At 38.1% G+C, this 576,716-nt stretch overlaps 1 protein-coding gene across 18 annotated transcripts; it reads right to left on the minus strand.

Annotated features, from left to right (window-relative positions):
* Positions 1-1,759: 1,759 nt before the first annotated feature.
* Positions 1,760-396,196, minus strand: ADGRL2 (adhesion G protein-coupled receptor L2). 18 transcript variants are annotated; one of them, XM_069862799.1, is made up of 27 exons: positions 396,043-396,195; positions 322,864-323,041; positions 182,481-182,522; positions 130,740-130,912; positions 72,545-72,758; positions 52,558-52,667; positions 46,076-46,876; positions 38,280-38,576; positions 37,633-37,736; positions 36,613-36,798; positions 35,519-35,557; positions 32,453-32,636; positions 30,332-30,454; positions 29,855-30,060; positions 28,612-28,785; positions 27,430-27,639; positions 26,246-26,466; positions 24,916-24,982; positions 16,335-16,426; positions 15,447-15,491; positions 15,132-15,158; positions 14,266-14,434; positions 10,560-10,688; positions 10,042-10,138; positions 7,160-7,288; positions 4,508-4,560; positions 3,708-3,847 (listed from the first exon to the last, which is right to left on the minus strand). In XM_069862799.1, exons 4-26 carry the CDS (start codon positions 130,810-130,812, stop codon positions 4,523-4,525), a joined length of 3,735 nt encoding a protein of 1,244 aa, XP_069718900.1. In that variant the 5' UTR covers positions 130,813-130,912; positions 182,481-182,522; positions 322,864-323,041; positions 396,043-396,195; the 3' UTR covers positions 3,708-3,847; positions 4,508-4,522. The 18 variants fall into 18 exon arrangements, with proteins under 18 accessions (XP_069718890.1, XP_069718888.1, XP_069718891.1 ...); XM_069862789.1 differs by lacking the exon at positions 4,508-4,560 and having other exon boundaries at positions 1,760-3,847; positions 10,075-10,138; positions 396,043-396,189; XM_069862787.1 differs by lacking the exon at positions 4,508-4,560 and having other exon boundaries at positions 1,760-3,847; positions 396,043-396,189.
* Positions 396,197-576,716: the final 180,520 nt, after the last annotated feature.

The raw sequence follows: 576,716 nt of genomic DNA on the forward strand, positions 1-576,716 counted from the left end.
TGAGAGAGAGAACATAAAGAAATTACAAGAAGCTGTTGGCTATATAATTATATTGTAACCTACTACACTGAGAAGTTACACCAACCGAAATTTGGCAAGGTATCGGCTGCTCGCTGTTCGCTAAACACACGACACTCACTAGCATTACCAGTAAAAAAAACCCCAGGCTCACTAAAAAACAACATCTACATTACAAAGAAGCTAACAAAAGATTTCCCTTATGGTACTTAGGTTCAGTTGGTTCATCTTAGGTTCATCAGCTACAGTTTCTCGTGTTATGATTACTTGTTACATTTGCAATTGAATATGTATTTAAGATCACAGCGCTACAAACCTTTCTCCAGCATATCGTTTTGCCTCCTTTGGTTAGACACAAAGGAGGACTTGCCTGAACTAGGGTTGAAGATTCTGCTGAAAGTTGGTGATGTTATTAGGACGCGTGTACTGCAATTACTTGAGCACCTCTATTCTTAAATCCCTAAGACGTGATTTCCTAGGTAGAAGGCAGCAAGTACGCTTTTAAATTGCCAGACAGACCAAGGAAATCATTTTTGCACCAAAGAGTCTGCTGTGTACCCTGAATGAGAACAAATTCTTAGTTCATAGAGACTTCAGGTTTTGAAAGCATCTCTACTAAACAGAAGTTTCTGAATAAACGTTAATGTTCCAGTGACTCTGCTGTAAACATAGTAATTTCTAAGTGTTAAGGAACATCCTGGCAAGACTTGCCAGTAGGGTTGATGATGAAGATGCCTTCCTCTTCAAAAGGAATTGTTATGGATTTGCAGTCCTGGTTACAGATATTTTGAGGTTACCTGAACCCCATAGGTCTCTCTCATTCTGGATTGTCCGTTTGTTTGTTGTTTGCTTTTTTTAAGTTTGAATAGTCTGAACAGCAGGAAGTCTTGCCCAAATTATTCTTCAGAAATCCAAACTTTTTCAAATTGCATCTATTTGTTCTCCAAATGGACTTTATCTGTTCCAATGCATTCAAAGGTAACAGAATGGACACGGCTTTCAAATGAACTTTTTTGCTGTTATCATACACCCAGTCAAAGTGGCCACACGTGAAACTGCGGCCTTTGTGATGCCAGGACACTGATTTTAGAATTATTTGGAAAAATACAAATTTGGAAGTGGCCATAAATGAAGCGTTACCTTGTTGAGAAGAACAGAAGACACTTGGGAATGAAGACAAGAAAGACTTCCAATTTTGCCACTGCTTTGTAGGTAACACCTTGGGCATCAGCTGCCTTTTGCGGTTCTCTAGTCTGATAAAAATGGGGACAGTCATGCTTATTTATCTAACTCCAAACAGCGCTGTGATGGATTAATTATTTAGATAGCACTTGGAGTGCTATCCAAATGCTGCTTATTCATGTTTTCCCCACTGCAACAATGCATCTTCATCACTAATAATTAACTGCTAATTACTGTTGCCGAGAATACGATAGTGGTGTTTACCACCTTGTTTTTAATTTCAGTACAGATGCCTACTTAAAAGTTATGTAAATACATGAAATTACAGTACATTTTCCTAATGACCCTGCTATGTCTGAGTTTGATCCTATTCAGTTGTGACTAGAGTAATGAACAGTAAAGACGACCTCTCTTTTGCAGAGCTAGACAGACAATTTCTATTGTATTCTCGACACTTAAATCATGAAATGTAAAAAAGCCATTCTAAGCAGGATACAGCTGGGTTGAAGGACTGCTGATGCCAATTATGCTTCGTACATAATAATCCACATTTTACCTATTTGGAAAAAAAATTCACATTTATTTACTGCCAGCAGGTGTTAAACTTTACACTGGATATTAGTGATGGGCTCATTATTAACAGGTTTACACAAAGGGATGAAAAAAGCAGAATTTTGTTGAAACAATTTACATTTCATTAGCTTTTTATCATAAAATAAATTAATTACTAAATATAGGCAGAAGGAATATGGAAGAGTAATAGTTACGTTTTATTTATTTTTTTTTTAAAGGACAGGCACCTTTATTCACGAGAAAGCTTGTGAGAAGTGTCCAGTGTCCCCTTTACCCCTTACCACCCAACCCTGATTAAAGAATGAACAGGGAATTGAGTTACAATCTTTGTTAGCTCTACCAAATTTGTGCAAGGCTTGGCATAATTGGCTTCTAAAACAATTTTCTCCCCAAATTATGGGGGTTTTTTGGCAATAAAAAAATCCAGAACTTAAGAATAAACTAACTTGTCAAAGCAGAACACTGTTTACAGTGAAAAATAAGTGAAAACGGGTAGAACTTGCATTTTAAACATACTACTGTACTATGAACAGAGTGTAAGAAAAACAGCTTATAACATATGTGCAACCAAGAGCTTTTCACAATATTTTCTTCAAACTCTTTAAAATTATTTTTTAACGACAATTATATTTCAGTTGGACACAAATGTATTTATTTTTACCCTAGCAATAGAACAAAATATAATTTCTTTAGCCATTTTCTTTTTCATGAGAACGGTTCATTGTACAGCTGAGGAAATATATGAAATAAGGCCTGTGGCTTGATTGCTAGTGGTTAGACATGTATTCAATCTTTGCCCTAATGGAAAAGATTTGCAGTGAACTGCAAACTGATGCAGAATATCTCTCCTGCTTTTGCAAGTCTTGTCAGGAATAGTAAGGTACAGTAAATTTGTCCCACAGGATTTTAGAGCCTACGCCTTGTATATAATACAATGTAGGCCTAGAAAAAAAAAACATGGTGCAGCCATATTTACAAATTTAGTTCACAAACTGCTGCAGTAAAATGGCTGGAAAGTGTTTATTTCTCTTTTTTTTTTTTCACAATTTTGTTAAATTCAGCAGCAGAAGATATCTTAAAATACCTTGTTGGTATTTCTTTTCTTTGTAACAAATAATTCATTTTAGTATACTCTGTGTATATACAAAGTTTTTGCTTTATAAAAATTCACAGAACTGCGAGGTCCAGTCATCCCCGTTACTGGAGAACCACAGGGTCAACAGAATTGTCTCTTCAAGCAGATATGAGGGAGCCTGCATGGGGCCAATTAAGTCTTTTTAATACTTGTACGTGGCCTTTAATATTTCTTTGCTACACTATTAAAGGCTTGTCACTAGTTGCATTTGTCCTTCTCTAACATCTCCTTCTGGAATACATCCTTCCTTGTTAATGGGAATTATATAGCCGTCGCTATTACCCCTGCTGATTTGATAGTACATCTGAAGCTGATGGCCAGCTCCGAGGTTTGGCATGCTCTTGTAGTAAATGTCCTCATTTTCGCTCCTCCTGGAGGGAGAGAGATCATCTTCAACGTCAGGGCTGCTCTCTGGGTACGGAGAGTCTCTGAGATTGGGCATGCTCGTGTAAAGAGAGTCTCTGTTGGGGGACTGGAGGTGGTCGTCAGCCTCAGCTGTCAGCTGTGAGACGTAGCTGTCGGTTCCCTCGGTCTTCACTTTCTTCTGGGGCTGGTACAGAAGGGAGTGAGTCCGCTGAGGAATTAGCGGGGCCTCGAGCTCTTTGTGGTGGAGCTCCAGCCCGGGGGTGTCGCTGTGCATCAAAGATGAGGCGTCGGCCACGATGGCATCATCTTCGCTACTGCTCCCGCCGATCACAGCTTTGGCCGGTAGCGTGCGCTCCAGGTTGTGGTTCTTGCTGCTGCCCCGCAGGTTGTTGTGCACTAACTCCGAAATGATCATTTTCTCAAAAGCGGTATCATTCAGGCTTAGTCCACAGTCTACAACTTGCACACTGTCGTTATAGTCTCCGTTGCGCAACGAGTAACTGTTGTTGAAATTACCATTTAGCGGTAGAGTATCCATGGCACTTGTATCCCTGGCATTGTTCAGTGAATGTCCTGAAATGGAAAAGGACAGCTCTGGTTATCGCCTGCCGTGCTTTTTATCACCTCGTTACTCTTTTTTAACAAAATTCTTTAATGCAGTTCAGGACAAAGTTGTACTCGGAAGTAAAGACTCGAGAAAAGGTAGGTTATTGAACATTCCCAAATGTAAACAGTTGCACACCTTATAGGAAAGATGTCTTTTCAAAATAGTAACGTGTATTTCCTGTGGGGAATAGTGGCATTTAAATTTCTTAATTTAGTGTCAATTCTGTGACTCTTCCACAAGGAACTGTTCACTCCATGCCCTTGCATATGTAATGCAAAGCAATTCATTTGGAAAAAGCTACGTTTTGAAGTACACCACCATGATTTCGAAAAAGAAAATTAACAGAATTTGTCCTAAACGACACTAAATTAAAAAGGAATTAGATCAAGACGTAACTGAAGGTAAATGTACAACATAAACCCACGTAACTGGCAAGCAACTACTTTAACAACATTTCTAACATTTTTTCCTTTTTATTTTTGAGATGAAGGAAAGAAAAGAATGAAAAAAAATGGATAAATACGAAGAATTTATGTTAAACAAGGACAGCCATCTTTCACACTACAGGGACCAGGGCCCACAAGCACCATCCAACAACACGATAGACAGCAGGTGGAATGACTCACTTTGGACAACTCACATCATGTCTGTCTGCTCAGGCTATCTGGCCTAAGAGTAGCTGATATATAAAAGAAAGTAAAATGATTTATTGTAACATGATGAAGAATTACTGAGCTTCTCAGCAACTTAGTCAGAGCAAGGGTTCAGCAAATAAGATTACTAAGCAATAACAGCTTTTCTTTTCCCACTTAATGTAATTTTTTTGCACTAATATTCTGTCTGCCAACAACATCCCCAGACTTCTAAAGGTCAAAGTTTGCCTGCAGTCTGCATCAGTCACAGTGACAGCACTGAATGAACCAGAATAGTTAATTAAGAGTTAGGCCCATGGTTACCATGGGCATGGAAGTCAAATGCAGAAATGTTAGGAATTTCTGTAAGTATGGGTCACAGAAATTAAACCAAAGAATAAATATTAGTTGTGGAATGGGAAGAGGAAATCAGCCATGGCTGATATCTTATAGCTGCTGGAGGAATGACAGATTGGGTAAGTCCTGGAAACATGAAAAGAAGTTTAAGGGGGTGGGGGGGAGAAATGAAGTCTTGTGATGATTAAGGTCTTTATGTTTTTGGTTCGGGGTTTGGGTTTTGTTTTTTTTTTTTGGTAACGCGTTAAAGAAAAGATTTTCCTACAGACACAAAGACATGTAAACTATGACAGCACAGCGCTTCCCAAGCAAAGGAGAAAGAAAAAGGAAAAAATAAACTTTGAAAGAAATTAAACAGTTGGAACCATGGAAAGTCAGATGGTGAGAGCATTCCTAGAAAATCACTTTATCTACAGATATGTCTGGAAATAAAGAAAGAATGGAGTGACTTTACTGAAATGAGACTGACCACTGTGAGGCTGCTGCATTATATGCAAGGCTTGGAGGAGCATAAGAAAAAAGTCATTTTGGAGAAGATTATATGTTTTCCCATTTTGGGGTTTTTTTTCATAATTAAAGCTGCAGCTTATCCTAGAAAATTCAATCTTCTCTGGAAAATATTGTTTTCAATTAAAAAGTAATTGCGTTTTCTCATGAAAAGAGTTTTGTCTTCAACTTTAAAAAATAGACTAATAATTTCCAAATAAATCCTGGGTAATTTGCAAATAATTTTGTATTTGCGTTATTGTTAACTCCTCTCCATGTGTACTGATTTAAGCAGCGATGAGGGTTGTTTGAAAGGTCTCTTTAAGCTTTGATTAAACAACTTTGTAGTTTTGCAATTTCATATATGTTCCAAGATTTTTCTTGCAAAGGATTTAGCTACGCAGAACATATGGCATTTATAAAAGCAGACAACACATGGACCACATGCTGGCATTCATTTCCCTCATGAAAGTGATTTAATTCTATAATTTTAATTCTCATTTCTTCTGCTAAACAGATACCAAAGTATATCTGATAATCCAAAATGAGTTTTCTATGATATACTGCAGAGTTAAGCGTGCTAGAATATATTCAAATTGGTTTGATGAGGCAAATTTTGTTGCCCATGATCAGGTAATTCATTTGAAATCTTTCCATAGCCTGTAGCAAGATTACTGTGGGAATGTAAAAATATAAGTAAATTGTTAAACATTTTTGCTTGACGCCGCTTTGGGTTTAAATGGCAAATTATTTCAGCATTGCATAACTTGGGTTACCAATAGCGTTTGCTACAGACCTCATGTTGTTTCCCAAAAAGCAGTACGCGAGTACTTTTTGAATGTGGAAACATTTCATTTGCAAATTGTGAACCACTTGCCCGCTGAGTCTACTTCATGACCGCTAGTTATGTTTTAATTGTGCCCATTAAAAATCATGCTGAAAAAATTTACATTTGATAGGCAAAGTTAAGTTTTACTCCCATACTTGTCTCTCTGTAGGTTGCTAGAGGAAAGCATAAGGAAAGTAAGAAAACAAGAGAATGAAAATAGAAACTACAGTTCAGTTTAAAAGGAAACTTGAAATAAAAACTGGAAACAATGTTTTATGAGATCTTTATCAAAGGTTTATCGTTCCAGTTATACTAGATCAAACAGTTACTGCTAGATATTTACTGATGAATTGCACTGTGGTTTAGTTAAACAAAGCAACTAGGTAATGTAACAACAGAAAGTTTGGTTAAGCGATGACACCCTTTATTCCTGCAGAACTAAACTATTCTAACTGTTTATCTCGAGATTTTCCTACAGGAAAATTATCTACCATAAAGCTGCACTATACTATAGTTTAGGTCTGTTTGACGCTGGATACAGTTTTCTGCACGGGGGTATCCAAAGGTGTCAAGATGCCTTGCGCTGCTTTAGTATCTAATCCGTTTCATAACCAGTTTTTTTTTCAGCAAGCTTCAGATTCAACCTTATATTGCATAGACATGATACCTCTAAGTGATATATATCTTGAAGATGGGCTCTCGGACCATGTGGTGTCAGTCCTGTAATAGTATATTAAGATTTATGCCACCTGTGTTAAAAACATGGATAATTATTGGTAAATACTGTTATGGCAAAGGCATTACTATAATATAGTGCAGTTTTACAAGCTGACATTGGCAATACTGTATTTCTCAAACTGACAGAAATTCAGAATGTACGGCTAGGGCATCGCAACTTGAGTTTCTATCTAGGGAAAAGAAGGGATTTGGAGCAAGCCAAGAAAAGCGGTTTTATTCAGGAAGTATAAGCACACCTGGTGAGTTAAACACAGGAGCTGAAGGGGCATTACATACAACTGTTTCAGCGAGCAATGTGTTATAGGGGTTGTTAGTGCCATGTGGTCGAAGAAGAGGGTTTGTTAGTAGGTAATTGCCAGTCATTCCTAAAGCAAAAGAAACAAGAAAAAAATTGTCAGTTCTTTAATTTTAGGCTGACAGTTTCAATAAAGAATATTTTTTATTCATCATGAATCATGTAGGCCTTGTCAAATGTAATTCAGCTGAAAATTTCTGAATGTGTTTGAGCTATGTGTTTGAAATGGGAGTAGGAAAATACAGTCAAGATTCCAGTAATTTACAGGTGCTGTCCAAATCCCCAAAGTAAACACCTAGTGAGAGTGACATTTACTAATGTATACAAAATCACTGTTACACAAGAATAGCAATTAAATGTGTAGAGATCAAGGTACTACACAAAGCTTCTATAACTTTAAAAATTATTGTCTTGAACACTTCTGTCCAGAACCGAGAGAACTGAATTTTTCAAATTGAAAGGTATAGAAAAATCTCTTATGACAGGATCAGAGCTGTTATTCACTTTATTAAAAACACACGGAGAGGGGAAGGGAATTTCTGTTTTCAAACAGACAGTGCATGACAAACTGCAAGAAGCATATCTTAGTATATGCAAAAGTATGCATGCTGAGGGGAAAGAAAAATATTTGCTCTAAGAAATCAGAGCGTTCACATTTTCTCCTGGGACATTCATGCTGCAAACTTATCTGCCAGGTTTTGAAAAAGAATTCCTCGAATAACAAATTTTCTTTAACCAATCAGTTTACAAACAATGAAAGACAAAGCAAAATACTGCACAAACAGATTTCTTTTAAACCCATTTTATAACTTAATGCAACACCATTTAAAGAACTCTTGCAATAATTAGGAAAAAACCAGTATTTTTGAGAAATTATTAGAAATTGAATTAATCTCTGATTTTTAGCTACTAGAAGAAAAATGGGTTGGAATAGTGACACCCCCCTCAGCTGCTGTGATTTAAAACTTACTCTAAACACTTCACTAGGGTAAAATCCCACTTACTTTTCTACTGTATTGCACAGCAGTATATCAGGATCACCGTATTACAGACCCAAGGACAACTGAAGAGCCAGCTAAATTTCTATAGGATGGGTATTTTCCTTTGGCAAAGAAAAAATAGTATGTATTCCAAATACTAATGCTTCTGTTCTATCATAGATGCTGGGTAGCAGAAAACTCTCTGATTCAGAGAATTATTGGCTAATAATATGCTAATCTCATCTGAAAGTTTCTATCAGTGTACAACTGAAAGGGTTTTATCATAGCTTTTTCAGTTGTAATGTACTTATTACTAGAAATACTAACTAAAGTATTTTACTGTTTGTATTTTTTATGTTGTGTACTATCTTCAGTCTCAGTTAAATTTATAGTTAATTTATATTTCTTCAAATCAATTTTTTTTGCCATCGTTAAAAGTTTTACTTTTACTTAAAAGGAAAAATGACATTTGCCATTCATTATTAAACTACTCTTGTATGTATATATCACTGAGATAGTGACAATATTGCAACTGAATAAAGATGATGGCTATTTTTTCTTATCATGGCAGAACATCTCCAGTGACTTGAGACTGGAGCTCTGAAACAGAAGCTTCCAAGACCTCTGTTCAACTATAAAATAACCGAGGGTGCAGCAGGTTAGAGCAAACCTCAGCATCAAATTAGGGTGAAACCCCAGACTTTTATCTACAGTGTATTTATGGGATTTTAATAAAGCACTTGAAGGGAATGTGCTTTATTCTTGGCTATGAAACATATGTATTTTATACTTAGGAGAAGTATAAAATAATTAATTAATTTTGATTGTTCTAGAGGAACACACAAGATTCAGATGGGGGAGCAGTGAGACACACAGATCTTCTCCACTTTTATAAGCAAACAGTAAATACAGAATCGTGCTTTCTGAAATATTTTCTTTCCAAAATAAATGTGAGTTAAGTACATGTCCCTACTACCAGAAAGCAAGAGGGGTGAATTAGCTAGTTGTGGTTGATGAGGGCTTTACAGCAGCCCTGACAGTGGTGAATTTTCTGTTTGAAACTGAGTTGAGTAGGAACTGGTCGCAATGAGATCAGGGCTACACGTTGTTCTCCAAGGGACGTGGGTGGAAGAACAGGCTTTGAACTTGGCTTGCTTTGAACTTGGCTTGTACAGAGCAGTCTTCCCTCCACTGATAGCTAAAACTGCCTTTAAAAACACAGAGGGAAGGGGAGAAAGGAAGGGACATTCTGTCTGGGTTAATAACCCTGTCTTCTAACTGGACATGAGAATGAGCTTACAGATTTCAAAGTCTGTCTGAGCTGAGAAATTTGGAGTTTTGGCTTCTCTGTGCGTGAAAATCTGGATTCTATCCCATGTGACAGATATGATGCTCTTTGAAATAGAAAAGATAAATGCTTTACAGACATCTTTTGCATAGAAATTATATCAATTAGATTTCACTGGGAAAATTTCTGCTCCTAAAAATCAGTCAAATATGCATTAAAATGTTACTGCACTCATATATTTCTGTCCAGATTTAACCTATAAAGGTTAGGAAAGATTTAAAATTACGATCTTGCTTTTAAGTTAGATTATTGATGAAAATTATTTAAATACATTCCCGTGAATGGAGGAATTCAACTATAGCAGGGGGCCAGCTGAGGGAACACGTTTTGAAAAAGGTGCTGGTGGTTGACTTTAAAACTGTTTTTAGAGAACATTTGTTCCAGAATTTTTTTTCAAAACATTCTTTTCAATTCTTCTGTGTTAAATGATATAAAATCTATATTAAATTTATATATATATAGGCTTCTAAAACGGAAATGTTCCCAGTGACTGACCTTGATTAAGAGTTGAAGTGCTGTTGATGTCACCTGAGATAAAAGACGATTCAGATTGTTTTCTCACAGTGTCATTCCACATTCTCCTTATACGACTCTGTTAACATCAAGCAGTGACATAAAAGCACAGAAAGTTATAAAAATATTTTTTTCCACTTATGTGCTATTATGTAGAATATTTGTGTTTATTTTGGCCTAAACTAAGCCATTCTTCTAGCAGGGAGTGAAACGCCTTCTTTTGTTATTAAAACCCTAATTTATTAAATTTCATTTAGATGAAAAATAGCGGTATAAACCTTCCTACAAACTAGCCCCTAATTACAAGAAAAATAAGGCGTTTGCGTTAGACCAAAGTAAACGGAAACGTTTAAAAAGAATCAATTCTAGTATGCAGAAGTATGTATTCGCCATCTAAACGATAATACTGAGAAGACAATTAGTGCTTCTGATCAGAACACATCTCAGTAGGCTTTTTATAAATAAGGTTAATTAAAAGATGCTGTCAAAATCTTTGCTACCTGAGTGCCAGAGGAATAGCGAGCGCTAGTTCTCGTCGTTGATGCCTTCACTGAACTGTGGGGACTCTCAGTTGGCAATCCACCACAGCAGTAAGAATGTCGGAAGCATTTCCCATATTCCTTACGTACCTAGGGGGCAGAAAAAAAAAATTACTTAGCACAAAAAAGCGCGTCAAATATCTCTGCTGGCAAAAATACATGAACCTTGTATCGAAACTCTTCACATATTTTTCAAGCAAATAGATAATTCTTGTCTGTTGAATCGTTACCCATTAACAAAATGAAGTCTTTTTCCCTACTTTGCGGCAGCATTACCTGCTATCCAGGATTTTTGAACATTTTCAAGGTATATACACACAGCATTTAGATGTGCCTCAATAATCGCTACTGAGTTATTTATGGGCTTATTTTTACTTCATCTTCACACGGTAGATTAATATAGTGAAGTTCACCTGAACTGAACGCTGGCTGAAAACAGTCCTTTTTATCTAAGCTTTTGGTGCAGAAACCACGGAAAGCCTATCTTCCCATCATAAGCATCCAAGAAAGGCTGAGATAACTAACCTCTGCGCTGCTTGATAGTGCCCATTAAGTTATCCCTTCCAAGAAAGGGTGTAAAACCTGTGATGACTATAAAGGTTGACATGATCACACTTGTTTCAGGATTGTATAAAGCTCATGAACGCCGCTGCCTCCCTCCACGCAGGCAGCCAGCAGTGGTACTGTCAGTGTTTCAGAATTTGGAACCATAAAGGCTGGCTAACGAAGCATCTTTCCCTTTCAGGAACAAACTCTAAAATCTTCATTATTGTCTTTGTTGAACCTAAAAAACTGAATTCACCTATGTATACGAGATTTCTGACAGAGCAACAAAACTCATCAGGGGTTCCAGCATTTGGCCTGCATTTATTCACCTTCTCTTTCCAGTGACCTACTGGAAACTTTGCTTTTGTGATTTATGTGTGTTAACATTTGTCATGGAAGTAATCGGGATTAATTTACAGAGCAGTTAATTCTCTCTTATTTGATGACTGATACATTGACTACTACTTTCAGAAGAGTCTCAGCGTAAGTGAAAAGATATAGCGGATAAAATTTTTAAAGATGTATAAGTCTAAATTTGTAAATCTTCCCCCAGATGCTTGGTGTCACTTCTACATCGATAAGAGTCCTATATTTCTAGGAAAAGTGAGATTCAGCTAATGTGGAAATTCAGATTGATCTATGAATATATAAAGTTTTATATAAAAATATATAAAGGACAGAAATAGAGTTATGGGTGCGTAAAAAAAGAAGAGGAGGGGAAAAGGGAAAAAGTTAATAATGTGGATTTACACAAGCCATGTGTTGTTCAATATTACGATACTTTCACTGATGGAATACATACTGGGATGTTTCTATAAACCACAAGGTCGGCAAAAATATGAGTGAGTAGTTTGTGCCTTAGCTTCACGCTAGGGACAAGAACTCATCTTTTTATAAAAGTATATGGTACATATTTTGAGTGGATCCCTATTTATATGAGCACAAAAGAGACACAAAAAATGACAACAGAAATGCATGGACATAGAATTATCATCTTTAACTCTGTGGTCTGGAAAAACATAAGTCTACATATATCATCTTTAGATGGTGTAACACCTAAGAAAATGCATTCCTGAACAGTAATGGATATTAAATGCTCCAAACCACTACACAGTAGAGACAATAGCAATCAAAACTGTATTTTTACCCAAATACCACCCTCCAGGGCTGGTTTTGCCTAATGCCTATATTGCAGTGAATGTACATTATCTGTCAGTACTGCACATTCCACTGTCATTATTTCTAAATTATAGCTTGTTGGAAACTGATGGAAGCAACAGCACTATCATCCTGTCAGAACTGGAAACATAATAGTTTTCACTTTCACAATTCTATTTCTCTGTTCAATTTAGTGACCAACTAGTAATAACAGAATAAAAAGACATTAGCTATGCAGACAGAGGATAAGATGATATCCAGTCAAAGGCATCGAAACTTAAAAAACTTAAATGGCAGCTTTAACATTCTTTCAGGTGTAACTCTTATTGCTCTAGGTTATGCTTTTTCACACTTGACTGGTATTTTAATATTGCTTTTTGCTGACTCCACTTAATATAAAAACAATGCACAGCTGTAAAAAGAAATAAAAAAGGAATCTGGTTTTGATTTTCAAGTCCAATACAACTGGTAGAAAGGGCAACATTATATGAAACCCTAATCTAGAAACTATTTGCATTTTGAGAATGTTTGCATTTTCATCCCTGTCGTCTTTCCTTAGGCTCAATCTCCCCTCTAAGTGTGCTTTTGTTCTCTCAAAATAAGAGGAGTGCCGTGTTTATCTAGAGAAAATTCTTTCTGTCTACCAGATTTTTTCCTAAAACATGGCTGACTGCCATTGTCTACACCAAATTTAGAGACGCTGATACTGTTAGAGCTGGTAGAGTTGAGAACACGCAAGAACGTGATTTTTGTATTTACACAGCAATGCTTTATCCAATAGTCGCAAACCATTTTATAAATATCAGTTAATTATGTCTCTGGTGAGCTAATTATAATGGGACTTAATAATTGCTAGGTTTCCAGCCTAAAACCAGTAAAATACATAGAATCTAAATACTGCAAATTGGGTGTTTCCAAGTGCAGGATGTAGTGCACTTTAAATTTTTTTGGGGTGAGGTTTTTTGACATTTACCCTTCCTCTCAGCTCGTTTCTTTCATTTGCTACACCTTCAATGAATTGTTTTCTTTTTTCCCCTCATTAAAGCACCTCTAAGGCATCCTTGGAAGCAGTCATCACCCTCAGTCTAGGGAATTCAAATAGAAGCCCACCCAGCTGTGCCCTTCACCTCCTTCTCCCCTCTTTGCTCCTCTCTCCCATGCTAGATTTGTCTTTCCCCAGCAGATCTGCTCCTTCTAGACTCCTTTGTTCCTACCAGGCAAAGGGGAGCAGAACTAATTTAACACAGCCTGCTCATGAGGGAAGGTTCTTGCCAGAGGATTCCAGTTGTTCTGGTTAAGAGCACAAAGCTGTTGGATTGCTGGGGAGAAAAGCAGTCAGGCTGATATCTTTGGAAAACTCTCCTCATTAGCGGTTGTCTCGCATTTAATCACTACTTTTTTTCTAAGGTGTGTTGAAGTTCACAACAAAATTAATTATTGTATCTCACTAAATTTCTTAATGAATGAGCACTGATAGCACTATCCCTGCCTATCACTTGTAGCTTCACGTGGCAGCTTAACAGGATCTCAGGAGAGGTCCTCTGCCTTAACCTGAGGAAAAGAGATAGTTTCCAGGCTGAGGTGGGCTGATACTGGAAATGATCCTTTGTTTGCAGCGCAAGCACGATTTGCTTCACGTGCACACGGAGGACTTTTTGGCTTTAAGTCCAAACTAATACGTATCACATTACCAATATTAAACACTTCATTTTTTTACACTAATTTTCTCCCCTAAAGCTTCAAAACTTTTCAAGCCCAGGTTGGACTTGCTGGATCCACTTTAAACCTACCCAGGTCACAGACCAGCACGCAGAGCAAGATTTGCTTTTGAATCCTGGTCCCATCCTCAAACTACTTCAAAAGACTCCAGTCCTTGACACTGCTATTTTTGATATCTTTCTTTAAGAAATACATGTGGTATTAAAGAGTTAGGGAAGACAAATCTGTGTTTTTAGAAACTTACTTTCTTTTGAAGGGCACAATGGAAGATGAAAATAAACATTCCTTGGAAAGCATTAAATACTGTGAAGAGATACGTCATCACAACAGTCCCCTCATTGATAAAGAGCAGGCCAAATGACCATGTTAGGCCAAGAAGACACAGGAGAGCAAATGCACCCAGGACCCAGGATCTGTAAAAGAAAATTGATTTTAGTAACATTAATTTTAGTAACATTATTTTTAGTAACACACTTATGAGAATGCGTATCGCCAAATCCAATATTAACATTTCAGTTCCTGCAGTTGACTTTTTTACTAGGTTCATATTCAAATGTAAAAATTCCTTGGGTTTAACCTTTTATCTATTAAAGAAAGAACAATTCCATTTGGTAATCTTAGTCTCCAGTGAAAACAGCAAGAGTAGATGTGACCTTTTTCTTTCTCAAGAACTGATAGGATGTCAAAACTATTTTGAAATGTAGAAGTATAGTGCAAGCCCCAGCTACTCCATTGCTTTATCTGCTTTTACAGAAGAGATTGATAAATCTGGCTTAGCCACTAATCACACCATAGATTTTAAACAGTGGTGCTGCCATATGACACCAAATAATGTAACACAAATGCACAAAGGTTAAACAGCAGATTAAAAGCCTAGAGCCCAAATCTTTAATGCTCCGATAAACTCGGCTAAACTGAAGCTAGATGATCTAACTTCCGCATGAAGAAACCCTGCTGAAATGTGACAAAAATATGGATATTGCTCTACAGAATAGTCTAAAAAAGATTCCATCATGAGTAGGTTAAGGAAAAGGAATTGTAGAGAACGGCACGGAATGAAAGGGAAAGGGAATTTAGTCAGTGAATTCCACATCTAACTAATGATCTTACTTGATAAATGGCTTATTATCTTCATAGCTAGAAAGCATTATAAGCAGAAAAGAGAAACAAAATTATTAGACAGAATTGAAACAGAAATTAATAAGAGCATTTTTAATTGTCTATAAAAATTAATCAAAATTAGGAAATTCAAAATGCAGAGGCAAGCAATTTAAAAGTATAAAGGCATATAATAGTTAAAAATTCTTTAGCAAATTAGGTATCTCAAGAGTAGTTAATTAAAATTAAGGGATATCCACAATATTGACCGAGTTTGTAAAGTTAAAAATCATGCCAGAAATTTGTTAATGTAGGGTTCTATCTTACCCAGGTAAGTCCGTATTATAGTAGCCATCACAAACACGGTAATTACTGGTGTGGATGAGAAGACAGAAAGAGGAAAAGGAAGAAAAGAGAGAGATGCTAAAGATTAGCTCTCTCTCTCATCATGCATCATGCAATGAAGCTGATACTGACCTATCTAGAACATCTAGTTCACAATTTTAGCCTTACTGGAAATCTCCCCTTGCCATTTTCAACATTCAAAGCAAATCTCTAAGACCCTTTCGCATCCAACCCTCAGTGTTAGAATGTTGCACCATCCCTTCAGTGTGGATAACAAACACCTTCAGTACAATGTAAAGCTATAGAGAGTACAGTAAAAGACTAGAGCTGCCAAAGCCTCGTTAATAATATAACACTTCTATTACTCTGCAAAAGGGATACTGCAGTACAGCACCACGATAAAGTAAACACTTGTTAAATTAGCATGAAAACAGCAGATAATCTTCAAGTTAACAATAATAATAGAGTCAATTCTCTTGGGAGAACAGGATTACGAGTAGAAACTGCTCAGAATCCCTAAATCAAAAAGTCATTTAACAAAACAAACTTAATATAATCATATCAGCCATGCAAACAGGACCATCATTTTTGAACTGCATTTTAAATGCAAATGAAATTCCTACAGTGTTGTGGCATTTCGGTGAAACAGTTTCCTGGCACTAGTTCCAGGCTGAAATTATCTAATTTTGACCGGCGTTTGTGACATTACAGCAACAATGTGACGAAAGCAGGATTGGCTCTGCTTGCCATTAATTGACATCTGCAGTTGCTGGGAGACAATGGCATGTGCTCCTAATGGAGAGTAGCTTTCAATCAGTTCAGCAATCAGAAAATAATCATAGTTCTCATACTTGAACACAAAGCACTTACTTAATGTTTTCCAACCTGCTAGAGTCTGGTTTCAAAGTGTTTGAGTGCTTCACCATTTTGCACAATGTGATCACCAGGAAGATAAGATTCAGCTGTCAAAACAGATAAGAATGAAATTAAACTACTTCAAGTAATAGGTTGAATAACGATGATGTTATAGACTAAACAGTCCCCATGGTTTATTTTCAAATATGTAGTGAAACTGGGTACCTGCATCAGACAGTCTGTAAAAGGTGATTGTAAATACGGACGAGGGGGAAAAAAAACGTTAGAAGCCCTTGTTTCACTTAATTTTCCAAATTCACCTCATCATCACAAAGCACTGTATTTAGCTCATGTTCAACACTTGTCATTGTCAGTCTAGCTCTGTTTTCTAGCGAGTTGTGCTCGGCCCCTGTTCACCTTTGCCTGTCACCTCTGGCCCGTTCTCCATCCCACCGAGCTCCTCTGAGGACTGTGGTTACCCCTTTATTGTATTATACCAGTTGTCTTTTTTTATCACCCCACCCTGCTTCTGGAATGTTTTTTTGCCTTTGCTGGTTTCTCCCTTTCTGGTTTTTTTTTTCGATTCCCTTTTGTTCTGAGAAATACCACTGGGGTCTTGAAACAGCTTAAGTGCAACTGAAGAGAAAGAAAAAGGAAGGGAAAAAAAAAAAAGAAACACCAAGATGCAGCAAACGCATCAAACCTAATGGTGGGGTAGACATGTGCTGGCTGTGCACCCTCCCACTGCCCTCTTTCCCTTTGTAGTCTGGATTCAGTCGAAGCGACACCGCACGCCACTTGAGGGAAAGGACTCTGCTGTCTTCTTCTTGTTGTGCCATTCATATAGCTAACACCAGGGAAGATACTGAAGGTAATTTTTTATAGTTTGCCTTTTGTGAAAGAGAATCACAGATATCAAAGGTACTAGGTGCCTTTCTCCTATTGATTTCAAAGTATGTGAAGAGCACGGGTAAGCCAGACACAAAGATGCCTGTAGAACATGGGCTGAAAAGTGGTATACAGATAATTTGAGTAATTAGTATGCACTGTCCTATATCATGCAGACAATTCAAATAAATGAAAGTAATAAGAGCTATGCCCTTTCAGGGAAAAGGCAGACATCCTTATCCACACGACACGGCTGAACCAATAGCTAAGAGGAGATGGGAGAGCATCCTTGCCATCCTTATTACACATGTATTAGATAGATTATAATCCTGTTCTTACAACGTTCTGTATGTATCTGCAACTGGTTACTGATGGTCAATCCCAGACTCTAATTTTGGGGAGCCTTTGGTCTGAGACAGCATGAAAATCCTCACAGTTTTTATAACATACCAGTTCAGGCCAGGTGTGTTCCTACAGCTGTATCCCAGTGGTCAGAAAAGTCACTCAAATCCTAAAAGGCATATCTTAACAATCTAGAGCAGAATTTTGAAGGCTCTGATCGGAGTCTGTTAATAAAGATATGTATAGAAATATTTCCTACTGCTACGGGCAATCAAGTTATCATTGCTGCTGCTGTCTCGAAATCAGGGTGGACAATATGAACTATAATGCAGTTCTCGACAGCAGAACAGTATGTGGCAGCTTCTGACCTCATCGGTGCTGATTCAAAGTTAAACACTTTTACAATTCTGTCTTGAGAAGAATACGAAAAGTGTACATGATACAAATAACAAAAATAAGCTTTTGTAATTTATTTCTGTCTGTGTTTCAAGAACTGACAAAAAATCCTTCACCTTTAAGTGGAGAAAAATACAGAGTGTAGGTTAAGCACGATTTCAATAGCTGCAAAATGTAATGGAAGTGTCAATAGCTCATCACTCTGCTGATTACCTTCTATGATTCTTACAGCTAATGATGAACCAGTTGAGAAACACTTTATTATATCATTGTGATCTTTCTCTTATTTAAGTTTCCACTGTACTGCGTAAGTTCCTTGGGTAAGAAAACAAGTTGCTTCTCTCGCTGCCCTGTGCACCTGACAGAGGTCGGGGGCTCTGCGCGTGACCTGTCCCTCAGTTCCATGCCTTTGCAGGCAGACTTTCTTCTTCTGTACTTGAAAAAAAATTCTTGCACATTTTGGTAGCTGAGAGAATGTAAACTTCTCCAGCCTGATTAAAAAAAAAAATGTAACTTCAATTTACTTCTTGTGCAAACAAACAGATCTAGCGCTGAGACATGCCTCATGCCAATCCTAAAATGTAAATCAACTTTGGCTGCAACCTATGCAACCAGGAGTGCTCAATCCAGCTCAGGACAGTATTTACAGCACAGCTGGAAGCTAATCCTTGCCTAAGTAGCAAGTACTCTATTGTAGTAGCAACATCATTCTTGGATCAAAAACTCATAGACATGGCTTACTCATAACTGACTGCCTTGTGAAATGAGAGGTTTTTATCCTCTCATTCTTTGTGCACAACTGAAGTGCTAGTTTGACATAGGAAAACCAAAACCTTGCATTCACATACTAACATTCCTTTAATAACATGCAAGCAGACACGGCCCTGCTCCAGAGCCTGAGCCAACCTCCAGTGTATTAAGCAGGTTTTATGTAGTATGCAGCTCTGTCTGCTTACACGTGCTTGCTGGACTAAGGAATAAATGTACACAGCAGTTTCTTAACAGACATTCTAATTATAACTTAGGTACAGAACTAGCTCACAGAAATAATAATAATGCTGTATCCCAGTAGATGATGAAGTCCTTGCAAGAAAAAAAAAAAGCAAAATATTGTCTTTGAAGACAAAGTAACTATGACAACAGAGCATATGATACTTGTTTCTCCATCACTGTGAAATATTGCATAGATTTCAGTTTCAGCAGTCAAAAGACCATGGTTTGCCACTTGTTCAAACATGCTGGCATCTCTGTTACACATTCTATCATTATCAAAAGCCTATTTTGATGGCTTACAAATACTATAACCAAACCTTTCGTTAGATTTGCTTTTGGCTCCCTTACTACTCTTCATCTAGAAATGGATTGCCTTGGAGGAAAGTCATAAGTTAAAGACTTCTGGGCATCCTGCCATTTTATTACATGAGACACTAAGCAGTGAGGGAAGGGAACCTGTTGGCGAATAATTGCTTTTATAAAGGAGTGGCTGAATTACTTTTCTTGATGAGAAATACGTGGGGGGAGAAGGAAACATGGTGCTTTTGCACTGATTTGTTCCAACTTTGTATAAGGAAAGCTTTTTCAGCCCTAAGGAACCCAGTCTGAGCTCAGAGCCGAGCCTGTTTTGAGCAGCGGTTTGGACCACAGCTCTCCAGAAGTCCCTTCCAACCTGAAATTTTTGACTCTGTGAGGACTGAACCATTACTGATCTAAGTAAATGAATCTGTAGATGTTTTCCAGGCTTGAAAGGCAGTTAGAGTAGACCATATTTCTTTAAGAAGAACGCTCACCACAAACACAAAGTACTCTGGGGTCACCTAAACGTCCACATAAATGCAACTGAAACCAAACTTGTAAGGGAAAAAAATGGCCTCTGACAATAACGACTTTCTCATCGCTTCATGTAACATAAAGGAATAGTGACTGGAGGGGCCTCAACCTACCAACTGGGCTGCATCCATCCCCGTGAACCACAATCTGACCCTGAACAGGACTGCTCTCCTTCAAGGATAATAAAAAATATAAATACATCATATAAACACACACAGAGCCATGGTGCATCCATCTCAAACAGTCAAGAAATCATATCCTTGATAAAGTCAGTAAAATCTCTTTCATGCTGGACTACTGGAAATCAGACCAACATTCCTTTGAAAGCTTAAAATAAGAATTTAAAAGTCTGGTCAAGGATTATGTTCATATTTGAAGACTCTGTTGTGATATCAAAACTGGTAAAACACACAGTTTCAGTAGGTGGAGCTATGATATGAGATGTCTTAAAACATCAGCTGATGAGAATAAGCAAAAATTTGGACTGTATTATATTAATGTTTATACTAGATTTAGCTGTAGTTTCTAAAATACACTATGCACTATAAGAGACAGGATACTGGATTACATAGAGAACTGGCTTAATATATGCTTTGATTTTGGAAATGTATGTGATAGTGAAAAAAAATACAATAAGAGTACATTTTAAATACCAATTGCTACTTATCTGTTAATATGAAAAATACAATTGGGTAGAATGGATTGAAAGAAAGACCATTAGATATATGTTAAAAAAATAAATAGTAACTACTTTAAAATACAAATTTTTAACAATTTTTATGGTAGTAATCAAACACAGCACCATGGATGATCATGCTCCTTTCACAAGCAACACACACGAGTGCCATTTCTGTTTTGGAAATCAGAAGGTACTGGACATGAAAAATAGTATAAGTAGGAATTCTGTCTTTCCAACACCTGAAACTTTTGAAAGAGGGAGTGTTTTCAAGTCAAATTAACATTTAAAAAAAAGTGGACCTAACAACCTGCACAGAAGACTAAGGGACTGGAATTAGTTGCAGGTACAATGAATTAGTAGCCAAATAAAGCTAGAGTTTGCAATAATTATAATAAATTTCCTCCTGTTAGCAATAGCTAAATACCATTTATCAAGCCTCTATTATAGTATTATTTTATTATAGTATTATTATTACAAATATTGCCTGCTATATGCATCACTTAGATACATAAGCTTACAAATACAGCCCATTTTCATAGGAAGAGCTCCATTATGTGTGCAACCGTATGTTCACATCCACTGATTCTGGTGAACTAGTGCCTCAAACTGAGTGAAAAACAAAACTATCTTTCTTATGTTAATCAAACATCCTAGGAAATTTCCTTAAATAACTTCCAGCAGCCTAATACATTGGCTCCATCACCCATTCCTTGTGACAACATCACCCATTCCTTGGATATGAATGAATATGGATCTACATACAAGTCAAAATACTCGGCTTTTCTGACCACACATTACAGGAGTGCACTGTTTGTTTTATAGCCATCAACCTGCTCAATTGAATCGTGTCCGCCTGAGCTTAGCAGCTTAAAATTCATTCCACACAGCCTGCAGTGCTGACATGGATATGATAAGACAGAAGAACAGAAACACCACTCTGAAGTAACCTAGCTGAACTGCACATGTTCTGACCCTTTTTGAACTCCCCGGAGCTTTTGTTACCTGGCAAATGCAGCTCTAAAACTGCTCTTGTATCTCCAGATCTTTGCTCTTAGCCATGCAGAAGCCTGTTTCTCTCTGGGACTGGCAGAGAGAGAGGTGCTCTCTGAAGAAGGCTTCTAAATGAGTGTGCACACTGAACTCTTACTGAACTGAATTAATTATTAAAGATGCAGATGGAGCTGTCCAAATGATAAGAACAGCTCCTGACGTATCATGATCCAAGCTTTCATTAAACCATTTCAGGCATACTAATGGTTTCCCACCGCTCATTACTTACATGCTCTTTTCTCATAGATATAATAACCCTGGTGCCCAAAGGCACGACAGGCTATGGAAATGGTGAAGTTGAAAGCTCCTCAGAAGACATACTAAGGAACTTCATACTTCCCCCCTATACCTCCCATCCTCATTTTGTGCAAACCTGTGTACAGATGCAAGTGTGAACGCTTATAAACACAGAGGAAAAAAAAGTAAATTAAATCAGTAAGCAATTCTATTAGAAAGAGTTTCACAGAATCATAGAGCATCAGGTTAGAAGGGATCGTCTCTCAAGGATCACTTGGTCCAATCCTTCACAAAAGTGTGATCTAGACAAGACAGCCCAGCGCCCTGTCCAGCTGAATCTGGAAAGAGTGCAGTGTTGAGGAGTCCACCACTTCCCTGGGGAGATTATTCCAATGGTTTTCATTCTCATTGTGACAGATTTTCCTCTTGTGTCCAATCAGAATCTCCTCAGGACTAACTTGTATCCATTATCCCTCATCTTTTCCATGTGACTACTTTTAAAAAGGGACCAAAACTAAACACAACATTCCAAGTGTGGCCTGACAAGCTCTGTGTAGAGTGGGACAACAACTTTATCTCTGCTGGGGATGACCTTGTTGATACAACCCAGTACCTTTTTGGCTTTCATTCCCATAGTAGCACACTGGTCGCTCAAATTGAGCTAGTTGTCCACCAGGACCCCCAGGTCCCTTTCCACAGAGCTGTTCCCCAGCCGCATAGATCCCACCCTGTGCTGCACACCTGGATTATGTTTTCCCAGGTGCGAGACTTTACACTTGTCCTTTATATCCGTTGTGCATTTATGTGCATTGAGAATCATAAAAGTGATTTGATTACATGTTAAATAGCTTATCAAAGGGAAATTCGCAGATGCTACTGATAGCAAGTGAGCTACACTACAAATACGGCTCCTTCTTTGGTAACGTGGCACACGACGTTATTTTTCAGCCATTATACTTCTCACACTTGTTCCTCCAGCCTCTCTTGCTTTCTCAGTTGGGACGATTAGAGGGCAAAGCAATTGCTAGAGAAGAATTACTCCCAGGAACTGTGCTGTGATTGCTACCTGCTGTTTCATATTTTTGAAGTTGGGAATACTACTCCCAAAGGCCTTTTGCGTCTCAGCCTAAATGATTTGCTGGAGGATAATAATGTCATGGCCAGTAAATAATAGTGAACTATGTCTGTACATGGTCAATATGATTAAATGTCCTTCACCTCTATTCTCACTCTGACCTGGTTATGAGGAAGTGAAAAAGCCATCAGCAATGCCCAAAGCTTCCCATCTGAAATGTTATTTTAAAGCAAGGGAGAAAAATAGAGGTGACTTAGCAAAATACTCCCAGTAACAATAAAATAAAAAGCTAGGCACAAAAAGAAAAATTATCACCACATAATCAGACTCCAGGTAACTGAACTAGAGTGGCATGAAACTTGGAACAATTTTCTAGTAATGATTATAGCATCTACATGGAACAACTTTGTGTTGAAAAGCGTTGTCTATCATATTGAAAATACTAAATATATTTTTCAACTGTAATTGAAGATTAAATGAGAAAAGAATATCATCCTGAGATTTGATTTAATTTAAATGTATTCAGAATAAACTGTGCAATTATTATAGTTAATACTTAAACCTTACAAACACTATAATTTTTCAAATGCAACTCATACACATGTGAGTTTTGGCATCTACATCTATTTCTTTGAAAATAGGCCACTGAACTCAAACAACTTCTACACTGCACAACTATCTTTTCTTAAGTGGCTGCTCAACAACTGAAATAGATTTTGGTATAAACAGAAAGTAAAACCAACCTAAATATAAATAAGCTTATTTCAATATTGAAGAGACCAGCAAGGATTAAAGTGCCTACAAAAGAGTAGCCAAGCACATTCTTTATAAAAGCTCCGCAATCAAAGTATTAGTTTACTTTTACATAGAGAAGTAATGTAAGCTACAAAAAAATGTTGAAGTAGTACATCTGGCGCACAGATCTAGAAAAGTCAGAAATTTCAAAATAATACCTGATGCATGGGATTCAGGCTGAAAAAATAATAATGACAAACTACAAACCCTAATTTTGGAAATTCAAGGGAACTGAACTGTTAATATTTCATACTTCTGTTGCTGTAGAGAACACAGGCAGGAAAACAGGTAGCTATTTAAACTTCCAAAATCATGAAAACAACCTAATTCATCCTTCCAAACTATCAGAAGCTATGAGAAAAGCTCTCTATGTACGCAGGCCCTATGTCCCCAGCCTTCTAGAATAGTCGAGCTTTAAAAACATTGAAGTAGCAAAGAAAAACAAGCTAAAGCAAAACGCACTTCTTCCATTCACTTTCCTCCCAACGCCCTGTGTTGGGCAGTGTTTGTATTATTAGTCTGAAATAACAGGGAGATTGTTTTGCCCAGGGCTGACAGATGACTACAGGCTTTTTACCTGAAAGCACCCAGAGAATGGATAATTGATGTATGAATTCAATCTTAAAAGGAGAATGGGGCACACACCTGGGTTGTACAGATGGGTGTGCCTGCACTTGGTGATTTTACTCAACCAATTGCAAGAACGTCCACCCGCTTTCTTCTGGTTAGACGATATTCTATTATTCATACTAAATCAGATGAATTCGTATGTCTGACACACATTACATGTAGCACAAATACACACAGTAGTCATGGAAAAACATATTTATGCAAATACACATACAAATACCACCTAAGCGTAATGAAATGTAAGATTTACTTAATTATCCAAGTCATTAGAACACTCTTTTGAGATAATTACGTTGGATAATTAGCAGTTAAATTCTGGAATGTGTACAATAGTGACTCAATTGAAAGCAATAATAATGGTTCCTTTAAAAAAAAATCGTGCGTTTAGTACTTCATTGATTTTTCATATGACTGCACATGTCAATACGACCTTCAGAGTTCAAGCCATTAGGAGAAAATGGCTATGCTCTAGTGCCACCACAGCTTTGACAATTAATCATTTGGTCAGCACTCTTCAGAGATTTCTAAACATTTATATAACCACTGGTCACATTAGAAATTGTTTATAAGAATTTTCATGAAACATCTTGTGAATAACAACGGTATTGACTGATATTCAAACTTTTAAACTTTGTTATCGGCCAACCTAAAAGGAAAGGAAAAACCTAAGTTCTTACCAGAATAATAAAGGTAACGGGTCCAATGAAACTCCAGATAAAATAGTTATCTACATGGAGCCAGCATCTAGCATGGAAAAAAGAGAATGAAAAATGAATTTTAGTGCCTCAGTTGAATAAATACAAACTACAAAAATCCTTCTTAAGCTAACATTTTATCAGTAAATAATGATAACCATTGCACGGTACCACTTACTCCATGGACAGTTTTTCTTAACCTGAAACTCTTCTGATGAATTCTGTTTAATAACACCATTAAACTTGAAAATACATCATCAGGAGCAGCTAACATATAGAAAGAACCAAAACCAGTCAAAAGGTTTGGTCACAGGTGCTATCATGGACAAATGAATCTCACATCAGTAAATATTTTTCATGGGCTTTTAATGTAACTTTCAAAATATGCCTTTAACTTTATATCATAGGCGAAGCGCTTACTCCAGAGGAATACAACACTGAAAATGTTCAGATGCCGTGGGTTGCTGAAAAACAATATGGTATAAATAAAATGCCCCAACTGGGAGTTGAATAGTAGAGAAGAAATACATTTGATACCAGACTAAATGACGTGTAAACCTATTAGGGCTGGCTTCACTTAGCGATTCGTTTTTCATACAGCCCAGTTCCCTGCAGAATTGCTCTTATTTGTCTTTCATCAGTAGCAAAATCAAGCAGCTTTCTTGTAGTTAACAGTATCTTCCCATTCTGTAACTAATTTCATCAAAGGGCAAAGTAAACACTATTGGAAGGCAAATTCATGCCTCCAGCAACTCCAGTCCTCAGATATATTTTCTGTCTACCTTCTGTCGCTTTCGATATATATCTGGATTTTTGTAAATAAAAGGCAGGGGCTAATTTTAATCCTGCTCTACCCGCCTGATAAAATATTATCAAAGTGAAACATATGGGTTAGAATATTGTACTGTCATAATTCAGGACTAGAGCTAGCTAGAGGGGCAGTTGGAACAAAGAGATCTAATGAAGCATCAGCTTAAAACTGGGCGGTTAAGCCTGTCAGATACTTGAAGTTGAGAATTTTTACTTAATATACATTTGAGGCCAAAAAGTTATTTACTTTTTCAATTTGTTTCAGGTCAATCTTTTGTGTTAAAAGAAAGACCATAATTTAGAATCGGTCTCTCTAGAGTACAAATCCTCTGAACCTAGAGAATTACAAAAGACTTGATTGTAATTTGTGCGCAGCATTGCCATTCTCTTACCAATAAAGCTTTCAGATGGTATTTTAGTCTGTCAGGGACCCTCTGACAGCTAATAGGCTTTAAAAAAATTATTCACTTGAAAAACACTCAGGTCACTTGCAATTACTTACGCTTTCTCTGTTCCGTAGCTCTTATAGTCAATAGCTGCTGAGACACCAACCACTGTAGCAGGGAAGAGGTAGCCAGCAACGTAATAGTACTTCTTCCTAGAATATTCACTTTCAAATACTTCTACTAACATTAGATAAAGCTGCACTCCTTCTAGACACATCCAGGCAAAGGCTGCCAGGAAGAAAAAGTGTAAGAGACCTGCGAATATTGGACATGCAATCTGCAAAGGAAAAGAAAGATGGAAATATAAACCACAAAATCTTCACATTACATCTCCAATAAAGTAGTGTGTGACACAAAACACATACTTCTAGCTGAGATCTTCCACAAAAGCGGGAGCATTTTCCCCTCCTGAAAACATATGCTGAACATTTTCAAATACTAATGTGTTCCCAGTAGCTGCAGAAAATAAGTTCAGCTGAATAGCATGAATGAAGATAAGGAAATTGTGCCCTCACCCTCAATCTTCAATTACAGAGTGGACTTCTCAATTTTATAAGCAATCCTTGAATTTTGAAATTGATATGGTCTTAGGGCTTACAGTTTAGCTAATCTGAGACATGAACAGTTGGTTCTAGATGCATAATGCAATACCGCTTATTTAAAATCATGCAGCAGCCATCAAGCCATTTTTATCTCCTGTAATTTGGAAGTTTCCACTATCGTAACAGAAATCAATTTGAATTATTAAGATTTAAACTCGATGAATTGCTTCTGAATGACAGAATTAATTTCACCAGTACTGCCAAAAAACTGCATGAATGTGCAGAGTAAAAAATGAGTAAATATACAAATAAAGCTCTGTACTAATATATGTATGAAAAAGTAATCAATAGCTGTTGAGACATAAGAGTACAGAGACAGAACATACATATATTCCCAGTGTGTCAACACTTAATTTCATCACCCCTTTCAAAGTTTAGAGCCACCTGCTTCATTAATAGCTCATGTTTCTCAACTGAATATGAAAACTATTGCTGTAAGTGGGAAATTAAGGCCGTGGTGATATTTTTGGTGGATGTAAATACTATTTATGGACATGCTTATCTTATTTTCACATTGAGCTTTTATTTCAGCCTTGCTGCGTCAGAATGCTGAACAATTGGCAAGGTTGTCATGTTTTAATTCAAATCCATTTCAGTCGTTTTATAGAACAAGATCGGTGCACACAGAGAAAACTTACCTTGTACTCTGTCTTATCAATGCCTATTAGGAAAATGAACTCGGCAATGAATAGGTTGATACAAAGGTTCTTGTGAATAGTGTTACGATCACTTTGTAGGCCACGGAAAAAACAGAATGTGAAGATGCAGATGGCCAGGCAAACAAGGGAGATGACAATTCCCACCCAGGTGATGACAGTGAGGAGCAATTCGTGTACGCCATCTTTGTACTAGAAATAACCAAGAATGGATAAAATTAATATGACTCTTTATCAGTGTAAACAAAAAACCTGTTTTCACAGGTAGCATCAAGAAAAGTCACTTGTTCATTACATAAGATGGGCAACACATACTCAGTAATTTCTCACTCTCAGGTCAGCTTCCCAGAGGACTAAAATTAGGGTAAGCTAAGATGGGCAGGTCTGAGAGAAAAATGTGACTATTTTAGCCAGATCAGATAGCATTTTTATTTTTCTTATGACTCACTGTAAACTTGTCAGACAAGAACAAGCAGAGGAAACATAACATTTGTGAAGTTCCACTAGGCCTTGAAGCAAACACAGAGGAGAGGTTTCCCTGGGACCTCCTATAAGGGTACATGCCCTTTCCTACAGACCTGGAGCTCCACAGCAGAGAAGAAAGCAACGATATACACACCAATTAGAACAAAATGAAGAATACGTGACGTAATTCCATCTCTAATTTCATGTTTAGCTAAAGAAGGCTCCTTTCTTCAGTTGCGACAGAATCACTTCTGTCATGCTGATTATCTTTTCTGCACACTTTCCAGATAGAACAGGTCTATGGAAAGTCTCGCCTGCTCTGGGCCCTTTGACTCAATTCCTTGGTCTTCCTGCTCTAAGGAGAACTGGTACTTCTGCTCCCAGGGAGCAGCTAGCACAGCTGCCCCTACAGATACTCCCCAGCTGTACTGAGGGGAAGTCTGTAAAACGATTATAAGACTGGTCAGTAACTTTAAAATATGAATTCAAGAAAATTCTTGTCCTTTCTTGTTTTTCTTTCCTGCTTGGAACTTTATGGGTGAGGAATAAAAGTGCTACAGAAAGCAAATTGCTTTGGAAAGTGTGGGTAGAGGCTATACATATGTAAGAAACTTCACCGATTTTACATCTTGCTAAAAATTTAAAACTCAATCTTCAGAAGTTTGTTCCCTGCCGGTGGCTAGAAACATCATTACCTACCACAATTTCCCGATGAGCCATAAGAATTGCAAAGTTGGTTAGGTGACTGCAAGCACATGTTGTATGAGTTTTATTTGTGTCAACCAGTTTGCAGCCTTGAGTTGACCAGTATCCCATCATAGTCCTCTCTGAGTAGTTCCAGAAGGAACAATTTGCATTGAAATAATTGTCAGGCTGGGAGACAAAAGGATAACATAAAATGAGGATTTTACACACTAAGATGGCAATAACAATTGTTTAATATGTGTAAAGGGTAATTTAGATTAAACTTTGCATGTTTCGGACAATAAAGTTTTTCATCAGCAAAACTGTGGACTATGTTAGACAAGGAAGACGTCTAGTTTAAAAGGGACTTTATAGTCCGAAACACTCTAAAGTGTAGTCTCAATTACTGTAGACCCAATCTTAAACAATTACAATTTCCATCTTACGATTTTATGCACTGATGGCACATTATAGCCATTTTTGCTTTCTGCAAAATTAGGACTGCAAATTTATTCTAGTGATATTTTCCCTGTAATTGAGAATTTGAAATTATGATCTTTTTCCTTTGCAGCTTGAGTCATGCCAAAGTCATGTGAACGGACATCAGGAAAAAGTTCAGTCCACAATGCCTATCTATTTTGATGAAAACCGATCAAAATAGACTTTAACAAAGAGGCAAAACCAGAGGAAAAACCAAACGTATTTTCTTCATTATGGTATTATTTACTTTCCCTATGTGAGACATAAAAACACAAAGGACCAAACTAACAAGCAAAGAAACACATCAAATAAATTATCATGAAGAAAATACAAATTTAATGCGTAAGAAACCGAGATATGATACTTTATTCTTCACTGAACAAAAACATTTCAACAATTCATATAGGCTTTCAGAAATTGATCCAAATTTAACGCAGAAAGTTAAAATGTCATTAAAACTTCCTACATAGACCATCAAGAATCTTAACGGTTATTTTCTACCCTGCTACTAAGGTAAGAGTTAATTTTCAGTTGGAAGCAAATTAGTCATTTACATTTTCATGTTGATTACTGAATTAGCTTTCATTAAGAATACACTTAAGTTCTAATAATCACTGAACCAGGCTCATTTAATTTTATGTTCACAGACTTAACTAAGCTCGTGTCTCTGACCTAGTCAAACATTTAAAATTCAAATGGAAAAAGGGTTATTTTTCTGCGTTGCTTTTCTCTCTTGCTGATTTTATGACCTTCCCATTAATTCATTAGCATAACTCACATCAATGTGCTCCAGCGTAAAATGCACAGGATCAGTCAGGTACACCCGGCTGGACTCCTTGTTGATCGAGGCTGCGATGACGTGGGAGTTGACTGCGATCGTGCTGTTCCGCCCAGCAAAGTCGCTGCCCAGCTTTATGGTTGCATTTTCAGTACTGAGAAAACGCCCTAAACTTTTGTAAATGATGAAAACCAGTTTTGCTAATCCTACAAAAGAAAAAAAAAAAAACAATCCCATCATCGTGCACAGAGGTCTACAAAAAGACAGCAAACTGTACTCTAATGAACTTGAAGCATCTGTAAACAGAAAAGCATTTTCAGGCTATATATTTGAAGAATAACACCCAGGTACCCATGATCTCTGAGAAAAAGCCACAGAGCAGTTTTGCTGTGTTCTGTTTTGATATTTTAACTAGGGGAGGTAATGTAGGGTTTATAAAAGTTAATGGGGTTTCAGTGCTCTGTGCCCAAGACTCACCATTCCTGCTGTTCTGTTTCACAGTGCTTGCAGAAAGCTGAATCGAGTTGCCTCCTTTACTGCCCTGAGGAAATTTCAAGTCTTGCACCTGGCCCTCAGTAATGAGCACAGCAACATCCAAAACTAAGCAGACCAGAGGAAAAAAAAAAAAAAAAGTGATAAAAAAGGAGAATGCAGAGAAAGTCTCTTGGCCAGACTGCGATATGCCTGATGACAATATTTCCCCCATTTTTTATTTAGCTTTCTCACATCGCTGTCCTCATTTGCCACCCTAAGACAGATCTCTGTGGTATGTTTCAAGTACAGTTAGTTTCTTCAAGTAAACCTACAGCACAATACTAAAATGACAGCTCTTCAGTAGTGATAACATGACATCCAACCTTGTTTTTAATTTCTGCCCCGCAAACATCCACTTAAAAATGTAACATGCACACGTAGAGAAATGTTAATTTTGAAGCTACTAATGTCTATGCAGTATCCTCTGCTAACAAATTTAGAGCTTTAAGTATTGATTTACATATAAGGAGTATTTAAAACAGTCAGCTTGAATACTTAAGTATACTTCTGCCGTTTATATAGCTACATCAGTATTCCTAACTCAAAATTTATAACTTTTTCTTTGAATCTAATTGTGTATAAAGCTTTATAGGAAACTATTTTATTGGTTCTGCTAAAAATACCTAAATGGAAATCTTAGATGACATTCAGCCTTGCTTAAGTTTTAATTTTACAGCACATTTTATATTTGAAGACTGGGTTGCCTTGGCTATGGAAAACCACACAGGTCAGAGTGGCCAATTTGTTGACAATACAATATAAATATTGTTGACAATACAAAACATTGTATTAATCTGGTCTGACTGTATGGCTAAACTATGGAACAACAAAAGGCATTAAATTAGGGAACAACTTCTCTTTCTCTAAGCCGCATATATGTACACACGCTGGGAATTCAGTCTGGTATGGCATCAGTAATGCGCTACTAACTATGACTTGCAGACAGCTTATTACAAGAAGTGATGTTCAGACAGTCTTCTGACCTCTGTGGATCTGTTTTGTACACCCAGAGAGAGACTTTCTGTGGCTCTACCCACATTCCTTCAGAAGCAACTGGTACAAGTTACTTCGACAACAGACTGTAACACCTTTCCCCACCCTCTCCCAGTACCTTCCTCCTCAAATCAAAAACTACGCAGAATCATCTTCTATGATTACAAACATGCAAACACTGAAAAGTCTTGTTTCTGCAGTCTATCTCAGATCTCCACCTTGGTACCCCTCAAATTAGCAAACTTGCAGCTTCTTTGTACCTCACTGAGACTAAATTCATCCCTGCAATACGATGAAGGAATTTTAATTTTATCCATAGCAATGATTTTTGTTTTGACACATCCTGTGTACCAATACTTGCATACATCTAATACCAAACCCCCTCATTTCTCTGTCACAACTTAAATTCCAAATTATGATCCAACTGTCTGCAGCTATTTTGCAGTCTCTGGAGCGTAACTATTCTGCATTATGGGAGATGTAGTTCACTGAGCACATTTTTACCTGAAGGCAGTCATGTTTAATATAAACATTTGGCCTATGTTCTGAGTGCCTAAAATATTTAACTGGCAGAGCACCTTGGAAAAAAAAAGTAATTTAAATTCATTAGGAACAGATCATATACAACAGGAAAGCATTTTGCAGCTCTACAGAAAGCAGTTACCTCAAAAAATCCATACTCTGCCATTTGAGCACTCTCCATATCCATACATTCTGCTAATGATTTTTCAGCGGTAAATCAACTTCGCAACATTAACTACTTTCCATTTTACACTGTATTAATGACATTAAAGAAGAATGCTAATTTTGAAGAACTAAACAAGAAAAGCATGCCTCCCCTGCTTACGAGATTTTACTTCGCAGCCTGATCTGGTGGGAGGTGTCCCTGCCCACGGCAGGGGGGTTGGAGCTGGATGGGCTTTAAGGTCCCTTCCAACCCAAACCATTCTATGAACCTATGAAATGCTATGCAGCTCAGCTGTGTGTGGCTATCTGGAAGCTAATTTTTCCCGATTGTGCATAAAGCAACACACAGCACTTCAAATTTTGCCTGAAAAGCAATGCACTTACCGATATTTTCTGTGGGCATTGAGACTCTAGTTGGTTCTAAGAGATTATCAGCCAAGACAAAAGCCCCTTCTTCTAACGTATCGAGTAGCATTGTGGCTGCATGGGCTTGTTCTGAAGAATTCATGTCCTTCCAGGACTCCAGAGCTTCAGGCCTGAGCAGGTTGTCCACTGTATCCACAATTGCCTGCATTCATTAGAAAACTATCATTAGGTCTGATTGCCTCAGGCATCTGGGGAAAATTTCCAACGTTATCTGGTGACAATTATAATACTTAACTGTCAGAATGATTTACTGTGACTTAATGGCACTAGAAAACTATTTTCAACATAAAACTGTTCTCCATTCTCTCGCTGGATTAGCATTAATAGTGCAGTTAGCCACTAGCATTGCGTGGTCGCTAAGTGGTAAACATGCAGGTTGGACTGGTCTCGTGTCAGATGTAAAGACAGCCTTATTAATGCGCCGCAAAATGTAAAAATAAATGCCAGAAATCTTGCCCGCAGCTTTCACCTTAAAGTTAATGTCAAAATGTGTAACTTCTATTTAAAAACACTAACACCAAAATTGGCATTCTGCAGTTTAGGCAAAAATGACAATAATCCTCTTCTGGAAACTTAGCCGAACTCACGCAGCCACAGCACTGGAAACTACTTGTCGATGACAAACTGCCTTCTTTATTACAGGAGGCATGAAACGAAGCTGACTCAGTGGATATAAATTAGCCTGGGCCACTCTCACTCCCCCTCCTATTCCTGTACCTGCTCATAGATACTTAAAAAGATTACTAACTCCCATTCCTGCACAAAGGTCAGCTAAAAAAGGAAATCAATGCACCAAACAAGATGTCCACTGACTGTCCCTGTTATCAGTGAAGGCAAAACTGCAAAACTGAATAAAGCTGCCATTTTAACAAGTCTTTCTTGGAACAACTCTATCACCATGCTTTAAGGTTCATTAAGCTGCACGTAAAATAACAATAAATAACGAAGACGAAGAATTCAGCGACATGATTACATAATTTTTACAAAATAATCCAATCAATCAGAGTAATCAGTTAATCAATTGAAGGCAAGCTCTTACATTAATGCATAATGTAGCTGCGCATTGAGTATGCTGTGCATTGAGTACACCATGCATTGCTGAAACACCCTGTTTACTCTGTCCCATTTCCCTAGTCCTAATGTGTCATTAAGCATATATACAATTTGTTTGATCGATTTAAAAGCACTGGGAATGGAAATAAGAGTACATAGTACAAACAGAAAGATGCTGGTCCGGAATACTGTATTGTGCCAATAAACGAATAGGAGAAGTTGGTCAAGACTATTGTCAGAGCAAGATTAATTAGCCTAATCCATTTTAATATCCTCTTTCTGTCTGCATCGTGAGCCACCACGACCTTCCTGGCAGGTGGAAGATACTTCGAGGTGGCATTAAAGCCTTTTTTTCTTTCTCTAATGGGAGACAGAATAGTCAAAATGCTCGCGCTGATACTGCTGCAGCCATTAACTAGAGTGGAACAGAAATTGGTCTGCAGAGGCCAGATTCATTAGTCACCAAGAAATACAGATTGGAGCCTCTAATCTGAGGTACAAATGAATCCTCTGTCACAAAGTGGGAACTTGCTTCATTTGCATAGCATAAGTCAGCTTTTGATTTGTAATTTCAAGAGGTTTATTAGTCTTATCTAAGCAAAGAAGCCCATTTGAGACATACAGAAAACGACACCGGTCGGAAATCAAGGTTGTGAAACAGTTTCTTGTGTATCTCCATGCAGTGCTGACGGTGTGCATCCATTAATATGAAACACTTTTTATTTACTGCAGGATGATCTAACTCTGCATTTTTCCTGTGGAAAACTACCACCTGCACACTAATATTTTTGAGGCATTCTCTCCTCTCAGACAGAGATGAGAGGGTGGTGGGAAGACCATGGGGTCCCTGTGAAGCCACCATTAGAGCAACCCCATTATCGCTCTTCTCAAATTCATGTTTACAATTAAAGTCTGAAAACTCAGTCCACTCAAACCATTTCCTTGAATAATAAACTGCTATAATTATTATTACTTGAGAAATGAATTTCTCTCCGGATCTTTGTCTCTTAGGGTCACATTTTGGCATATCTGGACATCTCCCATCCACTTTCTGGGCTGCAGGATAAAAGACAGAAGCACCCAGAACAGAGAGAAGTCTCTTTGGTAAGAGCCTGAATCACTATATTATGTGGCAAAGTAATTTGAAGTTCTTTTCAAAAATTGTTCCTACATTTTATCTCAGAGATTACAAATGAAAAATCAGTATTTTAAAAGAAACTTTGAAAAAGTATGTAATAAAATGCTTCAGAGCCACATATGATCTGTCCCAGGGCTTTTTTCTCTTCTTCACAGGCATGAGGTGGCATTACTGGCATTGTATTGCAGAGCAGGAGTTGGCCCCTATGGACAACCGTTCTATAGCAGATGAAAGAACCTGAAAATTGGGTAGTAATGTGTTACATGCCTTCCATATAGCCTGGTTAATGGGACACGTAGCACGCATTTTACTAGTGAAGCTAGAGAAATGTCTGTCTGTACATTTTCTCCTGAAGTCACTGAATCTGGCCTTTGTCACAACTCTTTAAAACTGTAAGAAAGAGTGATTTTACTAGGTACAAGAATACACAAACAAAGCAAGCTATATAACATACATTTTTCATGCAAGCAAATTAACTCTAAACAGTCTTTGATATGAAATACTACCAAGCTAAAGTAATTTCTGTGAAGTTGCCAGCTTTTTCCTCTATCCAAAGTCATATTATCAGAGACATGCTACTTCCAATTCAGGTAGTAACCGTTTCTGCTCTTTTAGTTTTGAACAAGTTGAGGTAAACGAGGTATAAACTTTGAACCTTTAATTTTTTTTTTTCTGAGTGTTGTACCTGTGCAAAGCCAACATTTGTACAGTTGATATGGGGCACAATAGACATTTATCAAAGACTGAAATACATAGGATCATGCAGCAAGATGATAAAGCGTGGCAGGTTGCTGAAGCAGGGAGAAAGCAGGGTGACAGCACAGGAGAGATACCTTAAGGTAAGCCCTGCATGTCTTCTCTCGTTTTTGGAGCTTTTTAGTAAGAAAAAAGAAAATCATAAGTTAGATACATTCTGGAAAACTTCAGAAATACCAAAAAATTAGCCTGGTGTTTCAAATCCCGAGTTTCAGCTGTAGACTGGACATTAATCTAGTTTTTGTCCAGTGATGACTACAAAAAACCATCACACAGGAAATGTTTTTCCCCAGCATTTATACAGGTGTCCAGGTATCTTTGCCCAAACAGTGGGAAATGGTGGAATTTGTGTGAAAAGGCCAAAGGAGAAAATCCCTGTGTGGGCACTTGATCTGTCTCTGGGAAAAGTTTTTTAAGGGCAGCTAGGGATTGCAAATAAAACTATTGCCAAAATAACAGAGGAGTGCATGGAGCTCTGTCTGTAAAGGAGGCTGAAAAATGTTTCATTTGTAGGCTGTTGACTAAGCTGACACAAGGAAGAGGCCAAGAAATACAGCAAAATACAGAAGAAGAGGGATGGTAATAACACTTGTGATTTGAATTGAAACTACAAAGATACACGTTCTCTCTGAAACGTTTCTCTGAACATCATTCCAGAGAAAACAATTATTCGTTTTTTAGATGTGCATATTAAAGCATTTTTATAAAGTTCAATTACAAGTGACGTTGGCGCTTTTAAAAGGCTGAAAAAGTGCTATTATTCTGCACGAAGTCAGATTAAAAGAAAACCCTGCACCTATGCAGAATCCCACTGATTTTATTACATGTTCAGGGTTAAAACGATCACTAGGTAAATATGCTGATTTGTTACTGGATTTCTGAGAGCTAAAGCCCGTTCCCCTCACCCTAGTTATAATGTATTCCAGATTTGAATAAGGGACATAGCTATGCATTCTAGGACCAGCCAGCTACCATGAATTATATCTTACTCCCTAAAGAAGGTAATTGCAACTTTCCGCTGTGTATTTACTGCTGTTTTCCCTTACATGTTTATTCCAGAACTATAAGCACGCAGGAACAAAGTATAGATTAATATTTGTGAAACAAAAAAAATAAAAAAACCCAAGGGCAATGGTTATCCCAGCAGGAGGAGGTGACGGCAGCTGTGTACCTTGTTATAACTCCTTCCAGCAGAGTCTTTTTCACTGGGCCGAAGTTCCTGCAGCTGAGCATCCAAAATGTCCACGAGCTGCTCCATCAGCCTCACTGATGAACTAACATCGCCAGCGAAGACGGGTCCTTTGGTGTGTTTAGCCAGTTCATTGGCCAGACTAGCAGCATTTTCTCCACTTCTGATCTGAAATGACAATTTATATTATCTCAGCAGGGTCCCTTGTTCTGCTTGCGGCTCCTAATTCCAATTCCCCGAGTACCTTTGTTGTGGTGAAATAACCATTTGCACATACATTGAAATCTGCAACTAATTGAGACCAATAACGTTCTCTTTATCTCAGAAGATTAAAGGTTCTTAGATCCATGACACACAAAAGCAGTTCTTAACAGCCATCAAAACCAGAAATCAGACTGGGACTTTTGGGTTAGATCTTCTATTCATCCTCACTTTTATTTTACTGCCATTATCAGACAGTAAGAAATCTATTTGTTCATACTAGTGCTTGAGGCATTTGAAAGTCAAGTAGCCTGGTACTGACAACAAATTATCCAGTTTTCATAAACTTAGTGAATCTCAGTAGGGAGGGAAAACACAGAAAGTGGCTCTGTGCTCTAATCATACTGTTGTTAATGCACTCAGACAAAAATCTATTTATTGCAGTATAATTTTTCCTGAACTAAAAAACCTTGCTGTATGCCACAGGTTTTGCTGCAATATTTATAATACTTGATTTACTACGCAAACATAACTTTTGGGGTTGTTTGAGGCCCAGCAAAGCTATTTTGCTTTAAGTAGTAATGAAAACAATCACAGATTCAATACAAGAACTTAAGAGTGCAGCAAAACACAGATAAAACCTACCAGCTGGGCAATGCTCTGCACACAAAGTACACATAACTACTTCTACTTTAAATGAACACAAAGTAATAAAGACGGCTTCAACAAACTTAATTATTAATGCTCAGCGTTAAAGTCCTTAATCACCAGTGCAAGCCAGATTAAAAGGTTTCAACTAACCTTCTGAGCCAGCTGATTTACCCAGTGTGAGGTGCAGTTGCTAAGATCAGGGCCTTTGGGGTTCCACGTTCCCGTTAAGACCATGCAGAGATACGAGGCAGTTCCTACAACAGATGGAGAAAACTTACAGTGAAATGCAAACCATTTTTCTGCAGGCATTCAGGAAATCGGCTCCACTGTGCTCCTAAGCAATGTTGAATTCTGAATGCTGCTAATGGCAGCATTTGACAATAATTGACAACAGCATAAGGAAATAATGCAGATTACAAAGAGCAATAGAAAAAGTCAGTGAAAAGTACCAGACATTTTCTGCAAACAAACAAAAAGCCCTTGATTTTTCCTGGAGCCAATCCAGAGGGGAGCTCGTAATCAGAAAGGCAGCTGTAAGTGTATTTCACAATAGTCCTCAAGCAAAGCCCTAAAATCTGACCTGGATTGCCAAAAGCGCATGTGCAAGATAATTCTGCGGCTACGCTCAAATGCCGTTTGCAGAATAAAACTTGACCATTGCTTGCAGATACTACATTCTTCCAGTAACAAAAAAACCGTGTAACAGCTTGACATTAAAAAAAAAACCATCATGAGAGAGTGGCACATCGCTTTTGAAATGTCTGCAGGAAATCAAGATATATCTTTAAAGGCAATACCTCGTGTTCCTTTGGGGCAAGGGCGTTCAACCATCATTCCTCTTTGTGTCTGAGGCCAACTAATTCCCCTGGCCTCAGTCGGTTCACAGAATCTCTCTGGCAAAGGGAAAAAACTTGTCACAGGAGGAATTTTGGTTGTGGAAATGGGTGGCGGTGGCTTGGGTCCTCTGCTTCCTTCCTTTGTTCCTCCAGCTACTGTCGTGCTTACGGGACCTTTCTGTGATGTTGTGCTAGTGGTTGACACTGTGGTTTTGTACAGCTCTGCAGAAGAAGTTATTGTCACTGCTGTGGTAGGCACTGCACAGAGAAAATCAGAGTAATGATAAAGTAAATAACTTCAGAATTATATAGAAAAAAAGGTTCTTTAAATGTTATTTATAGTTTAAAAGGATTCTCTGGTGTCTCCTTTCCTTTATCATAATAGTACTCTTCTCTTAGTGCTATTCTGGGTTCTTAAGATGTAACTTTGAATGATATTTTCTTTACTCCCAACTCATGCCAGTATGATGTGTCAGCACAATCTCCAAATAATCTCTTCCATAATAAAAATTGATACTTACATTTCTAATGGCTGAAAGGCAGTAGCAATGAGTTATCAGTACATAGCAAACACGCTCAAAGCAATTAAAGATTACTTAATCACTTCTGTAGAAGGAATAACTCAATAGACAGCATCACTTGAATCAGCGTGCCGTAAACAATGCAGTCCAGCTTCAACAACACAGGCAGCGAGCTGTAACTAACAAGACCGCTTTAAAAAAGCAGACCCCAAAACTTCAAGTCACCCGGTACACACCTTCCAGGAAAATAATTACAATAACATCTTCCTACCCGGCAGTCATTCTGCTCGACAGCGCTGCAGCATGCCCGATTAGCTCCAAACAGAAGCATGGACACGGTGTTCTTGGGTTTGAACATTGCGAGCCTTTACATCCTTTTTTGATAAAGCAGGTATGAAGACACAACGCACAAAAATTACCCAGCTGAATCTTTAATGAAGCACTAAGATGGGCTTAGGCCAAATCCCTTCTGCGTGGCACTGGCCACCGCGCGCTCCGCTGCCCCACGTAGGGAACGCAGCTGGAGTCGCTGCGGTAAAGCCTGAGCTGGGCTCTCAGGCTTTGGAAGGATAATACTGGTTAATGCTAGTGGAGAGAACAGTCCGGAATTCCATCACTTCTAAATGTCGATTGAGCAACAGCTGAAACAATGCAAGTGAGCGAAGTCACCCAAACTGTTAGCATTAATTATTTCCAAATCTTCATGAGTGTTCACAGCGCTTTGTAGGCACATAAAAGCCCAGATCCTTGTGCCGAGAATAAATAAGCTCATAGTAAGTATTTTTAAAATCCTAACTGACACAGAAATAAACAAAGCTAATTTTAGGATTAACTTCAGCAGATAAAGTGGCTTTTTTCTGCTTCGGCTGAGCACTAAAACTCAGACTAACCGGACAATGCATCCTCTCTAAATCAAATCATAAACAAAACAAAAATCCAAAAGAAGAGCTGCCTCGCTTTCTTTCAGCAGATGTTTAAGTGTTAAGATCAGCTTTCAGCAGTTACTGCTGGAATACAGCCTGTAATTGTACCGAACTCATGGCATAGCCAGCTACTCTGAAACCTTTTGAAATCCTTGGATCTGTTCTGCAAGGGCTTGCCTGACATCTTGTGAAACTGCTGTAATTTTCTTTTGATTACAATGCATCCAGCCTTCTAGTGCTTTCCCAATTAACATTTGCCAAAAGAATCTGCAATCACTTGCAGAAGCATCAGGCAACGCCTGCTGAATCAGGTCCTGGGGAAGGGGGAACCTGTGGGGATGGAGAATGACGCAGGGGACAAGCAATCATTACTACCCATCCCCTAACACACTGTGCTAAATAGAAAATATTTAATCACTCAGATGTGTATTAGCATTATTGCAACTGCTACTCGAAACCTATAATGTTTAGGATAGCTTTGTCTCAGGAGCAAAATACCACTGTAAGAATTCATAACAACTCACTGAAGTTCTGTACTGAGGTTACAATTTTCAGAACATGTTTTGTGCTGCACCCTGAGCTAAAAAATCCTGCTGTCATTATGCAGCTCTGGGAAGAACAATTTTAATGCTATCCATTAAAATCAATTTCAAAGCACATCACCAATGAGTCCAAAATGACCTGCACAGCTCAGTAATAGTACGTACTTTAGAAATAAATTTATAATCTCACATTTTAGCAAAAAGACTTCAAGCCACATCTCTCACAAAACTGGAAAAAATTAAGGTAATTTTTAAGAGATTTCCCCTGGAATTAAATTTTAAAGAAGGAAAAGTCAGTATATTTAAGGATGTTCCAGGAAACTTCAGACAGTGCTGGGAGTCTGGGAAAGAAAGCGGCTGAAGAAAATAAGAAATGACCAAACACATCACTTTAAGGAATACATCTGGCTTTCAGAAGGCAGATCATTTTGTTTTTAACGACCTGATGGGGAATTTAATCTGCAAGGCCATTCCCCTGAGCTGGTTGAAGACACATGATAGCTGCCACCACCTGATGTGTCTCATTCTGAAAGCTGAGGGTGATGGCATCTGCAGGCTCCCAGGCACTGTCTTGCAGCGCGCTTTACCAATATAAGATAATGGCAGCGATGATTAATACACCACAACTAAGAAGAACAACAAACTCCATGTCGAGGTTATTAACTTATTGTTCCAAGCAGCAGGAGAGCCCCTCTACGAGGCTGAAAGACCGTAATTTTTGTCCGATGCCAAAAGAGCCATTTTTACCATGTGAGATTCTACTTTGGACTTTTTGAATAGGCTTGACATGCCAAAAGAGAAACCCAAAACCTCTTCTGCTTTTCCCCCTTTTTTTAATAACATGTGTGTCTCACTGTCAGCTGAAGCCAGTCTTCATAAAATGAATAAAAAAATAAGAAAAGAGCGATACAAACTAAATCCAAAGATTAAAGTTGAAGGTAATTAATTTCCATTTGTTTCACGCAGTTCCTAACAGCTGATTTAAACGGTTATGCATACTCTCTGTTTCTAAAAATGAAGACACCATTGGAGTAAAACTCAACACCTGTTTAACAGTGTGATGTCTATAAAAAACATAAGACAATTGCCTGGGACAGCAGGGGAATAGTAACTTGGTTTCCCCAACTGACAGTGAAGAGTAAATTTAGAGAAGGCACACAAGCTATCTGGCATTCTTTGACAACAGCTTTCTATTCTAAGCAGGCATAAAATATGCTTCTTTTAAGAAAAAAAAAAATTAAACCCCCCAGAAAAAACAACTCAAAACAAAAAAGTCCCCATGCAAAATACAACTCTCTGACCTTAGATTTAAAATTTTGTTGAAGTGCCCAGATGATGCGCCACTTCTGAAAATACTAATGGTTCCATTTTCATCTGGCCTCCGGGTAATTCCGAAATCAGCTGCGCGGATTTTGCAAGTTAAATGTCTGCTCTTATAGGTCGGGTATTCCAATGTGTTCGGACACGTGAAAATCTAGGTGCCCGACTCCATTTTTAAAAGGTGTCATACACTGAGCTGCTCTATAAAGCAACGGAGATCAGAAACCTGTTCGAATCCAGGTTTCCCTGCCTTCTGCTTATTACTGCTGTGTGCCTGTTTTCATGCCTCAATGAACAGCAGGGAAGTCATTAAGACTCACCTAATTACCTATAGGTTCCAGCTATTATGCTAGCCGGTCCTCTATTGACCCTGCCAAATCCTGTTTAGTCGAAAGCGAAATGTTTACACAGCCATTTATAAATTTATACCCTGAAAATGATAACAAATACGCCACTAAATTAGCAAAATACCTACGATCAAGGAATGTGCTATCTGGTCCCCATTATGTTGTCATTACTTGTAGAACCTCTCTTTAATCAATCTGTAGTGTGTCAGGTTCGATATAACAGTAAAGAGCTAATTTACTTAATTTGCTGCATGACTTCGTCGTAGATTCTTGGTGTTATAAAGACTTGGTTGCCCTGGTTTACTATTATTTTTAGCCCTTGGTGATAGTACTCTGAGTTTCTGTTCTGTCCACACTCACAACGTCCGTATTTTCCTGTGGTGATTCAATAAAACTTAATGATGGGTATCATGCTACAGAAGGGGAGACAACTTCAGTTTGAACAGTTTGCACAGTTAGCGCAAATTGCGTTGAGTGTGGATGAAATCTCTCCCTAACGCACTAACACAGAACAAAAGGATTTATCTTCTTTTTGTTACCAAGGAAACCTTACAATGTAATGCTCATATTCACTGTTTAGGGGAAAAATCCCCTTCATTCTTCCTGATCTGTTAAATTAAAATTCCTTTAAAAATTCCTATTTCAGTGAGGGTTCATTTGGCCCCTTGGACACTTCTTTTAGAAAGAATGTAACAGGACATTTCCACTGCATTTACCAAGCATAGAAAAAGTCTGGTTTGCTTGGAATTTTTCATAGTTTTTTTTTTTGTGAGGCCTGATACATTTTATTTTATTTCTAAATTGAGGTTTTCTTTTTTGGAATATAATTTTTACACTTAACCTTAGAAAATGCGCTCTCCTGCAATATCTGAGTGGTACTTGTCAGCTGTCACACTGAAAACCATTTCTACACCTATGTACTATAATTCCTATGGGAAGGAAGAGGAAAAATCAACACACGAAGAATGAGGTTAAGAGGGGAGTTCTAAAGGCAGCAGAACCCATTGTCAGGGTAAAACAGAGGCCTGGCTGCTGCAGCTACAGTTCTAGAAATCAGAAAAGTTCTCCTGAAGATTAAGAAAATAAGGATACAGGGACCACGTAACATGGACAACTGCAAGAGGAGAAAATGGCAAAGGTTTGCAGCAGGGGCAAGTCAACATTAAATTAATTATATTATATTTCAGAGGTCTCAATAGGCAGATCTAAAAATGAAATCAACAACTGAGAGAAAAAAGGCAGGTTCGCAGTCATGGATGAGTCCAAGATTTTGGCCCTGGGAGCAAAGGTAAACCCTTGAGCTCCAAAGTGTGACTTAAACGTGACCAATTCATCTTTCATGTAGGAAGAAAGACTGTTGTGTTTGAAGCACTCAGGAGCTGGAAGTTGTGGTGTAGACAAGAAGTGATAGCCAAGACAGATAGATGGGGAAAAAAACAGAATCCGTGTGTCTATACATCATTATTGCTCTCACAGCAACAGAAGGAACACAGATTGCCAAGTTTCCCACAATGGCCCCGAGTTAACCATTCAAAGAGGAAAGGCCGTGACTTCCAATTTTGAGGCACTGACCTCGTGACACCATTATATACTGATATTAAAGGACCATTGCAAAAGACAGTAAAAGAAGGTTCTTGGGTTAGGTTACTTAAAGAATGTTATCCTAGCGCCTATATCTTTGACTAGATGATTAAGAAATGTCAGTGAACCATAAAATACTCAAACTGACCCAGAATAAAAAAATGCAAAAATGCCCTTCATCAAAGGCGCTGAAAAATCTAATTCCAAACAAGATTAAAAAAACCCAAATGTGTATTAGACATATAGATCCTTTAACTGTGTAACAGTACAAGGACTGACCTTCTATTTATATAGAATTCATGCCGAAACAAAGAGGAACTAGAGAATATGATACAAATAAAATATAGCGTTACAAACTGTACAGAATCTCTCCTTGGACTGATAGCAGTACATCTCAAGGACAATCATATTAGATAATTTTTCCTTTAATTTAGTAGTCTTTAACTACAGGCAATTGGCTTAGGCAAAAGAGGAAATGAACTGAAACATATTCTTACATCTGCTATGTACAGATCCATGCAAAATTAAAATATTGGGCACTGGCTTTATATATCGAAAAGTACCATTAGTGAATACACGCATCACATATTCAAACAACATTAGTGACTTCATACGGTTTACATCTTTTAAAAAGGCCAAAATCAAAATATATTTACTGATGTCATAATGCATTTAAAACCCAAACTCAGAAACCACTCCAAAAATAATCCTTGTCTGTCTTCACGAGTGAATGGGCAAAGAGCTCAGACGAGAGGCAAGCACCCTGCAGTGTGCCCTGGACCCCTACTCGTCAAGGTCTGGTTGGAATAAAGCGTTTCTCCTCCTGCCTTGCATGCCAGTATGGAACCCAGGAACATGAGTGGGTTCTGGTGGATGCCCAAAGGTCTTTCTGGTATTGTGACTTAGGATCTTGAGGACTCTCACAAGAAAAAACATTATGAAATGTCTTACTGGAGACTTTTGGTGGTTTACTAAAGCAATGGAAGGATTCCACAAAGCCTGTTTTTTTTCTCCCTGCTCTTTCTTAACACTTTTCCTTCAGTGCAATGATTTAAAGATTAGCTTTTGCCACATTCGTGGCAGCTGCCTGAACTGCGAAAGCTACTTAGAGACCGCACCTCCATTTTCTCCCTCTTACTATTAAAGCTTCAGAGAATTTAAAATGCATCTTCATCTCAGTTAAACTGAATGAAAGGTGACATGCATGAGAATGTATGAAAATGAAAGCTTTAAGGTTTTTCTAATTACAAAGGTGGGTATGTCTCTGCTAAGAGCAGCCCCAAAGCCTCCCTGAGGAATGGACTAGCTCAACGTACAGAGAGCAAATCTTGCTAGGATGGCTGCCCTCACAGCCAGAGCTCAGTCCCCAAATCCCTGGAATCTTCCTGAGCCTGGCCATATATTGCCAGGGAGGTCTGCGGGAGACGAGACTGGACAGAGCATCACTTGGCTCTGGAGATGACTCATGTATCGGTTCCAAACCACTTTGTTCTGCTGCATCTTACGTATTTTTGTACCTGGAAGAGCTGTATGTCTGTTGATATAACTGTGTGCACTCTATGTAGCTCGTTCTGCGCTGCATGAATCAGCTCGGCTGAAGCAGGAGAGCTACTTTTCATATGGAGAAGCCATTATTACTATTTTTTTGAAGTAAAAAAAAAAACCCAGTTGCAGACGTAAAGTATTATCTTCACTGCTACAGCTTAACAAAATTCTTGCCGCATGCATCTTCTTCCATGGAGCATTGCTTTTGGTATTTGCTCTCCTCTGCAGATGTTAGTACGTGGCTGTGTCTGTTCATGTCATTTCAAGGGATTTCTGAGACCTAAAGACTACTGTTTTTCTTTCCTCTTTTCACAGTCACTTGTCTTTCCTTTTAGGCAGTCGTTCTAACTTCAAGTGAGCTTAATTGCAATTGTAATGGACTTACTGAGAAACCTGCTAAGACGACGTGCGGTAATCTTGTCTAACCTGGCATTAAAAAATGTGAAAACAGGGTTGCAGAAAAATACTTATGCCTGGTATTGTACATTAACCCCATACATCTCCTCTGAGATCTCCCAGTATGCGTCGCTCTCAAGTGCTGGCACCAAGAAGGTAAAAGGTCTGCATGTATGTTGCAATTTAGAAGCCAGGTAACACCAAATGGATGGGAACAAAGTTCTGGCTCAGAGTGAGTGAACTCAAACTTAGTTTGGCTATGGAAAGTCAAATTGACTGATGGTACAACGTAAATTAAAATCGCTCAATTCATTCTCAGACACAGAAAAGCTAAACACTTGCATAAAAAAGTAAGAAAGCACAAGGCTGTAAGTCAAATAAAGTAATTCTCCCTCTCTCTCTTTACAGGTTCTGCAAATTTGCCTCACACCAGCGTAACACTGTACAGCTCCACATGGCATAGACAAATAACCCCTCCTTGCCCTTCTGCCAAGAGCTAAGTCTAAGATCGAAGATATCACAACAGAGTGAAATGAATGGAAGCACAAAGAGATTAAACCGATAGAAAAACCAAATTCTTACCTTGGGCAGGATCAGGTGGGCCAAACTCCAAAGAATATCGCAGAATGAAGTTGTTATTCCACACATAGAGCTGGTTGTCTCTGGGGTTGTAATCCACTGCAGCGATGTACTGGTACTGGTTGGGGAAAGGAATGTCCACGTGCTCTCCTCTGCTTAACCTGGTGTTGTAGATGTAATCGATGGTGTTCTTGCCGGTCTCGCTCTCATTGTCCTGATACACCGACCGCACTACGTACAGGACACCACATATCATGAAAGCATTGGATGCCGCCCGCTTGTCGTATGTCGTCTCCCAGGTGGCTTCGAAACGGAGGGTGTAGGGGTTCAGCTGGCTAATTACTATCATCCCATTGTTTTGCTCCGTAGCATAAATTACCCATAAGCCATTTTCATCAACTGCCAAGTCAATATCAGTCTTTCCTCCCCAACGGTACGGAGAGGTGTCATGGTAATTAGCATAATTGATTATGGCCTCTCCGCTCTTAATTCTAGTCCTCAAGTCGAATTTTACTATGTTCCTAGTTCTTTCCTTGTTAAAAAAGACAGCACCATCATACACTACAAATCCAGTACCATCCACTCGATTTGGGAGTTTATATGTCGTCTGCTGGCGTCCGTTTTGGAAGTCCTCTAAAGAAGCGTATTCTATCAAAGTATCGGTGCGATACGGAGTCCATGGCATGAAGTATATTTTATCTGCAGCCTGGAGAGGATCTTTGCACCAAGCACCTGCTTTTTGTTCAGCTTCATATAAATACGGTGAGTCCACAATTGCTTTCAACGTCCCCGGGCAAACAAAAACTAACAGTCACAGAGAGAAGTAAGACAAGAATTAAGTCAAATTAAGACTGTCTTGTAATAAAAAGCCAAAAAAAAAAAAAAAAGAAACAAAAAGGTAGGTAAATCATAATGACTGTGTCAGGAAGAAAAAAAATCAATTTAATTGGCACTAGATTATACCTTATGTTATAAATTAATGCAATTATCACCCTTTATCATCCACTTTTCTTAAAGTTACCATGTTCTTGCTGTACCAGTATGGAAAGTGGATGGGAAGTGTTTTCACTAGTACAGACCAAGGCTCAATGGCAAACACAGACAGCTGAGAATGTAGAGCTACTCTTGCATTTTTGTCTTAGACTTTTACTGAGTACGCATTAACGCTCCAGAGCTTTTAACTGGTGTGCAGCAGTGCGCTAGGTCATTTCAGTCCAAAAAAAATCACAGCGACTTGTTTAGAACTTTAAGAAGTGGTGAGGCTGAAAAAGGAGGTGCCTCGATTAAAAATAAAGGAACAAAACCAATCATCAGGTGTATAGAGAAAGCAATTAGGAGCAGAGAAAACAAAACACAACCAAAGCAATGAATGAAACAGACCAGGAAACCCTGTAACCATGGCATGCTATGGAGAGGGTTCTGGAAGCCAGGCAAGATGACACTTGATTAACAAGAAATTACCCAAGGGTGAGAGAAAGAGAGGGAAAAAAAGACAAAGAGAAAGGGAGAGAAAAAAAGCAAGGGAGTCTTCCCTCCAGCCCAAGTATTTCAGACACTATATACCCCGCCACCTACTTTAAGCAGCCAAGTCACTTTATTGCAAACAGTCGACTTCTTTATGAGGTGTACTTATGAGATCCTGCTGATTATCATAATATAAGAGTGTTGTGGGGAGGGGAAGGGAAGAGGTTAACATCCATAAGGCACATAACAAGGAGCTGGGGTTTGGACTGTATACGTTATTTACCTTTTTGCTCCACTTCTATTTTAAGCATCGGAAGAAAAATAAAAAAGTGCAAGGAAAAAAGAAAGAAGATTAACATAAATTGACTATTAATCTAAAGATTAAATTAGTAACAGACGCTAAATATAGGGAGAACAAGAACTGCACTATATTGGATAAAGAGAAACAGACAACAGGAAAACCTAGCAGGAGAGAGATTCTACGGTTACACAAGCGAACATGGATCAATCATTTTAGTAGATTAAGGAGGCAATACAGATATGTTGACATGTAGTTTCACTTAGTGAACCTGAATAAATAATGAATGACTTTACTAATGCATGCTATACACACTCTTCCTCTCAAAGTATAATGCTATCAAGTTGGTTTTTAAGTGACACATTATTTTATCATATATGTGCGAGTGCACATATACATACTATACTAATCAAAGAGAAATGCAAAATGCAGTATATAGTGAGTTATATAGGTTTGTATGTGTGATTATTAAACCTTCCACCAGATTTTCCCCAGAGATCCCTCTGCTTTTCTTTCTTGTAAAGAAAGCAGCTTGCATCCTTTAGCTCTCCTTAGGCTTTACTTTATTTGTTTTCCTGAATGTTAATCTTGAGAACTTTGGCCACTTCTTAGTCTATAACTGCAAAACCAGACTAGAAGGAATAAGCAAAAACATCTAGAAAAAAGAAGCAAAAGCACAGTAAGCAAGAGGAAAGGAGAAGAAAAAAATTAACATTTAGCTCATTCAGATATTCTCCAGCATCATCGATTAAGCCCGAAACAGCAAGCCAGTATGCAAGGACAGTCATACTAAGTGTTTGAAACAGATACCCACCCCACTACCACACATGGAAAATATAAACTGAACTCGATTAACCAAGTTATATTACTACAGCGATTTTTCCCCAAGGAAGTTTTAAGGAACACATTACAGGAAGACATAGAGCTGAAGTCCAGCTAGTAAATAGCTTTCCAATAATTATTTGCAATAAAATCTATTTCATATACTCAGTAGCCTTTGAAGTATGCTCCCTTAAATGCATAAAATGACCTGGAAAATGACAGATGTACAAATCTGTGCAACAGAAGCTGCTGATACCGAGGCAGTGTATCAAAACTATTTGCACAGCTATTACATTTTCAGTATTACAGTATTATCCTGAAGAATGTATTTGTATGCTTCCTATAAAGTTTTGGATTTTCAGTTTCATTTAACAAAATTACATATGATTATTTGGAGCGAATGGTATTGGCTGAGCCGATCTAGTGTTTCTTCAGGGAACAATTCCAAAACTTTATGGGGGAGTGGGAGGGGATTGATATTCTCAAAACGAGCAGTAGTTTTTCTAGCCTTTGTTCACTTATACATCTTTAGGTAAAATGCTTGTTTTTCTGCTATTTGTAATTCTTGAGTTATCCGAGTAAACAGAAGAGATGTATTCCGAGGTGAATTCCTGGGTTTCACCATCAGTGTTAATGACTTTCAGATGACTTTGTTTGCAAAGTTTTATGCATGAGTATATTCCCCACTAAAGAGCAATATTGATATTGTACCTGCTCAGAATTAATAAAAGGAGAGGGGGAAAAAGATAGGGATAACTGAAATCATTACTGGCATGTCTGCTCTGCATGCATTGGTGTACAGCTGTACATTTTTCAGGGACAGATGGGCTTATTGAAATAAACAAATGCTGCAAAGTCCAATCAATACAGACAGAGAGAGAATAAACCACTTAAAAATGTTTTCTATTGAATTCTTGAGTCCAAAAAAGGCTTAAAATAAAAATGCACAGATGTACAAAATGGTGCTTTTGATGTTCTTCTTTACAAAAGGGCCAACTTCTGTTATCCAGTTCAAGTGTCAACATACATCGTGCAGCATAATTGAGAGAAATGTCAAGTATGGGCCTCTCAATTTCTTTGTAATTTTATCAATAACACTCTTATTTCAGGACAAAGGAATACTATCAAATTTGTCTAAAATTTTAGTTTTGTTGGAGATCCAACTGATTATCTCAATAGATTTTTTTTTAACTAAAGAGGATTAGAAAAGCATCAGCAACAGGTCTACACTTTGAGATGCAAAAAAAGGAAGCTTTTCATTAAGTACTTTCTTATGAGGGCAAAGAATACAGATCCCAGAAAAAGCTCAATCAATATGTACGACCAGCAAAGCAGCTATGTATTTCTGGAGGCCAGAAAGACATAGAGGAGCTCATAAACTGCATTGTGTACATGGGTGACACCAACTCCAGTGTGGAAGAACTCCAAACTTTTATCATGGAACCTGGTATCATTGCTCTTAGTAATCTCTCATGGACTGAAAGGTGCCATGATGAGGCAGTAAATTTGGCAGTCTTGCCGTAGCTGAAGTTCAGAAAAAGTAGGAACCACAACTGAATTTCGGTTAGAAGCGCTGTGATCACTAAGTGCCTCCCTCTTCCTAGACCCACAAAAGCCTTTCCCACCTTCCTAACAAGTCTCTTACGGTGGCACAGCTGCTATTTGCAAACCTAGTGATTTAAGTCATTCTGTACATTTAGATATGGAGCACTAGAACAAGTAAGAGAGAAAAAAATAATACTTGATACCTGGAGTTTATCAGGGATTAAAAAAAATATAGAGACTTGGAAGAATACCAGGATAGGCTTTGTGGAACACGGAAGAAAGATGGTCAACAATCAAAATGGCTATTGAAGTACAACGTGGCTTGAAATCAAACTTCAAAACTGATTTTAGTAGCTGGCAACCTTTTGGATGACTGCAGGTAATGACAGGTGATGCCTCCTACAGCTCTGGAACTGGGCCCAGTGTCATCACTGTACATGCTGCAGTTGACAAACTCCAAAACTTTTAGGCTTTGAAAAACAAGAAGTATCCAGAATCCTGAGTTACGATAGACACAGAATTACATAATTCAAAGGGCAGGCCAATGCAATCGACAGCAGACAAAAATAAACATTTTAGAAGTAGAATAACTACATGTTAGAGTACAGGGTAGACCGCGCTGTGGCACTATACTTCTGAAAACTGGAAAAGAAAAGATTCCTGTAGATAGCAATACCCAATTGGTAGAACATATCCACACTTCTCTTCCTAAAACAGCATAAAAAATTACATTTGAACATTATTCGCGTTACACTTATTCTCTATGAGCTAGCCTACTGGAACTGGAAATGCCACCTCTTGTCATTTGACTGACCTCATGATTTGGAATCAGATGCACTGCCCTCTTTCTGAGAATTTGGGAATGAAAACAGCGCGAAAGTAGAAGTGATCTTTGTGGAACAAAACTTTGGTTAGATTGGGGTAAGACATCACTCCTCAAAAGTGGCACAAGGAGAACGGTTACAACAAGCCACCGATACTACACACAGGAGGAATGGAACTAGGGATCACTGTATGCAGTGGGCTTCCAATCCTACAAATGGTACAGGAAAAAAATCAGCAAGCAACCATTTCACAATGACACAGCAGAAATGAAGAAAAAACAGATGATCTGTGTTTGGCCTTTAACAACAGTGAAGGTTCAACGTGGGGAAGCAGTACGGAGTAGTATTTCAGTTCAAGAAGTCTAAATTTTAGGAAACAGTACGGACAGTTTTGACATAGCTTTGCTTATGCCAGAACTCATTTCCTTCCTTTTGGGATATATACTGTCACCACAGTGGTTTTGCATGTCAGACTTGGCCTGTTTCCTGTACCAACAGAAAATATGACTTTGGTTAAGGATTACTGCAGATCAAGAAATTCACGCTTAATAATAACTTAAGGGAACGATCAGTGAACTGCTCAAATTCCATTGCAAACACAGCTATTTCTCTGCTGAGTTACTGGACGAGGGAGAAGTCACTGCAAAGAATGACCTTACAAGAAAGCAAAACCAGTTAAAAGTGTCGAATCTGCAGAACTTTCATAAACATGCACACATGTCAATGAAAAAAAGCATTAATTATTGCAAGGAAAGAAGAAGTATGTCTAAAGCTACTGACTTATAGTATTAGAAAGAAGACCATAAAAAAAGGCTGAAGCAGCTATAACTTCACGTGTTTCTACCTCAATATGATTTCAGTATTTACTTTGTTTTCAGTACAAAGTTCTGTTTTAGCAGCTGAGTCAAGACGCAATTCGTATTTTCACTTTACAGTAAAAGCGGACACTTCTTTCTCATACTCTTACCCATTGCTTTTAAGAACCAAGTTTGAGTAACTTATTAATTATTCACTCTGGATCTGCGTTCGTGTTTAATGTGCCCCTGAAGCACCGAGTCCTCTTACAACGTCCCCCAACTGGGGCATTTGCCTGCGAGTGTCGGTGCTGGGTTTTGCTGCGCAACCAATGTCACCACAACAGCAGGTAGCCTTTCAAGTAGATCGTGATTAAAATTGAAGTCAATTCCTGCTTTAGAAGTCTGTGAGCCAAGCCAATTTGTCAGCAACTGGTAGCGGGCAAAAGTACAAATTTCTATCTGGCCTACTGAATAGCTAATTTGAGTTTGTTTTCTGGAAAAACAGTAGCCTTAAAAGCCAAACACTTAAGAACACAGACAGACACTTGGCCAGCATCACACCATGGCTTCCTTCCACACTTCGTGAAGCTAATTGGAGGCCCTAGTCTGCAAGTGCTCTGCATGCATAATGGGTCTGTGGGCCATAAACATATGCTTCTTTTCCATGTAACAGCATTCCAGCTTTAATTGTGAGGGCCAGAGGAAGTGAGCAAGAATAAAAAAGATTATACTTACTGTAAGGAACACATTCATACTGAACTTCTAGATATTTGTATGTTCCGGGACAAGGATCAGGAAACACATCTGACCCAGTAACTACTATACATTGTGTTCGGTTGTTGCACCTGAAATGAGAAAAGAAAGCAAGTTACTTAATTTAAAACTACATTTAATCTGCAAGTTCATACTGAAGTACTATATACAGTGCTAACTCACTTCACACTCGGGCAGTCCAATCCATAAGACAACAAATTTAATTAACATTATATCAGCCAAAGTCCATAAGGAAAATATTTCAGTTCAGGCTTTATACTTTTAAATTTGGAGATGGATGTTATCTCGGGCATCACTCGTTCCCACTGGTGGGATAGCTGTCCCACATATGTACTTATTTGATACTATGTTCAATAAAGTCAAAGAAAAATGCAAAGATGATATAAAATGAAAAAATGTAGTTTTTAGTAGTGTGCAATAACACAAATCGGTGATTCCTTCCATCTTTAGAGCTATACCTACTGCTGAATGGGTTTACGTCTCAGGGATTTTTGTTGTGACTCAAAGAAATTATTTTGGCTGGAAGAGTTACTGTAGAGAAAGAGCATTAGCATTTCCATTTTAATTATTTTAGGAGCAACTGGTAGACTCTTAAGCTTCCTCTATAAGGTTACAGGAAGTGGTAAAGAATGACCGTCTGAGGAAATAAGAAAAACAGTTAAAAAGTAGAATTGCAAAAACCATTAATCAATATTTATTTTAGAGGAGATTAAATACTGAAACATATATATGATTTGCTTAATGATGGAAGCCAATGAGTTTTGATACAAAGAAGAACTTTATTACAATGCTCCTAACCATGAGGGTCTACTAAATTTAAGGGTTTTTTTAAGTTTTAATAATAATAATAATGAGATTTTAGACGACAACTCATATTCTTCCAGGAACAAAAGAATATTACCTTGGAAGTTAAAAGTTGAAAAACAACCACCTAACCCTGAAGAGATGATCAAACTGTAATACAGAAATAGCAGTCAGGAGGAAGTGGAAGGCTAAAAAACTGAGAAGGTCAGGGAGTTTCATGACTTAAAGAAAAAGAGCTTGGCTGATCTTCTCAGGGGTTAGTTTTGTTTGTCAGCAAACTGAATAACAGAAGTCTGAACTTAAGTAATAGTCTAGCCTTTGACTCCAGCTGTACATCAACCTCTCTATTGCTCTGCTACTTCCCACACTCCCTGAATAACACATCCCAAGCTAAAATAGTCTATCCTGTATCAACGGCTTTCCACACTTGTACATTGCCAACAGGTATAAGAATAAGTCACGCTACCTCATAAAAGGTAAAGCAAGCACATTTGAGGAATTCTGATACAGAGCACTTTCCTCTTTATATACTAATCACACTAGCAAAGAGCTGGTCAGGACGTACTGTGCTTCTTGCTGAGCAAACTCCAAGACAAGTCACCTTCTGACTTTATCAGTTAATTCTTCTTTTATTTGTCCTTTTTAGTTTCTTTTAAACTACTTATTCCTAGCCTTACAAGGCTCATAATTACAGAACTGAAGCATCTCTGCTATGAGTACAGGCTGAGAGAGTTGGGGTTGTTCAGCCTGGAGAAGGGAATATTCTGGGGAGACTTCATGGCAGCCTTCCAGCATCTGAAGGGGGCTACAAGAAAGCTGGGGAGAGACTTTCTACAATGGCATGTGGTGACAGGAGGAGGGGGAATGGCACACCACCACCTCCCCAAGAAGTGCAATTACTTAGATAACTGAATATTAGGAAGAAATTATTTCCTGTGAGAATGGTAAGGTACTGGCACAGGTTGCCCAGAAAGTCATGGATGCTACATGCCTGGAGGTGCTCAAGATCTGGTTGGATGAGGCTTTGAGCAACATGATCCAGTGGGAGGTGTCCCTGTCCAGGTCAAAGGGGATGGAACTGGATGATCTTTAAGGTCCCTTCCAACCCAAGCCATTCTGTGATTCTATTCTGTGATTTGTGCTTTAAGTTGTAGTCTTTACATTCAAATCACTTATTTTGCTGCATTTTATAAAATCTGAGTAACTTTTATATAAGGTTCTGATTTTGATTCACTTCGAAGATTTCAAATTAAATACACTTGATTAAGATATTCACATTTTAAAAAGTCAACATTCAAGTAACTTTGCTATAGTTAGTGCTTGTATTTAAATTCCAGTGAAACCTTCAAAAAACCCCACAGCAACTCCAGCAGCTGTCAGTCCCAATTCATGGGTTACAAAGAAGAGATGAGGAGTAAGTGGACTTTGTAAAGAGAGTTCAGAAACAAGTAATTCAGGGAATTTACACTACCATGATTTGTTCTCTGGATAAATGAAAGTCCTCTGTCTGCTACACTGTTTTTTCGCCTGTAAAGCCAGGGATATCAACTCCTCTATTAGTTATTGGCCTACAGTTCTGCTGCTGCCTGCAAAGACCATTTTACAGATGGATAAAGGTTTCAGTTGAGATTCTTTAAGACAAGAAGCACTGAATTCTGTGGTACACTGAACAGAAGATATTCCACTTTCCATAAAATAGCTCTAAACAGTAGGTTATCCTTTGTGGCTACAGATTATCAAAGCTACTGCATTACTGCCATACCAGAGCTTCAGAATTTTGAGAAACCCCTACACTTAGAAACACTAATGCCCGAAGAAAAGGACATTGCACTGTTACAGCCTTCAACTCAATCCTTGATCCATTTTCATTCCTTTTTATAATGGACGAGCCTCGGCTGACTGTGGTCAAATTCATGGGATTCTCCAAAACAAGACTAAAGTGGTAATAAAGTTCCTGACAATTAGCAAATTGGCCTAGACACCATCAGGTGGGGCTGGGGGGAAATCCAAACCTCAAAAACCTTAACTGGCAAGTAACTTGAAAGCTCTCATTCATTTTAAGCACTGTTAATATTTCTAGACAATATACTGACAGTTCAGTGCACCCATTCAAACTCCTAGAATTGTTGCAACGAAGGCATGATACAGACCAGCTCTAATTTCTGCAAATTTAAGTCGAATCAAAACACTTCAGCATTTTGGTGTCTGTTACCTAGTTTTCGGTAGTATTAAAGCACTATTTAAGTGTTCCGTAATCTACCTAACAGGATATTTTCCTAGTGAATGTTGAAATATGCAAATTTTCAGTTTTCTATGTACAATCTTAAAATTCATATCTCAAACTGAGAAATGCCTTTACACTTCCAGACATTCGCAATATTCACAAAGATTTATAATACAATGACTCTGTGATATACAAGGAAACAAAACAGATCTGCAAAGAACTCTATACAAACTCAATAACAGTTGATTTAGGAAAAGAAAGAAATACATGACATTTGGAACCCTACTTAGGAAAAGACTAACTGTAGCACTAAAGTAAAGATAATTCTGGTTCCTGTGCTAGAAGCAGCAAGAATTTTACAAGGGGAACTGTAGGAAGTATCACTATTCTCTTGAATACAAGGAGTAATTGTATACTCTAACGCTCATTTCTTCAGTATTGTAGCATGAATGAAGAAAGTTTACAGTTTCATAAAGCAGATGCATCACTTAGAGTAATCTAAAAATCAAATGGAGTGTTTAATTAACAGTTACAGTACAATGTCTGAACTCCTTTCACCTCAGGAAGACGACTGTGCAAATGAGGAATGGCCCTTTCACATTTCAGATGAATACAGAAAAAGAGGAAAGAAAAGCAGCTCCAGCAGGGCTGTTAGCAGGTACCTTCTGCTCCTGAGGTAGCTGCATCCAGCCTCTCCTGTGCTCAGCTTTAAGGGCAGCTCTACTTTCCATGATAATTTGTTTGCGTTTCAACTCTAATCTTGACTTGTACAATTCCCAACAAATTGCTTTTGCTCTTTTTTTTTATTACCTTATGCTCATTATTGCACTTTTCCACGTACAATGTATGGAGATGAGATTCCACGTGCAATCTATTGTGTGAGGTGTTTTAATCAATAATCTTGTTCTGCTGATTAAGCAGGGGCTTCTGTTTTGGCAAGATAACATTAGTTTCTCCTGTCATGCTCCAAAAGCTATTGGGAATCTTCAGCAGATCATTAGATATGCTACAATAAAGCTTTGGTACATTCTCTTTTCTTTCTTAAATTACTTCTTCACTGTCCTATCATTCCCCGTCACCGCTGGCACTGCATTATTATTATAGCTCCCCTGAAACTTGCACTAGAGCTGTGTCTCCAGGCCATAGGATGCCATTTTCAATTGAAGCTTCTGCTTGAAAGTATAAATTAAGAAAATTTCATTATCTCCTGCCAAGGGCCATTATTCACCACTGTTCTAAGGAAGATTAAAAATGCAAAATCTATGGACTTGAACAAATACTCCAGCGTTAAAATGAAAAACACAATGTATCACGACTGGACCAGAAAGTACAGTACTGGAATCGGAGAATCGGATTTTGGGAAGACGTTAGCATCACATGGATCAAACCGACAGACTGAGAGAAAACATTATCATTACGGGTGACTCACACCAGTCACATAAAGATAAACACAATCCCTTTCCTAGTGTTTCTTGCAGTTTACAAAATTAAGGTATCTAGGATAAATCACAATTTATCCTTCAAATGTTTTTGTTTTGCATACATAACACTGGCAAAGATAGCAACATAAAAGAAATATTGTGTTATTTTGGAAAGGATATGGGTTAGTGTCTAGCCAAAAATGGGCTAGCAAAATAATTCTGGATATTCCTAATGCTGCATTCCTGTGAATGCAGTGTTTCATTAAGTAAGGTAAAACTGGCAAACACAGAAAACAGTTGTGCACTTCACTATAAAAAAAAAAGAAAAAAGATCCAGCATGAAGACACATTTAATAAATAAAATTAATTTTTAATAAAATTGTCAATACATTTTAAAAATCTATCTTGGTAGGGTTTGAAACTTTTAAGTCAGATCTGACAATACTTCGCTTTCAGCATATTGATTAAATACTTAAAAGCGAGCATGATGACATGTTCCTGCACATCGCCTGCAGCAACCTGCTTAAACACCACTTGAAGCACGTAAACTCGGTTGTAGCACCACATCCTCCATATGGTCTTCTTGTTCCTTATTCACCCTGGGTGAGCTGCAGTTGGAGTAAAAAGAGATGGGAATGTGGGATGCCTACACTTCGTGTACTGACTTCTAAAACCAGCATATTCTGAAGTGAAAAATTCCCGAATCGCTTTACCCAGAGCAAATTACTGCCTTGACGTATGTATTCCTAATGGTCTACAGCTGCCACATGAGATGTGCTTCTGCTTCTGGATGCATCGTCACTAGACCTCCATTCCTGTTATTAAACCCAATGTTACATATGTATGAAGATGTTAGGTATTACTTAAATGCTATGATTTATTAATTCAATTTTCAAAAGTACACGTAAAACTTACACATAAAGCAATCCTAGAGTCATAGAACAGTTTGGGTTGGAAGGGAACTTAAAGATCATCCAGTTCCAACCCCCTGCCATGGGCAGGGACACCTCCCACTGGATCAGGTTGCTCAAAGCTTCATCCAACCTGGTCCTGAACACCTCCAGGGATGGGGCATCCATGACTTCTCTGGGCAACCTGGGCCAGTGCTGCACTCTCACAGTAAATACAGTCAGAGAACAGAGATTTACTTCAGGGGCATTCGGGCACACACGTATCCACACAGACAGGGCACAGTAGGTAAAGTTAAAGGAATGTACTTAAATTCTGACTTTCAGATTCACCTCACAAGAAACTCATCACTACATACTGACACTGAATGAGATAGCAAACTGAGCCTAACCAAAGTCTGAAAAAAGTCTGCTAAATCCCCCAAGCCCTGCTATAAAGCCCTGTTTCGAAGCAGCACTGCTCAGCCATCACTCTAATATCCATAGCTCTCCCCCATCTGCAATAGCAGCAGCACAGCTCTATCCCTGCAAGAAGTGAGCGCACGTACCCCTACAGAGCCACGTGTCCTTCAAGATCGGACATACAGACCTGCAACTGGCTTTTTAAACTCCAGGAAGCCACGCTGGTCAATTTTCTTACTCAAAAATTATTTTCAAGTTAGAATCCCTAAAACTGTTACAGGAGAACAAGCAAATAGAAAGAAAATAGCATTTATTTTACCCAGCTCAAAGGGAAAACAGATTTAGTGTGCTGGGGTGGTAGTTTTCATAATCTAAGAAAGAAATGGGAGATACATGAGCACGTATGAAAGCAGAATTCAGCCGTAAGAATCGTGTCACGATTTTGGAGATCCTCTGGCGACTGCTAAAGCACCAGGGCATGCCAGAAACTAGTTGGAAAATTCACATCCCACCCATGGGATTTTTCTATGGACTTGGCAATGTGACCACTACAGCAATAAAGCTGGTGGGTTTGGATGGGAAATATTTGGGGGTGACTGAGAAAATCGTTTCTATTTTCTTTTAATGTATAATATTGAAGATTGTTCAATGTTCCTAATTAGTAAAAAGGACATAAGGAAGCTAGAGTGTATAATTAATACTGTAGAAAAAGGTGCACCATAGCTTTGTTTCCATTTGCCCAATAAATATGCAATAATGTTTAACTGTGTTTTGTTTAGACAATGTAATCTTGTGGGAGTCTAAGGGTACGCATTAAGGATGAAAACTCCAAAGAGACAATAAAACACAACAGAAAATATGCAGCTCCCACAGGCCCTTTCTTAGGATTACCCAGTCTGATTCCCTATCAACGAATGCATATATTGGGCTTGTGTGGCAAAGTAATTTAACTGATATTTCGTGCTTTCAACCTCTTCTTACAATTTTAATACATTTAGTTATGACCCATTTGCCTTTTAGTATTCATGTTCTCTAAGTTCAAAGCAGTCACTGTTAAAAAGACAAATCTTCTCACTTACTCACATCTAAGCTAGCAGAGATATTTTGCCCTTGTTCCAGCACTTTGTTTATGGGTATGAAGGCCATTATTATGGGGTTATTACTAACCCGAAGATGAAGGATCAGATAAAATAGGGAAAGAGGGGAGAAAGAAGAAAAAGGAAATGTAGATTACGGTGGAATACATAACTCCTGCCTTCTCTTGGTGATTTTTTAAGTGCTTTTATAATCCTATCTTTCTATCCCCACTTCTTTCCAGAGGAAAGTCCTACCGGCATTACCAGAACCTGTGAGGAAATGACTGTAAAGAAAGGGCAGGAAGACCAGGTATCAAAAGATGTGATGAGGCATGCAAAGCAAATGCAATAATCCCCTGGTGAGGTTTGCGTAGGTGCAAACCCAAACCTTGTAGCATTATGAAGTGGAAGAGACCTGTTTTTTAGAGAAAATGTTTCTAAAGCAACCTTGCATGAGGAAGACGAAACAGAAATCAAGTAATATTCATAATCTTGTTGTATTATGTATGTCCATCCATATTTGCAAGTAAATGGAGCATGGGATTAAAGACAGTGTATGTCTTCGTACACCAACCAAGCCAACCAGATCTGCACTGCTGAAATGTAACCAGTTCAAAAGATCCAATTAAATGTTTCACCATTTAGAGAAAATAAGTAGCCTGCGGCTATGCTTATTTACTAATGAAAACTTCAGTAGTGCAGCAGCATAGTGTCTGAGCAATTTACACAGATTATTCACACTGAGCGAGCGTGAGCCCAGCATCGTGCCTGGTGGGTTGAGCAGGTTTCAGGGGAGAAAAAGAGGGTTTGGTAATAATATCAGAGTTTCACAAAGGGGCATTTATTTCTGAGGCACGGTGCTAGAGAAGAGTATATAGAAAAGCCAAGGGAAAATCCTAAAGCACAACGTCCAATCCCTGGGCATAACACTGCAACAGACTTTCAGAAGATACTGAGGTAGAGAGCACAGCATAATGGTAAAAACCTTGTAAAAATCTTTTTCACAGTACTGTCGATCTCTTTTATTCATGGCTCAGCGTTCAGCATATTCATAATGTAGTTAGAAGTTATGTAATTTAAGACACCTTGAGTCATTATTAAATGAGTAACTTGAAGAATTACAATATTGAAAACGTGTAGCTTTATCCTTCACATTAATTTGCACAAATCTTAAATAAATTTAAAAAATCACCCACTTTAATACTAAAACAAGGTGGTTCAAATGACAGGTGTGATTTGTTACTGTAGTTTCTGAAATGCAGAAGCCTTGGTACGCTCTTCCTATTCACACTTTGACTGGAACCCCAGGTCAATGCAAACTCAGCTTGACTCACTACGTGTCTCTGGAGTTTAACACAGCTCTTCTGTTTGCAGAAATGCATGTTCACCATAAACATATCTCAGCTCCAAGAGGAAAGTTAGACTTCCTAATTTACAGAATTGGCCACCGAGGCAAAATAATTTCATTGGGTCCTTTGGTTTCCCTCTACAACAGACAGGGTGTGGACAATTGCAAATGGGGAGTGTGGTGGGGGCAAACCTCACTGCACTTTAACACATACATTCCCCTTGAATAATTAAAAAATATTATAGCCTGTATCAATTACGAGCAATTATTTATAAAAATGTTCACCTATTGCAGTTTGTATGTAGAAACACAATCACATTTTTAACCAGGGAAATGGGAAATCGCTATGGGATGCCCTACTTAGATTAAATTAGCAAGAAACTTGTTATCAGACCATATAAAAGATACACCATAATAAGACGTGACCTTGCAGAACCTTGGAGCCAATCTGTGATTTTTCCCCCTGTAACCCTCCCTAATTATCTGCAAAGTTACAGACCCTTTTGTGGCAGGTTATTTTTCTGTGAATAGCGAGGGGTTTTGGGCTTTTAAATATTTAATTAGTCTTCTGATATGAGAATTGTTGCACATGCCAACTGCTTCGATTTTCAAACTGTGTTCATCCTAATTATGTTCAGATTTAGATTGGTCATCCCAAACCTCTCACTCTTGTAATTATTTACTCCTTAAAGATCATTCAGCAGAGAAATATTTTTCACCCTTATGGCTCTTCCTTTCCACAAATGGCTTTTCTGGTCCGTTAATTACCCACTCAGAGGATTAAAGTTCATAATAATGCAAGAGATCCTGCATGTACGATGAGTTTTACAGGGTGAAAAAGAATAAATTGTTTTTTGTAAACTTGCCTCAGGGAATATCCCCTTTTTGGGTTATAATTCTCATCAACAGAGGCCGTGTGCCCAATGCTGCATATCTACCAATTCCGCAGGGCTGCAGAGTGACTCATTTCTACAGCTCAAGAGAACTTGGAGCAAAATGCTGAGCAAGAGGCCAAAAGACGACGTGGTTATTTTACGAGAAGTACAAGAGTGCAATCTGCTAACAAGATGGTACAGTCCTTTTTCTCATCATTTCTAATGCGGATTTCAAAGCTTTAAAGTTATATATATTTAAGTGATAACTAATAATAAAATTACAACTTTTCTTATTTCATCTGCTAATTTTTTCCAGAAGTGCTGTCCCTTGGTAAGTCCTTCAACAACTCCGGAACAGTGGTGTCATTTCCTATTAAAATGTGTCTGCGTGTCCTCACTACAAGTACTTTCTTCCCTCTGAGAGGAATGCCTGCCATAAAAGCACTGTTATTCATTACCCACAGTGATGTCTGGATCTAATTATCATCTGGAAAGCTTGTGGAGCTTCTAGGTACAGGGCTTCCTCTCCAAAAGTATCCTTCTGCTCTAGCTTGGAAAGCACAATCCCACTTCCTTCTTTATGATTTGAAGTTAAGGGATTTAAGTTACTGAGTCGAGCTGTGCGCTCTCTGATTTCAGGAACTTCTATTTCTCACTCCAACAAAGTTTAGGGGGCTGGTTTTGATGGCTTGTTTTTACATCCTCAAAAATCCTGCGTATTCTGTGGTTGGTTTTACACAAGTCAAGCAGATTCACCTCTGTAAAAAACCCATCAGAAAATTCACTGGCTTGACTCTGTCAATGCGCAGCTAATCTTTAATTGTCAAAAATATTCATGATCTAATCCTTTTATCAAACTGTCTACCACTGAAGGAGTCTCATGTGCCTGCACAATTAAAAACCCCATGGTAGCCATACATAATACTGTATTACATTTGATGCAAATCCTTTCCTATTGAAATAAGCACTGGGCTGACAGCAGGAAGTGGCTGATAAGAAAGCAACAAGGCATTGCTGATGGCATTCATGATATCTGAGTATTAACTCATATGTGTTCTGTCTACAGCACATTACCCAAAGTGCTCCTGTTTCAAACACGACTCCAGGAGGTGTTTTTTTTGCTGTATCTCTGTCACAAAGGCAGCAAAATTATCTAAGAAAGCTAAATATACAAAGCAAATTTTGGTTTTCGTACCCACCAGTGATGCTGGCACTAGAATAACATACTGAAGGCAATACCAGTACTACTGCATCCCAGATGAGAAAACACCTACAGCTTCAGGACTGTAATAGTACAGTTGAGTTCAATGATGCTAAGAAATTCAGTAAACAGGTAAAGGTTATGGATTTAGAACTGTCACGTTACTGTTACGCTTACAACTCAGCCTAAATTAACGTATTAGATAGTGGAAAAGCAACAGAAACTGAGTTATGGTGAAACAACAATTTTACAGTGCTGAAAAAATGCGTTTTACATACATTTTAGAATTGCTCCTTGGTCATATAGATAGAGCACAAGAAGCAATGAACAGTAAGGGCAAAGATCACAGATTACTAAGAAATTAATATAGGTTGGGTTTGAGTATACAATAGCAAGAAATTTTTTGCCAGAAGAAATACAGCTCAGTGTCACTAAGAAATAAGACTTCTTCTTCTAATGTGTTGGAATTGGATGACTTAAGTCATTAATTAATGAAAAGATTCTGCTACCTAATTTCTTTTAGAAATGTTACAGGACGTGTTTTGCACGCATGCATTTTATAAGAAACGGAAATTCAATGGTTTCAACAGCTGTGATATTATAGCGAAAACCTGAAAAAAAAAAATAGGGCTTTCAATAGTAAATCTGTAGTAAAGATCCTGCACTACTAGTGTCTTAGAAAGCAGGTCTGACATGGAAAAACTCTACGTGATAAGAACCCTTCCTCCCTACTGACGTGTCTAGAGCAGGCTAAAAATATACTGAATACTGAGTATTTGGTCTATGTAACACTCTTAAGACTGCATTAACTTCATTGCAGTAGCTTGTTTTATAGGCTCAGTTCATCATGACCTATAAAACGTTAGGCTGAAGTGCTTTAAATATCTGCTAACACCATGTGCAAGCCTGGGAGTACAAGGCACTGTGCTGTGAAGCGGCAAAACAAGTACTCTTCTGAGAAAGTAGCACGCACTCTTATGTCACTGATATAAACAGGGTAAGCATGCTAAATAATGTATGAAACAGGCAGCCAATCTTTATACGAAACAGGAATTCTAGTTGAATTCTTTGTTTGATGTGATTTTATCAGTATGACACTAGTTGTTAAGATTGCTTCTTAAAAACATAGAAGTTGACCATCACACTAAATAAAAGAACACACACATGGACTCTGTTCTTCCACAGTTATTGTACGAAAGAAAAAAAATTAAGTCTTTCATTTGTGGCCATAGCGTTTTGGCTAATTATTGTTCTGCAATATGTACAAAATAAAATTCAAAGAGAGGGAAATGCAAGGAGAGGAATAATCTATGTCTTTCAGTAATCATGGCCCATTTACTGAGCAATTAGATTGCAATTTTATTATTAGAAAGAAAAAAAGAAATGCTGTAAAATACTGTTATCGCCTGTACCTTTGATCCTTAAACTTGTCCATTTCAGCAACCTCATTAATGTCAAAATGCCATGAATATGGTCACCCCATTTTAGACTGTACAGTCTAAGCACAGGCAGCATCTATAAGGTTCAATAAAGAAGTTTTTCCTTGTTGAATTCTACTAAAAAGCTTAATTGAGCCACAAAGGTCAGAAGGTCTTTTTATTATAAGTAGGAGATTATCTTACAGCAGAAGGAAATTTCCAGAATATGAGATCTGCTCATTTCTTTACTACTCTGTAACTACTTCTTAATTTTTAAACTCATGTTACTTTTCTATTCCTTCCCTCTGAATTAAACAGCTTCACTTTAATAACCTTTAAATTCTATTTCCTTTGTGTTACTAATGAAAACTTTTCACTTTCATCCTACTGATGGCTTTATAACACTAAGAAGTACTCATAATTTACTTACATATATTTAATTCATATTAATCTGTCCTAATTTACGATCTATACCCTGCTCTGCCGATCTTCATGTACCTTTTCCATGTCAGTTCTGTTTACTAAGTGATATTCAGTGGATTTCCTATAGTGCAATGAACCTTAACAGGCAGCTTTTAATTGCCTCACATAGGAAACCACATCACTATTAATTCCACAGCAACAGTATAAAATAAAACTATTGCTTCTCGGGCTCTAGAGCAATTAGACCTCTCGGCTATTTGGCTAACTCTGCTTCATGATACCCAGTGCAGTTAATTATATTTTTTGATGTTAATAGTCTCTGTCAGTTTCAAGCATAACTCCTCTTTGATGAATATTTAAATTATATTTGAATAAAAAATAATCTTGGTTACATTTCATATTCAGCAGTCATCACAGCTTAATAAAGGTCTCCTCAGCAAGGGTTGAGATAAATGGCTATATGAACACATGTATAGAGTCCTAAATCAACTTATCAGATAATGTAGCTGTTTTGGCTAAGTATTCTAGAGGATATAGTAGGGTGGGAGGAATTAATAGTCTTCAATTATTACAGTATTATTCTGTATGAACTAAATTTGGCACAGTAACATACAAGTAAATCGAAATTTTTGAATAATGAAGTTCTGAACCAGGAACTTGTCTTGGCTAGACTAGAAATTCCAAAACTAGATAAAATTCATTCAAATTTGTCCAGGAGAACACAAAATTCAACTGAAATGTGTTGAAGGTTAAGCAACACTGTTTCAGTCAAGTTCTCAAAAACATTAGTGAATTACCAAAACGGGTAATTACATCCCCAAAATATCTAGTACATGATTAACGGTAGGCTAAACAAGCATGTCTAGCAGAGCCCATTTCAGACACCAGAAAAAAAACCCCAAGCAAATCACAGGCTGAAGAATGTATTTTATATGGTGCATAAAGCAGCATGAAATACTTTAGAAGTTATGTATACGTATGTATAGTTATTTGTATTTATTTTTACCAATGAACAGCAAGGAAAATCTCATGAATATGTATATTTTATCCTACCAGGTAAGACAGACACTGACTGAAGAACAACTTGATGGTGTCTTTGTCAATAATGAAGGAAAGAAAACAACTTAAATATAAGATATAAAAACACTAAATAAAATATCAAGCTACACCCTGGTAAAATAATGAATTCAATCTGTTTTGAAGTAAACTGAATCTAAATTGTAAATGTCATTAGTTGGTATCAGTGATCCTTTTCTTGTTTCCTTTGTAGCTTGTCCAGCAACGCACACATGTGCCATGTGCTTGCACACGTGTAATATAATTTCTTCTGTCAAAAATAATAAAACACACCGCGAAAATATGATCAAGTGCCTCTGACAGCTCTTTCACCTTACTTGACTTGAGTTAAATACCTGATTTGTATTTAATTTACTAAGCAATGTCACAATGGAACAAACCCATTAGTACCCCCTCACTATTTTTAATGAGGAAACTAGTTCTACTATTTTCATATTAAGAACTAGTGATAATGAAAATGCAAAATGCCAAATAAGGTTCTTCTCAGTCATGGGTGTTACTCTTTTTCCTGTAATGAAGCCAAGGACTAGGGCATGTCTCATCAATCTTCTAAGCTGTGTGGTGCCTACTTCATGAAAACAGGCTATGTGTATTTCTGCTTTTTTCTTTATATTTGAGTCATAACTAAATCTTGTGACTAACACATCAAAAACAAAACAAAATAATCCCAAAATCAGTTGGGCCATGGCCTGGTTTTTGTAAAAAAGCTCAGTTTAAAAATAAAGAGCATTTTAAGGTTATGCTACGTCAAAATATTTACAGGGGTGGCTGCTGAACTAAGATCTACGGCTGTTTCAGTCGAGCAGAAGCCTTAATTTTTAAAGGATGCTTAAAAAAAGCTATCTAACGTTGATAATCTTGTACGGTAAATGTTTTGGGAAGCAGTTGTCAGCAAGCTGAAACAGAAACTGATGGCATGTGAAAGCAAAAGAAGAACCTCGTACATGAGCTCAGCATCGGTACCACAGCAACTCGATGTGCATCAATTCCGAGAATGTACTTTATCCACATCAGCCTGTGCCATCCTGTCATCAACACTGGTATTTCTCTGACACGAGAAGGACAGATATGCAAGCTCCTAATAACTAGAATACAGGAAAAAAAAAAACCCAAGGTCTCTCTCTTATCCTTAGACACTTCTCACTACAGAACATCTTTAGCAGAGGGAGGCAATCTTCAGCGGCAGAAGGAAAAGCAAGGGAAAAAGCAAGGATAGCAGCAGGGGTCAGCAGAGCCCTTGTCTAAGGCTGGCAGACCCCCACAAAGCCATTACCACAATCACATCTTCTGTGAATGGCAGAGGATCAAATCCCGCCCGTGAAAACTGTTTTAAGTCACATAAAAAAATGCAAATCTGAAGCGCGCTACAGCTAACACACCGAACCGGCTGCGGGCCCTGGCTGCAGAAACTATTTTTGAGGCAATAAAATGCTGCTTTGTGGAAGTCTTGCAAAGGCTGGAATTCAGCTCTGCAGTGACCCCACAGCAGGTTTTGTCTTCTACCAGCAAGGACACCCTGTACAAGGTTTGCTTTTGGCTGGACCTTTTCACTCCGATGAGTGAGATTCATCATTTCGAGGAGATTTGCCCACTTGTCCATCCAAGCCTGGGGCCCAGTGGAAGATTCTCTTTATTCACTCACGTTATGGAACAGACCAAACTCCTTTTCACTCGAAAGGACACTAATATGGGTTGACAATGTCTCCTCTGCAGACGTGACAGGCAGGAACAAGACAGAGGGCTTGAGATACGTCTTCTGCAGAGGAGAACTCATTTTGTTTGCTCTCAAAACTGCCTCCCACTCATTTCTATGTAGGATTTTTCTAAATTACATATTTGTTAGACATGTGGCTAAGTGGAAAAGAATGAGTATCTCCATTCTCTCGTTCTCCTGCTGGGAAGGATTAAAGTTTCAGGAGAAAGAACGGATACGCTCCTTCCTTCAGCTTTTTCCCCCGATCACTCTGTGGGGCAGGAGGCACTTTGCTTACATTTTGGAAACCCTCTAGTGGAGCGCAGCTGTCTGGCAGAGAGATGATGGACGTAACAGGTTAAGAGCATTGCCGTGTGAGAAAAGTTCATGGAAACAGAACCCTGAGCGTGAACTCTTCGCTGGTGTCATGATGGACACGGTAATTGAAGGTACATGTGTCGCATGTGCTATAGATAGGACAGGATACATCCAAGAGAAAAAACACTGCTGAAAAGGATTTATTCCTCTTTTAATCTTTTTGCAGCACTGTTTTAAAAGGAAAGGGCATTTAAAAAAAATACGCTTTCCTAAGTTCATCTGTTATACCTAACATATATTTACATTTATCCTTCTGTATTATCATAAGGTTTGCTTTATTTGTGCATATTTAAGAAGTAAAATGACACTGATTAAATATGTTTTGTAAAGATGTAAAGATCACATAAAGCTACAATTACAGCACAAACTGTAGATGAAAATAGAATTTCAAGGCTATTTCAGTGTAGGATTGATGAAATCTCCTTTCTGTTGCAATCAAAAATAAACTGAATGTACCAACCATGAGATTATATTTTGTATTGCGAATGTTTGTAAAATCCGTTGTTTTAAACATTTTAAATCCTTCCTCTTTGTAATGATTGCAACTATACTCTCAGTATCAAAACACAGATCAGAAGTTCCTTTTTTAAAAATCATAATATTTTAGCCTTTATTAGGAGGGAACAATGTTTTTTTCCTGAAGTTAACATTAATTTGTCTGTCAACATAAAATGCTTGAATTTTGCATCTAAGTAAATGACTCCATAGATTCAGAGTTAATAGGCTGTATTTTCTTTAAATACAAAACATTGATTTCCTACAAGCCCCACCAACAGCTGTAACAAAAAATAAGATATACAGATTTGAATGGACCTGACACATTTTTAATATTGACTTTCTTAAGATCTAGAATTCTGTTATTCAAAATTATTATCTGCCACTACCTAAGAATTTAGGCAAAAAATATCACCTAACTGCACTGGATTCACAGAGAGTTATAATGTCTAATCTTCAGAACCAGGAAAAATTATTCCTAGTAGAAAAGCTTATTTGTGATGCAGAAGAGAAGTGGCCCAACATGCAAAACTACACTTAGCAGCTTGTTGTTCCACACATACACAATATGCCTTTGCCTTCAAAGTACATTTTACATATGTATTTAGAAGTACTTTTAAATATCTGTTAATATTTTAAGCTAATAAATGAGAAACCCAAACGCTACGTGCTATCTACGGAACCCTTAGTGCCTGTCCTAACAAAAACCTAGGGACCATCCACCTGAGGCTGCGGGCAGCAGCGTGAGGCTTTGAAGTTGACACCAGAGGCAGAAATTGCCCATAAATGCACAGGCAGTTGGAATATAACTCACCCAATCCACCTGCAATCTGCTTATAACGGAAGTGCACTTAAGACTAGGTCAAAAGTAAATTTTATCATGTTAATTTTCAAATCTCTGCTGTGCCCATAAAGAGCAATACTAGTTAACCTTATCAACTTCAAAGTCTCCCGGCTACAGCCACACAAACACACTTTATGAGCGAGCAACCAGAGCAATTTCCTCGGGCTGCTTTGCATCTTCTGCTTCCCTGTTCCTTTAATTTCTTTTTAAATGAAGAGGAAAGAGAGATTTGTCCCTGCTGAAGGACAGCGGAGCACCAAGGAGTTTGACTATTTTAAGATCTAACTGCCTGAATTGTGGGTCCTCTGCCACTCACTTACACTACTCCCTCCCCAAATATTCCTGAAATAAGCTCATTTCTATACTCAACTTCAGCCCGTAGTAGGATCTCTCAAACTTGACTGTGTGCAAACACTGGGGTTAATTATTACAGAAGTGCGAAAGGGAAGAAGGATTTTCTGAAGGTCTAAGTCTCTTTCTTCAAAGCTTTAATTTTAACTGTGCCAGTCTGAAGTTTACACGGAATCTAAATACATCTGAAAGACTTTATTCTAGAATAATTGGAATATAATTTCAATCGTGGACTAAAAATTTAATAACTACTTTACAAAGGTAAAAGGAAAGCAATGAAGCCATTAGTGTTCTGGTCAGGCTTCCCAGGAAAGCATTAAGTTTAAAATCTTTTCAGAACTGCAGAAAAGAAATAAAAGAAAGGGAGAAAAGATTAAGTAGCAGCTTCTCCTGAGAAAGAGGAGCTGATGCATCAGTGGACTCTGGTAAAGTTTGTGGGTGAGTCTCCAGTTCTCTGGAAGGGGAGCAGGGCACGTGATTATATGGTTTTGTGTTAAACTGGAAACCTCAGCTTATTTTTCAGTCGTCGGATTTCACAGTATTGATCACAATAAGCTGTGTTTTCACATAACTGCAGCAAATGTAGTGCCTGGGCAAAAGCTGCAGAGTAATGTTGCAAACGAATGATGAGTATATAATAATTGTCATGGAACAACATTTAATGGCAGATCTGAACTGAATCAAGTGGTCAAACCCAGTGGTAAAAACACTGTGTCTTGGAGTGACAAAAATATGTCATTAAGTCCTTAAAAGTAAGCACTGTAAGATTTTAAGTAGCAATGTATAAACTATTGCTGCTTGTTTCTAAAGGTATGCAAGGAAAGTTTACCCTGGCATCACATGTTCAAACAGACTGGGTTTTTTTCCTAGTCAGCTTCGAAAAAATAGAATCTGACAGTCTTTCTTTCAGGTGTGATTTTTCTAAGCAATTGCTGCCATCCAAATAGAGCTGATGTGATACTTACAGATGTCAGGTCAAGGACGTGCACCAAGTATCAAACAATTTGCCTTAGACAACAAAAAATTATGATCACCAATGCAGTTATAAATAAACGAGATATGAGAACTTTTAATATTTCATAAGAAATTTGCAACATTCTTCTATGCCTTCAATATAGTGCAAATGGAACAATCTTGAGAAAAGATTAAAGCAGGCAAAAGAAAAAGCTTTTCTACTTAATGACAGGATCTGAGAAAGAAAACTATGAAAGCAAACTTCCAAATCACTATAAATGCCAGATAAAAATAGAAAGCAAAGTGTCAAATGATCTTTGCCATTTGTTCAGACAAAAGGAAAAAAGAACAAAAATGAAAAACACTCTCTGAGCGCAGATATTCTGAAGCAATGTCATACATGTGATCACAACTCCTTTTTAATCTGCTGAAAAAAGGGTAAGAGTGGAAGACTGGGGAAGTTCAAAAATACTCTCTGCTATCATAAACTTACAGTTGATTAATTGAAAGGGGAGGATTAAAATTTCAGCTTTCCAGTAACAGTTTGATGTCACTTTAAGCAAGATTGTGCCTCTATATCTGTCTCTGACTACCTTAATCTGTATATTTGCAGTGAACATAAGGAGGACTTTGATCAAAACACAACATGCATTTTACACAACAAGGAAGTCTACAGAGAGGCAGTACATTTACAAAAGCAATTGAAGGTGGTTTCAAAGGGAGTTGACAGATTAGAGGATGATGACACTGCTGCTGCAGTCTCAATGGAAATCTGGCTTGATCTAATTAACAACAACGAACTAGAACCAAAAAAAGATAATTCAAACATGATTTAAAGACGTTATATTTCCTTTGCACTAGCATAGTGATGCAGCCTTTCCCTTACTGATCACAAACAAGTCAAAGGTTGAACACAGAACAAGAATAAAAGCCTTGATATCCTTAATTTACCTCCATCATTTAGAATTGAAGGCTGAGGTCTTGCCCAAAGATTTGACTATGAAAGTAGAGAGCATCCACGTGTTCACCGTAAAATATACAAAATGTTATGAGTCACACTCATGACAGCTTGAATGGATGGGGAAATCAAAATGGAAGAGTATTTCGAAAACACCAGTCTATTTTACTGAGCGCCACCACGTCTAAAGGAACACAGGAATGGAGCACAGCGTGCAGGACCGTTTACGCGTTTCATTTGACACATCTACATGCATGCACCAGAAAGCTCCCAGACTCTTCCCATCCCCGTTTTGTTCCGATTCCTCAGCCTAGGGAAAATGCACTAGGAGGAAAAATGCTCGAGGAAAACTTTCCACCAATCCTTATTCAGGTCTGGAGTTTAAGCCAGTAACAACGCCAGTGACTGACTTGTGCTGACAATTCCACAACTGTCAGCACGAGGTGACTGCTGCCCATACATGGCCTATAGCACAGGACTTCCAGTGAATCTTAGTTCTGATGCACCTTGTGTACTAAAAACACTTCTATTGGCTCTTCTGGCCGATTGTCTTCTCTGAATGACAACTGCTCTCACTAACACATCATGAAACTCGGGCTTACAAGCACATATGTTTATGTACACGCACGTATAATTGACATCGCATCATCCTGGCGTTTAATCATTCTGGCATCTTCCATTGGATGCATTTTCCAGGTGGGAACTACAGCAATGATTTACTGCATTCATAGGAATATATAATTTTTCCAGAAAGCATAGAAGTTACTGAAAAATGCAGCAGCCATTTGGCCATATTTTGAGTGCTGTTTGACCGCCTACCTAAAAGACAAGGCCACAGGAAAACTCCAAGTAAATAAATTGTCCCATTCTCCTTGCAGGTACTGTGCTGCTTTACAACTCTTGCCTACAGAATTAAAAAAAAGCACCTCTATAATTGCAATTGGTAGTTTTTATTTCCTCCTAATCTATCTAGATAGAAGCGATACTACCTCAACAGCAAACTGGCAACTACAACTCAGCATTTCCTACAGTATTTACCTCTTACTTCATTAATTCAGTCATTTCTCCTCTTTAGTCCTCAAAATGATATATTTTTACCTTTGTGTCATAATTTTGTAGGCATCTGGAAGGAAGCATTCTGTGTTCTCCATCTGGAAAGGGTCAGCATCACAAATCTTGTCATCTGTCCGTCCATAGTTAGCACTTTCTATCATAATAACATCGCTTCCTGGGCACCGGAGGTCAATGGAGTAGCCTTCGCAGGAAAGCTCCCTCCTTACCAAACCAAACGGTAGCGCTGCTCGGCTGAAACCTAGGAAAAAGAAATAAAAATGGGATTAAGCCTAAAGGATATACAATGCATTGGACTATGCTTTTTTTCTGTCACATAGGCACTAACTCTCATCACTGCGCTAAAGGTGTGCACTTTTGAACGCTCCGACCTCGTACCATGTTAAGTGAAGCATCTTTCATGAAGCTGTCACATCCCTACGCCACTGCTGCTGTGTCCTTGATCTGATATAGGAGCAAACTCCTCTTCACTTCTTCTAACCCTTGTCAGGGCAGAGCGCAGTACCTGTCTGCACGGCTACATTGCATATTCCCTTTCTCACCTCCGTCCTCTCCGCTGCCTTCTCCCCTCTTTGGGCACAGTCAGACAGGCTGTGTTGGAAAGTGGGTGGTGGCAGAGCAGGATTTGCAAATGCAGAAATGACATTTAAAAAATAAAACAAACCAAACCAAACCCCAAACTCATAGTTCCAACTTCATTAGTCTCTCTTAATTTGTATCTGCCTTTCTCCAGGAAGAATCAGTTTCCTTTGCTTAGCTATTTTGTGCCCAGCATGGGCATGTTAGTGTCACCAGATTTAAAGTACGTGCTGATACTTTACCTAGTCGAACTGCAGTGCTCCTTACTGTGCCTTTTACTTAATTAAACCACAGACACAGAAGATTTGAACATATATATAAATGATCAGCATCACAAACTACAGACATATACTGCATAAAATCCCCCCATCCTCACCAAAAATATGTGTTTCACAGAATTCTCATTTTTAACATGTTTTTCTGCAAGAGAGAATTCCTAAAAATAGGAAACTTCTCTACTGAAGTAGCATGAAATACTTAGGAACACAATAACGGTTCAGATATTCATCAAAATGTTTAGCCTTTTACAAACATTTCTTTATGCAAAAAAAACATTGCACCAAAAAACCACATCTGTTTCCTACACTAGCTTGCGCATGGCTACAGCTGGATTATTAAAAAAAATTCTATTTCTTAGAAAATGTGTGCATTACTACCTTTTCGAAAACAAGCTAGGTAACACAGTAGTGTTAAATACCCATTTCTTCAAAAAAACCTAAATCCTTTCTATTTTTTCAGCAGAACTACAGATATTTCCTATTTTTAAAAGTCATCCTAATAGAGCAGCACCGCGTTGTTACTATTTCAGAGCAGGCTGCTGGAGACACGTTGTGACGGCAAAGAGAAACAGCTAGTGAGTATGGGAAGCTGGAGCTCTACGATGTTTTAAGGCAAAGAAAATAAACTTTTTCTTAAAAAGGAAGCCGTGTTAGAAGAGGCAAGGAAACAAGGATCTAAAAAGATCAAGAACAACTTGAGATAGCCCCTCGATAGTAAATTTTCACAGGAATCAGAGGCTGTCACTTTTTCTGCTGAATTAATGCTCTGCGGATTAAAACTCCTACTGTGTGAAGATTACGACCTGTTAGGACTGCAAAAAAAAGAGCTGTCGATAATGATCCTGCCAGCGTAGGATGTGGCTCCCTGGCAGCCTGCACCCATCTCGCCACCTGCCCTTCCTCTACCTGCATCTCCCTGCCCTCTCCTTTGCACCAGCACCAGCTTTTGTCCAACTGGTGTAGTAAACAAGGGGTTGGTCTGGCTTTAACCTCCCTCTGCTAAGGAACGGACGTGGTCTCGCAGGAGCAGCTCCTTGGCTGGGTGGAATTCACCCTCGCACGAGGGGAAGAGGAAGGGCAGAGGGCAGCAACCAGGTCTGCCTTTACATTATATGGAACCGTTTCCTCCATGAAACCAGCGCCGTTACTCTGACAACCATAGAATCATAGAATAACCAGGTTGGAAGAGACCCACCGGATCATCGAGTCCAACCATTCATTTCAAACACTAAACCATGTCCCTCAGCACCTCGTCCACCTGTCCCTTAAACCCCTCCAGGGAAGGGGACTCAACCCCGTCTCTGGGCAGCCTCTGCCAGTGCCCAGAGACCCTTTCTGTGAAATTTTTTTTCCTAATGTTCAGCCTAAACCTCAATGCGGGTCAGTATTCGTTAATAAGTGAAAGAGCCACATTGCTGCAGAAAGCACCGCAGTTCCATCTCCAGTTCACTCCTGGCTGTTGGTTTGTGCCTACCACGCGCAATAACAAACACTATTATTAGAGGCTTGCTGAAGTATCATGAGCTAAAAGCTGGAAAAGAACTAAACCACGAATCCACCACATTAACACCCTACGTGTCCCTCCCATGCAGCAAATTAATACAACGAAGACAGGAGCTGCTCACGGCTCAGTGAGGGCGTGAAATGGGCACGGAGAGGGGTTATGGCACAAAGCCCCCACCACACGCACGCATACGGCTCCTCTGATTAATTACTGTCACGACAGCAGCCGTGGGACTGAATACAGTGCTGCTAGTGAGTACCAGCCCCATCGTACTACGCCTCTTGTCAAACTAACACCATCCACATAAAGCTCTTCTCTCCTGCGCCCTCCCTGCCTGCCCCCATCCCACAGGAGCCCCACACGGATGCACAGCCACACTTTCGGGGTTCCATCAGCAAGGAGAGGAAAAGCTTTGGCTGTGCAAAGGGGACTTGGGAAGAAGGGCAGAGTGGGAAGAGGCAGGGGGGCTCAGGGCATGGCCCTTGGGGGGTTAGGGGTACATGTGCAACTTCTGCAAAGCAGCAAGTCAGACGGATTGGATCGCTAAGGAGCCTAGACCGACAAACCCACAACGAGTTACCTGTTTCAAGCACTGAACCCACACAGCTCACCCTCCATTTCTGCTAGGAAATACTTTGAACCCAAATACAGGATCTCTACAGTCTGTTACAGAGATCAGCTGCCTGCAAATCTTATTTCATCATCTATGGTAACTGCTGTAAGTACTATGAATGTGTTTTATCCTCCAATATTTCCCCCTGCAGACATCCATGAGAACTTCTGTATTAGGACGAACATTAAAAATATTAGAGCAGTGTTAGATAACTTCACAGGCAGCAGAGGTCACACCTGAGATTGTAATGCAGGTGTAACACTGCAAAAGCAGCAAGCAATAGAGCAGAACAATGCAGCTTGTGTTAGGTTGGAAGCCTGTTCTAAGGAATTTCCTCGGTGCAGAAAGAATTTTAACTAAATGAAAAAGAAATAAATTTAAATTCCACTAACAAAGCTGCTGTAATCTTTATTCTGAAGCTTTATTTGTAATCTTTTCCGATCAACAAAGAAAAAAATAAGCATATCAACAAGCGAAGTGTAATTCAATCCATCTTGCAACCCTGACAATCGAAGAAAGAACTAGTGGGAGGCCTTGTGAGCGAAAAATCAATATTGCAGCTTTGTGCCGTGCAAATGTGAATACTGCCAAATAGCAGTGCTTAGGGTAAAATGAACTGTTTTGCTCCATTTTCTCCTCTCTGAACAAATGATTTTGAAACGACAGCTTTTTTTTTTTTTTTTTTGAGCTATAAAATGTCAAGCAATAACTCCCTGTGCTTTAGGCAAGCGATTGGAATAAATACCTCTTGGCAACAGGTGCTATGACTTAGGACTGAAATTCATTTACATTCAGGAGATAATTCCCGATAAACAGATGCACTGCCACAGGATGGAAGTTTGAACAACCGGCATCTGAATGCTACTGCCTGGATCTGCATCATTCCAGAGCTTTTTAGACATGAGTATGTGGCTCTGTCAATAATTACTGTTGTCACTGGTAACTTTGTAGCTCCAATGTGATCCCTCCTGAATATTTTCAACCCTGTATTTTCTAACCAACCTGCCTTACTGTACCTTGCACAAACCTATTTTGTTTGGCTGTCCTCCTGCAGTCAAAATCAACATTCCTCAGTCTTCCTGCTAATTGCTTCAAGGCAAACTGTGCCATGGATGACATCGCTCCGGCTGTCTGCCGCCCAAGAATGCCAAGTGCTTCCCAACTGCAAAGACCTTTCTGGTGCCTGGGCTGGGATTCCCAGCACAACCTAAACATTAACTCAAGTAAGCATCTATTACCAAATGCAGCATCTGCTGTCTCTGAATCATTCACGTTTGTGTATAGTAATCAGTGGTATATGGGTTGGGTTTTTTTTAAAACAGAAGATTAATATCTAATGAGAAAAAGAGCCTGATTTCTGTCCTGCTGACCATTTTGATTATAGAAAAGCTTCCTGGCAAACATATGCTTCCTGCACATTTTTTCTGCTCACAAATTAGTTCTGAATGCAGGCTTTTAATTGAAAGAACGAAATAAACTGCTTTTGTGAAATCACATTTCTAAGATAAAAAGGTAGAGGATATTTTCATGGGTAATCCACTTTCTTCAATGCTCTGTTGATCAATCCGCATAGCAAAACACACTGAGAAAAAATCTAAATGAAACATCACGAACAAAACATCTTTCCTCTTACACTTCAGTCTATGAAATAAAAGAATCAAGTCCTATCACAGAAATGTAACTCCAAACTGTGTTTCAGAAATATGGTAAATTCATATTTGGATAAAAATTGTTTTATGTAAGTTTGCAATTCCTTATTTACGGTCTTGGTTCCTTTGTAAGAAATTATTTGTCTTCATAAATATAACCTAAATTTGTCAAAGTGCAACGAGAAGTTAATAATTCACAGCATTGTGCCCACTACACTAGCAAACCACCTTTCTGAGCTGTCAGTAACAAGAGAGCGTGCTAAGTTTGGGAGATAAAAGCAAAAAGGCTCAATTGCATTCGAATGTTCACCCCATACAGAGGGAAAACGGTGGAATGTAAACAGGCTAACATCAGTACTCCTCAACATCAGACGCAAGGAACCTTTGATTAAAACTTAAAGCACACAGAAAGTCAACATGTAAATATAAAATTATTTCAAAGAATGCAGATACTGGAAGAACTGAGAATCCAAAACAAATCTTTGCAGAAATAAATATATAAGTCTCTGCGAGCAAGGAAATATTGCTTCTTGTGTTATTTGGCTCTAGCAGAAAGGTCTTTTGAAAAGAGCACATCTTTTCAAGCAGAATGTTTATAGTTGTCTCTTTCACAATCTCTTTTATTTTACCAAATCATGCAACATGACGATTCAAGTTCTACACAAGACGAAGTGATGCATCTTGGGCAGCATTTCAATAATGTATGTTCAACAAATGCAAAGCCCAACTAGAACTGCGCTGAGAATCTTCTCCCTCTCCCAGGGAAGTGCGTACGTGCACGCACAGAGAGTGCACAGAGACAGCTGAACATACTTCGCCATCTGAAAATCATGCAAATGCTCAACATGGGCTCCGCAAAGCTTTTATAATTCCACAGAAAAGCCTCAGTATCCTGCAGTTTCTGAAGAATCCCATGAACTCTGTCAAGGAAGACTTTCCTCCCCATCTCCCAGCACCATATATATTTCACAGAGACAAGCATGTTATTTTGTTAAACAGCTTTTAAATTATCCAATCCCGGTCAACAGATCACCACCAACTACTACACAGACAGAGGCAATTTAAATGACAACTGTGCTTTCCACTGCTATCTTTGAAGCAAAAAAGTCATTCTGGCAAGCATGTCTATTAAAAGATTACATTGGCACAGTAAGAGCTCCTGATACTGCACAGAGGTCTGGAGGTCATGGCACTCAGCTCTTCTTCCAGGGGAAACCCAGCAGCCAGCGCACGGCCAGCCCTCCCCGCAGCCCAGCAGACAAAAAACCCACTGTTCATGCAGGGTAAAATTAGGCAAGAAGCAATTACTTAAAAAATATTCTCCTACAGCTGTGTATTCTTTGTCATATATACTCATTAATATCATTTCAGAAGCTGGAAGGAGGGGGCATCTAGAGACAATGTATTATTTAGTGAAGGAAATAGTGTTTTCTTGTAAGAGACATCTTTGTCTTTTTTTTGTAACTCATTCACAGAATGGGATTAATTGAAAACAAGCTGTGTGAAAGTATGTTCATTATATGAACTTTAGCAAAGAGGTCTGAAGTTCTTAAGAACAGGCTTGACCATTTAAACGCGCACATAAATTACACCAAAGCAACTTTTTCTTTGAATAAATTAGCTGTCAGGGGTCATTTTTAACACTGCTTTTTAAACTTCAGTTTCTCAGACATGACGTTTCATATTTTAATTACTTGGCTAAAATCTGGAAGCCAGTCTCTTACAAAAAGGAAACATGAATTGCTATACAAAAGCTTTCAGAAACATTTAGAAACTAATGATGGCTTTCTATCAGTAATTTTTACATTTATTAGAACGCAATTTAGTCTTAAGAATTCTAGAATTTAAAAAACCTTTGTCAAGTTTTAGTGTTCTTCAAGTGTCAGTGTGAGCAGCAGCTTTACAACAGTAAGTCATTTTCTATAATTATATACTTAATATTCGGTGTACGTAAACCCAAAGCACAGTACGGCTGCTTAATGAAATTCAGGACAGAAGCCAGAGTTACGCCCTCTGACTCACACCAGGACAGGTCCTGCCTTCCAGGTTCACTGAAACTTATTACAATTTTCTTTTTATGTTTTCCAGTCTCCACGCAATTCGCAAAAATATCCCTGTGAGCCTCTCTTCGGCAAAAAGAGAAGAAAAAGAGAGCCAGGGTTTACCTGCTTTTTGCACCTTGTTGAATGACTCAGCTAAACCTAAGGAGAGCAGCAGCATCTCAGCGTTTTCAAGTCGCAGTGTCGATCCCTCCTGCGTACGGCTGGCAAAAATCTCATTTCAGTTCTCTTAACTAGCTCTCAGCCCTCACGCAAAAGGGCAAGAATATGTCTCTCCAAGGTGACAGAATTAAGAGATTTTTTGGGGTTGTATTTTTGTTGGGATTTGTGTTTTAGTATTTTAAATAGCAGAGGAGAAAAGAGCGCTACATTAACAGACCCACAGACCAAAGTCCTTCAATCATCCGGAACAAGAACAGCCCAGACAGCAGCCGTGCCTGCATCCCCCCATTAGTCCATCATGTCTCAACCCTATTTTGAAGGAATCACCGCTATGGGAAAAGAGATAGTTTGGTCTTCATGCCCATTTAATCCTTCACCTCCCTGCTGAGGCTGCCACAAGAGTGCTAATTAATGCTAAACTGTGAAAATGGGCTTCTGCACTTTGAATCCAGCCACACTGAAACTGGATAGAAACCACTAATTCCTTTAATGAAAGTCACCAAACCAGAGCCTGGTTCCTGGCAACGTCTTAGTAATGCCTGCATATAGCAGATGGAAACCATGTGATCTAAACATGAAAGTCTAAATATCTAGCGTAAAAATATGCGTGTTGTTCAGTTCTCACTTAGAACCGAATTTTATTCTCAGATGCATGCACCTTTCCCATCTCTTTCAGTGGAGAGCTGCATGCACGAGAGCAAAACTTTGCCCTCTTGATCTAAAATTATCCCAGTTTGAAACAGTATTCATCTGTCAATGATATTCCTTTTCTCTTGCCAGCCAGATGTCTGTTCTCAGGCTGCAAGAATCTCCTTCCTTTTTTTCCTTCACATCATACACACTTGATCCTCTGCCAGCTCACAGAAAGCACTCTTTTCTTTTTTGCCACTAAACACATTGAATCTTCAAAATTTCTCAAGGCTAATAAGTCCCATGGTCTCCGTAAATCCCCCTCCTGGAGGTTATCTCCAGTTTACCAACTGTGAACTCTCCGAGCACACCACCTGTCAGGAAGGAGAAGCTTCTGAATCAGAACCAGCCTCCGAAACAGGGAGGTAAGACACACAAAGGCTGATGTGTCAGAAATGTTGTGTCAACAGGATTTCCCGTTGAATTATTTCCTCTGCACAGGATGCTGGTAGCAGAATAAAAATAAATATTCTTTTATTTTCTATAAAAATGTATTTTGACAACAATTTCTATTTGCGTTTTGGATTGGAAACCATGCGTTGAGGTGGGGCCAAGGTCTGATTTCCATCAGCAGCGTTCATAGTGAAGGGCTGACAGAAGAAATATGCTTTGGTTCTCAGCTTTAAGAAACCCAAAGCCTTTTCGCCTCAGAGGTTGTAGAAACCATGCAGAGATGTACCATCTCCTTGGTTATACATGCATTGCTGAAAGTTAAATCACTCCAGCAGGTAACTAGTTGGTTGCTAATCGTTACCCTTGGTGGGCTGTGTATATATATACCCTAACCTGTTTAAGAAAGCAAAACATTTAATCTCACTAAAATGTAGAAACTGAACCCTGATAATTCTGGCTCATTTTAAAGAAAATGTTATTCTACAAGTGCCAGAGTTTAAAATAGCAAATATGGGCCTAGAACTAAAAAAAATTATCACAGATTTAATTAAAAATACTGTATGGTTGCTACCACACAGTAATATTTGAGATCACAGTTGTAAAATTACAAAGGGGACATTTTCTTGTTTACAAACAGAACTGTCTACGCATTAAAAATGGAACCAAGCAACAACGTAAGAGTTTGTATGCTCCCTTGTTTCAATAAAATGATGGGGTGGAGTCAATTGACACAGTATAATTTATGGTGGAAAAATTACGTGGTTAATTTTAATGACGGCAAGCCACTTAAGGAGTCCTTATAAGTATGCAAATAGCACAGCAATCCCCTTCTGCATTCAGTATAGCTTGGAAATATTTCTGAGGACTCAGGAGCAGAAAGAAGCACCATACAGGCTCAAGATCCCACAAATGAAACAGCTGAATAAAAACACACAGTCATGCTTTTTGGAAACAAGGAGAGCAACGTGACAAATGTACTTTAAGGTAAATATGCCGTCACTTCAAATATTCCCACAAACAGATATGAGACAGGAGTACTAAGCAAGCTTGGAAAATGCCTGTCAGAATGAAAGGCTTCTTGCTGACCTTACCTTCTATCAAATATTTGTGGGTTTCTAAAAGACTGTTAAAGAGACGAGAACGATATTCCATACATAGTTTTTACAACAAACTTAATGTTCCAGCATATTCCAGGAATCATGGAATAATCCTACAGAGATACTTAAGAGCATCCTCTGAATACTCAAGTGCATGAAGAAAGGAAAACCACTGAATTGTTTATAAATAAATAGGTAATTTTAAAAGTTGTAAGAAATATATGCAGTTCTCCCATGGTCCCTGGGCAGCCCAGAGTAAGAATGGTAGCAGAGGTACCACTGCCAGAGTTAATAAAGGAAATAAGCCCTTCTGCTACCCTGTCAAGCTGCTGTTAAGCACCTGTAAAGGAACTGCATATGTCTTACTGCAAACAAGAAAGCCAAAGGAGATTAAGTGACTGGATGGCTTAATTCCACCTGGACTCAGGGCTTCTGAATTCAGATTTTGGGTTTTAATCCCAGAATTTGTGCCCCCACCCCTAAATGTCACAGTGCAGATGTAAGAATGCTCTCAGATTTTAGAGAACCCACTAATGAGTGCTCAAATGAAATAATTGAGAAATCAGGATCCCTGAAATCTGCGAGTACTAAGTATCAGAAAGTAAACAATTTCCCATAATTATGTGACAGAAGTTCCATAATTAATGCTATTTACATTATAGAGTAACAAAAGGGATGAATACGCTCTTTAGCACAACACAAAAAGGAAAACTTTGCATTTGCTAATTACTTTCTGCTGAAAGACTGGGCTTCCAAAGTTGTCCATTGATCTTAATACAACCAATAATAAAGGAAAGGACTAGGAAAGCTTTGCACCAGACCATCAAAAAAAATCATTAGGTGGCTAAGTAGAAACTCAACAACCAGCAAGACAGAAATACCACACTAGTACTACAGATGTGGAAGGTAATCTACTCACTAATTAATGCATTTTACGTAGTGCTTCACCACACCAAACCACAGGGATTTTTTTAAAAAAACCTCTTCCACTACGTATCTAAAGCAAATATTTCAGGAGGATGTAGCTATGAAGTATAAAAAGATCTGGTTGCTCCACTTTTTTCCACACCACCTAAAACAACGCTTTCCTACCGAAAGGGCCGTGTTCTCTTGATTAATTATTTAGGTGTACAAACAGGCATATGGCTTCTGCAAGTCAGAGGGGACGGCTCCTGATCTAACCACCAGCTCAGGAGGGAGCACCAAGACTGCCAGGGAGCTGCGGTCCCGCAGGGCTACCACCTCCTCACCATCCTGGTGCAGCAACGCCAGCCACAGCACCCACAGGTCCCCCTCTAACTCCTCGACCCGTTGACATTGTCTTTTCTTCTACAGTGGTGAGTTTTATTAATCAAGATAATCTCCAGAGCAACCTCAGAGCGTGATCAAAGCAGCTGTTATGGCAGCATAATTGAGGAGGGAGTAGTTAATCTTCTGGGGATGCCAAGGAGGGAAGGAGAGGGTTAGGGGCATCCAAAAGAGGCAGGAACAAGCAGGTGTTAGGGTAACTATTTGAAGTGGGCATCCTGACATAGTAATTTATAACGGAGGCTTTAGACTCCCTGGAAGGCACTGAAGCTGGATATCCTGTCTATTCTCAGTAAGCAAGCTGCATTTCTTTTGGCACAAACAGCGATTTCACTAGGTCTGCACTATTGCAAAGCAAGCTGGATTTAATGAACCTGTTCCGTGAAACTTATACAATTCCACAGTAGAACCGCAGTGCCTTTTCCATCTCTGCCACTGCTGATTTTGAAGCTCAGGTCCTTCCTGGGTTTTCATAGATAACACGGGTATAGGCCATGTTCTCTTCAAATACACAATAAAGCCAATGTTTGAACTCCAAATCCAAAAAGAACCCTATTTCTAACGATGCTGGTTTTCATATACACAAACCTTTAGAAGGTTACAAGAGTACTTTATGAATCAAATGCAAAATACAGAAATAGCACACTCTCCCACTGAAACACTGTCATCACTGAAGGATGTGTTGAGATCCAACATTATACAACTCTTCATAGTAGTAATTTTGTAATGTTATCTACTTGAAAATAATAGACTTTCAGGTAAGCAGAATCTTAATTACCCCAATTAAGTTCTCATCCTGTATCACTAATGTCATTGGGTGCTTTGTCATTAACCTCAATGAGCACAGGATGGATTCCTTAGGATTTAACCTGGACACTCAATATTCTTGTTCTAATGAAAAATGCATTAATGAGCTTCATTATCCTACTCCATTTTAAAGAAGCATCTTCAGGAGTCAGTTTCCCTCCCCGGCCTAATAGAGCACTGGTGCATTAGTGAGCCTGGACTCAACACAAAGAGTGTTTAGGTCACTAAGTCTTTTTATTGACTAAACAAGCTGCACGTTCAACCAAGCAAGGGAAGAGCAACACCTATTGACTCACTTCAGGAACTCCCTGCGGGAAAGATGACAAAACCTGCATACACTTTTGAAATTAAAACTGGGGTAGTACAGCGGAAAGACTCTACGCAGTGAAATAAACACAATGAAAACTAGAATTCCAGCCCACAATTGAAAAATGGCATTAATTTTATATATATTCTACATGGAGTATCTTCGACCCATTTCAACCACTACCCTTTTTTCCAGTCACCTACTGGGACACATTATGGGAACTAGTGCTCTTGCCTGACCTTCATTTTGTTTTATTAAATGCATCAGACATCTCATGCTGAATATGAAATAAAAAATACTCAACAGAGTAAAGTACTTGAAGAAAAAATGCCCTTTGGAGGACCCAATTTCAATCTTGAAATATAATGACACAGATCTGCCAATGACATTTGAATAAAAATCTCTATTACTGTGTTCAAAATTCTATTCAGAATGACTAAATTTGGAACAAGCCCCATAGATCACAATTCAGTCAATGATTTATAAATGTGGGAAATGAGCCAGCAATGTGTGCTCGCAGCCCAGAAGGCCAACCATATCCTGGGCTGCATCAAAAGAAGCACGGCCAGCAGGACAAGGGAGGGATTCTCCCCCTCTACTCCACTCTCGAGACCCCACCTGGAGTCCTGTCTCCAGTTCTGGAATCCCCAAGAGACGAAGGATACGGAGTGGTTGTGATGGGTCCGGAGGAGGTCACAAAGATGATCGTAGAACCACAAAACAAAATCATAGAATAGTTAGGGTTGGAAGGGACCTTAAAGATCATCTAGTTCCAACCCCCCTGCCATGGGCAAGGACATCCCACTAGATCAGGTTACCCAAGGCCCCATCTAACCTGGCCTTGAGCACCTCCAGGGGTGGGGTATCCACAACTTCCTCTGGCAACCCGTTCCAAGGAGCAGAGGACTGGAGCACCTCTGCTATGAGGACAGCCTGAGAAAGTTGGGGTTGTTTCGTCTTGAAAAGGGAAGGCTCCTAGAAACGCTTATAGTGGCCATCCAGTACCCAAAAGGAGCCTACAAGGAAGCTGAGGAGGGAGATTTTAGAGGGCCTGGAGTGATGGAACAAGGGGGAATGGCTTTAAATTGGAAGGGAGAATATTTAGATTAGACATTGGGAAGAAATTCTTCATGATGAGGGTGGTGAGGCCCTGGCCCAGGCAAGTTGTGGCTGCCCCATCCCTGGAGGTGTTCAAGGCCAGGTTGGATGGGGCTTTGAGCAGCCTGGTCCAGTGGGAGGTGTCCCTGCCCATGGAAGGGGGTTGGAACTGGATGATCTTTATGGTCCCCTCCAACCCAAACCATTCTATAATTGTATGATAAATGCATGTGAAGTTAGGGCAGACTAACTGTCCTTCTCATCTTCAGCCACATTTTAAAAGAGGATTTCTGTTTCCAATACCTATCAAGCTGGTGGTAGTAAAAAACCTCCCAAGTATCAAAATCCACTCTTTGTTTACGCAACAGTGGCTGATGTATTGCTAATAAAGCCTTCAAGGAAAAAATAATGTGAATTGCCCAAGCAAGGGAAACGGGCACTTTCAGATCCTATTTTATCTTTCCCATTGCTCTAAGGACAATTGAGAAATATCACTTGTTGCAATCCTTTGCCTTTGAAAAACTGTGGGGGGAGGTTGGGGAGGGTGCAAGGGGATGTGGGGAGTGCAGATGTCTATTATCCCTGCTAGGAAGCGCAGATTAACAAGTCATCACCCAACATAATATCTATTGAATTTCAGTTAACTGCTGTCTGAGCGACCTGTCTAAAATTCCAAAGGCTAAATGGGAGCCTAATTTGTAGCTGATTTGGAGCCACTCAATTCGGGATAGGTGTAGCTTGTACTCAAATTTGGAAGGGTGGGGACTTATGGAAATCCCTCTCCCTAATTAAATCAGAGAATGAAAGTTTGAAGTGGTAAATAATAAATCACAAAGAATCCTCAATCTGGTTGTCAAGGAAACCAGTATGCCTCTGCCATAATTGCTGTGAGCCCAATCTTGCCCTTTTTGACATCAAGCCTTATCATGAATTCTGGTCAGAGACTGAGGAAGTAGCTTTTCTATTCCTCTCAGGCAGCCCTGTGACTTGCAGGGAGCCCATCTGAGCAGGGCAGCACCATGGCACTCAGCACCATCCGCCTCCGTCTGCAGCCAGTCACTGACTGGTGAGCTCCAGAACACAGCCATCAGCTCCTGGACTAGAAAGGGGCTTGATAGTGGCATTGGGGGGTCTCAGCAGCTGTGTTTAATAGGAAGGCATTCCTAATTTACTGCTGCTAACATCTTGAGCCTAAATGCCCCATCCCTGGAGGTGTTCAAGGCCAGGTTGGATGGGGCTTTGAGCAACCTGACCTAGTGAAAAGTGTCCCTGCCCATGGCAGGAGGGTTGGAACTGGATGATCTTTAAGGTCTCTTCCAACTTAAACCATCTTTATGGAGAGTCACAAGTCCCAGGAATCTCTAGTTCCCCTGTGCTCCTGCTCCCCTGCACGCATCCTCCCAGAAGCAGGAATTAGCCGTTGGTTTTACTTGTGGACATGCAAGATGATTACGAAAAGAGATGAAGTGGGAAAGGGAAGTACAAGACAAAATAAATGCTTCCAACAGCATAACAAAATAGATTAAAAACTGACTCCATGCCAAGTCATTCAGATAGCTTACTGCATCACTGTTGTTATCCTTTGCGATGATCATTACCTTTTATAAACATATTCAGACTTGTTTTTTCCTTCTGTTTCTGGTGTAATCACACATCACCACTGGATACACAGCAAACTCTCAGCATAAGCAAATCACAGTACTTCAACACCAGGAAGGCCAGCAAGGGGAAAAAGCTACATTAGTGTCTCTATCTCATCCTTCAAGAAATCCTGAAGAGGTTTTAGAGGAAATATCTTCAAAGTAAGGAAACAGGAGGAACAACGGGCAAGTACATTATGTTCCCAGCTGACTTGAAGCAAAAGAAAACCCAGAAATACAGGAAAGGATTGTGGGAAGGAAAAAAAATCAGAATCTCCCCTTAGCAATGATGGAGAGGAAAAGTAAGCCTATCAGAAAGTTTTCTAATCTTGTTTGAAACACTGCAACCAGTTGATTTTCTCCTTGTCATTTTACCAAAGGATAAACCTTATTTTAATTCCTAATCCTATTCCAAGCAACAACCACCAAAATTAACCTCTTTAATATATGTTCGCAAAATATCTTAAAACTAAGAAGACTGGTAAATCTTGGTGATTTAAATCCTTTGCTCTATGCCATTCCAATGATCTTGGCTTTTTTCAACACTTCAAGAATGCAAAGGATTCAGCTCAGGATCCAGGTTTCAATGGGACACTCTGGATACCAACTATATAATTCCTGGACTTTATCATGACACCACACCAGGGTAAATGTCCTTTACAATTTCATTTTTAGCCACTACTCAAAGGGCTATGACATGTTAGCAGCACTTTCTTCTGCCTGTTCAGCAGAGTAGTAATGTTCTTGTGTTCTTTGAGTAGTAATTCAAAAAAAAGCTATTTATTTTGGTGTATTGACTCTAGCAGCTATCATCTTTTTTTCCTTGATTGGTAGATAAACCAAGCATCTCAACAAAACATATGGCGCAACACAGTTTTTCCACTGCAATATTCACCTATTCCAAAATAAACAAGGGACGTTGGTAAAAATCTTTGCCCAACATATACGTAGACAGTCGATGCATAAAAAGCAATCAATGCTTGCTCCAGAGCAGGCTCAATCAAAACTAAATAAACCCTCCTCCAACTCCAACCCAAATCCTATCAATATTCCTCTTCCCAGAAAGCATAATGTAGGTGTTTGGTAGCTAAGAGAGTTCAGACAAATTCATCTTTGACTTTTGTTCCAAATCAGTTCACAGGATCATAAGATTGATTCAGGCTGAAATGGACTCCTATCTTTTCCTATTCATTCAAAATATTCTTTAATCCATGTACCTTTCCAGCTATAAAACTTAAATCACATATAGAAAGAATTATTCCTAAATAATTTAAAAATTGCAGCCCCTGCAGTTGTCATCCCAGTTAAAAAGGTCCAAATATGTATTAATTACAGCCAATTACAATACTGCACATTAATATCTGTTTCACTGTATATGCCTCTAAAACTCAATCATTTTAAGAAAAAAAATAAAATGAGAAATAAAGGTTTCCATTAGAAAAGACAACGTAAAAGTAAATCAATGGGCCATTTGGGTACAAACACATTCAACTGCAAAATACACACGTAGCATCCATCAGAAGGAAAAAGGCCTTTAGCAGATTTACAGATAATTTACTATGGCACACTCGGAGTACTATTTTATTCTTATCTGAAAAATTAGTCTGGATTCCCCAGCACAATGACAGCCACCAGTTTATTTTCATGCCTTTTGTTAAATTTCAGTGATGGTGAACCTCTAGGGCTAAACATCTCCATGATAATCTATTTCTTTCATCCAAGAGTTTCACAGCCTTCAAGATTCAAAGAACGGTGTTCCTGCTTTTCCTAGTGACACACCATGCTGGAGAAGAAGTTAATATTACCCAGACCCTGCTCCATCATAATCCACTGGGAAAAAAACACCTCAGTCTCTTCTGTTGGTAGGAAGCCATCACAACCTGGTATTTCTCATCTGAACAAATTTCCAGGTAGTCAATTTGATTTGTCAATTCTTTAGAATTTGTGTGTCCTCTGTATGAGCAGTTTCTATCCATCATCTTTTGTCTTTACCTTTTTGCTTAGACTCCTGCAATTTTCAACAAAAGCCTTCAAGCTTCTTAGTCTTTAAAACACTAATCCCTGCCCTTCAGTAAATTTTGCTGTTGTGCAAAAGCTTTATTGGTTCTTTATGCAAAACTAACTTGCTACTCATGTCATAGAATCATAGAATGGTTTGGGTTGGAAGGGTCTAGTTCCACGCCCTGCCATGGACAGGGACACCTCCCACTGGACCAGGCTGCTCAAGCCCCATCCAACCTGGCCTTGAACACCTCCAGGGATGGGGCAGCCACAACTTCCCTGGGCAACCTGGGCCAGGGCCTCACCACCCTCATCATGAAGAATTTCTTCCCAATGTCTAATCTAAATATTCCCCCTTCCAATTTAAAGCCATTCCCCTTGTTCTATCACTCCGTGCCCTTGTAATAAGTCCCTCCTCAGCTTTCTTGAAGCTCCTCCAGGTACTGGAAGGTACTGCTATAAGGTCTCCCAGGAACCTTCTCTTCTTCAGGCTGAACAACCCCAACTCTCTCAGGCTGTCCTCGTAGCAGTGGTCCTTCAGCCCTCAGATCATCTTCATGGCCTCCTCTGGACCTGTTCCAACAGTTCCATATCCTTCTTCTGTTGGGGATTGCAGAACAGGACTCCAAGCAGGGTCTCAAGAGAGCAGTATGAAACAAAACAGAGGCTGTCTGTCCCATAGTTGTTGAAGCGAAGTGTATCTCATCCTTTATGTCTGTCACATCTGCCTCCCTTACTAATACAACCTTCACCTCATTGTGCTTCAAACTGGCCAAAAGCTGTGCTGTAGGATAGAACTTTGCTGACCACTGACTATTGCCAGATCTTGGATCATTAGATTGGGCATGGTTCCACTGAGCACTAGAGAAGCAGTTTCTTAACAGTTCGGAGCTCAAAAGAAATTTTACAACATTCCTGTAAAGCATCATGCAGAAATATCCACGACTCTCTCCTGCAGTTGTTAGAAGAAATGGTTATTAATTTTAATTGGCCTAAGATAGCTTTCAGGGAAATTATATGTTCAGGCTTCATCACCTAACTGAATAGCCTCCTTTTGCAGTTACCTTTGCTGTTCATCCACGAAAAAATACAGGCAATGTGTTCTGTATTTCCTCATAGATTACCAACTATATTAAGCAAAGACGACTGGAAGCAAAACAAAAATAAAATTGAAAGGCACTTTGAAGCCAACTGGCTGTGATGCTCATTTATAGGCAACTTATCCATAGGTCTCTTTCTAGGAGAGCAGGATGAGACTCAAAACAAACTTCAGAACAGCAAGCAACAGCACTCACTGTTGTGAAAATGACACAAACTTTACGTTGCAGAATGAGCTGTGGGTGCAGTAGAACATTCCAGTGGCTCTTTTTTTCCCCCACTCTCCTTCTAGGTTCCTGACAGAACGAGACATAATTCACAATCCCGCATTCAAAACAAAACCTTGGTATCAGATTCAACATAAAAACATTGTGGCTACACGGGACTAGTAATTTTAAAGGTTACCACTGCTAATGGTTCTGAAAGATAAAACATGTCCCATTGCCATGACAATTCCACAGACTCATGAATCAGAAACCCTTGGAATTTTCCAGGTCAATTTTAAGCATCTCTTAGTCTTCAGACACTAAACCTTATAACAGCCCCAAGTGATGGTGTAGCAGAAGAAGAAATGAGGGTTATCTCACCCAGGTAGCTTGTGAGAAGCTTTACAGAGACTTTTTTGTAACCTTTCTTTACTTGCATAGCAATGAACCAGTCAGTGGGACAGACACAGCAGCTTAATGTATTGGAGTCTTGCTCAGCAGGGTGGCTGGAAATAGGACGTTGCAGAATATGATAGTGGAGGCAGTTACACCACGAAAAAAAAATGGCACTAATATGAAATACCTGACAGTTTAGAGTCTAACACTCAATCAGTTCTGAAGGTCTGTTTCTTTATGAAAAGTAGCCACTAAGACACCAGCAGACTCAAGCTCAAGAAAGACAAAGAGCTACTGGAGAGGGTCCAGCAGAGGGCCATGAAGAAGACCAGGGGAGTGGAGCATCTCTCTTATGAGGACAAGTTGAGTGAGCTCAATCTGTTTAGCCTGGGGAAGACTGAGAGGGGATCTAATAAATGTCTATAAACTTCTAAAGGGTGTGTGTCAAGAGGATGGGGTAAGACTCCTTTCAATGACAGGAAAAGGGGCAACAGGCACAAGCTGGAGCACAGAAAGTTCCACCTGAACACGAGGAAAAACTTCTTTACTGTGAAGGTGACAGAGCACTCAAACAGGCTGCCCAGAGAGGCTGTGGAATCTCTTTCTCTGGAAACATTCAAAACATGCCTGGACACACTCCTTTGCAACCTGCTGTAGATGAACCTGCTTTGGGAGGAGGGATTTCCAGAAGTCCCTTCCAACCTCAACCACTCTGGGATTCTGTGGCTTCAATTTTTTTTCCTGAAGAAAACACATTTTCTCTTAGGCTTGCAAACAGTTTGAGCAAGTGGCCTTTGCAAGGAGTAATTTAGTAAACAAAAAAATGTTACCTTGTGAATTAGAACTACTTTAAATAGAATCTATTGTGACCACAATTCATGTTAACGTGGCAAGCTCTTAGAGAATGCCTTTTCAAGGGAAGAAATACATTCCTTGTGTGTTCAAGTATAGAGCCATAAACCATATGAGACCCTATTTATTTCAAATTTCCCATGATGCCATTTACTCCAGCTTTTAACCTTTTATGTGACATTGAGCTATTTTACAATCATAAAATAGTAGAAAAAACGACCTGTTAATTTGAAAGGGACACATTACAACATCTCTCCCCGGCACTATAATATTTTAATTTCTTTTTTCAAGGCAAACCAGTTGGAAAGTGACCATCTGCTAGTCTTTTAGTACTATTCAAGCAAAGTAATGCACAAAATGTCCTCCTTTCCCAAGGAAGAGCAGGACCATTAACTGAAATGAATTTAGGATATTGTCATGTGAGTCTAACAGATTGATTACCAACAAAATAAAATGTCCACTCCTTTAATTACTGTTAAATATACTGACTACAAGGTGGTGATACAAAACTGCTGCACATCGTGTGATGTCTAGATCAGTACAAGAGATATGAACCTTTCAAAGAAAGAAACTGGTATTATCAAATTTCCTATGCAAATTGTGTTCTTCTATTTTGAGTGTTAAGCTAAATGCAAGCACACTTTTACAAGTACAGTTCTATTTCTCACTTCAAAAAAACACAATGTGCTTTGGACACTGGCTAAGTTTGCAATATCACTTAAGGTTTTGAATATTTCAAAACAGTTGATAACGGCAGCAAAAAAGGAAACTTGACAAGCTCTCCATGCTGATAAATATAGAACTTTTTGGATGAGTAGAGCTCAATGGAGCCGTAATCTTGGCTGGCACCTGTACATGATACTATAACACATACAGCTAGAACTGCAAGTTTGCGAGAATAAATTAAATTAAATTCACATTCATGTTAGCACTTCAAAAGATGTTGTCAGTACAGCTTTGTATGCATGCAAGCCACTGCACTTTACCCTAAAAGGTTTAGAATTCGAACACGCTTCCTCGAAAGGTTAGGAGATACATTGGCCATATTTTAATCAGCCTTTATTCACATTATTCACATCTGTAACTTCTCAAAACACGTAACTAAACTACAAATTAGGTCAAAAATGAAGTAACCACACTTCAAACTGCTAAATTCTAAAAGGGTTTATCATGTTTGAATTGAGAAATATAGCAGATGTCAAATGCCATTACCAAAATGTATTCCACAGTTGCCTTAAATCTGCAGTATATTTTATTTTAAAAGCATTCTTCTATTCTTCCTCTTCCTAGTCTCCCTCTCCCTATCAAAAAATAATCGAGCAATTCAGCAATTTACACAGGTAGTAAAATACTTGCTAAATATAAAAGAATGTTTCTCAGTTGTTTTTTGGAACAAACAGATCTATTGGAGCAGCTATTAATGATGTAGTAGGCATATCCACTTGGCCAATAAATGTGTCAGTCTTACTGCTTTCCTTATTTTTATTTATAAATTTCATAATGGCAGTAAGGCACTTTAAACTGTGTATTTCTCAGGGAATACTGCACTTCAGGGACTGTTAAAGTCAGCCTGCCTTCAGCCTTTATCACCCTACGTGAGGTACAATAAACACTGAGAAATGTGCTGCTTATTGTGTGCCTTGTTATAAAGTTCATGTCCAGCAATTCTCTTGTCCTTTCTGTTTGAATTTCCTTTCTTCCCAAGCCTTTCTCAGACTTTTCTCAGCAAGCCTAAGTGATTCATAATGATTTTGGATGACAGACTCAAAAAACACCTACCGCGCACGCCATTAAGTAATGATGAAGGGGTTCTGCTCACTCGTATGCTGGAATCCGGCCCTTCTAGCCTAAAAACTTCCACTATTCATAAAATATTAGAATGGTTGGGGCCAGAAGGGACCTTAAAGACCATCCAGTTCCTACCCTCCCTACCATGGGCAGGGACACCTCCCACTGGATCAGGTTCTCAAAGCCTCAGACAACCTGGCTTGGAACACCACCAGAGATGGGGCATTCACAGTTTCCCTAGGCAGCCAGTGCCAGTGCCTCACCACTCTCACAGGAAAACATTTCTTCCTAAGATCTCACCTAAGTGTCCCCTTTTTCAGCTTAAAACCATTCCCCCTCATCCTATCCCTGCACTCCCCGATCAAGAGCCCCTTTCCAGCTTTCCTGGAGCCCTTTTCAATACTGGAATGTTTCCCCAGAGCTTTCTCTTCTCCTGGCTGAACAATGCCAACTCTCTCAGCCTGTCCATGTACAGGAGGTGCTCCAGCCCTCGGATCGCCTTCATGACCTCTCCTGGACTCTGTCCTTCTTGGGCTGAGGACTCCAGAAGTGAACGCAGAACTCCAAGTGAGGTCTTACAAATGCAGAGAAGCAGGGCAGAATCACCTCCCTTGACCTGCTGGTCACACTTCTTTGGGTGTTCTTTACTGGTATTGAGTTTTCCCCAATAAATACACATTACTGGGCTTAAACTAAGTCATGTTAACCTCAGTTAAGATTTTTCTTAGGATTCTTGAAGTTCAAGGAAGGTTGTACGTCATTGATGCAGCTTCTTTACCAAAGGGTCAGAGAATACTGCTATTTTGTAAGGCACAGAGAAAAGTTCTAGTCAAGCAGAAAACTACAAAAGCTACGCAGAAGACAAACAATCCTCCAAACATGCTTCGATGCCATGTAGGAATTCAAAAGCTCCATTACCTACAACTCCTTTAGTTCTCAGACTGGCAGAATCAGACAAGAGGGGAAAGCCAGATGACCCTACAAACTTTTCTTGCTGTGAAGACATAATTGTTAATTCTCTATGGGGTTCTAATTCTCATACAAAAAGCCAGGCGCACACATAAATATGTATTTATTTGCCGTTATGCTAATTTTGTTAAAAAAAAACCATCAATAGTTGATCAGCTGAAAAATGTGTGCAATTTTGAAAGGCTTTTGAAAACATACATGTCTGACATGACCTTTTGACCATCTTCTCCTTCAGGCAAACCACTATTATAACCAGAACAACACGAGAGGATGAACATTGTTGAGGAGGTGCTCACTGTGCCTGTCATACCCCGTTAATGCAACTTTGATTTGCCTTTGTTCTGACAGTAGCAAACAGCTGCTTGTAAATGAGCCACAGTCCCTGGGCTGACTCCCATTATTCCACACTTTTGTTTGACAAGGTCACTTGCTGTGGGGATTTTGGGGAGAAAGTGTATGCAGCCTATAGAATTAGAGTTAAACCACAGGCAACCCAGCTTGAATGCTCTTATTATATTTTTTTCATAACGCCAGCAAAGCAAGAATAACAAAGAGAAAATCTTTTGCTCTGTGAGCAAGTCAAACTTCGCTTTTTCCCAGTGTTTATTTCATAATCCTAAAACTATCTTATAAAAAGCACGTCATGTTTCCATAAATCCCCTTTCATTCAAATCTTAACAGAATTTATAGAAAAGATGTATTTAATTACAAAACAGGATTAACAAAACCAGATTAATATTGTTTTGTTCATCTGCTGCTACAATTCATCAGCAGACAATACCCAGCTAACAGTAAGGCTGACAAATGCTGCAAAACCATGAAGAAACAATCGGAAAGATTTATGCCGGTTTCCACAGGAAATGGATTTATTTCTGATAGGAACTGAGACAGAGCAGTCTTCCAGAAAGAAAAGCGTCTTATAAGCAAATTACTGCTGCCCACTTAAGGACAAGCAGACCTTTCTTTCACTTGGAAGTTTTATAGTGTGGCATTAAACTGTAAAATTGGTATATGAAGACAATTACCATAGTATCTGCTGCAATGAAATCAACCTCAAACCTTCATTTTCCATTCCGACCTATGATCTTCAAGACAGTGAAAGCTGTCATTTCGGAATGCCTAGTTCTTTAAGACAACTGTTGCTTTTGAAGCCAGGAATAAACAAGGAATAGGTGGCAAATATGCAAAGGGATGGATGATGCTTTGGGAGGAGACAGCCAGGGGCAGTCTGCAACCACCGATGAATCACAGCAGAGCGCTTTCAAAATTTACAAGTGAAGAAAGAAGAGGTGCTAACTTTAAAAATGTCTTTCAGGCTCTTCAAGGAGGGTCACTGAAAACAATGAATGGAAATCAGTCCAAAAACCTCCTCCAGCAGCCAGCTGCGCTGCTCCAAAGGGACTATTCCAAAGGGACAGTCCAATTGTTCAGATTTTTATCTCCTCAGCCCAAAAAGTGACTGAGCTCTTCCTGCTCTTAATCGTTTGCTTCCTAGCTTTTGTTAGGCCGCTGGAAGGAATAATATCTTCATCACAATGCATCCGCATTAAAAGAAAAACTTAGACATTTCTGTAATCTCTGATTTATTTCCGAGTCTCTGTATGTTCTCAGCAGAAAAGCATGGACAGCTGTTTGAGAAGTTTACACGTCTTCCTTGGACAATGAAAATGCTGACTGAGCTTGGAAGGTTACATTTACAACCACAGGACAGGGATAGGCAGCCATTCTACTCTTGTCCCTCTCTTTCAACTAATTCTGCTTAAATCTCACTCTCCAACTCAAGACCCTTCATCATCAATGTACGCGCACAGCCATTCTACTCTTGTCCCTCTCTTTCAACTAATTCAGCTTAAATCTCACTCTCCAACTCAGACCCTTCATCATCAACGTACATGCAGGTAAGAGAAGCCTTCCCAAGATTTGGCTGGAAGTAGTTTCCCAGTCAAATGGCAGTTACAAAATACATGGTTGCTGACATACGTGAAATATTCTACCTGAATTACAGCTGAATTATCAACTGCTAACAAGTAGTCATCAACAACTACAAAGTCTAATGATAATCCATGATGACAAGGCTCACTTTCCAATAAAGCACGCTGAAAGCACTCTGGTAGCTGCCTGCCAGAGTGCAGGATGGGAGGTTGTTAGCCTCATTGGTATTCAAAGGCAGGCAAATCACTAAAACTCATTTACATCCTTCCATCCCTCTTAGTGCATGTCAACAGCAGGTGGTCTATCGATACTACCTTTGAAATAAGTAGGTGGTTTAAATTGCCTTCAAATTTCAGTAAAACCCCTGAATTATAGAATAGACCTTGAGTCTTAACTTTCTTGTTTTCTTTATGTGGGCTGTAATAGAACATGAATAAGTACGGCACTTACTTTGTTCATATTTTAATCTATATTGAAAAATAAGTTTTACACATAAACGCCGGCACCTTAATCGTGAACGTTAGCAAAGGCAGTCGCAGATGCAGTCATCTCAGCAAAGGGAGTTAGAGAAGTTTATTTGCAAAGGTTTGAGTAAAATCCATGCTAGATTATGAAAGTCTTCTATACATGATTTTTTTTTTTTAAAGCACACATTTTTAGGATAAGCAGATGAAGACTGACTCTTGAATCCTTCAATGCATGTGTTTAAGTTTCCCTGCTGCTAGCCCACTGGAAACTACTACTCTGAATAGATTACGTTCACAACACACTTCTAGGGACATATGTCTCCTATTTTTCTTTGTGGAACTGTGAGTATTCCCAACAGCCAGTTTAAAAACACAAATGTCTGTTGTCAATCAGGACCAATTTCTGATGAAGTGAGAAGAAACACTGCCTGAAACAGGAATCAAGGACATCTTCATGCCCAAAAGAGTACACAGCCAGCAGTAAGCAACATCACAAATGTGTTTATACAAAACCAGAATAGATTAAAGTAACTAAAACCAGCATTTGGTTGCTTTTCTTCTGTGATGTTTACTTTCACATTTTGACAACTCCCTCAGAATTTCTGTGAAATTCAGTGTCCGTCAAAATTAATACTTTGATGTCTACTTTCAAACTTCTATAAAGAACTGTGCCTTTTGAAAGCAAATGCAGAGGTCAGCAGTAACTCCCCAGGCTCTGCAGATTATGCTAAATTAGCTCCTACATTTTGGAGAGCAGGTGGAGAAAACGTAGTAGACTGTCCCAGTATCCCTGAAGGATGAAGCTAGGGTCAGTTCCCAAAAATCCATTACAATCTGAGAGGGTTTGTTTACGACACTGTCCGGTCTCAGCTGAGCACAATAAAAATGGACATGCATGATTCATATTTAACGATTTGTGTAAGATTTGGTGCTGATAAATACATAATAAATACATATATTTGTTTGTAAGAATGCGATTTTCCTATGTGAAAAGAGGTCAGGATGCTGAAGGTGCCCCTGTGCTGAGAAGCATAAGGGAGCATGTACATCACAATGAGTTAAAGATTGTTTAAAGACCAGGACAGTCATTAAGCTGTATTTACTGTCTAGACAGGAATAGCTCCACCTAACCATTCCCAAAGGTTGTTAGCATTTCTAAAAATTAAGCAGCGGCAGGAAAAGGTTAAGATCAACTTACTAATTAAGTTACACTCACAGAAATCTAGAGAGGGGAAGGGAATATAAATTTGAATGGCATCCCTCAGCCTGCAAAGGAAGGGAAGCCTCGGGACTGAGGTTTGTGTGCAAGGTTGATCACAGGGCTGCAACCCCCCCATCAGCTTGGGATGGAGACAATAAACCCCTCGGAGTTTCTCTAAATCACCAGTAGACACCGCAGACAGGAGCAGCGTTCTCCTATTATTTCTGTCCTGTAAATCCGAGGTCTGCTGGTAAAGCCATTCTCTGGTCCTTTTTTTAGCTCTGGGTGTTAAAAGGTGAATTCAAGATAACAGCCAAACAATGAGGCTGTTCCCCGCCTAAGTTATGATGTTAATTGCACGATAAAAGCAGAGATTTAGGTCACTTCCACGGTGCTTAAGCAAATTCCCAAGGGCACTTGACAGGAAAACTGAACTTCTCCACCGAGCTCCCTGGCAGCAACTGAGATAAAAGAGATCCTGGCTGGTGACAAGCACTGCTCAGAAATTCCTGAGCAAGCAGCGAGATAGGATGCTCTGACAGATCCCTCAGACACCCAGGGTGGACAGAAGCTCTTCTGCTCTACAGGCTCAGAGAGGTGGAACTTGAGGAAAGCTCAGAGGGGTCTTTGGTTTCCATTTCCACACAGTGCTCTGATATATGAAATGAAATAACGTTTGTGCTTGCTTACGTGCTGGAGATGCGGAATTTGTTGATGTAATAACAATTAAACACTATAGCGAGGAATAACTACATGAGGAGAGGCCAGGTGGGATGCAGAGCCACTGCCATCCACGCCTCTGGAAGCAGAATGGATGAACAGAAATAAACCTCTTTAGAATCACTTACAATTGCTGTTTAAATCAAAGTTCAATTATTTAAATTGTCAGAAAGAAACCTGTATTTAGAGAATCAATTTGTTCTTATTATATTTTTATATTGAAGTAGAACTCGGGGACTAGCAATCAAATTTATTGATAAACATTAATCTTAAGCTGAGTTTGCACGTCCCTTTGCCAACTTGTAGATATATCTACCTCAGTGATAGTTCAATTGAGATTTTTACACATTTTTCCTCTTTTGTTATATCAGGAATGGTAAAAAAAGGCTTTTTATTAATTAAATGAGTATTGAATCTTACTCTCATTGGATATTTTTTTTTTTTGAGGAAAAAACAGACTACAATTCCACTAAGCATGCAAATCCTGTGGATTATTTCCCTTTCAATTAAATTATCTAACTCGTTTACATGACAAATGGACGCATTAAAAAAGCACAGCATTTTCTATAATGAAAAACCGAACTGCCAGTTTGGCCACTGGGTCATCCAAAACCTTAAAAACAGTTCAACTTCATCCTTTTACAAACAAACATTTAGAGATCGGAAAGAAAACAAAAAAAGGTTTTCCCGCTTTCACTGTTCTTAGATAACTTGAACTTTTAGCAAATTTGTCGCAGAAGTGGAATAAATAGAAATAAATCCCAAACAATTTCTGTCTGCAGAGGACAGCACTCACATTTAAAGCTTCAGTTTAGCACCTGAAGCTAAAGTTTAGCACCTCCCAGTCTTCTGTTCCAGATCAAATTGAGGATTTCACCATTCCTCTTCCTTAGAGGGGGAAGCAGCAAGCTAGTACTGCTTGAATACAGTTATTAAACACAACCTGGAGGCAGCAGCCCACCCTCTTCCTCACCCCCCAGCCTCCCTCCTTGCCCAGGTGCTGAGGAATTAATAAACCCAGCTCTGACTCCTAACATCACTACTGCTAAGCAGACACTAATGACTTTTTGGTTTGTTTTTTGGGGGGTTTTGTTTTTGTTTTTTTTCCTCCTGCATCCCTGGGGCCAGAAGTTGATAATAAACTCTGTGTATGGCACTGACACTCTTACTGGGGAGAAATAATAACTCCGCAATTCCACCCCTTGTCTGCCCACCTCTCTGGGAGGGTAGATTAATGGTGATGCCAACGTTTTCTCTCCACCTCCCTCACACAAAAGATTAATAAAACACTCAGCATTTGCTTTTCCTGGGAATTATTTGTGTGGATTAATTAGCATTTCCTAGGTAACACATTAATACCATTGTGAATTCTCAATACCAGTTTGTTCCAGAGACCTATTATAAAATTGTAACCCAAAGGCAGTGGAGGATTCATTTATTTTAAGACCGAAGAAGTAATTCTGGCTACAGTTGTTAACTTGGCCTAGAGCTGAGCACAGACACAACTACTGCATCAGATCAGGAACGTGACCAGGAGATGAGTAATCTAGTTAGAAGCTTTAATCTCTTTTGAGAACACTAGCAGGCCATCATGCTTTAAGACAATTCATTATAGAATAGCTTGGGTTGGAAGGCAACTTAAAGATCAACCAGTTCCAACCCCCTTGCCATGGGCAGGGACACCTCCTACTGGATCTATCAGGTTGCTCCAAGCCCCATCCAAGCTGGCCTTGAAAACCTCCAGCAACAGGGCATCCAAGCCTTCTCTGGGAAACATGTGCCAGTGCCTCACCACCCTCACAGGAAAACATTTCTTCCAAGTATCTAATTCTGAATCTCCCTTCTTTCAGACTAGAACTAGAACCAGCAACAAGAACAGAACCACTCCTGGAAGGTTCACGTCTGACAGATACTAAACGCAGGAACAAGTGTTGACTTCCACATCTCAGGTGGAAGGAGATGCCTGCAAGTAGTCCCGAGTGCTAACTCAGAACTAAGCAAGTCCCAGGAAAATGGATTTCCTACTGGCTAGAAGCAAGCACCTCCAGGTCAGACTACCAGGGATTTCAGATCCCACTTGTGGGTACCAGTAAATGCAGGAGAACAGTGGCCTTAAAAGCATGGGACCCCATAGCTCCGTTAAGCAAGACCAGAACTGAATGTCTAAACTCCAAAGATCCCCTGCAAATATTGCAAATGTCTAAAGATTACTGCTTCCAGAATTAGCAATTATAATACTTATTGATACAAACCGATACTGAAAAGAAAAAATGCAAAGATCAGCTATATACATATATATGGCAAAGAAAAGAGGCCAAAACTAAAGACACTGAATGCAGTGTATCAAATGATCTGTACAGTCATTTTTAAATGACTCGATTATATTTCCAGGAAGGCATCACACTCTGTCAGAGCAAGGCATCTGCCAAACTAATGAGAGCCCAAGAGTCAAAACAGAAGGACAAGCAAATCCTAAAAAATAAAAAAAAAATCCCTGAACTGTAAGACTCTACTGTCTAAAACCGCAAGTGCTTAGGAAGAAATTATTTCTTAACCATAACATAAACATTTACAAAAGACAACTTTTTTCTTCATCTGGTGTTCCTCAGAAACTTTTACTCAAGTCTCAAAGCAGCAGCCCACAATTTTGCATCTTCCAGCACAAGAAAACAAAAGGGGATATCACTGGGGATGGGAAAAAGAAAACCTTGAAGAGCTGGCTCCGAGTAACTAAATACTTCAAATCTAAATTTTAGTCACTTCAACATGTTTGGAAGCGATGCAGGTTGGCCGAGAGCCATCCTCAACCCAACAAGTGTACCTCACCAGCTGGCATGACACAGACAAGAGCCCCCGACACCTCAGGAGGGAACAGTCGGGAACAGATCGGATGAATTAATGCAGCACTCCAGGTTGCGTGCCTGGGCAAAACCGTTTGTTCTTCAGCTACGGTTTCAAAATCAGTATTAAACCCACTCATTCTTCAGCTCAGATTTCAAAAATCAGCGTTTGTCTTTTTATTGTTTTACAGTTCGGCAAGATCAAGCTCAATTAGCTTATAAAATGCTATACTGCCTTTCTTGAAGGTTGAGGGAGGGTGAGGAAGCACAACATAACGTTGAGTAGCTACACCCTTGGGCAGCTTAGAGCACACTCCACTTTTATGCCATAGGATACTCCAGCAGCTGTTGAAGTTACTATGTAAACCAAGACAAATAAACCTGTGCAGTCAACATCAAAGCAAACCTTGTCTGCATTTGCAAAACCAAGCCAGACCCACTGAAAAGCCTCATTTCTGGAGCGCTGGGAAAAGTGGGACTAGGGGGACACAGGCAGGGAGCAGGGGTTGGGGCAATCCACGCTGAAGGTCCTGATCAGAGAAGGCTGAAGAAACCAAGCTACGAGTTGGTATCTTGAACGAGGGAGACCAGAGTTTCAGAACCTGGTGGATGCCATGAGCGCCCAAGGAGGAGCTTGAGGTGAAGGGGCTCAACACACAAAGCCTGCAGCTCCTCTGAGGCAAAATGTCTCTACGACATAGAAACGGCTCAGATCTCTGGATTTCCCTTACATGGGCTACAAATCAGTTGGGTAGAGGGTTAAGAGGTGATCTGATGTGCCTTCAGGGAGCAAAGGCTCACTGGTAACTGTCCTCAACACAGCAAAGGGAAGGCAGAGGCAAGCAGAACACAACACAAAGGCACAAGGAGCTGTGCTAGAAATAAGTGCCATGTTTTTAAGCAGCAAGGAACAGACTGTTTTTTGAAGACAGAAAGCTGTTTCTTTTCTTTTGACCAGTTCTGAAATTCGAAGTCCATCCAGGCTACGGGCTGCAACATTTGTGTGCTAATATGAATTCCTGAACTTCTCTCAAGGACAAAGAATCCCAATTGTCAGCTTTACCCAGGATTTGAGGTGGATACTCTTTAGAGAGGAGCTTTAGACAGTCTCAGAGCTATTTTGTTTAAGCTGTCAGAGTAAGGATCTTTCAGCGGAATGGCAGAGCCCACCCTTCCTAATGACAAAGTTAAGAAAAAAGGACAAAAGAATATAATGAAGAACACCAGATTTTCCCCTCCTCAGTCATTTAACATAAATATTTTGGCATAGTTTGTAGCTACAGCTAAATAATTCAAACAATATTAGTATTTTAAGAGGTACCAATCAGTGGTTCATATGTATTTTTTGATACACCCGTGTTATTTGTTTGAAAAAATGTATGCATGGGCATTCCAGTTATTGCTAAAATAGGGGAAAATATGAATGAGAAAGCTAGTGTTGTCCTACGTTATTTTCCACAAGAAATGTGAATTTAGACACAAATCTATCAATCTTAAGAGAGACCACTACTTTTAGAAAGCTTGGTCATGAGGGTTTTTTTAAACTTTATTCTATTTTCTCAGTAGGAACAGATCAACTCCTGGCTCCACACCTACACCAAAAACCCACAAGTGCGTGCGTGCAGTTGTTCTGTGAGATCTCAGTTTATTTGCTAGCAAATCCCACTCACTACTTACAAGGAAGCGTTACCAGGTTACCCATTCCGATCGCTTATGAAAGCACAAACAGGGTATCTCAAGTCTGTCACAGATATAATCCTGGGGGTGCTTTTCTGGTCTCTGGATAACAGCACGCACATCCCAAAGCATCAGTGCTACATTACCCTTCCAGTTGCAGGAGGTACCTTCTAGCTAATAGCCCAATTAATTTTGAGGATGGACTTGAAAAGGAAGCAGAAATCTTGTTTGGATAATGAAGCAGAGATTATAGGATGCCCGAGAAAAAATTGTGCCATACAAGCACAAATTGAACGTGTTCATTATAGTGGTACAATGCACTTATTAGAACTTTAAAAAAATTAATTGACAAAATCTTAATTATCATTTTACAAATTAACAACTCCAGGTAAAAATGGATATGGACAGATGAAGGGGTCTGAAAAATCTAATAGGGTCAAGTTGTACGCTGTTGAGAATCTAGACAAATTAGTTTTTTATTTGTAGTTATTAGCTCCACAAAAATGCTCAAAGAATGGCATCTTCTTTTACACACAGATTGGGTTGAAGAGGTTGAAAATTAAGTGGAAAACATCTTTCCAACTGAAGATAGAACACATTTTAATATTATTGACTTACAATTGTTGAGCCTAAAAATCCATTTTATAGTCTCTCTGCAGAGTTTCACTGTACATTAAAGAAAATATTTGATTCCAGCCACGTGAGGCACTGGACTCTGGTGAAGCTGGAGAGGGGGTGATGTCTACAAGCTCCCCCTGATGTTTTTCTCCCATGAAGGATGTTACCTCTGCACACCATCTTCCAGAAAGGTAGGGGCTTGACAAATACAGAGTAAAAAATAATCTTACAAGATTCTGCAATCTGTGTTTACATTCAAGCCAAGTGATAACTTGTTGCTTGTTCTTACTGCTAGTTTTTAAGTGATTTTTTTTAAACCGTGCATTGGATTCAAAAGAATCAAGCCTCATCTACTTTCTCAGAATTTACTTTCAAATGTGAAAGCATCCGTATTCCAGTCACTTCTGTTACTGGAGTTATAACTGTCTGCATTCCAGTTATTCTATGGAACTGGTAATATAATCATTAAAATGGGGGAAAATGGAATATCCAATTTTTTTTCCCTGCTCTGCAGCTGTTCACTTTGCAACCCTTGATAGGCAGTGAGCAGTGCTAATTGTATAGAAGTCATGTATTATTATAACTTCGAAACAACACGCACTCATCATTACCACCCCACAAATAACTGGGTTTACGCACCTGAGTAAAACTTTCAAAACTGCTATGAGATTGATGAACATTAAATACCTTTTCCCTATGACCAGATGCAAACTCTGGCCGAAGACACTCTGCTACTCAGTAATCAAAAGACAATAGCTCGACCTTTTCTGTGCTGTTATCCAATTCACAAATAAAGAGCATTAGAAGAGATTACAGGAAAGCCTTAAAGTACCCAGCATTATACCTATTTATGTTTCTATTTGCTCTGAACAGACAAACAGGGGTAGGAATTACTGGAGGCACTAAACGCTTGTCAATTCTAAGGTTTATATGTATATTTTCAAGACTCTCAGGAAAACAAAAGAAATTTACATAAAGGCATAAACCCAAATCTTAATAAGAGAAAGCTGTCACTGAATTCATGGCTAGTGAGGTCACCGCAATTAAACTTGTTCTCATTTAATGAGGATCTGCTCTGAAATCTCTCACCTGCAGGAATAAAACAACTACCATGATGTTTTAATTTTACTGTTTTACCTTAATTTAATTTCAGGGGCGGGGTTAAGGAAACAAAATCTGTTAAACTAGCTAACAAAAAGGGCACTGGACTACTTAAATGGGCACTAAATTCTGCGCTCATATATGCTCTCTCAGAGGCTGGTAGCTCTACTTTCATGGATAAACACATCCTAAAGAGATTACAGCATCTTAGGCAAAAGGCTATTGAGTTACAGGGTGGATTAAATTACAGAATTTGGTAAGTGTGTAGTATCATATATCAGCACATCCACCAGTTTAGGTCAAGAGATAAATTACTAAAACTATGCAAGAAACTGAATAGCCTCTTATGACAGTTCGATGCATTATTGATTTTTTTTTTCCCCATTTTTATTTCCAAAACAGATTTCATTTAATTTTCAGTATTTAATTCCCATCAATTCAGGCAATTCACAGCCTTTTTTGGCTGTTGAACGTCTTTGTTCACAACACATTTAAGTAACTGAGTGGAAAATTCTGTCATAGCCACGCTTTTTCCTTCTAAATACTGGTAATTATTCTCCCGACCCACTGACAGGGTTACAACTAACTTAATTTTTATATATGAAGACTGAAGAAAAGATTTTTACAGGAACACAGTCAGCTATCAGTATTCCAGCACTCCAGGTTAGTACTCGTCCAAAGCAATAATTATCCCTTGATTCAACTTACCAGGAAGTCACCTACTTAATTTTTGCCCTTCTGTTTTAACAAAGGTTTCATAATACAATTTTGCCTTTTCATTTCAGTTGCTTACACAGGATATATTAATGGTGAAATAAAATGACCTATATTAGATCAGTCAAAAAGCTCATTATTCATTCTTTAGGCAGGCAAAGGTGGTAACTATTTTCAGCACTCAGTCCTGTTAAATCTTAATAACAAAAATAATATTTCTCAGATATTTGTACACTACAGGGTAAAATGAAGCAAGAGAAACTATAATAATGAAGAATAACCAATTTAAGTATTTACAAAGATATGTCTCTTTATGGGAACTGTTCAAACATAACCTAAGAAAGAAACAAGCATATTCAGCCTCTGGGAACTTTTGCCAGACACATTGTTTTACATTTATATTAGATCATAAAACATAATTGATATTTTCAGAAAAACTGTTTAAATTAGATGAGGAAAAGCTGCTTCAGCACTAACTTCACATTGGTCAACCAGAATGCAATATTGTCACTTACATATATGTCCTGTATTTGGGAAAAAACAGACTATTTAATGGAACTGAACTGCTAAAACAGGGGAAACTACTGCAACTAGCATAGTCAAAGTTATTCCTTACTTCAAAGAGTCACAGAATATCCTGAGTAGGAAGGGACCCACAAGGATCACTGAGTCCAGCTCCTGTCCACGCATAGGACACCCCAACATTCACACCATGGGTCTGAGGGCATTGTCCAAATGCTTCTGGAATATTGTCAGGCTTGGGCCACGACTGCTTCCGTGGGGAGCTGTTCCAGGGCTCCACCACCCTCTGGGAGAAGAACTTTGTCCTAACATCCAACCTAACCCTCCCCTGGCACATCCTCCTGCCATTCCCTCCACTCCTATCATCGGAGAGAAGAGACCAGTGCCTGCTCCTCCTCCTATACTTGTAAGCATATAAAGCTATGAGTGTATTTTAAGACAACTGGCAAAACAGTGATAATATTTTTTGCCTGCTTAAGAGAACACATTGCAGAATACATTTTCCTTGTCTCTGCAGCCTGAGGGGCTCCAGGTCGTACAACTGATCAGGCCTAATTGCATAACAGCACAGACGAATTTGGGATCCCAAGATTTTCTTTTACTATAATAAACTATTGTTCAGTTCATTCAATAATGGAATATTCTACTTGGGTCAATGACGGCAGCTCAGGCAAACAAAAGCAGCCTTTATGCTCCATCTAGACGTTGCAAGGTGCTTATTCAATTTCCTCTGCATCAGGGGCACTGTTCCTTACCTAATATGTATACATTTGCTGAGTGTTATTCAGCCTTTGTTGCTTCTGACCCTCACTTGGCATTCAATTCCCAGTCCACCAGGGTATTCATGCTTGATGGCACTGATACACACACTGAATGCTTTATTTATTTAATGGTACAGGGAATGAAGCTATAAACTGTATTAGACAATATCCTGTTTAAAGATGCCAGTGGTCGGTGTCACAGCATTACTGACCCGTGTCTACAGCGGTGAATATGTCATTGGAATTTAGAGAACAGTATATAAGACTGTGGATCAACACTGCAATAAGGAAAGAATAAGGTTTCGATTCAAAATCCTGTTTACGATTTCTCAGGAATATCGTTATAGATTAAAAATGCTATGCATGCTTTTATGTTCTCTGGTTTTCAGAGATGCACATTAATCTTCACCGCTAGTGGCCAAGAAATTTTCCTCCCAATACTGCAGTCCCTAGTAAAAACTGCTGCTCCTACAATGAAATTTAAGATCTATCCCTGCGTAGCTATGCAGAATTGTTTTAAAGAATGGTGCTCTGTGCCTAAAGCAGCAGAAAGCTGATTGTAAACAATTCACGTGAAGAAAAATACTGACCTTTAGTCAGCTGAACAACTTTGCCATTTATAATGCTATAAGTAGCTTCACTTACTTTGGTCTGGTCTGGTCTTTCTCCTAGCTATAAGTTTTTCAAAACAGCACACCTCATATTATTCAAATAGTCTCACAAAAGGTCTATTATCTAAACCCAAACAAACAGTATTTGATCAAAATGTTATGGAAGTGACCAGAGTTGTCACAACCCCCTGAAATCTCCCCGTTCGATTATACCCACCAAAGGGAAGCATTGCACAAACACTAACAGCCAACACCAGCAAGAGGTATTTTAGAGGAACTTAAATTATTCTGGAAGCCTGGGACCCAAGATCCATAACAGCCTATATCATCCGTTGTTTTTAATTATGTCTTTTAAAAGAGCTCCCCTGCTGTGTTTCTGAAATACTAAATGGCCTCTGCAGCTACTTGGCATAACTCATTCTAATTCATGATTACAAGATGGTATTTTCAGACTATTCCCTCTTTCCCAGCAACTACTTAAATACGGGGGGAACAGAAATAATTTTGTCTTAATTCCTATTTAAGCCATCTATTGGAGACATAAAATCTGAAACGCAATAAATGCCAAGTCACAGTACATAACATTTAAGTTATCTTTCTGCACAATTCCTATGTAAAAGAAATTGTAAAAAGTGAAGCCTGCTGGTTTTTAATATTTGCTTAAAGGAAAAAAACCCTGAATTTGTTAAGTTTCACTTTTAAGCATGATAGGGTGAAAGGAGAAAGATTTAGTTTGAATTTTATTCTTCTGTTCAGGCTACAAAATCTTAAGATTTAAACCACATCTGTTAAAAGTAGAATGTTCTGCTCAATGTAGTAGACATCACATTTCCTAACTGCACTTCTGCCTTCACACGCTAAAAGTCGATATGTCTATTTATCCTATAAGCTGTGCCTTTTCCTACTACTTCTAAGAAGGTTATGCCCTTAAGGTTCAAACAAAACACACTGGAAGACACACTAAAAGGAAAAGACTCAACCGCTGGGTATGCCCTGTTCTCTGCAGGATTTCTCCCATGATCATAGAGAGCCTTTGTCTTTCTTTACTCTCTTCCTATTTCTGAAATGCTACTGGTTCTTTAAAGAGTGTTGCCATTAAGAACTGTATCATTTGCATAGGAGAATTACCATTGTTATCTCCCAGAGAAAAGAAGAGCAAGGTAATGGAAAGGGATGGGAATAACTGAACGCTTGGGGTCATAAGGACTAAGCCTTGAACAAAGACAGAATACAGAGTATTCAGGAATTTGCAACTAGTCCAAACGTGCCAAGGGCTGCGTTCCCTCTCCGTAAGCTCTTTTGTGCCACACGTAAGCAAAAGTCAAGCTAAAGCCAAAAGCAGCAGTATCTGATTTTCTGGACAGTTTCTCTGATAGGCTTAGCTTGGGCTCTGTTTATCAGGAACAACACTTGACAGCTGCATCCCCCAAGCCCTCGGTCCGATCCGACGGCCCAAGATGGGTGAAGCATGAAGAACAAAATGAAACTTAAAGCTAGACAGCCCAGTCAGACTAAATCCCTGTTTCATCAAGTCCTTTCTTGACTGAAAGATGCGGGGACTGTCTCTTGGTAACTCACAGAGAAACCACCAGGTCTAGTGGGGGAATATAGTGTCATTTTTTGCCTTTTTCTTCCCTTTTTTTATTTTTTTTTAGACATTGATTTGAACAGCACATTAGAAAGAAGGATGACAGAATCAATAGAATTTAAGATGCTCTTGTAATCTGGGTTTAACATCATAGTAACACCTCTAATCAAAGACAGGGAACCCTTTGTGGCATTCTGACATCTAAATCCATCATGTGGATATGGCTTTTATTGAGCTGAATTAACAACTTGAGTCAAATAATTAAAATCTAGCTGCCCAAAATGTCAGAGTAAAAGTAGTTTAACACTTTATCATTCTTGTAAAAGTGTGATTTTAATCTCTGCATTATGGCAGCTGTTCTGTCGGTTTACAATAAAAGTAATCAAGCAGCAGAACAGAAAAAAAGATAACTGTATAACAACAAAAGAAATAACATTACAGGAGCCTGCCACATGTTGAAATTAGCACCGATTTTACTCCATGGAAATTAAATCCACCTATAAAAACTGATAATACCTCAAAACTATAAGCAAGGGAATACTCATAACATCAAATCCAACCTGGGTTCTATTTTTCTCCTTAAATAAAAAGGGTCATAAAAATCTCTCATTTCCTCCCAAAAGTGGGAGTAAAAAATACCATGGGTTCTATCCTTCAATTCATCTTCTCATATCCTGTTGCACTGGGAAAATCCGATTTTTTCCAACTACAAACTGAGTTTAAAAAGACTAAAGCTGGCTTTTCAAATGGCATAAATGGGCACCACCACACACAAAAAAAAAAAAAAAGAAGGGTGAGGGGAGGACAGTTTGGCTTTTATCTTTGCTGCTCCTCCCTTGTTTTGTGGAGGTGTTTGTGGTGTGGTTTGCTGGGTTTTTTTACAGTGCAAGTGGATCCCCCATGCTGCATAACTGATCAGGGTTCAGACCATATTTCTCCAGGGAGGGGCAAACTAAAGTTGGAAACAGGTCCTGGGGTGGAGGAGAAGGGTTGGATGCTTTCTTAAGCGGTCACTTTGACTTATTTTAATTGCAAATGAGTATAAGCTTAGTTTTCTATTACTCTCAGCAGTTGAAGGATTTGTTAACTTAATTAATAATTTTTTAAATATAGACAAGGCAACAAGCATTGATAATTCCCTGTAACAGAGATTCTTTTCCCCTTCCCTTCTATTATTATTGGTGCTGGTGTAGAAGACCATTTACACTAACAGATATGACCTTTTCATAAAGAAGGAGTAAGTGTGAGACAGAGGAGAGAAAGGAGATGAAAGATGATGCCGGTGCCGCAGTCGTTTTATGTTAAAGGCTCTGCTTATATGCGTAATTCATACCGCTGAAGTCAGAATAATTTGAGAGCTGAGTTTTCAACAGCCTGTACAAATGGTGTGTTTTGTTTCAGGAGATGTCGTCCTCACTGAAATGCTGGTACCGTGTATAAAAATCACTATTTTAGAAAGATTTTGATGCCTTAATTTTAAAAATAAAATATATCTCAGGAACTACTTTTTTTTTTTACTACCTTAATGTCAATTATTCTGACTTTTACTGACATGTATCTTTGTTTCGACCAGGTTCTTCCGTTGCTAACTGCATTAACAATGTTAACGAGAGAACAGCACTTTCCACAATGATGGGAAAAGCTTCATAGTCATGTCTTCAACTCTTTTTTTCTTTCCTCACTTCTCTTATAGTTTAAAATGTAGACTAGGTATTTCAAACTATGAAATTTGCACCACTGCAGTAGAGATCCTACAGCAAAATGCTTCCAAAGGGCCAAGAACTGTCCCCAGATGCACAACTGCTGATTCTTAAGCCGGTAAAGAAGAAACCTGGGGAAGATATTAAGTTTAAGTAATAAAAAGAAAAAAAAATCTAATCTTAAATACCGACACACTTCTCATCCTCACCTCTGCAAAGTGCACAAGACAACTTAATTCTTTCATATTTCAACAATGCTAGCTATGCCTAGAGACTGCAGTTAAAACTTCTGGCAAGAAATTTTCATTCCAGCAACTCAGCTCCAAGTCCCAACAAGCACCTAGGCTGATAGATCTAAGATAACTCACAGATCGAGTTTCTCGGTTAAATTAATACACCCCTCTACTACTCACTTTAGGCAGAATACAGTGAACTGAATTTCATTAAGAAAATCTGGAAGGTGCTGTTCGAATTGGCAAGGAAATAGGGAAGGATGGTGGGAGGCAGAAACTGCCACCTGAACACATCTGCAGCTTCAACTTTCTAGAAATCCTACAGGACGAAGGGGGGAAACAAGATACAAGAAGATGAGCTGAAGAATGCTCTCTTATCATCCAGACTAGCCACTAAACCAACAGTAACCTGAATGCCTTGATGCTTCTGGGAGATTAAGAATTGCCCTGAAGGGAAACACCGCAAAAGAAAGGGATTAACAAGAAGAGAGTTCTAAAAACTCTTTTTTTTTTTTTTTTTCCAACTGTAGACAAGGCAGAAATGGAGAACAACAGCTGAAGGGGAAATTAGAAAGAAAATTAAAACTCCTGCAGCAGATAAAGTATTGAGAGGGTTCAGATATCTCAGGAGATTATTAGGGCAAACAAGCCAGTTCAGAGAGATGCAATATACCTGTTGCCATTTCTAACCCCTTATACAATTGACAATCTGACTAGCCACAATGTAGAAAATAAACATTACAGGCAAATATTTTAATCGCAGTACTAATTCAATTCTTGTTTAAAAATACATTGTGCTCATATATGTTTGGGGTTTTTTCCCACTCAAGCACATCACTGTGGGGAAACCTGGAGTGAGTAAGTACAGGCTTTTCTCCCTCAGGCACCTTCCAAATATTCTCAGCCTCACAAAAAATGAACTAGAAAATCCGTACGACACTTGTTTTTCTTTATTTTAGAGTTCCACGTGTAAAACTGAGCACTACTTATTATAAATGTCGCTCAGGACAATTATTTGGACTGAGAGGTTGCAGGTTTTCCTGCGTAAGAAATATTTCCTTCCTCCCACCCCGCAGGAACATCTTGCCTTGCTGGTCTCTGCCTCTTGCCAAACAAGACACCTTCCTGCCTGTGGGGTAGCAGCCAGGAGAGCATCTTCCTCCTGCCTCGTACTGACACCACCACTCGCCCTGGATAATCCCTGCACACGCGAGGTAGATGAACATTTTTAACAACTGAGAAATGCAAAAGGGTCGCGTTCTCGATTACAAAATTGGGAAGGGTTAAGAAATGTAAAATAGTAAAGCAAAATCGTAGAGCTCGCTTCCCAAGAAAAGCCTTCCTAGCTCTTACACGGTCTTGGTTCACTTGGCAGCTCTCTGAGCTCCTCCTCTACCATAGCTAGCTGGCTTCAGAGAGTTACTGGCAGCTACATCTCCTCGGTTCTTTTGTTGAAGATGGAGTCCCCCCAGGGCTCCTCACAGCACTTCCTCAGGGCTACCTTCCTCTCCCTTCGATCAAAGTGGAGTATCTTAGTTCCCTATCAGGCATCTCTGCCTTCCACAATTTCCAGCACCAGTCACATCTAATATGGCTGTGGAAATTTGTATTTTTCCCTCCTGCTTTCTGGAGTAAAAACTTACTTTTGAAGGCTGCAACTAAGTCCCTCTCCTTGCTCTAGGGCATCAAGTTTCATTCAAATGAGAGTCAAGATTTACTATAACGTAAAACTCCAGAATATAAATCTTTAGAAGGATTCAGCATATACATAGCTTACTTATTACCCAATGCCTCTTTTTAAAGTGTTTTATGGAGGTCACATGCAACATACGAATAATATAGCTTGCATCTGGAATGCTTTTTCCAGATTAGTGTCCATTACTGGTTTGTGTTATCAGTTTGGGAGTTTTATCACTACAAAATGCAGTTCCCTCCTGCTGAATCCTAAGCAAAACCACCAAACATAACAAATCTGTATTTTCTGGTATTGTAACATCCAATTTCTTTGTTCAGATTCATATCCATTAAGCTCCAGTAACAGAAAATATGCTGTTTTAAGAGGTAAAAAAATACATGTTTCTTAAAATAACAGCAAGATTTTATTTTTCAATTGTTTTAAATATTTCCTACACATCCCAAAGAAATTGACTGCGTTCTGCGTGAATCTAGCCCCTTCTGCATGGTAGAGGGCAACGTGTGCATAAAGAATGTCACGCCTTGGCACCAAGAGCTTGCCATATGAATAATCAAATCATGGGAAGATACTCAAGAATAGTGGCATCTGTACTTAGAATTAGAAAGAGAATTGGACTGCTCAATAATGTTTAAATACTTTTTGGTTATTAACATGACAAAGAAGATGATATGTTGACCGCAGGGAACAGGAGTATGATGAAAACAATGGAGGAGTTTGTTTCTATAGATCAACCTCTATCTCCCTATACATATAAATATATAAAAATATTCTAGAAAAATAGTGCATGAATGTAATCTTTATGTTCTAACGTTGATCCAAAAGAAACATGCATTCTAGCAAAACAGCTGGCTAATAAATATCCTTCAAATAATCATTATACTGCACTTACACAACAGAACACAGCATAACACTAAAGACCAACCGTAAATCTAAATTACAGAATATAGAAACTGAATTCGCTTAACATGATATATAGGAGTTTTATTTGAAAAACTTTATCATCTTTTTAAGGTTAGTACTTAACATGTGATGTCATAAATGTTACTCTTAAAATCACTCAATTTTTTTCCCCAAGAGAAAATATTTCACTGTACTTCTCATTTGTTTCATTTAGAGGTATGTTTTTCTATTACGAGCTTTGGAAGGAAGAAATAAAAATCATGTTTTTGTGAAAGCGTCCAGTTTTCTCTGAATCCAATATGTATCTACATGATCAATCCCAGTTGAGCTCATAAATTTCAAAGTGAAACTTATGAAACAGCTACAACAAATATCAGAAAGCCAAGAACTGGCTGATCTGACTTTCCGCTCAGGCTATTGCGGGAGGAACAGAGCAGTTTCCCAGCTGTCTATTCATGCCTGGGCTGGGGAAGCCATTATAATGAAAATCAGAGTTAAAAGGTCCAGGGCCTTACCTGGCCTGGAGGTATTCTCTGAAAAATCCTGTTTTTCCTGCTGTAGGAGTCACCTAAAGATGTGACCCCTTGAACAAGGGGAGCGAGTTATTCAGAGGCCTGAAATAAATTTCTAGGTCCAAGATGCTATTTGGTCTTTGCTATTTACCCATATCCCTCCCAATAATGCACTACAGCAGAAACAAGAGCTGGAAAACCACCACTGTTACAGTCCCCATGACTAAATTTTAGGCATTTAAAATACAGATACAATGCCTAATGCCATCCATAAACATACTTCTTGTAACACCGAAGAACCTACAGCGTGTACCTACAACAAAGCAGTTGCCTTCATCTCTGAGCACCATCAACACTTTAAAAAATACCTGGCTCTTGGGACAGAAACCCAAGGTTTTGTATTAATGGGAGATTAAGGAAATAGTTTCAGAGTTAATCTGATCGGGGAACCAGCTGGGGCTCGGGCAGAGGAGGAGCCCCCCTCACTCCAGGGCAGAACAGACCACTGCCTGAATGGAACTCATCCAGAAACTGGGATACTCATTTTTTGGTCTCCAAAAGCTTCCCTGACAAAGCAAACTGACCAATGGTGCTGTTGCACTTCAAATAAGCTCTAGCCTTCAAGAATTAGCCAGTTGGTTCTACCTCCAGAATCAGATTAAGATTTAAATTAGAGTTAATTGATTGAAAAAAATTCTTTGAGAAGTTAATCGTTCTCTGAGCTTGCTGAATCGCTGCCTACAAACTCAGAGACAGAAAACAATACAGATTAAGCACATGGAGAAAGTTTAAATGAATTATAGGGAGCTGGATCCAATTATCATGAATATTTATTTTACTTTTGATTGGCACTAACAGAAACATGCACTGCCAATAGCTTAAATATGCAAAGAGAAGAGAAAGATCTAATCCATTACATCAAAACCCACACACTGATTTTTAAGGCACTCTGATTTGCATAGAGTAACTGCATGCTCAGGTGTTCTTCCAGACTCATTCCTTTTAGGACTACAAATTCAGGATAGTTTCCCACTTGTAAGATGCACAAAGACGTATACATATATTTATAACTATCCTTTTGGTACCTGCTGAGTTTTTAGTCAAGACTGTTCATCTATGAATGTATATTTTATGCAACAGATGCCAGAGGAAATGACTTGGCTGTAAGTGAATTAATTTATTTTTAAAATAACGTTTCCTTTAGCATCCTTAGTTTGAGAGGAAGGGACCTCTGAATGCTCATCAGGGTTCCGGTGTTTACTCCCTCTGTATTTTAGGGCAAGTAACTTGACCTTTCGTTCCATGATTTATTCATTTAAAAAAATGAAGGAATGTTAACACAGCAGCCCTAGGAAGTTAACCATTCATAAAATGTTTGGAAGACACTGTGCAGTGAAGAGCTCTGCTAACGTGACTACGTATCTTCCCAAGCTTTAGCAGGAGGGAGATTAAAACTGAATAGATGCACATAGGTAATCTCTTCTACTATCAAAATTACCTTTTTTCCTGTCCAGAAACTTGGACAGAACCTGTGCAACAGATGGAGAAGCGGGGAAGTGGAATGCCACAGCTAATGGGTTGGTAGTAGTTCAAGGTGAGAACGCACAGGAAGGTTTCTAAGCTCCAAGTTTCCACGCTGCTCAGCTAACCCTCTCAGTTTGCTTGGCCAGGTCAGGTCCCCAGTCCAGCTGACCTAATCCCACAGCAAGCTGCCTCTGCTGGCCCCCGACCACCCCACCAAGATTAACAGCAAGACCAGCAGGGGATGAACGCAGCCGAGGCAAAAGCGAAAGGAAATGATAAATTCCACCTAATCTGGCCACGACATGAATGTGACCTAAGTCTGATTAGTCTTCCTGTTCTAAACAAAGCCAGAGAAAAATTCATACATTTATGAGGGAGCATTTCTCAATTAAGTGAGAATTCTTATCAAATGCTATATTTCTTATATTCTCCCTGATTGGAAGGGAAGTCAAGGCATTAACACATTCAGAAATACATCCGTAATTGTCAGCCTTGCCTCATGTATTCACTATTTATTACCTTCATCAGTTTTACTGCTGCTCAAAGTGATAATGCAATGGCATTTTTTTCTAGCACAACCTCTTTTTTTCTTGCAGTAACATTGCAAAATAAATAGATTACAAAAGAAGTGAAAAGAGGAAGACTGAGATATGCATGGATTTGCTTTCATGGCACCATACGAGAATAAATCTTGGAAACAACCTGAGATCCTTTGAAATAGGCTTTGGGATTGATACTGATTTTTTTTTAATACTTCAAAACATACTGAACACTTCAGACCACTATTTTTAAACACATATTATCATATAGCAGCATGAGCTCTTCGTGAATACATCAGGAGATGGCAGAAGTCATTGTCAACCTAGTTAAAAAAATCCTATTGATTTGCTAGCTTCTGTAAATATTGATTAACTATGCTTTAAAATATTTATTAACTCTTCATAACTAGTTAAAGAATACATCATTAATAACTAAATTTTCTTCATCAGGATTTCAAACTCGTCTGAAATGTTTTAATTAAAAAAAGGTTATTGTCATCCATCAGGCTTTTTCTTCTTGCTATGGGTTGTTTTTTTATGCTTTTTTTCCTTGGTTTTGCTTTTTATTTTAGGAGGGGGTTGTGTTGTTTTTAATTCATGAGTTGCTATATAACAACTCCTGAGCGCTAGTAAATATTAACTTTAAAATTGGAGGCAAGAAATAAAACAAGTGTGAAGATGCAAATACTAATAAAATTGTCTTGGGCATACATATATAACTGAGATGCTGAAGTGAACATCATGAATCTTGGACTATACGAAATGCCTGGGAATGAAAACTGTAACTCTTAGAAGAAGTGTGGAAAAACGCAAGGAGAAATTGTAAAGAAACAGATGTTGCACTTGCTCATAGCAAGGAATGTGTCTACTCTATAAACAGCATTAAAGGAACCTAAAAGGGCAACTGAATGACGTCAACACTTCTGAAGTTTCTTTGGCTTCATTTTAATAAAAATCAGGTAAAGGGTGGTGTAATTTAGCTGTCTGAATTACTGGATTATGAATTAAAAGGCTCCTTTTACCATTCCGTACTCAAACCACAGTCATATTAAGCATAAGACTATAAAATGAATTCTTAAAGAATGAGAAAATATTATCAGTTCTGCAAGTGATTAAGTCTAGCCCAAAAAGAACATGTAAGGCAAATGCTTTGGAAAGCCTCCCTTTTTGTATAAATGACAGATCAAAGAGGTATTAGTAAAATTATATAATCCTGTTAAACTGGATCCTGGAAAAAGGAGCACTGAAAGGCAATTTAGACACTACCACTTCCTTAAACCACCACATTCTGTTTATTTTAACTTGCAGGTCCTTGCAAAACTCTTACTGGCATGTACCTACTCTCCTTTCTGCTGAAATCACAAGACAGGACAATCAGGTTTGTTATCAAAACAACCTCAACATCACAAATGCATGCACACAGTTTTCTTGGGCTGAGGAACAGCAGCTTTCTGCTTTTCACACCAACAAATTTTATAAAGACAAAAAAATTCTCTCCAATTTGTCTTCTGTTCTTCACTGAAGACTTAAGGAAAAAAAACCAAAACAGAAGATCACCAACCGTACCCAAATGAATGGAGACTTGTTACACGTTCTGCACACTGGACTGTCACCACAGGACCACCTACAATCCTGCACTGTCCAGACAGGTGTTCTCAAAAACCACCTAGGTAAGCTGTTTGCCCAAGGACTATGTATTGGAGATAAGAGGTAATTAGCAAATGAAACTATTCCTAGCACTCCTCCTTCAACATTAAGTGCAGAGCTGCAGCAGCAAGCTGGCACCTGGTAGAGGGAAATGCTAGATGTGATCATTTCAATTTACACATTCAGCACTACATCCCATATGCTTGTCAATGTGAAAGTGTCAGTGATAACAGATACTCTAAGAAAATGCTCTGTTGAAATGCTGACATGAAGTTTTTATGTATGAAGCAGACCCTCTCCTCTGGACCATCTGTAACTTCTTCCTTTTCTCATGGGACATGTGTTGGCCATAAAATCTTTTCATTAAAAAAAAAAATTAAAAATAAAGTTTGACTTTAAAGAGAAAATTATAAGCCCTCAAACATCCATAAACCACATTTATATAACCAAGTATCATTCATATAAACATACCACTTGCTCAGTGAGAAGAAAAATCTGCTGAGCAGGAAAAATTTCTTGCAATTAGATATAGCAAATTTATAACCGTGCTGCAAAATTGAGGGATCTGGCACCATGACTCGTGTCACTATAAAAAGTTAGCAAAACCAGCAAAGCATGACTGGTTTTGTCTCCTGACTCTGTGGTCTGGTTTTCCATGCTTGTGTTCTGTGCACATCTCAGACTCACAGGTGTTCTTCTGAAACGCTTTGCAATTATTTCATAACCAGAAATTCTTTAAGTACAACCAAAGTAGGAAGCCTACTTTTGTGTGAGAAGTGACGAGTTTGCTGCATTAGGAGATCAAGGCAAAGGAAGACAATGCAGAGAAGCTGAATGATTGCCCCTGCACAGCTGAGGCTTGCAAGGCAGCAGAAGATCATTAGAAAAGAATGATGTAGAGGATGGGGTGGGGGGGAGAAACAGGATGAGCAAGGCAATGGTGTTATTCAGTATATTCCTAAAATGATCTGAAAATGGGGTAAGAAAAGAGGAGAGGGAATCTCCTCCATGATAATGTCCTTAAAAAAAGGTAAAGTATACAAAAACCAACAAGATTTACGACCACAGTAATGCACTACAAACCCTAAAGATACGACTTTGGATATTAAAAAAAGTATATAATTTAGCAATGAGTTGGGATAAATCTACTGAGACTCAGTGACAATGGATAATTTTAAAATGACCACTGTAAGGAGGCTGCTTTGAGCATTTTAGTATTTTGGCACCTTCCTCTGAAGCTTCAAATACTGATTACCAACTAAAGAAAAAAAATCTCAACTAGAAGGACCAAGATACGAGGCAATTTATAGTTCCTGTAAAAGCATACGCAATCTTAAAATTGCTAAAGCATCTTGGAAAGCACGAGCTTATCTGGGAAATGAGTCCTTTTGAAAAAATCTTGTTTCCCTTTTCAGTGCAAAAATCAGATGCAACTCTGACATCTGCCTAAGCACGTCCTTATACAGCCGCAGAGACAGTCTTCATATTTGCACTTTTAAACACTTTCAGACAATTTGGGATACCCTTTGCCATCTTCATAACTGAATCAAGGAGATTCAGGCTCCAGATACTCTGACTTCAGATGACAGTATAATAAAATAGTATGAATCGCATTAACTCGAGTCAAACTAGAGAGAGTTGGTGTTGTTCAGCCTGGAGAAAAAAGGCTCCAGGGAGACCTTTGAGGCCTTCCAGTAATAAGCTGGAGCCCAATGGAAAGCTGGCGAGTGGTTCTTTTATCAGCGAGTGCAGTGGTAAGACAAGAGGTAACAGTTCTAGCCTGAAAGAGGGGAGATTTAGATTAGATACTAGGAAAAAATGCTTTCCTGGAAAGGTGTTGAGGCCTTGGCCCAGGTTGCCCAGAGAAGCTGTGGCTGCCCCATCCCTGGAGGTGTTCAAGGCCAGGTTGGATGGGGCTTGGAGCTCCTGATCCAGTAGGACATGTCCCTGCCCACGGCAGGGAGGTTGGAAGAGACCCACCGGATCATCGAGTCCAACCATTCCCATCAATCACTAACTCATGCCCCTCAGCACATTGTCCACCCGTGCCTTAAACCCCTCCAGGGAAGGGGACTCAACCCCCTCCCTGGGCAGCCTCTGCCACTGCCCAGTGACCCTTTCTGTCTTCTAACAGCCCACCACAGGGCCACCACTTGGGTGCCAGAGTCTTGTGCTCTAACAGGGTGATGGGGTGAGAGAGCAGCATTTGCCACTCCCCATCACCATCAGATGAAAATATTGTAGCTCAGCATTACCTGGCTCACCCCACTGATGTGCACACCCCCCCAGGAGTGCAGGCACTGGCTCCTAGGGCTGGCACAGATGTCCTCCTGCCCAGGTGTGTGGAGGGCACCTGCAGCCTTGCCCTTGACGCTCTTCCAAAGGCACCACTGCCTATTGCAAACACCTTCGGATAATTAAATCTTAATACTTTCACTTTGAAAAGCAAACACCTGACACCAAGAAGCTGTGCACATCTCCACGTGCTCCAGAGACTTTCCTAAATAACTTGTCAGCAGTACTAATTGAAAGTGTGTAGTGTTAATATGTTAACAACAGTAGACAGCTGATCAAAAATACATATTTTCCACAGAAATTTGGAATTTGTCGGGGGGGGGGGGGGGGGAGATGCACGTGGATCTAGTATTGTATAAGGATTTTTTACTATTTATTTGGGATCTAATTAATTACTGTTACACATTCCAACCATATGCTTTGTAGGAGGGTTTTTTTTCCTCCCTTTAAACAGCATCAAAGCCTTACACTGACCTCATTAGAGATACTTCCAGTTCTGAATTCCAAAACACAACTCACACAGAATACAACTGCGTTCTCTTGAAGTCTCTGACTATAAGGTCTAGGTGTATTTTCAAATGACAGCAACAAATCGGAGAGCTCTGAAAACAGACTTATCAGTTATCCCACGCTCTTGTGTTGTCTGTTCTCCTGAGTCAGCAGAATAAGCATTCGTGTAACCTTCAATGCGGTGCTTGAGGAAATCAAAAAAGGTGAGTGTGGGAAAAAAAAAAGAGAAGAAAAACCCTTAAAAATAAGCATTCTAAGTCCAGAGATGCTAGTTTGCCACAATCAAAAGGAGACTCCCACCTACGTTGCAGATCTAATGTAGGAGACACGACTTCATCAACGCTCAGAGAATAAAAATCAAATTATAGCTGAGCATATATGTACAAAATGGTTAAAAATGTATACTTAACTATAATATATTAAAATATATCTATTAACATTATATATTTATATTTTAAAACGCTCAGGTTTGAGCTCAAACTATGAAGGTAATTTCTACAAAAAATAATTCCCAGTGAAGGGTACGTATTTGCGTGGGTAACACAAATGGAAATAGATTGCAAAAGCCTTTATTCCAATAACTCCTTCACCTCTCATTCCCCCAGGTTATCTTAAGGGTATAGCATAATTGAGAATTATTTTCATGGAACAGCAATTTTAGATAAATAGGATATTGGAGATGAGAACTGTATGTCTAAAAATGCTTCCATATCTAAAATATGAACTATTATGTGGTAAACATAGCGTGGCTTGCCTATTAAAATGGTTAACCGAAAGAAATAAGTACATATATTTCTAAGAACTAAATTTTTAGTTAACAAGCTTCTGGGAGAAGTCACCTCACTAGGGTCCCACCAGAATGTGACCTGCCATTTCGCTGATGGGTCTATTGCTAATTCTCCTGAGAACCACTTGCCTGTAAGCGGTGAATTACCACCACGTATCTTGATAGAAAAGCATGGCATAAAAACTCTCGAAATCTTCAATAATGAGCTTTCCTCATGTTATTTCTTCATAGTGTCACTGGAAACAATTCACTGGGCCTTATCAGACAAGGGTTCCCACTTTCTATCATTCCATTTTAACCTGCCTAATCAGTTGAACAAAAGTACTTTATGTAAAATGATTCCTTTAGTTGCCTTAGCTACAAATCCCTGCAGTATTGTATAATTGAAATCTACTCACGTAAGTTAGGAATAATTAGGACCCCAAATTAAGCCAAACACAAAGTTAATTCAAATAGTCAGCTGCTGTCATTTAAATAGTTACAGAGTTTTATTGTTGCTTAACATCTTTGAATGCTTTTAAAGGCATTATTATTTTTTTCCCTGTTAGGATTTGATCCTTTACTCCAAATGGAATTAGGATCAAGAGAATAAATTTTGGTCAGGTCACAATCCTTCCACACCTTAACCAAATTTTTTTTTCCATTATTGTCAATACTTCTTTTTTTTTTTAATTATTTTTTTTAAAGCAGCCAAATAAAAAGAAGTAATTAAAAGGAATGAAAGCAGATGAGGCGGTGAAGGAAGTAAAGTTAAAATGATCGAGTCTGTTACAAAAGGCATTAAGATGACAACACACTCAATCTCTCTTCATATTTCAAAATCCTTTGGTAAAAAGAAGGCAACATAGAAATGCTATTTAAATGGATCCATAATAAATCTAAGTGCTAGAAAATATGTGTCAAAGAGGAAAGGTTATGTATTATAACTGGAGCTGTTGCCAGAACAGAGTTCAGACTTTGCTGATTTAACAGAGTGAAATTCAAAATAATTTATACAGCAAATTAATTGTTATACTCTTATACTGAATACATATAACAAAATAATTGTTGAATTACTGGATTGCAGTGTAACCAGTAAAGAAAACACTGGTGGTTAGATATATTTCTCCACCGTTTTTCTGTCAGCACTCGGTTTATACTGCAGAACAAAACACTGTGTGGTATAAATTCTTCAAGACAGTTTACATATGGATCACTTCCAGACTTTTGTATTCTGAATTTTTAAAAATGTATCTGCACAGATGCTTTTTATAAACATGAAGATACACATACATATCTTCTTCTGCACTAGTATAAAGATACAGTAGAATTCAAGTTGTTTGTTACTGAGCAGGTTTTGAATTGAAGGCCTAAACCAAACAGTTTATGCACGATATGCCACGCTGATATATTTAATTTTTTTTCCAGCTGGTACATTAATACATGAAGTGATGTTTTGTGGACTCTATCCATCTTTACGGGTAATAATCCACATCACAAACCACCCATTTGCCCTCTAGTACTTTCCATGCTTCACTCTTCACGCATGCCAGCATCATCTGCTGCAAATTAAATGATGCAAAATTGTAAGCAGCAAACTGTTCAGTTTAGTTTACTAAAAGCATATTTATCTTAAGCCACTAAAAAGCATGATCAGTTCTAAGCCACAAAACCCACATTTTTCCAATAGACTTTCAATGGGAAATGTTAACAATGGCGCAGAATAAATCCCAGCTTTATAATTAAAGTAACATTTTATAATTACAAAAAAAAAAAAAAAAGAGAAAATATTAAAGGCAATCCACGAGGCTAAGTTAGAGAAGAGAACTGGGGCAGCTCAATGGGGAGAGATAGGGGAAATTAATGTGAAATACTGCAGAAGGCAGATCGAGTCACATGCAGAGTCAAACAAGATCAGTGGCAAATCTAATGGTTAAAACAGAAGGGATGTGAAATTCTCGTTGCTTTTCCAACTACAAATGCGGCAGACGGGAGAATCTGGTTTCAGTATCAACTTCCTCCCAAGTTTCCTAAATGAATTATTGAATTCAAATTTTACAGGAAAACTGCTCAAACAGCACCTTGCATTAATTGTCCTTTCTGCTGGAACAGAACAGAACTACCTAACTCCTCAGAGAGACATCAAAACCCCTGACAAGGGAGAACACAAAAGCCAGCTCTCCTCCCATCATCGAGATCCCTCATAAACTCACAGAGTGCTGTATCCAACAACTGAAAGTTATGTGGTCCCCTGGGTTTCTCACATGTATGTGTTGCTCTGGCAACGGATGAAAAAAAAAAAAATCATTTTGCTTCCTAACTAGTCTCCCACACACACATTCTATGCACCGAGACAACATCAGTGATTATTATACTAGTATAAATCAAGACAACAAAAAAGAATGAAATATGTCCAACCGCCGAGTCTGGTCCAAGCACAGAAGGAACAATCGGGCAAAGAGCTTCAGCAAAATTGGGTTCAAGACTCGTTCTGGAAGGGCAAGAATTTGGGACACCTTTAAGCAAAAGGGTTTTTTTCAGCTCCTTCTATCAGAAGGAGCTGCCTATTCAATTTAATACATGATATCTTTGGATTTGAGGTATGGCTCATTTACAGAATCACCCATACAAAATTTATCCTGTGTTAAAAATCTTAAAGAAAAAAACAGTATTGCTGGAAAATTGATTGATTTGACTTGAAAAATATGTGGTACTCATGCATCTCATTCAAAATGCCATTTCAAACAAACGAGCAATAGAGAAACTAGTATTGTCTATAGAAACGAGTAAAACTGAGGCAGATCCAGCTTTGACAGAATTAAATTTGATCAAATTTGAAGTGATTAGAAATAGAAAGCCCGCAGTGTGATCCCACCAGCACAGGCACATAGTAAGTACCATTTAAAACTGAAAGTACAACAAAACAACCTTTACACTATCTGTCTGTTTCATTTTCTTATCTTCCTTCTCATTTCATTCTTGGACGGCGCATGATACAATGAAGCGCTGCTTTAAAGCCATATTATCCAAGTACAAAGTCATATAATAAATAAACCAAATAATCAGAGGGAGCAACTATAAATACTCTTCTAACCAACAAATGTTGATGAGTAAATATGACACTAATTAAACACTGTAAAAGGCCAGAGAATTTTAAGTGTCTCTTCCATGAAGGTTACTGTATAAATATATACAACTGCAGAACAACATGTTGGGAGCTCCTATGCTAAGTGCATTTAGGAAGAGAGTATGGATGGACTACAAGCCAAGAACTTCTCCCTCTGAATGGTTTTATCACCTCTTCCTCGCATAACACAACCTGAAATGCTATCACAGCCACAGAAGCTTTTTCTATAGTGCTTTCCTCCTACAGGCTGCTATGAAGACATCCATATAAAACAAAATTAGCACAAAATATACTACTTTCCTGTAGTATTTCCTCACAGAGATAGACTACGAACATCAATGGATCTGCTTGCAAATATTAAACTCTGTGTGCTTATACAACTTTGCAATTAATATCAAATCTAAAATCATTATACTTTATGATCACTTCTATGATCTAATCGTAAGGGCACTAAGTGTAATAAGAAAGCCAGCGCTGAGGCATTCACTGATACCAAATGCTTCAGGCAGTTATACTTCCATTTTACACTATGACCTAAAAGTACAATAGAAAGACAACATTATTACGACTATATAAAAGAATTTGTTACTAAGACAAACCATATTCTTCCACTTGACAGAAAAGAGAAATGCAAATAATTAGGCACTTTTCAAATATCACTGATAATACAACTAAATGATGTACTTTCCTTTTTCCATATAGATACACTAACAGAATACTAATGAAGCCTACTTGTATTTCAAAAGACATATGTCCAAAATCAGCTGCTATGTTCTTGGAAAGGTACCCTACTTTAATAAACTAATCAGAGCTGTATTTAATAAAACAGAAGCCCCTTAGGCAACAATATCAGTGCAGGTTAACTTAAGTCAACCCCCTCTCACTGCCATGGTCAGCTGCCTGGCTCACCTCACCCAGCCAGACCCATGGAGGTCACAGCAACGAAAGACAGTAAACTGAACTAATAGCTTAGAGGGCTCTGAAAATAATATCTGCCCTTAGCACAACACGCTATTTCTAAAGTTTTATACGTTAAGAGTTCTTTTCTTCTAAATACAGAGCTCAAGATAGTGCAAAATCCCCCCTCATAAAGGAGAATGTTTTTAAGTAACTGAGGAAGAAGAGAGCGTATCAAAATAGTAATCCTATTATTCACCTCATAGTAATTATGCATTTAAACTTTATACTGTCCTTAAATTATAAGACCCTTACATTACCATTTCCTAGCAAATCCTCAGAAAAACGTTAGCATAGGTTCTTTACACATTCTTCTACATGGTTCCTCTACATTTTAAAATAGTGCTAGTTTTGCTTGGGTTTCAAAAATGTAATGTTACAGCCTAGGATCCTACAGACCTCACTGCTCAGGGAATATATGAAAGGATATTCACTGCCAGCATGCTAAAGAATCTCTGGGTTTTCCAGACAGTCTGTCAGTCTCCATTATCGGGAAACGCACTTGAAAAGTTTAACAGACATTCTTCTTGAAGAAGAAGTTTGGTCTCACTGTTTGGATCAATTTCCTTTTTAGAAGATATATTTGGCTTCCATCTCCCTCACAAAAGGAAAAAGAGTTCTCCTGGATAAAAATGCACTAGAATATGCTCTGAAAAATGACACACTCTTCCAGGAAAGAAAACAGGACTCAGTGCAGCAGTCGCCTTCTGCAGAAACCCAATTGCTCTCTTCACACAATTATTTTCTTCTACATAATCCACATCAACCAATTAAGAAAAAAACATTTGCTAAAGAATCATAAAACACATTAGGTATGCATGATAAAAATAGAGATAGTGTTGGCAGGCTTGTTAGAGTGACCCTCCAAAGGGCAGGCAATGACGGGCTGGTCTCGGGACGCTGGGTGTGCTTAGAGATGCTTTGCAACCTCCGTTAAACCAAGTAGTTGCCTACTCACTGTGCGCTTCACAGAGCTCTCCCTGCGATAAATTCTCTGGCTAGGAATTAAATTAGTGCTCTGATTTGTTCTTGCGTGACTCCGTAATGGGTTACTTCTACAAGGTAGAACTTAAATCCCCTCATTAACAGAAGCTAATTTCTTCTTAAGCCCAGGGTCCAAGATTTTTTGAATTTTTATCCTGGACAAAACCCTACTGATGCTTCCGCGTAGACGTGTAGGAAAACCAATGTGCTTCTACAGCTTGTCAAGTACTTGTGCCATCTGCCTTAGACACTCAAAGTCTGGGTGCTTGACAGGAGGCTGAAGATCTGAAGCAACACACTAAAATAGCAAATAACTTTGTAGTAGCCCAATGTGTATTATCTGTACTGAGAATGTCTTTTCTTTAGTAAATGCACTAACACTGGATGCACACTTAAAACTGCTTCCAATGTAACATTCAAGTCCTTGGCAGGCAGAAGTGGAACTTCCAGAAATTTATATTTCTCAGTGTAATGTTAATTAAAATGTATATTCAGAAGCAAAGACAGGGTGTATTTCTTAAAAAAAAAAAAAAAAAAGTCATTTAGGAAAACAGAATTAAACAGATAATGAAAGCATCATGCTTCCTCCTTTGGACAAAGTGTAGATAATAATTCATAATAAGATGAATTAAAATTGTATTAAAGCTCAGTTAAAGTAAAATGTAAGCAAAGAAAATTATTTCAGTGCTTCCCAGGCACTTGTGCTTCTGAAGGAGCAGAAGACAAAAAATGAAAAGCATCTAAAGCTCATCAAAAAAGGGTAGACTTTGTAAGCAAAAATAAAGGTTGAAATATCAAAACTTGCACAGTCCAAAACCTAATCTTAATCAGAATGTTTGGCTCTGACATCTTATTTCATGTGCATATTAGTGTATCTGTCTTAACTTGCTTGAAGAGAAACCAATAATATGTATAATAGGCTTTTTACTCTGCTTTGCTATGGAAACAAGGCATGTGTGATCTTACACTCTGACTTTCTGTATTTTCTCAGCTAATTTTTAACTTGTTGGATGATTTCACCTAATTAGGAAAGGAAAAAAATAAAATAAAAAAAGAGGTGGTGTCAAAAGGAATTCATTTCCTACAGTTCCTAGGAATCAGGTAAGCAAAGGTGTGAGCCTCAGGTGCAGGGGACTGAAATATTTCAAGTTTCAAACATTCAAGGCACACAAAGCCCCTCGTTCCACGGGAGCAGAGAGCCAGGAGGGTGTGGGACAGGACCAGGCTTGGACACAGCCGCAGTGGCAGCTCCTGGCTCCCCAGGCACATCAGCCAAGGTACAAGACCAGGCTTCATACCACTACTACCTGTGTAACTCCCATTCAAATAAGTTCTTGCAGTCTGTCTTCTGCAATAGAATTGTAGTTTTAAAGACATACCTAGAGTAGAATATGCTAGAAAAGGGGACAGAAAAACACCTTTGGAAATGGCATTAATATTCAAGCTCATGACTTGCGTTTTGCGTTTCTTTCTCCTGCCTCTCATCTCGTACTTTTTTAGGGCTGCAATGCTTGCTGTTGATGCTAATAACAATGTTTTTCAAGCCTCTACACAACAATATTGACTTGTTGTTGATCAATGTAGCAGCAGCATATAATAACTCGGCACAGTTTTCGCTGCCAGCACTCCTTCGTTCCAGGTTCATTTCACCTGAAGCAACAGACTCCTTCAAAACCAACCCCACCTGGACTGCACTAGCCACAAAAAAAATAAAAAAAAAGAAAAAAAAAAAAGAAAAGCAAACCCAAGACCTTAACTGCAAATACGACTCATATTTCAATAGGTGACACCAAAATAAAATTGCACCTTTCATACAACTGTGCTTGCTTGCTAATTCCCTGCTGAGTTAAAGTTAAGAGTAATGAAGTCTTTATCTCGATTGTTTCATTATATGAACAAATGAATTGCTTGTCCACACCCAGAATCTATTTCCCCCCCCTCTCTGTTTAACTGTATAGAAACATGAAAGTTTAACAGCAAGGAATTCAGTCAGGTTTCATCTCCCCCACCAACTGCATATACACATCAGATGTCTATAAAAACCCTCAAGTTCCAAACAAGAGAATTAAAGATTTTTTTTTTATTATTATTTCTAGCAAAAGTTAGATGCTCTTATTCTAACCTTTGTTCATGTTCGCACTTCCAGGCATAAAGTGCTACTAAAGCACGTTACACTTGGCATCTCTTATTACTGAAGCAGAAGGCAATGTAATCTTGTGAGAAAGTGTAATAATGCAGTATTCATTTTGCTGCTGTGGCTGGAAGCCAACTCGATATTAATATTCATTTCCAGTATACAGAGCCACAATATTTCATTTATTTTAAGAATTTACAATTAATTTGGTATGATTCTGTTATCTGCTCCCAATTTCCTTCCCTGTTTCTTTTAGCGAGAAAAGCAGCTCTTGTATAGACCTTAAAAAAGTAAATTCACAACTGAAGCATCAAAAGATTGCTACTGGCTACTAAAAGCAAGAAAAACAGAGACAGAACAAAATGAACTTGAAATATTATAGATGACAATGAAAATTAGCTTTCTGCAAATGGTAAAAATTCAATCTGCTGAAGTTCGCAGTTGACTTCTTCCTTTCCACACTCAGCAGATAGGATACTTTTCGCAGCATGATCTGTGCTACTGTAACCAAACCAGACAAAGTTGTTTGTCCACTTTTCCTTTTGGTTTTTATATGTTTTTAACCACCAAGTACCTGAGTCTCTGTAAAATGTATAGATACAGGGATTTGAAACAATTACAATAACAAAATAAAATCCTTAGTGTTTTAAAACTTCAGAAAAAAACCCACAGATGCCTCTAGTTCCTACAACACCTTTGATTTCAACTCATGCTACCACTTTTGCAATGTAAGTGCATTTATAATTAGCACAAGTTGTTACCTTGCCACCCAGTTGTAAGAGTTGCAGTTCCATTCTCCTAATATGCATTTATCTTCCTTACCTGTGAAAGAGGCTGGAAAGCATTTTACCTTCCAGCTGTTGGCACTTACTTTCCTATAAGAGTGAGATTATACCCAACTCCACAGACTCAACAGACACCAAGAGAGCAGTCAGTACAGCAGCTACCAAATCAGAAATCCCATCCATGATGAAACCATCCAAGATCTGCAGTTGCCGCGGGAAATGCCAGATTTCTAATATAACCTGGCAATATTTAAGAAGAAAGAGGGAAGGGTGGGAAAACTGACTGTGAAAGCTATTTAAGTGAAATGAGACTTGCCCGTATTCAGAAACCTCCATGAAGACTCCTAGGACACGTTCCCAGCTATATGTGTGTATTCACACCTACATATGAACCGCCTACTTGAGCAAAGCTTGTCTGTCACTACAACAAAAGCTCCGAGCCGTGTTAGTCTAGAATCCATGAGTAGGAAATGACGCAGAGAACAAGGAAGACAGTATTTTTACTCTTATGTAAGACAATACATTTAAATTTTTAATCTTGGGGGTCTGCCACTTTCAGGGAGAAGCTCATCTTTGTTTGTATAAATTTGGTAAAGTAAAGAGGGGGAGGCAGGGCAGCTTTCCTGAAGTATCTCTGAAAATTTAGCTTTAAAATCCAAAGAATTTTGACAGGGTCAGGCTATGTATCTGCTTTTAAAGATGGTGAGATCACGTCACAGATGCACCAAAAAAGCCTATATATTATATACTGGTTACTGAGAAACGTAAGAAAGCACAGAGGTGCTATTTTATTCCTAAGCCACCTTTTCACCTGCAATCTAGGCAATCAAAATTATTACAGCCAGAAACAGCCTCAAGTTCCATACGAGTATTCCTAATTAAGAATTCATAAACTGTGTTTTCCTGTTCATTCATTTGTGTTTCTCTGTCTATTCAAAGGGCCACAAGAACAGCTGGGGACACAGACTAACTGGATAAAGTAGAGCTTATGAAGAAAAACACATAAAGAATAAATGACAATTTTTTTAAAAAGTTTTTCCTTCCTCATTTCTTTCATTTAAGAAAGCTATTTTAAACAGCACTTTTGATAGCAAAGTATTTTTCCTTGTTCTTTAAAAAAAAAAATCAAAAATATTTCCAAGCAGATGCTATTTCTGTATGCATTTTGAGATTCAGTTCCTGAAATTCAACTTACATCGTTCTAATCTTAATGAAGTGTTTGCCATTTTATTTTCAGCCTGCCAAATTAGAAAAGTAAAACAGGTATTTTAATTTGGAGGGTTGAGTTATTTTGTGTTGCATTCAACATATCTACACATTGGATCTAAACGGCTGTGCAATGAGAACAGAAAAAAAGACTAAACAGGATTAAAAAAATAAGGCACCTACCAATCAAGGATACTAATAACCACCACTTCAGATGCCTCAACATCAGGTTTCAGTTTCAACATACAACACTGAATCAAACCCAAAAAATATTTTTTCTTTGTCTCATTAATAAAAAGAGAGTTTGAGCCACATCAATTAAGCCTAGAACATGCTACATTTTGCTACTACATTGTTTTCGTTTGACATCCTAAAACTTCAAGTCACCTAACAAATAAATAAATTGTACAGATCATTCATCTCATCTGCAAACTCAAGTAAAAAATAAACTAAAGCTTACCTTCAGTACACTGCAGAAAGCTGATAATGAGCAGAAACCAAAAACTTTGCATTCTGCAGCCAGAAGACACCATTATTGATCCCTGTAAGAATTTTCTTTGTATTCCTTAATGAATCCAGTTACAAAAGCCCAGCATCATCGAAACCAGCAGTCTGCATTATTCATCTTCATACCTGGAGAAGCAGAGGAATTGGAAGAAAAGAAGAAAAAAAAAAATCCATCAGTAACTGAACACCAATAATTTGGAAAACTGAATTCCAATTGACATGAAGACAGAAATTTTTAATAAAAACTGACAGTACACCTGTCCTGTAGCTGCTAATTTGGCAGGTTTGTGGGATGTAATCTCTCAAGGTCAGTGATCATTAAACAGAATGCCAAATAATGATACATGTTAAAACTGAAAGTACAAATGTTATTGATGTATTTGCACTAAGATAACATTTTCTCTGAATATAAGAAATCAAATTTGCAGATGATGAGGCTAAGCCTCTCCCACTCCCCAGATTTGACACAACCTGCACTTCTCTGTCTCAAAGAACAACAATAAAAGTAAACCCTGGACACTGTCAAATTTCTTAGGGATTCAAAACACTGATTGGCTGAGGACAATGGAGCAACACCGCTCAACAATAAGGTTCTGCAGGTCTCCTCCACCCAGCCACTGGTCCCACGTTCCCTTTGTGCTACGCATAGGTCGCTCTCCTCGAATAAGAAGCAGTTACAGCAACTTTGTTAACAAAATGCTCTCTTTGGTGAAGAAGCCTCTTCACACGACCCTAGAGTTTGCCGTATTTCTACTCAATAAACATCTTCAGAGAGAAGGGAGTAAACAGAATGGATGAGACTCTCCTGTCCTTTGCCTCTGACAAGACTTGTCTCTGACTGAGAAATATTAACCAAACTGCTCCTGTAAACAAAGTACTAAAGGAAGAATTCTTAAAGCTATCATTTGCCTTTGAAAAATATAATTACAGTGATAGAATGCAGTAGCTGTGATAGAAGATCTGACAGCAATGTTCCCTTTTGCTAACGACTGCATTCTCTCACTAGCCAACTGACTAACTGTGGGCATCCTCTTCCATAGCTCACTGCATGAAGCTAGATCATGCTTCAGCCCCCACTATGAGAGCCTAGGAAGATAGAAAAAATTAACATACACTCAAAATCAAATTATTTTTTAACTACGAAGCTGGCTCTAAATATTACAGATAGGTGAAACAGCTCTGGAAGAATGACTGAACATTGCACCACTTATAGATCCAAAGAGCAGAGTCTGGTGCCAACAATGGCTTAGTTTCTCCGAGACCCATGGACAGGACTGCGTGGATCTATTTCTGAGATATCTGAAATTAATTTTACTTTAAAAACATGTAACAACAACTATGTAAAAATTTAAGGGCCACTCATGAGTCTTCTGAAACATATTGAGGGCTTTAAAAATATATTTTTACCCTTTCAGCATGGAGAACTGGAAATGACAAAGAACACAAAATGCCAGTCAAAGAAATCCTATGAACTGTGTATAATTTTCAGAAGTAGAAAGTGTATCTCCTTTTATATTAGTCAATGTTAGTATTAATCAATGATAAGTTTGTTCCCTGAGCACACAGACAGCAACAAGACTGACACTTTTTTCCCCAAGGAAAAGACGACGGGAATTAACAGAAAACATTGCAGAAGAGTTTCTCTGGCTCTCAACGGAGGCAATGAAACTGTGGCAAAATAGGAAATTATTAAACAGCCAAGTAGGCTTTTTCACTTGGCTTCTCTTTAATACAAGTGATGATACTTTAGTGCAGGCATCCCTCTCGCACAACACAAGCGTGCTTGTGATTTCTCACACAAGGAAATGGAAGACAACTGACATCTGAGGCCAACCGATTCTGTACTTATTTATACATAAAACCAAACCATTTTTTTTCCAATTTCCAACTCCAGACTGCTCTTCAATCACGTGCACTTTTATCCACACATCTTTCAACCAAGAGCATGCAATAGTGAACCGAGTGCTCAGTACAGACAACCAGAGTGTGGCTCTCCCTGGCACAGACCCATATGCCTAGAGGTGAAAACTATGCCCTCAATTTCCATGGTGATACACCAGCTGCTACAGGACAACCCAGAAGCAATTAGGAAGAGACAGTCATACTGTATCTCTAGATCTTTCACACTGGGCTGAGAGTGCTTGGCAACCCCAAAAATAAATTAAATAAATATATCTAAAAGTCCACAATGGATGGAGCGCATTCAGCAGAAATTACAACTGCAAAGGAGTTCCTGCTGACTGAAGAAAGAAAAATTGCCACCATGGTCAATCAAAAAAAACCCCAACCCTAGAGATAGTTCAGCTAAAAGCTTGGAAAGAGCTTGGATTAATTTTTCACCTGTAGTACCAAAAGGAAAAATCATACAACTTTTTCACAGACACTACAGACTAATCAGCATAATTTCAGTAAGCAATCAGAATAATCCAAGAGAATAGATGAGAAACGATAATGGCCAAAAGTGAAATTAAGTCAGCCTTATGATTGCTCCCAGCCTGTACAGAAGAGTTTGACTACCCAAGACTCCAGTTTTATGGTTGTTTCCATAACCTATCACTGCACACCGAGATTTTGAGATATGTCCCTTCACCTTCAACTGGATGGTAACAGACCTGTGCTTTATCATCCTAAACTCACTGCATCCTTGTGGGCTCATTTTAAATTGGAAGGGGGAAGAGGGTTGTGTTAAAAACAAAAGCAATAATCAAAGGACCCCTTGCAGTACCCAACATCTCTCTAGAAAACAGCTGCAAAATTCATAGCAGAGACTTCTTTTTTTTTAAATCAACTAAGAGTTCTTGACCTTGTACACAGATTTACTGTAATTATTTTAATAAGAAAACACAGTTTCTGAAATGACATGATTGTTTTTTTGTGATACCCAAACCAGCTGAAACTATTCAACTAAGAATAAATGCAAAATATTTTATGGATAAATTTAAGTCCTTTCTGCAATATATTGTTCTCTCTAAAACGCTGTAGCCTACAGACATAGAATTTAACTCAGTGTGCTGCTGCAAAAAGAATTCTAAATAAACCAAGCAGCCCCTACCCAATTATCAGTAACACATGTTTTTCTAAAAGAGCAAGAAAAAATTAAGCAGTGTTTGAAAACTGATGCAGCGGGGTTTGGTTTGGCTTATTTCTTTTCTTCCGAATAAAAAATAACAGCTTCACAGCAAACAGATTTTAACGCAAACTATATATTTGAGAAACTCCGTGTGGCTCCAAGTAAAAGAGCGGTGCAGTTCTGAACCAACTATTTATCAGCATAACAAAAGCTAATCCTGGAAAAGGCACCCAGACATGAGCTGGAGCCAGCGAGCACTCCGGCGATAGACGCTGCTGTCAGCCGCGTCCTTCCAACCATCCATCTATCAGCGATGTGGAGACCAGCCGTGGCATCTCACAAAACAACAAATCCCAAACCAAACAAGTAGAACCAGGAAAAGACGTATTAAGTTACTTCTTTGTCAACAGAGAAAAAGGAGACCATGGCGAGCGGCTGTCCTACGCAAATAACTGATTTCCCCATAGACCTTAATGAACCTTTTCTCTGCATTGCTGGCTGCTTGGGCTCGTGGGTGGGGCAGAGAGAAACTCCCTAGAGCAAAAGGTTGCTTGAATTTCAGAGTGCAATAAAAGCTGCCCAGAAAATCTCAGTTGTAACTTAAATCCCTACCTCTGGGCCATACTGCAGTCTCCTATACCAAAAAAAAAAACCAAATCTGCTGGAAACAGAGCGGCTCACCTTGTTAAGTTTCTTCGCATATGTGCTGTTAAAGAAGCCTAGATCAGGAATGGAAACGTTAACGTTCAAACCTGTACACTGCAAAGGTATTGGGCATTTCTTCATACCTTATTCATAAGCTGTGCTCCAAGTCCCGAGTATCTTAGTGCCCCTGCCTCGCTTTCTTGTTCTTCTGTACTTCTGAAACTCCTTACAGACGGAACACGACCGCTGCAGCATACGTGCTGCTGTTGGCCATCCCTCTCCCTGCAGCATTGCTCAAGAGCACCCCAGAGATAAGAGAGAGCTGCTCCAAGCATGCTCCTCGAAATACTTTCATGTTTGAAGAGAAAGACCTCTGAAGGACTGCTGTGTCCCGACTCTACTCTGTTTAACCTTCCCAAGGTTTAATTTTCAAAAGGCAGAGAAAGGGTCTTTTAAGAGCTTCTGGACAACTCGCACAGCATGCTCAAGAGCTGCCTTTTCCCTCCTACTGCATCCAGCTTTTCAGGCAATTAAGACAGAGGGGAACACAGAGACCTTTCCAGCTAAGCAAGGATGTTTTGCTTTAGCTAATGCTGATGTATTTTACAACATTGTGCTTAATTTTCCAAATCATCTAAGAAACACCGTGAAGCACTTGCAGCTTCAGTCAAGCTTTAACATCCCTACTACAGAAACAAAAATTAGCTGGCTTTACAGACGACAAGGCACAAAGAGGTAAGGAACACCAGCCACAGCCGCACGGCTTGTATGCCAAGAGGAACTAGCAGGACCCAGGCACCGTTTCTTATAAATCCTGTATGACCTACCTTGCCACACATGCAGCACCCCCACCGCCTTTCATAACCCAGTTTATGAAACTAGTAATTCTGTAATATATCTGAGAGACTCTGCAGAGGAAAGGAGGGGGGAACGGAGGCAAGGGTGAATAGATCTATATTCATACAATATAATAGACTAGTTAGTCTCCCGAGAAATCATGTGTCCACGTGCTTTCCCATCATGAGGCTTTCCCAATTTAAAAAAAAAAAAGTTAACTTCCTATAATCTGTAACCTAAGAATTTAATTAGCGCAGTATGATTAGTAAAACTGTCTTAAACCACATTAGTACAGTACTAGAATGAGACTAATGCCGCTGATGATCTAAGAGCTACAGTTTTATACCCATTTCCAATGAGCCTCAGCTTTCATTTTCAACACTGAGCATACCTTCAGATACATTCAGTAGGAGTTATTTCTACATCTTCAACACTGTTATTCAAAAACTGACTTACATTAGTAACTTTTCATTAGTGCTACAGTGCCAGATTGTAGAAAAACTTCAAAGTTACGAGATCTTACAAAAAAACTGAAGACAAGCAGGACCCCATACTGATTTAGTTAGTATCCTTCCCCTGCCTGTGGTAAACAATCAATGCCTCATCTGTTCCAATTAAACAAGGTGCGCATTAAAGGAAGAAAGGGAGGGCTAACTCTGCTCTGTCTAGAATTGGTTAACAAAAGACTTATTTTCCATTAAAAGCAACTCAGTGCTTAAAATGTACCAGAGAATCTTATCTGCAATTTTGTATTCAACAGTCCCTATTAACTGTCACCTTGAACACTGGATTTCTAACCCAAAACACCTCTCCCCAAGCTGCATGGAAGGAATACAGTTATCAGGGAAGGGAACAACACAGTAAGAACAAGACTTGACCGAGGTCATTCAATCTTGCAACAAAAATTACTTCAATGCATTCAGCTGCGTCGTGCTCTGAAGTGACATCCCATGCCTGAAATAGCACGTGCTAAACCCATACCTGACACTGAGAGTGCCCACCCCACTCCAGCCTGGGCTCCCAGCTCATCGGTGCAGCAGATCATTCCTAACACCAGATCTACCTAATGCAAGACACGACACTAAACACGATTTTAACAGCGCAACATCACAATTTTAGTCCATCAGCACACAGCAGCTCAGTGGTCCACTGCAATCATTCACAGAGAAAATAAACAGGATTTAAGAGGAAAAGATGAAGATTTCCTTTCTCATCAGCGCTCCAGTCCAGCTCGGCATCACTCTTGTGCTTTACAAACACGTTACACCGTGTTCCATTCCCGACAAGCCAGCTCTGCCCCTTCTTGTTAACACAGGATAAAGCCTGGACACTCTAGGGAGTTTTCATTCAATAAGCCAGCAAAGTAAACCTTTGCTAGTGCTAATAAGAATGGCTTTTTTTGGCTCCAGGCACTCTCCTTTTGCCAAGTCTGCATTTCTCTTTTCGCCTTTGCTAAATGCTCAGAACCAGGGGGGTGGAGGGGTTGGGTGTCACTCAATCCTCACTGCAAATCCCTCGTATTTCACCTGAATCGACATCGTACCGCCACATCGGACCACCTCTACCCAGACTGTGCAGGGAAAACCTTCTCAAGGCTCCTGCTTTCTGTGTCTCTGCATCTTCCCGGGGTCTCAAAGATAAATCCCCAGTATCCAAAGAAGAGGGGAGGGAAAGGGATGCCGTAAGTCAATTACAACCATTATCAGCTGTAATATCTTAGCGTCACGCTGAGCATGTTAAATATGCTGATCACTTTGGACACCAGAGGCACAGTCTGAGCCTGTTTGCCATTCTCTTCATTAAACTGCAAAACAAATAGCTCTCATTTTCAAACCTACATAGGGCAGATTTTATGAACATCAAAAATAAACAAGAAAATAATGAATAACTATAAAAAACACTGAGAACCATATGACAAACCAAAAAAAGCAATCATAACAGCTGAAGAAAATTCAAAGGCTTTTCAAGCTTCTCGCAGAAATCCTCAAAATAATCTGTTTATATTAGAAGATATCATTCTTTTCCCTTGGAAAAAAAAAAATCACTAGACTAACATCAACCAAAGACACCGCAGCCTTGTAAGACAGTAAACTGTTTGCTGACAGCCTTGACAAGGCTTTGCAAAGGCCCATATTTCTCAAAGCTGTTATGCCACTTTAGCTGATCTCTTTTTTTTTTTTTTCTCTTCTCTCCCATCCAGTGTTTTTCACAGCCGAGAACTTGTTTGAAGTGGAAGTAGATTGAAAAAAAAAACCAAACAAACAGAGAAGTCACAAGTCTGTGGTCAGACATGCCCATACCTGTGCAAGCGCTGTGGTGTTTCTCTCGCTGACTGCAAGGGCTTCAACACACCTGATCTGCTTTATGACCACTCATCACTGGGCTTAAGCAGGGAAATGAATTCAGCTGTGCCTTTCACAGCGGCCAGAGTAAGACAACCTTGTTAGACCAGCACAGAGCCACCAGCTGAACACCCACGAGCTACTGACTTACAAATAAAATCAGGTTACAGGCAAGAGCAGGCAAAAACACATTTTTACCCATGTTGTAACTGCATTAATGGGGGCTGTAGAGCCCCAGTACACTGGAAGTGCAACCACACCGGGGTTGGGAACAGCTCTGCTACACCCTAAGCATCTGGTATCCATGCACAAACCCCCATTCGGTAGCACCAAGCCCTGGGAACTACTGCACTGAAGACTTCTTTGCAAGGTACGCACGAAGGAATAGTATCCAAAAGATTCGTGAAGATACTGTGATAGCATCTATTTTAAAGCACCCCATTTTCTATCAGAGAAGCGTATGTGGTCTGTATTCAATATAAATGACACTGCCCAAGTTTCAAGAACAAGCTTGTATGGGCAGCAAAGTCACTTCTGATCATTTAAAAAAGGTAATCTATCAAAAACCTTTATTATTCCTAGAAAAAGATCAACTTCCTAAAAAATAACTGAAAAATATTCAGCATTTTTAAATAACCAGAAGCAGGAGGCACATACACACACGCACACAATGCACCGGCTGCAATTTGTGGCATATTTTTTGCTTAAAGAGGAATATGGTTCTAATATTAACATTGGTGAGACCATGGCCTAATCATTGTGCACTGAAATACGAAACAAAATCAATGATGGCACATAAGATGTAATCTCTCCTGTGTTTGGCTCACTGCAATGAATCCTTGACTCATAAATCATTGTTACTAGCCATTCAGTGAATCAATATTCAGATTCCCTCTTGGTCTATACATATGACCGCTAAATGAAATAATAATGACCAAAATCTGTTATATATTAGGTTATCAATAATACCAAAAGGGATTTCTTGGGAGCAATGAGGTAATGTAGGATAAAATATACCAGACGGGCATGCAAAGAAATGTGAAAAACCTGTGACTGACTGCAGAGGCAGCAGGAGAAAGGTATTTTCAAATATTTCTTCTTCCATCATATCCTCAATCATTAAAATTTACCATCACATCAAATAACGCATTTTATGAAAGACCATTTCTGTAATGCCTGCTTTTAATTATGTTTTAAAACATGCCGTACTTGTGCATGCTTCTTTTTCTTCTTTCAAATAACCCATTCTCAAGTTATTACTAGCTGTGTTTCTTTCCTCTGAAGCACAATTAGTATCACAGTGATCAGAGCAGTATTTTCTTACCAGCAACCTGATAGGAGCTTCAGAAAACTACGTTTTTGTTGCACTAAAGAACAACAAACAAACTTCTAAGAGTCATTCTATAAAGCTGTATTTTCCAAACTTTTCACAAACCATTTCATTAGTAAAAGGTGATGAATCACCTCTTGCAGAAAAACCCGAGAATTGCTGTGTGCCACCATCCCATAAACGGCCATGAGACATGTCAAAAACTGTAATTTTGACTACAGAAGAAAGGAAGAAATGATGGAGACCTCAAATATGTCACCTTTGAAAGACTAATCAACTAAGAATGGTCTTTAACTACTCTAAGCACACAAGAGATTCTCCAGGCAAGTAAGACTTACAGGTAGAAACTGAATTTATATAACCCTTTGGAAGACTCTGCATGTATATTAAGTACCAAAAAAAGGAGCATACGTTGACAGAAGACGTATCTTTCGGGTTTGCCCATTTTACATACCAGTAGTGCTTAGAAGGCTGAAAACTCAAAAATTATGAAATAAAAATCAACAATCTGTTTTTATCCCCTCATAATTGGCTTTTCTTACACACACATCCCTGGTGAAAAGGAGAAGCAAGGGTTAGAAGCCATGTGTGTCAGAGATGACCGACCCTCCTTGCACCTACACACAAATATACGACTGAAAGCCCAACCAAGAATTCACTGCAGTTACTGGATGATGGGCTTTGTAAAGATGTATGAGTTGCCCAGACATCTAATGGTGCAACTACAGTTTAAAGTATTTTCTTGTACAATTTAATAAGCAATGAACATTCAGGTGACTGTTCTTAGCTCTGCAAGGCAGCTGACGACTACCAGTCTTACAGTGGAGCTGAGCCACTCCTTTAGTTGGGTAAACCGTGGGCTTCCTTATTTATTTAAACTACAATAGAAAAATAGAAAACTACTTCAGTTCGTTTTTTATTTCTTTTGTAGACAGGCTAAGTCAGAAAATCGTAAAGACTACGTTTGGAGAAATTACGAGCAAGAAGAGCTCCGAATTATAATTCAACAGAAAGGCTCCTTGTGCTTACGTACAGCTGTTTAACACTCTTCTCCTTAGCATCTTACATATCTTTTTTTTTTTTTTCCTCCCCCCAAAAGAAGAGAAAAAAGCTGTATTTTGGAAACAGTGAAGGCCTTTCCCAAGCACCATGAAAAGGCAAGGGTGAAGCAATACTTTCTATTAAACAAAACAGAATACGGGTTCTCTCCAGCACTGCCATGCCAGCCACAGAGAGCACATGAGGACAAAGTACCCTTAAATTGCTTTCACTTGGAGAATTTTAAAAAAGCATGACTACTTTTTAAAGTATTCAAAACCATGAGCTCTTTTCACTGGAGCGACTGAAAACTTTGTATTTCCCATACACTTTTTTTTTTTAAAAGTCATCTGTACAGCAGAGGTGCAGCATAAGGTACATTTTTAAGACATTTTTTAATGACCTTTTAATGACCTGTCGTTTCATCAAGCAGACCAAGAATTCTGTTGCATTTTTACACTTTCTTTTAAACAATATATGTCTTGGTAGCTCAGTGTGACAACAACACTGCTACTTTGCAAAAAAAATCATCTTTTTTAAAATGAAGTTATGATATGAATTGAAATGATAATTTGTTTATCCTTTCACAACTACAAATATTTAATGGCCTTTATTTTGTGTTCTTTTAATAGAAATTAAAGAGAATTTTTACAAAAGAAAACTGTTCTTCGTACGTTCTGCTGCAGTTCACGAACTGTATGTGGAACTAAAAAGAAAAAAGTGAGTCTACATTTGTCTATCAACAATATTTATAAGTGAATAGAGTGGAAAGATTACAAAATTTTAATATGAGCATTATATTATAGTAGCAATAATCTAGGTGTTTTACTGGGAAGTGAAGTGGATTACTGTAAATGAAATTTTAAATGTCCTTTCCATTTTATAGATAACACAAAATGACTCTTTTCATGTCTCCAGCGATAAGGATACATGTGCCACACATTTAATAGTGCCTTCACCCTATCCAACCCTGCTCATGAATTAATAATTCAGTGACATTAATACAAGAAGATAAATGATAAAGAGGTTACAGCACAAGGGCCAACGGTACACATATACTTCTTTTAGAACTGCTAATACCTCTCTGCCAATTACAGTTAGAACTTTTTAACAGTTTTCAATGGCATTTTTACAATCTAAATAGCAGCTTATGCACACACAATTTCACACAACTCAAGCTTAATAAATCTCCTGCTGCTACCAAACAATCATTCTGGGGGATTAAAGTGCAACATCTGCTATCATTAATAAGCATTTTACATAGCAATATGTATAAAAGCAGTTGCTATCAGTCTTCTGAAAGAGCTTCTAGACTGGTTTGGCATAAATTATACCTTTATCGCTCAACTGGTAACTTTAGCTTACGGCAACAATAAGGTAGCTCTTTGCTCTATACTTGGAAAAACAACAAAATTATATACTGACTGCAATTATCATTTGTAGTGGAACAATTTTCAAAATACTTGAAAAAAACAAACAAAAAATACATGTATGCAAAGAATTTCAGAGAAGAACCTGGTAAAGGCCCATAATTTCAATACTTACAAGGAATCAAAGCTACCAATTTGTTTGCAAGAGACAATTTCTCTCCTAATACAAGTTACGGCTTTCTAATCCCTCTTGGGGTTTTTTGGGTTGTTTTGGGGGTTTTTTTCAGCTGTGTTTCTACCAAAGCAGAGTCTACCGTGAAAGAATCCATGTCCTTCCATGGCATAAAATAAATATTAAGGCTTTTATTTAATTAGGAATTCCAGCATACATTTTTAGGTAGTATTTGGCAAATGAACACGCTTTGGAGTTGAGAGACATGTAACTTCAGCTTGAGCCAAGAACACAGTTGGCAAACACGGCACAAACTTTTAAGCGCAGCTCTGCCAACGCAACTCAAGGCCTGCAGTTCAGCTCTGGCCAGTTGAGCTTGCCAATCCCCCCTTCTCAGGAGTGAATAAACCAAACAAAGTCATATTCCAGCCCGTGTTACCCTATTATTGTAAAGCAGTTTTCAATATATGGAGAAGTGAAGTATTTTGGGCTCTTCCTTCATAAGCCCTACAATCGTGTGTTTGTTAGAAAGTGAAAAAAATCAGTAGTCGACTTTGTAATAATTGATATTAATAACAGCTATAATACCTTTGTATAGTGCTCCAAGAAAATTTTGCTGTGTGGACATATGCGACCCAGTATCTGTAAGCTCATTTTGTTCTTCTGTGCAGTAAGAAATTTATATTGCAAATATCCAGACAGATGACAGAACAGCAAACTGGATCAAATACACACGAAGACAATACTTAATCTATGCTTCGTTTTAACTAGCAATTAATTTTCCATTATGAATTTCTTAAACGTGATTGTTTTAACATTATTTTTAAAGTCAAAACATTGTTTTAAAAATTACTATTATCATATTCTCCTGACATCGCCTACATTCTTATTTGACGTGTTGTAAGAGAGAAGAAAATCAAAGCAATAAGGTAATGAAAGATTCCAGCAATGCCAGTGCCTGACAACTAACACTCAGGACCTTTTGATGCTATCAGGCTTAAAGTACCTGGAACTGGGGCTGAAGTCAGGTTTAAAAGAGAAAAAAAACTTGTCATTTAAGGAGAGAAGGGAAAAGCTTAAAACAAAAGGTAAGTGCATTTAGTATCTACTTTTTCCTCAGACTGACGGTCTCTTTAGGCTGAAGTCTGCACCTGCAATTCCCATACATATTTCAAAGATCAGAATCGCTGTCGCCGAAGGAAGCACATGGGGATTAAGAACCCAGATGCCCCAGTGACACAAACAGTCTTTCTTATATACAGCTCCATTTTTGGATTAGCATTTTAAAATGAAATAGTTTGAAGTTACTGTGCGTTGCCTGTAAAAACACAGCTTTAATATAAAGTGACAAATTCTGACTTTTTTTTTTTTTTTTGGTTAGAAGAGGAAAAAAACCCCACGATATTGGCACACGACTTTGTTTTCAGGCTATTCTTCCACCCGCACTCTAATGCTCACATCAGACACGTCCCCTGCCATGTGCAAGCCTTACATGTTCTTGAAGATTTACTGCCGCTGTAGTAGTCTCATGGCTATTTCAAATCCAGGTCACAACTTTCCACAGTTGCTCAGATTAACATTTGCAATTTAATCTATTTTAACACAAGAATCCAACAGCGCTGAGACGAAAATGAGGTGACTTTTTTTTGCTGCAAGATGGCTGAATATTAAATATGAAATTTAGCAGGTTTTAATCATAACAGTTTGTAAACAGTGTAATATATACGTCTGCCCTAATTTAGGAAGATGGAATTCTCACATAGCACTCATCAAACTGAGCCCAAAAAAATCGTTCTGGCATTTCACTAAATTAAAATGTTCAGTCCCCACAGCAAGAATGCACAAATTTAGATTTTATTAATACCTTAAATCAAACTCAGTTTTATGAAAGGCAATTTACAAGTCATCTTCTCTTGTGATAGCGAAGAATAGAACAAGGTCTTAAGCATATTTTTACAGACACTTTGATGCGAGTCTAACCTTTTGGTCTGACTGCTATATTTAACAAAAATAGCATTTTCTTTGAAATCCAGCAAAACCTTGTTTTCATGAATATCGTTTCAAGCCTTCAGGGACAGAGTGGCTGACAGCTCAACAGACAGAAGGGAAATCTGAGAGAAGTTATCCCTGTTTAGAAAATGCATGCCGTTTTCCCAGCCTCTCATTCAGCTATCTGAAAACCTCCAAATTTAATCTAGATCGCCGTATTTCACAGCTTGCCCAAAGATGTGTTATTGTGTAAAACCTTCATGCTCACAAACCCATGCAAGTTATGCACACTCTCAAAAAGCCACCTTGATTTAACTGGTGCTCTATGTGCTTTAGTATTTTAAATTTCTAACACTAAATAACACTATCAAGCCTTCTGCATTGCAGGCACTTCTGCAATAGATTACAAATCAGACAGAATGAAATCATCATCATCAGGTAGCCTCCCCCATGCTGACAGTTACTCCTGGAGCAGAGGAGGCTGAGGGGAGACCTCATTGCTCTCTCCAACTACCTGAAAGGAGGTTGTGGAGAGGAGGGTGCTGGGCTCTTCTCCCAGGTGACAAGGGACAGGACGAGAGGGAATGGCCTCAAGCTCCACCAGAGCAGGTTCAGGCTGGACATTAGGAAAAAAATTTTCACAGAAAGGGTCATTGGTCCCTGGCAGAGGCTGCCCAGGGAGGGGGTTGAGTCGCCTTCCCTGGAGGGGTGAAAGGCACGGGTGGATGAGGTGCTAAGGGACATGGTTTAGTGTTTGATAGGAATGGTTGGACTCGATGATCCAGTGGGTCTCTTCCAACCTGGTTATTCTACGATTCTATGATTCACCAGAAATCAGTGAGAATCACACTGTGGGGCCAGAAAAAAATGGAGAAAAAATGAAACAGAAAGGGAAAAAATCCAAAACAAAAAAATAAAAACAACCAACCAAAAAAAGCAGAAGAAGGGGTGGGAAAGCAAAGGGAGGAGACAGCTGGAAGACAGCATCCCTCCAGCTAGTTTTAACTTCAGTGAAAGTGGGAAAGTCCTTGGATAAGGTGTAGAAGGAGGGGAAGCCGATGGAAAAGGGAAGGCCCAAGGAAAGCTGCAGCCTCGCCAGCCAGGCTGTGTTTGAAAAACGAGTCCAAGCAGCAATAAATGTGGAGACAGAGAAAGGTAACATTGGCACTCAGTGTTGTGAGAGGGGCCGGCACACACAGGCCATGAGACCCACGCCTGCCCATGTACCTGCACACAATTATGAAGAAACATTTGCTGTTCTGCAAGTAATCATATTCTGTAAGTGACTGCTGATTTTACTGGGCCAGAGTAATAATAATAATTTAAAAAAGCTGACCACGATTTCAACACAACTATTGCACATTCTAGACGCTTTTTTTTGTTTAAAAATCAAGCCCAGAAAAGGTTGCGACAATAATATATGTACTGTTAATTTTTGGGTCGCTACTGGGCTGAGCTGAGATTTTACCTCTGGAAGGAGAGGCAAAGAAAGATAAGAGGATGAATAACACCAACAAAAAAATGAAAAGGAAAAAATAATAACCCAAGCTAAAGGCCCATCTTCTTGGATATGCAAGAAGTGACAGATGGAGGCATGCCAGAACACTTGACATTGCCTGGTTATAAACATACATCTCCAGAAGTTACTCCATTTTATTTTAATATCTCTTCAGTCAAAAGGGGATTCGATGCTTTTGACCTAAAAATAGCAGTTTTATAGATCTTTCAAAAGTAAAAATATCCAACCCAAGATTAATATTGTGTATGATAAAAGACGACCTGCAAGCAGAGCAAAACATTTCAGTGGCCAGATATTTCTCCTCAATGATTTCAACAAGTTCACGGCTATAGTAGTACTTTAGGACAGTGAAGATATCACTTTTTAGCTTTTCCACTGCATTTTTATGAACTAACTAAAATACGCGCACATACAGTCCAACTGGCTGAGGGCGGAATGAAAACAACCAGGGTCTTTATGGCTGGTAGTGACCTTCATCTGTGACTCTGGACAAGCACCGCTGCTCCTTATCTGCCTTACTATGAAACCACATGATAAACTGGACACTTTGTAGTTTTCAATGGAAAAGTACCAGGTTAATAAATGCTCAGATGTACACATACTCAAGCATATGCACATTCATGAACAAATATTGATTTATTATCGTTCAACATTTGTTGCTATTTCACTTACTTTCAAAAATATTTATAAACACCACAGTCTCTAACAATAATTTAAGAGAGGTAAGAGTGAAAACACGTTCAGCTAAATACATTCAAATATTTAAATACACCACTAAAGGCTGCATTGCTCTCTAGGAAGTTATTTATATTGTGATGTCCACTAACAGCTCTAACTTCCAATCAGCAGGTTATCAGTTGCTTCAACATTCACAAAGCATCAATTTCTTAAAGTCTGGACTCACACTGAAGTCCACTTCCCACTCTTCATTTTGAGCCCCATTCCATAAGCCATCATTTCAATTCTTTTCAGTGTTGTTATTCTATTATCAGTACTGGAATATAACTCATTAAACTCGGGCTGAACAGGCTGTGGTATGAGAGGAAAACTACCACAGCCCTTCTACGAAGGATCAAAACATCAATAATTCAAGGTGATTGAGAAACACTATTCAACAAGACGATTAATTTTTAAGAATGTGGTGGGGATAGTAACAAACATCACAGAACAATTTTAAATTTTACAAGAACCATCAGCAAAGCTTACAAATATAAAGCTTTCGAAAGAAATAATTCTACATCTCTCCTTGTTCCAGGTTCAAAACCCTGGACTCTAGAAGCCAGAACTCTGGAACGCAACCAGCAAAGCTACGAGCAAAGCCGGTGACCCAGGCTGCTGTGTGGGGTACTCTGCTATGCACAAGAGGACTTCGTGCCATGTACTGTGCCACACCACTTAACAGCGTTTGTCAACACAGCTCTGAGGGTTTCTGATCTTAAAGCTACTCTGTCTTAGGTTCCCCTCCAGCAGGAAGCATTCAGTGAAAATGAACGTCGGTGAGCATGCTGATTATTTTTTTAAACAAAAAGAAAGGAACAACTTACCAAGCCAAAATTAAAAATGCAAAATACAATTATCCTCCAAGGTGGCTCCATTTCCTACACAATGGTAAATCTCCACGGACTCTGGACATGCCATTACCTGAGACGCTCCCGCAAGCTTCCCAGGGTCCCCGCACCGTTCACCTGCAGCCCTGGATGGGGAGTGTGGCCAAAGCCTTCCCCAGCCCCAGCACCCGCATGTGCCCTTTCCGGGAAGGGAGAGAAGCAAATCGGTGTTTCCCATGGAGCACAGGATGAACCTTTCTGCTCATAACTGCTCTTACGGTTTCCATAGTGAATGTCATTTACATGAAGGCATTATAAAGGTTCCCACATGAAAATGCATCTCTAGCATAATTACATTCTTTCAAGTTACTTTTCCTCCCACTTGCTATAGTTCTTAGGTGAAAGGAAAACATTGTCAAAAACAGGACATGAGGGGGACATAAGATAACCACAGACTGAAAAACATGAAACCACCAAGCCATTTACAATTCTTATTTTAAAAAAAAAAATAAAAATCCCTTAACTCTTCATTGCTACTGGGCAGCCCGAGATCAACTACACAGGGTAAGATACTCTTTAATTTATAGCCTAAGGGTTCTTCCGTGTTTAAAAGGAACGAGCATGTAGAGAAATACAATATCTTTCTCAACCCGTCTGTTCTTTGAAATGTCTTCATTAAAATGGAGATTTTGACTTTTTGACTGTGAATAACAGAAAAAGGACAAACCTGGTTTCCGAGATCTTCATCTGCAGACAGTGCACACAACACTTCCCTCTTTCATCTCACAATGATTGCACTTCTCCAACACAGGCAATTTTTGAGGGGGAAGGGCAGATAGGACCGCCCTCAGTTCATGAAGATTAGCTAAATTAGTCCTAATCACACCTTTGGTTTATTATGAAGGAACTGAAAGAATCTAGCCATGAATTTGGATTTAGAGCACTGAAGGACTCCTACTTTCCCAGCCCCAAGTGGCAGCCATGGCAAAGACAGAACAACAGCTACAAATCAGGCGGTGCCACCAGAACGCTCCAAATCACAAGTCTACGGTAAAAGAAGTGCTCCCAATTTGGGGGGTTGGTTTTGGGTTTTTTTTTCTTTGATGGAAATCTCTTGTACATCTTGTCATTCACAGTTTTTCCACTAACACCGCAATAAAACCAGAACTTGTTCCATGGTCAGATGGACCTGAGTGAATTTTAAAGCCCAATACCAGGAGCAACCTCTTTATATCATTTGTGAGCCATAATAAAACTCCACCAAACATATTTGCTCTGTTGGTTCAGCAGCAGCTAATATTTCCTATATATACAGGACCTGAACAGTTGTTCTTTTAGGGGACTTAAACAATGGCTGTAATTAAGTGATTGAGGAGATATTAAGTGATATAGGAGATATGAGAAGACATGAGCACAGTTGTGCAAGCAGCTTAACCAAAGCTCTGAAACAACAAATTTCCCCACTGCCCTGCATATTTTCCGTAAATCTTTATCGACTAGTTTTAAAAATCAGTTAACACTGCAGCTTTATTTGGTGCATCGGTTATTATGCATCTATTTAAAATGTAAAGAAAAATAATTTACTGGCTATTTTCCAGCAGACCCACTATCAAATTTTCATTTATTTGACTTTCTCTCAAGCTAACATTTGGGACTTTGGAAACTTCTTTTTTCATACGTAAAACTTGTGTTCAAAAACATTTGTTTTAAATAATTGTTTCATACATGAAGTGATTTAATGTAAAAGACAAGAACTGTGTTGTTACAGAATCTTAGCAACCTATCACACACACAGTTCAGTCAAAGCTGGATAGAAAATTAAGATAATTAAAATAAACCTAACTTTTAAATTGGCCATTAATTAGATGTGTAATAGAAAGATGATTATTTCACTGTAAGTCACTATGTTATCTCTGGAAAAAAAAATAGAAGGGGCTGCATGTTCAGAAGCTGAAAACAGCATTTTTCAACCACATCACTCTCCAGGCACTGCGGTAGGTATCGCTATAACCAGAAATAATATCATTAGAAGTGAAGATATAGTAAAGAAATATGAATTCCATAGAGGTGACAGAAGTAGAAGGAAGAATTCCATTCACAGGTATACTTCAAAGGTTACACTGGTTTTATGTGCTCTGTTCGGCAGATTTTTCAGTCGTGAGCCAAGAACTGATGATTACTTGCGTCCCATTTGCCAAATACAAAAGCTTTATTAGTCATAACAACCCCGCTGTTCCAAACAGACAGAGAGATATAAATAATAATAAAAAGACTGAAGGAAAAAAACAAGACAGACATCCCTTCTTCAGGGTTAGTTGTCTGTGGCTACTTAAGTATGACAGTGTGGCTTCATTTTTAATGCACACTGCAAGTAAAATGACTTCAGTGTGGAACTGTACTTAGATTTATTACCTTGCAAACATAAGATTACTGATTTTAAGAAGCCATTCATTAGGAGATTAGTACAAAAAGAAAAATTGTTCTTCTTTACCTTATAGTTGTATATACATATTCCAAGAACATTTCAGGAGAGCACAGAAGGATAACAATTTGCTAAGAATATTTCTGCAGATATTTTCCTCTTTCAAATACAGAAATGGCCTTCTAAAACTTTTTTAATGATAAACGTGTAGAAACAAGTCCACTGCAATTTATTTTTTAATACTTTTTAAATTACTTATAAGTAAGTGCAATATTTAAAGCATTGATAAACATGCTTTACCTCTTACTGAATTTTTATGCATTATTCACCCTTTTGTTCTAAGTACTGGCTTCTCCTTAGGTAGGGCAAGCAAGCCAAGCGCTGCCCTCAACAATACAGTCACAGTTCACGCTCTTAAATCGGCTGGAGCTCCGCGTTCATCAGGGGGTAACATTCGTCCTTTTGTGTTTTCTTTTTCCTTACAGACAGAAGATACAATCCTTTCCCACAGCTCAAAATGAATGAAATGTGAAGCCAATCTAAGAACCTACAGGACTTTGTCTAAAATAGAAATTGTTATTCTTTGGGGTCATAATTCTTGTGCTGAACACCAAACCAAAGACAAAGCTCCAGAATTTTGCTCTAGTTGAGTAAATACAAAGACGTACAAATTGCTGATGCCAGATCAAGTCATATATTGCTATCATGATTACAAAAATAAAGTAGTTTTGAATAGTCATTGTTCAATGAGGTTTTGAAACCTCAGTCATTTTCCAGTAATCCACCAGGAACCATCTAAACCTCCGCGCAATGTCACCTCCTATCAGCACGTTATCAGAAGTGGGATATTTCATGTCAAAAGAAAGAGGTGCATCTTGCTTCTGGTAATCAATAACAATTTAAAACACACGGGTACAAGATCTTTCTACAGAAATTCTTACACGTAGAATTAATCCAAAACATCCAGGAGATGTCATGTCTTACAAATTTAACTAATACTATCCATGCACGCGCACAATGCACAAAAGATAGATTGACAAGTTCTTCTACAATAAGAACAGCCATTTACACATTTCCTTATTTTAGAAGAATCTAATTAGAATTTTGTTACAGTCAATCAGGAAAGAAAGGCATTTTGTTTGTTTTAACACTCATTATTCCACTATTTATTCAATTATACCTCAAGGTATCATCTTAAAACGTGTGGCTATTTCATCACACTTTGCCATTCACGCTCTGCTCAATGCAGTTATTCATAACTGACTATATAACCTAATGTATTTGGTTCAATCAGTGCCTGCGAGTGTTTTTTATTGATAAAATATAATTAGTTTTATTAAACGTGACTGGTACATTGCTTTTGCCAAGTAAGTGAATATTAACGTCTCGCTTTTTTGTTTTTTAAAAACAGATGGAAAATTTTAAGAATTAAGGAACAGCTTGAATGTCAGTTACATGAAAACTGTACGAGTATGACACTATTGTCACTTTCGTTGCTTGTAGTAAGTTTAAAAAGTATCTAAGTTACTTATCATCTACTGAAAGAGAATGTTATGCTATGGCTAAAACAAAGTAACATGATTTTATTCAAGTAGGCTCTTCCAACACAGCAAGTACATTACCATTGTGCTACCTTCAAAATACAAGGGTGTTGAAAAATGTATCTTAATCCCAGCTGTGCTATCCACACAACAGACTTCAAGTTACATATACGTCTTGATTTTCCTATTGTATGGCAGCCTCCACTGAATGGAATTTCTGAAACATCCTTACCTCACCAGGAAAGAAAAAGACACGCTGTGTAAAGAAAGATTATGTTCATTGCCTCCCCATAATTCCTCCACAGGATTATATTAAGAAACTTCTCTTTCTTCATCATGACTAATACATTAGTATTTTCCCATGCAAAAAAGGATGATGCAACTTTTCAACCTATCAAAATCTCTATGAAAGACATCATTTATATATTTTCTGTAAATCTTACCATTATAATCCTATTGGAGTGTAATTGCTGTGGCTAATATTCTTACCCTGTTATGAAAATGCTCAACATAAATGTGGCACTGAGTTGTTAAGATAATACATGATCATGCTGTGAGAGGGTAATACCTATACAATAGCCCTTGCCAATACCATAAATCTCTTTATTAGACAACAACCTATTACAGGAGATCTGCTTAACTGTTTCCCTACTTAGAGGGCCATTTGGTGTTACAATAACAAGCTGACTTTTCACATTAGCAAGGATTAGCCAGTATAAATAATAAATCGACACCGAGTTGCTGCTCTTTTAGATATGGTAAATCTTTCCTGGTGTTTAAAAGGAGAATCCAAACTAAAACCCTGAGACCACATTAGGCTGAACATATGTTAAGTTTAAAGTTCTGGTAGTTTAAACTAGCAACAAAAAAAAAAATCAACTCTGAAACCAATTTATGTGGCAGATTTATTACAGGAGAGCATGTTATGGAGAGCTGTTTCTGGTTTATGGAATGTGCATGCATACTGCTTTATTTCCTAACAGCATCATAGCAAATCATCTCTAAATTTGCTGAAATATTTTGAAGTAAAATGATTGCCACCATTTTTCCAGAGATAAATAGTGCAGAATTCATCTAAGTACCATCTATTATGCTTCTTGCTCAGCAAGCAAAGCTGTATTGTAAATGAATTATTTTCTTCTCTGAAGTCTTAACTTTTTGAAGGATCACACGCTTTCACCATTCAGATAACTATAATACAAATTACAAAACCAGATCATTTCTTTCGTTGTGCCAGACTAAGGCAAATCACTGTTTAAAAGAAGTATTTCTGATTCTTCAAGCTGGTTTTTAAGTTACAATTCACAACTTAGGTTACGATACTCCTTGTTCTTTGTTGCCAATATTTTTCTAAAGCTTAAGACAGAAATCCTTACCACTGTTTGCTGCTTTAGTCCAACAGTTTGAATTAATCCATTATATTTGGATGAAACTCATTCACCTTTTTATATTTTATAACAGAGTAAGAGCAAAATTAAGAGTTCACTTTCCATTTGCAATCTCCCTGATTACAAGTCACAACACTGCTCGTGTAAATAGAAAAGACTTACCTATTGCTTTCTGGCTAGCACACTACATTGCACGAGATGTACCGAAGACCTGTAAGCACTGTGTTGTCTGTCTCATGCTGACATGACATTTTTAAAATCAGAGAAGACAGTTTATGCAAGAAAAATCTGCCTCCCGTCATACAGAGTACCAAAACTGTCTTCTCACACCTCGACATGCAAGAATTGTTTTCCTCAGCTCCTTCTTAGCACTTTCCATAAAAGGGCACTTCTGTGAAATATGAAGTATTTCTAAAGTCAGCTTTTGCTCGCTGACGTTTTAAGATTTTTGCGCGCTGTTATTTGCTGTTAGTGATGCCTTTTTAAAAGCTATCTTTGCAGAGTCCTTCTGCTCCGCATAACAGAGAAGGCACTGTGAAATGAAATTGTACTTACTGGAAACAATTCAGCCCTGAATGCCTTGATTACCCTGATTAGCTCATATACAAGCTCCCTCTGCAGGTAATAAGAAGAATGAGCAAAAAAATGTCAAAAATGTGGGTAACAGCTGGCAGAGGAACCCCAAATAATCAGTCATCATTTTAAAGGAACTCCCCCAGAAATCCTTCTCCAATGTTATCTGACAGAGGGAGTCAACACAGAAAACATTCTTTTCTCCAGCTCTGTATCTCTTCTTCTCTCAGAAAAGTTAAACATTCAGCTTTAGCCTTTCCTATATCAAAACACACAGATTTCCTTTCCAAAGTCACCTAAATGCTTTCAGGGCAGGAAGGAAAATAAAAGAAAAAAAAAAAGAGCAGATTAAGAACTAAAAAAAAAAAAAAGAAAGAAAAAAATGCTCTGCTTACCAAGAACCAAACAGAAATGAAAGACCACCCCAAACAAGAAAACAAATTCATCCTATCTGATGCATCTCCCTAATCCAAAACCAAACAAACAGCAACATCCCTCAGCCTGTTTACTGCTCGGAGATTAAATCCAATGCCACTTTCAGATACAATTATACATGCACTCCGCCCAAGTTTAAAAGTAACTGAACTGAATGGTAAGTTATCTTGAAAATTAAGAAAAAGTCTCTATCAATTTATATCATATTATGAAGTAACAATGTAGTTTCCATCCCACTGGAGATAAACTGCTTTTCTTCCAAAAGACATGAGCCTTACCTTAAAACGTCTCAAGTTTGTTCACTGTAACAGCATGAGCTTTCTAGATAAAAATCCCTTCAACGCAAATGGGAGAAAGTTTCAATGAATGAAGCTACAAATATTAAGCAGATCAAAATTAAGCCTTCATCCTATCTAACCTTTAGCACCCGCTCAAAAAACTGGGAAGCCAGCAGGCAACATTTATTTCTCTTCTAACATGGGAAGAAGGAAAGTAAGCCTGTGGTTTTGCTTCTCTTATGGAGCCAAATCCCACTTGCTTTACATCTGCAAGTAGTGCCATCAGACTCATGAAGTACACTCGTAAAATAAAAGCACATGCATAGGGCATAAAGTCACATACACCCTGCGTGACTTAAATTTTCACTGGAGAAATAAACTCCAAAATATAACCTTTCAAGGTTTCAATGTCAGCTTTAAAGAAAAATAAATAGCAGAATCAGACCTATGATATTCTAGTAAGGCTACAGCCGTTGCAAGGGACAAATGTAGGACAAATTTGGGGTGTTTACTTCAAGACGATGAGGCTGCTGCATACCGAGCTCTTCTCTGCTGCTGGAATATCTTTCAACAGTCAGATCCACAACCGATTATTATCAGACATTACTATACACCTCCTTAAGTGAGAGAAAGAACGAGGAAGTAAAGAAAGCAAGGGGGAAAAAAAAAAAAAAAATCTAACATTTTGGAGCATGATGCTGTATTCAAGCACTGGGTGAGATTATTGCCTGAAGGGCGAAAGGATTTCTTCTCACTTTCAAGTTATGTCAGCCTGCAACTCCCCTCCCTCTCTACCACAACTCCCAGCCTCTGCCCATTTTCCTGGCACAGTAGCTGAGCCAGGAATAACCCTCAGCTGAGGAGGCACCTTCTCTCCTTTAAGCACTTTACACTGATTTACACAAGAATCAGCCTCACCCATTGACAGTCTGCATTTAAGAAATATTTATCAGACCGAATGAAATCACAGCCCTAGGAGACGCTGCCCTTCGGCATTCAAATGACAAATACACCAAAGAAATAGTTATGAATAGGTCTTCTGGAGAACATTCGCTTTGTTCAAACCATCATCAAGTCATTCTGGGAAAGGAGAGTTTTCCAAATGGGTCACTTTGCCTAGAACAAGTCTAAAATAAGCTTAGAAGAGTTAACAAAAGGATGCCCGGATCAATTGCAAAGAATTGCCCCCTACCATTAGGCATCAGGAATTTGCTAGAGAAATGCAGCATCAACAGTAGAACTTGTTCTCGGGAAGCTTTGCTAAAGCCGTGACTTTATTTAGAAGCGATGCTGCCTATCACAAGGGCTCCGTTTCTGAACACTGTTCACACTGGTGTAGACTGCTGTGCTGCAAAAAATGACAAATATGATACTGTAAGAGAATCTATAGAAAGGTGATCTGAAGTCTCCCTCTGGCATGTGATCCCTCTCCATCACTGCAGCGCTAATTTCAGGGCAAGGCTCTCTATTTACACCAGATCCCATCAACAGCAAGGCAAGTATGATAACCAGTAACGAGGTCGGCCATCCCCTCCTCAGCTGCCAGAAACAATTTTTAACCAGCGTCAGATTATTCTGTCATCTAGATTCAGAGCAATAATTGTTTTGAGGTGTCAACTGATAGGAAAATACCATCAAAGGGCACAAACAAAAGCAACTACCTACCCTAAATGAGGGATCTGGGACTTTATCGCGTCCAGAGGCAACTAAATAAACACAAGTAGCCTAATTTTTAAAGCACAATTCTCCAGCTATAAATTGTTGTGCTGCTCCTTTGCTGATATGATCTGTTTTTCCAGCAGCTGCAGGTACAAATCTAACTGCATCTCACCGAGAGAGCTCTCTTAAGCAGCAGGGCACACGGAGTGCTCAGCTGTTCCCCACCCTGTCCCCACCACGGAAAGCAGCCAAGAAGTATGAAAATTCCCTTCTTCACAGATCTTCTTTACCATAAAAGGTATGAACACTCCCAGCACCTAAACCGTGCATCAAGGCATCCCTAAGTTAAGAATTAACATATTAAACACACTATTACTTGTATGGTATCCGAATTCATGATCTTAAGTAGCAGGCTCCATTCCTGTTATTTCATTCCAGCTTGCGTAGGTCATTATGGCCAAGTAACACATCATTAAAATAAAAACACGGTATAAAATAAACTCATACACATTGATCAGTGCAAGCCAATCTGCATTATGTTTTAAAAACTGCTCCACTTTTTCCCTGTGATGCTGTTTGGGCAAAAGGATGCGTCTTCTTTGGGTGGTAAATACGCTGTAAAACACTGTTTGAGTGCAAAGACAGTCATTCCAGAGGCATTTCATACACCAAGGGACACAACAGCCAGATGCAGACTCTGCCATATTTGTATGAGGAAATGGCATAAGATACGTCTCCTATGACCAAAAACTGCATTACGTTAAAAGGAAAATATTCTTAACATTGCATCTACATAAGAAACCCAAGTAGGTTCTTATTAGCTCTAACGAGATTTTCTCTGGCTGGCTACTTTCACTACTGAAACACAGACGCTGGTACTTAAATCTTTTTGTGTAAATGTTAGTGTTTATAATGTGCTCCTAAGAGATTAAGATTAGAAAAAAAAAAATAACCACACAACCAAGACAGGCCCTATTTTTCTCAGCCCATGATCACTTGTCAAGCCATGATTAATGCTGTGCTCTGTAGAGGGAGACATTACATCTAGGCTACAACAGACCTAAATTTTACCCTAAGGCAGAAGTCTGATTTAAACATCTCTATTCAAAGTGACATTTGTCCTCTCTTTTCAACCAGTTTCCTCTGAAATTCCAGTAAACTGGCTTTGTGACCTACAAATGGTCCATTGATTCTAACTTGTCGCGTTGCCTGTCCTTGTAGCAAAGTTAGTTTTGGTGACTGAACGAAGCAAGATGTTATGCATTCAAGAAAAATACAGGAGCGGAGTCCATTAGGTGCTCCATTAAATGCTCGGTTGGATAACAGCGACCAGAATTTACGGCTAGAAGGATTCCAACTTACACAGAAGAGCTAAAGACAAACACTAAGGTCAACATTAAAAATTAGAAAATATTTTTATATTCAGAAGTAACAATGGCCTTATATTCTGAGGTGATGAGCAAAGATGGTTTTTTTATTACAGACAAGAACACGGGCATCGTCAGGGCCACCCTGAAAAGTAATTACATTTTATCTCTTGCCTTTCACTCTGAAATGTCTGCTGAGGTATTTACATTTGTCTGTTACAAGAACAACAAGCCAGTCGGGAGAAAAAAAAAAAAAACTAGTTGTGATCACTTATCTCAAGTAAATACTATTTCTCCAGTGAATGGTATTATTCCATCTACTTTATAAAGTTATTGTTAGATCCTCTGATTTATCTGTAACTGCTATTGTAGGGGTAAAAATAAAACATGTTTATACCTTATAAAGAAATGGCCAAATAGCAGACCTGGACACATAGAACAGTCAATATCCTTCTTACTGAACATGAAAAATGGCAACGTTTGATAATATTAAGCAATTTAGACAGTGCTGGCAAGTTCCTACGAGCCAAGGTAATCTTATTTCTGGTGCTTTTCAGGGTAAATTGATTTTTTTTTTCCTCTTAGCTGCTCTGATAATTGAGCAAATTTATACAAGTGTGATGGGATTTTACTTAGCAGACAACATACAAAACATTCCCCAAATATGAAGTACCATACTCATAAAAATGATTTTTTTTTGTCATAATTAAGCAAACTGTATTTAAGCTTGCTTTGTGCTGGGATAACAATCAATAGCATTTTGTTGGAGACTGCACTCTACCTGCAGGTGTTAAGCACTGTGCTTGCCTCAGTCAGGCTGCAATGTTTTTGATTATTATGCCTTTCTAAGTAATTTGGGTAAACAGCAGGCTAGAGTAAGTTGAATCATTACAGCACCTTATGAAAACCAAAAAGAAAGAAATTGTGACATATGCAGACCGTACATGCTTCAAAACCCCATAAAATACTCTGTTTAATGTAACAATCCACAGCCTGGAGATGCTACAGTTTCAAATCTGAAGGCTTTTATATTTTCCTTGGTTAACTATTTGTATCTAGAGAATGCTGTAAGACCTTACCATCATTAGGCAAATGTATTTCTATAACAAAATCACTTATAGCGAGCGACACCATCTTCACAGCCTATGCTGCAGAAACAAACCTCGCATATTACAAGCTGAAAAAACATGAAATTAAAAAAAAAAATTGATTGAAAGGGGCTTTAAGCCTGTCATCTTTCACTTTTTTTAATGAAGAATGTTAAAAAGAATCATATTTGTTAAACAAAGACTGGCGGTATTTTCTAAACCAGGTACATATTCATGTTAAATCACAAGTTACCAATATTACAGAGCCACCTACTACTTTTATTTTAATAACCACTGGAAACAAAATGCAGCTATCTCTGAAACTATTTAAATATTAAACATGATTGTTAAGAGTATTGAGAATGGCCTTAAAATAGCTTTTTGTTTTTCCAGTTTCCTTGACATCCAATTACAACCGTGATGGCTTAAATCTTTTACTTGCTTCAAACCGAGGGTTTTAAAAAAATAACAGACAGCTTTTAAGTTTAAAAGCTGCACATAAATACTTAAAAAGGTGAATTTCTTGCTTCAAATCGCATTTGTACATCACAAACATCAATCCTAAAAAATGCTTCGAAAGAGTCTGTTTAACATGACAACTCCAAGTAACACGCCTGACAATAAATTTCTCTAACCTGTGCTCTAAAGTAGATTGCTTTATAAATGACTGCTTGTCTACTTCTGCATGAATATGATTTCAATTATACTCCAGACGTAGTTTAACTTCTTCTTTTGCAGTTCACCAGGTAAAATCATTAATCATTACTTCCAGTTCTTGTATTATCACTCATCCACAGATATTCCTCAGTGGAAATGCAGAGGAGACAGAGAGCATCTCTTGATATAAAATATCTTCGAGTTGTTATTGATAGGTTTTTCTTCATTATTGTTGGGCATGGTGCTATCGTCTGCAAGAGCTGTACTAGAAGTTAACTGTATTTTCTTACATTTTTTTTTCTTCAACACCTCAGGTGGACACAGGATGAACAAGGGCTTAGAAATTAACAAACTTTTTAGACCAAACTTCAGTAAAAACTCATTGTTATGTTTCTGCTCTCTCTAAACACTAAACAGCTATTCACATTGTATAAATATTATTATTCGTATGAATTTACGATACACTGTATAGAAATGTATTGTAAATATAACTTTGATAAATATTTTGCCTAACTAGAGGCTTCTCCCTCCAACATCCTTAATTGAAAATTATGGACCTTTCTAAAATGCTGTCATTCGAGATATTTTTTCCTTCATCATAACTATTTCCATTTAAAAATACATATATTAATCAAAATGTCATGCCTACATATTGCATTTTGAGAAAAGAAATAATCATATTATTGCATATTATTAACCATAAAGACTACAGGCTCCTAGGACTACACTACCCTGCTTATTTAAATTTCGATAAGGTGCTTCCTTAGTACAGACTAGAATTCCTGAGTAGCCCCCTTCCTTGACTTTATGCATTAAAAGCAGGAAGAGATAAATAAAACATTGAGAAAGCTTCTGAAGTGATCAAATAAGAACAAACTAAGCAAACTTTGGGGTTTTTTTAAAGCTCTCCTCTTGCTCATTTTAAGAAGGGAAACACCCAGAAGCCTGGTGTTAATGTCTCTGCTGATTGTGAAAATTGCAGCAATAAAAACTCCAACTGCTTGTCTTAAATTAAGACTTGCAAGACTACATGTGAGATCTGTATCTTTACATTAGTTTTTACAACATTTGGAAGTTTGGTTGCCTGCTTTGATGTTGGTCTATTAATGAGCAGGGGAGCCAAAAGCCAGGGGGGGAAAAAAAAAAAAAATGTTTACTGGAAATTCTCAAGTCAAAACCTGAAGTAATTGGTTTCTTCTACCCCACATGATTCAGGATCCCACTACCAGCTCCCTGAGCTATCTGAACATCTACACTTTTCTGCTGTTGCCAACACACAGTAACCCAGTGACTGAAAATGGCAGCTGAAGTGCTGCTGCAGCACATTGTTTTTTTCTCTAAGTGGACTAATTTTGTCATCTGAATGTGGAAAATCTTCTTTCCGCTACTTTATTTTTTTTTCACCTTTAGAGATTTGCCGAATTTGGGGTTGGCCGTCATAAAAACCCTAAATGCAGCATTTTCAAGACAATCTCCAGACTATCACTAATAGCAGAGAGGATAATGCGCTTTCTTTATAGCGCTCTGCATTCAAAGCAGACTAGTTAACAGCAACTTAAGTGTGATCATGGCAATTGCATCAATATGTTCCTTTTACACCACCAAAAGGTCCTACTTCAGACAGCTGAAGGCATTAGGTAAATAAACTGCTGAAAATCACCTGAAAGTAATGACACCCAATTTTAGGACCACTAAACCTATTTACAAAAAGCCCAAATGGTCGCATCCATTTAAGAACAACCAAAAACTAGACAAATTATTTGATTAACTGCAGGGGGTTTCACCAAGATATACCATATATATAATTTTTTCATTAAATGGAAGGAAATTGAAGCATGAGTGAAGACATCCTACATCATTTTCATGGATTAAAGAGAGGGACACCCCGCCTAGTCCACCAAATGGAGAAACAGAAGGAAAAAAAAAAAAAAACTAAACCCAAAACCCAACCAGCAGACCAAATGCTACATACCAAGCACTTAAACCAACTTCTCAAAAGCACAAACCACACGCTTTCATGCCTGTATCCTTCAAGTAAAAGGCTGAGAAGGAAGGAAAGGGCAAGGAAGGCTTAGAAAGTGGGGGGTTTTGCCAGAAATACATCAGAACACAGCCCCAAGAAACATCTGGTGCCTGGAAAAGGTCCCAACTTATTGGCAGATAACTGGATGTGGCTCGGTTTTTGGGTTGCTGGATGATGACCAGAGGTTTGCAGAGGTGAGCTAGGGGTAGGCCGGGCCACATCCCCTTCCAGGCTCAAGGAAAACAGTAACAAAAGAACCAAAACCTGCAAACATGTAGTCGTGGAGAACAACTCCCAGCGTGAGAAATGCTCCACGCCGCCACCGAAGCAGCCCTCCTGCCATACCCGGCTGCAAATTATTTATTGTAGGGCAATAGTCACCGCAAATTAAGTTATCTGAGCAAACACGGGATCACCGATTAAAGGAGATTACGAGAATTACTCGTTTTCACTTTTTTTCTGGAGTAAAAGGGAAATGGAAGCATATGGCCGGGGAGGATCAAAACTTCTTTTAAAACTCTCCATAAAAAATATCCATTATTCCAGCCTCCCCACCCATTGCGGGGGGGGGCGGCATCTTTGTTTCAAAGGTCTGGACTCGAGAGGTCTTTTATTACAAGATCCCATTTGTTTTCCTCAAGTAATTGGAAGGTGCTCCCCATTCAGTCCCTGCACGCAGGGACTTGTAGGCCAATTCCTGGAGCAGAAAGGGCTTCCCAAACCCCCTGGCAGAGAGGAGACCTCAGCCACCACGCAGCAGCTCCTGGGAGAAAAGGTCACTACTTTTTTTTTTTTAAATCTTTTTTTTTTTTTTTTTTTTTTGCCTCGGAACAAACCATTAATCAATGGAGTGTAATTGTCCGAGCGCTCGGCAGCGAAGGGACCTTGTTTTTCACCTCGAATAATTGCCAAACAGCAAAAGTTCAGCCCCAGAACCCAAACCCACCTCCCCATTTCCCCCCCTTTTACAATCCCCCCTGCCCTTTGGGCCTCCGCTTGGAAGCAAATGGAACACAAGCTGAAGTTTTTCTCAATTGAGCCGGAGCCGAGGACCCTTTGATATGCTAATCCCCCCTCCTTCAAACGGTAAGAATTCACACTCGCATTAATTCAAACAATTTGTGCGAGAATGATGTGAAATGGCACCTTTTTTTTTTTTTTTTTTTTTTTTTTGCGTGGCCGAGCAACAAAAGGAGGGAGCGAGGAAACCCAACAGCAGCACATTTGTTGTGCAGGACCCCCCCCTCCCTCCACCTCGCACAGGAGCATTTCTGAGCGAGGAAAAACACACCTGAGCACCTGCAGAGCTCCTTTACTTTCCGACACACACACCAGCCACCTCCAAACCCCAGCAGGGCCAGCGCAGACTAACAACAAGATGTTATTTTTAGAGCCAGACACAGCAACGGTGCCTCATGACACACTCTGTTTTCTGTCTCCAGATGGCCCCAGATTTCTACATGTGAGAAGAGATGGAAATATATATATATATATAAAAAAAAAAAAAAAAAAAAGTTGTTCTGACTCCACGCTGAAAAAAAAGGAGCTTTATCCCCTTTCCCAGAGCACCCCCGGCCCCGCACACGCGGGTCGGGGGGTGGAACGCTCGGAGGTGCCAAAATAACCCCGCAACAGGTAATTATTGCGGGAACGGGGGCAACTTTTCCCCGCGATGCGCGCAAAGCTGCGCGGGGGGGGGGGGGGGGACCGCGCGGTGGAGCGGCTGCCGGCACTGAAAAAAAAACCCGAAAAAAACGCGCAACCCCCCCCCCCCCGCGGGCCGAGCGGGTTGGGGGGGGACCCGAGGGATGAAGGATGGAGCGCGGAGGGAGGCTCCGCGCTGGCGGAGCCCCGCGGGCTGCGGCCTCGAAGGGGGCTGCGGCGGCGGCTGCGGAGCGCTCGGAGGGAGCCGGGGGATGCTCTTACCTGCGTCCGGGAGAGGAGAGAGGGGGGGCCGGGCTCGGGGGTCTCCGGCCCCGCTGCGGGGGCTGCGGGGGGAGAGCGGCTCTGCGGGGCCGGGGGGCAGCGCGGAGCAGGCGGCGGCTTCTCCTCCACCTCCTCCTCCGCCGAGCTGGGAGGCTTCGCCGGGGCTAAGTCAACATTTTCCTGCGGTTCCCGACGCTCCGCTCCGCACCGAAGGGTCGAGGCAGCCAGGCTCGCGCAAGCACCCCCAAAAAATTATTATTTTTTTTTTTTTTTTTAAAAAAAAAAAGGCGAAATGGAGGGGAAACGGCGTGTGCGTGCCCAGCCTTTGGAGTCTTTTCTGCGGAACGGTCAGCAGGCGAGGCGATGCCAGCAGCAGGAGTAGCGGGGAGCAACTCGAAAATGTTACAATGGACCCCCCCGTCCTCCTCCTCCTTCTCCTTCTCCTCCTTCTCCTCTCAGTCTCTGCCGCTCGCCCCGGCCGGATTTACATCTCCCGGGCTGCCATTCCGGCCTCAGTCGGGATGCGGCTCCGGCTCCTGCGGGGATTTTCTCCTTTTTCTCCTTTTTTTCTCTCCTCTTCCCCGCGATGCTGCTGCCCCGGGAGCGACTGGAGCGCGAGGAAGGCGCGCAGCAGCGGGAAAAACCGCGGTACAAACACACCAGGATAAGGGGGGAGGAAAGGAACAAAAAAAAAAAAAAAAAAAGAAAAAAAAAAAAAGAATCCCAATGAATCGTCTGGCAGCCTCCCTGCGCTCCTGCACCTCTCGGTGTGTGACTGGGGATCGCCAAGTCCTGACACAGACTCTCTGAACTGGAGTCACCCCCCCAGCCTCCTCCCCCCTCCAATCTCCACCCCCTCTCCCTCCGCTCCCCTCCCCTGCGCTCCGCTAATCATATAAACATATTATCGCGTAGAGCGGCACCGGCGAAGGACAAAAAAATCTCTCCCTTCCTGCTCTTTTCCTCTCCCCTCTCCCCTCCAGGAGGAGGAAGGCTGGGAACGAGCCTGAGGACGAGCCCAGCCCCGCTGCGCGCCCCCCCCCCACCCCCCAGCCCCTTCTCCGCGGCCGCCGGGGGATGCGCAGCCGCGGCCCCCGGAGCTGCGCGGCTTTTGGGGGCTCGGCCCAGCCGCTAACACCACCCCCTCTTCTTCCCCCCCTCCTTCCTCGGCTTTATTCCTCTTCCCAGCGGCTGCCGGAGCGCTGCAGGCCGGCAGGCGTCTCCGCCGCGCTTTCTCCTCGCCTCTCTCCCCTCCGAGCGCGGCCGCGCAGCGCAACTTGCGCGCCCCGAGCCGCCGAGCCGCGCCCCCGCCACCCGAAAAACATTCCCTAGGGGGTGCGGCTGGCGAAGAGGGGGGAGGATTTCGGCGTCTCCGATGCTTTCGAGGCGCTCCTGACCCCGCTCCGTTCGTTTGCGCGGAGCCCCCCCCCCCCCGCCCGCGGCAGAAGCGCTGGTGCGGTACGGAGAAACGTGTCAGGGCAGGGGAAGCGGCACTTGGAAAGGATTTAAAGCAGACCGGGTTGACTCATTCCTGTGCCCAGATACAAAAAGAAAAGGAAAAAAAAAAAAAAAGGAGGGGAAAAAAAAAGGAGAAAAAAAAAGAAAAGAAAAAAAAAGAAGAGAAAAAAAGAGAGGGAAAAAAAAAAGAAGAGGAAAAAAAAGAGAGAAAAAAAGAGAGAAAAAAAAAGAGAAAAAAACACACGGTCTCGTAGCGCTGTCGCTTTCCTTCCAAAAAATCCGCTCTTAGAAACCAGGCTCTCGGGTTTTTGGATTTTTTTCCCCTCTGTATTGACGCAAAATACTAAGGATCCGCTCTGACCTTTCGGGACGTGCGACGCGAACGGTTTCCAGCTCTCAAGGTCAGGGAGAAGCCGCCGGGCATCAGCCGGGGCCGCTTTGCGTGAGGCCAAACCGCGCCGAGAGCCGCTCCGCGCCCGCGCAAGGCTGCGGGGACGGCCGAGAGGGGGGAGAACGGCCCCCGAGCAAGGCAGCGCCCCTCCGGCTTGATATCTGCCCCCTGCCCTGTTTGGAGGGGGTCAGGCATCCCCTTCCTTTTCTAAGTGCATCCCCGCAGCATCCCCGCAGCATCCTCACAGCATCCCCACAGCATCCACTTAGCATCCCTGCAGCATCACATCCCCAAAGCAGGGCTCGATCCACTCCTTTAGGGCCAAAGCCCATTGACAATTCATCTTGAAACACCCACACCCCACGAGGAAACCGGGATCATTACCTCTGTTAATGGTAATGATTTATGAGCTGAATTATTTTGCCTTCCCTGCATACCTGTGCAATTAGCGTTGCCGTGAAGAAAATTGTAACGTGTATGGGGAGAAACATGATGTGTTTAAAATGAAACTGGATCTTTCAGACCAGCGTGAGGGAGTAAGAATGATAGAGTTGGTCCGGAGCTCTTCAAAACCACATTAAACTTTCAACGGTGCCAGCAATAATCCCAGGGATTAATATCTGAAATAATGGGCCAAGCCTGACCTTCCTCAACTCGTGGTACCTGTCAAAGGGGCTGGGAAGTGGGAGAACAGTCCCAGGCTTTTAGGACCAAAGGAGGAGTTCTGCTGGCGAGCAGAGCATCTTCCTGAGGCGCCTTTCAGCTGGGTTAAGTCTTCAAACTGCTTCAAAACCAAGCTCAGCATGGGAAGACTGGAGATCCTGCATCTCTGTGATAGTTTTGGACCTACTAAACGTGGTTAAAAGTGTGGGTTACTGTGAAAGCAAAATTTAGCACGATAACAGGTTCTCCATTTCCACCCCGCCCCCATTTTTTTAAGCCCTTTGTGTATCCCTTGAATAGCCGACTGCCCTTTCTTGCTGAAAATATCCTTATAAAAATGTGTAAACCCCGAATATCCCTGTATGCATTTCTAATGGAATTAAATCATGCAGGCATTTTAATGTATTTTGTTAGAAACTGACTTTCATTGGAAAGGTTGGGTGCATCTTTTGTGGAAGCAGGCTGAAAAGGACAGTTCTAGAAATATAAAGATAGACATATTGATTGGTTATTGTTTTAGTAGAGTTTTGAAACTTGTCGATAACAAATGCTATTTATTTTGTTAAATAAATGTAGTTGCAGATAAGCAGTGATAGCCTGGTGCTAACAGGCTTTCGCTTAGTTGAGGAGAGGAGCATTTAGCTAGAAAAGAGTCAAAAATACAAGAATTAGGTGGGGTTGGTGGTTTTCCTTCCGGAGACACGAAAGAGAGGAATTCTTCTATTTGGAGCAAAAAATCCGTTGGTTTTCTGTAAAACTTTTTTACCCACAAAGCAGGTGAAAAGAACTACAAAACTGGGCCTTGTGTTAATATTTGCTGAAGTCAAAGTAAATTCACCTACAGGCATTCAGCCGCAGGACTGAAGCTTATTTTCCCCCTTTTCATCAAAAACTTTTGCAATCACAGTTCTTTCTACGTGCAGAAATGGAGTTGTAAAACAATTGGTAACAATGCAGACAGAGACCCTTTCAGCATTTGTTTCGCAAACATGTGTTTCCATTAATTCTCATTAAATCCAGATTAAGATATAAGAATACCTGGCACAATTGTGTATTTTTTTGGCTAGCAGAATATTATTATTCAAGCGATTAATGTTACTTCACATGATTCAGCATCTGTTCCTTTAAAACAGGAAAATTGTACGCACACCCCCTTGGTATACTCGAATTGCATCCTTTTAGATTGTACTCAGCCACGATTACTGCCAGATTTGAATATGAATATATAATAAGGAATGATAACAAATCAAGTTTCTTTTCACCATTACAACTGCCTACTACTCACTTTTTGTCATATCCCTATAAAATATGTATCTCATCCCATACGGACTCCACAAATAAGTACAGACAAGTAGATTTTCCTTAAAATCTTGCTTTGTTGCAACAGTGCAGCAAAACTTCACTTGACAACACCACAAGAAACGCCATAAAATTAGCAAAATAACTTGATTTTTTTTTTTTTTGCCCCTTTTACTAACGTTAGATTTTGTACCGTTTCATGTTACGCCGTGTATTTTGTGTGTATGGCTCTCAGATTGCTTTGGTGGACCTGCAGGCTCATGTCCTTGGAAAAGTAAAGGTGAATTTCTAGTAATTTTTTAAATAATCAGAAAACCCGTGTATACATTAGCATTTCTAGGGGCTACATGTAAGACAGTAACAACTGGAAAAGATTGAACTGTCAGCTGTGCACTTGGAGGAGATGCATTTGAGAAAGGTGATTTAACTTGCAGCAAAAATTAGCCAAATTATGATGCTTGTAATGTGATCTTGTAGACTCCACTAGAGGGTTTTTTTGCCATAGAGTTGCAGCTTATGTCTGCCTATTCTTAAAAAGGTTAATTTAAAATGTTTTAATATCTTGATAAATAGTATTTTGTATTGCCCTAAGTGTCAGTTCCCCCATGAGAAATGGTTTACACAGATTTTATGCAACGTCTTTTTTACGACTGGAGTTTTATGACTGAACTTTAAATACTAGCGACTGACATTTCCTCCTATCTGTACGTATGTATGTGAATAATGCATCAATGAACTTATAATTAGATGTACTGTTAGCAAAGACAGACAGAAGAAGTTGTGTATACGTAGAGTGTAGCATCAATTAAAGTGGTGCAATATAAAGATGTGGTTTAACTGGTATAATACAAAGACACGGGGTTTTTTTTTTCCACGGTACGTGGAAAAGTAACAAACCATTACATGATTTTGCCATTTCAACACAAAACTGAGAAGGCAAAATTTTGCTCATTTTATTTCAGAAAATCCCCAATTAATTTTACAGACAAATTTATATAAAGTGTGAAAGACACAGCCCATAAGAGGAAATATCCAAGGTATTGTCTTAAAAGTTTGGAAATGTATCTTGACAATTACCGGTCTTTTAAACTAAGTAATTGATTTTAGTATCATTTGGGGGAAAAAAATGAAGCCCATCAATAAAATAAGAGAATTCTGCAGCTGTTCCTAACAAATAAATGTAATATGAATTTGCATTTTACATAGTTTACTTCAGTAATCCATTTTAATGACTCATAATCTATATCATTATTTCAGAAATGACAAAATCATTGACTTACTCATAACACTTGCTAATTATTTTTAAAAATAAATTCTGAACGAGACTAAGGAAACACCCATTTCCATTTGCTTTATGTTAAATCAACATCTAACCACTCATGGTGATTTCATTCAAAGAAAACAGAAGGAACACATTAGCTATGTGGTTAAAGAGATTGATGGGCTTCAAACATTTTAAACATGGGTCTTTTTTTTTTTCTAACTGTAGAAACTCATGTTTTTAATTTAAATGGCTTCAAGAAAATGAAGATCATTTTATTCAACAAAGCTGTTGTTTCTTGTTTCTTAGACATAAATTAATTTAATTTGGTTTAATTAAGTAATATTAGAAACAACCTCTTTAGAGAAAATGCAGCCATGAAACAAAAGCATGTACATGCCATCTTAACTAGGTATTCTGAAACGGAATTTTTGTATCACATTAATAAATTATAAGAGCTCAATATGACTCTTACAAGTGAATTTAGATGCAGATTTCTCTGTTTGTGCTAAGATATTGCAGTTGCCTCTCCACTCTCTGAAAAGTAAATCTCGGGGAGTGATGGAGCTCAGTGTTATTGAAGAAGTACATTCCTTACTTCAGGCTTTGAGTATTTACGGATGTTTGTTGGTGGAGAGAAGTTCACAGTTTAGTGCTGCAGGCATATATAAAGGCCAAAGAGTATTCAAGATTGAGCTGTTAGGAGTCACGTAGCAGAACACGTTTAAAAAGAGACGAGTACAATTCCCTGTTTTCATATGAAAAGCTCAGCACAGAAACTGAAACGATCATACCAGCAAAGGAACTGCAGTGCTGAGCTTTTGGGCAAAGAGATATGTCATAAGATCCCAATTCTCCAAATAGGTCTGTGCATTTCTAGGTTCCCTTTTCTCCAACTGCTGCATCTGCATAGGCATTACTTCTGTGTTTGGGCAGCAAATAATGCTGTTTAATTAAAGAAGCAAGGCCCGAGATAATAGTAAGAAATTAAATAGATTTTTCTATTTAAAATAAATATAATTTTGCCTGGCAGGTAGGACATCGTTCTCCTCCTCTGCCACTTTACACAACCATATTCTACTATATTCCACTTTGCTAAATCTCTGTGTCGCTTTCGATAATTTGCAGCCAGCAAAGTACCCCATTTCTCACAATGGCATGCGTGGAGGTCATGGCATATTCTGATCATCTCTTCTCACCTCTCGTTACCCTAATCCTCTGTGCAACAGAACAGGAAGATTTGAAATTCAATGGGAGAAAGACTGGGTGTCTATGCTAAACCCCTGTACCTTTTGTGATTTGCTTTATCAAACTCCAGTTGCAGGTCTAGAACTTCGGTTCATTACAGGCTGCCTTTAACTACAGCATTAGCTGGGTCGTTGGCCACTCCTCTGTTGCTTGTGTCTCATAAAATGAAAGGAGATGCAAAACAAGATGAACAAAGAATGAAGAATTCAAATGCAAACCATTGTATTTTGCAAGTATGAATCCAGGAAGGCTTTTCTCATCTTACCTGAGCACCTAAAATAATCCTCCTAGGCACTATTAAAATCCATGTGCTTGATGGCATAGGCCAGGATTTGAAGAGATACTAGTTTTTATCTGCACAGCTCTACAAACCCATAAACGTTTAGATGACTACATTGAGGGTAAGGCTAAGCTTACTTTCTTGAGAAGTTATGGGATGAAATATATCAAATTTTTGGACCGCAGACCAGAACTCATGCCTGCCTATTCCAATTGACTGCTCAAGTCATTAAACTACAGAGTCACGTTCCCTCTGGTGCTCTCACTTCCTAGCCCAGTGAATCCTGAATCATTTTCTGCCTGGTGCAGGTCCTTAACAGGAGAAGTGGAGAATATCTCCATCTCTAATCAAGTTGTGGGTTAGAGAGCTGTTTAGCTAGGAGAGATATGCATTCCTTCAGGCAGAGGAGACAACCCATCCTGTTTCACACTCTTTAGACAAGTCTCTAACTGCTGGTTGTAGAATAAAGCTACACCTTTAAAAGAAAGTAGTGATTACCACTGGGTTTAGTGACAAGATAACTGTGCTGGTGGGCATCAGGTGCTCTTTTTGTTTTGTTTTACAGGCAGCCTTAGCAATGGGTACAGAGCTCCTTAGTCTGGTTTATCTTGACTGAAGCGATATTCAGCATGATGAGTATTAGAGATGCACGAAAATGAAATATAAAACCATGGAAGTGCCTACTGAACACAAACTTCTTCCTCAGGTAGGCAGCATTGAAACAGAGAGGTTTTAAACTTGAGGGTTTAACTTGCTTCCAGGTTTCTCTTTAAGAGTCTAGTTGTTGGAATTCTATATGATGCCTACATGAAAATCTGGTCCATAGTCACAATAATCAAGTTCAGAGGTATGGTAATAGGTTATGAACAGGGAAGAACAGGGTGCTCAGGATCAATCATGAAAAGAAAAGAACCTCCAACTGGGACTTCATCACCTCATGATTGCAACTTTCAAACTCCCTTATCAAAAGGCAGGGCATAAAAGCCATATTTGCTTCCAAACTTGCATATTTCAGTTCACATTTACTGTTTCCCAGTGTGCCACCGGGTGTTATTCTGTAAGAACAAGTGGGTTTTTTTGTTGTTTTCTCTTTTAATTTAGAATTTTGAATTGGTGGCTTTAATCAAGATGATGTATAACTCATGCTTTACATACAGTTCATCTGGTTCTGCTTCTCACTTTCCTGTGCCGGTCTGGAAGTGCTCATAACCTCAGCTGATTGGTTATACTTGCTTTGATTTTGTTTTGCAGTTTAAACCGGGGACTTGGTCCCTTATATTTTTTTTCAAAGAATATATTTTTTTCCTCTTGGTACTGATTGCCATTGAAATGCTGACAGTTATGTGATTGGCTCCCTCTGGAGCAGATACCAGAGATGCATCATGGATCACTGGTCAAAGAGCCTAGAAACAGCAGCAAATTCAGTCTCTCCCTGCTCCCCATCAACTTTGTACATCGGCACTGCTTTGCAATCCATCTCAGCTGGCTTGGGCAGAGCATGGAGAGGGAGACCCAGATTTGTTTCCGGGCTTACATCTTACAGTTCACATTTTGTCCTGCATGTGTTACATTGCCAGGTGTAACTCTGGCAGCTGTAAGAACAGTCGTTTTCCTTCACCGAAACTGCCTCTAAAATCCTCTGTTTCAGTAATGATTTGTTATACATTGCAAACACCTGCAGCGCTTGGGAATTAATATCACTAAAGTATAGGATCAAAGATATTCCACCTTTTTTTCTTTAATTAAATGATCATTTACTTCTGACAGACCTCGATGTTTTTGACAAATAGTATTTGAATCTGATTGAAGGTATGGTTACGCCTTTCTAAAAACACTGCAGTCTAAGAACGATGTTACTACCATGCTCTGGTTGTGAGGAACATCGATTGACTGCTTAGTACTACTGCTAATTATAGGTATTAAAATATATTCAATAATTAATTAAGATGCTACTCCCCCACCTTACTGGCTGCTGTTTGTTGAGTAATCAGTGCCAAAATATGATCTTTTCATGTGATATCTGATAAATCATAGTGCTGCATTTAATACATCACTAAGACAACACACTTAAGCTTTTATTGCATGCTTAGAAAGGAAAGCAAGAACTCCAGATGCATTTATAAAGGAACGGGAGAATTCCCTGTATATGGAACCACTGAACCTTACTGCAAAGTAAACCACAAATTTGCATTGTAGCATTTAGGTGCCCAGTACTGCCTTTCTGTTTTCTCTCCCTGTTGCCTCTCTATACGGCTACATTGGTTTAATTTGCTTTCTTTAGTATTTTTGTTGATAGTAAAATTACTGTGCAAATTCCCTATCAGTTGTATATATTAATATAATTCCCTCTCAAATGCTGCTTATTGAAATTAGCAGTGGTAAAAGGTGAGATACATATTCATACAGTTATTTACATAAATCCCATTCAGCTTTATGCACCCTAAGCTTTAATGCAAAGTATTACCACAGGTAATTTTAGCACAAGCGAAACAGCAAATAAGTGACATCTGACTTCCCAGAGACTGGGTGTCTTTTAATAAATAGATTATTTGAAGAGGAAAAATTCTATAAGAAATTACAGTTTTGACATTTTTATTTTTATGAATAAAGATTTAATTTAATGTTCTGCATATTTTAACTTTGCCACTTAGCGCAACCCAGTTTTGAGTTTCCAAAGAATTTATTGGTCAAAATTTATCACCTTCCAATCCGTTATGATAGTAAACTTTACAAATTAGATCTTTTATTAGAGTGCTAAAGTTGGCAGGCCAACTCTATTCTGTCTTGCAACTGAATTCAACTAGGAACCTTTTACAGGGGCATGTAGTGATAGGACAAGGGGGAATGGCTTTAATTTGAAAGGGGGAAGATTTTGATTAGACATTGGGAAGAAATTCGTCACGATGAGGGTGGGGAGTCCCTGGCCCAGGTTGCCCAGAGAAGCTGTGAATGCCCCATCCCTGGAGGTGTTCAAGGCCAGGTTGGATGGGACCCTGGGGAGCGTGATGCAGTAGGACATGTCCCTGCCCATGGCACAGGGGTTGGAACTGGATGGGCTTTAAGGTGCTTTCCAACCCAAATATCCTATGATTCTATGACATATGGTAATACACACATTTCTTTTGGGGAAACAAGTGTCTTTACAACAAAAAATTAAAAATAGTCATGTATTTCTCCAATGAATCCCACCCAATTGGTTCTTTGCAAATTATATAAATTGTGCATGATGCCTGATTTATGATACAGTATAAGATATTAATCTGTAAATAAACTAAATTTTTCAATGAGCACTACAGTAGGAAGCAACTTATAAGACAGTGTACATACTAGACCACAAAGTAAGTTTTATAAAATGAGTATATACTGGGAACTGATCTATGCAGCACAACATTTGTACCCATTTTAGTGACAGAAAATTCTGTAAAATCAGTTGCAATATGCATATTGATCTGCCGATTATTTACTCAAATTATAGAATGCTAACTATAAGAAAAGTCATTAGGTCATTATCTATATAGTTTTGGGAATGAAGGCGTCATCTGTTCCTACTTGTGAAAGACATTTGCTACTAAAAATATAAATTGAAATCTACTCTGTGCAGGTGCAGATTCTACTCAGCAATGCAGCTCTGTTTGTATAAGCGATGTCTTCCCCAGTAAACAGAGGAGCTGCAAGGTCATGGAACAGACAATGGCTCGTGTATCTCAGAAAATTATGCTTTGCTGTATAGACTTGCATTTCCCTTAGCAAAATACAGCAACGCATTGAGACTTGTAGCAGTCTCTATTTTTCACAATTTTCCAGTTAATGAAAGTAATGTTTAAATACTCTGAAGTCAGATTATTAACTTCTACAAAATAGAAACAGATGTGTGTCTTAGTATGCCATTAAATTTATGATTTACATAGTATTCTTGAATACAGCTGAGCAGAGGCCAATGATTCTAATTTGCTCTAGATTTACAATAACCTGATCTGGTTTTTGTAAGTACTGAAACACTTTAAACAAAATTAGAAAGCCGTTGTGCTTTGTGTGATTAAAGATGCAATTCCCTTTAGGGTAATGAGAAGAGTTAGAACATGTTTCTTTCTTTATGGATGTTTCTATTATAAACAGGAGTACCATAAATTATGTATTTTTGTTACTATTTCCTTGGTTTTAATTATAAAATAAACTGATTGAGTTGTACTGGAGTTATAATGAAACAAAGCCAAAATCTAGCTAAGAATGCATACGGAGGTTCATAAAAATCCTTAAAATTCTTGCAAAGGTCTCAAGGTCTTGTTAGAAAAATACAAGTTCCTTATATTCTGCAGAGACCAAAATATCTCTCTGATTTAAGACTACACCATTTAAAGACTTATTTAAAAAGCTAACACATTTCTCAGCTTATTAAACTATGTTAATGCACAAAATTTTACAGGACAGAGGTTTAGTGGATTTGTGGAAATTTACATCTGGAGATTGAGATTTTCTGGATCTAATGGCAGAAATGACCACTGGAATGAGTGCTGGAGTTTAAAAAATGGTGTTTCTATGGGTAGAAATCAAGTTGTGCTTCATTAAGTACTGAATTTTTTAAGAAGGAGGCAAACTGAGATTACAAAGTGCAGGTACAAGAAGGCGGCGCGCGAGAGGAATACCTTGTGTAGGAATATTTAAGGTCTGATTCAAGGATTCTGAAAATGAGAAGTTAGGCCTATAAGGATGTGTGGATTCAGGGTTAGCTAGGAATGAGGCATTTCCAAATTCTAATCGATGACTAAACCCGATTCCTCTCCTGGCCAGAATGTACGTCATCTAGCACTGTAATTCACTTTTCACATGGAAAGGTGGTCCAGCAATAAAGTGTAAGCATCTCTTTCATAGGGATTTTTTATAATATTTTTTAAGGCTACCTCAACTATTCTTTGCATGTTGCCCCCCCCCCGCAAAATCAAATAGATTTTATGAATGTAGAAGTACTGAACCAGGCCTTTAATTCATATAGTACCCAGAATATAACATGTTGAAGATAATATATGCTCAATATTATATATTCATATTTAATCATACTACAATGTATGTATTTATATTTATCTTTACCTCTGATGAAATGTTTAATATTATTAATGCTTTCATTTTAATTATATATAATTAACTATCATTAAAACAGGAGCATTACCTTTTAATAAAAATTTAATCATACATTTACTCAAGCATGGCATCAAAATGCTACACACGGATGAGATGTCTTAAAAGTGATTGAATGCACTCAATTTATTTGGTCACTCACTCTTGCAGTGCACTTAGAGATTGCCATTTGTGCTTCACTCAAGAGATCTCCAAGGGTAAACTCCTGCACTCCTGCCACATTCTTTGACTCGGGATTATAGTGTTAGACAGCCGTAAAGACTAAGCCACAAATACAGCTCTCAGCCTGTATGTTACCCCTAATTCAGCTTTCAGTTTTACTAGAGCATCCCCTGATCAGTGTACGAGACCGGTGTGTGCATATTTCATTTTAAGAGAGGATGGGGATCACTGTGGATTTTTGCTGGGGCATCTGACAATGGCAACCGGACTGAAGAAATGGTAGAAGCAACATTTTCTATCATACATTAAGGCTGAAGTGCATATAACTGGAACAATTACCACAGAATTATAGACTAGTTTGGGTTGGAAGGGACCTTAAAGATCATGCAGTTCCAACCCCTCTGCCATGGGCAGGGACACCTCCCACTGGATCAGGCTGCCCAAAGCCCCATCCAACCTGGCCCCATCCAGGGATGGGGCAGCCACAGCTTCCCTGGGCAACCTGGGCCAGGGCCTCCCCACCCTCATCATGAAGAAACTCCTCTTTATGTCTAGTCTAAATCTGCCCCTCTCCAGTTTATAGCCATAGTTCCGTGGTTTCATCTGGATTTTCTGGGAAATATTTCTATTAAGCATGCAATAGGCTGATAACAAGAGACTTGCAAACATAGTAACTAATTCAAGCTAAAGTTATGTCTAAGGATGAATTAATATTAGAGAATTGTTTGTTTCCTTCTTGACAAAATGAATATGGATATGGAATAAATTATTGGAAGCAAGGAATGGTGGAATGGCATCAGGACATCAGAACCTCATACTTGCTTTTCAGCTATAATTTAACACAAGCTGAGGTCTGACTTCTGCAAACACGCAGGCTTAGGTGAGCAAACATATGCTGAACCAAGACCAGATTGCCATTCCTACAAATACTTATGCCTGTTAAACCTCATCAACAATATTCACTTGGAAGTCACAGATATAGGGAAATGATGCCTTCTACTAAAATTGATGGTGAGTTTTGGAGGAGTATGCCATTGTTCTGGTAAGTTCTAACTCGCTGAGTCCCAGAGTATGGAATTGTGTTTGCAGCAAACCGTCATTCAGGGAGCCCTGTGTGATTAACTTGGAGGCTGGAGTAAAATCTGCAGATGAGAATTCCATATGTCTGAGGCAAAGCACCTGAAAGGAAAGCTCACGTTTTAATGACAGAGCATGGGATGGCCATTATAAGAATCTATTGTATTGATAAAAAGGGAAAACACCTGGTCAACAAAGGTTTTGTAATGTTTCTTCATATTAGTTATTTTAAAGTCGTATTAAGCTGTCGGAAGACTTTGTTTGATTATGAACACTCAATTTCTTAAAGATGCTTGGTGAGTCTGGATGCACTTAGCATAATTTATTTTCCAATCTACTCTGAGTTGCCCAGACCTACTTCTATTGAAGTCAATGGGATTTTTTTTTTCCAAAGAGAACTAAATTAAATTTAATTTTTCTTCAAAAAGAGACTTAGTTAGATTTCTTAATTGTCAATTTTCTTCAAACAATTACTGCATGACAACATGTTTTAATAAATGAAAATCCAATACATTTTGTGATTCCTTATATTAAAGCCCACTCTAAAAACATTTGTCTGGTGCAATTACTCAGCAACTCAGAATAAGTGGGAAGCTCAAAACTGTATTTATATTGGTTTTGAACCTTCCTAATGTGATTTAAAATTACCTTATCCCAAAATACATTTAAATCTCAAAGGGAACTGTATTTTAAATGTTTCTGTGGCTGGAAGGCTTCATGCATTAGAAAAATATTAACTAAAAATACAATGGACTCTTGTCTACTCTTTTCTTTCCATTTCCTGGAGCTATTTCATATTAATATTGACATGGGTAAAACAATTCAACAGACTTCAGAGTGATAACGAGGCCATTTTGCAATGGCTCCTTTGTTGAGCAATGAAGCTGTGCGGAGAAGGGCAGGTTTTGACTATTGGGCTCCTGCCATTCCAATCACTCTCTATTGCATAAGACTGGGGTCAGAAAGTTTAAGTGTCTAAAATCCATAAACTGCCTGTTTTCAGAAAAATCCCAAAATAGGGATTCTAGTAAAAACCTGCAGGAGAACTTTCCATCTTCTGACAAGACATTTTTTACTTATGCAGAACCGCTCTTTGTTGAAGAGCTTCTGCCTTCATTATTTAATTTCTTTGTGGAGCTTACAGCCATCACGATCCCGTCGAGTTCTTTATTTAATGTGTTTCAGAGCACAGGACACCTGCCGACTTCTTTAATAACGAGTTGTCCTCAGTTGGCTTATATGTGAAAACTGTGCAGCAGAGGCAAGTAAAGAATAACCTTAGACATTAAGACTGATTCCATTAAAAAAATAAAATAAAACTATGTCCAGGCTCCACACCCAAAGTCCCTAAAATAAATTTGCAAGGCCTTTGCACAGCATGGAATCCAGGCGGATTTTTTTTTAATTGAATTCTGTTCTGTGTAAGTGCAGCTCAGTGGAATTCAATTTCCATGTAGGCTCCCAGGAAAGAAATACATGCTAAGTATTTTTATTGCTAATGTTTTGGATTTAGTTTCTTAAGTATTATTTAGATTTGGCTGTGGAGAGAGTTGCTAGTGTTTACTGTAACACAGGGCTCTGTGCCTTTCTTGGGAGAAGGGACTCTTTAAAAAAGGATTGGCTAAAGCACAGAAATTTAACCATGAATAAATTCTAGGGCTTTGTGCTGTATTAAGAAGGCTCAAAGTCTACTTCTTAGTACAAACCCTATGAATTTCATGGAAAATCTCCATACTCCTCATTCAACCTTTATTTTTTTGTCCCACTTTAATATAGTTTCTCTATCTTTTTGGAAGCCTCTTTCACACCTGTTAGGAGAAGTAGAGGGAAATATTATTACAGATGTTTCAGGGAAGCCCTGCAGTCTCAGCCCTGCAGTTTGCAAGTAAGGGAAGAAAGCCTACTAAGGTCAATGAGTCCTTCTGCTCTGAGAGGATGGTCTCTGAAACAGAGAAATCGGGCTGTGACTGATTAGTTTATCTTAACTGGCTTTATTCTGCACTCATTCACATAATGTCTCCTGTAATTCTTTCACTTTCACTGAAACATGTTATTTTACTTCAGCTCACAGAACTCAAGCGATGAATAAACAGTATCATAAATGAAAAATACACTCAGGTTGTTTTTCTTAGTCAATAGAATCTTAAAAAATGTTTTTTGCCCTACAAATACTAAGAAAACCATTGACTGATAAGGCAGACTTAAAACAGGTAACTGTTTTATTTTGGGGATTTTTTATGTTAATCCTTGGTTTCAGACAAAGAAATAACCTGAACCAGAGGTTCAGCAGCCTTGTTAATTATTTCATGTTACAATCAATACATTAAGCAGCCTTAATCCACCCTTGTTGTTATGTGGAGGATGCTCACCTGGTGAAGGAACATGTCCTCCCACCTCTATTCTGTCACAGTCTGGACCTAATCCAAAGCGTGCCCAAATATGTATTAGAAAACAGACTGTGCACTGTTTCTGTTTAAATCTACTCCCCTCTTCTCTAAGAAGAAATGTCTTAATTTGCTGTACTGCCTACTATCATGGAATAAAATGACAGAGTGGTTTGGATCGGAAGGGACCTTAAAGCCCATCCAGTTCCAACCTCCCTGCCACAGGCAGGGACACCTCCCACTGGATCAGGGGCTCCAAGCCCCATCCAACCTGGCCTTGAACCCCTCCAGGGATGGGGCAGCCACCACTGCTCTGGCCAACCTGGGCCAGTGTCTCCTCACCATCATCATGAAAAATTTCTTCCTAATGTCTAATTTAAATCCCTTCCAATTTAAAGCCATTCCCCCTCATCCTATCACTCCATGCCCTTGTAATAAGTCCCTCCTCAGCTTTCTTGTAGGCTTCCTTTCAGTACTGGGAGCTGCTCTAAGGTCTCCCCGGAGCCTTCTCTTCCCCAGGCTGAACAACCCCAACTCTCTCAGCCTGTCCTCACAGCAGAGGTGCTCCAGCCCTCTGATCATCTCCATGGCCTCCTCTGGATCTGTTCCAACAGTTTCATATCCTTATGTTGGGGATTCCATAACTGGGCACAGGACTCCAGGTGGAGTCTCACGAAAGGAGTAGAGGGAGAAAATCTAGAATATATTTTTAATGTACCTGTATCTCTGTATTATATATTACTTATATTCTATTGTCTGTTTCTATTATATTGCCAAAGAATCTATAAGTCCTAGGTTAATAGCATTATCATTTTTAATTTTTTATCTTTTATACATAAGGTAGATGAGTAAGATTTATTAATGCTTTTGTTAAGTTTGTCAGAAAATCAGGATTTGGTAAAGGTAAATGTATTTTCAAAATCTGTTTTGCAACATCTTGCGCACACAAGCTCTTTTCAGATTCTGCTTATGAGTAATCATTTTTTATTTGTTTAACTCATGTTTCAATTTTCTGTAGACAAAGTTCTTACCATGTAACATATACCGTTGCTAGTTTTGTAAACATGTTTTCAATGTTACTTGGAAGACCTGAAACAAATTAACAGCTAATCTGCAGGATGAGAGCCACCAGGACACACATATGATTTATCAAAGGATTCAAATTAGGACTGAGAGCTGGACAACACACAGCGCAAATGGCAAACACAACCCAAAGACCTTCTGTAGTGCTACTTTTGAAGTTGCACAAGGTTTCATTTTCTGTCTCAGTGTTGCTCAAATGTCACGGGAATAGGGTTGGAGGGGAGGAACCGATGCCAAACTCAACAGGAATGTCCCAAGCTGAAGCCTAGCAAATCACCACAGTTAAAGTGCGTGGTGCAAGAATGGGTCTACGGGGTCATCGTCAACCTGCCTGCAACTACAGTCCACCAAAGAGATGCTGGATGAATTTAGGTGTGGGAAATAACCGAGGCATACATAGTTGTGAGTACATACTGGCTGTGGAGTCTGATTTCACACTAAATAGGAGCAGAAGTTGTGCAGGCTGTAGGCAGGGGAGGCTTTTGGGGTGTGTCTTTCTCTGACGCTCCCTGCAGCCAGCATTGCCAGGGAGGCCTTCAGGAGGAAGGCTGCATCATCCAAAGATTTTTCAGTCATAGTTCATCTTCCTTTTATTTAACTGTAATTTTGTATGGTGCAGCTGAATTGTCCACAAACAGCTAAAATTATATATAATATATATATATTCTGTCCTTCCTATGCTCCGTACCACTATTTTGCAGCACATGAGGAAAAATGTTTATGTTCTGTCTAATTCCCTCTAAATAAAATGTTAAAAGGTGATGGTGTCTTTAAACATTACTGATCATTACTTACAAAGCTGCATTTGAAAATTGTGAAAACAAATGCTTTGACCTTGTGAGCCATTGAAATATTTAAAAAAACAAATCTGCTAGGCTTTTTTGGCTAGTAGTTGTGATTTGCATAGTTGAACCTTGAATGCAGGCATAAATAGCTACAGAATCCAGCTTGGCATGATGCCCAGCAATGTTAGGGTGCCAGACAAAAAATCGGGTCAACCGCTTACCAAGTAAGTCATTCTGTCTCAACAAGGTGATGTCTAACAAAGAAGCTACAAGGCTGAAGACAGAAAGCATATTCAGCTGCTGTTCAGAAAGACAAGAACTTTTCATTTATCAGGATAATCTACTACTCGTAATCAGCACAGCGAGTGAACTCCCTCTTGTAAAAAAGAGAAAAGCCCAGGAATTGTTTTTGCTAATTAAGGTGAATATTATTCCTGTGAAATGAACCCAAAAGTTCTGTGTAACCAGAATCCCGAAAGAGATCTATAATCTAAAAGAATCATTGCACAGAGTTTTAATTGAGAGGAGAGTGAGAACTCTTTTACCTATTCTTCAGTTCTTAGTCGCAATGGTCTTCCACGTACGTTCGTGGGGCTTTTATGTTCTCAGTTTATCTAAAATGTTATTTTCCATATATTAAAAGCACTTTTGAAATTAAAAATTCATGACAAGATGGTTATATATTTAATGAAATGCTATCACTAAATATTCCATATTCAGGAATAATTTGAGGTAGCAGATTGCTTACTAACATATATAGAAAAAAAATTTTAGATTAAAAACTAGAGGTTGCAACTCTTCATAGCAATGTGCATTTGAATTTTGTTCATTAAGCACAGCTAAAGCTGGAAATGAGAAGGTGAGTGTATTTTCTTAAAGTGATAACAATTATATTCAACAGTTTAATTTTTTCTGTGATACTTGTCTCGGTTTTAAGATTAAAAAAGCCTTGCAGTGTTGAAAGGGAGTAATATGAGGAAGCTCAGTTTCCCTTTCTTTGAACAAAAAGCACCCAACTTGAAAATATATTTATATTTGAATTAATATTTACATAAAGGAAATCCATAATAATCAGAGTAACTGTGTATTCCTGAGGAAATCAGAGAAAATTCATTGAGAGGTACATGATTATACATACAAAAATTAATTCTCCCCGAAATAATCTATTAATGTCTTTGTTGCAGTAACCCTTCAGGTCCAATCCTTTGTCCTGTCTTCTTCACTATAAGTGTAAATCACACAGTTGGCCTCAAAATAAAAATAATTATGATTTCACTTAACATGCATTTTGGAGGTATAAATTACCTTAAATTCAGGCTGAATACATTTGTTTTCATGAAAAACGAAATGTTGTGTGCCTCTTCTGCCCTTCCCCCAAGCCTTCTTCACAAGATCAGCCTCAGGCTAAAATGGTTTTAAGTAGAATAAAGCTGCTGGTAAACACTTACCTTTGGCAATATTATTGCCTAATGAACATTGCAGAGAAGGGTGTATGCGAGTGTCTGGCTGTGGCTGCAACCTATGGTCCTTGTGCCAAGTACCTACTGCTAACAGGCGAATGTACACAAAAGAGACAGGCCCTTTGATTGTTTAATCCCAAACATACTTAACTGTCACATACTTAATCTTTTCTGATTAAAAATGACTCTCGAGTTCTTCTTGAACATTTTTATATTTGTGGATGAAGGAGGTTCAATGTGGTTTTCATGCCTGTTTGGACTGTGCTTTTTTTTTTTTTTATCCCCCCTCTCCTTAGTTCAAGATGACTTTTCCCTCTCTTTAATCATAGATACACCCCCTAAAGGATCCTCAGCCTTCGGGATGCTTCAGATGCTTTCAGACGCTTCTGAAATGCTCCCTGTTAGCAGGCAAGTAAAAATACCTTGCCAAAGTGGACCTCATTGTTATGATCAGATAACTAGATCTAGAGGATATAGAAACACAGAAAGCTTTAAGTCGGAAGGGACCTTAAGGCTCATCCAGTTCCAAACCCACTGCCATGGGCAGGGACACCTCCCACTGGATCAGGTTGATCCAAAGCCATTTCAAAACGGCTTCACCTGGAGGTTTAACTTTCCTAGAAAAAAGTTTCAAGGAAAACTAACCTTCCGCATTCATCAGAAATCAAGCCATCATTCTTTAAGCTCATCAAAAAACTTGTGGTTCGCTATTGGTTTTCTCAAATACTGGCAAGTTTGATAGTATTTCTGTCAAAGGCAACAAAAAATCCGTACCACACAGTTTAAATCTATCATTGTTTTAAGCCCTTATGCATTAAAGTTTGTGAATAATCTCCTTTCTTAAAGGGTCTTGAATTCGTTTTGGGATTAGATGGAAGATCTTTCAAGTGGAACACTAAGAAGCAGTCACATTTCAAGTCAGAATTTGTGCTCCAATGGGATATTTTTCGAGTAATATTTCTTTCCACTTTAACAGTAGTTTGAGTTCATGATGGTTTTATGTTGATTTCCGACTACATTTTTATGTAGTGGGAAAGATTTTTTTTTGCAAAGTGAATGCCCAAGACCTGTTAGAAAACACTGCTCCTTAGCAATGTACTCATAGGATTCAGTATAGTTTGCTCAGAAGTGTTATTTTAGGATGACCTTTACACATACAATATCATGAATTTTTCTTTTTATTTGATTGTAAAGATGTTACGATCAAGGGGCAAAAATAAATATTGCCTTTTTCAGCCATAAAAAAGAAAGGAACGACAAATGAAACCATCTTTTTTTTAAACAACGTGATAGCATGCAGAAGTGATGTCTGTGTTTGGAAACCACATATTTTTAAATTCACAGATACAGCAAAGCCCTAGTGAAACACAAATAAAGATCAATGTTATGCAATACAAGTAGTAACACATGTTACAGAACTCACCCTTTCTCAGCCTAAAGAAGAGAGAAATTTATGTTGTTCATTGATAGAACAATGTATTTATGTTCATGGGAATTCATACATTATAATAAATTATTAGGAAAAAAAAAAGGTTGAGCATTCCAGAGTCAGCAGCATTTCTAGCAAGGATGCTAAGTCCTAAGTTATTTTCTTTTGAATAAGTAACATAATGTTCTGCAAATCTTTTCTAGGTAGCTTACAGGATTTGAATATTCAGATATTTTCAGTTGTATAAGCCATACAATTATGAAATTGTACAATACAGTTATTTCTCAAGCAATTTGGCAATATTTTCTTACAAGAATTTACCTTATGTTCTTTGTTATCAAAAACAGAAATAGCTTTCTGCTTACCATTCTGGAAAAGATGGAATTCATCATTCTGCCACAAAGACCCTAGAAAGCAAAGAAAATGTTATTAGTTATTATATTCTTATCTGCAGGGATTCTAGCTGCCAAACAATGCATCAGCATCAAAACAAAAAATGAAAATATGTGTTCAAATCATAGATCAATAGTTTAATGCAGTTCTGAATATATAGTACATGTACTTAGCAGGTACCGGATTAGAAAAAAGCACAGGCTATTGTGCATATCTGTATTTAGAACCGCATGCCAGCTGGAATTTATCTGCATAGTGCTCATAAAATACAGACATAGGATCCTGGCATCTAATTTGTGACTGTGCTTTTGAAAATAAAGCCAGGGGCTTGCTGTCACTTTGTGATGGAGTGGGAGAAAACAGGGTAAAAAATGCACATAAAGGGTTAAGACGAGAAGAGACAGTGATCAATGAAATGTTCAAGGTTTTCATTTTTAACTCATTAAGAAATTTGCATCATGATTTTTTTAAAACAAACCTTTTCTCGCTTATTAAAATAATTAATCAGCCTTGAAGTTTTGCTTTAGAAAAATCTTCCTCCTGGGTTACAAGTTTGCAGTGGTTTAAACTGGGGTGCTGAGAAAGTGCTAAGTACACCACAGACCTCCTCAGCACGCCTTAAGGTGGTGTGGAAATGAAAGAATGGGTACTAGTTAACTTCCTTCCTTCTCTTCTATTATCCCTTTCAGTCTGTTTTATACCTGACATCGTAGCTATTCTGTTTGCTTCAGAAAGAAATGAATCACGGCTACTACTTCCTTTAACTCAAGGCTGAGCAGAGAGTGATCGCTTTCACTCAATATCGACGCAGAGAGGATTTTAACTGTTCTGTAACATCTCGTGTTATATGTCCCAATTGTGCTGTTTGAGAATAAAAAGTTTTCAGGACAATAGGCTCAATTCCGTGATCATTTCTCACACTGAATACAATTTTATTCCTGCTGAAGTGGCCAGATATAGGTACAGAATCTGCCTGTCTGCCTCATACGGAGTTTTCAGAGGCAAAATAGTTTTATGCCAAAGAAGGGAGACCACTTAAAACCCACATATATAGTCACAAACCACCTAGAAACAAATGTTAATGTCTAGGTAGGGCTGTTACCTATAAAAAGGAAAACTAAAAATAAAATAAATGATAGATTCCAGGTTCTCACCATGACCGCATAAACCACTGGATGAAATATAGGTATTTACAGGTAAGGGAGTGTCCAGATAGAGAAGAATTCCTCAGTACAGTACAGAAGTTATTTCCTTTCACAGAGTTTACCTTGGGCGAAAAGGGAGTTTCCAGCGTGTTCAGTGCTGCAGAAGTTCGGACTTAATCTAGGTTGCAGCACAGCACAAGATATAGGGAGCCTGGATAAAGCTAATGTAAATTAGAACAGTCCCTGAGGGCTGCTCTAATTTACGTGGAGATTCATTGGCCTGTATCCAGCCTTGAATCTGAGCATCTACAGAGATGGCTTAAAGCCACTTTTGCTCCATTCTTTGTGGGCTACAACTTCTGTATGGTGCTTCACGTGAGATGTAACCCAGAATGTTTCTTTTGCTTCATTTATGAAATGCAGGAAAATAGAGTCCCCCCCAGCCAAAGAAACAATATTTCACGTAAGCTTAAAATGAACCCTTTGAACATCCATCTAAGTTGAGCCAAGTTCCCACAAAGCCCTGCCTTCTGCGTCCTTCCCAGAGATTTTTGCTCCTCAGCCCTCACACTCTGCAAACCATGTTCTTTGGGTGAGGTCATCGTTAATCTACTGCCTGTTCGGGACTGGTGCATAAAAAATCCATTCATTTCAGCAAAGTAGCACTTGTCTTTCCTCTACCTTGCTCTCAAGACCCTTGCCATAAATCCATAATATATTTTTTTTCCAAAGCTAATTGTAAACTGATAAAATGTCACCATTTCATAAATGAGCAAAAGTTCTTATTGACTTCAAAAGGAATTATAGTCACAGAAGAGTAGATTTTGCGTTAAGATTCCACAACATAAGTTACGATGTTGTAAGATATGAACTTGTGGGTCTGACCCCTGCCTAGCAGCCATGTATGCAAACCTCCAGACTGACACACAAGTTGGTCAATACCTTCATGAGTATCCCTCTGAAGTCATTGCAGCAATGTTTGTGCTAGAAGTGGAGTGTATGTGTTAATGTTCTGCTACATCATGGCTTAAATCCTTCCACGGATTCCGACTAGCACAGCGGCTGAATGTAAAATAACTTTAGTGTGAGACCTAATGAATGAGTTCATTTTGGACACCAATAATTTTTAATAACAGGTTATTTGCTCATATATAGAAAACAGAATTATTATTTTGGAAGAAGTGAGTCAAGGCTTCTCCTAGCTCTTGCTTTCACTGGCTGAAATAAATAATCAGAGTGGACGTGAGTATGACCACCCAGTTATCTAATTTTGGTTAAGAAATGCTCACAAGTTTTTGATTGCCTTTTTTAAAATCAGATTTGTCTTTTAATGCTGCAGCTACTTCCAGTGTCTCTGGCACTGGGGTTACAAATGTCACACTACCGCCCCTCCTATTCAGTTCTGTGGTTCCTGTTTGCTCAGGAATCAGTTTCTGAATCAATAAACAAAATCACCTATTTTTAATCACTGGCTCCTGAAGAGGGCAGCACGTTCTAGATATTATTGAACTGTAAGCTTTGAGATGACAGCCTGGGCTTTACTGTACTGCACACGGAGGAAGGGGGAATAAAAACATTCTGGATATTTTGTGTGGACAGTTCCCATGATACAATAAGTCAGCAGAAGTTCTAGGCTGTTACCGACCAAGGTCAAAACTGTATTTGATTATTAAAGAGAACATTCAAATTAGCTACCTGAAGCAATGCATTTAGAAAGAGAGCAACAAAATACCAGCAAGGAGTACTTCCACGAGGAATATGTTTTATCTTTAACACCGTAGATAACTTTTCCTATTGGCAGTGCATTGACTATCAAAACTACTAAAGGGGTTAGATTTAATTATCTCACTTCTTTGCACATTTCATCTCAATTGCTATGGCAACATTCAGTCGCCTCAGCAGCAATGTATACTTTAATCAGATATTTCCTCACTCATTTCTCTGTGCACCACAGCAATGTAGTCAAATTTACAGCCAAACCCTGATGTATCGGATAACACCTCTTACGAATTAATGGCTAGGGTTCCCCTGCCCCTCACCCGTAGCCACAAAATATTTCTACAGAGTTTTGCACCCTGATAACAAAGGATTTGGGAGATTGGAAGGGTGTATACTTTAAAACTTTCCTACTTCACTGATTTTATGTTGTTTTCTGCCACCACTCCCTTTTTACTTGGCTTCTACTTACTAAGGAACCATTCCCGTCAAGCTATGGGCAGGTCTTCTGCTCCCTACAAGAACTCTTTCAGGGCTGAGAACAGGAAACACAATAATCAGGCGACAATGTGGTTCCTCCCATATTCCACCCTGCCCTGAAAAGCTTTTTGTTTGATTACTCAGCCCTGATTAAATGCTTCGTCAGAGTACATCATAGTTCTTTTAACTCCTTGGCCCAGAAATCAGGAACATAGGCTAAAATAAATGTAATTAGGAGTGATGAGCAGATACTGGGGACTCCACATTGAAATGCAGACAGTGAGAAGAGTCAAGAAGCTAAAAGTACACAGGGGTTACTAAATTGAGGTTATAGGAAGTCTTGATATTTCTGACATAGAATATTGTCTGGTTTGAAAACATGTCACCACCGAGGCAAAGTGGGAACAGAGATAAGTTCCTGATGGTGCCTAGCTTCTGTGGTGAAAAGCACATTAGGAATGCATTAGATACATTGGATTAGAGTCAGATATATAGGAAAGAATCATAGACATCAGGCATTAAAACATAATTCTGCATGTTCTGCAGATTGTCTTCAGCCAATTAGTTGATTTTGCTTTCTTACACTGGAGAAAATATTCACTGCTTTTTGCTTCCACATGCGTTCTTCATAGCTGTTCATCTGCTCACATGCAATAAACTATCAGCTCATTTGCAAATGAGGTCTTGGATTACCGCTGTCTTAAAGATTTTTGGAAACCCTCAGTAAGTACAGAGTTGACTTAGAATCATAGAATCATTTGATTGGAAAGGACCGTTGAGATCATTGAGTCCAACCATACTTAGGTCACTGTTGTCCCAGACAGGTATGATGGAGTCATAGTCAAAGCCAGTTTACATCTTGTCAATGATAACAAAGTCTGCTCAGTCCCTCTGACTGTGCAATATAAACTCACTCTCTACAATTTATGTCCATGTGAGCCATAGCAGCTTTTCTAGAGGCTCAAGGTACTAAAAAAATGTAAAAGCATCAACTTATTAAGAAAATACAGGAAAAAAATGTGCTCAGTATGTTTTTCATAAATGACAAGGGATTTTTTCATATATAGCATGAAAGTCCATGTTCTATGTGATGTCTGTGAGGATCCAGGAAGACTTTTCCAGCTGATGTGCTGAAGCCTGATGTTTGTGGGCTTATATCTTATGACAGCACTGTCTCCTAATCCACTGGTGAAGTTGCTATATTTTTAGGATTCTGAAGAAGAAGAATCTACAGCGCTTTTTCAATTCAGTGCCTCTGAAGGTAGACACATAGTCTTTGAAATCTCAGAATCATAGAATTGTTTGGATTGGAAGGGACCTTAAAGCCCATCCAGTTCCAACCTCCCTGCCACGGGCAGGGACACCTCCCACTGGATCAGGGGCTCCAAGCCCCATCCAACCTGGCCTTGAACCCCTCCAGGGATGGGGCAGCCACCACTGCTCTGGCCAACCTGGGCCAGGGCCTCCCCACCCTCATCGTGAAGAATTTCTTCCTAATGTCTAATCCAAATCTTCCCCTTCCAATTTAAAACCATTCCCACTCGTCCTGTCACTCCAGACCCTTGTAAAAAGCCCCTCCCCAGCTTTCCTGCAGTGCCTTTCAGCACCAGAAGCTGCTCTAAGGTCTCCCCACAGCCTTCTCTTCTCCAGGCTGAACAACTCCAACTCTCTCAGCCTGTCCTCATAGCAGAGGTGCCCCAGCCCTCTGATCATCTTCATGAATCAATGAGTCTAATCTTACAAATGAAAACTATTTATGTTTGCAGGGCTGGTCCCAGTAGTTTAAAATAGGTATTTCCCTGCAGCTTTGTTTACAATATAAGCTTTATATAAAACTGTGCACTGTAAGTTTTAATAATGTGTCCAAGCATTTGTGCCATAGAGGATGCAAGGATCATTTAAAGTTCAGAGTCTGCAATTCTGTACTAAAATTAAGATTTAAAAAACCCTCGTACTTTATACCGAAAAAATCCAATATCCATGCATAGCTAAAGATTACAAAATGTTTCTAGTATAACTTGTTCCACTTAGAGAATTCATTTAAAAGTTGATTCATGTAACATGGGAAGAGCTACGCTGATTTCCACCAGCTGAGAATTTGGTGCATAGTCTTTATAATAATAATTTTATAGTTCTCGAATTATCTGTGCCATATACAACTGGAAATCTATGCCAAACAATATATTCCTTGTTTGAATAGTTTATAAACTGGAAACTTTCATAAAAGATATTGCAAAAACCACCTTGTCATTAGAGGATGCTTTTTGGACCTTGTGGGGTTTTCCTGCAGTGCAGAAGAGAGGAAATTTGACTTTACTCTTTATGGGCCACATGAAGAAAGATGCATGTAACAGAAATTATCAGGAAATCTGGAAATGGACAGAGTTATGCACATTTCTGTCCGTTAATTTTATGAATTGATGATAAAGGCTGATATAGCTGGGATTATTCTCCCTCTCTTCTCTGCTCTCTTGAGACCCCACCTGGAGTCTTGTGCCCAGTTCTGAAATCCCCAACATAAGAAGGATATGGAACTGTTGGAATAGGTCCAGAGGAGGCCACGATGATGATCTGAGGGATGGAGCAGCCTGATCCAGTGGGAGGTGTTCCTGCCCATGACTGGGGGGTTAGAACTGGGTGATTTTTAAGGTCCCTCCCAACCCAAACCATTCTATGATTTTATGATTCTGTGATTTCATGATTATTCACGTACATTTCCAGTACAAGTATTCCAGTTCTGGAACAGATCTTCCTATCCTTTTGTTTCTTGTTTAGGACTGTGTGAAAGACCTACCCAACAAGCATTAGGAATAAATTACCTATACTAAAAAAGGCAGACTTGTTAGAGATAAAGTGTTTTAAACTTTGTAAAGCACTTTATCTGTTTCTGTTTATTTGTGGTAAACCAGAAGTAAACATTTTCAAAACTGTTTTTTTGGTGAGGGTGTGCTTTCCGCAGGGCACAATAGGGTATAATACAATGTAATCTCTAACCTATGGCAAGCCACACAGTTCTACAAGGGACACACAGTTCTCACTAATTTTCTTATCAGCAGTTTACAAAACTTTGCCATGGGTTGCCTTTATTTTCAGTAATAGTTTGTCTCCTCCCCAACTTTTATTCCTTCTCCAAGCAGATTTTTCCGCAGTTTCTGTTTTAGGACCCCATCCCTCACTTTGAGTATAATAAACTACACTTTTTCTAACCTCCAAAAACTCACTTCAGCAATCCAGCAGGGTCTCCTTTCCCTCCGCACCAACAGAGCTCCTGGCATCCTCCTGCTGCCCAGCACCATCCTGCTCTCTGCAGGCACCTTCTCCAAGAGCTGCTGCACTCCAGGGATCCAATGCAGAGCCTCTCCCTGATCCAACAAAACAGTCATTTTCTTGGGATAACTGCCCATTTCCTCTGACCCCGGCTCTTTGCAGCCTGAATGCCTTGTCTCAAGAAGAGGACATGGAGTCTGGCACCAGTAGCTGCTGCAGATCCACTTTTTATGTGGTTGCCAGAGAAGGGAGAAAATTCTCTGACAGAGACAGGGTAGCATGTCAGGAAACTTCAAAAGCTGAGGGAAATTCTCCAGAGTTTCATTTTTTTGATTCCCACTTCCAGGTGCTCAACACATTTGGTTTCTCCCTCTCCTGAGAGTGAAGACTTACTGCTTGGAGCAATTTCTGCTCAGTTCTCTAGCCGCTTAGTTCCAACTCTATCCAAGTCTAAAGAACCTTTCTATAAAGCTGAATAAATACAGAGTCCATTTTCCTTGTTTATGGAATTGACCATGTTATTACTATTTTTTTACAGCTTAACCAAGTTGGAGAGTGGAACTACTACAGAGGCTTTGCTCAGTTTTTATGTTGTACATACACATATACGTACATATATGTGTATACAGAATTTATTTATGCTCTTGCTGTAGCGCTAATACTCCCTAAAGGTATTATTATGTTGTTAAACAAATTAAAATTAAACAAGAGGTAAAAGTGCACTTGAACTGAAAACTGTTAAAAAATGCCTACGGGCAAGACAAAAGTGAACAGCAGGAATGTATCCAGCTGTGTGTGTCTAGGAGTTCCTCTGGGCCATCTGACTGTGCTCCCATTTCTGCTGCAGGAAACGCAATTTCAACAAAAATTCATCTAGGTGTTGTGACTTTCAAGCAAAATGACACACATATATTTTTGGCTGCCTTTAAGATAAAAATGGAGGGGATTTCTGTCAAACTCATTAAGCTACAGGACCGAGTGGAGAGGGATGGTGGGAACATGTAACAGAATAGATGAGAAACAGTAAGACAGACATCTACCCAGGTCAGAAATGCAATGGTAAGTAGTTTTGCTGACAAGCACATCTAATAACATCTGGAATCGATGGGGTATGTGAGATCAACTTTGAAAACTTTTCCAAAAACATCTGCCTTGATACAGTATTCTTAAAACTTAGTGCAAAAGAGGCCTTCTTTGTACTGGGGGATTGAGTGAAATCCCATCAAGAATACCTGAGATGTACAGAACTGTCATGGCCAAAACTCTGCATATTGAGATTAAAGATGCACTCATAAAGAAGAGCAGTAGTAGTATGTGTTCTTCACTAACTCTGGAGTTGCGAATCATGTTTTATGCAGATGCAAGTGGATGCATGCCTTAGAGGTGAAGGTGAACAATCTGAATAGATCACTTATCTTTGTGGGTAAGATTGTTAGGTTTGCTACTTCCCTTCATTCAAACCTCAAAACACTGTATGTCACAGGGAAAGAATTTGCTGTGTAAATTATTACGTGTTTTGCACTAAGAAAGAAAAATGAGATGGCTCGATATCCTAGTCACATAATGAAATAAGGAACTGTACTCTAACCAGTTAATTCAGTTATTTTCATGGCAGTGTTATCCAACAGTTATCACCATGACAGTGCATTTTTGTTCACTTAGAAGTGCTCAAAAATCAAAGAACATTTGCACCTGGAGATGAGGATATGAAGATATGGTAGGAAGGAAGATTAAAAATGTAATTCTGTCTCATTTTTGTGATACCGTAATCCCGACGGTACCACTGGAAGTATTGTCGGTTTGCATCAGGACAAAAGGGAGCATCTCTTTCTCCAATTCTATGTATTTGGAAGCTATATCTTACTAACAGCTGTATTTATAGTCCAAGTGCTATATAAAGAAAGGAAATATGTGAAAATGAATACAGAAGAAATATTAATGCATGCATCAGAATAATACAACAAATAGGGATGTGGCTTTCTCCTGGTGAAAACGGAAATTAATCTTCTCTTCTGCTTTGAGCACTTCGGCTCTAAGCTCACGTCTCATTATCTAATTGGTTCATCATGAATACTAAATGCAAGTAGCTGAGATTCATATAATTTTTTTGTTACGTGAAACTAAACAATTTGTGCATGTGAGACTATTCTTCCTTCAGAATAGAGCTCTTTAAAACAAATTGAACCTTAAATTAAACAAAAGCCTGAAAGACATTTGCCTTTATAGTTCACTTCCACGCTCAAAAGTGCCAAAGTACAATATACTGTTTTCGTTCAACAGATCTGCTCTGTGGACTAAATCCAGATTCCAAGTTGATGGGAGAGACTTCTACTTCTGGATCAGGCCCCTTGTGTATATTCACATTCATGTGTGGTTACTTTAGGAGAAAAAGTGTTTTTATTCCCTTTTCTGATGGACTGAACTGAATTTTCTTTTGGCACTACTTACTGTATCAACAATGAGATTTATGCAGTCTCAGTGCATTTAAATTCTGTGCTATACTAAAACTGAACTATTCCAATGAAGGGTAGCAGACAAACTGCTAAGGTCTAACTGGGAGCATCTTTAGTAATAACAGGATACATGAGATAGAAGGAACCCAGCTTGCCCTTTTGCAGCCCATTTGAATTTTGCATGTTTTGTAGTTAAAAGCTGTAAAAGATATTTTTATTAGTGAACTGAGAAAATCAGGTAAATCCTCTGAGACTTAAAGCATGTAGAAACCTGTTCTGCCACTCTAACAAAGTCATTTTTCTTGATGCAACTGCACTAAAATTCTTCCTTTCATGAAACAATTCAATTGTTAAATTATTTTTACATATGAGTAAAAGACGTTTAATAAAACTCACTTGTACCCTTTTTACATGCTCACATAATAAAGACTGTGGTTGCACTATATCCTTGTTGCTTTCTTTGGCAAAGTTTAGCATATACTGTGGATTGATATTTTGTTTATTACATGCAATATTTTAAAGAACATTTGTGTAATGGATATAAAAAATATGGTTCATGTGCATATTAGAGCTGAGACTACCAAGAAGCATGGAGAACCTAGTCCCCTAACACTGACTGAAATTCCATGGAGGGCAGGCTCCATGCAATCCCGGACTATGTATAGAACAGAATTTCTCAGCATTTATTCAGGCATGCACCTTAAAGCAAAACTTCAGTGTGATCAAGTACCGCACACATAGTAATGAGCTTTGCAATTTCCTGAATAGCTTTTATGAGGGGGCTCGTGCCTGTCTTTCTCCTCCCTCTGGTGTTTATGTCCCGCTTTACGTTTCCCACTCCCTCCTCCTTGAAGCCACTGCAGTAACCTGATGGTCTTAGCAGGAACTCGGGTCATGGTGGTGATCAATGACTCGGGCTGTTGAGCATCCAGCCATTGATCACCCTGAATAGATTCATATATCTCGGGCACGCCATGGCAAGCAGCTGCTTCTACTTAGCTTGCCAGCTTTCTGTCACCTCGAGGATTCAATGAAGTTCAGAGGCAGTCTGAGACGTTCTATAATTCTGTCAAGAGATCATGTCTTTGATTTTTTTTCATCTCTTAGACCTCCATGTCTACCCTTTGGGGGTCTATCGCAGGCTGAGAACTTCCAATATATTACATACCATAACACTGCAGTATAAAGAGTGCTATATAAAACATATAAACGTCCTTCCTTTGAACAGAATAGCAGGAGCCTTCAGTCCTTTCTTTTATGAAAGAACATTACCTAATGCTGAAGAGAATCCACAGCTGTATTCATGTGTGCACGCACATGCTTTGCTTGTAATTTGAAACACGTTCCCATAAACTGTCAGATATTATCATATCTAGTGTTCCTTCTCTCTCTTACATTTAAATATTCTGTGCCCAATTTGTAAGAGTAAAAACTAACTTTAATCGCTTGGATAAAATATCCAAAGTTTAACAACTTTACTGGGAAAATAAAATATATTTCTCAGGGTCATTAAAAGGACACTGGGAACTTGAATGCCACTTTCTCATCTAAAAATTTGTCAGGCAGTGGAGCTGAGAAAGATTAAAGACCTTTTTTTTGCTCTATTTTTTTTCCTGTTTACTTAGCATAGGTAGTTTGTACTCTGGCTCACATGCATTGAAATACAAAGCTGCCTCAAGTTTGGATGTTACCACTTCCCAGCTTTATGCCCTGCCCCTCCACTGGAAGACCGTAATCCCATTGACAGTCCAGAAGATTAGAGCAAAGGCTCTTTCACTGGCAGTTTAAATTAACAGGCAATGTGAATGTAGGTGGCTCGAGTACAAGGCACATGCTTCTCTCTCTTTTATTCCTGTAGGTTGACAGTAATTTCCAGCAGAATTGCAAGATGGACAGCTGTGAGCATGAATATCTGAAATCACAGCAGCTACATCTGGCAGAGCTTGTCTGTCAAAGACCCATGACTGAAAGGTTGGTTGGCAGCGTGGTCTCCGCACGCAGGGGGCTGCTGGAGAGAGGTGCTGGGAAGCTCAGGCCTAAAACACCTCTCCAAACAACAGGACAAAGCAATGTTGTAGTGCAATCCTGTTTCAAAGTTCTTTAATAATGCTAAAATGATTCCCAGGGCTCAGGCTGGCTTTAAGCACTGGGCTGGGTTCCTGTTAGAGGAAAAGATGTGAGGGGGGGGAATATGAAAGTGTTCATGTTTAACAGTGATGGCTATAATAGCAATATTCTCTGGTCTTCTAAATGATGCTTCTAATCATTCACAGAGAAAAAGAAATTATAGACATTTTTACGAATTACAAAAAAAGTCCAACATTCAAAAGTTTGGTTTTTTTTTTAAATTGGTCATCTTGAAAAAATTCAAATTGACAGTGTCCCTTTTAATGATACACTTCAAAGCTTTATGAAATCTCCCTGTCAAATGAGACTACTACTTTAACACGTATTCAAAGAAGTGTATGCAGCTTGAAAATGGATTAAACAGCCAGGAAAAGAGGTCATATTCTGCTATACACATGCAGTTCTGTGGCTTTAATGAATCTGGAGAATCGAACAACAAACATGGTACATAAATTAAGTTGATTTACTATGCACTCTGCTACTTAAGAACCAATTAAATAAAGACTTGAGGCTTCCTATTCCACCACCTTGCTATTTTTATACTTTATCATAACAAAAATTGAAAATAAAGTGGTCTCAGTCAGTTTTGCAGGATTCCACATTAGCTTTTCACACAAACCAGGTGCAAGCTATTAAGAATATGCTTCCTCTATTTTTAAAAACCTCTTTGTCTGTGTTGTTTCTTGCCATAAAGTTGAAAAGGAAAGCAATGTCCAAAGCTAATCCTTACAGTTTGAGATTTTTGGCGTCTGTCTTGGCTATCTGGATGCACCAGCTCTGTTCCTGAGTACCTGATCTCGTGAGGTCCATTTGAGTTCACATAAGAAGGTATAAAATTTTAACAGGAGGTTATGGGAGTGGTGTTTTAACCAGAGTAATTTTGATGGAAATTAAAACAAATACAAACACATCTTTCCATATCAGGTTTAGTATAACCCATTTCAAAACAAAATCCATCACTTGGACTAAAACTAAGGTGACATTGTCACTTTAAATCACAACTCTGTATTTCAGCAATTGGCATCTCTTGAAGTGGTTGTGCCACTTGCAAAATGTCCAAGGACAATATTAAACAACATCTACAACCTTCCTAATGTTATTTAAAAGAAAAATCAGTTTTTTCATCTCTCTAATTTCTTTGCCTCTTCAAATACTGTTATTAACAGTCTTTTTCACACACCCTTATTCCTACTTTTCTTTCAATTTTAATTATTTTTTTTCTTTCTAAATTAATCCTTTGTTTGAACTGTTCCTTTTGAGAGAGAAGAAAAGTTGTACAATGAACAGTTGAATCTTTGCCAGTTTGCTTTGGGTCCTTTCAAGCTCTTCTCTTAGGCCAGATCCTGCGAGGTGCTGAGCATTAGAAATTAAAAGTTGAGGGTGCTGAGAATATCTAGGAAGAACGTAGCATATTGCAGGATCATGCCTTGCATAGCAAGTTCTCCAAGTGATGCCTATTTATGTTTCACTGAATAGACTTAGCATAAATTTTAACATCTTTAATATGATTTGGGTTATTTTTAATGGGTAAAGAGGAGGTATTTTTCACGACCGTATCACTCAGCACTTTGAGAATGAAGTGTATAGCAATGCCACCCAAAAAGTCTGGCAAAGAACCAAATGTCGCGCACAAAAATTGGAATATATTAGAGGCAATTACAAGGTATGTAAGCTCTTCAGTGCTGAGAAAGCATCCAGATCATCATAAGGCCTGTGTCAATCAAATAATCATTCAAAACAACCTTAGACACAATCACCAAGAAATCACAGAATGGAAGCATGAATGACCCTCAAAATATTATACACTTTGTTCTGTTCACCTGCATTGTTTTTCCTAGGACAAGGGGAAAGTTTTTCAGCTGAAAGAGTGGAGATGAAGATGAGATCTTAGGAAGAAATGTTTTGCTGTGAGGGTGGGGAGCCCCTGGCCCAGGCTGCCCAGAGCAGGGGTGGCTGCCCCATCCCTGGAGGGGTTCAAGGACAGGTTGGATGGGGCTTGGAGCCCCTGATCCAGTGGGAGGTGTCCCTGCCCATGGCAGGGGTGGGACTGGATGGCTTTAAGGTCCCTTCCAAACCATTCTATGACTCTGTGATTCTTGTGTTGCATCTAAGGGATATTGTAAATATACATAATAAGTAAAGTAGAGATGCCGATCTTTTTAAAGAATCTTTTGAATTAAAACCAGTAATGTTAACCTACATTTCTGACTTATAATTTTTCAATCTGTTATATAGGTAGTATACATATTGCTACTTCACTGCTCTCAGATAAGCAGCTATGATTTCTTTCACAGATGCAATGAATGGCCACAGAGCCTGAATTTGGACCTGAGCAGCACCCGTATCATTAAAATCTGTGTTATGCTGGACATTGTCATGGGAATGCCCACTGCTGCACGTCCTGCTGGCTGCATTGCCCAGGCGAGGCTGCAGCAGCTCGGTGGAGTCTGCGCCTCAATTTAACAGCGCTGTGAAACGATAAGTCCCTGCAGGATAGAAATTCATATGGCTCGCAGTTATCTTGAGTTAACTTTAGCAAAGGCATATTGAAATCTTTGTGGTTAGAAGCTGTATAAAATTTCTCAGGCTTTTCCTTGATATTAGAAAATTATGTGTAGGGCTATGTGTTGGCAGTCACATCTTTCCCAATGACAACATAACCCACAGATACAAGGTTACTTTTTCACTTCCAATGTGGACAGTCACATTATACCTAATATACCTATGCAGCTCAATATAAAACAGGGTTTTATCATAGAATCATAGAATGGTTTGGGTTGGAAGGGACCTTAAAGCCCATCCAGTTCCACCCCTCTGCCATGGGCAGGGACACCTCCCACTGGATCAGGGGCTCCAAGCCCCATCCAACCTGGCCTTGAACATCTCCAGGGATGGGGCAGCCACAGCTTCCCTGGGCAACCTGGGCCAGGGCCTCCCCACCCTCACAGGAAAACATTTCTTCCTGAGATCTCATCTAAATCTCCCCTCTTTCAGCTTAAAAACTTTCCCCCTCCTCCTTTTCCTGCACTCCCCAATAAAGAGCCCCCTCCCCAGATTTCCTGTAAGGCCCCTTTAAGTACTGGAAGGCTTTTAGAAGGTCTCACCAGAGCCTTCTCATATATATATATATTTTTATATTTATACATGTATAAGTTATACAATAACTTCTAACAGTGCGAACCTTTCATTATGAAGCATTTAAAAATGAAACCCTCACCCTCTTTTTGAAACCAGAATCCAGCAGCACCTCCTGATCACCACAAAATCAATATGGGCAAAGGCGTATTGCAGAAACAGTGTATGTGGGCACGATGAAAAGTTGAAAAATTTGTATATGAGATGTGGTTTGAGATGTGGTTTGTCTGATATATAAAAGGCTCTGCTAATGTTTTGCTAACTCCATGGGAAAGTCTGAAGCAAGCAAAGAACCTTTACAAACCTAACTTAAGCAGTGTCCATTTGCTGTCTCCACCAGCTACGCAGAAAGGCTCACAGACCAGAAACAGCACTGTGAACCTCACCCAGAACACCAGTAATTAACTGGGATGTTTCCAGGGAGCTCTTGGTAAACACTGTGCTGATGATAGACTCCCAGCAGTTTGCCATGCAATAATTTGTTTAGAAAATGCTAGCAGTACATTTCCATTCAATGATAAGTATAACCCTCATCTAATTACACAATGATTTTCCATCAGTTATATCTTTTCATGATTCTACACCAAATAACATTCATTAACCCTATGTATGGCAAAAATCTCCTGTTAAAATGTCGCTCCATTGTCTTTCAAGGCAGGTAAATAGCCAGGCATTAGTTCTGAATCTACACAAGTGAAAGAGAGAAGAAATACTAGACCAGAAAGAAAAGAAAAAAAACCCACAACAGCAACAAACCAGGAAATAAAGATTGTGAAAAGTTCTTTCTCCTTTTAAACTATTTTACAAAGCTGACACCAAAAAATGTGAACGAATATACTTAACCCTTCAAAATGTATTCTATTTTAGCAATTAAGAACAGCTTTTCCTAACCATATTCTTTTTGGTTGTGTTTTGTTGTTTTCGATCTGACTTTCCAAACATAAACGTACATACACAGAATTTCTTTGAGTTTCATACCTTCTTTTATCACATCTCTTATTTCCCTCTCTCTTTTTGGACATCATTTCTACTGCTGGTGCTTTGCATACTTTGAGCTTTCAACAGCTTAGACCTGAGGGTTATGTTTCCCCTTTATCATTTACACACACATATGCAAAGAAAAAAGAAGAAAATTATATTTCTAAATATAAAAGTTTTTCCTGTCTTACTGTGTCCACAGACTTCTTTTTCCATATGTATATTGCTCTGCCATAATCAGTCTCTCAAAGTTTCTGGCTATTAATGTCTTTGCTGCTCTTTACTCTTCCTTGTTTCTTTTTCCTTCATGTTCATCAAAAACCCCCACCACGAACGGCTTTGATTAAAAACATAAAGCTCAGGTTAAAGAATGTTCTATTTTGGTTTAGCATCTTAACTTGTTCTTAATCAGTTTCAGCAAAATTGAAAACAGTTACTTGGAGATCAATGCAAGAACATCAAAAAAGGGATTTGAAAACATTTTTATACAACAATATAAACCCACATTTTTAATGAAAATATTTAATATTAATATTTAATATCTGAGTAGATATATCCTTAATAATATCTCTCTTTCCTAGTGTATTCCACATGCAGATCACAAAGCACAAATAACTGAAGACATCAGTCAACTGATATTTCATAGCAATGGTACCACAAAAAGGTAAAATGATGCTCAGCCATCAAGTCAGGTACAAAATCCACCACCCTGCTGCTTTATCCACCTGCCAGCACTGTCTCTTTCCTGGTTTTGTTTTCTTCAGGTAAATTGCTGAGGACACTGAGTGAGATAGGAGATAAGAGGAGATCCAGACCGTATGCTAAAATTAACATCAAACTGGCATATTGAAGGTCTTCCCCAGTACCTAAGTGAACTAATTGAATTTGGGAGCTCAATATGAAGGTCAACTGGATGAATATGGGAGCTGAACAGGACAAACCCCTTAATTATATCTGATTTCTAAAATTTCATGCTTATCTAAACATCATTTGGACTATTCCATAGAACCAGACAATCCAGAAACTTTGCAGATAAAGCAAAATCAAGGTGCTTGGCTGGGGTCTTAGAACAGAAGTTTCCTCAGAATGCTGTTACAAAGCATTTCTGCTTAAAGTCATGAAATCACTGGTAAGACTGAGATCACACTGTGCGAACATCAGATTAGGGCAAATTCACTGATAACTTCAATGCTTTAATGATTTTCTAAGGTCTGGTGGAATCTTTTCTAAGTTTGCTGTATTCTTCTGGGTTGTTCCTTATTATATTGTGTTTCAGTTGTTATCTATAACATGCACGCTGTGGTTTTATGGTCTGCCTTGCTCCTCTACATCCCCTTTAGTTCCCCAAAGCTGACATAACACATATTCTATCAGTAAGAAAAGCTTCTGGTGATTTTTTTTGACCCTTTCTATCTTTTAATAGTCATTCAACATCAGCTTGTATCTACACATCAGCAAAAATTTTCTTTTATCTTGTGAATTTCAGACATTTGATGGCCACGGCTCCTGGAAAGACACCAGATCAGTTCATTCTATAGATGGTTCACAGCGGAGTTCTCTTTTTGATTAACTTCTTAATAAGTAAATGAATGTACTGGTTTCTGCTGACTGAAAGTGCCTCCATCAGGGTACAAAGGTAGACTAAGAAGCCTTTTCATATTTCATCTGATCTCAGGTCATTCAATTGATTCTTTATATAATACTGAATAGACTTCAAGATTCTGTAATTAACATTCAGGGTACTGCTACCACATGATCTTAGCCCTCTCTATATTATAAAAGCGATTACTTCTTTTTTCTTGTGGCACTGCTTTTGTTAGCTGTTCCAAAGGGTTACCAAAACTTGGGTGCTTCTGCCTCCCCTGCTTTAAAATCGCTGTATCAATGGGATTATTTTTCTTTAGACATCAGACTTTATGAAAACATTTACTTTTAAATAGCAAACTAAAATGTTGTTTTCTAAATTGGCTCACAATTAGCCTAGATGTTATTTTAATTTATTGTCTTATTGCTTTCCTTAGGAACTCCAGGATCCTTAAGAAGCTGCCAGGTTTGCATGGGGATGTCTTTTTTTTTTAATAATTGTAGTTATCATTAGGTGTCATTAAAATGAATATATCTGAAGTGCTTCAAAATAACATTCATAAGAATTTGAGAGTAAATGACACTAATGATGAGTACCTCAAAGGGTATAATTTAACAATACACAAAATAAGGAAAGCACAACACTAAATTCCCATATCAACTGAAGTTCTAAAAACCTGTACTGGAGCCAAGATACCTGGTGTCTTATCTAAACCTCCAGGAAATCAATTTCGAAACACTTCAAAATGTTAAAGATGGAGGATCTAGCTACTGAAATCCTTCTTTAAGGGCTCAAAGCAGAGGTTTAGGGCACTGAGTTAGCATTTTTGATAGGGATCTCACATTAAATTGACCTTTCCTGGTAAAAAGATGCATTACCCGTAACCAGCTGCTAACCCTGCCTTGACCTGCCCTGAGTCCCAAGGCTATAGAGGTGTGATATAGTGTTTTCTTTCTCATCTGCAGCCCTTTTCCCATCCAATGTAATTTAAATGCGTAATGTCCGCAGTGAAGGAGTCCACGTGATGAAGTGGGGAGAAGGAAGGAGTAAGAGCACCCTGACTTTAATCCCGACTGAGCCACTGGAGGAATGTCTGACTTTGAGGAAACACTTGTCTTCCTTAAAGCATCATCCATTTCAGCGGGTTAGATAAGAAGCCCTGCTCTGAAAACCATTGCCATACCCATCCAAATTACGCATTACGTGTAAATACATGAAGAGGAAACAAATCTCTTTTTAAATAAAATGTTTCTAAAAAACATCATTAATGAGGCAGCCAGGGCTCAGGAAAGGCAGCTAATTGTACTCTGGAGATATAAGAGCAGTGACAGAGCCCTTCTTTCCTGAGCACAGGTCTATCATGCAGCTAATGCTCTCAGACTCCTGCAGGAGAAGGGAAAACGTGATGATTGTTTACTATAGCCAAACAGGAAAGGTTGCCTATCCACCAGTGATTGAACCCCAGCAGCACTGGCCTTTCGAACAGAAAGAGGTTGAGAAGATATTTATAAACCAAGCGGCATTCTGTTCCTTGAGGGAAGCGCACCCCTAAGCTGAAATAGGATGCTGCTAAACAGCCTCATCAAAGCTTCTTTTCAGGGGTAAAGCGGTGCAGAGCAAACTAAAATGTATATAAATGTAACAGGTTTCTATAAAATGCATTTAAACATGCTTTGATACCAATAAAAGTACAATCAAAGATTCAGATAAACTTACTGCATCAATTCTCTAGTGCTTATGTACAGAAGAATACATTTAAATAATGGCTTGTTTCAGAAACTACTTCGAAGACAGCAGAGAACTATATGGTTCTGCTCATTTTTGAGCTTCACAAAGTGCAGTTATTTTTGGAAAGACAATTGTCAAAAATATTAATGTTACTGGATGGAGCCGCGCAGTTCACAGTAATTGCTACTGGAGTCTGCCTGGTGAGTGGCTGTCAATATTTTCACATGAGACTCCCCACAAAAAAACGTGCTCTTTTGCCTGTACTAAACCAAAAGAAGTACAGCAAATTTGGGCAAGGAACTGGAAAATAACATTGTTTCATTTACAGTGAAAACCGCTGCAGCTAGCACAGAGCTAGCACACTGGCTGGATGTCCCTATATTCTCTGAAAATAGAGTTCGCTTTGGACTGAAGTCCTCCAGCAATAAAAAAATGCTCTCTTACCAGTCTCGTACGGCTGTACAAAGAGGGGAAGTGACATCACTGTGAAAATAAATATAGAAATGGTTTTTCTGGAAATATTTATACTTTGTTCATGGATAAAGTGCTGAATGTACAGCCAAGGAGAGCTCACTGCTCAGCTTGTGCCACTTGAAAAGGGGAAAGTTTTTCAACTTGCAAAGATTCTCACTCCAGGGACTTTCTTTTTCTTTAAAAATAACTGACTCCTGACACAACCCTGTCTATTTTAAAGGCCAAATATTTCCCTTACTCCCAAGTGCTTTGTGAGCCTTAGGGATATATTGTCCCTGGCAAAATCGAGATAGCAATGTCCTGGGAACGGGTGATTTCCATCAGGGACAAGGAAATCGCTCCAAACCACATTTCATTCTGGTTACAGCATTTCAATGAGATTTGCAAGCCCTTCTGAGATAGTCACAAAGAACATTCAGCACCAAACCTTCAACCAGAGTCCTGAATGTTACTGTAATGTCTCGGCAGAGGATGGATCCTAGGACTCCAGCTCTGCTGTGATATTTCTTCCTTATAATTAACATTGATTAATTAAGGGGAGACTAAATATTGACCTCCCAATTAATTCTGAAAGAAGCCAGATGACTGGAAATACCTACCAACATTGGAGAAGGAGCTTCTCCTTAATTGTTTCCTGGAAAACAGCTTTCAAAAAATCTTTTTCAATACCTTCCAACCCCCTTCATAACAGGGATTTCAACTTAATCAAGAGAGCTACTTTTCTTCTAATGAACACATAACATCCTATGAGAATACAAGCAAGTATTTATATGAGAAATAATAAAATTGCAGCTAGCAATATCACTGCTAATGTGCAATAAGAGTGTGTATATGTCAATGCAAATGAAGGCCCCATCATCTATCTCTCTGTGATCTTGCCTCAGTCATTAATAACTTGTTTGCAGTCAGTGTTGCATGGATCCAGATATTCATAGAATCATAGAATCGCCAGGTTGGAAAAGATCTCTTGGATCACTGAGTCCAACAATTCCTATCTGCCACTAAACCATGTACCTGAGCACCTTGTCTACCCATCTTTTAAATACCTCCAGGGATGGGAGTCCACCACCTCCCTGGGCAGCCTGTTCCAGCGCCAGATGACCCTTTCTGAGAAAATTTTTTTCCTGATATCCAGTCTGAACCTCTCCTGGCACAGCTTCAGGCGATTCCCCCTTGTCCTATCACCTGTCACTTGGGAGAAGAGACCAGCACCCTCATCTCTACAACTTCCTTTCACCTCAACTTAGCGTGAAGAAACAGCTCATTGAGAACAGATTCTGTGACACCACCAGGATAAAATAGTATAGGTCTAAAATGTCTATTAAAAGAAAAAAATGTTAAGAAGCACATTTTTGGGGAAATGGTGATTTTAATTTCTCCAGAAATGAACTGTGTTTCAGATTGTGCTATTTTTTTCCAGTTTACACATTTTGAATTAATGTAGCATGAATTATGTTGCATGAAACAACGACAACATATGAATTCTAACTCATGGAAATTACTCATCCATCAGCCGGTGTCAGGTATATTCAGAAGCACATGCATTAAGTTCTGCAATATGAGTTCAAATAATTTGTAGGTGAATAATGCTAGTTGTGAAAATGAGAAAAAAGAAGAGATAAGGAAACTTTGGGATCTTTCTGCGCTGACTTTTCTTTGACCCAGGAAAGAACAATGAATGTTTGCTTTCCCTTAGAAGGGGTGCCGACAAGGCTATGCAAACAAAGAAGCAGAAACTCAGCTGGTGCAAATTAGGACAGTTGCATTGATTTAATGGAGCTGCATCCTTTACACGAGCTAAAGATGTGGACAAAAATATTAAAGGTTCCCCTATTATATTTTTTTCAATACAAGGTCCAACCATGAATGCTTCCACAGAGCTTCTCCCAAGTGATGATTTTGCAGATCCCAGTCTGACTTTCTGTAGAGCTTTTCTGAATGCCCCACAATATTTGATTTACCTCATAGTGCTTTTCTGCATTTGGCTTCCACATTATTTTGTTGATTCTGTGGTCCTGCAACAAAAAAAAAAATGGCAGTCCTTTCCGTTCCTTCTCAGCTCGCTAGCACTGTGATGTTCAAGGGGGCCTGGCCATGCATGGCTCTATGCTTCATTTATTCCTTCTCCCAAAAACTACCTACTGTGTCAGAAAATGAGCAAAGGCCAAGACTGTATTTACCTCAATAAAAAAAAGTATTCCTTTCATAAAAATTCAATTCACTTAAAAGCATATTAAAAAATCAACGCACATCATAAGAAGAACAACATTCCCCAGTTTTGCTGTCTATATCTGCTATATAGATCTGAAGCAAAGTGATATTTGCCTGGAAACTGAACTTTTTTAAAAACAGTAAAGAAAGCTTGAATAGCCCATCATTCTCATCAGTGCTATTACTGTCAAGTAAACTCTGCCCTTGTAAATCCATTGATGTCAGAGGTTTCTGTGGATCTCTTCCTAAATGGATGTAGAGCTTGGCATTGTGGCTAAGTGGGCAAACTCAATGGATTCTGGTTTACAGTTCTCGGACACTGCTATTGTCTTCTCTATTAGAAACTCCAGGAGTTTTCTAATGCTATTATTTGGCAAATGCATTTGGAAGAGAGCCAAAGGGCTGCTCTCCAACAGGCTCTTGGGAGGAGGACTTGTACTCCAGTAGAAATCAATAGAACCCAGTAAAACCAAAGGAAACTGAAAGAAGATTTGTTAGGGACTGTATGACTGCTAGGTTCAGCCTAGATAAAAGGAGGCCAAAGGGAGACCTCATCCCTGTCTAAAACTGCCTGAAAGGAGGTTGTAGTGAGGTGAGTGTTGGTCTCTTCTCCCAAGTAACAAGTGGTAGGATGAGAGGGAATAGCCTCAAGTTACACCAGTGGAGGTTGACGTTAGATATCAGGAAAAATTTCTTCACTGAAAGGATTATCAGGCACCATCCCAGGCTGCCCAGGGGGGTGGTTGAGTCACTACCCCTAGAGGTATTTAAAAGACAGATAGACGGTGCTCAGAGATATGGTTTAGTAGTAGACAGGTATGGTTGGGCTTGATGATCTCAAAGGTCTTTTCCAACCAAATGATTCTAAGCCAATGTGTGCTGATATAGGAGCTTGTTTTTACTGTGCAATGACACTTAAATTGAACATCACTGTTAGATGGATTATAGGAAAGAAAATCTTATGAAAAGATATGTAAAAGACAACAGAAAAAAAATAATATGAAGACTGCAGCAAGAAGAAGGAAACCAAGGAGAAGAACTGGGAGAGTAAACTGACCAGGAGAGTGAGGAGAGACTCATAACCAGACACTGGCCCTAGAAGTGAATCCTTTAGGATAAAAAAGGAGACTGAAATGTTATAAACCTATATTTTCTGTAGATTGAAAGAGCATAGGTCCCTTAATGCTAATTTGAAAAAAGCACTTTTCCTGAGGCAGGGGCAGCTGGAAGCTTTTTGTCAATAAAGCAAGAGCTGATCCAGGTAGAATTCCCCAGCCTATGTGTACCTTTATCTGTATCTCTTTTGCAAGGGTCACCTGAAATTGCTATTAAATTATTTCGTGCTGTTCTGATTTGGATGTTTTGCTGAAGTTCAGAAAATGGCTGCCAGCCTACACTGTGAACTGCTTTAAATCACCTCTATCCAGGTGATGATGTATGCTCTCTCGATTTTATCTGCAAAGTGGAAAAAATAAACAGGAATACATTACTCAACCTCTAAGATTTTTTAGAAGCTGAGTTTCATCTAAAGGAACACTTGAGTCCTGTCTACCACCCACTGAAGTGATTAGGAATTTCAGCTAAATAAAGAATGAAGGTGAGACTGAAATGCCCATGTAATCAACCTTCACAAAACCCCTAATACAAAGTTAAAACTCTTTTGAGATAAGTGCAAACATGAGAGCCCTGAAATAACACTGAAAGAAATGAAGGGGACTTTTTAAAATTCCCAACTTGTGCTTTCCTCAAAGTGCAATTCAAAACTGATTAGAAGTATTAAATCCTTTTTATGCAAAGGGTTAATAACAAAATTCAAATAGTGGAATGGTGTCCCATGGATACTCAATAATGAAAATTCAAATGCTCGTTTCTTTAAGCCTTTTGTGTCCCTTTTCTAGATAATTGGTTTTTTGCCTAATTTTTGAGGCTATTTAATAACACCTCCTGCTAGACATCTCATGTAAACTCAGCAAGAGGAGGCATCCTGAGTAATAGAAAAGACTTCTGCTCATTTTAAAGCTCAAATTCATACTTTTCTTAACAAAGGAGATCCCCACTGTTAGAGTTTGGCAACCGCCGGGCCAACTGCATTGGGGAAGATTGGATTAGGAGGGGCAGCTGACTGTGCACTAAAGTCTCCACTCTCCAGCAGGATTTTTATGTAAATTCCATTACAATTCATGCCTTTTTGGAGATAATGAAATGGATACAAAACACTTCAAGGTTTCCAAGTCAGCAAAATAATGAACAGGGGTATTCAGAAAGCTGATTTAATACATTTTTAACATTTGGACCCTTGTATAACTAGGATTGGCATTTGTGCAATGTATCACATGGAATTTGCTTTTAATACCACTGTCTAAACCCCGTAGCTTTTCAGGTTATTAGTGATGTGTGAACATCAGCTATCAAGAGTTTTTCCTCAGTTTAAGCTTTAATAAGCTGTATCATTCGCCATGTGTTTGCCTGAAGGCAACTTTTGCCAAAGAATCAGCCAAATATTTTGGGGAAAAAAGAGTAATTTCAACTCAACAGCTCTAAAGAGCTCTCTGAATATCTCACAGCACTTGTTATCAACGAGCTTCAAATAAGAAGAGTCTGGGGTCAAGAGGGGCCGTAACAGTGATCTTCTACTCTCTCCTTCTGCATAACATATAGAATTTCATTTGTCAGTATTTGCTCTGATCACAGTTTGTTGGAACTGGAACCTGGATGAGTGCTTCAATGTTTCTTCAAATGTGTGTGTTTACCGATTACAGAATTAAAATATGTATGTATTTGTGAAAGCGCACATGGATAAAGACCTAACATGCACACGCTAAGCATTTGCAGACCAGAAATACTCTCACAATGTCAAGTTCTGCATTTCTTCCAATTCAGTTGATATGAAAACATCTGGACGCAAAAGATGTGTTGAGAAAACTGCCACTAAATTGAAGTACCTATGCTGTCAGGTTCATCCATCACCTTAAATAATAGAAAGACAAAAGACATCATGGGAAGGCCAACACAGAATTTAACACACACGTACTGCTTAAGAACTATGCAAAGCCTTTGGGTACGTCTCTTTTGGGGTTTGTGTGTTAATTTTAGTATTAACCTTTTATTAGTGATAGTCATGCTCACAGTGCTCAATGGGAATACCTATCCAGCAGCAACACTCAAAGTAAAACTATATTGCTAATATTGATAGTACTCTATGTCTGTATATACAACTTCCCTGCTGATACAAATTCATCTAGGGTAAATGAGAAAATATCCACTTGTAGTAGCTGGAAGTAGGAAATTAATAACAATTATCTAAACTACACCTGTAGAAAGGTTAGTGAAATTCAGAAATTATAAAATCCTGAGGCCATTTGTGTCTAAAAAAGTAAGATTCCCATGATATTTTGGTTTTAATAAGTTTTCTTTCAAACAAGCATCTTATTTACTTAAAGAAAAAAAAATCTCAAGGCATAATGAGAATAAAGTTTCTCTTCAACATATGTAATCAAAACAGAAATCACCCAGTGTTCCAAAAATAAAAGGAATCGACCAAGGTCTGAAGCACAACAGAGTCTGTATGATGTGAACATCTAGCTATTAAGGTTCATTATGATGATAGATGAGGTTAAAAGGTAAATTTATGAATTAAAGTTTACAGGCCCTGTTGTTTAATGAAAAACATTCAGAAGTTGCAGGAAGTAAAATCTGAGAAACAGCTACTCTTATTGTTTAGAGCACAAGACCACACTGGCCATATTGTACCATTTAAGAGCAAATGTATTAGGCTTCTCTGAAACAAACAAAAGCAGTAAGAAGTTATAAACAAATGTGATTTTTGTGTGTGTGTAGGGGGGTGGTTCCAAGTTCCTCATTTGGTTACAATCCCATACATTGCTTTTTCCAGGGAACCATTTTGACAAATACACTAACTTCAGGAATAAGAAACAATGTGAGAAGCAACACAGAGGAAAAACACATTCGAATTCAGCTCTGTCTCCATTATACTAAGCAGTAACTACTCTGGAAAGTGTTATTAAGCTTAACTACTCAGTGGACCAGATTAGGCTACTGATATTCATGCAGACTAACATGCTAGCCATCAGTCAGTCCTCCTGGGCCGTGCTCTGAACATCATTACACGGTGAGCAGTTACTAATATGAGTAGTCCCACTGATTTCAATACAATTATTGAGAAGAAAGAAATGACCCCAGATGGGTAAAGTCAGGATCAAAATCAATCTCAACAGGAACAAGGATGGCAGAATCAAGTCTTCAGGGAGCAGCCAGTTCACTTAATGCTCTAGTAAAACACAGTGAAGAGCATTCACGTCTGATAGACTAAAAACTGGGACGGAAAAACCCTTCTAATTAAGAATGATAGAAGAAGAGTTGAAAATCTTGTTTCTTCTTCCTAGAATAAGTAAGAATATACCCAAGATACAGCAGAATCAAAAGAATGATTAAAAAAGCCTCTCTTTTTTTCTGCTTTTAGGAAATGATTGGAGTTGAGTTGCTTTTTGTCACAGAGATATAATACTGTCTTCAGGTGATCATTGTTACCATGTCACCTCTGCACCATGTAAACCCCTCATCATCGTGATCCTCAAATATTCTGTTGTTTCCTTTCAATGAGTGATTTATAACATTTCACAGCAAGGAATGTGCTACATCCATTAAACAATAATACTGAGTTATAGTTTTCTAAATCATAGCTATGCACTTTGCAGTCTTGTGCCTGACTCATGCTTCAGAAAAAGAAAAATATATTTTCCTGGACTATCAATTATTTATTCGTCAGTGGGTGCCACTGAAATGTCCTGAAAACAATGGGAAAATGTTGTTTTGTTTGTTTATTAAAATACCCGAATTTGCTTGAGATACACAGTGAAGGAGAACATAAATATGATAAACCATTTGATGAGACTTGAACTGAGACCACAGCACAATTTATCCTCATGGCTAGGACAGCTCGCGAGTGCTGCTCCTTAGTTCCCTCCTAAGGAGAAACTCCTGCAGGCTCAGGAAATGACCTTACGTGGAGGACACAAGAAATCTTGAGAAACTGGGATTTTTCTTTAAACTGGAGAAAAATGAACCTAGTGGTTGTGACACAGAAGAGAGATGTTTCCACTGGACACTTTCTCTGGACTGGCCCATCACATTGATTGCTACTGCTGCCTCTGATGCCTTCTGCGAACACAATTTAGCAAATCACTTCAGCACATATTTAAAATCATGTACAAGAATAATCCCAGTAAAGTGAATGGAACTATTTACGTGTTTAAAATTAGACACATGCTTAAATGTAAGGCAGGATGAAGCACATAATCCTCTCAACGTGATATTTTCAAGTTGTACTTGAAGCTTGGTGAGTGAAAACACATACAGTCACAGAGCAATTCACAACACGTTAGCAATCTTGTCTCGGTGACACTCATCTCAAGCTATTAGACCCTGGGTCTGTGAGGAAGAGGACTTTGCAGCGTGCTGGACGTGTAGACCTCCTTGAGTACTTTTTGCTGGCTTTGTAGCAGGATCTGCTGGATTCAGAAGAATGTATGTATCAGGGGGAGGATTTGGAACTAATGCTTTCTAGAGCATTCTTAAACTCATGAAATCAAGTAATCACAAATTTGTTTTAGAGCACCAGTGTTTTTCCTCACTGTAATCTTAAGTAAAACCTTCCAGCTACCATCACTGGACTCCCCTCTTAACTACTGAGCACCCTAAGCATGATAGAAAGCCCTGGAGCCTAACAAAGCACTCTGGAATTCATTTGGGGACCCTGGGAAGCCCCAAACCCTAACGGCGTGTAGCATATACTGTTTATAGTCAATTTTGTAATCTATGGTAGTTATTACATTTCAAATAGAAAGAAGAAGTCTGCAGTAAATAATGTAAAAAGAGAAGACAAAGCAACCCCATCTCAACATACGCAGTAGACAATAAAAGCATTCCTGTACATGAACATGAGGAAATTAACAGCATTCCCCACATATTCATTCAAAGCAGTGAACATGCTGTGCTGGATGCACATATGCATTAGAGAAACAAAATTGCTTTAAATAATCAAAATACACAAAGGAACATTTTTCTGTGTGGCTGGAAATAACCCTGACAAATGTTAATGTTTTGCAAATGAAAAACATTCTTTAAGAAACAACAGAAAAACCCAGCAAATTTTCAGCCGCATACAAAGTAAGTTCCCATATTAACCTCTCTCCTACTACCTAGAGGTACACAAAAATAATCGTGTGATGAGCAAGTACAGTTGAACTATTTTTTTTCTGAATCATGCATATATTTTGACAAGACCCAGAGGAGGTCAACAGCATGATTAAAGATACAAAGAAGCTTCCATATGGTGAGATACTAAAGAAGGGTGGACTATCCAAGTCTAGAAAGGAGAAAGGTAGCAGCAGATGTTGCTGATGTATAAATTAATGAATGACAAGAAAAGACCTCTGGATTTTTCCCTGTGTACATCAACAGACAAAAGAGTTTCATTCAAATTAAGGAACAGTGTTTTTAATGTGCCTGCTATTTCATTATTCAGCATATAACTAATCAGTGAAACTCATTGCTGCAGTAAAATACTGAGATAAATTGATTGCAAACAGGATTAGTCACACATGGCTAAGACCAACATACTGATTAAGAACTGGACAGGACTATATACAGCTTCCATTTCTTGGGCTACCAGTTTTGATGCCTCACAACATATGGCTGGCAACTGTAAAGTCTAGAAAAAAAAGCTTTGCACTGGTAATTTTTGGGTAGGATAGAAAAAGATACATATGGTCTTTTGTCATTGTCTCCAAAAGGTACAAAGCACCACACGAGAGGGCTAATTTTGCGATGACAATTTCTACATTACATTTGCCTGCAAGCTGTTTCTTTCTAATTGAGAATAGTGACAATATGAAAGTAAATAAAAAATGAAATTGGAAAGCAAGATTGAGCCGTAGCTAGTACGTACAATAAATGAAGCTCAAATCCTGCTGTTACGTTTCTGACAACTTTAATAATAATAGATCATCTTGTTTTAGTTGTGCACTGAGAGTGGGCTACAAGGTATGTCATCCACAAGAATGACTAATGTGTTATGCTTATCACTTCAGAAGCAGAACTATCTGAATTCTGCTTGCTAACTGTAAGGCTGTGCAAATTACCCTGACAGCACTGTGTGTTCTTCTTATACCTTGCTTACAGGCCAGGATTGCTTAGTCCCAACGTATTAATAAGTAAGTGCAAGTATTTCAACAATCAGCATTTTAGAATTTGCATGCAAACTCTCACGCTGTGTAATTATACACAGTGCTGGCACTCAAATTAATTAAAGCTGATTTCTCTGTGACTGCAAACTGGTCATATCCCCAGACTTGCTCTAGTATGAAGTCATCACCCTATATTCAACATGACACTTTATGTCCCCAGCATTCTTAGCAATGCTAATATGCAACAACTGTAAATTAGGCAATATTTTAGAGAGCAGCTGACAACCGCTGGTTAGTTGTTGAGTTCTCCCCCCTCGACACTTTCCACATAAAAGTAAGAAACCAGTTATTTCCATTGTGCTTGCTTTGTAATTATCTCAGCTAACAGTGTAAACAAATTACATACATTGTTTCAACAGATACTCACCCATGTTTGATTAGGGGTTACAGAAAAACTTATAAAACACAAAACCCAACAACAACATCTCCAGTGTTTTTTTGATGCTAACGTACAATTAGTCTCTGACAATGTCAATGATAATTTAAAAACCTTCTCTTTCTCTCTTACCTTGAAATGGCTTTTTATATCTAAAAGGCAAGTGCTTGCCGATCAAGAATAGGGAACTGGGGAAGCAGAGCAGAAGAGCTGACAGTTAGATCTGATTAAGATTTCTGGAATACTCATCAAACAGAGTGAAACCATAGCACAGACAGTTCTTCGCAGCACAGATCCATAAACACTGACTTCTGGGACAGTGCAGAGTTCCAGCCTCTTTCTAAATAAAGTCGTCTGCTCTGGGTTTATAATTTGCCTGAGATAAGTCCTTTCCTTGGAATTTTTCTTTTTTCAGCAGAGATCTCCTCTGAGAAATTTAAGTATTATTGTCATCTTTTATCTCAAGAATATGTATGCAAAAGGACCATTCTCCTATAACCATCAGAAAGAGAAGATAATATAATCAAGCCCATTTGTATTTTGCATTTACAAAATTTCATAGAGAATTCTTCAACTACACAACTTAAAGTGCATCTAGAGGGGTTCTGACTTTATTTCTTTGGAGCCATAGGCTGCCCTTGGTGCAGTGCTGCTCCCTGTGAGCTTCTCCTATTTGTACTGGTAAGATTGATTATTGCAAGGGTAACCAACAGTTCAAAAAAATTACCTAACTCTCCTACTAAAGTAGACAGCACACTCCCAAGCAGGACCAGATCAGTTCTGTCTACATAACCTGGCTCAAGGGAAAGGCAGAGTCGATTCCTTCAAAACAGGAAAAAAAAGGAATGTGCAAGTGGGTAGCCTGATAAAGTGGCTTATGTTGCCCCAAAAAGGTTAATGAAAAAGGATATTCCCCCTATTAGTGCTACAGTGATCAAGAAGTTCTTTACAGCATGGCATTTCCTGATTACTTTTGTCTTTATCAACAGTTTAAAGGAAGGAGATGGTCTTATATAATTGCTTTCAATGTGAGGGACTGAGAAAAGGCCCATGATGCAACATCATTATTTTTGTAAAGCACAAGGTCTAACTTCCACAGAAAGTTCTTCATTGCCAGGTACAGTTAACTGTGGCTGTAATGAAAAAAGGCTTGGTTCAATATTATGCCAGTGCATCACTTGAAAAGAGTCACCCTGATTTACACTGGTTCAGAAGGAGGACTTCTGTCTGCTCACAATACAAACCAGCACACTTGTCTTCTGTCAGCTGACACAAGAAGTGCTGAAATGCCATGAGAAGAGCAAACCCCACTTTATTTAGCTTGAATTGATACACCATTGTGGCTGTTCTCATCTGTTCAGTGTTGAGCATTTTCAGCTTCTGCTGGACTTAAGGTCCATTTCCATCACTTATAAAAAAATATAAATCAGAACAAGATGTGTCAGCTCAAATTGCTTTGACGTAGTAAAAGGATGGAAATGCTAGAAAGACTTATTTTGGTTTAACAGAAACTGAAAACATCAGAAATATAGGGAGATAACTATAGACTTGGCAAATATTTGCAGAATCAATTGAGCTTAAGCAAGAAGAATATTTAGAATGCCTTTGATAATGGCTTAAAACTTAGCTATAGCCATAAATTCTGTGAATCCCCATTAAATTCAAGAAACCGTGAAAATAGGCAAAGGCAGAAACTATTCCCAGGTCATATCTTTCTAAACGTTAGCTTCTTTTTAAATGTTGCACTATATTCACATACTTCTGTTTTCTATTAGGACGTGCTAGGCCCAAGGACTTGTGTCTATTGCCAATCTGAACATCATCCTTGCCAGCATTGCCGTGGTTCAGATAGTAGTAGAAACAAACACTGTTTTGTGGAGTTTCTTGTTTATTATAGAATGGCAATAACATTCTTTGAGCCATGTCTACAGTGCCAATCTATACAGACTTAAGTACCAACATTGTTAGTACTCCAATTGAGAGAGTAAACCTATTTACGCATGTAGCTGGAGTTTGCTCCCAGGGAAGGCATAAATCAATGCCAAAAAAATGATAGACTAAAGGGAATTATTGTGCAGCCTTCTCTCCTCGGCACTGGGGATAACATTCTTGGTTTTGAAAGCTCAGTTTTATGGTACTGGCTATAAATGCTATAATCTCCATTCAATATTTCAGAACAGGACATTCAGCGTCAGTGATATATTTGCCCTACAATTGGAGCAGCACAATTTCAGGGCAGAACAGGAACAGGATTTTTGACCACCAAATCCTTCCTAGGAGTATTATTGCTTTCTCAAAAATGCCAGTGAACTCATTTCCTTAGCCTTTCCAAATCCTCCTTCGCAAACCTCCACCAACAGGATCGTCAGATGAGCACGCACCTCATGCTTAGCCACGTGCAATTGCATGAGTTGGAGTAAAAAGGAATGAGAGTAGAGGTCAGTCACTGATGCCCAGATCTCTTTGCTGACCCATTGGACAGGCCCTGTTGTTTAGAAGAAAGGGAAGACAGATAGAACTCAACAAAACATGCCTTCAGTATAAGGAGCTCTTCTGGTCTGATGTCTAGACCTCTTGCAAGTGCTAAGGTAAGGTGAGATGTAACATAAGATGAGCCCTGTTCACCATCTCTGAGCTTCACAAGCATGTCACTACCGATCAATTTTATAGTACAATTACTGCGAGGGAAGTCAGCAGTCTGTGCATTCCTGAGGTGGCTGAGCCATCTGAAGAAAATGGTAAGTGGTATGGGACCATTGGATAAAAAGTATTATGTTGTCATCACTGTTATAGAGAAATAAATAGATGATCACTGAGCTGATTAAGTAAACTATTGCCCTTCTCAAGTATTATTTAGATATGCCATGTCTGTCTGGAGCAAAAGAAAAGAATTCTGAATATAAACTTTTAATAAGCCCATTTAATTGTTAACGTAGGAGCAACTTACGCTTTCTGAGAGATTACCAAAAACTTTGGAGACAAATTTTCATCTTTTCCTGTTCATTAAAAGTGATGTTTGGAAGGCAAGGTCTGTGCAGTCAAGGATAATAAATGTACAATTGCCCCAAAGGAGGATTGGAAATAAGAACACATGAAACAGAAGTTCTTTGTTGGATCTATCTCCTGTCCACTCAGTTAATGTTAAAAGAACTATGAGAAATCAAGTCAGAGGGCTGATATTCATAGAATCATAGACTCATAGAATGGTCTGGGATGGAAGAGACCTTAAAGATTATCCAGTTCCAGCCCCCCCTACCATGGGCAGGTACATCTTTCACCAGATCAGGTTGCTCAAAGTCCCATCCAGCCTGGTTTTTAACACCTCCAGGGATGGGGCATCTGCAACTTCTCCAGGCAACCTGTGGCAGTGCTTCAACACCCTTGGGGGAAAAAAAACTCCCCCTAATATTAAATTTTCTAATCCAGTAGCAATGATTTCCTTACAGGTGATACATGAACTAGAGCACAACTCTTTTTTCTGATGTAGACCTCAAAACATCTTATACTGGACTAACTTTATGGTGACTAAGTTTAACTCATTTAGATGCATAAATTTAACCCGAGGCACAAATATTATCAGCATGTGTGTGACCAACAACTCCACAATCTTCCACATAAAAAAATACAGAGCATAGGCCTGGAGAGGACCTTTGGGTTTTCAAGCAAAAGATTGAAAACCTCAATATGTCTTGTACATTAATCCAAATGTAGTAGCTGATAAAAGGAGCAAAACAGCCCTGGTAGCCAAATAATATACTGTTTACCCCATGGACACTATGAGATTACTCTACCATTCCATGTACAATCTAAGAAGTTTCATAACAACTGATGGAAAAGTCACCAGGTATTGATCATTCAGTTAATAAGGATTTTTTTTGCGAGCTTAAAGCATAAACTGATCAAAAAGAAATGAATGGCATTTATTATACTGAGTTTATTTTACCAGTTTGACTAAGAGCAGTGATTTGCCACTTAGCTTTTATCTCCTGGTTCATTTCCATGTTTTACAGCTCAAGAATCTCAAAGCTCTACAAAAAGTTAACTTCAGAGTCAGAATAAGAGACTGCTGAAGCGGACAGGGAAATTGTTGAGACTGATTCTACAGCTCACTCTGCAAGTGAGCAGATGTATTTCTATATTTTCCTTCCCATCATTTACCAGCTCCTTCTCCACTATATTTAGGATTGAATGCTCATTTTTGGAGCATTTTCCATTCTGTTGGGCTTGCCTCACATTTGAGAATCAGTAGGTCAAATGTGCTCCAGACTATTTCGCTAGACTTGTTAAAATCCAATCGAAACTGTGTGATTAACGATATGAATCATCTGTGTTGTTTCTTTTAAACAGGAAAGTAAACAAGTACTTGTCTAAAGCTCCACCTGCTTTGCTGCTGTTCTGGTGCTGTGCATATCAGAGGAAACAATTCCCTGTTCTCAAGGCTGAACTAAAATTAGGCTCCACCTGCAAGATGTTAGTGAAATCTTACACAGCTGCATTCCAGAGACAAGTTCCACAGATTGCTTTTTCTGGCAAAATCAAAATCAAACTTGTTAGCTTTTTTTTGCCTAACTTTTCAAAAATGTATTATTAATGATAAATGTAATTATTATCACACTAATCATGCTGATAAGTAATCTCAAAAATAGATCCATTTAAAATGTAATTTTACACCCACATCCCACTGTATTTAACCACTTCTTTGCAAATGCAGGCAGTAATCATAATAATACTTAGCACTTAGACAGCACTTTATTCATTTATAGACACTTCTGTGGCACTCATCACCAGAGTAACTTTATTTTCCTTATTATGTCTTCAAAGTGCTGCACTGACATTAACAAATTAATCCTCACGGCACTTCAGTGAGAAAGGAGTAAGTCTGATCACGCGCTATTTACTAAGCAAAACTCTACTCTTCTCCACTCTCAATAGCCTTTTACTCACTAACAGAATGACTAGAAATGCTAGAACACATATCGCAAGGGCTAGAGGGCTGTTAAGAAATATTCCAATTCCACCTTTGAAGTGACAGACAATATAGCCTTTGACTTGAATAGCAGAAGAGCCTAAATATATATCCCCACCCTTTATCACCATATTTCTTTCTGACAAGTGAATGCTAAATATTCCAGCGTATGGAATTGTTAGAAATGGGTACACAACGGTAAACACAACAAGCCTAAAACAAATCAGTATTTCATTTAGCAAATGGGAGGGAGCTGCATTTATTTTTCCAGAAGAGATGGGTTTTAAGACCTTCATTTGAAAACAGAGATTGTATATATTGAAGACTGAAGTGAAATTTGTGTCAATTTTCATTTGCTGTGTTTACAGAAAGACAATTGCTTCTATGAGACTTTTAGTAACAATTTAAATGTCAAGTGGATTAACTAGATATAAGTCAGTTAATATAGTAAACAAAGGGTGAAAACAAATACAGTCTTGTTATGTGTTCCACAGCTCCTCTGCAGATAAAATGTAATAAATGAGAAAGTATGTTCTCAAAATAGGGCTCTGAGATGTACAGTGTCATTAACCTGTTGCAATGCAACATAATTGATACCTGTAACTCAGGACAGACTCACAATGGATAATTAATGTCACAATTTATTTTGCATGCCAAGACATTATAACCTAAAAATAATCAAATCGAAATAGGCCGCTAACCACAGCGCATGAGAAAACATCTTGTTTACTGTGCTTCTGGATTGTTACTGTCAAAAAAGAAATACAAAAGGAGGTTTAACTTTCAGCTCCAGATAGTGAACTTCTCTCTCTTTCCACACTACAGGCCATTAAAGACCTGACGGCCCCCTGAGACCAAGTAATTCTAGTGCACAATATAACAAAAGACTTGGTACACTGGCGTGTGGGAGTGGACTGGGGCACTTAGATAAGTTTCATTCATTGCAGTAGCCCAAGGGAACAGTGCATCAAGCCAGCTGCACTGGCTCAGTTCATCCTGTAACTTTACACTATTTTCCCTCTAAGTCACTACTAATCCCTCGGGTTTACACGTTTTTTTGGGCGGCATCAGAGAAAAGCAGTGTGAAATTGCCTGAAAGCCTCTTTATAAATAAGACTTATGATATAGACCAGTTCTGTTGTTGAAAGACTGAAAGAAATGCCCTTGAGGATTGCAAAAAACATTTTACAAGTCTCCCGCTGTGATTTTTTTGTCTCTATCTAATGACTGATAACTTAAAAAAAAACCCCAACCCAACAAACAAACAATCATTTCCACCTTCCTCTCTTAACGAAGTAAGTCCCTCTGGTTTGCTTTTGTTGAGCTAACAACAATATATCCAATTAAATATATCCTTTCCTTACATATCTTGACTATCTTGTTAGTAAGAAATTGTCTCTTTTTAAAGATTTGTCTTACACCATGGAAAATTTTAATGCCTTAGGATAAATTCCCACCTGGATGAGTGGATGTGGCTGCAGGAAGGCAAGAGAAGGTGAATTCGCTAATACCAGGTCTGGATTTAGCCCACGCACATCACATGCATGGATGTGTAAGGCATGTGCTGCCAGGCTTGTGTCACTGCCTAATACTCTGTGCATCAAACCGAGACTCAGTGAGAGTCACTAATCCAAGGAGAGGTTTCAGACTGACCCTGCATATCAGTTAAACCCAATCTCAGTTCTTCCTGTGAATTTGAAAAGCCATTTCATAGCAGGGAATCTACAGGCTGGCAAAATGTGGTAGTTCAGGGAGAAATGCTGGCACAGGTTATCCAGGAAGGTCTTGGCTGCCCCATCCCTGCCTGGAGGTGTTCAAGGCCAGGTTGCACTGGGCTTTGAGCAACCTGATCCAGTGGAAGGTGTCCCTTCCATTGAATCTTCTAGCAGCTATGGTGCCTGGTTGCTCATAATAACAGTCCTCAAATGACTGCTCCATGGGATACACTCATAATGCCCACCAAACACGCCAAGTCCCAGTCGTCTTACCTTTGTGGGATTGTGCTCAGAAGTTTTGCTTTCTCAAGCTTCATTTTTTTTTTTTGAAAGCTTGCATAGTGCATCAGCTGATTATACCACCGCCTTCAGTATTCTAATAGTAACATGTGGAATGAGTCATTAGATGATGTAATGTTCTCTGCTTACAAAATAATTAATAATACAGTCCCTATTTCTGAACTTGCAGTTCTATTTCTTTGGTATTTATTTTATTTTGGGAAGGTGAAATGATGTTGAAGAGATAATTATTGCTCATGTAAATCTAGTTCATGTACAAAGTTTTTTTTCTTCTTTGGGAAAGCACTGCACATTTCTGGCAAAATCAAAATAAAAATCAAACTTCTTAGCTAATTTTGCCTAACTTTTCAGAAATATATTATTAATGATAAATGCAAATATTAGTTAATAACAACATTGGTTATGGTCTTTGAACCACACTGAAACAATTGTAAATTGGCTCACTGTCTATCCACAAAGTAAAGTTTAAATCATTCATCTCTGAATAAAAGCTCTTTTTTTCTCAGTTCTAGTTAAAGATCTTGACAAATATATTTGCCTTTTCTCTATAGCAAATGAATTATTGGTTTCATGACACCTTCATTTGTTTAGTGGAAAACAATATGTATCCATAACTATACCTGTATCTATAACTATCTATTTGGTACTAGAGATCTTGAGTGGAAATTAAGTGATGCTTAGGACAGATTTATCCTTTAGACAGAAATATGGATGACACAGTCACAGAACTATGTCTGCGTTGATGGCTCATTGATCAATCTGCTATTGATTCTTTCATTAACAGCAGCAACTCACTTACATTGAAACCTACAAAGGTCCTTAGCAGACAAGTTGAAAAACTATTGCTTTTTGATGATAACTTTCTCCTTAAAGCCAGTGACAAAGACCCTATCTAATGGGGCCAGTTCAAGGCCCTGAAAAGCAGAAAGGGAAGCAGAGCTGGTAAGTGAAAAACTAAGAATTTTGCCACAAATAAATTATCTAAGAGCACTTGCTTTGGAATTGCCGTCTATTCTCTCACAAAAGTCAGTATATATGACACAATATGAAATGGAAAAGAAATAATTAGTGTGATTGGACATAACTGGAAGGCAGAATGATAAAAATCTTAGAAACATAGAACTGTAGAATGGTTTGGGTTGGAAGGAACTTTCAAGATCATCCAGTTCCAACCCCCCTGTCGTGGGTAGGGACACCTCCCACTGGATCAGGCTGCTCAAAGTCCTATCCAACCTGGCCTGGAACAGGCAACATGTGCCAGGGCCTCCCCATCCTCACAGGAAAACATTTCTTCCTAAGATCTCATCTAAATCTCCCCTCTTTCAGCTTAAAATCATTCCCCCTTGTCCTTTCCCTGCAATCCCTGATAAAGAACCCCTTCCCAGCTTTCCTGGAGCCCCTTTCAGTCCTGGAAGCTGCTTTAAGTTCTCCCTGGAGCTTTCTCTTCTCCAGGCTGAACAAACCCAACTCTCTTAGCCTTTATGTTTCTAAATTTCCTGCGGAATGTATCCTCTCATAACAACTGGGATGCATATCCCAGTTTAATGGATGAGCATATCTCCAACAGCTACATTGTTTTCTATATGACAGGAGGTTCTCAAAAAGCACTCATCATGTGCAGTAAATGTTTGGACAATTCCAGCAACAGAACATTTTTCTATGGTTGTCTTTCTACCAGCATCTTTCATCCTTGTTTCACAAAAAAATACCTCATTTATGCAAGCTGTTCTTTGGGGGAAATGTTCTGCTTGGGCTCAAATACTTTGGAGATTGCCTGGAGAATTCTGTGAAACTGTAATTTGAAAAATCATATCTGGTTTTATGAGACAGTTCAAAAATGAGATGTTACATTAATGAGTTTTACTTCACTTATGGTAGATTCAATCATTACAAAGAAACCATTACTGTTTACTTTCATTATGTCTCTTGTTCATGGAATTTTCTAAACCACATGCTATTTCATGCCATATACCTGTCCTGAGAACAGTGGAGGGAGAGGACAATGGCGTGGCCTCGAGTGCTTTGTTTATCACAGCATTTTTCCGAGCAGCACTATGTTTCTGTATGGCAGAAGTTGCTTTTGTCATGCAGATCAAGCAGGATGGTCAATACAGAGTCTTCCCTTTCAGGGCATTCCAGTCATTCCACAGTGGGACGCGTCTCCTTTCAGTGTCTCTAGCTCTTGGTTTCCTTTTGTAACTCAGTGTGTTACCATTGCCCCTTTGGCACAAATTCCTTAGCAGAGACGGGTCTGAATTTGATCTTTCAAGCAGTTTCTTCCTTTCCCTTCTGAAAGATTCTGTAGCTAAGTCTTTGCTCTGACTCTCTCTTCCTGACAAGTTGTTGTTCTCAGATGCTCTTACTAATCTGCAATTTGGTGCAAGCTTTTTTTTGAGCCGAGAGTGAATGAGGAGAATAGTAAATCTGAATTGTACTGCCTCGACAATATGCCGTGGCCTTTTCTCAGGGGAGAAGAATAGGGAGGGAAACGTTGGGTCTATTCATTAGTCTGACTGATATTTTTTTCTTAGTTGACAGCTAGCACTGAGAGTACTTCAAAGGTATTAGATAAAGAAGAAGGAACAGAGGGCCAGCACATCCATTAAATCCATTTATTTAATAAACCATAAAAAGCTTCAGAGCATGAGTGAGATGTCTACAAGTGCACAGAGCCAGCTTTCTCTCCAACCTTTTACCACCACTGTTAGGAATCAGCAAGAACTGGAAAACATAAGCTGTTTGAGAATGGCCACACTTTGACCTGAATAAACAACGGTGCTTATTTATAGCAATCTGCACAGCAAGACAAGAAGGCCTGGGTTTAATACAAAACAGCTAGATTTTCTTGAGCCAGCAATGAGCAGACTTCCAGGGAGTCGAGCACAAGTTTGACATCAGTATCTAACATGTATGTAACATCCTCCATAGCAACAGTCATAAGCAGGCTTGGCACAGCGCTCTCACAATGTAGCTGTGCTAGATCAGAACTAGATTAAATTGGCCTTGGTCTCTTGTTTCTTGAGACAGTCACCTCTGGATCTTATATCAGCGTTAACATTCCCTTCAGTCCCTTGGTAATTACAAATTCCTTGAGGCTAAATGGATATTGGAAACATACGTAAGCCCACTCAAATATCTAGGTCAATAAATCTTTGATGAATTGATGGGAACCAAATTGGTGCCAAATCCAAACTTTCTACCTTTCTAGAGAAGCTTCAGGTATGGAATTTGTGGCCTGAAAATATTTACTTTAGATAAGTGATCACAATCTATATATGAGTTTTCTTAGTATCTTGTCTAGTATGCTGCCGTTGCAGATGAGATTACAGGTCACTTTGGGGTCAAGAAGAATAGCTCTAGTTTGCTTTTGAAGCCCACCTTGAACATTTACTACTGAGTATGTAGTAAATCCAGGACTTAGTCATACAAGCTTCATGTAATCAAAAAGCCTGACTGTCATTTAGCATCAGTTACCAACTGTTCTGCTACAGGAATGGTTTAATAGGGTCCACAGAAGTATAGCCACAACTTCAATGCTGAACTGATGTTGATCAATAACTAGCAAGAACGGATCATTTGCTGCTGCCGTCCTAGTTATCATCAGTTTCATGATCTTTTATGTATTTTCTCTTGGGACTAACTGGGTGCTTTCATCCTGGCTGAGGTGTGTCAGTTGGTTGTGTTTCATACTGCAACTTTTTCAAGTTTAATTTGACTGCTTTTTAATTCTTTGCTTGTGTGGGCAATATTCTCCAGGTGTGAGCTAACACTTTCCAGAGAGGTCTTTTCTTGTAATATATCAGCTGGCTTCGAACTTGTCACTCTTAGAGAAAAAGGTAAAGAGCATACCTGAAATTACGATGCACAATCTACACCTCACACATGACTCACGAGTTCTGTTTGGCTTTTTAGAGGAGAACAAATCTGTGACTTTAATTTTGCAAGGTTCTGTGCACTCTCCAGAGTGCTGGTAGCAGCTGTTAACTGCCAAATGCTATTTCTAGAGTTGTACCACCATTAATCATTGTGCAGGTGCACGAACAAAAAATGGTTTTCTGGCATGATAAGGTGTTCACTTCAAGAAGCTGAAGTTAAACAAAACAGCTATATTGATGTTAAGTCTATTCAAGATGAATGGGCAAAAGGATCAGTGCTTTCCTCATGAAAAGAACAAGATCATTTGTGACAGAATTATTTGAAGTTTTAGGATTTTCATAAACAGTTCTGTTTTTATAAAAGAGATCACAGAAAGAAAACTACTGTACTTTCAAAATAAAACACTGTCAGGCATTCATAGTACTCGCTATCACTGTATTCTCAGATTTATATTTTGCAGGTGTTATTTTTCCAGCCAGGTCTAAAAACTGGATATTATTTTTCTCAGAGTAACTATGAGAAACTGAATAGTTGTTGTCAACAGTGGAAAAAACAGCCAGAAATCCAATTGTATGGTTCATACAACGTGGATGGTATATGTAATGTAACAAGAAATCTCCTGTAAAGGTTTGTTTAGTCAACTCATCCAGGTTACCCTGAAGCAAACAGCCTGTTAATTGTCCACTCAGTCCTCTGTCTGTAAAAAAGTACATAAGATACACAAGTTTGGGTCTTTAGCCAATGCATGTGTGTAGGTAGGACCTAAATAATCTTGATCAGATTCTCTTTGACATACTAGCGAGTCTTGCCTTTCACGCATGGATCATGTAAGTTCACCATAGGTTAACAGCTATCATTAAGCTTCCAGTAAAGTCTCTTTTGGTATTTAATATTTGATATGATAGAGTGAAATAAATGTTAATGTACTGTAAATTGAGTGTGTGACACTGACAATTGTACTGGATGGGACATACAAAATCAGAAAAAAACTGGGAAGAGCTGGGACATGACTTTAGACAAAACCTTCTCATGCGTGCACAAAGACCTCTTGTGCCTGCTCCCTGTTTTTGCATAAGGCAGTAGAACTGATCCTGACTGCTCATGTAATGACCTGTAAAGACGCTTCCCTGATGAAAATTTGCTTTGGAGGATCTGTGCTTTCCTTTGCTTTGACTGTCCTGTCACTGCTGGGCACTTTGAATCTGACACTATACAGCGTATCTGAAGGACTCTAGTCCTAAATAAATATTCTATAGTTTATGTCTAATGTTTTCACCTGAAATTGTTTTCTTAGATTTCAATTGAATTCTCATCAGTTCTCAAAACCTAATTTTCTTGCTATATATATAAAAAAAGACGTTCATTAATTAGTTCCATTAAGTGTCAGTTCCCTGCAGCAGTTCATGCTTAACATTAGTAGTTAGATGTGTGGCACCAGCATCGTTCAGCCTGTGTAAAGCACTTTCAGAGCTGAAAGAGATTTGGGGAGGGAAATTTCAAAGGTGACAGCTGTTCTTATCCCATCAAAACCTGCACTGCTCCTGTGTTCCATGAAATTTTTTCTCCTACCTTGACTCTAATTTACACCCAGGAAATCTGCTGTGTCTCAAAATATCAATGAACACCTCATGAGAGTCCTCACAGAATATTCTGCTACATCACGGATGCTATATTAATATGTAGAAGAGGAAGACAAGACATGGAAGACAGTTGTCAGATACTATAAACTCTAAGTGAGCTGAATGATTTCTTCTAAGGTGAATTACGATAAGCACGAATTCTACTCCATTTTTCCCCTTCAATTAAATTTTTTTAAACATTAATTATTAAGTGAATCTAACTTTTCAGTCATACTACCATGATGTTAAGAAACTTCATGAACAGGGAAACAATCTGAAGCCCACTAATGGTCCACGAACGTGGAAATTCCTTTCAAAACTACCTGCAAGTGCCACATGTGATTGCTGTGAAGTGGAAAGTCTCCTTAATCCAGCCTACAACATTATTCACATCGGGTCATACTAATGGAATCAGTTTCTCTATTTTCAAATTATTTTTTTTGCCTTATTGCTGCTGACAGTGTACAAAATGTTTCTGTTTTCTGCAGGGTCACATTCCAGCTCTGCTGATTTATAAAAGTGGCTTTCACTGACGCTGGATCTAGGGTCTCCAACCTTTGCGCTCGAGTCCTATCTACAAATGGAAAATGGAAGTAAGGTATTTCCATCTAGCTGTACATGTCACTTACACTGATGTTAGAAAATTATGTTTTAAAAAATAAGATTGAGAGGGTCCTTTACAACTCTCTTGGTCAGCCCCCCTGCCCAAGGTAGGAACCACTGTTTTCTGTAATTGCCAGCAGATGTTTGTCCGATCTGTTTCTAAGGAGTTCCTGTAACAGAGATTCTACAGGCAACATAATGCAGCACTTTCAGAGCTTTTGCTTAGACAATTTTCCCCAATACTTACTGTGACCCTTCCTTTGTGAAATGCATTACACACACTTAAAAGAAACAAAGACTTTCTTTTTCATATTCAATGCTCTTTGCCATGTCTTCCCCTCAGTTTTCCGTATCAGAGCACAGCTACCTTATAATAAATATTTAGAAGTAATTTTCAAAGGCTGAAGAGCTACTTCTCAAACAAAACAGAACAAAACTAAGAGAGTTTTGAATGCAGTTATTACACCATTTCTTCTCCCGGGTAAAGTACTTTGCAGATATAGTACTTTGCTCTAATAATGTGTAATTTTTGACAGCTGCAACTGACATCTTGGGACAAAGTTTGAGCAACAAATTGACAAGCTCATAATAAAGAGACTAGATTGGGAGTACAGTTATGATAACCCTTAACAATTCTAGTCTGCTTTTATATGGCAAAGTTCTACGTGGGAATATCCTGATGGAAACAAAGAAAGATTAAGAACAACTTTTTTTTTTTCAAGCCAAACTATGAGCAGACAAACATAGCACTGAGGGAGTTATTAACCTTCTCTTGATGCATGAGTCAATGTGAGGATTTTGGCTGAAATTGAGAAGCAGAGGGACTTCAGTTACAAAGGTGACAAACTGATTTTCCAGAGTTGAAGGAGACAAGACAGACTTCCATTAAAAAAAAAAAACAACCTAAAGAACTCCCTGATCACTGGAAACTGGCAAACAAGATTCAGAAACTTATTTTCCGCTCTCTTCAATGCTCCAAAGCACATCTTAAGGCAGTCTACATTTTCTGAACAAATAAATACACCTGACAGAAGAAAACAAAGAGAGAGTAAGAGCTATGGAAAACCTAGACAGATAAAACCCAGTAGCTCTCAAACATTTAACGAGTGTTGATTCTCTGTTGATTTAAATCCTTATAGTTCCTCTGATGTCAATATATATTACCTGTGGTTTGCCCTGAGGATCAAATCCTGATACTGTTGAAATCAATGGCAGACTCAGATCTGAGGGGAAATATTCTTTACTTATTCATAACTGAAGTGTATTTCCCATTGATTTAAAAATTCCTAATGAAGATAACCAGCCAGATGTTTAGGTAAAGTATTAACAATGACCACAAAAATGGACACTGCAAGACACTAGAAAATACGTAATAAATATGGAATAAACATTCTAACCACCCACGGTCCAAATGAAGATGGAATAAAAAAGACCCATAAAGGTGAATCAACCACTTGCATGTCATTTTCATTTATATTTTTATTAAAAATAATTACCTCTGCAAGCTTTGGAGTTAGAGCTTCTCTATATTGATGTGTGTTCCTAAAATCTAGATTAAAAGTTTTTATATCTAAAATACTAATTGGAGAGTTTCAACATCAGAAATAACTCATATAATAGACTCATCAGGAAGGTGATCAAACCCAAATTTAGTTAGGCATTATTTTTACTTATTTTAAACTAGACATTTCCTTGACGTTCCCTTACTGTTTTGCACTGACTATTCAAATAACTTTTCACTTACCCAGCTTGATGGCCTGAATTTACTAAGAAACTCCCCAACATCCTCATCTATTTAACCCATTTGTTCTTGGATTTTATGCAGATGTTTCTACCGTGAAGTAGTAAGTGGCATCCAGTAACAACTAACAAGAAATAGGGAAGGTACAAGGCAAAAAGTGCTCTGCACAGTGTACTGGTTGCTGCTGAAAAGAGAACTGTTGATGGACAAGAGACAGCCCCTGGAAAGTTGTTTGGCCAATAGCAGCTGTTAGGCAGAAGTATAAAACAGCCTTTATACAAAATGTGCATTTTATGGTTCCTAGTACAGAAGATCAAAAATTAAATATATGCAGGAACGTAATTAAAGGATTAATGGCCAAAGTTTCTACATAAAGGGAAAGGTTTCCAGGGAAAAAACTGTGTTATAAGCGTTTTTAATGACTAGGCTTAAAAAACAAACTTGAAAATAGAAAAACAACAGCTCTCCTGTGCTGAAAACGTCACATTAAACAATTCCACACTAGCTTTATCCGCCTTAAGAACTAGGAACAGGTTTTGCCTCTTTAACTTGCCAAGCTGTGATTCCCAGCCTTGTGGGTAGAACTATGAATCAGAGTTCCGTGGTTTCAACAGGTAATCAAAGGAAAAGGTTCACTTAGTTACAGTAGTTCACAAATACAATGCATCTGAGCAACACATTTTGTGAGTTCAACTGCTTGCAGTCTATATGTGGCTAATTTAACACTGTAGTATAAGGAATTTTCCCTTAAGAAAATTCACTCCTCCTTCCTTCCTTCCTTCCTTCCTTCCTTCCTTCCTTCCTTCCTTCCTTCCTTCCTCCCTTTCTTTCCTCCCTCCTTTTTTCTTTCTTTCTTTCTCTCTTTCTTTCTCTCTTTCTTTCTTTCTCTCTTTCTTTCTCTCTTTCTTTCTTTCTCTCTTTCTCTCTTTCTCTCTTTCTCTCTTTCTTTCTCTCTTTCTCTTTCTTTCTCTCTTTCTCTCTCTTTCTCTTTCTTTCTCTCTTTCTTTCTTTCTCTTTCTCTTTCTTTCTTTCTCTCTCTCTTTCTCTCTTTCTCTCTCTTTCCCTCTCTCTCTCTCTTTCTCTCTTTCTTCCTCCCCAGAAAACACTAACTCAGCTTGAAGAAAATCCTTTATCTCTCATCATGGACAGATGTGCAACTGAAATCTCCAGTCTCTCACTTCAGTTCCTTTTAAATAAGCCATTAGAAAAACGGATGTTGTCAGGGAAAAAATATTTAACTACACCTTTTGTGGATAGTCTGAGTGGGTTAGCCGGAGTATAAAGTAAATGACCTTTGGGATTCAGAATGGCCGAGCCATCAGGGAGCTTCCAAACATTCTCTTTGGTAACAGATAGTAAGCTCTTCAGCTCAAACTGTGTTGTCATATGTTTTATTCATAGGCCATCATAAGGGCCGCCAAACAGATTATCATGTTTACATCAGGCCTCCTCAGAGAGATAAATTCTTTAATAGTTGAACTGGCAGGGTCAGGCAGTACAGAGATGCCTGCCGGGCAACCAAATAATAAATAAGAAAAAGGGAAAGAAAGAAAGAAGAAATGAAATCAAACATTGAACTGCTTAATGATGTCCTTCAGCAGTCCCCAATCAATATATTTTATCTCTTGCTGAAAAGGTTACATTAAGGTTTCATCATTTTAGCAGCATCATCCTTTTTCTGTGAAGTGAGTAATTGCAGAGGTGCGTGGAAAAAGCAGAGCGCAGCAAAGTATAACTTCATTGGAGCTGACAAACCTTTACAAATACTTATTTGTGATGTTGCATCTCTTTAGTAATTTGAGTTCCTTGTGTAATCGAAGTGCCACATGGAGTTTTCCTATTGTTTGTTGCTGGAAGTAAATGTGTCTTAGCAGGCACAATGGCACGGAGCATTGCTATTTCTGCTGGAGAGTCTAATTTTAAAGCTGGATATAAGATAAAACAGGTCCAGAGGCCACTACTTATCTACAGCTACATACATTTACAGTCACTCCATTGCTTGTATTTTTGTGTTAAGGAGGCAATATACGTGAAACCAGCAAAAGTGGAATAATTCTCACCAGTATTAACATATGTGGCACATAAAGGGTGTAAAGATTCACTTGATATTTGCCAACAATGCTCTTACTTTCCATTTTTATAGGAAATGTTGGGTTTAGCATCACTGAGATTTGAAATTGTGCTCATCTCTTCCCTTTTTCCAAATCCTACGTCCTTATTAAAATTTGTTTTTTAAAACTGAGTATATCCAACTTACTAACTCACTCTTGCTCATTCCAGCTGAAACATGTCTACACTCTTCTCTCATTCTGTTTATGGAAACCTGCTTGTCTTTGTCCACTCTTCCCCATCCTAGCCTGTTTTAATATCTCTCCTTACAGATTTAAGGGTAGCTCTTGAAACAAATCTGTTCCATCAACCCGCCTTGACCATGTAATCTCATTTTTTTTTCCACTTGCTTCCCCTATCTTATTTCATCACATTCAACTTTCTACAACATTTTAAATGCATTGGGATTTTTTACTCCTCTCATGTTATTTTATCTACTTTTCCAGTGGCTGTGGTTGGACTCGATGATCCGGTGGGTCTCTTCCAACCTGGTTATTCTGTGATTCTGTGATTCTGTGATTCCTTTTGCGGACTTCACATATTTTAATTGGTTTTTATTTTTCCTCCTTCTTAGTCTGCTATTGTCAACCTCCCTCAACCAGACAACTGCTCTGTATTTATCCTTCTGATGCTGCAAACACTTTAAGATAATTAACTAGTCAGACAGGGGTGTAGTAGAAACTTAGAGTCAAGATAGGATGAAAGAGCATTTCAGAAGTTAAGGTGTATAACAACTACTCAGAAGTATTAGGTTCATTTCTATCCTGTGATACACAGTTTATATGTAATCTTTATTCATAGACTTATCTTCCCTGTACCTTTGTCTCCTCCCCTAAAATGTGTAGTGTAGTACTTTCATCATACACTGTGTTAAGAAAAATCCTCACAAAGTGAAGTGGACAATAATGACAATAATCTAAGTACCTCAAGACTTGTACCAAGCCTTGGGGTGTTAAGTTACAAAAATGAAGTGTAGCTGATTTGTTGACTGCATGCAACTAATTGCTTTGTAAGAGGAATGACCTCTTAATTTTAGTAAATTAATATCAGAAACAGGAAAAAAAAATCATAGAATCATAGAATGTCTTGAGTTGGAAGGGACCCACAAGGATCACTGAGTCCAACTCCTGCCCCTGCATAGGACAACCCCAACAGTCACACCATTGTCCAAATGCTTCTTGAATATTGTCAGGCTTGATTCTGACAGCCCTCTGGGGAGCTGTTCCAGTGCTCCACCACCCTCTGGGTGAAGAACCTTTTCCTAATATCCAACCTAACCCTCCCCTTGCACATCTTCCTGCCAATCCTCAGGTTCTATCACTGGTCACCATAGAGAAGAGAACAGATCCTGCTCCTCCTCCTCTCCTTACAACTTCTCCTCCTGTGAATTCCCCTCTAAATACTTCACAAACTTCGTGGCCCTTCTCTAGACACTCTCCAGTAGCTTCAGAACCTTTTTATACTGTCATGTCCAAACTGTACACAGTACTCCAGGTGGGTCCTCACCAGCACAGAGTAGAATATGACAATCACCTCTCTCAATGAACAACTGAAGGCAAATCAAAGCTATGGAGCACCAGCATCACTGCCCTTCAGACATGCTTTTGGTCATGGGTAAGTAAGGAGGGACACATTGTCTTAAAGATCTATGAATATCAGGAATATGAAGCAATGGCATGCCAATAGCTCCAGCAAATTTTTGTAAATTGAAATACTGTTTTACTTTTGAGAGATCTGCTTATTAATTCACAAACAGCAGACCTACTTCATTGGGCATACAGCTTCTATTTTTCCCGTTATGCATCGATTCACGGCTCAGTACCTAACATGCTGGCAGATGAAAACATTTGGAGAAAGATATTTTTTATACATTCTGTTGTGTTAACTTCAGTTCTGTGGCATCCAATTAGGCTGCTGGAAGCTGGAGTGATGAATTGCAAGGAAACATGATGAAATGTAACAAGCTGCAACAAAGTTGGCCAGAGTGAAAGAAATGTTCATGAGGCAGGGAGTTAAAAAGATGCAAAGGTATGAATCCAACTAATCAACAACACCTAAGAGGCACTCGTTATAGAGTGAGGGGCAACGCATGAAAAAAATGCTGTTTCTTTGGTCTTGAGTAGTTCCATGTTGGGCACAGAACTTTGAAGAAGCACCAGCTCAGGAAGGCAACGAGCTATTGAACCAGCAGCTGGCAATGGGTAAGAAGTACAGAAGCTTTGATTCCTTTGCTTCACGTTGCGAGGAAGGATGCTTTATGGGGACTATAAGGCTACCACTGTGACACCAAATTGAACAGGGCTTGTTGCCCTGAATCTTTCTTGTAGTTATATTGAAAAGGTTGGTGAAATTGTGCTGCCGTGCATATCACAGAATATATATCAACCCCAAAACGTCAGCAAAATTTGGATTGCGTCTTTCCTCTCAGTTTGTGTTTCAGGCACTACAGTATATTTGGAATATGAACATTACCTTGGACTTTTTTAGAGTGCAGTATGTTTAGCCTGACAGAGTGTATGGAGAAAACACCTGCCCATTTGTAGAGAAAGTGGATTTACAAATGATGGAGTGGGCTCTCGTGGTGTGTTTTGTTCAGCTTATTTATTTCTATTTACCAATGAGGCAAAAGGCTTACAAACTTCAGCCTCTTCTGGTCTCCAAAGAGAGTAATGGAATATTATATAGGCAAGAGAAAGCATAACTGCTATATTTTCCTGTAATTTGAAGAAACTTAATCTTCAGCTTTTTCTATATCATTTCAGACACTGAAAAATTTCATAAAGGTTTTGGACCTGTATCTCAAACCAGTAAGTAAATTCCTGTTACTACTCAGGGAAGCATTGTAAAAGGAAGTGGAAGAACAGTGGAACCTTATTATATTGTATCATCAAAACTATTTGAAGAAATACAGATGGAGTACTGTAAAAACATGAAGGAAAATGTGGGAATGGGAAACAAGCCTCGTACTGTTTGCATTCTTCTTTTTGCTACAGACATTTTCAACTCTATTTTATAAATGCAGGACATCTGCTTTATGGCACTAGAGGGAAAAAAAAAGGTAAGATGTAATGATAGGATTTGGGATCTGATCTTACACTCTACATAGCTAAGTTTTTTCTGTAGTTTTAATGAAAGTGTGGAACGGTACCCTCTCTAATTTAAGTTTTCACTCGCAGTATTTTTCCTTCTTTGCTACGGAATTATACATTAAAAATCCAAGCCAAAGTGGAAGGGAGGTAGAAGAAGTAAGAAATGAGAACAGATTACAGCAAGAAGAGAGAATAAGTTCGAAGCAAGGATTTTCTCCAACCCTGTACACTCACAGAGACAGAATTAAAATATAACTTGTTTTACAGTGTTCTTTCACTGAAAGGCCTTGGACTCCTGTTAGAAGAGTATTGTCTGTGCAAGTCCACAATGTGGTAGATTATGGGCAAGACCAACACGAGGGATGATTATTGGCAGAAGGGAAAGGAAAAGGCCTGCTCTCTTTGGATTCTTTGTACACCTTTCTTCCATATCTTGGTTAATCCATATCTGCCCAGTAGCAGATGCTTAGAAAAGAGTGTAACAACAGGACAGGCAGCTAGTGATGTTTCTCTGTTATAATATTCCACCTCTCAGTCATCTAGAGTCAGATACATTCTGAGTCAGTTCTTGGTGGATTCCATAAGTTTTTCTGATTGCTTTTCAAATCCATGCAAATTCTATTATCTACAGCCCCCTCAGAAATATTTAGGTACCGTTATGGATTATTACACATTGATTTTAACTTGCTATCTGACAATATAATCTGATGCCCATTCTTCTTGTGTTATGACAGACAGTGAATAATTGTTGCCTAATCACCTTCTCCATGCTACTCTCATTTTTTTGAGTTTTATCATATCCCTCATCACTATCATATCCACTTAGTTCCAGACTGAAAAGCATCTAGTTATTCCTTATACAGAAATTGTTCCACAACTCTGGTCATCCCACCTGCCTTTCTTTGTAACTTTTCATGTTCTGATATTACTTTTTTTTTTTAAAAAAAAAGAGGAGAGATGAAAGTCTACTGGGTTTTTGGTTTGGGACAGAACCATGAACTCATACATGATGTAATGATTGTTCCTCTTCTTCTCTTAATGTTTTTTGCTCACTACTGAGCACTGACATGTGGTTTTGGTTATGGTTTGGGTTGCTTTTCAGGGAGTTAACTTTTGTAACTCCAAGATTGCTTTCCTCAGCAGCAATTGCTCAGCTGTTCTGCAAGTTAAGTTGGGATTGTTTCTCCTACGTCCCCTTGAGTTGGGACACAGGAACAAGAACTTCAGTATCCAAGATTGGTATGGATCCTTCATGATTTGTGGGATTTGTGGGATTTGTGGTTTGCCATTTGCTGCTTAGAAAGAAGAGAGGAAAGCAAAACAAATAGAAAAAGAAGTCTCTGAAACTTAAAGAGCTTTTGTGGGTTTCCTATGACTTTAATACTATACTTAATATCAAAGAAATTAAGTAGCTGTCGGTGCCAAGATGGGAAAATCAATTCTTTTCTGACATTTAATTTGTGCTTTTGAGATGCAACACAACAGTAGTACAGTATAAAAGTTCTGACTTTCCTATTGGTTAATTTCAAAGCTTTGATTAAACCTTTCATTTGAATAGTTTCAATTTTTTATTTGACATTTTTACCAAGTTTGCTAAATCTCTGATTGTTTTAAACGAGAGAAAAGGGTAACATGTCATTTCCTATCTGTAGATCCCAGTTTTTTGAACAACTTTTCCTTGGAATCTATGTCTACATTTCACTAGAAATTCATGATGTAATGAATTTGAAGAGACAGCAAAGTCATAATACAAGTATTAGACTGGCTATATTGAACATCTCATCCAGTATCAAAATCAGACTGCTTGCAAGACAATGGTTTTTTTGGTCATTCCTCTGAAAAAGTCTGAATAGTCTTAACGGTCAAAACCAAAGAAAGATGAGAGGATGTAATGTAACTCAAAGCACAATTAAGCCCTTTGTAGTGGAAGTGAATTAGGTAGCTGAGTGTTTCAGGCTTCACAACTTTATCAAATTGTGTGCTCCACATTCTTTTTTTCTTGCCTATTACTATTTTTTCTGCATTTGTCTATAGAAATACCGCTACCTGCTGTAAATATCCCTACAGCCACATGTAGTGGCTGCAATTCAGCAATGAAATCATGTTCTCTGGGCTGGAGCTGAAACAACATCTAATCTTATTCCCACTGATACCCGTAGAAATACTCACAATAGAAAACATACTGTTAAAAATTAGAGTGCCTTGAAATATCAGCCTCATTTTTTTAAATAACTGAACTTATTTAGTCATGAATAAAGCCAGATACTGCAAATATTTATAACTAAATGGTGTGCTGCCAGCAGTCTGTCAATGAGTAGGACCACTGCCATGAATAAGTACTGCATGAGGAAATGAGTGTTGGACCAAGCAAGGCTTCATTGCTGTCACAGGGATCTAGACAACAGGGAATGGATCTGAAAGGAAGGCTGCACTTTCTGTACTTGCCTCTGACATGCTCTGGGATGCTGAGCCACTCATTTTGCTTCTCTTGACTCCTGACACACTAACACTGTGGTACAGGGCACGGACAGCATGCTGCTGCCCCAATCTTATTTAGAGCCTGGGAGTGTGAAAGGAATGCAAATGCTGATTTGAGAGGCAAGGTACATATTTATTTTCTTAGGTAATAATAAAAATAATACAGCTGTGATTAACATTTTAAATGTATAATAGAGTTAGGGTTATGAATAGATCATTTAATGGCGTTTGGCAAATTCTCTCAGACAACTATACTTCTGTTCTCTCTATACAGCACTGAGCACAACAGGCCCCTACTCATTCTTTAACTTCTCCACTGTAATACAAGTAATAAATAACAATATATACTCATGTGAGGATTTAGTAGTTAGGACATCTTGTTTATTACCTTACAGTATACATAATTCAAGCTTTATTTTTGTTACTTTCTTTTTTTTTTTAGTAGAGTACTTTTCCATCTTCTTCGATCAGAAGTCAATAAACTACACTTTTGTCCTATGTCTAACTTGTCAAGGTCTCTAAGAGAAAATATGTTTTAAAGGAGTAGGAGTTAATGGTCACTCCTGCACCATAAATTGCATTGGCAGACACACTAGTAGCTTGTAGAAGTAAGGATGGCTTTCTCCTTGAAAGCTCTAATGAGACTGGGGAATAATATACAATCTGTGATTCAGGTACACTGCACTGCAAATTCGGGAGCTTTTAAACAAGTTGCAACACTTAATAATACTGGAAATACATTCCATCTGCTTCTTTTCTGAACTCAGCGAGATAAATACTTGTTATATTTGTGGAACTTAACTGCCTTTGATTTCTACTGCTTTCAAAATACTTAATAATTATTTTATACATGTGAAAGTAAATGCCCTCAAGGATTGTCTTGAACTTAACCACAGTGGATAAAAAGGAAAGACACCAAATTCTTCTGGAAACTTCTTGACAGTTTTTGAATAACAGACATTTAACTCAGTTACTACAAATCTTTTGTAATTCACGTCATTATTATTAAGCATCATAAGTCTCCCAAGACAATTACTGCCAATAGGGGTATATTAGTTTAATTTTATGTGATGTGTTTTCAGACTATGTAGGAAACTGCTGCTGGAAGAAAGAAATTTGCAAGGGAGGAAAGAATGAAATATTAATACTTGATTGAACCACTCTGGGAATGTCTTTTTGAAGGAGTAAGACAAATTAAGACTGGACTTCTTCTTAACAATGAAATGAATCTAACTTCTAAAGATGAAAACTTTGTAGATTTGTAGCTCTATTCCTGCTAACATATCCTTAAAGCCTGCTCAAAACTAACAGCCTGGCAAAAATCATAGCCCTGGAAAGAACTCGATATCTATATTAATCCCAGAAGAAAAAATGGTTGATTCAGTCTGTAACCTGTTTTCATCTATAACCTCTGCTTTGCTCACAGTGCAGCCAGTTCTTTACTCTATAAGCAAAACTTTGCATACAATGATTTTGTTTTGAAAATGTGTCAATATGCAAATAACCAGAGAAAAGAGTCTTCCTAGTCCATAGAGAGGCTCAGACACCACTGGACTTTAGATCAATATCAGTGGTTAATGACTGGAAGTAGTTAATGACTGTATATGTCCTTAGTGTCAGTCTCATAACCTTATGCTTTTTCCAAGATGCAACTGTACATTCAGCTACTCAGAGTTTGTTATATATGAAGTTCTTGCATCTCTGGACTTTAAAGTCTTCTCCAGTAATTGACTTTTAAGAATTTGAAACAAAATAAAATTCACATTTGCAGAAAAATCATAAAAATTGAAATTGTAAAAGTTGAAGCCTAGCACATAAATACATATCATAAATACAGAGTAGATCAACATTTTTAAAGGAAATGATAATTTGGAAGTCTCAAAACATAAACTTCTGCCATTTTCATCTGGAAGTCAAGTTTAATTCTGGAACAACATATTTCCTTTGGAATATGAAATTAAAACACTGCTGTGCATGAATGCATGAAAATTATTTGGCGTTGTTGGGCTGGAGAAGAGAAGGCACTGTGGAGACCTTATAGCAGCCTTCCAGTACCTGAAGGGGCTACAAGAAAGCTGGGAAGGGGTTATTTATAAGCACATGGAGTGATAGGACAAGAGGTAATGACTTTAAACTGAAAAAGGGTAGGTTTAGAATAGATATAAGGAAGAAATTCTTCACTGTGAGGGTAGAACAGGTTGCCCAGAAAAGCTGCAGATGGTCTGTCCCTGGCCAAGTTAAAGGCCAGGTTGGATGGGGCTTTGAGCAACATGTTTAATGGAAGGGGGTGATATTTGAGGTCCCCTCCAGCTCCAACTATTTTGTGATTCTGTATTTCCAAGCTCAATTTTGAACGAAACCTTTTTCTTCAAATCAATGCTTCCTCTTATCTTGAAATGCAAGTTCAGAGCTTCCAAAATGCTAGTCTCTCTTGTTCAGTGAGCTCTAGTTGTATGGTTGTGTGGTTTGTCCCTTAAAATCACACATAACTTCATGAAGACAAGAGTCAATTAATGGTTGACTATTATGATAGACATACATCTAATTTTATACTACATAACCACATTGTTTAGTCCAAACTGATAGAAAACTAAAGAATTATTGCAATATTAAGATCTCTGTTTTAAATTTTTTTTTGTTTTGATTGAGGTATAGAATTACTGCAGAACTGGAATCTTTCTGGTATTTATGTTTTTCACCTTGCAAGAAGAGGTGCTGACACTTTGGCCTAGTCAGAAACATCATGAGCTATCGCTAACGTCTTTATTGGAAGCTGTTTTACCAACTTATTGGAATAATTAATAGTCCATCTTGCTTCATCATCCCCACTTTGAAATCCTGCTGTTTAGTATCCTCTCATTCTGCATACAATTATATAAAAGCTGCTGTGTTACTTGTCACTATTAGAAGATTTTACAGCTAGATTTCAGGCTCTTCAGTTGAAGAAGCAGCTTATTATAGTGATGTTCGACAGACAGACACATTTTGTGTGGAATAAATCCTGATCCCTCAGTGGATTTTAAGACAGAGATACCACTGATGAAATTAAAGAGCTGAATGCAAACTTTACTTGTTATTCTCTGACCATGTTCAGAACCAGGCTTATTAGCTGTCTCAAAACCATGGACCATAGAAGAACATTTAGTCCAGTTATCTCAACAGTGTCAGCTTTTGCAGAGCATTTACGTCTGGAAAAGAGGAGGCTGATCACATTCAATTGAGGGAAAATTGTTACTGATTATCATTCAGAAAAGAAGCAAAACCTGACACTGTATCCTCCATCAAGAACATTTGTTCTTTAGAGTCCAACATAGAGAAAACACAATTAAAAACTCTCTGGATTCCTATGTATTTGCTTCAGGACACTGAGTGCAAACATGCCTTTTATCAGCTCTACCAAGGTAGGAAATGCATTAGCATTTACTGAATCCAAACTGTCCTCCTATCACCTCTTGGTTTAAGGGCTCCATGGCACCTATGGAAGAGGAAGCAGAGCAAAAGCATCTGTATTCACCCTCCCACCCTCTCACACTACAGCTCTGACTCAGTTTGTAAAGTTAATTCCAGTCATTGAATTCCTTAATAGGTCTTCACCAGCCATCACATCACCAGTGATCTTGTGCAGCATTTTTTGTGAAGATGGAGGTGGGCACAAATAGACTTTTCTGTAGTTTTCATGAGAGACACGACTTAATCTGTTAACAGTACTTTCTCAGGGTACTTGTAAAAGATAATTTGCAGAGCTCTTAAATTTACACAACTTTTCTAGAAAGTCTCCAGCTGACATAATAAATTCACTCTCTCCTCTCTAGTGGGATAACCTATCAGCAGAGCTCATTAGCATCTTCTAAAACAAAGCCTCTCCTAAAATCCTGTTGACATCCCTGAAATTTATTGCAAGTCATATCATACTGTTTTGAAAACAGTACTGGAAAGGACCTCTGGAGGTTAATCTGATCCAGTATAATTCAACAGCCTGTAGACCACTGGTGAGCTGCAGCAGGAATGCTGTTTGTGCCAGCTAGCAGGTGTCGTCAGGAGCTGCCTCCCAGTTGTTATCAAATGCCTCCCGGCAGCCAGAGGCAAAACCTGGCCCCTGACTGCTGTCGATACCCGCAGGTGGGCATCATCGGGAGCTGGCTTCCCACTGCAGTCAGTACCTGCAGGCAGACACAGTCGGGAATCTATATTTGTAATTAGCGCTATGAAATTAAGACATATTTATTTAAAATCATAGAGTACAGTTTAATCTAAACGTTAAAAATTTCATTTATTACCCCTCCTCCACAGCTGCTGAATAAGAATTGCAGACAGAGCAGTCCATGGATATTTTTGAACTGGGTTGGATGATCCTTTGCCAACAAAAGACTGAGATGAACATAACAAGTTCATCTCCCTGCCCAAGCAGGATAAATGAAGACTACATCATTGTTGTGTCTAAATTTGAAGGTGATTTATTTTTTATATTATTATAAAAAAAATCACAGCCATAATTTTGTCTCCAATAAAACAGCTAACCACACTTATTACATTTTTGCTATGGTTCATGGCATTTTAATAAACATTTTTAAAGGTAACTCTGAAAATAAAGCCTTCAAAAAGCAGAACTGGATGAATTTCTAAATAGAGATGACTTCAAACTTTATGTGAAAACTTAGCTATTAAGGAACATAAAGAGCTACTTTATTGGCAGGGAAGAAAAGATATGTTTTAAACACAACTTATTCTAGATTTTGAACCACAATCTTTCTCCAGGATTTGAGATGATGATCTATAGTTTAAAGAGAACAGGCCTTCTATGCAAAACTGATGAAATACCATATTTTTACAAAATCTGACTGAGAGCTTTCAAAACTGTACTTGTGCCTGTTTTGTTTTATCCCATAAGATGCAAATGTAAATAGCCTTTCACAACCAGTGTGGGAAACAGCAACCACCACTGCTCCTATGCAGTGCTACGAATCATCCCTGAGCGTACTCTGCCTCTTCTTTCATGTTGCCCTTCCTTCTTGAGCACAGAAAGCAGCCTGATCTAGTGGGACGTCTCCCTACCCATCGAAGGGGAGCTGGAACTAGATGATCTCTAAGGTCCCTTCCAACCCAAATTATTCTATGATTCTAAGACGCTCTGTAGTACAATGGAGTTAAGTGGTGCCTTTTCTTAACTTGGCGTTGAGCTTTGTTTGAAAAGGAGACTAGGGGAATAGTCTGAAAGAAAATGTTTTTATGTAGCTGTGTGGGAAAGGAAATACAGGTGTTGCTGCACGCTTGGGTGTTTACATTGTGTCATCCTCTTCCATTCCTTTGGATGTATTTTGTCTTATTGTATGCATTCCTAATGTGTCCTAAGCCTACATCAGTGGCCGTAGTATCAGAAAAGCAGCTTTAATGCTGTCTTGGAACACTTTTAAAAACTATTATTCTTCTTATTTATTATTATTATTAATATTACAAAACATTAAGCACACTAGGGAAGGTTTATATTCCACACTTTCTGTTTCCCTGTAGGTGCTTGGCTTTGGTTAGAGAGCAATGTTTTAAAATCTGTGTGTTAATAAATGTCTACACAGAAGTGTCACTTTTAAAGAAAGAGACAATAAATTGAAATGCATTATTGCACATCTGGAATTCTGCCTTTAACCTTGAAATTTCAGTTAATGTTGAAATAACAACTGAAATATTGTCTCACACTACAAATGCTGTTCCTGCCTATTGTCACAACAAGAACTGTGAAATTAAAATTAATCTTTAGTTATTCTGAAGCAAGATGGAATGATTGTGAATTAGCTCAGAAGCTACCTTTGCAAAGTTAGTAAAGAAAAAATTGTTTTCATCGTGAACTATAACTGCAATAAAATATCACAGAATGTTTTATTCATGCCCTATTTATGTCTGGATATGATCAAATTATTTACTAGGTGGATAGAGAAGGTCAACCATATCCTGGGCTTCATCAAAAGCCAGCAGGGTAAGGGAGGTGATTCTCCCTCTCTACTCAGCTCTTGTGAGACCCCAACTGGAGTACTGCGTCCAGTTCTGGCATCCCCAACATAAGAAGGATACGGAACTGTTGGAACGGGTCCAGAGAAGGCCATGACAATGATCCCAGTGCTGGAGCACGCCTGCTATGAGGACAGGCTGAGACAGCTGGGGTTGTTCAACCTTGAGAAGAGAAGTCTCCAAGGAGACCTTACAGTGGCCTTCCAGTATGGGAAGGGGCTACAAGAAAGCTGTGGAGGGACTTATTAGAAAGGCCTGTAGGGATAGGATGAGGGGAAATGGCTTTAAGTTGGAAGTGGGAAGATTTAGATTAGACATTAGGAAGAAATTGTTCACAATGAGGGTGGAGAAGCACTGGCACAGGTTGGATGGGGCCTTGAGCAGCCTGATCGAGTGGGAGGTGTCCCTGCCTATGGCAGCGGGTGAACTGGATGACCTTTAAGGTCCTTCCTAATCCAAACCATTCTATAATTCTATGATTTAGAGGGGATTAAAGGCACAAAATGAGCATTTTCACTTTGTTTTCCAACTTTAGATCGGAGTGAAAAAAAATCACAGTGACACACAAAATAAACTTCTGCCACAAAAATATAATTATTTTCCTGCTATTAACGCTGCAGCAGACTGAGCCTCAAAGTCAGAAAAAACAGGAGAGTGAAGGTGGAGATGTTGAAGACACATGATTTTACATGGGGGAAAAAGGCTTTGATAATCCTGTTACAGTAATTCTTGCTTAGCCAAAGCTTTGTCCAAGTCTGAACCAAACTGGGGTGGATTGAGAGCAGTAATAAAGAATGTCTAAGGGTTTGGACAGAACTACTGACTGCTAATAAGGTGACCGCTTCCAGTTGCTCAAAATGTACTGGTGACATTTTTATTTTTCAGTTTTGCCATTTCAGTCCTAAAATACCAATATAAATCTGCAAATAATTAAACACACCCACTCGACCGATATTTCCCATAATCCAGAGAAATAAATCTAGATATACGATACAGCACGCGTTGCAGCTGGGTTCCCCAACTTACATAACATTTTAAAAGAAAAGCACAGTAAAAGTGACATGACAGCTCTTTGAGGTCATGCCCGAGTACGTTGATCCTACCATATTTAAAGGGTAAGGTTGGGTCACAAACTAAATAAGAGCAGTGCCAGAGATTCTTTTTTTGTTGTTCATTTTGGTCTTGATGACCCCAGCAGAGGTCTCACTTATTAAAGTGTGTTTGTGTATGGAGGCAGCTCCAGAGGGAATGTCTTAGATTATGCTCTTAGAATTGTGGCTGAAATTGGAAAAAACACTGCTTAAAGAAACATCACGATGGCAATGAAGCTTCGTGCTAGCCTGGTGCACGGTTAATGCAGTTGCTAACCCAAATACCCAGCTGTGCCCTGAAAAGAGGTAAAATCCTTTTTGGTTTGTGTTATGGGAATGATATTGCTTTACACAGCATCCCTAAATGCGTTCCTGTACATAAAAAGAAAGACTGTGGAAGTTGAAAAGAGAGAAAATATTCCGTATTATTGTGGTATATTACGTCCAATGGAAAACAGATGTTTATTTCAGTATACTAAGATATGTCAGAGGGTATATGAAAGTATCACAGTAACTTTCAACATTCATAAGCACACAGGGGATTAGAGGTACCAGTGAAATGCTGTGGGCACTGGTGTTAATTGCATTTGTAACCCTTTTCCCCTTTTCCCATTGTAACCTTTTCCCATTTCCCCCTTTCTTATAAGTACATTTAAAAAGGGGGAGGAGGAGAATGCAACTTAAATGCACGTTATTTATCTATGAAGCTTTACTTAAATGATGGTAAAGAAATGCTACAGGGAGACCTAGACACCTTATTAGACCTGGGGAGAAAATCTGAAAAACAAGACAAAACAACATTCAGTAATGAAAACTAAAAAGTCAAATACTTAAGGAAAATAATCTGAAACACAAATATACTATGGAAGGAAGATAGTGTTTGGAAAGCACTGAAAAGAAAAAAAAAAGGGCCAGTAGTGAACAGCAAATTAAATAAGGGTTTGCAATGTGATACAGCACTGGGAAAACAAACAAATGTGATTCTGGCCAGCATATACAAAGGGATCACATTCAAAGTGAAGCATTAGAATTGCATTAAAAGAGACGAAGCATTTGAGAATATTGTGTAGAAAATAAGGGATTAATGTAGGGATATACAAGGTGATTTACTGGGTTAAAATGCAAAGCTATGCAAACAGGTGCAGCTTCATAAAATTTAATAAAAATTTACCTCCTTTTTCTAGAGCTGAATTTTATTCATTTTGTTCAGTAACTCTGCGACTTCTTAATTCCCATAAATTTAGTAGACTCCTTGGAATTCATCCTGAATTTTTGAAGAAGACCAATTGGAGAGCAGCAGGTCAACGAATCATTTTCCTGTTCTTCTACTCTCGGTTCCTTTCCCAATTTATGAGCTAGGTTCTTTTAAGCACCCACGGGAAATGGAGAATATTTCAGGCCAAACTGCTAGCTAGCTCAAAGACTGCAGGCAACTCCCAGCCTTACAGAGCCTTCTAGTAAAGGTGGAGAGTTCGTCAGTCTCAGCCTGGTGCTGGCCCATGGAGCACGACTGATCCTGCCTGCTCCTCTGGCTGCTGAGAAGAGGTAGAAACGTACAACTGGAATTTTAGCTAAAACAATTTGCTTGATCTTTAGCTCTTTTGTTCTGAAAAGTTACAGTCATATGACATTATTTACATGGAATTTCTGAAAGCCTCTTATACCATTTTCACATGACAAGCCCCTGCTTAGGCTTGTAGCTGCAAGGGTTCAGGAAAGGAGCACTGGAATGGTTTCAGCATTCTTGCAGGGCAGAAAACAGAGCTGGTCACGTCAGGTGACACAACTGCTACAGCAAGACTGAGACGTGGGCTGTCGACTTCTCTGTCTTTGACCTGTCAGACAGCATGAATAACATCTGTTACTGGTCCTGATCCTTTGCTAACCTGTGCCTTTTCTGATAAGGTGCAGCTGTGCATAGACTGTGCAAAATACCAGCACTAGTGTAGCTGGAAATTCTGCACGTGTGTCACTAGATTTGTGCTTTGCAATTGCTCCACATCAGTGAAATGACTTCACAAGATATTGGGCAGCAGAGACACAGGCTGAACGTTTGCATTCTGGGAGTATTAAGTTTACACCCTGCTGCAGATGTAATGTTTGCTTCAGGACCTCCGCGTCCAGCTAGACTTCCATGGCGTTGGCCAAGAGACCAGTGCTCTCTCCAGTTTGGAGGGAAACAAGCAGTTGACTGCTAACAGTACCAGGATGACAAGAAAATAAGTCTGCTATCTACTGTAATTGAAAGTAAAACCCAATGACCTATCTGCTTTGTTAGAAGAGACAGGGTAAGCATGTGCAAGGCCAATGCTCGGTGCTCTTAAGTAAACAAACAAACAAATCCACACAAACACAGAACAGATGTTTGATTCATAGGAGCTTTAAACCGGTGGGGTCACTTCTTGGACGTCTGCCACTTTCCATGTGGCAGTGTATAAATCACACACAGAGTCTGTAATCTATATAAAAATCTATATAGCCTAGACAGAGGAATGGGCTACAAATTTGTAGCCCAGGGAAATTTGCTGATGGCATGGAGCATAGTAGTGTGCTGAAGAAAGAACTAATTTGAAGTTCAAATAAAAGTTTTTAATTTGCAATACAACTTGGCTGCTGTCTGTACCATATGCGTCTTTCAAAGTAATAAACAAACATAGTGTATACACAGGTGACTGCAATGGAATTACAGTGGGATTATTTTGAGAGAAATTGTAAAATAGGGGGATCTTTTCATCAAATATCAGTTAAATGTGGAGAAGCTATTAAACAGAAGAAGTAAAACCACCAGGAGAATTCACTATACAGGTAAAAGAGTCGAACGAGTGGTTTTCAGTGCTCTGAGCCAAGGTAGAAATGTCTTTGCTTTTAAAACTTATAACCCCCTTTCTCAACAACCTGTTTTAGCACTTGGGAAGGCACAAAGAAGGAACAGAAAGATAGAGAGGATGATGACAAGCTATAAATCTCAATGCTTAAATTAAGTGGTAGGGCTAGAAATACAGTACAGTGCGTCACTTGTTACAGTGTGACAAATGGTGCTCCATTTGCTAAAGTCATTTACAACTGGCCATTAATAAAGGGGCTGGGACAAGGGGATGCCACTCGCTAAAGTTCTAAAAGTAAAGTGATTAAAAGTAGCTGGAAGTCGGAGTATACACTTCAGAGTACTGGCCAGGAAAGGATTTAATTCTTGTTCTTAAACATAAACATTTTACTGATAATGTGCACTTCTCCCCTAGGATTATAAAATCCAGCCATAACAGACAATAGTCCAGATGTGTTGTAAGGAGAAATTACTGGGAAAACCTTAACACAAAGTATTTACTAAGAAGCTTTACCCTTGTATTATGAGACAGAGGTTTGAGGAACATTCTCCTAAGTACTTATCAAGACTGTCCTTGCAAACCCATCCATAAACCCTCTCCAGATAACATCTCAGTGGTAATCTGACTACACTTCTCTGTGCAAGAGCTTAGATGTGCAGGCTGTTTACCTGAGTTATCTCTTGATACTCTTTCCCTCCATCGTGAAGAAGTAGGTATTGAAGGAGACTGTTCTCATCCTGGTGCTCAAGTAGGTCATCAATTTATATCTTCTTTCCCCTCCTCTATTCCTTCCAATACTGTTTATCCAGGATTTTTTTTTTTTTTGGTGTATGCTGGTAGTGCCTGCTATTCCAAATTATTTTTTTAATGTTTTTTTGATAAAAATATCTGCAATTGTGTAGGCTCCCCAAGATCTGGTGTCTAATTCCCTTACAGAGCTGCGCTACCCTCTGAAAAGGACATAGGCAGAGGAAAAAGTATGAGCTTGTTACCTCACGTGCTGGAGGCTCATGGCATCATTTGATTCACAGCGGTGGAGACCTTGTGCTCTGTGACCCTACATATTTTCACTTGTTGCTTCTCTGTAAGACTAATTTTGAATTAAAATTCAATAGTCTGATAATAGTGAGTACTTGAATGGCTGTAAATGTTATGGATGCCCATCGCTACCATCACCTCTCTAAAGATGGATTTGAGTGTAAGCTTCAATTTTTTGGAGCCCAAACAGACATGAAAGCTACAAAATATAGATAAAACCCTCACCAGCTTCACTGGAGGCCTTTGTTTAGGAAACGTAAGGAATGTCACTTCTATATAAATGAGAAGCAATGCTTACTAATATAGACAATATAAATTAATGATGAGCTACGTTATCAGTAAAGAATCTTTAATTCCTACATTCTACCTAGAAACTGATCTTCTTTCCAGATAACTTAGAGAGGAGGTCCATTAGTATTCCCACTGCTCTGACATGAATCACTTTTGCAGTTGTCTCTGCCTTCCACATTGTTTCTGGTAACTTTTCAATTATTACAATAATTTTAAGCAAACAAATATTAAAATTAACACAGCCAGACTGTGCCCTATTTTGTTGCTTTTACTTCTATGGACAATTGAATACTGTTTGGTCAGGATTGCATTTGATTTGCATTTATCAGTCTCGGAGGTAAAAGAGCAGAAGATAATGTTTTATCCAAATGCAGACAAAATAGGCATGTAATTACAAGTTGTCTCAATGCACTTATTGTCAACAGGTAATTTGATACTCCTACTTTTCAAGAATTAAGATGTCACAGATAAATAATCACAGTTCTTCACATTTACTTCTGAATAGACTTAAAATCTTCCTATGTTTTTTAACTAGATATCATCTATATAGATAAAATTATAAACCTGAACTTTAAAAATGTTATATAGATAAACTTCTGTAATGGAAATAAAGTTGGAGATAATAAAGCAGTTAAAGGAAATGGATGTTAAGAATAATTTTTATCAAAGTTTACATAAATGGAAAGGAAATTTGTGGGTATTCTGGTTTGGCAAATTTGTATTATTTGCTAAATTACCAGAGAACATTCGGCGTGCAGAGTTTGTAAACCCCGTTTAGTTTTTAATGTAGTGAGACCTATAAATGTGTGAGGTAACTGCCACCACTCAGCAAAAGAACGTTACCTCATAACTCTAATTTGAGATCTGTGTGTGCCATGGATGGATAACTGAAGGAAGTTTAAAGCATGAAAAGGTCTCTACAGTCCGAGTTTAGAAATAAGGCATGCTAAAGATTAAAAAGCGGAGAAAAGAAAAAGGAGGAACATTTTGGTTCAGTCAATGAAAAGCAGAAAAGAAAGACTCACTCTACGTTAAAAAAGTAACTTGCAAATGTCAGAATAAAAGCCGGATCTTGCAATAATCAAGAAAGCTGCCCTGTTAAAGGGACTTCATTATGAGTTTTGCTCAGAAATATTAATGCTAGAAGCTGTTCTTTTAAATATCAGGAATGACCTGTAAACTGGAATTATTGCATAATACAGACAGTTATTATTAATGATATTATAGCATCTGTAAAACTGCAACTATACTTAAACTATAAGAAGTCATACATACTGGAAGTAGGAAGATTTGAAGGAATTTCAAACACAGGTACCAAGTTGGTTTTTTTTTTCTGGAATAAAGCAATTTTCTACAGGATAATATTTTTAACAGCTCTGCTCTCAAAATGACAACATTCTTCGGGCTACTTTGCTTTATTAATACTCAAAGAGAAATTATAACAATATTACTGAGAGATGAACACTTTTCTCAAATGAGCAAACAGATGCCAATTCAACCAATACTTTAGCTCTGAGATGAACTAATATTAGCATTTTTCATGCTGTACACAGGAAAATAATGATGTTCTTTGTAAATATTACATCTGCAAGTTTTGATAAGCCCAGCTGATGTTAGACTGAAGTGTGATTAAAGGCAAGCTGAACTGTACAAAGTTTCTCTATTAGATCTGATCAGCTTAATTTGTTGGGAGTTGATAATGAAATTAAAAGTTTTTTTTTAATTGAAAGACTATGAGAGTACAATCAGAACTCCTTTCCCAATGCATTCTTTGTCTAAGAGTGCCTGACGGTTTCCTATCTACCTTCATTTCAGGGACTATTGTTAATGAAGAGGCTCACTAATGTAGGCTGGTAAAAGATCATGATACTTTTGAGGCATGCAACTAAGAACCTAGAAAGACGATGAATGAAAAAATATGTTCGGCTACACACAGGTACATTCATCACTTAAACTATGTAGCTAGAAAGGTGTTATGAAACAATACTGTCTTGGATCAGCAATATTTATGCATGCTTTCTTTCCTTATCCCTTCTTTTATAAAGGAAAGAAAAGTATAAAGTTTTAGATGCATTAAAAACAATGGTCTATGACCCTTCCCTTGTCTTTCAATTAGAACCACAGAGGGAATATTAATTATTTGAAAAGATCATACTACTTTATCTATTGGCATCTTCCCATCTACAGACACATATCTCAGCCTACCTCTCCTTTTTTAATCTTTCCAGATTAAGAGAGTTTGTTGCACACACATATACGTGACATAGAATATCCAAAAACATTTTGTAGAGAAGACAGCAGAAAGCATTATTCCTTAAAACTTTAAGTCAGACCTAGAACAAGTAAGAATTGGTGCAGCTCCATTGGCTTTAGCGGTGTTATCTGATTTTTGGTAGCTAAGAAGCTGCCACAATATTTCCTTTTCATGTTTATTTTTATTGAGCGTTGCAGGAGAAGATTGCTTTGGCTGTAAACACAAACAGCAATGCTGGTGAAATAGCATTCATATACTCCGGTAGCGTACAGATTAGATGGGCTTAGTAGATTCAAGTCATGACTGTATTTTTAAGGAGGAAGAAAGAAAGAACATGAAATACTGAACAGCAGGACTTCAGTGATTCATAACCTGCTCTCTGCACTGCAGTGACTTGTCTCTTGTTCACAACTTCAGCACAGCTTTTGGGGTTTCACAAGAGTTTATGCATTAGCACGGCGTTATTTCTGATCCTGCTGAAAAATGCACGGAAACATACATGATTCAAGTTTTTGGTTCTTCCCACAGGGTAAAAAAAATGCATCCACAACCAACTGAACTGCATACAAGCTCTTTTAATCAAAGGAGTATAAGTGCAAACCCTACTTCAAGCTGGGATAGCCAGTCTGTGGGGGTCAGCGGGGAGTGCAGACCCGTGGTAGCAGCAGCTTAGCATCCCAATTATCAGAGAGAAAATACGTGGAGTTGTCTTGCAAATACACAGGTACTCCGCATGCTTGGACGTGCTATGTGGTAGCAGATATGGACAAAATCCTGCAATTCTTAAGGGCAAGTTACAAGAACCGTTCTTGTGGGAAGATGACACAGAATGATGCTTTTCACGCCTGAGCATTAAGGCTGTTTCACTGGAACAGTGTACAGAAGCTAACAGCTGCTAAGGTGAAGAAGAAATATGTGTGCGTGGGCTGGGAATGAAAGAGCAGGTCAAATATTACAAGAACTTGAAAAAAGAAAAATCAACTCGTCCTATCAGTTCTGACAACTGGTGGCTAACATCCCAGATTGCCTTGTTAGCTGGCAGCATAGGGCGCACCCACTTTTGAGGTCCTGTTGATAAAGGAGAGTTTAAAGACTTGCATTTACTGAGGAAAGGATGCATTAAAAGAAGGAAGGAAAGAAAAAGGCTTTCCTCTTATCATCCTTCCGTCATCACCCACAGAAAGGAATTTGACCTTTTGATTGAGTTGTTTTCTTGCTTTGTTTAGTAGTGAATTGTCATTTGCAATGGGCCTCTGCCATCCATGAAGTCCTAAGCTCTATCCTATAGAGATTTATGCTATGGAAGGAATGCACATCAGTAATAAAGATCAACAGGATTATAGTTCCTTAATTGGACTCTGGCTAATAAAATTAATCAATAGATTTAAGAGAGTTGTTTTGTTTTCTTTTGTTTAGTATTACCAACAATATTTTCCCTCTGACTAGATGCCAGGAAAAAGAATTCCTGCTTTCCTAAGCTTTTAGTGAAGTTTGTTTCTTTTTAGATAGTGACTCTCTAAATTTAGGAAGCGTAAACTCTGAATGACTGTTTAAATATAAATTTAGCTGACAAAGGGGTAGCTATGTTTTACAATACCAAGTAATTTAGGATAGCTGTATGTGATCACAGCTTGATTACAGTAACAATAACAAATCTCACAGAATGTTTCTTGTTTGTTTTTAAACTTTTGCCCCTTCAGGTTTTCCATAAGGCATTCCGTATAAGACAGCGAGCCGTAATTCCTTGTCTTCTGTAACATTTACTTTTGCTCAACCCATTTCACATTTGTATATCACATTGATGCACTTGCAATTATTTGAACAGAAATTATACGATGTATTCTGACTTCTGAGCAATAACTGGAAGTAACAACAGAATCTTAAGCAGTAACCCAGCTGTCTCCTAAGTATTATTAAGCCTAAAGAGTTATTGGGAATGCACAAAACTACAAAGGAATTGTAAAGAAATTATTTCATCTGTATATGATTTTAATCAAGCTTGGCTTGCTGTTAAAAGGCTTGTTTAATGAAGACTGCATTTCCCTTATGAGAGTCCCAACCATGTAAGTTCAGTATCAGCCAACCAAGGCTTTATTGCCGTAACAATAGCTAGAGGGGTTACCACAAAAAAAAAAGCCCGCACCAAAAAAAAATCCCCAAAACAACAAAAAATCCCCTTTCATTTCAGTCTGTTTCTGATCACTTATTTAGAAAATGACAGACAAATAACAGACAAAAAAAATCAAAATAACTGATAATTAGCGAAAAATCTGCTTCGACAAATATAAACTTCTAGAAGTTAAATAATATTTTATTCATATAATTTTTCATTCCAGTTATTTAATTAAAAGAATCAGTTCATCTGGGATTTTCTTCTTATGCTATATCATTATTTCTGCTACTGGAATTTTACTGATTTTAAAAAGTGAACTCAAACTCTTTGCAATGAAACTCTTACAAATGTAATCTGTGGATGTTGGATTTAATATTTATAATGCAAATACAGAGAACTGCTTTGCAGAACTAGGAAAACATAAAAAGGTGATTTTGTCTAATGTTAACTCGAAACTCTTTATCTTCTCATTTTAGGACATGCTCCTGCAAGCGTTAATATTATTCGTAGAAAAACACACAAAGGAATACTTTGCTAACGATCCCAACTCCTGATTTTAATGGCATTAATAAAATGAAGTAAACTCCTACATCTGTCTCGGTGTTTGCAGTCAGGATTGGTACTTTAGTGCCAGATTTTGAAAACTCCAACTCACACAGATTGTTCCTTTGAAGTTAATGAGATATTTGTATGAGTAGGGGCTACTCACTCCAGTCAGTGTTTTCTGGTTGGAGCCTTAGTCCTTTCTGTTGCCAAGTGTACTTAAGTTTATAGGACCATCCATTTCAACACATTTTGTTTAGTTAAAGTGAAGTACTTCATTTTTAAGGAAAAAGTTATATTGCCAAAAAGTATAAACAGGACTAACTTTGACTAATATAAATATTTGAAAACCAGAACTTTTTGTTACATCTTATAGAAACAACCTTAATGCAGATGACAGAGGGAAAAGGGCTTTTATGGAATAGACAGTTCAGCTAAAGTTTAGCAGAGAGGAAATTTTAAAAATAAATATGAGGAAATTTGTCTTAAAACAGCCTGCATATTTGGATCAGGTTCAGAATATTTTTGCCTAACAATAAAATGGAAATTCTTTACATTTCCAGTTCTGAAACACATTCAAACCTTAAGCCTCTCTAATTAAGAGGAATCATTAAATTTATTCCAATTGCCTGCTTTAAAGTTTATTTACTAATAAGCAACTGGACAAGGGATGTGTGAAATGAATAGCTGAAAAAAAAACTCTGACAGCAAAAGAGAGGTCTGGAGGGTAAAGTTGGTTTATTAGGCACCGTTTGTCATGAATGGGTCTACTGCACGTACAAAAGCAAATCCCACTACCTTAGAAGATTAATTCTGAAGGAGGCACTCTTGGGTCAAAGTATACACAAGCGTGTGCCTAATCTCAGAGAAATCAGGCTATTTTCTCACAGCAATTAAGCAGAGGTCTAGAGTTTCACCCACAGTGTATTTAAACACAGGATACAATTAAACCCCAAAGTATTAATATCTGTGCTGTGCAAAATTGCCCAGGAAATAGATTTTGCCCTCTTTCAAATGGAAAGCAAGGCAAATTAAGGAGGATGACTTTATTTGAGTAAAAATTATCCTGAAACAAATGCAAGTCATTCATTTTTAACTGTTAATTCCTTATGTACACTTTTATTTTTTTTTCTTTTTCCTGCTCACATAATTTACTCTGGAATGTACGATGCTCAGTCGATACAAGTGAGCAATACCACTTCATTAAAAATGTTTTCATGGCTAGTATAATTTCAACAGGATAACGGTTCGACAAAAGCATTTTAAACAAATAATGAAAAAAAATGCTGCTCTGTACTGGCAATCTTGAAGATTAAGGAAAAGAGCGACCGCAACATCTTATTCAGCCAAAAGCCGTAACAAAAGATCTCTTTTCTCCTTGATGTCTACAGATTATTGAGCAGTGTGACTGGAGAGAACACTGTAACTTAAAGAAATGCAATGCCAATTTGAAACGTTTCTAAAGAAAAGGGAAAAACTTCTCTAAATGTAATTTTAATTGCGTATGAACTTGCCTGCATAAATGCACTAAGGCTTAAACTATTGTTTTAAATAAAATCTTTTCCAGCTCCCAAAAAATCCTCTCTGATTTTGTGTTCTTTCACATTATCATTTAAAATGTAATTCACTTTTGTCTATCCATCATACCTACAGAATCTATTTCACTCCCAAAACACTTTATAAAAAGGAAAAATCAATCTTCCCCTCTTAACTTTAGATGATTGGCATTTCCTATCAGAACAACTGTTTATATACAAAGTAACGCACCTCGCACTGTGATAAATCTTGTCTTCTGTATTTTTACACTTAGAATTGTGAAAGCTTTACTACCATAGCAATGTACATAATAATATAAACAAGCTAATTGGAGATTTCAAAGCTTCTATGTATCAAGTTTTAGTAATTCTGTGGAAAATCTTAGTATTCTGAGCTTTCAAATCGATGATGTTTCACACAGGATGTTAATAAATAGTCTAAATTGTGAAGTAGCATGCAGAAATGTTCTAAAAGAGACAAAAAAATTACTTCTCACTGATCACATTGGTCAGCAACGTGGTATTTTAACCTTTAAAAATGCAGCATATCCCAAAACAAGTTACTTCTTAAATAAATGCTCTTCTTGAGCACAAGTGACCTTTTAAATGATTATATCTCAGCACTTGCAACAAAAAGAATTTCCCCTATCACCTTTACACTGTTGATGCGCTGCACTGGGTGAATCTGTAACCTTTTCACAATATGTAACATGCTGCAGAACACAAAATTACTTGCTAACTTTAATTAAATCCCTTCAGAAAAGTCCTGCTGACCTCTTTGGAAAGAAATCTTACTAAATGAAAAAATAAACCCAAACAAATTCCAAATCCTTTACAATTCATAGTGCTAAATGAGCCTCCGACCATTTCAGAAAATTATCTTTTACAGCACTGAATACACTTGCTGCTCTAAATTTTTCACAATACATTTTAACAAAAGATTCAGTAAGCATTAAAAATGTTTTCTTATTTAAAATATATAATCTATTATTTTCCCAGTAGTCTCAAAAGGCCTGAAGAAAGCTTGTTAGAACAGGTCTCAAAATAGCAATCTAAAGTTCTCCAGATTGTAAAGTTCCCAGAAAAGAATTTGTGACAAAACATAGAGATAAAATACTTTATTCACCTTCTAAAGCACCAGACTTGTTTTTATCTTCCTGAGAAAACACAGTCTAGACCAAAACAACAGATATAAAAGGAGCCTGATCACTGAAACAAACAGCAAAACTGCCCCTGAGCCAAATTTGCTACTGTTGTATAAATGATTGTAGCTGGCACAGAGTTGTGACAAAACAACACAGACTTTAAACTTTAAATAATGTTAGGAGCAAAAGCAAACATTATATGCACTACCTTCAAGTCTGTGATTAATTTAAAGAGACATGAGAGTTTGGAAATTATATTTCACTCAGTTCAAGCTAAGGATCAGACCTCTAAAAACAATTAATATTTCCTGATTATAAAAAATTTAGTAAGCCTCTGTCTACAGACATGTATGCGGTGATAATGGTTAAGCATGTGCATACACTTATCAACATGGGCACATGCTTGAAACCAGCAAGAGATTGATTTTTCACATATGTTGTTTCAGCTCACGTGCAGACTGAATCTATAAAGACTACAAAACTTAGTCGTCTTCTGTAAGACGCAGGTGTTGCAGCTCGCTTTTGATGCTGAGGTGATCATAACTATTTACTGTGTTCTCTACAACATGAATTAAAGAGGAAACATAAATCTTGATGTGTTTTTATACTTAGGTAAGGAAAATAAAATCTTTATGAAGGCAGTGGGTTGTAAATGACCAGTGTGACGAATTTTAAATAACAACATTTGTTGCTGTCTTTACTGTATTTTTTTTTTAATTCTGTTTCAGACACAGCTACAAAGAAGCTCATTTATTTGCAATGAAATCTATTGTTTTCAGGGAAACATGTCTCGTAAGTAAAAAAAGCCCTCAATAATGAAAAGAAATTCACCAGGATCTTTCTTTCTTTTAAACATTCTGAGTTAATAAGCCAGTGATCTCGCAAAAGATACAACCTCCTGATGTGAAATCGAGATTAGTGCCCAATAATACGCTAAGGTACTGGAACGAGCAAAGAAATAGAGAGGCATAAGAAATATAGAACTTGCCGTGGCTTTCTCAAGACAAAGGAGATGAGTTGCCTGATTGGTGTGTAATGACAAAGTTAAACAAACAGCAATAAGGCTAAACTAATTCACTGTCAAGTCTACATGTCATCCTAGCTGGTTCATTATGTGCATTTGTGACAAACAATATGGAAGAGACAACTGTACTGAATCAAATGACTTGCAACAGTTTACACTCCTATAAAACTATTTACATTTTGTCAAATGAATATTTATAACAAGTGGCTTTCCCTTCACAAACACGATAGCTCAAGCAGCTCCCATTCATTATCGTATTTAGGAAGTACAAACACTAATTCTGTGAGTCAGCGACACAGGCTGTTGTAACTTGCCAGAAAACAAGGCCTGCAATACTAATATAAATTCTAGGAGAAACGTGCTGTTGCTTCCAGTTTCTCAAACGCCCTAGCGTTTTTATGTCTCCAAGTCACAGGAATTCAGTTTCACTATTATATCTGCCCTTCAGCGTAGCATGCCCCAATGAAACAGCCGGTGAAGTTTATTTTGCACTTTATCAATACAGTGTAAACCAGCATGCGCTCACCTCCATGGGGTTACTGAACCCAACTTGTCTGTGTGCACAGACAGCACTTTGGCCACAGATGTGACTGGTTAACTGTACAAGCAAGGAGGATAAATCCACACAACAATACTTCATTCACCAAGGAAATCTGCTGTGGATTACAGCTTCTCTATGGTTACGTCTGTTCTTAATTTACTGCTTTTATTCAGTTTTCAACCATAAATGAGCCCCTTATGAGGCATTCACTATGCAGAATTGACAACTCTTTTTATCTACTCGAAAAATATTTTTGGATAATAATTTATGGTTACAAAATATTTTAAGCAGTTTGAATAGTTACATTATATTCTTTTGGTACTTAATGATGCAGTATCCCCTGTAAAAATGAAGACCTGGGCAATCTATGGATTTCGCATATTTATAACAAAACACAGCAGCCTCGGCCATACAGAAACACAAATTTTAAAACTGCATATATCATGGGAATGGCATTGTGTTTTTTATAAAAGCTCTTAAACAGCATCTCATGAGGAAATCCTGAGCTAGAACTGTGACTAAGGGCCCTGTGGATGGGGACATAAAGAAAGTATTTTGGCAGGCATGATATTTTGTTTATGGCCTTTTTTTTTTTCTTCCTTTTTAAAAGTTTGTGATGGATTTAGATTTTAAACAGTATTCAACAGTGAAAATGTGAAGCTGTCTGTAGCGCTGGGGAGGGTTACTGCATTATTTATGTTTTATGTATGAAACTGAAATGTGAGCATGGGTATTTTAATCTTGTTCCAGCATCAAAGATAGTCCCTCAATTTGTATGCCGAATTAATGCCCTATCTGCTTCGTAAAAGCCATCTAAAGGGACTGATTAGCATTGGGCACCAAGTGATGCTTAGGAAGGAAGGTTGTGAGTAAGCAGAGCTGCCTAGGAAACTAGCAACGTGCTGTAAAGCTACTGGTGTGAAGGTATATTTTGTCGCATGCCGACATCCTCCTTTCTATCAGTTCCGACATAGGCCCTGAGAGGGACATCATCCATCGAAACTATAATTGGCAATAGAGGAAGGCAGCCATGTGAATGATATGGAATATTCTTATTAATTGAGACAATAGCGACGAGGCTGTAAAAAGCCTTCCAAGATGACAAAGTCCCCTTTGCATTATTTTAGATTAATTTAAAGTGTTGGCACACAAAGCTTTACAACTTGATTCTTGGCAGAATATGAGTACTTTCAGACTCATTGATACTCAGGGATTCTTCGCTATTATAGAGTAAACTCCCTGTAGATAAACAAAAGAAAACATTTGAATGAGGTACTTGCAGTGTTTTCCTCATTAGCAGCTACAGTGTCTTGAGCAGGGAATGAGTGTTTTGGGAAAAGCATTCTTGGCATTAACAAGAAAGGACATTGCTTTTACAGGCAAGAACACTTTATGGCTTTCTGAAACATCCTATCACAATACCATATGTAATCCAAATAAAAAACTACAACTGAAAGCAAAATTAAGTGCTAGGGTACTTTAAAAATAAGTGCACTTGTATATAAATACAGCAGAGAAATACTGAACTGATTTTAGTTTGGTTGCTTTAAATATTGCCCCTGATGTTTTATGGATTCCAGTTCTTCCTTTGTTTGCTATTTAATTGCAACTGGTTTTGATTTCTCTACGAAAATAAAAAATGCTTTGTTGAAGACTGAACATCCTCACTTTCATTTAGGGGAGGCAGTCAGAATGATAGGTGTGGGCAGACATTTTTCGCATGCATCTAAGATTCCCCTGGAGTGGCAGGATAAAACACCATGGCAGATATTCAGCTCTAGAGCCACAGGGACCCTGCCAGTGAGTCTTTAGAGCCTTCTGAATATAAAACTTTCCTGAGTTAGAGGCTACCTTTTAATTGTGTGCGCATGCGTGCATGCACATTCATTTGAGTGCTGGGACTCTGGCTGCGTGGTAACGGTCTGTACGTTCTCTTAATCTGTATTTATGAATGAAAGTTTTAAATTTAGCTAAAGTCAGTGGGTAGCCGCAGGGCTACTATCAGTTACATTTGGTACCATGATCCAAACTTAGCACTTACATCTCACTTATTACGTAGAGATTTAATGGATGGCAAAATCTCTAAAAGCTTCATGAGTCTGAGAACTCGGCAACTTCTTTTGCATGACAGAAGCAAAAAAAAAAAAAAAAGGAATGCCAAAGCAGTAAAAGTTACTGCTGTTCTGAGGTGCCAAATTGGCTTAAGAAGAGCCACCTGGATTTAGATTCTTGAAGAGTGGTTTACTTTGTGCTGCCCTTTGGATCTGCATTGTTTCTAGTACATACATAGGGCAGGATTTCCCCTAAAAATCGAATCCTCAGATACTCGCATGTGTGCAGTTATCCCATGAAGTTCAGTCACAATATGGAAAAGCTGGAGCTGAAACTACTGGTAGGGCATAAAATGTTTCTGTAGCATTTGGACATTTCATAGGTTTGTGTCCACATAATTGAAATTGCAGAGAGGAGAAACACAGACACCCCAAAGCCACTGACTGCTCCTAACTCACCATTTAATTTGAGAATTTGCATGAGGCAACAACTTCATCAGTGGTTTTCCCTCCCCCATTTTACTCCTTTTGTCTCAAAGTGTGGGTAACAAAGGGCTACTTGAACATCACATTGCTTCAAGCCACAGGGCTGGAGATTTTACTAAGAGCTGAATTTCACGAACAGCAACGTAAATCACCTATCTGTATTTTCCAACATAAGTACCAAATCACAATGCTAAAAGGCTATAAGTCTGAATTAAACTGACAACGACAAGGACTCTGCAACATAAGATCCCCACTCCACTATGAGCTGAAGCTATAGTTGCTTGTGTTGCAAGTAAGAACAGATCTGTACCAGGATACCTGACCCAGGTGGCTAATCCAGTGTAATCTATCTGACCCCCCCCGGCACCCGATCCAGCCTCCACTCTTACATTATTTATATTGCAGGGCAATGTACTAGTTTGAATCCTACCCCTCATCACAGAGCATGTGTGAGCAAGGGCTAGTCAGAAGATCATTTAACACGGAATCCTCCCAACACATCAGAATGACAGAACCACCTGTGCTGAAGAGCTTCTCCTTCCTGAGCTACTGCAAAAATCTTCAGCACCTCAGAAGTCAACAAAGTATATCAATTCTTTGATGTAAAGAAATGCAATGTTACGATATGGTGGATGAAGGATGAAGCAGGACGAGGCAGGTATGCTGCTAGTCCTTATTACTGCCAGGACACACTGATGACTCTGGTGTAGACTATTGTCCAGAAAAATAAACAGGTCCCTTCAGCAGAGTTGCTGTCTAGCAGTCCCCAGCCTGTACTATTGCAGGAGTGTAATTTCTTCCCAGGTTCAGGGCTTTACATGTGTTCTTGCTGATATTAATTAGGTCCCATTGTCCTAGTTCCTTGTCTCTTCAGGTTCCTAGGCCTGCAAAATTGATGAGCGTCTCCTCCTCTGTCTCACTGGTAAAGATATGAGACAGTGGCAGTATAGATCACAGAGGAGCTACACTTTCGAGGCAGAGTAGTAACTATGGGCCATTACCTTTTGAGCTGGATGTTCCAACCAGTTTTTCACCCTAGTAGTTCACTCATTTGAACTGTGATGTCCCAACCTAGATACAAGGGAAGTTGTTTTGAAACCCTTGCTAAGATCCTTGTAGATGACAATCACTATGTCCTCTGCCACCTACAGACCTACACATTTCATCACAGAGGGTAATCACGTTGGTACAGCATGATTTACCTTATGGTTATTCCCAATCACCTTCTCCTCTTTAAAGTGCCCAAAAATTGCTTACAAGACCACTCAATTATTTTCCCAGGAACCTAAGTAAGGAAGATCACTCTATAGTTCCTTGGCTTGTTTTCTTGGTGTGCTTGAAGATGGATATGCCTTTTGTCTCCCTCCAGGCACTGAGGACCTTCCTTGATCTCTATGACCTCTCAAAGATGACGGAGAAAGGCCAGTTCACTGGCCACAATGAGGCCAGTTCATCAACAAGTTCTCTCAGTACCTCTGGATGCCACCCATCTGGTCCTGTGGACTGGTACGGGTTACGATTTCTCAAGACAGCTCTGACTTAATTCTCTGCCGTTGCTGGTAGTTTCTGTCTTCTTTCAATCTTGTGTGTCTAGTCAGAGACATGGGAGACATTGTCACTGAAATGTGGGGCAATGAGTTACAGCCTTATTTGCATCTGCTCTTACTGCTTAGCAGCACCCATTTAGCAGCAAGTTCACATTATCCCCATTTAGTGTTTACTACTAATACAGATGTAGAAGCTGCTCTTGTTGACTTTGATATCCCTTGCCAGGTCCAACTCTAGCTTAGCTTGCCAAGTTCAATTCTAGTCGAGGTTTGGTTTTCCTAACATCTTCCCTGCTTGCCTAGGCAAGTCTTCCATGTTCCTCCTTCGTATCCACTCCTTCCTTTTATGTATGTGCATCTCCTGTATATGGCCTTTTTGCACTGGAGTTCAGCCATATATTTTAGCCATACTCGTTTAATGTTCTCTTGATATCATTTTCCTCAGTATTGGGATGAGTGTGCTTATGCTTTGAGGAGGCTGTCCTTAAAGATCCTCCAGCTTTCCTGAGCATCTTTGTATTTCAAACTGGAATCCCATGGGACTCCACCTACCAGTTCTCCAAAAAAGTTTTTCAACCAGCCTAAAGCTGTTCCTTAAAAAAAACTCATGGAAGAGTGATTTGAACGGCTCCTTCATGTAAACAGCACTGCCCCCCACTGCCTTCTTCCATGTCTGCCTTTCCTAAAAAGCCTGTACTATCCACCCTAGCTGCACTCTAGTCCTACAAGCCATTCCACTGCATCAGTAATACAAAAACCATCATGGTTCTGCAACCCTGTGTTGAGCTCCAGCTCCTCCTTTCATTTCCCAGGCTGTGTACTTTTGAGGCACTTGAGGTTGGCCCTCAGGGTGGGATTTAGCCTTTCTGGTGGTTCCCTCCCTCCTATCAACCTACCCTATATACTAACCACCCCAACCTCTGCTCCCTCACTTAACTACAAGGTCATTTCCTCATATCCTAGTCCACATAGTTTAAAGCCTTCCTCATCAGACTGGTAACTGCTTGTAATTGCTTTGCTTGTAATGGTTATATACAACAAGATGCAGTTGCCTTCTACTTATTTCTTGTAGCATAACAAAGATCAGTTATGAATGGTAGACGTTCTGATAAAAAAGGAAGACTTTTTTTTCTACATTGATGCAAAGCTCTTCTAAAAACACCTTTGACAACAAAACCCCTTTAATTCCCTATGAAACCTTACAACTAGCCAAGATGACACGGCTAGAAGGAAGGATGATTTTATGCCTATGCAGGCTTCAGGCTGATGCAATGATTCCTTGGTGCCACAAAGCAGCCTAAGAACAGGTCTGACATGCTTCATAATTAGAATACTTCAGGATCAAAAAGTATAAACATGACTTAAAATCCCCAAGCTGTGCCAACTCCTTCCACAACTGAAGATCTGGTCCTGTAAGCTGAGTATCCAGACGTCAGTGCCAAGAGTTCACAAATACAGACTTAATATGTAAGCAGCTAAAACGTCACTGCAAGGAAACATTCCCATACTGAAATTAAGTATGTTTATTAGCAGTAGATTCAGCGCAAATGAGATGGCAATAGGGGCAAGTTAAAAGAATGCCAGTTTGCCCCTATCAGAAAAATGAACTGTTGGAGCTGTTGAGCAGCCGAATCTTCACTTCCAGAAAATGGGTCTGGTTATAGAGCAGAAGTCCTGCTGTTTTGGCTGGCTCCTTTATATTATAGAAACAACAGCTCAATTGTAATTGGCACACATCTCTTTTCTCCACTGATAAATAAAAGGAGTACTGGAATAATGTATGCAATTCATTTTAGCTTGTGCCTGGAATACATTACTGGCATGCAGTGTGGGGGGCTGTGCCAGATGGCAGGGTTGGCATCTGCAAGGTTGCTCCGTGGGCATCTCACTGCTACTTTTCAGGAAGCAATGTCCCATTTCTTTCTAAGATTGAACACTGGGAGAGAAATAGAAGCTAAAGCCTGTTCAGATGTGGTTTTACCTGTACAATATGTAGCATGCCACTCCTTGGCAACATCCTGCTATAATTTCATCACATAAGTATATTAAGAAGAGCTAATCCCTTAGGAGTGCCTAGGATATTTTTGAAAAGGGAAATTCAGACAACTAAGGGCATTTACCAATAGGCTACAGCAAACGTAATTGCAGAAAATTGCCAGATACCTTCACCCTCTATCTGCTTTGCCCCTCTGCTGAGTATGAGGAATGGAATGCATACGTGCTTCTCAGCTGCTTAAACGCAAAATCTCAGAGCTTAGATTAAAGGCACCTAGGTCAGCAGTTTAAACTGAAGCCCTCAGACTTCTCACTGACGTGACTGAGAAGTGGGTGTGTGTCCCAACCTGCCTGCTCTCCAGTAGCGAGGAGACAGAGGAAGATGATAACATCTCACAGAGTTGTACTGCAAAAGAAATATGTGCCAAAGATTTCAGTGCCAAAGGCTTAGGTGCTTAAAGATACATTTAATATGAGAATTTACAGAGCTATGCACTTGAACTAAGGCATTTGCCTTTCACTGAGATCAACATATATTTATGAAAAATCTCAATGATCACTTATCTAAATCTTTAGTTACTTAACTGCCCTTCAAAAATGAGTCAAACATCAAGAAGGAGGATGACTAAGGCTCAGACAAACTGATTTAGATAATTTGAAAATGTTTTCCCTGTTGGCAACATGGGTAAATATTCCTGTTTACAAATGGAACTCTATTAGAGGATGAGGAGTAGAAAACAAGGGAAAAGAATATTTTCAAAGAGTTATTTCTGACCTTTCAATGAAAAAGAAGTTTGGGTCTTAGTCATAGATGATATTGAGTGTATGGGTTAAGGACAAGAAGCAGAAAATTTTGTGCAAATCTCTTTCAAATTAAATTGCTAGTTGATTCTTCCCTTAAAAGTCCAAAAGTATTGTGAGGTGCAGTGATTATAATTAACAGAAAGTAATTTGTAGATATCTAATCACACTTCTTTTTTTTAAAAAAAACATGCTAAACTAATCTCACAAAACTAAATGCAAAATAACAATTGAAAAATGTGTCCTTTAGCCTTTAGATGAATTTAAATAAAAATGTGTATTGAATCTGCACATTAATAAAGCCTGTTAAGCTCAGTAGAATACTTTATATTCATCTGTGCTTCATCAAGCAGGTTCACGACCTCCACAGAACTGCAGCAGCTCCCTCTGTTCTGAAAACCACATGGGGGAAGATGGTAAATATTATTTTGTGATTAGAAAATGTTACTGGAATTGTCATAGAGAAATATTTAATGTAGAGAGTGTGGTTCAGGAATTAAAACATACACAGCAGGAGAAAAAGCAGCATGGGGGAAATTCTACTCCTGGTGACAGGCAAGTAAAACTTAAGGAACATCAATGACATTGGAATTAGTGCCATGGTTATCACTGAGCTCATGAAGATATTCAAGCACCTGCTTAACTTTAACCATGTGAGGATTCTCATTGTCCTAGATAAGGCAATCTGGATATTTTAAATGAAGCAGACAATTAAATATCTTGTTGCATTGGTAATGGAGAAAAAAGTAACTGAATGATTTTTTTCGCTGCCAAATAATCGTACATTTAAATAACCAAACGTGTTAGATATACACGTTAGTGACATTTGATGAGACTCACAGAAATGATTATGTGCACAATGTTATTCTAAGGTAATTCATAAAATATGTGATGCGATACTTATTAAAAGCTCAAAGTATTGACTATGTTTGCAATTCCTCTTCCTGATTTCCCTGTAGTGTGCAGGGATACGTGTACATATCCATGTGCACATTAATAGTAATCAATCTGCCTTGCTCTTTTCACAGATTACATACCAACCAATCTTTTTAGATGTAAGAGCCAAATGGGTTGGATAAAATATAAAAAACAAGAAGTGTGGTATTTTGTGTCTCATGAAATAAACCCAAATATGACAAAGAAGGATAAGAACATCAAAACAGCTCCTTAACAAAATCAACTACCATAGGCCTGACCTTATTGCAGTCTAGAATTCCCTTAAAGGAGGTCATAGTGAGGTGGGTGTTGATCTCTACTACCAAGCAACAAACAATAGAACAGAAGGACATGGCCTCAAGATGCTCCAGGGGAGATTTAGCCTGGATATCAGGAAAAAAATCTTCACTGAAAGGGTTATCAGGCACTGGAACAGGCTGCCCAAGGAGGTGGTGTAGTCACCATCCCTGGAGGTATTTAAAAGACAGGTAGATGATATGCTCAGATATATGGTTTAGTAGTGGACAGATATGGTTGGACTCGATGATCTCAAAGGTCTTTTCCAGCCGAACAAGTCTATGATTCTATGATCCTAAATTTCTTCTTCCCCCATTCCAATTATACTCCAGAATAATTTAGAAGAATCCAGTACTCCTAGCTGTAGTCATTGCAAATGCTGCTTCCAGTTTTCTCTCACTAATTTCACCAGAGCAGAGTCTTAACCATTCCTTCTCAGATTTTTCAGTCTGAGTGTTTCAGGTCAGCTTGGTTATCTCAGTAGTCTGTTGACATAATCATTCATTCCTCCGTATAATTTTTTCCCATTGGTGAAGTAGTCTTGATTAGTGTATTGTTGCCATATAATTGCATTATATGTTTCATCGCTATCAAATGGAGACATAGGTAGTGATGTTGCTTGTGTCAGCACACACCCACAATTGCTTATGCTCAAATCCTTCTTATCTAGAAAATTTAAATCGCTGAGAAGGTTGCCTGTAGCTAAATATTGCTTTCACATAATTGCCAGGAAAGGGCTGCCTAAATTATAGGACATAATAAATTATAGGAGAATCATATTCCTTACAGTCCAAGGGCGGAATTAACACAGTCTGTAAAGACTCCTAAAATTAACCAATCAGAATTGAAATTCCATATTTAAATTCAGCTAAGCTAACTTCAATGAACAAGTTCTTTGCTCTTGAGAATGTCTGACCTGGACAGGATTAATATGAGCTTTCTAGACTTTTAATAGGTTTTAAAGCAAATATTCTATTTACTAATAACTAAAAAATGCAATGACCGTTATGGTTTTGTGTCAGAGCAAAACAAACAGGAAAAGAATATGAATCTCAACAGACTTTTTGAGTTATCTTTCCCTTCTTTAATCTGAGAGATTACTCAACAAAACCAATGTTCATTCAACAACATTCATGAAATCTGTTGTGGATTACCAATATCATCAGTTAAATCTGTTTCAAATTTATTGCTTTCATTCAGGTTAAATAATAAAAGAGTTCATTTGTACCACCACATGTATATACATGAATTCAGCTTTCATCATTCCCTACAAGTTTAATCCAGTGATTTATGTTTTTTAACACAGTTTTGGGCAAATTTGTTGAAGAAATTTAGCCAGACTGATAGAAGAGTTAGACTGGATTACTGTGATGTGTGCCATGTTTAAAACCCGCCTGTTCTGTTTGGAGAAAGGGAAAAGTCAAGCATTTTAACACTGTAACCCTGCTTGAAGTTCTAATCATTTTAATGGCTTTAGCAAAGAAGAGCAGAGGAAGGTTGGGAGAGTTCAAAGACAGTGATCTTTATTATTAGAAATGTGTTAGAACAGCGAAGAAGCAAAGCTGCTTTTTTCTACTTTTTCTTTAGTCACAGCAGGAAAGAACACTGCTTAGATTAGAGTTTTCTGATGTTTAAAGAGAAATGGCAGTGGCCACATGTTAATTTTTTTCAAATCATCTCTGTTTTGAAACTTTCTCCACCTACTAATGTTTAAAAAAAACACACGCAGAAAATTAAATGTAAAATGCTTCTCTTATGTTTCATATCACAGCTAAATTTTTTACATTAAATTGAACTGAACTTAACCGAATGGGTGCACAGCGTAGCTGAGGGTTTTGCTAACAAGATACAAAGCTTTTTGCCTTTAGGTCACTGGTTCAAATCCAGGGAAGGCTAGAAACAGCTGAAAGCTTTTAACCACCTGATGGCTATGTGATATTATAACATCAAATCGGTTTGTCAATCAAAATCCAACTTCAGGAAATAAGTGTTCCCACTACAAAATCCACCATCAAACAATTAGAATTATTTGGAGTCTTCTGAAAGGTCAAAAATTCTGCACCTTTAGCAGTAACTTTTTTAGATGAAATGTCCAGTGTTGAATTGTGTAAGCAGTGAAAATGGAGAAGTTTAGAGTGCTGATACCTTTGCGAACACAGCTTTCAACGGGAAGAGAGTCTTAAATTACTTTTCTTCCTGAAATCTCCTCCCCTCTCATTAGCATCAACTGGTGTAGCATGTGCTCCTACAGTAATTTGCACAGACACGAAGGTACAACCCACCTCAGTCATATGGGGAGGAAGGAGAAAGAAGTTGTGTACCTGCCAGATGATGACAGAAATTATTTTACTTTTCATGTTAATCAACTCTTTATAAAAAAGAAAGCTTCTGAAAGTTTTGAAGGAACCTCAGTAACCTGCAACATCCTCCTACAATTCACATATTAGGGTTTTTTACATAAATAAACAATTCCTTACTTCCAGGAATAATTGATAATGCTTGAACAAAAATGGTTTTAGTGAGTGACAGATACGGATCTTCGACTCCTCCTACAATCAAAGACAGAACCGCAAATTAAACAAAATAAAACTGATAATTAAAAAATTTTGCTTAACGGGAATTTTTATTATTTCATGCAGCTCCTTGTATGTCAATATTACGAAGATGCAAGAAGCTCAAACAACAAGAAAATGCTGTAGGAGCCAGTTCCAAGCTCAAGTCTCAAACTTAAAAACGTACTCCACATCCTGGCACTGAAACAAAACCAGATCACTTTTTATGGTGCTAATTTTAAATTAAAAAAGACTAAAAAAGTTTGGTACTTAGGCAGTCAAAGAAGTCAGTTTTTTTCAGGTGCTTAAGTATGTGTCTGGGTGTTTACCTTAAAAACATAATTTAAATATTCTGAATAAAATTTAGACAATGTCCCTGGCTGTCAATGTGAGTCAGACTTGGGTAGTTTTGGGCACTGAAGGAGGTTTCCAAAATCAATCATTTAACCTTCCTTTCTCCTCCCTTTTCTTCACTCTGTGTGAACTCGGACAAGACACCCTCTTTCAGCGGCACCATTTACCTCATAAAAAGCAATCCTTTCACAAATCTTAACAATAAATTATTTATGTTTAAAAGTTCAGAGACACACTTAGTGATGCCATTGCTGGGAAAAAGAGAGAGGCAATACCTAACTTTAGTTCTTATCAGACTGGAGCAAATTAGAGTAATTAACATTTTGAATAATCCGATTATCTTTAGAACTGCACTGTGCTTATAAAGAATCAAATAACTATTTCCACATCAATATTTTCTACTTCTCATACACTAAACAAAATTAATTTCATGGGGAGAGTCACAGTTCATACTAATGCACATGTAAGAAATGGTGACTGCGGCCCTTAAAAAGGTGCAGAACCCTTTGCAAGGGTTTAAAACAATCCTGAACCATACGATGTGATGGTTTAGTCCAGAAATATCAAATCGCGCAAAACTATGTAAGGAGACTCACAGTGAATTTCCAGAAGATGCATGAGTACAAAACATCCTTCCACTCCAATGAATGCACAATTGGATCCCGAAACTTCAAAAATCTCTGTGCTTTAGTTTTCCAGCAAGGATGTTCAAAAAGTCAGTGAAGACATGAATTTGATTTTCATTTTGTGTTTAGATTAATTGCTTTTATGTCTTATATGACACATTGCTATCAGTCTGACTTTGTTGTTGTTGTTGTTGTTATTTACTAAGCATGTGGTCGTAACAGAATCTTACATTTTTTTTACTGGAAGTCAGTGGAAATTGAAGCCAGCAGAAAAAGGCTGGGATGTGCCTTAGCACTCGTACTTTAATTCCCAGGATGTTTATACTGCACTGCTCGCTCAAATGATTGGCATCTACATCTGAACTCACAGCTTAGCTCAGCCTAAGTTTAAGGTTTCCCACAGCAAGGTCTTTCTGTGTTAGACATCCTTGCTATTTCTGCATATCTCAAGGGCATACCAAACTGGTGGGTATGATGAAATGTTCTAAAATCCTTTCCCACTAAGGAAGTTCATTTACACTGTGGGTGCCTTGTCCAGAAGATTTGCTGAACAGAGGCAGACAATCAACGCTCAAAAGATTATGACTTTTTAAATACCATCCTCAGTAAAATTCAGCTTGGTCTTTAACTTAGAGCCTTCAGTTTTACAATCAGTGATGCAAATTATCATGAATAGGGGCCTAACTACTTTGCCCAATAGGAAAGGAGACAAACATAGTCGTGCTGGGGCTAAAACTATGAAGCTGACTGTAGAGATGACATAATTAGGGAGAAATTGTGTAACGTCTAAACAATAAGGTTGGGTTCTTAAAATCACTCAGTTGTACCAATAAACTGGCTGAACAAATCAGTTCAAATAAGCTGCAGAGGCAAAGCACAGCTGGAACGACCAATTGATTCATTGGGTCATGATGCACTCATTAGATCAACCTCATCCCAGCTTTCCTCAGCTCTGCTTACTGAAGCTTAGAGACCTCCCTAGAACCATGCTCCAATTCACTAAGGCCTTTTCCAGTCATTTTTTTTTTTTCATTCTGCTCAGTAGAGGAAAAGCATTTGCTTTACTAAAGGCTCTCCTTACCACTAAAGGGGATAAATGTATCTCCTAGACCCTAAAAGCAAGATTGAACTTTTCACTGTGGTCATGAATAAAGCATAACATGTAATAGCAGTGTATTTTCCAAGACTGGAACTTTAAAAATGAAAGATCACAGGTTTCTGAAAGTTTTGTTGCAGTTAAGGAGGGATTAGCTCAGGAACAGCCTGTTACATTGAATATAACAGTGGTCCCTTCTAGTTCTATAATGGACATAGTGTCCCTTTGTTCTACAAAAGCTACATTCTTGCAGTCGTGAAAGACATTTTTTTCCCCTCATCAGCCTTGCTAGCTGTCCTAATCTGCTATAGAAGAACAGGGCCTATCTCAGGGAGGGAGAAAAGTGCTGGTACAAAGGCCAAGTCCGTCCTTCCTTCTTTCTACTCAGTTGCACATAAAGGAGAAATGAATGTAAGGAAATAGCTTGGCTCCTTGCACGGCCTTTAGTTCGGACAGCTGGAAAAAGGAGGTGAGTGAGCAGCATTAGCTTTTGTTCCATTACTTGGCTGAATAAGCAGGAGTACAAGACATACAGAATAGGTGTAAAGGGATATGACAAGAATTTGGACATAATTTCCATTTTCCTAAGAACTGAATATATGGGAGTGAATGAAACTTGGAAATACATTGATGCATTGTGCACTCTCGCCTCCAACGCTTTGGAAGCTTTACTGACAAGTTGCAAAGTCTTCATTGGAATCCAGCAAGCTGTAATAAGGAGACCTTGCCTTCCAAATGTTAATGCTGAAACTCCATGCTTGAAAGAAAGACTGACAACAGACAGAAAAAAATAATAGACTGCTTCTTGTAAGTCCTTTGGGGTTTCTGAATAGCAATTTGGCATCCTTTGCCATTTTAGTAAACTGATAAGAAATGTAGGTTTGAAAATCAAGAAAGGCCTCGAAGCAATCTTGGACGGATCTTTCGTTACAGAAATTTGGAAACGTTGCTACTAATGTTGGCCACAGATGTCTGAAAAGCAGAACTATTTATGAGCCATATTCTGTATGTAGCAGAATATTAGTGAATAAGGTGCGTGCTAGTGGTTAGAGTGTTTGGTAATGCTAGGAACAGCTGTGAACATCAATCTGCTTTGCTGCTCCAGGAAAGACAGAGGAGTTCCTTCAGTATTTCTAATAGTTGAATCCACAGTTGGTAGCACCTGTCTTGGGCTTCTCACTCATACTGACCCTTTAGTGGCCCATTTAAAGAAAAGGGAAGCGATTCGACAGGACTCTTTCAGGAATTAATGAAACTACCTGCACTGATGCAACCAAAATTTGGGTGGCATGCAGCAGTATGAAAAGGATAATTAGAGATTACCTTCAGCGTGGATGACAGGATGTTTACTAGACTTTCTGAATTTCAGTCAATGAGTGTACATGCTTTTAACATACAGGCGCTTGCTCATCCACGGTTGCTTGTTGTGGTGAGTATATGGACCACAAAGCTGTCGACTGATGCAGCTCTACGTAAACCAGTGTCAGTGCTGGGCCTTTGGGGAAAAACTCCACCTTCATGGAGAGCAAAACTCTTTGCATTGCAGCTCCCCAAGGCCCAGTGGCTTCACCAGAGGAGGGCACTTAATGTTATGGACTGATGTATAAAAGAGACACCAGCCGCGTGGGGAAGGAATTGGCACATACACTGACTACACAGCTCTGGTCCATTACTGGGTTTGGCTGGAGTTTGCCAGCAGATGTTAGGTTTTAAATATTTGACAGCACAGCCAGGGACACCTGTCTTTGACGTCTCACCCTTCATTCACCCATTTAATGCAAAATTTGACCTTCTGTCCTGAATACGCCAGAAGAGACAGGCATAACCCTTTGCTTAATACAACCCTTCTCTGTAACTAGATGTTTTAATACAACCAATGCTATTTAAAACAACACAAACGTATCTCATTATTGTCTGAGGAGAAAAATAGGCCTCTGTATAGCACACATTTATATTCTGCAATAAAATTGGCACCTGGTATAGAAAAAAGGATATCAGTGTGCATGTTACGTGGCTTTACCGGCTTCATGTGAATAATGCAAAAAGTATTAAATGAAAGAAGCACTGAAATTACCACTGCTGATAATTTTTCAAGAGTGCAGAATAATTTCTTGAGGAAACAAGAGGCACTATTCATTACACTCTATTACATGAGCTCTGCTTTCATTTTTTTCCCCTGGAATTAGTTTTGAAAAATTCAAGGATCCCAGCTGTTTAATAATGACATTGTTGTATTCATGCAAATCTCTCAGACCTTATGTCAACATTTAATTTTACAATAAATATAAAAATAAGACTTGTTGCATCGGTAGTCCCCTGAGCTGTTACTGGCAAATCATCCAAAACATCCCTCTCCCTCTTCCCTCCTAAACATCCTTGCTGCTTTAGAGGTAATAATAGTCAAAAGGAAAAAGTTAACATTCGTGGGGTGTATTGAGAGAAGTTTATAGATATTGACAGTGGTGCTCATGAAATAGATTATATCAAAACACCAAATATATTACCTTTACCCCAGTGGTAAGCTTTTGTAAATTGAAGTCAAACATGTAATCATTGAACTCTGCAAGGATGATAAAGGCAGAACAGAAAGGACTTCAGGCACTAGAGATTTAGAGAAGGAACTACTCCCACCAACCATTTACTCTTAATGAATTTTTAAGAAAAAAATCACTTATTTACTGAATGATACTTCAAAAAGGATTGCTAAATTCTGAGCTGCTTGTATAAAGAATGCAGTACCTATAACTCCCTCTAAAACTTGTGCCAGTGCATTGAACACAAAATAAAAAGCAAGGAGAATTTGGTTTATCATAAAAACAGGTGGTTAAATCCTAAAAGACAACTATCTTGCAGAAGAAAACAAGGCTGTAGGGACAGAAATGTATCTGAGAAGATATTATTCCAAAACCTTGTAATATAAAATATAGTTATATCAAATATATGGAATTTTAAAGTCACAGTAGAGCATTTAATAGAGAAATTTCTGTATAAAACCTACTCTTCGTGCTGTCCAACAGGAATTCCCATAAAAATATATTTGCTCAAAATACGCTAGATGTTCCTCAAATGTCAACACAACAGATTGTTAGGCAGACAGTTAAAAATCACTTCTGTTCTGTACTTTGAAAGACTAAAGCGACATTGATAGGACTGTCTACTTCAGTAGATGCAGAAACCTAAAACTGGACATGCTGGACTCAACGAGAAGTGTATCACCGTGCCCTGTGTGGTAGAATTAGAGGAAAAAATCACACTTTAAAACACTGAGGTTGTGTAGACACTGACATCCTTGATGAAAGTCTAGTTTCACCACATCTATGGGAACCTTATTGAAGATGTTCAGATGGGTCAGGATTGTACTTTATGCCTGAGAAGGTGACCTTCATAATAGGTTTGAAAGGTCACATCTTTAAGGCATCTGGGGACCAAAGGGGTGAGTAGGCTCTGGGAGGGACACCAGGGCTGTTTCTTTTGGCTTGGCTCAATGTAGATTCAGCATGTGTCACAAAGCATCTTGGACTCAAAAGACTGATGAAAAGATACGTCTGCTGTTTCAACCTAGAGCCTGTAGCAATAGTTGTACACCATTTATACAGGTACTTTGGAGGAAGAATCTGTCCCACAGACTTCTATAGACCTCAAGCTAGCAAAGCTTTTTCTTGCTCTCTCAGCTTCAAAACATCAGCACTAACCTTACAAAACACCTTTCTGCTTGTTTAAAACAACCAGTGATTTTTGCTTTTCACATTCAGGGATCCCTGTGCTGACTCTAATCCATGTACCTCTCCTTTCTGGCTTCCTATTGCTTCCCCAGAGATTCCACGTTCACTCTGCAGACTCTGCCCTGTGCTGTTCTCCTTTGTTTCTTTGCAACTTCATACTCTCTTCCAGGCTGCTGCCTCTGCCTCAAGCAGTCAACCCCTTTCCACCGTTCCCTAGTGCATCCAATGACCTCATTCCCCCTCCTTCAGCTCCTCATTTTCCTCCTTCAGTTTTCTTTATCCTTCCTTTCCAGCTCTTATCATTGCTTAGGAACAACCCACTGTCACTCTTTCCTCCTTAGCAGGCCAGTATTACTAAAGTAATTAGGCTAACAGAAAACATCTCTTAGAGAACCTTTCTTTGGTTTTCACACTTTTTTTTTTTTTCCCCATGGAGATACAAATATGTTTACAGTGGCTTTGCTTCAGATGTGATTTGTGATGATTAGATTAGATTGCAGGATGCCAAGACTAGAGACCTTGGATTGTCTTTTATCTGTGAAATGCCAGGGATGTAAGTATGTGTTATAAATGAAATAATACCGAAGCAATAATCAAGATAGCAGTTGGATCTTTGTCATATCCCCCGACTTGGAAATGCTGTGAAGGGTTTTGAATGGGATTGTGTGCAAAAGGGTAATTTTATCTTTCCAGTTCTGTGTAGCTGGTGTCCCTGAGGAAGTGCTCGATACTAATGAAAAGCTGAATAGTTTCTCTAAAACTGTAGGGATCTCCTATCAGCCATAACACACACATCCCTGTTTTGTAACTCATCCTCTTTTTACATTTTATACTCTGTTTTACATTCAACTTCCACTGTATTAATAACATTTATTTCAAGTATTCTCCTCTGCGATGAGAAACCTACATAACAGATATTATGTGTATAGAGAAATATATAGAGTGTATGTGTGAGAGATCAGAGATACGTCTGGTTTTCAACTGTGAGAGCACTTCATATGAAGTGTAAACACTATAGATTTTGATGGAGCACTAATGATTTCCAAACAACATCTTTAGCAGTGTTCTATTGGAACATGGATTCCAGGACAGTTAACTTTGGCACCCGACTAACTCCTCATATAAACTTGGGCCTAGAACAATAAAACTGATTTGTGGATACCTTCAAGATGCTATCAAAACATGAGTAACCCAATCTACTCTGGAAAAAGTATGTAAGAGGAACCTCATACTTGTTAAAGAAACAACTGAAATGAACATGTTTGAGGAAAGGCTGGTAAACTGAGTGTAATATTCCAATCTACTCATGTGTATTTTTGTTTTTTTCCAGTGTTTAAGATTTAGAAAAACAGAAATGGACAAGGTAATCAAAACATGAGCACTTTTTTTTTTTTCAAAAGCAAGGTTTATAGCTGATCTGAATCTTGCAGAATTTGTTTTAGCTTTAAACCAGAACTCATTTGGCAGCCTGTTTACAGCTGTGCAAGAGCTCACAATACCATGATTTGCCCTGAATCATGAATGCACTGGATCACAAGACAAAGATGCAGTGAGGCCAGCACTTATCTATTTTCTCCTGCATGCAGACAACATTCAGTGTCCACGGCCAGCAATCCCCGCAAGCCTGGCAAGCACTGGAGATTAGTACACCTGCCTCAGCTCCCAGCAATGCTCCCCAGAGCAGGTGCACTAAGTCTATAGTTTAGAAAGTCTCTTCACACCTGCGCCTCTTAACTAATGACCCTTTTTGTTTTCTCCTTTTTTTGATCTCCTGAGTGTGAGAGATGATGCTGAGACAGCAGACAGGCAGGTGTGGCAACCCCAAGGAGAGGATAGAGAGGGCATGTGCCTGTGTGTGTGCCTGCCAACAAACCATTGATTTTGTCCTTTATGTTTTTGCAGGTGACTTCTCACGGGACTAACAAAACTACTTGCATTTTCAGAAGCTTGTGCTTTCACTGGAGCCTTGCACGTGCCCATGTTTCTCTGAGGCAGGAAGAACCAGCTCAGTTAATCCTGAGCCTTATACTTGGGAAAATACTTAGTTAATCCTGACTTTAATATTTTCCTCAAGTACTTGCACACAAGGGGTACAGGGTGATGCCCACGGGTGTCAGCACAAGTAATCTCAGCTGAGCAGACTATTATTTGGCCCACGGTCAGGAGGATTGCAGAAGAGCAGAGGAAGGTTACCCAAAGGGGGCTGATAGCTCTCAAATCCAGAAACTGGTCAACCAAGCAAGTGCATGAGGCAGACGGAATATGCAGCCTGTTTCACATGTCCCATACAAATAATCTTCTTTTGAATTTAGCTTATACACTGCTTATAACCCTTCTATAAATGAACCCTGATTTGTGGGTATGTTTTCAGTATTCAACACTAATCTTGAGTAGCAGAAATAAACAGTTCTCCTCCTGTGTCATCCATAAATTCCTGAATTTCACTGTTTATTCATTATTCTGTCTGGGAGCCATGTAAAAAGCCTCCCTTTTCCATGAGGGAGCTAAAATATTTCACACAAAATACTGATGCATACCAGATGATCAATAGTGTGTAACAAATCCTTTTGTTTGCACAAACACCTATAATTTTTACTAAGTAAAGCCATATTACAAATAGGTACAGTGACAAAAAGCATTTATATCTAATAGCAACATAAACTCCTGCTAATGTGGTTTGGCTGGATACGGATTCTGAATTCAAATGGATGTTTGTATTCACAAATTCATTGCTGTGCGATTAATGTATAAGATCCTATGGGTAGAATAAGTCATATTTGAAATAATCTGAATGGATTCAGTTTAAAGTCATTTGCCAATAACTTGTGATCAGCATATAATCTTTAACGATGATATTGCTGAACTTTGCCCATAAACCAATAAGCAGTTTAAGAGCTACTTATATTTCATAAATTAAACATTATCTGGATAAATACATGTCAGTACAGAAGCATTTGTGTCTCATATATTTTCCTTGGTTTAAATGGGTTCATCCAATATCAGCTAGGTAGTGAACTTTGAAGCAGAGTCCACTGTAATAACAGTAAAGTTTAATGATGCATAGCTTTGTGAGACTGACAAATTCCCAGCCAAAGTATTGATTCCTGGAGAATTTATGAAGCACAGGCTCTATTCTATGTCATTATGGTCCATTTTTGGCTGAAAGAATCATGTAAAATAGATTTTTAAATGAGTGGTAATAGCCAGACATAAAGAAGGTATTGATGTGTGTCATGAAGGGTGAAACAGCATGCCAGGTAAAGCCATATAACAAATTGCAAACAACAGTGCTGGAACTCCTACAAATGTAAATTTGTTTTTAGTTTTAATCAAACCTTTGTTTCAGTCAGAACAAATTTTGCCACAGAACTGAAAAAAAAAAGCCACCCTTTTAAAAAATGTAATTATTTACAGTTCGATTTCATGCTTCGCTTTGGAATGTGTCTATAAAATGCATATCTCACTTACAGACATGTTAATCAATATGAATTGTGTACTACATTACAACAAAACTACATCTGAGATTATTAGGGAAAAAAATCAAATGCACAGAGTTCTGCTTACTTGAGCAATATGTGAAAATTAATAGCTTGAACCTCTGCAGAACTGGCTGTTAAAGGACAGGACATATTTTTACCTTTTTTTTTTTTAAGGTGAGTTTTAATAATACTATCTGAGGCATTTTGCAACAAGGTAAAACCAAATTACGGCACAGACAGAACTTCAAATAAGAATGAAATCTGAAAGGGCAGAGGAACAGACAAAAAGATGGGGAAAGAGAACCGTTGATTGGGTTACCAGGGCTTTACAAGCAAGTAACACTGCATTTTAATTGCATTCCAGCAACCTCTTTTTGATCTAGAAAGAGGTCACCTAGGTCTAACAATGCAAGGGACCTTCATAGTCCAGACGTAAATATATCTCCCACACACCCAGAAGCGCCCTGAGAATTAGCTAAATCCTCCTCAGAGCAGCTGCTTTACAACAATTCAGGAGTTTATCAGCCTAATAAAAAAGTAGCTGGCAGGAAAAAAGGCTGACAGTCTCAATAGGCTCTTCTGTGGCCTAGTGGGGCTGAAGAACTCTTCAAGGTCTTAGTCAACACTGAACAGAGGGCTCTGAACTGGCACACTCATCTACACCACAAACAAGCTGCAAAACCCAGAGAGAGGTCATTCTTTACGTAAATGGTTTTCCCAGGCAGAATGCAAGTGGATTCAAAGAAAGTAGGTTGAATCCAGGTGCAAGATTAGAAAAAAAGTGCTTTCAGGCTCAGAGAAGCAGGGGAAAAAAGCTCCCACCTGTAATACAATCTAATAGTAGCACTATTTACTTCACTTCCAGTTCAAATGCTTCTCTACTTTTGTATTCCATATGTTCACTGTGATTTATAAAAGCAGTCTTCATCCCTCAAATGCAGCATTTTTGTCTGAGGCCTAAATTTCCAGCTTATGTTTTTACAATAATTTCAAAAATCAGCCTGGGCACACCGTAAACGTGTGACAGTGATTTCACTGTCTGTTTATTTTGTTCTATTTTTTCATTAATTTCAAAATTAAGTTTCCACGTGCCATTTTCACCTTAATTCAGATCTCCCTGCCTATTACCAGTGTAAGATAGACTTTTAAAGCTGCTAGAACTTTCATGTGTTAATTTGCAAACGTATAGTCTACATAAGAGTACATAATTATTGTACCTGACTGCAACAAATCAACTTTACTAAAACAGAACTGTCCTTTTATCAACGACGTTAACTGCTGAAAAGGGGAAAATAAGTCTACTTAATGGCATATTAGATTCAGTAAATAAGCTATTCTACAATTACTAACTCACTTGATGACAGCCATCCAAAGAACCATCTTTGATCACTGACAAGGCCCCACAAAATCATATTAACTATGATAAATACCTATAATTAACAGCATGAAGTTATTTCTGACCTACAGCAAAGGGATGACATCATATGCAGCAGAATTTTCAGGCTGTTTGCTTACTGATCCACGTGGTTCATTTGTGCTTTAAATTTTCTGGACTGATTTTCTAAACTTCATGCATGCATCTACATGTACAAAAAGAAATTCGTAGCATAGTCTTGATTTTAGTATGTAATTACTGCAATTTGCACTTGCAATTCAGCCACCTTTGCAATGTTACTGTCCAGTTTTACATCTAACTGGTCTCAAAAAAACCTACTGAACAGGCGAATTAAATGCATAGCACTGAACTATTTGTATATTCCCAGATCTTTGTTGTCAGGATAGACCTACAACACATTTTATATTATACATGAGAAATAATTTAGTCAGAAAAAAAACCCAAAACAAACCCTAGTCCATGTTCCTCATATGCCTCAAATTTCACTGTGAAAGTGCCTGGGGACCTTATCCTTCCCAGGTTAAGCTAACTGGATTTAACAATTTAAGCGCACACAAGTAAGTGAACTCTCAATTATTTTCACCTGACTTCACTGGGGTTATAGATTCACATTTCTGTAAATAATATAATTGTAAATCACATTTTAATACATCAAAAATTACTTTCCTGGATAGGAGTAAACATTAGTGATAGACTGAAGTACTTAAAGGGGGCCTGCAGGAAAGCTGGGGGGGGGATTCTTTATCAGGGAGTGCAGGGACAGGATAAAGGGGAATGATTTTAAGCTGCAAGAGGGGAGATTTAGATGCCAACTCTGGACCAGGTTGCCCAGAGAAGTTGTGGCTGCCCCGTCCCTGGAGATGTTCAAGGCCAGGCTGGATGGGGCTTTGAGCAACCTGATCCAGTGGAGGGTATCCCTGTCCATGGCAGAGGGGGTGGAAATAAATGATCTTTAAGGTCCCTTTCAAAACAAACCATTCTATAAGTAAAATTCGAATACAAAGAAAAAACATAGCGTCTCTGAAAATCAACTGAAGGCTCAACGCATAGACTGTCCTTTGGAAAATTCCCCTGATTGCACATGTAGGAAGTAGAGCAATAACTTCAGCAACTCAAGCAGTCAGAAAAAATGTCTAGTTCTAGGATGCTGATCAACAGAAACGGCTATTTTAAGATGCTCAGTGTTGGAAATGAAAATATTTAAATATTCTTTGTCTTTGTAAAGACGTCTCATTAAAGACGGGCTTCATCGTTAACGTAAGAAACATTTTCTTTCCCCCCTCAAGTTTCCATTGCTCTGTATTTCATGTATGGGCTTAAATGAACAGAACAGAGCACTGAGTCATTGCACCAGAACGTCAATCTTTCACTTTCACTTTGTGCTTAGCCAGACATTTTTGGCTGAACTGATGTAATGCAACCTTGAAACCCTCTCTCGTTCACCATGGTCTTGTCACTCAGTAGTGCTAAGCGAGCAGAATGGTGTCTGGACACACTTGCTCATTGTTGTTACAGCTGGTGTTGCAAATGCGAGGCCTGAATAAGCGTTGCTTGGCTGGGAACTCCTTACTATAAAACAAATTCTGTTGAGTATGTTGGGTCACTGATTTCATACGTGTTGTATTAGGTTTAGGAGAGAACAAAAATGACCTTCACTGAACAGAGCTGCTTTTAGCTGCAGCTACAAATCAAGGCCACTGAGCAGAGGTATAATTCCTATAACTGCCAAACAGAGGAATACTGTGCATCTCACAGGCTAATACAGCCCTTTGTGAAGAAGGGTTTCTTTCCATCCACATTCAGAACTGCACAATATGAGTTTCAGTAGAACAATATCATATAGTATTCTCTTTGATATATGTTTATCTCACATTACTTGAACCTACTTTTGTGGAAATAATGTAAAATAAAGTTTCCCACAGGATATGCTGTTCCGGTCATGAATGGCTATAAGCAAACTGCTTTCCAGCAGGAGAGTGGGTCACAGCTTACCTAACACAATTCAGCACAAGGGTTAAAGGGAACGATTACTTTCTGCGTGACCAGCTTTGCCCTGTTATTTGTCATATATACTGCTCTCACCAAACTGGAATGTGAGATCTAGATGCTGCTATAATGGGATCTTCTTTGATTATATCACTCAACAAAAACTATAGCTGAAGAAACAGGAAGTACAACACAACACAGATGATCTTCTATTACATTTTAACAATGTTTAAGTTCTATACAAGCAAATCAAAGGACCAGCAAACTCTGTTAGGTGCTTTGAAAGTGAAGACTTATGTAGAGGTTTCAGAATAAAGGATGGATCAAGCCTATTTTTTCACTAGCGATTCATAAAGAAATTTACTATAATCTCTGACAAAAATAAAGGAAAGAAAAAAGTCTTCAAGGAACTGTAAAAGCAAAAGAGTAAATACAACAAATAATATCTTCTAATACCATAATCCTAGTGTAAACTTAGTCTCTTTACCAATTTATGTGAAGCAAATTAACAAAATTAATTTTAAGTTATTTTTTGCATATTTTCTAAAGTGTGTTGAACTGAGGCTCAACAGCGAGGCTGGTACTGCATTCAGAACTTACAACTATTCAAAGACAAATTACTTTTTATATTTTGCGATAATTCACTATATATATAATATATATATATATTTTCACTATATATAATATATACCATTGTAATAATAACAAACAATAAAGTACTCAGATAAGATATTCCACTATGTATATATTCCAGAAAGGTACTCACTCAAAGCATGTATATGTATGTAGATATTCACAGGTATTATAGGTACAAAATAGTCTGAAAACTAGAATACTCACAAATTCTAAGAAACTTCACAATAAAAATAAACTCCGATCACCACGTCTTTAACGTTATTTAAGTTAAATAGAGCATTTTCTTTTCTCTCACAAGTGGAACATGCAAGGTTCTCAATTCTTTTTCTTAATCTTCAGTTTGTTACAATCACTAACTCCTATTTTACTCATGAAGATATATTCCACATAGATTGTAATGTATGAAGAATATCAACTACATTCCTTCACCGATATCTGTATCTATATGTCAATACAATGGCTTTGTAATTAATGCATTCTAAGATATGTGTGTGTTATGGGGGGCAATTATCTTGTCAAGCGTAAGACATACTGAAGAGAAGAAGAGTGCAAATTGCACTCGATAGCCTTAAAAGCAGCACTCTACTCGTAACATGTTACACATACCCCTGGAAAAGGTCCAGAATGAACTCTTCTCTGAGGTCTGCATTTTGTGCATGATAAGGAATAATCAGTCTCATGTTATATAAATGCAAGTGACAGCCTATGTGCTATAACAAATACAAACCAAAGTGATGATATAAACCCCTCTATTAGATGAAGGTTAATGTCACTAAACATTATTTTCCAAAGGTCACGGATTCCAGCATACTTTTGTGTTTGGCAAATCTACTCCATTGACAAAAAAGCTCCCACTCAAATATTATACAAGACATAGTACACTGCCTGGCTTGTAAATTTTTTTCTCAAAGTTATTGTTATTTCAGTCTGTCTGCAAATGTGCAACATTGCTTTCTGTTAAAAACCACTCAAATATCTTTAGACCTTCACCAAAATATAAATATAAATAAATCTAAGCAGTGCATACACTGATAAATGTTATTAATGACTAGATCAAACTTTTCATATATAACACCAAGTATATCCACTCTCTGGAAATGACGAGTTACACAAATCATCACCACTGTAAATATAAGATTTTGTGTGTAGGGCTCCACCCACCATCATCCCCTCTGTCAGATCCTTTGGCCCCAGATAAGACTGTGCCCATAATAGCAGTGTTCTGGAGAAAAGACAAAAAAGTGCATGTATGCCATCATACTGGTTAGCGAAATGGGCAAGAAAATCCCAGTGACCTCACCCTTATCGTGTAATTTTGTAAAACTGTAGCAAAAGATGTTAAAAGAGTGGTAAAGGAGGCTAGGGAAATAGGTTTGTGGATGTTGATCAGATGTCTTCCAAAGCATGAGGAGTAATGTGGTGAAGGGTGTGAAAATTCCTGTTTGCAGAAATAACCAGTAGGAAACCAAGAAGGTGGCACAGCAACTACTTGGAGACAGGAGTCTGTATCTCCACATAGCAGTAATAAATGCCTAAATCAAACCATTTAATCTGTTAGGACCACATTCCGTCACTGTGCAATGCATAGAACCGTTGAAGGTTCAACAGTGAATATTTATGAAGAACGTCAGTGTCAGAATATCACTTGTCAGCTCAGATTTTAGCTGGCAAAAGGGTTTAAGAAGCTCGTTACAGAGCTACTGAATATATGGTCTTCTAGTACCTGAAGGGAGCCTACAAGAAAGATGGAAAGGCACTTTTTATAAGGGCGTGGAGTGATAGGATGAGGGGGAATGGCTTTAAATTGGAAGGGAGAAGATTTTGATTAGATATTAGGAAGAAATTCCTCACAATAAGGGTAGGGAGGCCCTGGGAGAGGTTGCCAGAGAAGTTGTGGCTGCCCCATCTCTGGAGGTGTTCGAGGCCAGATTGGATGGGCCTTGAGCAGCCTGGTCTGGTGGGACGTGTCCCTGCCCATGGCAGGGGAGTTGGAACTGGATGACTTTTAAGGCCGCTTCTAACTGAAGCCATAGCATGATTCTATGATTTATTTTTAAGTCTGCTGATTTAGGAGGTAAAATATTAAATTATTTCTCTCACATTACAGTGAACATAAGTTTAAATTTAGAATTTCAGTAGTTATAGTTCATATTTTTTCTAAAAAAGTCGCAGACACGGTCGCAGTCTGACAATCCACAAACTGCAAGTAGCAGGGAACTCTCAGAATATAACTCCAGAGGTCAGTGCATCCAGGCAAAACTGGCTTAGGAATCTCATCAAGGAAATCTTCATAGTTACTGTTGGTTATCAGTGCTACTGCAAGTTTAATTGTCAAGGCATTCAGAGTTTCTATGTGGGTGACTTCTAATTGCTGTTGCCTCAGAATGATTAAACAGTTCTCAGGCAAAGAACTATGATTCCATACCGAGAGATATTGCTGAATACTGCCTGAAGCATTCTGCATTGCACACCTGTATCTATGGAAGAATTATAATTGTTTTCTATTAAACACTATCAATAATGTCTTTCTTTGAATCCACAGGCAACAAAGAGTATTTGAGATGACTGAAGTTTCCTTGCTTATTCACCAATATGTCTACAAGACTGATGTACTCTCTTCAGCAAATAACCCTGATGGGAGTGGTTGATCAAGTTCATTATTTTAATAAATGAATTTGAGCTTCAGTTTTGTATGTGTGACTTGTTTTTACTTTGACATTAAAGAATAAATGAGGTTCTGGGAGACCATCCGTCTGCTGGCTCTGTTTTTCTTCTTAACATATATTTGAAATTGTTTAAGTTTTCTTTTAAGCATGTGAACCGGAATAATATGAACCAGAAATGAAAAGAATGTCAAATGCATCATACTTAGAGTTTACAATTTTTGTCAATAACATGGTGGAATGTGAAATATTGATATAGCAACATTTTGTAAAAAGCAGAAGTGAAAGCAAAGAGTTAGGAAACACTGCTGTGAAACAGCGAGATGGATTCCTATGAAGCTGTCTTACCCATCTTTTTTTTCTCTAGTTGCCCTGGCCAGCTTCCTGATGAGAGAAGTTACTTTGAAGGAAATGCAAAATGCAGACTTCCTAAGCAGTATTTTCACAACAAAACTCTCTCTCCAGTTGTGATGGTCTCTCAGAAACTCTCTGCATATGGATGTAAAGCTAGGAAAAACCAAAGTTAGTCTCAAATTTAAATGAATCTTTTAAAGGAATTTTAAATGTTAAATCTGAACTTGGCAATTTAGAATTTTACAACCTGATTTTGGCTGCCTTCTGGAAAGATTTTAACTCAAGGATGGATGTGAAGATCCAGAAAAGATGTTGTAAATAATTGATGGGTGTGGGATAGGGTGATATTATCCAAGCGAAAGGCTTCACAGTCTGCTTTAGGAATGAGTCAGTCCAACCAAAGCCATACAGACTACACAAACCCCACCTTAGTGACTAAGACTTCTTTGTAAATTCTGCTAGTGTTAAGTTTTCCATTGTAATTACATCTCCTCCTCACATAAACAATATGATGCTCATCTAAAATAAATTAACCTGTTATTTCATCTAATGCATTTGAAACTAGAGTACTCGCTCTCCTTGAGGAAGCAATTGCTGTTGCTTTACTTGAGGAGACTTCATTGATGGCAGAGAGGAAATGTTCTGCCTGCAATATCCTGCCACAGCCTCTACTGCTACAGTAAAAGAAATGCAAACGTAAAGGACAACTTCCTTTTTTTTGCACCTAGGAACAATAAAACGTACTGCTGGCTGCGCTGTTATTACTCCATTCCTTGCAGAGCAACACTACTTAATACCTCCTGACAATTACAAAAACAAGTAAGTCAGGATCATCCTGAACTGGATTGTGCTAACATACAGCTGAGGATAAATTTGGCCTCGATGAGTCTCTCTTTACTCAACAGTTCACATTGTTTTTATTCAGCTTGTCCCATTTATTGCTTAATCTCATCTGGGATTATTCTGACTCCTGTAGACCGAGCTGGAGAGCAACACCAAAGTGAAAATTAGGGGTTTTTTTTGTGCACTGAATGCTATTTGTGTGTTGTGTATTGGTACTTATTCACATACCCCCTTTCACTGTTGCCCTGAAGAGTCCTCCAAGGTTTTCTGTATTTCCAGCATCGCTACTGTAAACATCCATTTCCAGGGCCATTAAATCAGTCACTCAAATTTGTTTTCAGCTACATTTCACTGCACAAATGCACACTGAGAACTGGAAAAGGCCTTTGCTTAGAAGGGCACAGGACATCAGTGGACTACAGTTCTGTGCATGATTTCTTCAACATTATAGCTTTGGTCAGGAATTGAAAGTCATTTGGCCATAGTTTAAATGCACCGATCAGACAAAACCTTAGAGTTCTGTACAAATCGGGTCCAACTCTCATTTTCTGTTACTGTGATTGACACACCCTGTGTAAGGAAAACACAGTCAGAACCTGAATTCTTTCACGGGAAACAGTAGCTCGACTTCACATAACTTTCCCGCTTCATATTTTTCTGGTTCTCTTTGTAGCTTTGGTTGTGTTTGTGTGTGTTCATGTACCTGATCTCTGTAATATTCCATAAATTCTCTCAAGTCCTCCTGGTTTGCTTTCATCAGCACCTGGTTAAGCCATTCTAGGGCTTGCCTGTGTTGTGCTAACCTTGACGTGCTACACAGTCTTAGGAAGTGGAAGGCAAAACACGAACTGTCAAACCCATCAAAGGAATAGCTATTTCTATTTTATATAATTTGGAAAACATCAGAGGTAATTAAAAAACCTGGAGCCTACAAAATGCCTTGAAACAGGCAGGAACTTTTCCTCCTCTCACAAGCCCAGAAAAGAAAAATTACCTTTGAAAGTCATCTTTAGCAACCTTTCATGGTAACCAGAAATTATAAATCATGGACTGCCTAGCAAACATATATACACTTCTTTTCATAATGTCTGATTCAACATTCTGTCATCTGGCAAATTTCCCACTGACTTCAATGCACTTCTACCTAAGCAAGCTCTGAGTAAGGACTGCAGAATACAGTCCGTGAGCTTTAAAAAATACAGTTTACCTTTGAGGAGGATCATCTTTCTCTCCCTATACACCCAGTGCCAAGTTGGACCTGGCACCGACAGGATTTTTGCTATTAGCAGACAATAGGGACTAGGTTAAAAATAGTGTAGCCACGAGAAAGCAATGATTCTGATTAAGTAAATTCCATTGAACTCTTTCTAGTAAGCATTATTCAGGTCATGAATGCTAATTTGTCCTGCAGGGGGCTGTGGGTAATTACCCAGAAAAACTATCAGCTTTATTGAGTTGCTACAAAATAGTATTACTGAATGGAATGCGCTGTAAAGGGAGACAACCTTAGTATGTGCCCGCAGAACTAAACAGTCTTTTTCCTGAAGACACCATAAGCTGGACCAAAATCATAGGAATTTTACTTTGGATTAGGATACATTCTAGGCTACTTTTATGTTTCTATTAAATAAAATTAACATGCAAAATTATGCAGCACAGAAGTGCCACTATGACACCTAGAGCAAATTTAGCGTTCTGCATATTTAAAGTTGTGTAGAATCAGAACCGTCTTAAAAAATGAAGCAAATGTGGCACATTGGCTGCATTCCAGCAGTCACATAGAACTGCTGACATTAGTAAAATCTAGATAATTTAGTCCCATATGGGAATCCACACCACAATTATATTGTCCCTGTTCCGACACAGTCCTGATTTTGCACTTCTTTAAGCCTAGCTTTTTATAATTTTAATTCCCTCCACCAATAAAGCAATTTGCATTCACACAGCCTCCTTCGCTAAGTGAGAGCAAAGAAGAAATCTGTTACATGACCTTGGTCTTTTTTGCAGTTGATTACAAGGAAACAAACTCTTCAGCTAAACCGTTCTCTCATCTGTTTTTAATTGATGTAGAACACTGCACTGAAAAACATATGAGGGAACTAAACAAGTAGCACACCATGGCAGGTGACAATTCACTCTCATTTAAAGAATACATATGCAAGGCAAATGCTCCTGCACAGAAGGAGATGCAGCGCACACAGTGGATGCTTTCCTAGGTATACACACAATATTTGCTGCTTACCTTACTTACTAAAACTCAAGGAACTACACAGTGTCCCTATTGAATCTTGCAGCTCCATAAGCGTTACCCTGACTTGTTGGGCTCAGTTGTCGACACAGTGTATAATCGATCTGTACGTGTTCTCTAACCACCTGCCTAGGATTTGGGGGCATCTGGGCAGAAGTAACGCTATGATCCTTCCTGTGGCAGTCCGAAGATCCATTAGATTACCGTTAAAACGACACGGTACTGCCAGAATCACAGAATCATGAGGTTGGAAAAGACCCACAGGATCATCAAGTCCAACCGTTCCTATCAAAGTGTTAAAATGAGCAGGTACATCTAAAGCAACGGCAAGAATCAAAAGAGAAGGTGTATGAAAGAAGGTATTTCAAACAGCTGTAAACACTGACACTGTACTGAAGTCAATTAAAATAATCTTCTTTTTGATTGAACTCTTAAAGCAAATTGCCAGTCAACAAGGACTACACCTGAGTGCCATCACGCCAGTTACTGCACCGACAGCTGGGGTCCTCAGCCAAAGGATGTGCCAGCAGAGACTGACGTTTCCACTCAGGTTCTCTTCTACGAGGACTGACGTGAACTGCACTATCAGTAGATAAATATATGGTAATTGATACTCATTGAAGACATGGCCCTTATCCTAAACACTTAATAGCAAAAATTCATCCCAGATAAATAGTTCTTTAAAGGTGTTCTAGATAGCACTGATATGAGTCAGGCTTTATCTATTACTTATTCTGACATTCTTAGGTACCGTGGCAGAACAAAAACGGCATGTGGAGAGTATGACAAAACTAAAAATTAAATGAATTTTAAAGAAGAGAAAAACTACCCTCATGATTCTTCTTAATTTCTGGCGATGCTGGACAAGGAATGTCTTAACACATAAGACTGTGGCAGATACAAGGCACACTTTTTTAAAGTTTCCACAAAAATGAAGGAACCACCAGCAAAGCTTGCTTATTATTTTAATAAATGAACTGACACTCTGTTCTTTGTATTTCACTTTCTCTTGTTTTCTCTCGCTTTTCACTCTCCAACTACTTTTTTTTTTTCTTTCACACAGTCTCCAAATAAATACATTTCCCTTTAGTCAACAGAAGATTAACATTCCCACAGAACCAGCACTGTTGAGATTGGCTACTGTAATTTGTTTGAAGGATTGATTTCATGTTCAAAATATTGGAACAACAACGTTTGTCAGTAAAATAAAATATTGAACATAACTTTGAGTTGGACATGATATTAATTAATAATGTTTTTCAGTGTCTAACTTTCCATAAAAGACATGGTGTTTGGATTAAAGCTCAAAATGTCACTCTACACACTTTGCTGGAAAAGGCTCATTTTTGTTCTAAGTACCTGGATGCAGCTGGCTAAGTTGGCCATTCTATATTTTGCATTTGATTAAAAAATAAAATCGACTTCACTATTACTTAATTTGAAAATATAATGTTTTCCTGCTTTGTTTTGGTGACGAATAAATAATTTGTTTGATTCTCACAATGAATTGTTTTAAAAGTGTCCTAAATGAACTCAGCAGCTGTAAACAAAGGCCACCAAACAACTTTGAAGCTAAAGCATTACAATGTACTAAAAGGGAAATGCAGAGAGGTACGTTTTGTTTGGTTTTGCACCTCAACAAACCCAGACTTGAACAACTAGACTCCACTCCGAGCTGTTGGGATAGCTGGTAATTCTCACTTTTCAGTGTCCCTAAAATGCATAAACACTCATGATATTTCAGCTGCAAGTTTTTCTGCTCTCACTGTATTTTGTTTTAAATCAATAAGGTCAAAAATGCATGTCCACCTCAGATTTATATTCTTCAAAATATCATATTGTCTCCTCTGTGGCTTTTTAAGAGAAAACGAATACTATGTGCATTAATGAGAAATCTCAGCTATGAAGAGTGTGAATAAATGTGTTTTTAACATTAATATAAGCCCCTTTGTTTCCAGAAAGTTTTCCAAAAAACCTTTTTGCCTACTTGGAGTACATATGAAGTACACTTTCCTCTGCTTTCACCTGACAGATAGTACTCCTAAACACAATTATCACTATGTATTTTGTCTTCACATTAATATTAATTTCCCAAACAAAGATAATACTGCCAGACTACCTAAAATTAATGTTACTATTAGGTCATCAGTCACTACCTTGTGCTCAGTCTACAACAGGCAGGAAACATTAATCTGAGTGTATTACATGGGATCTTTGTACATCTTAAGGAAAAGGTTAAAATAAACCTTTTATTTCAATAGGGGCATTAACATAAAGAAAATATAAACACACTTACAGCAGCCCCAACAAACTCTAAAACTCTTTTTCTTTCTTCAGGCTGTGAAAGACTGAGAGTCATTTCTCATCGTTCCTGAATGTGCTCTGTTGTAGAAAGAGCCTAACAAGGATTAAAAAGGCCGTCCTATGTATGCACTTTGCTAAATCCCTGCATGCCATTCTAGGGTGACTGTACTGTCTGAACAAGTTCTCCCTGTTTGCACATAAGAAAAAGCTGGCTAAACCAATTCATCTGATTGGTAAGGCTCAGCCAGAGAGTGTGCCAGTCCAACTATGTACAGCCTAATACTCTTTACATGAATGACGGATAAAAAGGGGCTTTCCTGCTTGAGTGGTCCTCCATAGGATGTGGAAATAGGGTCAGCTGAGGGAGGGAGGCAGAGAAGGAGGCAAACCAACACCAAACATTATACGTAGGTCCTGCTGGTTACCTAGTTTTAACTACAATGCAAGCAGACAGCTTTACAGTAAATTCACATAAAACTGCCTGTCAAAAAGCTATTCATTTTGTATCTGTTAAAAAGCAGTTACCTAAATCAGGTGAGAGGTCAAGGCAATTGCACGATGGCAACAGGACAGTGGAAAAAATGCACTGGAGGAGATCCTTGCTCCCCACGTCACGTGCATTTTTCATTTCAGTGATTTTCCATCAAACAACATGCACGGAGCAGAGCAAAGGGCTGCATAATGCTTGGGGATGGAACAACGGCACCAGGCAGAAGGAAAGATGCCATTCTGTTGTGTGGTAAAACTATTTGGTGCAGGGTATTCACATCCAGTCATTCACTTCTCATGCACTTACTATTTTGAAAGATCAAGATGTGGAAATGTCAGAGTTGGTCTGCTACGTATCATAACCAAAATATAGGTTGAACAATAATTATTGCACTAAGGCAGAGAGGAGTAAGAGAGGTGTTTTACCATTTCTACTGCATAAACTGTAAATGGAGAAGACTTTCACACTACAGACACAATAAGCACGCTGTACATATGTACTGGTCCAACTGGATTGAACACATAATAAATTCAGATTTGTTCCACTGAACTCAATCATTATATATTGGTGCATTCAAGACTGTAGTTATTCACATCAAGACCTGAATCTAATTGCAAACTAATTTGGTTTTATAGTTCACATGAATATTTCACCTCCTAAAGGTTAGATCTGTAACAGACATAGTAGCAGGAGATAAAAAGTGAACTCATTGCTTGGCTGGAGAGAACCATCTGCAAAAGTAAAAGTTTAACAAGCCTTCCAACCAACCGGCCTCTAACCCATCTTCCTTTGAAAAGACAGAGTAAGCCTGAGGACTGCAAAGCTTATACACAGAAAGCAGCTTTCAAATTACTTACAGGCCAGGTACAAAGCAGGCAGCTGTAATGTGAATTCTCCATTACTGTCCCACTGAGTAAATTTCTACTTTCCCACTGGAATCTCTTCTCTGTGACAATGCTTACTCAATTCTGACCTCATCTGAACACATCAATTGCACCAAATACTGCAAGGCTTTCCTAGTTTGTGATGTGGTCAAATTTCAGACAGCTCAACTGCTTTCGCTTAAAAGAAGAGGTGATGGTGTTCGAGAGACCTGAAAGGCAAGTGACAGATACTTTATCCAGCAAGGCATCCTGCCTTTGGAGTAAGTGTATTTGCCCATTCAACAAATTATGCTACATCCTCTGTGCCTGGTTTTATAATTCAACAACTGTGCAGGGTGATCCAGATATTATTTTGTGACTTTTTTTGTGAGGTTTCTTTCTTCAGTTTATAAAGAAGATTTTTCTTCAGTTCGTCTAGTGCTGAAATTTCTATTCCAGGTTTCATATAGATGAGAAAATACACATGTGCACAATATTACTTATTCTTACCCTGTCAGCATCAATGAGGCATACTGTACCTGGCTGGTCCAAAACCCCAAGAACGAGAATTCACTAGAAAAAGTTTGCTAAAGAAATTTCCATAGTTTTTTATTTCTCTTCTTTTCTATAGTCAGACTTCCATGTCTGGACATGCATGAGACTTACATGAGGGGAAGAAATATAGGGCAGCTCAGGGCTTGAAAAAGCCATGGAAAAATTCAAAGTGATCTCTGGATGCGCTTGCTGCCAAGAAGGTCCATGTTGTCATGGCATAGTATCTTCAGACTCCCACAGTCCTCAGGCTGTGGGAAATGAACTTCCCGTGGCCTATTCATTGGAAGACCCCATTGCCAATATTACTAGATGCCCCATTAAAATTCAGGCATCTCAGTTTTTTTAGTGATTTATAGTCATTAAAGAGTAGAACTCTCAATTTCTCCATGAGTATGATCTGCCAACAATCACACAGTCCCACACTATCTGCTCTGGTCACTGTAGGAACCTCAGGAGGTTGTTGGGTCCAGATGGCTCAGTTTATCATAGTACACTACTAAGTCTCCTAAAGGAGCTGCATACCATCTGGGTAGATTTAAAGCCAAAAGGAAATATTTTGTATCCTATGGAAACCATGGTCTCTTGCACAACGTCCTTGTAGTCTTCGTGTGTCATCTATTTGTACCTCTGAGATGTATGGGTAAGTATGGGTAAGAAGCTTCATGGGGAGGTACGATTACCAGATCCTAGTGAAGCAAAGATACGAACAATACGTGACTGCTTGATTTTATTCCTCTTCTGATTTCATTGTTTCACTTCTATTAATCACTTTTGATAACTGATTAAGGGAGAACACAGCAAAAGAACAGATGTGAGACTGGTCTCTTTCCCTGCCAGGGTGTCCAGAACATTTGCAAGCTTGTGGAAGCACAGTAAGTGTAAGTAGCTGATGGTTTTATGTGTGTATACATTCATATACATCTATGAACAAATGAAAATGCCAGTGACAATAGTAAATTAACATCATCACGTACTGTTTGCTGCCACCTCAAAAGTGCTATAGCTTGGGTGGCTGTGTTTTTCTCCAGCGTGGCCAGAAAGCCTATTGAGTCATTCTCACCTGTGCTAGAACCACAAGCAGCAGAGTTTAAATACACACGTAAGTGGCTTCACAATTTTGTGAATCACTTTATACATTTTAAAACCCTACTTTCTCATAATTTAAGTAGCTCAGAAGTAGGTGATCAATCATTCTAACAAATAATTTTATTCGACACCGTATAAAATGCACAGCACAGGCTCACGTGGTCATGCATGTGAATCACAGCATTTATACTGCCTAAGGCACATGAACACCGAGGAGCAGCCTAGACCCAGCTGATTAAGCTGTAGTGCAAAACAACACCTCAGTACTCAGAGGTATGACAGCCAACAGTGCTTTATTGGACCAAGGAGTATAACACTGTAATTTACTTCTTTAATACATGTCATGTTCTCTCTTATTGTTTCCCCTTATAGAATGAAATATGTAGGTAAGAGATTGCTGCACAGTTTCATGTGTTATGTCCCTCCAAAATTAGAGAGTAACAAACTGTCTTTATTAGCCAGTCCATTTGGTACAATGCCATAAATCACTGAAAGTGCAGGTAAGCATCTAGTGGTTTAAGAAGTCAAGGAAAACTAAAAGACTTCATGTGTCTGCCTAAAGCGATTTTAGAGCTACAGCACAGCCAGACAAAATATTACACCTCCTAGCCCTGCCTATTTTATTGTATGTTTCTAGCCATTATTTTTTTGCTTATTGACAGGAAACCCATGATTTATAGAGTCTGGCTAAGGGCAGATATCCCAAAGATCTTATTTTTTTCTCCCCAAAACACATTAATATGGGCCAAAACTATTTTTTTTGTGTGCCTGATTTTATTTCAAAATTTGTAGCCTTCCTCCAGAAGATCAAAGTATTGGTCATAGACAATTTCTGAAAAATAGCTTGCTTGTTTATGAAACGAACACATGTAAAACTGATGAAATTAATGTCACAGTGTTAACTTTTTTCTCATAAATATAGATTAACAGCACTGACATTGCAATTATAATCAAATGTTCTGTCCTTTTGCCTATTTGCTCAATCTGTCAGTCCAGCATGGAGGGAGACAAATTGCGGTGAGCGTTTGACAACGCACAAAAGAGATATAAGACTCTTCTGATTAAATCTTGGTGAAAGATTAAATGACTCTGAATACCTGCCAGATTTTTCAGACACGACATTTTTAACCAATGCTACTAAAACACTGTGCTCACCACAGGTTTAAAAACATTTAGGGTAAAAACAGTGTTCACAGCTTACAGACTGGTTGGTTGTTATGTTTCAGAACCAACAGACTAGTAGCTGCATCCATACGTTAAGTCCCTGATGTGAATTAAGTGTTTTACTGGATCAAAACCAGTACAGCTCATTTGTACTCAGATGACAAACCTCAAATGACTGAATCCTCTGACAAAACTTTCTCATTGGCATCAGAGCAAGCACATTACAGATTTGACTCTCCATTACCAATGAAAAAGGGTATTAAATTACTTTCAAATTCAATTAGCCAGGTAAGAGGACTGTATCCCAGGTAAATTTTGAATAGACTCCGTATACAACTCCATTTCAGAGCCAGCCAGACAACTATTAATAAACATACCTGTGACTTTAAAATGCATGATAAGACTTCTACTGGCTTTAGCTGTGTAGGACTGAGCCCTTACTACAGACTGGCACAGAATCATAGAACCAGGTAATATGGAATGTGAATGAGTGATCAAATATCTTGACTGTCCCGCTTGCAGAAAAACACAAGTAATGGAAGGTCCAAACTGATTATAATGGCTTTTACTGGTAATCTGTTTAATTTTGGCATTTGAGTTGCGAGATACTAAAATGGATTTTGTTCTGGTACATGTTGTATTCATATATCGGACTATAAAAAATATCGGTCTACTTCTAGTCACAATATCAGAAAAGTGCCACATAAAATTTAATGTTTCTTAATCAAGGAACTGTAACAGATGACACAAAATATGGGGACAATGAGGTACTAAACCTCACATTTCTAGAATAATATTCCACATTTATGCAAACCGCATACTGAAACCTGTTCATCTACATTGTTTTTATAGCAGCTGAGGACTTGGAATTAAATTTCTGTTCTAATCAGACTTTCTTTAAAATTTTTTTTAAACTTTTGTGATAGATACTTTTGTGAAAGACCCAAATAGACAGTTTGGGCCTTTCTTTTACAACTGATGAAACATGTAGTGAAACTGAAACACAAATGACACATTTCAGAAGTCTCTAATAGACATATGTTTACCTTCTGAGCAAATGAGAGTATTGTATTTGCTTTCTGTTTCATTAGATCTGAAGGCTGAAGAAAAGTCTCATATGCTCACAATGAAAACATATTTTGATTTCTGATTTGCCCGGTTTCAGTAATGACTTCTTTTAAAAGAGAGAGGAATTCTCTGTATGGGTCTCGTAAAAATATTTGGATAGCACAGAACAAAAATAGGGAATACAAAAATGCAATTTTAACGGTATACAGAAATAAATTAAATAGAAAAAAAACCTTAAAAAGCTGTTTCCTTCATATTCTGCTTTTACAGGCACCACAGGTATCCATTAAAATGGATAGGAAATGGTGAGCTGGGAAAACCCTAGAAACTAAGATCCTTTTGTTTACATTGTCATGGTTAGATAAACTGAAATAACAACAACTGTGTGCCCTAACCAACTGTTATTATATACATCTCTCTGTGCGTTCTTTTCAAATTTGTAATATAGTGGGTTTTTTTGTTTAATTTTTATATATAAAAAATCGACTTTTTAAAATTGTCTCTTCAGATACAATAAATGAATGAGTAGTAGTGATTTTAACGTCCACCTTCCAGCAAATACTTAAAATACAAGCAAGTTCAGTACAGAGAGCAACCTCAGTGAAAGCCAATGTGTTTGGCCGAGCTTGTGTGTAAAATGCTAATCTTACAGGAGATCCTGTAAATTTACTGCACAAACCTGACCTTAATAACTGTGATGGTAAAGCTACAGCTGCTAACAGTAAGAGTGGAATCGGGCCCCTCCAGCTTAGGTTTCTAAGGTTTTCTCCCCCTTCTTTCCCCCTTCTACAACAGCTTGAATTCCTGTATTCTGATTAAGATAGATGGAGTATTTGCATCCTATCCATATTCATAATCCTCCTTTTCAGTGTCAACCCAAAATACTGCATTTGTTGCCCAGGCAGACACAGGCAATGTCTTCAGAAGGTTCTGCATAGATGGATAAGGACACATCCCTTTTCAAATTTTGCAGAATAGGTGACCACTAGGTGAATTCATGCTGTTAGAGTGCTAAGAGACCAGAACAAAACCCATGTCTTTTGTGCGTGACAGAAACTGTAATTAATGATTTCTCCCCTTTTTGCTAAAGAAAAAAGGGAGATGTGCTCCTGACAGGCATTTTATTAATGGTTTCTGCCACCTCAGTATACATAAAAGGCATTATTGGTTGCAGTGGGAGTTTAAAAGATTTTTTTTTTTTTGAGGAAACGTTGAAGATGTTTCATGGATGAAAAATGAAGGCAATCTGTCCACTGCCACTGAAAGTTTGTGTTTCAATAATAAAATTGAAACTATTGTGACAGTTCCTATTGTATCCTTTAACCATCTGCCTCCTGCTGGCACAATCAATGATGGCATCTGCAGGGACATGGCCACCCTTACCTAGTTTCTCTCTTATTTAAGCAACAAAACCTGTCAATACCATGTCTCATGGCTGCTTTTCTAAGGAGATTTATCAGCCGTCTAGGTGATGGTGCTCATTTTAGTGACTGTTGGTCTGTTGTTGTATTGGGAACCAATAGTTGATAAATATTCAGCCCGGCACACAAGAAATTAGACATGCATTTTCCAGTTCCAACAATGACAGCTGACTGCCTAACCCAGAGGCCAGAGCAGTGACGATTTACTCTTAGACCTGGCCTATACTATGGCATTAAAGTGAATAATACAATTTCACGTTACTTTCTGAACGATGGAGGAGAACACGACAATCCTGCCCGCAATTCTTGATTTTGTGTTCATTTTCCTTGGAAAACGAATAAAACAAACAAAAAAAGAATTGAAATATCCTCAGTAAAAAGCTGAAAATAAGAGGACAAATCTTAATTCCATACAAATGAAATGCGACAGCTTGAACGTTCAGATAGCGCTATGCTCATTTACACTGGCTAATGGGCTTCCCCTTGCTTATGGACAGATGAGAAAACAGCCATTTGTCTAGGTTAGTACTCCTTCTGCAACACTTTGAGAAAATGTTTTCCTTTGCCACTGATTTGTGAACAACTTAATAACTTCTGTGAAGCAACAAGGAAGCAGACATTTACGGCATGCGTTCACAACAATGCAGTCAGAAAACATGTTGGGGAAGGGATTTACAGCAGTCTGCACACTCCTCTCCAGACAGAAACCACTGACTAGAAAAAGTTCTGCCTGCATTTTATTGAAGGCTTCCTGATATCTTGATTTTAAGCACAGAACTTTTTTTATCACTATTTAGCTCAGCATCACAACCTCCAAGAGTGTTAAATATAGCTGTGTGTTAGGTGATAAAATATCTGTCCCTTCTCTAAGCAGAAGCGTGATTCTTTTAATTCAGTTTCTTCAAACTTCATTTCTGAAAGTTGTGGAAAATCTATGTTTCGGAAGGCAGCTGGAAATGCACTGTTTGCACACTGATCTATCCTAGCAGCCATTCATTTTCTCTGGGAATTTTTATGTAAGCTCCCTTATTGGGAATATGCTAATGACACCCGCCATGATTACTGATTTTCTTTGAATCGTTATTCCTCTGTGGGCAAAGCAATCAGAAAGGGAGAACAGGAGATTTACTTCTTGCTTGTGTGCCTTCTTCAACCATCTGCTCTATCCTGATTCATTTGAATAAGATCTGCAGTTTTAGATTCTTTACTCTGGCATTCTGAAGCATTTTAAAGCTTAAAAGGAGTTAATAGTTATCTATCAGTGTCACAAACGTAGTACTGTGATGCATTCTAAGAGCAAGTTTGCCTTCCAATGGTTTACAGGGCCAGATTAATTTTATTAAAGTAAAAAATTACAATGTTCTTTAACAGCTTCATTATTTCAGACAAGCCTTTTGTGAGCACATTTATTATCTGGAGCGTGGAGTATAAAAGCTGAAAGAAAGGGAACTAATTTATAAAGCAAGAACGTGTTAAAAATGGAAATTGTTCATCTACTCTCCCCCAACACACAAAAAAATAGAGGGCAAAATTGTGATCAATGTAATGAAAATACAACCTTGTAAAATGCTCTGCAGTTACTGAATTCTTGTACCTGGCCTTTTACCTGGGTGAATTTCCGAAGTACACTTACACAAGGTCATTCTGATTTTAACAAAGGTGCTATTTAGCTGCATCAAAATTCAAATAAATTGTTCTCTCAAATTAAGCGCTGGTCTCCTACAACAAGTTTCCCATACACCATGATAATGATGTGCGTGCTTTATTTTTGTTTAATAGGATGCCAGTTTTCTGCTGGTTTATATGTACAATCCAGGTTTAAAGCAGCACTGCTAATTGCCAAAAGACCATTTTTGTACAACAGTAACAGAAAATAAGCAAGACGGCGACATCGCAGCAAGACAGAACTGAGCACAGACGGAAGCAGAGGCAGCATTCAATGAACTGTATTGAATATTTAAGCATAATCTTTTCACAAGTGAGTAACCTTTGAAACGTTAAGGAAAATTAGCGTTTGGGAATCAAAAACTTCTTTACTTATTTCAGAAGTCCTGTTAATGAACACAAAGAAAGCCTCTCTTTAGGCATTAGTTCATAATGCCTACAAAAACAGAGACTTTTCTAAAAAAGCTGAGACTATCTTTAGATTAGCAAGCAGTATATAATGATCTCCAAAGCACAAGATGACCCGTTTGGTTACTTTTGGAATCAGAAACTTAAAGTAATGCAAAATTATTATTAAAATGGAACAGTTTGTCAGTTCCTTTCATGTGGCCAAAGACGTTAACACCTCTGCCTACTATTTCTAACAATTATTTGAAACACTCTTTTCTGGCAGCCCCTGTTGATTATTGTTCTGATTTCTCCTTATCTTTTTAAAAATAGAATGGCAATACAAAAGACTGAAATGGCAGTGACTTCCCTGCTAGAATTAGTTATTGGAAGACACTTTCTATCAACTAACTTCAGCTCCTTTCAGAGCTCTTGGAAACAGAGCTGCAACTTGTGGGAAGAAAGAGTAGTTATTTGAGAAAAGGTTTGCTTCATTCAAATGAAAAGAACTTACAAACACACTTTATGTTTGATTTTAATTAGAGGTGCAACTGAACTAAACCATAAATTATAGGGCGTTCTGCATTTGTGACTTGGTTATCCTGGAGATTAGAAACAGCGACTACAGCTTCTTTTGGTTTATAGATCTACCAATCTTTGAAATTCCCTATTCCATATCTCACCAGAGGACTGGAAATCCAGATTTAACTTTTATGGTGTTTTTTATAATCAACATCAACATAGTTGCCTGAATTCCAAGGATTGGCCTCAACCTTATTTTGACCTTGATGTATTGTACAAAGCCAGCAGTTCTGAGAAACCTGAATAAAAATATAAAAGCAGAATTCTATCTTAATAATTCATAAGACAAAATTCTCAATACCAAATCAAAGACAGGCAGGTAGCCAATGAAATACAGAGGAGAAGAATCAAAACAGCACTGCTGTTTTTCATAACAACACAGCCACCTCACTATTTGCTGGTCAAACCTACTATACACAAAACACATACAGTGTAATATTGAGTCCTTTTAATAAAGAAACATTTTCTCTTGCTTTGCATTTGTATTTCTTCCTAATGAAAGTGTGCCTTATTGCTAAGAGTTTGTGCAATACTGCTTGCTTTTTTCATGGTTAAAGCCACTCACCACATGAAGCGCTGGCTCTTTAAGTACACAGCCTCACAGGGCAGTAGGAATATTTAATCTCCTCAATGTGTCTCTGTAGTCTTAACCATTTTATGCTCTTTATTTCTTCTAAAAAAAATCCAACAACCTGATTACCTATCCAAGCAAGAAGTTTCTAAAAAATAGAGCACTAAATGTCCCTCTTGAAAAGCTGAGGGGAAGGTAAGGGAGGTAGCACGTTTATTCTTGACAGAGATTTGCAGATTCTCTCCCAGTGAAAGGTACAGTTCACACCAGTTAATAGGTCTGACCCACTCCTATATGAACAGCCAGAAAATTCAGGAAGGTCCACCGATTATTTTTAACTTGGTTAAAAATACCACATCTCCACTTTTGCAATGGCAACCGTACAGAATTCAACTTTGGGGTACCTGGGGGAAGTGCAAAACACCCCTCTGTTAGCTCTCCAGAGGCTGCCTTCCAACAAAGTCAGTAAATGGCACACTTTTGGCCCTTGTTAAAATACTCAAATCATGAATACAGCATTTGTTGTAGGCACTTTACATAGTCCTAATTACATTAATGTTTGAGAGCATAAAGATCTTTAAAATTATTAACTCAAGCATATGAAACGTCAGTGATGAAGTTGAGAATTCAAATTTTGTATTCAGTTTTGCTGCACATCTATTATACAATTTACTTAAACAACAACAATAAAAAAAAAAAGAAAAAAAGAGAAAAATTGTGAGGCTGTCAATCTAAACTGCTAGTGAACCCTGATGAACTCAAGAATTTCTTCTAAGCAGTAGACAAGTACTTACAAATTCTTTTCATTACAAGTTTTCTCTCTTGAATCTGAGGTGGATACATGAAGAGGAATTTCCATTAATCAGAAAACTGTCTTGGAAACTCCAGATGAGATCTAGGTATACTCGTCCTTTGAGTCTCTCCATAAACAGATTTGGATAATGTACTAAATCGTCCCTCTGTCCAGTTTAAAATGGTATTGTATGAACTTATGTTTTCTTGTATATTATTTATATTCAGATTTTAGATTCAGAATTATACTTTGAAGTGTCCAAAAAAAGTTAACACTACCATGCTTATACATTGTAATAATCCCATTTCATGTAAGTTTTCTTATATAGGTGAGAGAGGGTATATACAGGCTCACAAGCTGCTAGCGTAGCTACCTTTATATTTCTTTTCAGAATACACTGTATTTCTCATCTGCACTATAAAACGGAAAAAAGGATTTCCTTTCATTTGCATATGATGTTATTTGGAACTGCTAATCTATCACATAGACACAGTCAAATGCACCTTCTAATTAAAACAAACCAAATTCATTGCACTTAGGTAGGATTCTAGTTGATGTACACATGAAACAATTGTTCATACAGCCTGCTCTGGAAGTTGAAAGCCTTTCAGTTAATGCATACAACAAACATAATATCATTTATAAAGAGGCAGGTTTTTTAAATAACCTGAAGAATGGAAGGCGGGGGGGGGAACAGGAATATAAATATTGGCTTACAATGCTTAAAAATGTTTCCCAGGCAATATAACATACATATTTTAAAATAAAAAAAAAAAAAGATGGACTGGTGACAAAAATAAGACTTAATTTAGAATCTTTTGAATGGTCTCATAATTCGGGTTCAGTTCCAGAGAAGATGGAAATTTTCTCAGATTTTTAGGAATTGTAGGACCCACAATCTGATCCTTTCTCTGACAAAGGACAAAATTTCTGCATGATGTATATACGCACTTTGCTCTTAAATTCCTAACATCTCTCAGCACTAAGATTTTCTGGTTTATGCAGCCGTAGGGATGTTTCCATGGAATTAATTTATGTGATATGCAGTTAAGTGCAAAGATTTTCTCCTCATCAGATTCCAAGAAACTGCTGCAGTAATTCAGTTAGGTTGAATCAATGGAATTTATACCTTTGTGTATGTTACAGGCAGTCATTGACTGGGAAAGGAGAGTCTGACTTTGGGAGTAGTGGTCAGATGTCAGGATAGCTGACAGCTTGAAGATACAGAGAGCACCAGATTCAAAGCGTACATGTGTGGCAAGCACTTCAGTCCAGCACAAAGAGGCCACATAGCACAAACTCAACTAGACTTTTGTGAGAAATCACAATCCTCGACAGAGTGAAGGCAATGAAAACTCCCTGTGCCTCTGCCATCAATTTAGCAAACATCTAGCAGTCTACAATATATTGCAAATCTCTGTGCGTGTGTATTGAGTTTGTGTTGCAAGGTTTTGGCAGTGGTGGGGGGGCTCAAGAGGCAGCTTCTCTGAGAAGCTGTTAGAAGCTTCCCCAATATCAGATGGAGCCGATGCCACCCAGTTCCAAGACAGACCTGCTGCTGGTCCAAGGCTGAGATCGTCAGAAATCGTGGCAACATATTTAAGAAGGCGAAAAAAACCCTGCACAAACCCTCCAGAGAGAGAAGTGTGAGTACGTGAAACAGCTCTGCAGACACCAAAGTCAGTGAAAAAGAAGGAGGAGGTGCTGCAGGGACTGGAGCAAAGATTCTCCTGCAGCATGCGGTGAAGACTATGGTGAGGCTGGCTGTCCCCCTGCAGCCTATGGAAGTTACTGGTGGAGCAGAGAACACCTGCAGCTCACGAGAGACCCCATGCTGGAGCAGGTGGATGTTCCTGAAGGAGACTGTGACCCTGTCAGATGTCCACACTGGAGCAGATTCCTGGCAGGACCTGTGGACTTGTGGAAAGAGGAGCTCACGCTGCAGCAAGTTTGCTGGCAGGACTTGTGACTGCATGGAAGAGACCCCACACTGGAGCAGGGGAAGAATGTGATAAGTCCTTCCCATGAGGAAGAAGGAGCAGCAGAAACATCTGCTGAATTGACTGCAACTGCCATTCCCCATCACCCTGTGCTGCTGTGGGGGTGGAAGAGAATTCAGGAGGGAGGTTGAGCCCAGGAAGAAGGGAAGGGTGAGGGGAAAGTGGTTTTACGACTTAGTTTTTATTTCTCATTATCCTGTTCTTATTTGACTGGTAGTAAACTAAATTCATTTTCCCCAAGTCAACCCTGTTTTGCTGTGACAGTAATTGGTGTGTCATCTCTCCCTGTCCTTATCTTGACCCACGAGCCTTTTGTTAGATTTTCTTTCCCCTGTCCAGCCGAGGAGTGGGAGTGAAAGACCGGCTTTGGTGGACACCTGGCATCCAGCCAGGGTCAATCCACTACAGCTGATTATACAAAAGTACTTCTCATGCCATAAATACTTTGGTCAGCTACAGCAAAACCTACTTAAATAACTTAGGTGGTTGATGCATTTTAAATCCCAGCTATACTGCCTATGCTCAAAATACCTTCAAATCTAAACAGTGAAGGGCAAAAGAGTGGAAACCAAAATGCTGCAGGAAAATATGACTGATTTAATCATTAGCTATCACTCCGACAGATAAATAAACTGATCTATAGTTTTGTTACCTACTAAAGAAATAGTTTGTATTTTCTCAAGTCACACAGTAGTGTAAAAACAAGGGCAAGAAGGAGCCTTAACCAAGCTTTGCTTGCGAGTTAATTAAGCTTTTGGAGTAATTGTCCTCTCATAAACCTCAATAGATTTCTCTCAGTTCCTTTCTCAGATACTGAATTCCCTAAGGATTTTAGTTTCCTTCTCCAGTTCCTAATTACTGTACTCCACTCAGGTTCCGGTTATCTTCTTTTCCCTCTCTGAGTGCTGTTTTACTCCTTTCAGCCCTTCACTCCTCCTTAGGATCTAGTTTCTCCATTCCGGCTGTTTTACCATGTTTATTCTGGGGAGTCATTTAGCATCTCTCTTTTTTTTTTTTCTTTTAGGTACTGATGGAAACCCTTCACAATTACTAGCAGACCAGATTTGGGGGTAAAAATAGAACATCGCTCTCAGCACTCTGCATTTTTTCCTGTCTTTGTCCCCCTCCACCCTCCACTAATTCAACAGAAATTCTGTGCAAGCTAGCTCATGCTTTAGGGTTACTTTCCTGAGAAATAAACCCATCTGCTTACTAAAATTTTAACAATAACATTACTTTAGGTGGAAATGCACCGATCTGAGGCTGCATGATCATATCAAACTACAGTCTAATTTATCTTTCTTCACAATGACACAAATGATTCCCCCAAAACAAAGACTAAAATCAACAACAGACAAACGCAACAAAAAGAAAGCAAAACCCAAACTGTCCAGTCACCCTAAAATTTCTTTTCAGGAACGGTGCACTTTATATCATCTTGTCTCAAAGTACACTGGCTAAGAAAATTTAATTTTGTATGTAGTGTTGCTCAAAAATATCTTAGGAAACACCGTGTACGGAATAAACGAACGCTATACCTTTTATGGTACAAAAATCAAAGGTGGCTCTTCCTGCTACTGGTTTTACTCAGCAGTAAAGAGAAAACCTTGCAAGTGTTGTTTACACAGTACTAAATCCTTGTAAAGTCATACTGAAACAAGCCTGCTATCTGACCTAGCCCTTAGGGCTACTTAAACACCTGTGGATTTATAGAGTTCAGATGTCTACAAGGTCTGTGCTGAAGTTCATTTCCAAACCTGTGCCCCATGTGAAGTTCTTTGTTGGCACAGTTAAGCCATTACTACTTGTTTCTCGTTTGGAAGGCAATCACATTAAGAAACAGAACGGGTTCAGAATTAAGAATACTTATCTTTACACACAGGCTGTAAATGCGTGTAACTGCTAAATACTCAACATATCAGTTTTTATTTGCAGAAGCTTAGCCTCACTGAGAGCAAAACAATGCAGGGAAAGAAAGGAGTTACCCCTATCTGTATGTATATAACTAATTCCCCAGAAGGATGTATACACATAAAATACATATCAAACCATGAAGTTTAAGCAGAGCTAGTTTGCACTAAGATAGTAAGCATTATTAGAGAAATACAACTTCTCATTCCTCTCAGAAAATAAACTCTTCTGCTCCCTAGACTACAGTGAAAACAGCAGAATATAAACCATGACCAGAAGAACAGGACAGAGCATGTTCTAAACTTTCTAAAAATGTAATTAGTTGGAAAGCTCACTGGTTAACTCCTGGTCCCACAGAAATCCGTATGTCTGATGTGAACAGAACCAAGATTACACTGTCCAGTGGGTTTAAATAAAGAAGACCGCAAGTACAATGTATCTGTGAAAGTCAAAGGTGTTTGCTTTCAATTTTGGTCTTTCAAAATCATCGTGAATTGAAGTTTACAATTAAGGCTATATAATTATTATGATGACATAGCTCAGTAATAGCCATTTTCTTTAGATTCTTTACTACTGAGTGTATGCTCAACAAGCTATAAGAGAAAAATGATGGCAATTGTATGCATTTAGAGTGTTTATTGTAACTCTGTCCACCACAGCCTATAAGTTTCAGGTCCTTTATGAGGTCTCCATAGGTTCAGGAATACCCAACCTCGCTTAGAGGGGGTGGAATGGCAGCAACTCTTTAGAAGCCTGTGCTGCCCCAGAAGCCACAGGGGAATCTTGCCCAGCTCAGCTGCAATGTGCATTGATGACTCATGGCTTTATTGAGATTTCACAGTACCTACTATTTTTCAGAGGCCCAGTTTCTTAGACTATCAGCTCAGGAAAAGCTTGAAAATGTGATCCTAGAATATCCTAGACATCCATAAAAATGCAAGCAAATAATAATAATAATAAAAGGAATACATTTTTTTCCCCCTTTGGTTCTTTATTTTCATGACTTTTAAGCCAATCTCATAAAGCATAAATGTGCCACCTTAATTTGCTAATGCCGGGACCGGTAAGATCTCTTCCTGGAGCTCTGAGCAAACGCATGCTGAGAAAGAGCTTCAGGAAAGCACACAGCCAGTGATTTTTTTTTTTTTTTTTTTAACTACTAAGCTAGTTTCACTACACGAAAGGCAGCAAAAGCAGCAATTGTCTCACTGTCGTCCCACATCTCCGCGATGGCTGTAGGGAGGTTTGTGCTGTCACTACAGAGCAGCGAATAGTGGCTGCACACAGCCAAACCAAAGCTGGTTCTCGTGCAGGGGGACAAAGGACGTACCTCCACGCCCTTTCTATGTTTAGTGTTGTCCTAACCTAGAGCACAACAGCATTCCTTCGCGTATCGCATCTAAGCCACTGCTGCAGCTGCTTAGAGTTCATATTTGTACACTGATGAATTAAGAGTTACATAAATGCTAAACGCACTTACAATCAGACTCGCAAAAACCTCAGAACTCTTGCAGAATGCAAATTCCAAACGAGATCCCTCTTAAAAAGCAGATTAATAAAACCAGCCATCAACAATTTACCACCTCTTTATTTTCACGCTCTATTCAGTATGGCTTTCGGTAGGTAGGTGTTTATACTAAAACGCTGCCATGCCTGGCCTCTTGTGGATCTATCCTGTTTACACATTGCTAAATCTTTTTTATCGCTTCTGACAATATGTTGTTTCATATCTTTATATCTGTACTTATATTGGTTTTATTGTTGGGTTATCATCATAGTGCTGAATTACACTTTAAAACCCATATCTGTTTATTTGATAGGGTTTGGCTCACACAAATATTTCCATGATCATAGTCTTTCTTTCACCATTTATTTAATATACGTTTACACACAGGTACACAACTACTTTGTACCAAATAAAATGAAATTTAATAATTGCCATCAGTTTTTATTACCAGGCAAGGAAAATATGACACTTTCTGGCAAAAGCCAGAGATGACACAGCCAAAACAAATTATTTATCTCAGTTGCTCTCCACGCTGAGTCCTTGAGGTCTTAGGATGAATTAAGTGCCTAGCAACTAACAGATATTCCACACTTCCATTCCTTTCTTGTCTTTAGGTGGAGAATTGGGCCCTCACTAGGAACTATCTCTTATCCCCACTTAATAAAAAGATCCTCATTTATCACCAATTGTCAAACCATGCAGATCTTTCCACTCAATCCGATGTATTAGTCATTCTCAGAAAGACTGACTGCTGTGCTGTACATCGGTAGAGTCAAAATATGTGAAAGCTGCAAGAAATTCTTATTTACGTAGCTGCTTATGCAGCCAAAGGTTATAAAACACCTTTGTTCTGACAGCTGCTGGGAGATGCAAAAGCAGCACCAATTCAGGGAACAAGATGAATCCAACTAATCTTCTGCTTGGATATTTGGGATAAACTCAGAATTACCATCTACAGCTTTTTACCAATGGCAGAAAATCAGGGCACCATGGAGGCAAGGAGGTGCAGATCACTCCGGTCCCACATACCATACATAGTATTAATGCACTTGCCTGTCTGAAACTGTACATAGAACTTCATCAAATACATTTGCTAATTAATGTGGAGGCTTCTCCTGTACTCTCTGTCTGCAGCTACCAAACCAGCTAAGTCTGGCAAGTTGGGGTCATGCAGCAGAAGGCAGAAAACAGGGGCTCAAAGTCAACCCCCCCCTCATTCCATGTCACAGGTGTCGCCCTAGGACACACCTCAGCCCATACCCAACCTTTAAAGGAGAAGAGTTAACCTAAGAGCCCTGGGGGCAGCTCAGTGCTCAGGTCAGGGGTAGTCAGGGAAGCCAGTAACATGACTGAGGAAATTGTCAAAGTGGGATTTTGGGTATTAAGGTGGGGAGACAACAGTGAAAGTTCCAGAAAGAGCTTTTAAAGTATGTGGAGTAGAGATAGTCCATTTACTCCATATCTGCTTGGCAGGTAGCACAGGGAAGCTCCCTGTGGCACTACAGCAAAATGGGTTTAGGTTGCTGGATGTGATAGCAGTGTGAGGCCATGGCAGTAGCTGCTGAAGAGGAAAAATGAAGGGTAATGAGTCTGAATTAAGATGAATAGAGCAGTGGACAATTAGCTAGCTTGTCAAAGGGACAAACAGTCATTAAAGGAAGCCTTTCACAATGTAAAACCATTTGTATAAGGGATGCAGTAAAGGGGACATCAATTTCACAAGACTGCAATTGAGCTTGATCTTATTTCTAACAGGGCTGATTCTCAAAATCTCAGCCAAATCATCAGTTATTTGCCACCTTCAGTGGGATGAAGAACTAGACCTTTGATTAAACTTCATTCCTAATATTTGGTCTGCTGGAAAAAAAAATGGACTTCTGAATCACTAGAGTACTTTGATGGGACAATATATTTCTCCTGTTTGAAATATTTTCTACCGCAATAAACTGCTGAATATAAATGCTAAAATACAGATTTTTCAGAGAGCTTGAGAGTTATTTTTAGGTTTTCAAATATTAAAACAAAATGACATCATTTTATATCTAAGTCTGAATTTTAATGAGCAGCTCTATTGATAATCACTGAACATCTATATTTATAGAAAGACTGAATATCATAAATACAGGATTCTGCCATTATCTACATATGTTGCATTTCTCCATACATACAGAAATCAGTTTAATTTCTATAGCAATGGAAATATGGCAATTTACACCAGAACTATTAGTCAGAATGTAAAATTAGATCTAAACCAATGTGTTGGCTCAGGTTTTAAAAGTTGGATCTAGCTAAATTTTTCTCATGTATGCTTTAATTTTTGCCTCATTGGAGGAAGAGAGGCACAACTCTGTACGTAATCTCTAAGTCATTCTAGAAGGCTCTTACACTTTTAATGTCACTTATTGTGGTGCAGATGTACTTATGACCTAGGTCTTAAACAGCATTAAAATGCACAGCAGCAAATTAGGAAATCCCAGTAAAAACTGAATATTAACAACATTACTATGACTTTTATTTTTAAAGGTTATTTTGGTGTCAAATAAGGATTAGTAAAAATATTGAAAGAAATGAAAAAAGACTAACAACCATGCTTTTTGACTCCTACTCTATAGAAAAAAAGAAACCTTTTTTTTTAATTGTGAATTTGAAAAGTATCCAATTTTCCCTGAGTAAATAAAAAATAGCTGCTCTCTTGAGAGTGAATCTCTCTAATTTGTTTGATTCTATAACTAAGTTGCAAATACCGGGTATATCATCAGAAGAAAGCTTTATAGAATAATGTGGGAATTTTCAAAACAGAAAAACTGATGTGCAAATTCTTAATCCATTTTCTTAACACCGTCCTTATTTTGACACTTTAAAAAACAGAAAATACATCAATTAAGCAGGATACCTTCAGATCTTAACAGTATGAATGTACACAAGTAAGCATATAAGAACAGAATACAGTGAACCTAGATAAAAGTGTTGGAAGCTGGCTTTCTAGACATGTTTCTATAAGTACTTTAAGGTTCTTACACAAAATATAACTACATACCATTGTAAGTCAGCATTATTTCATAAGTAATATAACAAACAGACAGGCAGAAAGAATTGTGTACTAAAATACAGGTATACGTTCCCTATAGCATGAGTGATACAGTGGAATGTAAAATCAAGAAAAATTAAATACCTTTTTCTCCAATAGTTGTGTTAATAAAAGAATGAAATGAAAAGCTTGGCAAAAGCCTCACTCCTCCTTCTCCAAACATATTCACAAAGGTCATACTTTTGCTATTCATCTAAATTGAAGCTTAAAGTGTTTTTGTTTTCTTTTAAACTTTAAACTTTAGTGACTGTGGGAAAAAATTTATACACTGTGCAGGGTATTCTTTTAGATGCATATTTTCTAGCATTGTTATTAATAATAATAATACAAAAAAGTGTAGCAGATCAAACCAGAAGGAGCCTTGAATATATTTGCTGGGAATTGCCTCAGGCTAAACACCAGGGACATGAAACAAACTGTTCTTATCACCTTTTTCCAAACACAACGATTTAAATTTACAATGAAAGTGCCAGCACCAGCTGCACTTTAAGAAAGCACCACATGTCTTGATGAGCTCCAAGAAAATGGAAAAAAGCCCAGTTCAAGTTGGAGGTGTCATCTTCCTCTAGCCAGCTGGGTGACACAAAGCTGAAAGCGATGAAGTGCTAATTAGAGGTTGATGAACAGAATCTCCGAGTGGAAACTTGTCGGAATAGCCTCTACTGAATCACAGCCTTATAAGTCTGCCCTTATCTCCCCATGCAGAGCACTGTCAGAGCCAGCAAAAGGCAGTGTGAATCCAAATATCTATATGGTTAGGTTACATGTTTTATCTCGTACCATATGTCCACTTTATCTGGGAGTTATTTAAAAACTACCTTATTTTTTTTTAATGCAGATCTATCCTTTCCCTAGTTACTTCTCTTCAAATGTCTGGACTTTATTGCAGAAGGAGCAATCAGACTTTCATTTTTTTAAAAGATGCCTTTTAAAACCAATTCCCATAAGGAAAAAAATAAAATCTTCCAATGCTAAGTGAGAAGCAAATAGCTGTTTCTTAATGAGAGATATGAATAAGACCACACGAAAGAAAAATGAGGAAATGCACTGAAAATTAAAAGAAAAAAAATGGTTAGAATAGTCCGAGTTGGGAATTGTCCTTCACTAAGAAAGAAAGGCAGAGGGGGGAGGCTTTAGCTGGCAGGCCAGCTTGGTGCTTTTTTGTTCTTCTTAAGTAATATTGATGTTGAAGTGCCGGCTTTTTTTGGCGAGTATCTTGTTCTAATTGGACTGAAAGCAGAAATGTTTAGCACTGCTGACAGGCAAGTACAGGCAGGGTGGGTTAACTTCTAGAAGCAGCAGGAGCTGCTGCTCACACAGCAACAGCAGGTGCTCCAAGCTGGGCTGGCAGCACATGGGAAGGTAACCACAGCATTTTCACAAATCTGTCTTTCTTGCTCTTCCCTCCACCCCACATTTCCCCTTTTCTTCCACCTCATCTATTCATCCTAACTACATCCTTACAGAGCAAATGTTAGTGTCACCACATCCCTCCAGGTCCTGAATCAGCAAAGCCCTTGCGCACGTATTACCAGCTTCAGTGGGAGACAAATATGTGCTGAATATTAAGAGCAAATTCAAAGGCGCTGTTTATTCTGGGTGACAAAATCCAATTAATAAGAATGAAAATCTGAAGGCAGAGAGGAGAGCTGAAACCATTTCCACGCTAATGCAGACGCACAACTCTGCAGCAACTACTCTGTGTATGCACACAGTGTGCTAGAGCCACATGTATTTGGGTCATCAGCTTGGCATCAGAATATCTTATCTGGCACTTTTTTAGAAGCTTTTTCAACTTACACTGCATCGACACCCAGGAACCATCTGAGTTTATGAAAAATAGCCATTTCTTATTAATATCAGGCATTTTGTAAATGGTACGTAGTAAAATGATCATCTGTGAGCATCTTGTCATTTGTTGGAGCAAATATCACCAGGACTAAATTTTATCAACTGAGTAGTTCTGGAACATCTTTCAGGCCATATGCTAACAAGTCCAGCAAAAACAAACTACACAGAGCAGAAGCATTCACAACAGCCCTTCTTCTTGCTCTCCAAATTTCATTCTTGGGAGGCTTTATACATTTCTGTGCAATTTATGCTGGTTCATATACTGTATTTTTAAATACAATCTGAGTGAATTAAGACCCGAAATATCACAGATACAGACCCTTATTGCTATCAGCGGAAAAGAAAAAAAGGGTGAAAACTTCAGGAGTTTGTCACAATACAAAAAAAAAAAAAAAAAGAATCCTTTGCCCTGAAGAGCACACAATTCAGGAAGAAAAACCTACATCCATGATATTTTTTTTTTAATGTAAACAGTACGGCTTATACAAAATCATACTTTAAATATTTAATACGCTATAAGACATGAAGTACACTTTTACATCTGTAATTTCAGTGTTTTGTTCTGTTAGCCCACTGCTTCAGAAACCTAGTTCAGATTAATTGTTGTCTCTGAAAAAAAGAAAAGAGAAAAAATCCATGCTCTTTTGAAAATGTCAACTCCCATTAAAGCAGCTCTCCAAAATAATGATGTTCATATGATTTTTCCCTCTTTGATTAGCCTTGTATAATTCTGTATTATCTTAGTAGCTTTGATGCCAAACAAGATTAAATCGTCATGTACAGTATATTAAATTTATAATCTGAATAATAAAAAAAATCACCGATAAAGGCACTCAGAATCAGTATCTAGGGACACAGCTACTGCATTTACACAATTTACACCACTGACATGCCATTATTTCCTAATTATTTATGGCCTATTATCAATTTCTGGTCAATTCTTGGAATCAGTCACTATAATTATTTCCCCGCGGCCTCTTGTTTAGATGCAACAGAGACAGTTTTATCAAGCCTCAGCACTGCACCAACATATGCATTCCTTCTGCCAAGTGATATTATTTTTCACTGTCTTACATGTGATTTTTTTTCAGTATAAGGAAAAAATATTTAAAACCTCATAAGTTTTAAAGCAGCATTTTATTACTGCTGAAATGTATTCAAAACTTCTATACAAAACACTCAGAGAGGATTCCCTACAAAGTGGAAAAAAAGAAGAAAAAAAAACCAAACCAAAACTGATATAGTGGGAGAATCCTGTTCAAAAGTAATGTGATCGTATTGTCTATCCTCTTATCTTTTCTATTTTTTTCAGCACATTTTCATTTTTTTCCTTTTGTGTTCTATAAAAATGGATGAAATAATAGCTGATTTCTGCCCTCGTGTCTAGATTTCACTTCCACTCAAATCAGTCCTAAAGCATGCAAACAAAAATCTACATTTGAATTCCTAATGATTCCTCCTATTGTCTCATTGCTGCTACAACCTGTCAATCACTGCTGAAAAGTGCTAATCACTCCCAGAAATCCCAGTCTCACAGACAAAAGTACCAGTCACCACAGAAATAATACCAATTGGTCATGGATGGAAGGCAAATCTCACTAGGGATCTAACTACACAATGGAGTTTATTAAGTCCATTTTGCTATAGTCTAGCTCTGCTAGCAGCATCCAACAGTTTCAGACTTTAATTTTAAAGTCAGCTAAAATCCACCAAAGTAACTTATATTCATTAGCTGGGCTTTGACTGAACCGCTGTGAAATCTCTTGGCTGCAAGGGCCTTTAGTAGAAGTGGCAGCTTTCATTTTCAATTTAAGGAAAATAGATCTAGTCACACGTTAGGTACTTCTTTCTTAATCAGTTTGCTTTTTACAGGCACTTAGTTCTTTACAAAGCTGTTTCTTTAACTAATTGTATACAACTTTGGCCAATAATACACATGAAAGAATATCTTGTAGTTAATACTCTGTACCTGACCAGTTCCCCTCTGTTACAAAGTTCAACTTCAGTAGAAAAGTAGTAACCATGAGTACCTGCCATGAATGTGAAGCTCTGCTGCCTCAGGTCATGGAAACTCTATTCTGTATTACAAAGGGGAAGGTGCCTAATCCAGTAGTCTTGACATCTAAACTGCTGTATCCTAAAAATGCACTTTTTCTGCAGGCCTCAGTGCAGATTGCACTGTTTGCATTTAAAACTATAAACATAGACTGTGTTTTCCTGTTACATCAACTAAATACTTTAGTATGTTTGATCTTAATAAACTATAATTAAGCAATATACAGTAATTACCTTTTAGAAATCCCTATAGTGATTATTACCTCTGGAGTTGACTAGAGGAGGCTAAGAATGTGCAAGAATTTATTTCCATTGGTTATATGAGGTCTATTTCCTATTTCTGAGAGAAGCAAAATACTTTCAATGGGTGAAACTTCTCTTTAGATAACTCTGGTTCATCTGCCTTTAGGTAAACACTATAGCAATCAGGAACTACTACCAAAGTTGAAGCTATGTTTACTAATTATTGCAGTGGAAAGAGTACTTTGGAAAAAAAATACAATATTTACATTAAAAACTGCTTGCAAAGAAGCATAATTTGTATATGGCTTTGCGCACTGCGTGCCTGCCTGCTTGGTTGGATTTCAGTAGGGTTCCAGCCTCCAGTTCTGAATGCTTCTTGCTTCAACAAGGACCCTTAGCTCCCACTCTTAGAGTGTTTCCATGATGCACTCGGCGCCCATCGTGCTGGAGAGGAATTTGTTTTACTACTTTGTTGCTTTTACTTAATGTCCAGCACCTGAAAAGTTCCCCTGTTTTAAACAGTTCTTGCAATTTAGGTGACTTTTTCTTTCTTGCAGTTAAAATAAACAACAAGCCTCACTGACTGCAGAGCAGTACATAGCTCCAAAACACAGGTTCATCGATGTATTTCTCACATGACTACAGTGCCCGTTCTTCTGGATACAAATAATAATGCGACTCAAATGACTGCATAGATGACGAATCTGGATGGGAAGCAAGCTTGCACTTAGATAAGCTCACTTTGTGATACAAGCCACTCTAGGCACATTAATTCAGAAGTACATTAATCCACAGTGCCACCTAGCCACCTGTGTATATTTAGTTTAAATGTGACAAAAAGAAAAGCCTTCTAAACTGTAAAAAACTGTTAACCCTCTACCCTTCCCCACCCCTCCAGTTGCTGGATGGAGATGGAGTAGAATAATAATAAAAAATCGTCCAACGTGTTTATAGCAACTGTTACTGACCTAAAGGAAACCTGCAAATCTTTGCTACAGCTCTGTGTTACACTGTTATTACTCCAAACAACATAAACTGGGATATTAGCTGCACTGAATTAAAATGACACATTCCATAAACACCTGCTTAGTTATACAAAACTTGTTTCCCTGCAACATGGAGCCTCTTTCCCTCTCTTCTCTTTTTCCTTCTTTCTTTTCAGCTCTCTCAAATTAGATTTTACACGATGTTTACGTTGCAAGAACATTTTAAAGCTTCAGAAAGTGCCTAACTCAGGTCTTGTTATTGTAAAAATAATAATATCAGACTAGCAGATATTAAAAGACATCCTCCAAATCCTCAACCAGTAATACTCCCACAGCAATTTTAGTCCAGACCCTGAGTACACCAGGCCTCTTTAACAGAATGCTCAAAGCACCATGTAGCTCCCAGCTCAAGGTGTGATAGAAAGGAGTTACTTTTGAAAGATATTCCTCCTTTGACAAAAACTGTACAGTATTCCCCTCTACAATTCGCACAGGAAAGAAAAGGAAGTATGAGAATTGAAATGTCCCCACGACTATCCAAAGCAAAGCCTGAAGCTGGTTGTCTGTCCCACCCAGCGAGGCAGAAAGTACCAAACTCTTTGCTTCCTGGCATATTTGCTGCTTTTCCAAGTGGAACAGAGTTTTGTTGAACATTAACTTACATATCATAATTTAGTGTGTGACACAGTGACTTGAGGTTACACTTGGAAGCCCTCCCAGCCACACAGGAGTTTGGCATCAGGGATTCCCCTTTGCAGGCTCCAGGAGAGCTCCATGGAGTTTAGAGTCTGAACAAGATAAGCCAACCCAACTGCTCACAGAGGTGCCCTCAGAGCTTGGAGAGACCTTTCTGCTCCTTCATGCAGCAGCCTGCATCCAGCCTCTTTGTATGTTAGTGTCGATAAGATGTATGATTTCAGCGCAAAACCTTTATTTAAAAATAAAACCTGTTAACAACTACTTCTTTTGAATCCTGCTAATACCTAGCATGTAACGTTTGCAAAAAATCTGCACTTTACAGAAACTGGATAAAGGAAATCATTCAGGTCCTCAATCCTGTAATATCTACAATCGGTCTCTAGCTAATGTAAAAAAAAAAAAAAAGCCGTGCTGGAGGTTTCTTGCCTTACCAGCTTCCCGTGTCTTCCACTCATGCTTAATGCCATTTTCCCATGTGCCTCAGCTCTGCTTCTTTGTTATCCCTACCCACAGATTCATTGCTTCCCAAGTTTCTGCTACTGCTGTTGTCTCAGCAATACCATTTGAACCTCCATACTCATCACCTACTTCTTATCTTCCTCTTGCCTTAATTCTTTCCAGCTCTGTGGCCTTCAAATTTTGCCCCAGGTATCCCACACCCATAAGGATGCTGTGCCCTCCAACTTGGCCCACCAGGGTAAAGGAGGACCAAAAAGCCAGTCTAATCTAAAAATGTCTCAGAAGGTAATTCTAAACATCACTTTCTGCACAAAGATGACACAGAGAGAAAGCCTAGGGTAGGGCAAACAAGAGAAAAACAGAAAAGAAACCTTTAGGATTTAAGTTTTCCTACTTCTATACGGAGAATTTTTCACCCTTATTCAGTTTTCTATGAGCAGAACCAGTGATCCTTCCTTGCTTTTTATCCCTTTTAAAGAAAGCAAGCTGATTAAAAAAATATGGCACAAAAGGAACATGCTTAATATAGCAAAAAAAGGAAAAGCCCCAAAGAGTAAGAGACAAAGAGATAGGTTGTTTCTGACACAGGATAAAATAAACAGTTCTTATTTCACAGTTTTCTTGTGAGTAAAATGGCCAGCTTCCAGTCCCCCCCTTGGTACCAGACCTAGGCTGGTGCTAGGGGACTGCAGACACTCTTTCTTCCAAAGCATGTTTTTTATTCTCTTAATATGCTGTTTTGATGATTCTTTTGTTAACCTCTTCCTTTCTTAGTGCAAGGTACACATGGAATGTATATGATCATGTTCCTCTCCTCCTTTACTTCCTGAACATTCACTGGCATCTTTTTCCTGTTAAACACTTGATCCTGACAACAACAAAAATCTGAACTAATAGACCAAAATACACTGAGTATATTGACGAGGAAAGAAAAAAACAAAAGAAACCAGGGACTGAATTGGTGAAAACTAAAGGACACACAGTAAGAGGACTTTAAAAAGTTATGATTTCAAAATTATATTTTGGAGGCAACATTTCAGCCTCATCAACTTTACAACAAATTCTGCTGGCCTAATCAGTATAAAATGTGGAGTATTTCAAAGGATCCCCCCTGGTTCTGGTGTAAGGAAAGAAGTTAAAATTCAGGATTTCCTCTGCATTTTACTCTCTCCCTTCCCTGTGGAGTGCCTGTCCTTTCTACATAACTTCAATACTGCTTATTTCATATCAAAGTAAATGTTGTGGGAAGGATGATGACTGACACCTGATCCAAGACAATGGGGTAAGGACCCAGCGCCTGGTAGCCTTGTGCTTTGACAGGCTTTTTCTCCTGGTGACTGTTAGCCATTGTTTGATAACTACAGACTTCCCTTCCCACAGACCTTTCTGAACTCTGCTGTCTTTGAACAACACATGAAATGCAAGAAACGCAAAGGAACGTATTTACCAGCCAGTAATTACAAGCCACCCCTCACGTAAAGGTAAACGGTAATGAGGAATGTGCAAAGAATAGCGAGCACTGTCAAAAGGAAAAAAAAAAAGAAAGCTTGTAAAATGTAAAGCCATACAAAATGCCTTATAGACTTATCCTGCAGTAACTGTATCAATTAACCATGCTAAAAGCCCTAACTCAGATAGGCACTGCACACAGCATGTCTGCCAGTGTTTTATTATCAAGTCCATTACGATGAGTTCTTGTCCTATACAAAAGGAGGACAGAAAAAGAATTCAGGCTGACAAATTAGACTTGAAATCAGTTTCATTTACATAACGACTGGAAGTTCATTAATAACAGAGTTTTAATTATTCATGCTCTTGTTTCACTAGATACAGCAGTTTTCCCCCTGCTGTGCTGGATGTCTGGATTAGCTAAAATGAACCATGGCAAACTGATAGACTGCCCAGATTTCTTAAGTTCTTTGCTGCTTTCAAACTACCAAGGAGAGCACTTGGGGGTGGAGGAGTAAGGGAGGGCAGGGGGAAGGGGAAAAAACCCTTTCCTTCAGCTCATGTTATAGTGTGCTAATCAAGAAGATATTCAAACTCTGCTTTGGGTGCAAACTTCAATTGGAGGAGAACTCAGACTCAAAATCCAAACTACAAAGTTTCACAAATACATTCCAAATTTTGCATCTATTTGCCAACATCTAGTTCCTTGTTTAGACCAGTAGCATCAACAAAGGATATTTGTGCCGGGATAGCTGGTGTTACGAGGGTGTGTTTCAAGAGAATAACCACATTTCAGTATCTCAGAGAGTTGTTTAGCATCTACGCTAAAATAATGGCAATTTCATAAATTCTGTTTTCTCCCATTTCTTCCATGTTTTTTTGCTTTGTACATATTTTCTTTGGCTTAGCTTTGCTTATATTTACAAAGTGGAATAAAGGAGCCCAGAAGCCAATATATTCTCCTACTAGGATCTTTGTAAAAAACCACCGCATTAAAATGCAACAATGAACGGGCAGCTTTATAAGTTTTGCCATCAAAGCATCTAACAAGTAACTCCCATTGACTTTACCATATCCTGCAGTGAAAGAATAGGATGTGTGGATTTTACATGAGTATTTGGTATTCAGGGAAACCTGAGGGCCCTACTCTCCCACTGCAGGACGCATGTAATACCCATTGAAATCAATGGGAATTACTCTCATGTCCTGCAGCACAACCAGGACTCACAGCTACGTGTCATGAACTATGAACGCTGGCAGGTGAACAAAGTGAGGGATATATTTGAAGAATGATTCTTACTAAAAGCTGTAAGTTATACTTTGAAATTCTTCCTTTTCCTCCTAGCGTGTATCTCAGGCATGAGACCACAGGTCTTTTCAGCCAAAACTTGAAGTTTTCGGAAAAGAAACCAAAGAATGGAATAAAAACAGGTTGTGTAGAAATGAAAGCAAACGAAAGATCTCCTAAGCTTTTACGGTTCAGTGTTCGCTTTTTGCTGGAAACACCAATAACTTTTTTTGCTCACTTTCTCTCTACCCGTGAAAAATTAATAATATAGTTAGAAAAAAAAATAATGATGAAGAAAGTCTTAAGAGCACAGAAAGGCAGAGATTCAATAGATATCAGGGTAATTTTTGCTCTGGTACTTTTTTTAGGATCCTTTCGTATTATGTTGCTATGGGGGACAAAGTTTTCCTTATGTTTATACTTGAATTCAGTTACAAGTATTCAGCCATCGAGTTTTTGTCAATATGTTGCATTGTCCAATTCTGTTTATTGGTAGATAGTGTGTGCATCCTGTATATCATGTATGCACACAGTTGTTATTGTTTTTAAATGGAAGCCAATTCTAAACTAGGAGAAAATAAAAATACAAGGCTGGAAGTCAGTAGATTTAGACTGCATTCCAGTTCTATCACTCTCCCTCATCAAAGAGCCTACCTGCTGACCTTGGGCAAAACCATAAATCCCTCAGCTATGTTGATGGCTAAGGAATATATTTATATATAATTATTCATAGGAATTGTTCTGCAGGGCTGGGCAAAAATTCTGGGAGTCGCTGTTCACTGTTCTGAATAAGCAGTGCATCCACTGACCTTGTATTTTCTGGCCCCCTCCCTGGAAATACAGCAACGGTATTTCCTTGACTGATCGGTTTATGCCATGAATACTTTCCTCAGTCAGGTTATAGTGATGAACACAGTAAAAAACTGAAATGAAAAGAGACGCTGGATTCCTGTTTGAGAAGATTTGGTTGATGTGGACAATTTCCTATCAGTCTGAGAGTGACAACAGAAACATAATAAAGGCATGAGTGGTGTATGGATGCGTTAACCGTGTAATGTGTTTTCGATTGGACTTCGTGAGAATAATGTGAGTTTCTTACAGCCAGTTCCAAATTTAGGTTGTTCATAAAGAAACTAGTGCTAAGCTGACAGACTTGATAGGGTCTAGTGGAAAAAGAGGTTTGCTTACCACAGAGGTCAAAAGTGACCAAGGTTATCCCAACCTGGTCTATGAATACATTTCATTCTTGCTCTCACCAAGTTCCCAGACATATAATGACTCTCTCATTCCTAGGGAAGATCCAATGTTTCTAACCATTCTAATCTTTTAGGAAGCACGGCAATCAGTTCCCATTGCACAGATGGCACACAGAGCCTGACTGAACTAGCAGACTTGGTGCTGTCTCAATGCCTTTTACTGGCAAGAACTGATTGAGTGGCCCTGATTGATACTCTTAATACTAGCTGGACAATCTGCCTTGTTATGTTTAATCCACAGACCATGTGGCTGTTGGGAGATATTTTTTTTTAACAGCTTTTTAACAATTCACAGGGGCAGCTCTTTTGAGAAATTATCTTTCCTGGTTTTACCACGTCGCTGTCTCTACACGTTCATTGTCTGTCACTGGTTTTGCTAAAAAAACCCAAACCCATCCCTTGTATTGCAGTTTGGTTTATTTTCATTTGTTTTGAAGTTATAGAATATAACTCAGCAGTACAAAATCCTGGAAAATAGTGAAAAACTGTCACAAATGCAGTCATGAAAAAATATAGACACACATATCGCCTCCTTGTCATTGATAGATCATGTTGCTGAAAAACCTAACAAGAGAGAGAAGCTTTAAACAACACATTAGAGCAAATTAAAACAGACTGACGGACTCCCAGATTGCTGTTCTGGCCTGCATTTTAAATTATTCTAAATTCAAACCTACCCACGGCTTTACTGTTTGATATCATAAGCTTACAAACAGAGAGAACCCTTGATTTTTACATAAGAAATTAAAGTTAAAAATTACCTATATTTGATAATTTCTTTTTGAAGACAGTGATTTACCGTGTGTAGTTTTTTTTAACTTGTCAAACCTAGTAGATTTCTTTAAATCAAGTCAGAAACTCAGTCCCACTTGGCCAGCTGCACAGTTTGTGACGCAGTGATCACGCATTTCTTCCACACAACTAAGAGGAGAATTATGTACTGCCTCTTCTCTAAGGTGTATACTTAGGTGGAGGGGAAGAGACAACAGAAAGTTGTTTTTCAGATCTAATCTTTGTTATCTCCATTTTCCACATTTACAGTCCTCATGGTCTTACCTGCTCTCACCAGGTAGTTTCCAGTTATTCGCTAGATTCTCTTTAGCCTCAATAAGGAAATCTTCAAGTAAGGTTAGTGCAGAAGATTAAGACTGCATTAAGATTAGTCTGAAATGTTCTGCTACCAATTAGCCCTCTAGTATTTCTGTAAGCCTTGAATTTTTGATGCGATCAATGACACCAAGTGGAGCCATCTTCTGTGGAGTGGTTATTAAAGATATAAAAATCAATACAAAGATGATACTTGGAAATCTATATCACAAGATAATGAATCACCATGAGAGCCAGCTAAGAAGGAATGTCAGCAAACCAAACAGAAGGTTTGTGCATAACAAATTATTTGATGCCAGTAGAGTTTAAGCTAAATTTTGCATGAGACAGAAGTCTTCAGGCAACACTTACGATACATTTGCATGGCAAGGTTTTAATGAGATGAAGACACAAGACCAACCATGCACAGGGCTTTTTGCGCATTAGAGAGAGACAGAAGGAGTGAGAGATGATTTAGACATATGGGATTAAGACAATAATGCTATAATTTGACTTTAATGACAAAACAGCATCAAAAACTTTCTGTCAGTAATCCTTATTCAATTTCTTTTAAATGAAACATTATTTGCCTGCACCTTAAGTGCTGATTGTTATTGGAGTTGTGTATTGGAGCTTCACAGGATACTCCAAATTTAATTTGAACTAGGGATTGATTTAGTTGGCTTCAAAGCCAGGTTTTACTTTCCAAAATTGAACTAGTGCATGACTTCGCAAGTTCATTTGGTTTTACTGCTTGACACAATTGTATGAGACTTTAGAGCATTTATGGTACGTTTTGCCCTGCTGATCTCTTGTTCACTCACATGTACAGACACATACAGACAGAACTATTAAAACAAACACTCTTGCTGCCCCCCACCTTTTCCCTGGGAAATACATTCCTCACTAAAAGCTACTGATTGAAAAGACTCACACAGTTCAAATCCATATTATATGAAAAACATCATCACTTTGAACTTCTAATATATCAATTAGAAGGCTCTTAGAGCATTTTACTATTATCAGTTATGCTACAACTTTTCTGCACGTTCTCATTTTGCAGATCACTTATTTTACCGAGAGAGGTTATAAACCAAACATTAAGAACTTAGACCTCAGGCGATCTAAATTTTTTTCAGTTGTGGGATATTTACCTGCTTCCAGTTCTAGTGGAAAATGTGCCTGCCCACGGCAGGAGGTTTGGAACTAGATGATCTTCCACCCAAACCATTCTATGATTGATTGATTACCTATCTTGTTTATTTAAGCTGTGAGATCTGGGAGATGCACCTAGATTACTGTCACTGAGTCTCAAACGATATTAATAAAAATCAGAGAATAGTATCCCATAGGAAGCCTAGAAGATCCAGAATGACAACAGATCCCATAACGCAGTTTATTCTGCTGCAGCTTCAAAGCCAATTTAACCTAAATTCATACAGCTTTACTCCAACTTTATCTTTTTTTTTTTTTGTACCAACTGAATATATTCCTTTTTAGACTCCATGTATCCTTTCAAGGTCTGTTTGCTCTTACTCAATAGGATTAGGGCACTTTCAACACACCTAATGTGGTGCAATAACAACTGCTTCCATTTCCTTGTTTTTCCTAGGCACATACAGCTTTCACATTTACAGCTCCTAGGTAGCAACAATCACAGATAATCATGCTCACAATCATAGCTTATTGTGCTTTTAGCAGGCCACTATATGCAAAACCATTATTCTTTGTTAATTAGTAAATGCCTGTTGGTTGACAGTCACTAGATTGTGTAATTTTTGTGTGCTATTTCTTCCTTACGACAAACCCCCTCTCCAAATCACGAAACTAAAAGGCAAGAGCAGTTCAGATCTTCAGCACAGCACGTGCATACCTACAAACGTTGCATCATTTGAGGATTGGCCCCTTGCCCTGTAAGAAAGAATAACACCTAAGCATTACAGCAATTCTACTGCTGTCTGCTAGAGGTTGGCTGGCAGGTTAGTGAATCAACCATCTAGTTGCATCGCAAAGCTACTTCAAAACTAAACAGAGAAATAAAGAAGAGCCGTGACATACTTTGTGCAGTTTTCACCAGTCATTGCAGTTTTGACTTAATTTGTTTCCCTTCCTCTTTGCATCTTGAGTCTTTGAAGGCAAATGAACCATTTGGCGTCATAAAACAAGGAGAACTAGAACAGCCTTCAGTAATAGCAAAAGCTAACGGAAAAAGCAGATCTTTTTCAGGCAACATTTCACATGGCTCAAAACGTCTTTGCTGCAGTTTAAATTCTGCAGCCTTGCGATTGTTCTGACACCTCTTTATTGTTCCTTTTAAGTGCAAATGCCTAGGTAGCATCACTATAAATGAAGCAGTAGTGTTCACAGATTGCATTCAACGGCTGTTAGAGCTTCCTCTCCTTCATCTGCACAATTTGCATCTATTATAGGCTCAGGAATATAGCTTTTGCTGCTTCTCAGTGGCCTCAGAAGGGTATAAGATCTCCCCTTAAAGAACTGCAGTGAGGTTGATCTGTAAAGCCCTTCCTAGAGGCAGTCCTGCTATGCTGCTTACTGAAGGATGGGAGGAGGGGAAGGAGCTGGTATCGCGAACAGTTTGAAAGGCATCACTGTGATGTGCAATGCAAGTTCTCCATATGATCCCATCTTGTGATATCCATCACGAAATTTAGGGTGTTTAATCGGAATTGCAAATAAAGATGCAGAGGCCTAGTCTGAGATTACAGCACACGCATTGACAGCCTCCTGAGCATGGCTCTGAGGGGTTTTACACAGTGATTTGTGTGATACTCTGCCTCTGGGGTGCAAGAAAGAGGTAGGGGAATACATTTCGTACCTGTGAAATTCACATTTCTTTCACAGCACCTCAGGGAAAAGGAGCGTATGGAGAGCAGACAGTCTCGTCTCTCTTAATTCCCTATTATCAGTTATGTGCTGAGAATATTTGAACACCGAGGTTCTTCAAAATTTAACCACTGTGACCTGAGCTAAAACCCTGGCTGGTAGCAGGGAAATGTTTTCATGCAGAGCAAGATAAGATGCAGGAGATGCTCTGTGTTTACTTTCTGATTGCTTAAACCAAGAGAAGCAGCAACCTCTCTTAAGAAATCAAATATATGAAGTGCAGAAGCTGCCTGTTATTCATTTCCAAGGAAATAATATTTTGATGATTTGCATGCTCTTCTTGGATAGATAAAGTTTTGTAGATGAGACCCAGAACCTTTGTCCCTTTGATGGAAATGTTTGCAGTAATTGACAGGTATAGTCCAGAATGCCACATTTCAAAACCTAAAATATTTAAACTGTGAGTTGTTTAGGGAAGAAACTTACAGTATTTATGTTTAGAATTTAGAGCAGGCCTGATTTAGGAAAGGAGACCTTTTTAGATAAGGTGCCAATTACCATCCAGCTAAAGGTGATTGAGCATTTAACCTGCTCGTATTATCCTGCACAACTATTATCACACAAGTTCAACTTTTCAATACAGAGCCACACCACAGTGTGCAGTGCTGTTGACGTTCAGGTACTACACACAATCATTGTCCTTTCCATCATAAGACTCCACTATTGCAATATTCACATAAGGTGAAAGCAAAGAAACTACTGCTATTGTTATTGTTATTTTCCTTTGTTGTGTCTCTCAGGAATCAGAAGATAAGCCAAAGCCAGAATACAGGAATTCATTGTACTAGGCCACCCTGCTGATCAACTAAAACAATATGTTATCATATGCTTTATCTCTGTGACAATGCAATAGGATTATATTGTTTTATCTTGTTTTACTAGCAAGACATAATTGTATACAGCCTCTCCATGAAGCATGCAAAGTACTGAGACCAGGAATTCAAAAAAAAAAAGGAGCTAGGTCTATGGAAAGATGTTTTCTTCCACTCTGATCAACTGAACAAAAATCTGAAGAATCACTGACAACATATTTCATATTCTCCTTTATATTTAACTTACAGAAATGAAGTATTTTAAATACAACTGGAGCCTGCATTATCTGTCCTTTGGATCCCAGTCATCTGTTTAAAATCTTTTTGTTGTATTTTTTTCTTTTAAAAGAAAATAATCTGGAAAAATCTCTCCAATGACCATAAGGTTTTATAAATAAATACTCCATTTGCATATCTAGCTTTCATTCAGTACAAAGTAAGCCTCTCTTTAAAACCAGAACAGACACATTTTCCTGAAAACAGACACTTGTTTCAAATAATGTTTTGTTCCATAGTTAAAAAAGACGAGATTTTAACACAATCTGAAACAAATTCTTGGAAGGGACTACCTTCACTGATTACTTACCTCTCTATTTTAAGGTGACACTTGTCTATTACTGCCTTAAACACCTTGGAACATGAATTCAGTGTCCCATTATAGATATGCCATCAAATGTGATCCTGTTATTTTCCTCTAAATTTGAGCCAGAGACACAGAAGTGCAAACAAAATGCCTCAGCCTCCTAAACCAGGCCATGGCTATACAGAATATAGATTTTGAACCACGCTAAATACTCTAGCAATTCATTTTCAGCTACAATGTTTACCTGCTTATCGCAAAGTTAATTTACATAACATACTTTAATTCTACAAATAAACTCATATAGAGACAAGTTTTCTCCTTTCCGGGAAACACAAAATCTTTGAGGCAAACATACAGCATTACATTACTAATATTCAAAGAAAAGCAAGTACATGAAGCTCTTAAACTTCAGAAAGTCTGCGAGGCCTACACTTGCCACTAAACTCATTTGCTGCCCAGTTGTCCCTGCCCAATGATTTAGAGATTGTCCTTTATTCCTCAAAAAGAGGAGCTGGGTACAGGTATCACAGAAGATATAAAACAAGCACAGTATATGTTTATGTATATAAATAAATTTCATGTTCATATTCCTCTACATTTCCCACTAAAACTGTATTTGAAACGAGGTAATTAAATTAGACCATTGGTAAAACTCCAGGAGAGATTAGCTCAATCAGACAGAAAAACCCCAATAGCCTCATTGATATTCAGTTGCACCCTTCCAGACAGAGGGGTGAATACAGAATAAACAGATGCAAGCAGGAAGATAACCACTTGGCAAAACCTGGGCCAAAGAGCACAGAAGCCAGCTACGTACAATCATCCAAAGTAGGAGGGGGAGCACAGAAAATGGTTCATTAGGAACCCCTGCAAGGCTTTTCAGCCTCACGTGGCAGCCTTTTCAGCCTCTTGACACCAAATGCCAAATGCTACTGGTCTCTCTCTCAAAAGCAGCATATTTTTTTAATTGTCACCGTGGCTGCACAAGCATTGCCAGGAGTCACCCCCTCACTTGCCTCATGCTTCCCACCACCTGGTGCTGGCAAAGATCCCTTTGACTGGCAAGGCAGTGGGACTTTATTTTTTCCTTGTGGCTCTTTTGTAAAGGGTACAATGTAAACCGTTGTCTCCTTACATATAATTAAGTGCTTAAGTGGCAGCGTGTCATGCTGCAGCGTTGGGATCTGAGCCTGGGTCTTGAGGTAGCTTGCAGGCTCAGAGGGTTGACAGGCAGCATTGCATTGAGTAACGGTGGTGACAGTTGCCAAAGACACAGTTAATTCAGCTAGAGGATAAATACACATGCAAAATGTAGAGGGTCCTACCTTAATCTCAGCGTGATCAGAAAGGCTTTAAGGAAAGGATAAACAGGAGCAGTGATGATGAAGCAGCCCAATTAAGTCTGCCACAGTAGGACCTCCAATCCCTTACGCGTCTTTTACCTAAGATTAGGTCTCATCATGCCCAGCTGCAAGTAAAGTGATGTCCTTGGAATGCTGTCACCTGCAGGAAGAACAAAACCAAAAAAACATATAGTATTAGTGGATTTACAATACAAGCACTACAAGCACTCAAATAGCAAAGCATGATAAATTCAATCACACCTCTGGCCAGATGTGACTCTATATTTATCTAACAAAGAGAGGATGTAGGACACTTTTCTTCCTTGGTTAGTGAACACTGAGGAGTGCCAGAATGGTCTTGCAGACAGGGAAGGAGGAAGGAAGGAAGGAAGGAAGGAAAAAACGTACCCAGGAGCTTAGTTTGGTAGCTGAAAGTAGGCAAAAAACTGCTGAATCCCATGTAGCAGTAGAAGGAGATTAATTAAAAAAAATAAAACTAAAGAACCTCCACAAAAACAAGCCCAAAAAACTCCAAACCCAAACCAATCAATTCTTAATCTTCAACAATTAGTTATAGTTGAAGAAAGCATTGTTGCCACCTGCCTGTATTGATCATGAAAATTGAGGTCATTCAGTGGAAGGCTGCCACCGCCATTAAAGCAGAATTTCTTTCTTGTCCAGAGGGACAGTAGTCACCTTTGGAGACCAAATACAACCAGGTTTGAATTATTCACCTACAGTCTATTCTTCCCCAAGCACAGATCCAGTGAGAGAGACAAAGAGGTTCTTTTGATTTGCACACCATTGCTTCCTTTCATTCTTTTTTTCTTGAACTGGCATATGCTCATTTAGAAGGACCAGGCTCTCTGCTTGCCCTGGAACACCATTCTTTGCTATCTGTAGTTCAAATAAACCTCCCAAAATATATTTGGTTTCTCTTAAAAGTGGTGGCCAACAGTCAGCTGCAAACAGGCTTAAAGTGATGTTAGCCAGCACAGGTTTAAAACTCACCACCTGGGGTGAAATAAAAAACACCATGAAATTCATCTCATTACCATCATCTGTGAAATCATGGTCAAGCCTTGCTTCCAGCTACCCTCATTCAAACCTGGAGAAATTCTTTTGAAATCAACACAGATAATGTTTGATTCCAGATAATGAAAGCAATGAAATTTCCACTGGATTCAGTGAGATTACTTCAGGATTTAGTTTCGTGGTTAAGCTCACTGTTCCACAGCCCTAACTGAGAGCACAGTATCCTCATCCATATAATGCTTCGATATTCTGGAGTTCTGTCTTAAATAATAAAACTAAATAAAGCTATTTGCATGTGTCTTGGAGCCAATAAACATTTTCTCTTCTTTCTTGTATTTCTGATAAAAAGTTTTTATTAGCAGAAATGATTATATAAGGGAACGTGAATCTGGAGTTATTAGTAACTGAATACTACAGGAATTCTCCAGCCTAAATTGGCTACAAGAATTTGATTATGAACTGAGAGAGAAGATCTTTAGTATTATCAAAGGAACGAAAAAGAGAATGACAGCTTTGCAGCAAAAACCAAACATATGAATAAAAGCTTATTTTGGAATTGATACCCAGAGTAGTAAATGAGAAACTAAAGCAAGCTCACAGCTAAAACACAAGAGGCTCTGTTCTTCTGTCAGTTTTGATCACTGTACAGCCCCAAGTAAGGAACTTCTTTAATATCTGTATCTAATGGATCAAATTGAGATATTGATACCATCTTCTCTAAGGAGCTTTGACATCCTCAGTGCTAAGTGTTATTATGATGGCATGCCTGGGTCTGTGGCATGGTTTTTGAAAGCAAAAGCTGCCGGTTTCAAGCAGAGAAGTAGCATATGCTCAGTTTCAAATTCAAATGTATTTATAACTGAACGTTAATGGGAATGTTATTTATTCACTTAACAATTCTGCACTAGACCATATGAGGCAATCCGTTTTTTAATACATTTATTGGCATTGTACAGAGAAAGAGGAGTTAAAAAGTAGCTGAGATTCTTCAGAAGTTGCAGCATGCCATAAGGTGGTGAATGCTGCCCTCTGGCTCAGCTTGGCAATGGTCACTTATTTAGAAATGGTCTATTTTCAAAGCATCAGGGGAGAGAGCAAAGGTTGAGGTTAAACAGCTTTCCTTAATGCTTTTGGTCTGTAACAGCTTAATTAAAAGTCTAAATGCTTTAAACGATACCATGTTATAAAGAAATTTCCTGAAGGATTAAAGTTTATATTTATTTTAATATTACGTTTTCCAAATATCTGCAAGACAGAAGATGTGGTTTGTTCTGTTGTGTATCTTTATCTTGAACAAGCTGTATAAAAGAGTCAAGGTAGCATTAAACTTATAAGCCCAGAGAGGACTGTTTCTTTTACACAGATTTTTTTTTTTTTTCTTTAATGATTTAAGAAAACATATAACTTAGTTAAATGTTTTCTTTTACAGTTTTAGGCTTGATTTAACAACAAAGAAAAGGCACACTCTCTCTGTTCATACAGCAAAAGAAAGTTTAGTCCATTTTACTGAAATACAGTATGACTGAAATGTGTGTCTGTAGCTTAAACATAACAGCATTAGAATTTGCTAAAGATTATGCTAACATTATACTGCTCTAGATACACCATTGCTTTTTTAAAAAAAGCACATGTGAACAAATCTTTAAGTAATAGAACACAATGATTTTATCATGCTCATTCTCTCAGAAACTGGGGACCATCCTTCCCCTTAAAAGTTGCGCCTTCGCTTGTACTGCCTGTACTCTTTGTATTAGTTGAAAATAAGGGGAAATCTTCACCCCTTTTAAAAGTGAAGCAGAAACCGTTTCTATTAAAAAAGGTAAATACTAGGAACTTTCCCTTATCATCCTCCCCATGGCAAGTCTTGAAGCCCAGAGCCTACCTGCCTTGCTGATCATAAATACACTAGCAAAGAAGCATTAGAACTGCTGTCCTTCTGAGTGCAATTTTTATTTTCCTACCTCCTCCTGCCTAAAATTAAGTCCTGTTGGGGGTGGTGGTGGAGGAAGTATTGAATAGATGGATATAGGCCACATTTTAAATCCAGATATACATAAAGTAGGATTTCCAACTGGTTTCCTGTCTTTTATAATCTCACTTTATATTCAGACCATTATGGTACAACTATTCTGATATGGTAGCATTTTATACCCATCTTGCACTCATGTGAAGGACTATGTAGGGTTTAGGACAACAGGAAATCCAGCCCCGTGACTAAGTCCTGAAGCTCATCTTTTTAGAATAGAAGCTGGAAGAGACTGGATGCCTGCCTCTCAAGATGATAAAATGCAGTGTTCTGAACACAAGACAGTGTTTCTTCTGGGAATGTTTCACTTTGGGTAAGTGAGCAGCACTCTTCCATAGCTGAAGAGAAAATTTTGTTTGTCTTAAGGGAAAAGGTTTAGAGTAGCTTTGGGAACAACCATCTCGGAATCAAATTGCAAACAGAAAGAAGAAATTGATAGGGTTTTTTGTTCACTAATCGTACACACTGACATAACGGTAATTAAAAAAACAACTTTAGTATATTAAAAGAAAAAGGAAACCCAAAGCAAATGTTCAAAGGAATGATTTTTAGAAGCTATGAATGCTATACGTGGATTCAAAAGACCCAGTGGAATCAGGTAAGGAGAGCAAAATACCCTGGGAAACCTCATAATGTGCTCTCAGCTGCACTTAACAGCAAAATTTACACTCTCAGAATGATCCCTAAGAATTCTTTCCTATAAAAATGAGAAAATCAAAGGCAACTTGCAAATCTTCTACCTTAAGTTTTTATTTCTGAGAAAGGCAAATGTTACACTAATTCCATACCCCTGTAAAGGAAAAGATATAGAAAAGCTTTTAGCATGTCAAGATACTTCCTTTATTTATTCAACAGGGGATATTTAGAAACAAGTGGAAATTACTGCAAATGAATCTGAGCTTTTCAGCGCTAGAAGTGGCTGCTTGGGAAACTTTGTGTCCACGTCTTCAGCCACTAACATGGCTTCTGGGAAGGAAAACACCTGTTTTGAGAGAAGCCACGTAATTAGAACCAATAGAAAATCCTTTTTGCAGCAGCATTGTGGTTTTGAAACTGATTTGTCACCCTCCTTTGATCTCATAAAAAGCCTTTCAAAGATTTGCAAAGACAAAATAGTATTAAAGTGGCTGTTTTGAGACTCACTCTAGTTTGCTGAGTGTGCTGCTTTCTGACTAGAGTTTTCACACTGAAGTTTGGCAGAATATAAAGCTGAAGCTAATTGTAATTTTCCCAAGGGCCAGGGCCACAGCCCACAGAACACAGAAGTCCCTACAGTTTGACAGAGATGTTTTGGATTTTATGAGGCGGAAAGAGAGAGAGAAGGCTAGGGACTTGACAGAGATCTTGAAACAACACAAAGTCAACACTTAAAGGTTCTAATCCCAATCTGGAGCTAAATGGTGGAAGTGCTGCTGGGTTTGCTCTGTTTACACTTGAGGCCAGCCCTGTACAATTTTCTTCTCTTATGGTACAGACAAAATTCAGTCTTTGGAGGACTTCTACTGCTGTATAAAGACACTTCTATACCTCCTCCTGTACGGACAGCCACTGAGCATGACTATGGAAGAGAAAGAAGACACAGAAGATCCTCTGCCATGCATGTGTTTCTTATCTTGTCCCTTCCACTTTTGGTGTTTCCCTGGACATTTCTTTGTGGAGGTCCCAGCAGGAGAAGTAATGGGATTTTTATATTGATACTGCAATTTCCAGAAGCAGAAATAGAAAGACAATGAAGGAAATATTTTTACATTTCCCCCACCTTTATACTAGTGCAGCTAGAGTGTCTCTGATCACCGAAGTCCCCCAATATATTGTTTTTAAATAGTACATTGCTAGAAAATCCTTATATGTAGTAGATTTACGTCAAAGACAGACAAATGAATAACTCTCAAGGAAGAGTGATGGAAAGTCCTGTTGTCACGAGTGCTGGTGTCTCTTCTCACTCTTCATGTTACGTATTTGCCAACTTGACAATTTCAGAGCCGTGACTGCACAGAAATCATGCGGCTACAGTTTTCCAAAGGATCTGACTGGCAAGGACCTCAGCTTCTTCCACCAGAAAACATTCCAAGGCATTCTTCCATTTATTTGAATAAGCAGTTACTTTGCACAGGACACAACCCAAGCCTCTAGCTTCCCTGATGAAAGTGGGAGGACTTGGTCTGGCCAGAGTCGACCCAGAAGGTACAAAGTGAAGGGATACTCTAAATAAAAAAAACCTGCTTGGTTCTTGGTGAATTCAAAAACTGCAGTTCTCATCACCTGAGAATCTTTTGATGGAGGTGCTAGCAGCTCCTCTTCTCAAAGTGACAATACATACATAATGTAGCTTACAACATCTCACATTTAATTTGCATCAGAGCAGAAGAAGCAACCACTAAAAAACCACCTAGAAAATGTAAAGTATTTCTTTGAGAGAAAGTAGAACATCAAGCATTTCAGTAAGGATGCTGATGAGCTGTATGAGATAACTTTCACCTCCAACTTTAAAAATTAACTGTTCTTCCATTTATTCTGCTCTAAGTAATCTCCTATTTTTTCCATCTGATTTTGTGATAATAATTTCAACACATTTCCAAATTAAAAAAATTAAAATAGTAAATCAGACTGAAAAATAAAAAAAATAAAACTTCTGCTAACGATTATCACCAAAAGGTACAATTACTATGAATTTTCATAAGCACTTCTACTTCCAACTTCATGAAATCAAAAAAACTTGACATAAAAGCAGAGCTCTGAACCAGTTGGGTAGCTTGAATCTAATATGAACATCTTTCAGAAAGATACGCTGCATATCTTATAGCTAAAGACAGAACTTTAATTTTCAAACCATTGAGAATAGAGGACACAGAGAATTCCTCAGTACTGTGTCAAGGGAAACTGAGAACATTTGCTCAGACTCCCAATAGGTGTAGTACGACATGTTAAAAGTTGTGTAAGTTGGAAGTTGGCAATAAATATTGTAGTCATTATGTGAGTTTTTATTTTTAAAACATGCACAGCCAAAGTAAGAGCCCAGGCCTTTAAGTGAGGTTCAAGGCTATACTTTGAAATGGGAATATGTGAGTAGATGACATTTAAACCATCTAAATTAGAAGAAAGAAATTCAAATGAGTTTATATCTAAGTGAAGAAAAAAAAAAATCAAGCTAATCATGTAAATCTTAAGTTATATATTGCATCGATGTCTGGGTAGAAGAATGCAATGAAAGACAGGTTGCTAACAAAGACTAAACCACTGGGCTTGAAAGGAAATGCCAAGACCTGTAGAAAAAAAAGAGGAGAGAATGGAGAGACATTCCCCTGTTCACTGTGACATATCTGCGGTGGCCCAGGAACACTTGGCTGAAAATTAAGGCTCCTTTTAACAAGATGCTAAAGGTTGTCTGACAGCTACTGGGACAAGAAAAGAAATCTAAAAGGAAGAAGAGAATCATAGTAAGTATAATAATATACATTAAGTATCATTTTCACACTCGTTGCATCCATCTTAACCATTATCTTTGTATCAGCATCTAATTAATACTGCTGGACCAGGACTCATATGCCGGTAATACTACTTTTCATATCATTTTCATTTGAATCCTTCTTAATGTTTTCTTTGTCTGGGTTCTCTGCCTTAATCCAAATTAACTTTGCTTTTATGCAATGCCCCTGGCAGAGTTTTTGAGACTTGTGGCACAGAGTCACATTACACTAATCCAATGTGGAAAACTGCTGGAAGGACTTCTGGCTCCTTTTTTTTTTTTTTCCAAAGAGGGGGCATGTTGGATTGGGTTAACTTTTTATGAAGTCATCCTGTCCAGATTATATGATCTCTAAACCTGACATCAGGAAAAAGGGGATGGAGCTTTTGGTATCAACCAACAGTTACACTGAGTTAGGTATACTGGGAACTGCACGGCGAGAAGGGAAAATTCACTTCTGGGCATCTTACAGAGCCGTGAAATGCTCTCCCAGCTTAAGAGAGAGGAATGAGGCTACAGGCCTGTCAGAAGAAAAGAATTTAAAGTGAGGTTGTGTCTGAGGGGAGGGCAAACTCAGTCAGTGTAGACACAGAGTTTGATCCACAGCTCTCTGAAGTCAAATGTTTTAGTTTACGTCAATGGCCTTTGATTAGGCCCAGAGAGAGCTGTAAGATCCAAGGGCTGCCAGGCTTGGTTACAGTCATCAATACTATAAATCCCTGAGAGAGTTTCCTTACTAAACTCTAGGCCTTTTTGCTGCAGGACGCTAACTAAGGGCATGATCCTGAGCAAACTTAGTCCCATCAGCTCCAAAGGCTGTAAATTCTTTTGGCCATCTTGCAGCACACACAGATACCTGGGTTTGCTGTAGTCGCTTAACGCGAGTGCTAGAAAAGGCAAGAGAGAGAGAGGCAGTTCCTGGCAAAATGAAGCTATTCCCATAGCCAGATCAGGGGATGCCTCTGAGAACAGGGTGAGTTCGGAAGGCTCAGCCTGCAGTTCAGTGGTCCCAGGGGCTCGCTCATCGGCACAGCCAGGGGCAGCTGAGGTTTGGCCAAGCTCCTTTCCCTCTGCAAAAGGGAAGCAGGACCCTGAGGCTGCCTGAGGGGAAGCCTTCAGGTAGTCTGGTGAATCATTTTGCACCACTGAGCCCAGCAAGTGGCCCACTGACTTCAGAGTCTAAACCAGTTTGCTTTACTCCTGAAAATTCTTACGAGAAGCAGCCTGATGTATTCAGTTACTAAGCCTTTCTGAAACAGGACATGCTCAGATGGAAATCTGTTCTCTTAGAAAAGTGAAGCTATAACCCTCACTGCTGTAAGGGCTGATCATAACATTATTGTATACTTGGGAAATCCTTATCTGCAGACTAACCTCAAAGCTCAGCCTCTTGCACCCTTCAAAGCCCAAACTATATTCCTTGAGGGGGTTTTGGTGGGTGGTTTGGTTTTTTTTTTTGGGGGGTGTGCATGTTATTTTGTTGGTTTTTTTAATAAATTTCATTTAAAACAAACTTTCACAGGATGAACAGAAAATAAATCAACACCACCAGCAAACAAGCAACTTGATTGTTTTTCTCTGCTTCTGCAAAAAAACCCATAAAAGCTCAATTGTCCTCTCAGGACTCCTTGGAAGTCTTAACAAAAGTCTCTAAAAAGGAACTAAATGAAAGACTAGGGAGTTAGCAGCAGGACAGATCTATCATAGACAAATCAGACAAAACCTTCTTTCCTTCTGACCGTATCTGGGCTTAATTCTGATCTCCTTACTCATGCTGTGTAATAATTCACACCATAACTAGCCCCATTGGAGTTGCCAAAATCACTCTGAGTAAGCCATAAGCCTGTTTGACAAATATCACTCTAATGCACTAAGGCTAAGAATCTTGAAAGGTAATTCAAATATTATTTTTGTAATTATATGGCCTCAAAAAAGTTTCTTTTTTGTTGTTGTTGTTGTTGAGACACCTTGATATCTTCCAAAAAGACAGGAAGCTTGTGATTTTGTTTGTTTTGTTTTCCATCTTAATATAGAAGCCAGCTAGAAAATTAATGTTTTGTCTACCCCAGAAAACGCAATGAATATACAAAGATATATGAGAAACTGGCACCTTTTTGACAGAGATATTTACACAGTAAAACCTGAGGCCGAGTCGACAGTACAAATTTCTGTCTGAAAAGCACATTAGTCAGCAACGTAATAGGACACGAGCTCAGCCATTAACCCAGGTTGAGCACCTTATTTGGCCTACCTAGTGATTAGCCTGACGCAAAGCCCTCACTGCATCTTCGTGTTGCTTCATTCACCCACACTTACGTGACAGTAAAACTGTGGAGAGGGAAATGAGCTGTGCTGCTGCAGAAATGCATACTGTAGGTTTTTGGTTTTTTTTACTCTACCTTTGTAAGCTGATCTCTTCTACGTGCCTTTCTCAGGGAGTTGTCAGAAGGACTAGCCGTGTTTCTAATCACATTAAAGAGCCATTGGAAAGTATCAAAGGACTATCAAAAATCAAGAAAATATCCTGTATTTCCTTCTATCAAGGCTGGACACGAGCATAAGTGGAAGTACTTCAAGAGCTAATCAAGATCCTTAGGAAGGCTATTAAAACACTGAATTCCTCGAGTTCAGCACGGAAACACAAAGCCTGAGGAAGTCCCCAAGGTGCCAGCAGCAAAGCTGTTCAATGGATGTTATTGCACAAGATGCCCAATGGTCCTGCCAAACTCCTCCTCCAGCAGGAAGCCTGGCAACAAGGCACTCAACCAGTTGAACAAAAACTACAAGCTTTGCACCATGCGAGTGATTTGCCAATAACCAGTAGCCTGCAGGCTGGATACTGTTACCTAGTTAATAATGAATGCTGCTGATTAACCTTTTGAAAGTACTTTGTCCACCACACCTACCGGTGGGAACCTGCAGTGGTAACGCTCAAGGGAGGTTGCTGACATAGGAGCAACATTGGACATAGTGAATAAGCAACCCAAGAAGTGACAATGACTTTATGAGCTGGATACAAACCAGGATGGTTTCTACTATGACCCCGCAGTAAATTAGGTGGAGACTGCTTCCCCCACCACCATTTGAAGCCCCAAATTCTTCAAAGTAACACGCTACTCAAACCTGGCAGGTGACATCTAAAGCACTCAAAATAACGTGTCACTCTTCTAAGACTCACGAGACTACTAAAAATCTCCAGTAACAAAAACTTCTATATTTCTTTTCATTTTGTGTCGGGGTTTGGTTATACCTCCTGCTAAAGAAAACTAAGCTCAAAAATTCATAAATATCAAATAAACAAGTTAAGAATCAGCCTAATAGTCATGAAATAACACGAATCTAGGGGAAAGAACATCAAGAAATAGAAAATTCTGAAATACTATGATGTTTCCACTAAAATACTGAGAGTCGATGACTACAGTCAAGGTGCAGAGGATAAGCAAATACAAAGGAACTGCCTGAATCTTAATCATGTATAGAAACGAAGGAGGAAAAACAAAGAAAACACAAAAGAAGAGAACAGAAAGGACAAATATTGAGAAAAAAACCCGAAAATATTATAATAAAGATAGGAAACCTGAAATTCAATTAAAAAACCTGCTTCATTTTATCTAATATCACAAAGAAATTGCTTATGGATACACCTTCACTGTGGCATTCACAAAACACTAAAAAATTTTCTCTTTTCTGATTTTAACAAAACCGTTAAGAAAAAAAAAGAAAGAAATTCCTTGCCTAAATTGTCCTTTAGGTTGAGATTTCACACAACAGTTGAACCAGTTTGACAGCTTGCTGCTGTTGATTGGGGAAGCCTCTGCTTTGTTCCCAGCCATGTGGTCCTGCTTCTTCCCTTGTGCTGAAGCAGCCGCTTGTCTGGCACCCGAATAAAAATATCCCACTCTCTAAATTAAAAATAAATACTACTTTTCATTCTGCAGCTATTTTTTTTTTTTAAATATTGAGGAGAAGTAGGTGGCACTGCTTCAGAGTCCTAAGAAATTCACCCTTAAACCATTCCTGGAACTACGGTGAAGACAGACATTAGTGATTTTGCACCTGTTCTGCTATTTTCCCATTTCATTTCATTAAATGAGAATATTGAACATAGTGCCTTCTTCCTCACACATTAATAGAAACAATGCAAAGGGGTAGGTTATAGCCCCCTGTGCAAACTGCTAATGAAAGCATCATATGAGAACTAGAGCTGAGTTTCCCCTCCGAGTTCCACACTGCAAACTGACACTCTCTGGAGCACAGATCAAGGCAGGCTATCAGGCAGCAGCAAGGCTGAAGACCAAGAACAGAAAAAATTACAAATAATTTTCCAAATTATGCCTTCATTTACATTCTTGCAACCTGGCTGACATTCACCTCTTCAGCTTCCCTTCATAGTAGAATTTGGGTTTCTGTATACAAATTAGTTAGACTTTCTTTGTTTTCATGACATTACTACAATTATTTAAATAAAGGATCTGGTTTTGTTGCCTTCTCTTTCTGGAAGAGACAGATTTCTTTTTGAATGTTCTTCTAATGGGATGGAAAAAACCGTTCTTGTCTCAATCCACAGAACAGAAAAGGATGTCTATTACTTTGCATTAGCCAAAGGTTTTTCTTTGGGAAACGTTATTGCCAGATGACCAAAAGAGAAAAAAACCCCATATTGCTGAAAACAAAACTTGGTTTCCAATATTCAACCCTGATTCTTACTTATAAAAGAGTAGCCTCGTTTCTATCTGTTGTACAATCAGGACACTAAGATGCAGGCTATTAAAACCAGAGATTATTCAAAAGTTTACATGTGTTTTTTATTTACAGAATCAGAACAAAAGGGGCTCTAATTGAAACAGATCATTTAAATAAAACCAGCATACTACTTATGCAGGTAATATACTTATGTAGATGCTCACATGCACACCCAGCCAGAGTGCCCAGAGTTTTCTGGCTCTTGGAACCCAATGAGCCCCAAAAGCCAGCACATGCCAGCATTTTCTGGGTATCCAGGCTGCCCAGTACAAACCTGGGAATTAATCAGGCACAAGAGGAGCCTCTGCTAAAATGGAGTAAGATCCTCAGCTGCCTCTCAGGGAATTTGTCTGTGTTTCATCAAATCCAGCATATTTCTGAGAAATATCTGAGGATATTTGATGAAGTGACATTTCCCTGATCATTTCCCTCATTGTTCCTTTTTAAGAGACAGCTGAAATTAGTTAGATTGCTCGTTAAAAGAAACAAACACAGGAAATGAAACCATTTGAAAATAATGTCTTAATTTTGAGGGTGCACTAAGGTGGAGCAATCCTTACCGAAGATAAATGAAAATGTAAACACACTGATTTCAATCAAGAGCACTTTTCATAAGAATATTTCTCTCACTAGTTACTGCTGATGGCTCCCTGTTCCCTTTAGAGGTGTGTTACCTACTCTGGAATATACACAAGAGTTCAAGTGTTGCATAATTACACAAAACAGGGCCTATACAAGAATATCCTGTTTTGCTTCCTGTACACTCACTAGGGTGGCTCAGCTGAATCCTTGACAACATCTAGCTCCATGAGGAAAACATCAAGACTCCTTGCTAATAGCAGTTTTCTACCTAGAGCTTCTCAGCAGTTGGGCTGTTTAGCCCCTAAGTGTAAGCAGACAATCACCCTATTGTTTACTTTCTAGTCAGAAGGAGCATTACTGCTTTTCTTCACTGTCCACGGTCTCTGTAATCCTAGCAGTCATGTTCACTCAGCAGTAAGCCTAAATATGTGCTTCCCAAAGGAGTTTCAAATCCATGACATAGATTAGCATCACTGTGGTTTGACGCTATCTGTGACAGATTCCACAGTAATTAACATTTTAAACCATAGTCAATACTGAAATTATTTGATGAGGACTCACTCTATCCCCCAAATCGTGAGAAATTAACAAATCTAAGGGGTATTATTATTATTATCATAAAGTGAATAGGCTGGGGAAGACAATGTATCTTTCAAAAACCCTGTCAGCATTGCTTCATCTCATTACATATCACTATATCTTAAAAAAAGAAGCGACTCAATTGTGTGATGGTGAATCACGAAACTTCAGAAACATTCAAAGAACACACATGCCACTACAAATTAACCATTAGCACTGCACGGTATTCATCCTTTCTGTCACACACTGTGGGAAGCACGCCTTATTAGCATGGAAGCACGGAGCAATAGTATCTCAGAGTACTTAACATTCGCTTACCTTGGAAAAAAGGGCACACAATTGCAGTCAAACAAAAAACCCAACCCCCAAGATGCTGCAGCTCTATTCCTACCCACATTTAATCCTAGGATTGAAAAAAATTACAAAACTGAATCTAAAGCCTTTTCTTTCCCCTCTTCCAGTTCACTGTTTTTCACAATGACATGTAGTTTTTGCATTTTTAATCAGCCTTAATCATAAGCAAGGTGGACATTACAATTGCAGCTATTTCAAAGTTCCCTCTCAAACACATTTTCAGTTTTGAATTTCAATAGTACCCTCGACTGGGGGTCTTCCTGGATCCCAGATGTCAAATTATATGGTCTGCCCTATTCTTCTTATAGGAGTGATCCAGTTCCTTGCTAGCTTTCACAGGAATCTGAATAAATATTCTGAAATCATCCACTTCTTTTTGAATTGTATTACAACTGAACTTAATTTTGTCATCTTGACTGTTATGAGATAGTTCTCTTTGACTTAACTTTCTAAGGAACATCTGCTCTCTTTCTTTGCCTTTTGTCCCTTAGTAATATGAAGCATCCTCTGCAGATCCTTAAAAAAAATAAATATAATAAATCTACATTTAGCATCAGCGTTCCTGTTTGAGGTCCTGTGCGGTCTATAAAACCTTGAGAAAGGGGCCCACTTCCCATACCTATCCCTACTTACATGCTGTTTTATTTAAGAATCAAGAGTACATTTTACAACCACTTTGCCATGTTAAAAAAGGAGAAACATAAAAGTGACTTTCAGGGGGAGGGTAGACTTATGTTTTGTTTCACTAGCTTCTTTCAGAGTAAACTTGTAAAAGAAAGATATAAATGCCAAACAATTTTGTAAGAGCTAATGTAGCAGCAAACCAAAGCCTCCCACTGACCTAGAAGCACAACTGGTATTTTAAACCTGTACTGCTTCAACCTAAGTTTTATACACATACAGATTTGAAATTTCATTTTTTCCTAAGTGTAACCCCAACACTATGGAATCACCATCACCAGAATTACTTCTACCTACTCCTAGCTCAGACAGGAACAGAGGCTTGCTGCCAGGTAAGGTTAACATTGTGTAAGATATTTGAACCACCAGAACGGTTCAGATATATATCACGATGCATCACAAAGGTAAGTCATGGCCTTTGGCACCCCTGCCCATACTGTTATTAATTATGCATTTCCTCATCTTATTAGTGTTTGAATGGATGCAAAAAACCAAACAGTGCTACCCTAAAGGATATTACAGCCATGCTACAGACTGACATTTTTCTGGGATTGATAACATACGCACCAGTCCTACAAGTGACCTTTGGCTTGTGCATCCTCAAGACAATTTCATTTTTTGATAGATTGCACAGACACCTGTGATCTGGCTTTGTGAGGGATCATTTCTTCACAGATATTGAGAAGCCTGCTGAGCTACATGGTACCAGTCATAACCTCCCTTGCTCTTACAAGGGAAAAAGAAAAATCAGTTGAGACTCAACCGTATCAAGCCATTGAATTACTGCATAATCTCAGACTACCTGCAGACACAGGCACATCTCTTTGCATTCATTATGCTATGACTGTCATTTCATAATTTGCTTTTAAATCATAAAGATATTAAAACCCCTATACTTAACATAGCTGAATTACTATCATCTCAGGTAAGTTAGGAGCTGAAGTTTAGATAAACTTATGTAAATTGGCCTGTAAAGTTATAGGCTTGTGGAGTTATCTGAACTTGTACAAAAATTCCAGTTCCTAACTTTGCATATGTTGGACATATTTGTATGCAACATATCTTTAAGCAATTCTATTTCCCAAGGAGTAAGCTTTATTAACATTATCAAAAGGGTGAACTGAAGTCCCATTGGTCATGCTGAACCAGTTTACAGCAACATCTGCTGGATAACCTAGATCTGTAATAACAGAGACCCTGACATGCTGAAGCGACAGAACAATATGAGACATGGCTATGGGAAGGCAAGGGTTAGATAAGAGGATAAGAGAAGGCTTTCACATCAAAGACTTTGCTTCGCAATGACACCTACCCCTTGCTACTGCCTGTGCCATTGATTTCATAACTTGTCCAGGTTGCCAGTTCATCTAGAAGGCTCCCCAGCTTATGAGAGGTTGTATCAAAAACAATAAAGTCAGTTGGCAGTTTTGTATGCCTTGGGGGAGAAAGCAGATCCATACACTAGGGAAAATGATAGATGATAGAAAAACTAGTGGTATTATTTTGTTCCACAGTCATTTGATGTTTTAGCTGGCATTAAGTTTAAGTGCACCTTATAGTGTTAATATCTCAATTCTGATGGCCGAAAGTTCCCCCCTCTTTAAGAGGACGCACATTTAAATCCTCCACACTAACATTAGTAAGTCAATAACAAGAATATTTTCTTTGATGGTCTTGTTGACATACAACAGTTGAGGCAGTTTTATTATTTTTTTATTATGGCAGGAGTATCTTTAGGGCAAAGTGTCTGGGAGAAACACTATTAAATACTTAGCCTGGACAAAACCTTCTTGCAGAGGAATTTTCAATTGCTTTTCAGCTGCACTGTGGTTTATTGTTTGCTTTAAATCAGGCCAGACTCTAAGCTACATACCATAGTGTCTTAGAAAAATCATTACAGTGCAATTAAAAACAATGCTAAAGGTGGAATTCCCCCCTCCCCTCTTTCTGTATAACTGTTGCACGCGTCTTCTGTGCTTTTCATGATTATCTGCTCCAGCTCTGGTCAGCAGATACAGCTGTCATGAAACACTCAACAGATGACAGTGGCTGGGTGATACTTCATCCATTTTTGGATGCTCCGCTGACATTTGAGCTCATGCCTTCTATAAATGCTGTCATGCCCCTGACTCCTTTTAGCCAACACAAGCCTACAACGTGCAGTGACAATATTCATCTTTCCAAAGGAATAGAGATAAATTGAACTGCCCTTATGAAAAGCAATATAAAATACTTAAATTTAGTGTCCTTTAAAACTTTTAACCATTATAGATAGATATGGCTAGAAAATAGATAGACTGATAAATTGGTAGACGGATCTCCTTTCTTACTGCTGTTTCATCCTTAAGCTATTTTATTCTTATAAGGCTCTTCAGAGATTGATTTAGCTTACAAAGAACAGCAATTTCTCTCCAGTTTTAGGAAACTGCTAGTAACTCCAGTGCTTTGAAAAGAAATTGATTAGCACAGCTTCTTTAAAAAAGAAAGAAAACCAGCTAAAAGATACACAGTCTCTCTGAGCTTTTCAGGTAAAGGCTGTTTAGCGTTTTATCTTAAATTAAGTTTTAAAAGTTTAATCCTATTGCATTTTTCAAATAGGCAGAGGCAAATTGGAAGAAATGGCACCTTGTGAAATGGAAGACATAAGACTGCCTTTGTGTTTGTTTGGGGTTTTGTTTCTTGTAAACCAGCATTATAATAGTACCATCTAATATAATTGTTTGGTATGGAGACACTGTGACAATCCCTGTATGTGTCCCACATAGGGCACTACGTTTTGTGCTTCCCAAGGTTCAATCCCAGTCACTGTGGTTCCTGATATAAAAACAAACAAGAGATAAGAGACAGAGAGAGAAGAGGTGGATAAATTCCTGTACTTAATCATAGGGATTAAGAAAGACTTCTGGGGAATGGTGAGTGCTGGTATTTTGTCCTGACCTAGGAGTGGTGGCTACATTTTTCTCATACTGTTTCCAGCACAATTCATTCTAAATACAGGTTATCCAGAGACTATCACTGCAAACATAGCTGATGTGTTTAATTGCACAAACACTTGATTATGCCCTTCACTATGAGGCCTATGTTTTTTAAAGTTCTTAAGAACATTGTGATTTACAAGTTAATTTACACCCTAATGATGAAAGAAAATGTAAAGGGCTACATCACTTTGTCAACAGTCCTTGCTGAACAGTCAGGAGATATTTAACCAAGTACTTAAGTAAGCAAGACACACCTTCTAGTGTGATGAAAAGGAACCCAAAGTTAGTAAGTATGATCTAATTCTTCAAGCCTAAACTTAGATTTAGCACTGGAAGTAATAGTAGAATGATGCCATGACAGTGTGAGGGCACAGTCAGAAGCAGGATTTAATCTACTGCTGAGCTCTAAAAAGTACATCCTTTGTGAAGGTACAGAAATTAAGATATCTGAAATAATTTTAATCAAAATTAACTTCCACAAACACAACATATTATTTACTAACACTAGCCATGTTTGACTACTACAGAACACAGCTGACTGAGGTAATTGCTTACAGGTTTTGAATTAGTCAAAGAACATTCAGATTGCTTTCTTTTCACTGTCAGGTTTAACAGCAATGACTGAAGACAGGGCAATTTCAATCACTTTTTATACTGTATTCCTTACTATATTAAAAATTGCAGGATAACAGAAAAGAAGCACTCAAGTCTCTACCTATAATTGATCAATAGTATCAATACGATCACAGCCACTTGTTTTCAACATTAAAAAAAAAAATCTACATTGTTTACTATACAAAAGCTACATTTGTTGAAGATCTAATTCCCAAATTGCACCTCTAGCAATAGCAAGCTACCAAGAGAATCTAATGCTGATATTTTAGCTTAGCAGTGCCTATTGTTTCATTTATTCTGCAGTCAGACAACATCCTTGCTAGATCAGAACTGTCAGATGTGGCCATCTAATCTGCACTAATCAGTTCATAAGCCTTTGCCTTTGGACCACAACAACATACCAGGGCACAGTCACATATATAACTGAGCATTAAAGAAATGCTGGTACTGCATACAAGAGGGTTAGCCTTCCTCTTTGCATAGAAGTCTTCTGGATCCTATTTTGGATCCTATTTTCTCTACAAGCCCATGCCAAGAGCACAGACAGCAATTCCCTTTAGTTTCTGCCTTTAAGACAGCACTCTTCTCCGATGCCTCAGCAAGTATCAAATACTATAGAATATATGCATTTATTATAGGTTTGTATCCTCTTAAATATGCTCATTTATTTAAAAAGTATTTATCTCATATTCCAGAAAACCATGTTCTTTATCTGTAGCCTTATCCTTTGTTACCTTTGCTAGTCTGTGCCGTTGCATTCATTATCTGTTGTATGAAGAGAGTGAAGTAAAAAAGTGCAGCTCTTTGCAGCACTGGCTTTTGCATTTAGAGGCCCTTTTCTACTAGCTTCAAAGCTTGCATCTTGCATCAAGAAGAAGGATACATAAGAAATTATATAAATATTTGAACTCCTCTCCTGTAACCTGTAAACTTAAGCTCTGGAGAAGTCCACAGTGCACTTGTAAGTCTGGATAGCCTTACTCTTTCATGCAGCATTTCCCATCCCATATGCTTATCTCCCAGAGTTTCATGGAGATAAATTAATGAATGGAACATTACTAGTTACATTCTGAGTTAAAAACTCCAGAACCACCTGTTACACACTTCATACAAATAACAGCGTAACATTGGAAGTTTTCATATGAATTTTAGCTATAAATCACCTCATGAGACGATTTTTGTTGTAAAAAAGGGCAAGAGTAATCCCTTTCTTTCATATGTACATGACTTCGCCTTATTTCAGTATCATTAACTTCGGAAGAGGGCATTCCATGCTTTTCTTGGCTTTAGGTATAGATGATGTTATCGAAGTTTGAGCCAAGAGCTGTATGGTAAAGGTTACTTCTTCTGTTATATCATTCTTGAGCATATGACAATGCAAAGTGATAAAGGACTGACAGCGCAAACACTGGGAATAAAAGTAACAAATACCCTGCAAACACACAAAACAGCAAAGCTGAGCAAAAAAAAAAAAAACCACAACCACACTGCAAAGATTCACAAGCCACAGCTGATCTGTTTGAGCACTGTGAGACTACACACAATAGGGAGCTTTCCAGTACTAATCTGTTCTGACATTTTATAGAAGCTAATTCTTGCAGACAAATAAAGGTCTAGTTTGGAACAATTTTATTCAGGCCATCAGCATCCTTCCTGATTTGATCTGATTTTCAAATAGCATATTTTTTTTCTGCTTGTGGTCTCCACATCCTGCATACAAGCATGATAAAACTAGCAAATCCAGCATTCACAAGAAAGCTAGGATATCAGGCAGGTACAATTTAAACAGATTTTCAAGCAAGACACTCGCATGACAGGAAGAAAGTCAAACAAGAACAGAATTACCAATTTCTATACAGTTGATATATATTTATGCCTATACACACAGGCACACACATTGGGAATGTTAACAAAATATTGTGTTATCAGTTCTTCTGCTGGGTATATGCTGATCTTCAGGCACTGGCTAAAAACATAAGAAAATTCTATTTGAGGTTTTTTTGTGGCTGGAGGACCAGCCCTTCTGTCAGTGTTTCACTGCATTATTTTAAAGAGCAACTCTTCACACATGAAGAGATAGATGCTGGTGATTTAGGCAGGCCAACACACCACAGTACTCTTACTCAGCTGATATTTAATGGTTTAGCATTTGATGCAGTTTATCTTTCATAACCCCAGGTTCAAACAGAAGCAGCTGCTATTAGGGATACGATGGTATTGAACTTCCAACCAAAGGCATAGGAGAGCTTCTTTTATAGCTCTAGCTACTGGACCCATCTGGCTCTTCACTTAAGTACTGCAAATGAAGGAGAGAAACACTTTGCTTCCCATCAGTGAGGTCCTGGACAGAATACATAATTATTGAGAATAAAGGCTTTCCAGTCAACATTAACAACACATTCCCAAACTTCAGTGGATGAAAATAAATTAATCCATATTATTAGCTAAAAAAACATTCTGGTGAAATCGGAGTTACATAAAAAGAGGAATAGTACTTTTTAATATCAATATCCCCAAGTCTGATCATGCGAAAATGGGTCAGTATTTCTAAAACAGTTTCTTCTGCAAATTAGAGATGACTATTTGATTTACCTCCATTTTGAAACATGAGAAAAGAGAGGGGAAAGAGAGAGTTTGTAGGCTTGTAAGACACTGCAGAAGCTCTTGCATGGTCTCTAGTAGGAGATACCCCAGCTGCAAGTGGTTTAACTTCAGTATTCCCCTCCTCCAGCAAGTGAACTGAAACGCAAGCCTTTAAAGGTGATTTCAATTTTTCTTTCCATCACTTTGTATCAGAAAGTCTGCAAGTGCTAGAAATGTTATCAAACAGGTTGCTCTAAAAAGACCTTCTAAAGTAAAAAAAAAAAATCATTTTCTAATGCAATAATCTTCTCTTTTCATTTTGTTCTCATGGAGATCTGACAGCAAGTAGATTACAGCAGAACTACATTTACCTCCAATTCCTACAAACATCTGTAAATTAGAATTTGCAAGAAAAGAATCAGATTATGAACTTCCATTACAATTACAGTGCTGTAGAACAACAACTATTGCCTTGTTATGATCATAGCTAATCCTTTCGTCGCCCACAGTGGACCAAATACATTTTCATATCTTAGCAGTAAAAGTAGCAATCTTTTGTTATGAGTAGCTTTTAAAGCAGAGGTATCCAAGCACAGTGCAATTTAAAAACAAAGATCTACAGGGACTTACACGGTACTTCATTTCTTTTTGGTTTGTTTCCACATCTAAGAATGTGAAATAATGTTATAAATATTACAGAATTCAGTCTCAAGATGGACTATAATTTTAGTGATGCTATTTTTACTATTGAAAGCCCTTCAGAGCATACAACAGCAAGCATTGCTAGAATTTACGTCTAAATGCCAAAATGAAGTATGGGTGGGTTCTCCATTGCTTGTTCGATCCAATATTATTATTGTTCTAGCAGACTGGGAGAAGTGGAGGCAATTCACCTCCTTTTTTCCATTATTTGTCACTTTTCAGTCCTTCCTTTTTCCCCCAAGAACACAAAATCTGAAGTACAGCGTTTGAATCAGAGATATAAAAATACAAAAGAGACTTGGAAAGAGTTTGGCTATACTTGCATTTTACGACAAGTTAGCAGAATATTTTTTTTGTAGTCTAGAGAGATTCTCAAAGACACTGCATTATTTCCAAGCACTGTTTTCCCTTAAAAGCCAAACAGGATAAGAACATGCAGCTCCTCGCCAAGTTTTATCAACTCTATAATTCCAGAACTGGGTATGTTAAACTTGGCCACTTTCTTTGTGTTTTGCAAGCCTCTTCCTACCCCATTTTCCCTTTAAAGTTCATCCTCCAAACACATGTACAGATGAAAATTAAGGGAGAAGTTTATGGTATCTTTGTAGGAATCCCTGGGATGCTTGCCACTTAGGAAGTGACATTAAGCAGGAAAAGGCCAGGAACTAGGCTTATAAAGGGGTTCTATGTGGCATCCTCCATAGCTTTGGAAGCTACCAGAGGAAAAGTCCATTTCTCTAATTAAGAAATGATGTTTCTTTGACTGCTTTTCTGGTCTGAACAGCTGCTTCAGCTGGATAGCTCTGGTGCAAGAAACACTTATACTTGCTAGTGTTTATAAACAGACTGCAGAAGAAAGCAGACCCTGTTTGCCTTCATGTTGTTTCTTGGCATTCTAAGGGTCTTACACAGCCAATTCTTCTGTGCGAGATGGGCTGAAGAACAGTTTAAGCTCGGTTTTAGTTATCCCTGCCCAAAACTCCATCTTCTAAAACCTTCTCAGGTGATCCGTAGCTCTTGGAGCATCTCAAGTCTAGAGGTATTTGCAGGCTAGGCAGAAATCCACAGATGCAAGAAGTCTTTTTCCTTACACATGGCAGCCAATGCCAAGAATCCACACAGTGAATTGGGATTTTAGATTTCTAGCTAAGGCAATCCATGAACTTCCTTCCCAAGGAACTGAGGGACTCTGATACCCTAAGGACTTCTAAATCTTCCATATGGAGAAGGACTCCAAGTTCTAAATCCCCAAGTCCTTCTGACGCAACAAAATGACTTCTCAGTACTTGCCCAACACTGTGGGCAAAGTTCTGTGAACTCCGGTTGTTTTGGTGGCTTCTTAGCTCACAGGAATTCTGGTACCTTCCAGGTTTTGCTAACCATTAAGTACATTTAAGTTTTACAGTAGGTACTTCCTAGCTTCATAGCTAGATAGGCCTAGCAGATTTACCTGTAAGAATGCAGTTGAAAGGAGAATAACAACACTTGCCCTGATTATAAGTTACCAAAACCACGCCAGAGCTGAGGTCCAGTTATGATGTCCTCAGCAAAAAGATAACAGTTTGTACCTCTGACAGTGACTCAAAGGAGAGAACTTATTATCTCAACTATAGGGAGTGAAAAAGCTGAAACTATTGGGTAAGAGCAGGAAAAAGAATGCTACGGGGCTAGAATTAGTTTTGCTTTTAGGGACCTAGCCGTTTAATTCCAGAAGATGAATCAAGGTTGCAAATGCTATCTGGAAAACAGTACTTAGGACCTGGATTACCTGTTGCAAACCGAGACAGAAATACACCCCTACCATATGACAAATACGTGCCATTGCTTAGATGCTCTCTCATAGTTAAGTCACCTGATTTGACACACACACCTTCTGCTATCCTGTGACCAGAATTACATCTGCCATTTATCAGGTTCTCCTCCTATGCACATTTTATTCACATAAGTGTGCATTCATTTTTGTGATAGCATCAGATCCTACAGAAGGTGGGGGACAGGGGAGAGATCCCGCCACAGGCACAGAGGCTGTCAGCCTGGTAGAATACCTAATCCAGCTCACAATTTTACCCCTTTCTTTCCTGTGAACTTTCAGACAAAGCAGCATGCCAAGAGGACAAGGCAGGTAAGTCAGCCTGCAGTGCACAGGCGTGACCTTTCTGTGACAGAGCAACTTATCTCTTAGCATGCTAAAATTCTCTTTCAGATACCTTCTTATTTGCTAATGTATTCGCTGTGTTGATTAAATAGTTTTGTAGTTACAACAGAGACACTGTCACACTCCACAACCCTGCTACACCAACCCACACACGTGGGCAGGCAAAAATGAGTCATTCCTTACTGCATACTTAGGTCTAGTTCATTTTTCACTAACATTAGAGAATTTCTTGAACCTTTCAATACTCTTGCACTGTGTTCTATTTTTGCCAGATATATCAGCTTTAACAAATCTAATTTTTCTTCCTTTGCTTGATGTTCTTAGGTCTCATTCCTAAGAACTATTCCTCTGCCTATAGCAACCTTCACAATATTTCCCCACCAAATATACATCAATAAATTCTCATACTATGCTATTCTTCCCCTAGGAAAGCAAAATGAAATGACTAGCCCACCATATATCCTTATAAAGCCTTTCTAGAGACCTCACCAAGCCAAACTCTTAACCTTTCAGACAGATTTCAATAAACATTAGCCATCATTAATGCATACATGATTTAGTAAGACTGTTAAGTGATATAGTTTTGACTTTTCTAAAACAGTCAGAAAATTCCCCAACACACTAATGGAAACTCATTGGTAAATACATATAGCACGGTTTTATAAAGAATCATGTCTAGTTAGGGTTAGCTTCTTAAACTTCAAATCACATTACAAACATGATCTTGTCTGCTGCTTCACTACTTGTTTCCTTGTTTTTCTACCACCAGATGTTAAAATGCAACTTGTCATATCTACTAGAATTACTTGACAAGTAGCATACTTTTCTATTTTCCAGGAGGAAAAAATGAGTCCTAAAAAAGTCAGCTCAAAAATCTTCATAGAACCACTGCCCAAAGAGTATATTCTATTAAAATTTGTGCACTAAGGTTCCTTCCAAACTATGTTAATCCTATGTGCTGTGTTTCTGCAAAGTTTTTAATCAAAAGTATTTTATTGATATTCTAGTTTTACTGAAGAACAGCAGAGAGAGATAAAACAGTGTTTAACATCTTAACATTTGGACTTACCTTCCTCCCTCCCAATAAGTTTACTCTCCCAAGTATTAACTACTGTATGTATGTTTCTGGTGACTCTCAAGGAAGGATTAAATAAGATATCTTAGAAGTAAAATGAGGAGTTGTATTCAGGTTATTTGGCAATGCCATCTCTTAAGTTTGGCTCTTTGGATCTTCACTCTAAAATAAATTGTGGGCTACAATAATCGGACATCTCAGTTTCCATAAAGGATCTCAGTTCAGTTGTTATCCCCTGAAATATTACAATCAACCTGTGACCTGGAAGAGAAGGCTATCATAATTAAAATTGACTGTGGGAAAAGAAAAGTTTGTCCTTAATTATACTTATGCAAAGTGTTTACAGGCTGAACAGAAGCCATACTTGTCTGTTTCTTATCAGATTGTTTCTAAGGAAGAAGCTAGAAATATTTGTTTGGCAACCATTTATTTTGTAATGAGGTCAGCATGTTCATTTCATTTGTTTTTTCCAAGTAATACCTAGTCCCACACCTTCAACTAAAGGACAAAGACTATTATTGCACAGTATTAGCAAGAAGCTTATAAGAATACAGAACAGAGGTTGCTTAACAACATAATACGATGGACAAAGGCATCTGAGAATGGTGAAAGCTTAAAGGTTTTTAGATAGTGTTACACAAATGATTACACAAAAGAAATATCCTGTAAATATAAGTACTTGACAGAGCTGTGTTTGGAATAATTTCTATTTAAACTGCCATTTCTCATATGCTACCTACAGTAGATAATAACTAGTATTGTTTCACTACATTCAAGACCATAGTACTGTGGGAAAACTTTGGTTTGTGAGTCTGCTTTTGTTGCATATATACAAATTTCTGTATTCCAATATTCTTGCATATTCTGAATTCCTGTACATTCCAATAACTGAGGGTGGTGTTCTTCCTCGGCACTGGATGGACAATAACTTGCTTAACATGTGTATTCTGACTGAGGAATGGCATTTGCGCAGAGGAAATTCAATCCAACAATTTTCATCTCTAGCTGGCCAAGTGTTACCTTGGAGATACTGAGACATGATAAATGCATTATTGGTCAGTAGCGACTGGATAAAAGCAATATTGTCAGGCAGGCTTTCAGATGTAATACGAATGGGAAAATAGGGAAACCAAACCAATTCATAGGACTTTACTTTCCTTAAACATCAGGTGCCAACTTTAATATGGTGATAATCGGAACTAGTGCCTAGTTGTGATTGAATAACAGTGATAGTCCTTCCTTTATTGAGGGTCCTTTCATCTTTTCAGATCAAGTGCTTTATAGGCTTTAGATGAAGATTACTCTCTCTCATCCACCTACCGCTGACACGCAGTCAGCTTCTGGGATGGCAGTGAAGAGTGCCAGTGGCACCACAGAGCAGGTTCCAGAAGGGGAAGTAAGAAAGAATTAAACCAGCTGAAACTACAGGGGAACAGCAGAAAGGACAACATAATGACCCAAAAATGGAACTTGGCCAAGATACCAGGCTTAACAATCATGCAAGGAGCTGAGCAACTGTTACAGTTTAGTTTCATGTCTCATCAGCCACGGTAAACACAGCCAAAACACCACTGCTCAGCCCGGTTTTCATAAACTGATTTAGTGCTCCTCTTGCACCTCTAAGTGGCAAGAAGTGTCATCTATTAATTTGCCAACAGCCCCAACTGCAACACCCAAGTTTCTATTGTTCTCCTTTCCAAGCCACGCATAACCCAGTTTACTTAATAGAATATGACAAAGTCACAAGGCAGTATGGCTAAAGAGTCAGACATTGAAGAGGATAATGATCTGTCAGCAGGGCTGTGGCCAAAGGAATTTACATGACCATTAATCAATGTTTACAGCTCTTCTCATTTATGAGAAAAAAGGCCCGTTGCTACCTGCCATCAATTCTATGATTTTCCGTAAAGAAAAAAAGAAAAATAGAGGAGCCCCACTTTTTAGCTGAGGAATAGCAATATTGCCCTGTACACTCTGCAGGCCCTAGTTTTAGTAGGTATAAATCCACAGTTATTCTTTGGTGGGGAACCAATGCATATTATGGTAAAATCACCCAAGTTAAAAAAGAAAAACAACAAACCCAAAACCTCAAAAAAACCACACTACAAGTTTGCCTCCATGAGCTACCACAGCTGTCATGATCCATGGTGATTTTAGAATAACCTTTTCTTTCAGAGTTTCTGTAATTCAAGAAAGGAAGCGAATTTGTCTCGTTAAGATGCAGCACACAATTAGAGGTGACACGACAGAACACACAGTAAGAGCTGTACAAAGTAGGATTTGAGGAACTTAATAACCTGAAAACTGGAACATGAGTTTTAAAAAAAAAAAATCAACTTATTGATTTCCACATCATATTTACAAGAGCTAGTGTTGTGAAATATGAATTATAGCTTCCAATGCCAGTATAAGTCCTGAGCCCCAATGGGATCCATCCTAATGAGAACAAGTGGGTCAACACCGCTCGCTTCATTCAGTCATTTCCCAATAAGGATAATAGGTTTATACTCAGTGTCTACCACATGGGAGTAGATTGCACTGATGGTTTTCTTGGTCTTCCCTGGCCACGGTACCCAGGTAGGTGGCAGTGCAGACATTAAAACTGTTCTCTTGCTGCCATCGTCCTTCCCTCCTCCTACTATAAGTTGCCTCAGGGGTCCTGCACCACATACCAACCTCAGGGTGGAATAAATTCAGAATAACTCAATTACACATGATAAAGCTACTCTTGATCAGCCCAACTTTCACTAAGACAGGAATCTCTTAGGACAAACCAGGATGAGATGGGACCATTTGGCATCGGCTTAATAGGCGGATTTATGAGTTGGCAATGGCTGTTTCCTTCTCTGCCTCGTGAGGTTTGCAGTGCCTGGTTAGGAAGGTGGTGTCCCTGTGCCTCTGGGGAATGCTACTCTCCTACAAGCCTTACCCGGCTGCTTCTCAAAGGAGCAGCCCCTTTGCCCGCCCTTCCCTGTGATAAACTCCTCCACGAACGTGGAGTCAGGGCAAAACAATGGCAAGCGACAGTGACTGAACTGTATAAACATGTTGACAACTGATTAAGCAAAAATAAAACACGACTCAAATAGCTCTTCTGCATAATTCCCAATTTGCATAACCAAAAGGGTGGCAAGACTCCAGCCACCGTTCATTTCCCGCAGCAGCCAGAATAATTCAGTTTGGAGCACTCCTTTGCCAAGGGGAATTTCAAAACTACACTGGGCACAAGAGAGCCTCGGCAGCCGCTCAGACTTGTAGCAAGGCAGCAAAGCCTCCTGCTACGGTCACAGAGGGGCAGCGGGTTTTGTGGAAGCTGCTCCTCAGTAGACTCATGAGAGCACAAGCAGGCAAAAGGCCACAACAACAGGCAGTGGAGACACCACATATTACAGACCTGAACAGGAGACAAACTGCAGTGCACCAACTGCGGTCAGCACTTCATCTATGAAATTACCTCAGCTAAAGGAAGAAGGCATCGCAAGGTGTAATAAAGCAAAAAGTGATGTCTCTCGCTAGACAAAACTCAGTGAACCACTAACCTTGAGCAGAGAGGTTATTGAGATTATCTAATACTGCACTGTGGTCTCTAAAGCATCTCTAAATTTTGAGCAATAATTGTCAGCTCTTTTCCAACAAAACCAAACAAACCTGGGAAGTATTTAATAATTTTGCCTCCTTCGCTGTGTATTGGGGTGGGCTGTGCTTCACTGCAGTCTTTAGCACCTCCTAAATTCTTCAGAGAGATTTTACCCACAAGAGCAGAGCTGTCCACAGGGAGCTTTGTTTAGTAAAGGTTTGGCTCTTGCCAAACACTGTTTTGGGGTGGGTTTTTTTTGTTTTGGTTTTTGAGCACTGGTTGCTCATTTGGGGTTTTGTACATTACAATTTCCAAATGATCTGATACGGAAACTAATGTTCCCTTAACTACAACAAACCAACGCTAACAAGGCAAATCGTGTGGCATTACCACAGCTGCAAGAAACTTGCTGGGAAGCCAGGAGCCTTGCAGGCTGCTTACAACACCATCAGGTTGCATCTACGCAGAGCTTAGTCTGATGCTTATTTAAAAGCAGAATTTAAACTATTTACATACAGATCCAAACAAGCTCAGCTGAAATATGACCATTTTTCAGGGGGTGGAGATATGTGTACTGTTTGATCAAGCCTTCTTTAAAGCTGCTCTAAACTTTTTAGGAAACTCAGTTTAATAGAAAACTATTATTAGATTGGTGATCCTATTTCCTATAAGATAGTTGGAAAACGTTCCTGCTAATACAGCAGAACATTTCAGCTCCAAAAAAATGAGTCTAGAGAAAGCCAATTCCTTCTATTTCTACCACGGCCACTATATAGCAGAAGAGTTTTGCAAAGTCATGACAACATAGCTGTCTTGACTGTATCCTGTTCGCATTAATCCAGTTCTCCTGGACAATAAATGAGGGATTTTTAAAATATTGTGCGTTCAGGCAGGACCTTGCTTTTGTGCAGATTTTCAAGACTACTTTTATATGAAGAAAAGGGATCTAGGTTGAGTTTTCTTTTTCAGCCAGAGGCAACCTGTAGAAGTATTCCTCTCCTTTTGGTTTTCTGAAAGCTGAGATGACAGTCTCGAAAAGAGGTTGCCCCTTCCCCATGCCTACTGCACTGAAGCCAGATACCAAACAAAGTTAAAGACGTTATTGGACTACCTACTCCCATTCTGTGCAGGCTGCTTTGCTTTCAGGCTTCTGCTTTTTTTAGGACTTCCACTAAAGTTTTGGATCAGGTCAGTTGTATTCAAAGTGCTCAGATTTGTTAACCCTTTTCTCTCTAGTAGCTTATGTTCTTTATTCCCTCTAACTCTTACACTCTAGTCTCCAACTGTTGTCGCAAAGGTTTGTCTATCCCCACTCCTTGTGCAGTGAGCTCCACAAAAACAACCCAGGATTTGTGTAGTTGAACATTTCACTCTCCTTTCCCCTGGAGCTCTAAGCATAGTTCACGCTGCATCCTCCCTAACTTGCTGGTTGTATATTCTGTCAGCATTAGCCTCTAAAAGCACCCTTGCTCCTGATACTTTTCATATTTTCCTTGGCTACTGATTTCTGACCAAAGATACCCTGGGGGGATATCCCTTCTTTCATTTGTTACCCCACTTCTGCTGTCCTATGTGAAGAGCCTGGACTTCCTTGCAAACTGGAAGCAGAATTGCCTATGGTTTTTGTGCTTCTGCACAGACACCCCACCTTCAAAGTCAGCGAGTGCCATCACACACAAGGAGAGGCAATAACAGTATAGGAAAAAGAATCCGGCTTCCTGTGGATCTACTGTTAAGCTCCACCTGAACCTCTCCATTCATTGTGTTGGTCTCGCAGTCCTTATTGCTGCTGCCCCAATTTGTCAAAATTAATGTCCTCTGGGATTTCAAACTGCACCCCCACCCCAAATCCAAGCCAACAATTCTCAAAAGGAAAGGGAGTGAGAAGAGAGATGGGAGGGAGGGAGAAAGGCAATGGCTGAGAGTTCCTTGCGACTTCCTCTACCCTCATCTTGAAAACTTCCAGATCCCCAGAGGATGCTTTTTCCCCTACCTCAATGGTTTGATGTCAATTCTTAGTCCAGCTGAGAAAATGAATGTCAGAACTTCTAACGTAATTCAAATAAACCTATGAGACAATGACAGCGGGGACTCACAGTTGGGGTAATTAAGGTTCTTCCACAAGAGCCATAAAATACATCCAAGATTTCCTGTTCAAACTTAGCACAGGTGATCAGTATTTCTGATGAAAGAGAACACAAGCTAATGACACAAAAGAATTGAGGAAATTTATTTAAACTCAAGATAGAACACTGAGTGCTTATCAGTGGTCCCTCAGCTTCTGCAGGACACAAGCACCAGCAGTAAATGGAGAGCTTGAGATAAGAGACAATGCAAAACCCAGTAATATTAACACTGGATGTACACATGTGCATATGCACTCATAGAAACTCAATGCAATAAAGTCCTGCATTTAGCACACCTTCCTAGGGACAAGGGTTTTTTCCAGATTGCTTAGGTAAATGCCCATTTTCATGCCCTATTCCAACACTTTATAAATTTAATTAGCATAAAATCTTAGGAGTCTTGCTTTCTCATTTCTACTATTCAAATGTGGGAAAGAAGCTGACATATCCAACAGCCACATAAGTACGGCCCGTATAAATGATTAGATCACCTCCATGTTCTTTAAAACATAAGGAAGATTTAGTTTTCTTTTCAGAGAAAAAAAACCCAGTCTCTAAAGACATGAAAGTGTCTGTTAATTGTTGAGCAAAGTGAGTATCTAATTTGGACTGGAAATACCAAATCTACTACCTCTTTATTTCTGAGGTGGGAAAATGAAATAATTGGAAATTCTTGATTTGCTAAGAAACACTCCTCTTATCACACAGACACTAAATTATTTTCACTGTTTACACATCCACAAGCACTTATTCAATTTTTGGATCTTACTTTGGCTGAGGAAGAGATGTTCCATAATATAATTTGTTGTGGCTTGACATATCACATAGATGAATACTTTGATCCATATTAGCTAACCCTGGAACACATTACTGAAAGTTACTGCTGACTTTGATATTCTGCCTTTATATCTTCACCAAAGCTAGTACTGGCTTGAAGCTATTCACAGAATACCCTCAGATAATGTGATAGATTGTACATGAATTCAGCCTATAATCATGTTGAAGGCAGTAATGACAAAAGAAGACTGTCCAGATCCTGGACTAGTAATGGCTTTTTTTTTTTTATTAAAGAAAACTGGTATCCAGTGTTCATTTTCTTGCTGCTAAAACAGCCATGGAATAAATCACACCAAGCTGCAGTCTGGTTGTCTCTGTCGCAGCATCCATTTACTGACCAGAGAGAAAAATCTAGATCCAAATACATTCTAGTTCTATTAGTTAAACCCTCAATAAAGTAGTAAAATGATAAATAAATTAACAATGCATTATTATTAATAAAATGCCCTTGAATTTAGTTGAACTAGAAACTGAAGATAGAGATCCCAATATGTTATTCCCTACAGCTGTTAAGACCAGTGCAAATGTTTTGGACTATTTCTGAGCTGCATCTTTTAGGAAAGGCTGCACGGTGAGAAAGAAGAGAAGGAGACTTTGAGAGACATCTTGCAAAAAGCTGACATGTTTTCCTAGCGCAGAGATAAGTTAGCTCATTTAAATTTACAGGAACTCTTGATCTTGAAAGGAATCTTCCCACATCTCTGTGGCCAATGGATCTTTACCAACACCCATCATACCACTAGATCCAGACTAAGATAAGTGGCAGTATTCGTTTTGACCCACTCTGATATTGTTTTACTCTGGGACCATCAGACAGGGTTTTGCCTACGTAAGGGCTCTTTTATAAAGGCATGAAGAAATAAAATAGCCAGACCATCGAAGAAATCATCTCCTTGTAAGGAAGAGTCCACACACAAGGAACAATTTGAGTACAGATATCAGAATATGAATGATATGCAAAATTAAATTTAGCCAAACAACATCACAAAACCCCAAAACTTTGACGCCTGTCATTTGTAGGGCAAACAAGATAAATCTGAAAAATGCCATTTGGCGAGACCATATCCTCCTAGTCCATCCAAAACAAGCACATTCACAGCAGACAATGCAAGGGATAGAAAATACATGGCCTTTTCCTTCCAGATGTCTCAGAGAGGAAAATAATGAGGTACAGGAGACAGATTTATGTTGTTTCATGAAAACAGTGTTCTTTCTCTGCCTCTCTTAAATTTGCTTTACTTCTAAGAACAAGGAAAAAAAAAAAGTCACTGAAGAGTTGACAAAAGGCTGCTCACCAGATACACAGCATTAATCATTGAACTGGGCAGAAGGCTGGATTTCAAGGAACCTAGTTTTACTCTGGCCATTTGTGCTTATTATTTCACCTCTCTATGCCTCAGTTTCCTTGACTGTAAAGCAGGATTAAGTCTTAGAAGGCCATTTCATGTTCAGGGAATGTAAAGTGCTATTATATTAATGTTAAGTGGAGAAAAGTCAGCAAGTTTTGACCTTTTAACACAAGTATTCAGAAGACAGAAAAAAGGACAATTGTCTGTTTATTTGAAAATGGCTACTTTGAACCTTTAACACCCCAATAAAAATACAGAAGCAAAGCCTGGTTTTGAGATGTGTGGCATTACAATCCCTTGTTGCTGATACTACTTTTTAATGTTAAGAGCCTGTTGGCTAAGTTATGTTTCCTCTGGGTGCGTTCCCATATTCTTCTCCTCTTTGGGAGGCAGGCTGCTGCTGCTGCTCAGATATGTATCCCACATCTTGTAATCATTAATGGACTCAGGGGAAAAGGAGGGGGCAAGAGGACGTTGTTTCAAAGTATGTTTCTGCCCAATTCATTTTGGCTTAATTTGCAGACCAAAGCAGAGCTCTATTGAAGCACGTCCTTCCTCAGTCATTCATCATGCTCCCCCTTCCCCCATCCCCACTACCAAGCTGAGATATTAAGCAGTAAGACTACAGCTTCGGATAGATCAGTAATTTCTCTGCTCATTCTTATCCCAATTTTGTTTTGGAAACTTCCTTAATTCTTAAAAGTGTCAGAGCATTGACACATGAAGGTAGCAATAGAATTAGGTTGTTGCTTTGCATGGCAGCTAAATATGCAGAAAAAGAGAACATGCCACTGTTGTCTTTAACGAGCAGGCAAGAATCTAGCTCAAAACTTCCCAGTATGGGGGAGGAGTAACGAAAGAATTGCCATCCCCAAAAAGATAGGATAGAATCAGTATTAGCCAGTCGAGCTGTGGTAAGGGTAATGGACGAAACATCTGTTTTCCCACTCCACTCACCCACTCTCAGATCACTTTTAAGTAACATGTCTGGTTTGCAAGGGTCCTGGGACAGAAAAAAATGGCAGCAAGGCCTTGGAGAACTTTGTTGCCTCCAGGAATCCTCTGCCCTAAGCAACCACCTATGCTGACTTCATGGCTCTGGCTCTAGGAGTAACTACATTGGGAAGGGCTGGGAATGTGTCTGGTTAAGATTTTCAAGGCTCGTGTTCAAATATATGACAGGAAAGCTTCAGAGAAATGGAGGGCTACCAGAACTAGGGCACTAAACCAGACAGACCCTTTGGTATCTCTTACTGCAGAGTTATAGAATCATAGAATAACCAGGTTGGAAGAGAGCCACTGGATCATCGAGTCCAACCATTCCTATCAAACACTAAACCATTCTCCTGAGCACCTCATCCACCTGTGCCTTACACACCTCCAGGGAAGGTGAAACAACGACCTCCCTGGGCAGCCTGTTCCAGTGGCCAATCACCCTTTCTGTGAAGAATTTTTTCCTAATGTCCAGCCTAAACCTCCCCTGGCGGAGCTTGAGGCCATTCCCTCTTGCCCTGTCCCCTGAAGTAGCTCCTGGGCTAATTGTATTGAGCTGTCTTTCCCCTCTTCTCCTCTCCCTTCACTCTGTTTACCCTTGGTGGCCAGTTTGTCCTTGTAAATAGCTGCATTTCCCTCACTAGGCAAAGAGACAGTTTAGTAATGGGCTTGAAAATAAAGAAATGATACTTTTAAGACCAAGTCCCCCATCCTCCCAAACCTGATGCATGGTAAAGGTCTGCTGTAAAAGCTCCTGTTGAACTGGACCTCTGCGCTCTTGTTTGCCAATAAATAGGCTTGTTTTTCTTTCCTGTGTATGATGTGTTTACCCCAGTAACAAGAAATATAATCAATAAATAAACCAGAGGGAAAAATTACAGTCCCTTAAATTAAACCAGAAGGATTTTACTGATTGCTTATACACTCTGTGCTGCATCATGGAAAACAGGCAACTACCTTCAGAACATGTCTATTCTGAATATGTAGGTATTAAAACTGATTTTATTTGCCTGTGCAGTTTACTACCTAAGTGAGTTTTAGACTGACTGACAATCTACTGTTACACCTCACCCCAACAGGTCTTTAGATATTGTAACTGCATGATTTTCATAAAATGTCTTGAATGTTTCCCCATAAGGAAGACCTAACGTTTCTGATAAAAATCATCACAATTATAAAGACAACAGGTTTACATTTCTCCAAATATGATCTGAACTGCTGATAATTTGAGGAATCTCCCCCTCTGTTTTCTTGTTCACAGCTTGTGCCAGATTCTCACTGCGTACAGAAACTTACTAGTGTTGGACAGTGTTTATTCCAAACTCAGAGCGAAAGAAAGCCACAGCTTTGTGGAATTGCTCTGCTATCCATTTTAGCTACTCCCAATACAAAACACTAGCTCGCACACTCTGGCACTAATGCAGCCCAAACCCCTTTTCCTTTTTCTTCCTGCTGTTCTGCTACACCTATCTGTATGTCATCAGGTCTTTTTGGACTTGTAATACGATTTGTGCCAGACTATGTTTCTTGGCTTTAACAGTTAGCTTCCTTTCCAGAATATACATGCTGCTACACGCATACCTTCATTACTGACATCATGAGAATACAACTCTACTATGTTTAAATTTGGGTGTTAACCCAATTTTGCTTCTTCCATATGTGCATGATGTGAGACTCTAAGAAAGCAAATTAAGAAGCTGTTACCTGCTTGAACCATTTCCCCCTGCCCTTTCACAGGGGAAGCGATAATCATCTGAAACAGCAGGCAGCCACGATGCTTTTCCAGAAATCCAAGTTTCCTTGTATTTGAGTCATAATGCAATTGCATTGACTTAGCATTTTCTTCCATGATTAAAATACTACCAGGCACAAATATATCACCACAGCCCCCCTCACCCCAACTTTGCTTGCGTCTCAGCTGGACGTGCCAATAAGCAAGTTTTTAGAGGTAAGCATTAACAGTTGCAGGTTCTTGCTGAGATCTGTCTCATCAGGACTGAATAACAGACATTTCCAAGTGTCAAGCAAGCAAGACGTAGGGTGGTCCCAATTAATCAGAGCACATTTGAAACTATTACTGTTGCTCCCTATGAACTTGCACTACAAGAGTTTCTAAAAAATGGTAGGAAATAAGCAGTATCTTGTATAAATCCACAGTCTACTGAGCGAATCCAGATGAGGACTCAGACATTCAAACACAAGATCCTGGTGTTCTCAATGAGCCATACGGGAAGGTTTATTTAGTTTTTTTCCATTCAACACTCTGCACACAGACTTCTTCTGAGGATCCAGCTACATTTGCCTAGACTAATAAGCTGGAATTGGATTTAGTTCCCAGAACTGGCCTTTTCTACATCATATTGCAACTGGAAGAGTCCAACCTGTATATTCCCCAGACCATATAATTTATGGGATCAAGCGAAATCATGTAGCAGAAGACCAAACTCCCACTTTCTTGCAGAAGAATAAAATTCTCTGCTTCTTAAACACTGATTGTACAGGAGATAGCCTTCCTTTCTGGAGAGCTACTCCACAAATATTAAGGACAATCGGCTGTTTATAGGTAAACAAAGCTATTTCTAAGGCCATGATTTGACAATATGAAATGCTCAGCAGCAAAAAACGGTTTAGATTTCCTGTTAGCCTTTAATTAACCTTTCCCTTCTCCAGCTATCGGCTGTAAGAAAATTCTGTCAGAAAGTCCAGATCAGTTCCCAGGATTAATTCTCTCATGCTGATACTGGGACAGCTGAGAGGGAACCTGCAAGGACATAGACAACAAAGAGTACCTAAAAACCTGTTTATACTGTATTGACTCCAAAGATTTTATATTAAAGTACAACCTAAATTTAGCTTCTTATCCTGGCTTTAAACTGAACCAGTCACCCTTCTTGTGTCTGTAAAATTAGTCAGGAAATGTTTAACATTAAATTTACTCCCAGAGGATTCTGAAACACTCTAGTTCTCTCTGGGACAGAAGACCCATAAGAGTAGCTCTTGACAACGCTGTTAGATTTCTTTCTCCAGTAAATCACACCAGTAGCACAGGAAAAAAAGAAAGTTTGTTTAAAAGGAAAGCAAATTCTTTCCATGCATCTGAAATTAATGAGTAAATACAGGGTTAAGACTTGGAATAATCCTGCTCTGCCCTGCATTAAGAGGCAGGATTTCTCCTTTTACATGAACCACCTTACCTGGTGAATACCCAATTCTTCAAACTCAGCCAAAAATCTCAGTAATTAATCAACTGGCTTTCCTGAATTTGTGGGGAGGAAAAGAATTTCATAGCAAGGTATAATATGAAGTATTAATACAAAATATTAGTACTAGAATGAAAATAGCTCGTTGTTTGAAGATTGATATTGTGTTCCACCATACATAATACAGGCTTATGGTGAGGTAGCTAAGAAGCGTGGAGTAGCATAGAGGAATGGAGAATTAGAACCTAGCAGGATCCCAAATACAAAATGGGGTTTAGTAGGACTGAATGTTTGTGGTTCAAAGGCTATTGGTTCCACTAAAATTCCAGAATAAACTGAGCCAGTACTAGCTGTGGTATAGCACAGCCTTTCACTACCAAGGAAAGACTGGCTGAAATCCAGTTTGGATTTAAACAAATTGAAATTTGCACCCATTTGAGAACTTGTCACAAAGTCAGAACACATGTCAGAGAGCAGCATGTAATCTTGAAGGTGTTACAGTCAGTCAATATTGATCACAAGAGATTAGATAGCTCATCATACATTTTAATGGAAAACATGGAAGTCACAGTTCAAAAAGCCATATTAGAAAGGATAATGTTAAATAATTCTTCCCAGCTATAATTAGTGTACTGAATCTCAGTTAACTTCCTCACCAGGTTGGTAACTCACACCTTTCTTGCCACCTTCCTTCCCTCCCCCAGTAAGAGAAAACCAAAACCCCACAAAAACAAAACACAGAATTCTGCTATATCTAATTTCCAAAATCCTGCAGATTTAGATGACCTTCATCACTCCATCCTCCTTTGTATTACCAACTCAAAGGCAGAACTAATAAAATGAAACCAAACAAGGTGATGCTATCTATTCCCCACTGGACTTCGAAGCACTTCCGTTCAACCACAGACCCACATCACATCACTGGGCAAGGCTTCTCAAATAACAAACCCCTTCTGGGAGGACAGAACAAGTCCTCTGTTGCAAAATTTACCACCTGCTTATTTAATGCAGATTGCTAAACCCAAAAATGCCACTTTTTGGAGTGGGGGATTAGTTCTGAAATGCCAGTCTAATATAGATAATTCTTTCTTGCCTCCTTGAGGGTTTATCTGCCAGGTGAGGCACTTTTGTTAGCATTAAGTTGGTCTTCTGGCATTTGTGTGTGGAAGCTGGTGAAAATAGATGAGACTGGGTTGCAGAAGAACCCTAGGGGAGCGAAGTATTATTGGATAGCATGTGAAAACTCAATTAAATTTATGCCAAATCATTTTTAGCATATGGAAAGAAATTCCAGAGCCAAAAGTAAGAATTCTGATTCTCTAGAACTATCAAACTTCTGTCTTGCTTATGTTTCCTTTCCATGTACTGCAAACCCTCAATTCCCCCACCCCCAAGAGAAATCAGATAGTACAAATCCAGAGATAATGACTGAAGTCAGCATGCAAATAATGTGCTGATAAATTGCTTTAGGGCTACTGTCATGGCTTAGATGTTATCACCATCAATTAAGAAACTAGGTAAAAGCACATAGATCTAAAATATAATATTAAACATTGGTGTCTGCCAAATAAGTCCTGTTTACGTTATGCAGGTTATGAGATACATTGCTCTTATTTGTGTATTGAAATAGTCATAATATGCTGGTTTACCTTTGGTTTTACTTCGTGGTAAGACATGAGATTTTTTTTTTTCCATTAAAAAAATTTTGCTATAACAACTTCACTTTGATACTGAAGCTCAAACTCTGGCTATTTAGAAATAAAATAGTATTAAAATATTGTGGCCTTTTTTTTTCCTGTAGCTATGCACAGATCCTTAAAGCTAGCAGTTATTTACAAAAGCAAAATAACAGCATGTTAATTAGCTCCAGAAGCTATCCATTTTCATACCAATAACTGTACTGAATAGCATTATTTGTTGTATTAGGGAATTTGTAATAGAAATATGTTTCTGCAGAAATATGATGAGATTGAATGATTTTACTTCTGTAAAACAGGAAGACAGTAAAATATTGTGTTACTCAGCATTTTATAAAGCCTGAAAAATAATCTCAACTTTTTTTTAAAGTATTCCTTGATTACTGCATTCAGTTCAGCTATTCAAGTATTATTTTCCAATAATTAAAGGCACTATGGAAAGTTAATTTCAAGAGTCATAGCTGCTTATATTACAAGGACAGATAAAAGTTTCTTAAATCATATCTCAATTCAAATCTTGCTTAACTGCTTTTCTAAAAGAGAAAATAAGTATTCTTTAATTCCTACTTTTAGGCATCTGAACCAACCAGATAATAGCTATTAGAATTTGTGTTCATTGAACTGACAGTGCACACCTAACTCTTACCAAGAAAATATCAGGAGCTCAAACCCCTATGTCTCAGTCTCGTTTAGCACGAACTTTCACACAGGTTGCACACATGGAACTCCAAAGAAGTCAGATCGTGTGCACCTACGGCACCTCTGAAAATTGACAAAGCCTCTGAGAAAGCTGACCTTAATCTTTTATGGGCTCTCTTTATGAAGTCAATAAATGGCAAAACTTTCACTTCTGTGCAAGCACGGAAGAACCTATGAATCATCATTAGAAGCATTATTTTACTATAATCATATAGCTACCAACAAGAAAGCCTCATTTGTATTTTGATGTTGTCATTGCTATTTCTGATTCTTGGTGAAGCAAGTGGTGACATACTAAAATAAGATAAATTCACCTAAAGCTTAGGGTACTGGATGCATAACACTTGTTACCAATGCAGGTAACAGGTGCAGGTGATGCACCCTGAGGATTCCAGGTTAACGTCACCCCACAAAATGAATCGAAGTGGCTTCATCTTGTAGGTGCTCCTCACAGACGTGCTGAAGTGCAAGTGCAGCAGGACATGGCTTGGAGACACATAGAAAGCCTGAAGAGCCAAGAACTGTCACACTGCTTCAGTCATTGGGATACATGATTTAAAAAGCAATCAAAACAAAAAAAATAGAAGCACTTCAGTGAAAGGCAGGACTGTTTCCCCTGCTCAAGAACGTTTTCAAGGAAAACTTCTGTTTTAGTGTAATAAAACCTGGATTTTAGCTATTTAAACTCAACAATCTCTGAAGGCCTTAATCTCATCTATAATAATTTAATACTATTTAGGCACTAGAAAGCCTTTGTGTCTCAATAAGGAGCCATATTGATTCATTCCGTAAATGACAGACAGTACCAGATAAATACTTCATTATAAAATAAAATCTAGAAGATGTTTCCATGTAGCAGTGTTTTTCCAGTCCCTGTTAGCATCTCCTTTTCAGCCTTAAGTGTGGATTGTGTGGGTGTTCCCCCCCATTTCTATTTTACTTTTCCCTCCTTACTGCCAGAATTAGTCCTGTAGACTGAAAACCAGAACGTGGCAACTCTTGATTTAGTTTGAAAAGGGAGTGACTTCACCTTTAAAAAAGTACAACGAAAACATAGGTTTAAGAGAGAGCACAGGGAACAAAATCATAGTTAATAAAAACAATACTATTTTAGAGACCTTCAAAGGCTTCTGTAAAATAGCTGGTGTCATTTAAAAGAATCTTTGGAAAGACTTTTGTGGCACAACATTGCTGAAACAATCAATTTTAAACAGCTTTACTTGTAAACTATAGATCAACTTTCTCCAAGGAAGCGTTCTTTTTTTTTTTCAAAAGAAAACAAAATCTTAAGTTATCTAGCAAGATTTGAAAAAAGAGGCTATTATAGAAAGTTACAGAAACAGTCCATTTTTGCAGGAAACTGATAGCAGTAACTTCAGTCTACTTAGAGTGCAACAGCATTTTAATGAACAGTTACACTACGAAGGTCTGTGTCATAGATAATATGGACAAAAAACATTACTCAGAGAAGACTGAGGTATTTTTCCTTAAAGATGATTTTTTTTTTTTTTAAACAGAATGGCAATTGAAAAGACCAATCTAACAGCTTAAGCTTTATCAAAACAGCATTTCATCCCATCACTTCTGGTAGCATGCCAAAGGACAACTTCTATCACACCAATTGCAGTCCAAAAAGTGATAGACACGAAGTCGTATATTCTAGAGGTCATCTAATTACAGGGAAATATTAAAGTTTAGTGTTTTGTTTTTTTTTTTCTGGGAGGTTTTGTACAAGTGGTGCCTAAGCCATTTTGTTTCACCACAGGATAGAAGGGACGCATTTCTTTTATTGGCAAGTGAAAGAACTGCTGATATTGTAACTTCTTGGTAACAACGGAAGTGTAGAAGTCATTGTGAAACCAATAATGCCCCTATTTTCAGGATAACCATCTGCAAGCCTGAACAAGCTTCTTCCAGTCACCAGTACTGTAACAGCAAAGTTAACAGTAATAACAGGAATAGGAAAGGTTTAACATACACAAATCCAATATGAAGCCTGGTCCAGTCCTTCCTGCATGATTATCTACATTAATTATACACAGTTTAGTGATGCTTTCATTAATGTACTTTTCTTCCATTCCCTTTCTGACAGTTCCCTCCTCCTTCTAGTCTCCACCCTTTATTGGAAATAAAAATCAATTTAGTCTGCCTATGCCCTTCTCTTGGAGAAAAGCAAACATTCACACTTGCACCCCTTCCCTCCCTGACCTTCTTCCCCTCCTGCTTCATACCAAACAAAAAAAATCCCACCCAGGCACATGGGTTTTCAGATGAACTTGCACTTCAAAATAAGCTCATGCATGGAGGAAAACTGTTTTCAGGGCTAGAACAATAGTTCCAGCATGCTGATGGATATATTCTGCCAGACAGAAGATACATTTGAATGCTTCGTAGAAAAAAATTGTTTAGCCCCAAATAGATACAAAATTCAGGCAACATACCAATTTATTAGTCTTAAGAACCGCTGCATTTGACACACGAGGTAGCACATTTTGCTCTTCCTCCATTTGTGACCTTTGTATAAAGGTGTGACATAAGTGCTATAAAAAGATTTACTTGAATGCATTAATGCCACCTTTTGAAGACTGCAATAATCTTTTTATTTGCTTTTAAAATTAAATAAAAAAAACACCCGATGGCAATCAATCTACCTGTAAGTAAATTATGATTTGGAGGTAAATAGTGAAACACACATTGTTGTTACTTTGAGATATCTGACATCTTAACTAAGGTGTCTTTTGCTCAGTTTATCCTCAGTTTAGCATGTCATCCTGCGAAGAATGTATGCTAGCTGCAAACTTTTAACTAATTATTCCACACTGTACCTCCTTACATTCCCAGAAATAGATAGTATAATTATTCTTGGTCTCAAAATACACAGCTATGGCAAAAGGCTAAATTACATTTACTCCCGATTTCTCTTTGTGATCTTCCTGTATGTAAAATATTTATATTTTAAAGCAACTCTATGTTAATTCTCCTAGAAGATAAAAAACATTCGAGAGGCTCATTCCTATTGTAGGTGAGAACCAAATCTCTGCCACTAGAGCTCTCCCTGTGCAGCAACATTGCCAGTACCAGCTGTTATTGTAATAACTTGTGTGGCAATAAAGCCATTTCTTCAAATTAGAGGATGCTTATGCTGCAGAATGATCCTTTCATTTTGTACACTAGCATCAGTAAACCTCCACAGTACCTACAGATATGACCTGGCAATGGTATTGCTGAGTGCCAAAAAGGCTGCTTCAAAGCACTAGGTTTATAACACACTGTCCAACTCCAGCAGATCATCACTTACACAAAGAACTCTTGCAAAATATTAAATAAATAATACTATTAAATATTGTTTTTATCGAGTTTAATTCCCATTCACAATAATACTAAGTGATGCTTATCAGAGAACCATATTGCAAGTATGACAAGAATTCCTGTCCCTTCCCTCCTCATTTACCTTGGAGCAAATCACAGTAGAGACAATCATAAACACCTTAAAGGGACAGAACAGTTTGGCAGAGAATTGTGAATAAGGTAACCTACTCTAGCCACAGTAGAAAAGTTACTCTGATTCAGCAGGATGCTGCAAAACGTGCATAACAGAAGGTTTGTGATTTCTATTTTCAGATGTTGAATTTGGCAATACTTTTGAACATACACATTTAAGTAATTTCACAGCTTCAAGGTTCACATTTAACACTCCAAATACATTCATTTGATTCTTGGATCAATTTTTTTCACTGTGTACATGGCTCAAAGAGCAGAAGGGAGATGGTCACACAGCACCAAGCCTCTCCCCAGCACTCACACACACAGCAGACAGCCAGGGGTTCCCCAATCAATTACTAGCAAGAGAGCTCAAGCATAGGTAGGAACACGTATTCTGCAAACTTCACCCTTTGCCTGTTGAAAGCCAGCAGCGAGACTTGTTACAGACTCTCCCTCAGGCTTTCTCCAGTACTGAAGATCTTCATCTCATCCCAGCCTGAAGTACTTCTGACTGGAAAAGACGGTGAGGCTGAGCAGCTGAGACAGTTTCAACACAAGGGTGTTTCTTGTGGAAGCAAATAGAAGCACACACTACTTCTGCATTTATACAGTTAGAGCCCAAACTAACTGCAGTATTTCTGCAGCCTGGGCCAAATCTGGTCCCATTTTCTCCATGGTAATTATTAGCTGATCACTGTTACCTTCTGCTGTAATCATTGTGCTTGCAATATATTGGGAATTTCTGGGTACTTTTATAAACATGCACTGTGTGTTTTTACAAGATATATTACCAGGCTTACAGACTGAGTGGCTTTTTATTGACATTTTTTCTGTTATTTATTCATTTTTCCTTGATGATGCAAGGCATAATTCTATCATTTAGTATTTTATGGACAATATACACAGTGCATTTTTTCTTTATGCAGAACTATTAACCCAAACATACTAGTGCAGGAAAATTTTAGTGCTAAACACTATTGAATATAGTACTCTTGAAGTCTGAATCATTGCCAAAGAAATGTGCATTTCAAGTTGAAATGCCAAAAAGGACAGTTTTGAGGCCAAAGACTCTTTATGATAATAATGTCCAGACATCATATCAACTCAAGCATCACTGAATGTTAAACAGAATCAAAGTACACACGTAAATACAATGATATTACAATAGCTGAAGAGAAAAAAAGTATAAACCATGAATCAGTCTAAAAATACAATTTGAAACAACAGCAAAATACACTGCCAGAGACTTGGAAAGGAAAATGCAACACACTAAAAACGGACAAACACAGCTATACAGACCAGGAGAGATCTCAGATACCAAGGATAGACCTTTGGTGTCGTGACATTGTGGGGGTGAGGGGGTGGGGAGTCTTTAACCACAGCTCATGACTGCAACTAGTAATTTTATTAGCACTGGCAGAGATACAAAGCTTTCAGGAGTTAAACTCATCTACCACCAAATATATATTAAAGTAACCAGCAAATTATGTGATATTTGCACAGAAGAGATAATTACATTAGTATCCAGTACAATTATGTGATGAAAGGGCAAAATTACTACCATTTACTGCATCCAGGAAGAGACTCTTTGGGGCCTTTAAATGTATGTTCATCCAGCAAAAGTTGAGCTACGGGAAAACAAAGCGTAGCCTATCCTTCTGCTTCACTGAGCTTTACAATTGATGTTTCCTAAGGAGATTCCATGTCAAAAGTCATGTTCTAGCCACACACCATACCTGTGGATAAGCAGGGTGGGATGGAGACTGAAGAATATTTTATCACCGGTCCTCATATACAAAGCATTACTCACATTTCACACCCCTTAGCTCTCAAACTTCACATCCTCAAGCAGATGAAATAGTACTTTGGCATTCCAGCTGTCAGAATCTCCAGAGGAGAAAGCCAGCATTTTTTCTAGCACTCCCAAGGCACTACAGATTTGAACATCTCTCCTTGAGTCACTCTTGAAGCGTCTGTACATTGTTTTGTAAAACAAAGGCCTGCCCTGAAGAAAAATACCCTAGAAGTGTTGAATATGAACTATCCTACATGCTTTATAAATATCAATATACTCAGCCATATAAACCCCCTGAAAGAATGTTTATCCTCACTGAAATCAGCATAAAACAGGTGCTCAGGCAGAATTCAGGTGCACTGTAAACTTCTGGCCAAGTATTTCTGGCCAAGTCACATATCAGGGCTATGCGTGAGTCAGGGAGAGAACTTAGAGCATTTCCCCATTTTTGGTCAAAGCAGAAAAAAACCACCAATTGCTGAAATGGATTTCAAGGACACTATCAGTCTCCCAAAGATTATCATCCAACCTTGGCTTCTCTCCCTGGGAACAGCACTTGTTGCTGGTTTGGTTTTTTTTTTTCTTTTTAAATATTATGGTTCAGACTTGATTGGCCTCAACTCTCGACATGTCTAGTGATTGAATTTGTTTGGATGCTCTGAAAGGCATTCAGCCCGCCAGCCAGAAATACTAAGTGTGGAGACATAAAAGATAACTGTGTCACATACTGGGCCTTAACACACATCAAACACTTGGAGATATATCTGCATAGATGCTTCCCTTCTTTTTCCAGTGTGTAACTCACCCTTTCAGCAGGCCCAAGCAGTTAAACTGTTATTATGGATTATTTTTTCTATCTTTATTCTGTTTCTCCAGAGAAACACAAGCTGCACTCACTCATCTTCAGATTATCTAGAACCACAGGAGAATCAGTCAGGATGGGGGTTTTATGCATCAGTATAGGACTGCATGTTGCAACCTATTTCAACAGCTGAAAATTCCTTCATTGTTTTTCTTATTGGTTACATCCATAGGCACCTTCTCCTTGTAAGCTTTATGAAGCTGATGATATGCTGCTCTTTTATTCTTAATAGGTCACTAAGTTGTAAAATACTCCCTAAAAAGCTTCAAGCTTTCCAGGCTACTCAAAAGCACACTCAGTCATACAAACCCCTTTATTCTTACCATTTCTGTAAAGTGTAAATACTTACCATAAAGAGAATACTATATTCAGCTGGAATTAGTGATACGAGAATCCCAATTATTTCAGAAAGGTTTCCACAAACCAATGACATATTGCAGTACAACATGGAAAGATACTGAATAATAGCAATATCTTTAAAGATGCTGTTGGACTTTCTTCCTCTTTTTAGTATCAAAAGGCTTGAGTGCCTCTAAGAGCAAGTGTAACTCATCACCATTTTGACTTTGAGCAAACATGCATTCAAAATTCCAGGTAATTTCCTTTCTTTGCCACTTCCGAAATCAAAACATCTACTCTTTAAACCAATCTTTTGAGGAAAAATATTTCAAATTGTACTGCTGTAAAAACACAGTAGACTTCAGCTTTGTTTAATTTGCTATGCGTGAGAGCTGAAAGGTATGAAAACTGGATTTTGTGAATAAGAAAGCATATGGCCTACTCTGGTGCTGCTGCTGGGAAATAAACAAGTTAGCAATGTTTTTTAGGATAAGTTCAACAGACATTTTTCACTGAGCAATTTATTTACCCATCTTCACTTTGTTTTTTAAGTTATTTCCACTGAGGACTAAACTTCACAAATTCTTTTTTAGGCCTGTCTGCCTGCTGTCTCTTATGTTTTCTGTTATTTTCTTTTTTGTTTTTTTTTTTTTTTTTCTTTTTCCAGGTAAGGTGAGTCCCACCCCTAAAGAACTCAACACCTTCAGCAGTGTGACCCAGCCAGGTAGAAACACGAGCCTCAGGCAGACCCTCTCAACAGACAGAAAACTGAGAGAGAGGGGGACAACGAGGAACATAACTAACGTTAGCAAAGGGCATGATGGAAAAGGGGAAACCAAAACTAATGAAAGCAAGTACCTAAATTCAAAATTCACTCAGGAAAATGATTTGGGAAAAACAAGTCCTTTCTTCTATGCACACACTTAGGGAAATTACATGCAAAAGGGAAGAAAAAAAGAGAAAATAGCTTAGACTCACTCATTGCCGAGGATGAAGCCCATGCACTGGGGAGACTCTCATCAGCCACACCCTTCCAGCTCACATCCTGCACCTCTGTGGGTAGAGGCAGAAATAGGCTCTGCTCCTGCCCAAGCAGGTGGACTACAGCTGCTCCTAATTGCTCCTAATTACTGCCCCCTCCCAGCTTCTCCAATGGGGTGAAGCTGTGGAAGGAAACGTTATTTTTCAGTGGGCTCTCTTGTGCAAAATGCTTTCTGTGGCTGCTCTTGGCAGATTCTCTTTATAAAATATGCCTTGCCTAAAGTCATAATCTTACCTTAAAGCCTTTTGTTCTCCCTGACAATTTTATACTAAACCGGATTGTGGTTAATACACCTCAGGTTCTCTGTTTTGCTTTGCCTTCTTGTCTCTAGGGTTGGTTTATCCTACGTATTTGCCTTTTCTAATGCAGCCACATAGTGGAAGACATCAACATTTCTTCTACAGTAATCTCCCAAATCTCTTTCCTTTGTCAGTATGCTGCATGTTTTTGTTATTTAAGAAGGAGGTTTTTGTTGTTGTTGATCGGTTTTTGTTTGGGTTTTTTTTCTGTTTTGGTTCACTGCTCCTAGACTTCATATTTTACATCATGTACACTAAATTTTGTTTTCATTTACTGGCCCAGACATTTAAGAGATGCTGCTATCTCTGAAGCGGGTTGTGCAGTTCATCGCTACATAAGGTTGACAGCTAGTAAAATGTCAAACATTAAAATGAAGTTGGTTTTTACTGCTTTGGCAAACCAACCTAGATGCATTTTTTTCTGTATTTAAGTAGCTTACCAACAACATGGTCTCTATCGTAGCAAGTGAGTGATGCAGAAACATCTGCTACCTGAAAAGGTGAGGGGAGGCACGTGCAAAGCCACCTCCACCAGCCTACGCTTAAAGCTGCTCTTGGTATAAACTAGCTGCCACAAACCATTCAACGACATCTAATTTCGGAAGTCCTTCACTAGGATTATGCGTATGCTAGAAAAATGTAGGCCTACGTTTTGGTAAATAAAGCAAGCATTAACAATAAAGCTAGGCATGCTAACCAACACAAGGCATGGAGATTGACAGCTTGAATAAGTTTCAGACTCACACTGTTACTCTGCTTTCACTCAAAACTTTGCGTCCAAACTGCTCTTTAAAGTGGAATCTCAGTCAGATTTTTTTATTGCTAGATTTAAGGCGGTGTCTCTGACTGTGGTCTCTACCGGCACTGCTAAGAGTTTGCCAATTACTGCCAGTAATGGTGATAAACTTTTACACTGGTGCTCAGTGATCCATCAAGGCATTATGAAAGTGCTTAACCTGATGCACAGTAAATTAGAGAGCCCTCCTAACTTCAGTGGGCCTCCCTACAATGCATAAAGATAAGCATGTGTTGGAGTCACATTAAATCCACATATTACCTGAGAATGGTCCAAAGACAGAAAATGAGCTATGTAATAACTTATAGTGACTACAGCAAGAGTTCACATCCAAACTGTTGCTGGATGATATTCTGAATATTGCAGGCTGGATCCTCACATAGCAAAGGAGTCCTCTCACCTCTTTATTCTCCCATTTTCCCCTCCCACTTTGGTACATTTTTCTTGCTCCATTGCACATCTCCTAAATGCTTAAACAGTTTATGGTATCACAGTACTTTATTGTTATCAATATTGTAAACAGTTGAAATGGTGATGGTCATCATGTATCCAGATCTGAAAGAATGCAGATCAGAATAACCCATGCTTCTATCTGTAAATCTTACTGTTTCCCACCTACTGAAAGACTCATTTAATGACAAAAAGCTATCACTAAGACAAAATCCAGTTTTAATACTGAGGTCTGTCCCTCTTCTAAATTCACAGTTTCTTGTCCACCTCTGTATTCATACAAAAGAAGTCCAACTGTCTGAATGAGCTGAGCTGCTAAAATGATAAGAAGAGATAAAGAGATGGTCTCTAGACCATCATATTGCCATTCTGAAAGTCATTTATGGATTTTGGCAGACAAAATGCACAGGGAAAAAGCATAATTGAGGTCTGAAGTCTGATGGAGTGCTTTCATTTGGCTCTTTGTGATTCAAAGAGCTTTTCATTCTTGTTCCCTTCCTTCTTTGAAGTGACAACCCAGTCCAGAATAGGCTGTGGGACTTCAAGGGACTTACAACCTGATGTGACAAGTTCCACATTCAATTAAAAAGATATATTGACATGTGCAATCCCTGCTATCTGTGAAAATGTAGATTTAGCAGTAAATAAGAAAATGTGTTTAGTGTTGTAGAGGATTCTCTCTCTCTCTCAGCTGCTTGGGAGATTGAAGAGGACTGTGAAAAGCAAGGAAAGAAAGCAAGACAAACAAATGTTTCACAGTCCTCAAAGTCACAAGCAACTATGATGCTATGTTGAAAGTATGCCAGCCAGAAACCCTTCCCCCGCCTTTTTTCCCAGCTGCATTTTCTCTTGTGAAGGAGTAGTTTACTCTACAAGTTATCAGAAAAGCAAACAAACAAGGAAGTTTACACAAAAATCAAGGGGAATGGAATGATAGGACAATGACAGAAAACAACAAAAGCAAGGAAATACACAGATAAATGTCAAATGCACCCTCTGGACCCTTCCATTTGTTTTACAACAGCTAATTTAAAAGACTCCTCCTTCCTTACTTTCAGGATGCCTCCTGCTGTGTCAAGGTTTGAAGGCATTTGATACTATTTACTCTTAGTACCTGGTGTGGATTTCACCAGCACTAATGGATGCACATTATGGGTGGGATAAAACCCTTTCCACAAAACTCTTGTGGCAGGGAAGCAGGTATGTTGACCTGCTGGAAAAATTTGTGTTCTCATTTTAAGACTCCATTTTACCACAAAATTCCTGCACAGAGCTGGATAATATACTTCATATTTTTCTGTTTAAGCTCCCCATCTCCATAACAGCAAGATAATATATTTGCTTGTTCTTTGTGGGGGAGATTTTCGATATCACTGAGAATTAACTTGAAATGGAGGCTAAAATCTCCCTGGATTTCAGCAGGAGGCTGAAATTTGTATGCTTGCATTTGTGTGCTTGGGTTTTCCATAACTGTCTGTCTAGATCATAAGCACTTTGGGTCAGAAACTATATTTCAGTGTGTGTGTTAACCACAATTCACACAGCAGAGCTCTGATTTTGGATGGGCGCTCCAAATGCCACTGAGTAACAGTAATTGAGTGGGGACTGTGGGCTGCTACTCTTCAGCCAAGAACACGGGGTAGCTGGTTTGGTTGAAGCAGAATCAAATTCAAATAAATTCAGCCCTGGATTCTTTTATTTTATTTGTTGCAGACAGGAATGCACATGCAAATATTGACAAGGCAGATTCCTGTTCTATTTTCTGAATAGTAGTGTGGAAAATGGGAATAGCTTTGTGCATGAAGAAAATTAATGGTTTTGGGATGTTATTTTCAAATTGTTGTAAAGTTTGGCATAACAACATTTCTTTTATAATGTCTTTGATGGCTCAGGAATATTACTTTTCTTCTTTAGTAAAAGGTCACACAACTATATACCGTCTCTTAAAATCAGTGAATGCATAATGGCTTCTGCTGTTCTAGCAGGAATCATTAAACAAATTCATAAATCAATGAAGCACACCGATGCATTACTTTAATTATCATTTCTGTTCAGATGGTTGGTTTATGTAATGTAATTGTTTACTATGTCTGAGTATTACACTAGAGAAGCTTGGCTGGATCTTCGTTTCAAAATCTATTCTAATTTCTTAAGCATTTTTATGGCATTACCAAACAATGGAGTAGACGGAAGAAATTCAGTTAAAGGAAAAATACACCATCCTCCCCTTTTGGCATTTGTTATGAGATGATTTTAAACATTCCTGTCATTCTGTGTGTTTTCTTAGCAATGAATGCTATCCTTAGATTTGTCAGCTAAGCCCCCATAACAGTTTTTAGGCATTACAAAGCATTACATGTTATTAAGTAGACAGAATTTATGACTTGCACTGTTGGCTTCAACAGTACCATGCTTAAGATATTAGACATGACCAAACAGAAAATGATGGACATTAATAGCATGAGGAGCTCTGACATTTTTCTTTGAAATACAAGGAATAATGGGTTAAGATGAAATATTATAAAATTCATTTTCTTGAAATAATATTTTTCCTACCATAGTGGTACAGAATAGCTAAGTGTTTAACAATCCTGATTTATGTTTCTTGCAAAATCAAAGACTTGTCTTAGAAATCATGAGATTAAAACCCCTTCAACAACTATAATTTAGAATCATACTTATTTCTTGTGTTTTTAGCTTTTGGGGTTTGTGCTTTTGCTGAGAAATGAAACTCCCACAATCTGATAACCTTAGGCACTAGGGTTTTTGGAATAAAATAAAACTAAGAATATCATGAAGTCCCTGTGATGGGATTTACAAGAGCCCAATGGCCTGGATGAAGTTAACTCAAGCAGCAAATTAGGGCCCTGCTCAGGGTATTGAACAGCAGGAAGTGTGGATATTCCTCAGCCAAACAGACTTCAAGAGATCTGAGTTGAAGACTGGGATTTCAGGGGAGTGTAAAGGGGAACCCCAGGCTGGAAGAGATAGACTGAGAAAGGCTGTACACGTACAGTAATACAGCATAGACTGTATTACGTGAACAGATCACCTGGCTGAGAATGAGCTTTGCTTTTATCCCTGAAGACAGTATCAGCACAAGTCTTTTGTGTCCTTGCAGTCCCTCAAATTGGCTACAGTAGGACATTTGTGATTTACAGGCCTTCAAAACTGAATTTATTTGAAAGACTCTGTGATTTTTCTCAGTACGTATCTTATAATCTATATATTCCTCTCATGTCCAGGCATGAGAATGCATATTTTTGTCCCATGCTTTTCTGAATAAAGAGTGAAAGGTATTCATTTATTTGTATTACACACAAGATGTTTAAATGAGATATGCTACCTAAGTTTCTCATTAATGTTAACATGAGCTACACGTATATATCAGATGCAGGTCCCCTGAAGTGCATATCTCCCAATACACTGTACAATCCATCGTGGGATCTGAAGCTAATAAGTAGGTAATAGGGCCATCATATGAGTTTTCCTTATTTACAACTGTTATTAAAGTAATTCAAAAGCAGGACTGAGGACAAGAAGAATATATTAAACCATATTGCTTTCTAAATGAAAAAAGGCTGCGGTACAAGATGACCAGAACAATAAAATGTCATGTTTAATTCACCTCAAGGTTACTCCACCAAAGTCAGTGGAGTTTCATCGCAGATTAGTATGGCTTATTGTGTTGAAATTCTGTGGATCTTGTAGATTCAAAAGTGAATAGCACAGCATTTAGAGTTAGTTTTTAAAATCACACACAGTATTTTAGAAATGGGCCACAGAAAATGACTAGTAAAGTTTTTAGAAAAAGTAAATTGTTAAGCTGTTACAACTGCTCTACCCAGATATCCTTGGTGTAATCTGCAAGCTGAACTATTTATGGTTTCTTTATCTTTTGTATAGTGTGACATTTCAAAGAAAGATTTCATTTTGTTAAAGAAACCCTCAGTAATAATTTAGTAATGTTAATAATGCATTTTTTTTCCTAGGGTGTTCAAAACTTCAACTGTTCCATGTATGTAACATTTTCTCCTCCTAGTAGTATGTGGCTTCATAGACTGTATTATACCACTGCATAGGCTTGAAATCTCAAGGTATTCTCTAAAGGTTAGAATTTGTCTTAAGCAACAACCATTAGCATAAGCTGGTACATAAGCTCTCCCTCTTGAACCTCAGCAGATCTTACAATTTAGCAGTCTGTTGAACTTCTTTGCTTCTCACTCCTGGGGAATAACTTTTGTGCTGGTCTGTATCAGAAACGAGCTGAGGTGCCCAACACATGATAGTAGGGAGAACAGAAAACTGACATTCTTCCATGCTAACAGGCTTCAGCTCCAGAATGTGAATGATTGGTGTTGTACAATTTCTTTTTCTATTTGAAACTTGTGAAGCAGTGTAAAGAAATTCTTACTGTTTTGACTCATTTGTGGAAATCTGTAATCAAAATCGCAATCAGCTGCTGAAGTGCTCCATAGAATCTTATTTTAGAAACATGTTAGCATTAATTGTGTTTTGTTAGCATTAGGAAAAGAATATTTTCAGCGGATACTGGATCATATATATCAAGGTATTTGGGACGAAAATAAAACAACCTATCACTTGAGCCCTGACGCTTCAGAAAAGGAAAAGGAACTTGTAGATTTAATTAAGCCTGGTTTTGCTGTACATTATTCTAAATTACTGTTCCAAACACAACTTTCTCTGAGAAATATTTAGATGCATTTGGGCCTCCAGAAAAATACCTGGCATCAACCTAGTTCTCTTTTGTCTTGAGGCAAGATTGTATGGTACATCTCTCGGCAACAGCACAAACCTCTTTTCCCTTTCTTGTAAGGACAACTTCAGTGAGTGGTTTGGGGAGGGATACATTCATAAGACAGAGGGATTTCATATTTCATAGTGAAACACACAGAAGAAGCCATCTCATGAAAGATGATGTCATGAAACAAATGAGAACAAAAGTTGTACAAATAGGAAAGAACATTGTCAGTATTGCAGTTTCAAGTGACTTTCTTGGTTATAAATAATTTACTGACATCAAATGTCAACAGGATCCACTCATAGATCCAACTTGGAACAATACAAAAGGCTTAGGAGTTGAAATTCATTGCAAGAAACATGAACACATTCATATAATAAGACTGTCTTCAAATTAACCTGTTCACTGTTTATCCTTGACTTTTATACAAGTTTAAGTACCAGAGACGTGTTTGGCTACAGAAAAATGTGACCTTGTATCATAAATTATCTACCTGGTTTTAGTTGCAGCAGTTGCAATGATTTTTTTTGGGTCTTTTGTTTCTTTGTTTGTTTGTTTTGTTGTTTTTGGTGTTGTGGGTTTTGGTGTTTTTTTAATACAGTCATTTTATTGAACATGGTGAACATGCTCAGCCCTGTACTTTACACTGAAGAGGGCTGCCCCACGGGACTTCTCTTCTTAGTGCAGTTCAGGCACACAGAATTTAGCCCTCTGATTTACCATGTCAGAACAGATTTTTGTTCTTCCTTTGCGCTGTCATACTGTAGTTCTTTGTTATCTGGTAGAGGCAGCTTCTCTCCTCAATGAACCAGTCAGCGGCATTGGCATCCTCTACAATGTTTCTGTAGCTCCCTGTAGAGTCTAACACCAAAACAAAGCAGGGAAAGAGAGATATATATTATCCATATTATTACCCATAATTATGGTTCCATCTAAATAAATAGTCATGGTCCTGGAGAAGAAAATGAGGGTATGGCTGAGCCTTGGGGAGCGCACTACTGAAGGGAGACTGTTCCCCCTGAATGGTGAGGTCTGTACAACACTCACTCTCATATCACAGCTGAAGACTTCAGTTTAGGGGAATTTTCCTCACAGTGTTTTCAAAATGGGTCCATGCCCCAAGGGCAAAGTCTAGTCTCCAGATGGAAAATAGTGAGGTAACAGGGCTTCAACTACAGACCAAACAGCCAAATGTCTTCACCAAAGCTACCCTGATTTATTTTTACAAGGTTTTGATTCATTTGGTTTGAGTGAAATGGCTGCTATTTCTGCCTTTGCTCAGTTTGAACATGTTTTAATAGAGGATTAGTCTCCTCAGGCAGGTGCAAGGAAGGTGCTTACAGGATACGACAGTGAAAAGAAACGGCCGGTAGGGAAAAAACCTCAACATGTTGTGGTATAATGAGCCCATTTAAACAGAAGTGAATGTTTGACATTTACATTTCCCTGTCTCTTGTACAAGGCCAGAACTATGTTCTGAAAATATAAAAATGATGGAAAATATTTTGCTTAAAAAAGGAAAAAAAAACCCATTTCACTTTCTCAGCCTCCAGACCTAAAAGCTTGTCATGGGAAAAACTGGGTGCACTCCATCCCTAGGGACAACTCAGTTCTCAGTTGTTGCACAGATCAGCTCTGGTGTCACTTCAGAGAAAAGATACTTACTCCTTTCTCAGCCAGTGGTGACACAACCAGCAGTATTTAAAAATTAAAGAAAAAATATTAAAGGAAGGAAAGAAATGAAAGTAAAATTGATGAAAATTAGAGACTGGGAGTAGGAGAATTACAAGAGAGGGAAAGAATTAATAAAGCCTATGTTATTTACTCTAACTTTCTAAAGCCATGACTAATGCATAATTTAAATATGTTTAATTAATTAATCCAGTAAATGGATACCTAGCAATTTCAAGGAGCTGGCAAATAAGCTAAAATAGATTACATTATCAGAATAGGCAGAGAGCATGCCCAATAATATCAGAGCTAATTTGTCTGTTAAATAACACATCATTGTTCCACTACAAATTCTGCCTTTAAACCTCTTTCCTCTGTTGCACCTATGAATGGTAAGGCTTATGGTTTGCAAAGAATATTGTTTATTACGCTGGTGAATATTGTCTCATTGTCATCTGTTTTGTACGGTTTGTTCTGTCCTGCACTTGCATGTAGCACAGGAATTTTTCCAATCTGTTCCAAAGCAATTTAGCACAATGGGCTTCTAGTAAGAACAAGGGCTTGTAGACAGCACACTGATACTACTAATAAATTAATAACCAGAATAGCATTGAGTAGTTCTTACTATGGTTTAGTTCTTGAAAGCCACAGTTATAATGAAGATGCATTTTCTAGTTAGTTTTCTAAGAAAGGTAAAGAATAAGAGAGACTTTTCTTCTTTATGATAAACATGATTTATAATATTTTTCCATGTCTTCAAAATTTTTAGGAAATTAATGACAATATTAGAAAGTAATAACAACAGTGAAAATCAAAGAGCTGGTATCCATATGAACAAAACTATTTAGATGGAACAAAGGCTGCTCTGGGTGTCTGCCAAAACTCATATCCCAAACGGATCCCTTTAGGCTCAACTGAACTTGGCTTTGATGATGGAGACATAGGGCAAAATAGGAAGGAATACGGCCATAGCAACACAGTTTTGTGGCAGCAAAAGGGATGTACTCTCATACAGGTAAAGATTGTATTGTAGTAAGAAACGTAGTAAATGAGAGTGGAAAACACAAAATCTGCATAAGGGTGCTTTTTGACCTGCTTGTGAACCAAAATACAATAAATTCATAATAAAATGTCAAAGGAAAGTTTTACACCAGAAACCAGTGGAAGACAGGAAAACAGTGAAGCATTCACAAAGAAACCCGATCCCACCTATCTCATTCCCAGAAAGATTAAGATAAATTCAGAAATGATTTTGATCCTTCTATAAAGTCTTAAACCTTCTTAATATAACATAGAAACAATCTTGGCTTAATTTCAAAAGGCCAATGTGTATTTTTCAATTGCTGACATCTGAATACCTCATTAGTATGTTGAAATTGTCACTCAAATGGCTGTTTTATTTGCTTAAGTGCTGATTTAATAGACCGAATGCAGGATTTGGCAGTACTGTTAAGGCACCCATATTTGAAAATTGAGTGCTGACTTTGAATTATATGTGACTATATTTGTGACGCTCTTCAGTGAAAACAAGCCTCCTATCTATCCATCATGGCAATTCTCACATCAAAACCTGATGTACTGAACACAATCAGCCTATCAGATGCTACACTGCATGTAGAGTTTGTCTTTGTTTTTTGCTTTAAAATCATTTTACAGGAAAGCACTACACATTGCTTTAATTTGAACTGTTCCCTTATAATTAAGATTTCAGTTCTTGGGTGTAATAGCTGATGTGAGTTTGGAGGAAAAAGGCCAGAGAACAGCCCTGTGGTTAGCAGAAGTAGTGAGACCATAAGCTTAAAAGGTCCAGAAAGTATGAACCAAGAGAGGAAGAACTAAGGGTAGTCTGAATGGCACCCTTGCTGATGACAAGCGGATGATGAATACTGGAAAGCAGTTAGATAGCTGCCCTTTTTGAATTCACATTCTGCATACAGGAAACTATTTAAAAGGCAGTTTTTAAGGTGAAAATCTCTCTCTTAAACACTGAAGATGGAACTGACCAGTCTGGGGTTTTCGGCTAGGCTGGGTCACTGAATATTCAAACCTAAAACACACCAAGGCAGCAACTATCTACAAAAACCTCAAGACCTCCTCTATTATAAGAAATTAATCTGATATTATCAGATAAAGTTGTTTGAAAATAGAGATGAATTTGAATGCATAACATCCCTTTAAACTGAGAGTTAACTCATTTGGTTAATAAATGGTTTATCCTTGTAAGAGTTTTATAGTAGCGTGGGACAGCTTTGTGGAATGGGAGGAGCCTCCTTCTCTGCAGCTTTTCTATTACTATTAACTGCAAGCACACATAAAAGGTGCTATGGTTGCAAAATATTATTATTCAAACCTATCAATGCTAAAATTCTTTTTTACCTAATCTGCCCTCACAGCTTGAAACATACTGGCAGTTCTTGAAGTACTGGTGTTTCATCCAGACAAGCTCTGGAATAATTCCAACAATGATTCTGACCCTTAAAAGGCCTGGGACTTCAGTTAAGGCCAGTCAATCACATTGAACCGTGACAGATCTGTGGTGTGCGCAAATACCATGGAATGGCTATTATGCTGCCCTCACCCTCATTTTAACTTGCTCCTCTGAAAATCTTGGATCGGGCTTACAGGGCACTATCACTGCTTTTTTTAAGAAAAAAAAAAAGATATGATTGATGTACAATGCACCAAATGCCTTCAAAAAAAGAACAAATATTTGTCCACATAACCACAGCTGCAGCGGGAAGCACAAACAGATATTTGAGTGTCCAAATATGTGCATGCAAAATCAGAAGGAATTGTTGAAAATAGACATATTCTTCAATGAGACATTTTTATTTTTTAAATTGATAATGCCTATTACATTGAAACTGCTTTGCATTTTTACAGTTAGTGAATGTCAATAAATCCATGGCATGTAAAAGGGCATTGCTTCTATGGCAGTTATTGGAATTGTATACTTTGTCAAATATATGTACCTCTTAATTCAATAATCTTTAAAAGCAGTACTCAGTGTGGCTTACAGTATGACACCTGACCTTTTGTTAATGTCAAATACCATTTTACTTTAGCATGGAAAATTATTATATTTTTATAAATATAATAATTATTCTTGGGGAAAAAAGTATTAAAGAAATAGAACAGGAAACTGATCAGCTAATCAATCATTTCACTTGACAGTGATTTTATGTATTATTGTTGACATTTCTGCGAGTACCCTAAACAGGCCCATGGCTTAACAGAAAACAGGAACTGGAAGTCAAAATTCTGCTTGTAATACTGGTCTGTTAGCTGTGTAGATAAAAAACAAAATTCTATTGTGCTGATTGGCAAGAAGAATGTAGCATGAAGTTGTTTTTCCAGCCAAGCTAGATAAAAATCTCTGGCAATGGTTATACAATATGTGGTTTGAAACTTTCCTTAAAGGTGGCTAAGTTAAGTACAATTTACAAAATACCTATTTAGTTGTGATAGATATCTCCAGTTCTGCCTTAAAAGCAAGCTAGCAACCAGTGGAGATAAAGAATTCAGTTCCACATCATTAGGAGATACAGAATTTTTCTGCTGCACTAAGCAAATATACTTGCCACTGAATGAAATGTATCAGTTAGACTTGAATCTGTTGCCTGACCGGTGTGTTCATATTCATTATCTATCAGCATGTACTTTTCTTTTCATGTTGACAGGATAAATCTCATTTATTCACGTGGGCATTCGTGCTAGGGATAGAGTGTGGGTCAAAAAAGGACTCTGAAACTATGTGTATTTTTTACTTATCTTTACACATGTAAATATAGGCAGACATGCAGCTGGATTGTACTTAAAATCTTGCACAGAGAAGTGCATTGTCCTTTCCGTTGAGATAGACCAAGGCAGCATTTTGCACAGTGGAAGAAAACCAATCTAACTTCTTTTTGTTTATGATGTACCTCCAATGGAGCTGCATGTGCCAGAAAATTGTTCCTTAAATAGCAGCCTTCTTCACCTTCCATGCTTGGCTTTGACATTGTTTTCTTTATGAGGTAAAGTGTAGAAGGATACAGCGCAGTCTTAGCGTGGCTTAGCAAGAGAGTAGTACCAGATTTAGACTTTGTTTATGACATAGTTCTTCTATGAATATGCAAGCAAAAATCAAAAGACTCTCCAGCTTGCAAAAAAGAATTAATTATGAAACCCCACAACAAACCTAATGAGAACTTTAACAATTCCTGATTCAAACATTATATTAGAGGGCAAAGGAGTAGCAGAGATGAATCAGTTGCCTTACTAATGTATGAAAAAATGGAGGCATCAGCTGCATTCATGAGTACGGAGAACATGAGAGTATTTTGGAATATTTATGTGAATATTTTAGGTTCTCCAGATTTCTGCATGTTATTTATAGGGGTAAAGATAGGCTAAAGACTGGGAGTCAGAATACTGCTATTTGAAAGAGCTTTCCACCTCCAGAAGTCTCTTTCCTAAAGATAATAGAAGACTCAGCCACCTAGACAGTAATTTTTCAAAATGAACCACCACATAAAGAGGAGAGAATTTGCCTGAGACAGCATTTTACTACTGCTGTTACAGACTTTGCTAAATTTGGCCTCAGCATTTTACCCCTAGCCATTCAGTAACTGAAATGACCAATCGAGGCTGCGACCATAGCTTCAAAAAAACCTACGCTGCCTACTTGTAATTCATTGCTGGTTGCTTGGCTTCCCTTAGAAGTCAACTACTCATTTACAGTTGATATAAGTCTTTCTCTAAAGGCTGGAGAAAAGGTAATGTGACTTATGAACCTGCTTTTCAGGACACGGACAAAAGTCTTCTTCAAGATCTACTGAATTGGCTGGTGCTGTTTTCCATCATGGGAAGTTACTACCCCAGAGCTCTGACAGAGGAAGGTCATGTGAGTGCTTTTCAAGCCATTTCATACAAAATGAGCTGGGTTAGCTCATACTCACCTTCAACAGTCCATTAAGCTTTCCCAGCTCATTTTGCCTGCAATGCAAAGGAATGTGTACACTAACTCCTCCAGAAGCAGAGATGAGAGGATGGCAACTTCTGGCAGAGGAAGGCAACAGGCCACTGGGGAAAAAGCCATTTTCCATTGCTTGTTCAGGAATGCTTTTCTGTGAACTCTCAGTCAAAGCAGACAGAGCACTACCTTTTATGCAAGGCAAAGTAAAATCTAGCCCAATGAGGCTACCTGAGACAATTTAGTTAAGGCTGATGCTCAGCAGAGGGTCCTTCACAAAAATCAACAGCTAAGTGACAACCATTTTAAACAAGAGCTGACCATGGAAAAACTGCTCACTTTGAAAATAAGAAGTGAATGCTTAATTCAAATTTTACTCGCACCTTAATATATAGATATGAACACTTCCAAAGACTGAAAAACAAGAGGGAATAAGAAAAAACACGCAGAGTACCCTAGGTAGATAAAGACAGAGATCCCTGTACATCCTGGATCACAGCCTAACTAACCAATGTTTTTTCATGATACAAGAGAGGCTTCAGAGTCTTTGGACAGAAAAATATACAAGCATTACTGTGCACATTACTGTAGGTGAACCTGTTTTAGCAGGGGGTTGGACCAGACGATCTCCAGAGGTCCTTTCCAATCCTTACCATTCTGAGATTATGTGTGATTCAATTTTAAAACCAGGTTGAAAAACATCTGCTATTTCATGAGAATCTTAAATGTGCAGTTTTGTCCAATAGGCCACTGAATTTAACTTGCATCAGGTGAATCATTCCCTACTTTCACAGCTCAAGTAAATTAAATGCTTTAGCCATGGGATTTCAGGGCCCATAAGCCCAATTATGAAAACTCCTCAGGCCCAACTATAGTATCTGGTGTCACACGTAGTTCTGCTTCCTCACATAATAGTTAGCGTGTGCGGAATCAGATCCTTTGCCAGGCGTAACAGCTAAGAACAATAAACCTAATGGCAGCATGTAAGGGGGAATAATTTGAAGGTATAGTAATACGTACTATGTAAGGATCTTGCACATGTCATATTCTCTTTTCAGTTGCAAATTTATCTCTTTTAATGTGAGAGAACGAAGTATGGAAAGAGATAAGGAAGGGAACATGACACTGGAAGCCTAACTGGTTTGGCTTAAAATGCAGCAGCGCCCACTGCTTTGTTGAAGGAATGTAACCTGCTGGTGACAGCAATCATGACTTGACAGAGGATCAATCACAAGAGTTACAAGTGCTTTGCCCTTTTTCTGATATGTGACAGTTTTGGAAAGCAGCATCCTAGATAATCCCTTGTGGAACAACTTTCTGGATTATCTCTAGTGACCCTAGTTTTCCTACACAAACATAAATGTGCTTCATATTATTAGCCCCAGTTAGGATAATAGCCTTGGTAACAATGAGATGCAGAATAACTAAGGAGCTTTACTGTGCTTGACAGTTACAAAAGGCACCTTGAACAAACAGAATAAAACACCAACAACAAAAAAAACCATTTAAATCTACCTGCAGCTGCACTGCACAACTCTGGTGGAAACTATGAGGAGTTTGATTTATTCCTTGCATTTCTTCTGTTTTCAGCCAGTACAACTTTAATGAAATAACTAATTTAATTTCCTTCCAAAAATCACACTTACATGAGGTTAAAATTGGAATATCCCAGCAGCAAGCCAGACCTCTTTTATTTGGCCACTGTTCATCCTGTAACTACATGTGGCTCCTGCATTAGCAAAATCTTCCATGCCCAGTGACTAGAAGAACACTGGAAAGATTAGGACACACAAAATTTTGAAAGGATTTGCCAAGTTTGACATTTGCACCTGTGTAACTAGCAAAGGACAAAGTTTAGCCCTTAATATTATTTTATCCTGGCAGCATTTTAATATATCCTGGTTTGATTTTGCATCAACTCCTAACTCCTTAACAGTTTTAAATATGGTTGTGACTTACTGCTGGGGTCACTGAACAATGTTAGCTAAACATCCAGAGTGTGATATTTGATTACAGTTAAGCTTTTCCAAAAGCCAAGAGGAATCCATGAGGAAAATGCTAGAGATGGAATTTTTTAAGAGCCTATATGGCTACAAATTCATATAGCTTATTAACATATTTTAAGAATATTGATTCCAATGAAGAAATGCACCCACAAAGAGAGACCCAAGATAAAGTTAATGTGTAAATTGCTTTAAAAACTGTAGTTACTGTAATTACATGGAGCATTTTACAAGCAGCTAGGGACTGCTTTGGATAGATGACTGAAATTTAATCAGTATTTGGCACAGATTGCCTTTCTTTCACACCTCACATTTCTGAAGTACTATTCTAGGGAAAGCTGCTAGAATTGTGAGCCTTTATTATCACATTTGATCTCTCCACGCAGTTTCTGAAAGACTGACTTTCCAGATCTCATAGAAGATATGGGTCTGGGTCTTTTTTCTCAGGAGCATATGTCTTTCTTTTCCTTTTTCGGCAAACTTCATCAGCTCTCCAGGCTCAGGTTTGTGATCACATGGAATATTACATATGAAACGCAGAAAATGTTGGTTTGTTAATGCTGCCACCTGAGACTACAAGATAAAGGAAGCATGCACAGCCCTTTGTACTCAGAGTACATAAACACTTGTGCTAAACCTTTTATAAAATACAACTTATTTCTTCTACAGGCTTTATTTTGTTATTTGTATTAGCTGTCAAGAAACTGCCAGTTAAGAAAAGGGAGCCTCAAATGATCTATGCCTTTTAAAGGAAGAAGGAAATAGAAAATAATTAGATATGGTAAATGTGAAAATTGATCTGTCTGAAGAGTGTGCAGTTTACAAGCAAGAAATCAATCAGTTTACACCAAACAGATTAAAATCATGTATCATTATTTTTAATGGTTCGAGATGTAAAGGTCTGAAAGTCTAAATAGAATGCCTGATGATTACTTTTATTAAAATCCCAAGTATTGGAAGATATACAATGGCTGTCTAGATTGATTACTATATTATCTGCTTTGTAGAAAAATAATATCCTTGACTTGCTGCTTGTTGCTAAAATCCTCATTACTATGCCTAATATACTCTGTCCCTGGAGTAAATTAAAGCATTTCCTTCTTTTGTACTGTGGTTTCCTTAACGTTGGATTCTTAGAAATACTGGGACTATGCTGTGACATCTGAGTTCTAGAGATCAATTTATAGCTGTTAAAGATCATGAAGAATTGCCCATTAAAACAGTTGCTATTTGACGAATAACAACATTTGTGTTTAGCCTGGATATTTATCAAGCAGACAGAGCACTTATTCCTGATGCCTGAATGAAGGTCTGCATGAACAAACTTATTAATCAGTTAGCGCTTGGTTTTAAAACACCTGTCTTATTTAAAAAAAAAAAAAAGAACACAAAACAACAAACCCAAACCACACCAACCTGCACTTTTACATATATTAAAATTGCAGTCCAGATTTGATAGCACTGGGAAGTGCTTATGTGAAGGTGTCATAGCCACAGGGCATACCACCAACAGACAGTAAAAGCTCTGATATAAAAAACAGTTTTCTTTTTCTTGAGAAATGCTTACATATTGTTTTAATCTAAGGCCAGAGATATGATGGATTATACATATCCATATGCATATTGCATTTAGGCACACAAAAACTCAAGCAGATCATGATTGCATTTCTTCAGACAGAGCAAGTGTGCTTGTTACTGAAGTCAACGGGAACACTGCTACTGACCTCATTAGCTTTTCAGAGGTTCTGAATTCTGATTCACTGAACACTTCAATATTTAAAATTTCTAAGCTAAAAATGATCTTTGAATTATTCCTTAATTATTTGTGAGCAAACCTCATCTTTTTAAGCAAAACCTTTTGACAAAATAAAAATGTTTCATTTTAATTTTGGGTTGTAACATTGTGTTAATAAAAACATATAAACAAAAATAATTTCTAGATAAAGGCTTGTTCTCAAAACACCAATATGTTACCAGTTTCCCTCCTAGTTTTGTTTCCAAAGAAAACACTGGTTAAATTGATACCATTTTGTTGAATTTATCAGCACTGCCGAAACTGCATACTATGAAAGAAGATGGTTTCATCAAAGCTGTTCCAAGCAGCTTAGTTATTAAATCCACTGGGAAAAAAGCGAGCTTTACATAGGTCCCAGTTACAAAGAGTCTACTGTTTGCTAGTAGAGGGATCAGCATGACTAAAATAAGGAGGTATGGATAAGACAAAAGTTTCTAAAGAAAGCTTTGTGGTTCATCATCCTACTTAATTTCTCTGAGGATTATGTAAAGGTTGCTAAACATTGTGGATTTCTGTTCAAAATGAACACAGTATATGACTACCTAATTTCTGTTTACTGTTCAAACTGCTGCAGGTATATAGATATTTTAACAGCAAATCATGAATTTGGCCCTTATGTTTTATCATATGTATTCTGCATGCTGTAACTTCTCTGTTTCTTAAGGGTAGGTTCAAAATCCAGGTACAACTTATTTTAAAAAGGAATGAATAATAGGAACACCATTTTCTTCCACGGATATTTTTATTCTGTGTTTATAGAGCATTTATTTTTTCAAAGCTGTATACTAATATTAACCAAACAATCACAACATCCTTGTGTGCCAGGTTTTACACATAAAGAAAAGAGAAACAACAAAAAAAGAGATATAAAATACAGTGCCTAGTCCTGTAACTGAGGTTTCAAGCTACTAAAGTAATGCAAATAACAATAATGGTATGAGAGAAACCTTTCAAGTTTGAGTGTCTAACTGGCTTGATTTTCATAGGTTTAGACTTCTGAGCACTCACAACTGCCTTTGAAGTCGATTGAAAATGTAAGCCTCAGCACACATTAAAATCAGACCACTAATTTAGATGCTTAAACATGAAATTTAAATTCACAACTTCAGCTTTGGAAAAATTTGCCTAGGTGACTTTTCCAAAAGTACCTTACAAAACAGTGTCAGAACTAGAAGATTCTTGACTTGTAACACCTCGTCTTTGCAGATTCCAGCGTAGACACTATGGGCTAAACGCACCACGTACACTATGACTGATCTACACAGCTAAAGCAAGTTGGTGTGGGAAGAGATTATTGCACACTATCATAGTCCAAAAATTTGTATGAGATACTGCAAGAACGTGAGAAATGTCCCTTCCTCCCAGAGAAGCCTAACTACAAAACTGGCTGATAAAACACTATAGGGAGAGGACTCTGGTGAAGTCTGGTTGTTTCATATAGACTCTTCCTGTCACCCATTTGCATATTACCTCCTACCATGTTACAGAGAAAGCTCTCACAAAACTGACTGGAACAGCTGTTTTACCATCTACAAAACTCCTATAGTTTAGCCTTCTTTACACTTCTCAGAAGTTATGCACCAGATTGTCCTGTCCAGTGTCCTAAAGTCACTTCCTCAGCTGCAATAGAGCACGAGGAACTTTTCTTTCTATGTACAGGGGACCTAATTCTGGTTGTTACTGTGCAGATATTGAGAGAAGTGAGACTATGAGGAGGATCTTCCTCATCAGCTGACAGTCACAGCAGAACAGCCACAGTACAGAAAGGATGTTCCTCAAACTGTATGACTTTCCAGCTTTTATGAGATGGCCAAAGTTCCCTTTATGCGATGTCTGCAGCAAAAGCCAAGAAGCAATGACTTGGACACACTATGACTCCCTAAAATTGAAATAAGGGCTAGCGTTGGTGAATTCTGTCTAGTGCACTTCTTTATGTAGATATGTCTTGAGATATTTCTAACTTAGTAAGTACTACTACTCAATAGTGTGAAATATCAAACATGTGGGACCCAACACACATGTCATCTATATTTCATGACATTTTAATTCAGCCTAGTTCTACATTAGTCCTGTGGTCTGAATGCCCACAACTAGTCAAATCATCCTCCAACTTAGTGATATCCAGGAGGAACAAGGCTGATTTTGGATGTGGGCCACAACTCAGTGCTTTGGGAGAACAAGGAGATTTGCTTCAAGAGCTTACTCCTAATTTTTGGGCACCCTCATAAGGTACACCCTCCATCCACTCTCCCATATTGGCTCTGTAGCTTGATACTTTCGATGCCAGCATGCATCAGGAGATTGCCTACAGTGTAAGTCAGTAAGGTGGGCTCTAGTCAAAAATCTTGGGGCTATAAACCCATGAAACAGAAGAGGAGTAGGGAGTTGCAGTGATCTAAGCCTGGTAATTACAAAAAGTCGCTTGATTCTTTTAATAATCAGGAAGAGATACTGCAATCTCACTTGCTAAAGTCCCATCTGAAAGTCCTGCTCAAAGACAATGAAAAAACAAAATAATGGATTAATGTTATAGCTGTACTAAAAATGTGTAAAATCCAAACAACATTGTAAGTAAGGAAAGTTTACCATGGTTTAGTGTCTTTTTTTTGCATGACATTTTGGGAGAGAATGAGGCATATGAACATCAAAAACGAGTCAGCTTAAATTAGGGTGCTTGCAACTTTAATTATTAGCACCCCCAAGTCTGGTTTTATAGAACAGAGATCACCTACATGGTATTCGAAAGCCATTGGGTGTAAGCTTATAGTGGTAACAGCAAGTCTAATTTTCTTTCATACTTAGTATTTAATAGCTACAGAATGCTGCCCAAGGGGAAAAAAGTCAACAAGTAGTAACTTGATATTTATTCTACACAGACGTGAAGAAAGCTTAAAGAAATACACAATGTCTGAAACATTGACATGTATAACTATTTTAATTGTAATGTTGCTTTTCTTCTAGATTTTTCTGCTATGGTATAGGCTGAAATAATTGGTATACTTTTCAGCCTACAAAAACCATCCCAGAACCAGCCCCCAATCCACAAGAAAATCTTTTTGAAAAGCCTATGGTGGAATCATAAAAATCGCCACCTAGTTTGTACAGTCTGAAGCTGAGGATATGGTATTATCATTCTGTATAAATGATGCCGTCTTTCCTATTCTAAATTATATTGTATATATTGTCTCCTTCCCCTCCTGGTATTTCTCATTTACCTTCAGAATATTACTGAAGAATCCTCCAAGCTTTTCAGGTGCAGAGACCCACAGCCCTACCATTTTGGTAAGGGACCAGGAATACGGTGTGATGAACAGGACAGTGCTGGAAATCCTAAAGTCCCCTTAGCCCTCCACGCCTGCACAAACAGAAACAATCCGGCTGTAGAAGCACTGTTACTATTTTTCCTTTTTTTTTGCAGATGGAAGCGGAGGCATAGTCAATGTAGGTGGTTTACCCAAAATCATGTGGGAAGTTTGTGGCAGAACCAATATGGAGAGTACAAGTTTATCCTTGCTTGCTTATCCACGCAAGTGATCCCCATCACTTGCATCTCTATCTCTTCCTGACACAGGTTCTTAAACATGCTTAAGATAAAGGCCATATGAAACATTCAGGTCATCATTTTAAATTAACATATCTATTTTTACAGTGGATAATTTTAATTTCATTGAGATATATATTCATAGTAAATATATTTGGTGCCTCAGTTCCTTTTTTAACACAAGAATTCTCGTTTGTGTTGCATTTTAAGCCAAATTAAATTACAAAAATGCTCAGTTGTGTAACTATCAACACCACAGTATTTCTTCTTATTATGGAGACAAACACGGAGTACATTGGAAAAAAAATCGTGAATCTCATTTCTGATCCTAATGAAGCAAGTAACCCATTATACCAAGGTTAATTTGTTGACTCATGATTTCCACTTATCCAATGATATACTGAATCATATGAACAAACCTCTACATCTAATCAGTTTTTTTTATTGAATCCTGACCTTTTATACACCTTCTTCTTGATTATGAATGACAGTGACCTTTATCTAATTTAAAACACACATACTGATGCAAAAATATGCAAAGTACACATGTAAATTCTGAATTAAGATGAAGATGTGCATAATCTTCCAGGGAGAAATTGCTTTAGAGAGAGATGTTTATATTAGGGCCAATTGAGGGTATGTGGGGAGAAAAAGTGAATTAAACAGAACTCAGATGGGTTTGAAGGAACAGCTGCAGAGATACAGAAGTCTGTTTAGATTTTCTCAGCTTCTATTTAGAATTCTGAAATGTCAAAATATATATCAATTTTTATTATGCTGTTCAGCTTTTTATGGCATTCATGAAATGATCAAAATGAAATAAAGTCAGACAAAACACCTCTTTTACCTAAGATTTGGCAAACTGTACCTCAGTATTCCATTTATGTTTCACTCAAAATACATAATATTCATTTTCTACAACACAAAAGCTGGCTCAAATTCACACCATTATGAAACTGGCTGGGTTCACTTTGCCATTTATCTCATTAAAGAGGATTGGTAAGAGCATCATCTGAAGATGGTCTTTTTAGTCCAGGATATAATTGGGAACTGCTGTAAATGCCAGAAAAAAAAATAAGAGGAGTGACTCCTGGGGAAAAGAACTCCCTAACTTTCCTTTTGCTTTTTTCTTTTCTTCACTAATGGGTCTGCATTGAAATTACTAAAGATGAACCCAGCCATGGGCACAGTCTGAACCACTGTGTAATCCTATAATCCACTCTCTCTTTTCACAAGTCATTCCTTCCTCCGAATTGCTGTGAACCTAAGTTGTAGATCAACAGCTTTGCTCTAGCCTTGCTCTTAAAAATATATTTATAAACTCTTAAATATACAGAAAATTTGCAAAACTTGATGTAAAGACTGTCAAAGCAAAAATCTAACAAATGCATTCCTCTGAGAGACTCCAACCAAACAGTACCTGGCATTAGCATGTACTTTCATGATTAACAACAGGGGGTTGTCAGACTGCTGTTTCTGAAATAAACAGATTTATCCTGACAGATAATCAGCAGTTTGCACTAGCTAATACATGTCATCATCCGCCATTGACATCATTACATTAAAAGCACACTTAGTACAATGTTTTGCAGGAAATTAAACAGGTTTTGTGATACACTTCTGGTGGATTTTTTGGGGAACATAGAGGGAAGCCTGGGGAAGAGACTGGAACATTAGAGAAAAGATGTAAGTCAAACAAGACAGGGAAGATCCCCAGATATGACATACCCTATTTAGTTTTTCACAATCTATTAATGTAATTTCTAAATACAATAAAACCAAATGTTCTGACTGTAAATCATGTCTTGTACTTTTAAGCAGGCCTTGGCTGTCCCTCATACGCTCACCTGTGTTACCTCAATACTCCTCTCTATCTCTCTGTCTGTCCTGCATACTCCACATAAAAAATACCTACATAACACACATATGTGATATACATCTGATCTTGCCACTTATCAACGTATTTTTGAGGCTGGCTGGTGGACTTTGGGAGACCAATCGTATCGAGAATCGCCTGCACAATTTTCTGGCAATTCAATATTTATCCTCTTTAACTTTCAGGCATCTCTCTGTGGACCCTCCCTTGCAAAAGGAGACAACCGGTTACACATAACTCATTGGACAGGAAGTTGTGGAAGGTAATGAAAATATGGAAAAGTTTGGTGCAGAGCAGCTTTGTGACCTGCAGGGAATGTGGAACAATGTCACTTATACATGGGGTCCCTGTAGACCCCTCCTTCTGAGCCGCATACTTAATCAGTTGGCTGTTTCTGCAGGGATCAAGTTTGGACTCAGGGAGAACAATGAAGTTTTAGTAAGAAAAACAAAATATACCTCCCCTATATCCTCCAAGTAAACTATTCTTGCCTCAGTTGTAAAGATGATGGGAATTATACACCCTCAGGTTTGCCGAGGCAGACTCTGCAATTTCTTTCTTTTTTAAATTGTAGGTTGTCAATTAACATTCTACTCTTACTGTTCCGTGAACTCCCCTAATGCAGACTGTGCAAAGACCAAGTAGCAGAAATTGCATGGGGGCTGTTACTTGACTTCAACAAGTATTTCATCCTCTTTCTTACAGGGCAATTTCTAAGTCACAGGCTACTCTTTAGGGGCAAGTTAGATATCGAGGTCCTGTCTCCGGCGGCCTATTGTAACGAGCTTTAGTCATCCACAGATAGAACCTACATCTCTCTTTCAGGCCTTTGTCTCACATGGGATACATTTTGTTTCTTCTGCCTTCCCTCTTCATAACTTGGTAGGAAGACAAACAAGAAAGAGTAGCTAGTTACTTAGGGATTCATTTTTATCCATTCACGCTCATGCATTTTCACATAACATTCCCTCTAATGTTACTAAATCCCCCAATCTTCCCCAGCCAAACCAGCAGAATTAAAACAGTGGGAGGGATGAAGTCTTTACATGACAAATGTAACCTTTAAATAAATGAGTGGCAGCATCACGCAGACTTTAAATACGTTTTAATTCCTACATCCTCTCTGTCTCTTATGAAAGGTAATTTTTGAGAAACATGTATGTCTTGGTTTAACATCTCTTATCCTCCTTCCCCCCTTTATTTATTTTCCCTCTTCCTAATATTTCATTCCCAGTTGTTAAAACTAATGCAGAGTTTTGCCATAGATCTTTTACTTAGGTAGAGTGGGCAAAACCTCAGCATCTTTTACTCTGATGTGGAATGGAGAAATAAATTCTAATCTAACCAAATGATTTCAGAGGTTTTTTTATTTTTCTTTCTGGAAGTACTGAATTTCTCCTGACCCACATTCTGCATATTTCTTGTACTCAGTGATGTTTGAGGCTGCTTAGATTTTCATTCGCATTAGATATTTGGGGTCCAAAGGTCAAATGAGCATTGCTTTTGAGTCAGATGCCTTCTGGCTGCATTTCTAATTGTTAATCTTTTCACACTGAGAGAAATAAGAAAGTAAGAGGCAGTTCAAGCTATCCCAAATAAACAGACAGAAGTAAATCAACAATTACTTTCCCTGTGTGGACTGCGCTTGCTCATTTCTCCTCAAGAGATAACACTCTCTGACATAACGTCAGATAACCATGTTCAATGTTTCACAGACTTGCCATTTAAAGATTCATTTCCACTCCACTTACTTTCTTTTTATCTACCCCTCTTTGGTGTATTTCATCTGTGAAAATTTTCATGTATGCTCCCCAGGAAAGGTATTGGGGAGAGAGGGAAGCAAAAGGGTCCGACTTAAAACACCTCTAGACATTATAAAAGGAGTACGATAGGACAGAAAAATGAAATGCTCTCATGAGTATAAGTTGTTTGCATAAAATTCTCAACTGTTACTAAAGCTTCAGTGCAGTTCCTGAGGAAGATGGATATGTAAAGCCTCAGGTTAATTTCAATCATTACCAAGCATTTTACATCTGCTGAAGAATTCCAAACTTATAAAGGGGTGTCAATCTAAAGCTTTAGACCAAAATAAATAAATAAAAAAGGAAAAACTTCAAAGGCTGTCAGTAGGCAAGTTAGGATTCTGATTCAGCTTTTAACCCCTAGAGGTATAAGCATGCCTTATCTGCAAAAGAAATGCAAGGTCTGTACACTGCAATGTTACATTTTAATCATCTACTCTACAGTACAAGGCAATGATAAGAAAGGAGACTATGATACAATTGTGTACGTAATTTGATGAGAAGCTGTGGGGAACATATTCTTTTATGAAATTAAAAAAAAATACTAATGACAAATCACTGACCGAGGACTTTGTTGACAACTGAGTTTCCCATTTGTAGCTGTATATTTTCTCAAGGCTATACCACTGACTTTTTAGGACACTCAAATTTTCTTTTCTCTCTAGAATATTTTCAAGTATAGTTCAGCAAATGTAGCTGCTTAGAGCTGAAAACAACTAAAGCTTTTAAGAACTTGGATTGAACTTATTAACAAGCTCTACAGCAGCCTTTTAAGATGATAATTTATCTTTTTAAGTGTCTTCTGTAAAACCAGCAGGAAAGAGCCTGATGGGAGTAAGAACCCTGCTTTATATACACTTACAAGGTTTACTGCATCCTATAGATTCTGCTGCAAGGCAGACTACAGTGGAGTATCAGGTAACTTATCTTGAAGAGATGTTTGACTGAGTTACTATAGCAATGGCAAGTTGCCGAGGCAGAGGAAGAAACCACACCAACAGAAAAAAGGAACGTGCCATAGAAAGACACAATGTTGTATAGTATACTCTATCGTGTGCTGTATAGCATAAACCAGCCTGAAATGAAACACAAAGGTTCACTCCTTCGAGAGTTTTCTGAAAATATATCCAGAGGCTTCAATAATATAAACACCTGATTTCTTCAATTTATTTCAGTGTACCAAGGAATTAAACTGAGTTATGTCAGGTAAACCTGGTGAATCTACAAGGAGACACAAGTGCATGATTTGGAAGTAGCTGTTTGAAATGCTGCTGATGACTCACCAAGGAACACTTCTGTCCCTGTAAGACATTGGTCATTGGGTAAAAGGTAGAAAGGAAGCAGGAAATAACTGTCTGCTGCAACAATATTTTAATCCACTTACAAAAAATCTTCCTCGGAAAGGCCTTTCTCTCCCTTTTTCATATCTCCAGTGGTGAGTCATCTAATCTCATCTCTCTATATTGCTAAACTCCACAGGGATCACCTTTACTTCTCAACTTTATCCTGGCCAGAGATTCAGTCAGACAAAAGATCCTTAATGTCTTTCCTTCAGTTCAGTTCTCTTCTCTAAAATCCATTCCCCTTCTCTTTCACAAAATGAAAGAAGTGTTTTTTTATAAATGTATCTTTCTTTCTTTCTTTCATTCTCTTTCTTTCATTCTCTTCCCTTCTCCTTTCTTTATTTTTACTTTCTTTTCTTTCTGCTGGGGGAGGCAGGATGCCTGTATCAGATCTCTCTTTTCTATAAATAAAAATTGCTTTGTGTGGAGCAAGTTGCTGAGAAGAATGCATTACTTTTCCCCTGTCTAGAAAGGATCTAAAATTTTAAACTCATAGAACAAAAATACATGCTTGTTCTTTCTAAGTAACATTAATTTACTCAAAAACTCTGCACGTGAAAGAGTTAATAAAAATTCTAATTACAGAATAAGAAAGAAAGAAAGGTCAGACTCCACTTACATCATTGTGAAGGGCTTTTAGTACATACTGCTATAAAACATATTTCTTTTTTCAGTTGCCATCCTCACAGGGTAACCTGCATACCAATAGGATCTCCAAAATGCCATGAAGCAAAAGATATTTATCTGCTAAATTCTATGTACAGTAACCTAACAAATGCCAGAGAAAGAAAGATTGCCCTCTGCACAGTAATACTTGTGTAGATGTCTTCTTTATGCTAACAATGACAAGGCTCTCCAGGCTTGTACTGTACTCCAAAATCAGAATGCATTTTTTTCAAGAAGCAGACCTGATATCAAAGAGAAAAGATGCACCTTTTAGGCACTGAAATACTTAACAGAGTGGGCAAGTACTCTTTGTTGAAGCAGACTAACTAAAAATATATAATCCAGAAAGATAAAATGGAAAGCGTATGCCTCAAGTGTTGTTGAAGAAATTAGACAGGATATGTTTTGGAATATCTACGCTCCTCTCTCTGGTCTTGTCTGATCAACTACATTTTCATTTTAAACTCTGTCTAAAGCTTCACAGAAGTGTTATTTAAATAACTTGAGTGCCTTAGATAGTAAGCATATACAAAAGCAGGGTGGCTCCAAATCTAATCATTGCCATTTCTTAACTTCAGCTGTGCTAGACAACAAACAAGAACTTTACTGTGGGATAAGTGTAAGTCAGAATAATTCCAATGTTTTCCATTATATTACTCTTCATATACATACTCTGCAATTTAACACATCCAAAGCCGGTTTCATAGTTATTTTTATCATTTGCATCCCTAAATTCTGACAACAAATTCAAAGAAATATGAATAAACAAATACAAGATTTACTGTCACCTTTCATAAAGCCAGTGTGTGCTGCCAAATGCATTAGTGCAATGTTTTGTGTGAGGTATGCTCAAAGTTAGAATGTATTTAATGAAGTAGTGCACGACTTTCCTCTCCTTAAGGAGTTTTTTTAAGAATCATCTCCAAATAGTTGTTCCTGAGTTGCACTTTGTTTGCAAAGCAAGCGCTGCCCGTTCAACCTTTCTAAACAACAGATATTAACAGTGATCTGTGAGGGTTCCATTTCACCACTTCTGCAGGCAATTTTATTAACTACATGTTTATCTTGTGGTCTAAATTTATGACGGGCCCATTTGCAGCAGGGCCTGGAGTTTCCTTGTTTACAACACTGCGAAGTAAGAGGTGACCTTTTTTATTTTCCTTTAAAACCTTTCAACAGTTTGTTCTGCTCCAAAGATAGCACCTTAATAAGGTTTCAGGCCAGAAAGCTCTCTTGATACTGTTTGCCTCTGGGGCTTACACAGCACTGCATTAACTTACAGAGACATTAGAAAACATTTTTAAAGGAAAACACAAACTTGCCTGTGGATTACATTTGTAGGTTAGGTTAGAAAGCTGCTGTGCCAAAATCCTACCTGCCATTATGGAAAGGAAAAGAAAATGGGGAGCGAGGGAAGGGGGGGGGGGGGGGGGGGAAGATACATAGCTGGCTAAATAAACAGTAAAACAGCTGTTTAAACAGTTCACCTACACCCACAAGTAACAAAAGCATCAGGCACCTGGCGCAATTCTATTAGGACCTAATTCTGACAACAATATGCATCATTATAGTGGGATAATGAGCAAACACTGGAGGCATTACATGTCTTTAGAAGAATCAGACTTCCTACCTTAGTAAGACTGATAGAAGGAAAGTCCCCCTTTAAAGAAAGTTGTAAGTAAAACCAGGCAGCAGTTGCAGTAAATTGAGTCCTTTCAGTCACTGTATACATGCAGCAGTTCTGCAATAAGGGAAAAATATAATGGGAGGAGCAGCTGTGAACGAGTGACCTCCTGAAGCTGAGTTCTCTTTGTGAATCAAGCACTGGGAGCCAGTGCCTCTGATTTGCATGGATTATCTCCACTTGAACAGAGACATTTAAATGAACTGGCACAGGGGCACGGGGATAAAAGGAAAAAAAAGGAGAAAAAAAAATATATATATAAAAGGAAGAGTAAGTGAGTGAGAGAAGGAGAGAGGAGGAAGGAGAGCCGAGAGCGGGGCGCTTGGCTGGAAACGCTGGTTGAGGCTGAGCTGTGTCTCAGAAGAGCTACAGCTCCCTCTTCATGTCACAGTTGTAAGATGAGGAAAGCTGTCATTATGGTCGAGTTTGAAACAGATTTCCACACCCCCCCCCCCTCAGCTCCCCCCTCAGCTTCCGATGGTTCATTTGATCAGATTTCTGTAAACACTTAATAATTCAGCCTGTCACGCGGCTCGGGTTTCCTACTGCAAGCATCGAGTGATTATAAACCTGGTAAAACCCCGCTAAATGATTTTAAACACGGAAGTATTTTGAGCAGAGCAACTCGTGCAAATGGAGATGGAATATCTCCAACTGTGCCTTGACGGGTTGTTTAGTTGTGAGTGTGCAGGTGTGTCCAGAGAAGAGCGACAAAGCTGGTGAAGGGGCTGGAGAACAGGCCTGATGAGGAGCGGCTGAGAGAGCTGGGGGTGTTTAGCCTGGAGAAGAGGAGGCTGAGGGGAGACTTCATTGCTCTCTAGAACTACCTGAAAGGAGGTTGTGGAGAGGAGGGAGCTGGGCTCTTCTCCCAGGTGACAAGGGACAAGAGGCAAAGGCCTCAAGCTCCGCCAGGGGAGGTTCAGGCTGAACATTAGGAAACAATTTTTCACAGAAAGGGTAATTGGGCACTGGAACAGGCTGCCCAGGGAGGTGGTTGAGTCACCTTCCCTGGAGGGGTTTAAGGGACGGGTGGACGAGGTGCTGAGGGACATGGGTTAGTGATTGATGGGAATGGTTGGACTCAATGATCCGGTGGGTCTCTTCCAACCTGTTTATTCTATGATTCTATGAAAAGAGTTAAGGGAAGGCAGCGTTCAAAGCATTTCTGTGCGGGAGGATCACTAATAGAATGATGGTGTGTGCTCAGCAGTATCTTTAACGTTATCTAAAATCTATCAAGACAAAAGAGAGACAAAAAATTTGCATTCAACCACTTCAGATTTTCTCCCTTATTACCATAAATACCACAAACATTACCTGTTGCACGTTCCTGATTTGATTTAAATGCAGTACTTAAGCTGATTAGAAAAATATGAGAATATGTTCAAACCTCTTGAACCTGCACCCAATTCAAGAGGAACCTGAACCAAACTTTGTTTCTTTTGTTTAAAGTATTTCAAATAAGTTATTTTTACACCACAGTATAGAATGTTGTGAACCTCTACGTGTATTCATTCTGCTCAGAAATTAGACCAAGAGTCGTGAAAAGCAAGTAGAACGGCTTGTCACAAGTCCTTTTGTAACTGGCTGAAAATAGGAATGGATGCAATTAACATTCTTTGAGAGTTATTATTTGGTGAGACAAAATGTCCTGTATTAGTACTTCAAGCAGCTGAACTTTTTCTTGTAAGAAACAGGTCTTACTGTAAAATACTGCTCGTTCTGAGAATAACAGAATGAAACAGTTTCCAAAGACAATCAGGACTGAATTCTGTCTCCAGCTCATTTGCGGATCAACCTGAGTCCTATATGAGTTCCATTCTGGTTCCCGATCCATATTTCTTGGGTAAAGCCCTAGCACTTCTCTTTGTAGCATTCCCAATGTTTACTGTAACACAGATTCCAGAATGATGCCTCTATCTGAACAGAATATATGGAGAGTACTACACTTAATCTAGTCATGAGAAATTGCTTCTTGGAAATAATCACATTTACAGTAAAATTTGCTGCAGATAAATGATCACATAGATATTGGACAAAGTAGTGGAGAATATATTTGGATTTTCTAATAAATGCTATGTGACACAGTTATTGGTGTCTGCCTGAGCCCCATAAAGCGTTTCCTCTGAGAAATGCTCTTGGTTCACTGCAGAATGTTTAGTATGAGAGAGGGAGGATCCTTCAGCTAGAGTCTGTATTTCTGAATATTTACCCAGATAATATTTAACCTGTCTGAAATCTCATCCTTCCCTGTGCACTCTCTGGCACTTCTCAACCCTGTTCTGTGGTCATATCTTACTTGTAAATTGGACTCCAAATTTTATTTCTTATTTTCTTGCTTGTTCTTTTTTCCAGTGACCAGTCACCAGGTAATAACAGATGAATTTGACTCCAGCAGGGCACTCAGATGTCTAGTCTTAATATCAAGCCTGTAGATGATAGCTGTGGAAAGCAGCCTCCTGGTTGATAGATGGCTTTGAAAAAGATGGTCTGTCAACCAAATTTACTCCTATTACTCTGCACCCTGCAATACATACCTCGATCCCACAGTATGCCAAGTTGATAATGGCATAAGGCTTCAGTCCCACCAACCTGTATGTCATTGGCAGCAGGTAAGCCTGGAAAAAGGATGAAATAGCCAGCAACAAGAGGGATATTTGTGTTAAAAGTACAGGTAAGAGGAAATTACTGTGTAAGGAATTGAGACAGCTGTGGACAGTACAAGACAAACTACAGGGACAGTGTGAACAGGATGCAGAAGCTGTGGGATGTATCTGTTCTCTGGAGAGATATGTATGTCTGAAGAGTCATCTGCTAAAGTTCATCAACAGGAGACCTTACTTGACATGTGCCTGGAAGCAATAAATGAAGATGTGGATTCGTGGAAGTGGTGTAAGGAAAAGCAAACTGAATGGGCAAACGGAGATTTACCGAGAGTTGTTGAGTGAGAGGTCATATAAGAGATAGCTCAGAGGAGACTGGTGAGTCAGAGAAGCCTGCAATGAAGGGAAGAAGCAGAACAGTATGGGAAACAGAGGAAAGCTAAAAAATATGCTTGCCGTATGGGAGCCTGAAAAAGCACAACAGACAAAACCAAAAAAGAAGGTAGAAAGAAAGTGGAAAAGTTAATTCCACCAATGAATGTAGGAAACTAGGAACCAAAGAGGAATGAGACAGGTAGAGAAGTTTGTGAGGGGTAAAGAACAAAAGGCAAGATTATCTGTGAATAGAAGGTAAAGTGGACTAAGAGAAAAATAGTGCCTACATGAACTGGGAGCCTGCATTAAGAAGAAACAACTCAGTTGTCACTAGATCAGTTCCACAGAACAGGATGCGAGGTCATTTCCCAAGAAGGAGGATGTGGGATGTGGGTGGAAAAGTAAAAAAGGATTCTGCTAGGAAGAGAGAAGAATTTTTTTTTTTTAAAAAATTTAATTTTCTTCACAGTGGTAAAATGATGCCATGAAATTCCCACTGGAATAAATCAAAGATGATTACACTAAATCATTTCATTTTAGGTAGAGGAAAAATGCCTAAAAAGTAAAAGCTCATGGGAATGGTATCTGGCTGAATAACCATGGAAACAACTGGGACTGAGAGACACATTGTTAAAAAAGAAACTTAAGAGAAATACGAGGAATCTTTGACAGGGGTTCATGTGATCTTCATGCTTTTTTCCTGTACACAGCAAGAAGAAAATCTAGTCAATGGAAATAGAGCTATAGTTGAGGAAATACCAGTGAGGGATCAGGAAAGAGAAGGTAAAATTATATATTGGGACCATAGTACTGAAGTGTACATGCTACCTGAGAAAGATACCAAGAAAGCTTAAGTAACCTTGCATACCTGCCTTCTAACAGTCTGATAGATTAAAAAGAAATGAGAAAGAATGGTATACATCAAATAGCATATGTTTGGGCTAAATTAATGTATGTATTTACCAAGCAGTGAACAGCCAGTAAGAGCTGAAACTATTACTATCTTTGTTTTAGTAAGCAATCCAAATGCTATGAGAAAACTGGTCCAAAAACTGATCGTGAGTTAAGTTCATTTAAATGAAGTGGAACAATCAGGAAAAGTAAGTCTTTATAGCTCAAAGGGCAAATTTTGGTAATGTAAAAGGTCTTGTTTGTGAAACTTATCTATTTAAGACCTTGAATGGGGAAGAGCCTTTAAATCAGAAGTCCTAAAGCAACGTGGAATGTAGAGCTGGTGGAGGGGAGAGAGTGTGTGGGAAAGTGGTCAAGCTATACCATGCAAATTAAGAACTCCTTCAAGAAGATTATGAGATACATACAGAGCACAGGAGGAAACAAAAAAGACATATCAACAGAGACAGATGTGTTTTAGAGGTCAAAACATAAGGTAAAGCAATGCCAATAGTCAGACTGAACTACAAATAGGATGAGATATTGAAACAAACTGCAAAACAAACTTCATGCAGTGAAAGTGAGACCAAATAAAACATGGGACTTCAATATAAGAGGAAGTTAATGGGAGTAAAGGAAATCTATCTACAATTTAAAACTAAGTGGATACTTTGTGTATGTTTTCAGTAATATTGCCCAGAGAGGAAACAGGATTAATAATGGGAAAGAAGTCGCGATGATAGAAATTACCAAACTGGAAGCAAAGCTAAAAGCACAGTGCTTTTAGGCCAGGGAGAGATATTAAATAAACTCCATTCCGCAGGTCTGATCAGAAAGGGAACATGAAATCCCAAACCTGGTAGGAAGCAGCTCAGACGTGATCCTGGCTGACTGGAGAATAGCAAATGTATTATCTGTTTCTAGAAGGGAGACCTATGCAGCTAGAAACCCATTAGTTTGACCTCAGTTGCTTTAGAAGAAATTTTGAAGGAAAAAATAATTGAAGACAGGGAGGCAAATGGGAAATGGGATAACATACAAAAAGGATTTACTAAAGATAGATTGTGCCAAGTGAATTTGTTATCTCTCTTTAATAAGATAACTGATTTTCTAGACAAAGGATTTATGATACATCTTATCTATATCTGGGCTGCATATAATACAGCATCACATAGGAAATGAGGGATTAGGAGAAGAGTTGTAAAGTGGATAAGAGATTGTCTAATGGATGGATGACAACAGGTGGCATTGAAAGAAGCAGCATGAAACTGCAGGAAGTTTACTGACAGGAATTCTCAAAACTCAATTTTGTGATCAAACTTTTTAAAGATCCAAGCATAAGGAGAAGAAGAATTAAATCTATGGTTTCCATTAAGCTAGGAAAAAAAGTCATTACAGAAAAAGATCACTAGTTTGTTTTTTTTTTAATTGCAGAAAGTACAGGTACCCAAATGTTTTATACAGACACATAAAATATGGTATTGTATTTTTCTACAATAAAAAAAAATATTCATACCATGCACAGGCCTGAGAGTGAGGCCTTTTCTGAAATTCTCTGCACAGTCTTTGTCACGTGGAGTCAAGAATATATGCTAAGACTGGAATAATTGCAGAAGGGTGCAACTGCAACTGCTGGCAGACTGAAGAGCCACCACTCAGGGAGAAGAGTGAAATGCTTTGCTGCTTTTGTCTGGCTAAGCAAAAAGCTGAAAGGGGATATGGCTGATGTCTATAAATGTATTTATTAGACATCAGGCTGGAAAACAGCCATATAGAGCTACAAGACAAGGCTGACAAATGGAAAAGCAGCTCATGCTTAGATAAGAAATACAGAGATGATTCCAGTCATGAGAAAAGTGATTTTTCCAGGCTTCCAATAGCTTCAGTAGGGGTAAAAAACCCCCAAGTAACTGCATTTTAATAGTGAACGATTCTTTTATTAGAGAAGTCATCTCACCTGGTTGCCTATGCAATTAGTAGGCTGAAGTCGAGAGATGCCTTGCCTTTTGTTCCCAGTTTCTGTAATATATTCCATTGAACTCAGTGACCTGTCATGTGTCTTCCCCCTCCTCCTTTTTTAGTGCCAATCAGTGTCTTTGGTGTTGCTGAAGAATAGAGGAGATTCTGTGGTGTATCTGTCACACTTCAGAATATGCTGTCCGCAGATGCACAGTGCATTCTTCCCACTTCTACCCTTCATTTTGAAACACGTCGGATGAGGAAAGATTATGTCATAGATACAACAATTATTTTAGCGTCCAATACAGAATCTGTTAGGCCCTCCATCCAAGATAACTAAGGAAAAAAGTAGAACATTGAAAGGAGCAAGATAATCTTGCTGGAAAAAAACAAGAGTGCAGTTTACAAGGAAAATATTACTGGAGCAGAAGAAACTAGAAAAGCATATTATCTTTTAGCATGACTGTGATCACAGAGCAAGTCAGACAGAGTAAGAGTGGAGGGTGTCAGAAAGATTAGAGAAAATGGACAAAGAAATTCAAAACCAGTTTTTAACTTTTACAAGAGGCTTGATTTTGATTCACTTATGAAAGAGGGCCCTTTGATTTATTTAAATCCACGTGAACATCCTTGCTCTGCAATTGTACAACCTGTTAACAATTCTCTGTTGATTAGACAATGGAAAAAGTAGAAAAGAACCAATCATGGTTATAAAAGCAGAAAAACCAAATACGTTGTAACAACTGGCTATCACGTTGATAGGACATTGCCACTTCATGGAAAGGAAAGTCTGGCAGATAAAACTCCGTACCTACAAAGTTAGATTAATATGCAAAGAAGAAATGTGCTTGCTGATGGTGATAGTTTTTTTTATTCTCATTTCCAGTATGGGAAGATGTGAACATCAACATTAACTGAACACATTCAGACCAAATAAGAGCTCTTGAACTTCTCATAGCTTATCATAAATGTATATACAGACTGTAACTAAACCTCAAACATCCAAAATAATCAATATCAAAAGGTTCTGCTTGAAGAACTTCTGATGGATTTAGAATAATTCCAGAAAGAAGAGCCTATGATCTGGTTTCCTTCAGAGAGAAGTAGAAGAAAACAGATCCATGGTGACTATCTAAATGAAGCCTTTGTTTGAAGGTGGCCGAGCCAGTCAGAGATTTTCTGGCTGAAGAAATATTCTTGAGAAAAGCTGCTTTGCTGAAATGGAGAACTTCTGACAAATTGTTGTAGATTCCAACTTTTTATCCCTTGTAGGTCTTTTGAAGAAATGTGATGCAGGAGTGGTGCAGCCAGCTATGAGTTTTAGACCCTGTATTCCCTGTCTCAGATATGAAACTATCTGCAATATATTCACCGTTCTGCCTCAGAGAAAATCCCTGATAATAGTAAAGATGCTGATAAGAATGAAATTTTCATTGCAAAGGTATAGGGTCGGGGAATCCTGGCGGAAAACCCCAAATTGTATCAAAATCTTCATTAAAGACAAAATGAGCCACCTCAGAAACAACCTGCCTTGTGAGCAACAAGTCTTCAGGTTCCAGCCTGAAGAAAGCTCAAGTCTAACCCGCCAAGGAGACATTAGGTCACACATGTGGAATTCAGCCCCAAAATAAGCCACTCAGAAGCTGAGAATCCACATCCCAACAAAGATTTAATTGAAAAAATGTTCCATAGATGTTTCACAAAAAGTGCAGTCTGGGAAAAAAGGAAAGTTGGTGTCTGATGAGAAACTATTTCACTGGAAAATTCCTGCATGACTTTAATTCTTCTGTATGCTTGCAGATGTGTATGAGTGTTTTTTCTCAATTTGAACAGAATCTCTGAAGTAGTTTCATAATTTGTATAAAAAAAAAAGAAGAATGGATGCTCTGAATAGTTTGAGGTTTACCTATGATGTCTGTAGGTGATGAAATTGCGAGTTCAGCTTTTCAGACCCCACATAAAGAAACGGTAGCAATGCATTTTAAACATATTTTGCTACCGGAAAAAAAAAGAATAGAATAGAACATTCCAGAGAACTTTGAAACTATTACTGGTATTTTGCTGGTAATGACAGCTTTCCCACACTTTACACAAAGCATAGAGTGCCAGTTAGGCCAAGATGTGGTGGATAATCTTTATAGAAGAAGGGTGAAATTTAAATTCAAAGTCTAAGACTGGATAGTATAATGAGCAATAGACAGGCTATGCATTTAATTCCATTAAGTGAAATGTATTTCATTAACAAAAGTGTTAGTACAATTAAAACCTCACACTAAAGGAATGTGAAAATCATCAGTGGCAGCTAAAAAGCTGCTACATTATGGCACATATTGCAGAACAACTGAGACTGATGTGGGATTAAATACATATGAAATGAATTAAAAAAAAAAAAACAACCTGACAAAATTGTAGCAAAATTTGAATGCTAATTTATGGCACCTACTGAAAGAAGCGGGACAGCAGATCATCTGCATATAAATGGCCTCAACACATTTCTCGGTGGCAGGCTGTTGCCCTGCTCAAAAGGAAACAAAACACATTTTTTAAGTAGACTAAGGCAAGAAACACTCCAAAAGGAGATTAATTTCGTTTCATTAGTTAAAGTATTGGAATAATAGCATTAATATATTTTTTAATAAGGTCTAGTAAAATTAAAAAATTGTTGAAAAGTGGGTATGGAAGAGAGAAGGCAAGAAAAGAAAGGAAAGCAGAAGAGTATAAAATAACACAATATATACCTCCATATTAAAGACAGAATGCCTTCATGTAGATACTGTTATAAGTAACTGTGCTAAGTGACCCTCTGAATTTATCATGAGAAGTCTTACATCTTGTGAAGCACTAAGCGTCAAAATGGAGTCTGAGGAACAACACACTTAGGGAAACAAATACCTACCATAAGTACCACGTAACAGAATGAGTTAGAATATATAGATGTCCAAATACCAATATGTAACAACTTCACCCATAAATATCATAATTACAGAGGAAAAAAGACAATACAGGAAAGTTTATTCTGTTGTAATTCTGTTAATAGTTGTAATTTTTTAAAAGCAAAATTAAAATAAATATTATAAAAGCTATGGAAACCAAATGTACTGATGTTTTGGAGTAATTTTAAACAAAAATAATAATTGAAACTAAACTTTTGATTTTCTTTTTGTGAAAGTATTTTGTCTTTATTATCCACCTCAGACGACCAGCTATTTCTGGCAAAACCAATTAGTTCAAACTTTTACAGTGCCTGACATCTTGCTCTTCTACATTTGTAAGTGAAAATTTGAATGCATATAAATGAATTAAGAAAGAATTAAAAAACCAACGTGTGCATCGATGAATAATAAATAAAAAAAGATAAATAATAATTTAGAAGTTTTATCTGCTAGTCTTCAAGACTGTATATCAGAATTCACAGTGAGTTCTTTATATCTGTAACCATCACACCTGATTACGTGGCTTGATATTGTGGTTTAACATTCTGTACAGCTTTATTATATCATTTTTTTGAGTGACCAATTGAAACCGATACCATCTGCTAAACTCCATGAAGGAAAGGGATTGTGATTATTGATGTGAGTGTAGCTGTGTTTTCAAAGCTACTTGGTGCTTCTTCCACTTGTGTCTTATGAATATAATGTCGTCAAACAAGACAAAAGAGTAAGTCTATTGTCATTATAAAAGATCAAGTGTTCTCTCTGTAAATACAGAATCAGCGTTTCTGCCTTTAATTGCTGGGCTGGCTCAAGGGGTGGGCTGAAAATCTGGTAATTCCCTCATACGCTTATTAAGTGGCAGTGAAATCTACATCATCCTCTGCGGGTCTTTGCCTCCTTATTGTGTCAGGGCTTCCTCTAGTCTCTTTTAACTCTCCTCCCTGCTCCAGCTTCTGCAGCTCTCACCATCTCCCCAGAGCACCAGGTCCCCTCGCAGAGGCTGCTCACTGCCCTTACTGGTTCTCAGGACTGTGTAATGAATTCCCCGTTTTCTGACCTTTGTCTTTGCAATTGAGAAAGAGTTCTGTTAACATGACAGATAGGCATTTTCAGTGACTGATTCACTTGGAGACTTTTGGTATTTATCTTCTCAATTCTTGTTTTAGCAATCCAAATCCTCTTCTCCCTTTCAGAAGTGAATGAAAACATAGTAGACAGACATGAATTTTAGCATCCGGATGAATTAAAATTTTCAGATCTCTGGCTGCCTTCAGGAAGCTCTTTTTCATTAAAAGTGATTTGCATACTACCAAACTATGTCCCTTATAACTATGTTCCTTCTTGAAGCTGATTTGAAACCGAGAACTGATGGGCAAAAATCAACAAAATTGCTAGAGAAGAGATAATAAGGTCAAACAAATCAGTAAATCATTTTTTTAAAGAAATCTTTCTGGGTTAGTTTTCTGTTTGCTCAGGAATTCAGACAATCCTATTCTTCATGCAAGTCTTACTTTTTAATTTATCACATTTATTTTGCAGAGAAGCAATATTTAAGATTGAATTTAACCAACCACTTTACCCTTTTCCACTGGGTGATGTAATGCAAAGAAACTACTCCATGAAGAGTGTAAAGCTTGTCCACCTTTTTATTACTGTGTCACTCATGGGTTTTTGTTGTATGCTTCATCCTGCTATTAATATTCATGTTTTTATTACAGTACCAGCACTTTATTCAGCAGATCAGGTATATGCAGACATCTCATCTCCTTGCAAAACCCTGGGAAGAAATGAGCAGGATTATGTTAATTTGTTCTCATCTAGAGCCCTTAGATTTATTTATCACTCCAATTATAATTTGAATTATTTTGGGTCATACTGTCAAACGTGTTGTCTTTTATGACAGTACTGACTAGCTGGAATAAGATGAGGGCAGGTTCAGTCGTGTCATGCCTAGGTGCTGTTCCAAGCTGTGTTGAGAGAATGTAGGCTGCAGAGTGGAACTTTCTCCTCTGTCCATCCTGGCTCAGGCTGAAGTAATTCAGCTCTTCTTTCCCTTACCTATATCACAGAATCATATAGAATAGTTTTGTTTGGAAAGGACCTTAAAGATCATCTAGTTCCAACCCCTTCACCATGGTCAAGGGACACCTTCCACTAAATCAGTAATATCTGTAGGCAAGTCTTTGCTACTTCAGTGGTCTTAGCTCCAAAACTCGCCGTGCAAAATAATATTAATTTATAAAGATTGGATGTATCTGTCCAGTTCATAAAAATTTACTCTCGGGAGAATGGCAGCTGTGAACTTTGGCTGATGTGGGATGGCTGGGAAAAGAGGAACATTTCAATTCATGGAGAGGGGAATAGAGTTTATTGCTAGCATTTTCCTTTATGATGACAGGGTCTACTTCAAGCTGATGAGAGTTAGAGGCAGCGGGGCTCCACTTTTGCAAAAAGAAAGCATTGTGGGGAATATAAATATCGCCTGCCCCCAAACAAGAACCGAGAAGCAAAGGCACACATGTACACTCCACGTACATTCAGGCTTTGTGTGGAACATAAGTCTGTGCCCTACCCTCCAAAGGAAACCTCTGAAACTGTTTTGTCTTGAGTGGGCACGATTGCATGAACAAAAGTTGTTACGTGTGCATGGGGGAGAAAGAAGTGGAGAGAAAAAGGATGTCAAGAACACAAAAAATGAGCCAAATGCAGCTTTTCACAGATCTATGCAAAACCACTAACGCTGTGTCTGGCAGTGGGCTAAACTCAATATTTGTACTATTCAAAGTATTTCCTCAGCTAATTATGGAGAAACACAAGGAAATACTGTGTTTAGAGCCAGATATGCTAGGAGGTAATGAGTGCTTCCTTTGAAGCTGGTTTGAGTTTAGAGCACTCAGCACCTCACAGGATCTGGCCTGTGCTGACAGCTTATTCATCTTGAATCACGCTGACATGACTCCGTATGACAGACGGAGAGACGGAAAGAAAAATCCATGTCATATAGAGAGAGCTCCGTTGACTTCAGTGGTATGTCACACATCTAAATCAGGCTGAATTTGTTCTTGTACCTAAAAAGATTTAAAGGTAACAGATTACTGAGAATCGGGTAGAAAATGGAACAAAAATGTTTGCTATAAATAAGAAATGAAATTATTCTTTTGCCAAAAATAGAAAGAAATTCATTAATATTTTTCTCTGTTTTCTTCTGCTGGAGCAAAGTGAAATAAAAATAGTTTTTATTGTAGATGTTTATGATGAAAAAAACATTAAATGATTTTTTTCATCCAGTATTTAATGGCAGCGAAGACTGAAATGGCTTGGAATTTTATTTGTGGCATATTTCTATCTTTTTTGCCACATAATTTTAGACCGATATAAATGTTTCCATCTGTGCTCAGCACCCCTGAAAAAAACATTAAAGTGAGGTAAATCCCCTCTCCTTCTCTTTTAGCAGAAATACTCTACATGGAGAAGAATTATGTAATTTACAGTATGAACAAATGCTGTCAGCTTTCTCCCATGCATACTGCAAATTGTTCTCTCAGAAACATACTGCAGTTTAACATTTCTGCAAACTCAGTTACTTTTCTGGCCAGAATCTTGTACATCTCATTTGATGAGAAATACATTCATTCTCATGAATATCATGTAAAATTCATTAACGTCTTTATGAAATTTCTGTCAGTGGCATTAGAACCTGAAACAAAGTGAATAACTGTAAATGGGGATATTAAAAGTGATTTTCATCAGGTTTCTGGTGTTGATATACATATTAATATTATAGTTAATAAAATATAAATCAAAATGCAGTAATTTCAGGAAGTATATTATTAATATTACATATGCTTATATAAATACATTTGTATATATATTTTAATAAAACCAGTTTTCTTTAGAATGTCTCAAACTTTAGGATTCCTCAAAGAAGTAGCTATAATATAATTATTTCCATTCTACAGGTAGGGAAATTTGGTATTAGAAAAGGCCTCATCTAGTATTCTCTGCACATCTCAAATTACTGTACTCCATGTAGGATTCTGGAAATGATTTAGCATCGTGACTAAATTAACCAAATTTACAACAGCAACAAAAAAAGTGGTGTCTGTCCCTGTAATCTTATTAGGTAAGTGAATTGCAGGGAAAATTCAGCAGCAGGGTTGGGGACCTTTAATCTACATAAACCTCTTTCCATCAAGAAGCCCCTCACATTCTTTCAATTCTCTAAAGGAACATTGCATTGCTGTCACTGGGCAAATAGTTTACTTTATGAAGATTTTGTTTTACAGCTCTCTGGCTACCTTATTGGTCTGAGTTCAGTGGGGTTGAAAACTCTTGAATTGAATGATTTGAAAGACTGAAATAATTTGAGAATTCTTGATTTTAATGTACCTTTTCCAGATGAGGAAATGAGTCACTTAAGTATATGTTCCTTTGTGTCTAAATCAGAATGTCAAAATATATATGTACTTATCATAGATTCATGGAATAGTTTGGGTTGAAAGGAACCTTAAAGATCATCCAGTTCCAATGTCTCTACCGTGGGTAGTGACACCTTCCATTGGATCTGATTGCTCAAAGCCTTCTCCAATCCGACCTTCAAAACCTCCAGGGGTGGGGCATTCACGACTTCTCCTTCACCCTGACAGCTGAAGCCACAACAGTCACTTGGTGTGACCCTCCTGAATTTAAAAAAAGAAAAAAAACCCCAAAAAACATTGTCACAAGCTCTGATACAGATGTCTTCTATGTTGTGAAATGGAAGACTGTACTGCATTGTACTCGTTAGGACAGACTCATTCTAAAGAGTGTGTTTGGCATTGCTAGCCACTTAAGTCTCCAGCTCTACAAGGCAAGAATGATGAACTGAAAATATCTAGTTCTTGACCCACAGCGAGTACTCTCCTCCAGCTGCACAACAACCACCTCACCATTGTTAATGATAGTTACAGTGGTAGATTTGGCTGCAAGGTTTTTTGCCAGCATTGCTACCGAAGGAAACCATCACCTTCTATAATATGAGTAATTATTTTGCCACAAGAGTGGAATCAGTCTCAGTTGATATAAATAAGAAAAGATACTTTTCTTGCAGAAAAACAAAATTATTGGGAGTTATTATCTGTTAAACATTAGTTTAAATATACATCTTCAGTTTGTGGATTGATACAACTTTCTTGTATAAACATATCCAGGATGACAATACTGTGACTACAACCAATAGGGACTGTTTCTACCACCACTGGGGAAAGTATTACCTTCCTACAGCATATATGAGCAAGTGGAAGTGAGGTTCAGGGTGCTGCTTACACAGAGAGATGTGCACAAAGTACTTGGAACATAAATATGTTAATGTGAGATATTACTTCTAGACGTACTGATACAAATGGACATTAGGAGTCACAGGCAGAGGGTTGTGGTAGGTGTTTAATGTAGTTTATACAAAATTTTCCATGTTAGGTAGTCCATACTAATAAACTGATTTCATGTTTAATTCTGATGGATTCAACCAAGATTTGAAATGAATTGAAATCTTCCCACAGTTTTATGTACTCTTCTGAAAGTCAGTTTAAGAAAAAACATATTAAAAGACCAAAGCTAAAGCAAAACAAATGGACTTAATGACTTTCTAACTGCAATGGAGTAGAAAACCTAACTCATTGTTACTCTATCCAAAACATTTTAAAAGTACAAGCAAGGAATGCATCTCTATCATCTGAGTTTAATACAAAATCATGTTCCTCTCCTGTCACACAGAGAATTTGTTATAGATTTTATCTGCAATAAAAGCTATGTCAGTAGTGCCACATAATACATTTGTAAAGGTTAGAGATATTTTAACCCACATCTGTGACCAGAATTTTAATGACAAGCGTATCCTCTGAAGCAGTACTAAGAGAAGAAAACTCTTCTGTAGATATTAATGCAAATCAGTGTAGAACAATGCCTACACAACATTGCAATAGGGTCATTGTGAATCGTGTCCTTGAAATTACAAATATGTGACATAAGTAAAAATATATTATTACAAATTCTGTCAATCTCCTGTCCTTGTCAGGGGTTTCTGCTTTTGCAATCCAGAGAGATTAAACCATTTTATTGCTTAAACTGTCACGAAGACCTGCAAAACAGAACAGCAGTATTACTTTAATGACTTTCTTTTTGAAATATGCATTCTTACAAACTGTGCATAATGAACAGTGAATTCACAGATGTATTGTTTCTGTCCATTTGTATTTGGTTTTCAAAAAATTCATTTAATTCCACCTTGAACTTAGCTAATTAGGGGAAAAAGTTAGGACAGTAATCACCCCATCAACAGCAGTTTTGTTCCCATCCAAGGGCTTGAAGGATCAGGCTTTATATTTGAAACTGGAAAGAGTTTAACATGGTATATTAAAATTTTTATGTAGTAAGGTGGCAATTCCTCTTTAATCACTCTGTTGGTAAAACATTTTTTTCTTTTTGTGGGACTACAATGACTCATTTAGTTGTTCTTGATTCTTTTAGTTGGTTTGAGATGATGAAATTTCTGCAAGGCACAGCTCAGCAATAGCTTCTTAGGAAAAAAAACACCTTAGCTTAAATGAACGGGAGGTCTTATGGGTTCCACTAGCAAAATGGAGTTGATGGTTTGAACTTGTTTTACTTAGGTAGAGCAAGAGATTTGAGTAAGACTGTTTCCCTGCTTGAAAAAAAGATATCCAAAATAAACTCTTGGGTTATAGGTCTCTGACCATAAGTACTCATACTACTTATGGCTTATTTTGGCATCTGATCATCTTTATTGGAACTGCAAGACTGGTTTTGGGTAAATGATAATTTAATTAGTGGGCTCCATACAAAGTTTCAACTTTTACCTTTTCCCCTTAAAATGACAAGTTTCTAGAAAGCAACGGCAAAAGTCTTGTTTTGATTAACCTTTTATCTTCAAGCCTTAGATCAGTATCAGGACTTTTTTTTTCTCTCTTTTCATTTGTAATCCAGTTTAGAAAATACTGTTGATGTCTGCAGCATTACTGAACCTCCTTGTTACGTTTAGTAATTTTCCATAAGATTTGTGTAACATAAAGCAAAACTGCTTGCTTTTAGGGGACACCTGCTGTAAATAAAATGATACCATAAATTTTCCAAGACAGTCATCACATACCTTGCTGTTACAGAGGCAAAAAGTCTTGGCTTCCCAGACCAGGTTCCTTTTTTGGCCTCTTACCAGGGAGGTTAGCAGCATTTAGTTTTGTGCTTTTTCTAGGTACCCTCCCCCACTTTAATGAAATTAGCATGTAATGGTTTCAACGCCTGCACATATCAGCTTTCACTCTTTGGGGAAACATGTGAATATCATTAAAACACAGTTTCTCCCTCTGTTTTCAAAAATATTACCTTAACAAACTTTATGAAATTTAAAGTCAAGGAGTTCATTCTGATGCTGTCTTTAATAAAGTGGCATGTGCTAATGCTGGTAAAAGTAAGCATCTGTCATCATTTCTGTTAGGAGCCCCTGTCTTCGCAAGAAGGAAGATCTCAGCATGGACATTACATTTACTACAAAGGTGCCAGTCTTTGCTCTGTTCTTAGGAACATTTTTTCAAATCTGTTCATCCTTGGCTTCGCAAAGTAAAAAGAAAATGAAAGGAATTTTAATTATGTTGTAGCTGCCACTTATTTTTACCATTAAATGCTCCCCTGTGCCATAAGAAAGCCACGTATAGCTCTTGACTCCTGAGAAGATTCACAGCACAGCTGGGGAGTGGGGTTGCTGTTTATCTCTTTTTAGAGCACACTCTTCTCTGTAGTGGGTTGCACTGCGAGCTTGTTAAGAGAGAAATGAATTAGGAGTGAGCTGATGACTTGCTCATCTCAGAAAGGCAAGAATTATGTTCTTGCATTCTTTGAAAAGTTCATGGGCAGCATCTATTCAGGTCCTTTGTGTACCTTTTCTTCATGAGGCTCTCAAAATATCTGAACTGTGGTAGGCCTTGGCATTTTTATAGTGTATTTACCTTCCGGTATGTAAAGAGCAAAGGTGCTTTTCAAGTCAAGCAGGATATGAAGGCTCCTTCTCTGGCAAGATAACCTCAAATGGGTTTGCAGCTGGCTGAGACTGAAGTAAGTGCTTTTGATGAATGAGTCAAAATGACATGTTAGGGGATGAAATAAGATGCTAGTCACGGTTTTTTTTTGAAACAGCAGTCAAGGCAAGTGCTTGAAATGTAGCTTTTTCTACTAAATTTCTATGGGGTGAGCTAGTTACACTTCTGAGTTGTTGCTTTTGGTATCAAAACCTCTTATTGCTATTAGATAATGGCATTACAGTAGGTTAGAAACTGTAGCAGCACCCCAAGCTGTGAATAGTCATGAATCAATTCTCATCGCAAAATAAATGCAAGACTATTTCTTTTTAGAGTGAAATTTGGGATTCTTATGTAAATGCGTGGCAACTACAGCAGGGATGATAAGGAAAGCACCAAATATGCTGGGTCTTGTGGTATTTCAGTGAGATGTGATAACACAGAAATAATAGCATTTCATGTAGGACTCCCTTGTTTTCTTGTCACTGGAGAAATATCACATGCTAGCAATGAACAGGCAACTTGGCTTTATTCTGTTTTACCTTTCTATTCTCTAGTACCTTACTTGGTACAAAAAGAGTTGTAAAACAGCACATTGTAGGGGGATATGGCATGCAAAAAGAGGCAATCTTAATAGTACTTCCCTAATGAGTGTTTATTCTTTGGGGATCTCTGATATCTGTTTTGTTACGTACAGCTGTCCAGGGCAGTTGGAGAGAAATAGATAAGATAAAATGAATATGGTTTAATTAGGCTGCATCTTTATTTACTTATCTCCTTTTGGAACTACTGATAAAAGAGAGCAACTGCTAATACTTTATTTAATTATTTTCATTAGTTAAAGCTTGTTATGTGTCCTCTGTTCTTCCACAACAGTTTCCTGACTGGAGGGAATTAGGAGGCATGGAGAAACAGAAAATTCTGGAGAATGTAGGAGTTCCCAAATGCAGAGAAGTCTTGCACTATACAAGAGGTGGAGAGGCTGAAGGACAAGGGCAGGTCTTTACTTTCCATATGAGATAAAATCTGGTTTCTGTCTGTGAAAAACACACATCTCCCACTGCATATCAGGTCTCAAATACTCTGTAGATTTTTGTGTCCTTTTAATTTTACTTCAGAGAAAACTTGCTTTGGGTTTATTGCATTTTTTTGGCAATAAGATGCTTTTCCATTAAAAATTATGATTTAATTCAATTTTTTCTAAATACATGATTTTAAACATATTCTTTTCATCTGAAACTATAAGCAAAACTGAAAAGTCATATTTTGTGTTAGACTATAGAATACTACTTGTATTGAGACACTGCTAAATTCGTAATTGTGCATGTTTATAGCCTGATCTTGGAAGGATGGACTTCTTTCATGTATACTCGATGTTCAAATTATTCACATGCTTGTATGCATTTTCCTAGAATACTGGAATTGTTATCTAATGCAGCCAATATTTGTGAGCTATTTATTAGGGAAAAAAAAGAGGAAGAAATAAAGATAATGAAGCAATTTTAACTAAATGCTGCAAGTGATCTGTTTCTTAACCAATTCAAACCTTGCTGATCGTGAATCTTTACCAGCATTCAGATCAGTAGGGCTTTTAATAGTAGAAGGCTTTGTAACAATAATTCAGTCACTGATAGAAAGACATGGACCTGTGTGAGTTTAAAGGAACGCCACAAAAATGATCAGAGGAGGGGAACATCTCTCTTATGAAGAAAGGCTGAGTATGACATACCAATAAAGCATTTCTTACAGCTACTTTGTCTATTTCACAAACACATATGTTTAAAAATGTTATTTTCCTGTCATGAGTTATATTTTGATGTAAAACTTGTTTTCTTTAAGTGATTTTTAATTATGATACCTCTCAACTTCCAGCACTTTGGAACCATATTAGTGTCTCCAAGAGAACATGAACAAATTCTGTATCCAACTACTGAAATTCAAAGAGAACTGGGCATCAGTCATGAGCATCAGTCACATAACATCCAGTTCTAATTTTCTGCATCTGTGTCTCTTCTAGCAAGAAGGTGAGACAGTCTTAGAAAGAGAGACAACTAAACTGGCTTCTAGAGTGTTTCCTTTTGCTGAGTAAGTTATACCTTAGTCTCTACACTGTTGCTGTGGGCTACAGCTGTGGCATACATGGTGAGGACAACTTCAAGACTTAGCTCATAAGTGTAGGTTCAGTTAGGGAGATGATGAAATACTTCACATAATCACTTGGTGAATACAGCTGATTGGCAGGTTATTTGTATGTTATATATGTATTGATGCTGGATCACTCGCCACCAAACTCAGAATACAAGACTTGAATGCTTCTTTTTAAGGTGAATTATGTAGCCTGGCCAATGTTAGCATAAACAAAACTTTTATATCAGTTACTTTCGCGTAGCCTGTGCTCGACATATTCAAAAAGTGTTTTGAAGAGGCTTTTCTTTATTTTTAATGTATTGGTACTTAACCTTTTTGTCTCCTTCATCTGTAATACAGCTTAATTGTAGTAGTCAAAGGTGAAGGAACAATTAGAAACGTTGAAAAATGCACCCAATTTAATTTTACATAAATCTGAGTCACAAACTTAGGCAAATAACAGGAAGTTGTGTTTTTTTTTCCTATGGGAAAAGAAAAGAAAAATTGTTTTCCACTCCAGAGTGACAGACAATGCTTTAGTCTGGCTCAGTGGTTTATGGATAAACCACCTTAAGACTGTAGCTGGTCAAGAATCGAAAAATGATTTGGAATGGATAGTTTTGCAGTTTAATTTCTTTCTTACAAAGGATCTGTCCTTCCAAAAGAGTGGTCCCTGACTGATATAGAAACAGAACTTGGAGTATATGAAATATAAACACCCTGACTAAAAAACCCAAACATATTAGCTGGCAACTCTATACATAAATAATAAGTTTGAAAATCATGTTTTTAATAAGACGAGGTGTTTTGTTGATCCCTGCAGTACGAACATTGTAATAATTCATGCAAAAGCTGACTAGGGAGAGACTGCCAGACTCCAGGACAAATAGTCATGAGGAAAGTCCCAGCAGCAGGGAAGATGGAAGGTTAGTATATTAAGTAAAAACTTCAGGAGATCTGGGAGATCAAAAGCATATTGTTTAGAAATAACTCCAAGGAGCTTGAGGCACAAGCAGACGTCCTTCCGGCATCCAGCTACAACTACAGCCGTGCAGCTGCTGCGCAGGTAATGGGACAGAGCTTGTTATTGCTCCTTTATTTTCAGCCAAAGTTAACTGAGCTCATGCAGATTTTAGCTAAGGTTTCAGCAGCTGAAGCTTGGTGGTTTTGGATGAAATGGAGTACTTACGTAGTCTCTGTTTTAGGGAATGCAGAGTGAGCTTCCAGCTGGCTGAAAACAGTCAAGAGGCTGGAGCACTTTGATGTTTCAACCAGTTGCAAAGCAAATGTTTTGTATATGCCTTACACACTGAAAATGAGGGTTAGGTAAGGCTGAAGGTCCAATAATCCTTAAAATCCCTTCTGATCTGTGGCCTTAAAAGCAAGAAAATAACTTTTTTTGTTTGTTTTGTCCTAACTGGAACATCTTTAAGGCATATACAGCTGTGCACTGGGTAAGGAAGCGCTTGAGTTCCTGAGCAATGTTCGTCTCCACACACTGGGAGGTTTGCAGCCCATCACCACCGCAATAAGCGAGTCACCACATTGCGTGGAATTAATACATACCTCCTATCTTGATAACACTATGTCATAACAAATAATGCTAACAGCAAATAAAGCAAGTTTAGCTTCACCAGCAGGAAAAAATAAAAGGGAGAGCACAGCATTTAATTTTATCAGGGCATTCAAGTGTAAAAAGGGGGAAGTGTTCTATGTTGTACTCCCAGCATTTTATTTCAGAGGATTTTTTTGTCAATAATTGTTTAATATGACATGTATTCAAGAATTTCTCCAACATCTCTTTATAGAGAAAAAGTCACACACAGTTCATTCAAGGAATACAGTGAATACTGTACCTAGGAATTGTTTCCTTCTCACCTTGAATTTGAAAGGTTGGGTTACAGATTTCTTTACTTAGCATTTCCTAAGGCATCCCTCACCCATATTCTGGGGACCTAATGAATGTTTCCTCTGTTATTTCTTCAGGTGGTTTAAGTTACTCAACTAACTACACTTAAACATTGTAGTGAAAGACTGAATACTTAAATCTCAATTTGAGATCTTATTCTACATGCCAGACTCATGGCAGTTAAAATTTGAAGTCCTTTAGACTTTACAGAGTCAAGAAATCTTTACAGAATGTGACCTTAGGTCTACTGGAGTCTAAGTTTCCCCTCTGCAAAATGAAATAAGAGTTTTTTTACTATCTCACTGAGATAGATATTAAGGTTCTCCCTTAATGAATGAAATCTTGGCTCTGTCAGACTCAGTGTCAAACCTCACATTGACTCCAATATGGACAGATTTTATCTAACATTTTGGATGCCCTTACTGCTGCCCTGCATGAACTGTGACAAACTGAGTGTTCTGCGCACACTGTAAAATATAACCTCGTGTAGTCATCCAACGTCTCTCTCTGCATCCCTTAATTTTGCCTCTTTCGCTCCCCACATACAGACATTTAATGTGTCTATAATCTTCGTGATCATTTTCATCCCTTGTTTTAATATTATGACCATATATATGCTGGCTTCCTGCCTGGTCTCTTGGATTCAGTGGACAGTGTGCGTTTTTATTTGTTGTTCAGCTGTTTTACTGTCCTGTATGATTTTGTTCCATATCCCTTCCTATGCTCTTTAAAACCTTGACCTCTGTCTTCCTTTGGCAGAACTTAAACCCAAAACCTTCTTGGATTAATGTGGTTTACATTTCCAGCTGTAGTGTGTCTCATTTGAAAATTGTGCTTTGCATTTGCAATATCTTTATCTATTCGGTAGTGTAATAGAGTTTCAATTTATATACTGCTTTTAACATCAAGCAGTCTGTTCAAAGTCCTTTATAAAATGGGGAAAGAGGAAGCTAAACCTGACTAGTCAGTGCAAATAGAAAAGTTTTGAGGCTAGATTTAAATTGAGATAGCATAAGGGCATTCTATATATTATCATATTTCTTTCTTTACTCCCAGTGCTCCCTACTTGCATATTTTCTATTAAACATTATACGAAGTGATCTTTTCATTCTTCTGCATCTTTTTTGTTGCTAATTGCTGTACATACTTAAGGGAAGTTGTTTTTTCTCATAAGCTTTCACACGTACATCTTTTGAGTCTTTTGTTATGACTTCACCGTTATTTTTAGACATGGGCCAAACCGAAACTTCATCAGATGGTTGCCTGAATGCTTAAGTTTAGCATCACATCGAAGTCTCCAGGGCAGCTTCATTCTCTGGCAGAAATTCAGCCACTATTCACTCTTAGGAATGTTAATTTACCACAAATTATACCTCTTTTCTTGAAAGTGATTTGCCTATAATAGGCAGTCCCTGGAGAATTAGAAGAGACCTTTCTTTTTCTTTTCTTTTCTTTTTTTTTTTTTTTTTTTAACTTATATTATCAGGCAAAACCAGGATTTGCAGTTCTGGCTTGAAGCTACTGGAATACAGCAAACTCGGTCTGATTTGTCTAATGTCATGATGAGAGGCACTATTAAAGCTTGACATGGACGGAGGGTTGATTCTGTAACCTAGCGACTTTCACAGACATGTTGTGCCACTGTAAGACTTTCTCCTCCTGTGATTATCTCTCCGTAATGTAATATTATTGTACTGGAACTCTCAGTGACTGATTTCCCAGAGTATTACATCATTCTATTGTAAGGAATCCTCCTTACTGTCATTTCTAGATCAGAAAGGCTAATGAGTACTCAGGGATTAATGATTACCATAACTGTGGATTGAGCTCTGGGAGAGGAAGAAGTGGGAAAACATCCACCATTTATTATTCTAGGGGGATTCATGAGGCTACTATTTACCCAGAACAAAGTCCAAAAAACAACAACATAATAAAACAAAAACACTAACACCAGGTTATAATTTTGTTTTGAAAAAAAAATTAACTTGCAAGTTCCTAGCCACTGATTTGCCTTTGCTAAGACACTCCAGTGGACTTCTGGCCACAATGACCAGTACGTGTGCACTGAGGAACATGAAGGTCAATGACAGCTCTGTGCCATCCCTCAGCCTGTCTGTAGAAACTGGTTGCAGTCTCCTAACCTGAAGAAGGCCACCATAATAATGGTGAGATTGATACAGGGAAATATTTAAACTAATGCACAAAGATGTACATTCGGTTACTTTTCCATGAATTGTTATTCTTTTACAGGAAGCATGATGCTCCTCCCCAACACCCGTTCGAAGATATCTGCTTGTCCCAGATCTACTGTTCATCATTCAAAGGAGAGTTTACCTGCTGCTTCAATGCAAAATTCTGAAATGTGAAATAGAAAATATTTGCTTTAACATACCTTAAACCTTTCTGCTTGGTTCCATTTGTGACTGAACAGTTACTGCAATCACCTTACTTTGCTTTTACATCATATTTTGTGGTGAATGGAAAGAATTACTAGATTCTATTTCTTTCAAAATCATTCCTGAAATGTTCTGTGATTACCTGTCTCCTCTTCTCAATGTATCATTGGAAGACAGAGTAGAGGACAGCACTACAGATGGAAAGTAAATACAGTAAGAAACACTTGTTGAATTGCTGATCTCCCTGTTGGTGATAGGATTGATCCACACATATTTCCAAGAGCTCAGTAAGCCACAGATTCACTCTCTTTCTCTTTAGTAGTCTGTCTCACTATGGTACACTGCATGTCAAGCTATTTTACATGGAGTATTTAATGGGTTTTGACTCTGTTTCCATCCTAAAGCTGCCTCTTCTGGTAAAACACTTGCAGTTCTTTCCAATCAAGTAATATTGATTTCAGGCTATTCAAGCGCTGTAGCTGTACAAGTCTCTTCTCTGCTGAGCGTGGTCTGATTCTCTCTTTAAAGAAGCTGTCTCATTCCACTCTTCATCAAAGGAACTGTTCTCAGTTCTTCTTTTCCTCCTCTTCCCACTGGCAGCAATATTGGCCTATTTTGTTATGCTCTGACAGAGTCATCCTGCCCTATTTGGCTTCAGTTGGCCTATTCCACTCAGCTCAGATTAAGCTGTGTAACTCTGCTCTTTTTTTGCTCTGATACAGTCATTCTCCTGTAATCTTCTGTGCTTTTCTATAATCATATTTGTTAATGACAACTAAGACTGGTAACTGCTTTCTCCTGGCATGTTTTTGAGAGGAAGGCTGTACTGTGTATCTGTTGTATGTTCTGTAAAAAATCTACACTTCCACATTTAAATTTGTGTATTCCAAATGATCTGAGTAAGAGCACACCAATACAAAGCTCAAAACAGTCCTTGTCCATGTCTTGATAGCCAGACAGAAATGAACCCGTACAAATTCTAGTTAAAGGCTTATGATTACAGAAACACATATTATAGCGGCATAAAGGGATCTCATTGGTGCTATGAAAAACACCTGACTGATGCCAAAATGTGTGTAAACTTAGGTTAAGAGCATGCCTAATCACACAGTGTTTACTAGTCACTAATTATTTGGCCCCTGTTTTGTAGAAAATATCAAAAATTTTAAGTTTTCTTGTGTATGTCGTTCCAGGCATGCCCTAGCCACAATTGTTTTAGTCATTTCTGAAAAACAATTTATTAGCCTTCTGCTTATTTGGTGTAATCACTGCTCAAAATGTTGCAATAAACCAGAAAAAATAAGCTAGAATTTAACAAATGAGAAAGTACAAGTAATTCCTGAAAGTCCTTTTTGAAAAGTTTGGTTCGTATTAATTTGTTCTTGTCTATGTATTCATGTCTTCTTAATTCACCTATTGTTCATCTTCAAAAAGTATAAATTCATTACAGGGAACATTTATTTTGACTGAAGCATCACCAGTTTTAACCAATATGCTTGTATGAATCAGAGCATGATAAAAAACATTTGACTTCATAAATCTTTTACTTCTGAATAACTGATGAAAAAATAAATGGTCTATAAAGCTATGAATACCTTTCCTGTAAATGATGCAAAAAGTTCTATAAAAAATAATTGATAATTTTGAGATCAGTGAAAAAATTATAAATCTGTCTCCTTTATGAAGTCTCTTGTGTGAAATATGGAATGATTTAGGCTATAAAAGACATGCTTACCAGTAGGAGACTCAATCAAAAGCTTTAAACAAAATATTTACGGATGAAAACAGAAGCCAATGTTATAGATAAGCAATTCAGAAACTGTATATTTATATTTTTATTCTCTTGATCCTTCTCACTTAAAATAAACTATTACAACGTTATACACAGTTAATTACTTCTGCTGGAAACTAAAATATTTAGTTCCAGCACCTTTTCTCAATGGACTTGCAAGACCCTATTTAGAATTTGTGTATATGGTGTGTTGCACATCTTAAAACCATAAAGACCATGTCAGGGGGCTCTAAGGAATAATAAAATATTAATTCAATGGCAAAAATTAAGTGACTCCAGGAAAGAAGCTGTTGTTTATCCCATGAGTGGCTTTTAAGACATTGATGTCTGGTTTTGAATGTGTCTATTCTTAGCCAAACTAACCACACGTAATGAGACCTAAGCAATTATCTGACTTCAATCAAGCAGCTCATTTATGGAAAGCCACCAATTTTCCCTCTGTCAGATCCTCAGTATGAGAAAGGGCATTTCCTCTTTCTTAACTCTTCTGATTTTGGTAACACTATAAAAAGGCCTCTTTTCATCCATGTGAACTTGCAGAAAAGGCGTATCCTTACAGAAAAGATGCTCCTTTGCATAGAAAGAAATACATGGAAAAAAGCACACAGAAAGTGTGTCTCTTATGTGATGTCCTAATTCACTGAGAAAACAGAAATACCTAACTGACCATGAATAGGGAAACAAAGTAAGTAATTATATGCTTCTTAAAATAAATGAATGGTTCTGATGCTCCTCTGCTTCAAGAGAATTAATTCAATTTATAGCACCAAAGGACTAAGCCTATAGTTTAGCAGTGGTATATCTTGAGTCATCAGATTTGCATAAGAAATCTGGAAATGTGCTTTGCTTCGAGGGACTACCAGATCTAATCGTAGTAGCATCATCAAAATACCAGTTTACCAAAGGAATACCACATTATAAACTGATTTGCTGTTATCAAAAGGCTACTGACTATGATTTCTAATAACATTTAAAAGTAAACTTGAAACATGATAATAATTAATTGCTTTTAAAGTGAAATAAAAAATGTAAAGAAAAAAAACAATTCCAGAGCTATTTTTGTAGCAGGGAGTAAGGACAACTTCTCATTTCGTTCTTTTGATTTTAACATTCAGAGTAAATCAGAGAAAATAAGAAATCTGAAAAGGAAATTTTTCAAAAGTGTCTTTTGAATGTCCAGCATTCCTGACCATACCCTGTCTTCTTCCTCCTTCTGCTGATATATTTGTCAAAGCAAATCAAAATGTTGAATATATCCCAAGGAAGTGCCAGATAGTCTAAGGATTTTAAGCAACATAATGAGGAAACATTGACAAAAGGGTAGAACGTGGGAGAAAAGCCAGTAGAGCAGGGAGAGACTGTGGCAGCACAGAGGTGAGCAGAAAAGAATCTGTTTCACAAACTCAGAGAGTGACAAAGAGCAGGAGTCGCCAAACTTAACCCAAGACTGTAATTCTTTTGAGGTATTCTGATGAAATCATTCTTCTAGTCCCTTGAAGTTAATGATCAGAAGGATAAAATGAAACTGTGACCCATGGTCCTTGAGAAAAATAAAAGGAAAAAAGGATGAACTTTTGCATCGTACAAGCCCCAGGACTCTTGCAAGGACAGAAGAGCTAAGTGTACCTTTTGCTGACTCATGTCGTTGGTATGTGTCTCTTAGCAGACTTCATCATTCTCGCAATTCGCAATAAAACTTTTCTTACCAACAGTTTGCCTCTGAATGCCAGTGTGCTATGAAAGGTCATTTCTGCATACATGTCAACTATTTCAACAGAAATGATGAGAAAAGTAGACAGAGTTGGATGGTTTGTTTGGCTTTTATGTTTTAGACACTATGTTTCTGTGCTGGTGTCTGGTATTTGCTTTGTCACATAATTATACCATAGAATCATAGAATAACCAGGTTGGAAGAGACCCACCGGATCATCGAGTCCAACCATTCCTATCAAACATTAAACCATGTCCCTCAGCACCTCATCCACCCGTCCCTTAAACCCCTCCAAGAAAGGTGACTCAACCCTCTCCCTGGGCAGCCTCTGCTAGTGCCCAATGACCCTTTCTATGAAAAACATCTTCCTAATGTCCAGCCTAAACCTCCCCTGGTGGAGCATGAGGCCATTCCCTCTCGTTCTGTCCCCTGTCACTTGGGAGAAGAGCCCAGCTCCCTCCTCTTCACAACCTCCTTTCAGGTAGATCTTATTTGGTGTTGAAAATCCGATTTATTTTCTTTTTAGACAAGTGTTACTTTAATCTTTCCAAGCAGCAGTATAAAGCATTCCAATCACATATAATTTTGGGAAGGAGAGGTTACAACTTTGAGTTTCTACACCTGGAATTTTGTCCGCTCACAGGTAGACATGACTGTCAAGAGCAAAAGAGGGAGAAGAGTTTGGAATCACATCTCAATTAAGTTTGTACAGAATCAACGGCGTCAGGCTCAAGGGACGCGTTCGGCAGTCTATAGCTGCTATGCAAACCACTGAACGCCTGCATCTGACAGCTTTTCAAAATAGCAATGCTTGACACCACTTCTTTGGGCATAAAATATCTTGGATAATTAATTTAGTTCATATATTCAGCTGTGTGTTAATTAACCCTTTGTCTTCTGGAGTCCTGATTTCCTTTTTAACATATTTAACTTTGTTCCATTGCTTTTTCCAAGAGGAAATATTCCTTTGGTGCTTACCTGGGTTGAATTCAGAGCAATTCAAAGGCCTTCAGTGGACTTATGCTGTCTTTAGAGAGCAGAATTTGATCCTCCCAATGGAATTAACAAACAGCTACAATTATCTCCATTAAAACAAAAAAAAGCTCAAACAGATTTTCCCTTCATTCTCACCATTTGTTTTTCCCATGCCAAAGGACGCTTAGCAGAGGACAACACAAAGCTTTTCAAGGATCACTCAAGCCAGTAAAGTCAACAGTGAGATGAACCTAGATTTTTACTTTGGCCCCTATTAAAGTTGCTCAGAAGAAGCGAGTTTCAAGTTTTTTTTATTTTTAAATTTTAATCTGGAGCAGTGGAATTACCTGAATGAAATTTGTGCTGAGAGAAACGGTCAATGTGAAGGAAATTAGAGCTAAGGCTTGTGTTGTTTTTCAGCCCCCACGCTTACTGAATTAGTAGTTAACATGCGCAGGAATTTTCTGTTTAGGGATGTGGAAAACCTGTCACTATTGGAAGCTAGTCTTTAAAAGCAATTTGTAGCAAGTTAGGTAGGTAGAGCAGCAGACAGGATAGTAAAAAGGAAGCTGAGAGAGGCGTGGGAAGAAGCTACTTGTGCATTCAAAATAAAGGAACTGATATCTATTAAACTTTTCTTGCTTGTATTAAAGTTGGGTATTTCTCCTATATTTTGCTTTGTTAAGAATTTTTAATGATGGTTATGAAATCTTTTCTCATGTGGCTTTTGAAGAGCTAGATGCACATTAACCTACACTGAATGTGAGATTTAGTGTTTGAAGTGTGTGAGTATGTGCTTGGGTGTATATTTGCCTTGTTGTACTGGAATATTTTATTTAAATAGACACTATGCAAAATGTGTAAGGTTGAGAAATGCTGAGAGCTTTGGGATGTTTTTGGATCTTTAAATGTGCTTGATGGCTACTGGCATTTTGTAGCAAAAGGCGTTTGACTAGCAGAATTCAAAGAGCAAAGAACAACTTTACTTAGACATATGTAATTAATTTGTATTGCGTTCCTTTTACAATCCACAATAGAATGTATAACATACATTAGAGAAAATATTAACTGCAAATGCATTCTATCAAGCTCATTATTTCCAGAATGTTTCTGCCATTTCACTAGATCACATAGGAAACATCAGACACGTGATTAAAGTGTATGGCAGACCCTACCACAAGATATTTCACTGAGATACATATTAGACTCTGCCTAGAGTTATACTAAAGCTTTCTGGATCACATGTGGACATTATGTCTTAAAAAGCAATTTTTTATTTAGAAAGAGATGAGAAATTAAAGCTGAGAAAAGAAATTCAACTGAATTTTTAATTTGTTATAAACAGAAGATTTTGAAATAAACCCAGTTCAAATTAGAGTGTGGTAACATTGTCAGAACTGTAATCCAGTTTCGTGTGGGTTTGTTTTTTTTCCGAAAGTTAATTCTGAAAAAAATTATAACTGACATTTTACTGTGTTGACAGAACTGAATATTCCAGAAGAACAAGATTCCAGCTAAATGTCTCTGGCCAGGGGTACTAATAATTAATGGAAGTTTTTGAAGTTCCCATCTCAGCATATGAACTGTTGAGAATTTATAAGTCAGAAAAAGAGATAAAGTATATACATTTCGTCATTCAACATGTGGAACAGGAATTTGATGCTGTTTGTTGGCTGACAAACTCAGTTCTCATATTTTGAGAAAGTCAGAACTTTGTGGCAGGATTAAGCTGATATGCCTGCCTGTGGAGTGATGAGCTTTGACTGACGCAGCACGGCTCTGAATTGCGTTCCCATCTGCAGCAGAGGAAAAATTGTTAAAATTTCCCTTCTCTGAGAGAACAGAGAGGAGGGAGAGGGCAGTGGAGGAGAAGGAAATACATAGACATAGCATATGTTACACATCTAAAGGAAGAATTGCTTACTGAAGTGCATAAAAGAACCATTAGTGGGTTTTTTAAATTTAAAACTCACTCATGTGGGGTGAAGCGATACTGTGGCAGCCAAAGCACTAGAGTGGAGGTCAGGCCTTTTTTGTCACTGTTGCTGAATGCTTGGTAGCCGCAACTGCACGAGAGACCACAAGCAGAAGCTTCACACTGACCCAGCAGTCTGGCTCGGAAGGAAAAAGTAATTTTCAGTCTGGCATTTTTTACTTGTGTGCACCAGCCTGCTCCACATCCAGGCTCCCTGCAAGATACTTTCCACTTTGGGATTCGCAGTGAGCATATTGGAAGCAATGGGAGAATTCTCATTGATCTTTGGGGCATTCCAGATGGACCTTCTGTGAGTGTAAATGCTCCAAACACCAAGTTAGAGATGCTAGTGTGTCATTCAGTGAGATTGTTGCAAAATTGCATATAAACAGTGTTTTAAATTGTGGAGCAATAACCATTTAGTGAGTGAGATGAAATGGGGACACATAAGTCACAGCAACATATTTAAGTAATTTGTTTATATGAAAGCAAACAAATTGCCATGAGGCTTAGCAATTACTATCAATTTAGTAGCAATTATTAGCATTTTTTTCCATGTTGGATGGAGGGATTCAGTCTATTCTATTTATTTACTTGTTCTCCGTTCTTTGTTTTGTTTTTATACCTCTGGGATAATTAGCAGACACATAGGTGGCAGAGAATAAAAAAACCCCATTGACCTTAAAAGCTTTCAGAAGCAGCAGTCAGAAGAGGGACAATGGCCAAAGGGAAGATCTGGAGCAGTTAGGAGTCATGCATTGACCCATCAAGTGGGTCAGGGGATCAGCTGGATGATTTGGGGGTCTTTTGGTATCCTAAAAAGACAAAACTAACTGACTATGATGCCTAGTTACTAATTTTTTTGCCTATTTTATTTTTTAAATTAATTGCGTTTTACCATATCTGGATATCAAGGGAAAAAAAAATAATTGTGACGCTCTAATTATCAAAGGTTTACCAGGGGTGTGTGTATAGCAGGGTGTCTGCCCCATGTAACAGACACCTCGATCACTCTTGAACTTCAACCATCCTGAAGCAAACACCAGCCTAAACCAGAGCTATGTGTATACATAAAAGTCTAAACAGATTAGCTTACTCGGAGACAGTGAACCGAACAACAAACAAACAGAAATTAGGATAAAGGAGATCAATACATGGCAACACAAGGGGAAAAGTTAGCATCTAAATCTCAGTTTGCTGACAACTAGCAGATTCATTGCTCTTTCAAGGGAGAGTTAGCTGGTTCAGCTCGGGGAATGCAAACATAGGCAAGAATCGCATTTACCCTTTTTGCAACTCACACAGCCATCCTGTGAGAGTGGATTATTGCATCCTGATGAAAACAAACATAAGCCAAGCTCCGGGATTGCATTGTGCTGCTAACTACTTTTCAAAGAAAATTTAGACTACGAAGATTGCAAATATAACAAGTCCCACGTTGCTGTGACAAACACAGTGTACAAACACTAAACCTTGTGGAGTGTTTAGATAGCCCTGATCAACCACACCAGACTCCTGCTGTCATGTTTTCAAAGGGAATTTTCTGAAGGATAATAGAAATTTGTGTACATAAGAGATGATCAAATATACCAAGATTTTTAAAGTAACAGACATTGCCTTATGCCTTTCCCTTCAGCCTTAAAAAAATATGAAAAATAACCAGATCCTGCATTGCAGCTGTTTTCCTCAACGGTCCTGCTGGTATTAACTTCTAAAACTTTAATTTTCCAGCTAGATACCAAGCATACCTGAGATCCTTTATTATGGACTTGATTATCCGTGCCTGATTGACATGGTAACCATGGCATCTTTGCTCTGATGAGGAATTCAGCTTAAAAAAAAAAAAAGGCATTCTAATTTACAACTATATGGATTCACACAGTGTGATAATAAAGAGGGTACATGATGAAACCTGACAGGACGTTGAGCTTACTGCACAAGTGTGGACAGCTGAAAGGCAAGAAATAACACAGTTGTCACTGGACTGTTTCACCTTAACACCATATAAACAAAAGCACTGTTGTTAATCGGTCCAGCTCTTCAGCTGCATAATCCCAGAGTATTAATGTTAAATGGGAAAACTGTAAACCTCCAGCTTTGCTGGGTACATAAACCATGACTGTGCAGCAGTCTGTTTTGGTCTTGAAATTATGTTGATGTTTGCAAGCAGGACATATAGAATAAATACTTACATAATGCTTTACATTTTTCGTGCCTTAACGCCGCACTTTATTTTCTATAATACTCAGTTCCTACTGAAATGGTAATGAATTGTAGTGGTACACAAAAGGTACAGAACAGACATTGAAACTGTGTGAGAAATGGCTTAGCAGTAAGTGCTCTATTTGGTTTTTCCACAGACATTCTATTATAGAAGAAATATTAAATCTGCAACGGCTCTTAAAAAAAGGAAAACCTAAACACTTCTTAAAGTATATGATCTTAAAGAGTAACTTATCTTTGAAGAATTGCATTTTCACTCGGGCAATGCTTACTTCAATCTCTCCATTTAGAAGAATAATTTATTTTTCAGTAATACCTAACCATGTGCTTCTCTGATAGTGAGTGTACAAATAGTCTGGCACAAGAATGATACTGAGACTGTCTTTAATATAATGTCAGTGTGCTATTCACAGCTATTTATCCTTAATATTAATCAGCTTATATTATTTTTATACACATACGAAGATATTTTTCACACTTTTTCACAATAACAAGGAAATCCGTATTTGACTTGAAGTTTAGGTTCTGAAATGCAACACGAAGTGCTTTAAAAGCAGTTTTGTATCAGTCATGCAGGTTTTTTCTTTGTGAATTATCAAGTAAAGAACAATATACAATAGGTAACTGTATCTTCTGTACAGTTTACCCTAACCTAAAGGATTTTGTTCCAGTCTTAGTTAGGTCTCTTGCATTTCATATTTTTCTACATACTTCTTCATGACTAATTGGGGTAAAGTAAGCTTGCAGTTTCTTGGATATTATTCACTGTCAGTTTTCTCTCCTGAATAAACTATCTCTTGAAAACTTACTTACATAGCACACAGCAGGAGAAATGGAGGAGAAGCAATCACTGTCCAAAGAGAGGTGGAAAGAGGAGGCTGAATGAAAAATAGATAGATATGAATCACACATGCCAGATACTGAAGTAAAGCCTGTTTATCCCTAATAAGTTGGTGAAGTTGCGGAGAAGAGTTTATCCCTGTGAATATAGGATTCTTGTAGTATTGCCAAGGTCAGTGATAACGGATGGTGATCAGCTCAGTAAATGCTGGTTCTGCAAGTTAAAGTTGCCTAGGGACTTCTTTAACCTATGCACCCAATTTTTTTCCAGGCCTACAAAACGTTTCAGAAATGAAAACACGCATAACGTGCCTATGTGGGCCATGTGTTCTTTGTTTCCTACTTTCCTAAGTAAGCCCTTGTTTCCCCTCCACTTTATATTTTCTTTATGCCCTGGGATCTTGAAGATGGATGTCTAATTGTAGTTTGAATGACAGATGGGGGTAGTGCCTTTCATCCACAGTGCACAAACCTCCAGGATCCGCAGGGTGCAAGTAGGGGCAGAATAGAGCGCTTAGCTTTTAATGGATGGTTAAGAAGTAATGAAAGGAGAATCAGCTTATCTCGGGGTGCCCTGTGGGCTACATTGTTTTCAAATAGCTTTTAGCTGGGACTTCTATTTCTAAGGTTATATGTTGTTCGAGTGATTACTTCAAGAAACATGACTGTTTCAGATACACCCTTTAGGTACTACAACTGTAGCCTCGACTCTAAATCGTGTTAAAAACCAGTTTGCATTGTACGGATAATGCCAAAACACGCTACTGAGCTCAGTTTATGGCAGAAAGCATTATATCCCTTCTTTCAGCAAAGAAAGTGGTTCAAATCTGATCCACTAATGCACCGCATGTGTCTGGCTTCGGGATATTCAGGGTAAGATTACTGCAGATGTGGGGATTTACAGTGGACCTCGGGACTCGCGGTCCACCCTGAAGAGGTTATCCACTCCTCCCTTAAGGACATCAGCTGTCCAAGACTTTTTGGATTTCTAGGCTTGATATAGGCTGCATAAAATGGTTTCTTTTTCTTTCTCAAAGTATTACTTCAGTTGCATTTATGCAACACCCACACGTGAAATTATTTTACAGGACAAAGTGATCCCTGGCAGTTTGGAATTATTCAGCTATTAAACTGAATACTAACTTGAATTTGAAAGCATTTCTGGTTTAAAAATACAGTGTGCTAGATTTAAAGGTTAAGGTTAGGAATTATCATTCCCATAAAGGGGAACTTTCCCAGGAGAATCAAGGTTTTGATACAGTCCTAGGACTTTATTATAGTCAATGGCTAGTCGGCCGTAAAAGCTGAGGAGCTTCCCCCTGTGTTTTCTGGGAGGAGATTACACTCACCCTCGCTTACATTACATGGGGAGGATGGTCATCTTTAGGACATTCTAAACCTTTGAGACTTGTGGGAAGTTTCTAATCGAATCCCTTAGATTTGTCAGAGTAAAGAGAGAGGGTATGCTCATAGTAGTCCTGCCCCTTGCCTTCTTCAGGAACTTAGAGCCATAGGATGCAGACTTGTTTGGTTTTGCAGAGGTAGAATGTGTGTGAAAATGCCCCTCCATGTCCTTAAGCGTGTGTCTGCATATGGAATACTTAACGATTATACGGGACCTTTGATACAGTGGGCATAGTAAATGATTATCAAGAGCTTGTTTTCTCCTGAGCATATGGAATCTCCAGAATAATAATGAAAAAAAGTGTCTGAATAAAATAAGAAATATCAAAATGGCCATTTAAAGCAAAATTGAGCAACTTTGAAATTGTTCTTTTTAGTCTGCAGATTCCATTGTTTTAGTATCACTGCAATTCTCATCTTGTTTATTTTCTTGTTCAGCCTAAATTTTGACTTCCAGAGAATTAAAGGAAAGGTTGCGGTCTACAACTCAGACCAAGAGACAACCTCTCTTAAAACCATCTTTTTGCAATGACCATCCTCCTTAAAACTGAAAATCTAAAAGTAGGGAATTTAATGTTACCTGGTTCAGAAGATGTTGTTAACTTAATTTACCTAGTTTATAAAGGTCCAAATTCCACTGACTTCAGTAGAAAGAATCCTATTGATTTTGGGTCAAGTCCCAAACAGAGCTGATTGTAATATTTAAGTAAGAATCTGAGCTCAATACAACTGCTGTGCTTTTTGAGATTTGTCTACATCAGCTGACATTTTATGTAAAATATTTTGGATATCCAAGGACTTAACCTGTTTCTGTCAGACAGCATTTCCTTGTCACAAGTTTAATAACACCCCTGCAACAGATTGTAGCTGATATTAACAAACACATTGCTTTAACTCACTCAAAGGTGTATCCTGTGATTGACTTTTACTGAGTGGATTAACCAAGTTCATCAAGACAAGGATTTTGAAGCTTCAACATCTTGCCAGTTTTATATTTATCCTTGGACTTCAGTATTTAATTCTGGAAAATTAAAATATGCCAATTATTGTTTTGCCGCAGATACTGATGACATATGGAACAATAAACAAGTGGAACACTACACTGGAGATATTATCAGTTTATTATACATATTCCTCTTTAACTGAATATTCAAACAGCTGATATACCTGAAAACTAAAACATCAGATACACTCACACACATGTATGTGAGATATATGTATATATTATTACATTCTAGTTTTCTATGTCTTGGCAAATCTTGCAAATAGTTTACATGAGTAACTGAGTGTTTATACATGCACACAAACACACACATGTACCCCCACCCCCCCATCCCTCTTTCCAAATGCCTCCTCCCTTTCTTGACGCTTTTCAAGACAGTACACTTCTTTTTAATGACATTTCATTAAAAATATGCTTCCTTGGAAATTGGTCAAGAATAAAGCCATGCTTCTGCTTGGCAGCAAAAGCAGTACAGCAGGCACTGTGCTGCAGCTAAAGAGCATCACAATCTGCTTTACTATAGCTGCGAGTAGTAGTCACAGACACTTCCCAGGATAAATCTTTGGCACTACTTCCTTGACTTTTGATTTCCCATTTCTTCTTCTCTCTCTAATTTCAAAGTTTTCAGTCTATGTTCCTTTCCTGAGTGGATAAAAGTGGAGCAATGGGAAATATAATTAGGTTATTAGGAAGACAATCTTCGATTGAACTAGTTAGCTTGGTTTCACTTGGAAGCTTGTTTTCCTGGAGTCTGGTACTGCGCTTAAAGAGAAGGAGATCTCATTAAAAATAAAGTTTGGGTGATTCTCATCTCTCAGTTTTTAGGAATAAGACAGCAAAACAACTGACCTCTGGTATCTATTCAGGTCAGTAGATAAACGTCACAGTCTTGCTCTTGAAAACACTGATCTATTTTGCTGTTCAAATAGGCTTTACCAGGACTCCAGTTTTTAGAATACATTTCCAATGATTAAGGCTAACTAGAAGCAGTCAGCAGAGGGTTTTTAAAGATGTATTTTAGGCAGCGTAGCAAGAGTATATCCAGATGTCCCTTATGTTAGCATTTCTGAACAGGTATGAGAGTTCTACTTCAATTATTTATTCCTCTCAAAATCTAGCCTCTCTTTTTATTAAATATTAAAACGCTAGAAATTTTTGAAAGACACTGTTTGCATTGATAATGGTGGTTCTCTGAATTACTTTTAACTAACTTACTAATTGAAAGCTGAGTTTGAAAAAAGTGCGTTGAGCATCTTCAGGGAATGGGATTGTAACAGTGTTTTTCAAGGTTACTTTCTCTTCATTAAAAACTTTGTAAAATAATAATGAAGAGGAAACCATCTCATTACAGAAAGAATAAGATCACTCGTCAGTTTTACTGCTCTTCTCATCTAACTTTATATTGGTAGGAGTGTAGCAATGCCTTGCATTTCTTAAGAATTCTTCGCCTCGTATTCACTGTAAACAGAGAGGAGCCATAATTATACTTCATTTGATCCATATCAAAGCTACTGATCCATGTATCGATTTACATAAAGTAAGGCACATAAAACATTTTTGCTTTTCACCCTTACTTCACCACCTTCTAACGAAAGTTTCCCTTTGCAGACTTCATTTGAATATAAAAATCTCCCATTGAAATTTGTGATGTTAAACAAACCATACCAGTCATTCAACTTTTTAATTAAGGATTCAGTGTTCCATCCCTTTTCAGACATTAAAATTCAGGTGCAGTCATTAATCTTTCTAAATGAATTCACCTGTGGCTAATACTGATGTATTTTCTATGAGGCTTGTCATGGACTGCATACTGCATGCATAACCACTCTACAGTTAATTACACAAGGGATTATCGTTAGTGTCATAAAGATAAAGCCTTGCTAGAAGCATTACAGACATTTTTTGAGCAATGACTTATTTCATTTTTGTTAACAGCTACCTAAGTGTTTAAGAACAATAAAAGTTTGTTTATAGCATGGAAGAGCGAACGCAAAGTTCAGAGAACTCTAAAAATCAGGAGTCGTGTCCGGAGCAGATGACCACCTCTTTCTCGTCTTCCCTGGATCACTTTCACACATACTCAGCTAAGCAGCAAGAGAAAAAACAATGCAAATACTATACTCCTGTTAAGATTCATGTTAGTGTTCTGTGTCAACTATACTTCTCTAAAAAAAGATGAATAGCACAGATTATGAGAACTGTAGTTTATAGCACTGCACACCAATCTGCTGAGGAAGAAGAAAGTTCAAAGGTTGTTTAAGGGAGAAAGCAATCTCTGAATAGCGAGCAGTATAATTTACAGGAAAGTTCATGAAAATATTCATGGTATGGTGTTGCAGCACAAAAAACTTCAGAGAAAGCAAGGGAATAGCATATAAACTGCAGGAGTTTTCAATACTCTAAGGTTTTCATTTATCATTCTAATTAGATATTATCAATTAGAAATGCAATTCTTTCTAAAACTGTTGCGTCTTGTAGCAGGCAACAGTGTGTTGGTGAAAGGCTTGCTATCATCAGCAAGACTAGAAAGAATTTCCTATCAGTTGAGCTCACAGGCGCTGCTCCTGTTATAACTTGAGCAGGCTTGTCTTAGCCATCCGGAGAGATCTAATCAGTGCAGAGCAAACATGAAATAAACATGTGTAGTTAAAAACAAGAACAACTTTGTTTAAAAGATAATACAGTAGAGAAAAAGATTTGATTTTCAAGCCCATTGCGTCTGGTTTAAATTAACTTCAGTTGATTTACTCCTGATTTACACTATTAGAAGAAATCCCCAAGGTGTTCTTAAATTATTGAAGAATTTGAAATTATATACATCAGTGAAAAATGCAGAATGAGAAAAAGAATAACATTGTGAAAGGATTGAAATGGACAAATGCATGACAAAACCATCTCTCAATTAGTAAATAATGAAATAAAAATTAAAATTTCATTTGTGTTTGCTAATATTTTTAGTGGAGAAGAGGAGAGATGCAAGGGTGAGAATAAAACTATATGTTATTTTTCTGATTTGAATATTAAAGATGTTCCAGTCAAGGATGAGTAATTTTTGATTTGAGTGGCATGGTAACACAAAGTAAATAAAAAGAATGAATCAGTAGACTAATGGAATGATTTTCTGTATGAGATTCACAGTGATTTTTTTTTTTTAAATTCCTGTAGTTTTGAACACCTGAAAGCTGAGGGGCAATGGAACAGAACCACCCCCTTCAAAGATTTTTTTCCACACTTTTCTTTCCTGTCTGTTAAATCCCACAGGGCTCATTTCTATAAACAATAGCAGATAATTAGATTTATGCATGTAATTTGATTTAAATTGATTTTAGCAGTTATCCAGCAATGCTGCAGAAGCCATCAAGCCAGTTAGTGTACACACATGCACCGAGAACTTCGTAAATGACATGAAACAATGCTATCTTTCTATATATAGCTTTATAGTTGCCATAAAAATAATCTGTAAATTAAGGCACTTTATTTATGTAAGAGACAAATTTAATTAAGCCTGGCGTTTTCCTTAGGCACTCCTCCTTGTTCTATCTAGTTTATTCATTGTTACAGTATCAAAATTACATGGAAGATGTTCAGATAACAATAGCAAACCAGTTAAGAATTCACCAAATCTTTGGATTTTGCGGCAGGAGTCTGAGCTGGGATAGTTTTATGGAAAGTGCCTGTATGGTGTGTGAGGGTGAAGAAGGTGCAGCTCTTGCTAGGGTGGAAGAGCTACTGGTGAATATTAAAGTTAATTTGGGAAGTTACCTATTTTCTTGCCTGAGATTAATGACAACCACTAAAACACACCAAAGTACTGCTCTGTTTGTGTGTCGTCAGTGGAAAAGACTCCCTTTTCTAGAAAAATAATAAATGTCTCCAGTAGACCCTTTACTGAAAATACTGTGCATATGAAATTTTTACTAGAAAGAAACTGAAAATTCTAAACTATAGATTCATCATTACAGGAAAGTTGCAACTTTCTCAAAGTACTTGTTTTTCAGTTTTTCATGTTTCCCCGCTTTGTCTTTCTGCCCAAATAGTTTCATTTATTATGATGAGGTTTCTTCTCAATGTTGGAAGTTTTTATAGAAATCCAATTGCTTTGCCAAAGTTCTTTGCCTCTAGAAATTTGAATTCACCCATCGGTTGAAAGAAATATTTTTTTATTCAAAGATAAGTCCAAAGGGTAGGGAGCAATTCCAACTATTAATGGTGTATTGTTCTCTTGCCCCTTTTGATTGAATATGATAATGGCCACCACCAAAATATAGTGAGACAAGAAACTTTCAGAACAAGCAAAACCCTCAAACCATGGATTTTACTTTGCTTTCTGTCTGCTTGTTTCGTTTGGGTGGGGAGGAAATAGAAACACCAAACAATGTTTTAGTGAAAACTAAAGAAACTTCAGGCGTTTTTGATGCTTTAGTCTTTCTCTTTTTGTTCTGGGGCAAGGCGTCCAGGAAGAACTCCATTCCTCAAGTTGCCCTGTGGGAGAAACAACAGTAAGATGTTATATTTTATTACGTTGGAATATCGTAGGCACGCTGCAAGAAATAAATAGTGCTGTCACAGTCTCTTATTTATTTAATTTTGAGAAAGTATTTGGTGCTAATGAGGTTGAGGGGCTGATTGCAAAGTCTAGATCAGGCACAGCATGGGCAGGTGCTCTGAAAGCTTCTTCAAACAGCTCTGTCAGCAAGTGCACTTTAATCCTGCTTTGCAATATCCCTGCTTGCCATCAAAGTGCCAGTTCCTGCCAGGTGCTGAGTGCCCTCGGCTCTCACTGATGACAACAGCAGAATTTCACACGGTAAGCTCCGTGCTCGGCAGACTCAGGATCAGGGATTCGAACTCTAGTGCAGAGCTGGAAATTAAACCAAAAATGAACTTTGTCAAATATAGACAATTGTCCTGAAGACAAAGATATGGGCTCTGAAAAATCATTTATTGGGAGTACAATGAATACAGAGAACTAGATTCTCCAGAGGTCAGCTCACTGCATTTAACAGTTATGATATTCACTATTATATAGATGACTAATTGGCATAAAATATAAATATTACAACAATTAGCAGCTACAGGATAACTAACCATACCATGTCTGTTGATAAAGCAGAGGAGCTGAAAGGTTTATCTGAACATACAAAAGTAATGGTCTTGGATTCTATTAAAGTGCAAAAATGGAACATTTATGTGTGTGTATGCATTACACAGGCCAAAAATGTCAGGACTCTTAGACACTGAGATACCCCTGTATTTGCACTTCTGTTTCAGAAACTCTCTTAACAGAAATCGTATGAATCCTGTGTTTTATAGAGCCAAACATTTATTCAAGCTTTCAGGTTTGGCCTGGGGCATTCATTTTGATGTAAATATCTTTTTAGCTTTGGTTGTGGCCTTCTAGCCCCAACTCCTACCAAGTTCAGCTTCTGCTCTGCTGTAATTTCACGCTTCTGGAACTGAAAGCCCTGAAATCCTCACAGGATGTGCACATACACACTGAAGAAAGTGATGCTCTGAGAAATGCAGATAGGGCAGCTTAGATTGATATAGATCAGTTGATTGGGATGCACAAGACAATGCAAATCCTAATTGAAGAATGTCCCTGGCCTGGACATCTCTAGATCTCTTTTTTTTATGGATCCTCTGATGCTACTATAGGCTCCAAGTTGTTGCTAATAGACCCTTTCTTCTACTTAGCCTCTTACCATCACAAGACCTGTATTGACTGACTTTTTCTGCCCATAATTTGTGAAAACATGTGAGTTTCAATCAAATTTTCCAGGAAGGTTTCAAAAAAGCGTGTAGTTTAATTGCACTAACCTCATTTCACCCAGACATAAGACCAAAGAGTGAGCTGTGTATTTAGGATCTTGCATTACAAGATGTAGCAAGGCCTCATGGAACTGCAATAAACTCAGCAAAAAGGGACAAAGCTTGAGTTAAGTGTCGGGGCATAGAAAACCATATACTGCCTTATACTGTTTGGATAAAATAATGCACAAAGAAGGTGTTTGGAGAACAAACTGAAACATCTGATACATTTAGTCTTGGCATGCTCAGTCAGAGACAAATTACAAACCTCTAAGAACTGTATTCAGAATATATAAATAATGATACAATACGTGTAAAGTATGGATTCTTGAAAAAAAAAATTAGAGAAAAAGCTTAGAGTAACATCCCCCCCAAACCCCGAAACATAGTTCTATCCTCACTCTGGTGATAGAGAGTAGAAATAATGTAGCCTATCTGTATTCCTATAATGCCTGAGAGTGGATTCATTGTGTTAGCTAGTACTGAATTTCTATTTTTGGTGTAAACATACAGGAATTCTAGTCACGTTACTCAACACATGCACCTGTATGCACGAACACAGCCACAAGGAAACTTTCATGCAGGCTACGCAAAGAAGGCATATGTTCATGTCTTAATCTCTCTTTCCAGGATGTGAGTTTTATTATATGAGGTCGCAAATGTACTGACAAGAGAAAGCCTAACACCATTACGACGCATTAAATTACTAGTAAGGTTAATATAACTCCTGCGATGAAGTTCTTTGACCATTTTAATAGCTAGATTATTACTCCATTACTCTTCCTAAACCTACTTAAATTTGATCTCCATAATTTGTTCGTATTAATATCACGTACATAATTAGTCTATTAGTGTAAAAATCCAGATTTCTGAAATACAGTTTTTGTGACTCTATAGTACAACTATTGCTAAAATGAGAATATTATGCTCAAACTAGAGTGGCAGCACTTTGCAAAGTCTTCCTTTGCATTTCTGGACGTATGCTTCATTTCAGCCCGTGAGGCTGGTTACTGGCCTGATAGAACAGCCATGAAAGGCTTCATTTCTCTCATTTATTGGTTCAGCAACGTGCCTTGTAGAGTATATTTTCGAGATGTCATATTCTAACAAGCATGTAAACAGGGCATGGAGTCAGAAGTGAATTTCACAAAAGACAAGTTCCTTTTTATCTGTGGGCTCTAAAGCTGAAAGCCCAGCAGGATCCATCCAGTTTACAAAAGCTCTTCCTCCTTGCATGCAGAGTGTGCATAGATATACCCACATCATCCTTACCAAATGTCTTTTTCTGGCTGCTCTGTTCATATTTGTCACCAGTACATAACAATGTAAAGTCTAAAGAAGCATGAGCAGCTTTGCATCACTAATCTCGTTACTGTAATGTCTATGAAAGTATCCAACAAAAAAAGTAGCATATAAGCCAGTCTACACGTACATACCATGCACAGCATGTGCCCCAGTGAACCACGGATCTTCTCCGTCTTCCTGAAACAATGACAAAATCCAGCCATTTTAGTGCTGCTCCTCACATCCAACCACAAGTGACAAATACCTCTCCGAGCCCAGATGAAAGAGCTGCTGACAGTTCTTTCTACCTTAAAGACAGATGAAGCACTTTTATGGGAATAAAAAGTTCACCACCTCTCAAATTCAATTAAATATTTTTACCTTTAGAGTCTTTGGGAAGAAAAGAAGGGAAATTCCTTTCCCCCTCTCCTCCTTTCAAGCTTCCCACTTGTCATTTATCCCCATTTTAATTTGGCATATAAAACCCCTAAGACTTCAACTTTAAGTCTCTTGAGACCGAGATTACATCATTACTATTATGGCATGTTATACACTAATCATAACCATTACCACTTACAAGTTCACAGCTTCATTCAATTAACTGCCTGACATGGATTTTGCAGTTAATTCATAGCAAAGGTCACCAGTGGTCAGAATGGCAGGTGCATTCTGCTACCTCTCTGAATGCCAATTACAGTCTTAAGCAAGGATTGGGGAATATTGAGTCTCAACAAGTTAATCAAAAGGCTTAGAACTTAATATTCATTTTTATAGGCATGTCTAATGGTCTGTAAAATAATATAGCATAATTAGCATATTCAAACGGCAGCCACATCAGTTAAAACTCTAATTTACAATGAAAGGCAGAAAAAAATTCATTTTACTTTATCTTTTCAAAAGAAAAGGAAAAGATGAGATTATACAACTGTACCAGAAGCTGTCTAGTACTATGCCTAGACCTATCACAAATCTTTATGAGCTGTTATTAAATATTCAAAGGTACATTGTACTAACAAGTTACAAGTACTTCTTGATCTGTTGCTAAACTTAGGCCTGCTTGCTTCATGGACAAAAGACAGACATCAAAATATATTATTGTAAAATGCTGTGGAAGAAAAATACAATCTGGCTTTCAACTTGCAGAACAAGTTCCTAGAAGGGCTGTACGCATGCAGGTAGGCAATCATATAAATAAAGAATTATTTGAGAGGGAAGATATAAGAAAGACATGGTCCTGAGGTAGAGCTGTTTTCAGCTGCAGCGGGCTGAACAGCTCATGCACGAATCTGGATCAGCCAAACCTGGTTGTGTCCGCTTGAACGTAGCTGTCCAGTGGGTAGAAATCAGTCCCAGAATACAAACCTCTCCCCTGAGTATCCATGAGAAGAGGAGAACAGCTGTTTCTGAAGAACATCCTGAACTGTACTCTGCTGGCAAATCATTTTCTTCAAAACAGGAGCCCGTATACTAGGATATTGGACAGACGTCTCCATGTTTATTCAACCCTCCTTTCACAGTCTAAACTGAGCTGTAAAACAAGCTTTCTCTAATTCAGTGTGTCTAAACTTCCCAACATGGCACCAATCTAGCAATATAATGCCATAATAATATTATGTATACAAAAATATATTCTATATCACAGCCACACACACACAAGGCGGCAGAGTAGAATTAGATTAGGAAGTCCCAGTATAGAAATTTAGATACCCTATTTAAAAAAGTTATTAGAGGCTTGAATTGCTGAAGAAATTCACCTAGCTGAAGGGGGGAAAATCCCCACAGCCTTGTATTACAGTTCTAGTAAAATTTCCTACCAGTCTTAGCAAGCTGCAAGCTTACCTAGTGCTAATATATAAAATTAATTTCATGCTTGTCTACTCTTGTAAAATCACTGACAGAATACTTCACATTTTAAGGTAAAATTGGGGACGCATAAACTCAAGATTATTTTAAGCTAAATAATATTTGAGATATATGGCTTCCCAATTAATTGAAATACTAAAGCATAAACCAAGTGAGGGTTCCTGCTAGAAATGCAAAAACTTTTTAACAGACGCCAGTGCTTTTTTGTCTCTGTTCCCTTGCTGACCAACACTTGATGTGTTGTTTCTTACAGATGGAAAATGACAGCGAAAAATATGTACATTCTCTCTCTCTGTATTGTACAGAGTGGTAAATACAAAAGAACTGAGGAAGATGCCTTAGGTATAACATTAGGAGGATGGAAATCCCATCAATAATTAAAGTAGAACATTTACATGAGTAACTATTCACATATTTTATTAAAAAATCATAAGCCTCAGGACAGTTTCCTCAGCAGTGGAAGAATGTTGGACCCACATGAACCCTGTGCCAAACAAAACAGAGGAAAGGGGGTTATATTTTGTGTTCCTAACAAAATTTGAACAACAAAGCAAGCCACACCCAGGGAAGAAGATGAGATTAAACTATTTTTGAGCAATCTTTCTTAATTTTCCATCTATGACTCAGAACCAAACAACCCCCCCAAACCAGGGTTTAATTAAGCAGAACTAATCAACAGGAAACTGTACAAATGAGAGTGAGATACAAGAAAACAGGAACTTGGGGAACTTGAATAATTAAGTTCACCAGATCTACCTGCCCCAGGCTATTCCAGCAGGACAGAGATGCTGGTGTATAAGATGATATGGTCTTCCTCCTCTGATTAAACTTGCACGTGGTCCACTCAGTCTGTAGGTCATATGTCTGTTAAGCACATGCAAGTGTTAAGCACAACCTACCTGGAGCTGCTGCACTAATCACAGCTTGGTAGGGCTGCTGGGGCCGCTCCAGTGATCCTTCTCTCCACTGATGAAATAGGCCCAAGGCATCTCCCTTGCTTTCCACCTCACTTTTGGTTTCCTCACTCCTGTGAACTTCACTACAACTGTTCCTTTTCTCTTAACAATCCATATATTGAATCTATAGTTATTTTAAGGAGACGCCAGTGACACTCCAGACCTTGTCTCTGTTCTCACTATAAAACCCAGAAAACCTGAAAGAAAACTCTTCCATTGCCCTTTTCTCACTATGTCCTTTCTGCAATCCTTGGAGACCTTAACAGACCTTTTGATGACCCTTCTCTCCCAGAAACATTGCACAAACATTTCCAAACATGAATACAAACATCATGCTCGCTCCAGGGTTACCTAGAGTGATGTTTTAATAAAAAATGCCACAAGTACTTCATATACATCATACAAATGAGGTCCAGCACATTTCTTTAGAGGACTTCCCCTCCTTAGGGCCTCCTTCCCATCTGGGCTGCTCTTCTCTCCGCATGCCATCAAGGCCAGTAGTTACCTCACTGTTGTTTTGAAGATATCTAGCTGTGAGGCTTACTCTTAGCGTATAAAATAGATACTGGAGATGGTTGCTGACACAAATCCAGTCCATACACTGAAGAAAATAATCTGGGTTGTGCCCAGTGCCACCTCAAGCACCAGACAGCCCAACTGGCTTGGTGCAAGGAGGAGCACAGGCTACAGGACTCCTTATCTTGGAAAGGAGCTGAGCTCCTCAGGGGCTGCTTCACTTCAAGGAAGCATCATTACTGAAGTTTCTCTCAGGCACCTTAGCTCTTGACAGAGCCTGAGCACTTTTGAAAGCAAAAGCTATAAAGGTGAGGCTCTCCAGCTAATATTAACTGCAATAAGTGAGACAGCGTCCAGGGACTAGTTTGTGTGCAAGGGTCACTTTCAGAGAAATCTCTCTGTAGAACAAAGCCTGTACAAATGCTTCTCTGCACCTACAGGCAGAGAAGAGTCAGAGGATGGACTGCAGTTTACTCTAACTGAAGAAACAGTTTTCCTTTTATAATCCTTCTAAACAGCCCTTGTAGTAAGGGTCGATTTCTCTTAACCCTATTTTTTCTTTAAATCACAATCCTCCAGTTGCTTGATGACTCCTAAACTATGTTAGAGCATAACACTAGCCAGTGCTCTCCTCTGCAATGTAGTGAGATCGGGACATTTAATATGAATGATAGAATTGACAAAAGTAAAACTCCTTTTTCCTTAGATGAGTTATTTGCTGTTAGTTCAAACCACAAATATCTGGTATAAAATTAAGTCAATAATTTAAATAGCTACAACATAAATATGTTGCAGTTTGCCATGGTTTTTTTTTCCCTGTGCATTTTCTATTTACACTAAAGAATAGCTTGAGACCTTTCTATATTTAAATCAATTTTGGCAGGAATCAAAACAGAATTTCTGGTGAATTGCTCACAGTTCATAGCCCATTCTACCCTTTAAAAATAATAAAAAAAGAAAAACATAAAAAGAAATAAAAAAAAGTATTTGTAACAGAATTTAATCTATTTTTCTTATGAGGGGAATGAAATATCTGACATCTCACTGTGTCACCTACATGTATTCAGCCACCCTGTCGACATCAGGATCACTTTTTTGGATCCTTGGGGTATCATCTCTCAGAAGAGAAAGTTACTACTCCACTCCAGGGAAAAAAATCTTTCACCTTTGTGGTTCTTTAGAGAGTAACTTCTTCTGGGATGCTGTCTCACTGCTTAACTATCAAAGATGAACCAACGCAGAGAAACTTAGTGGTGGGATCACAGACCTGCCAGAGCTCTGCATGAAATTGCCTGCCCCTTTTTCTTAAAACAAGCACATAAAACACCTAGGTGGCTTCCAGGCAATAAAACAAAGGGCCACTAAGAAGAGGCAACAAAACTATAAGATAGAAAACACTTCAGATAAAGAAATCTCAGACGTGCCACAAGGGAAAGACTAAATAAGAAAGACAGGAAACCAATCTTTTCCCTGCCAGTCTGTCCTCATGGGACCAATCCTTCACTCTTTCAGTGGCTCTTAAGGTTGCCGAAACTCTCCACAGTATTCACCAAGTCCCTAGAAAAATCACTGCCTTGCTATTACCTTGTAGACTTGGCCATGTATCTTCTCCCTGGTTCCCATGCAGCAGCTCCCGTTTGCTCTAGGAGAGCCTCCTCTGATGTGTTTAGGGAAAGAGCTTTTTCCTTCTCTCTTCCCATTCCTCCCAGGGCCTTTCTCCTTTAGCTCCAAGCACACTTCACACAAAATTTAATATGCAATACATATGCAATACCTGACCCATACACAGTTGACTCAATATAATCACTGACCCCTGTCACTTTAATTTCCTTTGTCAGTCATTTTAATTTCCATAGCAGATATTTGAAATATGGTCCCAACTAGTGGCTAATTACTAATTGCCAGCTAGAACAAAAGGCATTAATGTTTGGTTAATTGTTAATCGCCTTTGACCAATTCCTTCAAAGTAGATGATTTTATTCTCATTGTAATTCAAAGTTGTGTTCTATCAGAATATATTTCAAAATAGTCATGCTTGTGTCTTCAGTTGTGATTGTTTCTAGTGAGAAGAGATGGGGCTTCTTGCTAGTGTAAGGTTAATTTCCCTAAATGAGGGAAATTAATTCTTCTGTCTTAAGAAACAATAAGGATTATATTGTGAACTGAAAGTAATTCTGTGAGGATTTATTAGCACAATGATTGTAAAAGAATTAGTTAGGACTCACTTTTTAGAAAGAATTAATTGGACCTTGCCTGGATATGTGGTTTCTTTTGGTCTGTTTGTGCTTTTTCTTCCCCAGCAAGGGGATATCTTAAGGTTGCAACAAAAAAGATTTTCTTAAAAGATTCCCATATTCTTCATAAGTATTTGTAAATTAGGCAGTTATCAACGTGAACCAAAACACATAAAACCCCCCAAACCTTAATCATAATTTGGTTTTGGATGAGCTTCCCTCATCCCATTTGATCAGGGCAATGTATGGAATTGGATATATGGCTGATAAATAACCAAAAGAATACATTTTTTAAAATCTCTTTTCCTCCTCTCCCCTGCCAGGTGGCTGCTTCCATAGCCAGACACAGCCAGGCAAGGGGCAGGGCTTCCCTCCACCTCAGGATTCTTGTTAAAACTGCAGGGAAGTCATTTGCTCTCGCGGCTTCAGGTCCACATCTATAAATTGAAAAGAATACTATTTCCAAGACTATGATAACGAAAATACTTTCCATTACAGACTGAGAAGTGCTTAGGTGTAAAGGTGCTGATATAAGTACCTTAGATAGATAAGTATCTGGGGTACAATACAGGCAGATAACAAATAGCTTAATCCAGCTCCTTATCAAGCTAGTCAGCAACTTCTGCAGAAGGTGGTTGCTGGACACAGGAGAAACCACTTGAGGCTCAGAGTGGAATCTATTAGAGAGGTCTGAACTCGACATTAAGGACTGCTCAAAACAGTGAAGTGCTATTAGTCCCAATTTACAGATGAAGCATCTGTGGTGAGAAATTTCAGGAGTGCTTCTTCTGCTGCCTCTGCTTTTCCAACAGGGCAGGGTGCGTGGCTTTGCAGCCCCAGCCGATACAGGAACGAAAACAGCGTGGTCATCAGTCATGTGTGGTTCCTGTGATCTCTGTGCTGCCCTGTGTTCAGCGTCGGCATAAATTAAATGCTGATAAATTCAAACAAGTGACAGAATGCAGTTTTGCACAAATCCAGCATTATGTTTGAATGGAAGCTCCAAGCGTGCGAAAAATGAGGATCAGGCGTCTAGAATATACTCTACAACAGCTATGAAATTTCAGCATCATGTTTTTTTCATGCATTCAAATGGGATCTGTCTCCCTATGCCTACTCTACATCATCTGACTGGACTGCCTGCTGGGAAGCAACAGTACCATGGCAGTTCTCACTGAGAGATCACTCAGTCACACCGTTTACAGCTACAGAGACTGTAAATCTCTTAGGGGGACTGTAAAAGGGTGACCGTAAAAAAAAACCCAAACCAACACCGATTATTTGTTACATTTATTTTAAAACTACAGCATTCATTCCTACTTAGTACGCGTTTCACTACAGCATCCAGGGTATTATAACTAATCTCCCTTCCAAAAACACAGTGGCTTCTCGTGGGAAGGTACATTTTTCAGGGGTTTCCCTCTGCCATTCTTTTTTTCTCTAGACTCCTGAACAGAAATATAACTGCCTTGAGTTTTTAGGACCACAATGTTGTTACCAAACTGGTTCTATCTGTCTGCAGTAAACCAAATTTTATATTTTGCAGATGCTTTTTGATTTGAAGTCCTTAGTATTTCACTGATTATACTGCATTTTACAGAAGATACTGAATTTTAATGCCTTCACTATGTATGTAATTAGGTCAGTTGTTTACTGCTAAAAGTTATTTCAAGGTCCAAACCAGGCTAAATTGAGAAACTATTAGTCTTTTCCAGTTTGATGTCTGAAGTACACCAGAATTTGGAGAAGAGAAAGTAAATGAACAATCTGCTAACTAACATGAGATCAGACAGCTGCAAAACCAATGTTTTATAATCTCCCACTGAACATGCACAAATGCAAAAGGAATCACAGAAAGGCATTAACTTTTTTGAACTGAAACAACCTTTCCTTTTTCTTTTACAATTATTAATTACATTTTTCCTTAGACAGTAATCTTTTATTAATGTATTAATTTTATTAGGGTTTTAGATCATGTTTCTATCAAATAATTAACACTTCATACTTATTTTCGAAAGGATCTATTTAATTTACAAGAGGCCTATTAAGAATTATGTTTTTCCTCATTATATTTAATTGAGGGATATGACATTTCGTTTGAGAGAAACTTTTTAGTCTTAATTAGTCAAACAATGCAGTGTTTGAAGCTTCCGCTGAAGTTTAGTGTGACATTATTTGAAATTCTTATAAACTAAAAATAGATACAAAAAAAATAAGAAGAAAACCAGAAAAATGATAACATAATATGACAATTCTACCTTCTGAAAACTGAATTTTCATAGCCTGAAACTAAGGCTGTGGTCTCGCAAGCATTTATGCATATGCTTAATTTGAAAGCTGCATTGTTAAACTGTTTATAGCATCAGGACCCAGTGTAAAACATATTTAACCCAGCTGATGACAAGAGAATTGTGTCAAATGTAATTGAGATCAGAACAGATGTTCCAGATTTGTGATTTATATGTGTTAGCAAATGTAAAACATAATACCTGAACTCTCCTGAAAGGATGATTAATGTTTTTGAAATGTTCTCATGAAGCCATAGTCCAAAAGCGTGCAAAATGCGCAGTTTCTCTCACTTTTGACACCAAGCCAGAGAAAACTCATTGGTTTTGATAGTGTTTCGCTTTGCAATTTCAAGTTTGCTTGAACTCAAAACCTCATAGTCAAATTTGAGGGTGGAAGTGGGTGTGAGCCCACACAGGTTGAAACCCAACTTTCTGCTTGCAGAAAGCTGCGAAAGTCCTAATGCAAACTAAAGGTGGATGTGCATGAATACGTGTGAATACACAGGTAGATCAGAGCTAAAAATCATGAAGGCCTTTGTCAGTTCATGTTTGATTTTGGTGCAGTCCCTAGTTTCAAGGCGTATAACAAGCCTGTGTTAAGTTACAGCTCCTTGAACCTTTGTTCTTTGCTCCCCTGTATTGTAGGCATTAAGAGGGCAATTGAAGTTGTTGAACACTCCAAAAGGTACTTGGAACAGTTAGCAATTCAGGAAGAAAGGGGAAAGAGGAAAGGTGAAAGAGGAAAGAGGAAGGGGAAGGAAGGGAAAGGAATTGAAAGGAATGGAAAGAAAGTGAAAGGAATGGTAGGAAAATATATGCTGGGAGAGGTTGGATTCAGAAGGTCTAATTTAACACAGAAGGTTTCAGTGGAAACAGAGCCTTTAACTGCATTCTGCATGACTTCATCCAAGAGAAAGGGATGAGAGAAAAGATTAGAAAAGCTATTCAGTACTTTCTTTCAGCAGTGGTGCTTTGGGAGGTGACAACAGCTACTGGTAATTCTTTCCATAATCTTTTCCCCAAAACAGCATTTAGAATCCTCTTCAAAATTTGGCTCTGGATCTATGGCTTCATTATTTTTTACAAAATACAAAGCCCCCTCCCTTCTGTGCTCTTGGCTATGGATCAAATGTTTCGGTTCCCCAGTATTGTCTTTTTTAAAAAAAAGCTGTGGCAAACTCGGGGCACTCTGTTCCACCTGATGCTATTGCCTCCTTCCACAGTAGAGAAATCCTGGCTTTGCCCTGTACCCTCACTCAAGCATCTCCCCTGGTGCCATCGAAAGCTCAATTGTGTTTTTGTGGCCGGCTTGTCTCTGTAGCATCCCAAGAGAATAAAAAGGCTACTAGCTTCACTGACTACTAAAACTATTTATTTTACTTTGCTATAAGTTGTCACTCTGCTGCTCCTGCTACCTCTGGCACAATAGCTCTTTTCATAGCATGGCCACAATTAAGAATTAACCATCAAAATCTTTTGCATGTCAGCACAACATCAGGGAGTTGGTCTTGTAAAACATTACATTGTGTTTCTTTTACTACAAAAACACCAAGACATGAAGATTTTTCTCTAGAAAATTATCTGCTTTGAACTTTTCAGGCACTTGCACATTAATATTTTTTATTGGAGAGAGCAGAATGAAGGCCTCATTCACAACACACAGCAAGTTGATTACTTACATCAATTGTTGTGATGGGGAAAGAAAAGTGCTTCATTTTCTTGGCACCGAGTATTGGCTGAGTTTATTCACACCTACTGAAATATAAACAGGCTTATGTTTATATTAGGTACTTTGGGGAAAACATCCTGCAGCCAGAATTCTGTAGCGCTACAGGAATTTTAAATACAGCTATGATATTATACTCTAACTAAATAGGCTTTTTTATACACTCTTCTCTTTGCAATCACATTTCACATGTGCATTGTAGTCTCCAGAGGTTAAAATCCAGAGAGAAAATGCAGTATTTAACAAATTGATGCTCATTTCCCCCACACCCTTCATATCATTAAATTTCATCCTTTCCCAGGGTTCACTGTCAATGTAATTATAAGGCACTCAGGAGGTGAATGTTATTTGGGGAATGCAAGAATTCATCTTTTGAATTGTGTTGTATTTTGACAACTTAAATTAAGCTGTTTTCATTCCCATTAAAGGAAAATCTGACTCCTTATGTAAAAGAGCTACTGAAAGAGCACCACTGTCAGAAAGTGATGGTAAGGGGGTCAAGGTAAGCAAGGAATACATGAGAGATGTTGCAAAAACTTTAGGCTGAGATTTGGGGGAACAGAGTCCCTGACTTTGTCATGGAGCTTCCTACCATATCACCATATTTGATTAGGCAAGTTGAAAGTAGGAGTGATGCTGAGTAACTTGCTTAATTGCAAATAAGGAACAATTAGCCAGGGCAGAGACAAATTGCTGCAAGTAATGTGGGAAGTAAATGAGAATTATTGAGATGGGTGTATATTTTAATTTATAATCTGAATATTTTAAATATAAAAATACAGCTTTAATCAATGCGGCAGTTTCCATCTGATCATATCTTTTTATCCATTTTAAATTATTTCCCAATCTAATCAGTTTTTGGAGTACGAAGAGAGGATGTAAACTGGGGAAGAGGATAGATACTTCAGCTGAGGCTTTGCTTCAATTAAGTCCATTCCTATAGAGAAAACACACTAAAGCACTAACTTAATTCCTCTGGTCTAAAGGTTCTCATTAGCTCTTCAACTTAATCCAGGCTCTGACACTGACTTAAAATTTCAGCCTCAGTTTCCAAAGTGTTTTGAAGATTAATTAATATCTGTAAATCACTGTGCTTCAAACATATGGTATAAGGAACTTTACTATGGTAAAATTTCACTGACATGCGTTACTGAAACAATGAAAGCAGTAGAATGGTACCAATTTCAGATAAGTTTATACATATATATATATGTATATAAACATAAGAAAAGATTCATAGGCACGACTTGAAATATTTCCAAACAAGTTCTGTACTTCTTTTGTAAAATATATTTTCTTGTATAAACAAGAATTTTTTTTTTTTCCTTTCTGGTTTTGTTTTTTTTTTCCTCTCAGAAGTCCTTATTGGAAAGGAAAATCTCTGTTGAGGGGCACAGATGATAGCCAGCTGTAATACAGTTACCAAGAACCTGGCAGGAAAGTGAGGCTGTGAGAGATATTTACTCCTTAAAAAAGTTTTTAGCAATCATCAGAGTAACTTAGAATTTAGAAGGAAGGAAGTCTTTTTAATGAAGAAGGTGGATGGTCCCTGGAAAACAACTTTCCTGCATGTGAAAATCTGTCTCTGTGCTTGTCCATGTGCATCTTTGTCTCCCAGACAAACATTTATTGATTCCATATAATCCCTGAGTTGCAAAGCTGTTCCATTTGAAAATTGCCAGAGGACAACTTCTTTTGCATGCTGAGTGTTCTGGGAGCTGAGTGCATTATAGCAGCTCCACAAATTTTTGTCTGTCTTAAGAAGGGAAAATTTTCACATGACAGCCAAGGAAGCTATTTGCTTTCATAGGTAACATCACACTTTGCAGCACTGAGGAAGAAAACCAACATAATCTTCAAATCATCGTCCTCACCACCCATGACACTTGATATTGTGATTGTATTAAAAGAGAACTTGTTATAGTCACCACGGGACATGCTGTATACCTATTTCTCTTTTCAAAACATTCTCAAACAGGCAATTCCACTGAAATAAATAGCATTAGTTGGATCAATAACTTCTCTTCCCAGGGAGCAACAAATATTTTATTTTGAATTGATGATTTTTTTTTTTTTAATATCAGTGCGACCTGTATGGAAACAGGGTCTATTGTTTAAACTTTCCCCAGTCACAATGGTGTGGAGTTCAAAGTCACCAGTTTAATGAGCTGGAGGAAATGCTAGATAAGGGGACTATATCTGACCAAATAATCTCAGGGTTTATATAGCCACCATTGCTAATGTAATGGCTGGTTTCACTAAAGCAAGTGATGATTTTAGTGACAAGAATGCAGAAAAAACATTCAGAGCTTTCCAGGAAATATTTTTTTAATACACTTTTGATCTTTCTTGAAGATGGTAGAAAAACGACAGACCTCTTTCTTGAAAAGGTCCATTTGTTTTTGCTGACACCTTGAAAATGTCTGGGTTTGGCAAAGTTGGGAGCATTAGCGTTAATGAGATGTCTGGGAAGTTTTAAACTGAACAGTTAGGCAGTTGGGCTGCAAATTATTAAAAGAAAATCAGTGGCTAGTGCGTGCCAGAGTTTCAAATACAATGGAGCTGAAGTAATAGTAAAAATAGTGAGAAATATGAACAGTTCTTTCACATCATTTAGGCTTCTCTGATTCTAAAATAAAAGTATTTTTTGTAGATTAATTCATTTCTAAATAAAGAGGGTAACAGGATGGAATAGCATGCAGCTAGCTAGCTGTAGCAGAGAGCAAGCAGAACTTTGTTTTGAAATATCCTGCAGAACATAAAGGCGAATAATTCAACTGAAAATCAGAGTTCTGTCTAAACAATGTTTCATTTTTTTTTTGTACAAACAAACCAGGAGGTGACAGAGCCAGCAATGACTGTGCAGATGTGAGTGCCTGCATATGTGTGTGTGTATATGCTCATATGCACATGCACGTTGAGTATATGAGCATCTTTTCTCTGTGTCCCTTATCTTAGGGGAAATGCATAACATCATTTTTTTTGCTACTTTTTGCATTGAATTTCATTTTCACTTCTTCCACCTGCAATCTATAACAGGGTATGGCTAGATGTGCATACATCCATCATTGTCGTGCATTGATATCAGAGAAATGAAACATCCAGGTAAGTCTTTAAGTTTCTTTCAAATCTGATCAGCCCAGTTCAGCAGTGCACAGGGTTACAGGCAAACATGCCTGCCTCGCGTTTATGCCATCTATAACCTATCTGGAAGGTGTAATTGTCCTTCTGTGGCTGTAGCTTGTATCAGCGGGCTGGGAAATGCTGAGATATTCCTTGGGCACACAACGCTGTCCCTGCAGCCTCTCCCACTGCTCAGCAGGAGGTTTAGGCTGAACATTAGGAAAAAAATTTTCACAGAAAGGGTCATTGGGCACTGGAACAGGCTGCCCAGGGAGGGGGTTGAGTCACCTTCCCTGAAGGGGTTTAAGGGACGGGTGGACGAGGCGCTGAGGGACATGGTTTAGTGTTTGATAGGAATGGTTGGACTCGATGATCCGGTGGGTCTCTTCCAACCTGGTTATTCTATGATTCTATGATTCTATGATTCATTACCTGTCTGTTTTCTCAAGATCAAAGCCCTGTGTATTGACCTGCACTTTACTCATTGTGTTTTAAGTTTTCCCTCTGCTTCCATTCTGCATGTAAATGTCAAGCAGGTGTAGCAATGTTTAAAAGGGCATATGAAGCCGATATTTCAGCATTAACATCAGTCCGAATCTCCTCCAGCAGGAAGGGTGCGCTCTGCCCGGGCAGAGCCGTCACCTGGCACGGTGGCACAGCAGCCTGGGCTTCACCAGCGTGAGAGCAGGCAGCCAGCCATCGCGGCAGATGGGGAGAAAACGAGGCAGCCAAAAGACGAGATGTATGAATACAACCACCAAAATGTAGCTCTCAGCTGAATTTTGAAATGTTGCTCTGTCTCTGTTCATCTTAGAGCCCAATACCAGCATAGACAGTTTGTATCTGTAGAAATTAATGCTCCAAAATTCCCTTTTTTATCAATAAAATATAAACTTTTGATTTAACTGAAATTAGTAGCTTCTAGAAAGAGCTATAGGCAGTCGGTGTTATATTAACATATAAAACCACAACAGATTCAAGAAATAGCGCAGGTAATAATAATAATAAAAAAAGATTTTAATCCCCCCTACCATTTATTTGTATTTAAAGGAGTATTGCTCTTTGCAGCATCAATTAAGGTCAACATACCTTAAAGAATGCTATTGATAAAATATGAGAAACAAAATGGCAAATATTTCATGTCATTATCTGAACTGTTGATGAGCTTTATGGTAAAAACTTCTTTTTAGCTCTGTTGAAAAAGCTGATGGAAAGAAGAAATAGAAAACAGTTGGCAATGATCTCTGAGGATAACTGAAGGCATGAAAAAAAATCTCAGAAGAGAGTAAAAAGAGTAGAACTGTTTATTTTAGAGAAAAGACAAATACAAGGAGGCCAGATAAAGCTTTATAAAATAATATATGGCATAGAGAGCAGAGAGTGGAATATTCAGCTCCAGCTTTCTCATATTACACAGACAAGGGGATATTCAGTTAAAAGATGAAATTTAAAACTGAGGAATGGAAATATTTTTCTCCCCAACGAAGAAGAATTATTCCATGGAACTTTTTGCCAAAAGGCAGCGTTGGTTTTAGCAGGATTAAAAACAGATAAGAAAAATTGTATGGATGGTGATATTCAAAGTGATAGTGCTGAGGTTTAAATCATACATAAATCTCATTGCAAACCCATTGCACTGGAGGGGAGAGAGCAGAAGAAAAACCCTTCTTTTGGGTAAGGCATCCTGAAAATTCTTTCTTTACAGAGTCTTTCTCAGCACTTACTGTACAAAGCCTGTGGGAGTGAATGAGATACCAGTTAGATTCAACATATTAATGCTGTAATAATAAGCAGAAATAATAAAGGTTAAAATCACTTTCTGTATTGTTTTCCAGTCTTTCTGCTTTTAAGTAATAAAGAAGTATTAAAAAAAGAATAACCAGTATTGTTTCACTTTATTAATATCATAGATGCCTCTTGGGAGATAAGTGGCACAATAACAGTGAAAGAAATTCAAGATGAATGCCACGGTTTCACACTTGGAGATAGGCGCTGTTCCATGAAATGGGCAGCTTGCCAAAAAATATAAATGGTAGTGATGGTGGTGAGGAGCCAGAAGAGAGTGGTAGCTGGGAGGCAACGTCTGAGCTGTAAGCATTCCCTGCATTTGCTGTAATTAATGGCGTGAGTCAAAGGCTCACTCCATCATCAAACTCCTATGGAGAAGCATCATCTCTACAGCTGCTTAGGTACTAAGGATAAAAATATCCAAACCAGAGAGCTGAGATAGGCATTTAGTAGTTTTAATTATGGGAATCTAAATAACAAACAGGAAAAAACAATTTTAAGAAGATTTCTTATGCTTTTTTTAACCATTTCTTTAAAATTTAAAGTAATTACTTCAATGAAGGCAATCACAGGCTACTGCTGGCTGTTTGCAGTCCCCCTCCCCATCCCAGTGAGAGCTGCTGCATGTCTATCTGTCTTAGGCTTCACATCTGCCTTTCATCTCAGCAGACTTTGACTTTGTATGACATTATGACACAGAGGTGAATACAGATGCTTATCTCTGTGCCTGGTTTCAGGTTTTCTTCCCGCAGTCCTTGTACCTGTGGCACGGTTTCGTGGAGGTCTCAGAGTCTGCATGACAGAGCTGCTGAAGAAGGAGGAAGGGTCTCAAGTGTGTGTTTACCGATGAGTTAAGAAGAGTCTTAGATCTTGCTGCAGCCTGACTCGCACCACTAGTGAGAGTAGCCTTCCTGTCAAGGTGACCTGCTGGAGCCGCAGCTGTGTAGCCCCAGCCCCTCTCCACTTTGCCTCCCTGTTAGCTTGGGGCTGCTGCTGCTGTCGGCAGATCATGAATACGACTCTTTTTATCTTGAGTTCATCAAGCCCTCACAGCTGCTTTCACAGTATGTTCAAATTTGGTATGAATGCTGTATGTAACTCTAGAGCTGCGATCACACACTAATATGCTAATAGGATTAGCATTACAGCACTTGGGGAAGAAAACTATATCTTTCAATAAGAGATTTCTTCTTCTTTCAAGTTTTTGAGCTCTGAACCCCAACACTGCTGTAGTTGGGAGTTGGGGGAAACCTCTTTTTCTCATCATCTCTCTCCCTGTTTGCATGTTATCCGATGATGTTTAAAGGCTTCCTTTCCCTTTATTTCACAGCTTTGCTCGGTGGTGTCATGGGATTATTATCCTTCCAGCAGTATAAGGGGAAGCTAAAGAAGAAGACAAGTTGTTTACAAGACTTAATGTTAGTATTAGACATAAATTGTAGATGTGGCACTTTGTGACAAAGTTTAGTAGGCACAGTGATGTTGGGCTGGTGGTTGGACTGGATGATCTTGTAGGTCTTTTCCAGCTTTAATGATTCTATGATTCTATTACTGTCTTGTTGTTGTTGATACCACAGAGCTACCACACTTGTGGCCACAAACCGTGTAGCTAACAAGTTAACTGATGTTCAGGGGACTGTCTAGTACTTCGGAGGGTGTTTATGGCTGCTTCACATGAAGAAGTGCCAGTTGTAACTCAGAATCTTTCTGTATATTCATATACATATCACGAAGCTGTACAGAACTGCTTTCATTTGGGAAAATATACTTTGCAGCACATCTATACGTGTGAGGTATAGATAATAATTTTCAAGGCTGTTTTACATTGGCATTTTGCCTGAATTTCTTTCATTGCAAACCAAGACTGTCCTCAACTTTCCCAGTGTCCCTGAATTCAAGTAAACATGACTGTGGGATCCAAAGGATCTCCTCATTCCCTCATCTTTTTCTGTGCATGCTTAGCAGAGAAACTTGCCAAATTAATTCTGCTGGATGCTTCTTTACTCCCAGGTGGGGAAAGAAGTTCAAAAAATATGTGGATTCCCAGCTCGGATCAAAGAACATGTTGGTCATTGGGGCTGAAAGCAAGGTACACACACGCAATACTGTGACGATGAATAATGTTCTCAGTTGTGGCTGGCTACAGTATGGTATTACTTTTTGTTCAGAATCAGCCATTTAAAATATGTCATCGGGACAGGAAAAAAAAAGTAAAATTCACCTATAAATGTTTATTGCACAAAAAGGTTAGAGACGAAGGAGCTTTGACATCTATCTAAAGCTGCTCATTCTGCAGAAGGAAATAAGATTTGGAGAAAATGCCCTTTCTTAATTGATATTCCTCTTAGGAAAAAGACACATGGGAAAAAAAGAGACAAAATAAAAATTTATTTTATTTTTAAATGAATTCAGCTGAAAATAGTGACATATCATGCTCATCAGTGTTTTTTTTCAGGCAAAAATTTCTTTCAGGGTAGTAGAACTGCAGGTTGTAACTAGGAAAACATCATCTGACTTGGTCTTCTGCTGCTTTCCAGTCAGCCTGTCATATCCTTGCCACATCATCACTTGCAGCACCCATATTATTTTGAAACATTTACTGGTTCAAAGGGTAGTTCATAGGTACAGGAAAAAATGCTCCAACCACAGAAACACTCTTAGTGAGATGACAGTGTACTATTTATTGTCTGGCAAGCAACTAGTGGAAGGAATAAATACCAGAATAGACAACTGTAAACAAAACACTTTAAAGCAGTCTAGTGATGGTTTATATTAAATCATCCATTAAAACTTCCACCCAGACAAGATGATTCTCTGTTTTGGAGGGCTGTATGAAATGATGTATTAGAAGACACAATTGAGTTTGTGATTTCTCTGAGTTTCATGATTACAAAAGTAATCTTGAAATAATCCTGTACAGAAAACATAAAATACTACTAGGCATATGCATTTATATGCACATGATTTTTAGAGCCAAGGAAAAGGTTCTAAAATGGTCTGACCTATCTCCTGTTATCCTGTTGTTTTTCAACAACTTTCCAAGCTAACCAGTATAACGTTCCTGGTATTTAATATGATTCTACCTTCATTTATGGCTTCCTGATAAATTTGTACTCCACTTTAAATGAGCTCTTCCTAAGAGACAGACTCAAAGGGATTATATTTATGCACACAAGGCTTGAAATAAGACATATCTTAACCTTTAATTATGAATCACTGCCACGGTTTCTGAAAAGCAGCTGAAACCCTAGTGATGTTTTAAGAAGGTAAAATCCTGAGGTTTATTTAAGAGGGTTCTGTTACTTAAAATGTCATATACTGAAAGGCCTTGTTAATAAAGACTGGCACAGGTCACACTGTCAAGGATAAACAATCATTCCTAAATCCTTTGTTTCAGGCTACAGTGAAACCTAATCCCTATGGTGTTCTTGCCGGGCCATGCAAGCATGTGGATATGCGCCACTTTTATAGTACTAGTGCTTTCTTTCAAGCACGTTGCTCCTGACTGCAAGGCATTTGATTTCTGGTAATTAATCAGCTCATCATACATGCTGTGTTTCTCCCTCAGGCCCAACTAAAGTTAGTGATCCAAATCTGGCCCCGGGAAAAAAGAAACCATTTATGTTCTTAGTGCACAGAATGAAACTCTGATAAACAGTGCTTGGTTAAACATTAAATTCAGATGGAATTATTCTTTTTACAAGCTATAATTCTAGGTTTGTTGGGATTTTTTTTTTTTCCCAAGCTAGAAGTCTGTTTTTTCTTTGTAATCTCCAAGTTTGCTTGCCCTGTCTGCCCCTTTAGAATGGCAAAACAATCCGGAACCACCAAATGAGCCCCTAAATGAGACATCAAGACCACTGCACTGTTTGTGCTTCAGCGTCTGGACTCCTTGTGTGAAATATCGGTGTTTGTTTTTTAAACAACACCTTGCCACATGTTTATCTGTCATCCTTTGTGTTCTTTCATGTTTGACTTGTCTGTATAATAACCTGATTACTGTTAATTTTATCAGATCCAGGAGACAACTTCAGCTTGTGCTGGTAATTCTTCATGCCCAGAGATGTGGCAACTTTCATTCTTTTCAGTTGTGTACCAGTTGGCCTTAACTGTTGTTGGAAGAGTCATACATCATTGCTAAGGATTCAAAACAGCGTTAGAAAATGTAGAAGGCAAGTTCTTACCTTTTATTTCTTATGATTAAAACAATAACCTGTATGCCTACAAAGGCGCTATGCTCAGCTAGTGAAGATTTCTGGCTACCGCCTCTCCATCAGCTCATGTATTACAGTGCTGCTCCTTGTTCCACTAATGCATAAGGATTTTGAGTACTTGTTTCCTGCAGTGATGAGACATACAGCCCTGCCAGCATTATTTCTAGGCTATATTTTTTTGGCACAAACTAAGCTTTTTATGCTGGTTCTTTTCCCTAAGGTAAAGGCAAGAAACCAAAAGGAATTATTTCACCTAATAGCTCCTTGCCTCACAGGGCTGTTGTGAGACTTAATTAATTAATGTTTGTAAAGTGCTTTGAGAGCTGGGATAAAAAGGTGCTATATAAGCACTGATAGTACAAAATATTGTTATTATTAATTCCCAGTCTGATACAGAGCGACTGAGGGCTGAGTGAATGAAAGCTGAACTATAGTCCCCAGTGCAAAAGTGGAGGTAGTTTGTCCAGCCAGCATAAGGAAGGGCATCGCAGTGCATTTTTGTTTGCAAAGAGTTGTGTATAGTGATATCTTTAAGCCACGGGTCAGCTTGGCTCAGAATTCTTGCAAAACAGGAAGAAAAAAAAAGTCTTTTGAACATTACCACTGTGCTGGTTTTAATTTCTCTGTCTTTTCTTGTTCTAAGCATACCATTCAGATAAGGAAAATAAACCACACTGGGCTACAGATTAAGTCAAATATCAAAATCATTGCATACTGACCGTGAAAACTCACTCATGCTGAACATTTGTGGGTTATCAGGATCAAAGAGCACTTCAATATTTATCAAAAAGCATAGCCCACCATGGTTTAGTCTTCATTAACCTGGTGTGTATTTGAAGAACTCAATAGAGCTAATGCAGTCCAAGCTGAAGCTGACATTTTTTGACTTAGGAAAACATTTATCCTCTTGAAGAGATATGTATCAGTTTGTAAATGTTGTGAAAGGGCAGAATAACATAAGGCTCACATATGCGATTGGGTTGTCTGAGTGTAATAAGCTTTACGGAACTGAATTATGCTTTGTACATAGAGTCAAGAATGAACTTGTCATTTCTGTAATACCAGTAAAGCTTATTTCACGTATAATGGGACAGCCCGCTGTGCATAGATGATACAATTTTTCTAGTTGTATTTGAAAATATTAAAATGAAAAAGAGGCTAAATTAGGCTGTGCAAGCTTGCGTATGTGTTATACGAAGGGTGCACAACCAGCTGTAGGGAGTTTTGGAAATCTATGGCATTACTCCCCATGCTTCTTCTGGCTGATTTGGTTTCCTGTCTGAACAAGACCTCAAGGAGTTTAGCTTATATAAAAGACTCTCCCTCCTTATACAGAATGAAGTAAGGATCATAATGGGTGTTAGCTTCGATTCCCTGGCATTGCCTTCAGCCTTTTCAGTCTATTCTTACTGTGCAACTAATACTCATATCCATGTTGTTCAGCTAGAAAAAGGCCTTTTGAAAACTTGCTACACTAAACCAGTAAATTAATATTTTAAAATGAAAATAAAAGTTAGTATTCATACATAATGATGACACATGATATACATGTGTGTCAGGAAAGGACCTGAGATGGAGATTATGACACAGGACCTAGACTCCTGACTCAGCATTTCTATCAGTTTCTTTTCACAAGTTGAGTAAGTTGTTTAATTTCTCAAGGCTTCGACAAAATGTTGTGAGTCTTTCTTTTTTATCTATATGAAATAACAGAAAGTGAAGCAGAGGGGAGCAGGATTGGGTATGTGTGACTGAGAGGATCATGCATGTTAGAACGTACAATGAGAAATGGAGATTTGATGCTGAAAAATAAGAGCCCAATACCAGGCAAAAACTGCTCATGGTTCTGGAGTTCAAGCCAGAGAATTGTTTCATGTAAAAGGGGTTAGGCACTGTTTACTGCTGATTTTCTCCATATTCCTTTTGGAATACCTGAAAACTTTTTCCTTGTGGCATAACACAGGTGACGGGAACAGTAGACACCCATTCCAGTGAAAGATGTGTCTCTTTCTAGAGTATCTCTAGAGTTAAACTGAATCATGGAAGGATCTAAAACTGGTAACTCATTCCTTCACTAGTTCCTCACTGGCTGTTTAATGCCGTTAATTATTACATTCTTGTGTTACTTCTTCAACTGGCATGATAAGGAAATAAAGTACAATATTTGGAGCACACAGTGAGCACATGTAGAAAGTGAAGCATTACTGTTTACTATTTAAGTGTATTTTATATTTAATATGGTTTAACACTGGTTTTTGCATTTCCTTTTCTGGCGGCTAATGTTCTACCCTCAAACCCTAACGGAAGATGACAGTTTAACCAGACACTGCCAGGGATCTGCAGCCTGTGCAGTTTTCCATATTTTGACCAAAGCCAGGTTCTGGGAAGCTGCGTAACACTCATCCTTTAGCTCTTGCATTGCCTCCATCTGCTTTAACAGGTTGGCAGCGTATGCAAGTTGCACCGGACCACTTCGTATCACAGCAAACAGTCAGGTGCAGGGGTAACAGGACAAAGGAAGAGCTCCTCATCCAAGGGCTGTAAATTCACGTGTTAGTAAGGAGCAGGCTGGGCCACATGGAAGATGTCAAGGGCAGAAGAACAACTGTCTGGATCTGCCTGCATTTAATTGTAAATTAGAAGGCAAATACCAGCTGCAATGGGAACAGAAGAGTGGCCTCTAAAGTTTCAGTGATGCAGTTTGAATCTCCCTCTTGTATCATCAGTAACTTACTTTTCAAAGGCACTGTGCACCTGTATTTCTTATTGTTCTCTACTGTTTGAATTGTTTATTCACTTTGAAAATTATTTTACGGTTAGATGTAAATTGTGGCTTTGTACAGATCTGAAAAGGAAAAGGAGAAAAAAAGTAACAAAATTATGTTAGCAGAGAAAGAAAATGAGTGCTACCGGAAATTTTTTAACACTTGGTTTGTTCTGGTTTTGAAATAGGGTTCAGCTGTGTTTTCCCTACCAAATTAGTTCCTCCATCATCACAAAAAAGACTGGAAATCCAAGCTGCTTCCTGAGTTAATCAAGCAGGGAGAAAGCACAACCAGAATCTTATCTGAGTTTTCCCTCTGGCTTTTACACCATACCATCCCTTTACTCCATAAACTCTGAGCAAGTTTAAAGGCTCTCCGGCAGCATAAATATAAGTGGGTTGCCTAAGATAAGGGACACTGCATGAAATGGAGAACATGAAAGCAAGCACACATCGAAACAGCCATCTGCTCAGCCTTGGAATAGGAACATTGCAGAGCTCATCTGTGCATTAGTGTTGCCATTTAATGCTGTTTCTAACAAAAAAAGTTAATAAAATTCATGGCTGTAGCTGACTCACATTATAATGTCCTTCTACACAGAGCCGGTACCGTTGCTCTGCGAATCTGTGCACAGAATAATAATATGTACCATAAAGCGATCTGAAGAGTCTCAGGTTTCTATTGCTGCAGATAGGTGGACTCTGAGTTTACAAGTCAGTTTGAAAACCTTTCTGGATTGGCAGCAAGAAACAACTTATTTTCCCGAAGCAAACTGCAGCAGAAGTTGTCCCCAAGCCTGGGAGCCAGGTGTTCTTAATATTCAACAACTGTGCCAACAGAGTAAGTATTGAAGAGAAGGTACAACACAACTGTTATTTACATCACCGGCAAATTGTTAAGAAATGGGATATAAGGTCAATGGAGTCTTAAAACACCTCATCAGCATTATCTGTTTCTCCTCTCAGTTATTTTGTACATGGTGGTCCACAATGAAACCTTTCAACATTTACCTTTTACCTAAGTTCACTGGCTGTATTACTTACAGACAGAGGCAATGGTGAGCTAAGTTGATCGCACATGGCAAATATTAGTACCACAGTAAGGGTAATTACTTGCAAATAGATGCTGTGATGCTGTTAAGAGCAACCGTTGTGTATAAATAGCACAATTTAATAGCTTACCCTACAAATCATTGCAGTAATTTTCAAACTTTTGTGCCACAGAGAGATTATTTCTATAGGCTGGCTCTCATTTTAAAGCCTTTAAGGGATATATTTGCTAAGAGCTACTTCCACTTCATTTAAATTATTAAATTAGGTTTCTCAAACAAATATTGTCAGTAGTATTAGTAAGCAGTTCTTGTTTCATTTACTGAAGATGGAGCTGTGAATTCTCTGAAGGAAAAAACAGAGTGTATTAAGATACGTAAAAATGTGGAGGGCACAATCCATACCATCAACCCCTTTCTTTGCTGCTGCAAAGTGGTGTTTTACCACAGACTTCCGGATAAAAGTTTTATGCTTTATATAAACAGAAAGATAAGAATCCAGAATTCTCTAAGTACAGAAAGACTGCAAAACAACTTATTTGACAGTTTACAAAACACTTTTAAGACGTATTTTGTTTAAGATATTTAGAAACCAAACTATTTAACTGCATGATACATTAAGTAAGTGTTTGAAATATATGAAAGAGAATTGGAAAATGCCGTAATCTGTCAGATTTGGGGGACTGATAGGCTTTGTGCATGTCTGTGTGTGCATTCATGCCTATACTTGTGACGTCTTTGATTCAACTGCCAATGTAATTAACACACTACTGTGGGAGATGGGGGTGGTGTTTATTTTCCAAATCACAAACTCCTTGTTGTTGAGCCCAGGATTGTTTCATCTGGGTGTTTCTAAACATCTCATGCTGAACTATTTCATTTAGCATAAATAAGTAACTAAAATATAAAAGAGAGGTTCTGACCTCACACCTCCTTCTCAGATGAGCTCCAAATGTGAAGGATACTGGGCTTGGACAGGAAGCGTATGTTGCGTTGCCGTGCCCGAGGCTTTTCATATATGTTCTCCTAAATGGCTCAGGGACAATTAGTTGAGAATCAAAGGCTCCTAAGTGCTTAAGCTGTGTTTCAAAATGAAACTCAGTCTACTGAGCTACTTGGAACCTTTGGAAAATGTGATTCTTGCAAGGATGTATGTCCATCCCTTCACAGTACCCCACACATGGAGTTCCAGCACTGCCACAGGGAGTCACAGGAACGAGGATTTAGAGAGGCATTCAACTGCTGGCTCTTGGGTTACATGACACAGGGCTGAAATCATAGTTCAAGTGACACCTGTGGTAAAACTCTCAACAATTTTTGGGTTTCATTGAAGGATGTGGTATGGAATTACAGGGAAAAATACCAAGCTTTGCATATCAGAGACATTCATAGACTGCAGTTGAATTCTTTCTCAGTGTAACATAAATAAATGAATTTGGCTCTAATAAAATGAATGTTGACAAATGCTTGTAACATTGGCAGTAAAGGATTTGTTTGAGTTTAGTAGATTAGCGTTTGCTACAAAAACTGATGAGGTAGGACACCCAGGTTCCCTTTCTTCCTGTTTCAGGCAAATGGAATCTCTATCTGTCATCAACCACTAGCTGCTGGAATGGATAACAACTCTTGACTTCTATGTGCAGGACAAAACAATGAAAATGCAATAAATGTGATCTACTTTTGAAATTAACATTAATGGAGAAGTAGGGGATAACAGAAAGAAAGCTGAGTAGAGACTTTTACTTACTTCTCTATTGAAGAAATATTTAATTATCCTGATTTTTACCATTCTCACTAAGAACAGGGAAGTTGATGGAAATCTAAAAAAACATTTATGAAGCAGAAAATGCTTAACTTTGTGTTCTTCAAATACAGCTTAACTGTGACAGGGTTGAAGAAATTGCTGCAAGTCAATATAATACAGGATCTAAACATGCAAATAGATTAAACGGATGAGACTACTAATTAATGAGTTAAACTGAAAAGAGAGACCTGAAGGTTATTCCTCCTTGTAAACAGTCTTCAACATAACTAGCAAATGAAGAATGTTTAATCTTCTCTCTCTCCACTGTGTAGCGGTGCCGACTAATCTGCCACCGATGCGTCCTACTTGGCTCCCTGTCTGCTGCAAACTCAAAGTTTTTGCCGCTATCTTCTTGCTTAAAAGCCACACAGAAGTTTATACATCAGTGCAAACAATGTTTAAATGTGCCCAGCTAATCACTGAAGGCATTGTCACAGAACAGAGGAGCGATGCAGACATATCAGATGCTCTGGCAACAGTAGCATAATCCAATCATCCATTAACATAAATTAAAGCTACAATGCTGCAGGCCTGAGAATTGAAAATAAGTTGGAAATGTGGAAGTTAAAAGGATGTGGGTTTGTGGGGAACTTTCAAAGCATTGTCCTACACAAACACTGCCTGCCTTAGCCGATGGACGGGGAATTTAATTTACCTAAAAATGGAGGCTTTGAAGAAGCCTGCGAATACAGAGTTCAGCCTGGTATTATGGGCTGATGAAATGACTACATCAAGCCTCTGTTTTAAGACTGAAATAATAATGTAGTAACACCTTTTCATATAATCTATTTTATTTCTTAAAGAAAGCTGTTATCCTAGAAGTAATTAAGGTGCTTCTTTGCTTTCTGAAGCCTGCACATTATACTCAGGCTGTAGATTTTCCTTCTGTGTTGCCTGCTAGTTGTTGTGGGCTTTCTGAAATGCTGAAAAGCAGCTCAGAGTGACAGAAAAGCAAATTCATGCTTAAAGAGTAGAAAGGCCTCTTTTCACAGTCTCATGTGTATCCAGTTTTGGGGTTTTTCTCAGTGTCTAAGATGTTCTATATTTTTATTCTCACGAGAAATATGACAGCAAATTTTTGTAGCATGTGAAGTGGGTTGTACAAAGGGATTTTGTTCACTTGCACAGAGAGTGAAATTCTCTCTGCATCCTTGTGCCATAGGAAGTTTCCATTGTATCTGAAATTGTCAGTCCTCCTGCTACCATCAAGCTATTTGAAAAACAAAATTCTAATTTAGAATTAAATGACAGATGAAACATTTGCATTTTGAAGAATAAACTGGCTGTATGAATTTCATAACCTCATTACATTTTATGCATTTTATTTAGAAGATAATGAATAAATTAGTTGTGCCAGATTCTACTTTTAATTTTTAAGAAGAATTTAAGATTCCATTGTATTATGACACATTGCATCTAAATAGAATCAAGGAATCATAGAATAGTTAGTTGAAAAGGACCTTAAAGATCATCTAGTTCCAATTCCCTGCCATGGGCAGAGACACCTCCCACTGGATCAGGCTGCCCAAGCCCCATCCAACCTGGCCTTGAACACCTCCAGGGATGGGGCAGCCACAGCTTCCCTGGGCAACATGGGCCAGGGCCTCCCCATCCTCATGGTGAAGAAATTCTTCCTAATGTCTAGTCTAAATCTGCCCCTCTCCAGTTTATATCCATCCCCCCTCGTCCTGTCACCACAAGCCTTTATGAACAGTCCCTCTCCAGCTTTCATGTAGGTCCCTTTCAGGTACTGGAAGGTCACTGTAAGATCTCCTCGGAGCATTCTCTTCTCTTTTCAAGGTTTAACAAGCCCAAATACATCAAAGCACTTGCATTTAGCCTTTTAGATAGAAAGATGACTCTCTTGATTAGCCAGAATTCCTGATAGTTCTCTCTTTACTGACGTAGCAATATCTGCATTTCCATCTATTTCTGATTTCGGTCTCCTTTTATTTGTGTCTGTTGCCACTCCAATGAATGTATTACTTTAAAAAATGTGATATTTGAAATTATATAGAAATATCGTATATGTATGCAGTTTATATAAACAGAATTAATGCTAACCAGACGAGTAAAGTTATTCATGGACATTTTAGGAAAGTAGAGATATTTCTCAATGGAAGTGTATAAATACTTTATGCCCAGTCTGTTCATCTTAATAGAATTTAAAGTGTAAACTGAGATTTATAAAACTTTCCTTTTTGGCTACTCTACCTGCTTTCATGTGGTAATTTCTTTTGAACTCAGCTGAATAATTTGAAGTCACTCTCTGACTGTTTACTATCTTTTTGATTTCCCCTTGCTCATCTTATTGGACCTTATGAATATTTGAACAGCGTCCCTTAGGTTGCTCTCCATCAAATGTTTATCATGTTGTTAATTGAATACCTTTCAATCTAGCGCATATGCTTCAGGAGATTTCTTCTGCTCTTTTCATAATCATTAACAAAAAAAAAAAATTAAAAATAAAAGATCCTTTATGGATGAGGAGCTCAGGTTTCTGTGCCTTCTAGCTGGGAATCACAACTTGGTTCTCTGTTTGACCTAGAAGGAGCGCTTGATAGCATAGAAAGCCTATATTTGCTTTTCACAACACTACATGAGAGCTTCCCTCCCCCTTGTTACAGAATGTGCTATATAACATTTGACTGCAGTAACGGGATTGACAGACTCAGCTTTTATGATCATTGGCATTCTGTTTTTGTTAAAGAGGAAGCTTAGCTCAATCCCAGAGCGGGGTGTCCTACAGCCTGACTTTGGATGCACCTTATAGAACAATGTATCTCCTGGCCGTGTGCTTGGGTAGCACTCCTGTTTTGGTGGCAAGAAAAAGAACTACTGATAATAAAATTAGTTATTTCTAGATAACTCTCCTTCCAATGTTTCCTTATATCTTTGTCATCTAAATACTGACCTGACCTGACAGGATATCATTTGAAAGTTGCACCAGATGCAAAAATCTGTATTTAGGAAGGGATAAAATTCAGCATTCTTATGTGTCTCCTGTAAGAAAAAATCTGCCAAACAAATCTTAGCCATGGGATTTATTAATGGCTATTTGAAGTATGTTTTAACTACAGAAACAACACTGGGAACTACTCAGGTCAAAACTAATAAACAAGTTAAAGGAAAATGTAATTATATGAATGATTAATAATAATAGCTTTAGTGTAGATATCTTCTTTTCCTTGTCCTTTTGCCTTACAAAGACAAACTGTTTCACAGGTCCCAACGGCTTGAGGCTGACCAGCTGCATGTACATTTAAGCAGTTAAACTTCTAAACATCTGAATTGCCCTGTCATTTCTTCAAGATTTTTAGCTGCCTGGGATTTCCATCTTCAGATTTTAGCCCATAATTCTGATCTTGAACCTCTCTAATGGTAGTGCAGACCCCAGAACTTTTTCCCCAAAGATGTAGGATACTTTTTCTTCCTTAGGCTTATAATCTTCCTGGAGCAAGACATCACTATTTCAACAGGAAGGCAATAAAACACTTCTGAACACGAGAAATGGCAGTCTCCCCTGTAATAGATTCCTATTTATTTTTAACAGAATCAATAGTTGCTTGCAAGTAATTGCATGCTGCAGTCTGTAAGTAAAGTAAGATTGAGAGTATGCAGCTGTCTCACGATTCAGGTCTAGTAATCTGATGAAGTCTGTGGCTACTGTCTATGAAATCCACAGTGCCAGCTCTTTCAGCAGGCTCATGAGTGACCCCTTTCCAGATGGCTCCATATATCCCTTACAAAATCCATCAATACAGTAAACTTCCTTTGCCTAACCTCTGCATTGATTGAAGTTAAGTACTACATTTGCTAGTAAAACTCAATGAAGCTAATCATCACACAAGAGCAGCTCGATGTTTCCTATTCAACAGACTTCAAAATACCTGAATATCATCATAATTGGTCTGCAGTTGAGTATATTTATGTCTTCATCTTAGAAGAGGATGAAGTAGCCCCTTTTATACTCAAGCAACTCTCACTCATCAGACACAAGTAAATCATGACTTACACTGGACAGTTGTTTTATATTATGAAGAGGCTGCTCAAATTACGTGTCTTTAAATCTCAGCCTAACTCTTCCTCTCCAGTTTCTTCACCATACACAGTTGCTTTGGCATGAGTATTGGTGAGTTATATGCAAAATACAAATTTTAAATATCCCTCTCCAATGATGTTGCTATGTAAGCTTGAGCATTATTTCTGATTGGAATTTGACTTTAATCAGCATTAGAACCTAAAAGGCAGAAATAAACAGTACTGTCAGCTTACAAAGCTTTTGCTTTCAGGAGAGCAGTTGCATTATTCATCCTGATTCTAATAAGATGTTCCCTTGGGACAGGTAGGGGTATAGGTAACCCCAATTAAAATGCCATTACTGAAAGGAAACGCCTAAATATGTATAGCTCTCAATTATGGCAGAATTTTTATTTATTTTGATTTATAATAAGAAAAACCTACCTATTGTGTGCTTTTAGAGTTTTATTACTTCAGATACAATAGATGTATACAGGCTGTGCAATAGAATCGCTAAAAGCATGTTCATTACACAGAAGACAATGCAAAGTAAATGACTTGTAACACTAGTTTGTACATTGCATGAAGGCAACCAAAGAGTGTTTACAGGCAAATGGCATATTCTGTGTTGCATGAAATGATGTAAAGTCTTGGAGAGTCTGTCAAGAGGCAAATGTTAAAAGCAAAGCAATGCTGAGGAAAAAAGTACAGAACAAACTTAAGGATTAAACAGGATTCAAAACTTCTGTGAGCTATGGTGTAAGATGTCATCACAAGCCTTCTAGTCTTTATTTTCAGTTGGTGAAAAATTAGTTAAGAAAATTGCAAATATCCTAAGTTCATTTTATTTGATTTATCTCTTTAAACAGAACAAAAACTCCTCCAGCAGCAAATCAAATCCTAATGAAAGAAACTTTGAAAGAAGTTATGCAAAGTCCTTCATACAATGCCATTGCCCTTTTAAAAAATATTCCAAGTGAAATGTGCAAAACTCAGGGGTTTTTGATTGTCAAAGTCATATTTAGGAAGTGAATATTTTATATATTTATCTAGCTAGTCTATAACATAAACACCCATGCTCAGGAACAGGGAATGTGCTTAACACTCTAATTCAGAGAGTGGCACAGCCACTGGCTCCCGGGTGGAGTAGGGTGTTTTGTTGTCAATGCCAGCTGCTACACGCTTCTAGAGAAAGAAAGACTTTTCTGAATGAGATGCAACACACGTGCTTCAGGTTACATGACGTCTCATGAGATCAGTCTCCTAAAATTGCAGGTAGCTAACTGAAGATATTTCATGGTGTCCCAAATTTAAGGAAATGGCTTATCAGAACAGAAGAAACATTTAACAATTATTCTTGAAGACAAGAGACAAATATATAATGATTGAGCTGAACTTAAAAATATTATAGCATAATAGCTTTTTCTTAATGAAAGGGTGATGACAAGGTATCGCAAGGAGAACATTTTGCTGGTAAACGTCTTGTATTTCCTTATCTTTGGAATCTGCTTCCTTCCTTGCTCTGACAAAGGCCAAGTGTTGAGTTCTAGGGAGTGTTAAAAAGTCTTTTTTTCTTATTTTTCAAGGAGAATTGAAATCATAACTCAAATTGCAGGAAATGTGTGGTTGCATTTTCTTTTTGGAAAGTTTTATTTTTTTTGTGTTTCTTAAGTGATTTTAATTATAGTTTATTATATATCAAGTGAGTTCTTTCTATTTACATATAAGTTCAGGCACTGCAACTCATGAATGGAAAAAGAAAACAATTTATCAGCAATAGGAAGTCTAAAGCATAGTCATTCCTTTTACATACTGCTAGTAACACTTCAAATAAATAAATAAATAAATAAATAAATAAACAAACAACAGCAGAACACAAAGACTCTTTCTTAGAAAGGAAGTAAATTTCTGTGGTAATGTGCCAGCAAGATATCCGCAGCTAGGTTCTTGGTGAAGAAGTATTCAAATCTGGACATAATAAACCACTCTCTTACTTCTGGATAATGATTTTCCCATGTAAAAATCCTCTTTCATATTTCAACGACGTGTAATCGAGTACCAGTTTAATACCATGGTGTCCATCATCGCGTCATCATCATAGTTATTTGCTTCAGTGTCAGCTGTTTCAGCAGCAGTTGAAACCCACAACCTTTTACTTGCTGCCTCCACCAATACTTGGAGTAAGATTAGTCCCACTGCCATTCAGAGATGATAAAAGTGCATAGAAGTTCCAGAAGGGAAACAAATTTAAATTTTCCCTACACTAATAAAGCTACTAACAAAAGCTATAACAAACTTCATAGAATCATAGCATAGTTTGGGTTGGAAGGGACCTTAAAGATCACTTTGTTCCAACACCCCTTGTCACTCTCATGGTGAAGAAGTTCCTCCTTATGTCTAGTCTAAGTCTGCCCCTCTAGTTTATATCCATTGTCCCTCGTCCTATCACTACTCCCAAATCCTTCTCTACAGGACTGCTCTCAAACTCGTCTGTAAATAAAAGTTTACTTTCTTTCCCTTGCAATGAACTTGAGAATATAACGGGTGGGAGGAAGATGGGAAAACTGTAGTAGCTGCAGGTTTGCACTGCTTCACTTGCTAAATTGGCAAAAGAACTTAATTAGAATTCTGCATAACAGCACATCTATTTAACGCCCGTTTTATGATGAAAGTGTTACTGCACTGTGCTTTTCTGACATCCAACAAATACCACAGTTGTATTAGAAAGAAGAACATGAATATTCAAATAATGAACAATATTGAAAACTTAGTAGTGATTTAACTAACTAGAAAAGCTAGCCAAACAGCAGGAGAGAAAAGAAAATGTTTCAATTCCTTCTGAAATTTAAGAATGTTTTAAAGTGAGAATGTTTTTAAACAGTTACTTTGAATGGCATATAATTTTTCATAGGCTCATGGAATCTAACTGTGACTCTTCTTATTACATAAGAAAACCTAAATCGATCTAAGGTAGGATATCCAATTGGTTTGGCTGAAAATTCATGACTGTTTCGTAGCCTTTCAAACATTTAGGTGTCCTTGCAGAGCATAAATTTCTCACTGAACGAGCCATAGTCCTTTGTAAGCCTCAGATTTGGATGACCATAGTGTATTTATACACCTGAAAGTAGAAAAAAGAAATATTTTGTGCAAACATTCCAATGATTCCAATTCAAATGGTCAGGTTTAAAGTGTAAGTATTTATGTACATATTTGTACCAGTTTTTGAAGAAAACAGGGTTTTTTTTAGTGTTTATATACCGGGAAATGTATACCAGACTAGCCATGTTTCAAAGCAATATTTTATTTAAAAGATACTAATTTTGGCTGTATAGCTCTTTTAGTATTTACAGTACAACAGTTTTTTTCTATTCCATTTTAGTACATGTTAATGAAACAACAAGGATAAGAATAAAATCATTTTAGGTAGCAGCATTCACTTGTTGATTTAAAGCTATTCTGTGCCACAAAAATAATGCAACCCTCAAGAACTAGTGTGTCAAAAGCAAAGCTGTGTGCCAAAGGCACTGACATTAAAAGCTATATTCAGTCATAGGGCTTTTTGCTTATAAAATACATTTTTAGGCATGTTGAACAGCTACAGTGTGAACAAGGAACAGAGGTGTAGCATCCTATTCTTTCTTAATTAAAGTTTCAAAGCCAAACACGTCTTATCTGTATTTAAGTGAAAAAAAATTGTGATCAGAATACTGCAATGAGTTAATGAGATTTAGCTCATGTAATAGCTAAAACATCAGCACGCTATGACACTGTTACTCTTTCACTCGCTGAATTTCAAAGCAGAAAGTGGAGGTCAATCTAGATCTGTTTATTGCGTTTGGCCTAGAGGAGAACGTCCATCAAGCGCAGTCAGATGGGTCTGTGCCAGCCAATAGCGGAGCCTTAAAGTCTATTCCACAGAGTGCAATGGCCCAGTGAAAGACTGGTCAGTTCATTAACAATATCTGAGAGCAAAGGAATGCATTAGAGCAGGAAAATATCCCAGAGTGGGCAGAGGTGTTTGTATAATAGCTCGGGTTACACCTTTCATTCCATTTCTGACACAACCTCCATCCCAACCTCCAATCTTTAACTCTTCTCACCATGCTAAAATTACATTTCTGAAGATCAGGGTCCAAAAGCTGTTATATAGGTGAATATGAAACATATAGATTAATCTGCCATATAATAGTGGACAGAAAAAAGAACTCCCTAATAACCTGGGTCGAATGAACGAAGGAAGACATATTTGCCTGCCATCTGTTAATGTAAATGGTGCAGCTAATTTAACAGTATTAGACCTGAATCATCATGCTATTATTCCAGTTTTACATCACTCCGAAACTGGAAGTGAATCATTAATATCAATGAAATTATACTGGTGTCAGCCATGGAGTAATCTGCACAGAGGATCAGGTTCATTAATTTTAATAATTTATGATACAGTGTAGGCTACACAATTTTACTAAATCTACTTTTATTTAATGTGACCCACTGATCCTTGCATGTATTACAATTCATCCAGTGTATTTGATATTTCTATTACAAGTAGTTTCTCAGGAAGAATGACTTTTTACCAGAGTGTACCAACTTCTGAATTTATCTGGGAAGACTACTGACCCAATCCTTGAAATGTTAACTAAGGCAGTAGCTGCTGTGTGATGAAGGCATCACCATGAAAAGATGAACTTTTCAGGCTGCAACGGTAGTTTGAATTCTAAATATAGAGCACTGTGTGATATACCGAAGTCAAGAGGTATAAATGAAATGCAATAAATGGAGCACCTAAAAAATCACTGATTTAGTATCTCACTCCAGAAAATATTTGAAACAAATTTTAATTTGATATTTTTCTCTTTCAATCTTTGCAAGATGTAAGTGAATGAAATTTGCTTTTGATCACAATACTTTACTATTATTAATGTAATCTTATAAATAACATGAAATAAATTATATAATAAGTATAATAATACATTTAAAGTTTAAAGAACTTTTAAAGTTATATGCAGATTAATAATAGGAGAAAAATGCAATAAGATTTCATAGTCATACCTTTCAAATCGACTTTTTTGTAGGAACTACTAAATTTTTTTTAATGGTTGATGACAATTAATTAATGATGGTGATGATTATCTTAACTGATGATTTTAAAACGGCTGGTAAGATCCTCACATGATAGACTTTGACATCTCTCTGCTGATCCAGTAAAAATACTGAGGGATTATGCAGTCATAGTGTCTTGGAATATCGCCTTACTCAGAGCAGCTTCTGATTCACTTTCCATCTTGTTTGGTACTGTTAGCATCAGCACATGAGAGGGTAGAAGCTGAGGAACAAGAGCTCTATGAGCACAATTAATCAGGAGATTATCTACAGAGTAACTATGTCTTTAATCTGTAATAAACTTGGCAGAAAATCTTGCTTCAGCTTCCATGCAGACAAAGTATAGATCACTTATGCACTGCTTAAGCGTCAACTGTGTCCCTAATTCGGTGTTAACAGGTTGGGCTACCTACAACCAATTCAATACACCACAGCTTGTTCAAGGCTGTGGAAGCATTGGACAGCATCCGTTCCCATCATACTGAAGACAGTCATGACCTGTACATCCCTGCATCCTGAACAAGAGGTGAAGACATAATCTTCTGCGTCTGAGTTTGAAAATGTGGTTAGTTAGTTTCCATGCCGTAAGTAGGTGACAGATATAGAAAGTCTACTCAAGAAATAAGAGTTTGGATGGAGTACCTGCATTGAATTGGAATTCTACTGCCATCTACCCTCTTCCTGCTCTGGGGAAGGCTCCTGTCCTTGCAGCCAAACCAGCAGAAGAGCTGGATGTGTGTCTGTGTTTCTGCCTCTCCAGTGCCCAGCTGTGTGCCCTAGTGCACATCCATCCTCATTGGTTGTTGATGCTAATGCAAAATAAGCCCAAACATGCTTAATTATTAGCAGATGGTAGCTAACTTTTTGTGCCTTAAAGCTACTGGTGGAGGTGAATATTCCCCCTGAACGCAAGCAGTCTGTATTTCTGAGCGAAAAGCATGGGTGGACAAGGTGCTGAGGGACATGGTTTAGTGTTTGATAGGAATGGTTGGACTCTATGATCCGGTGGGTCTCTTCCAACCTGGTTATTCTATGATTCTATGATTCTTAAGTTATACACAAAGCATTTAGCTGAGTATCAGGTTGGTATTCATGTGATTGTCACCCCATGGCTGCAGTATACCCAGATACACCCTGCTACTTCAGCACCCTTTTAATCTAATAGATTTACCTCCAAGGTATTTACTTATCTGGGTGCCAACTCAGCAAATCTCTCAGAATAACAGGGCAGTTACAGTCACTGTCTTGTTTATGCTGTAGAATTATTATAAATACTGCTTTATGCCCTTTCTGTGCTTTGGCTGATGCCTACATTTATAGGGACAGAATGACATTTAGCAATATATCTTGCACCCTGGCACTTTTAATTAGTATGTCAAACTTGTGCTTGCTCTTCTCTTTCCAAAGTAGAAGCACTTCGCTCATAGTTTGGTGTCAGAATGCATGAAACCTCCTTGGCATAATGTGAATTAGAACCAGCAGTAAAATGAATGAATGATTAGCATTGGGCATGGATCCAGTGTTTGACATTCCTCTCATTAGAAAGTCTACTCTAATTAACGTAATTGGAATCTACTGGGTGTGCCATTGATGGATTTGCCTGTCACCATGATTTTGTTTTATGTTCCATCAAACTCATTGGTGAAAACATGATGTATGCTGAGATTACTTTGTAAAGACCCAGTTCTTCAGAGGGATCTGAAAATTACAGCCTCTTGCTCCCACACAGGGACTTGATGAAGTCAATGGGAGGCAAGGTGCATGCTAGTGAACCCCTTTGCATGATAATTATTTTCTCATAGTCCATACGAGTTTTACATAACAGACATATCTAGCACCTGGGGATTTCAAATGATCTCCTAAACACCAACGAATCAATTGAGACACTTTTCCTAGTGCTAATAACACCTTTTCTTACAAGAGGTCACTGTGAGTACTCAATAAACTCATGGGGGCTACTCAATACATTGTCAGAATCTGTCTGTAATTAAGTAAGCCTTGTAAAAACACTGTTCTAAATAAAGTGATATGCATTTTCTGGTTGTTATAAAGGGAACCTGATACTTTCATAATCATACAGCAAATAATTAACAAAACCAGAACAAGACCAAGGACTCTGTTGAATGAAAACTGGCTCTGCAAGTTGCCACTTGAATCGCTGGAACTACTAACTTACTTGAAGGATTTTATCCGTTTATCTATAATCCTGGTACTATCTCAACTGTCTCAGCTGCAGCCAGACATTTCACAAAGGACTTTTGCTTTTCAGCTTGAAGGTGTACACCTGTGCTGACTTTCTATCTTCTTTATACACGTCTACATATTTCATTAGATCAGAACTCTCATAATGATGGACAAATAATCTATTCTTGGTCCAGAATAAGATTGATGTTAATTGTAAATGGGAAGTTTGATTTCCATCACGTTTTCCTGGTCTAAGGCATAGAATTCTGTAAACAGAATGAAAGAAGACTTACTTCATGATTTGAAAGAATGAAATGGTTAAATGGATGCCAGTGGAAGGAAAATTTACATGATAGGGAAGATATATAGACAAAGCTAAATCCCTTTTATTAAAATAAAATCTCTGGTCATACTTGGAATGAAACACGTATCCCCAGAGAAGTTTAAAGAATACATGCAGTAAGAGAAATACCATTGTTACCTCATGAATAATGAACTTCAACAGATATCATGACAATAAGTGTATTTTAGGAAACAGTATTGTTTATAGTTGTCTGTTGAAAGATTAAAAGGATTTAACATTTCATTTACATTGTCTATTTTTTCTTGTAGCTTTCTAAAAACAGATCTGTGGAATGTGTTGCTTTTTAACAGAAATTTCATGAGAACAGAAATACCCTTGTCATCAGTTGTTGTGGTTATTAATATGGGACTGTGAAAAATTTCCTCTTACCTAAACCGGGTTCTGTGAAACTAATTTACATTCATTGAAAATCTAGTGAAGACTTACAGATGTCGTGATGAGTGAGAGATGTTAGAGTGATATCCAAAAACACTACTAGAAAGTAAAGTAGGATGTTCTGCTGACCTTTGTGATTTATAAGCCACTGTTTGAGAATGTCAGAATCCAAAATAAGATTTGTAACAATCATTGCAAAATAAACATGGTTTATTGTAATCTTGGTCCTAATATATTTTAAAGAAATTTGTGGAAGTATTTATACAGTGCCTGCCTCTAGAATCCCTGAAGAATTGCATTTTAAATGAATGTAAAAATGTCATCTTATTTAAAAAAACCCACCTTATTAATCTTTTGCTCATACTGAAGTGTATGCACATCATGTCTGATGCAGTTTGCAGTTGTAAGTGCACCACATAGCCAACAGCAAGGTTGGAGAATGCCCAGTTTAATTAGAATTATATATATCAGTTTTGCTAGAAAGTTAAGGTTTTGGAGAACTACAGTGATAGACTCAAAACTAAATAGAAGGCATTTTCCTATAGTCTTTATACTCTGCCAGAACGGTCATATTGATAAGGAAATGAGTTATATTCTTGTGACAAGTATAATTCTGAGAACTTTTAAAGTTGGTGGTTTGATGTCTCAGTTAAAAGTTATCATCTTCTTGATAACTTCCATTGATCAAAGTTCAGCTTTTGAAGCTTCACAAACAGTGAAGGTGACTGAACTTAAGTTTTCATATGCATCTTGCTTCTTCCAGTGATAGTTCCCAAACGTTTTACTTCACTGGAGATCTGTGTCATAGTACATTATTTTTTTTATAATTCCAAAACAAGTCAATAAATAAATAGATAAATAAATAAATATAACCCATACATTGGCCTGGAAATGCAAATATGGAAAGTTGTAGTACATATAAAAGTACTGCATTCTAAAAAGTCATTTTCCAAGTCTATGCTCGAAGACTAAATAAAAAATCATAAAAAAAGGAAACTAGTTGATCTTATAAAAAATAATAGGAGCCAATTAAGATAATTACCCGAGAAAGTACTTTTATTTTGCAAATCTCAGTCTGCATGTCTCTCTGGAAGTCTGCGTCTTCTGAACTTAAATGTGTTTTTCAATCTGCTTGTATGCTTTTTATTTGAAACATGTTTGTAAAGAGCACAAAGTTGCTTTTCTTATTTATTTCTTGTTATAGACGGCATTTTTCTGAATAATGCGTGAATTACAAAAGAATCCTAGGTCTGGATCAACTAAGCATCCATCACAATGGTTTGATTCATGATCTTTTGAGAGGCTCATCTGGCAATTTATATAAGGTCTAGATATGCACTTCATATATATCTTAACCTGACAGCTCATATAATATATAAGTGTGTGTATATATATATGTATAAATTCTTTTGGTAGTTTAGTTTTATGAAACATATCATGTTCTTTTAAAGTTCCCTCTGGAAGTCTATCATTCCTACATCATGATACATAAACGGTGATTCAAGGTTACCCATGAAGAAAATTTCTTTTAAAATTAACCTTCCATTAACTAGTTAAATCATAGTGATTAAAATATAATTAATATTTTGTAACCATGACTCCTTAAACTCATGCTTGTAATCCAGTTGCAAAGTCTAGTCTCTCTTGCTTGTCACAAAGTTACACTGCATAAAATTTAGCTTGATATTTTATATATGTATAAATAGCAATAACTGTATGAACAGTCTTTTACTTTTTTTTACATCATCTCACAGCCTCTTTCTTTTCTCCTCTTCTTACCTGTCCTCTGGAAAAAAAAAACAACAAACCAAAAAAACCAAAAGATTTTTTCACAGATTCATAGAAAACAGATAACAAGTTTACATGGCTCTAAATTCAGAAATTAGCCTTGAGAAGGGACAGGAGTTTAAATCAATTGTTATATTGCATCACTGAAAAATGCATTTGCACAGTACCAACACCTCATTCCAATCTCATAAATTCTGGCTTCAAACACTGTAATACTTGATCTATACTAGACCTGTAAGATCTACTGCATTCTGAATCCACATCCTTTTAAGCCTATCTTAACCAAACTGCACACAAATGGGGTCATTTCTTTTTCCAAGTATCATAAATCCAATTTCTGCTGCTTTAGACAGACTATTTTTTTAAGAACATGACTAGTAACCATTTTTATATTTTTCAATCTTTGCTTAATATGTTTTAAGTTAATGTGCTGCAATTTAATTTACTTTTGATAATAAAATCGGTAATAATACATTTATGTGTTATATTTTACATGTTTAATCACAACTTAATAGACTTAACCTCTTAGTTAAAATAGATATTGTACAGTAGCAAATCTTTTTGTGCCATTGTCTGGGAGGCTACTTGCATGGCTGAACGGGGAATGATAGGCAATCGTTGGATGAGGCAACAGGGGAAAAAGAGACCTCTTGGAGTGACCTCACACAAGTCTGTTGTGGTTTAGCCTGGAGAAGAGGAGGCTGAGGGGAGACCTCATTGCTCTCTACAACTACCTGAAAGGAGGTTGTGGAGAGGAGGGAGCTGGCCTCTTCTCCCAAGTGACAGGGGACAGGACAAGAGGAAATGGCCTCAAGCTCCACCAGGGGAGGGTCAGGCTGGACATTAGGAAAAAATTCTTTACAGAAAGGGTCACTGGGCACTGGAACAGGCTGCCCAGGGAGGTGGTTGAGTCACCTTCCCTGGAGGTGTTTAAGGCACGTGTGGACGAGGTGCTGAGGGACATGGTTTAGTGTTTGATAGGAATGGTTGGACTCGATGATCCAGTGGGTCTCTTCCAACCTGGTGATTCTATGATTCTATGATTCTCCTTTTTCACCATTTTCAGAAGAAGGCAGAGAAAATGTTGGTCATCTGTGATAGGGAACTTAAAGAGTATGAGAGCAACACTACACTGATTTGTGGTTTCTAACAAGTGAAACCAGCCCCTATTTTCTCAATATCTCCAGTCAGCATATACTATGCAGACCAAAAGCTGAAGAAAGGGTAGACAATAAGTAAAATTATACTTGTAGGATTAGACCCAAAACTAGTACTAGCAATTTTTCTTCCAAAGTGCTCTATAAGGCAATTTCTGCCAGGTTCAAACAGCTGAATAAATAGCTCCTGGCTTGTGGATATAGTAGGGAAAAAAGTTCTCTAATTTATCACAGTTTATCACATGCATTTCTCCTTACATCTTTTTGCCAGGGTAAGTATATAAGATTGTGCATGGAGAATTTGTGCCTGTTGGTATGAAAATTGGATGAAGAACTGGGTCAAAGTGTTATTTTTAACCACAGATGAAATGCTACTGACTGGCTGAAAAACTATTCTCTTCTAGATGTCTTTGCCCATCAGATTTTGAACTTTGGTCTTGAACAGTTTAATGCAAATTGCTCTCATTAAAACAACACTTCTTATTAAAACTTTCTCTAGTAAGCACCACTTACACAGTAGAAGTTGCATTATGTGCAGCATATAAAGAATTCTTGTGGAAAGGTCTGTTTATCTCATCAATGTGAAACTATATATGTGTAGACATAATATATAGTAGATATATAGATATATATATGTATGCAGTATCATGTTGCATGTTATAATGCACTTTACAAATTGTCCAGAATTTTAAAAATAATTTTCATTATGACATACTGCCAACAAAAACATGACACTATAGCTTAAGACTTGGTATTATTTTGTTATTTCAATTTTTTCTTCTCTTAATAATGAGAAAAACAATATTGATTTTGGATGTAACCACGAAAGCATGATGATTAAGAATTACAGAAATCTTTTGTCCCTGCAAGGTCCTCATAGCTCTCATGAAATTTTGAACTAGGGTACTTTGTTACCTCACAAATCATTAATATAGGCCAGCAGTAAATTGTGGGCTGGCACACTGCCCAGCATAGCACCAAGATCAAGCCTCTGCTTTCTAGTAAATTAGAACCCAGCTTTTTATATCAGAGGTACACACATTTATGGAGGCATTAGATGTGAAATAATCTTTCATTTGCCGTTTACTTCTCTACATGGCTATCTTGAATCTAGGTCACGTAAAGGAAGTTATTTGCGGAATTGGGAAGAACTACGCTGAATAGACCTGTGAGACACACTCAACACCAAGGAGGATTTGCTGAGATGCATATGAACCAACATCTGAAAATGACCTTAACACTTAATTGGGCAATTGTAACATGTGTGAATCACTGTTTGTAGGATCAAAGGACAATGCATTTCATGTGCAGGATAACAGATCGCACAACAGAACCGAATCCAGTTGAAGGACTATCCCTCTTGACAGCACAACATATTAATGAAATTCATAGAATCATAGAATAACCAGGTTGGAAGAGAGCCACTGGATCATTGAGTCCAACCATTCCTATCAAACACTAAACCATGTCCCTCAGCACCTCGTCCACCCGTGCCTTAAACCCCTCCAGGGAAGGTGACTCAACCATCTCCCTGGGCAGCATGTTCCAGTGTCCAATGACCCTTTCTGTGAAAAAATTTTTCTAATGTCCAGTCTGAACCTCCCCTGGCAGAGCTTGAGGCCATTCCCTCTTGTCCTGTCCCCTGTCACTTGGGAGAAGTTAAAGCATTGGAGTGAAACAGGGAAAAATCGCACCGCTTAAAATTGTTTGAAATGCTTTAATCTATTACTTGTCATATTCTTGTGATCACCAGCAATTTCTTAATTGCACTTTGTGTAATTACTTGCCATTTTCTTGTATTTAAAAGAATTAGCTCAGATTGTTTCTAGCAATTCATCAATATTATTTAAAAAAAGAAAAAGTAGTTAAACAGACAGACTTACAGGGTTGTTGATAGATTGTCTTTCATGATCAGTAGATGTGAAGATATTTCATAGCAGCCTGTTCACTTCAGGTGGTTATGCCACAGAGAGCAATGATTTCACAAAATTGTTCTTTTGCTTTGCACTCTGCTGTATTTTAGTGGCCTTTTGGATGTCGCTTTGCCTTCATTTTAGCGTATATCTCTTAGGGGCATGAAGGTGGGGCATGAAGAGAAAGAAAGTGATAGCGTGGCTCTTATTCAAGCCCGCTAGTCACTAGTGATAATCTAGGAAAGGAAATCCTGGAAGACTGGACTCCAAGGGATCTTCATAAGTCTCCAGCCATCTGTGTACTTGTCCTCTTAAATTAGTCACGTAATTTCTGCAAGCCCATCCTTTTTTTTGGGCATAGGCAATTGCCTACAACAGGCTTAACCCACAGAGATAATTCATAGAATCATAGAATCATAGAATAACCAGGTTGGAAGAGACCCACTGGATCACCGAGTCCAACCAATTCCCTAAGAAACATCTTGGTTTCTCAATGAGAAAGTGGCTTCTGATACCTTTGATGCTTAAACCTGCCTGTTACTTCCACTTCACTCTCATTTTTTGAAAGGAGTATGTAAAAGAAGTAATGACTGATAATTAACCACTGACCAAACATTCTAATTAGCAGTGAAAATCTCTTTCCCAATATAACCTCACCTATAAGTAAGGTGCCTCTGAATTCCTGGAGCCACAGAGGGAAGGCCACGGGACAATGTTCACAGACTTTATGCTTCAGTTCATCCCTGTTACAGCAATTTTTGCTGTCCCCAGCAGGACAAACAGCCATGAGGTGACAAGGAGGGGATCAGGGCGTGTGTGCTGTACACTAGCAGACTTAGGCAGACACTTAAAAATGCTTCATTTTCAGAATAGAAAAAACAGGCTTCCATTTTGGTGCCAGTATTACTAATCCTTGAAATTATGTGTAAGAAGCCCACAAGTTGTTAAGTGGATGCAAATAAAGTCAATGGAACTACACCTGTTTATACCACCTTTGAGTTTCACAGAGCTTAATTACTCCAAATATTATTGTAAAATCACCCTTTCACGTCTATACCAGAAGATGGATGTATCTAGACATGGGCTTTCTGGGTGGCTGATAGAAGGGGCTCACTTTAAGTGCTACACACATTTCATATACAAATATTTTCTACGGTTTCCCTCCTCAGACTGAATAATATTGCTGCAGCCAACATAAACACGTGAACTCACCAATAGGTGGGAAATGGAGACTGGGAAAAAAAGCCATAAAAATTTTGACTCCAAGAATGAAATACTGAGATTTTTGCCTTAGATTAGATAAGTCAAAAAAAGCAGTTCTAAAAACAGCCTCTTGAACATAAAATCTAGGAAGAGTGAACTTTTTACTGAGTTCTAGAAAGATTTTTGTGCCACCTCATAACCATTATGAGGCAAAAAACGCAGACAGGGAGTCTGCAGGTACAGGTGGCACAACAAAGTTTAGAGTTCAGGTTGCTTCTCAGAGCTTTATTTCCCCACACGTCTGAAGCCTGAGCTTCTTTCTTTGCAGGCTATTTATGAGTCTTCAGGACCAAAAAATATACAGGGTAGTGGCAGCATTGTCTGTGGGAGTGGAGAGGCTTTAGGTAATTTTTCACTCTTTTATCATCCTCTATCTATTCCTCCTTTGCCACAGCTCTGGCTGTATCAAGCTGCAACTTGTTATCCAAATATTCTCCATGTATTTCACCTTCACCAGAGAACAGCAAACTGTCTGCTTGTTTCAGTTCACTTTCTCAGCTAGACACTTCAGATGTGAATCCCTCTTCCTAGATAAGAAGAGAATCAACGGGAATATTTGATAAGTCAAAGTGTCATTAATTTGATTTTAATGCAGATGATCAGGTCTAGCACACATGCAGACCACTAATGCTTTATTGCTCTTGTTTGGTTTGAATTCAAGACTATTCATCAGAAATGCCTTTTAATTGATCAAAAAAAAAGTGTAGGTGATTAAATATAGGGGTTATAATTAGGACTGCCCTGTATGCATAAATTGAAACATGCAAAATTACCCAAGTGGAGCCAAATTCTGCATTTTTGTACATTCACACATAATCTCAGTGTGGTAAAACATCTTTAAAATAGAGCACACAAAAAAAAGGGTGATTGGACAAGGACAACACATTGTTGTCATCATCTCAAGTGTGGATTTACATCTATTTCTGTGAATTTGGGATCTGATAGCACTTCAACTAATGAAAGTGTAAGCAAAGAAATGAGAGGTCAGGAGAAATGGATTATTAAAAGAAAAGATAAAATGTAAGTTTATTTTATGTATTATGTTGGTGAAAGTGAATTCAAAACTCTTAGCAAGGAATATGTGAAATGTTAAGCTAAGAAAGGACAAAATGGGTGCAGTGAACTTTTAGAAGATTTTTTGAAACAGTGAGGTAAAATTTACATATTTACACAAGGCTGGAATATATGAATTTGTCTGATTTTCTTGTCACCATGACTAAAGATATACTTCTGGTTATACCAAATGCGTAAGCCCATGACTTCTAAAAATCCACTCATAACAGAAAAAAACAGAATTAGGCAATGTTTTTTGAGGGATTGCTTACCACTATGTTGAATGATAAATGACAGTCTGTAATCAAAAAACCTATTTATTCCATGCTCTATACTAATATTCAAGATGTTAAAAAGCAACAAGAATACGTAGAGTGAATAATCTCTGAAGGGTTGATTGAGATAACTTTTGCAGAAAAAAAAATAATTATCATTTTGAGACAATGTCAGTTCATTTGAAAGAGAGGAAAGGTGACAAGGGTGTTCCAAGTGCTTAGAGGAAGAATTGGGCAATTCAGAATGGGATTGTTCAAGCTAATAAAAATATTAAGAAGTAAGACTGTAAAAGAGTTTAACAAAGTAGAACGTATTGGCTCTACAGTTTGTCAGGAATATTAGTATTCAGCAGTGCTGGGCTGTATGAGATAGTGATAAATCAGGCAAGATTTGCAAAGTCTCTGAAATCTCTCTGTGAATCTCTGAGAATATAAAGCAGTGCTGGTTCTGCAGTGAGGGACAAATTCTGAGAGGGAGGGTGTACTACAGTACGTGAGGAAAAGACATATGTTGAACAAAAACTCTTAGAAACCTTGTTTTAAATGTTTTATTTAAAGCAAAAGAAATAGTTTTCAGACAGCTGATCATATACAAAAGAAGGCATGAGAAAGTTTCCACTTAATCATTCATAGATGATTGAGAGACAGGGGAAATAAAGCCAGGTCCACAGAATAACTCTTATCTGCAGTCAGCCTTTGTAATGCAGCAGACTTGCATTGTCTGGCAAAGCCTGCACCAGCTCATGATGGTCAGGAAATTTTCTTGGCTTTATCTCACTTCCCCTTAATACACAGTAGGTGGTCTACAAGAGACTGTAATTCTGGATTTGACTGTATAATGTCACTAAAAATTGGCTCAAGTTTGCATCCCCAACAGCAATATCCTCAGGCAGTCACATCTGCCTGCTTCCCAGCAACCTGTCATCAGCTGAAGAAGAGATGGGGTTTCCTTGATGCCAGACTGTTTTACCTGAGCCCTTGAGGCTACAGGAGAAGCTGAGGACCTTGCCTGCTATACTTTTCCACTTGTGTCAAGGCAGTAGGCTGATTTATTAGTGATGCTGCCAAACTGCGTATATTGAGAAGGGTTAATCCCAAGCCGCAAGTCTCAATACCTTTGACCTTTACTATAGATGCTATTGATAATGTGTTAGATACCAAATTAAATTTCTGATTAAGGATTAAGTTTCAAAGAGGTAGAATGAACCATATTACTATAATATTTGAGATGGAGGAGAAAATTTGGAGAGGGTAGGCTGTTTCTTTAGCGAGAATAACTACAAGCATTGCAATTAAAAGAATCTTCATTTCATTATGCAGTGTAATTGAATATCAGAATTTTATCTAATGTAGTACAATGTGAACATTTCTGCATTACTTTTTATTGTGGCAGAGAAATAAGTCTATTTTTCCCTCTCTCCTTTATTGCCCAGTCAGTAAAATTCTGGTAACAAACTATGGGGCAGAAAATGGGCAGATACCAGTTTCAAATAGAGTTTCATTACACACCAATGATACCTTGAAATATATTTTCAAGACAGAGCAGATTTGAGAAAAAGTATTGAACCCAAATGGAAATATTTCCTCTGCCTGCACCTGTGAATGAGACCATCCCAGAATCTCACCATGCCAGTGAGACATTAGTGATAAAAGTGCATAGTAATGAGCATGATGAAAAGAGAATTTATTAGCTGTCTTTTATTTTTTTAGTTGTGGAAAGACAAATAGAATTTTGGATCAAATGAACAGTTTCATTAATCAATAGTATAATTTCATAAATTTTATCTCACAACCTATGTCTTATTTAAAAGGTATTTTGCTTCACATCACCTATTCAAGCAAACAAAAAGCTCCCTGAATGCTATGACAAGCACACTGTATTTCCATGAGAAGAGAGCAAAATATGCACATTTAATTCAATATTGAGAAGCTTGACTCATGGAACCTACTGTGCCAGGGATGTAAAGTGATGGTTACTTGAGATTAAAGAAGAGAGGAAACATGAAAAACAAAAGTAAAATCTTCAGGAGAAAACAGAATATTTATGTGTTTCTCTGTTTAATATTTCCTAAGAAAGCAAGCTGTCATTAAATAGTGAAGACCAAGAGAAGTGAAGACTAGTGAAGAACAGTGAAGACCAAATATGTATTTTCGTAGTTGTTGTCTAACCAGGAACAAAGAGAGATAGAAAAGAATATAGAATTTGTTAAAAAATATCAACCTTACTTTCTAGTACAGAGAATGTTGTTCTGTACCTAGGGTAGGTACTATTTCTGCTTGGGCCAGCCAAATGCAACATGCTGTATTACCAACAAAGTGACAATGTATATTAGGAATAGTTTGGTTAAAATAAGAAGCGATGCGAGCCTTTGGCCATCCTTCAAACCAAATTGAACTCAAACCTTTGACATTTCAGTTGCATTGTCTCCTGCCTCATCCTACATTTCTCATGGAATAGTGGCAAGCTGAAATGCCCAGAGGTCTGATATTCAAAAAGGGCAGCAGTAGGCACCTTGCCGCTTCCTGCTGGACTCTGGGTTTGTCAGAGAAAGAAAGTTAGAACTGTAGGGAGGGGGTGCTTTCTCCTTCAAGGCAAATATTGTTGGTATGAAGAGGGCAGGCCCTTTCTCTGTGGTGCATGATAACCTCCAAGGAGAACATTGATGATGGATGACTGCCAGATTTCCCTGAATCTGTGTTGTTATGCCCTGCAGAAAGAACGATACCACTCTCACCCCAAATTCACACAGAGTTCACTTAATTTGGATATAATAAATCTAATAAAGACCCCTCTAATAGAAATACAACTCTATTGTCTATATTAGATCTATTTGGAAGAAAGTAAATGAAATGTTACACAATCATTTACCCCTGGATCTAGAAAATTCAATTGTTGACTTTTCTTTCCCAAATAAACCCAAGACGTTTTCAGTTGGATCTAACAAAGCTGAATCTGATCTGTAGTTTTCAGTAATGTATCTTTTTAAGCTCCTGAGAAGCATTAACTGGAAGAATATAAAATATTCTGTGAATAAATATGTATTAATCATTTACTGAAGATTATTGAATGATTCAAGATGAATTGTCTGTTTATATCATTGATGCCAGTATGATTAATCCAAATCTCCTGCTAGGTTTAAGAGGGCAGAATTAGAGATAAAACTACAAGAACCCTCTTGATCCACAGTTAGTATGTCAATAGATGTTGCATCTTTTAGCTAAATGAGTGGGGAAATGTTGTACGGAAAATTAATGTACTTGAGTAATTTCTAGTTTTTTTCCCCACAATAGTGGAGTTTATATAAATTGTTAAAGATGTGGTGGATGAGAAGGCTGCAATGTTTGTTACACACACACATGCACACACAGAGCATTTTTCTAAGTAGAAAGATTCTCCATACTGACACTGAAATACTGCGGGTCTTACTCAGATGCTATCATAAAATCATTAGGATGCTTGTGTGTGGAAACCGAATGCTTTATCTGTATGAGCTGATCTTAAAGCTAAGAGAAAGTCAGCACCACAAAGCATCAGCTAGAAACTAAAGGTGTATCCAGGAGAAGCATCCATATATATGAGTTGATTAGGGTCAGATTCAAAGGGGTTTTTTTGACACTTCCCATCTTAAACTTTTAGAATGGACTGGCAGCTAAAGCATGTGACAAGAAGTCACAAAATCTGAATCATGCTTTGATCTGTCATCAGTCTTCTTGTGCAACTTAAAGCAAGTGGTTTAGCAATTATTGACTCTTTTCTGTAACCTCTAACAGAAAGACTGTGAAATGCTAGGAGCATGAAAGGTAAAGTGCTGGTAATTGTAAAAGGCTTGGAAACTTCTGCAAGGAGCTCTTGTAGAAGTACATACTGTGAGAAGAGGGTCATTTCTAGCAAAGTGGCAAAATTGGTGATGATTAAACACTTGGTGGATTTTTTTTTGTTTTTTTTTTTATGGGGTTTACATTCATTAGAAGCATAAATGGAAGTTTTTTATGAAAAACAGCTTATACTCACAAACTTTATATTTTGCATAAATTGGAATGTTTTTGTGCAGAAAGCTCAACATTCTTACAGAAATACAAAGTCAAATGGAAGGTTCTGATTAGACATCAAGAAAAATTTCTTCACCAAAAGGGTTATCAGGCACTGGAAAGGCTGTTCAGGGAGGTGTCGGAGTCACCACACCTGGAGGGATTTACAAGACTGGTGGATGGGGTGCTCAGGGATATGGTTTAGTAGTGGACAGGTATGGTTGGACTCGATGATCTCAAAGGTCTTTTCAAACCAAACAATTTTATGATTCTAAGAAGATCAAATCAAGCACATGACTGACTCTTCAAAGTTTTGCCCTACATATCGTGTTGCTGTCACTGCTTCTCCACATTCTCGAGGCTTGAATTTGTATATAATTTATTTTCCAAATCTAGTTATTAATAATTTTCATTTATTGTCAAAATGAGTATTGATTCAGTTCTGAAATTTGTTTTATTTTACATTACTGCTAGCATCAAACAAGATAACAGGATGCTATTGGCATTGCTGAAAGCCAAATGTAGGATTATGCCTACTTATTATCTTGAGCAGCCATGCAAGCTAAGCTTCAATGAGTCCTACACAGGGAGCAATATTCACATATTAAATTTGACATGCAGTCCAGATACTGCAGGAAAAAGTCGCTTTATCCTGATTTCCCAAAGAACAGTGGTTTATGTGATGATACTGTCTTTCTGCTTGTATTTTTCTATCTTCCAATGAAAAACTTTTGACCCATTTGGCCTATTAGCAAAGATGTTCAGCATCAGGTGACCATGACAAAGTGAATGTACCTTATGACTGACCAATCTGGGACTCTGGCTGACATAAACTCACATGTTGAAGAGAGGGTGATGGCTTCTAGAGTTTGTTTTGCCTCTGCATTCAAATTGTCACCGTCTTCATTGACAGAAACAGTGCTGCATGAAGGAGATTTCTCTTTCCTCTAATAGTCTCTGAGAGAAAAGAAGCATTTTTGCATTATGTGTTATCAAACATAATATAAGTGAATTAATTTTCTCTGTGGAACCATAACCCAAGAAATCTACTTAGTATAAACCTAGGATCAATATTTTGAAACAAAAGCAAATTGATTCCTAGGGCATGTTCAATATTTTAAAGATTGTAAAGTAAGAGATAAATAACAGGGTTGTTTCCAGTTGTTTATTTCTATGTGTTCCAATTTCAGAGGAAATACCTTCTTCTACCATTCATTGCTGATACAAAACCTGTAGAGCAATGAACAATAGAGACGGTCACCTTAAACAAGCCAAAAAATAGCACATGTGATAAATATTCTGTATTTCAACCAGGGGTTTGAGAGGGATGAAGCTTTCTTAGGCTAAGCCCTGAATTTGAACTCAAAGCAACAATTCCTGTTACTATGCACCACTCTGATATTATTTCTATTCTGCTAATACTGTTCTGCAGCATTTTATAGTGACAGGAACATATCACAGGGGTCAGCACTGTGGTTATCTTGAGCTCATTCAACTGACTCCTGGGTACATGTTTATTAGAACTGAGCTTTCCAAAAGATTCTTTTGAAATTCTTTGTTAAAAGGACATAATTTTACTGTTTCATCATATCAAAATGAATGTCAGGAAAATGTCACATAGAATTTACTGCTATCAATATGTGCAGTAAATCTTGTATTCTCACTTAATCATTTGTATATTTTAGGAAATTAATTTAATCAAATGTTCATTAGTAGTAATAATTAATTATAGTAAAGTTCATCAGACAACATATATGTGTTGCCAAATGATCACCATGATGTTCTTTTGACAGGGTTGTTACAGCACAAATGTTCACACATTTTTATGCAGACATCTCCCTAGCACATGACATACTGGCTATAAATCTGCATTTAGAGTTCTAGAAATTATGGATGTACTAAATATTATTGAAATAAATTTTACTTTCTTTAATTGTGTAGTTTGGATTGCCTATTCAAATACTGTATGGATTATGCCTGCACTGAAAAATTATTTTTATTGCTAGTTATTTCTGAAAATATCCTACACTTTGTCCGCAGCAATCAGGTGTTTACTAATCTATCAGTAAATTGAAAATCATTCCTTTTCAGAAAGTCTGCATATTTTATCAGGAGTGGCATGACTTGAAATTCTTGCTGTCTGGAGAAGAAGGATAGCTTTGTAGTTAGGGCATATGGCTTGGGGGAAGAATATTCTGTCAATTTGCCGAAGGTATCCTGTGAGTTTGGCTAACTCATCTGTCTATAGTTCATTCCTTTATTTATAAAATAATGATAAAAGCTTCCTTTCTGAAACACTGTTTGCTCTATCCTTTTGTATTTGGGGTAGGGAGGATGGAACATAATTATATTTTTCTCCAAGGCTTAACAAAATGAGGCCATATTCTTATTTGAGGCTTTTAGATATTGCCATGCTATATAGTATTAATATAATTATTATTGCTCTGGCAAAACCATTAATTTAATTGCTTTTTCTGATTCTTGAATGCATTGCTGGCTCCTGAGCATTCCATGCTCCAAGCAGGAGGATGAAAACAGAACAGAAAGATCAGAATAAATCCTGGGTAAAACTGCAAGGACTTTTTCTTGCTTCAGTTTCCTTAATATCTTTCCATATGTTTCTGGGTGAAAAAGTTTCACGTGTGCAGAAGGAGTCTTGGTTTTCCCTGAGCCATTCAAGAGTATTTCTTGATGTTGTATTAAAATTTGTCAGTCACCTTGGAGGGTAGTGGCAGTGTGCAATTAATGCGGCTGCCAAGAATGTGTATGAGCAATTAATGGCAGCCAATAACCTGGGAGACAGCAGAACTATTTTGTTGGATCTTTTTCAAAAGTTAATGAAAGATGAGCACCCCTGAGCCATCATAAAAACGTTCCAGAAAGACAGGTAATCCACTTCAGGTTGTCTGTATCAAAACTTAGCAGAAGACTGGGAGAGCTGGACATACACATGGGCTCACAACCCAAGTGGTTTTCCTTGATTGAGTTGATCTGCTTTTTTTCCAAGCTCTGTGTGGACTTGGAGCTGGGAAACCCCATGCAGCAAATTTGCCTGTAGTATTCGTTGAAACTCAGCCAAAGAAAGCCAAGTATATTTGGCTTAAACCTGTACTGCTCCTTCACAGTATAGTGACAGGTTCATCTGTACTCAAATTCTGGCACTGCTAGGACTGGAAACTTAATATATGAGTTTCCCTTAGCTCACCCCAGAGAGGCAAAGATCTGTACATCAGGGCTCTTCAGCGAACATTTTGCTGTATTAGAAAACCTTGCAATACCCAGACACAATATGGAAAAATCAGACTAGGGAGAGTTCTTTGGCTCTACATCATCTTGCTTTTGTTCGTATGAGTCAGAACCGTTAATTGAGTGTAGTTTTCTTTTTGAGATATTTTACAGTCCTGCAATGTTATTTTTCATCATGGAGTCAGTGTACTGGAGTGCCAGCCAAGAATAACAATTAGCTACTTAGCCTGTCCAGTTCTTACTCAAACTGGAGTGTTAGATCAGCTTTTCAAACAATGGTGACAACATCTCTATTAAAGTTGGGACCTGGTTCAGTAAAAAGGGTCACAGGCATCTGTGTTAAGTCATCTCGCTAAGTCTTTCCCTTTTTATTACACTTCTCATTTCATCCCACTGTCAACATGGAGCAAACTGGCAGATTTCAGGTGTGTTCTTGGGCATCCTGCCCACTTTTTCTCACCACAGCAATAGCAGATGAGGATGGATCTGTTCGGTATTTTTTAAAAATGCTCAAATGAAAATGCACGACCAGGGTTTTATGAAAAAGTCAAGCATTCCTTTAAAATTAACTCAGAGAGAAAAAACCCTACAGTTTCAGAGCTCTCAAAAGAGTGGGTTATGCTCACAAATTGGATACTGCTTTTCTCAGGTTATCTGACAGAAGTCTACTCTTTCACTCTGGCAAAGGAATCCAACATTGGTAATTCTTGTTAATTGCTATCATCTTTCATTAGGATTTTTTTTGTCACATGTCGTGCAGCAACTGCGCAGACCAACTGTGTTTCTAGTTTGAAACAGTAAAAAGATACAAATGCAAAAATACAAAAGGATTTCATTTTTTTACTTAGAAGTTTGGTAGGAGGGGGAAAATGAATGACCAGGTAGGAAAACAAAAAGATTAGACCTGCAGTTTCCTAAATGACAACAACAGGGATGTATGTTTGCATAATGCAGAGCCCAAATCCTCCTTTTCAAGTTATTCTGCAGAACCAGATAAGCAAATATATTGTGCAATAGTTGAGCTCCAACTATCAGAGCTGCAGACTGAGCCTTGTTAATTCTGCTTTAAAAAAAGAGTATCCGTGCAAGGCTAAAAGCAAAATGATCCCTCGGTTTATTGGGTCTTGTCATGCCTGACGTGTAAAAGTTCATAAATTTTGCAGAGTGAAAACAGAGTTAAATGTGGTTGTATATCGCTTTCTTCTGACTGAAGACGACCTACCCTACTCCCCCTGAGCAGGGAGCCCTGTGTTACTGAGTAATTCTTTTGATGTATTTCAGGAGCATCTGGTTGCCAGTTACTGGCTGAAGATAGTGATCGGTTACATTTTCACCTGTTCCTCTTACACATCCCTGAAGTTTGTAGTTTGTCCAATTAGGAGTCTTTGCGCTGTCACCCTTAGGCAGAGGATAAAGAAACAGCCTTTCCACTGGGGAATTAACACTTAAGGCACCAGTCACCAGGCTGCATCCTGCCTGAATGTAGGTTACTAAAAAGGAGAATTTCCTTCCACCTATGCTTTGATTGTAGAAATCTCCTTTTGGGTCACCAAGGATCCTAGTGGGAAAATCTTGTGGTCTTATATAAGAGTGCAGGGAAAGAAATATAGGGAGAGATAATGAAATTAAAAAATACTGTAGAAGAAGGGACTAATCAACTACTAATTGTAACTGTGCTTCAAATCTGTAATAATATATATATATTCTCAACATTTCCTCCTGGGTTTGTTCCTTTTTTAAGATTCTTTCACATGTTTTTGAACGTAAAGGCAATTTCTTTTAATAGAAAACTGTGATTTGTGGAAAGACACAATAAGAAGTACAGGTGAGAAAAAATACAAAGTTCAATGTGCTATTACACTGCCAACCTATTTACAAACTGAACTGAGAACTTCTGGCACAGTCTTCTTTCACTAAAATTGAGTATATCATGATAAAATTAAGTATTCCAAACCATGTTTTCACGTGTGGCATAAGAGGCATTGATGTCAGCAGGTACTAAGCACTATTTCTGCTAGTGATACAGAAACTTTAAGTGCCTGATACCTTTTGGAAACCATCCTTTCCCCCATCAGTGGTCTCTTCAAGGAACGTCGCCCCACTAGAAACCATGGGTTATATGTTACCCAGCTTCCTGGAAGTATCTCACATCTATCTGTGAGCTGCAGCTTTTTCAGCATAATTCCATACTATTTGTTTTGTACAGTGACAGAACTTGTAAAGAGCTTTCTGCTTCTAATAAATTACTTAAACGCTTAATGAGTATTGCAGTAATGAATACATAGAGAAGGACGTATCTTACCTATATTGTTAGAAAAGTAAGAGCATCATCAATACACCAGTTAGGTAAGGTATGTAAAAACTATAATTCTTATCATCAATCACTTCCACGTGATAGCAGATATATAGAGTATAGAGTAACCCTCATATGCCCTGGAGACATGCCTCATAAAGACAGGTGCTGATAATGAAGTTATACCAAGATTACTTTTCATGGACAGCAAAATATGAATTTCTATGAGAAAATAAGTTTTATGGGGGGATTAGAAGGTGATAAAAGGTGGTTGCAGGGAGAACATGAATTGGTTAATTGTAGCCTCAAGAAGGGGTGTTAGAGAATGTAACGAAGAATGCAGTAATCAACAGGAATGAAGGAGGAATCAAAAAATCCAGAAATGAAACTGCTTTATTGCGTGATCTATAATGAAGTTATAAGAAGGAATTCAAACACGAAATAATCTTGAATTCAATGCTGTTAAAAACAATTAAAAGGAAGTTGATAAAAAGACTCAAGGAGTGTTTTGATATGACTGAGGCAGAATAGCTGGAAATAATTTTGTCAGTGGTGTTTTATATGCACACTCCCAGGAATAAGGAGATGGGAGAACAGAGGAAGCTGATGAGAGAACACAGGATGACCAACCCAAATTTTTTAGCAGCTGGCATTCTTAGATGAGGATGAGGATTGTTGATGCTGGACAAGATAAAATGCTAAAACTAGTTCAGCTAAATTTATTGCAATTTCCACAACAGGCAAGGGTTTGGGGTTTTTTTATTCAATATTTCATCCGAGGAAGAGAGTTCATTAAATGTATTCACCAATATCTGCACAGGTAATGAAAATGGTGCATTTCTTAGAAAGGCTTTGTAGGAATGTACATAGCATTGGATCATTCCTTCCCTGGAGAAGGGAGGATTTAGTGAATAGCACAGAGGCAAATCTTGTATAGCAGGCTTAATCTCCCATCTTTTCTTTCTTTCTTTCTTTTGCTGTTGAGTTGGGGAATTTTTTTTTGTTTTCTTTTTTTTTTTTCCCTCCCCCCCTTGGGAGTAGGAAAGAAAATAAACAGACACTCACTTCAGTCAGGAACATCAGATTTTGAGCCAAGTTCTTTCTGACCTTCATATTCATTTGAGCTACTTATACTCACAAGGAGACTGCATATAACTGTCATGGATTCAGCAAAGAGAGAACTTCATACCATGCTATTTTATAATGCATATTTTATTTCATAATCACACCGAAATATAGGAAATAAAAAGGTTGAGCTAGGTATTATGAGTCATAACCACAGTGCAGAGCAGCCTACACATGTGCAGGACTTGTAGTTTTAGCAGTTATGAGTTCACCTCTAATTTTTAGGTCGTAGAGATGATTTTCCCTTTTCTTTGTTGGAATTATGCACTTGTGTAATGCAGAGGCATATCTCTAGTGCTTGTGAACAGTACCAGAACAATAGCTCACTGGGTAAAAGTAGGTCAGTTCTGTGCAGAAGGAGGAACAATTTGTGAAGCAGCCTACTAATGAAGGACATGCAAGGCACCAAAACATTTTTGCTACCTTCTCTTTCCCCAGTAACTTTTTTCTTTCTTAATGCCAAACATGGTGACATTATGTTCACATCAAATGTGCTGCAAAATTGCACTTGTCAAGCATTTCGTTTGGCAGAAATGCAGAGGAGGAGATGGTGAGCCAAGAAATGTTTCTTCCTTTTCTCATAAAATGGAGAGCTCAAGAATAAGTGGGAGGCCGAGGGACTGTCAGTTTTTTCCAGTACATACCTTCATTTTCAGATGGTTTTAAGTTAGCAGTGGACATTTGATCTGGGCTGGACTCAAGCATTAAGGAGGGACACTGAAGATACCATACAGCTTCTAATAGCACGTTGTTTTATGGAGCAAATCAGTGTCTTTCTGGTATTTTGACTAGTGTCAGACTGCAAGTTTCTGGGAGCAAGGACAGTCTCTTCATTCTGTTGGAGCACACAACCCATCCTAATCCACCAGCAGAACCAAAAAGACACTGCAGCAAGGTAACAATAAACCAAGAAAGTCATATAACCGTGTAACAGATCACTTGTGCCATGAAATATTTGCATGTATCAGGGATGCCTCCTTTTCTCTACCATTATTTTCAAATATGTGAGCAAATTTATATACCTCTATGTGACTGGAAGGGTGTTTCAGCCAGTGATAGTTTCTCCGTAAAAAAAGAAACAGAACGTGAATATGTCTTAACCCATATCTGGAGAGGATAAGGAGAGCAGTGCCCAGATTGTCTTACATTCCTGCAGTAGAAGGCATTGTATCTGCCTCCAGGGGACCTTCTGCAGGGCTTCCTGCGGCCTCTCGGGTATCACCAACATGTTGCAGCCTAAGGAACATACTGACTGGACAAATCAGCCAAACCTGAGACTGGAAGATACCTGAGGAGCTCATATAAATGTAATTTTATTGATGCCATGCCTGAAAATATCAGCAAACTACAACCCTGAGATAGCTGAGCCCTATGTGGTCAAGGGTGCGGTGAAATTATCATTGCAATTAGCTACAACAAGATTTTCCATAGTTTCATTTCAATCATGATGAGTATCTGCAATATATATTACAGTATTGTTTTATTTCAGGGACCGAATCTCCTCTCTAGTGGTTTATCTTACAGGCTTAACAATGCTTAAGTTTAGCCCCCTGAGTATTCCATTTAAACACATTCATAGATTTCCAAATATTTTGCAGGGCCGATTATAGCACCTGAGTAATAAAATCCCAATAACAATTTCTAGCTGGGTGAGAAGAATTTAAAGTATATTTATCTTGAAAAAGTGTGAGGAAAGCACACATTACTGTTAAGAAGTAATAATTAAACTGCCTCCATTCTATCTGGAAGCACTGACTCATTATAAATAAAGATAAATAAGTGCAATATAAAAACTCCAAACATTTATTCTTTTTTAATGGAATTTTAAGTTAGTTTCTCTAGTTGTTGATGAATGTAATAAAATTAAATTAAATGAAAAGAAATGTCAAGAAGAAAACAAATTTAAAATTAACAAAGCCCACCATAAATTTGCAATTACTTGTCCATTAAAGGTCTTGAAGAAAGTTCATTTCGGCAAGGATAGAATTGACACTATTGGAGCTTTAGGAGGAACAATTATTATCATTGCAAATTACTTAAACTATTAAATTGAGAATAATTCAGAAATATCATTAGCAGTCAAATTACTTTAAAAAACTTGTTTTCTTTCTCCTTTGTTTAATTTAAACTTAATGTCTGCTTATTCTCACACAAGCAGAAAATGCTGATAAATAATTCCAGAGCATGCCTAAACATCTCCCCTCACAGCTAGCTTCTAATTTGATCTCAGGAGACCCTTCTTGGTAGCTGAATAAAATATTTTCATTTATTCTAGGAGTGCCTACATCACCATACGCTTCTAATCTCATGTTGCTTGGTAATGCTGCTAGATGAGGTCCTCAGCAAATCATTAAACTTGTTCAATAACAACGTTACAAAACACAAGAGGTTTACCCTTAGTGAAACAAAGAAGTTTTTCAAACACGGGGTAAAAAAACCCTACCCAAGTTTAATAAGCTAACTGGAGTTTCTAGGGCAGTTTCAGAGATTATTTAACATTTTTAACTTCCTGATGTGCACGGTGCAGGAACTAGGAGACTTCAATGCAGTGTCAAAGTGATTTGAAAAAGCCATACTTTCACGTTACAGAAAACACAAGTGATATTGCTTTCCTGATAGGATCAGATGTTTTGTCTTGGTCAGCTCACTGTGCCCATTATATGTTCCCTGCATTTGAAAAGAATACGGTCTTTTGAAATCTGAGGATTTAACCTCCCAGTCTCATCTTTCTAACAACTAACTATATTTCCTGATGATGTGATAATGTAAATGACTTTGCTATGGAATTCATGAATCATCAAGATATGATTTGAAGAGAGGAAATTAAACACTTGATTCAATTAATCTTTCTTATTAGGCTAGAAATTCATGATTTGCACTCCTAATAAATATGATGTAAGATTGCATATGCATTAATCACATGAGATTAATACCCATTATTATTCTTTATATTAAATAACACTGGATTCAAGTGACCCAGACACCAGCTCCCTAATCACGAAGGGATGGGGAGTACTATGGAAGTTGTACACTCTCCCAGAGGAGAAAAGACTCTCATTGCTTGACAGGCCATCCATCTTCTTTCTTGGCTTTATTGTATTTCTTACATATTGATGGAATGGCTTTCTCCCTGGGAAAAGTGTGTTGGGTCAAGTGCTGAAAATCAAACCTGTGTGTTCCCTCATGCAACAGTAGGGAATAAAAGTGCAGTGGAGAATAGAAGTACAGCCAGGAGGTTAGATTAATCGAGGTCATCTAATCACCTGAGATCGTGGAGACTTTAAGGCTAAAAATGTCTTTATTATTATTTTCACTACAACTGTAGATTACATTTAAGGTTTTTCTTAATGGATGAAACCAGATGAAATTTAGTCCATTTCTTCTATTTTTTTCCTTAAAAAGGCAATTCATAGTATCATAGAATGGTTTAGGGTGGAAGGAACCTTAAAAACCTCCCACTGGATCAGGCTGCTTTAGGCCACAGTTCAATATTGATTTACTTATGCACAGAAATGTACATTATTTGCTATCTACCATCTCCTGATGAATCCACCTGCTCACCTATCCACCCATCCATTCTGCTGGCCACTTATTCATACATCACATAAAAATAGAAATTATATGGTCAGTTTTTCCACATCCCTGAACAATGAAATCAATAGAACAGAACTCTACAGTATGTAGATATGCTATGTTTATGTATGCAAATGTACACATTTAAAAACACATCTAGAGAATTTCAAAGGAGTAGGTAGATATCTCTGTGTAGGCATTTATCAGTCTCTAGATTTAGAAAAGAGCTGCCTTACTCTAATAGGTCTAAGTGATGCTGCCTTTGTGGGTCACAGCTAACAGCACCTACATCATCAGTGTGTCAGGTTCAGACTGTAGAACCTCTCTGGGAAAGTATCCTCCTTCCCTGGGAGCCATGTAAGAGCCCAGGTCCTTGTTCACTTACCTTGTTAAAGCTACATTGGTCTAACTTTAAGTAAGGTTAAAAAAGGACGTTCTTTTAAGTTAAAACCTCAAATATAGCTAATTCTACCCCCATTAGGATAAAACATATTTGTAAGTCAACTATCTAAAGGTTAAGGGCCAACAGAATTGCCTTTGAAGTAAAAGTTCAAAAAGACAAAAGATTTTCTGTATGATTTTTGCTGAGATATTTTAAGAAACTGTTTGGGGCAAAATAATTTCAATCTAGATCTACCCAGTAGTTTCTTATGAAAAGGAACTGCCAAGATAGACCTGCATTGTTATTTGCTTCTGGTTGAGATATATTGTTAGTACAAACAATACTTCTGGAATGCTAAGTATTTTAAATGGTTTTAAAAATAAGCAGTTATAAAGGTTTATTTTCATGAAGCTCCTGACTTTTCTAAGAATCACCAAACTATTAACAATCTTGGTAAAGTGAATTTTGGCAATGGTAGGAATTGAATCTTGAGAAATTGAAAGAAAACCACATTACCAGACAGTAATAGAGAAATGACAGTTACTTTCTCTTCTTTCAAAGACTCTTACTCAGTATGTTGGTGTATTCCATAAGCATAAGCATGTCCACGAAGAGATTCCTCACTGAATGGAAAAATATCCTCTATGGTTATGGGCTCTTATCTCCTGTTTTGCATAACCCCATTTTCCTTAATGATTCAACTTTGACTCATTTCTGATTTCTCAGAAATGTCTCTGGATAGGAAGAAATCAATATTTTATTACACCCATATAATGTCATCTTCACCATGACTATTTTTGGGTTTCTCTCCTTTTCAAAGAATAGTGAAATTGCTATATATGATGGAACACAAGTTATGTTTTGATAACATGTTGAGAAAACATACAGACTCTTCCCAGCTTTGTCAGAATAGTTAATTTATAAAAAAAAAAAAGCCTGATAAAGATGTCTGTAAAATATTGACTCATGAAACAGAATTTTCCTTTGAATTATCTGCATGTGTTTGAACTTTTATGCCTTTACTTCTGCCTGCAGTCTCTGCCAGATGCATATTTTCCTTAGGCACCTTTTTGCTTTGTCTTATTAGGGAAGGAGTGTAGCCAACACTGGTGTACATCAGCAGTGACTGTGTGAGGAATTGTAACTTTCTGCTTGTTTCTGTCCTTTCTGAGTTGATAGTAGCATCTCTGCGTGACTTCATAATGATGGCATTCACATATAAAAATGCCAATCATAGACTATGATATCATTGTGAAGCTACTGTACAGTCATTATAAATGGTATCATCTCCTTGCTCCTACAAATAAATTACAGTTAAAGAGGAGAACAAGCAATAACCTTTATTTCACTCCCATTTTTGTCTTCTCTATACAATATTTTGCATATGATTTTTTTTCCAGAGAAATTTCCAGGACTCATTGTCATTTGTCCATTGAAGGAAAAACTTTTGAGTGTAATTGAGAGAAGGGATATGAAATGATGGACTAATAACACAGAAGATATCACTATATTTAGGTTCTCTTGCTAATTATTGCATTTCCTGCATTCTGTTTGATATGGTATGCCACAAGGTTTGCGTGAATGTTATTTCAGGGAATGTTTATTGAGCAACTAAGATACCTCTGTCTCTGCAAACTAATTAACTCTGTTCTTTCTGATTTGTTATTTTTCATTTAACATGTTATAACGTGCAACTTGTTTACAAGAGTTCTGTCCTTTACAGAATCGGTGCTTTGTGCTACTTAAAATAGAACTAGTTATTTCAGCTTTAGTTCATATGCATGTCTTTTTCACTTTCTCTTTTAATTTAAAGTGAATTCTGCAAGGTAAAAGTGATAAGAGAACCATACATGGAGGTTCCCTGTAGTCTACACTGGCAGTTTTGCTGAGTACTAGGTGCAAGTCACCTTGGAGCACTTTGGAGGGGGGTTTTGTTTTTATGTTGCCTGTAACTCTGCCTGGCAAGGAGTAATTTGAGACAAGAGGGTGGGCACTTGGCAACTTTTATCTTGGAGGTGACAATGCAGAAGCTGCTAATTAGTGAGTGTTGTTTGTATCAACTTGATGTAGAATTCCAGTCTTGCATGAGAAAAGTGCACAAATTTTCTTTGCGCCAAATTGGCCTCCATGTGAGGATTGGGTGGATCCAATTAGTGTCAAACAGCCCTGTGTATTGTATCTGTATAAACTAGCATGATGTGCTACATGTGGCATCCTTTCCAGATGATGCGCTCAACTATGAGTAGGGATGTGATAATGAACACAGAGCATACTTCTTTTATCTGAACTAAGCAGAAGATTGAATTTGTTCTGGACTAGATCACAAACTACTACAGCCACCTTTTTACTCTCTTCTTCATGTGCCACAAGCTCTCAGCCAGCTATGGTCCTCCTATCTAATTTGCGTTGGCCAGTTATCCAGTGGATTTCTTAATACGCTTCACTTAAAAATTAGATGTGTTTGCCTCATTTCTGGAAATCAGGATTATTATTGAAAATGTAGCAGATAACTTGTTTCTTAAAAGCTCTAACAAGTGCCCACTTCCTTGATGAATGCCAGAAAGTATAGCGCCAACTGTTGTTTAATTTGTCACAATCCTAATATTTGTATTTTGCATTGGAGAAAAAAGAGTTGAGGAAGAAGAATGTGATGCTGAGATCGTTACTCAGTGTGAACCAAGATGGATAGTACCAGTGGGATGTATGGGCTCAAATTGTAAAGGAAAGATGACAGAACAAGTACAGGGAATTTGAGACAGAAGCTGGACAGCGATATAGATTAATGGGAACAAATCCCATCACCCACAAAGGCTTAGGTGAAGCTTTGGATGGTTATTAATTGTTTAAGGAATGTCATGTGTGCTGGGAGTTTTACAATGACAAAGAGAAAGAGGAATGGCAGGTCAAGAAGGTCCTTTGATTAAGAATTGGCTGTGGGCTCCAGAGTTAAGAAGTACAGAGAAACAAGTGGGAAATCCGTGCTGCCTGGGGTCATACCATACACAGCTCTAGATCCCAGGTCTGAGAGGATATCTCGATGCCTCTGCCTGTTCTGTATGACTGGACTTGGATACTTTCCCACAAAATCTCCCTTTTAATATTGATTGCCTTTTACATTGGCTCCCAACCAATGAAATAATATTTGTAACTCCAGCGTCTTTCACATGATGTTGATTATGAGTTGTATTTTATGGGAGCCTTGTGCCTTATGCATTGTGTTCAGCCTCTCCATGAACCATTACTCATTATTCAGGGAAAAAAAAAAACCCTTACCTTTGGTTTCAGTTAGACCTGGGTCAGGCTTCATGGCTACATCTGTAGGACCAGCTACAGAGTAAGGACTAAATGAAATTGGCATTCCTAAATGCTGTCTCATTCCCTGTTCAGAAAGCAATACTCTGCTAATGAATGATGGAAGTGCAATGTGTTATAGCTGGACTTCCAAGTAATGTAGGACTTGTCAGCTCAAACACAGTCTCTCAAGAGGTGCCAGAGCATGTTGTAGCATGAAGATTTGTGGAAGGATGCAGAGGAAGATGAAGGGTTCACAGTCAAAGATGGAAATCCATTGATCATAGAATAATAGAATCATGTACTGATTTGAGTTGGATGCGATCTGAAAGAGCATCTACTTCCAAACTCCATGACATAGGCAGGGAAAGCTCTCACTGGATCATGTTGCTCAAAGCCAAATCCAGCCTGGCCTTGAACACCTCCAGGAATGGGGCAGCCATGACTTCTTGGAGCAACCTGTTCCACTGTCTCATCACCCTCACAGTAAAAATTTTCTTCCTAATACTTAATCTAAATCTTCCTTCTTTCAGGTTAAAACCATTTCCCCTTGTACTATCCCTGCAGTTTCTGATAAAAAGCCCATTCTCAGCTTTCCCATATCTGAGCTGTTACAGTAAAGTGGAAAGTTTTCACTTGCAGATGAAATATTTCAAATAAAGCATTAATTAAGTAAAATATATATTTATAACCTCCCATTACTTGTGTTTTGTTTGTAGCATTTATACACATATTCTATGTTGCTAAGAGCTCTATTCAAATTTATGGGAAAAAAAATGATAGTCCAAGTCTGTTTCTGTGAATCCTGATTTATCTATCTTTCAGTAAGCCCTTTGGTAGAGCTGGGGATAATCCATTACCTCTTCACTTTTCTGAACATCTGAAGTCCTGAAGTGACTGAATTTTGAAAAATGAACAAGGGGAAATGTGTGACTTACATCTTATAAGCACCTTAAAACCATTATACATGCCAGTATATAAAATGAAGGTATTTACCTCCAGTGCCGTATTCACTTCTGGTTATTCTATCTTAAAAATGGATATAGCAAGAAAAGTACCAGGAAGGACAGCTAAAAGAAAAGCTTATAAAAAAAAAGTTAGAACTATTATATCTATTTAGTTGAGAAAGGAGACAGATGGGAGGAGTCTCATGGAGAGATATAAAATAACGAAGTATAATAAATCATGCTAATACTACAAATTGACCTCATGACCACGTTCTTCAATTTTGCTTTTAAAAAGCAACTCTGTTAATGCTATTAATGCAAAATTATAGCCATTTTCTCTCTCCAGAGGAACTTAGATGTTAGCAGTGGGTGGATTCATCCATATATACGTATGTAGCAGGTCATACATGCAAAATTTGCAATGCAGCGTTAGAATTTCCCATTTTATTTATATTCATAAAATAAAGGTCTGTCTGTAGCTTAAAGGAGTTGATATCTCAGCTGAGGAATTACAACACAAACCTCACAGTATGCATGTAAGTTCTGCTGAAAGAAAAGCTTGCAAAATATTCTGTAATATTGTGTGGTTTTCAAGTTTTTACACTTCTTGTACACTATTTTTGGGTGGAGATACAGGTTAAATCCTACCTGGGTCAAAACTTAACAAATCTGAGGAGGTTTGTGTCCTACCGGTTTAATATGCAGTGCAGTAATACTTCAGAATTGACTCAGAAAATTCTTCATGGGAATAAAAGCAGCAGCAGCACTGGGGAGTTTTCCATACAATATCAACATCTAACAATGAACCCTGTGCCTGAGTTGGGCTTCTAAAGATGGTAGGAAAATCAAGTGTCATCTCTGAAAAAGGGCATCAAAGATAGACGTATACACAGGTGGGATCTGGTGGGATGTCTTATTGAAAAATGTCATTGGTATCAGAGAGTGACGTGGGCTGTCCTGCCCTGTGTCTCACAAAAAGCTCTGCTTCTTCATCTAAGTAACCAGCAAATGCTGTATTTCTGTTTTAGACAGTCAATATTCATTACTGCTGTTTCTGTATTTCAATAATTACTTCAGTCTTTATTTCACAGCTGATTTAGTCTATTCTGATGAGAATCTAGAGTAAAAGAGCACTACTGGGACTTTTGGACCCAGACTAGAGCAGCTATTCTGGCAAAGCCACAAGAAAATTAGGGCTACTCAGAAAATTGTGAAAAGGCTGATCGTGAGAGCAAAAATGCTTTTCTGATAAATCTATAACACCAGGGAAAAGTTCTTCTACCAAAAAATATGGATATTCCTCTGCTGTTTAGATTATAAATGAACGCGAGAAATGACTTGCATGAAAAGCAATTGAACTGTGAGTCTTAACATGCTCGTTCACTTTGTTCCATGATTTTTTTGTTTATTCGCTGTCCTGGAGGGTTAGGGAAGAAGCTATTGGGACAGAATGGCTGTCAGCATTTGTTCAGACTTGAGAACTCTGAAGAGCTTAGCATCCTTTCATGTGGCCTGAAGTCACCGTTTAAAAAAATATTCATTGTGTTCATTCCAGAACGAAGTGCGGCATCCAGATGAGCAGCAGTGCAAACAAGAATGAAGAAAATCCCTCGAAGCTGTATCCATTTCTGTGTGAGAAATCATCTGCATATTCCTTTCTTAGAGATGGTCAGAACATTTTCCAGAAAGAATGCATGTTCTGGATTAAGATCCTTGAATTTTCATTCTGGTAATTCTTGTGTGTTTTCTTCACTGGAAAACCACCAATTATGTTCAACAACATTTTCTTGGGAAAATTTCTGTAATTTTGGGAAAGTCTTTTCTTCTCTAGCTTTGCTGGAAATAGACTGGCTAGGACAGCCTCTATGAATTGAATGAGCTCAAAATACAGACATGTAGTTGAATCCAGTGCCTTAATCTAACTCAAATGAGTTACAGCAAAATACTCCGTGTGGTAATCTTACATTATAGATCTATGTTTGGAGAGCATCCAGACATGTCGCTAGTATTATCTTAAGAATCTTCTTGATAAGTGCTAATATTGATACCTATGCCTCTCTAAAGAGAGATATATTGATGTGAACAGGTTTTTCCAGTACGTCTCTCAATTGAAGGAGACTTAACAACCCTTTTTTCTCTGACCTTTTAAAGTAGCATAGTGGGCAATAACCATTAGCTGATCAAATATGAGAAATGTCAGGTGTGGAATAAGTACTGACAAGGAAATATTTCATCTCTTTAAGCTCATGAACAATCACTGAAAGACCTCGGCTTCTATTAAGGCTACCTTTTTTTTTTTTTGCTAATATTCAATAATAGGTATGATGAGTTCCCTCATGCAGCAGTTCTCTACAAAGCTAAATTTGAAGCTAAAAAGAGATCAAACAGGCTAAACTACGGTATAATTCTGAGAAATTCATCACTGTTGCTTATCCAGACATTCTCATTTTCATCACACACTGCCAGGTCTCATTTAGTAATACATTTAATAATTCTAACAACCTACTTAGCTACTTTTCCTTAACATGTACTGCATAATCACTCTCAGATCATCATGTGTCACTGTAGATTCATTTCCCTTCTGTTAAGCCAAATAATTCAAGTTAATAGTGATTTTTTTTTAAAAAAAAATAGAGTGCTTTGTACTTAAAGCCTCATACAAGTTACAAATCTTTGACTAGACACTATTCATTTCATAAGAATTCGGTAGCAAAGAGAACCATGATGTGGAGTTGAGATAAGAAGTAGGTTGTGGGCATGACTCCTCTTTGCCACTATTACTTTGAGGTTTTTTACACTGGTGAAGGCCACTGGTGTCAGTGTCCTTATTCTTTATGATATACTCCAAAAATTCCTGATGATAAGAAGTATCAGAATGCTCCTGCCCCAGGGCAGCCCTGGACAGAGGACGCTCTTCACCAAAACCATTGCCTGTACCCAAAATCTTCACTGTGTTGAACACAGATATGAGTTTCACTGTTCCTAAGCACAGCCAGTGCATTGGTTATGCTATAAAACCAGAAACAACCTCTATAGAAATCTGGAATTCATAGCCATGTGTAGCTCAAGATTTGACTGTATTCTGTCTTTAATGTCTGTTTATAATATTTTAAAAAGTTTATATTGTGTAGGAAAAGCTAATTAAAAATCCGTCCTTCTTCATAGAGTCTGACTCCAGCTGTTCTCCGTAAAGCAGCTGGTAAACTTCCATAAATAGTCCACAAAAGATTAACCCTGACAAACACAGGCTTTTGGGGATGGAAGGCGTCATTCCAGCATAGAAAGTTCAGTATTAACAATTAATCTGCTAATAGAGAGAGGGATTATGTTAAGATCTGAGTGGGGTACTGAGACCTGAGCCCGTTTGGGTTTTGGAGCCTTTTGGAGCAGGCTTTGGGCTGCTGTAGATCCTGCAGTGGCTGTTTCCACATTCAGCGCAAAAACAGGCTGTAGAGTTCTTGGATTTTCTTGCTTTAGGTATCTAAAAGGTAGATGGATGAATGTGACCCAACTGCTCTGCAAAAATTAAAACTGACCCCAGAGAAAGGAACTCAAAAGAATAAACTCCCTGACTTTCCCATCAGATTTGGTGAAGGTTACCCATCAGCTGTCGGGCACATTTTTCATTACTCACAACTGTAAACTTGGCACTGTTGTAGATCAGGATCACTATGCACTTAAAACACAATAATGTAAATTCAAATTGATTCTGCATTCTGCACAGAGGAGAGGAGCCTCGCCAGAAACAATATAAACTAAAGGTCTTTGGGGTACCAGTTTAGGTTCAGGTTTGGCACCAGAAAGACCAGAGAAGCGGGCAGTAAAAAATGAACAGTAACATGAGGATATTTTAATAACAGCTGCTCTGTTTTCTTTCTTAGTGCACTCTTATTTTATTCGCACTTTTGTAGTTTCATCTTGATGACATGGCTATTATTTTATGGCAGTTTCAAGCAGTTAATTAATGAACTGCACACATGTGACATGACACCACCTTGCCCAATTATCTCTGGCATCTATTTTTATGGTACAAAGCACTGCTGCTTTGTGAATTATCTTAGATTGTAAATTGGCTCTGGAAGCTGTTATTTTAATAGCCAAAACAATACAAGAGCAGTGCTTGATGGCTGACATGCAGCAATGACAAATTGCCATGCATGATCTCATGAAATCCACTAAAGGACTTGGAGACGTTTGATAATGCTTTTCTGTTCTTTAGACGTAAATATCTCTCTTGTTAAATCCATGACATCTTATGAAGTCCTTTAAAAACTGATTGCTGTACTGCTGACAACTTGCAAATGACTGAGCAGAGCAGAATTAAGAAGAAAATGTATAACACAATTTTGGACTGATTTTTCTCAGGATCTTTTTGCCGGTAATAGCAGAACAAAAACATTGTTGTGTTATCTACTGGAAATTAAACATGAAGTAAAGACAAACATTTTAAGATTAAATTGTTTCTGGTGCTGTATTGTCCAGCTTGTAAAGGCAAATGCACAATATTGACAGGTAACCTGGGCAAAGTTCAAGACCTGATATCCCCTATCTATACTCAAAAAGGAAGAACTGGAGGGACAATGGATTCTTGATTGCATCAGAAGTGAGCTATGACTAGTAGATGTGGTGTTTGTTTTTTTTTTTTTGTTCTCAATATTTATTCTTTGTATTTTTTTGTAAGAATCATTGTGCCTTTGTTATCACAGATGACTACAATGTCCTGTCAAGCTTATATGCAAACACTAATTTTGCTCCTTTCATCAGACCTGAATTTTTCTTGAAATTCACCCTACATCTTACAGAAATATTGCTTTCTCCAGATTTCTTCCTTTAAGACTACACAGCTTAAATTCAAAACTCTTCCTCCAAAATAAAGCTACAGCAGAAAATTTGGTCTGCTTTGGTGAAAGCCTGCCTAAATTCCAAGTGTTTTGAACACTTTCAACATGTTCTGACCAGAATGAACCCTCACTTTCAAATTGCATATGATATCAATGAAAGACGTGACCTTAATTTTATTATTTTTATTATTTTCATGATTCTATGAAAAGATAAATGAAAATAATTTTTTTAGTGGAGAACACAATCCTTTAACATTATTCTATACTTGGATATGTTGATGTAGAAGAAAAAGCAACATTATAGTTGCAAACACCTATTCACTAAAACTAGCAATAGGTACAGAAAAATTTCTGTAGTTTGAGAGTGGTTTGGGACTCATTTTGGATAAGAAGCCAGAAGTTCAGATGCATTCCCTATTCTTCTAATTTTTGTTCTGTACCACAGGAGCTTTTTAATTCATACCCATTAGATTTTCTAGACCTTTTTTCCCAGGTCCATGGCAGTCCCTCACTGCCTTTTTAACATTTCTCAAGACTTTCATGGTCTACTCGTATTGTTTTCTTTCTATTTTAGGCTGTTTTTACAGCTCCCATTACAGCAGTATCTGAGCAGTTCATATTCTCCACTGCACTCATCCTTAAAATACCCAAGTGTAACTGCATGAGAATCAAGGGAAGTACCATCATCCCCATTTCGTAGCTCAATGAGTGAAAAAAGAAAGACTCAGCCTGTATCTGCAAGGTATTTAGGTAGCTAATTCCCTTTGAAATCAGTGAGAGTTAGGTACCTACTGCAATGGAAGGAAAGCTGGAACCAGATCTTCAGCTGAGGACCTGCTCATTAAAACATCCTTTTTTATATCATTAATTCTTTAAACCAGATACTTTCTGCTCCTTTTTTATATTTGCCCATCACTCTCAAGAATATTTTGTGAAGATGTTTCTCACCTGCCTATCTTACATATACCTGAATAACTACTGAACTATAACTATTTCTTTTCAATATTTTGTGCGCCTTTTGGGATGCACGAAGTGATAAACTAAACTAAAACAATAAGGAAAGTAGCTATGGGAACTCCAGAGCCTCACCAAAGAGATACTGCTGCTTTTTGTTACTCTTTCATGAAGGAGATCTTAAAAGTCTAGAAGCAGGGGAACAATGGCTCCTGAAACTGGAAAAAAATGACACTGGAATAGAAACCATGTAGATAATCTTGAAACCGAATGGAAGAGCAATCACTGTGTAGAACACCTCAGTGTAATTCACAGTGCACCATATAGTTCTGTCTAGCAATCACCTGATTTTGGTAAGCTGTTAAATTAACACTTTGTAGAGTTTACTTCGTGACAAATGAGAAAGAATACAAACTATAGAGGTGTGCGTACTGACCAGAAATAAAGGAAAGGAAAGCTTTTGAATAAAAGCATCTTCATATTATTTGACACTTCTAAACAATGGGTTCTGCAGAAAATATTTCGGCACAAAGCTAATTATGCCATTCTTCAAAGAAACCTTTGAGAAGAAATAAACACATGCATGACTGGAAGCACTTTGGAAAAAAAAAATCAGACTATTTCCATAGTTGTGGCTGTAATGTAACTGTTTTAAAATAGCAGAAATAATACACAGCACAAATGTAACACATCTGCTCAGACATCTCTGCTTTTCAGCATGTTAAAGCAATTCAGATGCTCTAAATTATGACTTATTGTTGTGCTTGGGCTCTGTTAAACAAGCCCCTTGATATCTAAAAGTAGGAAGTCTGTTTTAGCCTTAGAGATTTTGGTTTTAGGTCTATAGTATGCTTAGATTCACCATAGAGGGTATTTTTAAATTTTATTTCTCTCCTTTGAAAACACTTAGAATACTTTGCTGTTATCTTCTTCACAACAGCAGAAAGCATCACTACATGCTAATGCCAGAGATGCTGGATGGGCAACTTAAGAACAGAATCAGCAAGGTGTTAAATATATAAAACAAAATTAAATAAAAGGTTAGGGCAGTGCAGTCTTTTTTTATACTCCCTCACACAATTTTGGAATCAAAGAATAATGTACAGAACCTATTTTATCTCTCAGATATTTCCATTCTCAAGTCCTGTTTATCCAACTAAGCATCAAATGCAGCAATGATGAATTTTCATCTTCCTACATTTGCTTAAACAACTCTGCAGCCATTCAGACAAAGCAAGCCAACTTCAGAGCTAAAGAAAATGTTCCATTTAGACATGAATTAAATAGGGAGAATTATGAGAGATGCTAAGTAAAGACTTGAGGTGATTTTATTGTAGATGGATGAAGCCATTGTTAGTAGTAAGTTCAAAATGAGGAACTAGTGACGACGGGCTAGGAAAAATGAGACTAAGTAATACAGAAATAGACACCAAGTAATACAGAACTAGATAAAGTTGCCAGCTAGTGCACAAACTGTCAGAGAAGTCTTACTTTGAACAAAGAAGGAGAAAAAAAAAACAAAACCAAACCTTCTTTAAGTCTTTGGAAAATGTTAGAAGTCATTGATTCAAGATTATTCAAGTTCATACACAGAAGAGCTTAGATAAGATCAACCGGATAAAAACTGTGATATTTGTCATTTCTAATTCCAGTAATTAAGTGCTGTTCTAATTCTACTTGAGAAGGCCTCTGTGGGATTATAATAATGGCATAATGATGGAAACAAAGACAAAGAAAGGATCAGAAATGCTACAAAGAGAAAGGATATTGAAAAATTCATGACACAGAGGCAGCAACTGTCCTTAACAGGTTAACTTTTGCTAACAGTTGCTGTAACAGTGGTATGCAAGACATCTTTTCCCTATGTATTTTCCAAAAATTATTATATTATTTTTTAAATGGTTGCTTTTAAGGGAGATTTATTATTTTCATCAAACCATTGTGTTTTACAGAGAATAAACCTACCAGTTTTGAAAAGCAGTGGAAGAGGAAGAGAGAAAGAAAGAGAGGGAAAAAGATAAAAGTGAACTACTTCACAATTCACATAATATTAGGACAAATATCAGAGTCATATGATCTAACATTCAGGTCAGAAATTCACAAAGCAAGGAGTTAGACCTTAGTGACCTGCTCTGTAGTTGACCTTGCTTGCTGTTTATACCCTTTCTTGGTGGTCCTGACATGAATATAATGTATTCAAGACTGAGTAACCCCAATAGGAAAGTGGTAAAGCCCCAAATTACAGATATCCTTGCTTATTAGAGTGGGCTTATTAGAGTGGAAGAGTGACATTCCTGTGCTTATTGTAAGGAGTGCTTCACTCCACCACGTTCTTTCACCACAACAGATCTAGGTTCATCTCAGGGAGGAACGGGGAATTCTAGAAATCTCAGAGACTTTGGCAAGCAGGAAAATAATTTTCCTTGCCAAGCCTGCCGTAGAAAGGAATCAGACTTTTGCTTGCCTCTGAGGATCTCTGGAATGGAACTCTCCTCCCTTCAGACCCTGAAAGTCACATTGCTTCCCACCATCACACTGCTGGGAAATTTTATTATATGTAAATTTCCATCATTCTTATTCCACTTTCTTCCTTTCACTTCATCCAAGTTGTTTTGCCATCTCTACATTGAACCATTACTCAATGTCCCACAGAGGGTATAATGCACAGTCCTTATTAAGATACACATGTTCATGGAATAACCCAAAGCTCATTAAAAAGATAAACCTATATTAGAGTATTTGGTGCTATTCTCAGAGCATACACAAAATATGGAGCAAATATTGTACTTATAATTGCATTTTAATTGAGCTGTATCTGGTATAAAAAGATAGTTGCATATGGACTGTCAACCTGAATCATATTTTAAGGTACATCTTTTAATTTTACTGCTTTTATTGTTACTATTACAGTTTCAGAAAATTTCCCCACAGCTGTTTTTATTTTGTAAAAATCATTCATCCCATGAGCATGACTGTAGCTGTGTGCAGTAGATATAAATCCTTATGATCATTAAACACGTGTAGTTAAGGACTGTTGTGCGTCCATACATGCTTCATTTTCTTTCTTTGTGCTTAATTTCTCAGTGACTCTCCTTATTATTTCTATACCTCAGCTGTAGAGCGAAAGGGAATTCTACAATTAGCAAATGGGTCCATGTGATCCTGTTTGCTGCCCCTCTTGTTGTTTAAAGCTTTTTTTTTAATTATTTTTTTTTAATAGACTTAACAATGATTTTGGCTCATAACTTAGGTAAGTTGCTAGTTCCTCATCACTTTCTCCAGGCAGCTGGTCCCTAGTGGCAATAGTCCTGTCCCACGACTACAGCTGGTCCATCACTCTCACACAAAGTCTCTGACAGGTCTCCGATTCCTAAATGCAAGTTGCCTTTGCTTCTTGCACAGTCTCTGGTACTGTCACCTTTTCCTTCCTTTCACAGAATCCCTAATACTTTTCTCTTTCCTCCTGCTGCTCTCCCGACTAAATTCTCCCTGCTCTCCTGGTTTTTGTTCCAGTTCCTCTGCTCACATAAACACCCTGGGCTTCCTTCCTGCACTGCTTTTTTCCCCTGAACAATCTTGGTTATTCTTCACTTCTTCCCAGGCTCTCACTTACTTGTCTCCTCTTCCTAGAATTCCTGTTATTTGACGATCCTCAGGCTGAAACTGATTTTGACATAGAAAGGATCACATTTTCTAAGCAATAGCATGTCAAAGGACCTAAAGTTTATTCAGTTTCACATGAAAACCAAGTGAAACAGCAATTTTTTTTCCTGATTTCAGTGCAGAAGTACAAAGCACACCTAAAATTTTCCCCAAAGTGAGAGTAATGAAAAGAAGCAAACCTTTCTGTGAATGTAGCCTGAATTGATACTGAATGCAGGTAATTTTGTGTTCTTTCAGATTTTGCAGAAAATACTTTGCAGAGCTCTCCTTGATTATTTTCTTTTCACAAGCATAGTCATTCCAGCCTGAAAAAAGCACTTCCATTTGGCTTAGGCTTCACTAATTTAGCAATTAACATTTAACAGCCAGATTGTTTTCCCAAGCCCAAGGGCACCAGTGCAAGAAAATATCTCCTGATCTATAACCTCATTGCAATCTCAGAGCTCCTAAAACCTAACTTTTTTATTCTAATCATTTTTGCTGATGCAGGAGCCAGTCATAACTATACTGCAAGTAGCAAAAAATCTACAAAATACTCTCTAGTCAGACAGCATTTATTGTGCTGTAATTTGTTCTAAGACAATAGGGAAGATGCAAATTCTAGAGAGGCATATTAATCTGTAGGTCAAACAATAACAAAATATTGAAAAACTGTCTTAATGATTTTTTACATTGTGGTGGAAAAGCATCTAATTCCATAGAGGGGTTCTGGCGATCTCATAAACCAGGAGAATAAAGCTGAGAGGTTTATTAATGCCACCAAGGCGCCGAAATAGAATTTGTTTTATATCATGTACAACTGTATAGGTGTTTATTATTTATAACACATTCTTCTTTTTTAAAGGTCTCCATTCTAAGCCCTCTTCTGATGCTCCATATCTTGCTTTTCCCCATTGGTTTTAAACAGCAATTGTAGTCCAGATGCAGCTTTAAATGGTGCTGTGTTAGCTGCTACCTTTCACTTTTTATTACAAAATTTAGTCTATTATACCAGCAGTATTTTTCATTGAAAAGTAAAAGTTAAAAACTGCTGACTTCTTTGGGGGGTGTGTGGAAAGAGGCTGCTCTGTGTGTGCCATATGGCGCTCAGCACCTTGTAGGGTCAGGCCCTAAATGCTAGTAAATTGTGATTTACTGACGGCGCGTACAGTGCAGGCGGAGGAGAGGCACTGCTCCTGCTCAGCCTTAGTGCTGAGCCTCCTCTCTGCCTTGAAGCAATCGGGACTGACATTGTAAGCACCAAACCAGCTGTCAACTGCTGTTCTTGGCAGTCAAAATTGCATGGGGCCGTGTTGTAGAATGCTCAGCAGGGTAGGTGCGCTCCCAGCACTCGTGTGAAGAAAGCCCAGTACTCCTTAGAGCACTGAGTTTATGTGCCTCCTCTTCTATTCCAGAAATCTAGCACTAAAAAGGAAAGTGGTACAGAAGAGCCAGTGATGAAGTGGCCTGGGCAGCCTTCGCTCGTAGAAAAGTCCAGACTCGCTTCTCTGGAGCGAGTCCAGAGAAGAGCAACAAAGCTGGTGAGGGGGCTGGAGAACAGGCCTTATGAGGAACGGCTGAGAGAGCTGGGGGGGTTTAGCCTGGAGAAGAGGACGCTGAGGGGAGACCTCATTGCTCTCTCCAACTACCTGAAAGGAGGTTGTGGACAGGAGGGTGCTGGGCTCTTCTCCCAAGTGACAGGGGACAGGACGAGAGGGAATGGCCTCAAGCTCCACCAGGGGAGTGGACATTAAGAAAAAATTTTTCACAGAAAGGGTCATTGGGCACTGGCAGAGGCTGCCCAGGGAGGGAGTTGATTCACCTTCCCTGGAGGGGTTTAAGGGACAGATGGACAAGGTGCTGAGGGGCATGGTTTAGTGATTGATGGGAATGGTTGGACTCGATGATCCGGTGGGTCTCTTCCAACCTGGTTATTCTATGATTCTATGATTCTATGAAAAGTAGTGGTACACCCGTGAGAAAAAATCCACTCCAGCTTAATGGCTCTTCACTGCCACTAGTCCCTCTCACATACAGGGCAGCTGCCCGAGGCCTGGGTCACACAGGAGCATCTCCAGCAGGACCTCCGACACATCCATCTCATCCCATCCACAGCAGAACTGCTAATGACAGAGTTAGAGGCAACAAACTCCAGGGACATAGGGCAGTCCCTGTCTGCAGAGGTTACCACTGTTGGCCTGACCCCGCACTCTTTTGCAGCACAGTATTCGGGTCAGTTGCAAGTGACCATTTCCTCTGTCAACCCTGATAAACTAATTATCTATTGCAAAATAACCTGCCATTATAAGACACTAGATAAAGTGTCCCTGCAAGCACAGTACTCCTAAATCCCTCTGCTGCCCTGCTCATGCGACAGCTCCCTCACTAGCCACGCTCAAACCACTGGAGGTCTAACACCTAAATCAGCATCTGGAAACCAACCAACGTGCTTTGGAGCCTGACTTCATGGTGTGGACAAGCTGAGCAGGCTGCAGCCTTCCTGCAGGACCAGCCATGGGAGTCAATGGGAGCAGAAACCTGCAGCACCCACCCCTGGAGATCTCAAAGACCCCTGGACAGGGAACAGGGCTTTGTCTGTAGTGGAAGCTGACTCAAAAATGTTTCTTTCAATACTCTGTTTGTGCAAAAAAATGGATACCTTGTGCTAACACCTTGTGGTAGTACTTGTGCTTGATGGGAACACCTCTTCACTGGGCTGTCAGGTGGTGGCTCCTACCAGGGAGAAGTGGTTGAGGATTGGAGGTGGGAGTGGGAGAATGAAAGGCTCCATACAGAGCTGCCTAGTGATTCCATGAGTTATTCCGTCCACTTGAGATGAAGAGTTTAATGTTAGCCTTTTAAAACTGTACTGTTAAAGGCCTACTAATAAAGTGTTGATATTTTTAAGTTATTTACAGTAGTAAATTATTTCTCATAATTGTTTCAGTGCCAGTACAAAGTAGTGATAGCTTCTGGAATTACAATTGTTTGCAGAATATTTTCTTTATCAGTTTGTTCCATAAGTACAAAATGCTATGATAATAAGGTCCTGTTTTGTTTAATGTATAGTAATTACTGTCTCTCTAGTTTAATTTTCTCCCTGCTTTTCAGAATAATCTTTAAGTTGGGGGGTGATTGATGTGTGGTGAAAAATAACTGTAATGAACCTCTATATGTGTATAGTAGCAATAATAGCAATCAGTGTGTCTTAATAGAAGCAGGAAGAACTTAAGATCTTTAATGTGATCTGAAGCATCCTTACTCAGTATTTCTGTGGTAATTACCAAGGAAAGACTGTGCTGATCGTCAGTTATTCTCTTAGTATTCCCTTGTCTGTAGAATATATCAACCCTCAAAGAAAAATAAAAATTAGTTATTTTTTTTCCTAGAAAAGCTGGTGTATTTTTTTTTCTGTGCTTAATCTACAACTTAAATTGCTCATTCAATTGATATCTAGAGATACGTGCAATTAAAGCACCAATCACCCCTTCATTGCTTAGTGAAGACATATCTTCCATGGAGAAAGGAAGGTAGGATTAGCTAAGACAGCCAGCAGACCACAGTAAAGCTTCCCAAAAGGGACTACTCCAGCTGACTAACAGCAACATTTTCTGTATTTCTACTGCCCCTAGATCTGCTAGGGGAAAGCAGGAATAGCTGTGCATACCTACAGGGTTTTCAGACACCCTTGTACGTTGAGTCTTTGAACTGTACTTCATCCTGTTCCCCATCTCTGCAGTGCCTCCTCTTCTCCTGCTATCCTTTCCTTACCTTTTCTAGACAGCTCATTTGTTCTGAATCAAATAAGCGATGCATGACAAATCAAATAACTAGCTGCTGTTAGCTGGCCCTTTGCACTCTTGGAGTAAGGGCACGATTCGTCCCAGTTTCTGCTAACATACCAGCAGTCTTAATGTTTAGTCTAAATGTTTTAAATGGCAATGGTTTCCTTTATTTTTTTTTTTCAAACTTAACACGATTGTCTGCTTATAAGAAATACTAGCAAGGGGAAAAAGGTATGTGACCTATTAAAATGAAAGATTGCCCATTCTTGTAATTACAAGTAACAGGAAGCCTGGTAGTACGTTGTTTGTTAAATTTCTCTGACCTCTTCCAAAAAAAATGGTAGAAAAAGTCACAGTTATTAGTATATCTAGAGCTAGGGCCCTGCTTGATGCGCATGTGTTAGTCATTTACTGGATTTTTTCACCCTCCTTCTTGCTAGGACTGCAGTGAATTGATAGCTAGATATTCAAACACTGGTGGACAATCCCCTCCAGGCTACCTTGGAAGAACTTGTTAATAACTAACTGCCGTTCTTCTCTGGCTCAGGTTCCCAGTTGCTGTAAACTTATAAGGGGGCCTATTTCAACCTGGTTTGATAAAAAGGGCCTGTGAAGGAGTCTCAAAGACGCAGAGTCCTGGGGCTACAGCAGTTTTAGGTCTCATTGTGGAAAGGGAAAAGGAGACTAAAAACTCCCCAGGGTTTTCAGGGTAGACTCTCTCACCAAGGTTTAATGTGAAAACACTGGATCACCAGGACTTTTTTCAGACCACAATGGAAGAGGCTAAGCCTGAACACCGCTCCGTCCCCAGGCCTTTGTTGGGGTCTGTCAGGTGTGAAGATTTAGCTCCTATTACAGGGTGTAAAGGGATCAGCTGCAAATAAAATATATGCTGTGGATTAGACAAAAGCCCTGTTCCTTTGCTACACACACATCTATGCCAAAAGTTAAGTACCTCAGAGGACACCCCTCAGTGCTACTCTGTGACTACAGGGTTGTTCTTAAGCCCAATTTTGAAGACTTTTCTAGTAATTTACTTTGCTCACTCTGGAGATCTGAAGCAGTTCTCTAACACAGACTTTCAAATTTAAAAGATTGATCACACGAAAATGGAAATTACCATCATTTGACTCCAATTTATAGAAGCAAATGTAGTCATTACCACAGTTATGCATCCCAAATATTGGGTAGTTGCAATCTGGAATTTATTTTCTCCCTACAAAATAAACTGTCAAACTTCTGTTCATATTTATAGAGCACCTTTTCACAAAAAGTTTTTATGTTCTGGTTCTGAACTTCTGTTCATAGGGTCTTACACTTTAGGAATGCTTATCTGCAGTATCACAAGCAAACTTTTGGAAACCGGAGGGAAAAGAATAGCAAGGGGGGGAAAAAAAAGAAAAATTCTGACTTTGAACTGAAAATGTAATTTTTTACGGCTCCAAAACTGACTGAAATTAGGAAACAGACATAAGAAACGGAAATCAATGCTGTATTTAACATGCATGCATAGAACATAAATGAACAAATACGCTAGTGTTGTATACATAGTTTATTAATAATGGGACTGCTTTCTGATACCTGTCGATAAGCACATTTAAAGCTAGCTTTTAAAAAAGTGCATGAAAACTCCTTGTTCCTAAATGAAGCAGAGGGTTTAGTCCCTCAAGAGAATTATTAAAAAGACTGTTTACCTATTCAAGTGACCTATATCTGTGTTAGTGAACTTCAATACCATGAAAAGTAATTCATGCATGTATGGGCACAGGGAATCAATGATCTTTATGTATGGTGAAATTTTTTATTTCTTATGCTTCCCTTCTAAATAATAACATTATCATATCTGGAAACTTAACTTAGATGATTTTTTTTTCCTTCCCCAATATTTTCATATTTTAGATAATCTGCACCCACTCAAATGACTTCATTGATAATAAATCCTTGGATATCCCGAATTGTCAGATATCTGTGTAAAATTTCATCAAAGAGGCAAATATAGTGAAAAGGATCAGGGGTGGGGCAGCTACCATGGAGGAGAAAAAGTGCGGAGGAGCTGCTGGTAAAGTGAGGTCTCTAGAACAGACTTTCCCTTACACACTTACAACTTGCAATACCACAGAATCACTGCTAATAGCTGGTGCAAAGGTTCTATAGTGAAAATAGAGTAATAAGTAATATAGTGAGGGTTGGCTGGCAGTGCTTGCCTCACTGGTTTGAAACTCCAACTGGGAACTGTGGAGGAGACTCAGGCTGGATATTTGTGCCACCACTTTGGTGTGTCTCTGGGAAATTGTCATTCATATCACAAACAATCCTTTCTTTGAGTCAGTCACTGCATCCTCTTGGGTGCTTGTTGCTAATGGAGACAGAAATACTATTCTAGTCTGAATTTAATACATTTCCCACATAGATTCATTGTGCTCTACTTTTTTCGGCTGAAGTAGAGTTTCAACATTTTTGTGACTTTTGACACATCATCACTCATGATGGGGGTCTTACTTACTGGGAATAACGAACACGTTCTTATGCCAAACTTCAAGATGTCTTGTTCACAAACACTATTTGTAGTTTTCATACCACAAAATCAATAGGCTTCATGCAAGGGGATGATTATGAATAGTCCTGTAATTTCTCTAGCTTCTAACAACGCTTCTAATAACCTCCAAACAAGTTCATTATTCCTGTTCTCTCTGTGGTCACTGAAATCACATTTAAATATGCATCTAAACATTTAGACTAAAGATGGCAGCATTAAAGAAAAAATTGTGTGGCAAATTTTCAGATTTGGGCCTTCAGATGGACTTAAATACACAGCTGGAATGCAGGAGATTATAAGCATTATCTTAAGTTTAATTTCATTTTTTTGTGGTTTTGATGGTTGAGTGTTCCTTATTCTGACATCAAGCATAAGTTTGTAGAATGATAGAATCACAGAATGATAGAATCATAGCATCATAGAATCATAGAATCATAGAACCATAGAATAGTTTGGGTTGAAAAGGATGTTAAAGGTCACCTACTTCCAACCTCCTGTGATGGGCAGGGACACGTCCCACTAGATCAGGCTGCCCAAGGCCCCATCGACCTGGCCATGAACACCTATTATATACAGGCACAAATGTATATGTGTGAATGCACATGCATACACTAGAAGAAACATATCTGACCAGTGAATATGCCCATTTAGGAATCTAAATTTATCTAGTAGTATTTCAGGGTCAAACTGTCATCCCAAGACTCAAATTTCTTGTAGCAAGCTCATTATACATGACAAAACTCAGGTACAGAAGTGTAGTTTTTGTGGAAAAAAGAGTGAGACACTGGCAAAATTCCCTGCAGATGGAATAGGGAACACATGGGAGGCTGAATATAAAACCTGCAGCACAGATGAGCCCAAAGAATTTCTCCTCAAAGATGAACAGGGATATATCCTTAGTGGGTGTAAGTGGGAATTGAATTGGGGAATAACTGAACTGGGGATTAGCTAGAGCCAAGCAGATTTAGAGCAGTGTGGGAAATAAACTCACTAACAGAGGTTGCATATGTGGTCTGTAGGTTTATAAAGCTTGAAGTGCCTTAAAGGACATGCAGGTCTGCAGCTCCCACCACTTCAGTGAGCACTTATGAGCAGTCTTGTTATGGCACCAATTTGCTGTTTATTTAAGATCTCATGAGTGTGAATGAGATTTGCACTTCTAGCCCCAGGAATTTTTGGAAATATGTTTTGTTTTCCAGCAGGCTTCTGAACATCTGGATATGCTGGCATTGCACTGTCTCAGTATAAATCATAAATGGCTGGATGTGACTTTTTTTTTCTTCTTCTAAAACTCGTCGTTTTAAGAATTATTGCACCACAACAAACCAAAATGAACTCCTTTCCCTCTACTGGAGGAGGAGGAGGAACAATTGATCTCTAGGGAAATCCCTTTCATTTGTTTTTCCTAACTTCTGCCCATCAAATGAGAAGGAAATGAAGAGCATTTTTTGTGCTGGTGCAAATAAAGGCCAACTTTTGGATCCCATCTAGTCAGGTGAAATTGCTTCTTCTGCTGCTGTTGCTGCTTCCATTCTTAATAACTCTTCTGTGACCTTCACTCCCCATCAATTTACCCCTGAATAGTTATTCTATTTGCAGGTTTTCCTCTGCCTCTCTTGTCCCTTGAAAGACAGCTGAGCAATTTTTCAGGTACTGACACTGCTTCCACTGCTTGGCAGATCTTCCCAGAGGTGTTGGGGGCAGCTTAACCCTCCCAAGATTGCCTACTGTGCTGCTGCACTTGGGAAGTGTCCTCACATCTGAAGAGCTGTCCTGTGCCTGGATGCTACAGGCAGTGTCACCAAAGACTGCTACTACAGTGGACCAAAATCTCTTTTGGTAAATCTCTCTGCATTGTTTATCTTAGCAGACTGTGATAGTCTTGTATTGCCCTGAGAAAAGAAAGATGTGACAGAGTATCTGAGGAGACAGTCTCAGGTTGGAAATGAATGGCAAGTATGAGAAGACAACTCAATCTCTCTTTCTCTCACCCTTTTAAGCACTTGCTTTTCTGTTCTACACAGATAATCTAGCTGAATATTAAAATCACCTTCAGCCACTTAAAACCAGAGAAGAATCTGAACCAGATCCATGCATAAGAAGAACTCTGAGCTTTGGAGCAGCTCCAAACCTGGATCCTGCAGCAAATGCTGCAGTCGGCCTTATCTCTCACTTATTGCTGTCAAGCATTTGCAGAATTTCTCTTCTAAATGTCTTAATCCTTCCAGTACTGCTGATTTGTAAATGATGCCAAACCTGCTTTTTGATAACGAGCGCCTAGTAGCTCCCATATTTGCACATCTTAACAAATGTGGAAAGTTGCCTTCCTGCTTCTCACAGGAGACCTCAGCTTACTTCTATGGAAAACTTAACTCACAAGACAACTCAGGAAAATACCATCAATATACTGAGATGACTAATTGGCATTTGGTTTATAGTTACATGCTGACAATGATTAAACTAATTACAAGACGTACTGTGCTAAATTGCAAGCTCTTTATGTACTTCTAGTGTTGCTGAGGTTCTGGTTCAAACTATGCATGTTAAAAAGATTCTTGTTAACATCACTTGCAGAGCTGTCAATGTGTGTGCACACACACAAAATGCACACAGCTGCGTGTATGTGTGAGAGATCTGTATTTAGAGAGATAGGAATACAAAATTCATTCCTTCAGTAAGAGAGAACAGATAGTGTTCTATCTGCCAGTGCTCTGCAAGTGCTCTGTTTAACAGCTGCTGTGTTTCAGTCAAGATTGTTTCAATGTGAAGCTGGGGGTGTTTAGCCTGGAGAAGAGGAGGCTGAGGGGAGACCTCATTGCTCTCTACAACTACCTGAAAGGAAGTTGTGGAGAGGAGGGAGCTGGGCTCTTCTCCCAAGTGACAGGGGACAGGACGAGAGGGAGCAGCCTCAAGCTCCACCAGGGGAGGTTTAGGCTGGACATTAGGAAAAAATTTTTAACAGAAAGGGTCATTGAGCACTGGCAGAGGCTGCCCAGGGAGGGGGTTGATTCACCTTCCCTGGAGGGGTTTAAGGGACGGGTGGACGAGGTGCTGAGGGACATGGTTTAGTGGCAGATGGGAACGGTTGGACTCGATGATCCGGTGGGTCTCTTCCAACCTGGTTATTCTATGATTCTATGATTCTATGATTCTATGAAAACAATTCATGTATGTTTGCCCAGAGCACAGCCTCCACAGACTCGGACTGTGCTGAACCAGATAAACTCATTTGGAAAAGAAGAAAACATTTCCTCCCCAAAAGAGATAATATTACCTTTGCCATCCAGATGTGAAGGTAGATAATTTTCATTACAACAAACAAGGTAGCTTGCCTAGTATGTATTTTATGTTTGGGTCACCTCTGATAGCTAGACAGGAGAGATGTTGCTTTGCCAATGTCCTTTTAGGTGCAGTTTGATTCTAGAGGCCACTAACCAGGACCAGATTTTGTATACTAGAAACAACAGCAAGGGCTTTATTTTTGTCTTACTTCTCTTTTGAGCCTGGCAGAAGTCATCCATAAAAATACACAGAGTGAAATTGCACAGAGAAATTCCAGTCATGTAGAGAAAGAAAAGAGGCAAAACTTGTGCCAAAATGAGTCCTTCTTAATTTTACTTATTAACTTATTTTTTTGCAACACAGGTAATTACAGTTTTGGTTTTCATATTTGTTGAATATCTTGTCTTCTGTTATGTGCTATATTAAGTATGATATATGTGACATTGTGCCTTGAGTCTTATCTGATGGCATTTAAATTTATTATATTTAATATTTATTGGGATGTATTTAATGCAGTCTTACTATCTCAAGTACATTAATATGCAAACATCGAAGCTAGCTAAAAGTGAGGGGCCATCATTACTCAATAGTGCTAATAAAAAAAACATAGAGAACCTTTTTTAAAAACTCTTGGACAGGATAAGTTGTGTTCATCCACAACTGTTTATAGAAGTAAAAAGGATGTCTTCCAGCTTTCAAGTTCAATCCACATTAAAGACAGGAATTATGTTACAGGGAAGGGGATTACTGTCAGACTGAAGACAATCAGCTGGCATGGGGGGAAGGCTTAAGAAGGTGTACACATACGTGCTGAGATCTGAACATATTCTGTGGGCTGTGCAAAGAGCAGAAAGACCAAATTCCTGTATTAGCCTCTATGCTCAGGGCACGGTGACTTGTAGAAGCACAGCTCTAAGAAGATAAACTTTTGTCCCCGAGAATGGATGTTACACGGCACTAGGAGATCAAGAGTCTGTTTTCTGCATTTAATGTAAAATTTCAGATGTCTACCACAGCTTTGACTTAGTAAGAAATATCTTATCATATTGTGATTCTTGTTCTAGTCCCATCTGGACTCAGAAAATTAAGAAATGGCCACGAGATGACAGTAGTGACAATACTTGAAATTTTGAATTTGGATTACTTCAAGAAATATCGTGGCTTCTGTGTCATTTAAACCTCTCTGCTTTTCCCGTGTTCAGTGCAGCCCAGCTAGAGCAGAATGAAACTTCGATAAAACTCGAATAATCATCTCTTACCCTCTATTCAACATAAGGTCTGGCAGTGCTGTAGTAAAGCAGGCCAAGTTCTCCTCTACATCAGGTTAATTCTAATAACTGAGCCTACTAGCATGTGCCAGCCTTCATCACCATACTGAAACGCTGTTCTTCCTCTCACTGAGTGCAGTGCGTTCCGTTTGATTTCTGTTTGTTAGACAAGTGTAACGTACGGGTATGAAAATTACCCCTTTTCAGCTGAAATCCAGATCGTACATTCCCACAGAGTACTTAACAGCATGGGAGGCCAGAATCAACAAATGGCCAGACATTTACAAGCTGGTTCAAATCTTCAAACTTAAAAACCCCTCAAATGAAGACTTTGTAAATGTGACAAAAATAATAATTTAATTTGAATATTCATTATTCTTGAGTTAGTAAAATTATAACATATCATGTCTTATGACAAATTTAGAAAACTGAACAAAACCAATGTCAGTAGCAAGAAATAAAAACCAGAACAAACTGGCTGAGTAATCGGGGGATTCTGCTCATCCTTGAGAAGACACAAAGCAAAAAGCTTGTGAGAATGGTTAAGAGCATCACAGTTCTTAGAATGTGAATGGATGTTATTCCTCCAATAAGTTTTGTTTGATTTTCTGCGTTTTTTGTAATTTAAAGTGACGGGAAGTCCACTGCAAATTCCACATCAGCAACACGCAGAGTGTTGAGAAACTACAGCTCCCTGCTTGCTGATGCTACAGGGGCAGTTTCGCTGCAAGCTGCCTCAGTTGGTTCAACTGTTTCAGCTCATCTCAGGTGATGTAGCTGAACACTGTGAGAGTAGGTGGTCCAGTAAACAGGTAGGGTGAATTTTATTAGCAGTCATGATCAATGATCACTAGCGTTGGTCCCATTAGTGAACAGATTATAATTACTGGGCAATGTGTCCTCTTCTCTCAGTACTGGGTGGCAATTGGCAGCTATGCATTTCTGAAAGGAAAGCTCTCAAAATTAGCTTGGAGAGGAGCTACAGCTACTTTATTTTGCAAGGTGACGTGAATAAAATCATAATGTCTCTCATTGACAAAAAAAAAAGGCAAAATTAATCATGGATATGAAACACGTCATGTTCTTTCTTGACTAATAACATGACGTCCAACTTAGAGATACACCCAGTTTATCTTCTCCTAGAGGCTCCTCTTCTCCTAAACAGCTTCCCAAAAGCACTGTTGATAGAAACAGAGCAGATAGATAGCAGCTTATGACAGAAACACATTAAAGCAATTTACTGATAGATACACCAGAAAACTCAGATAGGTAGGGCACAATCAACATAGCTGCATTATCCAACAGAATCGCATCTGCAAGGAAGGGGAATGCAAATGGTGAGAACTTATCTGTCATTGTTTTTCACTACTGACTCTCTAATTGTCTTTTAATGATATTTTCTCAATAAAATCACCAAAAATAGATCAGTTTTAGAATGGTAGATTCTGAACATCTGTGTTTTGCCAACAAAATCTGACCATTAGGGAACTACGGTTTCTTTGTAGTTGCTGAGAAAATAAAGACAACTCAAGCCAAGAAACAATTAAACTGAAGAGATTGTTCCATATCTTTCTTTTATGGGAAGAGAACAGGTGTTTAATAATTTACATAAATTATACAAAATCTAAAGCATTTACAGTAACCAAACACTTAGCAAGAGATGTGAATGAAGAGCTAAGTTAGCTGATGTTTTGAATGTGCCTCTTTAGCACTTCTGTAGTTATAGGTCTGCGAGGGTTTCTGTTATATTTGCTATTTTCATGGAGTCATAACTCAATCCTAAAAAAATTTCTGACTTGCCTTTGGCAGGCAAAAATTTTAAACTGAGACTGGATTTCTTTTTATTAGTTTATGGGGAAAAAAGTCAGTTTAATTGTCTCTAAGTTATGCAAATATAAAAATGAAATGTATTGGTTTCAGACACTATTTTATGCTGCTACAACTAAAAGGTTTTTTTAAGGGAAAACTTTACAAGCCGTTAGTCTGAGTTGTGGATTTGGGACGCTTGGAAAAAGAAATGTAAAAATGCTTGAATTCTTACCTCTTTATAATAATGTTTTATTTCTAGGTACACTCCATTCCTCCAGCCAAACTTTCAAGATTCAGTGCCTCATTCTGCCCTCACTTAGGTAAGACAGCTCTCAGTTTCATACATTTTACATGATTCAGGTGAACAACCTGAACCTCTTATACAATTTACATTAAATTCATCATCTACCTTTCCATAAACCTTCCACATCCTTAAAGATCCTGGCAAGTATGCAAGTATGGAAGGGAATGATTCAAGTTATCAAGAAAAACTCTGCAAAATGAACAATATGCATTATATATTAAAGATTAGGTTCACCCTAAAAGAAAGTGGTTGATGATAAGTGACCAAGAAATGCTGACTCCTTTCTTTTGTATCTTTACTAAGAACTGTTGACAGGTTTTGGTGACACTGTTCTTCACACTGTGATAAACTGGTATTCATGGAAGACCTAGATTCTACCATGGAATCCTAGACTATGCCAAGCACTTTTCATGTGTTTTTGTTTATTCCTGCAGCAGCCAGAACAATCAGATCCAAGTTGTACTGCTGCTCCAAAATTATTTCCTGGAATAGCTGGAAGTCCCTGTACGTTGCAGTGCAACAAAGATAATAGGATAGAAATATGTTATGTATGTACTCATGTTGCACCAGGGGAGGTTCAGATTAGATATTAGGAAAAATTTCTTCACTGAGAAGTTCATCAGGCACTGGAACGGCTTCCCAAGGAAGTGGTGGAGTCACCATCCCTGGAGGGATTTCAAAGGCAGGTAGATAAGGTGATCAGAGATATGATTTAGTAGTGGACAACACAGTTGGACTTGATGATCTCAAAGGTCTTCTCCAACCAAACGATTCTACAATTCTATGTAAAAATTTCTAGTAGATTAATAGAAATAATGTTGTGGGAAAAAATTTCTCATAGGTTGAACATTGTTTGGTATGTTGGTATACTTCCTCACAGAGGAGATTCCCCCAGCAGGAGGTGTTTCTGGCCCTTGTCGTTTATTCTGCTTAGTATTTTATTCTACAAAACTCTTTTGGATCACAGAAAAATAGCATTGAGGTCTCAAGTTGGGCAGCACTCTCAGCAGTTTCAGTCAACCAAACCCTTTCTGATCACAAGAGAACTTTCAGTTGTGCAGGTGTGCCACATACATGGGATATATGTGTATGTGTGGTTTTGCATGCATGCTGTTATGCATGGACTTCACACTGCCTATTCATGCTGCCAATATTTCCAAGTTAGTTGAAAACTGCATAACAAATTTTGCAAATTTATTTTGCAAGTTAAAGAAAAACTCCTTTTCTACTTTATGGCAGCAATTTCAATCTTTCCTATTGGTTCCTAGACCTTAATGTGAAATAAAACCAAGTGCAGATTACAATTACCAAGAATATCTCTATAAAAATTCTCAAGAAATGATCAAGCTCTGCTCTTTTTCCCCTATTCTATTGCTCCCTTTATGCCTTTTGTATAAATGTTCACACAAGAATGATGTGGAGATTAAAAGATCCAGCTGTTTATGAACAAACATTTCTATTTGAAGGTCAGAGAGCAAACCAGGCAAATCTAGCATGAGTGTTAATGTTGATTTGACTACTCACTTGCAATTTTTTAAAACTTGTTACTTTATCAAAGGGTTTCTTCAGCACTTCTGTGTGAACTGTGTTCAACCCACTCTTGCCAAAAGCTCAATGAGCTGAGACAGAAGCCTGCCAGAACCAACAGGTAACTTCCCAGCTTGGGCCACCTTAGGTAAGATGATAGAGGGGCATTTACACTAATCTAAACAAGCCTATTAGAACTTGTGATCATGTTCATTAAGGAGGAATGTTTCCACAAAAATATGGAAAAGTTCTGGAGTGTAATGGAGTCTACATAGAGCAAGGGAGCTAAGAAATGAAGAGCTTTTCTGTGGGTCCTAATGGCATTCTAATGGAAATTTCCTTGATTCCCCGGCAGCATATAGCTGACTTAGCAAATCCCTAATTGCAGGCCCTGAAGGCAAACTGTACTTTTCAGCTCTCTGTACTGGATATATATGTGCATATATAATTCAGTGATATCCCCCAGGATTTTTTAAAAAAGGGTAAGAGTAAATGTCATCTGAATACCAAAGGCAATAAAGAAACAGCTATTTGGGTCCAGTGGCATTCAGTTCTCCCCATGTTCCCAACCCTCAATTTTATATTTTTAAATGGAGCTGAACACTAATTCTTACTGCATCCTGAAAGGCATTGTTGTGAAAAAGTCGTGCTATTGCATAGGACTCTAAAGGCTATTGGGAAATGATTCCATTATTCATCTCTAAAACTCCGATGATGAGGATAATTTCTCTGCCAGGAACACCAATGTTATCCTTCCCTTATCCACATTTCTGCACTTTTCCACTTAGCCTTAATTTTCTAGGTTCTGTTCTTCTAGAAGTTCTCTTCTAGTTCTCTGTCAATTTTCCTCTTCTCACATTTGCTTCTCTCCTGTGTTCATCTACCTTCCCTACCAGTGCCCCAAGCAATCCTTGACAGCCTGTCTTTGGTGTCAATGCTAAAATCTTCATGGAACCCAATAAAATATTACATCTGTGTCTTCTGGAAAATAGGGACAATGGTTTTTTTTTCAAAGTTCTTATGTGCCTGAAGTGATTTCAGTGGGAACTGAACTTTAAATGCAAGCATATTATGTTCCGAAGCATATCTGGATATTGAATGTTTTAAGTAAATATTTGTCAAATATTGCAAGTCAGAAACATGGGAAAATCCAGGGAGTTTTGTTTCTGTGGTGGTAAAGGCATTCACATTTGTGTAGCTTGTCCCAAATGTATATTTGTAAAAGACTTTTACAGCAACATGCCATAGCTTATTTGAGATACATCACTCCTGATTAAAAAAAAAAAAACACCCCCACATTTTAAAATTAATTATGTAGATTTTTATTTTTGCAGAGCCTTATTTTTCATTTCCCCTTGCTTGGAAGTCCAGGTGCCTTAGTTACAATGAGCCCACCAGGGCAGGGCTGTAAAAAATAACATGCTAATCCATACTTCTTTAGGTATAAACTTGTCATGGTTTTAAAGCCTGTTATTTTGGGACATTCCAAAGCTGAAAGTGAGAGCTGGAAATTAACATTTTTTCAGTGGTATAAGGTGTCATTTGAAAAACTGTGGCTCATGTAACTATGGGCTTTGAGGCCATATGGAAAAATCTCTGACTGACTAGGATACTCATGGTTAAAAACCACAGGCACATCCAGGATGAAGAAAAACATATTGGTATCCCTCTTGTGTTGGAAAGAAAGACATGGCTTCCTAAGAGGCTAATTTTTAGAAAAGTAAAACTGTCCAAATGTATTATCGTGACTGGGGAATTAGAACAGCTTTTATGAGGAAGAGCAGAGACTCATCTGATAACTGTGGGGCACATTACTAATGGTCTCTAAATGAAAAAAAAAAGAGAAAGGCATAGCTTGGGAGTTAGAACTCATCAGTCCTGCCTTGGACAAAGACCTGCAATGTGATCTAGAAACAATAAGCTCACCTTTTTGCCCCTCTGAGTCCTCATTCCTTATTTCTTCACTGTTGGTATAATTTTCCAAAGGGTGTTTCGTTTCTTCATGTGCTTCTTCATATACTTATACATGTTTTTATTCATGTGTGGCACCTTAGAAAGGATGCAGGGACCAGACTTTGTAAGATCTCATCTCTCCTACCCATGGGCTTTTCACTAAGTCTGTAAGAAGAAGAATTACTAAGAATTACTAAGAATTACTAAGAATTACTAAGAATTACTAAGAATTACTAAGAATTACTAAGAATTACTAAGAATTACTTTTCCTGGGAAGTAGAATATCATACTTGTCTATTCGGCAGAAGATTTTGTCAAAAAGCAGAGTCTGGATCCTATTTTACATACCAGATAATCTGAGGAATAGAAAAGAAGAGAGTACATTGAAAAGCCTTTTCTGTGTGGAGATGCAGCCACTTATTAAGACTGAAAACCCTCTTGAACACAGCTCGAATAGTGATAATATAGACAGTCAGTCTTTAGTGATCAGGGTTACTAATCCTACAGACATTCATGTGAGTACTCATATTGCATCTAATGGATGTTAAGAAGCGTAATGTATTTATTTGGGCTCACAAGTTAACAGTGGAAGAGCTCCCCAGGGAAGCAATCACAATGCCAAGCCTGATAATATCCAAGAATTTTTTGGACAACACCCTCAGAAACACACGGTCAATGTTGGGATTATCCTGTACAGGGACAGGAGTTGGACTCGGTGATCTTTGTGAGTCCCTTCCAACTCAGGACATTGTAAGCTTCTACAGTTCTACGTACTGAGCACCTACCAGTGGATAAAAAACAACTACAAAAACACTTAAAAAATGAGTTAGAAATGTCCCGCTTCTCTGAACTCATACAAAAATACTTCATGGTTCATTTTGACTGGGGTATTTGTTGATGTTCACACCATCTCCCTAAGTTTAGATAATTTCAAAGCCTTTTCACAACAGAGGAAAAATAAGGTATTAAAACCAAGTCTGACCTCAGAGGGACTATATTTGGATAAATAGCTAAAGTTATGACATCTTGAGATCTTTGTTAGGTCTTACAGCTATATAGGCTTTATGATACCATACTGAGCAGTCAATTCTATTTTACTGTTTTACTTTATGAAACATGATTTGTATGATGAGAGTGAACTACGATTACAGGATCTGATCCAAGGACTATGTCATCCAGAAAACAGTGGCAGCCAAGAGCAGAAACAGAGGAAAATAAGGGTTAGAAAATCTTTCATAGACTGATTTGCCCACCATGAAATCTCTGCATTTCTAGTAAATATTTTCTATTTCACAACATTTATTCATTAATTCTGACAATTCTATATAGTCTTAACTTTTGTGTTACTGTCTAGTTACTCAGCTGATTGATGCTTCACTGCACTGTATTATAGCCCAGACATTTACCTGAAACCTGTATCCATGTTCCTGGGTTATATTTGGATTTCTTTGTCTTGTTTTGGTTTGGTTTTGCAGGTTTTTTGTTGTGGTGGTGGTTTTTTTTGTCATATCATGTTCATATCTATGTGAAGTCATGCAGAAACTGCACAACAAGGAATTTTTACCCTCTCACAAATCGTTAAATTTCATGTCTTCATATCATCTCATTATGAGAAATATTTGTGGAGAAAACTGTCTTTAGACATAACTATAAAAGACTTATACAAGTCAAACTCAATGTTTTTCCTCAGAAATGACGATATGTCTTTCCAAATGCTTATCTTCATTACTATGGAAACCCTCCTTTCTAATAGTATTTACAATAAGTGAAAAGGATATGTATTCATTTTAGTACAACCACATTCTCTACAAAGTCCATACTGCTACTGCAAGACAGTCAGGTCAAAGTCTATGAGAATGTGGAAACTCAGGGTTGCTGTTTCTCAGCAGATATATAGGCAAGTGGAGGCGGCATGTGGGAACAAACAAGATTAGTCATCCAATCTACTCCTCCACATGGAGTATTAGTAAACAGAGTTGTGTGAGTAATTGATTTTTTCACTTTGCTGGTTGAACTCAACATGTAAAACAAAGCATTTTTTCCAGATTTCTCTTTGAAATGAAAAGGAGAGAAAATGGCTTGAATGTAATATCTTGTTTAATTTGCATTTTTAGTAAAAAATTTATTCTAAAATACTATTCTGAAACAAAATATAAATTTTTCACTAATTACTAATTTTTAGTTGAAACTATTAACTGACTTGGACATAAATTTCTTAAACAGTTTGGGCTAGGATACATCTGTATTATTCAATGAGTAAAACCATTGATCAAATACTCCCTGCTCTAAAATAAAACCTGAAGCTTTCTAATTGCTTTCTTCTTTCAGTTACACCCAGTGAAAAAGTGTTAACGAAGATGTTCAATACGGTGGAAACAAACTTCATCAGATTAATGTCCTGTGTTTTACTTTTACAATTCACAGTTGTTGCCAGGCAGATGTAATATGCCAGTGTGAAGTAGCTATTACTAATGTAATATTAAGAACCTGTCCTCCCTTTGACCTTGCGCCTGTATAGTCAGTTCTTCACACCTGTAGAAACACATCTTTATGAAATCTATTGGCTGAACTCTGCAAAAGGTTAGATTTACATCAAACAACCATCCATTCTTTAAGCAACTCTTAGCAGACCAAATTTGCTATGAACTTTATATGGTTGTACATAAAATTTTGTGTCGCTATTTTTTTTTCCCCAAAGAAATTTTTTTCAATCAAATTTCATTTTGACTGGGGAGATGATAAGAGTAAATGGTTGTGAATGCTCACTGCAGTAGAGATATAGGATACAGGCATAAAAATACATGCATCACCTGATGTACAATAAAACTCTTGAAAACAATATTACTTACAGCTGAGTGTCAAAACTATTTTATAATAATTTTATATATCCTACCCTAGATTTCAGATTGATGGTCAATGTTGCTATTGTTGTTGTTATTCTGTGAGGCCCTAGAGGCAACAGATAATCCTTTTGAGTTAGATTCTTTACAAATGGAAAACTCTATCTCAAGTGCTCAAGATCTAAAGAATCTCAGTTATTTATAGTAGTATAAGGTTTAAAAAACTAGGCTGGATTCACAATTTAAAAGACCACAGTAGGTGCACATTTTTTCTAAGTGATAATATGTTTCCTTGGTAAAGAATTCACATTTAGTTTTGTCTAAACTATTTTTTCCTAAATTTTAGGAAGGGTAAATAAATCCACCCGAATCTCATTGGCCCTCAAAAAATGTTAAGTTCTTGCACAACACTGAGTCCTTCCACTCTAGTAATGATTGTCATTGAAATGTTCCAGGTTTTCTTTGTTTTGGGAACATTATGAAAAGCTGAAAGTGTAATCTAATCGACATTATAGTGTAGATAATATTTGGGGAATTTCTGTTCTTTTTTGAAATATTTTGCATTATTACAGCTAGTCATGGTATTTTCATTGATATTTTCTGGGTTTTACAGCTTCTATGGAAATATGAATTTCATAGATTCTGAGTATCTCCAGAATATGGTTGTTTTATTAGCTGTAGATATTTTTCAAAGTATAGATTTTACAATAGCAATCCATATCTTTGTCCAAATCAGAATATCTGTTCTTACACAAGATTTTTTTTTTCTTCAATGTCGTTTGCTTAAGCTTCAACATTTGTACTGCTGAAGAGTGAGGTTGATCATGAAGGTCCATCACCACTTTGAACAGTGGTGCCACAATCCCGTGTGATGTCTGGGCAGCTGATTTGTGGATTCATTGCTCAGGAGCAACCCATCTCACAACCCATTTGTGACGTTCCACCCTACACACAGCAGGTAACAGGCTCTAGGCTGGGGCAACATCAACATAGTTCTATTCCTTCAAAATTTCAAGAATTTAGAAAACAATCTTATTTCATGTACAAGGAAAACAAAGGGGGCGTTTAATGCTTATCTAGTCCAGTAATTCCATATCTGTATATCTCAGTGTAAGCTAATTGCAAAAGTGGAGGAGAAAAATTAGCACAGCAGAAAGACGTGGGTTTTAGCTCTTACTGAACAGAATGTAAATAGATTAATAACAGACAAAAAGTGTACATTTTATGCAAAAAAAAATCAAAGCAGTTAAGGTAACCTTGAAATTGAAGAATGAAACCTGCAAATCCAGAAAAAAATCCCCCCATGTCATTCTGCTTACAAATGATCTTGTACTAACTAGGGCAGTTTGGTTGGCTAACTTGCTAACTGGTTAACTTTTGTTTGTGAATTCTCAAAACTGTTTAAATTATGGAGAAACTTAGTCATCTTAAAGAGTCTTTAAGGAGATTAGAACTTGGAAAGCATTGAGAAGCTTGTTTGTTTGGGAGATATGATTTCATCACTTTGGTTTTCCTCATTAGTAAGTGTTTATGTGATTAAATCACTAAGTCATACAAAACAAGCTAAAAATTGATTTCAGCATGTTGACTTGAAAGCTTGGACTATCTAAAACGAGACAGGAAATATCAGGAGAACTAGAGCTGAGTGCTTGAAAGAAATCTTAGGTATATTTTGCAATATGATTTCCAAACAGCCTTATTTAAAATGGATTTGTGTTGGTTTATGCGAGGCAAGATGCTGGATTCCTGTCTTTCATCCAACTTTTTAAAGACCTCTTAGAAACAAATAAACAAAGAGGCAATTAGATATTTTCTCATTATAGCATTGTGCTACCATTATAATAGTTATGGTTGACAAGGCATGTCCATTATTGGTTTCTATTTTCAGGTGCCACTAACTTTCTGAAACAATTATTTTTTCAGCTGAAATTTCTCATGCTTGTTCTTAATCCCAAAGGTGAATTGTTTTGTGAGGTTTATAAAATTACTTTTGGCTGTTTTTCTGAAATACATAAACACAAAAAATTGTTATGCTTCACCAGTTACTGTATTTGTTATTTATATCATAAGTTCTTCTGGAGAAGAATTTGGGTGTATGTTTAGTACATTTTATTGCAATAAAATCTAGACTGCTGTTGAGATACTATATAAATAAAAACTTGATTAATTTTTCACAAGCTTTCTTTCATGATTCGGTAAGTTAACTGTATTTCTGTTTTAAACTTCAGGGACTATGCATTTTGAAAATTGTTAGTTACAGAATTCTGAGTTATGTACAATTAAGAACAATGGACCAGATTCCCAGCTCAAAAGTTCTTCATAAAACTCAGTGTGGAAGAGGAGTATATGTATACTTAGGAGCTTGTTATATTTATTCTCCCTGGGTTAAAGCTGTTCTCATGCATTCAGCTCCCTGCCATCCCAGGTGATAACTGAATGAACACCTTTGCAAGCAGTGCTGTTGGAACTTCAGCTATGAGCTGACCTAAAATATGCGTTAGAACTTTCCTGGATTTATAGCAGCTGAAAAAATCTTGTCTTGTGGTGTCTATTAATCCTAACTCAGAAATCTCACATGCTCCCTTCATTATTTCCATTTAGCACTGGGCCTGTTTTAGTAGTTAGGAACTCTCCATGCTCCTAACCTTGTCCTTCTGAAGCAATTCACTTTCTCCAGCCATAGTTTTACCTGTACAATATTGTTCACTTCCTTCCTGCATTCTCCATCACTGTAACTTTTCCATTACTCTTGACTTTTCCTTCTCTGTCATTATTTGGTTCCGTAAAGCAGGACTTGAACCTCTCCAAGCCACTTCCCTGTCTTAATTTTTTTTTGTCTCTTCCCTTTTGAACTTGTTTTACTACTAGTTTTCATTAATGCTGTTTCTTTTTCCTGTAGTTCTTAAAGTTTAATTTCTTTGGTATTACCAGTAGACTGTTATTTTCAGTTTAATGCAAGTATGGTCAGTAGAAACACATTTATTCTTCCCTCAAGGTTATCTGTTTATCACTCAATATGAGATCCATTTATTTTCTATAAATCTATCGTTAGTCTCCTAATAACTGCTTGCTCTTTGCTCTAAAAGGGAAAGTCAAAATCGCTGTATAGAAAGGCAGGTTGTGTTTCTCCATCTAGTTGATCTGTGTTGCATGGCTGCTCTACCTTTGCTTTTATTCTCTTTTCTGTGTATTCACAATCACTTGATGTGTATGTCTGTGTATGATCCCTTACTAACTTTTTTAATCACCAGTCAATTTCAAGCATACTAAGAGGAGAAATGAGAATAAAAAATTAAATACTTACAGCTTCTGCTAAAGCAAAGAGGGGTTAAGGGCCCTGCAGTACTTTGATAGAGGTGAAAGGTTGCAGTAGGTCCCCACAGAGGAAGATACGTGCAGAAAGAAATCCCTTTAAAGTCTACTGTGGAGGAAAAGCTTAAATGTGAGCACACTCTCTGATGTCACTGCCAATCAACCTTGAAGAGATTCAAATTCTAGTAAACATTGAGTCCTATATCCATAGATCCTTCTGGACTCTGTCAAATGCACTTGAAACATTTCAAGGTAAGATCAGTGCCTGCTTGCAAACAAGTGGAAGTTGGGTAATGATCTGCCTGTGGAGGGGCAGACACATGGATTACAGCTCAGTCTAAGGTTGAAAGTTTCCCTCTCCAGATGATACTGAAGAGAAGCTGGAGCATGGAAGTCATTAAGCAGTTCATCACATGGAGCCATTATACTGTATTCAACTTGGATGTTTTGAATGCAACATTAAAAAGAGCTCTTCATTAGATGTAGACGTGCATGTAAGTTTTCCTGGGAGAGTATTCTTCATTATATGAGATTGCTTGGGATACAATTACTTTAACACCTATTATGTTCACTTTTCATGCAAAACACCTACTAATAACACAGCAATAGTAAGACTCTCAGGGATGCTCTTGCATTGACAGTGAAGAACATGCATATATTTATGAGATTTAGACCCCATTTCATGTGATAGTGTTCCACCAGGGCTATATTCATCTTTACCAGCTCTGAAGGCTAATTCAGGAGTCATTTTTTACAGCATTACGACCACTCAGAGGAACCAGTAGTAGATATTTTTAAGACAGATATTTTAAAGGCATTTATGCATCTTTGTGGCAAAACATTCAAAACATTGTGAAATCTTTTTTTTCACAATAATTAATTTCTGAATGCATTTAATGCAACACTGTGATGTAGTCAGGCTGCATCATTGGTGCATAATACTTCTGCTAATATCCCTTATTATAGAAGCATTGATCAGACTTCCAAGGCCTTAAAAATGCGAGATAAAGTACAGCGAGGCTAGTGAGGACTATCTCTTCAGCAAAGGCTATTCTTCTTTCCATTTTTGTGTGGATTTTAGGAGTGGATAACAATAATCTGTAAAAAGGCACCTTTGCTTGGAACAATAAGGCTTTATTTCTATCACACTCTAAATTTATACTGTGGTAATTTCATGTTACGTTCCCTAGTATCCTTATGTTTGCAAGCCCTGTATGAGAATGTGGTTGTAGCAGCGTGACTCTACCTTTTTTTTAATATATAAATGTGAAACTGTGATTTGGCTAGATGAATTTAAATTAAAAATGTTTGGAAGTATGTTTCTAAAGCAGAGATAAATAGATGTTAAATAACATGCTTTAAAATTACCAGTTCTGAAATACACGCAGTGATTCATCATTGGTATTATAATAATTAAAGCTAATATTCCTTCAGATAAGCAAAGAGGGAAAAAAACATCACTCTCTTTTAAAGTGCTTTGTGATTAATAAGAGTCAGAAAGCATGGATGTTTATGTAGCAGGATTTCTGAAATAAATTTCCAGGTGGAATCTGAAATTTAGGCTCTTATCACTGCTTTATGCCTTTTTCTTTCAGTTCCCCTCACCTAAATTGCTGCCCTTCTTTCTACCATTTATTTGGTGGATTTTAATAGTAAGAGAACTATAACCACACTGTATTCTGATTACCTGAACCTGAGATCATAACTAGTACCTAATAAATCTTCCTTCTCATTGCTAATATTGAGTGGCCACATGGTGGCTTAGAACAAAATATATAAATGGTAAAAAAATACAGATCTTTTCAGTCAAATCCACTACAAGGAAGGCCTTTGACTGTTTGCTATTTTTTTGAGTCTGTGAGCTGTTTGGTTTTCCTGTTCTTGCCGAATACACCTAGAACAGGGATGTTACATGCAGGAATCAGCAGGAATCACAACAGTGTCTGAAGCAGAGCTGGGGAATTGGATGCTGAAAGACAAGTGAATGTGGAGAAAGTAAAAGGCAGTATGATAAGGTAGGACATCAGCACTTAAATAAACTAAACCATCACATATGTAGCATTTTCTATTATTTGACCTTTCTGAATGGGAGGACTTTTCCCAAAGATTTTAAACCGTGTTTTACAGATGCATGAGTATTATCATTAAAAAATGAATTAAATGTTTAAAGCATAATCTAACGTGAGCATATTGGCATGAAGTTCAGACATTTTTCAGACAGGTCTAAAGGCATACTTACACAAAAGTTTTCCTGAACATTCCAGCAGTAGATTCTGTACAGAATGTTGCACACAAGTGGATCTGTGGATCCTCAAGTACTAACTAAAAAGTCCCCACAAGACATGCTGTGGCAGGGTGACACATTTCCCTGCTTGCTGGTGTTATAGTTGTTTTCAGATGTTTTCTTCTTGTTGCATAATGTTCCCATTGTGGTTTCATATTTTGAATGTATGTTTCTATGTTCTGTGTATTTTTTTGGTGAATATGATGTACAATATGCTTTCATGAGGTAGGGACCATTAATACTTCTTTTTATAACTGAATCATAGTGGCGTATAAAATATATCAAGGCAACTCCTCCTTTCTTTGTGTGCATTCTCTAGAGCTATTCTGCATCCATGCATGTTTGTATGTATATGGGAGTAAGACAGAACTCCTTGTTTCTGATTAGTCTGGAGTAAACAAAACCTCTGCATCGCATTTTGTAAACACTACTGGTTTATTTGCATCATTCATGGTGAAGCAGTCGCATACATGTGTATGTACATTACATTCTGCATATACTGCCATCATTAGGGAAATATTTTAACACAAAATAGAACAAATTAAGAATGTTTTTTCATTAAAATCTCAAGAGTGGGATTTTAGACCTAATTATGTTGTGTACGATCACTAGTATCATTTTACTAAAGACTGAATTTTGAAGTGAAGACGAATCAGAGCTCCCATAATTTGTGATGGGAATATGGCAAACTATAGAAGTACATACTGTTAAGGCTGCTTTTAATACCCAAGAAAAGCATTATACTCCAGAATCAATTAGCTTACTCCATAATTATTAGTTTGGATAAAACTACACATTTCTGTAATTACAGGATATAGACAGACATAGAATTGAATTTCAGTTCTTATTAGAAATGACAAATCATACATATATTCTGCATTTAAAGACAATCTTCTTGCTAATAATGGAATAAGCTAGTCTTGAAACATGACGTGGAGTCTTTTATGACAAGTGTTTGAGGTAGGTAAAGGAGCTGCAACTGCACAGTGGAAAATGTGTCACACTTACTCATCTGAGGCTATGTCTTCTAGCTGCAAATATAGTGGAGAGATTATCCTTCTGCTGCCTGAACTAAATAGGTTAGAACTGATTTCCTAAAACACACAGCAGAAGAGATTGATCCAGGCAGTTTCCTCCCTGTAAACCTGTCCAAAAATCTTGACTGTACAGTCAAAACTTGGCAAGGAATGTACAGGACCACATACAATGGAAAACCACACAAGAACATCATGACATTTATTGTGCTTAAGAGAATACACAACCTCTATCTGAACTCCATTGAAGGGCAACAAATACTCTTTCCAATAATATGAACCAAGTTTCCCAAACATCAGGGTATGTGGAGATACAACCAAAGCCAACAAAATATCCCATGAAAAAGTGCATCTAACGTTTCAGTTCAAGCCCCTTTTCCCATTTCTATTCTGATTTTACAATGGAAAGAGTAGATGCTCATAGCTGTAGGAGTGAACAAAGTAGTTCATTAAATGTACATGCATCTCTTGTATTCACATGGGAATAGGATATCTTGCTCAGTAAAGGAAATCAAGCACCACTGGAAATTTATTGCAAAAGTAGTTATTGTGCCTCTGTCTACAGAATGATCTGAAAGCCTAAGAAATTATATTTTGTTTATAAGCTTTCAAAGGTGCCTAAAGCCTTTTGTGTCACGTGAGCATTACATTTGTATATAGATCAAAGTTTCCTTTACAACCACCAAAGCAGAGTGTTGAGTGTGTTAGTTGTTAGCTTATGTTCTCCATTATTTCAATAGCCTGTGGTTGAGTTCTACATCAGACAAAGGAAGAACAGCTGTGAGCGTCAAGCCTCAAGTCTCGTTGTACTGAAAGGCCTTTCTCTTGACAGTTCCCCCGTGCTCATCTGGCTAACTGTGCCCACAGCGATCCTTTGGGCACACCTCGAGGATGACATCCCCCATTTACTTCATGGCTGAGGCGAGAAAATGGATTTGTTCACTGTTATCTGCCTTTGATGTGAAATAAATATCGTAGGATTCTGTGGCTGACATTTCCAGCATTACTCTCCTAATTCAAATGGCTGTAGATGACTACTTTTGTTCAGTGAAAGCAACCACAGGTCTATAAGATATGTTGTTTCCATTCATCTGTTAGATTAGCATGTACCTGAAAAGCATCTACTTGACAGAGGCAAATCTTTCATCTAGAGACACATTCTGCTCCCTTTATAATTTTTTTGCTTTAGAAATTGGAAACAGAACCAGCTGTTTCCATCACATAAGTTTTGTGTAACTAACTGTGTTACTGAAGGCCTTCCAAGCAGTGCTTTGAGATGATCAGCTTTGTATCCTGACTGTTACATGTCTCGAGGAAAGTAGTCTGAAGAATTACATAAAACCCTAAGATTTCAACATCTTGGAGAATTTGATTGCAAAACTGCAGTTCAAGACAAATTAAAGCATAGCTATTATAAATTCCTAAATTACAAGTTTTACTATGGAAAGAGGAACTGACCTCCAGTTCTGACATTACAAGTCTGTGCTAACAAACAAGATAGCATGAAAAAGTATCATTTGCTAACACCACTTGTATAGACTTGAGCTGGTATTGTGCTTCAGCTTTAGGAGTCCTCTCCTCAGTACCTAAACTTTCTTCTTTGAAATAAATCAACAAAATAATTTCACTTTGTCTAATAGAGACACATAAAATATACCAAAATGTCTCCTTTATTCAAAGAAGATTTAGGAATAAAAGTAGCAGAGATTAGGTAAGTCTTGATCTGAAGGATCACAACAGAATCAAAAAGGACTTCTCAGTGAGCAGCCACGGTTGCAGGGCCATAGAATCATAGAATCATAGAATAACCAGGTTGGAAGAGGCCCACTGGATCATCGAGTCCAACCATTCCTATTAAACACTAAACCATGTCCCTTAGCACCTCATCCACCCATGCCTCAAACCCCTCCAGGGAAGGTGACTCGACCACCTCCCTGGGCAGCCTGTTCCAATGCCCAATGACCCTTAGCGGTTCCAGGCTCTAAGTACAGTATTAGCTCATCCAAGTGACACATTTTTGCATTATCCTGTAGTGCAGTCTCTTTTTGGTCTATATTCTGTAATAGCTCCTGTGATATTGGAAGTAAGTTTAATAGCTTATGGATAGCACCAGTTTTTATGTTTTACTACACATGCTAGATTTTTGCTGTACTAGGGAACTCTGTATCTTGCTCCTATTTCTCTGATTATGTTTTAGTTTTATGCTAGCATCAATAAATGCCTTACATTCTCAATTCTCTTTAAGGTTTTAAACAGGTAAGCTACTGAAATCAAAATATCAGAAATATTATGAAGGAATATTAAAAACCTCTGTGATTTACAAGCCTGCATTAACAAAGATGCAGTTCATTTTTGTGCTCTGTCAAAAAGATTTGATTACTCATAGAAGCAATATGTCTTCTAACCGCTTATTAAAAAGTTACTCTTTTTGGAGAATATGAGCACCTCAGGACAATCAGAAACCAAATAACTGAGCTGAAATCCCAGACAGACTGTGGTTGCTCTTAGCCCAGGATGGGAATTGCGCAGCTAGCTTAAAATGTTTGTTGCCCCATTCAATAAATTGCACTATTCTGAATGGACAATATGCAAATACAAATATTAATGGTAATTTGATTACTAATGAGACCCAATGCTCCCATCATCTGACAGTTCTGGGAGCATTCGGGTGGTCTTCAGTTTAGCTTTGGTGTTAGAGCTCCAAGTTATTTAAAATCTCATTATCATAACAGAGTGAGGTCCTTTGATGACAAAGAATCAAGACTGAATGATTAGAGAACTGTATTATGTTAGCTAGTGATTAATGAGAACTCGGTGTCTCAGCTTATAACTACGACAAGTCCTTAATTAAACAACAGGTTAGCTAACAAACATCAGAGGAAAGAGGCTGTGTGAGAGAGTGAAGCCATGCTTACACTAAGGCTGATTAACACATATCCAGTTGATTGGCAAAATGTTTGTCAGAGGCTTCAGGGGTATTTCATTTCAGCCAAAGCCTTAAAGGGACAGATAGCTACACAAGGATGATCAGGGGAGCATTGCTCTTTGACTGCAGGAGCTCTTTGTATACTACTCAGATATTTTCTGAATATCTGATTTTCTTAACATAAATGAAAATAACATTTCTGCATGGCTGTGAACTCAACATTCTAGAAATTAATTTATCCTTCTGTTGATTTGTTGATTTTTCTTTTGCTTTGTCCAGCTTTGTCTGTGTCAGCTTCTAAAAGTCATTTTTCCCTTGTTTTTCCACAACAACAAAGTCATTAGCAAGGCTTACAATATGAACTTGTTTTCTCTTGCTGTCATTATTGGTGATGAGGTATGAAACATTTCCAATGAACCTAAAATGCCAAGAGCAGCAAACAGCTCAGCTGGAATTTTTTTCAAGCTAGACTACTGCAGTCCTCTCTTAACTGCTGGTCTCCCCATGGGCAAATAAAACACCTACCCATGCAAAAATTTGCCTTTTCTTATTTTCTCACTGAGAGACACACTAGAAATTGTCACTTGTTCATTTAATCTATTTTGTTTTTCTCAAAGTCCATAATTTGCAAAAAAATTTTAGTAGCATACACTTGAGGTCTGTTCCCAAAAATAGATATCTGACCCTGCATTGTGAATATTCTCTTTTATCCTCAGATTAGTTGTTTGCATGTGGTCATTGTCTTTTCTTTTTCAGTTTTTTTCCCCCACATTTTCTCTTTTCAACTGATAAGAGATATAAAATAGATGGAAAACCATTAAAGGATAAAGCCCAACCTTTGGATGTGAAATTTGTTCTCCAGTCTTATGAAGAATAACAGCAGATTGAACAATTATTTTAGGTACAGTTTAGGATGCCTTTCATTTTTTTCTAATTACGGTCCTTCTAGGAGTTTCCTCCTACTCTATAGCAGAAGGCAAACATCATAGTGTTGCTGTTTATTGAGCTAAGGATACAAACTAGTATCTTTGCATCTGCATTAATTGCAAACATCATATACCTGTTTAATTTTAAGTATGCTTAAGCTAGATGAAGTTTCATTGAATATTTGAATCATGCAGCAACAGCAGAGGCTGTTGTTTGTGTGTCATATATGGAGAAGTTTTAAAATAGTTATTTTGGCAACTGCCATCAGGATACTTGAGCCAAGCTTAGAACAGGCTAAAGATGTGAGGGTGTTTTCAGCCCTTGAAGGGCTGCGGAGAAGAGGCTGTGAAGTAGTCTGAGATCTGGATTGGTGGTCATTGACCACTGGGTACCCAGCTGGTTTGGAATCATCTCTGGCACGCCTACAAGAATTCTGCCTGGAGAAAGTATGGTAGTTGAGATGCGGTGTTGCTTCAGTTTTCAGGTTGAGTAGAAAGATTGAACAAGAGCTTGAGATGCTGTACTATCTCAGGATAGAAAATAACTTTGGTTGTCTGATTCAATCATATGGAAATGTTATTGAGAACATCACCCAAGTAGAAAACTGGACTGGTGGATCATGTAAAAAAATATTTTGTATATAGACTAAAAACTTAAAATGTGGCTCTGTTGTTTGGGTATCAATGACTATTTATGTATCCAAGGCATCATCTGTCAGGCTCCTGCAAGAACACAATTTTTTATTGGCTTGTATAGTTTAGATTTGCAACCCTTTTCTCCTGTTAATTCAGTGGGTAAAGTACCTGCATTATTCCCGGAGGGTAAAAAATCTCTGTAAAATTTGCAAACCTAAAGTAAATTTCGAGCATATGTTTTCTGAACTCATTACACTGTTCTCTGTTAACCGAGCTCTTAGCACATTTCTTTTTCAAATCAGACAAGTGGGACTCCATTTATAAATATTTTGTTTGAGAATGTAAATCTCGAAAATCTAAAAAAAACACCAAACGCTGGAGGAAGTTTACAGACCAATATTGTCCCAGCTGAACTATAAAAAACATTCCTTCAAATGTTTGACTCTGGAAATATGCACATTTCTACAAGTCTCTCTTTCCTCCTCCCATGCTCTTTCCTTGCCTCTTCCTCTCTGCTAGTTTATTTAAAATCTGCAAGCCAGATACTCAATTTGTGTAATGAGCTTCATAAGCAAAAAGTAAGAATTTGCCCTTTAAGATACATAATCAATAAAAAAGTACTTGAAAAATATTATTGGGGACAAAATTAATATGCTGCCTGCTTTCTGTTTACTATTGGCACTTTGTGCCCTTTTCATTTTCACTGTGTGTCCTTTTCATCATTTATGACACAAAGAGGTTTGGTTTTTTTTTAACTGTGGAAAAAAACCCTGACCATTGGGAGGGAGCTCATTTTGAAGTAATTGGTTAAAATCTAGTAATGAAAACAGGGAAATGGTTTTGATTTTCATTATGTTTAGGGTCGTTCCTAGGTCACATTTGACACAGATTCAATGTTCATATAAATTTAATAAAATCTGTAAAGGAAATTCAAGTAACAGCTGTGAAAAGAATGTGATCAATAGGAGCCAAAATAAGTGTCACTTTGAAATTTGCCAACTGCTGATGGATAGTTAAATGAATAAAACTATAATGTCTCTACCAACTTTAAGAGCAGAAAGCCCTGGGAAATCAGTCACTTAAGTGACAGAAACTTTGCATGCTAGCAAAGCTGTAATAGTTATGCTGTTCATTTTATATCAGATTTCTTACCTAGGGTTTAAATCATACTGTGAGTTATTTCATCACACTCCTGGTCTTTTGATAACAGAAGAGTGATAAAGTTATGCTAAATAGCTCTTTTATGGCAGCAACTTATTCTCCAAAAATCCTTCAAATACGCTCCTTAACCTATGGACTCAAATGAGGTATTTATCTCCTTGTAACACAGTTCAACCTTCACATTAAAAAACCCTGGTTTTAAGCACAATTTCTGCATTTCCAGGTGTCTCCATGCTGTGGTGGTACCCAAGAACCAGAAGCAGGGACTCTGCCACAACTGGGTCCCCAACCTGGATGTCAGTAAGGAGCAAAGAGACACAGGGGACAACATGTTCCACCACAGTCTGTCTCATGTCAGCATAAAGGTATTTAATATCAACCTGACTTATATGAGAAGAAAAAGAACTATATTGGTATAATCTTTCACACAATACAACTGCAATTACATCCTGGTTTTTATTGGTATGAGTCTAACCTTTTAAAAAATGTTATATCAGCATATTTGTAATGGCAAGATGAGGTCAGTTTTAAAGTTCTTTAGCTGTGGTTTAAATGTACTAAAACACTGTAAGTCATTCAAAGCCCAGAGACGTTAAAAGAAATTTCAGTGATTTCTATGGATTTTGACTGAGGAGTTACAGTTCTAGTACCGTGGTCCTTATATAAATCCTCTACAAGCATATTGCTTAAAAACATATTAAATTGGTTATGGGCATATAGAAAGACACAGGCAAAAAGTGATAGTAAGTGGTTGAGGATGTTGCTGCTGTAATAAAAAAAAAGCATGCATAATAGCAAAAGGTATTTGAATTTAATTTCCTTATGTTTCATTCTTTATTACTTTTGAGTTTATCATTTGTTATAAGCTGCTAGATACTACTTGGAAGTTTGTTACTTGTGATTGGCACTTGTCAAGAAACGAAAAGGCATTCAGCTTCAGATGAGCTATCTTAAATTCCAATAATGTAAATGTACATGTGTGCAAGCTATAGTGACCCCAGCACGCTTTTCTCAAAGCAGCAATAATGTTACCAGAAGTACCCTCAGGGCCCCAACATGTGTTTATAATATGCATACTTCTAGCTAAAATCAGCATCTGAATTACTGGAATATGCTGCATTATATCTTCAGATAATGCAAATCAGCGTAACTCCACTAAAATCAACCTAGGGAAGCTGATTTACAGCAGCAGAAGACCCAGCTTGCTGTAGGTATCCTGTTGCTTTCTGCTTATTAACCCACTGGTGTATCGTATGTTGTCTTCTTTAGCTTCAGAAATATTTTTTCATGGGCTGAATGGACTTGTATCCATGAAAAGAAAAATCATAGAGCTTACAGAGTGATTGACTGACTTCTTCATAGGAGGAGTCAGAGACATTAGCAAGGCTCTGGAAGTAGGAACAGGCGTTGCAGGATAGTAGGGGTGGGTTGAAGTACAGAACTCCTAAATGTGCTTAGGGAAACTTTTGGACTAGGTCTAGTCTGGTCCTGTGAACTGAATGAGCATGAGTCACGTTCACTGCAGTTTTGGATTGTCTCTTTCTGTTGAGTTTCCCCTGAAAGACAGAGGTCCAGTTTGCACATCATGAGACCTCTATGCAAAGCGAACCAAAGCACGGTGACTGGGGTCAAGAGAATTGTTTACTTTCTAAGCTCTCTCATGAGTCAAACTGTAATGGCAGTGTAGAATCACTCTAAAACTCCAGCCATTACCTTTTTCATTTTTCTTTATTGTCCCATTGTCTTTGTTTATTATCGTGATTTACTATAGCATAATTGTACTATATTTAGAATGGCAGCTGACTGCATCGGGGACTTGACCCTTCCATCTTAGAACAGCAATACTCACCATAAAATAAATGGAAGGCAATGTGACTCTGAAAGGAACCTCGTGCTGCACAGAAGGACTACTTGCTGCAGGAGCTTATATCAGTGTGTTTGTAGCTTCACAGAGCCTGTTCATGTTACTTTACAGAAAAAAAGCCATCTTAGCTTTACCATTTTAAAATGTGTTAACTGTAATCTACCTCAGATATGATGAATTTATGGATGGATGGGCTGGAATGTATGAAATCATTCAATGAAAGTGCACTCAACCTGACAGAAAATGCATTTAATAATTGGACATAATATATAGTCATGTCCTTATAGTCCTCCCTAATTTATGTTTCAGGTCCTTGTAAAATTGTCTGATGCTTAGTTGAAAATGCTCTCTCTTTCTGCAAAATAGGTGCTGCATGCAGTGTGTTCTTCAAGAACTACGACAAGCTTCTAGAAGAGGATCTTAGCACTAGAATATATTGATGTGATCAAACCATACTAACAATGATGACTGGGGACTGTGTATATGTATTTGGAGTACCCTTAAAGATGCTGGTCCTGAGAAGGACAATGACACACATATTCTTCTGGGCAAATCATCTGTGTATTTACCTAGCTGCTTCAGTGAGTTTAAGCATTTATAACAGGCTTGAAACTGCTGTGGCCAATAGTACTAGTAATATTAGCAGCAACGTTATTTGCAATATCTTAACTAGCGTGATTACAGATAGCTGAGATGACTTGCCCCACCTGGCCTGTGTCTGTGTGGTTTGGAGTGACCACAACATGACACAACTTATTTTCTCTTCAAGTCTTATCTCAGTATCTTATCTGAATATTTGCACTGCTGACAGCAAGGAGACAAAGTTGTCTTTGGGCTTGTGAGCCCATCATCGTTGTGATCATCGTGTCTGAGACAGTGGCTGAAGCTATCTTACTCTTAAAAATCAATTACTACATATCCATAACTTATGTCTCTGATTATAGAAGAGAAAAGAGAAAATCAACCACACTTTTGAAGTGATTTTACATTTTCAACTAATTATTATTAAATGATGTCTCAATACTAGTTTTGTTTTTTAAAATTCAATGTACTTGTCAACCAACCTGGCAACTGACAAGATTATAACATTTGTGCCTTTTGTTGTGCTATATCCTTCTGAAGTTATCCTATTGCAGAAATTCTTTAAGAGTCTCAAAAGTATGCAATATATAAGCTAAGTTACTGCACAATAGTTAATTCTAAGATAAAATACACTGTTTTTATCGGCTCGTGGAAAGTGCACTCAAATTTATTAGGAGAAACATCAAAGCAGAAATGGACTGAATTAGTTTTTACATATCAATAGACATCAGCTAACAGCATTTTTCTCCAGCCTATTTTCCCATTGAATTCAAGGTCAATGGGATCGGGATTTGGCTGAATTTCTCTCTTTAATCTATTCATTGCAAATCATACAGATGACAAAGGAATTTGCATGTCCATTCACAGTAGCCCACGTTATAGTAGAAGACTGAATGATTGTTGGGTGTTGGTTAGATGCATTATCTAAGCAAGATCATGCCAAACTCAAAGTAAGAGTATAACTGAGAACATTGTAACATGATTTTCAAATGGCTAGCTGACAACGTGGGCTCATCTTCCAAGTTCAATTATATGGTGGTTTGAGATGACATAGACAAATATTAAATGTAGTTAAATTATAAGATTTAGTTCCTTACATTGTCATAAATATGCATTTTAGAAAAGGAATAAATTTTTGTCCTCTTTGGTCTTCTGACAATTATCCTGGGAGGTTCTGAGAATTTCCCGTGAGGCAGCACTTCCCATAGGCCCTGAAATTGCAAAACATTCAAGGGTTTGCTGAACTGAAGCTTTCAGAGGAAATTTGAGAAGATAGGGACTGTGGTTAGAGCACGGTGACAATAAGGATGATTTTTAATTTTGTAATCTGGATACAAAAACTGCAGTGCAAGAACTTACACCTCTACATAAGTTTACAAAGGTTTATAGTGAAAGGACTAGGGGCAATGGGTATAAACTGGAGAGGGACAGATTTAGGCTAGATATAAGGAGGAATTTCTTCACTATGAGAGTGTTGAGGCACTGGAACAGGTTTCCCAGGGAAGCTGTGGCTGCCCCATCCCTGGAGGTGTTCAAGGCCAGGTTGGATGGGGCTTGAGCAACCTGGTCTAGTGGGAGGTGTCTCTGCCCATGGCAGAGGAGTTGGAACTGGATGATCTTTAAGGTCCCTTCCAACCCAAACTATTCCATGATCCTATGATTCTATGATTCTAGGATTCTACATAGAAGTTTGAAGTTCTTAAAAGGCATGATTCATGACATAAGAGGACAAATGTCCACGTGGTTTAACTTGAGAGATGGCAATCTGCATGAGGCTTGTAAATCTAATTATAGTTTAAGTAACTACTTGCAGCTGATATTACAGCATGCTTTATAATATAAGTATTTGTAAATAATAAATGTTTTAGGTCCTTTCAGGTTTAGATTTATCATCAATCCCATTGTCTGCAGGGCAGGCTGCTGAGGGAATTGGTAGGGCTATATTATTAGTGGTGGTATGTATTGAGTGGTCTTCCAAAGTCTCCTTTTATCACACTTTAAAAATCATTCTCTAATTTAACAAAGATACTACCAGTGCTCTTTTATTCTGTTCAATTATGTGGAAGCACACTAACTTTTTTTTTCTTTTTCTAAAGGGGTTAATCTTCAGGGATGAAACAGATTACCAGCTTTTGAACCAATTTAAGTAGAATCTCCAGAAACAAAGCCAGGACAAATAATTATTGGCAGTTCACAGAAGGTATTGTGTGTCCACAGCTCTGCAGGATACTGTTAAAGTCAGTTCACTTGTCTTAATGGGAAACACCTGTGGTCTGGAACACAAGAGGAAAAATCAAATTAACCATGCCAGAGACATTAAAAAATAAATTCTGAAAATAAATCTCCCCTCATGTCACCCCCCCTTTTCCTTCTTTCATCTGCACCTTCCAGTCCCCAGACTATGACTGGTCTCCCTCCTTTCTTTTTAAACAGATATGAAAGCCTGTCTTCAAAATTATATTCAATCACAGACACTAAAGGATATCAAGCAATTTCAATTGCAATATTAAATCAGAAGAAATCTTACTACAAACAAAAACATGCTTAATAAAGGCTCAGTTGGAGACCTTCTTTTAACTAGCTATTAAAGGGAATGCAAACCATCTTGAAGTGTTTACTGTAAATAATGACTTAAAACATTAAAAATGTATTAATCTCTAAAATTCCAACATTTTTTGCTTTTCTCTTTCTTTTCTCAAAATATAAGATCATAGGATCATAGAATAGCTTGGATTTGAAAGGACCTTAAAGTTCATCCAGTTCCAACCCCAAATGCAGGGGATAATGTATTTCTTGAGCTATTTTAACAGTTTACTTACATTCAAAGAAAGCAATAAATATGTTCTGGATGGTGACACATGACACAAATCTATGCAACTTTCATAATTTAATTCAGAAAACTCAACTACATAACAATCACATTTAAGTGTAAAAGTAAAGTCTTGTGACCCGATTGGAAAGGAATTCATAGTTCTAATTGGTCTGCATCCTTTCTAGGATTGCACATCACAGAAAGTCATAGTTTGAACTAGAAGCACTAGCAGAAATTCAGGAAAATTTAATCAAGATAGTCCCGGGTGCAAAAGCACACGTGCAGGTTTGTTCCCCTGCATTTATGAACATGTACATGCACAGTTTTGGTCTTTTCTTTCACTGCATTAATTTCTTTTTATCTTTTCCACAGAATTATCAGGAAGATGAAATCAGAGAGAGTAAAACTTGTTTTTAAACATTCACAGTTACAGAGAAGAGGCCATGACATGACAAGATATTGAAAGAAGGCAATTGGTGAACCCAGATATTTTAGAGGTCTAAAAGTACACCAGACTGTGAGAATTCACACATACATTTGCAATGCTGTACAGTTTAAAAGTGTTACAGCACGTAAAAAATGCCTCTTTTCTCCCTCAAACACTGGTGATTGTTGTGTTAGCTTCAGAGTCAAACAACTGTGGTAACATGAATGCTTTGAGTATGCATTTGCAGTGTAGAAATAATATGAAAACTTGCTTTCATCTGACTTTTCATGCACCCAGGAAACAGATTTATTCCACTTTTTAAAATACTAAGAGGAAATGGCTCTGACTTCGGAAGTGCTTTTAATCAATCTTTCCATATCCAAGGTGACCGTGCCATTGTATGCTGATGATAGCTTTCGAAAAAATTTTTTTTTAAAAAAAAAGGCAAGTAAAAACATTTCTTGAAAAAAGCCACAACAGTCGTATGAACAGAAAAACTAATTCCTAATGTATAAAAATACCCAGTTTCCAAAGAATATAGTGATCCCTGAAGGTATCCTGTGCCACCTGAATGCCTTGGAGTCAGAGGTTTCCTTTTCTGTTTTATTCACTGTACCTCATCGTTGAAAGGATTTCCCTTTGGTTATAGGGAAAGAAACAAAGAGAGTGCTGTTCCATGTTGATCTTTGATACAGCTTTGAGCTTTGTTAGGTCAGAAAGCAGTCTGAGTAGTTAATTGTCTGACTACCCATTCCTGTTCAGAGAGCTGAGGCCAAGATGTTCTAGGTTATTCAACACTGCTACATTCCCAGCCTCCTGATCACTTGTACACAGTGCCCTGTGGCTGTTGTGACCTGCCTTTGCCTTCTTCTCCCACCAGACAGCATGTCAGTTGAACTGGTTTGAAAAGCTGACAGTGCTGCCCACAACTAATATAGAAAAGCCCACAAAAATCTGGGGTTAATGTGAATGCAGACCATTCTCTCCAATGTGTAGCTCTCCATCACCCCTCCCCTCTTCATCCCACCTCATCCTTACCGCTTCCTACTTAGAGTTGTCTAGCCTGAAATTGTAATGTTAGCCTGGAGAGGCAAGGTAACTTTCTCACATCAGGTACTAGTATCCTGATCTGTGGGAATGTCTAAGAAAGGCACTTGAAAGAGGCAAGGATTGCTCTGGGAGAGCACTCAGCACTTGATGGGCCAACTTGAATGCAGTAACTGGCCATTTGCTACACATTTACTGGGAAATTATATGGATCTTGGCAGAGAGTCGTAAGATAAATTTTGGAAGTGAAGAATGCATCCTATAGAAATCTGTCATATTACTCAGTAGTAACATTTTGGTGTGTAGTTAGAGCTGTTTCAGGCAAAAAAAATGATATTGCTTTGCAAGACTCTGTGGAGAGATACAACAGGTTGAGTTGGCCGTTGTGTATGGATTGCACAGCCAAGTAAGGACGATGCTAGAAATATTTGCTAGATTTGCCTCGTTGCACAAGGGGAAGTTCAGATGAGATATTAGGAAAAATCTCTTCACTGAAAGAGTTGTTAGGCACTGGAAAGGGCTGCCCAGGGAAGTGGTTGTGTACCCATTCCTGGAGGTATTTAAAAGACAGAGAGATGAGATGCTCAGGGATATGGTTTAGTGTGGACAGGTATGGTTGGACTCAATGATCGCAAAGGTCTTTTCCAACCAAATGATTCTATGAGTCAATGGTTCTATATTTTATCAGGAACCTGCAAAGGACAGGGTAAGATAATGATTCTTATGAATTATGTAGTATGGCTGTACTCGAATCTACCGGGAACAAATTTAAGGTCCTTATATTCAATGTTTCCAGGCATTTAGGCATGAAATTTCATTTCCAGGTTTATCTCTAATGTGATCTCACAGCCAGGGAAACACGCTACAGATGAGGAACAAGTACAAAATTTGTTCATTTGAGAACCAGAGCGAGCTGCACATTCAGTTTTTTGTCAGGTCATTTCTATGTTATGTTCCCTTTATTTTCTATCACCTCTCTCTTTTCTCCCAGGAAGTACAATAGTGCAGTGTCAAAGCCTGTACAATGCTGAGAATGCTGGAATGCTGCAGTGGGCGTTTCAGAAGCTACATGTAAAAGCTAGTGTAGGACAAGCTGTTGCCTTAATGTAAGACCCTTCATCTCCTATTGATGCTCATGGTTTACTTTTGTAAGTGGGCAGCACCTTGTAAAAATACTCTCAGATCTGTAACACCTATTATGCCAGGGTCACCTTACTCTGCAACTCTATTTTTTTTCTGTTTTTAAGGAGGAGAAGGGAGAAGAGAAGGAAAAGAACAGTGTTATCAGCCAGGGGAGGCTGGCCACAGTCTGTCAGATCCTTCCACGTCTGAGCAATTAAAACCGAAATGAAAAGCTAGGAAAGGCTTAGCTGTAACACAAATCTGGATTATCATATTAAATGCAGGAAAGTTGCACAGATAAAGGAGCAGTATGAAGGAAGGACAATTACACAAATGCTACCTGTGTGTAAAGACTTTTTGTAAAGTCTTTAATGAAAACTCCCAACAAAATACTTACAAACATCTAATCCACATGAAAGATTAATCTCCATAATGTTTGGAATTAAAGATGGGTTTATGGTACGTTAGTGGCGTAACTACAACTAATTCCAAAATAACTGAAATTTATCCTGCTCTGAAAAGTGGAGTTGAACCACGGTCTGTATTTAAATCCATAATACAGAGGTGTGGCCGCACCTCTGATTCCCTTACTCCATAGGGTTCATGTTCACAACTTCTGTGGAGGACAATACAGAGCTGTAATCTGTGTAAATGAAAAGCCACACTTACCACCTCTGTGCATTTTAATCAGCTGAAACTGCCACCTAGCTGGTGCATTTGGACAGAAAATAGCTCTTAGCCAGAAAAAAGATAGCAGACCATGCCAGAAAGTTATTGTTGGTAAAATCATTTCACTTCTATAGGCACTGAGGATAAACAGTACTGAATCGTCCAGTTCGCATGCAATCTTCAAGATTTTGTGAAATATAATAAAAAGGAAAACCAGAAGACTCATGGAAAAATTATTCTGATTTTATTTCAAAACCTTCAATTCAGGCTTTGGTATTTTATAGTTTCTGATGCAGGATATTGAAGTCAGAAAATAGAAATATTTTCTTCAGAAAGTCCCAAACAGAAAATTTCAAATATATTGATTATATACTTTTAAAACCATTCCTTGTCAAATTCAACATTATCTGTGATAGGTGTTTTATTTGAAAAGTCTAATCCACTGACAGAGAAATGTAAATTGAGGTACCATGTAAATCAATACTCAAAGCTAAAAAAAAAAGAAAGCAAATATTTTAAGCATCAGTAAAAACAGAACTACTTGAGTTTGACATACAAACGGGTAAAATAAAATGCTCTTTGCTTTGATTTTTCCCTTGATATTCCTGCCAGGATAGTGTACTGTGGTATTAGGCATCTGGGTTAAACTCTAGGGCTTACTGGATTTGATCAAGGTCTTTTTCTGTCATTTTAATCTTTTAAAAACACCACCAAACAGATAGGGCAAAAGATTATTGAACCTAGTTTAACTGTTATAGTCTATCCTCTTTTGTTAAGTTACTCTTATGCTTCAAAAGTTGAGTAGATACATCGCAGAACTTAAAAAAATAATCTTATGGTATTTCTAATTGTGATTTTTGATGTCCAGCTAAGGAAGTTATAAATCATAGAATTCTACTTAGCCAAATAGATCCAATCACAAGGCACGCTTTAATTTTCAATAGAGATGTTAAACTCTTGCTCCTCTTAGAAGCGGCATGTGCCAGCTTCAGGCAGAGATTTGAACACTGGCACTGATCCAGGAACAAAGAAGAACTTGAAATGGAGCTGCTACTGAAATACATGCACAGCTTCTTCAGACGAGATGTCAGCAGCACTTGTTCTTGTGTCTGATAATGAAGTTTTATTTTACTCAAATGATGAATTACAGGACACATATACATAAGGCGTTTAACATTTCCACAAGAGAAAGGTACTTGAAGCTGGCAGTGTAAAGCAAGCATTTAACTCAAGGCAGAACGGTACTATTGGTAAACCACAACTTCTTACAGTGCCGCTATAATTTAAATTAAGTAGAAGCCTAGCTTATAAACTCACTCTATGACCCTTACTTTATGATCCTTTTATATCTCTTGGGTCCTGATCACAATGAAACTTTCTCAGTCTAAAGCAATTTAATATAAACATTCCTGAGGCAGGCTATAAAATGTGATTTTTGCAGTCAGTGTTTTATGTGTATTTTGGATGAATATTGTATATCCCGTTGCAAAAAAAGAAGGATGACGAATGTAGACGTTACGACATATGTGTGGGGTTTAGCTGAGTCTGTATTTGCACATGAATATTAACCCTGGTAATTGAGAAAACCTGTCTCTCCACACATCTTGTTCATTTCCACAAAATGTATGTGCATAGATTTAAGGGAGAATTAATGTTTTGCCTTACTTAATTGCAAATTTTCTGGCAATGAGACTCACCGTGCTAGCTTTTCTTTGAGGGCAATGGACTCAACAGATGCCATGTTACACCTTCTAGATGGGCATAATTCTACTTTCTACTAAGCACTAACAATAACACATGGAGATGTAAGTTGTGAACCAAGTTCAGCAGACAGCATGGTTTCCAATTCTTAAGCATTTTGCAGCAAAACTAAAAAGCACCATCAAAGATGTTTGCAAGTGATATCATTGCAAATGTTTACAAAACATGAAAGGAATAGTAAAATATGTGCTTAAAAAATGTACTTGTTGAGATCTTGAGAAAAAGACACAAAAACACATGGTTTTGAGAAGTAAGCTTGGGTTCCTGCTCAGTTCACCAAGAAATTCCTTTTTAATCAGTAATGGTGAATTCTTCATTAGCAACATTTTTACAGGTCACTGGCATGTGAATGAATTACCATGTAATATGCCAAGTGGAGTTCATGATATCCTGGATTTCCTCTAAGCAACTTCTTTGTGATCTTGACTATGATTTTGATAATATAAACTAGAATAAGTAGAAAAAATTAAAAGACTATATCTATAATATTTTTTTGTCTTCACCTGTTCCCCTTTCCACTTGAGCAGATCTCAAACACCTTTGGTTTCCTCGACTCATTCAAATATTATAAAAGGAAAGTATCAATTGAAATGTGAAAGAGAAACACCTTCTGAAAGGATTTTTTTAATGTTTTAAAGCAACAATTTATGAAATAATAACAGTAATAATAACAACACAGATGTTACCATTCTCTAGTGCATCTCTGGCAAAGGGAAGGTCAGCTGCACTCTGACTGTCACAGCTCCAGGTGCTGCAGCAACACACTACAAAATGTTTCTGTTTCAAAATCTTAGTGAGAACCAACTCAATGAACAGCAGAAATAAATGAAGCTTATGAGGAAACATAATATTAGCCAATGGCCAGACACCAGGGTCTCTACAGCTTCTGGTTACAGACAAATTCTTATTTCGAATTTCTGTTCCGCCTCCTCAATACAGTAATAACCTTATCACTCCATTTACTCTTCACAGCTGGCCTGTAATTCTTGGTTGGTTTTCTGCTGCAATATAACCTGCTGATATGAGGCTGAGACATTTACTAGAAATCCGAATGTGCCATTTACAGAATGCAGCCCCATAACTTCAGGGCTGGTGTCCTGTGTCCAATCAGGCATAAATACCTCCAAGGAGTCCTTCCTTTTGGGAAGCACACTGAATGAGGTAATATTTAAGCAAAATGGGTTTTAGTAGGATTTTGGCTCCCTGACAGTCAGTGCCTGAGCATACTTGCCTTATCCTACTCAGCAGAACCTTCTCTCATTCTAACAATGGGTTCATTGTGCTCTGCTGTTGGTATTTTGCTGGCCATCATCCAAGGGGATTGAAAATCCTCTTTTCCCACATAACCGCAGGCCAGCTTGAGATTATTATCTTGTCTTTCCCATAGTGGAGGCCACAGGTGTACAAATTAGGTTCAGATTGTTGGCTGATACTTGTCTGATGCATCAGATGAAGCTGAGAGTTCTCACTGACATCTTTTGTTCTGAAAAGGTTGGGAAAGGATTTAGAGTTTCTCAAATTTGATAAAGACAAGAGGCAAGATTATTTTTTTTTCTACTCCTTTTGCCCTTCTTTGATAGAAAAGTCCTAAAAGAGCCAGAACTGGGTTTAGAAGAGGGGATTTTGGCAGCCCCAGGCAGTGGATAGAGGTGAGCAGAGAAGGCATCCGCCCACTATGATGCCCACTGCCAAATGATTCCCAAGTATGCCATGTTTATGACCCAATTATTCCACATTTTTCAGCTCTTGTTCCTTATCTATGTCTCTAACACAATGGTAGTGCAGAAGCACAGTCAATTATGGCCACATTCAGCTACTCTGAAGAGTGATATTGCATGACAGAGGGTGCAGATCACGTGAGCTGGAGCAGTCATGTTGCATTAGGTAGCACATCCACCCTAATCCTCCTCAGTAAATCTGTGCTTGACATATCTCTTTATACTGCGGCTTGAATATAGGCATCACATGCTGAATCATTCATTTTAACATGAAAGCTTAATTGTGCACATTGATTACAAAAAATGCACACAGTTTAAGTGGATGTAAACTGCAAGGGATAGACACAGTCAGGTTTCAGGTCATAATACACTCATTAACTGATGAAAATGTCATTATATATAGATAACACTATATGTTCTCAATATAGCTTTACCTTTATAAAACCATTGGGCAGCGGCCATCATAAAACATGTAATAATACAAATTGCTAGTGATAGTGCTACTGCTAGTGCTAGTGATTGCTAGTGCATATGATTATGGTAGTTATTGTATTCCTAACTGTTCAGCTAAGTCCTACTTATACGAACAATTGTTTAAAATATATAGGATCTTGACAATATATTTGAAAAGATGTTGGTAAAATACTTGGTTCCCCTACAGCCAACAGCCAAAGAACAATTGGCTTCAATGGGAAAAGTGAGTAATTCCTTTCCTCTAATAGAGTGTGAGATCCTTCATGGAGCTGAATACCTCTTGTACGGTACATCACGGCCGTTGAGGCTGTGAGCCCTCTGTGGAATAGGACCCTAGCAGTGCACATAACATGGCTTCCTCCAGTGCTACCATAAGATTATTTTTTTTTAATCCCCCAAACCTTTTAAAAAGTGTTGATGTCATATATTATGAATAAAATAAAATCTATATATAGGCAATCTTACAACTTAATAGCTCAGTGGGATGTAAAACCCCATGCACCACAGTTTGCTTGAATGAATCAACCTGTTTCCTGAGTGAAGTTATAATAGCACCAAATGTTTTTAATAATGTCTGAAGAAAGCTGCTTCCAAACTGTGTTTAGATTTAAATATAATGTTTTGAGTCTGAGAGAAATGGGTGACTGTAAATGTGTCTCATCTGTCAAAGACACAAAATAGGCGAGAAGCTATTTAGTACCATAGGAGGAAAGATTCCAACAACTTGCAAAAAGTGATAAGAAGTTATATAGTCTACAAAATTTTAATAGAGATTAATTTTATGTATAAACATTATGATGTGATTTGTTAATTTTCCGGTTTACAGATCATGTAATATGCAGGGTTGAGAAAAATTGTAAAGACTTTTGAAAAACATTTGCAATTTCATTTGACAAATTCATCCCTGCAAAACTGGCTTTCAATGAAATTCATGGAGTGAGGCCTCTGTGCCAAAATTAGGTGGACATTTTTCTCCATTTGTTTGCAAATTGGTTGTGGTTCAAGGAGAGACCTAATTTCATTTGCAGCATTTTTACTTTTATATGTTAACATGGCTTACAGTCATTTCAGGTATTTCAGTCCTATGTCCATTCAGCACTTGCTATTCAGCCAGAGGCTTAAAAGGACACCCAAGGTCTTAAGAACACCTCAGCGGTGCAGACTCCGTTCTTGCAGCAGATAGTTTTAGGCTGAGACAAGATTTTGCTATACCCAGGGGCCTGTGGTTCAAACACTCTCCTGTTTGCTCAGCTAATGAGGTCAAAACAGCTTTATCAGTAATGAAATGATTCTCTCTGGTGCAACTTGCCTCTAAAACAATGCACCATGAAGGATACATTCAAAAGGAGTATAACTATACTATTTATTAACACTGAAGCCTTCAGTGTAGGATTCACGAAATGAAGCAAAATGTACAGAAACCTTATTAGCACAAGTAAGATGTAGGTCACACTACAGGGTTGTTCTAGAGAAAGATTAATGAGCAGTTCGATCCCGGTACCTAGGTATAGAAAGATCACTAGAAATCTTTTGTCTACCTCAACCCTAGAGTCTGCCTAGTCTTTAAATGATTTGTTGGCTACTTTTTTTTTGTTCTGATACAAATTCAACGGACTAAAACCACAGTTGTACCGAAGCTGAGCTGGGTACATCCAAGATGAATGTGAGGAGGAGACAAAAGTCTCTGTTGCTTTCTGGTTGTGTAGCCTGAGTTAGCTCAGGGACTCCTTTAGGTTGTGGGGGTTTGTAGTGCTTCCCTAGAACATTGCTTTAATGGAAATAAGGGATCTTGCAGCATCATGACTTTCCCTTTCCCTTGCCCATCCAGGCTACATAGACAGGCAGTTACGAGTAGTGGTCTTACTCATGGGAACGTCCTTCTTCCCTCATGCAGCTTGAAGATCAGCGGAAAGGGCCTTCTTGTTTATCCCATGCTAAGCACTGAGGTCCTGTTTAGATCAGGGCTGTCATAGAAATCCCTGGTCCTGGGCTCATGTATTTTGTAGTGCAATAAAAACATCTGATTCAAAGAGAAACCCTTTCCTTTAACCTCTGACCTTTCAGCATAGCAGTAGGGAACTGAGAGCCGGAGGGGTAGCAGTGCTGAGGAACAAAGTCTGGAAAGGCAGAGGTGAGCACTAGAAGTGACATTAAGCAAGGACTAAAAAGGCCAATAATAATTGCAACATACTGCTCTATTGAACTTTATTTAAAATTCTAAGGTTTTAGAGATTAATTATGACTTTACATGATTATAAAATAGTTTAATTATGACTTTATAGGATTATAATCTTAGCACAAGTCATATCCACTTTCTCTGTGTGTCACTTACTTGCAAATTGGCAGGTATTTTCTGACAAATGCGGTTTCTATAGACCCACAGAAACAGATTAGAATGGAGATGTTGCCAGGTACCCTATAATAAAGGCACACATTGTATGGAAGTTCAGACCAATGACAGGATGCACAACAGTTTAATACGCAGCTCTGGGAGGTGAAGTGGAAACAGGTAGGCAGCAGCAGCAAGAATGCTGCACCCACACAGCTCACAAAACAGGGACCACTTGGAAGTGAGCTATTGCTTTCAACAACATCCCTGTCAGAGCCTGGCTTTAGTGGCTGCTGAGCTTTCATTGACTTATAAGTACAGCTATCAAGCATACTTATAATTTTTATCCAGGTTGTAACGTGACTGTGGGGCACATCACTTTTATTGTGCCTTGATCCTTTGCTGGGTTACATGGCTACAGCCTAATCTTATGTGTGAATGATTTGCCTCTTGTTCTCCAGACAGCAAGCCAGAGCAGACTTCAAAACTTGCTCACTTTACTGGTCATTACGCAGTTTCCATTGTACTGTAAAGAAGGCCTTTGAAAATATGAGGAGCGAGGAGACAGTTTTGAGCAGTTAATTTTTGATTTGGCACCTTTCTTTCAGTACTTCATATGACTGAGTGGTTGTCAAGGAACAGTCTCAGATAATAATTAGTTTATTAATAATTATAAAATATTAATCATCCATTTAAATTTCATGGGATGTTAAACAAAAAGCCAGTCTGTATAAAACAGGCTTTGCAAAAACATTTCAGGGCATATGTAAGCCTTGGTGGAAAAAGACTTTCTTTCTGTTCAGATTTTTTTAGTTCAATGTACTTTTTATTCAAATCAGCCAGGATCAGAAATACCTTTCTTTAACCTCTTTGATCAGCTAGGACAATACATCAGCATATTAATTCACTAGTCTGTCATAGAGCCCCAAAACAGTATTAACAAAAATAATCTGTGGATCATTATGGTCTATCTGACTTTTTTTGAGGGAGTGGAAGGAGTCTGGAAGAGTACACAGATTCGTGGAATAAATAAGGTTGGAAGGAACCTCCAGAGGTCTTGTCTAAAATCATACTTAAAGTAGGCTAGTCTCACAACTGCTGAAGAGATTCATATCAACTGTTCCCCCAGTTTGATATCAGAGGCAAGTTCACTGAGAATGCAACCGATTCCACTGCCTAAGTCATTGACAAAGGCATTAAAAATTCAGTCCCGGTACTGATCACGGAGAGATGCCACTAGTCTCTGTCTGCCTGTTGGACTTTGTACTCATTTCCACTCAAGGAGTCCAGTCAATTTTCCACCTGCTTTAAAGTTCACTTTAGTATCTCACCAATTTAGCTCTAAGGATACCATGGGAGACTGTGTTGCAGACTTCGCTAAAGTGAAGGAAAACAGCATCCACAGCTCTCATTCACTGAATTGGCCACCCTGGAGAGTAAGGCGGGTCAGTAATGATTTGACTTTTGCAAATCCACCCTGCCTTTTTCCAATTATACTTTTGTCCTTCATCTGCTTCAAATAACTTCCAGAAGGACTCTACTCCATAGCCTCACCAGGCTCTTAAGTTAAGCTTACTGACCTTAAAGATAGGTACAGTTTGTTTTTTGCCAGTCAACAGGAGCCTCCCCCACTCACCATGATCTTCCAAAGACTAAAAAAATGATGTTGTGTTGCCATGAGTTTACAACCTCAACCTGGCTGCTGTGCAAACTGCTACTAAAATACTATCTGATTATGAAGAGTTTTGGGGATTGGGGATCATATCAATGAATGGAGAAGACACATCAGATTTTGTAGATTGTCCACTTGTCAAAGTTAATACCCATTCAATAAACATCAGAAGTTTCCTCTATTATTCCTGAATGACTCAAGGCTATCAAACCGTCACAATAAATGAGTAAGCTTGACTATCAGAAGTCTCTTGGCTGTATTATCCCAGACTGTTGTCCAGTCAAGTCTGCTTGTAACTAACACTAACACAGATCTATTGCTACCTTGACTCATTTGGAGATGTCTCACCATCCCTCTCTGCCACTTCATCATATCATGTAAGTCTAACTACCAGTCCAGAGACAAGATGACTGCATTTTTCTTCTCAAGGAGCATTTCATTTAGAAGGTTCCTAATAGACCAGGATGAAGGCCAGAAAACTGTTTAAAGATAGAAGCTGCTCCTTTGTCACCTGTTTTTAATGAGGCTGCTGAGCTTTTTGCAAGCTTTTTGTGCTTTGAAATTAACTTCATTTTTTATGAAAAATCTTCCCTGGAAGGTTCCAGGGATTGGATTTTGTCTGATTTCATGATAAGTTTTAAAAATCTTAGTGACTTTCTGTGGACAAGTTTGATGTTCAGAACTTTCTTCAAAAGAATTTTGAAGGACAGCAAAAAAAAGTAAAATGAAATTCCTTTTTATTAAAAGCTAAAATTTAACCTTCCTTCTTATCTGGTTTCCCTGATGTGACAATACAATCCAAGTGAACCAATTGTCTATACAAATTAGTTTTTGCTGACTTCAAGTAAATTAGATGAGACATAGTGTCTCTAACTGGCTATGTGGTGGCAATTGTACTCAATTCCATCAGCTTCTAAAGATTTATCAATATATCTGCATAAACATCATTAAAATTTAATTAAATTTCAATTTTTGGATGAAAGCTGACTTTTCAGTGAAGTATTTTATTTACAATTCTTACTGAAATTAAAATAAACATATGAAAACCAAGTATTAATATATATAGGAACATCCAGCTAGGTACAGATAAACAGCGGTGCTATCCTGGCCTCTGAATTATGCTGAATGGCTGGACTCACAGTTTTTTAAAATTTACTAGTCACAGATTTATAAATATTTATGCTATTAAAGATGTGTATAGGTTTATCGGGATTTACAAAACTGTCTAAGGAACTCCAGCCTAATCCTGTGGGCTTCAATAGGAAATCCTGTTTATGTACAATGTATGTTTGACTTTATGTTCTTATACGCTTAAACTTAAGCTGTGTATAATTTCATTTTCCATTACAAACGATGAATGCCAAAACCTTGATAGGTATAAAAATTACACTTGGAAAATAAATGTGATTTAGAACTTTGCATGCATTCCTTCTAAATTTTGCTGTATATGAAAGCATGAAAGTAAAAGAAAAATGATGTAGAAGCCAATTTGTATAAAAACAAATGAAGTGACTATCAGATCAACCAATTTTGGAAATACAGCCATGAACAAGACCTAATTTATTTCCACAGAAGACTGCATATGTTACTGTAGCTAATGTTTCTGAGAAGAGAAGGCTCCAGGGAGACTTATAGAAGCCTATAGAAGGCTCCAGAAAAGTTGGGGAAGGGCTCTTTATCAGGCAATGCAGGGATAGGGCAAGAGGGAATGGTTTTAAGCTGAAAGAAGGGAGATTTAGATCTTTAAGGTTCCTTCCAACGCAAACTATTCTATGATTCTATGATTCTGTAATTCTATGGAGAGTCAGCAAAACTGATGGGATTTTTTTACTATTGCCAAACCTGATGGAAATAAAGTATATGATTACTAAATATTACTCAGGCCTTATCGTATCTCTGTGCTCATTTCATAAGGTATGTCTTCCAAAAAAGTGGCCATTCTGAGCTCTCAACTTATGCGTATTCTGAATGACTTAATAATTAAACAAATTAAATAAAGGAACACATATATTTCCCATTTACCAAATCATATGCAACTTGATATAAGAACATAAGCATGTCCATATGGAGTCAGACCACACCTCTGTCAAGGCTGGGATTCACTCTTCAGCACTTGCCAGTACCAGATGCCTAATGAAAGTACATGAAGGCAGGACAAGTAGAGAGGGATATTATATGCTGGGATATTCTGCAGAACACTTTACAGCCATCTGTGGCTCAGGTAGTTCCTGAACTGCTAGAAATGGCATCTACATTTAATTGTCCTAAGCAGGATTTCTTGTCACAGATACATCTGAAGCCGTGTGAACTCTTCCATCTGCAATGCCTTTTAGCAAGTAGTGTCACAGCTTAATTGCACGTTCTTTGCAGAAGCACCTCTGGTTTGTTCTTGGCCTGCCACCTGCTAATTTTATCTATTGTAGCTTGCTTTAATTTTTTTTTTTAAGACAGAGTGAGCAATCATTTACTAATTCACCTTCATCATCCTACTCATGATTTCACTGATCTTTCTACAGCCTATGAGGCTAAGAGCTTCCTGTCTATTTAATCATGGCTCTTCACTGCACAGAAGCTGTTACACACCTTTTATCATCCTTCTTACCTTCCTCCGTATTGAGTTCTACTATATAATTTTTGAAGTTGGAGGAGGAAGACAGAAAGGAACTGTACATGCTTAAGATGTGGATGCTGTTTTATGTTTTCTTCTGTTTTCCTTTCTAATAATCCCTCACATTTGATCTGCTTTTTTTTTTAATCCCTTTTAAAATAATGTGATTTTAAAAAATAATTCAGCACTGTAATACATATGAGTAACTGTCATTTCAGAAATAACTATATCATAAGCAAAATTTGAGATTTTCTCCTCTATGCATCAATTTATATTTATCTACTTTAATTTATTTAATTGCTTTTAATGTCCTGATCCCTCATTATATAAGAACCTTCTGAAATCTTTTACAGAGGAATCTCACCTTTTCTCTCTTGAATACTTTTAGCATCATCAGCAAAGTTATCACCCTGGTATTTATCCCTTTTACAGATCATTTATGAACATGCCGAACAGCTCAAACTTCCACTTGGGATACTTCTCTCACTCCCCATGAAAACTTAAATTTTAACCAGTTGTTTACCTATCTGAGAATGTGCCTTTGATCGTTTAGTTTCCTTACCAGCCTTTGGTGAGGTGCTGTGTCAAATGCCCTTGGGACACAAGCTGCCTTATTCAGTTTCCTGTTAGCATATTTCATAAAGTATGATAATGTGAGAGTGATATAGAACTAGAGCATTCAAACTTTGCTGAGTGACTGAAGACATTACAAATGTTGATCCAAATCACAAATTATTTGAATGAGAATAATTGCAGAATAGTGACTTGCCTTTTCCTTTGTGTAAAAACAAAACCAATATGTTTATTTTAGTCAAATATAAGAGCTTGCATTACAAATTATCTTCGGCTTGACACCTGAAAACTGAGTATGTGTTATGGCCAAGCACACAGGCTTATATTTTGTATATTACAATTGAAAAGGAAAACGTATTAATCTATTTTTTGGAGATATTTCTAATCTTGGATATATATTATAACTAAACTTTCAATACATGAAACACAAAATGATGAAACATGGTGTTTGAGAACAGGTTTTTTCCTCCATATGCGCACAGATGAAAGTTACTCTGTGTAGGCAAAATTCAGCTTCAGTGCTGATCTGCCCTGTGAGGGTTTCCCTGAGCTAAACAACATGTACTGGAATGTTAACTCTATAAATGGATTTATACTGAAATAAAAATTGTACAAAATCCAGCTACTAGTGAAGTGTATGATTACAAAGAGATTAAAATAGACCTATATTTTAAGAGTGTTAGATACTACTGTAGCTTAGTAACTGCACAGTTATACTTTTACACAGTACTATGTTTGAGATAGCCTTAAAGAAACTATATTTACACCATCTGAGAAAGGCAGCCCCTTAATGCAAGTGTGTCAAGTTACTTTGTATTTACCTGGAGCAACAGGGTTCACATGGATACTTACTTGTAAATAATATAATATTTTAAAATCTATTATGATAAGGTTATAATTTCCCGTATAGGTTGACCATGCCAAACCAAACCGACCCTGTCTTCAAGAACTGGGAAAAGTCTCACAGCTGCTTTGATTTAGCCCAATAATATTCAGTCTCACCTTGGATGAATCCAGACTCCATTTATCACGTTTTCAAATGCCTGTCTGTCAGTGCCTCTCACACTTTCAAATGTACAGTCTGCTTGTTTGTATGAAGCTTTCAGCGTGTGATTTGCACCAGATTTATGTTTAAAGCTTCACCTCTCCATTCGAGTGTCAAATCCTAAATTAAGTCTCTCGGTTACTTCATAGTAACTTGTTCATGTGGCCATATTGTGCGTCAGTTAAGAGAGTTTCTCCCCATCAAATATCTCAGCCAGACCTTTTATTCCTTCCACAAACTGTTTCTCTGAACTGCGTGTATGAGTCCCTCACCACATGTGATACCCAGTGATATCCAGTTTGCCCAGTCCTCTTTCAATACAGGGAAATACCCAAGCTCCACCGGCATTTTATCCTTTGTTGAGGAAATACTGGCTAGATGCCCAGATGGTCTTTTTTTTTTTATTTTTTTTTTATGAATATAAACAGAGTGATAGGAATGACAAAGCTTATTGTAATGGCGGAAAATCCACCAGAGAAAGTAAACCATGTAACTTGTGACTGATGAGGTGAGAATATTTTCACCAGCTCTAAATTCCTTTTTGAAAGTTTTAGCATTGAGAGTTTTATCTTAATGTAAATTAAATATAATTTATTTACTCTGGATTTATACCAGGGCACGCAAGATCGGAGTTGGACTCAGTATTTTTACTCACACATGAGAGACAGGTTGCTTCTAAGAATTAATTTAAATGCCATGCTTGTTCTGTTTCCATTTCCACCCCAGTTTCCCTCTCTGGAATGTCACAAGGAAGACACAGCTCTCTTATACTGAACTAAATGTTCTGCTGCCGCCCAGGACTGAGCAATCACAACACTAGCAGTATTGGTAGAATAGCAGAAACCATTTTGAAAGCTCTTCTCTTCTCTTCTCTTCTCTTCTCTTCTCTTCTCTTCTCTTCTCTTCTCTTCTCTTCTCTTCTCTTCTCTTCTCTTCTCTTCTCTTCTCTTCTCTTCTCTTCTCTTCTCTTCTCTTCTCTTCTCTTCTCTTCTCTTCTCTTCTCTTCTCTTCTCTTCTCTTCTCTTCTCTTCTCTTCTCTTCTCTTCTCTTCTCTTCATATAAACTTGAGTATTCATTATAATATAGATATATAAATCTGACAGAATTTGGGTCTCAGCTTGATTTGGTTTGTATCCAATGATATCTTCTGATGTCTGATTATAAATCAGTAACTACTTTTGACTCAGATAAGAATTGACAATTTGTTTTCAGAAGACAAAATATAGCTTTAGAAATAAGAGGCGTTTTACACATGGTAATGAAGGACATCCATTTAGAAGGAAAATAATTCTGAAAAATATTGGCAAGCTTGTACTGTCCTATAGCAAAATTTCTTGGCAGAAAAATCCTCATATACCAGCTTTCCTCCTATAATCTCCATTTATTTGTTTCTTATATGTGTGCCTCCAGTTCAAATAGCTGTACAGCCTTATAAAATGGAAGTAAATGTCATGTCTAAATGCATTGTTAGTACATTAAATCCTCATTTTAGAAGGGTCCTTAAGCACACATCTAAGTCTGAGGTAATTTTTTCTATAGATGTGAGCTTTACCTTGAAAAGACTGTGCACATTTTGGAATAAACAGTTTCCCAATATAGTAGAAACAATTTGCTCCACATACAATTAATGACTCGAAATGTATGCAGTTTGTTACCTTAAAAGCAAACAGAAGTGACAATTGCAGTGAGAGAGACTGAGTTCCCTTTCACTTCTAATGCACCAGAAAGCTGAGATAAGCCTCCTTAGCAGTCAAGGTAAAACCCAATAAATATTGTGCCCTGAATATGCAGCACAGCCTCATCTACTGCACCACAAAAACCTGAGATGGCAGCAGCAGTGCAGCGGTCCAGGAGGGGCAGGCAGTGCTAAAATGCACACAAAAATAGGACTATTGCCTGGTAGATGTGCAGAGGGGCCTGAGCTGGAGCTGCTCCTGCATCCCAACCCTGCTCCCAGCCAGCACCGCTTCCCAGCACTGAAAGAGATGGTGAATGAATGGGTCTATTTACAGCATCCAGCAGTTTCCTTTCCATATGGAACTCTGGACATTTTTCCTTTGGTAATCTTAGATATGCATTTTGCTTGGAATTAGAAAATATAAAGTCTAATTTAATGTGAAGGTTTGAGAAAGCAACATTTGTCTGAACTCTAACTCTTCTTTTTCTTTTTAATTTTGAAACTATGTTCTATTTCAGATTTTTTTTATTTTATACAGACATAAACCTCCCCCCCCAAAAGCCCTTAGAATATATTTTATTTTCCAAAAAATAGAATAACTTCAGAAATACTGCTTTTAGAAAAAAAAAAATTAGGACTTGTGCTAAATTATGATTTTTGGGGTCTATGTCTGCAAGACTATCATAAAGGGAAACATCTATTGCCCACATTGTGTTACAAAGAGCCTAAGCATCTCTAACATATGAACAGTTTGTTATACTGAAGACTTGAGTTCCAGTCTCACTGTAATCAATGTACATGAATCAGAATTTGGAAGCCTTGGGCTCTGAAACAAGCTGATTAACTGCTAGTACTGCTCACCCTTCACATCTTTACAGTTTCAAGTAATTTGAGACTAGTGACCTCAAGTGATCTACAGTTTTCTGAACTGGAAACCTCAAAATAATATGATCACATGAGAGGAATTTAACAGCATTTCTACAACCCACAAGTCTCGTTGCTGTTTGATGATCTTATTTAATCACTTGTATAACCTTTTCATAATCTACCTCCTTTAATGAAGGTGTATACTATATTTTGAAATTCAGAATAAATTAGGAGTAGGAATAAAAAATAATTGGTAGTTACTCTGTTGCAAACACCCATTGCTTTCATTTGACTATCAAAGTAATTCTAGTTCTTTACCTTAAGAGCAATAATCATTAATATCTGTAAACCCATCTTTAACCCTGAGTCTGAAGTAAATAAACAAGCTCTGAAGAGATATACTGCCTATTTTGTATCTATAATTAGTGGGTTCGGCTGGAAGCTGTGTAAGAACTATCTAACATCTAAGCTAACTCCAGCCAAGTCAAATGAAATTTTTCCACTGATTCCCATAAGCTTTGGACTCAGTCCCTAAATTCTTACAACTCTGGAGGAGAGCAAAATAATATGAAGTGCTTTCCACAAATATTGCTTTAACAGAACTTCAAGATTTCTTTTTTAAACTCAGATTTGGTGAGGAAAGTGAGAAGAACAAGTAGCATCTGCATGGAGTGCAAGTTGGCAAGAATTCCAGTCTGCCACTTTCCAAATTGTTTTAGAAATGTTTGGCACGTCTCTGTCACAAATTACAGCTGATTATAATTTCGCAGTATGTGCAAGCAGATGGAGGAGATGAATTGGGGAAAAGTTTCACCCCAGACAAATTAATTATTTGTAAGTATTTTCAGAGCAGAAGTTAAATATTAAAACTGTGGTTTGAAATAAAGAATTATGGGATATCTAAGTAATCTATAACTTTGAATCAAACATTTTATGGACAATTTGACACCTGGTTGGAATAATTCATTATTTTCATGGCTGAAAATATAACTCATAATAAAACAGAATATCTTTCAGAAATTCTTCACAACTGGTCAATTTTTTCAAGTTATCTATTAAAACAACAAGTGCATGAGCAGTTAAAACCAGAAAAAATGCTTAGCAGGAGTGACTATGGAAATATATCACTTTTTTTCCATTTGTAGGAAAATACCAGAGTTCTGCAGAAATCTTTGGGAACCGTGTTTCACAGTCATTCTTTTAATTTCGTATGTAATACAGATTTCAGTGCATAAACTCTTACCTGTTACATATCTATACTTTTAAAAACCATGATGAAGACACTAGAAAGCAAAGGATGTTGGAAATGAGATGAGGAGAGAACAAAGAAACAAGCCAAATGACAAAATGGGTGGCTGAAGGGGTGGCTGACACCCTGCTCTCTTTCACATCCAGGAACTTGTGATCCTGGAGCTGAAACAGGTGCTTGTAAAAATGATGCCTTGCAGAGCTATGTTGGTGCTCTTTTATGGCCCTAATTCTCAAGTGAGTAAGAAAAGTGTGCTCTTCTGTAGACATGCATGGAATTCAGCAGATGGTAAAGTAATTTCTGTATGAAAAGAAGACATCCTCACATCCTCAGCATCCTTGGTGTGACAGAAGTTCGGTATTCAACAAACAGGCACCTAATACTTGAGATTAACAGTAGTAGACAAGGTTCTTAAGAATCCAGAGAGAATGGTTGCCTTGTACTAGGAAAACATTTGATTTGAACAGCTATCTGTATACTTTGACTTTTGTAATTGGCAGTAAGGAAGTAATAATTTACCCAATTATTTTGGATTTTACACAGTTTCATGTTCACAGTGACTATGATTAATGTGTTACCATGTATAAACTCCGGGGTATGGGTGAAGACTGTTGAAGTTGCTTACACTGAAACATGCCATGTGTTTCCTGATGTTTTATTATGCTATGTACTTTTAGTCAGACCTGCAAACACATTAGTGTGTACAGAAAATAAACAACACCATGACCCACCACAATGAATGTCTGATTGTATAATAAAACGGTCTTTTACAGTTTCCCACTTTTTACCTACATTCAGATGAAGATATTGATTAACTGCGTGTTACTCTTCCCATACATTATCGTAACAAAATTAACATAAAATGAGATACAATAAATCTGTAGGAACAGAAGATAAATATTTACTTAGTCCTCCCATCCTTTTATTATTCAGAAATATATTGCTGATGTATCAGCAGTCTGCACATGGAAAACGTGCTTGAGTGTTCATTTAGATATATCTATCACAAAGAAATGTCTGGTTTTATCTGTTTATGTGCTTATTCACTCTTTATGATTTCTCAATAATCGTCCAGCAAATATAAAAATATGAATGGTGCAATATGTAAGTAACTCTAAATTAAGTTGCTCAATTAATAGGACTATTGCATACTAGTTTTTTGCCTATATTGTCTTATGCTGAGAACAACTTTAATTAACACCTCATAAAACAAATCATCCTCTTACAATGAATGAATTTATTATACACAAAGGCTACATGTTTAGGAGGTCTCTATTGTATCTAAATTAAATACGAACTATGAGCTAGATCCGCTAAATACTACAGATTTCATACATAGTGGATATAAAGATGCAAATCACATAACAATAAATTCAAATCTTTGTTACAAACACCCTGGAGAAAACTATAACAAATCATAACTGTCAAAGGGATGGATGATGAAAGTTTTTGTCATGCAAAAGAATACAAATCACTCTGCCGTTGCAAGCATCGCTCTTTTATTTTCTTCGTTGTAGGCACATCATCAACTTTAATGATAAAAGCCTTCCACAAAAATAATTCTTAAGCCTCAGGAACAAACACCTCTTTGGCACCCTGAGAGCATGTTCCACAAACATCATCAATCTCCTTCTGAGTATGATTTACAGCCTTTCCCTTTGGCTGGCTCAAGCTGCCTGTGTGCATGCCCCGGCAGCGTCACATTGGGATTCTCCTCCGCTTGTCCTCCAAGCAGACACTACTCAACTGGCATGCTCATGGACAGCTTTCCAAACAGATTTGGAAAATAAGAGAAGGAAGTTTGAGTATAATCCCCTCCATGTGGACATATCCAAAATGTACAGCTCAGATGAGAAGAAAAGGGAAGGAATGTATATCTAGATTCAAACTAACAGGCCAAGTTCTTAGTTTCAACCAGATTTATGGTGCACAGCCAGAAGGGATGTTTACAAAGAAGATGCAAAGAAGATCCCTGACTATGTGGCTCCTCTAATTTATTTAATTGCCTGTATCTATTAAGGGGAAGTCTATGCACCAAAAGTGCCAAAACACAGAGCATCATTTAGTGAGATTCATTTCCATCTGTGACATGACTTTTGTGCCAGGTGCTGCATATGTATTGTAAGAAAGGTTGATGAAGGCAGCTGTACTCCAGCTGAGACTCCCCTGAAGAGGATTGAAGTGTTCTTTATCTTCCTTTGCTTTGCTAAACTGAAGTAGAGACACATCACTTGATTGCTGTCTTTGGCAGAAACAGCCTTGATTTGTCTCTTCTCTGTGCCAGTCCCAGGGGTAAGGATATGTTCATTTAAGGGATTGCAAATGATGGGAAAATCTGAATCATTGTATGTTTTGATGAGAAGCAGCAGAAGGTTTGTAAGGTAGGAGGACAAAATAGCAACTTAAGCCAGTGAAATTTGGCATCTGGGAGTACAGCTCCATCTTCATGACTCAACTAACTGAAGTTCACTTGTGGACCGCAGGTGTGCAACAAATGAACCTTTTCTGGCAGCTTTCCTTGAGTTTCAAGAACAGAGTCTATGAACCAGAGCTGAAGACATTTAGTGTTCTTTAGAATGTTTAGAAACTCTTACTCCATGCACTAAGGCAGATGTACGTTCGTTAATAACTGTTGCCTCACTTAAGCCACACTTGTGGACAAAAAGACTACATCCTTATCAGGAAAACTTGCAAACATCATGATTAGTTATAAACTTAGATCTTTAATACATCCCCATGAAGTGAAGCAGTAGATACTTATAAGTCCAATGATATCTATAAGGGAAACAATGTGAAAACAAAAGACCTACGGGTGCATTAAAAAAATATTTGGGACTTTTTTTATGAAGTCCTTAAAATGGAGTGGATTGCATTTACTGGATAGAATTTTCCATAATGCTTCTATGATAAAGCACTAGATTATACAAGAAAACATTTAAAGCGTGTCTCTTTAGATGCCTACACTTCAAGCTACTTTTAAGTGCAACAAAGTTTTGGACAGGTCTGGAGTGTTTTTTTAACTCTCAATTTAGCTATCTAAGCTAGAGACTTGACTTGCAGTCAAACAGTGTTCCTGCTTCTACTAAGCACTAACCTGAAACTATAGTTAGGAGGCTGCACTGTCCCAGGAAAAGCAGAGGAAATGATGTCTCCAAAGAGTAAGTTGTTGGGCACAAAGTGAGATTGATATCATTAGATCATTTTTTGCCAGGGCTAATCCTGCCTTGTATGCTGGGCAAGCAGAGATGTTCAGCTGCTCAGCGGCTGGCTGCCTAAGCATCATCTGCTGTTAAGTATCTTCCTCTACTGTTTTCTGAATTGTAATCCTGACTTTTACCTCTTTTATCTGTTTAATGGAGATAATATTCCCTGAACCCCTAGCAGTTCTGTAGAGGAGGATGTATTAACCTCTGTTAACTCAAGGAGCTGTATGAAGACGAAACACTCTCACAATACTAAATATGAAACTTCTGCACAAGTGAACACTCCAGTCCTTTGCTGATTATTTATTTCAAAGCATTCAGTCATGCAGCCAGGTACTGATTGTGGTTTTTAATGAAGCTGGCAGAAAGTTTTCCACCATCGGTGGAAACACAGTTTTCACTGAACTGAATAATTTTTGAGTGTATGCTTTAAAGAGCAAGTTTTGACTTTGTCCCCAAATTTTAAATATTAAAATTAAAAATATCAGAACTTGTACAGTTCTTATGAGGGATTTATTCTTTTGTCACAGGGAAAACTAAACATTTTCATTATCTCTCATAACTGTTATGTCTTTTTACATGAGGTAATGCCACTTAACAGAATACCATTATCTTACATTTCTGAAAACTTCAGATAATTTTGAACACTGAAAAGCAGACTCTATGTATTAAAATTGCTGTTGCAGCTATTAAAGGAAATGTGTTTATATTCTGTGTTCCGTAGCTAAATTCATATTTATTTTGGAGCAGTTACTTATGGACCAAGTTACCAATTAGTTTTTAAAAGATAAAAGTAGTTGAATCCTTGCCATCAGTATCCTTCCGGTAAATGGAGCTTTCTGCAGAGTGGAGGCAATGTATAATTTCCAAAAAAAAAAGATAAAATCATTTTCATGTGGAACACTTAAAATAGCTATCTAAACTAATTTTGAAGGATTAAAAATATTATGAAATACAATTCTACTTTACCCACAACCTGTGATGTCAGTGATGGAGAACAGGGAAGAGATAGCATGAATAGTAAATTAAGTAAAAGAAGAACTGAATCTATGGAAAATGAGAGCTGTGATGGCCTCACGGCTTTCGGAAAGCTCTTGCCTCCTTGTAGTATCAGTTATCAAGCCAATACACCTCACAATTTTTAGTGTAAGGCTGTATCAAATAAATTCTTTTTTGTTCAGATGCTTAATTTCATTATCATGTATATTTTAAGAGCATAGAATAAAATTCTGAGGGCTTTGATGTACAGAGTATGCCAAACATTTATTGATTTTATGAGGCATAATAATCTATAATGATACAGGAAATCTAAAATTTTCAATTCAACTGTGGAGCCAAAGAAATTTCTTCTTGTGACAGAATCCTTTAAGAACTGGTTTGGGCAACAATTGAGTTTCTGTGTTTTTCTTTTAATTTCACTATTTGATGATACCTGAGAACAGTAGACTTTATTTCAGGATCCCATTTGGTACCATTATAAGATGTGATTTCCTAGGTTCTTTGATTTTTGTTTTGTTTTTCGTGTTGATTTTTTTCTTTAAATGTAATTGTCAGTCAAAGTGTTACAGTAAGCTTAGCTTTCTTTTGACTCTCATGGCTATACACTGTGGGGAAAAAAACAAAAGAACTATGCTTCATCATCCTGTCAAGGATGTTTCTTAACAAATTACCTTTACCCTCAAAAGAAAACACAAAGAGACTTTTTGTAGGTTTGACAATTCTCATAGTACATGTCTTCTTTTCTTGGCTATTCAAGGGAACAAAAAGGCAATCTTATAAACCTCAGAGATAATGAAATTGATATCTCTAAAGTCTTATGAAATTTAGATACTTAATAAAAGTATGATTGTTTCTTTAATCATTATTTAAACTCTATTTTTTCATATAATATTGTGTTTCCAAAACACATTATTTCTTTTTAGATAATTTGTTTCTAAAAAGTAAATAATAGTAAATTATAATGCAAAATAGTAAACCCTTTCTATCTTTGTATGCTTGCTCGTGAAGTACTTGGTATTCATAAGTTTATGTCTTGGAATGAAATTCACTCTCTTGCAGAAAAGCACCATCAGGCATTGCTGAGATTTTACTTAATCTTTCTTTTTAGAAAGTCATGTAATGGAAAGGCCCAGATTTCAACAAAGGAATGATTTGATATAATACCTATAGAAGTTCTTAGACAACAGCTGAAATCAGTGAGCTGGGTTGTCTCTCTAGGGTCCAAATCGTCCTGATACCAGGGAGAAGTGCCTTCCTCTACAGCTGTTCCAGCAACCTCTTTCCTTACCGATATTGAATAACCTGTTCATCCAAAGCTCACCTGGGTTCAGGGAGCCACTGAGAAATTTCCTTAATTGCAAAGAACCTGTGATCTCCCACCAGCTTGTGTCTTACATTTCTCATCCCTGTGCAGTCCTTAGGGTTTGCTGGGGAATTCAGTTTTTGGTTTACTTCTTTTTGGAAGATCAGTGTTTCAAGCAGATGTCTTACATTCCAGTTTTATGTTGGGGTCCTACACATCAGCTGAAGAACGAATGTGTGGTCCTTCCATACCATCAATTAAATTAAGCTGCAATTTGCCTGGGATATTTTACAAGTAACAGGTGGATGTTCTTAAGATAGTAATGAAATATTTCAAAATGCAGAAGAAAAACAAACTCCTGCAATTTCAGCTGTGTTTCTAGTGCATACTCAAAACAGAGTCTTCAATATTGTTTATTTTTCCATGTATAGGGATAATGTCATTTACTACAGAGATCCAAACACATACTCATTTAAATAAAGTTAAGAGTTCTACCTTTTTTAGCACAGCATCGAACAAATTGCATGAAATACAGAGCCATAAAATACATGGGCATAATTTCTTCTGAAATTATCTTTTAAGTCACTATTATGATAAGCAGACATGAATCATATATACAGAGAAAATTGCTTGTCAGTTGCCTGCGTCCGAGTGAGTCGTAGAGGCAAAGTACTTTCTGCCATTGCTTACTGCACAGCTTAATTGTCTTGGAGCCTGCTTTGAGCAAGGAAAAGTTTGCAGGGAAAAGCCTGAAGACAAGAGACTACAGATGTCACTTTACAAAGGCATCCTTAACTGCTTTGTAGACACAATCCATCTACAGAAAGAAGTTGTTGCTAAACTTTAAGCATAGAAAGATCAGTGAATAAGCCCATTGTTAATTTTAAAAGCAATTTCGAATGCCTTTGCAGTTAAGCCATTTAATTTCCATTGGTTTAAGTTTAATCATTTTTCATTAATGTAAGCTAATTTGCAAGCTAATCTAATAAAGTAGCATGAAACATGAGGAGCAATGCACTGAAATGAAGGAAGTTCAGTTGCTTGCAGCTCATTAAGGTTCTTGAAGTTTAGAAGAATAATTACTGACTAAAAATGATTTTGTTTACCTCTACCTTTTGAGAGTTCCTGTTTCATCCCACAGTTTAAGACTCATGGGCCAAATCATCAGTAGGTATAATTTGGTAGAGCTCCAATAAAGTCAATAGGCCAATTTATACCATTTGAGAATTTAGGTATTTTTTTGTTTGTTTGTTTTTCCCCAATTAAAAAAATAGGAAAAAAGGTAGCTTATAAAAACTTACATTTAAATGAAATATTTTAGCTCAAACATCAGCAAGCCACGGTTCCTCATGGTTCTCTGGAGAGTGTCCAGAGAAGAGCAACAAAGCTGGTGAGGGGGCTGGAGAACAGGCCTTACGAGGAACGGCTGAGAGAGCTGGGGGTGTTTAGCCTGGAGAAGAGGAGGCTGAGGGGAGACCTCATTGCTCTCTACAACTACCTGAAAGGAGGTTGTGGAGAGGAGGGTGCTGGTCTCTTCTCCCAAGTGACAGGGGACAGGACTAAAGGGAATGGCCTCAAGCTCCGCCAGGGGAGGTTCAGGCTGGACATCAGAAAAAATTTTTCATGGAAAGGGTCATTGTGGTTGAATCCTTATCCCTGGAGGTGTTTAAGGGACGTGTGGACGAGGTGCTGAGGGACATGGTTTAGTGATTGATGGGAATGGTTGGACTCGATGATCTGGTGGGTCTTTCCCAACCTTGTGATTCTGTGATTTATCTTGAGCCTACTAGAGTCTATGGAATTTTTCCTGTTGCTTTCAAAGGGGGAAGCTTCAGATTCTAAAATTCATGCTATAATAACAGGAGAGTTGACTTATTGTTTGTTTTGATTTCCTATAAAGCTATAAAGCTGAGTCTAAAAGACCTTTTTTAATTTATATCTGAAATAAGACCCAAATTCTATAAAGTCCTAAATTGCAGAATGTTAAGGAGAGGAGCTACATCACAGTCATCAGTAAGGTAATTACTCTTGCTAATAAAGATGCATAAAACCAGCTAAAATTGTTTTGCTGCCTGGCAGTATTCAAGAAGCTTTTGGACAATGCTCTTAGACAGGTGGGGTGAGCTATGCAGGGGCAGGAGCTGGATTCGATGATCCCTGTGGGTCTCTTCGAACTCAGGTAATTCTGTGATTCTAGATAAAGCAGTTCATTGTTTACCAGATTTCTGTTCTCCATATGGATCCTTCGGGTTATCATAAAGTTAACGTTTTCCTATCTTATGCTTCTCATCAAACGTGAGTATTTATTATAGTTTCTCTCTAGTTTCACTGTTCACTCACTCAAAATGACTGTGGTCGTATGGTCAGGGGATCAGACAACAAGCTCATGTTCAGCCAGCTACTGAACATGATTGCAAAGCATTTCCAACTTTGTCACTCCCCTGAATGCTGCATTTTCACATGTTCAAACCCGTATTGTTTGCTGATACCGAGCTTAACAAGGGATCCAGGTCATTCTACACCAGTGACGTTTTCTCCTTGTTTGCAATGATGCAACTTTTTTTGCTCCTTGAAGACCACAGGACCACGAACTCTTCCAATCTATTGCATGTGCTGCGATTGCTAGTTTGATAGAAGATTTAGACATTGATATCTAAATACAATAGTTGTGTGTATAAAGTATTGTAAACTCAATAATCTTAAAGTATAACCAAACATCCCATACTGCATTACCTAAGGTATTATAAAAATCATCCAAAACTCCCTAGGATCAAAATTAAACATATGATTAACATTAATGTAACGGCATTTCTGGTTATCACCTTTAATAAAACAGGAAATCCTGAGATGTTTCAGCCTTCAGCAGCACAAAAACAAATGCCCTTTTCTCATCTGTGCTCCCTTCCTCCCAAGCATCCCTCAGCAACACCCTGTATGAGTTTCACCCACTTTTTCCTTGATGGAAGAGATGGATGAAGCTTGTGCCTTAGGGATAGCTTCAAACCTAATCCTGACACAGTTTCGTTTTGCTGGTTTGACCTTGCTCAGCCACTGGAGCCCTTGGGGACTGCACTGAGATGGAGACTGCCTCGATAGCACTGCCTCTGTCTATCTGACTAGATCAGTGCACAAATCTAATGGGATTGTTTTGTCCTTAAACAGCCGCAAATACTGCTGTGTAGGCAAGCTAAGAGCCTCCTCCTGCGCTACTGAGTCAAACGCTGGTCTTGCAGCGGGCTTGGGCAAAGAGCAGTGGGCAATCTTATCCCTAGTGACATTTCAGCAAGGCACATAGTAAAGTTAATCAAGCGTTACCATCTGCGAGAAAGGAAGATCAGAAACTCTTCCTGATCCTGGTTTTCCATCGTTCCAGCCTCTGTAGGACTGAACACAGGATACCTGTAATTCTAGTTCATGGACAGGGTGTGGAATTGGGAATCCAAAACTGGGAATGAGATGAGTGGGATTTTGGGCAAAATAAGACTATTGATTTTTAAAATAATGAGTTAACGACTAATATAAGATTAGAACAGGATTATTTAATAGTGAATAAAGTGAAGTGAATACAATATATAGAATTATGTGTTTCTTTCATCATCTTTAAGACAGCTGATATTTTGCCCTCTTCACTCAGACATAAAAAAATGCTGATTTTTTTCACCTTCTTTCAATAAGTGGAGTGTATTTTATGGCCAGAGTAAAATGCCGGGTGCGTAGAGATTTCTGTGAAAAAGTGTTTTATCAGCGATGCAACAGCTGTGTCTGCAGTTAAAGATTTGTCCTCATGCCTCTACTTGAGCTGCAAACAGGATAGTGCAGTTTCTGTTTTGTTAAAATATGTAAAGAAAACACAAAATTAGCTCTTGTGGAGCTAAGTCACTTGGTATTGTTCTAACTTCAAAGAAGGCAGAAAGAAGTGGTAGTTTAGAAACACTATTGTGTGTGTAATAGGCTGCCACAGGGATGTGTGGCACTCCCTTGTTTGTGAAGGCTCCACACAAGAGCTATTTTCATGAAGAAAGGCTAATCCAGCATTGTGGACTAGGAGTTTAGACACAGACAAGCAAAAGAAAAGTCTACTACTAAATTCAGTGGGCTGGGAAATCATTCCCATTATAGTTCCCATGTTATAAATGGAGTCTAGAAACATTCATTCAACTTTTAAATTGCAAAGCAGGATTACAAACTGAGTTAAAATGGTTTACCAGAAAAACCTTTTATAAAAATTCAAGTCACTGAATATGAATAATTGCAGATGCAGACATTCACACCAGAAAACTACTTCGGAATTGTAGGGGTATGAGAAAATTGCTATTTTTATAAGAGAATGGCAATTATTAAATCACTAGGAACTGTTTAAATGCATTGGATTGTGGATGTGACCATTAGCAGCATGAACAGGTAATAGATATTTTCTTTCTTCTTCTAAAAATCTAATTGCTCTCTGCCATATCAAGAGGAAATTCAGTATGCTGAATGATTCTCTGAGGTCACTTACTGTGTTTTCAATCATTTTCTTAGTGGAATTATTCTATGAATACTCTAATTCAGATAAATTGAAAATATTTTTTTATTTCATGAGAATTTGCATAGGTTGAAAAAAGTTTAAAAATAT

The sequence above is a fragment of the Phaenicophaeus curvirostris genome, chromosome 8, assembly GCF_032191515.1.
Source record: "Phaenicophaeus curvirostris isolate KB17595 chromosome 8, BPBGC_Pcur_1.0, whole genome shotgun sequence".
Lineage (NCBI taxonomy): Eukaryota > Metazoa > Chordata > Aves > Cuculiformes > Cuculidae > Phaenicophaeus > Phaenicophaeus curvirostris.

Bases quoted from the DNA above. Each gene is read 5' to 3' on its own strand.
- ADGRL2 (XM_069862787.1), bottom strand. From the start codon at position 130,812: ATGGTGTCTTCTGGCTGCAGAATGCAAAGTTTTTGGTTTCTGCTCATT. The intron at 36,799-37,632 runs GTTAGTTGAAAC...TTGTCATTTCAG, and splicing joins TAAATCAGCTGGCTCAGAAG to ATCAGAAGTGGAGAAAATGC. The intron at 24,983-26,245 runs GTAAGTAATTGC...TTTCCATGCTAG, and splicing joins AGCTACGGAACAGAGAAAGC to ATGCTGGCTCCATGTAGATA.